The sequence below is a fragment of the Pieris brassicae genome, chromosome 6 (genome assembly GCF_905147105.1).
Source record: "Pieris brassicae chromosome 6, ilPieBrab1.1, whole genome shotgun sequence".
Lineage (NCBI taxonomy): Eukaryota > Metazoa > Arthropoda > Insecta > Lepidoptera > Pieridae > Pieris > Pieris brassicae.
Genome location: NC_059670.1, coordinates 12,634,754 through 13,211,469, shown reverse-complemented (window position 1 = coordinate 13,211,469; position 576,716 = coordinate 12,634,754). Strand labels below are relative to the sequence as shown.

The 576,716-nt window shown below is 33.9% G+C and overlaps 14 protein-coding genes and 2 long non-coding RNA genes across 32 annotated transcripts; 11 read left to right on the top strand and 5 right to left on the bottom strand.

The window, feature by feature from the left end:
- The first annotated feature begins 20,398 nt into the window (after window positions 1-20,398).
- LOC123710553 (Down syndrome cell adhesion molecule-like protein Dscam2) lies at window positions 20,399-120,141 on the top strand. The gene is made up of 38 exons (XM_045662523.1): window positions 20,399-20,485; window positions 42,463-42,515; window positions 48,806-48,845; window positions 51,071-51,090; window positions 60,818-60,863; window positions 64,590-64,618; window positions 67,436-67,466; window positions 76,682-76,731; window positions 88,948-89,045; window positions 89,410-89,501; window positions 89,877-90,028; window positions 90,338-90,428; window positions 90,759-91,125; window positions 91,705-91,840; window positions 99,716-99,835; window positions 100,452-100,628; window positions 101,295-101,439; window positions 102,228-102,376; window positions 102,886-103,057; window positions 103,777-103,913; window positions 104,318-104,467; window positions 105,541-105,631; window positions 105,957-106,039; window positions 107,027-107,161; window positions 108,529-108,681; window positions 109,693-109,819; window positions 110,951-111,117; window positions 111,484-111,663; window positions 112,055-112,255; window positions 112,643-112,843; window positions 113,819-113,979; window positions 115,057-115,234; window positions 115,435-115,552; window positions 116,403-116,581; window positions 117,518-117,628; window positions 118,292-118,369; window positions 118,619-118,720; window positions 118,964-120,141. Exons 1-37 carry the CDS (start codon window positions 20,481-20,483, stop codon window positions 118,645-118,647), a joined length of 4,452 nt encoding a protein of 1,483 aa, XP_045518479.1. The 5' UTR covers window positions 20,399-20,480; the 3' UTR covers window positions 118,648-118,720; window positions 118,964-120,141.
- On the bottom strand, window positions 80,223-81,009 carry LOC123710555. The gene is made up of 3 exons (XR_006753846.1): window positions 80,871-81,009; window positions 80,570-80,795; window positions 80,223-80,495 (listed from the first exon to the last, which is right to left on the bottom strand). It is a non-coding gene; the product is annotated as an uncharacterized LOC123710555 (long non-coding RNA).
- A 26,770-nt stretch (window positions 120,142-146,911) lies between the features above and the next one.
- Window positions 146,912-148,849, top strand: LOC123711188. Its single transcript, XR_006753911.1, has 3 exons — window positions 146,912-146,960; window positions 147,365-147,498; window positions 148,573-148,849. It is a non-coding gene; the product is annotated as an uncharacterized LOC123711188 (long non-coding RNA).
- Window positions 148,850-156,842: 7,993 nt separating this feature from the next.
- Window positions 156,843-250,120, top strand: LOC123711080 (Down syndrome cell adhesion molecule-like protein Dscam2). The gene is made up of 35 exons (XM_045663485.1): window positions 156,843-156,941; window positions 176,319-176,374; window positions 183,143-183,191; window positions 184,560-184,585; window positions 208,567-208,594; window positions 218,388-218,416; window positions 229,104-229,192; window positions 230,657-230,748; window positions 231,389-231,540; window positions 232,433-232,523; window positions 232,931-233,390; window positions 234,453-234,588; window positions 235,536-235,655; window positions 236,253-236,429; window positions 236,988-237,132; window positions 237,449-237,597; window positions 238,494-238,647; window positions 239,523-239,659; window positions 239,750-239,899; window positions 240,590-240,674; window positions 241,152-241,234; window positions 241,566-241,691; window positions 241,801-241,953; window positions 242,277-242,409; window positions 242,873-243,033; window positions 243,254-243,433; window positions 243,934-244,128; window positions 244,380-244,598; window positions 246,138-246,298; window positions 246,937-247,111; window positions 247,527-247,644; window positions 247,827-247,993; window positions 248,745-248,855; window positions 249,045-249,140; window positions 249,398-250,120. The coding sequence occupies exons 2-35, from the start codon at window positions 176,326-176,328 to the stop codon at window positions 249,424-249,426; spliced, it is 4,425 nt and encodes a 1,474-aa protein (XP_045519441.1). The 5' UTR covers window positions 156,843-156,941; window positions 176,319-176,325; the 3' UTR covers window positions 249,427-250,120.
- A 900-nt stretch (window positions 250,121-251,020) lies between these two features.
- On the bottom strand, window positions 251,021-392,538 carry LOC123710647 (protein MTSS 2). Of its 3 annotated transcripts, XM_045662679.1 has the most exons (25): window positions 392,041-392,538; window positions 327,516-327,577; window positions 326,051-326,124; window positions 280,305-280,389; window positions 279,155-279,368; window positions 277,950-278,066; window positions 276,554-276,661; window positions 276,193-276,331; window positions 275,310-275,401; window positions 274,882-274,971; window positions 273,898-273,988; window positions 273,316-273,408; window positions 272,194-272,297; window positions 271,279-271,384; window positions 270,865-270,962; window positions 262,727-262,841; window positions 261,848-262,033; window positions 260,825-260,934; window positions 259,518-259,608; window positions 258,644-258,931; window positions 257,044-257,166; window positions 255,587-255,676; window positions 254,659-254,769; window positions 254,080-254,204; window positions 251,021-253,761 (listed from the first exon to the last, which is right to left on the bottom strand). In XM_045662679.1, the coding sequence occupies exons 1-25, from the start codon at window positions 392,110-392,112 to the stop codon at window positions 253,654-253,656; spliced, it is 2,892 nt and encodes a 963-aa protein (XP_045518635.1). In that variant the 5' UTR covers window positions 392,113-392,538; the 3' UTR covers window positions 251,021-253,653. The 3 variants fall into 3 exon arrangements, with proteins under 3 accessions (XP_045518635.1, XP_045518637.1, XP_045518636.1); XM_045662681.1 differs by lacking the exon at window positions 261,848-262,033; XM_045662680.1 differs by lacking the exon at window positions 274,882-274,971.
- On the top strand, window positions 264,392-268,960 carry LOC123710652. Its single transcript, XM_045662688.1, has 5 exons — window positions 264,392-264,472; window positions 264,779-264,811; window positions 266,751-266,937; window positions 268,177-268,316; window positions 268,839-268,960. Exons 1-5 carry the CDS (start codon window positions 264,399-264,401, stop codon window positions 268,915-268,917), a joined length of 513 nt encoding a protein of 170 aa, XP_045518644.1. The 5' UTR covers window positions 264,392-264,398; the 3' UTR covers window positions 268,918-268,960.
- On the top strand, window positions 284,805-292,520 carry LOC123710651 (phenoloxidase-activating enzyme-like). Its single transcript, XM_045662687.1, has 6 exons — window positions 284,805-284,912; window positions 288,155-288,238; window positions 288,767-288,899; window positions 289,347-289,546; window positions 290,339-290,496; window positions 291,685-292,520. Exons 1-6 carry the CDS (start codon window positions 284,861-284,863, stop codon window positions 291,943-291,945), a joined length of 888 nt encoding a protein of 295 aa, XP_045518643.1. The 5' UTR covers window positions 284,805-284,860; the 3' UTR covers window positions 291,946-292,520.
- LOC123710648 (phenoloxidase-activating enzyme-like) lies at window positions 295,699-302,414 on the top strand. The gene is made up of 8 exons (XM_045662682.1): window positions 295,699-295,795; window positions 296,582-296,730; window positions 297,526-297,677; window positions 298,085-298,353; window positions 299,225-299,378; window positions 299,714-299,922; window positions 300,108-300,262; window positions 301,313-302,414. Exons 1-8 carry the CDS (start codon window positions 295,738-295,740, stop codon window positions 301,568-301,570), a joined length of 1,404 nt encoding a protein of 467 aa, XP_045518638.1. The 5' UTR covers window positions 295,699-295,737; the 3' UTR covers window positions 301,571-302,414.
- Window positions 305,597-319,053, top strand: LOC123710649 (phenoloxidase-activating enzyme-like). Of its 2 annotated transcripts, XM_045662684.1 has the most exons (9): window positions 305,597-305,712; window positions 310,083-310,163; window positions 311,846-312,003; window positions 313,802-313,959; window positions 314,189-314,346; window positions 315,573-315,741; window positions 317,323-317,528; window positions 318,034-318,188; window positions 318,549-319,053. In XM_045662684.1, exons 1-9 carry the CDS (start codon window positions 305,652-305,654, stop codon window positions 318,798-318,800), a joined length of 1,398 nt encoding a protein of 465 aa, XP_045518640.1. In that variant the 5' UTR covers window positions 305,597-305,651; the 3' UTR covers window positions 318,801-319,053. The 2 variants fall into 2 exon arrangements, with proteins under 2 accessions (XP_045518640.1, XP_045518641.1); XM_045662685.1 differs by lacking the exon at window positions 310,083-310,163.
- Window positions 321,374-325,832, top strand: LOC123710650 (phenoloxidase-activating enzyme-like). Its single transcript, XM_045662686.1, has 6 exons — window positions 321,374-321,446; window positions 322,461-322,621; window positions 323,895-324,192; window positions 324,312-324,456; window positions 324,772-324,968; window positions 325,084-325,832. Exons 1-6 carry the CDS (start codon window positions 321,395-321,397, stop codon window positions 325,488-325,490), a joined length of 1,260 nt encoding a protein of 419 aa, XP_045518642.1. The 5' UTR covers window positions 321,374-321,394; the 3' UTR covers window positions 325,491-325,832.
- Window positions 392,539-393,699: 1,161 nt separating the features above from the next.
- Window positions 393,700-410,869, top strand: LOC123711051 (structural maintenance of chromosomes protein 5). Its single transcript, XM_045663447.1, has 20 exons — window positions 393,700-393,896; window positions 393,967-394,108; window positions 394,503-394,691; window positions 394,842-395,062; window positions 395,565-395,811; window positions 396,299-396,506; window positions 397,069-397,216; window positions 398,218-398,365; window positions 399,754-399,956; window positions 400,624-400,787; window positions 401,115-401,244; window positions 401,625-401,760; window positions 402,493-402,699; window positions 403,067-403,150; window positions 403,351-403,572; window positions 404,043-404,152; window positions 405,281-405,398; window positions 406,677-406,834; window positions 408,581-408,698; window positions 409,138-410,869. The coding sequence occupies exons 1-20, from the start codon at window positions 393,823-393,825 to the stop codon at window positions 409,285-409,287; spliced, it is 3,177 nt and encodes a 1,058-aa protein (XP_045519403.1). The 5' UTR covers window positions 393,700-393,822; the 3' UTR covers window positions 409,288-410,869.
- Window positions 410,870-412,329: 1,460 nt separating this feature from the next.
- LOC123710842 (armadillo repeat-containing protein 6 homolog) lies at window positions 412,330-419,748 on the bottom strand. Its single transcript, XM_045663097.1, has 9 exons — window positions 419,475-419,748; window positions 419,055-419,195; window positions 418,544-418,740; window positions 417,769-417,925; window positions 416,569-416,704; window positions 416,117-416,282; window positions 413,856-413,949; window positions 412,994-413,143; window positions 412,330-412,719 (listed from the first exon to the last, which is right to left on the bottom strand). Exons 1-9 carry the CDS (start codon window positions 419,589-419,591, stop codon window positions 412,504-412,506), a joined length of 1,374 nt encoding a protein of 457 aa, XP_045519053.1. The 5' UTR covers window positions 419,592-419,748; the 3' UTR covers window positions 412,330-412,503.
- On the top strand, window positions 414,367-415,608 carry LOC123710843 (tektin-4-like). Its single transcript, XM_045663098.1, has one exon. It carries the CDS (start codon window positions 414,367-414,369, stop codon window positions 415,606-415,608), a length of 1,242 nt encoding a protein of 413 aa, XP_045519054.1.
- Window positions 419,749-420,044: 296 nt separating the features above from the next.
- Window positions 420,045-424,785, top strand: LOC123710844 (charged multivesicular body protein 4c). The gene is made up of 5 exons (XM_045663099.1): window positions 420,045-420,410; window positions 421,113-421,290; window positions 422,038-422,188; window positions 422,693-422,804; window positions 423,330-424,785. The coding sequence occupies exons 1-5, from the start codon at window positions 420,230-420,232 to the stop codon at window positions 423,371-423,373; spliced, it is 666 nt and encodes a 221-aa protein (XP_045519055.1). The 5' UTR covers window positions 420,045-420,229; the 3' UTR covers window positions 423,374-424,785.
- Window positions 424,786-428,718: 3,933 nt separating this feature from the next.
- Window positions 428,719-438,293, bottom strand: LOC123711350 (PRKCA-binding protein). 12 transcript variants are annotated; one of them, XM_045663890.1, is made up of 13 exons: window positions 437,518-437,675; window positions 437,211-437,267; window positions 437,041-437,097; window positions 436,917-436,973; window positions 436,364-436,444; window positions 435,102-435,213; window positions 434,475-434,603; window positions 433,022-433,254; window positions 432,090-432,264; window positions 430,535-430,728; window positions 429,747-429,899; window positions 429,361-429,463; window positions 428,719-429,095 (listed from the first exon to the last, which is right to left on the bottom strand). In XM_045663890.1, exons 1-13 carry the CDS (start codon window positions 437,562-437,564, stop codon window positions 428,769-428,771), a joined length of 1,725 nt encoding a protein of 574 aa, XP_045519846.1. In that variant the 5' UTR covers window positions 437,565-437,675; the 3' UTR covers window positions 428,719-428,768. The 12 variants fall into 12 exon arrangements, with proteins under 12 accessions (XP_045519846.1, XP_045519847.1, XP_045519850.1 ...); XM_045663891.1 differs by having other exon boundaries at window positions 433,022-433,251; XM_045663894.1 differs by lacking the exons at window positions 437,041-437,097; window positions 437,211-437,267 and adding an exon at window positions 437,330-437,456 and having other exon boundaries at window positions 437,602-437,682.
- Window positions 438,294-440,886: 2,593 nt separating this feature from the next.
- Window positions 440,887-541,741, bottom strand: LOC123711147. Of its 3 annotated transcripts, XM_045663574.1 has the most exons (7): window positions 541,628-541,741; window positions 522,157-522,182; window positions 496,552-496,583; window positions 483,748-483,773; window positions 464,254-464,292; window positions 449,227-451,098; window positions 440,887-442,018 (listed from the first exon to the last, which is right to left on the bottom strand). In XM_045663574.1, exon 6 carries the CDS (start codon window positions 451,083-451,085, stop codon window positions 449,235-449,237), a length of 1,851 nt encoding a protein of 616 aa, XP_045519530.1. In that variant the 5' UTR covers window positions 451,086-451,098; window positions 464,254-464,292; window positions 483,748-483,773; window positions 496,552-496,583; window positions 522,157-522,182; window positions 541,628-541,741; the 3' UTR covers window positions 440,887-442,018; window positions 449,227-449,234. The 3 variants fall into 3 exon arrangements, with proteins under 3 accessions (XP_045519530.1, XP_045519532.1, XP_045519531.1); XM_045663576.1 differs by lacking the exon at window positions 483,748-483,773 and having other exon boundaries at window positions 541,628-541,729; XM_045663575.1 differs by lacking the exon at window positions 496,552-496,583 and having other exon boundaries at window positions 541,628-541,729.
- Between the last annotated feature and the right edge of the window lie 34,975 nt (window positions 541,742-576,716).

Here is a 576,716-nt window from a genome sequence, read left to right as displayed (position 1 = left end):
TTAGATTTGCATAAACACAAGAATTACGTATTCGTCGTCGAAATTGGCCAGTCCGATGTCCTGACTTGACTTAGCTTAACGTTCTATAACCCCTAGATGGGGCAGAGGACATCCACAGTGAGTCTCCATCGCGTTCGGTCACAGGTTTGCCTGGGACAGCCACGCTTCCGGTTTCTTTGGGGGTTCTATTTCAGCGCGTGCTTGGAAATATGGTTGGGATCCCACGAGGTAGATGCTCAACAGAGTAAAGCAGCACTATAAACAAATCATCAGATAACTAAAAAGAGTCATTGCAGAAGAGTGGCATCGAATTCCTCAAAATGTTATAAAACATCGTAGAAAGCATGCCCAGCACGATTCAAGCTGTGGCATTTTGGCAACACACATACTTTTTATTAGGTATTGTAACGTTATTTAAATAAAGGAAGTAAAAAATCTTCTGTTTGGCCGTGTTAAAGAATTCATCTAAAATTTATAAAAAAAAATCTAAAATTCACTTAAATAAATTTACACGTTATAAGTATAAAAAATACGTCAGACAGTAATATTTAATTGCATCACGCCATGCGTTCCAATTTAGCATAAAAACATCTCTTTAATAAACAATTTGCAGAATACATACAATTTCAAAAGAAAATCAATCGTCGTAGAACTTTCAAACAATACAAATAATATTTCGTAGATTCACAACCTGTAATTCACATAGTAGGTCAATAGTTACTTATTCTCAAGCACTCAGGAGCCGAACAATTAGCAATGAGCCACAATCAGAATATATAATTGCAACGTCCTTCAAACGTCTCATCATGTATTCCCTTTACTCGTACATACCTTATAAATGACAAGTCTCTCTCTTTAATCGGCAGCTTATGTCTGGGCGTCGTGGTCAACAAGGAAGCATCTGGAGTGAACTATCTGTTTCGACCGGTTTCAGTCTAGCGCCTACTAAACCACATATCACACAGACCCAACTCGGTCCAACACAGTCACCACAATGCTCCACCGAATACTCAACCAAAATCACCCTGCGTTCTCTGAACATACTGTCCAAAGTCAAGATTCCACTCATTAATGGCATTTGCTCGGCTCCGAATAGTCGTAACAATATTTGTACTTTTATTCGTTTAGTAATGATTCTAAATTATGAAACAAGTAAATAATAACAAAACAAACCCAACCAAAATATATAATGATTCTTAAAAGAAATAGAGGGAACCTAAATTATGAACCAAAGCAGTAATAAAAATCAACGGTGAATTGACTCGATCAGAACATTTCCTGTTAATCTGAGTATTACCTAACATATATGTACGTATATAAACTCTATTGTAATATCCCTTGACAATTTATTCTATAAAATGTTTTTTCTGTCCACAACTGGTTCACAAGGTCTTACTATACCAATTATGTAATTCAAATACTAAATGTAGATGTAACGATTACATTGCCTAAGTTCTTAGTGATGTATGGAGATTTACAAATCCAAAGATAATGAGAACTGCGGATTGACGTCAAACGTAAACGCGATCGTGGTGAGAATAAATTAATATCCGTGAAAGCCTTTTGGCTCAGTTATATTGGATGCGGTATTTCGATCGTAAAAATAAATATTCGTGACTTTTAATTGAATATTAATATTTTTTTTATATATTGACAACTTATATTAGACAAAATGTAGAACGGAAAATCTGTTTTATTTTTCAAATACATAAATTAGTTTTGTTTCTATTTTAAGCAAAACGGAAGTTCTTAGACAATATCCGGTATACCGGAAGACCAGGCTTACTTGAGCGCTAACTTGATAATGAGCAATAATGTTTTTTAATACGTTTTAAACGATATTGTATAAAATTTTCCGAAGTCGTTTAGTAGTGTGCGGAAAATATGTCATTTTTATTTTATCTGAAATTTTTCAATTGACTTATTGTATATTTGATAGTTTGACACAATGGTCTCCGTAGAAGCAAACACCAATGATAGTCAAAAAAACGCATTGTAGTACATATGCTGTTTTTCTATTTACATTTAAACAAAACATGCCAAAGTTTCTTATTTATTAGTAGAGCTTTCCATCCAGTCGCTGTATTGATACAAATACCTACAGGCGGACATTGAAAATAAGCTCACATATACTAAATAAAATATATGATGAATTAAAAAACACATTTTGTTTTACATTATCTCCAGTTGTCTCTATTATGTGGTTCTTAGAAACATTAATATTTATAAAGGTCCAATATAAAAAATAATAAAATATTTATTTATGACAAATAGGTTGTGACAAAATTCATATATCGCTAGTCCCTACACTTTATGTGGATAACTAGATAACAATTAGTTACATGGTACATGTTTAAAATAGGTTTTTAACAAAGAGTAGTTTTATTGTTAAAACTATTCAAACATAAATCTTATAAGACGCATGTATTTGAGAGTGTAGCTAAGGGTTGTTATGGGCGTCTGTGTTAGTTTTTGGCATCTCAGAGTCATACCAAAATCCAATTAAGCTAGCGTAGTTTTTTGTGATTTGTGAGTTTTCTAATTGTCGATAGATTTACGAAAGTAGTATTACCTTATCCAAATGTAATAACTGTGTGTAATAATCAGGGCGGCTGTGACGATGTCTCATACATTATTCAAGTAATGAGCACACACAGATGTCATTCAACTCGAAACTCAGGAATCTGATCTATTATTCACTGATCCTACATTGACTCTTACAGCTTTAACTAAGAAAGGTCCTATTTATTGCTATATGCAAGTACTACACATTTGCGACTCGCGCTGACCACGATTGCGTTCGCGTTAATTTATTAATGAAATGAATCACGATAAATGCGATGCCGCGTAAGAATCTGGAATCGAATTTATTTATTCATCTAACTAAATATTTTAATGAAATATACATATATTTACATTTTTATAAGTAATAATAAAAATAATTAAAAATTAATAAAATGAAAATTATAACATATATAAAAAGTTTTGTCCTTGTGGCAGTGTACCTTTAAGACGCGAAAGAACGCGGAAAGCACAAGCTTTGGGGTCACCTGTACTTTTTACCAGGCGCTAACTTAAATCTTTAATTAGCGCCTGTACACTTGAAACCCACGGCCCAAGAGTCTCTACTCCCATGGGAACAAAATCTAATTTGGAGGATAGACTCTAATATTTGAGCAGTTTATTATTTTCGGCCTGGTCTGCGGCTGCCCCAGTTCGGGGTCTAATATCAAGAAATGTTAAATAGTTTATTTCTGATGTAATCGTAAGTGTTCAAGACAAGTTACTTGCTAGATCAAAATCACCTCATTGCGTTACGGTTCTACGCTATCGGTTTGAATGAAGGAAATGGGGACAGGGGCAGATATTAGTCTACGTATATTGTATGTGTTTATAGGCAAACATCAGTGTTCTGTGCGTGACACATTGATTCTTCCTCTCACCTTGACGATCATGTTTGATTGCACACATATAAAGAAAAAATGATTGATTGACGACACGAAGGTTGATTGTCGCATGTTTAAATGTACTAACACTGGTGTTGTTCTATATGTGGAGGTAGGAGAGTGAACCCTTCCTCAGACGGATCCTCAAATAGTCTAACTACTTGACTGACTCGAAGGCCGACGTCGATAAGCTGTATATATTCTTGACAGTTGGAAGTATCTTCTGACACCAATATCTAATCAAGTATTAGGTATGAACTATGTCTCAGAATAGTTGCTGTAACATCATGTGTTTTAAAATATAAATTCAACATTGGTCTGAAATTCTTCTTGGCTTTGACGTCTAAGAAATTATCGATTTTTATGCATTAATAATATGTATGATAAGCAATTTGTGTATGAAAATTATACATTATTCTTAAGCTACATAGTAAATATTAAAAGAGAACTTAAACAAACTTGAAAAGTAATAAAACATGTTGCGTTCTCGGTATTTTTTTAATATATAAGAAGTAAATCGAATTAAAAGTGAGTATCGATTGTTAAAATCTCATACCATTTGCAAATAAAAGATCTAAACATCTTCTAAAAGCACAGTTAAAAGTAATTAGGTCAAATGCCCTGGGTGTGATTAGTTCTAATGTGATTAAAGTACGTGACTCGTTCTTTATCTTTCGAACTCGAAAAGGAAGCTTTTATTTCAAGATTTTATAGCTTACGTTTATGAATGTTAATGTTTTACTGTCTTTGTTAGATTTTATGAAGAAAAAGAACTATGTATATTTATTTCTAGTTAATAATTTAAAGTAATTATATATAATATTAATATATTAATAATATTCTTTTATTATTTTATATTGGTGAAAATGTACAGTATTTACTACCTGATAGGTTATAAACAGTATTATTATTAGTGATTGGTATTCTTTATGACAAACACTTTCACCCATAAATCTTAATTCCGTATGGAATCTCTACCATGCTTATAAAATTTGCAAAGTAAGAAATGGTCCAATAAATACAGTCTCTGAAATGATAGCAGATACAACCTCACTAAGTTTAAAAACACAGTTTCTTTGTTTAAAACGGAATGGAATCAAATAAACTTTCAGAAGCGCTAAAAAAGCATTTCGATAAAAACTAACGTACTGAGGACAACGGACCCAGTTTTCATAAAACTTCTGCTCGCGTTTCCAATAAAATTAACATATCGCCTCCATATAACTTCTGTCAGCGATAGTTTAAAATCAAATGTTTATTTCAAACAGTTTTCATAGAATTTAGTTAAAATAAGATCAAGCTATCGCCTAATATGCTTAGGGGTAAAAATAATATCTATAGCGCTATCACCTGCAGCATGATCACACTCGTACTCACACCGTCACATCATCACACAGCAATACCGAATAAGGATTTACGTATTTAATACATTTTATTGTTTAACTTCTTTCGCAAATATTTGAATGTATTTATTGCATCTTTGGTTATATGTTTAGTGTTAGGTAACATTTCTTCAGTGCTCGTAAAGCGAATACCTCGAATTTAATCTTTAGTCCTGGGTATAAATGAATGTCGTAGGGCGCCAGGTCAGGATTGTATGGCAGATGACTCATTATCTCGATACCTGCCAAAGTCAAATATTCACCAGTCCATACGAATATAGAAGGTGTTTCTAAAGCTTCCTGACGCCTAAATGTTCGTGGAATATTTTTTGAACTTACTTCTGATAGTTCACTCTCTTATCTTTCTCTATCATGCGTCGCACAGCACTGATTTTATCTTCAGTAGTTGCTGTTAAAGGACGCGCGCGGATCATCATTGAGATTGCTACGTCCACGATTAAACTCGTTAAAACAATTGTAAATAGTGGCATTAGATGGGGCTTCATTAAGAAATGCTAATCGCAGCCTATTTATTTGTTGTTGACGAAGCCCACAACGACAGTCATAGTACATCATTGACCGAAAATTTTCTCGCGTTAGGTTCATTTTCAAGTGTAACAAGAGTTTTAGATTTTCACAAAAACAAAAAACAAATGAATGCAATATACTACATTAGGTTACCAAAGACTTCTAAAATTAAAATTTGAAAACGTTTTCATCAGCAATGTTTCTAACTGGCCCGTTCTAAACATTTTCAGTGTTACCCAAGTAATTAAATTATTTTATTGTATATAATTTCTGGTACCTGTAGGGATACGCAATACATAAATCATTTCTTTATTATAAGCTGATTCCTTGAAATTTTATTTCGTGGAATCAGCTTATAATTTCATTTGCGTTATGACGTCTTACCTCAGGAAAACCAGACACAAAACTGTCAAAGAGAATTGAGAGTGGAGGCTTAACGTTATGTCAGACTGCCGTACTTCAAATCCTATACATTATTGACATGATGGATGATTAACTTTCTTCCAGACTCTGAATCTATACACAAAGCTTACAATTCAACTTCATTATGTCTTAACAGCTCACTGAAATGTTATACTTTTTCTGTGATATTTATAACATCACTTGAGTGCAATGTTATGCTTTTTCTGTGATATTTATTACATCACTTGAGTGTCTAATATCTACTACCGATTCACATAACTATAGAAACGCTTTAATGCCAAAAACCTCTAAAGTAGTATTGCCTAAGACTTGTCTCTCACAAATAATAGTAATAAAAACTTCTCCATAAAAATCTTAAGGAGTCTTTGCCCAATATTACAACCTTTTGTAAATATTCTGTATCATTGTATCTTATTTTTCTCTATAATTATGTACTTTACGCTCGTAATTTATTTAACGAGTTCTAAAACAACGTGTATGCATAAAATTATACAAGAAAATATGACATCGCAAATTTTACACACATACAATGTTAAAACATAAACAAGCAAGCACAAAACAATAATAACTAAAACTAAATAGAAACTTAAACCTCATCAAAAGCACTATAAACAAAGCTACGGTAAGTAGGAAGATTGTTGTAAAATATATCAATATTTTCATTAATATTACGAGTAATGAAGTTGTAAGGGCGAGGTAGTTTATTCACTGGACCATTAAAAGTATAATGGTTCTTGTAGTTGTATTCATTAAAATAAGTACGAGTATATTCAGAATTATTGAATCGAATTCTAAATCATAGAACTTAAGAATAAAAAAATTGTAATCTTATTTAATATGTTAAGTTATAAATAAGTTTATGGTTATCGTATGAGTTGGAACACTAATACACAATCATTAATGCAGTGTATAGAGATGGAGTGTTTTGATTAATTCAATAAAAAATAACCATTTTCCAACATTAATAAATGCGTCTTTTTAAAAAATGTGCGCAGGTTAACCATTTATTTGTAACATAGCTATTTTAAAACTAAGATATCTTCCAAACCATTCATTGTCATAAAGCAATGTCATAGATGTAGAATAATTACAACCATAATGTGTAAAGATTGTATTTTTTTAATGAAACGAAGTAAAAATTACATTATAGTTTTGTCTTACTAACTTTATGCAATATGTATTTTTGCACTTCTTGCCTACCTTATCCAATTTAATACATTTTTTCTCACAGTGGTTGCCTGGATGAGATCGCTCGAAAGCGGTAAAGCCGCCAGTTGCCCTCCTTTTGATTTAATTATGTTCATTTTTTTATATTGTAGTGTAACGAAGTGTAAATAAATAAAATAATCAATTCCTTTTATTTAATTATGTTAAATTTTTGTATTTTAATGCACCTAAGATGTAATAAATAAATAAATCTTAATATTATTTAATAACAGAAATGTACTAAAGAAGTTTAAAATTTCCCTTCCATATAAACCAACTAAGCAATATAGCGCTTGAGTTAGACCGTATGCTAATGTGGTCTTTATATTCCTCACACGGCCTCAATATTTCACCGAGATCTGCTAACGTTCAGATAAAGCGATTATTATAGGAAGCCGGATTTATGTGGTCGGAATGCTTGAATGCGTGGAATATTAACTTCACCTGACTTTAAAAGAAATTATTTAGAATAGACTTATCTAAATATTTACAATTTTCTTCAGCTATATAGTAATAAAATCCCTACCTACCTACATAGTAGTAATAATTTTTAAAAAGAAAATTAAAACAAATTTAAAAAGTTTGGACCCTGTGGCAGTGTGCCTTTAACGCTTGCAGTTTTTTTTGTTCATGTATATGTAAAAATATTTCCTACGCCATTGTTTAATTGAAGTTCCACTTCGCCTCTGTGCCTTTGTGGTGAATATTGACGAATAAACAAAGGGTTGAGTTATGCGGCCAATTTAAAAAAACTGTCTTTTTTCTTGGTATTCGAATTTAAAACCGTATGATTTGAGAGAGTTCCTGTAGCTACTAGCCAACCCGCGGTTGGCGACCTTAAGGTTTATTAGGGTCATCTATAGCAATTCCCACAAAGTGTGCAAATAATCTACGTGTCTACTATAATAGTCCGTAGTAGTGCTACGCGATAGAACGCCAATAGAATAGTTGTTGGCAAGAGAACTGCATTCTCAATATTATCAATCTACGGAAATTCCACTATGCAGGTGCGAAAAAACGCTCGATCCTGGAATTTTTACATTACTAGTTAATACACGTGAAAGCCATCTCCATAGATTTCAAAACACCTGGATATCAGACAGATTGCGGCTCACACTTACAACGATCCCGGTTATTTCACGCTTCAATGCATTTCTCGTGTTAGCATTCCAAATGAAAATACACCTTATCCCTGTAAACTAAAGTCTATTTTAAACTGAACGTAGTAATTTGGTTTTTGTAATGAACAATTCGTATTGCGTTTCAATTGGACAAAAATGAACTCTAATGTACTGGGAATAAACCTTTTGGTATTGGTATAGTGAAAATTGTTTCTATCGTGGTACGTTTTCGCTTTTAGCTTCAAATTACAATGCTGTTTTGCCAATATCGCTTTTACTTCCATAGGAATAAGTGTTCTATGGTATGGTGATTGAAAACACATTTCTGATACGTTTTTGATAGCATATCTTTTATTTGCTTTTACCTTAAAGTACTTTGAAAATCATTAGAAGATTTTTTTACCATTGACAAGCATTTGTCTGGGACTTTATATAAAAGAGAAAGGAGAAGCTTTTTAAGCAAATTTAAAAAAACCAATAAAGCTTAACAATTTGACATGTAATTTTTTTCATTTTTGCCATCTCATAGGTAGTTCATTGATCCCTTTACTAAAAAAAGCAGTCGGACGGGAATCAATAAAATCTGTGAAGGCGATTTAGACTGCCCTGACTTTAATCAGAGTTAAATTTTTTCCCTTGCAAGAAGTTGTCCAAATTTCGAAAAAAATGGTAATCTGTTAGAGCAAGGTCCGGGGAGTATGGAGGATGTCTTAGACATTCCAATTGAAGCTCTTCTAATTTGGTAGCCGTCTGTTGTGCGATTGACCAGCCAAGGTTGTTTAGCCGCTAGCTTTTCCATCATGGTTTGCAATTGCTGACAATAGACATCAGCCGTAATAGTCTGGCCAGATTTGAGAAAACTGCAATGAACAATATCGGCACTAGTCCACCAAACGCTTGCAAGTAACTTTTTTGGGGTTATTTTCGCAGGAGGATTTGCCTGGCTGGCCAGGATCCAACCATTGCGCTGAGCGCTTCCGATTATCGTAAAGAATCCATTTTTCATCACAGGTAATAATTCGGTTTAAAATACCTTCATTATTGTGCCGGTTCAGTAATGTAACGCAGCAGTGGACGCGCGTTTGCCGGTTTGCTTCAGTCAATTCGTGAGGTACCCACCTTTCAAGCTTTTTAATCTTCCCAATTTGCTTCAAGTGAATTAAAACATTTTTATCATATATGGTTGCTAATCTAGTGATACAGGTTTTCATACTTTTTTAATATTTAATATTTTAAATATTTTTTCTTTTATATAATTAATTATTTAAAATTTATAGTTGCAATATGTGAGCACCATGTGTCTACATAATATACGTAATATAGTTATCTGCTGCATTGTTATTTGTAACACAATTCGCCATTTTTTTTTAGGACAGTAGTTTTTTTTCTTCTAGAGAGATGGTCTGCACATATAATTATCAGTTCAATATAGACAAAATATTGCAAAAACTATTTTTTATTTAATTATAATTCTAGATAGTTCCCCGACTATATAGTCGTCGGAGGTATTTAATAGCTTACGTATGGTATTGCTAACCCGGATGATTAAACACTACTATCTATTTCTATTAACATCTTGTTATATAACTTTTACAGCAAATCCCAGAAAGATGCCTCTTAACCTAATGTTGAACATTATTTCCCTTAAACTCGTCTCTGTTACCTCTATGCCCATAGCTTGTTCAGTGTTATACCTGTCGTATCCATACATTTGACAGTCGGTCAGAACATGTAACACCGTCTCTTAGCTGTATTGCTACAAGGACAGGCAGCATTTTGTCTAAACCTGTAAAGATACGACAAGATTCCACCGTGACTAGTCAACATGGGTAATCAATCCCCTTGGTTTTATTTGTTTAGTTATCGAAAAGGCCGAAATAAGATTTGGAAAGAATAACTTAGTTATTGCAACTGTTTAGCCATATTCGATATCTGTGATTCCATTTTTCTATCGTGTTTCCACATAGACAGTCCTTCAAATGCGATATGGGGAATCTATTGTACACGGGCGGCTCTTCTAGATGCGCAGCTTCCTTTACCAGTTGGTCTGCTCTTTCATTCCCCTCCACGCAAAAACTATTTTATAAGCATGTAGTTTCTTGCCCATTCTTCACCATATGACACTACCTTTTGGAAGGGGCAACCTTTTTTTTCATATTTCTATCTTGTAATTATGACTTTCAAAAGTTTTTTTTTATATTGAACAGGAGGCAAACAGGCAGGAGGCTCACTTGATGTTACGTGATACCGCCGCTCATGGATACTCTCAATGCCAGAGGGCTCGCGAGTGCGTTGCCGGCCTTTTAAGAATTGGTACGCTCTTTTCTTGAAGTGCCTTTTTAATAGGCTTATTGAAATAAATGATTTGACTTTTGACGCAAAAACTTTTTTTTTATCCTGGGATGTCAACACAGAGTACAAAATACTATCCGTATCACCTTAAGGCAGTTTTTGCCGCACACCACCACTATGTGGAACCTTTGTGGGAGCAGCTTTTCAGCTTAGGGTCCTTCAAGAAAAGAGCATACAAATTCATAAAGGCCGGCAACGCACTTGCGAGGCTTCTGGCAATGTAAGTGTCCATAGGTGGTATCACTTAACATCGTATAAGCCTCCCTGTTACATTAAAAACAATTATGTACCTTGCAATTTTCAATATTGACGTTTATGTCATAAATATGAATAAATGAATTTTGTTTTGATCATCATAATTATTTAAATCAAATATTGACATAAATACAAACAAATAGATTCCTTTTTGAAGCCTCTAAATTATACACACATGTTTACATACCTAGTCAATTTATGTATTTATGTTTCACTGATATTGCATAACAAATGCTTAACATCCTTTTTAAATAATTTTCCAAAGGAAAATCGTTTGTTGTATAACGTTCTATGATATCAAAGAGCTTCCTACTCGCTTTATGCATTCAGTCCGACCTAACATAAAATCCCGCCATTTGCTATGATATCCTTTTGATTTATCTGTGTGAGATCGATAGAAATCGAGAGAGATTTTGTCAAAGGCGAATCGTATTTCATAGTTTGATGAAGCTGAGCTTTTATTGTTAAATTTATAAAACTATATTTTTTTTAATTTATCATTTTCTCGCTGAAGGAAAACATTGTTAGGAAACCGGCTTGCCTTAGACGGAAAAAGTCTGATTGACTTATGATGAAATGATTATGACACAGAGATTTTAGAGCTTCAGATTTATTTATTTTATTGTTTATATTATTTATTTGGATAGGTTAATTCTGAAAATAAATATAAAAATAGATTATTATATATATATATATATATATATATATACCTTTGTTAGTAGCGGTTTGATTCCAGAAGTAACATTGTTATTTTTTTATTAACTTTGACCCCGTCGAGGTGATTTTCGATGAGATACATCCTTTCCAAGCTTAAAAAGATACGTAATAGTCCTATTTAGCACACAAAGAAATAAAACCTTTTTGTGATGGTGCTAATTAATGCATTTTACTTGTCTCTCTAAATCGCTATTTTGAAGGTGTTAAAAGAAACTTTTGTTTCTACGCTTATATTCACTTTCGTGCAGCTTGATAGTTAGAGGGCACTTTTAATCTTAGGAAATAGTTATTAACTTAGTTATATGAGAAATGAAAATCTATTACAAAATAAGGAAAGACTATTTTCTTATCTGGTATATTCAAAATACGGGCTTTTCCTTTTGACCAAATTTGTCGAATTGCCAATCTCCAATGCGTTACTGATCGGTTTGATTCTCTCACATACAGACACATAACGTCTCTATAAAGTGCATTTTCTATAAAGTGTACTATGGATAGTGTTCTGAAGAGGTGTTGGGGTTGTTCCCTCCTGCCTCGTTTCACGACCGTACGAAACATATTAAATCAAAATATCATCCGCATCACCTTGATGGCTGGAAGCCTTCCTCGGTCTATTTTACAAAAAAATCTTTTGTGAAACTGTGGAATCGACTCATGATATCTACTTCTTCCTGGAAGATAGGAACTCTATTTGTTGAAAAAGAGCATAATCTTTCCTCAAACGCACTCACTATTGTCCATCGGTTACGATGACTCTCCTTTTTGAGCGGCCCGTGGCGCCCTATCCTGTAAAAAAAATCTATTCTCTTGTAAGAACACCTGCCAGTGTATTTGCATAATTACAAAACACAATCCATGTAGCTGGCATAGCTCAAAATAATACGTTTTGGAACAGTGCCAAGCCAGATTGCGGTGAAATTACAAAAATGTATACTGAATATTGTATTTACGGCTTAGATTTTCAGCTTGGGTAGACTAAAGACTTTAGTGTATGTGAAAGTTGTTAATAAATAATATACGTGATAAATTAATTGACATTATTTATGATTAAATTATATTACAACAATTTTTCGCACGATTTGGCGTTATTAGCAAAACACTGACTCGTGTTATTTCGTATTGAATTGCATCGCAATCCGCATCCACTCAAGAGGGTACAGTACGTGAGAATGTTGCGAACGAAAAACAAAAAGTTGTGTTTGATTTTGATTGGACGCATCTCACGTGTCAGCAACTTAACGGAATGCTCAGTGGTTTTGATTTTTGTTTTACATTCCACTGTTTTTGTGCCTTGCCCTTACTTACTTCCTTACTTATCAAACGTAAGTCAGTCAGGTTTGGTGCAGAGCAGACACATTTTTGTGTTTGTTTCATTGTTTTTAAGTAGTCGACTAATCTGTAGCTAAAACTTAAAGCCTTATACATATTAAAATACTAGAAAAAGCATTGATACAATGAAATTTTTTATTTTTGAAAATAATTTAGGTTCATGACAAAATATTCGAATTTTAAATGTAATAAATATTAAACATCTGTCATAATAAAGATTTAATATGATATTTTTGTTTGTAGTAATAAATAAATATAATAAAACTGATTTCAGAAATCCCTGAGTATTTAGTTACCAAATATTACAAATTATTATCTGATCATGCAAAGCTGGAACAGGCCACTAGATTTTTAAATACAATTGTGGTTCGTATATCAACAGAACAGAAGAACGGATACACAGAGGAAATTAAAGCGGCAACAGCTGTCCGGACGTCCTATTGACATTTTTCATATTATTTAAAAATGTTTTATTTATGATATACGAGTACAATTTCTTCACTTAGAAAAATTAGATTTTTTAATTGATTGCATAATCAAGCACTGAAAATTAAAATATTTTTATATGGGATAGTCTATAGATATAGTCTATAAAAAAGGGCATGCTGCCTCGGTTTAGTTATGCCAAAAATTTATCTGGATTGGTATAGGAAACACACTTCTTGTATGATAATCACGCCATTATTTTGTTAATAAATCATTATTATTATTACCAAATTAATAAGGATTAAATAGCTACAACATGTTTTGATGATCAATATTATTTATTTCAAGTACAATAACAAAAGTCTTATGCGTAAGAAAGGTTTAAGAACTAGGGCAGAAACATAAGCGATCTTACTAAAGCGTTCTTTTGTTTTTCTTGGAAATTTTACTGGCATATTTCTTAGTAACCAATAATATTGCGGGTTGTATGGTGAAAATAATATCTTTTAAAGATTACATACATAAATTAATTAATTACTTTGTTTATTCGCAAAGTATGTGGTATATTTATATCGATTAATAATAAAAATCCGCAAACTTATGGTCTAGTTATGGTGGTGGTGAATACTCACACACGCTATAGAGGCACTATTGCCTTTAAAAATTTAGTCACCTTCCCCTATACAGCATTACACGGCAGTAATCTATAACTTCTAGATAGTCGATTAAATAGTTTTATAGCCATGGAATAAAAAAATTTGCATACATCGTGCTGGATCATGCAGGGACCCACAGTTGGATCCCTCGGTAAATAAAGGCAAGTTTCTGTGAATGTTTTGAACAATTTGGATGTTTGTTTACAGTCATAACTGCTTCAAGTATATATAAACTTGGTATTGTCGAAATACCGAGTTCGTAAGAAAATGTTGTGCAGCTTACACGAGGAACAACGCCCATAATAGGCCAATTACCTTTTTTCTGGGTAATATAAACTTTATTCGCCACCGAATTTCTAGAATGTTGTTTGTTTGTTTGTTGTAAGAATTCTGGTGTATTTATTTTGATAATATAAAACAGCAAGGATTCACTAAGCTTTATTTATTTATTATTTATGTATGCACACATAAGAAAACAAAGGAACGAAACAGGACATACAAATTACAACCAATATGTGGCCTCATGTAAATATTACATGAATTAGTACAAAGACCTTAAATTGCAAAAGGATTTTGTAATTACTTTGAAAAAATAACTGTTAAATTAACAAGAATAACAAACGAATACTATTCTCAATAAATTATCCAAAACAGCTTCGCTAATAAAAACAGGACAATTTTAGCGAATCTTTCAAACTGTCCAGTATACAGCGTGTCCCCAATTAGTGTCGGCTTAGTGTCAGTGTCGCAGCGTGTTGCTCGGTCACCGGGCATTTTAGTGCTGCACTGCACATTTCAAATATTGCTTCCATACGTTTTTAAAACACAGAGGCCTTATATATGGGTAGGTGAAATTGGGGTGACGTCGGGTAAAATATCGATGAAGACAACAATGGGATTTGGCTTTGCATGTCCTTTGCACCTAATATTTACTCGTAGTCGTACAATACTTTATTAATGTCTTGTGTATACATTTTTGAAGTGAAACTTCTTTATCGGCACTGGAAAAAAATTACCGTCACATTTTTCCGTTACGCTCCATATTTTTCATCTTCCTACCACGGCTGATTCGAAAAGATTCGAAGCCATTAATAACAAAAATATATAGTAACGATAACAATGATAGTAATCATTCTGTTACAATTAATGAAATCCTATAATAATCTTACTAGTAATAAGGTAAAATGAAATAATTTCATTATTTGTATTCATGTCTTTGATAGTAATAGCCTTTTGTTAAACTTTATCTAACTCAACTTAATTTAACCAATTTCTGAAAAGTTGCATACAGTAGTTCATTTTGTGAAAAATAAGGTCATAAAGAAGTATGACTTCTGACGTGTGTACACTAGTGCACGCGCACATTTTTTAATCTGGTTATGCAACTACGGATTTGAACCCGTAGTTGTACCTGCTTAAGGAGATATTATTGTGTTAAATAAATAAAATGAGAATAGGAGATGTTCCCAGATGAATTAGATTGTATAAAAGATCTCACCGTTCCAACGGCAGGAAGTGGATACAGATGAGCATAAAACAATACTCTATTGAGATTTTACTTCTTGTTACAGAACTGCATATAAATATTTAAATACAAATTTCTAGAAAAAAAAATATTGTTTTTTATTTGTAGTCGTTATTTATAAACATATTTTTCTACTTCTTTAATATGCTAGGCTCAGAACGCGTATCTATAACGCCCTTTCAAATTTATACAAAAACTGTATGTAGACAAAAAAAAAACCCTGAGTAACCGCGGTATCTTAATCTGGAGTTCTTTCTTAGTCTGGTTAACAACTTGCCGGAGGCCATGAGTTCTAGCAGACGCCTATTGTTTGCAGATGACCTGCACATGTTCAAAAAATTTAAAATGTCTGATGCGAGCATCTTCAGTGGGATATTTCAAAGCAGACCTTTGAATTTTGATTGGAGTATTTAAAATAAACTAAGTTAAATAAAATTGTAGCATTAGTTTTATTTAAGTGTTCCATCGTAAGGTTTACCCGATCTAACGTGCTTATAGTAGTCAATTACACAATCCGATTGGAATCAATCAAACGGGCGACGCATGTAAAAAGTCTCGCCGTTGTGTTTACTACAAACTTGATGTTTCGTGATAAGATTTGTCGAAAATCTTATGATAAACTTAGTTGTGTCGTGAGACAAACAAATGATTTGACGAATATCACTCCTGTGAGATTTCTATATGCAGCATAATTAAATTTAGTACAGGGAGATGTTGGAGCGGGTACAAAACAATTTTTTTAACCACATCTAGTTACAGTAACCTTCGATGCAGGCGCGTACGTACGTATGTGTACGACAGAAAGCGACATCATCCACCGTTACTTCCAGTGTCCACAGCTAGGACTAACCTCCTGATAAGGGCAAATAGGAATTACAAAGAATTACATACATTTACGGATTTTTTTATTATCCGTGGAGTGAGCTGACAAAACTTTTATTGTTTGTTAGTGCCCATAGTAGTAAGTTAATTCGTAGTACGTATGTACTAACTATTTTATTTCGCAAAGCGTCAAATCAACATTTCACACTTTGAATGGTGTTCATTAAACCGAAATCAGGTCAAAGTTTGCATAAACTTTCGATTCCGCCCTGTATTAGCATTTGAAACCAAGAGAAACTTTCAGTCTGTGGTCGCTTCAAAGGATCAACAACTTTTGATGATACTTATGTATTTGACGTTACGGTAAGAAAATAAGTAAATCCTATTTGACCATTTACACGTCTTTATATCAATTTATTATGCCTTGGATGGCCTTACTTATCTCCGTCTCTTACTTCAAGTAAACATGCTCGCGTCGATAAGCTATGGGTTTGGGCTATGCTCGGTGTTTTCTACGCGAACGAATTAGTAATGAAGAGATCCGTAGATAAACTTAAGTCACTGACAGCGTAAAGTGCGTATAAGCATAAATGGCATTAGACGGGGTACATTGCCCGAAGAATGTAACATGGCGTAAAATGGACTGGCCGAGGACCGGTTGGCAAAGTCTTGAACGGCCGAATAAGGTAGACAGACTTCTGGTAAGGCTCGAAGGAAGACGTAAGATAAAAAGCGGTTGTACTAGAAATTTAGGGGAAATGTCTATGTCCAGCAGTGGCCGTCAACAGGTCGCAAACGACAACGACGGTACGAATTTATTGGTTATGAAAAGTAATACTATCTCCGAAGTTTAGGGCATATATAGAAGGCTGCTTAGCTAGTTGTATTTTTAAATTATTCAAAAAATAAAGAAATATGAAGAAGAAATCTTTTAAAATGTTTTTAATACATTTTTACACCCAAATTGAATGTCAAGTATATTATGTAGTCAATAGATCCGTACAAATTTGGTTGATAAAATACAGTTTTTATCAGTTAACTTAAATTACTTAACAGCTAAAGACTAACCGTTTACTGTTGTTTTTTCTTCTTTAGATTGCACTGCGACAAAGTTACTTTTATGTATTGAAAACCATTTGAGAATTATCTGATTAATAATATTTGTTATAACAATTATCAAATTCAGTTTAAAAAAAGCAATAATTATTGTTCTGTAAAATTTATTAAGTGTCATTCAATGCATGTCTTGGCGTTGTTCCAAAGCACTTGTGGTACACTATCAAGAACAATGACTATTGCAAAGTATTTTTCAGATTGTTTCAGAATTGAAGAAAACGTAACTAGGTTCACATAAGAATATTTGAGTACAAAATTATACATATAAAGTAAAACTTTATTTGTACATTACACATGAGTGTATTACATTTTTAAACTATAGTCTTACGTCTTTGTCTGTCACATTGTGTTTACTCTGTGATAAGAAGTAGTGACGCAACCCAAATTCGTATTCGCTGAATAGTAACTGTTTGCGCTGAATCGGTGTCAATCAAAGAAGGATGACAATTGTCGATTTGACTTTGACACACGAACCGTATATGGTAGGTGGTGTCCCGGCGTAATGGTGCAAGGGAGTTAAATTTTAACCGCTGTCGCGTGCGCAGTAAATATATGCCGCATACCGTATAGCATTTAATTTTTTTGATTTATCATTGAAGGATCCAGTGTTTGGAGTGAGATACGCCACCGTTGATGGTAAGTGCTAGTTTTAGTCTTATCGATTATTGGATTCCTTTTTTTACTATACTGACACGCGACAGCCGAACCAGCGCATATTATTTCACCGAGGGAAGGGAGCATCCTCGATATAGCTTCCGGATACCCAGGCCCACTCAGTAACAAAATCAGACTACCTCATTAAATAATTAAGAGTGGTTCCTACCTACATATTTATTATATTAGTATAATTGGGACAGTACAAACATCAGAAACTGACAAAAAACCGTATTTTTCAATATGATGTTAAATCTAAATTACAAGCTGAATTATATAAATAAAGATGGATCAAGACTTTTTGGGTTGCAGACCCAATAATCATAAGAAAACCTCAGTAATACTAAAAAATATTACACTTCCAACTACGAATTTTAATTTTTACTAGTTAATTAAAAATACCTATTCGCGTAACACTGGATTAAGTATCCAATAGGCGCTTAACAACGCTTTTTACTAATTTATAATAGAGGTCGCAACAAAAAACGCAACTTAAGGTGAAAGTAACTGGACTTTAAGACGCACATTTCCATTAAACTTATATTGCCAGCACTTAATGTATTGCCGTATTCTAGAACGTTGATCAAATTGAAATGTATTTTCAAGAGCTATCGAACTAGTTTTTTTCTATATTAAGACAGGGCTCATGTCGATATTAAAAGTGGAGATACGAATCCTTTCTTTCTAATCCTAGAATTACTAGTAAGTAGTACTAAAAGTATTCTGTATGTAGCCTGTCTGCTAGTTTTAATGGTGAATATTCTTTCTCGCTCTTACACCTTGATTACTAACATTGATGAATATATTGATATATTTTACAATAATCTTCGTGCTTAGTCGTTCGTAATTTTGTGTATCATGCTCATAATGAGGTTTAGTTTTAGTTTTTTTTGTTTCCTTGTGTTTACTTTTTCCTTGTTAGAATTAAGTTCTGTGGCGGTTGTTTGTGGGATGTTCAAATGAATGAAACACTCGGTTTGAAGCTAGATTAACTCACTTTAATAAAAACAAGGGCTTATAACATAACATTACTTAGTGAGATTGCTGCACTAATAATAGCGGTAACTTATTTACTTACTTATTTATGGGTTTTTAAAATTACGTGACACGTCTGTTACATGTAAATAATATATAAGCGATGTCGATCGATTATACATCATCGGAATTATGTTACAATTTATGAGTGTATGGAATACTAAAAGATTTATTTTATAGATATATTTATATATTATTACTAGTAAAACTGAATTAGAATTTATTATCTTTAAGTGATGATTATTAACAATCGTCCAAATCACCGTAACTTTCTTAATCATGCTCTTAATGAGATTTAAGATTATAGTTTTAGTTATTGTTTTAAAATATATACGTATACAGTATGTATGTAATATTTGTGAAGTCATATTTTCTTGTATATTTTATGCATACAATATGTTTTAGGACTTATAAATAAATAAATTAGAGTATGTAACCTAGAGTCCAGATTTAGTGCTAAGTACATAAGGTACGTCATACTTCACACTAAATCTTGCTGAATGTGAGGAATTATTTCTATTTATAATCCAGATTCTTTTACGCTATGAAAAGATAGTGTTCCCTTAAAATAAAATCACCATTAAAAACACCACAGTACAAGCTATCCACTATCCAGGAATTGCTCCAAATAGCAACATTAGGGATGAGCATTTCCCGAATTTGGTATTCCTGATGGCTTTCCTTCCGCACACAAATTACTATGTCCACATGAGATTGCCCGAAACACATTGTGAAACCCCTATTTAATACAATTAAACTATTATAATTCGTATAGCTTTGGTTTAAGGTTGATTATTCAATGCCGAAATTGAATTCCATACTCAAATGAAAACGGTATGGTATATGTATGAATATGGTATGTTTAAAAATAGCGTACTGAGAAATCAATGGATTTTACGAAATTAAAAAAAATAAATAAATAAATTGAAATCCTAAAGTTTTATCTAGAATCTTCTCATAATTTGCAAATACAAAATTAAGTTTTTAAGAGTCGACAACGATGGCTGAGCCATTTTGAGCGCATGGGCCAAGACCGTAAAGGAGGCGTACCTGAGCAGGTCGGAGATCATTTCGTCAAGACACTGTTTGGTTCGCAGATCACGCGAAATGAGTAAGTTTTTAAGTATCGCCTTTGAGGTTGTCTAGCTAACGCGTACAGTTATTATCTCGGTTTTGTTGGTGTTCTGTTTTGTGTTAATAGAAATACTAAGAAAAATGCAACGATTAAAAAATGCGCAAAATACACACCCCGTTGAGATTTTATTCATACATATTATAGTAATCAAATGACAAAATGTTCAATAGTAGATACCTTATATTTTTCTACCATGCGTCAATGAATATGTTTGGAACGAGTGATATCTGGGGAAATTTGCTCAGTGTGATCCTGAACGCGATAGGTGGCGGTAGTGTTCGTGGCTGCTCCGAAACTTCCCGCGTGTGTTCGAAATTTCAACTTGTGGGACTGATATGTGACTCTTGGATTTATGAGGTTTGTTTTATTTAAAAAAAAGAATATATCGTATATTTTTTAGTATAAAGCTTTGATTCGATGGTTAACGTTAAATAAAAATGTTTTTTTAAATTAATGTGTTTCAAAAGAGAATGCTGAAATACAGTAATTATATGCTATAAAAGTAAGAAATAGTTTAATTTATTATTTATTTGTTTATAGTTTTACTTGCGTTTTGTCTATATATGTATACGAATATCAAATTATGTCAAATTTAATACGAAAATAGTTAACGACAAAAAAAACCTTTTCATATTGGATCTGTAGCGTCAATTGCGTTTTACACATTTTCTGACAGTATAACTCACTATTAATTAATTTATTACATTCATAATAATAAAAAAATGTGTGCGTGTACTAGTGTCCACACGTAAGAAATGAAACTTCTTTATGACTTTATTTTTCAAAAAATGATCTACTATATGCAAATTTACAGAATATGGTAAAATTTAATTACATTGAATAAAGTTTAATAAAGGGCTTTTATTATCATAGACATGAACACAAATAATACAATTATTTCATTTTACCTTATAACTACTAAGATTGTTATATATTTTTGTTATTAATGGCTTTGAATCTCTTCGAATCAACCGTAGTAGGGACAAGAAAAATATGGCTCGTAACCCAAAAATGTAAGCCCATAAAAATAATATTATATAGTGTTCGTATAAAAAACTTAGAACACAGCTTTTGTACACGTAAACTTGCTACAAAATCGTTTTGCTTGCTCCATTTCATGCTACGTGACTGCTACGCCATATCTTCACGATACCTATGCGCTAGCTACGTGGTGGATTTATATGTATAAATTAGACAATTTCTTGTTTATTTTTGTTTTGCTTAACTTTGAATTAAATTTCCTGGCGTTTGCCTACACATTATAGTTTTTACACCAGATCTATAATGTGTGTCAAAGATCGTATGTAAAATGTCTTTTTTTGTTATTTATGACGATATATGTATATAACAGAGTTCCCTTAGTAGCTTCAGCATGCGACTCACATTCCTGGGGTCGTTGGTTTGATACCTGGCTATGTACCAGACTGTCTGTATAGACCAGACCTAAAATGTTGTAACCCCACTGGATTATTATTTTTATTAATGTATCCTACCCTCATAGTATACAGATTTTTTGAAATATGTGTACGCGGTTTTGGCTTCGATCGAAGTTGTGCGTGTAGTTGTATGTTGGATTTGCTTAAAAAAGAGAATGTAATTTCATTTTGTGTATGTAGTCAATATATATATTACGTCAATGCAGAGCACTTTGTACAATAGTAAAACCGATTTTGAGATTTTTTTGTAATTGTTGATCATCTCAATAAACTGGTGAATAGTCCCTTAATAAATTTAACACACATACATCAATTAGATAATAATTATATGATAGAAGCAAGCAAAAAATACATAAAAGCAAGGAACAAAAAAGAGGCAAAACATTAATGTAGTGATGAATATTCTACACCTTAATTTTATATTTTTTCTACTTCTGGAAGTAGTACATATAATACTGCATCTAAGAAACAAAAATTCTGAATACATCAATAAATATATGCCATGCTTTTGTTTCTAAAAAACATTTCCCATATAGCAACAGTTTTTATTTTAAAAGTAAATTGTTGTTTTGAGTATTTTCCTTTACTCATTACTTATGTTTCCCGCCGTTAAAACTTCCCTAAACAAAGCCAAATAGCAATTTAATTTTATATATTTAGATAATAAATAGAACTAATATTTGTAAGCATTTCTAAGGAAATCGTAATTGTGTAAATATAATTATGGCAATACAAATATTTGGAAAATCATTGTTATATTAATATATGAATAATATCAAGACTAAGTTCATCGTATATGTAAATAGTTTTTCCCATAACTATAAATTAAATACTTTGAATTAAAATCTTAAATAAAGTTATGAATCTTCTATATAGGAAATAAAATGCGTGTTGACCAGAATTTTATACATAAACATTTCCTTTTAATATACAATTTTGCAATAATGTGTCAGCATTATCTCGCCTCAATACATTTTTGAAATTTAAATTTAAACTTACTTAAGTTTCTTAGATAAAATGATTTACTGATTATTTTTAAACCAAGCGACAAGAACAATATCAGGATAAAATCATTTTTCTCGCAAAATCAAACCATGAGGGTTTAAACTAATCAATAATTTTACGGTTTTGAATTTATAAAAATCATAATTGAATACGGCATTAATTAGTCAAGATAATGAAATAAATTCTAACCAAGCGTTAAAATAATTGCAGCACAACATTAAAATGTTCAAACATCACTTAATTATATCCGCTAGTAATGAGATCAACATTTGTAATTGGATTTCAGTAAATAACGCATCTCCAATTAGTTATTTTAGTGTTAATTTTTAAAATAGATTCAAATTTAAAAATACATTTACAATTTGTTCTGAATTTCATTTTTGTCTGGTTTAAGCACTTAGAACAACGGTATATACTACTTAATGTATTATGTTTAATGAAAACAATTTCCTGTATTTTAATAATTTCATCAGATGAATAGCGAAAATTGTCCGGTGAAATCCTTTTTATACTTTTTCTGAAATATTACGTTCTCATGAAATCATTTGTTTACTTTAATAATATTGGTATAACATTGGAAACGTATAATAATAAATAATAAGAAATATTACGCTAGACTGGGTTTCGAAAGTGATAAATACTTAGCCTGCCATAAATACTGTTGCAATTGAAAATTAACAACATATTACATTTGAATTTACCATTCGTACTGTTATACGACGTCCCGGATTTAGAGTTTTAAAAAAAAGGATTATCTTTACACATAGGATTTATTTAGAAATATAGATTTAGAAAGACAACTGCTCGGTTTGAATCGTAAAGTGGGACTAACTTTAGCTGAAAGATAATGCTCATGGCAGTTGAAATAGGAGAATGCCAGCTTGCTAAAATAGAAGTTGACATAGGGTGGTCTCTAAGGTTTTAAATATATAACAACCCCCTCGTTATGAGGAAACTTACGGTTTATTTGTAAGTTTCCTTAATATTTAACAAACTCGCAAGCGGGCTACTGAAGGATTACTCTGGTTTTCCAGATTATTATCTTGCTCAACCGGGATATTATTGGAAACTTGGAGTTTTCTCGAACATTTGCCTTTCTTATAAAAATATACAAAAACAAAACTAAAAACTAGGATTACAGAGAAAATACTTAAAATAGGAAAGCTAACATGATTATTAAAATTATTAGGATTCTTGATCTCATTTAGATCCTTCATTGACAAGTCTGAAATAGCTTTAATTGATTTTAAATTATCAAGGTTAATAATCTTGATTTTTGGAATAGAAAAGTTATTACTTAATTTGTTTACACTTTTACAACAATCATCGTCAATAATATCAAAATTCGAGGATACAGCGGGGACATATGTTTTAGGATACACTTTAGTCACCAACTTAAGGTTTTTATGAAAACCTACACAATCTATTGGTAAATTTAGTACACCTGTACCGGATATAACTAACTCAGATACATTTTGATTACATTCAATAGACAATTTAGTGGACTTTGATTGTACAAATATCCATTTGTTATTATTTAGCTTATGCCAAATATCTAAATCACCAAACATGACTTTAACAGGACAATTTTCTGGAAGGGTAGTTAAGGCTTTAGTAATTATTTCGATTTCACATGAAGGGTTATTAAGTACTGCGTAGACATCGGTTATTTCACAAAGGTAAGTATAGATAAGTATGCTTTTACAATCATTTAAATCTTTGAGATAGACATAAGATAGTTTATCTGTGCTTAAGGCTAAAAATTGTTCCGAAGGGAGGATCATAGCGAAAGAATTTAAATTACCCTCCGTATGTGGAATAGGCAATGGCACAGTTTTATAGATATTAAAATGTTCTAAGGTTACAAGTGGAATCTTTACAATAAACATTAATTTTTTTTTAAAATAGTAACAAGTTAAATCGGCTATATTAATTAGAATATGAATATTGCTTATTTCTATGTTTACAGGAAAGTCTTTATACTTAGGGAGTAACTTAAAATTATTTACAATATCATTGTACATTTGGTTTGGGGTTAGAACTGAAGGATGCAAGGTGTTACTTTTAATGAGTAAAATGGAATTAAGTAAGTCTTCCACCTTAAATGATAAAGTCAGTAAATTTGATTGCAAAATATTTAAAATGTTATAGAAATTATTCCTAAAATTAACCTCATTAAAAGCATTTGTTATATTGGATACCGTAGACGCTAATTCTTTGACGACACCATTCAATTTTGCTTGATTAAGGTTCATTTCATGTAAGGATTGATTTATATTGGTAATGGCAGATTGGGAAGCAATTACGGTTTTCTTCAATGTTCCTGAAATCTTTTTATCATTTTCATAAAGGGTTTTAATAGCGTCTTCATAGGTCTTCGCATCATCTTCGGTCAAGGTACCGAATATGTGTTTAAATACAGTGCCTATTCCGGAAAACCATGCGGATCTTTTCGAAACGTAATTATCGGATACTAGATGTGAAACGGCATTAAAGTCACGTTGGAGATCTTTAAGGATTGCTTCTAAAGGTTGCAATAAGTTATGACATTGCGAAACACCAATTAATTCGCTTCTCTGACAATAAGACTGAACGTTATTGAACACTTTATTTATGTCCATTATATGATTTTTTATGGGAATGATCTCTACGGGAATTACAATATGAAATTGGTCGTTTATTATCTTTAGTGTGCCAACAGGGTCGAAGAAGATCCCAGGACCTTTCACTATATTTTTGACATACTGATTTTCAGTTTCAGCTAGGGTGACATTGCAGAGAATTGCGATGACCCTGGAAAATATGTGAGCGTGTTATAATACTATAGAAAGGATTAAAATAATGTTACTTATAAAAAGTAAAATACAACAATAAAATTTTATAAAAACTTATCTTATAAAACTGGCATTTTAAATACCTATACAAAGTATATGTATATAATAAAAATAAAAACATTTATAAAATGAAATTTAAATTAGATCTCGTGAGCTGGTTTTACTTCATCGAAATGATGTTTAACATGACGTCGATTTATTAAAAGGTGTAAAGTATTATTATCGTAGACTTTAACGATTTTATAGGGACCTTTCCAAATTGGCGAAAGGGCCTTGCGCAGTCTGACGTGATTTTTTAAATAAACATAGTCACCTACATTATACTGTATAGACCGCGTATGTTTATCATAGTAGGTTTTTGATCTTTCTTTGGAAGTTTTGATATTTTCCAAAGCCTTTTCTCGAGAAATTTTTAATCGGTGATGGAGCATTTTAATATACTCTGGATATGTAACGTCAGGGCGTGATTCAAATATTGAGTCAGGGATATATGGCTTGTGGCCGAAAACAAGTTCGTATGGAGTGAATTTAGTCGTTGTGTGGACACTACTATTATAGGTTAACATGGCGGTATATACGAACTTATGCCAGTTTGTCTGATTTTCATTTACGTAAGATTTTAAATATTCCTTTAAAGTTGAATGGCTTCTTTCTAAAGCGCCTTGCGTTTGAGGGTGGTAAGGTGATGACCAAATTTGTTTAATCTTTAAAAATTCGCATGTGCGTTTAAATAATTCGGCAGTGAAATTAGTTCCTTGGTCTGTTAATATGGTTTTAGGGATACCAAATAGGGAAATAAAGTGAACTAAACCTTCGCAGGTTTCTTCTGCTGTAGCGTTTGATATTGGGTATGAAATGGAAAACTTGGTTAAATCATCCTGAAGAGTAAGTATGAATTTAAGTTTTTGAAATCCGCTTCAGGCAAAGGGCCAACTATGTCGAGACTAATTCTTTCAAATGGGCGTGTAGCGGTAGTCGTGATTTGCATGGGTGATTGGTTGATCTTCCTCAGTGCTTTGTTTGATTGACATAATTTACAGTTTTGTATATAATTTTCTATATCTGTACGCATATTCTTCCAGTAATATCGTTCTTTGATTCTATTATACATCCTATTTGAGCCCAGATGTCCAGCAATCGGGATATCATGGTTTTCTTTAAGGATTTTAGTGATCTCGGAAGGAACAGGATATAGGATGGTATTATGGTGTATATTTACTGTTATGTTAGTATTATTAAATAAGTACATAAGCATGCCATATATTTTAACAAAGGAATGTTGTTCGAAGAGACTTTTAAAGTCAGATATGGCTATTTCTCCAATGTTCGCGGAAAGCAAGATATCGTCTCGGGCTGTTTTGAGAGTTTTGAATATATCTGGATATGTACAGTCGTCGAAATAGTAGACTTTGGTAAATAAAAGATAGTATATCTTGTTTTTATTTTCGATTTTTTGAAACGAATGTAGTTCTCTTTCTGAATTTAGGATATTGGCAGAGTCGGGTAGTGTGGACAGAATGTCTTGGAGATATGGATTTGATTAATCGAAGTCGATTGATACTGGGATTAAGATGGCTTTAGAATTACTCTTAAGGAGACTTTCATTGTGTTCCTTTATATGAGTATTGAAGTTTTCATTTTTGTTTGAGAAAGTTTTCAGGAAGTCGTTGTAGGCAGTGTTAGAATTTGAAATGCCTTGAAGAGGTGAAAAGCGTGAAGGGTTTTGTGAAGGTGGGTTGGTCTCATTCTCAGGGCTAGTAGTAGGAATCAACATTTCATCGTTTTCTAAAAGATCGATATTGGGTAGGCTGTCACTATCAGCATTGGATGTCGAAGGGAGTTGGATACCTAGATCATCTATTGTAAGAGGACTAAAGGGAAGTGGATCATTATCACTTGAAGACGGTATTACTCGTTGAGAATCAGTCTGATCTTTGATAATTGGATTGACGGGAAATCGAGACAGAGCGTCGGCGTTACTATTGATTTTTCCCTTCTTATATTCAATGTTGTAGTCGAACTCTTCGAGTTTTAAACGCCACCTTACAAGCTTGGATCCAGGATCCTTACAATTAAATAACCATTTGAGTGGTTTATGGTCTGTGAAAATTGTAAATTTGTTACCATACAGGTATGGTCTAAAGGTTTTAGTTCCCCATATGATAGCCAAGCATTCCTTTTCGGTAACACTGTAGTTACTTTCGGCTTTAGATAGTGTTCTAGACGCAAAAGCGATGGGGCGGTCTTTTCCTATAGGCCCTTGTGACAAGATAGCGGAGATTGCATAGTTAGATGCGTCGCATGTGAGATTGAATGGTTGGTTAAAATCAGGGTAAGCAAGTATAGGTGCGGAGATCAAGCTATTTTTAAGAGTTTCAAAGGCTAACTGTTGTTCATGTTGCCACATGAACGGAACATCCTTCTTTAAGAGGTTTGTAAGGGGTTTAGCAATTTTAGACAGGTTAGGTATAAAACGACGATAGTAGGACACTAACCCCATGAAGGATTTAATGTCTTTAGGACATTTGGGTTGGGGAAAATCTTGGACTGCTCTGGTTTTTTCGGGATTCGGCTTGACACCTTCGTCAGTTATTATGTGACCGAGATAAGAAACTTCTTTGCGCAGAAATTCGCATTTATCTGGCTGAAGTTTGAGATTAAACTGTCGGAGTCTGTCAAAGACATTTGAGAGGTTTTTCATATGTTTTTGGAGATCAAATGAGTAGATTACGATATCATCTAAATAGACAAAGCATTGCAGCCCTTGCAGGCCTGATAGAGCGGAATTCATCAACCTCTGAAACGTGGAAGGGGCATTTTTGAGCCCAAACGGCATCCGCGCAAATTCGAAGTGTCCTTGTGGGATGGAAAAAGCAGTTTTGGGAGCGTCAGCTTCAGACATTTTAATTTGATGAAAGCCGGAAGCTAAGTCGAGTGTACTAAAATATTTACATTTACCCAATTGGTCTAAAATTTCTGAAATATTAGGAATAGGGTAAGAATCTCCAATAGTGATATCATTTAATCGGCGATAGTCGATAACAATGCGCCATTTACGCTGACCAGAAGCATCGAGCTTTTTTGGAACTATCCAGATCGGAGATGACCATGGAGAAGTTGACGGTTTGATAATTCCTTCATTAAGCATTTTATTAATCTGATTGTTTACCTCTTGTTTATGCACTTCAGGAAATCGATATGATTTTGTATTAATGGGTACAGAGGAAGAAGTTGGTATCTGGTGCTCGAGAGCATTAGTACAAGTCAGAGAATCTTCAGGGAGGTGGAATATATCCGAAAATTCAGCGCAAAGATTAAATAATGATTCTCGTTCTTCGTTATTAAGGTGAGTGACTCTTAAAAGGTCTAAGACCTGCTCAGTTCTGTTAACGGCATTGTTGGGGATTGTATGAGATATATTGAATATTTGGTGATTTTCTTTATTTTCCAAGGGCGTAAGTTTTAATTTTAAGTTTGAGTTTAACGTAATTGGAGATTCAGAGATATTTACAACAGAAATGTTTATTCTAGAATTAGGTTTCACCTTGACAATGCAGTTAGCAATTAGAATTGAGTCGACGGGATTTTGATCTACCATCAAGCCTTCACCTATTTCTGGATTAAGTACCGAGCATTCTATGATGGTTTCAGTTCGGGGAGCAATAGTATATATTGGTTCATTAAATTTTAAAACAAGTTCAACTTGACTAATCGTAAGCGATTCATTCTTAAAATCAATGTTTGAGTAGTTGTCTGATAGGAAATCGTTTCCAATTATACCATCGTAAGGAAAATTTATGTTATCAATAATGTGGAATCGATACTTCAGAGAGTTGAATTCGATAGGTATACGTCCAAATGACCTCATTGGTTTATCTGTAGTTCCAATTCCTGAAAATGTTATAGTGTGTTCGTCTATTTCAGGCATGTTTTGAATAGATGATTTCTTTATAAGGCTAATAGATGCACCACTATCAACAAGGAGCTTAAGTAGTTTGGTAGATACAGAGGTTTGAACTTCCACAAAGGGTAAGTATTTTTCGGATGGATTTGAAGTAACGTTATGTATTTTGTTATATATATTGTTTTTTATCTCAGGCGTGGTGTTTGGGGTATCGACCATGGATCTTGTAAGAGGAGATATGGCAGGCATATATTTTAGAGTGCCAGATACTATAGATGCATATGTCCTTTGTTGGGAATTTATTGCACCATTGTTAGAATTAGGGTTATGTGGTACAGAGGATTTTGAAATTGATTTATTAACGTTGCTACCACTATGAGTTTGACTACCCTGCTGTGTGACCTTGGATTTAGAAATAGGAGCATGGTCTTCGTTTTGGGGCTGGTTACCCTGCTGTGTGACCTTGGATTTAGAAATGAGAATATGGTCTTCGTTTTGGGGCTGGTTACCCTGCTGTGTGACCTTGGATTTAGAAATGAGAATATGGTCTTCGTTTTGGGGCTGGTTACCCTGCTGTGTGACCTTGGAATTGTAATAGGATATAGAATTTGCGGTGTCATTTGGATATAACAATAGAGGACGTTGAAATTTCGGACTCGGGAGACACCGTCGGGAGTCCTTTATTCGTTTAAAGGATTATCTGTCTCATCGACTCCATAATCTTCATAAGAAGCTATTGCATGAATCGGTTGGTTCCGATTTTGAAAGGAAGTAGTAGGGTTTGTGCGGTTGTAGCTTGAATTTTGATTGTTTCCAAATTTCCTATTATTGTATTCTCGTTTGCGACAACCTTCAATAGTATGACCTGGAGCTTTGCAATATCGGCACACTATAGGATTAGAGGGCCTAAACGCGGCAGATGTTGTATTATTATTAGTGCCATATTGTAAAGCTGATCTATTTGGTGGATATGATGAGTGAGATGGGCGAAATCGCGCCTGATTCTGAGTATTTGGAGTTTGGGCGTAATTAGTGTTTCGTCGTGTCAAAGCATTGATAATCTTTTCTTCCGAAGTAGCGAAATTAATGGCGTCGTTCAAAGATTCAGGGTCACGGCATCGAACTACAGTAGACAATCTTGGATTTAGGCCGACTACAAACGTGTGTAACGCTAAGTCTTTCATAGCTGCGACGCGGCCTGCCAGTTCGTCCTTTTTCTTAGTAGGGATAGTTATATTAATTTCGGATAATAATTTTGATAAGCAAGACTCTATTCGTAATGCAAACTGGTTGACCGTTTCGTTGCCTAATTGACGACATTCTTGTAAATCAGAAAGCAGCGCAGCATAGTGCTTTTTATCACCAAATTGAGATTTTAAGAACTCTTCAAGCTGGTGCCAATTCTCAAATTCTTTTACACAACAAGCCGTTTCTGCGCGTCCTTCTAATTGACTTACAATATATTTTAGTAAAATGTCCTGTTGGTTTTGAGTAGCAAGTTCTACCGCATTTCTACAATTATTTAAAAATGCACTTAATTTTTCGCGGTTACCATCGAATTTATTTATGAATTTAATTAGTATATTTAAATCAACGTCTGTGGCTGACCTATTCTTAGACTCGCGTACAATAACATCTTCCTTAGGCATTGTCACGTAGGATATGGCTTAGACAAAACAATACTGATAACGACGCGACGACGGCTAGCGTTACTGAGAACTGATTAGGCGATGCACTGATTTCTTATTGGTATTGTAACCAATTATGAGATTGTAATTTTATAAAACAACCTTTCTATTTTTAGCACTTTAAACTTCACTAATTGTTTTCACACAACACACTGAAATACGAATATATAGGATTTTTGAAGACTTACAGGGATGCTGCAGTTTTACTGATGAACATCTTTGATGTATAGGGCGGAGACGGCGGATGTTTCTTTGCAAAACAATTTCAGAATTCACAGCGAATAGGAAAATCTAGTTATTCACAGAAATATTCACTTTTGTAATCACTCGTTAGTCGCGACTGCCAAACTGAGGCGTACCGAGGATTTTTAAAAAATCCCTTGAGCTGCCACCAATGTTATACGACGTCCCGGATTTAGAGTTTTAAAAAAAAGGATTATCTTTACACATAGGATTTATTTAGAAATATAGATTTAGAAAGACAACTGCTCGGTTTGAATCGTAAAGTGGGACTAACTTTAGCTGAAAGATAATGCTCATGGCAGTTGAAATAGGAGAATGCCAGCTTGCTAAAATAGAAGTTGACATAGGGTGGTCTCTAAGGTTTTAAATATATAACAGTACGATTAGCAGTGAAAAATTTTCTCATGGAAAAAGTGCGTGCTTCTATTAATACCTGGCTTCAACGTTTACAGCCAGTTGAGCAATGGAGACCACTTCGAAAAAGGGTTTATATATTTATTTAATAAATTAATACACTGTAAAAGTAATAAATGTTATTTGCAATAGATTTTTTCTTACTTTGTTTCAGTATTTATGGCTAGCCTAGGTAATTGTTTATTTATTTACACAAAATAAAACAAAAATAAAAATAACAATGGCGTGTGCCTGACATACCCACACTCACCCTTCTTACACTCACTCACAAACGCGTACATACCCTCTCCCAATATCACACTCACATACACACACACTCAAATATACACCCAAACATACACCCATACAACTTTATTTCTACTAACTCCTAAATAGTTTACTGCTTTGTTTTGTTTTACTTTCCTTATTTAAAACGTTAAATTTGTTTGCCTACCTTTTGTATGTACTTTTTGTTACCACTCAATATGACTTTGCTGTGAATGAAACCCTGGTAATCCATATCACAGGTTCTTACCTAGTTTGGAAACCAGTCTCCCAATACCTTCTCAACTGTAATCTTATTTATTGTTGTAAATGTTATAAATGTTAATGCATAGTGTACGAGCGTAGTTAAGCGATCTCTTCCAGGCAATAAATTTGAAACAAATGAGCGAACAACAACTACAAATTGTACAAATCAACTTATATACGATGATTATATATAAATTAATGATTATCATAAAATAATTGTTTCTCTTGATAAGACAGTAATACGCAAATGTTGGTAAGTTAGTATTTTTTAGCCTTTTGAATCAAAGTATTAAGTACCTATCAGACACCTAATCAGGTAAATTCGTGTTGATTAATATATTAAGTTCAATTTTTAAGTACAGTACTCTGTATACTTACAGATTCTTTATAGGTCGACAACGCACTTCTGTATGATTATCCATACAACTTAACGCCTGTCGCGTTTTTTCTATAAAATACTAATTATTACTTATTGGTATTTGCATTTTTTTACTATCATATATTTTAGAACAATAGATTATTGGCACTGTAGTCAATTGTATTATATTTGATGGGATTAATAAATAAATGCAGACTCTGGTGATGCGTGTAATATAGAATTCAAATTAAAGCTATCCGATGCACAGAGTTGAACAAGGCCATTGTTTAGTGTTTTTAGAAAAAAAAATTGAATGGACTCCTTTCATTGAAATATTTTTGAATCGGTATCATTAAAAATATTTTAGTATTGTGAATTTGTTTGAATTACTTTCGTGTATTATTGATACTGCTGCATTAAAATATGTTACGTAAGTACTATGATCTATTTAGGCTTTATGCTGCTTATTTCAGTTCATAAACTTGGAAACTCAAAGTCATATCAAAATATTCATAAAATGATTAAAACGCGTATATTCCAACATATTATATCAATCAAATTTGAAGTAATTTGAAGTAAAACTTCTTTATCGGCGTTGGAAAAAAAAATACCGTCACATTTTTCGGTTACGTGCCATTTTTTTCTTGTCCCTACTATGCTTAATTCGAAGAGATTCCAAGCCATTATAACAAAAATATATAATAACGATCAAAATGATAGTAAAAACTATATTACCATTAATGAAATTCTGTAATAATCTAAGTAGTAATAAGGTAAAATTAAATATTTGTTTTATTTGTGTGTTCATGTCTATGATTATAAAAGTCTTTTGTTAAACTTTATCTAATTTAACTTTATTTAACCAATTTCTGTAGTTGCATATAGTAAATCATTTTTCGAAAAATAGGGTCATAAAGAAGTTTCACTTCTTACGTGTCTACTCCACTACACGCACACATTTTTTTAAATGTTTATTTATTTACACTTCGTTGCATTAAAAATACACAAATAATACAATACATAAAAAAATATTAGGGATGCAACGAGCGGCCTTATCACTAACAAGCGATCTCTTCCAGGAAACCCTAGTAAGAGAAAAACTAAAAAAAGAAAAATGATGAGTAAAGTTTAAGAAGTGCATAACCAAACGTTATAAAAAAAAGTTTCAGTAGTGGAAACATCGATTAACACAATTCTCAAGCAGATGTTTGTCTACCCAGCCTCCTTTTAAATTGTTTGTGTGTTGCAAAGATTATTAAGTCATTTGAAATGGTGTATATGCACTATTTGCATATAAATACAGCCCCTTCTTTAGCGTATGTAAAGTTATTTGGTTAGTTTTAAATAAAATTTCCTTCTCGGAAAACTATTGAAACTCGATATATTTTTTAATAAGATTTCGCGCTTTTAAAACTTTGTCAATGGAAAATTGAACAAAACTTTTGCTATAGTTACAGTTTATTACAAAAAGTTTATATCCATAAGAAGTGAAGATATTTTAAGCGAGTGTTATATAGTAGTATTATAAAATATATATTTGAAACGAGCATTTTTTTCCAATACGTTATTCTTGAACATAGGCAAATTGCAAAAAAATTAAAATTAAAAATCTAAGTTAAGGTCGGTGGCGGTTTTTGTATGGTTGTTCAAATATGTTAAATGAAACTCTTTAAAGGTGTCAACTGGGTTTAATCGTTTAAAATATGAGCTTATAACTAATACAAAATTACGGGTACGGCTTGATTATCTCTCCCTATGAAGAAACATAGCTTCGCTTTGCGTTTTCTATAAAGTGTGTGTGGTGAGTGTTCTGAAGAATTGTTTGGGTTGATCCCTCTTGCCTCGTTTCAACACTGTACGAGCCGTATGGAGTCAAAAGTTTATCAACATCACCTTGATGGCTGGAAGTCTTCCACGGTCCGTTTCACAAGGAATTTTCTTTTGCGAACTGTGGAATCGACTCCCGGTGGGGGTCTTCCCTGAGGGATACGACCAACTCTTCAAAATTCGAGTATGCGCTCTCAGAGGCCGGCAACGCACGCACTAAAAATGGATGTCTATGAGCTGCGCTGACTGCCCTTTTTAGGCTTCCCGCAAGCTCGTTTGGTCCCCTCTTATATAACAAAAAACTTTTTGAAGGTTTCTTATATCCAAGTGATACTTACGTTAGCTATAAAGAAAATAATTGTAGTCGACTTATTATTCATTATCGGAGATAACAATTTGTTTTCTTTATCTGAAGTAATATTATTTAAGTCCTAACTATTAAATTAAAAGTGAATTATTATTATTCACATAACTAGAAATAACTAGAATGCAATTTTGATCAGCGAGACACTGTCACAAATCCTCAAAACCGGTTGTAATGTTTATTAATTCACGGCAAGAGATGGCGTTATCTAAAATAAATTATATATTAATAGTGAATATAGTTTTTAACTAACTGATTTGTTAGTCTTTCACTTTTCTTGAAGGTTTCATCTTATGTCTTGCTTGGACTGGAACCTCTCGGAGACCGTGTTTTATTCATTAGTAACGACATTACTTAGATACATATCGTGTACAGTAATGGCCTAGTAGCTTTAGCGTGCAGCAAATCACGACTAGACAGTACTAGGAAAAGATCGTGACGTCACCGGTATGCCTTAGACCCAAAAATCGACACCGTGTGTCAGGCACAGAACGCTGGCCTATTGAGAAAAGAAATTATCACCAAAGATATACATAAATTATTTTGAATAATTCAATCAGATTTTTTTGAGTTCGTTTTTAATATTATTCAATTTTCATATTAAAATCGTATAAAAGTGACTGGACTTAAACCCTTATTAGAACACTTAAACGGTCGCAACTTTTCAAAGGCTGAAAAATATTATACAAACTTCTAAGTATTGAACTTTCGTCCCGGAACATTTGAAGCTTTTCGCAAACTTTGAAGTTTTTTATATTTTACGAGGAAAATAATTTTAAACTTATTTTATAATTGCTGTACGTTGTAAGAGCCAACTAGAAAATATTTTTATTTTTCCTTAAATTTTTTCTGCTTTATTTTTAAAATCATAAAGCTAAATTAATAGTTTAGTTTGCGTTTATTTATGAATATATAATTTTTATTTACAGACTTTTTCGCCACCTTCCAACGAATTATATTCGACGTACATAGTAAATTTTAATAATAATAATATTAATAGTTTGAGTAACGTTCCCAAAATTCTGATATCAGCGCTACATTTTGATAGAACAACATCGAAATTGCAAATAAAAACGTTGCGATCACTTTGATGGCTGAATACTGCGGACCGCTTCACAAGAAATTTGCAAACTGGCGATCAGTGGAATCAACTCCCAAGGGGGGGTCTGGTGAGATACGATCTCTAATTCTTTAAAAGTGCTCCTCCTCAAAGGCCGGCAATGCACACACTAAAATGGGTGTCCATGGGCTCTGGTAGAGCTGCAGGTTAGTAGGATTCTAAAACAGAAATGATCCGTATCGCAATGGCTAGTCGAAGTTACAGAGAACGGGCGCAGTTCCTAAGTTAAAATATTTTTTATGTAAATAAAAAAAAAATACACATCAGCTCCACATCATAATGCTGAGCCTGTTACAACCACAACATAAAATTACACACAAAACGTACCTTGTTCCTTAAATAAATGTTATTTTATTTTTCTTTCTTTTTTTCGTTATTATTATTATTATTTTGTATATCTCTCTCACTGTGTGTGTGTTTCATTCGTAATAAATGCTATGTTTATGTCTATAGAAAACAATTACAAACTATAGATTTTATATTAAACCTTTATCAGTCACTTTCACAGAACAGAATTGTCGCGTAATTTTCGTCTGAATATGAAATTTTCCCTCATATATAATTTCGAACTCTCTATACAAGCATATACATATATACTAAGTTTATACGATAACCTTGTTATTACTTCACTGTTAGGCAGATTATTATCCTCGTTATTTTTAATGCTAAACTTAACGTGTGGTAAAAATAGCGACAAATTTTGAAGCTTGAACGCCTAAACAGAGCTTCAAGCTCTGTTTAGGCGTTCAACAACAACAACCATTTCAAAGCACCAAAAAATGTTATTAGTATTATTTTAAAGAGAGGTTTGCAAATAAACATTATACCTACCTTAATGCTTTTAAGCCCTATTTGAAACCAACAACATCCTCTTATATTTACATAAAAGTCCGAACAAAATGTACAATATGCTGGATAAATCTAAAATAAACAAAAAAGACCTGTTGTTAAAAGTCCCAAACTTTACCACTGTGTGGAACTCTAATTAGCAAAGTTGGTACCACAGTACCGACTCAACACGTGTTCAACTTACTTTGTCCATGAGTACATTTTTTGTTGACCTTTTGGTATAGATCTATTGAAACTTTAAAAGGGGTCTTAGTCAACTGGTCAGCTAGCTAGTTAGCAGCTAGTTAGATTCGATTAGTTATAAATTATAACAGTTTCCGGATAGGAAATAAAAAATAAGTACGGATTATAAATTGTTTTCTTGTGTAATTTTATTTTGGAATGAAAGGCGTAAGTTTTCAATTCCATAAATTAGGGTTTTAGGAATCCATTGAAATGGGAAATCCATTTTTTTTGGGAAACGCCCTCAAATAAGATGTACCATAATTATGTTAATAGGAAAACAATTTATTTCATTAGTTATTAATTACTGTAAGTGGTGAAAATTAATAAAGAGCCATATGAAAAGGTTTAGTAGGATAGTCCCAAAACCCACCTGTCATAAAAACATTCCTCCTTTATTCATTTAAGATAATGCTAACATTTAGTTTTATTTTATTTATTATATAACTTTGGACTGATTATTTGATGTTCTATTGTGATTTGTTTATATTCATATGACTTAATCATTCATGTACTTGATGGTCATCTAAATTAATAATTTGTGAATTAAATTAAAAACGTATTCTAATAATATTTATAACTCGTAGTTCTACTTAAGCGGGTTCAATCAGTAGCCGTTGCCACCTCTTATACTTAAACAATTGCTTTGCGCAATAGTTGCGGTTATAAAGTCTAATAGATAATATTAACCTAAAAAATATATGATCCATTGTTAATGAATGAACTCTAAATATTTAATAGAAAAACATATAATAACAATGAATATCGCCATAATATCTATGTAATCTACTCGACATTATCATAAGACTGGCTTAAAGCGGGCTGAATTTAAGCAATTTAAATTAATTAAAAGTAAGCATTCGTTTGTCGTATATAATTTCGAAAAAGCTGCGAAAAATAAATATACTTTTTCAGTCGCCTACATTTTATATGGATGTATCGTCATCGTTAGTTCGGTCTAAAATTCGTCCTCAAAATTCAAACTTTGCTTTCAGTTGTGTCGAGCTGTACTAATTAATGAACTTTGTTACATCACTGGCCATGTAGTTTATATCTTTTTTGTCGATCACCTCAGCCTCTATGCAATAGCAAAACACAGTGTTATAGTTACAATATTCATAGTATTGTTAAAGAAAATGTGTGCGTGTACACACGTAGAAGTAACACTTCTTTATGACCTTATTTTTCGAAAAACGATCTACTATATGCAACTTTACGGAAATTGTTTAAATAAAGTTAAATTAGATAGAGTTTAACAAAAGATTTTTATTATCATACACATTAATACACATAATACAATTATTTAATTTGACCTTATTAATACTAAGATTATTACAGATATTCATTAATTGTAATAGAATTATTACTATCACTGTTATTGTTATTATATATTTTTGTTATTAACGGAATCGAACATATTCGAAATCGCGTAACCGAAAAATGTGACGGTAAAATTTTTTCAACGCCGATAAAGAAGTTTCACTTCAATTATTCCTCAGTTAATACGTCACTGGCATTAGAAAAAAAATGTGTAGTAATGTGTTATCGAATCGTAAATAACTAATTATAGTTATTACAGATATTATATTTGTGCTCAGTGGTTAAAACTGCATTCATTCGGTTATAGCATGATGTTCTGTAACTTTTCTCGGTAATAGACTTTAAATTTCTCGGTAAATGTAAATATTTTTTGATCTGTTAGACAAAGTGTTGCATACTTTTTTGTAGATATTTCTATAGGTTATCTTCTATAAAACTGTAGTACAGCACTTTGCTCTATTATCAATAGTTTTCGCAGCAATCGCGAATTAAGAATTTTTCTCTTAACATCTTGTAACTTCATACAGAACCGTAATTTTTAAAATTCAAGGATAACGTAGAATTTTAATGGTGTTAGTTTTTTTTGAAATCGGCCCTATTCAATGTGTAGTTTCGGAGCCTATTCCATGTAAACAAACAAACAATAAAATATTTCCTCTTTATAATATTAGTTTAGTTCCTTTGATGAGGGTATGATTGTGATGTAACAATAATATTACAAACAATAGATATCCTAAATTAGCCTATTAAATTTAATAGCTAACGCTAATTAATTAAACAAGGAATCCCTAACATATATCAAGAGGAAATGCTTTTATACAAATGACATGTGAAATGAGCGCGAATTTAACAGCATCTCATTTGCTCAACGGTTTTGGTATTTGAGGCAAATATTACATACATCTGGCAGAATTTATTAGTAATCTTAGCCCATGTATTTAAAGCAATACGGTCTTAGTAGGGCGGAATGTATTAGAATAGAAAATGAATCTTGTAACTGGCCAGTATTTTACACCTTTTTACAATAAAATAATAAAATGATTCTAAATTTAAATTTACAACATTATCTGCAAATCAGAAGCAGACGGGCAGGAGGCTCAGCTGATGTTAAGTGATACGACAGGCGATATGGCGACAGCCCATGGACACTCGCAATGCAAGCGCGTTGCCGGCCTTTTAAGAATTGGTGCGCTCTTTTTTTGAAGGACCCTAAGTTGAATTGGTTCGGATATACTTCAGTGATTGTTTGAAATAGCTGTAGTATTACCAAACGAATACGAGTTTACGACCTTTCGAGAAACGAGGGTAATCAAAAGGTCAACGCTCAATAATGCCTTCTAGTATAAACGTGAAAGCGGTGTAAGTTATAAGTTTTAAAATAATAATTCTGCATTACATAAAAGAAAAAAAACTACTTATAATAACTACTAAACTACTAATATAAAAATTTTATTCGTCCGAATCTGATTAAGTATAGTATTTAGCTTCGTCCCGAGTTCGATTTCTGGTAATACAATTATTATTTTGTATCAATAGTCACAGAAAGCTGATCATATATATGACTGAAAATTCTTATAAAACAGACAGAGTGTTTGTTGTTATATAGGTCTCGTGACTAAGCCAACGTTAATATTGTATTTAATTTAATATTATCAAAATATTAACTCAAGAAAGTATATGTTATACTAATCATCAGTAAAATAATAATAACCTTCGTAATTCAGGAATTAATTTTTAAGACCCAGACGTAAAAGAGCTGTAAAAATGAGGATTTCAAAAAGGACACGGCATCAAAGCAGTGATGTAAAGAGGGGCTTAGCGCTTAAGTACCACTCAATGTCTTATTTTTATGTTTGTTTACTTTACAGCTTAAGATCACTGTATTCAAGACCCTTTGAGGGATTAAAGATTAATTCGAGATGAATAGAATAGGAATAGATCCTCTAAAGGCTTTTTTATAGACTAATTTTACACGCTTTATTTTAATACTGAGTATTGCCCGCGCGAATTTGTTTGCATGTAAACCGAATACTTCTATAAATTCCTATAGCCGACTCCATAGACCACTAAAAAGTAATAATAATATTATTTATTATTCTTTTATTTAGATCAACTTACAACGTAAACAAAGATCATTATATCGAACTAGATATTAGAAGGTTGAAAAAAAAACTATTCTAATGTTTTGATTTTGCTTGACTTGTGCAGATCTGTTTGCCAGTCGGCAAAGGCCTCCTCCAACCTTTTCCATTCATATCTTTCTTGGGCCACTCTATTCCATATCCTGCAACTTGTCTGATATCGTCTTTTTTGTGGTCTACCTCTACTCCTTTAGCCTTCCCTAGGGTACAATCGTGTCACAACGTATTAATCAATATTTCTTTACAGTAATTTAATATGAATAAGTTTATATATGTCGGAGAATGAATATTTTAAAATTCCCGCCACTCTGAAGTTAGTCGTAGGATGCGGTCAACGTTGACAATTGACGATGCCTAGTCTGTGTGGTTATGTCGGACGACGGTAGTAACACCAATTTCGCAATTATTAATCGCGTTGAATCTGCGACATATATATTAAAGGTATAAACATGATAATAACCCTAACAGAACCAGTTTTCTGGTTGAATTGAAATTGAATTTAATGCACAGAATATCGGCGCTACGCTTCTGCCGCAACATACTAACATTTAGCCTTATTACTTACCAAACTTATTTTTCTTTTGTTATATTATTTCTTTGATGTTTTTGTAAGTAAATAAATATAGGGCTTAAAAGGGAAATGTTTTTCCATTTGGCTTTCTATATGGCTTAATTATACCAAACAACTTGTTAACAGTCTAACTACTAGATAGAGGACACCGTGAGTCATTTTTGCAAAAACCCTTCATCTTTTAGTCAATATCAACTCCGGGAACATAAATACAGATAATACAACTTTCTCTACAGCTGTGATACTTTTACAAATTCAACACTTTTGTGGTCAGTTACCGTGACCACGCACGCTGTAAAGCACGCGAAACGTCGGAAACAAAAGTTGAATAATAAAACTTCGTCGGCATGTTTCAGCGTTTATGATGTTATCGCAGTGATTATATTCTTCGAATGAAGTCGTAGCTACAAGTCTTATAAACTTATCTATCTTTACAAATGTTTCATAGAAAATATTTAAGGCTATACAAACATGTAGCTTTCACTGTAATTATAACAAAATATTTTTTTTATTAATGATAACAATAGGTTATTAATGCCAAAGTGAACAATACAATTTTTAAGTAAAATAAAGTAACCGCACTAGAAAATCTTTTTATATTTTTGCTTCTGCGTTTTGTGCTCTTTAAGAAACTTACATTGTTACATTAAAACATTTATTATTACAGTCACGGTCAGATTCTAATGAATGAAGTTAATTAATATTTACTGTTATTAATTTATATGATGTGTTAAAACCTAGTGGCGCTTTAACCTCCTAAATCCCAAGAGCTTTTGATATGATAGCCTTTGAAGTGAAACTTCTTTATCGGCGTTGTAAAAAAAATTACCGTCACATTTTTCAGTTACGCGTCACAGTTTCCCGTTACGCTATTTCATGTCCCTACCATGGTTGATTCGAAGCCATTATTAACAAAAATATGTAATAATGATAACAATGATAATAATAATTATTTTACAATTAATGAAATTTTGTAATAATCGTAGTAGCAATAGAGTAAAATTAAATCATTGTATTATTTGTATTCATGTCTATGATAATAAAACCCTTTTGTTAAACTTTATTTAACCAATTTCTGTAGAGTTATACTAGAACATTTTTCTTAAAAATAAGGTCATAAACAAGTTTCACTTCACTACAAAAATAATAACTCATATACAATTTTAAATTGCTATACACTATATTCACTGAGTCTGTGGTTATATTTGAACTTAAAATTCAATCACGGGAGCCACCTTTAAGCAGACACGGAAATTTTATAACTGCTTCTTTAGGAAAAACAGTACTCAGGGTACTTAGGTACCTATAAGTATATCGTGACAGATTTTGGATGTACTGACTAAAATCTAAAAATTGATTTTTAAAATTTAAAACACCATAACATGTAAATGAAATCTAAAGTTATTTTAATAGACAGAATAAGTTCTGTCGAACATTTTCAGATGTGCTTTGGTTTAAAAAAAACTTAAGTTATTTAAACACCAAAACTTGAATTTAGTATGTATTCACCCTTATCTCCTTGTTTCAGAAGTATGGCGGGTCGAGCACTCGTTTTATTGGCGATATCAATATTAAATACCGGTGAGTAAATAGCCTTCTTTTGCATATTCCATGAGCGCTCGCTTCTTTGAGATAAAAATGTTAAAACATTCAAAAAGTATGAAATTTTATTTCAGGTGAGAAATTTAGCCTTCAAAGCGTGAAAGCTGTTAGTGCTTAAGTGCTTGCGTTCGTGGAATGTTAGCAATTATTTATTTGATATGAATTTTTACGACATATCAACTGATTTTGTTTACGATTTCACAGTATACTGTTAAAGCTAAACAGTGGTACTTCAAACCTCTAATTTGACTGTATCGTTTTAGTGATTTTCACTTTCCGAAATTCAGTATTGAGAGGCGTACACTGAAGCTAGTTTGCCCTTACTGCATAATGTAAGCAATTTTAATGGATGCCAGAAGTTAAAAAAAATATCCATATAAACCTTGATACCTGGAGTATCGGGATCGATTCCTGGTAGCCCAGTTAAGAATGCAAATGTAATTTGTGTGTCGTATTGTGTGTGTATCGTATTTAAAAAGCTAGATTTGACTATGTTAAATTCAAAATAATCCTTGGGTAACAAGACTTCAATCTGGTTTCAATCCAAGCTTGTGTAGTGCGTGCCTTGTGACCAAGTGCAGAATCCTGCTGGAAAGTCCACGGTATATTAAACAAAAAGTATTGCCGAGAGGTTTGACAACATGATCCAAGACTGTATCTGAAACATTTTGGCTGAAGTTTTCACTTCATTTTCACAAAAATTTAGTTTTGTAACTCCGTAAGACACGCCCCACGAAACCATCACTGACGCAGGATGATGACCACGATGTAGCTTTCCGACCAGTTGACCAGCTTCTTTAGAATAGTGAGCGTACACTTTATCATTTTGCTTGTTGTAGTGTTCTGCAATCGAGATAAATTTTTCATCAGTAAAGAGTATATTTCTGTGCATTACCTGCGTATCACGACAGGTATTTTGATCGGGCATGTCCTGTATATTGACGATAAGCACGATGTTTTCTATCACCGTTCGTGCGAATGTTTTATGTGTGATAGACGGAAAGTACATTGGTACAGCCAGGGATGAAACCTACGACCTCAGGGATGAGAGTCGCACCTGAAGTCTAACAATGGACAATATATAAAGTTAGATCATGTTATTCGACGGTTCCATACAGCCATCATTAATGACGTCACTGCGAAGTTTTAATTAAGCCACCAAATTAATTTCGGATAAAGTCCGGACACCAATTTGGGTTTCACTGACATTTGAATTGTAGAAAACCAATATTTAAATGTGAGAAATTTAACGTGAAGTTTAAATTTTGCAAACTACCTGAAAAATGTATAAATCATATTGCTTTTTGTGGCTTAACTGACGGCAAGGGTTCAATTTCTTGGTTAAACAGTTAATATTGTCACGAAGACGGGTCGCCTGCAATTTTTCTAGATTTTTCCACTACTTAGAGAACTTTTCAGCAGAATGAAATATGATTTTTGACCGTTTCAGGAGAGGGAGAGTCAATCACATTTTAGAAAATTGTAATTTGCATAATGGTTCCCTAGTTTTCAGGAAGCTGACACATTTTTTCAGTCAGTTTCAGAACACGTCTAGTCGATTGCTGTAGTTTTCAGGAGACCCGTTTTCAGGCCTGGTTATATCCCTTTGATGAAGGAATATTCTAGACCGAATTTTCTAGGTGTGGGACAAAGATGAAAGTATACGCGAGAGAGAGGGAAGATCGGATCCTTCTCAAAGCTAGGCTGAGCCCTCTAGCAAGCCGTACGACAAGGACGGAGCAATGTGCGAAATAGACAAAGAGTACGGACGTTCTAGAATTGTGCAATCGCTACTTAGTAACAATCCCGCAAAATTATTCCGAGGGATATATAAGCGAGCCGAAAAGCGACCACTTTAGTTTAGTTTCGAATGCGATATCAAGAGATAAACACCGAAGCGATAAAGTCCAAATAAAGTGAAGTGATAAAGTACAGTGTGAAGTGTGCATAATTGAGTAATAGTGACCGTTTTTGAGTGTTATAAGTGCATTTCTGCGATTAATTTGTTCTCATAAATTCCTCATTGATTTATCAAGAAATAAAACCTTGAAGATATCTACGGCATTTTCTATCCGATCCCCTAGCTCGTGCCAATGTGTTTTAAGTTTGAAAATACGGCAGGCAATGTACTTTTAAAAATTGTCAATGGTCTGTCAACTCCATTTCCTATTGCTATGTTACGGGACTTCATACATATTTTTTGAACAGCTAACATAAATTGTATATTACAAAAAAAATATTCTAAACAATAGTCAAATATGAAATACATAATTATTATTGTTCGCGTATGTCGAACAAAATATTTATTTGTGCAGTACGTGGAATCGTACCTTAACATTTACAAAAAGGTTAAAAAATTAAGAAAGAAAAACAAAATTAAATACTTTTAACTAAGTAATACCTAGTACCTGAATGAAACAGGTGTTTTAGCTATAGATATTCCTAATACTCATTATAAGAATATTCTCTGATAGTTTAAACAAGGCAAGTCTTTATTAGTATGTCCGGGCTGCGCGATACAAAACCGAGTTTTTTTCATAGTTGGAGGTGAGGCACGTGAAACAAATAACAACGAAATTACTGTGCAAATATATTAATGTTAATACTTTCGATAATGAAATCATGAATGCTCAAAGCGTTACAGTGAAGTAAGCTTTATATTACTATCAATTGTAAAATATAAATTATAAATAAATATAAATAAATAACTATAATTTGAACTTAATTATTATATACCTAGCAGTTAGAAGAAAATATTTATATTCAGAGCAGTGTAAACTCTCCAAGCCAGTGGTGTTTTTGAAAGAAAAGCATATTAGTACCGGGGACTGAATATCGACCCCAGAAATGAGATACCCACGTACAGACCACTAGACCAGTACTGCTCTAACACTAATAGAAAAACATATTTACATAAGTTTATTGTTACCTTGTGTAATCCTAATAATAATGTATTAATCGCAAAGAAAATTGATTAAATATTGATTAAGTTTAAAAAAGTTATAAGATAAAATTAGCTATGAACTATATTCTTTTGGGATACAGATTATAATAATTTAAATACGGTAAAATTCATATGTATTTCAATTAATTAAATTCATCAAAAATCTACTTACTTCATTTTAAAGCACATTAAGAATGATATTTCTAAGATTTTTTTAAAAAGTGGAATTAAATTTATTTATAATATAATATCTAATAGAATATGGAACAGATAACCAAACATTATTTTGATTAGTAAAGCAGAACGAAGTATAAAAAACAAAAAAATAGAGGTGGACTCATTAAAATTTGTATAGCCCGATGCTTTTCCGAGTGTTGTATAACAAAGCTGAGTATTTTAAGCGTTTGTACAAAGATAATTATAAAATACAAGGCACAAATTATATTACAGCCTTTGTTTTTACAGACGAGGTTCATTTAGAGTGGAGATTACACAACGGAAAGTCAACTAAAATTCCTTTTTTGAATTTAAACTTTTTAGTGGTAAAATATCCATGTAACGTATACTTGCATTTCAAAGACAAACTTTCTTGGTAACGAACAGAATTGAAAACAAAGAAATTAAACATAATTTGTATCGTGTCGTACTTTATACAAACTTTCTATTAGCCTAACACTTTCCAGACCGCATCGTGTGACTGGGTCATTTTTGTATTTTTTGAGAAATAAAGACTTTAAATCAAAACTAAATATTCAATGTATACCTTGGCTGGCTTGGATGGCTAACAACGGCTGTCGATATTTATGTCTATGGCATGTCGATTCCCACATGTTTTTCCTTCATCATACGAGCGAAAGTAATAAACGCCCACAAAAAACCTTGTAAAGCAATTATTCGAACGCACGACCTCAGGGTAGATAGGCATAAACACGAGTCACTAGACCAACTCGTAATGATCCGTAAGAAAACTAAATTTCACTCGTGCTTGTTCCTAACGTATAATATTGTGATTCTAATAATATTGTCGAGAAAAATTGAATAAAAATTTGTTAATGCACAGTGGGTGGTTGAACACACAACCTATGAATTTAGAATAATGCTGAATTGGTCAGGAAATATAACCAAAGCTATCAACATTAATTGTATTTATTTTTAAAATTGCATAAGAATTTTCATTACAAATTGTTGAGTTTTAAGTGACATTGCTTTATCGAGAGATAAAATTCAATATGTCAAGCGAAATCCGGAATACTGTATTTTAAAAGGATTTTAAATGAAAAATGAGATGAGAAATTAACAAAAAACCCCGCACAGAGAGAATACCAGAGCAAAGAGATTGAAAAAATGCCTTTTTAGACATGAAAATTCGTGCCAATTTTATCGTCCATTAAATAAGGCCGAAAATTTTAAAATTCCGTTACGGTTCAGGTACATTTTTATGTCTGTTGAATTTAACGTGGTGTGCATTGGCTAATGTTTAAAATATAAAATTATTGGTCTTACACAGATATACACACCTAACCACACTAAGTTACTCTAATATTATTATGTATTTCACAATACATGACAATTCTTTTACTTTGTATTTCGAATTAAAATTTTAAGTAAGACATTGGCTACCTAAATATAATGAAAAATAACAACTCATAATATCACAAAAAAAGATTTACTTAAATTATGTTCATTAACTAATACTTAGGCTATTTTTAAGGCACTGAAGTATCTCAAAACCAATCAACCAACCAACTTAAATAAAAGTTTAAATTTCAACTGGACACTTGTCTAAACATAATTTGTTCTGAGATTCAATGTGCGTATTATTATGTGGGTAAATAGTCAAAGTATATAGGTAGTTGAAATATACATAACATTCATTGGAAATCTCTACTATTAAAATTTATTTAAAAATCAAGGTTCATTGATATATAGTGGCAGTATAAAATAAGATACCTATATACGTTTATGTAACGCTTTAGTCCATAAGAATGGTACTCTAATTATAAAGGTGAATTATACGAGATGGATGTGTTTACTTCATTCCCTACATATAACCTTAAATAGCAATCCTGCTAGCCCGAAAAGGAAGAAGATATTAAAAGTAAAAGGTTAATTTCGTACGCTCTATTCGTGAGTCAAATTGCTTCGGAAATACATAGGTGGGTATAATAATATCTGTTCCAATTGAACAAATAACAAAGTATTGTTATAATAAAATTTATGTATGTAGCGATGGCCTTTTGTTTTACATGATTATAAAACCTTTGTGGTTGACGTATTCAGTGAGTTAAATTCAAACCATTGTTAACAATATTTATAATACTGATTTAGTATTAAATCATCGGCCCTTTGTGTACGATTTTGTATATTTGGAAAAATTCTATTCCATATTTAAAAAATCGTATATCACCACTGTCAGATGCAGGTTTGAGCCGAAATATGGCCGGTGTAGAGGTTCATGCATTTTAATGAGACCATCTGCTATAGCTCAGCTTTTTCCTATTCCATTTTGATTTGGTATTTTTAAAAAGGTTTTAAAGTGTACGGTGAAATATTAAAGTATTTGTGATAACTAAAATAAAACGCATTGTAATCCTATGTAAAACTGGATGCATTAAATATATTTCAAATTTTAAACGCAAAAGTAAAATTAGTGGAAAAGAAAACCCAGTAGTCTTAGCATCAAATATTTTTTCGGAATCGAAGTCCATTAGTTTGGACCCGGGGTTCGAACCTCAACAGTGAAAGCCACTAGCACTACAAGGAATTTTAATTACATTTAATTACACAAAAAAATAGTTTATTTTGTCATATTATTATGGATGTATTAAATTTTTTTCTTACAACAGCAAAAATAATAGTCGCTTTAGAATAATCTCAAAAACAAAAATGGAACTGGGCGGGTCATATTACACGCATGGAGAAGGAAAGATGGACACCAAGGGTAACCTGGCAAGGACCAACAAATAAAAGATTAAGAGCTGGTGAAAACTGGATCACCAAAGCAAAACACATACAAATGTGGAGCAAATAGAGGAGGCCTTTACCGGTAGAAGGTTCCATAATGATTTATGATTTTGATTATTAAATTTTTTTATAATTTAAAATTTATGTACATTGAAATTATTAATTATGTTTGGAATTTAAATTTAAGCATTATTAATAGTAATATTTTAAATGTAATGTATGCACATATTACGTAATAATTATACATATGATATATTTGTTTAAAATATATTATTTACTATAGAAATAAAGATGCTATAATAATTATTATTTTTCTAAAGAAACACTATTATTTTATATTAATGAACTTTTTTATTTTCAGATGCACTAAGTACGGAGAAATTCTCAAGTGGACTCCATATGTAAGTTTTAAATAGATTTTTTAGAATTAAGTATTTGTTATTAATTTCTCTAATGTATGATTAAATTTCAATAATATACACAGATATTGTTATAAAGAACTTCCTTACTCAATTATTCTGTGAAGTATTATGTTAATGAAACATTATAAGTTAAAATCTATAACCAACATACGTGATAGACCGATTGAGACAGCTGTACAAAACTGAAAAAAACTGTTGCTAGAAAAGTATTATTTCTAGTCTACAGAGGTCTATAACCCTTAATAATAGTTTGAATTTTTTATCGTTTTAATGGTATAATGACGAACAATGGGTATGTGTGAAATGCTTTTCTTTCTGAATAGAGTTTTATAATTAAGAATGAAAGCATTTGTTAGCACATATGGATGGGTTTTCCTGTTTTATATCCTCATTTGAGGTTTTGTTTACCAGTTTTGAGAGATATTTCAACTGAATGAATATATTACATTCATAAATGCTATCCATACAATATTAAACGCTTTAAATTAAAGGGTTTTTAATCTTAGGAACTTTGTAAATAGAGAGCTTTTTAATTTAAGCTATTTAGTATTTTCTTCCCTGACCACGCCGAATAGGAAAGGCGCGGCCACATTTCTGTATCTGTTTTATTTTACTTAGGTGTAGGGCGCATCTGATATTAACAAAGATATACTTAATACATTGATTGACAAATATTGTTTTCTTGGAACCAGCTAGATGCCTTTACTGCAATAAAAGGAAACGGTTTTAGTGGATGATTTGACCCATATTTATAATATAACAATTATAGTCATTCTTGTGTTATTCATCTTAGCAAAGTATATTATTTAAAAACATAAATTTCTTACTTTAAGTTACTATAAAAAATATTTTCTCAATCACAAAAGCTAAGCTAAATACTTATGTATTTTTATTATTTGTCTTCATTATAACGATACGTTTCCCTTTGCTTAGTTCCTTATTTCTTATGTATTTCCTGTGCGTTTGTTGAAAAACCAGCTTGTATAATTTTAGATTCAAATATATGAACATATATTTAAACATATTGTATTGAGAAAATAATGCCTCAAATTGTTTGATGTGGAATCCTAGTAGGTCTGAAACCAACCTTTTTCAAAAATATGCTGGGAGTGAGAATGTTTAGAAACCATAGTGAGCTTTCTTTAATTGTTATTATTAATAAGAAAAAACACACATATTTCCTAACCTAGCACAATTAAATAAAACACTATGGCAAAGCCCTGTTTAACTTTATCGTAACTACCCAGGATATATAATACAAAGTTATTATACTAGCTGCCCTCGCGGACTTTGTTTCTCCTTAATGTAATTTTACTTAGCCTACCTCTTTAGTACATACTAACATGATACATTTTGCTATGCTACCCAAGGGACTGTTCGGTTTTCTGGAATGAAAACTTTTTAGGGTTTCTGTGAATTTTCTCTATAAAACCTCAGAGTTTAAGCCATAAGATTTTAACAGTAAAAAAAACAGTAAAAATAGTCTCAATATAAAATATAGAATTTTGGGGATGGACCCTAATATTTAGGGGGATGAAAAATAGATGTTGTCGGTTCCCAGACTTAACCAATATGCACACAAAATTTCACGAAAATCGGTCGAACCATTTCGGAGGAGCTTAATTACAAACTCCGTGACACTATAATTTTGTATATTAGATAACATCTCTCATCTCTAAAGAACTATCTCATTCTCCTGTCGTAGAATATTTGAAAAGATCGTTGCACAAATGTTAAAGGATATATTGTAGCCAAGCAATTCAGATGTTTTTCGATCATGTTTTTATTCGAGTATCCATGTCAAGCAATAAAAAGAGAATTTAAATAAATAAAGCCCCAATTTTCCTTTTATAGCTAGAAATTGCCAAATAAATATATACCGTTACAAATCATTCTTCATAAATATTTGAAGCGATTTACTTGAAGGAAAATATAATAAATCAGTAATAAAAGATATGAGTATATTAGGGGAACATAATGTTTAAGATTTCGTAGAAATCTAAAAATAAGTTTATTGGTTTTTTAAAAAGTTAAATTTTATTTATTTATTCAAGTTTACCACGTCATACATAATACTATATCTACGGTATATGTTACAAACTATTTTATCTAAAATGTGGCAATTGATGTTAGCATAAATGTTATAAGATAAAAAAGTACATTCAAGTATTCACACTAATTACAATATATTTTTATTGTTTCAGGTATCTATGTTGCTCGGAAGGTACGTCACATCATATTGTTTTTCAGAAATTGATTTACATAACTATATATTGATAACTATACTATATCTATTGATTATAATTTTTAAAATGAAGCTTGTGGTAAAGTTACTGCATTTTTTAAATATTAGCAAAATCTTTTCATAAATATTTAAACAAGTTATTTTTAAATACAACAGTGTTGAACTACTGCGCGTGCGAGCGTGTGACTCTAACTTTCTGTCTTGTGTGTTCAAATCATGACTGTTCAACAATGGACTTTTGTTACTATGTGCATCTATTACAATATTGAGACTGTAGCCCCTTATTTTATATTATTTTTATATACCGATCACACGTTAATAATTAAGAATGCACGGAATTATAAAGCATTCGGTTATTTATCAATTATATTTATTTATAGCATTACGCCTTTTTCTCAAAGCGGTGGCCATAGACAACGGATCTCCAGTTGCGGCCCTGACATACCTTTCTCGCTTAATCCACTTACATGACCATTTATGCTCATCGTTTATACTTTTATCTTGTTTTAAATAAAATTTAATGAACATAACATATTGTTTTAAATTAGATTTATCACTTAGTATATTTGATGCTCTCCAGGACTGCTCTCCTTAATAACAAAATTATTACTAACATTTAAAAACCCACATTACATACACTTACTTAAAATCTCAAAGAATATCTTGACAACCTGACCTATGCTGAGACAGGAAATATTCTTATTGTGCAAAAACAGTTTAAATATAAATAAGTGCTATGTAGAAATCATAAAAGTATATACAGTTTATATGTTAAAAGAAAAGACTGGCTGCCTACAACACAGGGAATCCTAGTGTGAGGGCCAGTGCACTTTACTTTACCTAAATATCCTGTTTATTGTGTATAATTTTCTTGGCGTCGGGACGTGACGACCCCATCGCCCACTGGTGAAATAACCTGTGACAGAGGTTATTTCACCAGCGCAATCAGTCAATCCCTTCCTAGTGGGAGTGCCATGCTGTTGCCTCCTGGCTTCAGCCAAACGGGCAGGCACGACCGGGGTAGTACCACTGTCTTTCAGAAAACCGGCGTAAAGTGATACAAAAGGTTCGCCTTCTTGTACTCGCGTTTCGTGCGGTGAGAAAGATTCCCGGAGCCCATCCCCCCCCCCTCTACAAGAAATATGAAGGTGCAGAAGAATCAGAATCTACCCCAGGGGGGTACCACACGCGCTTGCGGTGGAGAATCCCCCTCTGGGCGTCCACCACCGGGACACTCAGCACCCGGTGGTGGACGCACAGGCTGCCCTTCGTATTCTGGGGGGGCAATTCTGCGCTCTTTAAAAAAAAAAAATATCGGTCTCGGGGCAAACGGAGCAATCCAACAAAGGCACCCCCATCCACACTCACCGTGGATTTCACAAATATTAGGGGGCTCAACTCCAACATCCACGCTGTCCACTATCATTTAGAGACTGCGAAGCCGGCCTTGCTCTTTCTTACCGAGACTCAGATTTCCTCCCCGGCTGATACTTCTTACCTCTCCTACCCGGGGTACAAATTGGAACATTCATTTGTGCCGCGGGCTGGAGTTTGCGCGTACGTCAGAGAGGATATCTGTTCTCGTCGCCTCGGGACGCTTGAAGGAAGGGACCTATCTAACCTCTGGCTGCGCGTAGACTGCGATGACCATCCGCGATTCTACGCATGCCTGTATAGGTCCCATAGCGGAAATACCGAAACTGACCGACTCATTGAGCACATCCAAATGGCTACAGATTCCCTGCTCGAAAGGATTCCTACCGCTGAAATCGTGATACTTGGCGATTTTAACGCCCACCATGCCGATTGGCTCGGCTCTGAAACCACCGATCACGCGGGAAGATCCTTTCACGACTTTGCTTTAGCCTACGACTTGACGCAAATGGTCCCTGCGATTACGCGAATACCAGATGTGGATGGTCATAAACCTTCTTTGTTGGACCTTCTGCTGACTTCACATCCGGAGACCTACCAAGTCTCTGTTGACCCGCCATTGGGTTCATCAGATCATTGTGTGGTACGGAGCATTGTGCCGCTCACGCGCCCTTTACGGCCTAGCTTTGCGGGCTGTCACCGTGTGTGGCACTATAAGTCAGCAGATTGGGACGGGATGCGGTCTTTTTTTGCGTCCTACCCTTGGGGGCCCATTTGCTTTTCGTTGAGTACTCCGGATGCCGTCGCTGACTCTGTCGCTGATGTGGTCCTGCAGGGCATGGAACTTTTTATTCCATTCTCTGCGGTGCCGGTCGGTGGCAAGTCCCAGCCTTGGTTTAGGCGTTCGTGCAAAGAGACTTTGCGCCGTAAGCGTGAATGCTATAAAGCCTGGGCAGAAGCGGCGACATCCTGTGATGCGGCTATCGGCGAACGTAAAAAAGCATACAATTCAGCCTCTAGGTCCTTCAAACGGGAAATCGCTAAGGCAAAGTCAGAGCATATTGCCAGGTTTGGTGAGAAATTGGCCCACCTTCCTTCGGGAACTCGAGCCTTTTGGTCTCTTGCCAAAGCTGTCCAAGGGAATTTCTGTCAGCCCTCTATTCCACCACTGCATAGGGAGGATGACTCACTGGCCCATACTGCAAAAGAGAAGGCCGACCTTCTAGGCTGTCTCTTTGCGTCGAACTCAACTTTGGATGATCAGGGGAAGGAACCACCGACATTAATGCGGTGTGATACTACGATGCCTGAAGTTACATTCCGGCAACGTGCTATCCGTAATCATTTATTTTCCCTGGACATCCATAAGTCGAGCGGGCCTGATGGCATCCCCCCAATTGTGCTGCGTACTTGTGCTCCTGAGTTGGCTCCGGTCCTAACGCGCCTTTTCCGGTACCTGTACTCCCTCAACACTGTTCCGAAGTGCTGGAAGACAGCTTTGATACATCCGATCCCTAAAAAAGGCGATCGCTCTGATCCGTCCAACTATCGCCCAATCGCAATAACCTCCTTGTTCTCCAAAATAATGGAAACCATTATTAACGGCCAGCTCTTGAGGTATCTAGAGGGCAGCCAGCTGATTAGCGATTCTCAGTACGGCTTTCGTCGTGGTCGCTCAGCTGGTGACCTCCTTGTATACCTTACACATAGGTGGGCAGAGGCAATTGAGTCCAAGGGGGAGGCGCTGGCGGTAAGTTTGGACATAGCGAAAGCCTTCGATCGGGTGTGGCACAGAGCACTGCTCTCGAAGCTTCCAGCCTATGGGCTCCCCGAGAAATTATGCAACTGGATTTCCAGCTTTCTCGCTGATCGGAGCATTAAGGTCGTCATCGACGGAGCATGCTCCGACCTTAAACCCGTCAATGCTGGTGTCCCACAAGGCTGTGTCTTATCCCCGACCCTGTTTATTCTGCATATTAATGATATGTTGCAACTTAGCAACCTTCATTGCTATGCGGACGACAGCACTGGGGATACCTTTTACACGGGCCGGGCAGGTATTTCTCGGGCTGTTGTTGATGAGTGCCGGAACAAACTTGTGTCTGAAGTCGAAACTCTTTTACGTGGAGTCTCGGACTGGGGTAGACTAAATCTAGTCCAATTTAACCCCAAGAAGACACAAGTATGCGCGTTTTCCGCTAAAAAAACTCCCTTTGTCGCTACTCACCTCTTTGAAGGCACTCTCCTTAAAGCCTCAGCTAACATCGGAATATTGGGCGTTGACATATCGAATAACGTCCAGTTTCGCGGTCATTTGGAAGGGAAGGCTAAATTAGCCTCCAAAAAGCTTGGTGTGCTCAGCAAGGCGAGACGGTACTTCACTCCGGGCCACCACTTGCAACTCTATAAAGCGCAAATTCGGCCCCACATGGAATACTGTTCTCACCTCTGGGCGGGAGCTCCCCAGTACCAGCTCCTTCCACTTGACCGTATTCAACGAAGAGCGGTTCGAATCGTCGACGACCAATCACTTTCCGTGCGGCTTGATCCCTTGGCGTTGCGTAGAGATGTTGGGTCCCTCTGCATCTTCTACCGCATTTACCATGGGGAGTGTTCAGAAGAGTTGTTCGGTCTAATACCCGCAGCTGAGTTTCATTATCGGACGTCAAGGCAAAATACAAAATACCATCCGTATCACTTCGACGTCCGTCGTTCCACAACTGAGCGTTTTCTAAGGCAGTTTTTGCCGCGCACCACCACTATGTGGAACCAGCTGCCCACTGAAGTATTTCCGAACCAATTCGACTTAGGGTCCTTCAAGAAAAGAGCGTACCAATTCTTGAAAGGCCGGCAACGCACTTGCGAGCCTTCTGGCAATGTGAGTGTCCATGGGCGGCGGTATCGCTTCACATCAGGTGAGCCTCTTGCCCGTTTGCCTGCTATTACATAAAAAAAATAATAATAATAATAAAGTTTTTCTTTCTTTCTTTCAATATCAATTATGGAAATACCCCCTCCAGTGAGATTTGATGTGAGTACACAATTAAAATTGCAACGATTTACAATTAAATTTTCATACTCTTTAATATTCATCAAAGTCAAGCTAAAATTCCAAATTGAACGTTATTAAACGTGAGAAAAACGAAAAGAATTTTCATTAGTCATGTTGAATATTAAAAGGCAAATCTTTGGGATAACTTTGATTCCGTAAATTGAACGTTTCGTTCAGATAAAATTTTATGAAATTCTTTGAGACTGTTAGAGTGTGAATAAAACTTCAATATTGCGTTTTAGATGACTTATTAGACTGAATCTGGATTTTTGTAGCGTATGTTAATTTCGAATTTAAATTCGCAGTGACTGATTTGAATAAGAATATTCATATTATTATATTTTACTGTATATTTATATTATCATTGAACTTATAATCTAGCATGCTTTGAAACCATCTCTTTTGAATTTCTTCTACAATATGTACGGTCTATTATATTTACAAAACAAATTAAATATTTAATATCTACAATAAATAAAACATATTCCAAAGAAAAACCTAATGAGCTGGAATGAAACCTAATATTAACTAGGGCAGCAAATGCAAACACAAACTAATCAGTGCCTTAAAATCAAAACTATTGCGTATTCTAATTTCAAATTTCCAGATATTTGATTAGCTATCCCCAATTCACTGGCTAATCCTTGAAAACGATAAATTATGCCTACGCTGTGTCTGTTGGCTGCCAGATTGCGACCATAATCCCTTAGTATCTCTAATAGGTTGCTTTGCTTGTATTTTAATGATTACAAATATCTTTGGTAGCCAAGATGTTTGTATTTTAAGACGTCACCGAGCAAATTATGCCCATATTTCTAATCTTACGTTAGCAAAATCTTTTAATGCACGAATGATAAAATGTAAAAAAGTTCGTTCTTTTAAGATTTTACCTTTCATCTCTACTATCTAGGCACTTCCCGCTGTCTTTAAGCTTAGAACTTATAAATTAAACAGTTGTTAGGGTATATTGAATCCAAACAGAGAGGTTTGAAATGAAAACTTTAATAAAAACGTTTTATAAAAATATTTTCTCTACGATTGCAGTTGGAGAAAAATGCAAAAAACATCAATTCAACGTCAGTCGTTAGTTATTCCGTTGAAGTCAATTCAAATATAAATTAGATACAAAACAAAGAGTGTGGTACAAAAGATTTCTAAGATTTAACTTTAAGTTCCAATTTATCTGTACATTTCCTTAATGAAAACAATCTACAACTCCGTAAAGCAATCATTGGATCCTTATGATAACAGTAGCTTTAAAAAAATACTTCATTGCCCTGGTAGAGCCAAAAATATGACCATAATTGCCTTTAAGATTCGAGTTTGATGCGGTAAAGGTAGGTTATTGAAGGTAGGTTAGGCTCTCAGGTCCGTTGCTAGCCGAGATTGAGACCTTTAGCGATACGTAACTTTAAAGCAGAACCTTTTTTATAGAACAGGAGCTCACCTGAAGTTAAGTGATACCCATGGACTCTCACAAAGCCGGAGGGCTCGCGAGTGGGTGGGAGAACCCTATGTCCAATTGACCATAAATATATTTTACAATATGAAAAGTAACATGCAGTCCTTTTTATTTGAGGAATAAATTCAGAAACTATATTTTTTACATAATTATCTTTTGGGCAAAGTACTGAGGTGAATCTGGCGTGGTTCATATTTGCTAATTAGTCTTAGTAATATTTAAGTTTTATTTATTTATAAAAAATACATACATTATCCTTACAGTGCTAAGCCTATACGATAATGTCGAAAAAATAAAAGTATATCATATTAAATACATAATATCGCTATTGTAAACTCACTATAAGGATGTCGATAGTGTCAAAGACAGCATTCTGAGCAACAAACTGATTCTGGGCCTTGGTATCGCAAACAACATTGGCCGTCACACACATTATTTCGAGATAACCGAGTGGAGCATGAAGTACAGACTCGTGCGGTAACGCAGATTCGGCTCTGTACATCGAGAGCAAACAACGTATATGGCGAGAGAACGTTGAGGTATTTGCTACCGCGGCTAATAAATGGTCAACCCAATCAGATATTAGATAGCCTAACGCTAACCAACATAAACAGTAAATTAAAAAACTACTTTTATATGCAATTGTCACGCTCCTAAACAAGACTGCTATGGTTACATTAATACAAACCACAATGGTTTTGTAATGCAATATTGTGATTATATTATATTATTTTGTAAAATAAAGAAATTAAAAAAAATCCCGTACAAGGAAACCGAGTTCATGGATACTTGGGTTGTTCCTACCCCTCGCAAGTCTTTGACAATATAGTAAGCCATATATAGTCATATATATACCTACGCCGCGTAAGTAAATCCGACACGAAGAAGAAAAAATATTTTATTAATTTAGTTAATCGCTTCCTTTCGTCTCTTAAACCTACTAATACATAATTCACATTCCCGTTCTAATGTATTGGACTCGCTCGCTAAATATTTATGAAACACTCACAATCTTCTAATGATCCGTTTCAAAGTAATTGGGGATCAGACATACACTTGATTGGAGTAATTTGATTATCATACATCCAAAATAAAGATTTAATGTTAACGACATACGAATCGGATTTAAACACTTTTGGTATATTGCAAACAAACATTTTGAAGCTATCAATAAATAAATAAATGACCCAAGGTATACAAATATATTCAAAACTTTCTAGTGAATTTCAGACTCTGTACTTAGTGATTAATGTGGTAGACACATTTTTGAATCTACCGCAATGATTTTCAGTTGTGCCTCGGCCTCCTGTGTACAACTATTTTTACATAAAAGCAAAAAAGTGATATTGTTGAACTTAATAGGCATATATGTATACAGTAAACACATATGAGTTGTAAACTTTAAAGGGGTACAATTAAAATGAATCTATTTTAAATTTATAATTATTAATTTGGTAGGAATGCTCTTCTTAGATACTAATCAAATGCTTAGCGCTAAGATAATCCTAAAGTATGATAGGTTTAATATATATATATACATATATATGCGTCATCGTCATCTTATTTATTGGGAAGAATGCTTTCTGTGTCTGTCGCGTACGGGATTTTCTATAGAACAGAGAAATAGGCAGGAGGCTCACCAAATCCCAAGTGATACTGTGCATGTACACGCACACCAGAAGGCTCTACAATGCGTTGCCGGTCACTTAAGAATTGGTACGCTCTTTTCTTAAAGGACTCTACGACGTATTGGTTCTGAAATACTTCGAGGGCAGCTGGTTCCAGATAGAGTGGTACGCAATTAATAAAGAAACTACTACTAAGTATCACCCTATGTCCGTACTAATGATTGAGATAGGTGAATCTAAATTGTCTCTGTACAAGATACAATTTATCATTATGATCTAGCCTAACTTAAGACTAATAAATAATTTAAAACTAACGTAATTTACTAATAAGGATTTTTAATGTAAGAAAGTGTCCAATATCACGACTTACAGTCTCTATTAAAGGGAAGACACTCTGTTCTTGTTCACTTAACGTGCACTCACCTATATTCTCTAATTCGAATGGTTTTGTCCTTTTCAATCTTCTCACTAGGCCCGTCGTGAATTTAAATAGCCTCGTCATTCACGTGAGCTTTGTTCGTGAGCTCCAGCATTGTGTTGCGTCTTCTACAGTAAATAATTTTTAGACATAATAAAAATAACACTTTATGGAGAAAAATAATATATAATAAATGGATACAAATAGACGGGACGGTCTTACTATTAAAAGCTGTATCTTCCAGACAGCTCAAACATAAATAATACACATATACAATACAATATACATTTAAAATACAATACCGAACTTAAAACTACACTAAACTACTAAATATAAAATATTAACAATCCAGTTAACGATTCCTAAGGGTAACTGTTAAAACACACAGAAAAAAATCTAATCAAAGTAGAAACTTACGATTTTCGAGTTGACTACGGTTTTTGTCCTAAAAAATACATTATTTATTAAAATTCCTACAAAGCTATGTTAATAAAAGTAGCATTTTCCTGACAGCGGCTCAGCTAGATGTATGAAGTTAGTTCGAGATGTGACAGCCTTTGTGTACAAACACAATAATGCGACCCACGAATAATAGTTTCTAGTGAATAGCCCTTAAATATTTCTCTGTTTTGTTAAAGAAATCTTTTTCATATACGGAAAAGCATTGTATAAGTCTATACATTTGTGAAGTCATAGTTACTTACTCCCTCAATGATGAAAATTTCATTTCTGTGTTTCATCACAAGTACCCATCAGTCTTTCTTCAGCACAGCATAAACACAACGAAAGTGCAATTAGCGATTTAGTTTGTAATAAAGGGAAATTTGTTATTGCGAGTTAAGTTCCGTGGCAGTTGTTGGCGGGATGTTCTAATAAATGAAATGCTTTGTTTGAAGCTAGGTATCAAGTGATTTTAACAAAAAAAATGATATTTATGGGTTCTTAAAACTAAGTGACACATCTGTTACCAATAAATAATATAAGCGATGTCAACCTATTGTACATTATCGGAAATTTTTCTTGTGTGTATAAAAAAACGAAACATATATTACTAGCAAAACTGACGTTTTACAATTTATTGTCTTCAAGTACAAAATTATAATTAACATTTGTGGTTCTCATTATTATCTATTATATATGTTTCTTAATTTTGTTAGGTTATATAACTCGTTGATTATATTATTTTGATTGGCTTATTTTCGATATTTTTAATGAGTTAAATATGCAGAATGCGCAAGTTATACTGAACGGGCAAGTGGTGAGCTATTCCAGTGCAACATTTTCGTATTACCATAGAATTAGGAACTTTACTCATTGCTTAATGAATAAAACACAACGAAACAAGACGGTAAAACTGTCCCGTACCTCATTTGTAATGAGTGGGAATTAAATCTCAATACATTTCTAAAGACGGCATATAATATTAATTAAAACATATACTAAAATGTAACATCTTTTAAAACTCTTTTGCATAAATATTTCTTAACCATATCCTATCCTGCTCAATCGTGACTTGTAATTCTTGTATTTCACGGGTCCGGGACAATGGCTTTTTAGCTAATTTCATTAAATTTTTTTGTATTATTTTAGATAAATTTGGTGATTCTATATTTCTCAATCTTATATCTGGAAGATATCGCTTGTTAGCGATAAGGTCGCCCGTTGCTTCCCTTATGATTTATATGTGTTATGTTATTTGTTTTTCTATAAATTGAACTAAGTGTCAATAAATAAATATTAAGTAATCAAATATTTTGTTTATATCGTTACAGATACGCTGTCGGCATATAAAGATGACGACATCAAGCTTCAAAAAAGGTAAGTTAGATTGTATTAGAAGTGTATTTAATCAAATTGTAATATTTGTATTATATAATATGCAAATATTACAATTTGATATATTGTAATTGTCCATATATTTTTCATTTTTCACTCGTTCCTATGTCCCTAATATACTCAGGCTATCAATCGATATCATATGATATATCTACCTGATATAACAAATGGTAACGATGTTCAATGTAAAAAAAATAGGTATGGACATTAACATATTTTGACATGGCAGCGCTGCATAGGTAATCATACTATATACATAACAATACATTTCTGCGGATACCGTATCAAATCGTTTGACATAACAATCATCCTTTCGATCACACCAAAACTACATATCAGTTTTTTTAAGACGTTTAAATAGTGGCAAGAAAACGCATACAAAATCTATAATGAAGAACTACTTCTCTCAGCCACAAGTTTTCTAACACGTATACTATAACCTCTAAGTGTATCTTAGAGCAATATGGCTGAGTGCTCTTGCGGTTTATCGAGACATTGTGGCTTTGCGAACACATTTTTTAGAAAGCTTTTACCAAGATATCATTGAATTTGCACCTCGATATACTGTTACAAATGTGTGGAGTGTGAGCATTTATCGTATTGACGCTTTATAGAAGAAAAGAGAACAAATACTTTTGTATTAAGAATTACAATATGATAAGATATCAACTTGCCAGCGTTCAATAGTATCATCTCAAAGTTGAGAAGAAATGTTGACTTTCGTATAAAAACAAATTTTATAGATGCACTCTAAAGCTTAATCGGAAATGAGCAAGGCGCCTATCATGAGCAATTATTGCGAGCCTATTGACAACCTTCAACTGAGAGGCATCACTTATTCATACCATGACAAAGTTTATGTTCTCACGTGACTTTAGCGGTAATCGATTTCGTTATATGAAAATTCCTACCATAACCCTCAGCCAGTACAAAAATTTGACAGAATACGCGATTCTAAAAAAGTTATTTTTTTGTAACTTGTTTGTATATAAATGTCCAAATAATGGTTTAGAACATATAAAATTCAATATTTTAATTAAAACTTGTTCTTAAAGTTAAAATAATAACATGTATCTACTATGTCTAATATAGGAAACATTTATAATTTTTATATTTATTTTGGAGGAGTTAAAGATTAGAAAGTGTGATTATAAATAAATTATTAAAACATCGATGGAGATGAGAATCTAGATGGTAATTCCCTTCTACCGACTTCGAAGAAGAAGTAATTTGCTATAGATCAACGACTTTGATTTGTTCAATATTTCAGTGTACCTAAAAATAATTGCTCTTAACTAAGTATATATATTATTCAATTAATAAATTAGGCATTAGGCGTTTCAGCTTATAGGCGGTAATTGTACAACAAAATGCTTATTAACTTTAGGAACCTTAACTCATCCGTATCTCATCTCAATTGTTTTAAGAAAGCTCATGGTAGGCCCCCAGGTTATATTTTTGAGCGCGGGAGAAAAGAAGGACACTTGAAACAACAAAATGGACCTGGACCTGGATACTGGGAAATAAAATATGGCCAGATGATGGATTAGAACTATCGGGGGAGAACTGAATGAATGTTGCTCAAGACAAAATGAAATGGAAAAATATGGAGGACGCTTACCCTAAAATACATTTGTATTTACTAGAACACTAACAAAACCTTATGTTTAGAACTTACTGATATTAAGAAATCTAAACTAAACTATTATTGTATGGATTAATTAATAAAGCTTCAATAAAATCAACATTTAGTTCTCCTCAATTAATTTACGAGGTCATTGAATGAGGTCGAAAAAATTCTTCAACCCTTTTGTATCACTTTAGTAAACAATACACACTTAAAATGTTCAAATTATAATTACATACCAATCAAAGTTAGCACAAAAAAACTACAAAATTTAATTTTACACGCAACTTAAAAGTATTTTTGGGATGTTATTAAATCCTCAGTGGTCGAACCATATTAATTCAATCAAGCACAGAATATCAGACATAATACGTAGAAATAAAATAAAGATTATAAAAATTATAACTTATTTAATTTTGAAAAATTTGATTAAAAAACCTTTTATTTATATTTATGTTGTTAAATTGTCAGTGGTAGAACCATATTTATTCAATCAAGCACAGAATATCAGACATAATACGTAGAAATAAAATAAAGATTATAAAAAATTATAACTTATTTAATTTTGAAAAATTTAACTTTATTTATATTTTTAGACAGAGAAAAAATATATTTACTATATAGATATATCAGCTAGATTCTTTAGAGCGCATAAAGATGCAATGTTCTGAAGAACTCTTCGGAATAATGTCAAGACTGATAGCCCCCCATTTTCTATCTTGCCGTCTTTCACTTCACGGCTTTTTAAAATACTTCTTGCCGCGGCCAAATAAGTACTTTTAGTACTGCCATTCCAGATATTTCCGAACAGTTACGATTTCGGGGCTTTCAAGTGAACATTACTTTTATGGCTGACAACGAGCTTGCAAACCTGATGTCCATGGGTCGTAATCCCTCCTGCTTTTTTGACTTCTGTTCCATAAATATAAATGATAAGTTTATTCTAGATAATCTGTTTGATATGATAGTGTTTTATCTATTTAAGTATAAATAAAAAAATTATGCGCTTACTCAAACAATCCTAACTTTATTGATATAATAGAAGTAAAAAATCATCATACTTAACCCATTTAGAAATCTTTAAAATGACCCATTATTACTATTCAAGTTCCTTTCAACCTAATCTTATTAAGCCATTCAATAGTTAATGAAAAATGTATAGAAAATGTAATGAAAACACTCGTTTTGAAATGTTTCATTCATTTTCATAATGACATTCGTTGGAGGCTTTGAAATGGGCATTTGAGTCTCATCTTATTTCTTTTCATAGTGTTTTTGAAAAGAGTTTCCTTCATTTCGGCATATGCAAGGACCTCATTTCATTAATTATTCAGTTCATACATAGAGTTATATTTGTTTATGAAAACATTTCGCGTAAGTAGTTGTATGCTTCTAAATGAAAATTAAATTTGAATCTTGAAACCCGTTTTTGAACCGTGTTTTAATTTGAGTAAAGCTAATTCCATCAAATTCGATATAAATAAAAATACACAATTATAAATAAAGCTGATGAGAGAATGAATAAAAAAAAGTTGGCGTGTACTAGTGTACACACGTAAGAAGTGAAACTTCTGTATGACCTTATTTTTCGAAAAATGATCTATATGCAACTTTTCAGAAATTGGTTAAATTAAGTTGAGTATAAAAGTTTAACAAAAGGCTTTTATTATCATAGACATGAATACAAATAATACAATTATTTCATTTTATCTTATTACTTCTAAGATTATTACAGAATTTCATTAATTGTATTAAAATTATTACTATCATTGTTATCGTTATTATATATTTTTATTATTAATGGCTTTGAATCTCTTCGAATCAACCGTGGTAGGGACAAGAAAAAGATTTCGAAAAATGTGATGGTAATTTTTTTCCAACGCCGATAAAAAGTTTCACTTCAATGACTAAAATGCAACACGGTACGTAAACAGATTTATGACATGCAAAGAGGTTTGAGGATATTTATTTTTATACTATACACAGAACATTTGTCAAACAATTGAGGTGCAGATTACGCAAAATATTATAAAAATCACTATTGAATGTTTATAGTTACATTTGCCTAATTTTGTTTACAGGTCTGATGAATCATTCGCCTTTAAACGCGGTAAGTTATTTATACTTTCATCTTAATGGACAAACTACGTAAGATCAAGACTTAGTTCTGCGTAAATAAATGCACAGCTGTGATTTAAACGCATGACCTCAGGGTTGACAACCATACTCTTAAGCAACTGTACCAACTCTGCTCTTTTTTGATAAGTAATGGAGCTTTCGGTAACTTTTAATACAAATGTGCGCGTCGAAAGGACTTTTGAAAGTGATTGAGACTAAGTTCTCGGTGGCAACGATCGTTACTTTCAATCAGATTGAAAAGCTTTATACTTAAGTGTAGTTGTGAAATCTATTTAATGGTTAACTTTTATCTGGAAAGTTATAAACTGACCTAAAGTTAGGAACAATGACAACGGAATAATTATTAATTACAAAAATCTTGGTTAAACTAAAAAAGTGGCAGAAATATTATCTATAAGTGTTTTATATATTAGAATTTGGGGTCGCTAAAGTGCAATATATTTATGATATTATAGTGCGACAGTAATAATTTATATTATCATAAATATAGATTTAATTTATATTATATTCATATTCAGTTTCATGAAATGACAAGTAGCAAATAAGAATTATATTAGTTTCCATATCTGCCACGCCGCTTCTCTTTCCGCTCAGACTTTCGGGTTATTTTATCAAAAGATTTATAATTTAATTTAGAGTAGTAAATGTACGCATGATATTAATATCAAGAATGGAAAATGGCAACCTTGTCAAAGTAGATTCTTGTATGAGACAGCCTTACTTCAATATGTGGTCAAATCTCCCCCTGGAAGAAAAGTTATAAATCTAACGATATAATACATAATTTTGAAAATTAAAATAAATTAATCTCTCTATAACGCGATAGACCCGGATCGCGTTATAGGAGTATTCTCGTAACGCTGTTTTTTTAAAATGTAAAATTTAGGATCACTAATTTAACAAATTTAGTTAGTAGGTACGCAAACGTAATTTTGGGCTAGTTAAATCATTATAAAGTTCATACTACAAAAATATTACTTGCAAACTCTCCGCGTTACAGGGGGAAATAAATATGTGGGATTCAATTGTAATTTGTTGTTTAATTCATGTTTGTTAAAAGAAATTGAAAAACGGTCCCTAGAACACTTCGAGCCTTTATTTTTCGCTTCGACATAAATCACTAATGGCTAGCAATTCTGCAAATCAGCAATCCCTTTTTGTTTTTACGGAGAGCTGGCGATCTCTAATTGTATTGTTTCTCGCGATAAAATGTAATATTGAGTTACCAATTTAACGACTATTTTTTACATTGTATACGTATTTGTTGAAAAATATATAAATGTACTACTATTACTATTATATATTCTAACGGGTTTTTGTTATTTTAATAAATATAAAGTTAGAGCAGAATAAATAAGTTAAACAATAAAGCGTGATCTCAACTTTTAGTTTGTTCGTTCCTAGCCCGGTCTTACATAAATTTTTAGCACCGTAATGAACGTTTCACAATCAATTTTAAAACGACTATGTTGAGACGATGAGGTTCCGAACTCTGATCATATAAAACTCTAATAAAACAATAAAATAAATAGGTTCAATCTGAGGCTGAATCATGGACTAAAGATTGGTAGACATTTTGTGTATCGGGCTTAGTTTTATAAGTGTGGTCATTGCCTAAATCGTCAGAGTTGCGGCCGGAGTATAGCCAGACGTAGGAACTCTTTTCATCATTATAAGCACAGCATTTAATTATTTAGTATTTCTTTATTCTTTTGTTATACGTGAGTGGTTCATATCTAAACGATTAATTTTCCTGGTGCAGATTCCGATAATGTTTATCAAGCATTGGATAACTTTTTAAAGAAACTTATGTTCAAAGTACTATCACTAACAGTACGACAGTAGTCAAATTTATACATGTGTCTTTTTTAGGGCTAACGATATATTAATGTAATATGAGCAGCGCCATCTATGAGTCATCCTTCGAACTTTTCAGTCCACCGAATAAGTATATTCTCGGTTTAGATCAGGTTATCTACGCCAAGTGCTAAATTTATGTTGGCACCTGATAGGTGACCCCAGAGCTGGTGCTTTCCTCAACGAATAACCCAAAAAAGCGACTTCCACAGGGACTATATTTAAATTTGTTTTAATTGGATATTTATACTTATTATTACTATATACTATAAAGTGAAAAAAATATCCCCTATTGTTCAAAACATCACGTTGAAGATCATTGTTTAGCGTGATGTTACTAATTATTAATTGTCAATATATAATGTTATTAACCTTCTAAAGTTATATCAAGATACTACAGTAACTAAACTTATCTGATTATGTTCACCAAAAGCTTATCAAACTTGACGGAATGTAAAGTTTGGCAATGTTAAATTTATGATTACTTCCGACGGGATTCATAATTATAACCATAGTTTTGTAAATTATTGTTTAAGTATGATTAATATTATTTTTGTATTTTGTCATATACTATAAACCAACAATTTAGCTTAAAATTTTTACGAATAGTTTTATGAAATATGTCACTCAACTTTCAATTTTATCAGATAACAGCTTTTGTAATTAAAACTGTTTTCTCTCGCCATTTTGTGACACTGTCAATAGTTTCCCGCCTTTTTCACGCTAATGGAATCGCTTTTGCTATTTTTATAACGTGTTGGGAATAATTAATTAATTAAATTCGTTCTTCAAAAGGCTTTTTGACTTAACGTTTACGTTTTTACTATTTTACGGAATAATTAGAATTATTCTATCACAACGCAGCTTACATTGTTGCCTCACACTCTTTAATTATAAGAATATACATAAAATTATTATTTGTTTGTTTCAGAATTGACCGGCGAACATTCTATCACGCAAAGGTAATTCATTTGTTATTTGCTAGTACTTTATTCTAGTTGTAATTGAAATATATCCAATATTACAGAGTAGTATATATTACGAGTTAAAGTAGTTGTGGTGTACATATTAAGGAAAGCTTTCGCATCTTGATTTAGTTACTTTTTGGTACTTAACATGTGATAAAACATAAATTATCAATAATAGATTATACATACGATCTCATTTCTATACTTTATTATTAAAGTAAAGTATTAAATTCCAACATAGTTGGTGATATATGTAGATAAGTAAAATGCAAAACCTTGATAAGGTGTCGTAGGTTGTCTACGAATACGGCGTAACCCCGGCATTGTGTTCGTAGCGCCGTAGCACTTTACGTGATTGCTACTGTGACCTCAGATGATCTTACTTTTGAGATAAGCTACACATATAATGTATCTTGCTGATATATCTTAACATACAATACTATCCATGATTAATAGGTAAACAAGATATATCTTGTGTTAAAAACATGAGATTAAATGAAAAAAATACTGCAGCCAAAAATATTCAGTATAAAACATGAACTAAAGGTATATTTTTATATCGGTTTTACCCTTTTTTACCGTGAAATCATTCGGCATCTATGGTAACATGCATGTTCGTTATGCTGTTATAATAACGTTTTTGACCGCTAAAAACTTTGTTTTACAATTTGACTCCTATATAAATTATGGTTTCGTATCGTAACCAACTTATTTCCAATTAATTGACTGGGTACAACACACACACATAAAACTGTTCTACAATTTCTTTTATAATAATTTTTATTATCTGATATGTATTCAAGATAAACAAGACTATCATAAAATAAAATAGGAGTAAACTTAATCCAAATCCATGTAATATTTTCCCATTTTCTCGCCTTTATGATCGTACGTTATAGTTACTTTTATACTCACATTAAGTTCAGCCTAACTTGAGTTTACATTGTTTAACCGTTAAACTAGAACTATTTGATGTTATTTTATCTAAATATAATAGTTTGTTATATTTACTAGCTTTACAAAATGTAATATTTTTAATGCAAGAAATTCAAGTGAGATTTGAATAAAGTACATAGACAATAATGTAATTTTCTAATATATTAAAATGTTTGTCATAAAAGTATCATTTACCCTTCACTTTCATATTGTGAAGTATTTTTATCCAGAGAATAATTGATATTAAATAATAAAATTTATCTAGAGGTAAATTTTATTATTTAATATCACACACACACTAAACATGAACGAGTTTGTGACACACAATGTGGTAAGACCGGTTTAATCTGTAGCCTCAAAGAGGAGGTACCACTCACTTCAACTTTTCTTCTTAGAAATAGCGTAGGTACTGATTCAGAAAAGGCTGTCAATGCACTTGCGAGCCTTCTCGCAATGTGCCGTGAAACCTAAAATAAATTAAGCCGGCTACCTTGTGCTCTCTGTTTTAAAATTCTGATCCTGTGGAGATAATGATAATCACGATCAACGGTCCAAGGCTTTCCACGGAACTCTAAAATATATGACGTAATCTGTGTCCCAGTTCTATCATCGTTAGTGGAAACTGCATGCTTAATGAGATTTGTTACATATACATCTGGGTCGTATGATATGACAGTTTTAGACCAAGAACATTACGTGAAAAGTTTAATTTTTTTATGTATAACTTACTACTACTAAACTTAATAATCCACTTTTGTACGTGAATGCAATAAAGTAAATATTTCATTGAAATAATGGTGTTCACATTTTATTAATATTAGTTTAGTCAATTTTGAACATTTTGACTACGTATATAGCAATTAAAAGTCTTACAGTTCTTAGTTACATATATTGCAAAAAAAAGGTAAATAAAAAGGTTTGACGATTTGAGAATTGGCAGAAAATTTAAATTTAGAAGCACCTGTCGTTGCGTTTTTATTTTCGAAAAATAAATATAATTTTTATACTATTAGGTCCTTACATATGAAATTGGCGTATTTCGTACTGGCACGAAGCAATCACGATGTTCTCCTTTTTGGTAAGGAATTCCAAATTCAAATTTTTACAGCTATTTACCCATGTATTTGTGCTTCGATGACCGACATTCATTTGTTTTTTTCTGTTTGCGTCACTCATTTTACAAAATGGAAAACTTAAAGTATCGCATTATTTACGAGTACGAGTTCCGCCGTGGCACTAGTGCTGCGGAAATGACTCGAAGGGTGAATGATGTGTATGGCGGTCATGTTGCAAAAGAAAACACAGTTCGTTTTTGGTTCCAACGTTTTCGTTCTGGAAATTTCGACCTGCAGAACAAGCTCCGTGGACGGCCTGAGACCCAAGTTGATAATGAAGTATTGAAGGCTATTGTGGAAGCGGATCCATCGCAAACCACGTCCGAGTTAGCTGCAGACTGCGGTGTTAGTGATAAACTTTTTTAATTCACTTGTAGCAAATTGGGAAGATTAAAAAGCTTGAAAGGTGGGTACCTCACGAATTGACTGAAGCAAACCGGCAAACGCGCGTCGACTGCTGCGTTACATTACTGAACCGGCACAATAATGAAGGTATTTTAAAGCGAATCATTACCTGTGATGAAAAATGGATTCTTTACGATAATTGGAAGCGCTCCGCGCAATGGTTGGATCCTGGTCAGCCAGCCAAATCCTGCCCCAAGCGAAAATTAACCCCAAAAAAGTTACTTGTAAGCGTTTGGTGGACTAGTGCCGGTTTTATTCATTGCAGTTTTCTCAAATCTGGACAGACTATTACGGCTGATGTCTATTTTCAGCAATTGCAAACCATGATGGAAAAGCTAGCGGCTAAACAACCTAGGCTGGTCAATCGCTCCACGCCACTGCTACTTCACGACAACGCTGGACCACACACTGCACAATAGACGGCTACCAAATTAGAAGAGCTTCAATTGGAATGTCTAAGACATCCTCCGTACTCCCCGGACCTTGCTCCAACAGATTACCATTTTATTCGAAATCTGGACAGCTTCTTGCAAGGGAAAAAATTTAACTCTGATGCGGCAGTCCAAATCGCCTTCACAGATTTTATTGATTCCCGTCCGACTAGTTTTTTTAGTAAAGGGATCAATGAACTACCTATGAGATGGCAAAAGTGCATAGAAAACAATGGTTCATACTTTGATTAATTAAATATATTATATTTAAAAATATTCGACTTTTTGTTCCTCCCATACAAAACGCCAATTTCATATGTAAAGACCTAATGTTATATTAACTAATATCCATACCTTTATATAAGATACTTTAATTAATGTCTTACATTATAGATGCTAGCATTTTTGTTAGTTTTTCATAGATTTTAGCAATATCGACAATGAAACCCAACTAAAAGTCACCAGGTACTGATCTATGTACTATATAACAAAACATTTCAGACTAATTATTTTCATTATAAACTTTAATAATCAGTTGGTACTTACTGAAACTATTACCTTTGTATAGAGATAACACTTCAATCTGTAAGCAGTGATTAACAAACTTATTCCAATATAACTTTGCTGATGAACTTACGTCTGGCACGCCCTTATTATTTGCACTTAAGTGGAAACATACTCCTGTTTATTAATCGATATATTTGCTTAGAAATAGAAACTTGTTCATTTGTATTAGTAACACTTTGATACATTATTTAATAATATATTAATTTTAGTTGTTAAAAGTAAATGTATTAGTAGTTAAAAACAGATATACTTAAAAACTTGATAGGTTGGTTACAAAATTTAGCAAGAGTTTGTATATATAATTTTCATTTAAGGCTTACCCTTATAATCTCTTCAGTGTTTTGGATAAATACACAAATCGCCCTCATAAATGTTTCAAAGCAGCTTTAGTCTACTTCTTATGTGTCCAGACTGTGCTTAGTAAGTTCAACTCTTGTACAGCCTTTCTTTAAATGTGTTCTTGCTTGTACGGTGACGTAATACATCGTGCGGAAGTCGGCGTCAACCATAAAATCGAAATCGAAAAACTATCAATGGTATACTGATGGTACTGTAAAACATGTCTGTTCTCCGCCCATAACTAGCTTGAATGCGTATAGTTTACTTTTCAATTTCTTTAAACGTTTCTTCCTTTGATCAGCTATGTGTTCGTGTTTTGTTTTTACTACAATATAAGTGTGTAGTCCTATTTTGCCATGTATGTTGCTAATGTATGTCTGCATGTCTTATCTTTTTTAAAATGAACTAGCGGACCTGTCCTGTCTTAACTATGAAAATTGATTTCGAATTGGTAAAACTAACTAAAACAATATTTAATCAGAAACAAACTGTTTGAAACAAACAAACTATATGATATGCGACATTCTTTGTTCGATTTTCTGGCGCGTATATATTTAGTATTGTTGGAACACGGGTACAGGCGACATACATATATATATATAACTCGCCATGTGAAAAACATGCATTCTCAAGATTTATGCCATAAACAATTTTAAATGTATTTTATCAATATAATAACTCCGATCGAAGCATTTGTTTTAAAAGGTATTCATTTTTCACATTCTGTCAATGTCAATGTTATAACAAACGCCATAAGTTACATAAAAAACTTTGAATTGTAAAACCGCTATTCATTGAAAAAAAATTGCTATCGTAACAAAAGTCAGGATTACTTTATATGATGGTTAAGTATTCTTAAATTTTCTAATTTTCCGCGCAATTTGCTTATTTTTTTCTTTCATAAGAATATTTTTTTTCCTGACAATAAAAAACACAACAAAAAAGAATTAGCGAAATCGGTCAAGCGGTTCAAGCATGATGCCGTGGCCAAGGAAAATAAGGATTCATTCATATGGCATAATGTTTGTAGTTCCTTACAATACCTTATAATACATACCTAAAAAAAAAAAAACAAAGAATGTCTAGTTTTAAATATTCTAAACTATTCTCGAATATACTTAAAAACTCAACAAAATCGGTCCACCAATTTATAACATTAACACTTTGTCGGGTAAGATTCGTTCGTCTTCGTCGTGGCATTGTTAATGACAGTATTGACACAATAAGTTAATAGAGATTCGAAATAAATACATCAACGAACAAATTCAAAACATAGATAGCATTACGTTTAGCTGTCAGTTTTGCCTTTTGTTATACCACGTTTTATATCACGTCCCACGGAAACCGGGCAAAAAGTCTCGTTTAGTAGTTCTAAGTTACCTCCCCACCAATTTTCAGCCAAATCGGTTCACCCGATCTTGAGTTTTAAATAGTGTATCGTGTGTGTATATAGATTATTTAATATGTTTTTAGTAAAAAAATATGTTAAAATGTAAATAGAATTAGAAACTAAAAACTTAAACAAATTATCCGGATTCAAGTACATTTTTTATTTTTCATGTATCTTTTTTTCAGTGTAGTTTATTTTTAGTTCCTGTTTAGTTTTGTGTAAATAACTATATGTATTATGTATGCACTTCTTGCATACCTTATCTAATTTTTTTATCACAGTGGTTGCCTGGAAGAGATCACTCGAAATCTATAAAGATGCCAGTTCCTTTTCATTTACTTATGTTTAATTTTATATTGTATTGCAACGAAGTGTTAAATACATTAAGAAAATCTCGGCAAGGGATTGGTTCATCTATCCGTAAATTAAATCAGAATCACGAGGCTCAATGCATTTTTATTAACAATATCTATGTAACATTCAAATATTGTATAAATATATGACCTTAATATATATAAATATATGACATAAATGTAAAACACATTGGTCTAATAACTCCAAAAGCGTCGGTGTTACCAGAAAATGTGTTCGCATAAAATAAATGAAATACGATTTCTGAATAAATTCTAGAATGGATAGCAATATTTTAATGAAAATAAATCTAAATCACGGGTCACATGTAGCGACTCGTATCTGCTACAGTTTTCCGACCCAGCGAGCCGTTAGTGGGCTGACGTTGACAAGGTGACAATGCTACACTTATAACTGAGACATTCCCAAGATAAAATTAATAATTATTATTTTTACTTTAATCATTGTAAATCACTAGTTTTCCAAACGAGCGAATCCCTATAGGGCTAATTCTAAAGTAATGAATATTTTATCGTTTCTGTGACTATTACCTCTTATTATTTAAATATTACTATTAACTGAAAAAAATTAATCACTTAATTAATTTGATAATATTTTGTAGTTACTATGATTTAAGGTTACTGTGCGTTTTGTTATATTAATGTATGATAGCAGTATTATGTTATTTTTATCTTAGGGATTAATATTATATTAATTATCAATCAATACAATCAATTGTATTTATTTAAGATTATTAAACATGTGAAGATACCTTCTTATAAAAAATAGTTTTTTATTGCTTTTACTTAAGTACTTCAAATGAATTTACGCTGGCATTAAAAAAAATATATGTTCTTCAGATAAAACTGTATGATAAATGATATAAAATTTAGAGTTATTGTTCTGTATAGCTATTCAACGACAGGATTACTTTTCTTATAAGGATTCTTAGGGCTTATAATCATTATATATTTTTTCCTAATGTCCAAACTATCTATAAACTATCTATAAAATATATATTGTATGTTTAAAGTATAATTCACAATTTTCGATAATAATTTGTGGTGTGCTAAAATAAATAAATAAAAACAGTAGCTATAGTATAATTTGTATAAATGTAACGATGCAAAAAAAGTTTTAAAATATGTCAAACGAGATGGAGATGAGATTCGCTTTGAAAATAAATCTAAATTTCGGGTTCCAGTTTGTATCTGCTATAATTTTCCGGACCAGTGAGCTGTTAGGGAGCCGACACTGACACAGTTTCCATGTTGCGGTAATAATTAGGATTAATTTTGGAGTGGCCTAGTTCTTAATGTTACAAATTTTATTATAAAAATCTCTTATCTTGAACTACGAACTAAGATGATCTGATTAACAAACACAGTACTATAAAAGTATATTAAAATTACATGCTCGTCATATGTCAAGCATATTTCATGACTTATTGAGAGTGATGTGGAATGGGTCACACATGTGATATGTGGCTCTTGGTAAGTGTGGTTGCAAGATTCAGCTGGTAAATACTCTTGTTTTTAGAGAAAGCAACAGATTATCAGTTAAGACAGTTTCTGTTTCCCTCATACCATAAATTCTTGAACAAATGTACAACGGAGTACACGTAGCAGCCCGACGAACAAAGAAATGTCACTACTTACATTAATTGGTAATAATTGTAAGTAGACATTCCTTATAATACAAGTATACAATTATTATAATAAACGTAAACTTACAATACAGTATAAAATATGGCTCCCATTTCTATAAGCTTTATATACACCCTTGTGCCAGATTTCTCTCGTGGTAGAACATATTCTGAGAAAAAGTGTCGTTTTGCACATTTAAAATGTATATTTCATATATGACTCCTCTCATCTTCAGACGTACAATACAAAGAATCGTTTCTGGTTCTATTTTAAAGCGAACATATCGCTGTTATTTATGTACACGTATAACTTTTGAACGACTGCACCTAATTGGATCTTTTTATTGCTCGTTATTTAACCATTAAAATAATAAATTCGGTATTTAGTTAATTAATTCGTTTTTTGTTAATTATCAATTGTAGCGATATGAAAACTGAGTGACCGAATGTGAGAGATTTACAATAATTATATTCATGAAATTGTGGGTAGTCTTTGCTATAATAATGTATGCGCTACGACCGTGTCTTTAGTTTAAATATAAATCAATATATAATTCGAGGAGCAAAGTGTCGAATCAATAAGCATTGTACTGTTGGTGAAATTTTTTTCAAGATTTTGTTTGTTATAAATCTTTATTATAAACATCATAATTATACGAGTCAATAGGTATTTTTTAATACAATATTTTTCAGACGTCTTAGGAGTCTCTTGGCTTCTAACGTTGAGTTCACACCTGTTCGAAATACATAATTTTAATTTAATAATTTTTGATGAGGGTGATCCCAAATATTTTTCTCGGCCTATCGTCACATTTATTAGTTTAGTAATTGTTGAGATTTACTCGGGTTACGTTAGACACATTTTTATTTCGATATATACTTTTTGTTAATTATAATTGATAAAAGTTACGTCCACTATTTAGAATTTTATAGTGAGTGTTTAGTGCGGTTTTTACAACATCAGTCTAACCTCTCTTTGTTCCCAAACTAATAGAATTTCTCCAAATCCTTACGGCTGATAATATTGTATGCCTTTCTTCCTGGTAAGAAGATATTGTAACGAGGTATGTACTCAGGACTTTCTAGTATAAGATGTGTATCGACGGCCACCGAAACGTTCTTTGTGGTACATCACCATATAAAATGCTTTACATGAAATAAATGATTTTAAAGTAATGAGAATTATGAATTCTCATGACAATGCTATTTATATATATTATGCCTTCTTCCTAAAGCCGTAGGCATAGACCACACATCACTACGGTACCCGACAAAAAACAGTTTATACCGGGCACCGCCACTATGTAGAATCAGGTACCCACCTTCAAGAAAAGACCAGGCACCAATTCTTACAAGTCAGGCAAAGCTTGCGAGCCTTTTGATAATGATGCTATGGGCGGCGGTATCACTTAACATCTAGTTTCCTGCCCATTCCCCTGTTATATAAAAAAACCTTTGTCGCTTCAACCACTTCCATGACTCGTAGGTTATGGGAACTCTCTTTGAATATATATTTTTTATAGAGGTTTAGGTTTAATTTTTAACTAAATTTTGTCTCCGTCTATGCATAACCACGTTTAAGTAATACAATGTTAACTACATTCGAGATTAATAGAAGGTACAGACAACGTATCAGATCTTTATTTGAAATATATTATATATTGTATAAAATACGTTTACCTCTTCATATCTTCATCCAACGAAATAATTTAAAACAGAACCTGAAGTTTTTGAATTATTCATAATTCCCGGCTTCACGTACAGAGCCACGTGGCAAAGTCCGTTAAGTCAGAATTTGCATAATTCTACATCGTCTCAGTGGAATTTCAAATATTATAAAGTTCTGGTTTCGCGATGAATCGGCCACTTCTCGCATTCATTGTATAATCAAAAGTATCTTTAACTACCACAACGTCGTTATTGATATTGTATAATTGAGTATGCCGTTTTGTAATGAAAATCAAATTATTTGCTGGTAACATTTATTTAAATATTATGAAACAGAATAATAAAAAACATCTTTGTTACAGATTTACCGCTGATTCTGGTGAATATGAAAACGATTCGATGCATAATACTGGTAAGTTTCCTTATACTAATATAAGCATAGCGATTCCACAGCGCAGCCGGAGAACCTAGCTTCAAACACCAGCTGTACTAATATATCTTCCGTTGTTCCGCACAATGAACTTAAAGAACATACGTTACACACAGAAGAATGTTTTAACAAAATACGCAGTCTATATCTGTAACCTTACTGGCATTACAGGTATACCCAATTGGTTTGTGTGTGTATTATATAGTATAACTAGCTGACTCGGCAAACGTCGTTTTGCCACGTATATTTTTTCCAGTAAACATTTTTTGTTTAGGCATTATCCCATAAAAAAATAAACAGGCTTCAGATACTACTGCCTTTAATCGTAGGTAGGTAGGTAGGTAGGTGGACTCAATTTCCGCACTTAGACACGTAGTCGGTCCGTTGTGCGTAGAAGCCCTGGCTAATTAAGCCAGCCCAACTCCCTCCAGAAGCACAGAAGTCTCCCGGGCACTTCACAGGCTTCGCGGAGCGACCTCACTGTTCCGAGGATTTTTGTACGTTGATTAGCCACAGCCTCGCATTCCAGGACTACGTGGGTGACTGATTCCTCTGCGCTGAAACAGCCTCTACACAAGGGGCTGTCTGTTGCGCCTAGGACGAAAAGATGTTTGTTAAGGAGACAATGGCCCGTGATTGTCCCTATGATTGTTTTGAGATTGGTTCTGTTCAGGTTTAGAAGTCGCTTAGTAAGTTGCGGGTTCACAGCCGGCAGAGCCATTTTGGACTGTTTGCAATCTACACTTCGCGACCATCGTTGATTCTGGAGTACAGTGGATCTCTGGCGTATCCAGGTTCGAACCAGCGAGAAGGGCAAGGGGAGGAGCGGATGCGGGCCAGCAGGTATCATACCAGAGCCTCTTCTCGCAAGCTCGTCGGCTGCATCGTTGCCGAGAGAGCCACTGTGTCCCTTAATCCACTGTAAGGTAACTCTATTTGTTAGAGCTATTGCCTCCAGTGCTTCGTGACACTCCAGTATTAATTTGCTGTTTGTGTTTTCGTTACCGAGCGCCATCAGCACGGATGCACTGTCCGATATGAGCTTAATGTAAAAGTCGTTGACTCCCATCCGCTGTACGGCTCTGGCTGCTTCGGTTAGAGCGACACATTCACATTGGAAGATTGTGCTTTGTGTGCCCAGATGTAGGTGTATGTTGATGTTGAGATCAAAGGAGAAAATACCAGCGCCTGAGCCACACCCTGTTTTTGAACCATCAGTGTATATACGTAGCTCATTCAGGGGCGACTGATCTTGCTCCTCTTCTCTCAGATGTATAAGATATTTCTTGTTGAATATTAATTGATTAGTGATTCTGTCACATGGCGCAGCTATAAGAGGTTGGTACTCTATTGCCCTGTTGAGAATCACTGTGTGTGAACTGTAGTGGTTTTTGCCCCATAGGTCCAATACCATAAGCCTGATGGCCGCAAGTGCCGCCTCCTGCTGTATGTGTAGGTCTAGAGGTAAGATTTGCAGGGCTATCTCCATTGCTGCGGTCGGAGTTGTTCTCATACAACCGCTAGCAGCGGAGAAGGCAAGCCTTTGAAAGCGTCCCAGTTTCGTGATCGCCATTTGAAGTTCAGATCTTGGCCACCAAACCAGGGCTCCATAGGCCAGCATTGGCCTGATTATGGCAGTGTATAGCCATAATGTTATTTTAGGCGATAAGCCCCATTTCACGCCTAGCATCTTTTTGCATTGATAGAAGGCGATCGTTGCTTTGCTCAGTTTGTGTTCTAGGTGTTTGTTCCAGAGCAGTTTACTGTCCAGAATCACACCCAAGTACTTTATTTCATTTTTGAGTTTGAGTTGTGTGTTGAAGAGTTTTGGAAGCCTGTGTGGTCCCAGAACCCTCCGGTTTGTAAAGAGTATTAGCTCTGTTTTTGATGGGTTGACAGATAGCTCGTGCTTGTTGCACCATCTCTCAATTACTTTGAAAGCCCTTCCCATGAGATCGCATAGGGTACTTTCAAAGCTTCCCGATATCAAGATAGCTATGTCGTCCGCATAACCCACTGTGTAGAGGTTGCCAGCGTTGAGTTCTGTGATGAGCTCGTTAACTACGAGGTTTAGCGGTGATAAGACACCACCTTGCGGGCAGCCTCTGCTGACAATGCCCCGTGTCGTGGAATTAACAGTGAACTGTATAGCTCGTTGTTTTAGCATGTTGTTTATCCACCCTATCAGGGTTGATGATACTCCACATGTAACGAGTGCTCTGGTAATGCTCGTGAAGTTTGTTTTGTCAAAAGCGCCTTCGATGTCAATAAATGCACCAAGGGTTGACTGTTTTAACTTCAGGGAGTCGCCAATGCGAGACACAACGTTGTGGAGTGATGAATCCGTTGACTTGCCTGGGCTGTAGGCATGCTGATTTGGGTGCAGGAATTTGGATAGCGATACCTGGCTACGTATTTCCAGATCTCCAAGCCTCTCCATTGTTTTTAACAGGAAAGATGTGAGGCTTATGGGTCTGAAGGATTTCGCCTGGGTATAGTCCTCTCTGCCTGGTTTTGGGATGAATATTATTTTCACTTCCCTCCATTTCAAGGGTATGTAGCGGTGGGCTATACATGCTCGGAAGATTGAGACAAGATAGTCCACCAAAAGGTTTCCACTCCATCTTAGTAGGTCTGGGAAGATGCCATCCAGGCCAGCCGCTTTGAATGGTAGGAAGGAGTTGATTGCCCATGTTACTTTTTCATTTGTGATTATTTTGTGAGCTACATTCCAGTCTGAGTCGGTGGTGGCTCTTTCTGAGTAGGGTTGCCATGCTTGGTCGTTGGCAATTATGCAGCCTGGAAAGTGTGTTTCCATCAGTAGTTCATTTGTTTCTGCATCGGTTTTTGTAAATGATTTATCAGGTTTTTTAAGACAACCAATTGAGTGATAAGGCTCACTAGAGAGGCATGATTTCACTCTGGTTGCCTGGTTGTTGCTTTCAATGCTGGTGCAGAAGTGTCTCCAGCACTCTTGCTTCCTAGAACGTAAAAGTTTTTTGAATCGTCTTCTCGCGATTGTGTACTTGTCCCAGTCGGCAGGTAAACGGGTATTTCCTGCTCTATTGAACAGCTTCCTGACCTTCTTTCGGTGTCTCTCCAGTTCGGGGCACCACCAGTTATGTCTACTCCCCCACCTAGGCATGGTAAGGGGACACGAGCGTTCAAAGCTGGTCTGGAGTAGGGACGTTAGGTTATTTACATGTTTGTCTATGTCTTGTACATCAATGGTGGTTGGTATTGTTAGTTTGCTTACCTCTGAGCCGATTGTACTGTAAAATTTTACTGAATCAGTTCTCCGAGGTATGCGTCGTGGTTGTGGTTTAGGTAGCTCCCCTTTGATTGTAAAGCGGATCCACCTGTGATCTGAGCATGATAGCTCTCTGGAGACATGCCAATCCTGTATGTGATCTGACAGACCAGAGGTCACCATTGTTAGATCGATTATGGTTTGCGAGCGTGCATTGATAAAGGTTGGTTCAGAGCCGCTGTTTGCTAAGATAAGATTATTGCTAAGAATGAAGTTAAGCATATTCTCACCTCGAGCGTTGGTATTTGCATTACCCCATAGCGTGTGGTGCGCGTTGGAGTCTGCTGCGATTATAAGCTCCAGTTTCTCCCTCTCACAGTAGTCAGCCAGAAGGCCGAGTTCTGGAGTGGGCACGTCCTCGTCACCCGGTAGGTAGGCGGACGCCAGGACGATGTCTGGATGTGCGTCCCTAGGTAACCTAATGGTTGTAAGGTCCCTTGAACACAGTTCGTTAATTAGGTATGCTGGTACATGTTTAGGTATGATAATGCAGGTTCTTGGGTTACTTACTGAGGTATCCAGCAAAAGTTTACCACCGGTGTTACCCAGGCCGCATACCTTGCCATTCCTGATCCACGGCTCCTGGATCGCGGCAATGGTCTTCGGGTTGGTCTCCAGCAGTCTGCGTAGTGAAGCCGACGCTGTTTGGCTGTGCTGGAGGTTGGTCTGGATAAGGTCAGTCCGGTTAGGGGGAGGAGCGCAAACAGCTGTCGCTGAATTCACTCCCCCCTGTCTCCTGAAAGAACTCGTCATCCGAGATTAGTTGCACCGGTGAGGGTGGTTGTTGAATTGTCTCCATGGGGACGTTTACCTCGGCAACCGCGGCTATCTCCGTCGTTGACGAGGGCGGCTTTGGCCCCGAGGATCCCGTCCCCGATGTACTGGCAGTAGTTACTGTGGCGGCAGCTACCACTGAGGGTTCATCCTTTTCCAGAATTCGGATATAGATGTTCCCCACCAGATAGTAGATGCGGCGTTCGTGTGCCTTGATCTTTGAGATCTCATATTCCGGAACACGAAGGAACAAAGATACGCCTGTCGGGTCCTGTGTTCTACGTTCGTGAGTCAGGGTCCAAGATCTGATGTTTAGGTGGCGGTTTTGCCTGGTGATCAGTTTCCGTAAAGTTTCCGTGCTACCAGTGAACTCTGGAACATGCAGTAAGCACGGCACCTTCTTCGGAATGTCTGACTGAGGCCGTACCACCAGTTTGGTGTCCGGTATCGGATTGTTGATGACATCGCATGCTCCGGTAAGCCATCCCAGCGTGTAGGTATCCTCGCACCAAGTTTTGAGGACACCATCTGAGAAGTGGGCTCTTCCCCGGAATCTGATGTCGTTGGGTTCAGTTGCTAGGGTAGCTTCAAGATCCGCCATGAGCTCATCTTGGATTTTACCCTCGATTTGTAGGCGGATGTTATCTGCCTGTTCTTGTGTCATGTCTATAAAGGGCTCAGTCATCACGGCAACACAAAGCTCGTTGGCTTTGTAGGATGCTGCCGCTTCCGCGTAACTGGCCGAGGTCCCTGACTCCAGCCGGAGTTTGTTAGGTTTAACCCTTTTACTCTCCCCAGTCGTTGTCACGGTTTACTCTGGCCGATCGCGTTTCTGGCCCTTTGTTTGTTGTTTGGTTTGGTTTGGGTTTTTGGTTTGGTACCCCCCTCTAGGTTAATATAAGCTTGAGCGCGGCAGAGGACCTAGTCGGCTTCGGTGCCCTTTTCCCGCGTCCTGCAGTTGTGGCAACCGCGGGGGCAGTTCCAGGGTTCTCAGGTATCCTCTGAGAGCCGGCAATCAGCTGTTGCTGTTCCGTCGCTCTTTTGGCCTTCCTGAGCCGTCGCCTTTTTGAGGAGCTTAGGACCATCCTGGGAGTCGATTCCTGAATCGCTGATTTCAGGGCCGACATGTCCATGGTCGAGGTTTGTGCACTGGACGTGCTCACCGTCGCAGCCTCGGTCTTCCGCATCGATCTTGCTTCGGATGCCCCCCCTATGGACGCAGACATTGCTGTATCATCCTTCGGAGTTGCTATCTTCTGCTCGACCGACGCAGTCAGCCTGGCCGCAACAGTGGACGCATCCTTGTGTGGTGGTGTATGAGATACCATTGGAGTGGGCACGGTTAAGGGTGCATCCCGGTTTGGCGCTTCCTCAGCCGCTGCCCTCTCCTTTGGTGCCTCGGACGCTGCCCTATTGGGTGCATCCGTTTGCGAGATAGGGGCATCAGAGTATCGTGTCACTGGTGACTTGCACCTCAACACGTCCTGCGACGCAACCCTGTTTATGTTAGTTTTAGGCGCATCTGTGGATGCAGCCTTTTGTTGGTTTGTGTGTTTTGTCTCTTTATCCATGTGGTGGTATGAAATAGATTCACCGTCGGAGCTCTCCACCCGCCACGGAGCCCTCAAGTCGGGGACGTCCCTTGCTCAGCAAGCGACGTCAGAGCTACTCCTTCGGTATAGAGTCAGCGTGTAGAGGGGCAGGCGCGTCCGCACGCTGCAAGAGAGTACGGAGCTGTTCGCATCCCCAGACGATGACGCAAACTCACCCCGAGTCCCGTGCCACGCCGACGCCCCCCCCACCCACACCCCGACTCTCGCTTGGTAGCCCTCTTACGGGATACCACAGCCGGTTGACCGTGGTCAGCTAATCCACGGCCTCCCGTGTGAGGGGAAATCCAGACCAAAGAGGTGTGTTGTGTGCAGCGCACAACTGTACCGGCGCACTACTCCACTCAACCTCCAGGACTCCTTCATCCCCCCGTACGGGTCCCCGCGCACGGCACAAACACGCGGGAGGTCATTTACTGTCCACCGTCCTTTTATTTTGGATGATGAACTCGCAAGGACATGACCTCTACATCCCTGCAAAAGTTCGCTTGGTGGTTTTAGTTACGTCTAATACATAGGGTATTAGACCAAAAACAGGGTTGGCAACCTCGGGAAGGTTAGTCCACCAAACTTGCCTTGGGGATCACAGCGACCTGCGCTACCCCCAAGACCACGCCTCCCTACCCATCAGAAGGATGTGGTAGGGTGGGTTTGCACCTATGCTACCATGCTAATGCAAGCATGTCGTGCTGGAAACCGTAGAAGCATAGATCCAAACCCAACCCCAATCGCCTTTAATCGTAATCCCAGTAGGCAATTAGCAAATACTAATACGTCTATACACAGACAAATCATTATCGGTAACAATTGTGGAGAACCACAAAGAAATTGCTACGTTGATTGTTCGCTCCCTTCTTGGTGTATAATATGAGTTAATCACTATATGCCGCTTAGAAGGGGTAAGAATTTTTTTTATAATTATTAAATGATGTTTTGTCATCGTGTTTTCGCGTTATCTCGACTTCCGTCGTTCCACAACTGAGCGTTCTAGGCAGTATTTGCCGCACCACACGACTATCTGGAAGCAGCTAACGAATTAAGTGTTTTCGAACCAATTCAACTTAGGCTCCTTCAAGATAAAAGAGTACCGATTCTTAAGGCTGCCAACGCAGTGCGAGCCCTCTGGCATAGAGAGTCTCCGCAGTCCATGTCTGCGGTATCACATTAGGTGACCCTTCTGCCCGGCCTGTTTGCATTGTTCTATAATAAAAGTTCACGACCATAAACTTGTTTGTTGTTTTTGTTTGTTTTGTATATTTAACATGTTATAATATTACATTGGGTGGGTGAATATTATAGTAGTTTATAAAATCCCTTATTATAGATCACCACAATTATTAGGAGAATTCCTAGAGTTCACGACCGAGGGCTTACGAATGTCGAGGCTATCTTGTTTTAGTGACAAGGAAAAACACCTTTATTTAAAAATGTATATTGAAGTTAAAAAGATTATAAAATTGAAGACTATAAAAGCACTATTGTTTTATATTATTTATTTAATGTAAGATAAGTTAAGATTATTTTGATGTAAAATATTTTTTTTAAACGTAGTAAAAAAACTATTAACGGAGTCACTTTTGAATTTAATATTTTATTTTGTATAGCTGTATTTTAATATAATATTTTTATTTATGTAAAATGTATATTCGATAAAATAAGTGAAGCTATAAGTGACGATCAGATAAAACATAGAAGAACACCAATAACTGCTTTTTAATCGTCTTGACACCTATAATTTTAACAGTTCTCCAAAAAAACCCTTCGCAAATCTGCAAAGCCTTGTCTCGTAAGTTAGAGCATTTTTCACTTACGAACATTACACTTAAATAAGAATGTCCTTCCGATTATTCGTATACCTATATGGGTCAAAAACAAATCCAGTATGACAAAAATTTAAAAGTCGTTTTTTTCGTCGAAAAAAGAGGTGAAATAATCACGGCAAAAATAGTATCAGAGATAAAAGCCTCAATTTTTACTGATAACTAGATATTTTAATTATTAACTGTCCACAAAAAATACTACAAAATCCACAGAAAAGATAAAATGTGTATTTTGGCTAAATAGAATTGTTTAATTTTTAGTTTTGTTAAAAATTGATGTATTTATTGGAATCAAATAATCTGGTTATATTATACTACTTCACATTAAAAACGACATAAAAAATAAACCCTCTAGTTTAAAAAAAATATAATTTTATGTCCACAGAAGAGATTTCTTTTCGGTCGACTCGGTAGCTTCCTTACAAGTAAAATATTTGGTTCGATTCGATTCCAAGAAATTTGGTGAATCTTATAAGTATTCATTTTATTTTTGGCGAGCATTTCTTGAATATCTCGCACAGTTGGATCTTCTATTTGGTAAATCTCTTACCTTTTTAATTTTCTTTTAAACATGACATAAGAGAATCATAATCATGTACGTCTTTACCCATTGCGACCGAATTGTTACATAGCTATTTGATGCAACTACCTACTCCTTATATTTCAATTTAATCAAGTTTATATCTCAGGTTAATATAGTTTATATTTCCATTTAATAAAGTTTATATCACAATTTAATAAAGTTTATGTCACAATTTAATAAAATTTATATCTCAATTTAATAAAGTTTATATCTAAATTTAAAGCTGCATTTCTCAAATTAATAAAGTTTATATCTCAGGTTAATAAAGTATATATTTAAATATTATGTAACAGTGGAAAACAATATTTTAATTATATGAATGACAAATACAATAGGCGATGTTTTTCAAATTTTAAATTATTATCATTCAATTTTGTTCATGAAGTTCGAAACCTAGGCTGGAAACGGTCTGCGGAAAGTTACCAAAAGGATGTTTTTATTTTAATATTTTTATAAGTAATAATACGAATGTAAGTATTGCCATGCATGTCAGTCTATGGCTGGTTTTCATTGTTTTAGTTAATTTTGTGACAACGCACACATTATTTAATGTTCTGTTTATGACCCATTTGGAAATAAATATGTTGTATTTATAGAACGTGTTTTAATAATAGTTTACAATAACATCTAAAATTAGAAGTTAAATGATTCGTCTCGGATTCACTTGTATATAGATTTAAACTTATGGTTTTACAAAATATATTCTAATATATTTTCAGTCTTCCGTATTTTACTAACTTAGTTTAATGTTACTAGAGATATGTATAATTGAAATTGTAAATAAAATAAAAAATATGTTTATTGTGGAACATAACATACAAGTATCACTTATTCCACGTCATTAATTTTGAATAGGTAGACTACTCATCGGCAAAGAAGACAGAGGATGTAGGCCGAGAGAAAAATCCGGAGTAAAAAAACTCTTGGTTCTCTTCTAAATTAGCAAATCATCAAACAACACTTATTTAAAAAAAAATCGAAAATTAATTAGAAGTAGCGTGTCTAGCACTAGAGTCCCAGGCCCTTTTATCAACTAGATAATCGTTAACTTTGTAGTAAGCCTTTTTACATTTCTTGAATTTATTAAAAGGCAGAGATAAAAGAGCCTCTAGATTTTTATTAAAGGAGACTATGCCTTTTCTCAAAAGAGAATTACTAACTTTAGATAGTCTAGTACGAGAAAATTGCAGCCTGCGTTTGTTCCGAGTATTAAGTTTGTGCATATGTCTATGTTCTATTCTAGTAAACTTATCACTATTATTGTATACATACATAATATTTTCATAAATATATTGCGAGGGAAAGGTTAAATTATAGATTGCACGAATAACCCCTATTCTGCAGTATGAAAATAGTTTCAACATCAGCAGCAAGACCCCATGATAATAAGCCATAAGTCATTAAGCTGTGAAAGTAAGTAAAATAAACAAGTCTAGCTATATCGACATCAGTTAGTGAGCGAACTAAGTCTATTCGCCAATCCGTTAATATTACGGTACCACTGAAGTTTTGAATCCATGGCGATTCCAAGAAATACAGTTTTAAATCTATAATGAGAATTGCCATAATTACCTTCTGTAATAACTAATAGACATGTGTTCAGTTGCAACTGATTTACGCTCTGATTGCAATATGCTTCCTTAAATGATCCCCTGTAGTTTATGTTGACTAGGGTGACGATATTGTAGACATATAGGATTTATTTTACTTATGACGTAGTCAGTAACATTGTCTTGGACCCTTACCTACTCTCACGTACGGCTGCCAAACGGCTGACATACAATACATAATTAAAAAATAAACTATCAGACCAGAAAGCAATGGCAAGAAGCGTACTTTATTAATTTATTTTATTCATAATCTTAAATAGGAGAGAAGTAGTTGTGGTGGAACAACAAACTGGAAACAGTTTTTCTGTCCACCAGGACGTCGAACATATTTACTATAATAACATTGTAACCTTTAAAATTACTCGTAAAACGTCACAAACAAATCGAAAAATTGACGCTCATAGTTAGCTCATAGATATTAAGCATAGGAAGAATACAAAATATAAAAAGGGAAAAATTAAGACAACAACAAAAGTTAGAGACGTCTTACATTATGCCCTTAAAGAGAAGTGATGCTCAGGTAAAATATGGGACTTTAAAGACTAGGGGAAGGGAAGGGAGAAAAAATAAAAATACGCTCTAAAAAAGAATATTATTTATATATTTATTTCGGACTCCAACAACTAACATAATAATTATACTAAACCTAAATAAATATAGCCAATATGGAATACATAATATAAACAAATAGGTTCAAATATTACAGAAGGAAAGAAAGTATTCAAAAATAAAATTATTGAATACAATTAAACTAAGGAATACCTAATTTGGCTGTGTTGTGTGATGTACGTGAGAGTGTGTTTGTGGGGTGTGCACAAGATATGCTTTCTTGCTGAACACGACGCTCAGAGACGCCGATTAAAGAGAGAGAGAAAAAGTATATAAGCGTTAACAGCGAATGGAAAAAGAAAGCCATGGATAGAGAAATATAGAAAAAGCTGGAGAAGGCCTTTAGCTGCAAAGGGATTACGGTCAAAGGTACTGACGGAAGTTAGGATAACAAGTAACAAGAAAATGTTTATAACAAATTTTAACTTTCTAGTGTTAATATTTGTAAAGATTGGAAATAAACGGGCTTTATTATTTTTATGTAAGAGTTAATAGGCGGCTAAATAAGTGAACCTATCACTTACCAGCGATGCAAGTAGATTAATGAAAATTTCAATTTTCATAATCTTCAATAGGAATAATATGTAGCTTAACTCACTGAAGTTTAACTGCCCACAGTCAACTCTAATATTACTTTATCAATCAGAGCGAAAACAAAAAAAAATCCCATATTCTCTATGGGGTGCTATGTACTACGGTTAGTCAAACACAAACCGCTGAAGTACGTAATTGTCTTACTTAAATTTAATTCCCTGCTGGATATATTAAGTGTGCTCTATATAACATATATAATTAACAGAGCAGTGTTGGCCTTGTGGTGTCAGCCTGTGGCCATCGTCCCTGAGGTCGTAGGTTCCATCCCCGGCTTTGCACCAACAACTTTCTCTCTATGTGCGCATTTAACATTCGCTCGAATTCTGAAGGAAAATATCGTGAGGAAATCGGCTTGAGCCCCAAAATTTTGATGGCGTGTTTCAAGCACAGAAAGCTGATACTTATTAGATAATAAATGATCATGAAACAAATATTAAGGCCCCGACCTTAAAATATTGTAGTACCAATATTTATACAACATGTTAGGGCTGACAAGGGACTCATAAGGAAAATTGAATCGTTCTACAATGTTACCCATAATATTATTCGTAGTATCGCTAAGTAAATATTCACTATATATCATGGTTGCCCTATCGATTTAGATTAGTCGTCATAACGAGGCCGGTAATGAGAGCCAGTGGCTATTTCGTTACAGCTAACACCATTTCTCTCTAATCGCATTCGACCCTAATCCAATAATCTAGTAATTTCCGTGTTTATATTATCAGGGCTTACTTGGGCTTCTGAGAACCAGTACTATTTTTATTAAAGACACATAGATATGTAGCGCCACTGGATTTTCATCTCTTGATCATGATCTTTCCCGAAGTGTTGTTAGCAACGAATCTTACACTAGCTTTACCACCCAGAATGTGTGATGACAAACTACCGCTTCCTTCCTTGTACTACTGCTCACCAGTTGCTCGCTGCAACTGTAAGCAGCACGTCCTTTTTTTACTCTGTCGTTTCATAAATAAAGCACATTAAAATAACACGTTAAGATTAAAATAAACTACATACACACAACTTCTTAATTGCGTATTATTAAAATATTTTAATTGCTATTTGGTAAGACCATTGACATAAGACAGATCTATCAAACGTAACTATAACAGATCTCTTATGATTTACTGATGTTAAGTATACCTTCGGATTGGGTCGGAAATACTTCTATAGCTACCTTGTTAAACAAAGCGTTGGTGGAAGCAGGAAATGCATTAAAAAACGATAATTTGTAAAATAAAGTATATCGTAAAAAACTATAATACATCTTCCTTTGTACTCAAAGGTGCAATTAAAAGGATACGACGTAAGCGAGGCATTTCTGATGGTAGAGTGTTGATGACTCAGCACTTCACCGAAAGAACACTTACTCCAGGTGGTGATGTAAGTATATACACTTTGACAAGAAGACTTTGTCTTGATGTTTTATCTTAATTATTAAGGTAATGCACCCGTACTAGTGTAGATATATTTATTAAAATTATAAAAGTTTTTAAAACGTTTTCAAACGGGAATAACAATAATTTCTAGAATCAAACAAATATTAATCAAAACTTGCACATCCGATTAATGTAATTCTACGTACTTAATATTAGCAGCTGTCTATTATAAACACTGTGTACACAATAGGGGTACAGACCCTCGGTTACACCCATGTAAATGGATCAAAGATATGACTATTGATTACCTAATTATTATCAAGTATGAAATTAATATATTTCTCAATAATTACAATTATTTTTAACAGATCAGCATGCAATGTGCAGCTACAGCTGACAGGCCTCCTCAATTTACTTGGCAAAGGGATGGAGTTGGTATATCTAGCAACACTGACGCCAGGCTAGTACACAGCTAACTTTCATATACGTTATATTATAACTATAGTAATCAAAATACACATTACTTTCTTTAACGTATTTAAACGTTTTTTTGTGATCTGTAATCCTATATAAGTAATGAAAAGTCTATTTGGTTTCATCTTGTATCAAATCTCTAAAAGTGTTCAAGTGTGTGTGGTCAAAAAAGGTGGCGAAGAAAGTAACTTTTCATTTTTAAAACGAATCGTGCCCTTCGAAATTAATAAAATAAATTTGTTGAATAAAACATAAAAGTTTATAATGCGTTGTAAAAATGTTCAGTCAATGTCTCAGTTTTGAAATAATCAGACATAAAACTGAGCTTTTATTCCTATTAATTAATATTTATTCCATTTAGATATTCATTGGGTCAAATAATGCGATCTGATGGCACTGTGCTGGCTCAGCTCAATATATCGAGGATAAGAGTAGAAGATGGTGGATTATACTCTTGTTCAGCGAGAGAGGGTGATCATGAAGCTGTCCATGAGAATAGGCTGGATGTATATGGTAACTTACTTTTAAATGTAACTATGAAATTAAAAAATATGTTTTTAATTTGTTAGTCATAACTGTTCATTACAAGACTCTTTCATTATTGCCAAATTTAAAAAAAATATTCAATTAAAATTGTACTATATGGCGTAATTTAATCTCATACCTAATGTTTAAAGTATATAAATTACCTATAGAAAATGAATTAATTAAACTGTCTACTTATCTTAATATTATCCAAAACAATTACAAAAAAGGTGTCAAAATTTAACTGCCGTAGATAATAAACAAATATCTAATATAAGTATATAATTTTATTTTTAGGACCACCTTATATTAGAGCATTACCGCCACTAAAAGTCCAGAGCGGCGAAACGGTCAATCTCAGATGTCCATTTTATGGATATCCTATAAGGTAGCGTTCATAATATTTATACAATAACGAAAATTACTTTAAAATACATTCATGTTAAGTGCTGCAAAAAATCCACCACACGCTTGCTTTTGTACTTTTGTTAGATTCATACCATTAAAAACGATTTAAGATTTTGAAGTTACAAAAGCCTTTTGATTCGATTATATAGTACCAATAAAAATGATTCATTTAGACACATTTTACGAGTCTCCTCTTATCATTATGCTCTGTTAATATATCTAATAAGTAATCTGATATTTAGAAAATGATAATACTCTACTATAAGTATACATAATAAAAACAATTAAGTTAAATAATCATTTTATACAGCAAAATAGATTGGGAATTTAAAGGCAAAACCATCAGCTCGGACAACCTCTTCCAAAGATATAAACGTAGTCAACACAAGCGAAAATATCGTAGCGTGTCCAACATCCACGGAGTACTTAGTATCATAGAAATTAATAAGGACCACGAGGCACAATATACCTGTATCGTGACCAGTCCGTCGGGAGAAATGGCCAGACGGACATTCGAAATACAGGTTATTGAAGCGCCAGTCTTGGAAGATCTCTTATTTGGGAACAACCTCCAGGAAGGTCAAATAGTAAATATTTACTGTAACGTAAGGAGTGGCGATTTGCCAATACACTTTGAGTGGCTAAAGGATGGAAAGCGGATACCGAATGGCTTGAAGGTAAATTCTGGATCATATTTTATATATGACAGCTTTAAATTATCTTAAGAAACGTTTATACCTATATACCACTCGAGATACCTTCTAGATATTTCTCTCAGTGATAGTGATAGGAAATTCGATTCAGTAGACAACTATTGCTTTTATGAATTAAACATTCCAATTAAGTCGATTTATTTGATAAAAAACCTATGTGTGTACTTATGTGCACGCGTTAAAAGTTATACTTCTTTGGCGTAACAAGATAAAAATGTTTTTAAAATTATCTTTCGCCTTATTCTACGTTTGTGGAAAAAACTACACTAACAATAGAAAAAAGGTATTTAATACATTGAAAGTTTTATTATAATGCATTTTCTAGTTAATAATAATAAATAAAGTTAATATAAATATCACAAAAAGATATTTCCACATAATTAAAGTAATGGACTTTTTTTTAAAGTTGACTATGCTAACTTTCATTATTTTTTCCTAACACGCCAAAAGAAGTATAACTTATAAAATTTTATCCGTGGGTCAAAAATATTATTGCTAATAAGGATTACTGTGAATAGTAGGTAAAGGCGATTATTTTTTAAGGTCGTTGAGAGGAGTTCAGAGCTATTCAGCGCGTTGATAATAAAAAAAGTTTCCTTAGAACACTGTGGTACATATACCTGTGTCGCTACCAACCACGTCGCAACAGTTAATAAGACCACAGAGCTGTTTATAAAAGGTAAGATGTTAATAATTGTATCAAAAGTAGTAAAATGTTTACAGGCTTTAGATAATATTTGCATTTCATTCAAAAAGTACTGAAACGATACGTAAGTCTAGTAACATGAACAGGTATGGAAGAGCGTTAATTTCTTAATACCATAGACTGTGTTTATTCATCACCTTCGAAGAAACAAAGAATATTTTAAGGATATTTTGTGAAAGCATACACATACAATGTGGCACGAAACAATATAGTAGTAATCATTTGTTTAAGTAATAAACGAGCAGGAAGCTCACGTTACGTGTTACGTTACGTGATACCGCTCACATTGCCAGAAGGCTCGTAAATGCGTTGCCGGCCTTTAAAATCATGGAATGTTTCCTTATCATATAAAATTGTATTTTATATTTCGTCATAAGAAATTAATGAACAAATATGTCATAACTGAGACATGATGTAACTTTATATGCTTGGAAAATACGTCATATATTTTTGGATAATGAGGCAAAATATATATTTACGTCCTCGCTGAAAGCGGGTAACAATGTTGTATGAACACCGATCTGACGTGATTTAAAGAACTATATGAAAATTCATTGTCAATTTGATGGTTTATTTTCTTTTATTTTTCATGTTAATTACCATTTAATAAATAATAGAACAATGAAACTTATTTCGTTTTAAAAACCTTAAAATATATAATATAATAAATAAAATATATTATTAAGGAGTCTCTTTAGGCAAAGTGCCAAATATACTGGCAGCCTTCCCCCTTTAATAGCTAGACTAATTCTTTGTCCGAGGTAGCTGCCAGCTCTTCAGTTTCCTGTGATATCAAGTAGTCTTTTTCCTTTTTTTATTTTAGGGAGCATAATCTAGTCGAATTTGGCAATCAAGATTAATACAGATACAAAAGGAGCGCCTTTAAATAAAAAAGTAACGAAAATGATTACGTTCTTTTTTCAATTCATAAGTGTTTTTTAATCGAGATGTCGCTATTGGATAGCAAACGTGAAGAATAAAGGATCTTGATGCCGCTAGAGTTAATTATTTATTTACCGTATATATTCCAAACAATATTAATAGACTAAGTTACATACTACCTTAATATTCTAACAATTAATTCTACTTAAAAAATAAAAAATTGAACAGTGTTGAGGTCACGTGGTCGTAGGTTCGATTCCCGGCTGTGCACCAATGGACTTTCTTTCTATGTGCGCATTTAAGATTCCCTCGAACGTTAAAGGAAAACATAGTGAAGAAACCGGCTTGCCTCAGACCAAAAAGTCGACGGCGTGCGTCAGGCACAGGAGGCTGATCATCTACTTTGCCTATTATTTTAACAAATAGTCATGAAACAGATACAGAAATCTTAAACCCAGACCTTAAAATCTTACATTAATCTCCCAGTCTTCCCAAAACAGTAGTTCCCGAACAGTTATCTAAAATCTATACTCGAAAAATTCATCTAATACCTGAGAAACTAATCATACGAGATATTTTTCCTGATACCGCATGAAAAATCGAATTTATTTTCCTAAATAAGCCTTTTTGAACTTTACTACATGTTGTATCATCGCGTGGACGGTTTGCACTTGTGCTGTACTTTGTTTATTATAATAAAGACTCTAATCTTCAACAATTTAACTTTATAAAACTTGTAGTTTAAGTTATGATGGTAAAAGTGTGTTAGAGCTTCTAGTTTTCTGAATAAATATTTTCGTCTCGGTTCAATATATAAGGTAATAATATATGATTATTTCTACCAAGGTTTTCTGTATATATAAAATAATATTATTTTAGTGCAATATAATAACGTGATACGTAAGACACACAGAAACAAATATTATTTATTTATGATCATTATGTATTAATAAAAAAATCTAATATTATTATTATTCCACTCTTTTGCATCTGCGTAAAGTAACTGTTTCTGGCAGAATGGCCAGCACTGTGGAACACGTCTGCTCCACATCATAATGCTGAGCAAGGGCCAGTTACAAGCACAACACACACACATTACACACTTAAAATGTACCTTATATCCTTTTTGTTATTTTTCTTTTTTGATTATTATTATTATGTGTGTGTAAATGTTATGTCTATTTCTTAAATAAATTATTTTATTTAAATATTGCAATGTTACAATATCGTATTAATTGCCTATAACATCCGTTTTAAGCTACAGCGGTACCTCGACATACGTATTAATTCGTTCCCTAACCTTGCTCATTCTTCCGGATTCCGTTGCTAGTATCTCAAAGTTTTTTTTTAAGTATATTGACATTTAAGCCGCCTCAGCACCCAAAACTAATATCCAAATTAAAAACCCCAAGACAAACAATCCGCGAAAATAGAGGACACCGTGAGTCATTTCCGCAAAAACCCGTCATCTTTTAGTGGATACCAACTCTGGGGAAATAAATACAGATAACACAACTTTCTCTACAGCTGTGATACTTTTGACATTCAACACCTTTTGTCTTCAGTCACCGTAACCACGTACGGTGTAAATCACGCGGAACGTCGGAAAATTTAAATTTAAAATTATGTAAAATAATTATAAGTTTATAATAATACAAATAGCTTTATTCCGGTTAAAAAATTGTTTATCTTCAATGTGTAAAAGCTATGTTAACCAAAGACATTAATATACCACTCTATGTATATGCCGGTGATAATGTTATAAAGGAACAGGATATCACTTATTTTATAAGAATGGCAACACCAATATCATAGACGTGTTGTAAATTGTCAATGCCAATAATCTCTAATCAGCGCTTGCGCCGGCATAAACTTACTTTTTTTTAAATAAATCAACGCGTTTTTGAATCGTTGAAATGGTTTTTGTTTTTTAGGGTGTTTTTACTTTAGGTTGTTTGGTTTAGTTTGGTTAAAATAAAACTTCCTAATAATTCGTTGAGAAGAGGTGAAGATGGAATGTGGAATGTCTTTTATTTTTAAAAACTGTAGATTTATATACAAAAATTATCCTACCTGGCCACTAGTGGTAACATGTGGTACCAAGATGCGAAGGGTGCGTAGACAATAAAATCGAGGCGCGGCAAAAAGTTGTCCTTTTTGTTGCGCGCAACCGTCGAAGGGTACGAACGTGTTCTTCTCAGAACAGTTCGACATCGTGGTCTAACGGTAACGCAATTAACTGTTCTTTTCAGAACAAATTATTGTTTCATGACGACACGTACTAATCACCTACAGGATTCCCCCTCTAGCGAAGCGTACCGGCAGGCGTATAACGCGGCCTCGGCGAGTTGTTCTTGTAGGTATTGAGGTGTTCCCAGTGTCTTGTTGTTTCAGGTTGTTGTCATTTTGATGTTTCAGGCTATTTGATGGTTCATGTAGTTCGTTCGCACTTGATGTGATTTGCTTGTTGCAGGTACTCGTGGTTGTATCAGTAGGCACATCTTGCTCGGTGATAGTGTAGGCAGGTTTGAGTCTGTCGATAGAGATATTCATTTCACGGTTAGGTAACTGCAGCGTGAATATCTTGCTGTCTCGTTTCAGCACGCTATAGGGTCCGTCGTAAGGTGCTTGTAATGGCTTCTTTACGGCGTCTATGCGTACGAATACGTATTCACATGTTTGCAGGTCGCGGTGAACGAATATGGGTTTTGTGTTGCTGTGTGGTTGACTCGGCATTGGTTGTAGGTTACGTATTGCGTCGCGCAGCTGATCGATGTAGCCAGAGTCCATGATGACGTCATTGCAGGTCGTTGATAACAAATCACCGGGTAAGCGTATGTTGCAACCGTAGGTAAGCTGAGCGGCGCTTACGCCGGTGTCACTTCGCATAGCGGCGCGTAATCCGAGTAGGACGGTTGGGAGCTCGTTGATCCAGCTTCTTGCGGTCTGTAGTCTTGCTTTTAATGCGGCTTTAAGGACACGGTGCCATCGTTCGATGATACCGTTACACTGTGCGTGGTATGAAGTTGTACGCGTTTTTTCGATTCCTAGTAAGCGAGAAAGAGATGCAAATACTCTGCTTTCAAATTGGCGTCCTTGGTCCGTTGTTATTGTTACAGGACAACCGAAACGGGAAATCCAACCTTCGTATACCGCTTTGGCGACGTCTTCAGCTGATATTTCGCATAATGGGTATGCTTCGGGCCATCTTGTTGCTCTGTCGATCATTGTCACGAGGTATCGATGACCGCTGGCCGCGGTAGGTAGCGGACCAACGATATCGATGTGAACGTGTTCGAATCGTTCGGTTGGTGAAAAAATTGATAATTGACTTGATGTGTGGCGTTGTATTTTGGCGCGCTGACACTGTAGGCATACTTTTGCCCACTTGCCGACGTCTGCGTTCATTGAGGGCCAAAAGTAACGTTGCGTAATTAATTTTCTCGTAGTCTTGATTCCAGGGTGGCTAACGTTATGTACTGCGTTGAATGCGGTACGTCGATATTCTTCTGGTAGGTACGGACGTAACTGTGAGGTTGAAGTTTCGCAGTGTAATTTGATGTTTGAGACGGGCAGGTTGACTTTCTTGAAACATAAGTTGCTCTGTAGACTGAGTGCTTTAATGGTATCGCTATCGCGTTCTTGAGCTTCTGCAAGTAGATTGTAGTCGATCGGCGATGGACAGGTGATTGCTTCGACACGTGATAATGCATCTGCGGCTGCATTTTGAGATCCACTGACGTGTCGTATATCAGTGGTAAATTCGCTGATATAAAGTAGCTGTCGGGTGCGTCTCGGTGATTCGCTGTTTGTATTTGTTTTTGTGTAAGCGAAAGTTAGCGGCTTGTGGTCGGTAAATATAATTATTTCTCGTCCCTCGAACATTTTGCGGAAATGTTTGACAGCCATGTAGATGGCGAGTAGCTCTCGATCGTAGGTACTGTAGCGAGTCTGTGCGTCGGTGAATTTCTTCGAGAAATAGCCGAGTGGTTGCCATGAGTTGTTGATAAATTGGTTGAGTGCGGCACCAGCTGTTTTGTCGCTAGCGTCGCTGAATATAGCAAGTGTCGCCTGGTGAGACGGATGAGCAAGTAAAGCGGCGTTTTTTATGCTCTCTTTACATGCTTCATAAGCTTGCGTTGATTCAGTGGTCCAGTCGATCTTAGTTTTGTCACGCTTCTTGACGTTGTGCAGGTAGGTATTTAACGGCGCTTGTATGGTGGCGGCATCTTTGATATTTTCACGGTAAAAGTTTATCATACCGAGAAAACGTCGTAGTTCTTCTACGGTTTGTGGTTTTGGAAAATCTGTAATAGCTTGTACCTTCTCTTGGGGTGGCTGTATTCCTTCCGCTGTGACTTGGTGACCGAGGAATTTCACAGTTGGCTGGCCGAAAACACATTTTGATGGGTTGATGGTGATGCCGTATTCTTCTAGTCGCTGTAATACGATGCGTAGATGTTTTCGGTGCTCTTCCTCGTCGATTGATGCTATGAGTAGATCATCAACGAAAGGAAATACGAAGTCGAGTTCGCGCAGTACTTCATGAATAAAGCGTTGGAAAGTCTGTCCGGCGTTCTTTAGGCCAGGACACATGCGCGGAAACTCGAAAAGACCAAAAGGTGTGATGATGGCGGTTTTCTCCACATCTTGCTCGCTGACTGGCAGTTGTTGGTACGCGCGATTGAGGTGGAGAAAATTTTCTTCCCTGCGAGTTGGTATGTGAAGTCACGTATACGTGGTATGGGATACCGATTGGGCTTGGTTATGGCGTTGAGCCTTCGGTAATCGCCACACACGCGTAGGTCTCCATTCTTCTTTGGCACGACGTGAAGAGGTGATGCCCAAGGGCTTTTGCTTGGTCTGCATAACCCTTGATCGATCATGTTTTGGAATTCCTTCCTGACCATTTCGTAACGATGCGGTGCAATGGGGCGTGGCTTGCAGTGAAGGGGCGGTCCATTTGTTTCAATGAAGTGTTCAACGGAATGTTTGGGACTAAGCTTCATTGAAGTGATTCTGGTTGTGCCTGGGAAATCTGCTAGAATGCTGTGGTAATTTTGCTCAATGTCAATACTACGAACTGTAGGTATGTCTGCAGTACTGAGTTGAGCGTTTGTTACCAGCTTTGTTTTCCCGTCGATCAATCTTCGGTTTTTGACATCGACAATGAGGTGGTGGTGCTGCAAGAAATCTGCTCCCAGGATTGCCTTAGACACATCTGCTACGACGAATTTCCATGTGTATGGTCTTCGGAGGTTAAGATCGAGTTGGAGTGACTTCTCTCCGTATGTTGGAATGACCGTGTTGTTGGCGGCGTAGAGTTGAAACGGCAGTGGTTTTTCGCGTGAGCCCTTTGCCTTTGGTAGCACGGAGATATTGGCTCCTGTGTCGACCAAAAAGGTAAGTTTCGTTACCCTGTCGGTAACGAAAAGGCGGTGTGATGATTCGGTAACGCCGGTTCCCGCCGCGGCCAGCGTTACTTTTAGTTTTCCGACTGGTTTATGGGCTTGAAACATGGGCATGGTGGTGTGCATTTCTTCGCGTCCATACCGTAGCGATGATGGTAATAGCAGTACGGCATTGGAGATTTTTTCCGGCTTCGATCTTCCATCTGCGACTCTCGTCGGTTTTCGTTGCGCTTTGTTGATGCATTCCGCGAGCGTGATTGTGAATGGTAGCGAGAACGACTGTTGCGGTAGTTGTCGCGCGGTTGTACTCGTAGCTCGGCAACTTCCAAAGACAACCTTCTTATTTCACCGATGAGGGTGTCGATGGTTGGTTGTTCTAGAATTGGTGGCGATGCTACAGGTGTGAAAGGCGTTGCGACGGCAGCGATGTGTTGCGACGGCGTGTGGACTTCCATCATCTTGTCCGCGAGCAAGGTCAGGTCGTCAAGCGTCGTTTTGTTTTTAAACGCTTCGCTGACGGCTAGCACGGAACGAGTGTGTGGCGGCAGATGCTCGAGCCACATCATTTTGATGGTGCTCTCGGGAAATTTGTCCTTGTTAAGCTGCTTCATTTGCCTCATCAGCTGGCTGGGTTTCTGGTCTCCAAGCTCAACTTGCGACAATAGCTTCTTCGTTTGTGCGCTGTTAGATTCTTCGTATAGCGATATTAAACGGTATTTAATGGCGTTGTAGTAATCTGCTTCCGGCGGCGAGCAAATGAGATCAGCGGCGATGTTTTGGATATCTTGCTTTTCAAGCTGTGCGATGACCATCTGGGCGAGCTGGGCCTGGCTTCGTTTCAGATCGGCGGTTGCTGCTTCGAAACTGCAGAACCAGAGGAGCGGCTGGTCGCGCCAGAATGGTGGGATACGGAGCGACAGTGAGATACCGGAGACTTCTTGGCTCGACGGATGTGATGAAACTTGACGCTCTGCACCGGAATTTTCTGTGTTCGTCATCTTCAATTTTCTTGGTGTTCTTCTCGGGGTCACCACTTTAGGGTAGTTTTTACTTTAGGTTGTTTGGTTTAGTTTGGTTAAAATAAAACTTCCTAATAATTCGTTGAGAAGAGGTGAAGATGGAATGTGGAATGTCTTTTATTTTTAAAAACTGTAGATTTATATACAAAAATTATCCTACCTGGCCACTAGTGGTAACATGTGGTACCAAGATGCGAAGGGTGCGTAGACAATAAAATCGAGGCGCGGCAAAAAGTTGTCCTTTTTGTTGCGCGCAACCGTCGAAGGGTACGAACGTGTTCTTCTCAGAACAGTTCGACATCGTGGTCTAACGGTAACGCAATTAACTGTTCTTTTCAGAACAAATTATTGTTTCATGACGACACGTACTAATCACCTACAGTTTTTTTTATGAATCCGCGACATATATATTATTTATTTTTAAAAAATATGCATCATAAAATATACTAATAATTTTAAAGATAATTTACTGCCGAATTTTATTTTAACAAGTCAGTACGATTTTCATTCATTCTTATTGTAGTTGTTTTTTACAGTTGCACCAAAATGGGCAGAAGAGCCATCAAACTCTTCTCTTTTATTAGGCAGAAGAGGTGTTGTCTCGTGTAGCGCTAGTGGGTATCCAAAACCTCAAGTGCATTGGATGAAAAAAGACGGTAAGAATACTCCTATTAGTTCAAACATGCCTTTTAAGACGATATAACATAGCAATTTTTTTTATTGAAACAAAAAAATATTATGTAAGATATAGGTGACCCTGACATCAAGGTTTACAAAACAAAACACATGATAAAAAAGAAACAATTGACTGACAAAATAAAACCATGTCAATACCTCAACGTCGCTTAGCGTATATAAAATTTTGTATCATAAAATCGTTGTGTCGTAGATAAATAGTTACCACAGATATTAGATCCCTACCTGAGTCAGACTCATAGCTTGTAAAGAAAGTGGAATGGCTTGAGGTGGCTCAAGTCACATTCACAACATTGCTTGTTAACAACGGAGTTGAGATGTTAACAATCTTTTTATTTTAAATTTGTTGGCCTGAGACTTCGCTGAAATTTGGTTTTAAAACGCGACCTTGTATGACACATTTTATACAATTAAGTTTACAACGAACAAAAATAGACTGACTAATCAACACTAGTTATTTACCTCCATTTCCCATTACCTCTTTTCTTGACTTGATGTCAACCAAATATGCTAAATGTATTTAATTTATTAAAATTGAGACTGAATTACTTTTATTTATAGAATGTATAATTTTAGCTATTCTGGGTACCTGGCAACCCGTACTGGAACTTGCTGGAGGCGGCATTCTAAGTCTGACAAATGGGTCTTTGGTGATAGATGAGGTATCACTGGCAGACGAGGGACTGTATTCTTGCAACGTTGAAAATGGCGTCGGTACGCCACTCAGCAAGACTGTCTGGATTACTGTAAATAGTCGGTATTACGTCATTTTAATTTTGCAATCTAAGTTTCTTAGTTTAAAAAAATGTTTCTATATAAAAAAAATGCTGGACTTATCTGTATAGCGACATCTTCAATCCACTATAAACAGTAGTATAACTCATCAATTCAGTCATACTCTGAATTGCACTAACAAATTTATTCTGACGGCTAACGACATTTAGCTGCTCCTTTAGTTTAGCTTCTAGTTTAGTTCCTTCAGGCCAGTCGGTGGTTAGACTGGTCAAGTATTTCATTTTGGTTGGAAATACAGCAGCACTCTCCTACCTCCACAATCTTAAACTTTTATAATATATTATTTAATTAGGACACTTTTTAAACTTATAATTAATATCAACTTGATACATACATTTAAAAAAAATGTGTTTATTCATTATAAGTACATATGCATTACAATGTGTAAGATATGATAACGTTTCAATATATTTTAATAATGTGGTGATGTAGTGATATTGTAAGAATTGTAACTTCTATTCTACCTTTCCACACAAATTTTCACGTCATTATGTATGGCAGATTATGCAAACCACTGTAGCATTTTTGAATCATGTTCTAGCAAATAAATTATTATTATTAACTATGATAGCTTCAGCACTGGTCAAACAATACTCTTTTATGATTGAGTATATATATTTTTAGAACCAGTCCACTTCTCCACATCATCAGCTAATATTACATCACGACTGGGTCAATCGGTAGCTCTGGAGTGCCACGCTCTCGGAGACACACCTATTACTGTACAGTGGATGAGGCACGGACACGCCTTGGAACTGCACTCTCATAGGCAAGTAGTACAAAAGTGTTCCTCGGGCGTTTAAAAAGTTATTAAACTTCTTAAACACAATTTTCTTAACCTACATAGTAATAATAATAACTGATAAATATAACAAATTTGTAAAGTTGGTCTCTGTGGCAGTCTACCTTTAACTTTTCAACATTTCCTAGCTGTATAATAAATAATTCCTAATATCAAATGGATTCATATACAAGCTAAAAGTCATAATTACCATCTCTAGGACAGCTGTCGAAGCTATATAATGACAATTTTTTTTATAGATTGTGTCTATGGCCATGTTTCTGTCTCTCTCTTTAATCAGCAGCTCATATTTGAGCGTCGTGGTCAGCAACGAAGCATCTGGATTATCTGTTTCTGTCCGGCGCCTCTCTTATGACAGTGTACAGTTTTGTGGACGATGAGTCTTTCACTTGATCGGTCCATCTGGTTGGTGAACGGCCACGTGATCTTTTACCTTCTGTGTTACCAACCACGATCAGCTTGTCTAAGTTCTCATCGCCTCTGCGCATTGTATGGCCGAAATAAGATACGATTTGCTGTAGGCATATGGTAGACAGGCGATTGCGATGATTGATTGGCGATGCGGAGTTGGGTCAGGATCGATGTATTGGTACGCTTTGCTATCCACGGTATTCTGAGCATTCGCCGCCAGCACCACATCTCAAAGGCATCGATACTTTGCCTTTCCCGAGCCAAGATAGTCAACGTTTCTACTCCATACAGAAAGATAGGTTAACACTATAAAAATGAACGTAATATATTAACGTTCGTTTTAGATGGAAACTGTCAGAAATAAAAACGAACTCAGGGTTAAGAAGTACAATAAGTATACAGTATGCAGAAACAAATGATGCGGGATTGTACCAATGTCGAGCGAGCAATCCCTTTGGGAGCAGCATATACAATTTATATGTTACAATTCTGGGTGAGTTAATATAAGGAATTTTGTATGTAATATAACAGGAGGCAGAGTGCTCATCTGATACCGTTAATCCCACACGTTCCAATAGACTTGGGAGTACGTTGCCAGCCTATTAAAGTCCTTAATGCTTTAATTTCTGTTTATAAACAAACGTAATTGTTTTCGTGATATTTAGTTACAAATATTTTACTTATTAAATATTTTAAAATATATATGTATTACTTTTTACTGCATAAAAATAATTTTTTATCATTAAAAAAGCTTTATGTTATAGAAGAGGGCAACAAAATGCTGCCAGAATAAATGGCACTAACGTCACCCATGGGTGAAACTTTTAGACACGGCAACACTGGCACGACATATTTTAGTACATCATAAACACCGTTATTAAATGCTATTAAATGTTTTGTCTTTCGCTTTTGTAACTTCGTAATTAAACAAGACATCTCAATAATTATGAAACTAATTAAGGTTTTTAATGTTAAACATTTAAAGAAAAAAAATGTTTTCAGAACCACCCACACCACCTACTGAACTTCGTTTGGAGTCAGTACAGTCTCGGATAGTGGCCATATCATGGCGAACCAATGACCGTGTAAATGCCAAGCACTATACCGTGCAGTATGCGCCTGCGCACCTCAGTGATGTTCGTTGGGAACTAGCTAGTACATTTAATGTCACAAGGTAAGTTTAGACATCAATTATACTCAGAATTTGGTTGAAATTAAATGAATGAATGAAATTAATTTTTGTGTCGTAAATTTGTGTAAGTGTAGTGAGTAAGCTATGGACTAAATAAAAATAATAAATCGGTGGCACTACACCCTTTTTTAAGTCTGGGCCTCAGATTTATGTATGTGTTTCATGATCATTTGTTAATCTAATAGGCAAGTAGATGATGATTAGTTGAATTCCCACCTAGAATACTCCCAATACTCTCACCTCTGGGGGGGAGCTCCCCAGTACCAGCTCTTTGTTGAGCGGTTCGAATCGTCGATGACCAATCCCTTTCTGAGCGGCTAGATCCTTTGGCGTTGCGTAGAGATGTGGGATCACTCTGCATGTTCTACCGCATCTACAATGGAAAGTGTTTAGAGGTGTTATTCGGATTAATACCTACAGCTGAAATTCCACCCGTATCACCTCGACGTTCGTACTTCTACAATTGATCGTTTCTTAAGGCAGTTTTTGCCGCGCACCAACACTATATAGGAACCAGCTGCCCATAGAAGTATTTCCAAAACTTTTCGACTTAGGGTCCTTTAAAAAAAGAGCGTACCAATTCTTAAAACCCCGGCAACGCACTTGCGCGAGCCTTCTGGCAATGTGAGTGTCTATGGGCGGCGGTATCACTTTATTTGATTTATGTTAAACCCACGTTTAAAAGTCAATATTTCCTCTAGCAATAATGAAATACGTCAAATATTCGAGCTGCAAAATCTTCGTCCGGCGAACAGTTATGCAGTTAGAGTTGCAACTGTTAACCAGGTTGCTGTAAGCCGGTTCACTGAACCTCTCCACTTCACTACACAGGAGGAAGGTAAGTTAAAGTTTCTTTAATATAATGAAAAACTTTATTTCTAAAATTAAATTTAATATTAAAAGAACGTGATTTACAACATAAACTCAATATTAATAACTCCATTTAAAAGAAATCATCAATTTTAATAAATTATTTATTTTTATTAATGTACTTTATAAAGCCTTCCCCTTATTGATAAAACCTAAATCAGTGTATTTTCATATACTGTTTCATCTCCTATCAAATTGAGCTTACGCTTTGATAAAATGAGACAGATGTTGTTGTTTTTTCATTCTATTGATTCCAAATTTACAACAGTTTGTAATACCGATCATAATTGATACATAAATATAATACGTTTTTCATAGAGAACCCTTTTCTTATTTGGGCTAAAAGATGTTAAAATAATGACTATTGCGTAGCACCATCTTCTCCACCACTACAAGTACGTGTATCGCAAACAGAAGAGCCAGGCCAGCTAAGAGTGTGGTGGTCACCCCCAGACCCACTTTCACATAATGGCCACATCACAGGATTCCACATAAAGGCTGTGCCACAGAATGTTGGACCAAGTAAGATTGCATCACTTTTTTAATACGGTTAGGCAATTAAAAAATATATAGACGACCACCTTTCTGTAATGGCGGCATCCTCCAGCTCCTGCAACAAGCTGCAGAAGTGTAATTGACGAATACGTGGGTTAAATGAGTTGGCAATAGAAAGTTGTTACCTATTTGCCTGAACTTATTTTTCGAAAAATGATCTACTATCAATGTCATCGTTATTATATAATTTTGTTATTAACGGCTTCGAATCTCTTCGAATAAACCGTGGTAGGGACAAGGAACAACCGAAAAATGTGATGGTAATTTTTTTTACAACACCGATAAAGAAATTTCTCTTCAAAAATGTATAAATAGAAATTAAAACAAAGAAAAATTTGAAAAGTTTGGTCCTGTGTATCTGTAATGCTGGCATCATTTCCTCACTGTTTTGTAATACTTATTCGTTAAGCGAGGAAAGCACCAGCTCACAAGTTCTATCTACCGGGCACCAACTTAAATCTTTGCAAAGATATTTTTTTTAGTATCTTTTTAATTAGAATTAACAAAATAGTAGCAGCACAAAGAAGCTTTTATTCTACTGTCGTAAAAATAAGACCCCTCTAAAGTTGAGGAAACTTTTATCGCCATAAAAGTTATATAAATTTTACAACTTTGCCTTTTTCACTTATTTTCCTGTTTACGGTTTTTCCAATCGAGATGTTTTAGCGATATCACGTTTGTTTAAAGATTTTTCATATAACGCGATTACCTTAATGTTGTTATAAGAAAAATATCATTATCATTTACCATTGATACAGCGAATATTTGTTTTACTCAACAAGGAAGCTTACAACACATTCCTTCAAAGTTCTGATATGTCCTTCGCTAATGTCAACCTTTTGAAATAATAAGTCTCGGTGAGCCACATGGCCGTTAGCCTCCTATTACAAAAAATACCGCAACTGGATACGATTTTTAATGCTCAAGGACATTTACAAGTCAACAACTTCAATGAAAAAAAAACTTGATTAAATATAATAAAAAGGATGTATAGTTAAAAAAAAGAATGCTCTTGATTGTTATTTGAATTTTTATTTTAGTTTCAGAAGAAACAAACACGAGAATGTTAAAAGTGCCACACCAGTCTGGAAAGCAAGAGACAATGCTAAGTGACCTTTTGAAAAATACAAGGTACGTGTGCTTTAACAATCTAAACTCAGAAGTGAAGTTCCTTCTTAGTGTGAACTCAGAGATGTTTCTTTTCATTATCACTCTCCCTTAGAAAATAACAGACAAGACATTCCTTAAATAAGGGTTATATAATAAGGAACTATTTTTATACATAGTTTATTCTGTGCCTATAGGCTAAGTTCTTTCTTTTAGCTATAAGCCGATATGGAAGTGTAAAACAATATTAATTACATAATTTAGCCGAGATGCTGAAAAGCTAAATAATTGTTGCGTAGTCAAAGCTTGTTTTTATAAAATAGATTTTTAAATTCGCTTGTTGTTTTAGATATGCTGTAACAATATCAGCATTTAATAGTGCTGGTTCGGGTCCATTTTCCTCGCCAGTTTTTCAGGAGACTCGGGAAGGAGGTAAAAATTGTGACCAATTACTAAAGTATTTTTAATTTTATGAAATTTACGACAATATTTTATATAAATTAGAGATTGTCTTCGAATTATCGTTAAAAAAATATTAATATTACAAATACAAAAGTTTATTGTCTCATCTATACACATAAAAGAAAGTCGTGTTAGATACCGTTTTGGCTGAAAATTGGTGGCCAGATAACTTAGGACCAGGAGACGCACAGAGATTACTTTTCTCTCGTTTGCGTTGGACGTGACTTAAAACGTGGTATAACAAAACGCAACTGACACGGGGTAACAACAGCTAAACGTATGGTTATCTATGTTTAAGTATGATTGAAAATTTGACAATTAAAAGTTTTGATTTGTCGTCTTGATCGCAGCATTGTTATTATTAACGAGATGACAAGACGACGATCGAATCTTTCCCGACAAAGCCGTTATACAAAAAGGGGGTGGACCGATTTTGATTGTTGTAGTGGATACAAGAATAAATAAATCAATGGCGCCTACAACCTTTTTAGGTCTGGGCCTCAGATTTCTGTATCTGTTTCATGATAATTTGTAAATCGAATAGGCAAGTAGGTGATCAGCCGTGCGTGACACACGCCGTCAACTTTTTTGGGTCTAAGGCAAGCAGGTTTCCTTACGATGTTTTCCTTCATCGTTTGAGCTGATGTTAAATGCGCACAGAAAGAAAATCCATTGATGCACAGCCGAGGATCGAACCTACGACCGCAGAGATGAGAGTCGCACGCTGTAGCCACTAGTCCAACACTGCTCGTATTCGAGAATAGTTCAGATAATTATTTATGATTAGTTGTTTAATTATGGTTTATTGAAGCTTAAAATTTTGTATTAAACATGTAACGACCGTAACGACTATCGGATCCGCTAGTTGTCTATATTATAAACGAATTTTTTTTAAATGCCTTTAGAATTTATGTTTCTTTTTTAAATTTGATAAGTAAATTTAAACGTATGTGTTAGCTCCTGAAAACGCTCCATCTTCAGTTGAATGTACAGCCGTTTCCTCAACATCATTGCGAGTAGGTTGGCAACCCTTGATAGTACCAAGGCATGGAACTGAGATTTTGGGATATACTATTCTATATGCACCTGATGGTATGTATTTTTTTAATTTTTCTCCTTACCTCATCTTAGTAGTAAAATGTGTTTAAAAAAAGGTATTATTCCCAACACTAGACTTAATTGTGTCAACGGGAGCAAAGAACAAACGGTGTACAAAATCACTAGTTTTTAAGTGAGCGTTCTTAGTGCAATAATGGTATAACTACAACGATAACAAAGATATCTTCTTCAAATTTAGAATTGTTCATTATTACAATATTTTAGTATTGATTAATTATGAACAACTTTATTATTTTTCAAAATAGGTCTTTGTCTACTCCGATCGAAATAACAAAGAATATTATGGCAGATTCCGTGTCTGCCATAATAATGTTCGCTTCTACTCGGACCCCTATAATTTTTTATTCCTTAACTATTTTGATGATGAGATATTATTCATCATATATACCCAATTTCATCAAAACAACAAATATCTAAGTTTTATCTAACTATGACACCAACTACGAGGTTATTAATATTTTCCACCTCACCAAAGAAGATGTGCGGAAGTCTTTGAAGAGGCAGGAAGATTTTGTTTAAGCAATAATTTGAAATACTAAGTATTATTTGTTGTTTCAAATGTTAAATTTCAGTTTCCTTTAGTTTTTTTATAATATATTTTTGTCTATTAATGTACTTAATTATGTTTTCTGTTTCATATATATTGTTTATATATGTAATCTGTTTTGGCTTTTTGTATTGTCTAAGTGTTTTGTTTTATAATATGTAATAATGATTGGTATATTGGTATTGTAAGTATTATTATTGTAAAATGAATAAAGCAAGTAAATATTATATTCAAGGCCAGGCGCCCATGACGAAACGGTAGTGATATCTTTGTTTATAACAACTGTATAATATGTCCGTCTGTACTCAGTCATTAAAAAAAAAAGTGTAATTGTCTTTTTATACGTCGAAAAATTGGTGTAAAGAAGACATTATTTAAGAAAAAAAGCAATATGAATTATGCATACTTTTAAAATTTTGGAAACAATGCAGACGTATTTTTGTTCTTTGCTGCCGGCAATGATTATACAGGTAATTAAATTATTTGATTTATTATTAGGAAAATAAATTAATGTTTATAAGAAACAAATGGTATCAAATATGATAAGTCTAAGAGAGGCGAAATGGCGACGGTCCAAGAACAAGAACCGTAAAAGTAACTTAAGTTTACAGTTTCTCGGTCTTTCTCTTCGTCTCTTTTCTGAAGACTTTATGTCTAGAATAACATCTGCGGTCTCACATCTACTGCAGTACTTAAAACGATGTTGTCATACGGGAGCCTTAGTATTGACATCTTTCTTCTACCTTTTTTTAAAAATCATGTTTCTATGTAGGATTTCAATTGTTTTTTTCAGAGAGTGATTGGCAGAATCAAACATCAATTCATACGGAACAGTATTTGCAAAACTTACTAAAATATGCAAATTATACCATTAAAGTCGCTGGTTATTCCAGTTACGGGGTAGGACCGTTTTCTTACCCAATTGTCTGCACTACATTACAGGACGGTAATTAATACGAAATTATTATATTTAATATGCCAGATGTTAGGACCACCACTTGTAGCACTTAAAATACTAATAAATATATAAAAAAAAATATATTTTTTACAGAATCAGATCAAATAATTTGTCACTGGTCAACCTATAGCTGCTTGCTGGAAATGTCAAATTAGTGTCATGATTTTGATTCTCATTCGCCTTCAAATTTGCCGCAACGTGCCGCGCGGCTGCAGCGCTTCAGCAGACCTGCGGCCGCGCTACTTTGTAAATCTATGTAAAGAAACAACGCGCGGTTGCAGCGCTACACCCGCGCTGCTGGGCGCACGTATTTTTTTGTACAATAGACTTGTAACATGAACATGAAAGAAAATTAGGTTGAAGAATTTATCGATTAGGTTGAGAGTCGTCCAGCGATATGAGGTTCGAGGTGCGACAAGTACAGCAATAAAATTGAAAATAAAAAGGCATCGGAAGAAATAGGGAATCAATTTAATTGAAAATTTTACAAATAAAACTGCAAGTGAAAAAAATCAGTATATTTTTAACACAATTATTTTATATTTTTATTACTTGCCATGACAATTCTCCTTCTGTTTTAATAGTAACGCTAAGAACAGTGCATCTTCGTCAGAGTCCATCGTAAAAATGTGTACTACACTACGATTCTCAAACGTGCGACAGCAGTGCGACCACAGCGCGACAGCCGCGCTGCCACCGCGGCACGTTGCGTCAAAATTGAAGGCGCCCTCAATTTATTATTGACTTTTGTTACAAAACTATACTTTAATTTCATTTGTTTAATTCATTAATTTACAAAATACACAATCCTGTCCTAACATGTGAACATAATTCATAACCAATAATATATTTAACGCAAAAATCAAACATAAGAAATAATTAGGAAAGGCAAGCTTAGCATTAAAAAAAAACTCTCAACGGAAAAAAAGTCCGTGAACTTAATTCCGTTGACTACTGTAATGCAGCGATGAAATTTAATATATTATACATTGGTTATAGTTCCATCACCACCAGCAGATATAAAAGTTTTAGTGCTATCACCGACAACATTGCTCATCAGTTGGAAGCCACCAGACAGGCCGAATGGAGAAATTCTTTTCTATACAGTTTACATAAAGCCAGTGGGGTAAGCGTTATTTTTCTTATTTTTTTTATTGTATAGGGGCAAACGACCCTGCGGGATGGACTAAAAGCCTTTCTAGTGGCGTTGCGGCCTTATATACTCTTTCTTCAAACAATTGAAGGTCATTTCTCCGAGGAAAGACATCCCTCTGGGATGGCTCTCAGCTCGCTATTTTGCAAAAGAAAGTGTCTAGTAAAGCGGACCATGGTTTCGATATCAAAGTCGTATAATAAGTATAAGTCAGTGAATGTACGTAATCAACAAAGGCCGAGGTAATTTTTTTATTTGTATATTAATAAAAATAAGTAAAATCAGTCGAATTTAAAAATTATTGCCATAAATAATATATATATATATATGTATATATGTAATGTAGGTATTTTGGAAACCAAACAGCTTCTTAACTTGTCTACAGTACAAAATTAAAAACCAAACGAAAACTCGCTGTCCAGTTTCCGGAAGCGGCACCTGAGGTCACAAGCATGAGAAACGTGAATCCTGTCGTACAAATCTTCATAATTTTTTCTCAGGGTAGACGTGCGAAAGCAATACTACGCTGCCCTGGTCTTCGTTTCCTTTCTGGTAGGGCGACTGGATCATTGTCAGGCTGACGCTCCGCATTCTCTTTTTGAGTCATGACAGCCTGACAAAAAGCCTTGAAGGCATTCCAGAGACTGTCATAATCTTTGTAAACATTCTCTTCTCTACTGATATATATTTTTTTATTTTTTATTTATAAGGACCCCTACATGGTCACATCTCACTGACTGCGTGCCCGAGTAGCTAGGTAGCAGGGGAGTGTTGAAGTCTCCCCTTTCTTAAAAAGGGACATTAATAACTTAGAGGGTTGGCGTCTCACACCGGGCCCGGGCGACAACTACTCCAGAAATATTATTTATGGGCGAGTCGGAGCCCGCTGACCGGCGGCACCCGCATTACCTCTCGTGCTATTCATGTGACATTTTTGACAATCTTGCCGCAGATTTTTTCATGCTGCGATCTGTGCTTAAGCAACATGTCGGATAGCCCATCCCGGGTTACCCTCATGCCAGTCTGGAGCTCCAGATCGCACCTGGCCCATATATTTATACATATATAAGGTGTTTTTGCTTTTATTCAAATATTTTGTCATAGAAGTGCAGGCGATGCAGTTATAACACAGCGTATAGAATCTATTCGCCATACAGCAGAAGTGAAGGATTTGAGCACTGGCCGGACTTATGAAGCGTGGGTGTGTGCGTCTACGCATGTTGGTGAAGGCCGAGCAAGCAAGAGACTCACTCAAACACCAACGCATAGAGGTAGTATTATAAATTAATGTTTATAGGTGAGCCACCTGATGAAGTAATACCCATGGACACTCTCAATGCTAGGGGGTTGCGAAAGCGAAGAATTCTTCAGTGGGTAGCTGGTTCCACATAGTGGTCATGTACTGCAACATGTGCCGTAATTAACGCTCAGTTAGTTTTTGATGATTAATCAGTTAATTAAAAGCTTAACACCATGATACTACTTGCAATGTCCTACCGAAATAATACAACTTTCTAATAAGAGTTTATATACATGTAAGATATATATAATATTTTAAGTCAGTGGCCTAAGTAAACATTTAAAAATCTTCCTAAGTAATTAAATAAATCAAGTAAAGAAAATGATTTTATATACAGTCGTAGCTGGAGTTTCATCTTTAGGCGGTTCAATATCTGTGGGTGCGGGATCATCTCTACTTTTACGATGCGAGTGTGTCGGTGCTCCTGCAGCCCGTACGGTCTGGTACCATAACCACAACATCATCACCCACCATCCCCGCTTTACACGGAACCACGACGATACACTTCTGATTAACAGTAATTTAACATTATTACCATTTATATTTAGTATCTGTGACTGTCGAATATTTGATACCGGTCTTCAATCTGTTCGTGAGCTTTCAATTTGGCATTTGTATGTTTTAATGATTATGTAAAATAAATTCATGTGATTTTTAATGAAAGAAATGGACATATACTTTCTTTAGTTTAATTACAGCTAAAGTACTCTTTCGTCTCTTTCTGTCGAATTGTGTTTCCGCTGTGATAGAAAAGGCAGATGACTTGTTAAGTTAAAATAATGCAATTACAGTGATTTAATTTAAATAAAGACAGAAAGATGATAGAAATATTGAGGCTTAGTGGTCCCATCAAAACCAGTCATGGAATTTTGTTAAAAGTTTATATATAATTACAATATTTTTTTCAGATATTGACGAATCTCTAAGCGGTAATTATACGTGTCTAGCTAAGAATCTGTATGGTTCTGATTCAGTGAAGTATACAGTGATCGTCCAACCATTACCGGATTCGCCAATCCTTAGAGCAACGCCATATAAAGACTCACTTGTAGTTGAATGGGAACAGCCACATTATTCCATGCCGAATAAATCATCAGCGCAGAAAATAAGTACGTTTTTATGAATGAATGAAGCCTTTATTTCAAACAACGAAGCTATATTAATATTATAATTAATAGTGTTTGCTTGTCTTGCGTCATAGGCATCCTGCAAATATAATTTCACTATAGTCTGTCCTGAATGGTCCTTCTATATACGGGCCTGCTACTTTTAAAGTCTTCCCATCGGATCCCGTGTGTTAGAAAAGCGACAAGTTCAGTACATATAGCATTATTATGTGATCTGCCTTGCGTTCTTTTTGTTATTGTCGTTATCCTAAATATATGGTATCGAACGTTATTCTTTCTTTAACTACGATGTTATACCGTTACAATGAAAGTTAATTGTTAATTTTAACTACAAAATACATGTATGCTTCAAGTATATCTCTTTTTTAGCCTATAGCCTAACTTGGAAAGAAGCAAATGGACCCTGGCAAGAGGCTTGGTCAACAAATGAATTACCTAATATATCTAACGTCCAAAAACATACCTTAACTGGACTTAAGTGTGGAACAAAATATTCGTTAAGAATAACAGCGACGAACAGAGTTGGAACCTCACAACCTGCGTATCTTGATATCAGCACTTTGGGAACTGGTAAGTCCACCAAAAATATTTTGTTTAAATTTCATAACTTTTGTTCAATAGCTTATTAAAAATTGTTACTCTGAATTAACGTTTACTGCTTCTTCTCTTATTCTCAAATCCAGGGAACAGACGACTATAACTGGATAGAAACTCTTCGCCAATCTCTTTATTTGTCAACCATTTTGTTTACAAGGAGCTGCCATGCCTCATCCAAATTATATAGAGAATCAAACACATAGTCTACTATTTATGGATTTAGATGAATCGTTGTTAAAAATAAATTAATTGAAATTTTCACGTATCAACGTCAAAGATTTATTTTGCTGAAAAGCACTTTAAACGTCGTCTTTTACTTAAGAGATGCCCCAATACTTAACAGATAATTTAATAAAGCAGAGTTTATATTTATGTTAACCATCGCTGGTTTTTATATTTATCTATTCTTTAAATAAATATATCAAAAGCTGAACCAGGGGACTGAGAATGTAAAACTTTTCGTCTTTTGTTTTAAATTTTCACTCTCAATGTCAATACGGTATATACGTGATACAAACATTGTATCAAGTCGCGTATCATCTCGCATTTAACTATATACAGTTAGATAATTACAATAGAATAGATCTCGTTTCGTCTTTTGTTTTAAACTTTCACTTTCAAAGACACTGAAAATTAGCGGTAGCAAACCTGATTTGCCTGCAACCAGCTCACCCCTACAATATTGGCATTAAGTTTATTTTTATCTTTGATTTATTCATTTTAAAGTTAATAGGGTTGAAGAGGACTTTATTTTTTGAAAATGCGCTTGTTAAGGCTAAGGCTGGTTTTCTATTACACTCATAATCTGGATGATCTGGTGAGGGTGAAGGGAATGCGTTGGAGGCAAAGCGCCGGGAACCGTAAATTTAGGGGCCTTTGTCCAGCAGTAGAAGTCAACAGTTTGAACCGAACAAAACCCGGAGCTTAAATTCTTCTTGTTATATTTAGTTCCAATTCCACCAACATCAAACGAATGGTTATGGAGCAACAGTTCTCACATGTACATCCAATTGGCTGGCTGGGAAGGTGGTGGTTGCGATATGAGAGCTTGGGATGTGGAGTTTCGCCCCCTGGGATCAAGAATCTGGACCAGAGCCAGGAATACGTTGGTTAGAATATCTAATATTAGTATTTCATGAATTGTCAGATATACCTATATATTATGTATATCAAATTGACTTTTTACGCGGTCATACTAATGAAGTTATACTACAATAAAATTTCATTATTATTAATATCAATTATGTATTTAAATTGCTTGAGGACAGTTTCATCATTTCTATTAGAGAATAATATTTCATTAAAATATTTATATAGTTTTTTTAAGTGAAACTTCTTTAGGCGCATGAGGATAAATTATTTACGGATGAAACGCAATATAATATTAGAATAGAAGAAAAGGGAGAGATCGATTGTGACAGAGTGAGAATAGCGAGCGTAGTATAAAGCAAATAGCCAAAGAGCGAGAGTAGAACGACAATAGATTTCTACAACATATTTCGATAATCTAGAAACACGAAATTATTACTTATCATGATGCTTTAGTCATAACAACACCAATAGAAATCGCGCGAATAATGTAGATATCGAAGTAATAAATTTAAAAAAAAATATTTTTTATTAATTTCCGACACTTTTAATATTTTAATGATAATTAAATTCATTAAATTCCTAATATTTCTTCATTTTTCGCTCCCTCTAAGTCTTAGAAATCTAAAGTTTTAGATTTGTATAAATATGAACAAGACTTAAAAATTAGTTTGTCAAAGAAGTTTCACTTCTGACATGTGTACTATGTACGCACGTATTTTTTAAATTTATTGTTGTTTGATGTATATGAGCTAAAGGTACAGAAAATACCATAATTTAAATTCGTAATAAACTAAATAGGTACCAAGCACTACAACTAATACGAAAAAACAAAACAAACAACTACAAACAGAGAGAAAAAAAATATACCTTAAAACGTATTACTCTTTTAAACATGTATATAACATTGTTTTACACATATACACGTCAGTAATATTCGAAATAGTAATTACTAAATAAGTATTATAAAAATTAAGATAGCAATAAACCTTAAAACTTACAGTAGTGAGAACTTAACGATATGTTTATATTAACTAGAGAAGCCTTTAAATAAAATGGTTGAGTATTTAATTTTAAAATTACCAAAACTATTTTAGACATATGCGGACACAAGTTGGAGTCTACCCCTGTACCAAGCAGCGAACTATCGTTCAAGTTCGTTCGCTATAGCGGATCTGTCTCCCGGAACGTGGTACCAGGTCCGGATTACTGCCACAAATGAGGCTGGGAGTATTAGTAGCATTTACAATTTTGCTACAAAAAATTTGGATGGTAGTAAGTATTTCCTCATTATAAGAGTAGCTTAACAGTATATATTATATAACAGGGATATGCTTGCAAATAATTCATTACGAACGAGTTACGTTAGTATGAATTTTATGGAAGTTACCATTGTAACGTTTCTTTTCTTAAATTTATTTTAATATCGGCATTTTGTTTCCATTAAGAGAATGAATTTAATCTAATTTTTTTAGGTGATGTGGGTCCACCGTCAGAAATATTTGATCTAAATATGCTTGTAATCGTATCTAGCTCAATTCTTCTTCTCGTCTGCCTCATCTGTTGTGCTTATATTTTATTAAGAAGACAGAGGTAATATATTTTATTAATTTCGTAGATTTTACAAGTAGACTTTTCGCATTCAATTTCCTGGTACAATACACTGCTGCAGAGGTTTCTGAAATTTTCTTTTCTTCTGGATTAAACCGAGTAGGCTATTAATGCCTTTGGAAATTAGTATTTCAAATTGGAGTATAGCTTTAATATTAACATTATATGATAGCGGCAATTGATTAATAAATTATTTGTTTAAATGTAAATAATCAAGGTCTAGAAAGAAAATGAGTTTCGAACAATCTTGTTTATTAATTGATTAATTCAAATTTAAGTACAAAAGTTTGTGAAAAACTAATTATGAACTCTCAATGTAGTCTCAAGAGACTCAAAAACCGTGGCCCACTTAAACTTTCCGAGTTTAATAAGAGAGTCTTACTATTACAATAAACTTTCCAATTTCCCCAACTAGGATTTTGTTGAATAATATTTAAGAAGTTTAAACAGGGTATAAAAACCGAACCAAGATCAAAATTCTACGAATTTCTCGTTAAAAAAACAAGAGAGAATTAGCCCCACCTTATGCAACTAGGTTGAAGAATAAAAAACGGAGACATTTCTGCTGGTGTTAGTTTCAATTGCTATCTGTTTCTTTTTCCATTACTGACAAGTGCATGACACATGCCGTCTACAAGACTCACGCAGTTCATTCTATTCTATTGCTAGTGTACGCAATATTTTCTTCACTGCGGGAGCAACTTTTCACACGAACATACCTATTGGTCGCAATTTTTTTACTCGCGTCTAACCACTAAACTATACCAGTTAGCAACATTATTAAGGCTCCAATTTGATTTAAATGAGTTTATTGAGATACATATTTTTTTAGAACTGGCAACTTTACACAATACAGAGATTCTCTAACAACAGATAATAAATCCGAGAACGGTAATCTCACAACAAATCCGTCGCACAATAACCTTACGAGCGTTGTGAAAGAAAATGTAATAAATGCACAAAATAGAATTTATAGCACACCAATACCAGTGAGGAATAATAGTAAACACGGTAAGTTTTAAAAATCTTTCGTATTAATAAGTAATCTGGACAATCAAGTTGATTACATATAACTATGTATATTTTCACTTTATTTATAAATACAAACATTATCCTTACAGACTTTGCCAATACTTTAATGTAGACAAAAATAAATAAAATATAACAAATTATAAAATATTAAATATAATATACACAATATCGCTACTCTGCCATATAAAAATGTCGATAGTGTCGGAGACAGTATTCAATAGGCGCAACGTCTTCGATAAAGGGAATCTGTGCAATACACTGATAATGAGTATTACGCAATTATCTTTTACTAAAAGTTATTTCATTTATCGATTTTCTCAATATTCGGTTCAACATTTTTTTTTCCAATCTCATTTTAAAGAAGTCCTTGTGTCATCTTATTATTCCCTGATGTGCCTTTAAAAAAATAGCAGCAATTGGCGTATTTGAAACTAAAAAATGGAAGTACAAATATCGCGTTCGCTTTTATATAGTAATATACAAAAATATACAGTATTATGCCAAAATAAAATTCAAAATCATTTAGGTAACACAATCTACACTTATGATCATCAGTAAAGAAAATCATATTGAATGCTTCTAATTTTAAATAAACTCTCCGCCACTCTTTATAATTGCCAAGTTTTTTGTTTTGAGAAGAAGATAGCAGATAGAAGATAGAAGCTGCAACCATTACACCATGTTTATATAACTCTTATGTAATTGATAATAAAAATATTCGTATACAAAGTTTTGCCTATATCAGCAATAGGAATGGTGAAATAGGAGCACTAGTAGAAAACTACCACTTATGAATATTATTTATAACGTTATACTTTAGTTAACCAGCTATTTTAGCCCTATAACTTAAACTTACTTGAAATACAGTTTAAGGCGATTTACAGTTTTAGAAGTAATGTTGTAATATATCTACAGAGCTTTATGAAATAAGTCCGTACGCACAATTTGCGGTTGGCTTCAGAACGTTTGGGCACGTTGACAACCAGGATCCTCCTTTGGGTCATAAACACAAATATTGTGATACAGGTATGGTTTAACGATTCCTAGATTAATTTATAAAACCAATTGCACTGTAACCTCTCGGTTTTGGTTTACATTTTTATCTGGGGATTGTTTTTGTTTAATAGACTGGTAAGTGATCAGCCGTCTGTGTTTTCATTGTACATTTAGAAATAAATTTCCATACTGTCGCATCTCAAACGAGTTTGGAAGCATATAACAACTAATGCATAAACGCTAAGAAAGCTTCAAACAACTAAATGAAAATGAAACTTATTGAACGCAAATATTTTCTCTGTTAAAGCAATTTTTGAAAGCATTGGAAACATTATAAAATAAATAAATAAATCAGTGGCGCTACAACCTTTTTAGATCTGGGTCTCAGATTTCTGTATTTGTTTCATGATCATTTGGTAATCTAAGCAAGTAGGTGATCGGTGTCCTGTGCCTGACGCACGCCGTCGACTTTTAGGTCTAAGCAAGCCAGGATGTTTTCCTTCAGCGTTCGCGCAAATCTTAAATACGCTAAAATAAATCAATTGGTGCACAGCTGGGGCTAGAACTTACGACCACAGGGATGAGAGTCGTACACTGAAGCCTAACACTGCTCATATTATAACATCAAATAAAAAATATGTATATATATTCACGATAATTGATGCAAAATTATCAGTAATTTGTAATTTTTAGAAACAAGTTTCCAAATGTGTTCTGAATGTGAAGATAGTGACACAATATCAAAATATAGCGGAAGTAAATGCTCACGTGGTAAGTTCATTGTAAATTGTTTAAAACAACAAAAACACTACATGAATTACAATCTAGCCCATACAGTAATGATGGCAAATTTTCTACAGCACAAGTGAATAGCCTACACTAAGGTAACGCTCATTAACTGTCTTAGTGTTCTATAATGTTTTATTCTCACACAGTAAATTATACTAAGAATAAAAGTGATACGTATGCCTGGCCAAAAAGTAAACAGTTCTTCGTAAGTATAAAAAATATTTTCCTTAGAAACCTGTAGAACCCCGCATCACAGGTAGCTACGCGAAAAAATGCTGCTTAAAATGAAAGGCGAGAAGAATTAAGGACCATCGGGTAAAACGGAAAATTGAGGTACAGTTTATTTTAATTTAATGTGACATCCCTTACTTTCACGTTCTATTAAACATTAATAAAATTATCTGAATCGCTCTATTAAGACGTACTAGAGTCCCTAATTCCATAATAGCCGACAAAGCACTGCGAGCTCTCTGGCAGTATGATTGTCTGTGGCCGGCAACATTTAACAAGCAGATGAGCCTGCACGTTTGTATAAAAAAAATCTATATCTACATTAATATGAATATTTTATTTAAGGTAAATCCAAATGAAGCTAATGAAATATCACTGCAAAAATTATGGTTGTGTTACAATATTTATATGTTAATAGTTAAACTCAAGGTCTCAATATAAAATAAGGTTGTATAGGACTTTACATTACCCCTTACTTATAAGCATTCCATCTGTTATATAAAATACTTTTTCACTGTATGCAAATAGGGATCACATTCCAGTAGAGCGTTTCTTTCAATTACGTATTGGACACGTAGCAAGAGCTTGGCTTTTGTTTTAAGATTTACGTTGGACCACAGCTTCGGGAATAGGACTTTCCCGAATGTATATTAAATTCATTCATTTCTATAATTTATGACTTAAAATAAATTAGAAATATCTTTTTTAAATACGCACCATAAAGATTCAAATCGAAGCCAGGAAACGCCGTTATAAGTAAGGGGTCAACTTTTTTATTTTAATGTGCTATCAGTGTTAGTTAAATACATTTTACTCATACGTTAATTGTTACTAGTTTAACTATCTTCACTTGAATATGACAAATTAATTAACGTGAAATTTGAGTGTGTCAAGTGTTAACTTAGGTTAACGTTTCGAATAATAATTGACGCAAACATTTTTAAACGTTAGTTAGTAAACTCGTAATTATAGAATTTTTTGTCAAGCTTATTTGGCTGACCTGAGGCCAAAAAATTAAATAGTTTACGAATTTAATATTTCAAATTTGGAACTTATTGTATAAAGTAGTTGAAAATAGTTGAATGTTTTTAAACTCTATGCCAAATTAATGTTAGATAAAGTTTCTATTACTATGTATAAATAGATAATAGTTTTACTACAGTTTCTGAAAATCGGTTTAATAATAATTTGGTTTAAGTCTGGAAGTCCAATATTAAGGCGAACCGTTTCATTCTCTACTTTTCCTTACTAACGTTTCACGCAATATAAATAACCAAAAAATAACCATACATAGACATTATAATTATTACTAACGAAATACATAAAGAATAATAATAAAAATTACAAAAATATGGAAATTAAAAAACAATAAGGTACACTGTAAGAGTGTAATGTGTGTGTGTTGTGGTTGTAACTGGCCTTGGCTCAGTATTATGATATGGAGCAGACGTGCTTACAACGCTGGTCATTTTGCCAGTGACCACAACAGTAACAGACGCAAATAAAACAAAAAGGATGTAATAATAATAATAGTAGAAAAAATAATAACGCTTAAATGTTTAACATATAAGCCTATTTCTTTTTATGTTTAAATGTAGCTTTATTATAATGTTATACACGTTTTCAGAAATTGATGTACAGTTTTCAATGTAATGAATTCTATTTTACAAAAGACTGATGTATTATATTGTAATTAGTTATGATAGAATTAATAAAATTAATAAATGAATGTTGGTTTTATTTTTCTATTCCCCTTTACTTACATATAGTGACAATACTATTGAAAGTATAAGTAAGTATATGCGGAAGAGACATTTATAACTAATTTCATATCTCGGAAATCAAACCCAACTCCTCCACAAATACCATATCAAATTAAAATAGCCGAAAAAAAGTGTTGTTATTATATTTACAAGCTGTTTTTGCTTTGCACTGTGGATGTAGATACAGCCTTAACTCACGCTTGGTTAACACACTTTTACATCGCATTTCTATTATAATTCTTATAAGCTTGTGATATAACATCAGTTGCTTTAGTTTATATATTTACTTTTGACTGTGCGGAGCGGAGATGAAATAACTCTGACTACTGACTAACTGTACCTACCAGAGATGGCACTTCTTACTCCAATATTAAGTAATTATCGTTCTCCGTAGTGCTCTATACTTAGTGTAAAATCCTCGAGTTGCAGTTAAATACCAACAAAAACATTTATCAACTATCAAACAACCCTCAAAGTTCGAAACAATCGTGAGTTCGTTAAACAAACAAATAATTAATCTGTGGAGAAGTTTAATTGTTTCGAGTTCCGGGATTCCGTAGTTGTTACTTACGTGATTAGGATTGATGTTACTGACTTTACACTGTAATGTTTGAGTTATTTACACTTGCTTTTCGTGGAACACAATGTTGCTTTGTATATATGTATCGTTACTAGATATTTATAAATATAATTAATATTTATAATAGTTTTAGTGAACGACTTAGATAAAATATTTCACAGTTTACTAGGCGGCAAATAATTTATTATAATGTAAATTTAGAATAATATACGCTTCTAATGCGACGTCAGTACAATAATGTACTCTCACTAACATAATATTTAGGACGAATTTGTAACTAAGACAATAATCACATAGATATAAAGGGCTCTTAATCTAAAGCGTAAATGTTGAACGTCGGGATCTCGTGGTAAAAAAACTCAAAACTAAATATGGGGTCCAAATCTTTAGTGGGAGTTAGAATATACCGATACCAATAAGGAAAAGCAACCATGAAAGATACTTGAATATTCTTACTGTCTTGGGACTGGCGTATATAGAAAAAAATGTGAGTCTAGTTAAGCATAGAGCATGCGTTCGAAGCGGAGGTCGTATAGTATGGAAAAGCATCGTGAATAAATGTTACAGACCTGTAGGTTGACATGGCAGGTTTTTACCTAATTAGACGAGTGGGTCGTCTAATATGATAAAACAGATGCAACGATGATGTACCATGCAACACAAGGGGTGGTATGGAATTGTAGTTTAAAGTCACTTCACAAACATTACAGATGTTGTAAATAACGTCAATAAACAATCTGTATATGATAGGGGTTGTGTGGAGGACCTTCACAATTTATGGCTGTTTTATGTCAAAGACAGCTTCGAGCGTCTAAATAAATAGTTTTCCTGACGTCTGTATGTATCCGTTGATGTATGCTTATTCTGTACCCACGTATATCAACTTGGATATTCTAATAAAATTATAGTACTGTTTTAAATTATAATACTTATCACAATTATTTATTAATGAATTAATTGAGATATATTTCAGGGCTGTAGCTATTGGATATATATAATGATAGAATAATATTTATTTAAAATGATAATAAGCCACAATAATAAAAATACTGCTGCCCACGAACATAGGCTTCAACATCACGTGAATGTCGAGGCTATTCATATTCATGACACCACGGGCCTAGTGAGAGGACTGAAAAAGAAAAAACCATTTGAACTAGTAAATTAGTGATAGTGTACGTTAGTATTCAGAGGTTAACAGTGAGTGAATAAATAGAACTCAAGAACAGTGTTATTGGACACTTTCTTATGTTATATCCTTATTATTAATGACTCAATTTGTATGAACCCAATTCAGTCAATCAGTCAAGGGAAACTTCGTCCCTTCTTCGATAAAAAAATCCAATCACTATGTTAAATTTCATAGAAGATGCAGAGGCCAACTAATCTAGGCTGACACGATATATACTATAAATAAATTAAGTGGAAGCCATTGCAGGAGCAATATAGAAGTTAGGTACTTATTAACAACATATAACTTTAATCAGAAAAGTTATATTGGATTGCGAAGTTCGTAAATTAGCTTTAAGATAAGGTCGTATTGACAAGTAAAACTTTGTTGTCTTTTTCTTATACATAATTAACTGTATGTAATTAACATTTCATATAACGCTGTATATTTTAATGGTTAAACAAAATTGGTTTTCCGGAAAATTCTATTATATTCGCTATTATACGGGCTATTCATTTATATATTTAATTCTGTCCAGGCTAAATGATCGCCTAAAACAATAAAAGATTCACTTCATGAATTAAAAAGTTCTAGTTTCTAGTTTTACGATTAAAACGATTAAAAGGTTATTGAATTACATGACATAATTTCCCACCCTCAGATGGGGCAGAGGGCGTCCACAGTGAGTCTCCGTCGCGTTCGGTCATGAGCCTCGTATTTCACCTCCCTCCAAGTCTTACTCTCTTTGCATCTGCAACTGTACGATGCGAGGTTTGTCTGGGATCTTGTATGGCTTATCCATTTCCATTTGCGTCGCTTTATCTTCTCGGGCCACTAGTTGACGAAAACTTGGAGTCGGTGCGAGATGTCTTTGGTGACCTTCCATGTTTCATTCCCATAGAGCAGCACAGACTTAACGTTGGATCCGAATACTGTTCTACTTAATTACTTACAATCTACTGAATCTCTTATGACTTTAAAGCTTTAAGCTGTTAAAGTCATACTAATATTATAAAAATTAAAGATATATAATTTGTAATGAATAATCTCAAATCTCTCCTGAGTAACATACGCAATATCTTTAGTTATACTTCTAAACTAATATTATAAACAGGAATCATTTGTGTTTTTGAATGTATGTTTGGAATGTTTTTACACAAAAACTACTGGAAAGCCGCACAGCAGGCAGAAAATAATAAACGTCACAAATATAAGAGTATTTCCTCCAATTTCGATTTTGTTCCCTTTGGAGTAGAGACTCTTGGGCACACAGACACACTGACGCTTAAAACTATTGATGATAGAACAAAAAATGTTGTACAAAAAATATTTTACCCATGGGCAATTGTACGTTGGCCTATCCCAAGTCGGAACTCCAAAACACGAAATTATTTTGCTGCCACATAACAATATGTATGTCAAATTTTGTGTTAAGGAAAGTTCTATATAGTCATATTATTATTATTTATATTTTTTCTTCGGATTTCATTTTATTTAATTTTAGTTATAGTTGCTTGTTATTTCGAGTTTTTTTTTTTGTTAATTAATTTTGCACTTCTTGTACTTAACCCTCTGTAGGTGTTTCTTTTTCATTCTCCCATTTTTATGTTATGGTTGGTTTGCCTGGAAGAAATCGCTTATTAGCGATAAGGCCGCCTGTTGCCTAATAACTTATGTAACCTACTTAAGTTTTGTTTTTTGTTTGTATAATAATGTATATTATAACAAAGTATAAATAAATAAATAAATTATATAAACAAGCTAAAAATTCCTGGACTGATATAAATAATTATTTCATTATCTACTCGAAATCAAGAATTTTTGAATATCTGTAGAGAATTCCTAAATTTACTAATATAATAGAATTCCATATCAAAAAGATTATAATAGGACAATTCTTCCTAAATAATATTTTTCACGCTCAATGCTCTCATCCCGTCCTAACGAATTTTTCCAGTGAACGCGTTTGACACGATGTCGCTGTCGTGACACACTTGTTTTATTTTCGTATCATTAGATTACAAGTCCGTACGATAAATTTATTTAGCATTAGAAAAGCGATGTATAAAACTTGATGTCATTTTATTTATTTGTCTTAAGCTTTGACTTTTGAAACAATCATTGTTAGGTAGAAGGCACATTTTTTGTCACCTTAGATAATCGACTAATAGATAATTGATATAATATTATAAAATTGATTGAATCGCAGCATACTAAAAGAAAAGAATATTATAAAAATTGAATTTCCTTTTTTTTAAGTGAAACTTCTTGAGGCGCTTGAGGGTAAATCATTTACAGATAAAACGTAATAATAATAATATTAGCGTCACGAACATCTGGGTTGGGTGAGAAAGGGCGAAAATAGCATGTTAATAGCTGAGGAGCGAGAGTAGGGAGCAAGCAAGTAAGAAAGATCGAGAGAAAGAGTAAGGGAGATCGAGAAAAAAATACGCTATTGGTTAATATGAGAACTCTAGATTGCAATTCTGTCGCATAACGTTTTGTGCATTTAACGCAGATTTTTTTTTAATTTTATCATCTATGCAGTGTGTAAACAGTGTGAATATATATGTATATATAGATACATGGAGTGATTATACACTGGTACATGATCATCTATTACTTTTATCGGCTTTTACCTTAGTAATAAATAATTTACAAAGAAGCTTCACTTCTGACATGTATACTTTGTACGCACGCACTTTATTGTTATACTGTATTCCTACATCGACACCACAGGAATCGACCAATACATTAAGATATAAATATGTATATGGGGACGCGAGTCTTTTCTTTTGACGGTCTCAAGACAGGGTACTGACGGTACCCTACTCTGTACTAGTTTTATTCAACATTTCAAATAATATATGTATATTATTAAAAACGATGGGGATCTTACGATCACAACGTGGCGCTGATTCGTAGATTGTGCATTCCGGATTTGGTCAGCCCAACACATTAAAGGACTATCTACCATTATTTTTTAAGACGTCATCACTTCTACTGAATAACGTGTTAATCTCACGCTCTATTGAGTACGACAAACCTTAAAAACCATCTTTGTGCGGTATAGTTTTTAAAATTTTATTTTTAATGTAAAAAGATTTAATAAGTACTGAAGTTTTCATTATTATTAATTAATATTAATACGTAATGGTGCAGCTTACGTTTGATAATTCATTTTCATTACTTAATTTCACAAATAAACACAACATAAAAAGAAAATTGTATTGTTTGTCCTGATCCACTTATCCATTCAATAGATCTCAGAAGCATGTATATGAATTGTATAGAATATAGAGATTCCTAAACAATCACACATCAATTGGCTTAATGAGTATTATTAAACGGACGTCAATGAAACAAAAATGTTAGGCTTTACCTATTTTATTTTTTTACACTTGTTGTTGCTACCTGGACCTCGCTTCCATTTTGCCATTCGCAATAGGCTCTAATGTTCTCCATTCATCACAATAAATGCTTCAAGAACACTTACCGACATGAATTTTTCACATCTCACTTTGAAAACACCTGCCGAGTAGAGTGGAAAACTTGGAAACTACCATAAAAGTTCGAGCTCCATTTAAAATATATATTAATATTGTTTTATTTCTATTTTTATATTACATAAATTCATCCTTTGTAAAAAAAATATTATTACTGTTGTTTCTTTACTTTAGCGAATTAATTTCACACGAACTTAAACAGTTAATATTTTAAAATTGGCAGAGCATCTAAAATAAATCTGTAGCTCTACAGTCTTTTTGGGTCTCGGCCTAAGATTTATGTTTATATTTCATGATTATTTGTCAAAATAAAATAAAATTAGCCTCTTGTGCCTAAGGCACTATTTGGGTTTAAGGCAAGCCTTTTTCATCACGATGTCTTAGTTGTAACGAACGTTAAGTGCGCACATAAAAATAAAGTATGTTGGTGTACCGGATCCTACGACCTCAAGGATGAGAGTCACTCGCTGAAGCCACTAGCCACCATTTTTATTTTATATCCCGATAATTCGATAACATGATAAACACAAGTAACCTACCTAATATATCCTACTTTCTTTATTTTCTTATTTTAAACATTTTGATCGGAATTCTTGGTTTGATATATCGTGAATAATTAGGAACAGAAAATGGAACAAGAAAGCACTGAACTGGTACCGAAGGTACGACATACGAAAAAAAAGAATTTAAAAGGTGAATAGACCACATTTAGGAAACAGCAGGTACATGGCAGAGAGTGGTACAGTGCAGACAGTAATAACGAAATGAAATGAAAAATGTTGTGTTAAATTATACAATTATGGAAATAAAAAACTATTACTATTATTAATAATTAAGAGATGTGTTTGTTAGTTTTTTTCTCATTACGGTAACTGTGGCTATATATTTTATATAATATAAAAAATAGACTGTGCAAAAAGAGAAAGTCCGTCGTGGCTGTTAAACTGATAAAATATTTTTTAAAGTAATTTCATTTATTTATTTTTTCATATATCATATATCTATAATAATAATAATTTATTGCAAGAATATGATACAAAAATGTGTAAGGTACAAGAATAGTAAGTTCGCATATACTGCTACACACAATGGCGCGCAAATTTGTCTTTAAAGGAGTTTATTTCATTTTACATTATTAGTGATAGGAATGGGTCAATTCTAATATTATTTGTATCGTACATATAATATCATACGTTATCCAATTTATATCAACTACAGTGTCTCACGCAAATAATCATTTATTGAATAATATTTTTTTTCCAAAAGTAATACACCAAGTCGATTTTAAAAGACTGTAGTCGGAAGATCTTTTAATTCTTTTGGTAAATTATTGTAAACCTTAATTGCCATACAAAAGGTGTTTTTCCTAAACAGGTCCAGATTGATTTTTCGATTTAAAACAATTTATTTTTCTGTGCACGAATAAGGACATTTCTAAAATATAAATACAGGGAAGAGATAAAGTTTTAAGCTTCTTAAATAAAGGTACGCAACTATCAAGACAGTTTGGTCCACAAATTGCTCTAATATTACTTTTGAGCCTTAAATACCCTATTTACTTCGACTGAATTTCCCCAAACTATAATCTACTTAATTATTATTAAACTATAATGACGCCAAATTGTTGACAACATTACAAAATAATAATAATAAAATAAAAACTGCTGCGACCTTAAATCCTCAGTGGTCCAAAAATATGTGTTAGACTAACAAGTCTGAAGAGAAAAACAAAAGAAGAAATGTGTTTGCTCCAAGCCCGAGGATTCATAGATACATATAAATTGCTGTTGTATATAGGAAATCATAGGATCTACGCCACTCAGTTGTGGAATAGGCTGCTAGACTCCATACGATTGGCATCCCTAACATGTTTTAAAACTCTTCTACATAAACATTTCAGACATTTGTAACTCTTGTATTTCTTATTATTTTATTTTTTCATCGCAATTCAATCCGTAAGGTTAGTTAGTGAGTAGTTTTTGCCCTTACTAGGATTGTTAGCGATAAGGCCGCCTGTTTCATCTCTTATAATTTGCATATATTATGTTAACTGTAACGAAGTGTAAATAAATAGGAATAGATTGACGGTTACAATTAAAATATAAAAAAAAACCAAAAAGAATTGGTTGCAAAGTCTGTGTGCCTAGTCCCTTCAGTGTGCGATTGTTATCCATGAGATTCAAACCCCGGCTTTGCACTAATGTACTTTCGTTTTATGTACGTATTTAACACTCGCTCGTACGTTGAAGGAAACCATCGTGAGGAAGCCAGCATAGTTTAAACCCGGCACAGAAGGCTGTTCACATCCTTGCCTATTATAAAAAAACAAATGACGAAACAAGCCTAATCTATAACAATATCTATAACTCCCCATAATAACATAGCCAGCGCATAATTTTCAGGCCAAATCAAGTGGCCCCAATATGTCAGAAACAAATCTAGTAAGCCATGCTATTCTGTGACGTCACAGTGCGAATTGGGTCACATCGTATGAGACACTGGAGTGGCTGTTAAACTCCATTTAGTGGAGACACTAGTCTACGAGTAATTTGTTACTAAAATCAAAACAAAAGCGAATGTATCCCATTTTTTTGAAAACTATATTATAATCCATTTAAGTCTTGACCTTAGATTTGTGTTTCTGTTACGTGTACATTTGTTATTTTTTTCTAATAGGCAAGTAGGTGATCTGCCGTCTCTGTCTTATTTTATAAACATTGAAAGATGTTAAATATATAGACATGGTTAAAATATTGTTACGTTATTGGATTACTTAATTTGTTATTGTAATTATTTTTTTTAATAAAACTATGTATATATTTAACTGGTTTAAATTAATATAGTAAATAACTAACTTTAAAATATAATAACTAAAATATATTATTAAAAGGAGTCCCTTTAGGCAAGGTTCCTAAGATACTGCAGCATTCCCCCTTTGAAGATAAGATTCCGTTCAAGGAGATGTCATGTGGAACATGGTGTAATGGTTAAAAACTTATCGATGAGTGAAATGATGAAAGAGTGGCGTAGAGATTTCCAGTTCTTCTTTTCCGTTCTACGCCCTTGATTTGAGAACTGGCAGTAAATGTAAAAGTCATAAGTGTACATTGTTACCTAAATTAATTGGAATTTCAATTGTAGAAAACAAAAAATATTAATAGTGCATAGAACTAAAACTTTACTTTACCTAAAATAGTACATACAACGAGAAATTTCTACATAATAAAAGAAATAGGCATATTTTATTTTAAAATGTTGACTATGCTAACTTTAGGGTGTCGGTTTTTTGTGACGGAGTGCGAAAAATGTACTCTCATCCTCAAAAAATGTTTTGTTTCTTAAATGCTTTCCACAGTAAATACGTAAATTCATTTAAAATACAAAATCTTTTAAACGACTTAAATCCAGATATTTACAATTAGACAATTTTTCTCCTAATCGAACAATAATCCTAATCAATATTTTAGGAATTGATTTATTGTTCAAGACTATAAAATCTGATGAACTGGAACAAACAGGATGAGGCCGCCCTTGGAGGGTCTAATTAATGTCAGAGTGCTCGCAAGTGCGTTGCCAGGCTTTTAAGAATTGGAAAGGTCTTTTCTTGAAGAACCCAAAGTCGAATCGGTTCGGGAATAATTCAATGGGTAGCTGGTTCCACATAATAGAGTTGTGGGAAAAAAATTAAGTCAAAAGTTAAAATAATTAATTTATATAGGTAACACAATGAACACTTATTATTTGTTCAGATGGATTAATCCATCATTATGTAGTATAAAGTTACATACTAGTGTTAGTATATTATTGTTAAAAATAATATGTGGAACCGAATTTGCGCTGTATAGAGTTGCAAGCGATGGCCCGGAGGGATTTGGCTGCCTTTCAAACAGCTAAGACATATAATTTGACCTCTCAATCAAATAATTGGTATTTATGAATTTATATTCGCAGATGCTGTTTTATGCTGCAATATTGCGGGCTACTCGATTATGAAAAAGTTGGATGGATCTGGTGATTGCTGCGCCTTCTTAAGTTTTCATATCATTTCCACACTTGTATATCCTTTCTATAGCATACTTTAGTAAGTGTCTGATTGACCTCAGTTTTGACATGTGTGATGTTTGAGAACAAAATTAAAAGAAACACACTAGAGAAAAACGTCAATGAACTTCCCTATATTCTAACTACGTTACATAATGCATATCCACTATTAGGCTATCAGTTAAAGAGGTCCTTGGAGATCAAACAAAGGGTCTCAATTGAGTCCACGAGTAAAAACAGTCCATGTTTACTAAGCCCTTCCGAGTTAACGAGACTAGAGCACTAGCGGACAGTTAAATTGTAACAATTGAATAATTTATAGCTTAGCATATAAATATCGGTTGTGAATGTAATAATGTTGTTTATTAATCATAACATTCAAATAAACTTTAATTAAACATTAAAACAAATTTAAAGGGTTTCGTCGGTGTGGCAGTTGCACCTTTAAAGCTGATTTTCCTTACGATACTTATTCGTTAAGCGAGGAAAGCACCAGCTGTATTTTATTGATTCCTGATTGTATTGTTCTTTATAAACTGTCATTAGTCTTTATGACCTATTTCAGGACAAATGAGGAGTTTAAGTTTATTTCGTTTAATTGTTTGTTTGACTTTTATCATCGGTTAGTGTACGCTAACTCGTTGGATTGTACTCACGTCAAGTGACAATTTGCAAAAGATAAAGGATTGTCGGAGATAATAGAGGCTTTTAATATTAAAAGGACCTAAAACTTTTATTAATATGTAAAAACAGAATTTGACAAAAATGAACGATTTAGATGTTTTTTTATATCTTTAACCTACTTTAAAGTAGCCAAAAGAGGGGGTGAAAACTCAGTTATTATGGTTATCAAGAGTTACATAACGATAACAAAAGTCTTTACTTCCAAAACATGATTAGGAATATTAAAGTTTGATTCAAAAAATTACTTTCAACAGTAGGTAAAATACTATGTAACATTTAGGAACTATTTGCATTTGTCAGGTTTTGGTTTGTCCACCGTTGGACGTACCGGTTCCACTCGTCATGGGTCACTTCACCCCGGCGTCGGCGGGGATGTCGTCCACAGGAGAGTTACATAATTATGTTTAATATATGAACCCAAACTTGGGTGTTCACAACAAAGTTTCAGCTAAAGATTCGACCAACGCAAAAACCTATGAAAAGAAGTTTACTAAATATACGGAATAATATAAAAAAGATACGAAAAGTCAAAAGTGACTTAAATAAGACAATAAACAAAAAGAAACCGATGCTTTAAAACTAAAATGGCAATGGGCTGGTGAAGTCACACGTTACCTAGATAACAGAATGGAAGAGACCATGCTGGAAAAGATTAGATTAATTCTTGTTTATATTGATTGCTATCTGGTAAGTTAATCAATTTCTATGCATGCTATATATAATTTTGAAATTAATTAAAAACAAAAGCAAACTTGACAATTTAATACAGAGAGTAAACATTGAGCAATGTCGAATAGAAATACATGTTGAATCCATCAGATGTCTATTCAATGGTCCGATTGAAATCTTTTATAACAAATTGCAAATCCTTACAAAGGACTACTACAAACATATCTTTTCAATTTATAATACGAGGTATTTGAATTTTTAGTTTGACAGATATCCGACCAAGTGACAATAGGTAAAGATTGTGCCTTGTGTCTAATTGTTTTCTTCATTCCTCCGTTAATTTTTTTGTTTAACAAACAGTATTACGCGACGTGTAACACGCCTGGGTTCATGTGTGTGAGTGCTTACGGTTTAAGCACAAGGGTAAAAGTTATGGCAAGTTCTCTTGAGTATGGCAAGAGATACCTAGTGGTGTATAAAGAATGGTTGCGGTAAGGACAGAAAATGTAAACAGAGTCAAAGACTAAATTACTTAATTTAGTACCGGTATTTTGAGAAGTGTTAAAAAAAATCAATAGCCCGACAAGTAGATGATCAGCCTTTTTCTGCCAGATTTTTTCGGTCTAAGGCAAGCCGGTTTCCTGACGGTGTTTCCCTTCACCGTTCGAGCTAATGTTAAATGCGCACATAGAAAGAAAATCCATTGGTGCACAGCCGGGGATCGAACCTATGACCTCAGGGATGAGAGTCGCACGCTGAAGCCACTAGGCCAACACTGCTCACTTGTGAAGTGTTAAGGGCATTATATATTAATATAAACTAAATAAACATTGTCAAAATTGTTGTTAGTGTTCTAAACGTTGTTTGTTTATTATTAGCATACCTAACTACCTGTAATTACGTCTTACTAATGAGATTCAAAACCCAATCAAGGATATATAGCACCTATCGCTATGTACTTAAACAGAACTGATCTTAATCTTATAAATGAGAATTCGTCTATGTATATTTAAAGTATATGAAGTGTTTACTTAGCGGTGGCTTGTTCAAATCCCTATGTATATATTGAGGTATGTATACACAAAACCCTTAGAAAAATGTACAATAAACAAATGCATTCTGACGACATGATTAATATAGGATTATATTGCCACTGTTTTATTATACAAATTTAATATAATTAAAGTCGTCCTTAAGAGCAAAGAATGTATGGTGAGATATTTGCAGACATGGCCTGGAATAGAAGGCAGAAGTTTGGGTAAAATGGAATCATTTAAAAGAATCCCACTTCACATGGGCGACTCTGGAGATTTGTTTTTTAGCTAAGGTAACGATTTTAACCTTAGTTAAAATACAAATCTAAACACGTAATTGGCCTAATGCGTAAGAAATTTTTTTATAAGATTATATTGTTCATTAAGGGGACATGGGTACCAAATTGTTTAAGTTGGTTATGGAGTACATACATATCACGTCATCATTTAAATAATTTTTATTTCTACGTTTCGTAAATATTTGAACCTTTTTATGTATATTATGAATTCCACTTTTGGTTATAGTCATAGTGTAATTGTTTTTTGGTATGCATAAGTTAAACTGTAGGAGTACGAAATAATAAAAAAATGCGCTTTAACCCAGTATGGATGTCGAAAATTGGTGTTTGGGTCAAATAAATTTACTTTTAAATACGGTATCATCTGAGGTTTACTTTGAGGTAAACAGTGTTATAAAACATATAATTAGGATAACAATATAGTAAATTGTATCAAAATTTTACAAAACGGACTTGTAGGTTCACAAACGGGATCCTTTGATCGTAATTATTTCAGGATTTCGTAATATCCTACAAAAAATTATAATGAAGTTTTTTAGACTCGAAATACGTAGCTTTGTCGAAAGCTCTTGTGGAGTCACCAGCCTGTGAGGTTTAACGATGTTGTCATTTCATATTTTTGTGACAGCTTTTATGATAAAAATCGCTTCCACTTTTTGAAATGTTTTCATTGACATTAAAACTGTACGAGTTCCCGTATCAGCCAAGCCGTTTTGTAAGAGTTTAGTTACAAACACTGTGATGCGTGAGTTGTAGATGTAATATCTATATTAGTACAATCTGTGGATCCACTGAACCAATTTTGAAAATACTTTTGCCAATAGTAAGTCACTGCAATATCTATAGCGATAGGTAGTATCTTTATTGCCACGAAAAATCTTAATCTTAATTTCAATGAAAATTTAAGATTTTACCTACTGTTTTCTTTACTATAAAGACATAGGACAGAACAACGTTTATGGACTCAGTTAGTACCACATTTGTAGTGTGCCATGTAAGACTATCTATATCAATTAATTAGGGATGTGGTTTGATTAAAATTCAATACATTGGAATATCGCTTTGTGTTTTGCGATCAATTCGGTTGCCTGTTTGCATTACTATCTTGTTTGTACTATCCAGTCCAGTTGAATGATAGCTGAATGATTTGGTTTATATAACTGTGTAAAAAGGTCCATTACTGTAGCTAGGAGCCAGATGTTGTTCCAGGAAACAATCAGTCTGTAAAAAAGTCGAATATCATTTATTCATATAGTATCACAATTATGAACGTCAAAAAAGCAATATACATTGACAACAACACAAATGCTTTTAATTTAAAATATGTTTTGATATATGTATGTTAAATGAGTCACTTTGTCTGAAACCTGACTTTAATCGTTCAAAATATGAGCTTATGTATATATATACTAACATAAAATTAGGGGTAAAACTAACTTGACTTATCTAAGGGTTCATAAATCTAAGCAACACTTCAATATAAGTGTTTTTGGAAGTTATCGGAAACGAGAATGTTAAATTACAGTATATAATTGGGAAATTGACTAAAAGACTAATTTTGGCGTCAAGTGTCCGATAATTGCTTACATTTAACGCTTCATAAAATTACCTAATATATATATATGAAACATAACTGACGTTAAGTTACATTACTCAGGTAATAATTTAATTTTGTTTGGTAATAAGAATACGATGAAACTGCGGTAAGTAATGAGAACATATCTCTCGCCAACTTCGGTCCATACAAGTATTAAACCAATATGTTTATGTTTACTAGTATTATAGATTATTATATTACTAACATTTTCTATTACTAAAAATTTATAAACAGAAAATTTCAATTAATTTAAAAAGTTTTGTCCCTGTGGCAATGTACCTTTAATACTGTCATTTCCTCACTGTATTGCGTTACTTACTTTCATAATACACTATATGTATAATAAAATACAGACAAAATATGTTAGTAACACTTCACATTTATATGTCATAGTTTTCCTAACTGAATTTTCCAGTAAAGCAGGCTTTGTAAACACACCACAGCACGATCTTATCTGGCCCATTCAAGCGTTGTATTTCCATGAAAACCAAATGGAAATACATTCGAGTGTTATCTCATGAAAATGGACAGATTTTCAGACTGTAAAATTCGGAATTAATCGCTAATAAACTTTTAAATCTGACACGGGTAAAGAAAAAAATTACAATAATATAGGTAAAGTTTCGCTATATCACAGGACATATTAACTGTATACACCCCGTGGCAGTGCAACACATCTGGTACAGTCTGGTAATATAATTTTATTTATTTTTCACGGAAAGCGTCGTAGAGGACTACCACATCAGATATGCAGAGACATATTCACAAAGTTGTTGGGAAATTTGCGGCGGCGCGTCGCAATGAAAGCGAATGGAGAAGAATGGCCTTTGCAACTTGGCAGCGGATGAGGAGGTGGTGCTAGATATAATATGATTAGAATAAGACATAATATTGTAAATACATACTTTTTTAAAGATGCGGAAATTGTGCCCGCAAGGTATCAAATCCTATGATGCGACCGGACGGATGAAAGAAAATAAGGTGGCGTGTTTCTAGAGGCCACGCGTGAACTGCGGTTGCGACGTGTGAAAGAACCGAACGATATCAACGTTGATCAATGTTCGTTTAAATTAGTTTGCGCGACAGTTCACTTAAATGATAAATGTTTATTCTTATGTATACGTGTGATACAGAATATATGTTATTTGTTCAATCTATGCCTGGACTGGACTTTCCAGATTGCTGGAAAATCACAAGAGTAATTCCTATACCCAAAACCGAAAAGACTCTGTGGAAGCATATAGACCGGTGGCTATATTATCGATTTCCCCTAAAGTATTCGAAGTAGCTCTGCACTAAAGTATTTTAAAACAACTAGAACCATACTTGTGCAGCAGTGGATGGCAACAAGTTGAAATTATATACTTTCATTCTAAATAATTATTGTATCTGTTCAGCAGTGTACCACTTTTATTATATATTTTCTAATTTTCATTTATCAAAATTTATTAATGTGCGGTTCGTAAATTATAAGATCGAGTTTATTCTATAATCGATGGTTATTGAATATGGTGTGTTATACCATTAGAGACGATCGAAGATAAACGTGCTATGACCTAATACATGTACAAAATGACAGGACTGATAAGATAAGCTTATTTTGATTAAAGCTTTGGGTAACTTTTGCGAATCGTTCTTTAAAGTTTCTTTGTATTTAAAACCTGGTAAGTTACACGTGCACTACTTTTTTTCTAATTTAAGTAATTATTATTTAACAAATATAAACACGATGATATAACTCAACGTTTCAAGCTCTTTGCAACTATGAATATCTAATAAATTATAAATAAGTAGTATATATGAAATTCTATTTAATGAAGTTTCTTCGCCTCTCAGTTCGATTGAAGTGACGTTAGTTTTTTACGAGATCGAATTGTATTTGTATAAAATGCGAGAACTTAAATGGTTCTTGGCGTTAGATTGCGTGTTTTCGTTTGATAATCACTTTTTGTTTTTAGGTAATAGGAGGCAAACGGACTAGAGGCTCACCTGAAGTTAAGTGATACCGCCGCCCGTGGACACTCACATTGCCAGAAGTCCATTAGCGGCCTTTTAAGAACTCTTTTTTCTTGAACTTAGGGTAAGTTTGGCAATATTTCATTGGGTAGCCTCATAGTGGTGGTGCGCGGCAAAAACTGCCTTAAGAACCGCTCAGTTGTGGAACCACGGACGTCGAGGTAATACGAATGGTATTTCGTATTGTAGCTTGATGTGTGATGATGAAGCTTATCTGCAGGTATTAATTTGTCCAAAAAACTCCTCTGAACACTCTCCATGGTAAATGCGCAATCTCTACGCAACGAAAGTGACTGGTCGGTGACGACCATCGCTCTTCGTTGAATACGGTCAAGTGGAAGGAGCTGGTACTGAGCTCCCGCCCACGGGTGAGAACAATACTCCATGTGGGGATGAATTTGAGCTTTATACAGTTGCAAGCGGTGGCCCGGAGTGAAGTACCTTGCTGAGCACACCAAGCTTCTTAGAGGCTAATTTTGCCTTTTACTTTTATGGACGAGGTGGGTTCGAGTATTGGGACAGCACATACATGTTTCGTTTAAAGTGTTACTACTTACACTTCAAATTCAACTTTCTCATTTTGGGTGTAAAAGTAATTTTTCAAAGTTACATTTTTTTAAATAAAATCTGGATCAGCGCAGTGAGTAAACCAGCAAGTTTGACGTGCGATATTGATGAGTCGACAATTAATCTTGCTCAACTGTCCGCAACCAACACATTTCAACCAAAATGTTATGTGTTATTTTGAATATTTTTACAGTTCTTGTTAACTTAAAGCATAAACTCAACCATATCTTGTCATTATGGTGCAATAGAACTTATTATATTGGAATTAAATATTGGAATAAATGTTAACAACATTAATAAAACCAAAATTAAAGTTTAGTCCCTGTGGCCTTGTACCTTTAACTCTGGCAGCATTTCCTCGCTGTATAGCGATACTTATTCGTTGAGCGAGGAAAGCAGCAGCTCTTATGTATGTTAAATGGACCAAACTTTTTAAATTTGTTTTAATTTTTATTATTCCTATATAGGTTAAGAAAATTTTAAATACTCTCACTGTGTATTTGTTTGTTATGTTTAGTTATATGAATATAATATAATCTTATTGAATAAATATTTAGAACCATCGTTTCTCAATATACTAAAAGATACCCAATATCTATAGTAATATTATAAAGAAATAGGATTTGTGTGTTTATGGCGAATAAAATAATAATAGAAAGTTACATTACACCTGAGCAAACACTACCATAAGAACAACAACTACAACAATAACAACAAAACAACAGCTTATATCCAAAATACTTAAGATTAATATTAATTGTAAAACTAGTAATTCTTTATATTATTCGTGTAAAATATGAGTTTCAGTAAATATATAAAAGGTTGAAATGACGTAACTTATTCAATGCTTTGTGCATTGTTCATGTCACAGTAATTAAATTTTATTTGAATTCTCATTACACAGTCTCAAAGTTAATTATATTTATTTTATTTCCAAGTTGGAATTATAATTATTACACACACATTATTTTTATAACAGTCAATTATAAATATATATTATTATGGTCCCTTAAAAACCCACATTACTTGACATTTGAAAGCTTTTTCATGACAGAGCTGTAGTGATCGCTGTTGTAGATGTTAGGTATTAGAAGATGCAGACGTAATGCGCTTCACGATGTGTCACCATCGTTGCCTATTAGAGGTCATCCTGCTGCTCTCATTCAGTGAGGGCTGGGAGTGAGGGAGTGACTAGATCTGGTCAGTCCAACGCGTAGTTGACCTTCCGCGCGGTCGAGTGCCTTCCACCTTCCTCTGGATGGACAAGGCGGTCTATGGACTGAACACCATGTCGAGATGCGTGTCAATAAAACATATAAGGATGCGAGATTGTACTGTTGAAAACAGACGCTGCTTAATACCGAGTTCTTGAAGTATATTTCTACGAAACTCGGTCCACGAAACCCCAAGCATACTCCTCCAGCACCACATTTCCAGTGCGTTTATTTTCTGCTTTTCCACATCTCACAAGGTCCACGTTTTAGCCGCGTACAGATTCGATTTCTATCAATAAGTAAATACCTTGTCAAGAGCACTCGAATTAATAGACTGTCGAGTCGATTACGATTTCCAGAGCAAATCCGATCGAGATGTTTGCGCATTGAAGTGCTCATCTCGTGCTGAGCAAACACTATTAAAATTATGCTTGGGTGTCATTTATACAGGGTTATTACAATTTATTGTATTCACGTCCAACTCCATCTCGGTGACGGCTTATCTATATCGCAACTTAACATGATCGACCGGCGGCGCTCTCGCGATCCCTCTGGCGTTAGGTGTTCATGAGTGGGCGGTATCACTGAACATCAGATGAGCTGCGCATTTACCCCTAGTTCTATAAAAAACATGTATGTGTACTTATGTATACGCGTTAGAAGTTATACCTCTAACGCGTAACAAGCAAGAATCTTTTAAAAAACAATTATCTTTCGACTTATTCTACGTTTGTAGACGATAGGTAGATAGATAAAACGACACAAATAATAAGAAATGTGTGCGTGTACTAGTGTACGTGTGTAAGAAGTGAAACTTCTATATGACCGTATTTTTCGAAAAATGGTCTACTATATGTAACTTTACAGAAATCGTTTAAATAAAGTTAAATAAAAGGCTTTTATTATCATAGACATGAACACAAATAATACAATTATTTCATTTTACCTTATTACTACTAAGATTATTAGACTTACATTAATTGTAATAAAATTATTACTATCATTGTTATCGTTATTATATATTTTTGTTATTAATGGCTTTGAATCTCTTCGAATCAACCGTGGTGGCGATAAGAAAAGGATGTTGCGTAATGGGAAAATGTGACGCGTAACGGAATCATGTGACGCTTAACCGAGAAATGTACGGTTCATTTTTTTACAACGCCGATAAAGATGTTTCACTCCAAAAAGGTATTTAGTTATTTTAATTTTACAACAAAACTGATATGTATACTATAGCTAACTTCAGGGTGTCGGTTTTTTGTGACGGTGGGCGCATCGTAAAAATTTACTCCCATCATTTTTCCCTTACGTGCCAAAAGAACTATAACTTCATAAAATGGAGTAACTATGCAAGATTATATGAATGTGAATACAACTGTTTTTTTTTTGGTTAGTTATTTCCGAACCAATTCGATTAGAATTTGGGTCCTTCAAGAAATGATCGTGCCAATTCATAAAATTCCGGCAACGAACTTGCGAGTCTGGTAATGTGAGTGTCAATGGGGGACGGTATCACTTAACATCAGATGAGGTTCCTGTCCTATTACGACTGGTTTATAATAAGTAGAACATAATTACAAGTTGGATCTTATAAGTGACATCAGCGGTTATATATCTTACTAGCAGATGCATATTTCAAAAATCTCCTAAGATTACCTGCTCACTAAACCTATCGTCTCTGAATACAGGAGCTAAAGCCAGCATTTTAGGAAAATAAAGGCCTTTAAAAATGGTAAAGCCGATTTTCTCCTGAAAGAAATAATCCCGTCTGTATCCCGTCGTTAATTAGCAGGATAACGGTCCAAACGGTGATCCGGATATCCGCCCTCGATTCAGATTAAACGCTGTAAAATCTACAATTCAAATGGAGTCCGTATTCCTGCAATTCAGCTCGCTAGTATTGGTTTTCGAAATCTGTTTAAATGATATTATAACTTCTTTAATAATAATAAAAGCCTTTTATTTCAGATACTATACGTTTAAGTAGTACTATCATCTCATTCATTCCTTGATGTGTTGTTAGTAATATTTCCCATTTATTACAAATACATACATATAAATATTTCCATGTCATTCGTTTTAGGTATCAGCATTGTGCATTTCTCTGTCGTGTACCACCTGTTGTTTTCTTAATATGGTCTATACACCTTTGAAATCATCTTCCTCTTTGCATTTATTTTATCTTGGGGACCAGTTAAATACTTCCTTGCTCCACTTTTATGTACCTATTGCCAACTGCCCATACCCACTTATATTTTTTTTTATTCTTCTTAATGATGTCTTCTTTATTCAATCTATTCTTCTCTTCCCTATACACACCTGTAGTTATGTATGCTGGGCTTTAGTGAGCGCCCAAGTTTGAGATCCATATACACAAATATCGAAAATCTTCCTTTTCATTCATAAGACTTAATATATAAACTAACTATTGGCTAAAACAAAGCCTTTGTTAGGGTTATTTGTTAGAAAATGAACCTTTTCACAGATAAATTTTGCCTCCGTCTTGAAATATGAATAAAAAATTTATAGATATCGCTCGTACTAGAGATAAAATCTTAACTTGTGAGAATGATGCATTTTATGCATCGCAATCCAGTATTTAAATGTAATAAGACTGATTGCTATGAACGGTTATCAACTAAGTTATACTATTATTTTAAAGCTATTACAAAATGTCCCGAGAACTAAAATGTCTCGATAACAACTCTTGTAGTAATGCTCAAAGGTGGGAATCGAATACAAACAGCAAATAACTTGGCGTCTTGGCAGTTCGGGTTTATCTAACCAAAGAAGCGTATTTTTTGGATGTAAATTACTTCCATATGTTGAAATGTTGAACTTAGCCCTTATTATTATTAAATTATGTATTAATAGTTTTTATTTTAGCTTATTATTATTTTTATATTGGCGTACTGCAATAGAGAAACGTATTTTAACTTTTAAATTAATCTTTAAATATAATAGAAGCAAAATGTGTAGCACTTAACTGTAAAACAATTAATTTTAATTTAAAATAATCATGCTTAATTTATATTACATATAACATAATACCTGTAGCTGGTTTAGCACCGGCAACTGGAATATCATTGATCCATCCACCCTTAAAGATTATAATTGCCAAAACGGGCTGCCCGTTTAGGTATTTTGAAGTGAAACTTCTTTATCGGCGTTAGAAAAACATTTACCGTCTCCTTTTTCGGTTACACGTCACATTTTTCGGTTACGCGCGACATTTTTCCGTTACGCCATCTTTTTCTTGTCCTTATTACGGTTGATTCGAATAGATTCAAAACCATTAATAACAAAAATATATATATACGATATGATAACAATGATAGTAATAATTCTATTATAGTTAATAAAAATCTGTAATAATCTTAGTAATAAGGTAAAATGAAATAATTGCATTATTTGTATTCATGTCTATGATACTAAAAGCCTTTTTGTTAAACTTGATGTGATTTAACTTTATTTAACCAATTTCTGTAAAGTTGGCATAAATGCAAATATACTTTTTATATTATAATGTTGCTTATTTAGTTCATAAAGCCATAAAGAAGTTTCACTCCAAGCACACATTATTTTCAATAAGCGATCGTATGAGCTCTAAAATCCTGGCAGAGTCTTCCGTCATTGAAGTGTCCGTAGGCAGCGGAATCACTTAATATCAGGTTGTCTCCTGCACGTTTGCCCTGTCTGATATAATTACCGAATTCGGAATTGATTCTTGTAAAAAACTATATTTCAACAAAATGTTTAAGCAATTTCTGCTCAATTTGCACTATATTTGGCGTACTTCCAAATGGCGTCGGTTTCAATTTATTTTGCTTGAATTTAAATTGTTTAACCACATCCATCACTGTTCTATATTGAAATTGTTATAATTAAAATTTCTAATTAAAATAAATAAACAGTGGCGCTACAACGTTTTTAGATCTGGTATCCCAGATCATGGTAATTTAATTTAACAGGCAACTATGTGATTAACCTCCTGATACACGCCGTTGACTTTTTTTTTGGTCTAAGGCAAGCTAGTTCTGGTTAAGCAGGTAAATTTTTTGCTTTGGTAGCATGCCTATTTTTCACGATTTTAGCCTCACCTTAATGATAGTTAGTTAGTTTTAGTCTACTAGACTCTGATATGTATCTTCTTCTTATATTTTGTATTGGTTAAATGCGCTAATATTACGAATTTTAGACGACAATTGATTCAATAATTCACAACCTCATACTTAATTGTCTTCATCAAATCATTTGTACGCGGCTTCGGCAATATAAGCAATTTGCGTGTAGTGGTGTGTATGATTTTTTTAAATGATAAGCTACCATGAAGAGTGTTACTTAATTTAATCCTCCGTTATAGTTATTAAATTAAAATATATTTCTAGGTTGTTCCTTCACAAATAGCTGAAATAATTTATATGCAAATAATCTGGCTTGGAATTCATCCAAAGATTATGTTCAGAATATTTCAGAAATCCGTGAAGTTATTCTTGGTAAGAACATGGAAATTTTATTATGGTTTTACTATAAGTCTCTGTTCACCGTGGACTTTGTATGTGGATATTAAAATTTTATTATGCAACATCCGCGTAAGCTGGAATCCTATCACATAGAACTTGATACGTCATGTTATTTATTTGACATTCAAGAAACAATAAGATATATTCATATTCAGAAAAATAAATCAGACACTTGTTTTTATTTAACTTCTGTTTTATCCCTGTGTCTGGGTAAATTAAATTTCAACATAGCGTAAGTTCTCTAGTTGAAATCGTACAATTAGGCTGACTCATTTTCTTTGAATCAGCGGGAGAACCTTTTCTTTAACCAGAAATCTTAAGGAGATTGTTTTTAGATAGGTTTTCGCAAAGCTTTTACGTCTGTACACTGTAGCCATTGATAATATGGTCGACCCAAGTTAGTCCAACTTACTTAGTTCAAGCTCACTTAGGCCTAAAGAGTTTTGGTGTATGTATGCTGTCGGTTAGCTAGTGGCCTGATATACTTTCGTATTACTTTTTTTATTATTTTGCGAGTAAATACCTATAGTATCCGTAACGTGGCTATTTAATGGTGATTTAAAAATAGAAGAATATTTGAAATCAAACCAGTAGTTTTTAAGTTGAGGGAACTACCCTGTGGCGTACAAAAACATAGCCGGTTATTTTCTATGGTAATACCTGGATGTTAATTCTAAGTAGTGAATAGTAATTTATATTATTTTCGTAACCCACTTCATTCTAATAGATGGAAAATCATTTCATGTTACCCGTCATAAAACCTACTTGGTATTCCACGCACAAGCTCCATATTTCACTCAACTCAGATAAACGATTGAATACAATTTATTTTTCTAAGAAATTTGGAGTATTGAGGAAAAAAGATTGGGTTCTAATTAGGGCTGAAATTTCTGAAGAATGTGGACGTGCCTAGACTAACGAAACTAAATATTTATCAATTATTTCCTAGTAGTTAGGTAGTAGCAAGATTGTTCCGTGATAACTTTGAATTCTCGTTGAATTATTAGTTAAATATTACAATGAAAAAAGACTTGTCTAAATTTTTTCTTTCGCTTGCTGTGTTTTTCTTTGTCTTGTCTTTGAAAACTGTTGAATCTTCCTACTGCACCTGCAACTAAAACATATTAAAAATAAATCGAAATACAAAGACTAAAATAAATAATACAATCTCTATTTGCTTGCATTTTATTTCATTAATAGCCGTATACCACAGATAACGCATCACACAGGTTCATCTCTGGTGAATAAATAATTTTAGTGACAGGCACAAACGACTGATCATCTACGGTACTTTAAACAAACACTAATATAGTAAAAAAACACATGAGATTAAATTAGTATCACAAAGCGATAAGTATACCAAAATAAGTTTTTACAAAAAGCGAAAACTACAATATGTGTAGTTTTCGCTACTCTACATTTTGTGTAGTAAAAAAATAAAAATTCCTTCTGAAAAACAAACTTTACAATGGCAAAGCTTTTTAAGCTCGATGTCAAAGGCTTTGAGCTCGGAAGCTTCGCATTAATAAATAATGCACTTACTGGAATCCAATACGGATTTTTTCTTTCGTTTTTTCTTGGATTCATTTCAAATTGTGTCATTCGATAAGATTTTGCGTGTCATTTACAACAAGTATTATCATGGTTGGGGCGGGATGTTGAGCCTTTTGCTGTGGTTGTAGCAGTATCACTTGTCAAAACGGGAACTTAGCCAGGCTACCAACGTGCTGAAGCGCGACCGCTGTTTCAAGAACAGACATTAATCAGAACCGAACCAAAGGGCACTGTGAGTCTGTGGACTCCTGGTACTTAGATGTTCTATAAAATTTAATACTACTAACGACATCTATATTTTTAACGAAAAACGCTGCGCTATATTAAAATTATATTAATTGCTAAGGTCCGTATTCTAGTTGTATTTTAAGCATCGACTCTAGATTAAATACTGTTGCCAAATCAGAACTCTGCCTAATGTCAAAATATAATTTTGGTTAAACCAGATCTATGGTCAAGAACAGATTTGATTGTCAATCCGATGATTCCCGTGAGTATGTTGCTCGAGAGGAAATCTTGTGTGTATATTGCTGTATTTCCAGTTGTTTTGTGGTTGCTGACGTTACGTTTAAGTTTCGACATCTTAGTTGATTTTTTTGGGCGTTTACGTTACGAATGTTCTAAAGCGAGACGGTTTATTACCATTGCGAGACCTATGAGCCTAAAGGCTTGTAAACAAGGTTCCAGATTATAACTGTAAAAACATTATGAACAAACTAATTGAATCATATTTGTATCCACAATCAGGTATTACCTGAGTGGCAAATACTTATATGCACTTGGTGTTAAACAGCCTCTTTTCAAGTAAGTATATTTTTACATTCAATCAATTTGAATAATCGGTGTTTGTAGAAATGTGAATATATAAAGAACTTATGCATATTATTCATTATTTATAAATAATCTCACATGTTTCCAGCATTGGGCAAAGAAAATTGAACCCTAAAGATACTTTCACATATAGAAGGGATCTTCGTAAACATTACGATCTTACAAGTATTGATTAAATTAAAAAAAAACTAGATTCTATAACACTCTTTTTTAATCACTTCCTACTTTGGAATATCAAATATATACTAATTTACTAAAGTACACAATAACTGTAAATTTTAACTTATTTGTATATTCTATATAAATAATAAAAAGCTTTCACTAATAATAAAAACAAAATAATAAACAATTCAAAACAAAGAATATTATATAAAATAAGTTCAAAAAACAAAAAAGGTAACCAATTTTTTATCAATATCTCTTCTATAAGAAATACGCATAAGTTTGTCTTTTAAATTTAAATATAACATATGTAATACACTATTTAATTAAAACAATAAAAATGTAATGTTGTTTAGGAACTCGGAATATAGTACAATTTAATGACAATAAATATTACAGATTAATATTACTGAGTGAGTGACTTCCATTTCATTTAACATAGTTAATTAGTAATAGTATTATGTTGAAGACGACTAGTTCAAACGCTTAAAATTTTATGAAAACGTAACGAATTTATTTATTTCTTTTGTATACATAAAATGTTTCCATATTATAAACATTAATTTAATTAATTATATATTTTATCTGTTTTATAAGACAACGTGAAATGAAGTCAATAGTTTATTGTCATGTATTAAAAATGCTAACTTGAAGCGCATATTAAAGCAAAATATTATTGAACAAAACTCACTTAAAATACATATTTCTGGAATAAGATAAGTACTTGCTTTTAAAACGCCATCTACTAGATTACGTACGTATTATAAAAAAACTAAATTAATGAAAACAGCAATGGTTCAACTCCTGGTATCTAGTTTCCATTTACCAACACTAGGTGTCTTACTTTCAAATAAATGTTGGCGCATGATTTCCGTTTAGTTGTGCGATCTTTATCTATTTGATAATGGGTCGAGTACATGCATATTTAATTTAGAAATACAATATATTTAAGTAAAATTAATCTATTAATAAAAAATACAAGTAATAAAAGGGATAGGTATCTTATTCTAATTTATGACGTTACAAAGCACATTTAGAATGCTTAACACCAGTTGTCAGCGAGAAAAATATGTTTTGTATTAACATTGTATATGATTTTAAATAATATTAAATATATGGTTAGCTAACACTTTGTATTTGCCAAAATTATTACATACATATAATTTTGTGTCCTTACGATACCTTTAGGTGGTCTGACTGACCCGAAGGCGCCAATGGCTAAGATCCAGCAATGTCTTAAGTCTTAGCGGTTTGAATAAGATTGTTAACGCGTCTGAGGATATGACGTCAACTCACTGATTATAGATATCGCTACAAACTGCATCCTAAGTAAAATAATATTTGCAATGGTCAGATCTGGTCTGTAGTGACTTTTGCAGTGAATTGAACTCGCAAACACCGTTTATATTTCCAATACAGTGGCGGTGGATTAGTCAGCAGATATAAGTTTAACTTATGTCGTAATTAAATAAATTGATAAATATATAAAATATTACTAAATTATCTCATATCTGATATCTCATTATAGTTGTAATTATAACCAAAAGATCTGATAATAATTAATAAATAATTCATGTACGTTGATGATGTAGAATCTTGCAAACTTGCACAGTTAAGTTGGTACTTTATATGCAAATTACGAGTACTTAATGCGAGCTTCGTCAACTTGTTTTGTGTTCACTTCACTCTAATAAATATACTATTACTAAATATAGAGGCTTTTAGTGAATTGAATTTTTTTATAGAACTCTCAATCCCAGAAGGCTCGCGAGTGCGTTGCGTTTAAAGAATTAGTATGCTCTCTTCATGAAAGACTCTAAGTTGAATTGGTTCGGAAATACTTCCTTAAAAAACAAAAACTGCCTTAATAACGCTGATTTGTGGAGCAACAGACGTCGAGTGTGAACTCTCTCCATAGTAAATGCCTTAAATATATTAAAACGACAACGCAGTCTCGATTAGGATAGGATTGTTGAACCTCTTCGTGTAAGCGTAGTTGCTGTTTATATTATTGTGTAATTTGATCGACAAAACAGCCTGTTACAATGTACCAAAACAGAAGTATATAAATATTTTCTAGTATAATCTCGTTGGTCATGTAAAAGTCAGTTTCCATTAAAATACATGGGTATGTATCATTTATTTAATATAAAACTTAATAGATAAAACAAAATCTTTCCTACACTGATTAGTGTTCGATGTAATGTTAAGAAAACAATTATTTCGCCGAAGAAACAGACAAGTGCCTTCATCCAGTAAAGCGATGTTTCATTGCATACTCCGTGTTGGAGGGCAGCTGGAACTACTTAGTTCTCGTCGTCCGTTCTACGCCATTGATTTGGAAAAGCAGTTTACTTTTACTGTTCTTTCTTTTTTTATACTTATGTACTGTTTCTCTAACGATGTGTCTAGAGTAATTGGTAGTGACGAAACAATAGCTGAGGATATCTTCCTGCCCGAGGGACAGCTAAATTCTTTTATTTGTAAGTATTATTCTGTTCCCGTGGATTAGGTGTTTTTTTTTGTTCGTAGGCACGATATGGTCGTATAGTTGGCATAATTATGCGTGTAAGATGAGAAAACGGGCGAGACAACGAAAGATTTCAAGGCAAAAGACGTGTATTGGAAGACGTCCACAGTGTTTAAAGATACGACGCAAAGTTATGGTAATTTGTGAATAAGATATTATAACTCACACATCAACATCTTTTGTCAAAAATAATGTAGTTAAAAATTATAATTTTATAGTATACAACATACATACACTCAAAACTGTTTACAACATCAATTAGAACAACATACCGGTTATATTAACTAAAATCAAAGGTCCCGGCTGAATTCTATTGTATTAGGTATTTAATAACAACGTCATGGGCTGTTACGACTATCGGTTTTTACGACCAAATATGAGTAGTCTCTTCGATGTCGTTATAACAGATTTTGACTGTATATATCATAAACATATTATAAACATAGTAGAAAGTAATATCGCACCCCGGTTTCTGAACGCTAGGATTTAACACTAACATTCATGTAACATTCATTCTAACTACACGGATGATCGCACGTAGTACATATGTTACGTATATACTAAAATCTTTTATTTATATGGATATTAATATATAAGTAAGGTTTGTTAAAATCAGTGTAATAGTTAAAACGCGAACAAAGACACTTTTCATTTGATTCTTTTAATATATGACTGTGTTTCGGTGGGTGTGGTTTCCATGGACACACACCACATTGACAGAAACTTCGCAAGTGCGTTGCCGGCTTAATAGCATTGGTACGGTCTTTTCTTAAAATTGTGAAAGTCAAATTAGTTCGGAAATACTTTAGTCAGGTTTCCCATAGTGCTAGTGAGCAGCAAAAACTGCAAAAATGAGTAATATTATGTTGAATAAATGTTCTACAATACTAATGAATTAAACTAAGGTAATGTTCATTAACAGTCTTAGTATTCCGTAATATTTTGACACTATGTTCATGTGTCCGAGATACCGCACTTGCACTAGGAAAATGAACCTAACGCGAGAAAATTTTCGGTCAATGATTTTCGATGTTTCTGTACGAAATTTACGAAACAATAATTTCTTAAAAGCTAAGTTAGATACCATAAACTATTTATTAATTTGCTGCTGAATTCCATTCTGATTTTCATTTGTTTTATGCAAATTAAATTGTAAAATTTCTGCTATAAATTTGTTGTAAAGCTTTCTTATACTTGAATCTACTTACAGCAATGTAGATGCGAAAATACCTGTGTGAAAGAGAGAAAAATTGAACCCGATACTGATATGACTAAGCGTGTTACATTCAACGATTTGCCACAGAAGTGTATCTGTCTAGACACAAATATCAATAGATCCGTACAGTGTCCGGAAGTATGTCTGACGATGTCGGATATGGCGGACACTTTTCATCCAGAAGGATTTTGTTGTGCGGTAAAGAATAAAAACGTTTGTCGATTCACTATTGATGCATACTTTTCTTAATTAAAATCGATTATTAAACTTCTTTATTTTTTAAAAACTCCCTCTCCTCTCCCACTCCCACTCCCACTCCCAAATAGATAATCAATGAATAACACAAACAAAAACAGATAATTACAAACAGTAGACAAACGGGCAGGAGGTTCACCTGATGTAAAATGATACCGCCCCCATAGACATTTACAATGGGCTCGCAAATGCGATGCCGTCCTTTTAGGAATTGGTTGCATCTAAAAGGACCCTAAGTATGAAATATTCCATGCTATTCTCTTGATTGTAGTATTGGACGCACCCACATACTACGGTGTTTTCTACGCCTACGCTTGCGTAATAGTAGTGCAAGAAGAAGTGATTCTTCATCGAAATACATCTTGTAAATGAACTTGCATCTTTGCGGTCGTGTTGCAGTCGTGTACGACTTCTCTGCAGCGGTCGATCTCGACTGCATCATGCGGTCCGTCTATGGACAGCGTAACGCGAATTGGTTCGGTAAGACATCGGTGAGCAGCACCACATAGTGGTGGGTGGCTAAAACTGCCGTTAAAAAACACTCACTTTACTTTTCCTGCTCTTTTGGAAGCTGAAGCGAGCTATACGTGTTAGTAAAAAGTATCAAAAATAAATACAAATATCTGACTTAATAAATTTTGCTACGAAAGCTTCGTAGAAAAAATAAAATCATATGATATAAAAATAATATGATTTTATTTCTAACATGCAATAATGAATTAGAATTATTTCAGGTTAAGTAATATGGAGACAGGTTAGGTATTGATAATTAAAAAGTGAATAATAACTAGGCCCAGAGTAATTCGCTTAAGAAGATAATTAATTTCAATTTTCTCGCCGACCACAAATTGGTTGAAATGTAATTAGACCATAAATTAACTTTTACGCCTCGGTCTCGAAGAAGAATTATAAAATTGAGTAATCAGCTTTTTTAGTTATCAGTTATTCTTTAGTTAGGTGATAATGGAAACTGCCGTTTAAGACTTAGACCTGAATATAATATGCAATGTTTAATTATATGAAAATCTTTAATAAGTTTTATATATTAATTTAATAAAATTTTCCTTAGAAATATATCTAAGGATCACGTACGGAAGGGCTAAAATTACACTTAATTAGAAGGCTAATGGTAGGGATGGTAATTACGGAAATGACGTCATTACCTTAAACTTCCGGGATATGTGTCCCTTGTATTTCCTGTCTCGTACCATTTATTATAATAAAAGTTTACATGTATTATCGCAATTCAATAGCTCTATTACAATATGTAGGATACGTCGTTGAAGAATTGTATTTGAACGCTTAAACAAGACAAGCGCTATAAGTTTTTATAGAAAGTCGTGAACATATAATACTTTATCAAACTAACTAAAATTCAATAAATAGCTACAAATATACTAACTTTGCTGTATCACAGCAGACTAAAAGCAGGCAACTAAAAATTAATAAGTAGTAAACTAAAATAAATTTAAAAAGTTTCTGCTTGTAGCAGTGTTGTATTTTCTTACTCTGTTGCGTTAATTGTTCGTTAAGCGAGGAAAACACCAGTTCTGGAGTCAACAGTATTATTTACCAGGTACCAACTTAAATCTGTCAGCTTCGGTACTTATCCGAGGAAGGTGAGACGGGGCTAATGTGTCCATACAAGTAGTATTCAATATCAAAGTACCACCCGTACCAACCTACACGGGATCGATGACATCCCATCCGGCCGCTTACCATCGTCCCTAGCGGCTCCAAATGGCTAGAATATTGACGGAAGCAAGAGAGCGGCGAATGATGCCTTTGAGCGCGCCGTCGCTAGAAAAACGACATATTATTTTGCAATGGAGGCCATGTTGCCTTACCATTAATTACTTTGGTTTTTAGTAATCCTAGAGACAATATAATATGATGTAGCACGAGTTAAAATCTTATCTTACACTGAGATGTCTCGTACCACTGTATCAAGATTGTTTTATTCTTACTTTAAATTCTAATCACGCATTTATTGCCAACTGGGGTCAAACTCTTACGATCTACAACAAATTTCGGCTCGTACATCCTCAGCCAAGATAATTTCAAATAAAAATACATTTATTCTTTTTGGTATCTACACTTATACACGTCAATATTTAAAAAAAGCATAGTTCCTATAATTTTCTTAGATTTGTTGTTTGTGTTTGTGTTGTGTTTGATTAGCTTTCATTACTCTCAATTTCTTCGTTGAAAAAAAACTTTGGTCCCCGGTCCGGAGGAAATCTTAAATTATTGAATACAGGGCGTGACACGTTAGAATAGTGTATATTCGGACTTAAATCGATCCTTGTTGTGGCTACACAAACATGCTCCAGTAATTGGGTGCCACATTTAGCATTCATTGGACGTCATGTTTGATTGACACACACTTGCTAATTAAGTACGTGACTAGTAATGAAATGCTAATTAATTTAACAATGTTTAGGTAAAGGATGGTCTATTTATTTACAAAGCAAACTTTATACTCAAAAATATATACCCTATCTATTCGTCATATTTAATTATAAGATTTACAGCTTAGAATATTAAGCTCCTTGAAGGTGCCCCTCGTATGTGCTTATATCTTTTTCGTACTTAAAAATATACAGACTATAGTGTAGCAAACAATAAATATTACAAATACTAAAAAAACGGCGTTCAAACTCGACTAATTCAGACTATGAATGAAACCTATCTACAGTAATCCCACCTTATTTTGGCCTATAACAAAATATAATATGTAATCTAATTTAGTTTTTACGAATAAGGAAGTGACTACATTTATCATATAGGCTTATCCATCAAGAATCCTTTTCAACGCCACACAGCAATTTTGCCGTTTATTATAACAACAAGTTTGTCACAGCATAACCGCAATGACCACGGTATCTATGAATTCCATCCAAAATTCAGCTAAAATACAATTTCAGTACAATAATTACTGATAGAGCGGAATGGCTATCGACGAACGCCACCGACTGTCTGATATTTTGGACGATATTGTAACGAACTATGCGTGTTTGGACGTTCTAGTACGCTGGCTATATAAAGGGTACGCGCATCTCCCAATAGTGAATCTAAGTCCTACTTTAATACTGAGTTTTAACCGGTTCGAAGTTGCGACATCAGCACTACTAATATAGTTCTACAAGAAGCGTTACCAATATGCTATTTTCAGTTACACATTATAGACAACGGCTTGTTTTAAATATAACTTTTTATTTAGTTGCAAGTTATGCATTTTCTTATTATGGTCAAAATACTTCTTTATTGTATCTGGCATGTGGAATGTGGAATGGAGGTGATCAGGCAGAAACTGTATCAAATAGCAAGTGAGTTTCAATCGTCCTTGGACCATACAAATAATATAAAACTTATTATTAAAAAAAACTCAGTCGCGCTGCAACCTTTTTAGCTCTCAGAATTCTAAGTCTGTTTTATGATCATGTGTAAATGTAATAGGCTATTGGGTCAGCCTGTGCCTGACACACACCGTCAACTTTTTGAGTCAAGCAAGCCGGTTACCTCACTGTTGTCCTTCACCGTTCAAGCATTTGTTAAATTCGAATGAACTCAGGGATGAAAGCACTGGTTACGAATAAAACTATACCGTATAAGTAACTTGAAAAATCAGTGAGAGACTTTTTCAATATATATGCTATGTCATATCTGTTTGCTAACTTATTTATGAACTAAGATTAAACTAACACAACATACTAATATTAAGCAATATAAACTTACCAATTTACTTTGGGTTAAAAAAAGCTTTAATAATTTATAATACTGATATTATTAATATATTTAACAATTTGTATGATATATTTTTCAGACTTATAATTTTGATACGCGTATACGCGTTCAAATGGAGCATAGGTTTCCAGCACGTTATCTGGGCTATTCAGTGAAGCGTTGAATTTCTAGAGCGAGCAGCCTGTATCTGCCCGATGAAACAAGACTGCAAATACAAATATATTTTTACGAAATTATTGATGTGTTGGAATAATTGTGCGATTTGGTAGATAATATTTCATTTGCATCAATATACGAGGCAGTCGTGAAAGCTCAAAATCTTTATAAGCGTCTTTCTTGTATTTACCGATATGTAATATCCATTCTGGTATGCTAAATGTTAATATTAAGTAATATTTGAATTACTCGTTTGTTTTGTATTATTGAGATACAAGCAAAAAGTTTACGGTTTAAGATATTTATTTCTCAGTAAGAACATTACAAAATTCACAGACTGAGAAAATATAATTGTATATTACAGTACTAGTCTAGCCTAGTTGCTTTAGCGTGCGACTCTCAACTCTGAGATCATAGGGTCAATCCCCGGCTGTGCACCAATAGACTTTTTTATGTGCGCATTTAACATTAGCTCGAACGGAATACATCGCGAGGAAATCGGCTTGTCTTAGACACAAAAAGTTTAGAGCGTGTGTCAGGAGGCACAGGAGGCTGATCACCGACTTGCCTATTAGATTGACAAATGACCAGATTCAGACAACAAATTTGAGGCCCAGACTTAAAAATACAGCCAATAATACAGCCTGTATTGCCACTGATTTATATTTATATGTTAAGTGCAACAACAGGCAAGAAACAGAAGACTTATTCGATAAGAAAACAGCAGCAGATAAATGAATACAAATAAACAACAAGAATGAATAATTTAACAAATAACACACAAATCTATAATTTATTGTCAGTCATAAAGCTCGACGCAGACAGGGTAAGATTAAATTAAATCACGTTCTGAAAAATCATTCAATCACTTCGTGCTATCTTTCAGCAGTGTAAACATACTATGCTCAATCCTATCATCATAAGTTTGAAGTTCAGAATAGCACGATTGCTCATGCTCATACATAAGCAAAAGTAAAAAAAATGCCATTTAAAAATACTTTAAAACTTAATTGAGAATTGCCCATCTACACGAGAATCTAGAACTACGAGTTAGTAATTCTGTGGCGCATCTGGCATCTATATGGATGCAAATTGCCCTTATGTGTCATTAGACATAGCATCTGCCTTAGTTTCTCCATTCCGTCGTTCTATCCGTACATATGGACATTACCATAAGCTATTTTACGAAACTTATTATAAAATATAATAGATATATAACATTTAATACATTATTTATATGATGTGATAGATGTCTATTCAAACTACTTAAATGATATTAAAACTCATTTAACCTCGCTGTGTGTACTGTTAATTGTTAGGTTTACAGATTATTTATTTATTTATAAATTCTAAAACAACGTGTATGCATAAAATTATACAAGAAAATATAATATTACAAATTTTACACACATACACATCAATTACATGCAAGCATACACATTTTTTTCTTTATCACACATGTGTCTTTACTAAGACATCATAGAACATTACAATCTAGCCTAACATAAGACTGTTGAATAACACTACTTACAGTTTTTTCACTCACTGTGTAGCACTTTATACTAACGTGCACTGTCACTAATTCATTAGTTCAAATGGTTTTGACCTTTCAAGTCTTCTTACTAGACCCGTGGTGTCAAGGTGTTGAATAGCCTAGACATTAACGTGATGGTGGAGCCTATGTTCCTGTGTTACAGCAGTCTTTTCTAATTATGTGGCAACGTCCTCTACATTTAGGTCCCGATGGAGGTCGTTATTGCGAATCTGGTACATTCTGGTACATGGAAGCAACCACAAAATTAAGAAAAAATATTTATGCATTTATTGGTATCTTTATATTTTATTTTGAGGTAAACATTTTCATGATATTTTTATGATTATAACTTGTACATTACTATTTTTTATATATAATGTATTTGTTATATATATGTCACGTTTACTTATAAATAAATAATAAAATATGGTACATGGAGCTAAGGGTCTGTTTGGCTGATTGTATTTTCAGGAAACCCCAGGATTACCTGTATATGTCAGGTCCTTTAAACACCAAGGTGGCTCCTGGTATGTAATAAAGAATGCCTTTTATATCGTTTAAATTATTCCGTTTGATAAAAGTTATTTATGCTAACAGAGTTACAACTATTTAAATACACTTGAGTCACAAGATTTTCTTATATAAAGTAAACAGCTCTTTGCTTTGTGAATTTTACAAAGTAATACATGTATTTAAAATGTAAACATCGCCAAGGCTTTTATCTGAATAAATTGAATTAAAATTTATTATATTTAAGCACTCCGTTTTAGTAATTCAGACTTTTCGTCTAAATACACGAAGTCTCGACAAAATATTAATTTATATTAAATATAATGACTTACTTAAAGTCCTATGCTTATGCCAACTTGGTCCCCCTCATAGGGCATCCAGCGTAGAAAATTCCAGTCCGATCGGTCCTGCGCAACTCTTTTAATTTCACTCCACGTTATTCCACCTTCCTTCGCCTCTTCTTCTCCTCTCTTCTTGCCAGATCTGTTTTGGGCAACCACGTTTGCTTTTGGCCTTAAGGATTCCAGGCAAGGGCTTGCTTGGCAATGTGACTTGGATCCCTCCAGAGCGCATGGGCCACCCAATTCCATCTTCGGTGTTTTTCACATCTCTCACCTAATTGATAAAAATTTAGATTCCATTAATAGTAATATTTAAATCACCTGATGTAATGCATATTGATTTTATACATTATAACACGACGTAAAAATAGTTTATTAACGGTTGTATGTACAAAAAACTAATAACTACCGCTTTTTAATAAGACTATGTACTTATAATGGCACTTTTAATGCCAAACAAAACTTTTTGCCAGCATTGTCGTGGGTACCTGTTAGAAGTAGCCAGTGTTAATATGTCTTACTTAGCGCGGTCACAGGGGCACTAAAGACATGTTGGTAATACATAAGCAAAATTGATTAAGTAGTATATAAACGATATACATTATCCGTAGAACCAACTTTCTATAAAAATGTCACAACTGAAATTCTTGAATATTTTTGAAAACTAACTTAATAGTTCTAATTAGTGATTGTTTGTTTCAATGTCACATTGTTTTTAACGTTGTAATGAAAAGAAATACTTTAATTAAAACGGTTCAATTAAACTGTTTTTTGTTAATTTTTAAGTTATAATAATAAGGGTAATACAGTTTAAACTCTTTAAAACGTCATTTGTTATAACGAAAAACTTTCTGTAACGTAAATGAGTAAAGTTGTTTTGGTTTAACACAAACCCCATTTATTAACTCACTCTTTATAACGCCACAGCCATTCTCTATTACGAACAAATATTTTCATATTTAGACATCAACAAGTCAAGATGGTCAGTAAAAGAAAAGCGTGATGTGTGAAAACGAAAACATGTGTTTGATACGTGCGATAGATAAAAGAGTTTTTTCCCTTCTATAAATTTTCAGTCCCTTGAAATTAAATATAAAGAGTTTACTGTATTATTATTAGTAGCACTACAACATTTTTAAGTCTGGGCCTCAGATTTCTGTATCTGTGTCATGATCATTTGTAAATCCAATAGGCAAGTAGGTGATCAGCCTTCTGTGCCTGACACACGCCGTCGACTTTTTGGGTCTAAGGTATGCCGGTTTACTCACGATGTTTTCCTTAGCCATTCGAGCGAATGTTAAATGTGCACATAGAAAGAAAATCCAGTGGTGCACAGCCGGGGAACCTACGACCCCAGGGTTGAGAGTCGCACGCTGAAGATACTTAATTATTATGTTTATTTTACTTCACATTTTTATCTACAGCTATTTTACAGCAATAAAGACTATTATTATTATTATTAATATAGAAATAGGTAATATGCTTGCATTTATTTAAAAATCCAATCGTCCACTAGGGTTAAAACAATCTGTCCTTCCTAATGATAGTTTCCACACACAAATTACTTGGTTCACAGGCGACCGCTACCAAAACAAATTGTGACAACTTTATTTTTCCACTTACAACGGATTTTGTACCTTACTGAGAACGCGTAAAGCTTATTTTCGAATGCAAGTTGTTTATGTAGCCTTAAGGCATATTGTTCAGAGTAGTTCAGTTCTAAATATCGCGCGGGTTGGTTGTGTTCACTGTTAACGCAATTCGAAGTTTACGCGCGTAAGTTGGTGTCATTTTTTCTAAGGATGTTTTATTCATAAAAGGTATGTAAAAATATTATAAGATTAAATCAAACATACCGTTCGACAATTGAGCCTTTTCCAAGGCAGTTCTTGCCGCGCACCACCACTATGTGGTACCAGCTGAAGTATTTCAGAACCAATTCGACTTAGGGTCCTACAAGAAAAGAGCGTGACAATTTTTAAAAGGCTAGCAACGCACTCGCGCCTTCTGGCATTGAGACTGTCCATGGGCGGTATCACTTAACAACCTGTTCTATAAAAAAAATACTTGTGCAACATACAATTCTTTAGATCTTTAACTTATATACTGTAACTTTATTTAGACTATAACTCAAAGTATTTATTACCACAATAAAATGTATAAAATTCTTAAACTAGTAATAACAATAAAAAATTGATACATAGAAAATTAAAACAAATTTAACAGACTATTGTTATATTTACTTATACATTAGTATATATATTTGGAATTCCTGAAAAAATACCTTTTTTTAAACATAAACTTGAAACCGAATAGTGAAATCTAGAAACCAGCAAATGGGGCATGGAGGATGTCTATTTAATTATCTATTTATGTGTGAGCAAATAAATAAACTGTTTGTTAACCGAAACTAATTTTTAACAACTGAACGAATAAAATAGTGAATGAAGTTGAAAGAGACATTTACCCTTAACAAAGGTTTTCTTTTTATTATAAAATATTTATGTATTTATTAACAGCATTAATTAAAAAGAACATAAAACTCAAATAAAATACAATTAAGTTATTTAAAAAAATTACAGTATACCTCCTGCTATCCTCTAATCTTTTCCAAGCATATTTTTAAATCACATTATATTACGCCCACACGCTTCACAAATAGGGGGCTCTCTGGTAAAGAGTTGAGAAACCCACTAAACAGCGAGTGTAATGTTAAGTGATACCGCCGCCCATGGACACTCAGTGCCAGAAGGCAAGTGCGTTGCCGGCCTTTTAAGAATTGGTACTCTATTTAAAAGAAATGTTTTGCCGGTAATAACTATAAACAAACTAATAAAAAAACTTTTAGCAAAAATTTCCTCTATTATACTTTAAATTAATAATTGTAATATATGAACTTCGAAACCTACAATTTACTATCAAATTTACAAACTTTAGTCGTTAGCAATGAAATATGAAATATTTCATGAAACTTCACGATTATGCATCAAGTTCTCGGAGTTGTTATAATTTTTTTTTAAACGATTTATTATAAGGTTGGTCATGACCTGCGCAGCCGATGTATCTTCGGTGCCCCGTCTGTTACCTACATCTGCTACCTCCGAGAAGAAGGCACTCACGTCCCCATATACATATTTATAATTGTAGCCTATGTATTGGTCGTGTCCTGTGGTCCAGTGATCGATGTAGAAATACTGCATCTCCAAGCATTTATTGGTTATGGTTGAGGTTGCGAGGCAGCCTGTTTTTGGAGAATAGTGTTCGTAGTACGGGTTTCCCATAATAATTTATCCGTTTTCATTTTGTTTTACTTGTGGTTGGAGAGACTGTCCTTCGATAGTAGATTAATTAGCAACTTCTAACTATCATTGAGTTTCGTAATAATTATGCAGGCTTTATAGACATATACCCTTTGTAATGTTTTCGGACGCAAACAACAATTAAAATGTATGTTATGTCATAAGTAGCCTGTCCCGGCTTCGCATGGATATATGTTTCGTAAATAATGTAGCACTAGTTAGCAAATAATTTAGCATTCCAACGGCGTGAGAATTTTTTAAATTGTTACAAACACAAATCTATGGTCGTACTCGTAGTAGAAGTATACGTATTACACGGTGCTTATGAAGGATTACCGGGCCGCAGAGGAACGTCTTGATTAAAGAATCTTCAGCAATGGTTTGGTCCTACCAACAAGTCATTGATCAGAAGCGCGGCATCAAAAATTAAAGTGGCCATGATGATCGCCAACCTTTGAAACGAGATGGCAGTATTAGAAAAATAACTTTCACATATTTTATACAAATATCATTGGGATTTATCCTTATCCTTTATCTTTACTAAATGCCATTTTTTAAAGACAATACAATAGTCATGTATTTATTGTATAAATATTGTAATGGTGTCATTTAACAGGAACAATAACGGTTTTTTGGAAAAGTTCAACAGTGTATATTATTTACCTAGGTACCTATATTATACATCTCCAGACAAGTATAGATACCCATAAATTTCTCTCTCTTAGATGGTATCTCATTTATGTCGTGGTCAGCAATGAAATACCTAGAGCGTACAATATGTTTCCACCAGTTTCTTTCCAACGCCTTTCTTATAGCAGTGTAAAGTTTTGGGGACCATGAATCTTTCAAGTGATTGGTCCATCTGGTTGGTGAACGGCCACGTGATCCTTTGCTTTCTCTGTTACTACGATCAGTTTCTCCGCTGTCTGCGCTGTCTTATGCTGTCAGCATATAGTACTTGTAGACAAGCGAGTACGTACGCCCCATATCATGAGGAGGATCGGGATACTGTATACTTAGCATTCGCCTCAAGCATCATCCATATCTCAAGAACAACTAAACCAATTTCAAGGAAATTAAATTTTTTCTCTTTCTTAAATAATGAGAATAAACCGCATTTAAATCTAGATTTTAAATAGAAGAAATTTCTTGACACACACACTTATAAAATTTAATACGTCATGTATACATACAGGTCAAACATTTTGAAGTCCGTTTCGAAGTAGGAAAGTAACAATATATTTTGATAACTACAAATATTCCATATATTTGTAGTTTTCAATGGGCGTATTAGATACTAAATGGAATATCGTACGAATTCTTTTCGTATTTCTGAAATGTATGAACATTCTTTGCGCTTACGTTAGTAGAAATACATGAATACTAAAATGTTGGACATTTACTATAAATACGTTTTATTAATCCAGTTGTGTTAGTGGAGTTGCGATACAACTTTATAATTTTTAGTATTCTCTATGTTGTTGTCGTTCAGTACTACGACTCTTTAGAGCGCTTCATTTAAGATATTAAGAGAATACCAAATCCGACATTCTATATAAAACTGATATGTTACATAGTGATTTTAATAAATACATCGAAAAAGCTGTCTTAGATCAGATTAAACTCACACCTTTCGGAACTTCGTAATTTTAGCAACGAGTCAATGATATTTCTTGAACAATATTATTAAAGATAAATTGAATTTTCCTCGACCACTTGAAAAATCAATGGAAAATGCGAAGAGACGTTGCTTTTCTTTTTTATTCAATTATCGTCAAGTACTGCAACTTGACACAAGTATGAATGAAATCTCATTACAAATATCCTGTTAGAATGTTTATAAAATGTAAGTCTTTTGCTGGCTATGTGACCCAGAATTAAAATCAAAATATAATTTATTCAAATGTATACTTTTGGATGTCAACAAAAATTCATCAAGTCATGCTTATCGGCGTTTAAGTATTTTTTTTTGCTTTGTATTTTGTTGTTGCTTCTTTAATTTTCTCCCTTGCCAGCTTGCTTATGTTCTAATAAAATTGATGTGTATGTGTGTAAAAAAAATTATGAAGTCATATTTTCTTGTATATTTTTATATACATATACGTTGTTTTAGAACTTATAAATAAATTTACTGTTAGTTCTGAAATCCAAGGCGCCGAACGGACGAGAAGAACTGGCAATAAACTCTGAGACACTCTTTTAAATCGCCAATGTGGGTTGGCTTTCGCAACGAAAAACATTACATTATATGCTACTGTCCTCTGCCACATCCCTCCGGCTTCTGGTGCTTTAATTTGCAGAAATTCCTCCTTCAGGTTGACCATCGAGCGGCACCTGTATAATGTAGGTTAGATGTTGTTTTAATTATTAACTAAAGATAAGTAAGTTTATTTAAGAAGACTTATTATTTTAATAATAGCAATTCAGCGGCGGTACTCTTTCTGTGTTGGCGTGTAGAGTATCCCTTTTTTATAAAGAAGATAAAAATGCACAAATGCAGGCTCGCGAGCGTATGCAGTCGCTGTCGCGGGGCCTGTGGGGATAGTTATCTCTTATCCTTCTGCTCATGTATCTCTAAACGAAGTAATTTCACGAGTTGAGGGTTGTAGTTGATTTCCTAAAGGGGTATATACTCTGTTGTCTGAAAGAAACCATCAGTGTACAGTTATTTTATGGACCACAACAGTATTAAGAATCAATCAAAATTTTCGTCAATGTTGTCAACTAGTGTACTCTAAACATCGCATGCAAATTGATTTATTCTATAAATATATAACTGAATCTCATGGCGCGTATACATTTGTGAACGGGATAAACTCAAAAAATATCCAATAAATTTTAGTATTGTTTTCACTAATAAAAAGAAACTAAAAAATTAGTGTAAGGTCATTATTAATTACAGTTTTATTTACAGAAATATTTCTAATAATAAAAATAACTCCTATAACAAATATGAAAAAACACTGGAATAATTAAATAACTTAACAGTCAAATAAGTTAGAACGTGTCAGTTAAATATTAATAAGTTCATATATAAAAATCATTGTCAACTCACTAATCAATGACCAAACAATACATACGGACAATGTTGCAAATCTAAAATAATGTCACCTAAGTTTAAATAAATGAACGTGTAAAAGGCTTTATTGCTATGGTAATCTAAAAGTGATGAAAGCCTCCCAATCATGAACGAATTTATTTGCGTACATATGTGTAGGACGACTTAATTAGCAGGATAACGGCATATGGCTCAACATCACCAGATTTAGATTAAAGGCCGAATTTACAATTCAAATTTGGTGTGAAATTCAAATTTAGCCTCACCATTTGTTCATCTCTCGATTAGTAGATGTAATAAGATTTTAAGAATATTATTTAGTTCTCTATTTATTAATTTAAACTATGTATTTATTATAATGACTTACCTAAAGTCCTGTCTCCCAAGTAGGGCAGATCCAGATCACAGAACATATCTTTGCAGTTCTAATATATGTTTTAACATAAATTATGTTCCATGAAACTTTTATCTATAAAATTATAATTCAATAATACAATAATAATTCCGCCACAGCCGAAGAGTAGACGGAAAATAATAAACGTCTTAAATATAAGAGTCTTTCCTCCGACTCTTGGGCCGTGAGGTTCAAGTGCACAGGTGCTAATTAAAGATTGAAGTTGGTAGATCGTAATGGTGACCCCCGAGCTGGTGCTTTCCACGCTCAATTAATAAATATAGCAATACATAAAGGAACACTACCACAAGTATTTCTAATTATTATTATTACTATGAGGTTAATATTATTGTAAATACTGTATATTGAGTGGAAATAAATATCTATAGAATGGTGAAATTATTTCTAAGTCAAAAATTTGGTTAAGAAACAAAAACGAATTTCTCGGTAACTATAAATTTGGCGATGTACCTCTCGATACCAGTATTAAAATAATACAAATCTCTCTCTGAAATTCAGAAACGTAATATCCTTGCAGTTGTGCCGAGTTTTTTTGTACAATTAGTATCACAAATTGTCGAGATTCGTGGTGGAATTTCAAATGAGCACGGGCGAGAATTCTCGACGTCTTGACGCTAGATTTATTTCGGTTTTTGCATTTTCGTTTGAATGCGAAATTGCTTGAATAATGTTGAGCTAGGATCACTTTAACTGATTCATAATGACTATAGGATCATTAGAGGTGTTTCTAGTATTAGATTGCATTTTTATAATAAAGTCTGCTCTTACAGGCTTATTGTTAGGTATTTGTAACATATTAATGTGGATAACATCTTTTGATCATCTGTGATCATTATCTAAACATTGATTTTTTTACGATATTCTTAACCTGAATAGTAATAATATTTATTAAATAGAATATTAAAACAAATTTAAAAAGTTTGGTCCTTGCGGCAGTGTACCAAATTAATATGAGGTAATTATTAACAAGGCTCCAGAAGATAAATCACTCTTAATATGGGTTAAATTGTATTCGTTTTTACAACAAACTCCAAAGCGAAACTAGAGAAATATCACTAAATAAATTCAAAGCCCTCTTTAAACGGAAATTAATCAATAAAGCTTTTTATATAAATATTATATTTAAATGATCCTAATCCTTGGATTCATTTCCTCTAGTTCAAACAAATTTTATGACTCAAAACTTAGCGATTAAAAAGAGTGGCGGAAAGTTTGGTGCCAGTTCTTCTTGCCCGGTCTGTACCCTTGACTTGCTAACTGTAGTAGTAATTGTAAATTTACAGTTAATGTAACTTCTTTTCTGACGTTCATAAGTGTACTTGTTTACCTATATTAATAAAGTTAGTTTGAGTTTGGGTTGTATACTACGTATACATCATCTTACATGACGGAAAAAAGAGTTACATTTATTTTAATTATTCATATTAAAGAGATGAAAAAATATATATAAAATACCTATAACATATACAAAGATTTCTCCTGATAGTCGAGTTTTAAATATCCAAGAATTGAGGTTAAATTTTTAACCTCGCTATGTCAGTTCCCTTTGATGTTTGAGTTTCAAACGGGTAACACAGCCTTTGTGTTAAATTTGCAAAAATGTTCATATACATTTATCTAATTTGAGGGATCTAAAAACAATTCATTTTTTTTTTCTATCAGTTATTCCAGATTTAGTTTTTGATTTCGCTTTTGATCCCTATTTGTCATATATATTTCAAAATAAGAAATATTTTAACAAATCCACTTTTGGAAAGATATTATATGACTCCAACAGAAGATTATTTAATGCACAAATTGAATAATTTCTCTTTTATATACACGTGATGAGGTGTTTAAATAGGCGGGTTTATTGCGCAAACATTTTTGGGTTGAAAACCAACAATTTCATTAATATTTTTCGTATTTATTTTCTTTTAATTTAATTTTACTTATAGTCTGTGAACATGAACGAAAATGTTCATTGATGTTTATGATTCATCTTATCGTTGAAAATTGTTAGCTTTCAGACTAGAATTAAGCTCTATCTATTTAAATCTCATCTTTGCGATTATATGACATAGCATATATCCTTCTCGTAATATTGAAGACCTTTCTGGGTTCAAAGGGTTGAGTATTAGGGAATGTTGGGATAAACTAGCCTCGCTTAATATAAAACGAATATTTTCTATGGAATGTTTTTCATAAGAATCCCAATGTGTTAAAGATTTTACATGAAGAAAACGAGTCGGAATATAGGATGTTTTATTTGAGATTTATTATAAAAAACATAATGCATTTTTAGTTCGGAGGTTCTTTCAATATTAGTTTGTCATTTGACGTACCTTTTATAGAAGCAATATAAGAATTAGCAAGCCAGAGTTGGCCTTCTGGCCTCAGTGTGCGACTATCATCCCTGTGGTCGTAGGTTCAATCCCCGGCTGTGCACCAATGGACTTTCCGTCTATGTACATTAACATTCGCTCGAACTTGGAGGATACCGGCTTGCCTTAAACCCATAAAGTCCTCGGCGTGTATTAGGCTCAGAAAGCTGATCACTTGCCCATTAGATTGATCATGAAACAAAAACAGAAATCGGAGGCCTAGACCTAAAAAAGGTTGTAGCGGTTGTTGGTTTTTTTAGTTTATGAATTATAATTAAATTAGAATATACAACTATTATAGATTTATATACATAAGAATTGATTTATATAAGAACATTTAAAAAAAATCCATATGGCGGAATACTCCTAATGCTCCGAAAGGCAGTAATTTCTTACGGTATTGCGACGCTTATACGCTGAGCAAAGACAGCACCCTTTCTGGGGTTGCTAGTAGTGTCCAGTCTAAACTAACTAAAACCAGTATAAACTAAAGTCTTTGAAATCATATACACCTACAATTGTGACATTTTGCATGGTATTTCGACATGGTTGATGGAACTTTTGTTTAGAAATACATAATTTTCACACATGAAAGACACACAATCCCTTCTCCGACTTATTAAGCGCACTTAGAGGTAATATTTTAACAGTATTACAGATATATGTCTGTGAATAGGAGTACAGGATTTCTTCTCATACAACGACAGAAAAATAATATTATATAGAATGTTATCAATTCTCTAATTATTGAGTCAGTTAAAACAAATATATTATCATAAAACTTAAGGTATAAAATGTAATTCCACTATCATGAAAAGTGTAAATAAAAAGCATACAATATTAAAAAAAATGTTTGATAGTTATTAATGGACAAGTAGGTGCCCCTGTGCCTGACACGCCGTCTAGGTTTTCCACGGCTTCCTCATGATTTTTTTCTTTATCGTTGAGGCTAATGTTAAATGTGCACATAGGAAGAAAGTCCAATGGTTCACAGCCGGCGATCAAACCTAAGGCCTCAGGGTTGAGAGCCGCTCGCTGAAGTTTTTAAACCAACAGTGCTCTGGGATTAATGCACGTATAGTTTATGACTACGTTTCCCGGATAAACAATAATTGATCCTGATTCGCACAATTGTAGTTTACTTGTCTGTAAACAAATTAAGCATGTATAAACATAACAGCCACATCCCATTCTTATTAATCGGCCTTTATATTTCCAAAAAATTCCTAAGTTTGTATAAGATGCCGGTTCTGTATTTTTTGACGGTACTCTTATAACGCATTTTCATATTGCCCTACTACGTACTGAAAGTCTTGAGAGGTGAAGTGTACTCCAAGAACTGGGGTTTTTGTACCTATGAGATACGGCGAATGCCTAGGTTATTTGCGATACCACGGGCAAGAACCAGTCTGTTTCACAGATCTACTACAGATCTACACAGACTACTGAATGCTGTCTCCGATACTATCAACATAATGTTCGCAGTGGGAATTCACAGTAACGACATTCTGTATATTATGTGTTTAATATTATATACTTTATTATATTCTATTTTATTTTTCTCGACATTATCTTATTGGCATAGACTGTGGGGATAATGTATGTATTACTGTATTAATTAAATAATTATTTCCCGATTACACTCCCTCGTATATCACGGGTATTCTCCCATATAAAGCAGGGATTTCACACGTGTTATTTTTGTAATGTGATATTTATAATGATGTACGCGATATTTCGTTCATAACATAGTTTTTCTTAATATTCTGTTTGAATATGCTTTATCGATGAAAGTTAAACGTGAATGATTTGTAATTAATGCATTATATGGGGTCACACAAGTGCGCTACGAAAGAATACTCCTACAACGCGGTAGATTGGTTTCGCGTTATAGGAGAGATTACTGTAATTATATAGCAGATCCCTATTTGACCACGCTGTGTGCATTCACTTCAAAGGACATGCATATATTATATTAGAAAATCGTGGTAATTAATTTCTATCCAAGCGACATACTCGAAGTAATAAGTGAAGTTGGACAGTATTCGGACTCGGTTTGTTTAACTGGAGTTTATTGGACCGCATGCCCCGACTATGTACTGGTTATACATTGTTTAACTATATTGGATTTTCATGTGAATTTCGAGTTGAAACTATCTTCTAGACTTAAATTATTAGAGTTGTTTGAAGTTCTTTAGTTACTCGAAGAAAGAATAATTAATCAAATTACGTAACTCGATGGATAATATAACAAGCAATTATGATTTGGTAAGAAATAAATGAATAAAATGCAAAAGAAGTCGCTCGCCCGAATCGAAACTGGACGCAAATAGCCAGGAAACACATCTAGTCCTAAGTAATACATACTCAGATAGGCTCGTGAGTGCATTGTCGGTCTTTTATTATTGAAAATACTTTGATGGTCAGCTCGTTCCACATGGTGGTGGATGTTTTTAGTACTTTGTCAAATAGTTGTTCTTCACAACCTATGATCCTTTACCATTACATCATAAAAGCAACGGCACATAGAGTTAACTGTAAACAAATAGTACAGACAGGATTAAAACACACTATCTCAGGTTCGCTGCTCAATTTAGAAATTAAAATAAATTTTAAAAGCATTTTATTCTAATCCTAACGCCGCGTCGCTTTTCAATTGCCTAACAGACATGAAATTTTTCACAAGAGGCACAATCTCAATAGCAGACGGACCAAAAAAATCCATACGAATATTAAAAACTTCACATCAAAAATGCGTATGGAACAAAACAATTTTTAATATACAATACACAAAGAGCGTTCCCGATTAATATCAGATATGTGAATTTTTTGTCCGGGATGGCGGGATGCGAACAGAAATTTAAGTTACAATCCTTTCATTCAATCTTCCTTATATAATAATATTTAAATTATTGTATATGGACTGCTTAAATATCATAATAGAATAGATTTGCAGGCAGAATAGTTATTACAATTTACATTGTAACAAAGAGAGATTTAATGCCTGATAAGTGAACAAGCCATGCATGATAACTAATATATTTTTTATATAAACTCTTCAGAAACCGTTGTCTTGAAAAACGATTCTGAGTACGCCTAACTTACGCGTCATGGTAAATATTTTATCAGTGTGCCGAGCGTTGGTAAAATAAGAACAAAATAATTTTTTTAATGTGACTAGCACTTAAAGGCAAACATGACATACACGTCATGATCATACAAATATTAAATAAAACAATTACTAATCAAAAACATTAAATTACAAAAAACTAAACAATAATCTATTTTTAAGTGTGACGGGAGCAACCATAGATAGATATCCAGATGTGATGTGTACACAACTATTTTAGATCTAGACAAGTACATATCTAAATTCTATAAAACTGATAGAAACGCGAAAATGTTAAATTATTTACCGATGTGATCGCGTTAATTGTAGACAATGTTGTCTTACATACTAAATCACATACATGTCGCAAATTCAGAATTGTAATTAAAATTATGCAACTCGGTTTGCTTAATACCACATCATACAAAAACATATTTTTTTATAGAGTAACTTACACCCTTACTCTCACTAATGCACTCGTGCGTATTACGCGGCGCGTAATGATTTTTGTTAATAAAACTTGGGACATGTAAACAATTTAAAAAATAATATAATTAACTTCGACTTTTATTATTATAACTTTTACACATTTAAAGAAAACACTTTTTTAACGGATTGAAGTCTACAGCGTGCGTGGTCACGGTGACGCTGTAAAGCACGCGAGACGTCGGAAAAATGTAAAATTATGTCAAATAATTATTAGTTATAAGCTTCAATCCGTTAAAAAAGTGTTTTCTTTAAATGTGTAAAAGTTATGTTAATGAAAGACAATACAAATAGAATTAACTTTTCAGTTCCTTATCGCAAAGCTTTTCAAAGGGAACACTGTACAACTTAAGAGGGTACACAATCATTTTAACTATGAAAATTACGGTGAAGTTAGGATTTACTTTTAAACACCGTCTAAATATTATACTAATCCATATAAGGTTGCTTTTTTCTATGAGGTCACTACTGAATACATTACTTCTAATTCTTCCCTATATTTACTTATTTAGGGCACAACAGTTTGACATCTACTAATCCGTTGATAACAAAGAAGAAATGTTTACATATCGAGGTGTCCAAACATGTTTCACGAAACGAAAAAGCCATGCACAATTCACAATAAAACTCGATAGATTATTATACGATATATGTGAAATAGTATATTTGGCAAAAAAAGATTTAGTTCACTCAAAATTTTAATAACTCTCAGTTCAATAACCCTTTTCAAATTCATATTCGCTCTGTAACATTGAATATATGAAGTAAACCTCTTCAATTTATTGTATAAAGGTAAACATTCTATGGCAGATATCCTTTTTATCATATTCGCCACTTTAAATGGGGAAAAATAAAGTAGTGCCGTATGCTTTGGTATTAGATTTCTGTATCGCTTTATCATTTTGTATTTAAGATAACATCTATCATTAACACACGTATTTTTACGCGTGTTAGTTTTTTTTTTTAAATCTAAGTGGCGTTTGTGTTTTGGATAAGCTAAACAATTATGTTACACATGTGATATAGATACAAGGATGTGGCTTTTTGATGCCTTCTTCGTTCCTTGTATCTTTGTAGCTGTCATCTGACAAAAGTTCTTAATTTAACAACTTCATTATTACAAGTTTTTGAATTGTTATAAATTATACACGGCAAGTGATGATATTAATTTAAGAAATGTTTGACGTGGATAATCCTGTAGTCTCAGTTCAAGCGTGTTGGTTTAATCATGATGTTCTGTATACCGTACACAACAAGGAGATAAAAAAAAACAAGTGGCCCAACAACCTCTTTGGGTCTGGGCCTCAGATTTCTGTTACGGTTTCACGATAATTTGTCAATCATTGAAAGTGATCAGTCCTGTGCCTGATACATGCCGCTGACTTTTTGGATGGCTTTAGCGTGCGACCCTCATCCCTAAGGTCGTAAGTTTGATCCCCAGCTGTGCACCAATGCACAATGGACTTTGAGGGCGCTTCAAACGGTGAAAAAAACATCGTGAGGAAACCAGCTTGCCTTAGGCTTAAAAAGTTGACGACGTGTGTCAGGCACAGGAGGCTGATCACCTACTTGTCTAAAACCTTGACAATTGGTTATGAAACAAAAATCTGAGGCCCATACCTAAAAAGGTTGTAGTGGTGTTTTTTTTTTAATATAATAAAAAATCTAGAATAAATTACCCCCTTTCGTCTATAAACAACCTTATCTTTATACACGTGTATATTTTGTTGTTATTTTAAGTGAACATAACGTAATCGTGTTTATTAAACTATTATTTATCTCAAAAGTAATTCACTCTGGCGAAACGAGAATACGATTAACATCGTTGTAAAGTTCTATTTTTGTTTTTCAATGTTCAGCGCTTAAGAAGCTTAATTTAAAGTTCTTAAGTATTCTCTTGATTTATGTCTTGCTTTAATAGTACGTCAACACGTAAGCGGGATTCTATCTTTGAAAGTACCCGTCAAAAGAGAACGTAATTTCTTTAGTTTTCATTAGTAACGACATTACTAAACACGCTTACGCGTTGATACAATAGTAGAAAATCCTTGGGTAATTATATTTGTATTTTTTTAAATACACCAAATCAACATCTCATGCTATTTTTAAGTATTTTCCTACAGCTAAACGTCACCTAAGAGGGGAAACGAAGAAAAGGCGAAAAATAGTATAAAGTGCATAGCAGACACTGCATTCTCGGTTCACTGCACAATTAATATTTCTGAGTAGTCGTGTGTCATTTGTTTAAAAGCATGCTCCGGGATATTATATTAAATATACTGGAATAAAATATGATACGATGTGTTATGAAATACTATATTCTAACTATTTTTATGACGTAAAATATTGCGGTATATATGTATAAAAAACTAGGAGTTACTTTTTTGTATACCGTAACAACTCCTACAACAGTTTTATAGTATAGACTGTTGTTTAGATTTCATTTGAACATTGACCAACTGCTGATACGGCTCACGTGTTTGTTCAAAATTTTGCCAGCTAAAACGCTATACATCAACAGCTCACAAAAACAATATGATACATGTGTGAATAGGTATAAATAGTATTTAAGATGCTATTTTTTTAACAATGAATCAAATTTGAATATTGCTATGTCTTATTCATTTCTCGCTTCCTCTCTATGTGACGGAGACTACTTTTTAACTCTCGTGGTGATCCTGCCCGATAGCTTTTAGATAATCCCACCACCTTTGACCCTACCCTTAGGGCTCTGTCTGTTACGTTAGGTCTCTTGATGCAGTCATCCCGTACTTATTTTCACTATTTATGTGTTAGGGTACGTCTGTAGGGATCCGTAGGGTTGATAGGTTCTTATATCTCACCGTCTCATATATTTAGTTATGCTTATACACACAGTACATATACTATACAGATACTCCTGACATTTAATACATATAAATTTTAACACACATTTCACAGTTCACTGGCTTGCAAACTGTACAACTGTATAGTCTGTATATTTTTCCTATCACCGATGGAGAGCTTGTGACAACTGGGCTTATCTGAGTTTAAAAAGGTTGTAAAATTGCTTTACACGTTATTACATAAGCTTGTTATTGATTTTGTTAATTCTTAAACAGAAGACAAGACAGAGCGTCCCTGTAATAAAAGTATTGTTAGACACTTTATTATATTAAATATATGGATAATTAGGTTAGACCTCAATTAATTATTAGTATCAGTAGAAACAATTACAAAACAAATATAAAAGTGTTGTTGATGTAAGACTAATAAAGTCTGACCAAATGAAATTCTATATAAAAATTGTATATTTATAAACGCCGCTTTATTTTTATTCATAAACACTTTGTTACAAGAGTGAAAAGGACAACTCAACCAGCCTTTTCAGGTTTATAAGTTTTGAATTACAAGACATTTTCGCCCGCGTTTATTCTAAACTGTACATCATAAATGCGTGTGTTTTCGATTGTTATATTTTTATTAATGGTATACATAATCAGAAAGAAATAAACAGTTTACATCAGTGTGCTAGAAACAAACTGGAAACAGTTTTTTTTGTCCACCAGGACGTCTAATAAGATCAATGACATACATAACACAACATTATAATTATATTGCTCGTAAAACGTCACAAACCCTATAGGTAGCCGATGCAAGAAACCTGTTCCTTGAGAATTCTGAGAAAAACGAGAATTCAAATACACGATGTCTGATTAATATAATTTATTGTTATGTATAATAATTTTTGATGATTTTTTCATTTAAAATGAATATTGTTCTTTGTTAAAATTACTACGAAATGTAAAAGTACTAAGTTTATTAAATTTGGAATAAGATAGTCTAATGTTCCTAATATATCCTAAGCCATAATAATCTAGTTCGTACAAGCTATCGTTGAGTGTGTACGGAGATCCGGTTAACACACAACGGACTCCAGGCTGTGTGTAAACATATTTTATTAATGCTTTCAATCATCACACATCAAACGAGGACAGTCAAATACTTATGACAATATGTTATAAAAAGGATATTCAGTATATACATGTGAAAATGACGTGAGAACTAAAGAAGATGCAGCGCTAACTTACTCACAATCGACTAGTATATCACAGAACTCCCAAGACTTTGTATCGACGTTGCATATTTATTATTATTTTTAATGGAACAGAGGGCAAACGGGCAGAAGGCTCATCTGATATTAAGTTATACCACCGGCGATGGACACTCAATGCCAGCTCGCGAGTGCGTCGCGGGCCTTATAACAACGTAACGTTATATAGCTTTTTTGGATAAATTGATCGATAATATAATTTTTAGATTAGAATCATTTCCAGTTTCCAGAGTTCCAACAACAAAAATTTGAGTTTGTCATAAACAGGGATAATATTACAAAATTTATAGGTATGTGGTTGAAAAAAGTTTTTATATCTTCAAGTTAATATCGGTCACATGAGGTAGGGTTATTGATGATATAGACAATTAATCTTGCTCAATCCTCGACATGGTTTCCCGTTACCTATTATTTTATCCCCGTTTTTATCCTTATAGATTTTCTAACATTACATGATATTACAAATGAAGAGTAATACTAAAAGTTAAACATATAAAAAAAATGTTATAGCATTAAATTTGCCAATTTTCTTAATGTTAATTTAGCATTATTGAAAAAATCATGATGGCCTTAGTAATGGCGTCGCCTAAAGATTACTTTAGTATACAAATAACGATATAGCTTAATTTTTTACGATAAAGTAAATGGCATTCACTTTCGAAACCAACGTGTTTATCTTGGTTCGATTACTGGGCACAAAATTAAAAATACCCGCCTAAAATTCAAAATCATTTATTCATATAGGTAACACAATATACATTTATCAACGTACAAAACGTATATATAACATGTTTCTGATTTTACATTTACTGAACGGAAGAAAAGAACTGGCAATAAACTCTCGGCGGAGACTCTTTTAATCGCCAAGTTTTTGTTTTTCTCAACGTTTGTAAGGAGCTGCAACCACCACCACACGACATCTTAAGTAATTAATAATAATAAAATAAATTGAAAACAAAGATTTGTCCTCTATCAGCATGGTGAAATAGGGCTGGAGGCATGGTGAACAACACGCAAATACGTAGGCGAAATAACTATACTATAACACTAACGCAAACACGAATTGAAGTACGACCAGTAACCAAAAGTAGCACCCGTTCACGAGTATGACGCATGGTCAGCCATCCGCCCCCTCGCCATATTTTAGGGAAAGCGACAACACGACGCATATAGCGAGTCTCAATAAAATTAAACAGCTACAACAACTCGTTCAACGTTATTAAGCTGTTATTTTTGTGGGGCAAACGAACAGGAGGCTCACCTGTTAAGCGGTACTCATCGACATTAACATTCCCAGAGGGGTCGCAAGGGTATTGACGGTCTTTAAAAAATTGATAAGCTCTTTTCTTAAAGGACCCTAACTCAAATTGCTTCAGAAATTTAAAGAGTTTCCAAGAATCTTAGATCATTATAATTAATATGTATAACGTTGGAAGTAAATACGGGTCATATTGCAAGTCTTTACTTATAAATATAAACTCTTTATTATGACCCACATATACTATGTTTTATTGAACGTCATAAAATGTCTCATATAAAATAACGCCTGACCCCGCTTTTACAACCAACACTGTGCTTGTTATGAATATTTTCTTTATTTTAATATTTCGCTAAGAAAAGCTCGTAAAAACACAACTTGTCTTTTCGGTTAAATGCAAAACATTTATTTATTATTTACTTTATTTAAAGAAATGGTACATATGTATGTATGTATGTATGTATGTGTGGACTCTGTTTCCGCACTTAGACGCTCAATAGGTCCATTGTGCGTAAAGTCCTGGCTAACTAAGCCAGCCTAACTCCTTCCAGAAGCACAGAAGTCTCCTGGGCACCTCGCAGGCTTCACGGAGCGACCTCACTGTTCCGAGGATTTCTACACGTTGCTTAGTCACAGCCTCGCATTCCAGGACTACGTGGGTGACTGATTCCTCTGCTCTGAAGCAGCCTCTGCACAGGGGGCTGTTAAGAATCGCTGTGTGTATGCTGTAGTGATTTTTGCCCCATAGATCTAGCACCTTCAGCCTGATGGCAGCCAGTGCCGCCTCCTGCTGTATGTGCAGGTCCAGACGCAAATCTTGTAGGGCTATCTCCAAATCTGCAGTAGGCGTTGTTTTCATGCAGCCGCTTGCAGCGGACAACGCAAGCCTTTGGAAGCGTCCAATTTGATTACTGCCGTTTGGAGCTCTGTTCTCGGCCACCAAACCAGGGCTCCGTAAGCTAGCATTGGCCTGATTACGGCAGTGTATAGCCATAAGGTAATCTTAGGCGATAGACCCCATTTCACGCCAAGCATCTTTTTGCATTGGTAAAGCGCAATCGTTGCCTTGCTTAGCTTGTATTCCAGGTGTTTATTCCAGAGCAGTTTACTGTCTAGAATCACACCTAAGTACTTCGTGTTTTCCTTTAGTTTTAATTCTGTGTCGAAGAGTTTTGGTAGTCTATGCGGTCCAAGGACTCTTCGGTTAGTAAAAAGGATCAGTTCTGTTTTTGATGGGTTGACAGATAGCTCATGTTGACTGCACCATCTCTCAATCAATCTAAAAGCCTTCCTCATGAGGTCACATAAGGTACTTTCAAAGTTCCCCGATACGAGGATTGCTATGTCATCCGCATACCCCACAGTGTAGAGATTGATAGCGTTGAGTTTTATGATGAGCTCATTTACCACTAGATTCCACAGGAGCGGCGAGAGGACACCACCCTGTGGGCAACCTGTACTGACAATACCGCGTGAGGTGGTATTCACGGTAAATTGTATAGCTCGCTGTCTTAGCATGTTGTTGATCCATTCTGTAAGGGTCGATGGTACTCCACATGTCTCGAGTGCTCTGGTAATGCTTGTGAAATTGGTTTTGTCAAAAGCGCCCTCAATGTCAATAAATGCGCCTAGGGTTGACTGCTTTAGTTTCAGGGAGTTGCCAATGCGAGATACAACGCTGTGTAGTGATGATTCAGTTGATTTGCCGGAACTGTAGGCATGTTGATTTGGATGAAGGAATTCTGATAAGGTTACCCGACTGCGTATCTCCAGGTCCCCCAACCTCTCCAGCGTTTTAAGAAGGAATGAGGTGAGACTAATGGGTCTGAAGGATTTTGCCCGGGTATAGTCGTCTCTTCCTGGTTTCGGGATAAATATTATTTTTACTTCCCTCTATTTCAGAGGTATATAGCGATGTGCTATGCAGGCTCGGAAGACTGAAACAAGATAGTCTACTATTAAGTTCCCACTCCATCTCAGTAGACCAGGGAAAATGCCGTCCAAGCTGGCCGCTTTAAATGGTAGGAACGAGTTGATTGCCCATGCTACCTTTTCATTCGTGATTATTCTGTCTGCTACTTGCCAGTCCGAGCTGACCGTGGCTCTTTCCGAGTAAGGTTGCCATGACTGCTCATTAGCAATTATACAGCCTGGAAAGTGGGTTGCCAGAAGTAGTTCACAAGTTTCTTCATCTGTTTTTGTAAATGTGTTGTCAGGTTTTTTAAGGGATCCGATCGAGTGGTTTGTCACTTTAGACAGACATGATTTCACTCTGTTAGCCTGGTTGTTATTTTCGATACTAGTGCAGAAGTGTCTCCAGCACTCCTGCTTCCTAATACGTAGTAGTTTTTTGAATCGCGAAATGGTACATAATACTATTTAGCAACTACTAATGATAGTTCCTACGGCAAAGTTGTCGGCTACATAGTTTATCCTCTATGTATTGCGCCAGACCTTAAACTTATATAAATCGACTTACTTTCTTTACATTTTCATTTTTAAAGCAGTACCCCCACTGTCTAAGTTATTTAATTCCAAAAATCTTCTAGTAATACAAAGTTTGCGTGAGTGCTCCGGATGTTGACTAAATACGAAAATGAGTTTCTTCGTAAGGTGACACATTATTGGAAACAAAAATTTGATAGCAAATTAATCATTAAAATTTGATTCAAACAAATCAACCTAATTGATTCAACCTAATCTCGAAATATTACGATAGTTCAATACGATATATCACGATAAGTCTTGTTCAAATTCAAAATAAAAATAAATCAATCAATCATTTGTTAATCTAATAGGCATGATCATTTGTTAATCTGATCAGGCTTCTGTGCTTAACAATTGATCATAAAACAGATACAGAAATCTGAGGCCCTAACCTAAAAAGGTTGTAGTGCCATTGATTTTTTTATTTTATTTAAATAGATTGTGGTTGCCAGAGATCGTCCTAGCCCTAGCCAAGTAGATTGCACCCTAGTATTATGTCCCAGGAAGCATTCTACTTCTAAAGAAAATAATGTATGTTTTTTTTAATTTCAAATTTTTCTTTTTCTTTTGAAAATTATGGAAAGTCATTATTACATTAAAAGGTGTAAATTCAATTTCTACTGTTACAGATTAACTATGGCGTGGAAAATTCTGTTCATCGCGTTTTTCTTCATACTGAGTGCAGGTTAGTATATGTATTTTTATTTAACCCTTAATAAGGCTTTCTTTCTACGTGTTCCATATAATAATGAGTTTGAAAATACAGAGTATTTTTTTAAACCAGTTTTATGATCATGCTGTCTTCTGACATAGGCCTCTCCTATTTTAGCTAATTCTAATGTATCCTCTATCATGCCTGCTTCATGTCCTCGTCTGTTCATCTGACCATCTCTTTACATTATATTAAAGTTAATATGTACTTTTACATATAGAATTATGTTAAGTGTAGATTAAGGTAGATTCTGCCTCATTATGTTAAACTTAGTTCTAAATACAACATTTAAATTCACAAACTCATAATAAAGAAAGGGACTCGTGACATCGCAGCCCTTTGTTCCTTTGTTTATTTCTACATGATTTTATGTGTGCGTAGCCTGCGTAGTATTTATTCGGTAGCGTGTGTGTGTATTTCAATTCTGAGTTAAGTCATTTGTTACACAAAGAAAATAATAGGAAATTGACCCAATAGGCCAACTAGGCATTATGTTCTAAGTCAACAGACTAAGTCATCTATACATTTTTGCCCTTGTATCTTACAACGCTCTATAGAAAAAGATAGCATTTCATATGCCGCGTGAAGTCATAAATATATTTAAGTATTGGTATGGAAATCAAATGAACAGCGTGAATTAGACAATACTACGTGAACTGAGACAGGAGGGGTTGTGTTCTCACTCCCTGTTCAATATGCACAGTAATAGGCGAGGAGCAGCAAAGCAGCATGGCCGTTCATGTATTTGTTTCAATAATATATATCTATATAAGCTACGCGGATAACACGAGCCTCGGTCTGGGAACTAAATGTGACTGAACAAGTGGTGTTAATTTACAATGGTACAAAAGTCATTGTATAGTCTTCCAGAGTGGTTCTAAGGGGTGACGAATGTGCCTTCGCTTTATCTCGATGGTATACTATTAGGGAGACATTTCTCGGACTCGGACATTTCGTTACGTCTACTCTAATGCGACATTGAGCGGGATTGCAGGGTGAAATCGTAGGGTAAAAATCACTCATTTGAGAGCATATTGTACATCATTTAATGCCTGTAGCCAGATTTTTGATGGGGTTTCCTCGCTATTGCAGTGCGTCTAGGTTATCTGGCTGTGCAGGAGTGGACTGCTTACGCATGTAAAGTAAGGCGTGAGGGAGAGCTCTAACATAATGCTGGCGGTAATATCGAGAAGGATTTATTGCCCTTACATGGGTCATTGCAATGAACTGATCATTTAATATAAGCTACGCTAACAATCTTATATAATATTTAGGACAAGGTTGTGACTAACACCATAATAACCATTTGGACTAATGATTGTCTGATTTAATTAATAAATTATTATAAATATATAAAGTTATAATGTCAAAGGATATTTCAATTATATAATAACGTTTTCGTATAAAATTTGTGAAATGCATTACGTCCCAGTACACCTTTAATCATGAAATTAATTTCACTTAGTCCATTTGGAAATTTATTGGGGTTCATTTTCAATTAAATTTTGCTCTATATTAGTGAATTGATTTTACGATTGTTAGCTGATTAAAATCCTACTAATTATATTAATAAACAAAGGTTATTAATAGTTTATTATAATAAGAATAAGATTAGAGGATAGCAGGAGGTTTATGCCAATTTTGTATATAGCTTAATTGTATTTTATTTTACTTTTATGTTATTTTTAGCTAGAATTTGGCCATTCATGGGCTCTAAATAAATAAATAATTGTATTAATTATTATGTAGCGTTGGTACTGAAGTTTAGTTAGTTATTAGGCTTGATTCTCTCTCTCTCTACGCAGATATATTACGTCTCTTTGCGTTGTCTATAAAGTGAACTACAGTTACTGTTTGGAAGAACTGTTTGGGTTGATCCCTTCCGCCTCGTTTCATCACCGTACGAGCCGTATCAATTCAAAATCTCATCAACATCACCTTTATGGATGAGAGTCTTCCACAGTCCGCTTCACAAGAAATTTTCTATTGCAAACTAGAAAACTGTGGAATCGACACCCGGTGCAGGTCTTTCCAGAGAGATACGACCTCCAACCATTCAAAGTAAGAGTGTACCCCTCTCTCAAAGGCCGGCAACGCACCCACTCAAAAATAGGTGTCTATGCGCTCCGATGACTGCATCCCATAGGCTAGTTTGCCTCCCTTAGTTACAAAAAAAGTTAAAGCGTGTTAAATTTCCAAAAAGTGGGTATAGAGCCGTCATATTATTATTTCAGTTTCATGTACCGACAAAAAACATATGTAATTTTAAATACTGTATCTGTGGCATGGATAACTGACGTAAAGTACTTGGATTCTTAGGTCCTTTTCAAACATTCCAAAACAGGAAAAATGTGTTTCCAATTTTAATTGGCCAATTGCCATGGTCATTGAAACTAGTATGAGAAGCTAGCTTAAAACTAGTTTTGCAATTTTTATAGCCTTTATTAGAAATTAAGAAATATAAATAATAACTTTATTTCAACGTGTTAAAGACTATTTTCGCTTTTTATTTGATGCATAAAAGATTCATTAGTACAACCTTTGTAGAACAACATTTGTTATTGTTTGTTATTCTTTGAGGATTCGTTTAAAATTGGTTTTTCTCTTTGGAGTCTTAGTTTGCTTCCCATGCTTTCTATATTTCTTTCTTAGTTTATCAGTTCTTATTATGAGTTTTTCTATTCTTTTGAAATATGTGTCAATACAGCACAACTTACTTCTCTTGGCCGGTAAGAGCGTTGCTGTCATGGATATTAGTATTGCCAGTAAATAAAAATTAACCATTATAAGGGAAATAGTTTGAGGTCATGAATTAATAATTTATTGAAATATTTTAATAAAACAATGTATACCAGTTTCTAGAAAATACACATGCCACAAACTTAGGAAGAACTGATACGGATTGTTACCTGTACAATTTATATAATATATTTCAGGATCAATCAGAACCGTTTGGTAATTGAAACTTTGCCATTGTAATTAATAATGCAGGAAAAAAATTAATACATTTTATTTGGATTTTCATAGGATATTGGTAGATAGTAAAATTATTTATTGTACGCACAAATAAGTTAAAATGGTGAGGGTTGTACCAATTTCAGCCGCAGGCCAAGTAAAATATGTGTGTGAGTTTTCCCAGATTCGATTCCATAACTACAAAAAATTATACTTATCCTATTATATACATTTACATAAAATGAATTTGCCTACGTTGAGTGAACAATTTGATTCTGTATTAAACTAAAATAAGTTTAATGCAATACTATAAATTAAGACATTATTGTAAGGAGTTGACGTGACTCTAGCACTGGTACTATTACCGGCTAACATTATTTTAGAACCATTTCAAATAAAAAATAAAAATAGCCTTTATTCGAATACTACACTGTAAAAAGTAAAGTCCATGTCATTCATGTTCTACACTTGTATTCGACCTGACCTGTGTGAAGGCCTCTTCCTCCATCGGAGGTTGAATACTAGTACTACTCCTTCCTCTATTCCTCGCGACAATTCTGTTATTCCATCTTCCTAAGTTTCTGGTGGGCATCCTCTCTTTCTTCTTTTCATTGGGCCACTCTAAGTAAGTCTTCTTGACCCAACTGCCATCACAAATGCGACCCATTTCCACTTTAACTCTATTCCACTTAAACTATAACGTCTTCAGAACAATTTATTAGGAGAATTTTTTCTCTATAGCATAGATATATAATTCAGCAATGGTCTGATTGAGCTAGAGAGGATCTTCAATCCTTTGTATTCACATAATCAATTATTTTATATATTTATTCTATTTATTCTGAAGTACCATCTTCCTTCGGTCTGCATCAGTAAAGCCGGATCTAATAACGAAGATAGCATATCTCAATAGACTCATATTCCCAAAGATATTGTATTAATTAATTTAATTATAAATGCCGTTACATCAAACGCAGAGTTTCGTGAAAGCTCCTTTGACAGTATATGAACGGAGCTGCCGTATCGATTGAAGGTAATTTGTTGATTACACTTCCATTATGTGGTACAGGGTGTTTAAATTGGAATTTGGTTATCTTATAATCAATATAGCTAACTTATAAATATATCTAAAACAATCCAACGTTTCTTAAAATATATGTAATTTGTTTATAAAAGCTTTCAATTGGAATAAATTTATCTTCAACACCGAATTTAAATTTTAATGTCTTTGACATTGGATATGTAAAATGAATTAGGCCACAACGTAAAAAAAATACTGAACCTACATTTATTTTCTTTTTTGGTCAATTCAGTAACATTATCTATCGAAACTACAAATGTCAACCTGACAATGAAGAAATTAAAAACTTTATCGTACTGAACGTATACTAATAAAGTTACCAAAATTTTAACCGATTAAAAAATATTTTTTTGATATGTATATCAATATTAATTTCAAAAAATCCTCTGAAACTATAGGGATTGTAGGTAACACGTTCAAAACTATAGACCCGTATTTAATAAAATTGTCGCCAGGTTGTTAATAATTAGTAAATGTTAGGAAATTGAATCTGTCATTAAAAGTTTCCAAGTTTCAAAACTGTGGCCGCTATTATTTCTTCTTCATATAAAGGACTTCAATTCAATAACCCTTAAACGGGAGACTAGTTTACTAGTTTTGTTCAAGACCAAGCAGAGCAAGACTAAGTCTCCAATGCTTAAAAATAAAAATCAATCACTAAAAAAAATATATAAGTAGAATCCAAATTATCCAAGAAACTACATCTGGAGAGGGTTTGCTCCCAATTGTTCTGATTAGTGTGCTTAAAAGCTCTGCAATTTGTCTCCCAAATGCAACTCGATACCCAGTTTATAACTCACTTGTAAAACTTCATTAGATCGAAGCCTTCTCGAAGAAGGATCTTTGGTTAAAACTTATTTTAAAGAACTTTTTTTCTATTTAGCTCCCACAAATTATACGCTTATACGAATAAGAAGTTATGAGTGTCCAACAAACAATATACTTGTTTATGTGCATGTTAATATAAATTAATTAATATAATCCGACACAAACACGACAAAATCGAGTCACAATATATTTATCCTAAAATCCTATCCAAATTAGTTTCAAGTTTAATATATATATATATATATATATATATATATATATATATATATATATATATATAGCTTAGATTTGTATATAATTAAAAATATTTCTTATATATACTTACCCTAATTAATATTTAGACACATCTAGTATGTTTGCACTTGGTCGCGTTATAAGTGTTACGATTCTGTTTGCGTATTTCGCCACCCTCACGTCCCTTTAATTTTTATCTAATAAATCTTCTGTTGCAATTTTTGTGTAATATATTTTATAAGCTAGGATAATATATTATTTACTATAATTTCTCATCTAAAGGAATGTTATAATGTTCTTAATGAAAAATAAGTATAATTAACTTATTAAAGCGAATCAATTATAAGCAATACCACAAACTTTGCACCACGTTTACCGAAGCATTAAATCTGCCTCAATATTCAAGGAATATTCAAGCATATTTCTCGTTAATCGAAAATAAATCCTTGTTATTGATACCCCGAGCCGAGCTGAAGCCCAAAGTATTAATATGATCTACAGATCCTGTATTAATAGATGTAATTTAATATATTATGTCTAAAGTCTTTGATGTTTCTGTAATATCGTCTTAAACAAAATGTTTGACGATATTTTTTATTAAATAAATAAAAAATAAACAAGTTTTTGTTATTAAAAATTATGTTGAGTAGTGTTTAGTTTTAATTAAAATCCAAATAACTACGCTTAGTAGTTATATGCGCAGTATACTGTTTGCGTCATCAAAAAGTTTTAAAAGGTGTAAAGGGCACAAAAGTTTTCTAATTTGTGCGGGAACTTTCATCGTTAGCTCGCGATCGTAATGAACACAGTATGAAACTTCATCTCTTCTCTATTAACCGACAATTTTTCTGCCTATTTTTTATTTTTGACACTAGTTTTTAATAAACTTACTGTTTGCTCTTTTGTTAAGTTGTAACTTCTATGGTTACGCTTTAGCATATATTTTAACCAAATTTATTCATACTTATTGAATTGTATTTTGTGTGTTTTAACAATATAATAACTCCATAAAATAAAAATAGCGTCCTCCACAAAGGAAATATCCCTTTAAATAAAATTCCATCCTATACTTATGTAAACCTGTACATATATTTTGAAATTTATTTATTTGTTTTAGTTTTAAGCAGTGTTAGTCTAGTGGCTTCATCGTACGAGTCTCGTGCTTGAGGTCGTAGGTTCGATCCCTGGCTGTGCACGAATTTAATATTCACTCGAACGGTGAAGTAAAACATCGTGAGGAAACCGGCTTGCCTTAGACTCTAAAAATTGGCAGTGTATGTCACAGTCACTCCTGTGAGGTTAATCACCTACTTGCTTATTAGATTGACCAATAATCATGAAACAGATATAAATCTGAGGCCCAGAAGGTTGTAATGCTACTGATGTTATTTTTTTGGTTTTATGGTTTTTTTATTATATTTTTTTAGCCATTCATGTCATAATAATAAAATATCTTATCTTTAGTAAGTTGCCATCTGGTAGACAGAAAGTGTGACCTCAGTGATTTTCATGACTTTTATTAGTATATTAAATAAAACAAATCTTCGTTTTAGAAAGGCATTGGATATAAAAATAGATAAAATCACAATGCATTTTCATTTACATACGGAATGAAATCTCTGACCTAATGTTATTTTTTTCAGACGCTCGCTACAATGAACGCGCGCTTGCAAATGGAATTGCGTTTCAAATGTAAGTCTGATTTTAGTTTAATCTAACATCCTTTTCTATGCATTCTATATTGAGTTTTTGTGTTATTTTCTTAATTGCTTTTAGTTTGTATCATTTGTAATATCGTAACCTAGTGCATCTTTTTATATACATAATTATCTTTTCTAAATAAATGTCGTGTGTCTAGAAGGTTATATGGTTATCGGATACGTCTCCAATTAAATATTTCAGTGTGTACTTTAACAAGATTTTTTAAATTACTGCATTTAATAAGAAGATATTCCGTCGTGAAGCAAATGCTACGGAGACACTTCTACGAATTCGTAGCACTCTGCTACGGCGTTATTCCAAGAATTCAAAGATTATGCAAATAAATTCCTCTTTTAAAGGTTGGAGAATGTAGTTTCCTTGTTTTAAAATAAACACATTTAAAAAAATTGCGTTTGCAATGGATCTAATTACAAATATCTGGCCTATTTATTAATGCAAAAAGATTTGTCAAGAAACCGTATAGCGTTTTTTTGAATCCATTTTGTTTTATTTATAATTTTAAAAGCTCCCGTTAAAAGTGTATGACTACCAACAAAAATAATAATTGTACTCTATGAGCATTTATATCCCAGGCAATCAAAATTATATTTTACTAATATTGTTCTAATCAACAGCTTAGTATTGATTAGCTAAATAACGTTGAGTACATTCATATATTATCACACACACAATATTATAATAAATTAACATAGACCAGGTAGTCCCAAGAAAAAAGGTTCTGCATTTATATTTTAATTTTCCAAGCGATGTTATATAATCCGATTCAACTATATTAAGAGTATTGATGTCGAAAGACTTAGAAAAGGAAATGGCGGAAAATCCTATTGGAAAACTTGAAAAACTTGTGCACATAAGCGGCTTTCGGTTTTGTCGAGATTTAGTTCACTAGTACATTGTATGGGGGGTTTCTTGTTATATGAAACATGTTATGCAAAGTAAAAATGCTTTTGAGTTTAAAAAGTAAATGTTTGGATTTGAAAGCATAGTTGTATTTACATATTTCAGTTGGGTGCTTTCAAAATTGGAGCAAAATATGTATAGACTGGAATCAATCCAGCTCTCCAAAATAGGTAAATCTGATTATTATTTTCAATATCACTTCAACCAAAAACGCGCGGTACGACACGACACATCTTTTCGTTTTGATAATCTCGAACCGAAGGCGCTATTTAGTATTTCCTTGCAGACGCTTTTTAGTCAAAGAATAAGATTTAGGATATTTTGAATACAGCCATTAATAATTAGGTGACTATAGTTAGATATTTAAAATCTTGATCTCATCAATTTGGAAACTGTACATAACATGAAACAATAAAAATAATGAATATTCTTTTTCAGGTCGGAATTCCAGTTTCAACACCGAGGTAAGTTTTGTGTCACTTTTAATATCTTTAAAAGTTTCGACACAGTTCTGAATATAGATATTCTTGATTCAAAAAGGCGTTTCACTGTTATTTTTTGAAGCTTACAGTGAAAGCGACAGTTTTGCAATCTTGAAATTGTAAAAGACAATGTTCTTGTATAATCACGATATTAAGGTTGGACTTGTGTATTCAAGTGAAGTTTTAGCTTTAGCTCAATACAATACATATATTTTTTACACGGTTTCCATCTCTTCAAAACGTGGGAATAATTGAATCTTTTTTAAATAGTACACAGTAATAACAAAGTATTCAGTAATAGAGTAACGTTCTTAGAACGACTCCAAATGACGACGCAATAATGTTTATAGATCTTCTGCTTTTTTGTACTAAGATTTTCTCAAACCGTTTTTAACACATATACACATTTTACCTAATAGCTCTGTTGAGTAGTAGCCTAGTAGTCTTTTTGTAAACCAGGTATGACGATATAGCCTAATTTCGTGCCTTCGTATTCAACATTTTTATTTATGCAGATAGCACTAAGCTGAAGAAAAACATTTTGAGAAAAATATTAAATCTTGCCAAATGCAGACTTATGTAAAATGCACAGTCATTAGGCATACTGAATTAGATACACAAACAAGTCAATTTGAAACCTGCAGCTGAGTTTCATGATCTGATGTCGAGACAGAATACGAAATTCCACCTGTATCACCTTGATATTGTTCCATTGTTCCACTAGCGGTGGAGTGTCCATGGGTGGCGGAATCGTTTACCGCATGTTCTATTAAAGAAAATTGTGCGTGTACTAGTGTACACACGTAAGACCTTATGACCTAATTTTTCAAAAAAATGATCAACTATATGCAACTTTACAGAAATTGGTTAAATATAATAAATTAGATAAAGTTTAACAAAAGTCTTTCATTATCATAGACATGAATACAAATAAAACAATTATTTCATTTTACCTTATTACTACTAACATTATTACAGAATTTCATTAATTGTAATAGACATATCATTATTATCGTTATTATATTTTTTTTATGGCTTCGAATTCGTTCGAATCAACCGTGGCAGGGACAAGAAAAATGTGACCGTAATTTTTTTTCCAACGCTGATAAAGAAGTTTCACTTGCAAAATATATTTATTCAATACACACTGCCACAGGGGCCAAACTTTTAACATTTATTATAAATACTTATAAAATGTTGTATTTAATTGAATTAGAAAACATTTTATAAACAATGAAATATCGACCACTTGCCCCACATGAAATATTATATTACAACTAAAGACATAGGCTATTATCGGCAGCAGGTCAGGCGAAATACAAACATACCATTGTATTTGAAAGACAAATTGATCTATGTAGCACACCCTGCATCTTTAAAATGCAGTCATGTTTAAGCTTAAACCAGCCATCAATTCTCTGGTTTACTTTAAATTAACGAAGAACTAAATCCGTATTTATCCAGCTTGAAACAGCTGCACCAATTAGTACTCCGGAGATTTGCGTTTTAGATTAAATTCAACTTTGTTTATATACTTAGTGTGTATATATACAAGTACTGAATTATTTTAAATGAATGTTGCGAAATAGACGGCTAACATATAAAATTGGTTAACTTATACTAAAAAATACTTCAAAAACAAAATAATTCAAAAAGAATTCGATTCGGTTTTTCAATTTCTTGAGAATCATTACAAGTTATAAAAAATTCATTAAACAATGACAATACTTTTAATTAAGTTAAACAATCGTGCTCACGTAGTTTACAAAATGGCTAACACTCATCAGAGCTGTTAAAAGTACTGGTGAAGTGTGTTTATTTGTGAAAAGCAGAAAATCTATAACATTTTTGTGTTACTCTATTACTAAATACATTGTAAATATATAAAAAAATATGCAAAGAAACTATGTAAAGGTCTATCTATAATACCACATCTTAATCAATACCATCCGTATCACCTCGACGTCCGTCGTTCCACAACTGAGCGTTTCTTATTGCAGTTTTGAACCACTATGTGGAACTAGCTACCCACTGAGGTATTTCCAAACCAATTAGACGTAGGGTCCCTCAAGAGAGCGTATCTATTCTTAAAGGCCGGCAACGCACTTGCGACTCTTCTGCCAATGTGAGTGTATCACTCGGTGGTATCAATTAAGATCAGATGCCTTAATATATATAAAAAACACACACACAAGCGGCTGTGCACATTTTATTACATAACCAGCAATTATTTTCTCATATAAAACAAGAATAAATACAGGAATACATTGCGCTAACATTAATATGCAGACCGTTATTCAAAATTGATTAGTTTGTTGTTCGGCTTATGTGGGGTTCGGCCGAATGCAAATGGATTCGGCTAATCTATGCAGCTGGTAGCATAGATAAAATATATTTTATAAAAATATATATTATATATATAAATATAGCTTATAAGCTATATTTATAATATAAATTATTTATTATTCTGAGATTAATTTTATGCTAGAACCAAACCAAAAATTATTTAGTACAAACAAAAATAATAATGCCTTGCCTAAGTTCTTTAACTAAATATTCAGTCCTTCACTTCCCGATTCATACTCTAATAGTCAGTAGGTCATGTCAGAGTTTCGTGGTCATCAATTCATTCATCCTCACTTATTACATGAGGATAAACCTACTGTTTTAAGGACGATGAGTCACTTGATCGGTCAATCTGGTTGGTGAACGGCCTCGTCAACTACTCATACACAAAAGTACAAATAATCTAAACTCCTGATATAAAAACCTAATAATTAGTTTAACAAAAATGCTCTTCATTTGTTTGATTTCATCATGTTTTTGATGTCTACTGGACAGAGAGTTACTTATTCAAATACAGTTAAATTAGACTGACTTAGTTTTTATTAAAAGGTAAATTGAAAGCCCAATCAATAGAAAAAGACTATGTGTGACGACTATAGTGGTTAAGGGTGACACGGTAACGTGGTATGATTGTGTAAGATGAATACCTCCTAACTGAAAACAGTTATTTCACATTTACCTGTAATACCAGGACTTATATAATAAGCGAATATTTAGCGTTAGTGAGTTGGCGAGGCAGAACAATAAATTTGGAGCTTACACAGTGTCTGTTCTCTGCCAGATTGCGACCGTAATCCTTCAGTATGTCTAATGGCTTACAGTATTTGTTGACTAACGATATTAGTCTGTGTATAAACTTAATTTACAATGTGTGATGCAGGGTAAAAATGTAGACAAAACAAATTCAAAAGAAAAATTGGGAAAATTCTCCTTCGCTAATAACAAATGTACACTCTAGCCTTTGAACTATTTTTTGTCTTCATTACGGTGTTGTCTTGCCTGTCTTGAAAAGCCTTAACCGATACGACGACTTGCTGCCTCCATCTGTCCTCCGCTTGTCTCAGGGCATTAGGGATGTTGAGACACATAATTGTCTTAATTTGGTCAGACCAACGGGTAGGCGATCAACCTCGACTTCTCCTACCACCAATCTTCCCTATTATTAAATTATTTACCTTATTTTAGAGACGTAGCCGAGTAGACTTAAATATCAACATGAAAATAGTTACTATATGTTTTAAGATTGATGTACTATTTCGCGTATGTACTATTTAAGCATTGTTGACCTAGTTAGTGGCTTCAGCGTGCGACTCTCATCCCTGAGGTCGTAGGTTCGATCCATAATTACCATTCACTTGAACGGTGAAGGAAAACATTGTGAGGAAACCTGCTTGCTTATGATCGAAAAATTCAACTTCGTGTGTCAGGCATAGGAGGCTGATAACCTACTTGCGTATTAGATTAAACAATGATCATGAAATACATCATGAGATACAGAAAAAGTTTGTAGCAGGCTTATTTTAAAATAACAGATATGCACACAATTAAGAAGTGCAGCGTCACGCCATGAAAGCGTGAATGAATATAACCGTGTTTTAATATAATAAACTAAAACCAATAAAACATCTAATTAATTCTGCCAGTTAACATTGTTGTTGATAATGTCCATGATTATGTTTGATAGCCAATACTGAAATGTTTATTCTATCACGTTTGGGGACTAAATAATTACTATTTAAGTAACATAGATCGTGTTTCGAATTACCTACTGCAGGGTACATAATGCCTGGAATTCCTCATTGGTTTTGAAACGTGCACAATTTGTTAAATTTGACGTAAAAATCAATAAAAGTATAAAACTATAATTAAAGATTAAAGTTATTTAAAGAAAAAATTATATTTAAAGGCATGAGTGAGGCAGACCAAAGTCTCACAAAAAACGTCGTGAACTGATGTAATAGGTTCATCTTATTGTACACGCGTTTCGTACGGTGAGTCTCAGATATCATTCCCGGCTGATACCTCCTACCTCTCCTATCCGGGGTACAAATTGGATCACTCCTTTGTGCCGTGGGTGGGAGTTGGCGTTTACGTCAGGGAGAATGTCTATTCTCGTTGCCTCGGGAGGCTTCCAGGAACGGACCTATCTAATCTCTGGCTGTGCGTAGACTGCGCACACCTCCAACTCCCGTGACCTGAGCTCTTACTCTGTAACTTCCAATAACTTTTTGCCACGTAATCCCAATTTTGCGACATCGGTACTATTGAGAGAACTACATAAAACTTTCATATAAAAACGTTCGATATCGCTGTCGCTTTTGGAAATCTCACAGAAAGTGTGCTAATCACTACGCCTGTTGTTTTATATATATTTTCTCCTGAAATAAAGAGATTTTCTTTGTATTAGTAATATATATAAAGTATTAAATACAATTCCAAATGTTAATCTTGCAATAATGGTTTTTTCTTCTCGAGACAAAGCACGTACCATCAGTATAAGTATAAGAATGGAACTTATAGTTGATAAATAAATTTAATATTTCTGTTATTACTTGTACTAAACCGTATACCAGTGCTTCAAGTTCAATGCTCCAGAGGCCTTGAACCTATTATAATATTTGTTTCGTTTTATATAATAATAAATATAGTATTGTCCTTTATAAACATAGCTTTTACACGTTTAAAGAAAACACTTTTTTACCGGATTGAAGCTATGTATTATTATCAAACACCTGGGATCCAATAATATCCAAAATAAACCCCAAGACAAACTTTCCGCGACAATAGAGGATACCGCGAGTCAATTTCAACTCCGGGGAAATAAATACAGATAATATAACTTTCTCTACAGCTGTGATACTTTTTGACAACACCTTTTGTCTTCAGTCACCGCGACCACGCACGCTGTTAAAATTATGTACAATAATTGTAAGTTTATAATAATACATAGCTTCAATCCGGTAAAAAGTGTTTTCTTTTAATAATAAATATTTACATTTTCAACCACTAAGCTACGAAGTATATGTACACTAGAAACGTGTAATGAAACCTAATAATAAATTCTAATTAAAACGTCTGGAGTGTTATTAAGTTTGATCCTCAATTACTCAACGAATCATTAGTAGATTGTGAGTGTTTCATAAATATTAAGCGAGTGAGTCTAATACATTAGAACGTAGGAGCCATACGTGAATTATGTAATAGGTGTCCAATTCATAAGCGTTGGGTATGTGTAGCGAAATTGACGTTTTACGGTCTTGTTGGGAGTGTTATGTTATATAACAATACAATAGTGTTGAATATGATTTATTTTAAAGTGATAATTAATGATATAGTATTACATTCAGTATAACGTTGTGTTTGTAAAAGTTAAACATGGCGATTAAAAAAAGTGGCAGAGAGTTTATCGCCAGTTCTTCGCTTCCGTTGATTTGAGAACTGGCAGTAGATGTAAAATTAGAAGCATTTCATATACATTTCTGTTTTTGACGTTCATAAGTATCCATTGTGTTACTTATATGAATACATGATTTTGTTATTTTATGTCTGTATCGGCTAAAGCCTTCATAGTCGACCCGTTATGAGGCACATACATAATTATGCTATGTCATAATTTTCTGTCTAAGAAATGCCAGTTTCCTCACGATATTGGCATAACGATACTGGCCAATTAATTTTCTTTAATGTGTACGAATGAAACTAGCTCGATCGATGAATCATTTAGATTAATGACTCTTAAAATGTCTAAAAAAAACGATCTTTGAATGAGGAGGAGAACTTTTCGTATTGTTGGAGTGTTTAGAAGGCTTTGATTATTAAATGACAGGAAACTCGGGTGTTCATTTTTTTACAAATTTACACTTTTATATACTAGTGTCTATTCTACAAGAAGTATACTATACATACTGTACTATGTATAGTATAGTTACTATACGTTGCAAAATGAATCAGTATAATACAGCGAAGTGTTAAATAGTTTTAAAAAATTATATTTAATAGACGCTGAACGTCACTAGGTCACTGGCCTCGAAAGTTAACAACAATGACAGTAACTATAAAAAAATATCTAAAAAAACTGTTGAAGTTTCATTTACGCCACACCTCAAAGTGGATTTCAGAATACATAGTTTGTTATGAATATGTTCTTTCTATTTTCTTGTATCCCTACATTACAAGTATTAGTTATTATACATTTAGCATCCTATTTCGCATTGTATACTGAAATAATTACCCTTAAACTTTTGTTTGTAGTTTTTAACTATAAAATTTTAAGAAATATATATTCTTATACTAGTTGAAAAACACCTGTACCTCGGGCACCAGTTTAGTACGTTTTTGCTAAACTTTTATATTCCTCTTACCATGTGTCCCGCCGCATTTATTCATTTATATTTAGATAAGATATTACCTTAGTTGTTTTTCTTAAAACTATATTCGTTATTTTTTCTATTATTTTCTTCAATATCATACATCGACACCTGTAGCTTTGTTTGCTACGCTGATGCTGATTGATGTCATAGGACAATTAGAAAATAAGGTTTTTAAGAAGTTTTAGACCACGCAATTTATTATTAAACTTGAAATCACGTAACGTGGACCGAGAAGATGAAAAATTAATCAACAAACTTCAAAGAAATATAAAACTTTTTGAAATCAATTTGTCGGAGGCGCGATATTTCCTATGGGAAATAAGACGAAATATTGTTTGGGAAATAGCTATTTTATGCATTACAAATCAAGAGCGACTTATTTTCATTTCAATATCAACAAAACTGTGCATTTGATATTTATTCCCTTAGCAGGAAAACTTTCGTTATTAATGTTTTATTTGAATAAAGCCTATTCTTGTCTTAATCCGCCAGTGTCGATTGCAAATGAGTCATTGGCGCTACAATATTTTTATTTCTAGGCCTCAGATTTCTGTATCTGTTTCAGGTTCATTTTTCAATCTAATAGTCACACAGGTGACCAGCCTTCTGTGCCAGTCACATGCTATGGGCTTTTTGTATATTAGGCGGCCTTTTAAGGATTCCTCACTACGTTTTCGTTCCCCATTCAAGCCAATGCTAAATGCGCACATAGAAAGAAAGTCAATTAGCGCACCTATAACATCAGGGGTGTGAGTCGCATGCTGAAGCCACAAAGCCAACACAATACTACTCTGTCGCTTTCAAATTACCAATGTTGTTAAGAAAATTAAAACATTATATCATTATTAATCATCGACCGTTTTTCATCTTTAAATCTTAATATATATAAATCTCCTGTCACGAGGTTTGTCCGCGATGGACTCCTAAACTACTTAACCGATGTTAAATTAAATTGGCACACCGTGAGCAGTCTGGTCCAACTTAAGAGATAGGATAGCTTAGATCTTTAATTATAGTCGCAATTTTATTTTATTGCAAATTATTTGTCTATAATTAATTGACAGTCACAATTATCTGTTAACTCCAAAAGATTCTAACAGATGGATTTTTGACTGGATTGAGTAAGTAATCAATAGATGGCACTGCTATGGTAAACCGACAAACGTGTCATATAAGCTACAATTCAGTATCATGATTACCACGTGTTATTGTGGCTAAAGTATGAATTAACACGTGAAACACAATTATTTCTACTTTTTTTAATTTTTGGTGTTATATAGCCAACCACGTGTTACTTAGACCGAAGTGTAAATCAAATCAAATCAAGTGTAAATCTTTCGTGTCGCAGTATTAAGGCTAACTAAAACCACATTAAGGAGAAACGAAGTTCGCGGGGGCAGCTAGTGTATATTGTATAAATCTTTACATGATTAAGATACATTAACTTTGAACAATGACTTTTGACATGCAGGCGATGATTACAGAAAAGTGGAACGTCAAGTTATGTAAATAACTATTTAAATTTGATTGCATATATACAAACTGCACGAGTATATAACCACTATACAATACAATCTGTGCAATTACTGCAATAAATTTTAGGATATCCTCTTGAACCAATTAATATGACACGAACCTGCGCTTAATTCATGATAAAGAGCTGCCTTCGGACTATTAGCCCAATGGAACGGATTATTCGATAAGTTTATCATATTGTGTATTAAGTAAACATAATATGGACGCAACTCATAGACACAATACGTCTTTATTGAAGTGAAACTTCTTGAGAATCGTTGTGATTTCAAACCGGATGCAACGGTAAAAACGATAGTAAAAAGAGACGGATACATAAATTCATAAGTTTTATCGTGGGAGAAAATGAGATAGGAAGCATTATACGGTGTATAAACTTTAAATGAGTGTATTTGATCATTTTCTGAATTAAAAAAAAAACATAAATTAGTGAGTTAAGTAAGTAGTTCAATTATAAAATTAGATGAAATTTATCAATTATATTTACAAATCATTAATTATAGAAACTTTTTGAAGTGCAAACTTCTTACTACACTTAATTAAAAGTTTACTTAACTTAATGTTTATAGACTGTATAATGCTCCATATCTTATTTTCTCCAACGTTAAATCTTATAAATTTATTTGTCTGACTCTTTTTATTGTCGCTTTTTCATTTCATCGAATTTAAAATATAAATTAAAATTGAACAGTAAGATATATTTTTTTTAATTAAAAGTTTTATCCTACTTTTAGACATTGAAAAAAGTCCAATTTACATATTATGAATAATAAAAACTTTGTTTTTGAAGGTTTCACTTCTAACACGTGTGAATTGCACACATGTTTTTCTTATAATAGTAGTAATGACAAGGAAGCTCCAGAGAGAGACGGCAGTAAGAGCCTACGATTAGTTGAATATTGTCAAAATGTAGATTATACGGGTTATCGCTATACAAGCCGCGACAGGCCAAAATAAGAATCTGAGTAAATAGGACTGACCTGCCATTCATGCTTGACTGCAAACAAGCCTGATAATTATGCTAATACTTGTCAACACAATACTGTAGTTTTGTATGATATTCAGCAAACAAGCCTGCGTTGCCGTTACGACATCAGATAGTCTATCAATAATGTATTGCAACTTACCAATATTCATTGCTATGCGCACGAAAGCACTACGGCTATTATATACACTGTGGAGGCATTTCTCTTACAGCTGTCGATCTGTTACGTGGAGGACTGATGTGTGGAGTCTCGGACTGGGGTTGACTTAATCTAGTTCAATTTCACTCTAAGACACAAGGTTTCCGCTAAAAAAAATACCTTTTGTCCCTAAGGATTAGTTTCGAATACGTCTTAAAATACCTTGGAATACTGGATGTTGTCATATTAAATAACGTTCAGTTTCGCGGTAATTTGGAAGGGAAGGCCTCTAAGAATCTTGGTGTGCTCGGTACGAGGCGTGACAATACTTCACTTCAGGCCACCGCTTGCGCTATGAAGCGCAAATTCGACGAACTGTCCTCACCTCTATGCGGAACTCCCGAGTACCAGTTTCTTTCCGATTATCCAATTTTTAACTTTGTGGGTCTCCCTGAATTTTATATAAAAAATGCCCTGTTATGTAAAAAAACAGAGAAGTAAGCCCTTTTTTAAGTTTGGAGGTCGAGGTGATATGCTTCACTCCACTGGAAGTCAATTGATGTTAGTCTTAGCCAACATAATAATTAAAACTAACTAACTAAAATTTTCTAAGTATAATTTTTTAATTATTAATATTATCAAGTTAATATGATTTTTTCCTCGTACTAGATGGAGCTCAATATTTTTGAATCACTTATACACTTTATTGTTTACTTTAATATATTTATTTAATAACGATAGGCTGTATTTGTTAGGCATATTTGCCCTTGGCGTTGAGGAAATCCCAATCGAATATGTTTGTTTATCGATTTTATTATACGCTTCGACCCGATTCAAATGAACAAAGTTTTGATCAAATATTATCTTACTGGGTTATTCTAAGTGATGCGAGTTATATATTTATGTTAATAATAAATTAAATACGCAATATACAACATGGCTGCTACAATAGGTTTTCGTCGTCGTCAATCGTCATCCAAAATCTGCCCACACGTAGCCCGGTAATTTATCTTATGATAAATAAAAACATTCCATAGGCGTTACAACCTTGACCACAGATTGCAACAGTTGCCCCAAACGTTTTTTTTTAACTGAGTAGAACGGTGTTCTATGGCTGACACATTCTATCAATGTAGCTTGCCTTCTCCGTGAGGTTAAGTGATAATTACATACATAGAAAGAGAAATTGTTACACAGCCCTGATTCTAACATGACCTTAGGCTTGAAAGTCATACACTACGCTTGTTTAATTATTAAACATAATTTAACATGGAGTAATACTACGATATATAGTAAAACAGTATTATCTTATTTAAAATTCAAAGGACAGAGACTTTCGAAAAGGACATAAACAAGAAACTTGGTACAACTTAATTCTTATAACAATTGTATTTTTTAACTCACTATTAATTTTTACCCGTTAAACAAACAAAAGTTCCTTCACTCGATCAATTATTTTAGTTTAATACTTGTAGCGCCATCTATGTGTTAGCCTACGAACTTTTCTGCCAAACTATACTGATAACTTATCTTTTAAATGTTATATAAAGTAATTTATGCTAAATTCCGTATTTTATGCAATAGGGCATATTTCACAGTTTAAAGGAGTCTCTCTACGAATCTAACTTAGGAATTTTCAGTTTTACGCTACTATAATATAAATCTATTTACCTTAAGCTAAATTCCTATAAATGTTAACTCACCAAATGAAATTGAAATAAAATATACAAATCTCCAATGCTTTGGAAACCTTACAAATCTTTATCTCTATGTAATTTTTTACCGTCACTTTTGGATTCATATAATTCACATTAGCTTAGATAGCCCATGGAAAAAGGAAATGTACATTTTAATATCCTCTCAAAAATGTTAATTAACTCTGAACGTATAATGAAAAATCCTTTCGCATTTTCCATATAGAACATGGAAAAAATTTCCCTTTGAAAATTTTCCTGGGTTTTCAAAACTTATAATGGACACATAAGTTGCATGTTGGTTCATTATGACATTCATATAAATAGGTTTTTATTGCTCTTTGTGCGTTTTCATGTGGAGGCTTTGAATTTAAATAGTCCTTTTTGTGTACCTTGATTTTAAATTTATTGTTTATATTATATAAATATATTATACAAAAAAAATAGAAAACTTGAATGGAACTGGACTGGACATATAATGAGGACGTAATAGAGTGGTACCCGATGAACGGCAAAAGAAAACGATGTCAAATTAAAAGGTGGTAGGAGGATCTACCAAAATAAAGGAGAAGGAGGCCTATGTCGACAGACAACCTGACCAAAGTGGTTCATAATAAATTTATTATTTTGCACGTAGCATTAGATTTAAGAATACAACTTAGATTTAAGAATAAAAGGCTTAGGTTTCCATACCCTGAGGTAGTGCGTTCAAAGCTCGGCTGTACACCAATGAATATTTTTCTATACACAGAACAGTCCCAGAACTGGTTGATTACCTACGTTTAAAATTAAAATACTGAGGCCAAGACCATGTGACCATAAGAGTTCTAGCGCCACTAGTTTATCACCTAACCCTTTTTGGCTTTTACTTTCATCATCAACACATTTATTTATATTCTTACTACCTAATAGGTTATTAATAAGTGAGTTTCATAATCGGACGTCTAGACAGAATGCGAAATTCTACCCGTATCGCCTCGACGTTCGTCGTTCCACAACTAAGCGATGTTTTACACCACTATGTAGCTACCCACTGAAGTATTTCCGAATAAATTAGGGTCCTTCCAGAAAGCATACATAAGAAAACGCTGGCAACTAGCGAGCCCACTGGCATTGAGAATGTAACACTTGACATCATGTGCACCTCCTGACCGTTTGCCTTCCGGTACAAATATTATCACATCTGTACATATCTCTGCTGCAGCATGGCTGTGACTTTTAATGTACACAAATACATTTTTTAAATTAAATCTTATTCATACATTCCCAATCCCTATATACATCATATATGTAATGGATATAATTAGCAAAATCCTTAGAATTATTATTAACTAATGTAAGTTTGAGCATTAAAGTTTAGTAATTAGGAGTCACCGACAGCGCTCCAACTTTGATAAGCCAGGGAACTTTGTGTAAGTTGCTGGAGCACGGGGAGTGAGCGTGAACAATCCTCAATATGGTGCCGATTTTTAACATAAGTCAAAACACTGATTTTATCAATGCAAATTAAGTGGTTTATTTTATTTACAAAAGCTTGCCAACGCTCGACATTGGTACATTTAAAAAAATAAGCATGAATGTGGCAATCATAACAAGATGGAAAAGAATAAAAAAATATTAGATATATAATACAATTAAACAATATTTACAATTTTATCAACCTATAAAGTAATAATTAAAATGCTTAAAAAGAAAATAAAAAAAATTCAAAAGTTTGGTCCCTGTATACCTTTCTATGGTGTCATGGTTGCAGCTCCGTACAGACGTTGTGTAAAACAAAAACTTGACGATTAAAAAAAGTAGCGGAGAGTTGACTACCAGTTCTTCTCTTCTATTCTACGCCCTTGAGTTGAGAACTGACAGTAAATGTAAAATTAGAACCATTTAATGTATATTTCTTTTTATTTACGTTCATAAGTGTACATTGTGTTACCTATATGAATAAATGATTTTTGACTTTGTCTTAAACGCTGGCAGCATTTCCTCGCTACTTATTCGTTGAAAATATATTCATAGATTACAAAAAAAAACAAAAGGAAAATGGATTTCAAAAGTAGCAACTATGAGTATAGTAGGTCTATTCTCATATATGATTAATCTGGATATCGGTGGCTTTTGGCCCAAACACATTCTTCTGAATCGTATTTTCAACAAGTCATTTTTATAATGTTATATTTTATTTTATAATAAAATCAATATGGTTAATTACTCTGCGTAACCAATTACCAATTATTAGCGTCATAAATTGTTTAATTAATTAACTTCATGTGTAGCACTGAGTAAATAAGGTAATTAAAAAGCTTTTAAGCTTGTCATCAAGCTATAAGCACAGCACGTACTCTACAGCTATACCATACTAAGCCGTTGAATTTACAGTTTATACTCATTACTGAAGCCGAGCTAAATTCGAAATGGGATTTGTCCTCGTATACACATTATTCATATATAAATGACTACTTAAATAGCTCTCAACAGATAAAAAAGGTAACTATTCAAACGTTTGTTTTGTTTTTTATATGTTTATGATTTAAGGGCAAATACTTTTTAATACCGAAAAAATTATTGAATCGTCGGAAATCGATTCGAGAATTTTTAATAATTTAATATTGTTTTTAGAGAGCCATGTTTTCTTATTCGTGTTAGTGTTAGTTTGTAAACAACAGTATATATACTATAAACTTAACAAATATTATTTATATCACACAGTACTAAAATATAATGTGATTTTCTAATAACCTATATCTAATATATAATATCATTAAAACAAAAGAAAATAATTAATTAAAACAAAAAATTGTAAAGGGACAGAGGCCCTCGAGAGGGAGGTTAATAATATGCATATAAGTAAGTGTAGTTTCAGTGTGGCTACCGCAGATTTCTATACATATGTGTTTAATGTTTATATTTCCTAATAGGCAAGTAGGTGACCAGCCTTCTGTACTTAACACACGCTGTGGACTTCTTGGCTCTAAAACCGTTTTCTTCATGATGTTTTAGTTCAGCGTACGAGTGAGTCTTATATACATATAAGCAGAAAGTCCATTGATGAACAACCGGATTCAAACCCATGTTAAGCTTACATTGCTCTTGCACTGTCGTGTATTCTGTTGCATAATATTAATCTTTTATATAATTTAATGGTTGACTCTGAGTACGACATCTGAAAAATAAAGGCCATTCTTAACATTATCCGACACCGCTTTCAATACAATTTTTTTAAAAGTAACTGCAGGCATTTTTACATTTTGACCCCGTGATTAGAACCAGAACATTTTACGGCCTGCAGTCAAAGAGGCAACCCATTGAGGTAGGGAAAAAACTACTAGTAACCACACCTTCAGAGATCGCGATATTGATCTCTAATGTATCGTCAAGTTTCATCACGATCACAGAATAAACACCGCTTGAAATATTGTTTTTTTTTCGTTTTTATTGTAATTTCACCGCAATTTGCACGGAGAGCTGGCGGTCTGCCAAATGGCATTGGTTTTAAAATTTAACATCACACGTCGCATATTGATGATTCATTTTTTAAGCGGCTTCAAAAATGTACACTCGACTCGTGTGTGTATGAAACTTTGCCTCAGTTGCACTAGAACAAATTGATTTGTATATTTCATTATTCGTAACGCCAAAGAACCAGACGGAAAACAAACATTAAACAACGACTGACAAACCATATATCTAAACTGTGCAATACAACAAGAAATATAGCAATATGTCGACAGTTTACTTATTAATCACTAGGCCAGTCATCTTTTTAACATCCGGTGCATGATATGCACTATTAACACTTATAAAACGTCTCAGATACGAGATGGATTTATATATATATACACTAACGTATATATATTAAATGAGCAGTGTTGGCATAGCGGCTTCAGCGTCCGACTCATACTCATGGGGTCATAGGTTTGATCTCTGGCTGTGTACTAATGGATTTTCTGTCTATGTGCGCATTTAACACTCGCACGTACGGTGAAGGAAAACATCGTGAGAAAACCGGCATGCCTCAGAACTACAAAGTCGACGTTTTGTATAAAGCACAGGAAGCTGGATATTTGGAACGAATGATCACCGATACAGTAATCTGAGGCCTACTAAGATTGTAGAGCCACTTGTCATATACATATAGAAGTTAAGATCTTTTATCCACGCATTTATGGTACCTACCCAGTACAGCATTAAAATCCCAGCCTCGTTATTGTAAGGGCTACGCAAATAGGTTTTTCTCTTAGATCCCTTTGTTTGATCCCTAGGGAACTCCTTAATGATTACACACGCTGTTTGTGCTGTTATAAGCACTTATTTGAATTAACTGTGTACGAAAAGTATTATGACTAATACACTATTGTGTTAGTAATTAAAAATAATTTCCAAATAATATAATGCATTCGAAATTTAAATTCAAATTTGTTTAGAAGTAAATGAAAATTACTTGTCCCCAGCTAATCCGTAACTTATTTGGTAATAAATAATTATATACGTGTATTTTACGAATGGTAGAATGTGTGAAATTTGTGTGTGTTTTAATGTGATTTTTTTGTATTATAACAGCAATTAAATGAACTTCTGTGTTAGGCAAGTTTAATAGGCATTGGTATAATTTTTTTTGTCTTTATTTATCACCAACAAAAAACTATTTGTTAAGTTCCAGCAGCCTCTCAGAAAGTGTTACACATGTAAATCCAATTAATAACGGAGATTTGACGTTTGGTTTGAAAGCCGCATGCTTGATACACACTAGGATAACATAATATTCGTTTTCGTTTCGTTTCTAGAATTAGTTTCGGTGGCGGTTGTTATATGAATAAGTTCAAATAAAACACTTTGTTTGAACCTGAGTAAAACTGGCTTTAATTGTTTAAAAAATGAGCTTATAACTAAGATAACATTAGGGGTTAACAAAAAACCAACTTGACTTATTGAAGAGTTCGAAAATCTAAGAGACACCTATGTTATAGGACATTATCGGAAACGAGAATGTTAAATTACAATGTATGAGTGTGGTAAATACTAAAGGGCTCATTTTGGCTTTAAGTGGGCGATGATTGCTTATATTTCTATACGCTTCTAAATAAGTAGACTAGACTAGACTAATACAGGTATATATGTGTATGTATATAACTTAACTAATGTAAGGTTACACAAAAGAACCTAATCCTTGGGATTGATTTGCTTCAGTTCAAACAATTTGTATGACTCTAAAATTAAAAAGAGTGGCGGAAACTTTCTTGCCAGTTCTTCTTGTCCGCTCTACGCTCTTGACTTGCGAATGTCAATTTAGAATTAATTAAACTTCTTTTCTGAATTGTATTATATGTAAATAGGAATATTCTTTAGGCGTCCATGTTGGAGCCTGAAGACCCTGGAGGGACATCCCTCCAGGTGTCTCATGTAGTCACAATCGATGCATCGGGAATGGAAACGGAAGGTTCAATTTTAGATACGGACTGTTCGGATAGCACGAAATCGATTAAAAGAAAAAGAATTTCAGGTAGAAACCAAAAGAAGAGAAGGAATCATAGACCTACGAGTCCGTCAGAATCCCAACTTTCCCCGAATAATTTAAAGGATAATATTATTTCTAAAGTGCTTGATGATAAAATCAATGTAATACACCATAATGAGGCTGCTCAATCTGCTTCAAGTAACCCTCGCGCTGCTAGGTCGCTTTACCAGGCGTCAGACCCTGCGCCTGATGTTGTCCATATTCAAAAAATATTACAACCAAATCAAACTGGGTCTATTCACCCAGTACAATTTGGATTTTTCCTGAAAAAAAGTTCTATAAAAAGCATAGTAGAGGGAAGCATCAAAAAAATTGGAAGGAACATGTTGTCTTTGCAATTTCATTCATTTCAGGATGCTAACACATTTTTAAATCACAAATCTCTAGAAATTAATAAATATAAAGCATTTATTCCGGCCTTCACTATCACTCGCATGGGAATAGTGAGAGGTGTTCCATGTGACTGGGACGTGAAAGACATTATAGAAAATATTGAGCTTCCGCAGAACTGTGAAAGTATTTTGAAAGTTCGGAGACTAAACAGAAAGGTATATGAAGGCGAGACGCCCAAGTTCATTCCAACTGAGACCGTAGTTTTAACCTTTGATGGAAAGGTGTTACCTCCCAGGGGCTTTATATGTTTCAACTCCCTATCTGTAGATCTTTATATTTACCCCACACTGCAATGCTTTAATTGCTGCCGTTTTGGTCACACAAAAATGCAATGCAGAGGCACTCCAAGGTGTTACAAATGTGCTAACAACCACTCAAGTATAAGCTGTAAGACCGAAAGAGATGATGCTGTGTGTATCTTATGTTCTGGTTCTCATTTTGCAACAGACAAAAAGTGCCCAGAGTACGCTAGACAAAAAGCTATCAAAGAAACAATGGCTAGAAACTCTATATCTTATTCAGAAGCCAGTAAAGTACATCCACCAGTTTCGAAATCCTATGCAGACGTTGTTGCTTCTGCTTCATCGGCCCCTTCTGGTCCGACTACTCCTTATTCCAGTCCCTATAATTTAACAAGCCCTTCTAAAAGCCCCACACAGTCATTTAGGAAAACAGTATACATGAAACCCAAAGCTCGTCCCAGAAATATTAGTAAGGGATACGATCAAAAAGCACATGCAGAGCTTATTGAACATTATAGCAACATTCCTTCCTTTTCTACAGGTTGTCGCAAAAATTATAATGATTTGTCAGAAATCATAACAAAGGATCTCATAATTTCTATAATTCAATACCTTTCACAATCTGACATAATTAAAATACCGTCCAACGATGCCACTTCTTCAAAAAGTTGTTTAACTCATGGACAGACAGGACCATCCACGAAACCAGTCTCTTGTGATTCAATGGAACTGCCGGAGTATTAATAGTAAAAAAAGTGACCTAATTTTTTTATTGAATAATTACAAACCATTTGCTGTGTCTCTTCAAGAGACTTGGTTTCGTCCTGGATTCAATTTTAGAATCCCAGCATATATCTGTCTTAGAGAAGACAGAACAGATGGGTATGGTGGAGTTGCACTAATTCTTAAGGGAAGTGTGCCCTTTGTCCACATAGGCATGGGGCCTAATCACAGTGATAAATTTTCCATTATTGCTGCTAGTGTAAATAATATTTGTATTGTAAATATGTATATACCACACCCTTCCACTGAAGTCTTTGACGACATTTGTAGCATTCTATCTTCCCTCCCGCGCCCTATTTTGGTCATGGGAGATTTCAATGCACAACATTCTATGTGGGGAAGTTCTAAGTCTGATCATTATGGGGCTAGAATCTTAGACATCTTAGATGATAATAATTTATGCCTTCTAAACTCTGGTTGTCCTACTAGAAGGACAAAGCCCCATGAGGGTATCAGTGCACCAGACTTTACCCTGTGTAGTCCTTCCCTTGCTCCTATATTAAACTGGTGGCCTCTATCGTCTTCATATGGAAGCGATCACTTTCCGCTAATTGTATCATTTCCACAAAAAATTGGCGAAAAGACGTCAAAGGCTCCTCCCCGGCTAAAATATAGACTTAAGGATGCCAACTGGTCATTATTTAGAGATAAAGTTCAACAAAATTTATCAACAATACCTCCAGTAAATGACAGCAATAATCATCTTTGTGCTGAAGCTTTTACACGGGCACTACTACAGGCTGCTGAGGAAGTTTTTCCAATTAAAAATAATAGTGGCAATGGGCATATTCCATCACCTCTTTGGTGGGACAGCGAGTGCTCTGCTGCTATAGCTGAGATAAAGATGGCCGAAAAACATTACAGAGAAAATTCTACAACACAACATTTTAATATTCTTTGTAATCTTATAACTAAAACACGTAAATTATTAAAACAAAAACGATTCAATGGGTGGAAATCTTTTTGTGCTTCAATTTCACCAGACATTTCTTCATCTGAAGTTTGGCAAAATATTCGTAGATTCAGATCTGCTTTTAAACCTCAAAGGTCTCGCTTTATGGATGGCAATACAGTTGATTTGTTTCTTGACAAATTAGCTCCACCATATGTCCCATCTATAGAAAATATTTCTTCTGACTCACAGCCTTCTCTCTTCTCTTAGCATGATAGTAGCGATTCATTCATTTCGTTTAGCCTTTCAGAACTCAAAGGGGTTCTTTCAAAACTTAGGGACTCAGCCCCAGGTTGTGATGGAATTCCATATTCTTTTCTACAAAACCTGAATGACACATGCCTTTCTTATTTTCTCAGTTTAATTAATTATATCTTAACATCAGGTAATATTCCTTCATCATGGAAAATCCATGAAGTTATCCCTATACATAAGCCTAACAAACCGATTAATGATCCAACATCATACAGACCAATTGCATTAGCTTCAGTTATTTCCAAAATTTCTGAACATTTAGTTAAAAATAGATTAGAATGGTTTATTGAGAGTAAAGGCTTACTATCTCAAAACCTGTTTGGATTTAGGAAAGGCAGATGTACGATGGATAGTATCAGTATTTTTATGACAGACTTAAGATTGGCATTTTCATGTAATAAGTCTGTGTTAGCAGCATTCTTAGATGTGTCTGCAGCCTATGATAATGTTAACCTTTCAATTCTGAAACAAAAAATGATTAATTTAGAAATCCCTCAAATTTTTATAAGCTTCACTATAAATCTTCTCTCTGGTAGAATGCTTAAAGTAATATCAGAAGACTCCTACCAATCCCGTATTGCCTGGAAAGGTTTACCACAGGGCTCAGTTTTAAGTCCCTTACTTTACAATATATATTCTCATGATGTGGAAGCCTCCCTTAAGGGTAAAGTTAACTCACTCCAATATGCAGATGATTTACTCCTATATATCTCAGGTGATTCTGTTGACAAAATGTCTGATACTATGACATATTCCCTTAAGTTGCTAAAAGTCTGGCTTGACAATAATTCTATAAGTCTTTCGGTTCCTAAAAGTGTTATGGTCTTATTTTCACGTATGAGACTTCCTCCATCAGTGTCTGTATTTTATAATAACATTAGAGTTCCCGTTAAAAGTGAAGCAACATTCCTAGGGGTAATTTTAGACTCAAGACTTACAGGAAACCCTCATTGCAACTATATAAGTGCCAAATGTGAGAAGATTCTAAATATACTGCGTTTCCTCTCTGGAGTTTGGTGGGGAGCCCACCCTTTCTCTTTAAAGCTTTTATATAATGCCCTAATTAGAAGTATTTTAGACTATGGAACATTTATACTTGAACCCTGTAATGCAGTAGCTCTCTATAAGTTAAACATTATCCAGTCTAAAGCTCTGAGAATAATTGCTGGGGCTATGCGTTCGAGCCCTATTAACGCTTTGCAGGTCGAATGCTCTGAAGCCCTTCTGCACCTCAGACGACAATTTCTTTCTGACAGGTTCCTGTTTAGAGCATTCCAAGTCTATAATCATCCTCTTTACTCTAAGTTATGGTATCTGTTGGATTGTATGGATTATCCGTACTGGGCTCATAAATCGCCGCCATGTCTTATTGTTAGTCTCCAAAAATATTTAGCTCTTCAAGCTCCAACACATAGATCACAATTCCTTCCTATATTTTGTGTTAACTATGATGCCTTAACATTAAATCCTTCTATTTTGCTTGATTTTGGTATATGTAAACAAGACCCTTCTGCCAATGCCAAATTTATAGATATTATTAACAGTAACAGCCGATGGAAACATTGCCATTTAATTTTTAGTGATTCTTCCAAACCCGGACCCGAGGAGTGTGTGGGAGTTGGAGTTTTCCATCAACAGTTTGGCATTGTACAGAAAATAAAATTGCCTCCAGAGACTTCAGTATTTACTGGAGAATGTTTTGGTCTGCTGAAGTCTCTGGAGTATATTTTAATCATGAAGTTAAAAAACTCATTAATTTTAACTGACGCTAAAAGTGCCCTCCAAGCCTTGGAAAGATTTCCTTTTAACAGTAACCGAAATAATCATCCAGTCATTATTGCATGTCGTGATTTATTGTATCGATGTTGCATCAAGATTTCCTTTTAACAGTTTCTTTTGCTTGGATTCCGGGGCACTCAGGTATTTTTGGCAATACCAAGGCCTTGCCAAGGCTGCGGTCAATGACGGAGATCTGGTTCCGTACAAAAACTTTTCTTGTGATTTGGCTCTCCTACCTAAATCTCAGTTACTGAATTCTTGGACAAACATTTGGCGTTCTTCAAGTCAGACTAAAGGTCGATATTACAGCACGATTCAGGTCGATATACCTCCTAAACCGTGGTTTTCAACTCTGACGCTTGGTAAAGCTATCGGCATGCATTCCCTTGCATTTGGCAAGGCTTAAACTTTTACCTAACGATATATGTCACTGTGGCAATGACGTTGGGGATTTTAATCATATATTCTTTGCCTGTCCTCAACATGACCGTTCCGCTTTTATTTCCTCGCTTTTGTCCATTAAAATTCCTTTTCCTACTTCAATCTCTATCCTTCTATCTAATATAAATATTGATGTATATAGAATTTTAGCCAGTTTCATTTTTCATAACAATATAAAATTATAATCATTTATGTACTTATTATATACCTAATTTATCTGATCCTTTTCAAAATTCCGATCCAATTTCCAAACCAATAAAATAAATCTAATAACACACTTCCTAACTTTTTTGCATGGCTGACGCACAAACCGTGCAGGCCAAGAAAGGGAAAAAAAATTGTTTTACCGTTTTACCGATCAGCGAAACGAAACCATATTTTCAGGATTCACTAGAATAATGGCAACATATCTATAAAAACATGGGGAAAAGACTTTAATGCAAGGCCTTTATAAGTGCCCTTCTTTAAAGCAACTCGTACTAAGACAGATAATCTTTTAATTTTTTATAAATAAATGTTTACAAATTCCTATTACAAAAAAAAAACTGTCAGTATAACGCGATCGTCAGTATTCATTGTCACTCCCTGTTATTATTTATGTATAGTAACTATGAATGTCTTTTACCATAACCAGTTATTTCTAACAATCCAGTGAAACAAAAAAGAATAAAATTATTCAAACAATCATTGTTGAATAATAAAATTTATCAATTGACCTAATAAATTAATTGTGATTCTATCACCGATATTTTACGACCATATTTTGTATTGCAACGCAATTCATGAAGCCGTGAGATTATGTTTTTAGATTTTATAATTTTTTGTTTATTATTTTAGATTAAGGTTCCTTTTTTAGATTTGTACCCTTACTAGGGTTGTCTGAAAACGATCGCTAGCGATTAGGCCGTTTCATCCCTTATAATTTTATGTATTTTTTCTGCTTTTGTTTAAATGTAATGAAATGTAAATAAATAAAATATAATATTTAAAGGTGGCCAAAATCTTTCATTGAAGCCTCTCACATTTGTTTATGACGTTATTATTGTAATGAGAAATAGAAACTGTGGTTTGGTAAAGGACTCGAGTGGTTCCTGGGCTAATAGGTAAATGGGTATGAATTAAAATATTTTATTATTAATTTGACATATTTGGTTGTTATTTATAAAACTTATTGTTGTTGATAAAAAATACGATTTACTGAAATTCACACATACAACTCTCGATAAACGAACAAGTGTAATTAAAATTTGTTTCTCGCGCCATTTTGAACCGTCGATATTGTCCGTAACAAAATTAATATTCCGAACCGAGTTTTAAATTGATTTTTAAATGAGATTTGAACTTTAACGTTTTTATAAAAGCTTTAAACACAAAAATGAGGAAAGCGTTTCTCTGAGATTAGAAAGTTAACTCAAATTTTATTTTTAAATAATTTAATTATTAATTGTAGTTGTAGTTGTTTTATAATAAGTTGTTATAATTAATCTGATTAAATTAATTTATTTAAAAACTATTCATAATTCATATCAACTACTACTACTGTACTCACCTGTCAGTGTTCATTATGATGCATTTTCGTCATAAAGTGAAGAAAGAGTTCTTTAGTTAAAACGATTCTTATAGATTGAGTTAATCACCAGCAAAACTTAATACTTTCCAGTAAATAAATACATGAAGTTATTGTACTCCACCTACCATACAACAATACACATGAAACAATAATAGTAAACCTATACAAAAAACACGGAAATGCTGCCAGCGTAAACAGCGTTTACAGTGACACAGGAACCAAACTATTTAAATTTGTTTAATTTTTTTATTTATCAATTTCGTGTTATTATTACAGTAAAGTTTAATAATATTGTTAATACTGTATATTTGAGTGTTGGAAATATATATTTAAATCATTTTACAAGAAAAACAAATTAGAAACAACCAAAAATTACGCAACTGTGAGCAAATGTTATGACTTTTTATCAGCATGTTTTGTTAAGTTAGTAATTTGATTTAAATATTTCTTATAATACTTATTTAGTTTTATAATTTTTTTAAAGGTGTGGGGCAGATACATTTTTTCGCCTAACTTTCTTTGTGGATCATAACAAATTTTTGTCAATTTCTTTAAATGCTAGTATTGAGTGATGCTCGTTGCGTGTTGTTCCCACGAGAATGTAAGTACGTTTCACCATGCTTACTGCTGATAGAGGACAAATCTTTGTCGTTTTTTTTATTATTAATTAGATAAACATATCATGTAGAACATGATGTAATGTTTGCAGCTCCTAACAAACATTTCGTAAACCAAAAAACTTGGCGATTAAAAATAGTGCCAGAGAGTTAATTTTAATTTAATAATTCTTCTCGTCCGTTTTACGCCCTTGATTTGAGAACTTGAGTAAATGTAAAATTGGGAGCATTTAATATGTATTTCTTTTTACGTTCATAAGTGTACATTGTGTAACCTAAATGATTTTGTGATTGACGGCTAGATGTTTTATACGTGTAAAACAAAATATAATAATTATTTTATTTGTTTCAGGTGACACAGAACCTCTATCAATATCAAGGTAAGTAGGTTACATAAGTTATTAGGCAACAGGAGGCCTTATCGCTAACAAGCGATTTCTCCCAGGCAACCCTAATATGGGAGAATAAAAAAAACACCTACAGAGGGTAAAGTACAAGAAATGCATAATTAAATAACAAAACACACTCACAGTGGTTGCCCGGAAGAGATCGATCGAAAGCGATAAGGCCAATTCATTTTTATTTACATTGTAATGTAACGAAGTGTTAATAAATAAATAAATAAAACTCAACTAAAACTAAAATTAAATTTAAAAAAAATAATATGTATAAACAGACATAAAGTAAGTATAAACAGACAGACGTAAAAGCTCTGCCAAAGGTTTATTGACTCACAATTAATATATATATATATATATTATATAATATATAGTAATATAGTAGCTAATTACGAGGCGAGGCAGAAGAAAAATGAGCAAAAAGAAGATTCTTAAATAAATTTAGAGACCGAGCTCGTCTGATATCAATATCATTTGAGTTGGAACAGTAAAAATATATGTAATGTGGCTATTTTTCCGTTCAGTAGTTTTTTTTTAATTTATTAGTTGCAGATAATCATCGTATAGATTGAATGTTGGGGAAAAGCAAAAGTTTTTTTGCGGCGTCAACGCGTATATAATACGTTTATTTTGAGCAAGTGTCAGGTCAGTGCTCGTAGCTCAGCTTCAGCTTTCCGGTCCAGTGATCTGCGATCTGACACGCACAAGGAAACTTACTGCGCTGTTAAATATTATATTGAAAATATAGTTATAGTTTTATATATAAAGTAACACAGACAGAAAAATAAACTGTTTGTTTTGGTTTCTTTACAGTATAAGAATTTATGAAAACGGTACCGGCGTCGATCAAAAATCAACGTATTCTTCAGAATTATACAAATCCTTTAAATTTTAAATGTAATTACAGCGCGAATATAATCTATACTTTTAGGCGACAACCACTTAGTCTGGCCATAAATACTGTTACAATTAAAAATAAACAAAATATTACATTTGAATTTGGAATCTGTCATTTTTATATGATAGTTCATTGAATTTTCTCATTTAAGCGCCAATACGTTGTACAATTGCGATATTAAAATGGAGTGGGGTGATAAAGAGAATCGAATCGCTGTGATTTCATTACACAAAGTAGGTATCGAGCAAAATACGTTTTTTAAAAATCTCAATACACTTGGTATTTGTAAAATATTTGTGTACCGGGCTATTAATAGGTATAACGAGACTTTCTCGAAGAAATTCTGTCCGAAAGCAAAAAAAAATATCTGGGGAGATGAAGTTAGCACCTAGAACCATGTTGCGTATATTAAAAGATGACTTAGGACTATAAAAGACGTACTGGTCATTTCTTAACTGATAAATAAAAAATAATAGGGTGGTAAAACCGAAACAAGTACTGAAGCGGTACGCAAAGGGAGGTCACAGTAAAAAATAATTTACGGATGAGGATTTTTGTACAATTAAGCAATATTTGAACAAACAAAATAACCGTATTTATGCTCAAAGCTCTAAGAAAGCTTCCAAATTAGTTGACAGAGTGCAACGTGGGCACTAACCGTCTTCAGTGGTGGTTTACTTATGTGAAAAAGGTATCAAAACATCGGCAGAAGTATATCAAGATACTATTCTTGAGAAGGTAGTGAAGGCCCTTAACAACACCATGTTAAGAATAACCAAGAATGGTCCTTCCAGCAAGAATCATAAAGCTCGGTCTACGCAGTCTTGGTTGGAAACGAACGATTCGGACTTCATCAAAGCTGAAGGCTGGCCGTCGTCTAGTCCCGATCTTAATCCACTGGATTATGATTTATGGTCGCTTTCAGAGAGTACGAATTGCTCTAAACGCCATGAAAATTTGGAAATCCTATCCATACGATGGTCAGTAAAGATTTTTTCCATGGAAAGTGTGCGTGCTTCTATTGATAACTGGTCTCAACGTACAGACTGTATTGCAGCCAATGAAGACCAATTCGAATAAGCATTTTATATTTGAAATTGTTTTTTATTTATGTATGAAACTAACACACTATAAAAGTAATAAACATTATTTGCAATAGAAAAAAAACTTTTTTTTCTTTGTTCCAGTATTTATGACGAGACTATGTATATGTTTATGTATCGAGTATAATTGATCGCATTCCATAAAAGTAATCGGTATCACAATCGCATGTCCTTTAAAACACGTTTAAAAAATGTTTTCCAATAAGCTTTTAAGTAGCTTTAAAACAATGTCAATCAAAAATTAGATCCCTCATTCCCATCAATTTATTACCACCGAGAGTTCAAGATAAATTGGATGTAACGCCCTTTGGGAAATCACTGTCCGTATCGCACTCGCCCCTTGCGGCTAATTAGTACAAATTGCTAATTAATATATCATTATTATGACAATCTTCCCTTGGCCTATTTAACCCATTTAACTTAAAATTCCCCTGATTAATTAAAGAAACAAAAATAAAATGGGTGATAACACTGAGGCAAATTAGTTTGGTTTAATGGTTTTGTTTCTAATGAAAATACATGAGAAAACTTTTAATGTATACTTATGTTCAATCTTATAAATAATTACTGACACCTACTCTAAAAAACAATATACTACAATTACCTTACCTCGAGCACGTTCCACAAAGTTATAAAATCTGTCTGCAAAAATCGGTGTATTCAAATTTCGAACAAATAACACTTGTCTGCTAAGAAAAAAATAAATATCTCTGTTCTAGTATAATTGTCTGCTTTCTGTAATTGCTATGTGGGTAGTTTGAAATTAACCTGCAATCCTACCCTCGCTTTCTTACGATACTATGTTAAGGCATTGAGCGCACTAGTTGCCGCACAGCATCTTAGTCAACGTTAGACATTCTTCAGATAATTTGTCCCACGCTCTCACAAAGTTTTGTTAATTTAATGCCGTCAATGTTTATTTTACCTTTAACTTTATTTTGTTCGTTTAAGCAAGGTCCCAGTAATAAACGTGTTTCTCATTATATGTATATGTCACAGATTCAAAGGGTTAGTTCACTATCGTAATCCGACATATAGACTTTGACACTGACAATTTGCAACCTGTAAACTTTGCGTGGTGGTTTTCTAATAAAGCAAGTGACATCGTGTTCTTTTAACACATAGTATCTGACATATATTTAATGTTAGAAACTAAGGTTAATATTTAATAAACCTTTCAATGTATTTTGTAATAATTAGTTAATTTTATAAAGAGTTAATTTTTTGTCTCGAAAAGAAAATAAGTAATTGCGTTCTTTGAAAAATATAAATAGATTTAACCCAAACACAGCGGAAGGCCGCAAACAGATAAAGGCTTTTATCTCACAGACCCTTTCAGAAGTTTTTCATCATGAGTAAAACTGAGATGAATCAAATTGTTTTGTTAGGGAAAATGTCTTGATAACAAACTAGCGTTTAATACGTTACACAAAGAGAATAAAAAGATCAGTATAAGAGAGTGGCTAAGCTAAACTGTATATTTTACCCGTATTTTCGCCCACTCAAACCGTTAATGACCTTCAGAGGTCACCTTTTTACCTAACTGAAATTTCTAAAGCGTTTTTGCTCCATAACGGTGGAATTTCACTGTACTCGTATTGTGCGGTAATATACCTGACCAATCAGTAAGTAATAAATTATAAATATGATTATTCGGTTCCGACTGAAAATCGAACCCCATGCGTGGCTTTACAAAACTAAAGATGAAAGACTCAGAATGAATTTCCTTTACTTGCCTTTAATTAATGATATGTAATAAAATAGATATCAGCCCCAAGCCCTGGATATTTTGGGCAAAGACAAAAGTAATAATAATAAAGCCACTTTAATTCCATACTGTTAAAGAATTATATATATGTACGGTTCCTGGGTTAACGGGATGCTTCAAATAATAGAGATTTATTGATTTACTCTATATTTACCACTCGCGTGCTACAATAGAATATAAGTGAAATAATGACGTGCTAATTGCTATATACCGAATGAATACAATTTAACAGTCAAAGAGAGTGCCTGCGTCGGGCTATACTCTCGGGACGTAACTCCGACGATTTGGGAAATCGTCACGCTTATAAGTGATCGATATGTACCATGGCACGTACAAACATAGGAATTTGTCAAGCTTGTAAATGAGCAAGAATGTACGAACCTTAGCACGTACATAGGGATCATCACGCTTATAAACTAAGAAAGCCTGAGTGAGCAAAATGTACCGCCTTGGCTCGTACATACTCCCCCAGGCAAAAAGTGCAAGATGAATATGTAGTGCTTTACAAGATGAATCCATTATATGCTTAACTTAAGGAAATGTTTAAGTCTCTAAAGTTATGTTAACACTTCTTATACTATTCCACGGCACTATCACTAACACTAAGAAATATCGGAGTCCGGTCCCGGGTGGGTCTCCCTGACGCCACTGCGAAACCGGCTGCTGCTTCAGCTGATGCTACACCTACTGCTCCATGACGTCTCTTGATCTTTATATGATCGTAATGTCCTATCCACTACCTGTCTTGAGCACATTCTGAGCACTATCATGAGCATAAAAAGTAAAATACTGTTTTGTTGAATGAAACCATGACCTAGGTTAAATATGATTGTTACAAAATGCAACCGTACCTCGGTAATTTGATATCTACATAATATTATTCATTGTATTTGACGTCTTTCACAGTAGGTCAATCCACTAGCTAACATATGATATTTTGCTGGACTGACATTCCATGTATTGTTTATGATATTATATTATTCATCCTTTTTCACGTTATAAAATTAAATATGAATAGTTATATCTGTAATAATAACTTTCACTCAATATTGAATGTAAAGTTTCGATGATGTATGTTATACATAAATGGAACTGTATTTATTTATGCTTAAAGGAATTTTAAGTATAATTTTATAGATGGTGCTTTTCTTTCTTTTCCTTTGGTTACTCATATTGGTCTCATATGATTGCATTACTGAATAAGTTTGCTGTATGTTACTTTTATGAAATCCTGAATCGGTGAACCTGCGATAGTGCGGAGCGATAACGCTTCGCAATCTTCCCCTTTTACGAAAGATATCACTCTTTCTGACCATTCTTTTTGACCTTCCTGTAAATTCCTTTCTATTTTTAACTCCTTTTTTACTTCGAACCTTCTGCTTTTTCACGAATGCTTGTTGCTTAATATATTTCTTGCCTTTATTGATAGGCAAAACATTTAATATGTGTACCACCTTTTTTGATCCATGCGAACGTTTCCTATTACTGTTTCTAGTTATGATTCTATTGTTTCTTACAACCTTTTCGGACCCTTGTGTTAAGTTGCATTGCAAATACGGCCCCGTAGGCACTTTAATCGGTGCTTCCAACAAAGGCTTAGAGAATACTAAGCTGCGATTTAGGTTTTTATTATTCTTAGAAGACATGGACGAAGACAAGTTTTGATTATCTTCTGTTTCTTGCTTGACTTGTGAGCATTTCATTCTCTTGATACCCACATTAACGCGATGTGATTTATCTTCTCCGCTTACTTTACAATCAAGTTGCGTTTGCTGCTTGCGGGTTGCCATGTCGGCTTGCTAATAGATTCAATCGATAATTTACTATCAATGTTCTTTTTAGTACTCACATTGGGGTTATTATTATGAACTGAACAACTGGACATTGTAACTTGACCTGTATTATGTTGTAGGGTCCCTTCTACCCTTACTGTGCTTATCCATAGGTAATTTACTACCAGTTTTCTCCTTAGTAGAGAGTAGCGTAATTTGATCCGTACTTTTGTGAAAGGTCTCTCCTACCCCGGAATCATTTCCGCTTCAGCTTCATAGCTGTGATGTTCTATGCTGTCTGAAGATAACGATTGTACTACGCTCTTTACTAATTTGGATAATTCTCCTCCTTGACCAATATCTGCACGTAAACTGTGCGTGTCACCATTTCATGCTATTTCTTCCACCCTTGCCGAAGACGAAGAATTTTTCTTTTCCATTTTATATTGAAATGATTGCTCTTCTTGCGTAGTAGAATATGTTAAATTTGAATTAAATAGTGCATCGTGCAGGATCGTGTTATGTTTTTGGGAACAAATCATGCATCTTTTATGCGAGAAGCAAACTTCCACTTCATGCTTAAGTAAACAATTTGTGCAAAGCTGCAATCTTAAAATTGTATCAACCCTGTCATTAAAATCTTTTGCTAAAAATGATTGACAATTAAACAGGCCATGGTTAGATAAGTTGCATAATTGAAAATATTGTATTTTATTTACATTTCCTCGTTTATTGAAATGCGTCGACAGCGATTTTTTGATGATGCTACATTCTGATGAAGGTCGCTGTTGTTTTGCAATTAAATCTTGTCCGGTTTGATTATTAGCCGGCATTCCAAGGCATATATTGAATTTTTTGAATTATGTGAATCCCTACGTACCGGTGATTCCATATGAATTTCTAGAAAATTCTTCTGTAGGCTTTTAGAATGTAATTTGAGATTTATCTCTCTTCTATGGTGCCTATATATAGCTTCCTGTTCGTAATATTTATTCTGATACTCCGTGTTGGAGCCTCCAAGATCAGCATCTATTTCGTTTTAAAGATTATTCGTATCGGGTTTTAAAGATTAACCCCCATCGAATAAACTTTAATATTTCTAGGGCTTCTTCAAGATCATATTTATCCGATGACGAGTATCTATTAGATAGTTCTAACATACTATCAAAGGACCTAAATAAAGCTGCTTGTTTACGAAGCAACTCTTCGGTTCTTTTTGAATACCTGAAGGATTTCAGGCTGTCAGTGAAAGAAGCTTGGAATAAATTCTCGATTATGGTATATATTATTAACTAGTTTATATATAATATACTTAGTAAATTCTTAAATGAATGTTTTATAAAATATGTAGTAACAATGCGTTACCATACGCTTATGCTTGATAAAATGCTCAGAATAAATGAGATAATTCTCAGAATTATAGTGCTCAAAACAAATGGAAGGGACTTACTGCAATGGCTGCTTTCCTCTTCTTGTTATGTTGCGTGTAGATTAGTACCCGAAGTCTTCCGCCACACCGTGTTCCGGTTCCACACCGGATAGTTTATTATCTTTTAAAAGGACCTCCTAGACCCTTTGCTTGCTTCTCTGTAAATGCTTGTACCTCCTGGATACATTCTGTGCTTTAAACAATTGGAGAGGACTTACTGTACCGAGCGCTGTCGCTTGCCTCTCTATGTTGAAGATTGACGTCCGTCGCCTTGTTCTCGGTTGAAAGGACGCCGATATATTTTGACCCGTCTGGATTCTTGAAAAAGTTGGGAGAGGGCTTACTGCAGTTTACCTCTCTCCGTTGAAGATTCACGTCCGTCGCCTTGTTCTAGGTTGAAAGGACGCCGATATTTTTGGACTAGTCTGGATCCTTGAAAACGTTGCTCTCCTCTTTTCTATTGATGCGGATGATGGTATTTGATTTGCTTGATGACCCAACGAACCAGCAGTGGGATGTTTTTCCACGGCGCCGATCTTCAGGAAAACGGAGAAAAACGCGAACGCGATCAACTGAACGCGAAAGACCCGCTATTCCCGGATAGCTCGAAAGGACCAAAATGTACGATTCTGGATGGCTCGAAAGACCAAATGTACGATTCTGGACGGCTCGAAGGACCAAAATGTACGGTTCCTGGGTCAACGGGATGCTTCAAATAATAGAGATTTATTGATTTACTCTATATTTACCACTCGCGTGTTACAATAGAATATGAGCGAAATAATGACGTGCTAATTGCTATATACCGAATGAATACAATTTAACAGTCAAAGAGAGTGCCTACGTCTGGCTATGCTCTCGGGGTGTAACTCCCATAATTTAGTTCGCTATGAACGAATGTAGAAGAGAGTGCCTGCGTCGGGCTATACTCTCGGGACGTAACTCCGACGATTTGGGAAATCGTCACGCTTATAAGTGATCGATACATACATAGGAATTTGTCAAGCTTGTAAATGAGCAAGAATGTACGAACCTTGGCACGTATATAGGGATCATCACGCTTATAAACTAAAAAAGCCTGAGTGAGCAAAATGTATAGCCTTGGCTCGTAAATATCAAATAGGTGTTAGTTTTGTTGTTATATATTTATTCTACATCAGTTATTGTTTTTTTCCGTTTCTATGTGTTCTGCAGGCGGTCCATCCCTTTTGAATAAATGTCTCAGAAACCTTAAGAATCATCAGCTCATCGCTATTGTGGTCTTCTCACGTTTTCTGGAGCTCCCCTCTAGCGGATGACTCCGGCGCTGCAACTTTCATTACAACGTTGCAATGTTTGCTCGTATATTTAAAGAAGACTTAGGGTCTATGCACACATATAGGTTTCAAGTTAAAGGGTAAAGTTATTATGTATTAATGTGTAAAAGTATTTTAATAAAACTGTTTGAAAGGATTACTAAAAATATTTTAACTTAATCCAAAAAAGTACTTTGTTAGCCTTACATACTTTAACGTAAATAAAAACAAAATTCTATACAATTAGAAACATTAATTACAAATTTGATTATAAGGATAAATATTCAGAATCTCTTAAACATAATAAAAAGGAAATATTTCATAGAATTTTTCTTCAATTCCTAATTAACTTTCAAAGAGACGAACTTAAGCTAAATTAACACCATTTGAAATATAGCACTCACTCGAACAGCCCTTAACAGCTTGAACTCGTATATAATTAATATCCGAGTTTCCGACTTCTTATGTTAGAATTATGTAAATTTTGACTTTTCATCTTCATACCCCTTTTGTGGTGGAGGTGGGTTGGTAATTTAGCCCAACCCGGAATAAATGTGAGTTTGAAAGTTTTCTTACGTAATTATTTTCCATTTTTGTTTAATATGTGATGCCTACTACGTTGTTATTGGTTCTTATTAACGAGAGAAGGCTCCCCTGATGTTAGAGTCTAGAAAAGTGTGAAGAGTAACTAACCTACAAATGTCTGTGTACATAATTACGCAGCAGTCTAAAATAACGTAGACGCTACGTGAATTTGTAGCGTACTAAGGAAACTTGTGATTTAAACTCATTCTTAGACTACTCAAACTAGTTGTTGAATATATGTTGCCTCCCAGTGCTTAACGTGACACAATATAGCAGATGCATCTGTTATGTTCATAAAAACTGGAGCAAGTGTTGAATAATTCATAACATCGTGCCGGCACGAACCCAAGTTAAGCATTTGCATAATCCACTACACAACGCTACTGAATAAGCTTGAGTGGAGTACTACCTTTGATGATGCTACACATATGTATAGTTCAATACATGTCCAATAAAGATAGACAAGCAGTTTGACAAGTATTTGGTTCGACTCGTTTTACACGAGTGGGCAAAATTTCAGATTCTAAAAATATTTTGTTAGATATTGAAGGTTATCTGTTTTCTAACATATTAGTTAATCTGATTTAAAAAAATTATTTATTTTACTAGTTGAGCGGAAAGAAAAACGTTTCTTATTTCTTGCTTTATATAAGCCAAATTATGGTAAGATAACATAGAAACATGTGTTAGTATGAAAGTATTTGTTGCTCGTCGCTTAATCGGAGAGTGTCTAACCAAAAAACTTACTCATTCGTTTTAAGTAAGTCAATATCATTATTATGTTTGAATAGTTTAATATTTTTAGTTGTTTTAATTACTAATAATAACATAATTCAACTATTGTATCAGTCCCTTTTGTCTTGTCTGAATAAGTGATAGCTGAAGTATGTAAACCGGATGTTTAGTTGTATGGTTTCTGTTTCAGATTCTTGCAGTCCAGGCCTCTTATAAGAGGTAAGTAGCCCGTTGTTATTTAGAATATATTTTATCAAGGCTTTGATGCTGACACAGTATAATATAAATAAACAATTGTTTTAGTTACATAACCTAACTTAAACTTATACATCAGATGTTCGGATTTAGCGATCAGCGTGTCTTGTAAACACATAGGCCTCTTCCAGCTGCTTCCATTATTTTCTAATGTTAGCTCTTGTTGTCTAACTTGTGCCTACTATTCTCTTTATATCGTCTGCCCCTCTCGTGTTCTGTCTTAATTTTCTCCTTTTTCCATCTCGTGGTAAACATATAGTTAATCATTAATTTTTAGGCTAAAAGGAATACTGAATTATGTTAAGCCACCAGTACTAAATCCAATATTTCAGAGTTGGCCTAGTGGCTTCAGCATGCCACTCTGATTCCGCGCATTTAAAATTCGCTCGAACTTACTTTTCGGATCGTGAGCTTGCATTAGACCTATATGCCTACTAGATACACCATGACTCAAACAAAACATACAGATATCTGAAGCCCAGACCTAAAAAATGTTTTAGTGCTATTGATTTATTTATTTGTTAAATACAGTATTGATTTTTTGTAATGCGATTTATATAATTACGTCAAGTTCATTCAATTCAATTTTGTATCTTATTTTTTACACTTGCTTGATGAGTGCATTTTTTATCTAATGTTAAATACTAATTTTAGTTCATTTGTATTATTTTTGTGCAATTATAGGACTGAAGGGCACATATATAAATTATTTATCTAAACTTTCCGCTACGTGTCTGTTAAGTTTTTCCTATTTTTTTTTCTGTGTGACTAACTAAATGTAAACGTTTCTATAAGGTATCTACTCGTAATAGTAAATAGTCCTTAGCCTTAACTCTGTAGTTATAAGTGAATTTAAACAAAGTAAAAACTGTATCCCTATTACAGTAATAGAAACCCAAACATATATTGTATAATTTTATTTTTAAACGGATTGAAGCTATGTATTATTATTATTAACCTATAATTATTTACATAATTTCAAATGTATGTAAATAATTGCCCGAAGTAATAAATCCGTTTAAAAAGTGTTTACTTAGACTATTTACTATTTTTTTTTTGTGATTTGTTTAAGCTAAAAAAAGAGTGGCGGAGAGTTTATTGCCAGTTCTTCTCGTCTATTATACCGCATTGGTATGCGGTATATATCGGTACTATATAGCATTTACTTTTTTTTTGATTCATCATTGAAGGATCCAGTGTTTCGAGTGAGATACGCCAGCGTTGATGGTAAGTGCTAGTTTTAGTCTTATCGCTTATAGGATTCGAGCCGTATATGTATCATATCTCTTAGTTAGGCATATTTATTTTTCGTATGTTCTTTAACGTATTTTAGGTTCGTTAAGTTAAATTGCCGGTGGGTATTTTCTTATCTGTATGACGACAAATTTAATATAGATTTTTTAAAATATTATATGTATTTATAAATCAATTATCCGTATTTCGTATCCCGTATTTCGAATTTACGTATTTAATAATAGATTGTGCCTGATTTGGTGAGAATGATCATGCGTAATTAATATCTACCTACATCACTTTACTCTTTACTCTTACTTTAAATTGTTTCACAGTTAACTTTAGAAATATATCTGTTTATGCTTGAATTCAATCGTATTGTTGAGATTTCATTTTATTTTAATATTTTTATAAAGTTAATTTTGGAATAATTAATATAAATAAAGGATAAAAGAACAAGAACAAAGCCAGTGAATGTTCACCAAACGAGTTGGAACATGTTCCAAGTTCCATATTATTATTGCAAGCACGACAAAATTCGTATTTTTCTAAGATTCAATCATTATATGATTTGACGTTAAACCCTAATAGCAATGAAGACGAAAAAAAATTCCAAATCAAAACGTCTAATATTCAAGCACTTCGTACTGTATTTAATGATTTAGTATCTCAATTAAATATTGAGCAAATGAAGCATAATCCTCAATTTACTCCTTCTTTTCACACTTGGGAGTCCTTTCAGGACCTGTAAGCAACCATACAGGGTAACCTACAGGAAATTAAAAGTACTAAAGTTGAGGAGAAATTAGATCATCCATAGTTAAAATTGCCTCCAATTAAATTACCACAATTTAATGGCGACTCCAATAATTGGACTTCATTCTACGAAGTGCACTCCATTCCATTTAGTGCACAACAATAGGAAAATTTCAAATTCCAAAAAGGTCTTCTATTATTGTGGGCAACTAACAGGGAAGGCCCTTACTGTGATCGCCGGCATAAATCCAACGGGAAAAATTATGATTTAATTTATTCTACCATAATTGACAAATATCAAGACATACGGTCACTTGGCTTTTATTATTTGGATATTTATTTTTGGCACTTAAAAAATTAGACAACGAAACAATTATTTCATTTAGAACAGAAAAAATACCCTGTTATACGCAATTAATTATTTTTTTTAAGGTTTGGTACGAACAAATTCTACTATGATAAAACCGGCTAATTATAAAAAAGTATTCCAAAAGCGTAAAATCTTTTGTAACTTCTAATTCTGTTTAAACTAATTTAAAATGTCCTTTATGTTATAGTAAACTTCACGATCAGTTATACAGTTTTCCTGATTTTTTAAAATTAAATACAAAAGAACGATTCAATATCATTAAAAAACGGAATTATTTCGTAAAATGTTTAAGCGTAAAACATAAAACCACAAATTGTAATTCTGTTAAAAGTTGTAAATCGTGCAATTCCAATACGCACAATACATTGCTAGATTTTTCGTCAAATCCCAGTTTATTTGAAAAACAGGCGAAACCGTTCGAACCGTGAGTCATTGCTAGTCGATAGTACTTCGCGTATCGCATCTGGCTCCTTAGACGAACCAAATAACATTCACACGCCGATTTATCTATGTTTATTTCAGAATAAAGTGAATACTTTGATTTGGTGGTGTACTGACACGCGACAGCCGAATCAGCGCATATTATTTACCCAGGGCCACACAACATGAATACTATCAATAACAATATATCTATCTTTCAAACATTCGCAAGTGTCTGTCACATATATAAAAATGTATCCCTAAACGATGCTCTCCGAAATTCATTAAGCCTGTGTACAGAGTGTTTGCAAATTAACTATTCGCGTAAGTCATCTCCTGAGTTACGTGAGTTCATTAATCAGTTAAGTAACTTCTCAACTACAAACTAAATAAACAAGCTGATTGCTATTCGATCTGATTCCGGTAAAAGCTTCACTGGTGTAGCTAACAACCTTTTTTAATTACACATTAAAAAGTCCGTTTCCTAAACTAATATTGCAATATAAAGGCCAACTTGGTGACAATTGATTGCATAATATAGTTATAATAGTCTGATAGTAACAACAGTACAGTTATCTCTTTACATGGTTGAGCATGATATGCACTTCCAATTTAAGTTTGTTTTATTAATTGTTGAATAAAAGGAATTACGTACCAGATACGCAAATATATCAAATTCTAAATAAGTAGCTTTCAATTGTTGTATTGGTCAAATGTCAGGTGTCCGAATACATAAGTTGGTTATTATAGGCCGAATTTGAAAAGCTCTGCTGATTTTGAACCTTAAGAACAAGTTCTGTATTTAATAATTGAACATTATCTGTCACATTTACCAGCGTTAATAATAGTAATCATTCCCAGGCGGAGCCAAAAGTAGCAACTCTTTTGCAATCTAAAAATATAAATGTACCAAGTGAAGCTGGTGTAACCGAGCATACAGTCCTGCGCCTGATCTTATAATACTCCAATCTTGTCTCCAAACGGATAGAAATAAAATGGCCGATACTTTGAAACGACGGTAAAATTCTAACAGACCTATTTACATAAACTGTATTAGTATATTTGGTCTAGTTTAACGTATTTAAGTTGTCTTTCGTAGCCTTTGTTTAGCTAGCTGAAATGGGAAAATTAGAAAAGGACTGGTTTTCAGGCTCTAAACGTAAACGCGCTATGTGGTCGAGCGTTGCAGTTCTCTTTGCCAGGGCTAACCCGGTGCACTCACTTAATCTCGGGAAAACTATCCCTTAAAAACTAGCCCTTAAAAAGAGGTAACCCTATACGGTCAAGCCATACCGTGGGAAAAGTCCGTCAAATATCTAGGAGTCATGCTTGATAGCGGCATGTACTACCCATAGCCGACGATCGCAAGAAGGACTCTTTTGTCCTTTTTGGGCTCTTATTACCTCCTGAATAAAAGTAGTTAGATGTCCCTTAGACTCAAGGTGAAATTTCACTAGCCCTGTATCCGACCGTGCATGATGTACACTAGCGTATTGCCCCTTCCCACATCTAGCGGCCCATGCCGAAGTCAGAGGCTCGCAGGTGACGCCCTTGCCATAGTCGCGGGAAAACGCGACTTCCGGCCGAAATGTAGTCACCAAAGCTAAGTTGTACAGGTCCTTAAGGCCAAGAGAGAGAGATTTTCCATTAAAAAAATGGTCGCTTTCACTTTTTTGACATTCGCACCAGATATAGACATTATTTATAATCTTCAAAAAGTGTTTTTCTTAATGTGAAAAAGCTATTTTAACAAAAGACAATAAGACATTACGTAACATATAATTTAAAAAAATCTACATGAACATTTCACATGTACAAAGTCCGTTAATGTAGTTTGTTTGCAACACTTCTGTAGTACGTACGCACTACGTATAATTTCATGTAATCGTTTTTGTTATTTTTTAGTAATTTTATTTGATAATTGCTCGATAATATAGAATCGTAACATTTTTATTTCTCGTTTTTACACAAACGACAATGTAACAATGGGTTGTTCGTACAACCTATAAAATATATCAAGCCATAAAGTAAAAAAGGAAATGAAAAAATTACTTCCGAATTCATATCCCCTTTGATATGTAATTCCGAGAATTTATAACTATAATTGATCGTAAATCATCGGTAGGAATTCCAAAATTCTTTTCCAACACCCGCGAGCCCGTGGGAGCAACCAATTTGATTCGCAAATTGCAATCCGTCCCAGCCGTAATTATATTCCGATTTTCGTGGTTGAGTATTATAAACCTGTTTTCTAGGATAAAATGGGAAAATTAAATTTTTAATTATATTTTCTAGGGCGGTTAGGCAACGGATAAACTATATCGAGAATGGCAAAAAAAGTGTGTTAGTAATTACATGATCAAGCGTATCTCAACAGTACTTTACTATTAATATACTCTCTATTCCATACTGTTGGGACGAATATCTGACACAAAACATAGTCAAGGGGATGCGAGAAAGATATATAAAGAAAAGAGCTGTTGAGATACGCTTGACCTTCACAATTTCTCAAGCATTCAAAACAAGCATAATTTTCGGTCTAATTTGTTCAAGAGGTATAACACACATACACCACATAGAGCTATAAATAATTATACATATAATTTCTTTAAAGTAGGTGTTCCAAAACAACGAAAAAAATGGTTACCATGCTTTATCAGAATGTCCAATGTAACGAGGGTCGATAATGAGAGGATGGACATTTTAACTCTAACAGCGTACCTAAATCACGTTGCACCCTTGTACAGTTTGACAGATTCTATTTTTAAATTATTACACCTTTTGTTTTGACGGTACCTTCAGTTTTCCTTTAATAAAAATCGACATAAAATAGCAATATTGTTAAATTTAACTGAATAAAACACTCACTACTAAACTAAAACACACACCTTCCTAATCCTAGAACATGGTACCCCAGAAGTTTATGTACATCATAATACCCTGGAGTATGATTACCGACGAAACAACATATCAAATATAGAGTCCAGTGTTGCACCACACAGTGTTGCACACAGTACTGCACCACATTGCAGTGTTGGCCACACTGCACTGTGGTGATCGAATATTTCAATATCACTGATTGTCGAGGCCTGAAAAACTTTTTTTTTTTTTTATAAAATAGGGGGCAAACGGGCAGGAGGCTCACCTGATGTTAAGTGATACCGCCGCCCATGGACACTCTCAATGCCAGAGGGCTCGCGAGTGCGTTGCCGGCCTTTTAAGAATTTGTACGCTCTTTTCTTGAAGGACCCTAAGTCGAATTGGTTCGGAAATACTTCAGTGGGCAGCTGGTTCCACATAGCGGTGGTGCGCGGCAAAAATTGCCTTGAGAAACGCTCAATCGTGGAACGTCGGACGTCGAGGTGATACGGGTGGAATTTTGTATTTTGCCTCGACGTCCGATGCTGAAACTCAGCTGCAGGTATTAATCCGAACAACTCCTCTGAACACTCTCCATGGTAAATGCGGTAGAAGATGCAGAGTGACCCCACATCTCTACGCAACGCCAAAGGATCGAGCCGCTCGGAGAGGGATTGGTCATCGACGATTCGAACCGCTCTTCGTTGGATACGGTCAAGTGGAAGGAGCTGGTACTGGGGAGCCCCCGCCCAGAGGTGAGAACAGTATTCCATGTGGGGCCGTATTTGCGCTTTATAGAGTTGCAAGCGGTGGCCCGGAGTGAAGTACCGTCTCGCCTTGCTGAGCACACCAAGCTTTTTGGAGGCTAATTTAGCCTTTCCCTCCAAATGACCGCGAAACTGAACGTCGTTCGATATGTCAACGCCAAGTATTCCGATGCTGGCTGTGGCTTCAAGAAGAGTGTTTTCGAAAAGAGGAGTAGCGACAAAGGGTATTTTTTTCGCGGAAAACGCGCAAACTTGTGTCTTCTTGGGGTTAAATTGGACTAGGTTTAGTCTACCCCAGTCCGAGACTCCACGTAAAAGAGTTTCGACTTCAGACACAAGTTTGTTCCGGTACTCATCGACAACTGCCCGAGAAATACCTGCCCGGCCAGTGTAAAGAGTATCCCCAGTGCTGTCGTCCGCATAGCAATGAATGTTGCTAAGTTGCAACATGTCATTGATATGCAGAAGAAACAGGGTCGGGGACAGAACACAGCCTTGTGGGACCCCAGCATTCACGGGTTTAAGGTCGGAACATGCTCCGTCGACGACGACCTTGAGGCTCCGATCGGCTAGAAAGCTGGAGATCCAGTCGCATAATTTCTCAGGAAGCCCGTAGGCTGGTAGCTTCGAGAGCAGTGCTTTGTGCCACACCCGATCGAAGGCTTTCGCTATGTCCAAACTAACCGCTAGTGCCTCCCCCTTGGACTCAATTGCCTCTGCCCATCTATGAGTAAGGTATACTAGAAGGTCACCAGCTGAACGACCACGACGAAAGCCGTACTGATAATCGCTAATCAGCTGGTGGCCCTCTAGATAACTCAAGAGCTGGCCATTAATAATGGATTCCATTATTTTGGAGAACAAGGAGGTTATTGCGATTGGGCGATAGTTGGATGGATCAGTGCGATCGCCTTTTTTAGGGATCGGATGTATCGAAGCGGTCTTCCAGCACTTCGGGACAGTGCCGAGCGAGTACAGGTACCGGAAAAGGCGCGTCAGGACCGGAGCCAACTCAGGAGCACATGTACGCAGCACAATTGGAGGGATACCATCCGGCCCGCTCGACTTATGAATGTCCAAGGAAGATAGTGCTCTGCGAACAGCACGTTGCTGGAATGTGATTTCCGGCATTGAGTTATCACACCGCGAAATCGCCGGTGGTGATCTCCCCCGGTCATCCAAAGTCGAGTTGGACGGAAAGAGACAGCCCAAGAGGTCGGCCTTCTCCTTCGCAGTGTGGGCGAGCGAGTCATCCTCTCTGTGCAGCGGTGGTATCGATGGCTGACAAAAATTCCCTTGTACAGCTTTGGCGAGAGACCAGAAGGCTCGGGTCCCAGAAGAGAGTTGGGCCAATCTCTCGCCAAATCTGGCGATGTGCTCTGACTTTGCCTTAGCGATTTCCCGTTTGAAGGACCTGGAGGCTGAGTTATATGCTTTTTTATGTTCGCTGGTATTGGCATCACGAGATATCGCCGCCTCCGCCCATGCATTAAAGCATTCTCGCTTTCGACGCGATGCCGCCTTGCAAGAACGCTTAAACCAGGGCTGTGACCTGCCACCGATCGGCACCGCAGAGAATGGAATAAAAAGTTCCATGCCCTGCAGAACCACTTCGGCGACAGAGGCAGCGACGGAATCTGGAGCTTCCGACGAAAAGCACATAGGCCCCCAAGGGTAGGACGCAAAGAAAGACCGCATCCCATCCCAATCTGCTGACCGATAGTGCCAAATACGACGACAACCCGAAAAACGGGGCCGAGGAGGGCGCGTAGTAGGCACAGTACTCCGGACCACACAATGATCCGATGAACCCAATGGCGGGTCAACAGAGACTTGATAGGTCTCCGGATGTGAGGTCAGCAGAAGGTCCAACAAAGAGGGTTTATGACCATCCACATCTGGTATTCGCGTAATCGCAGGGACCATTTGTGACAGGTCGTAAGCTAAAGCAAAGTCGTGAAAGGATCTTCCCGCGTGATCGGTGGTTTCCGAACCGAGCCAATCGGCATGGTGAGCGTTAAAATCGCCAAGTATCACGATTTCAGCGGTAGGAACCCCTTCGAGCAGGGAATCTGTAGCCATTTGGATGTGCTCAATGAGTCGCTCAGTTTCGGTATTTCCGCTATGGGACCTATACAGGCATGCGTAGAATCGCGGATGGTCATCGCAGTCTACGCGCAGCCAGAGGCTAGATAGGTCCCTTCCTTCAAGCGACCCGAGGCGACGAGAACAGATATCCTCTCTGACGTACACGCAAACTCCCGCCCGCGGCACAAATGAATGTTCCAATTTGTACCCCGGGTAGGAGAGGTAGGAAGTATCAGCCGGGAAGGATATCTGAGTCTCAGTAAGGAAGAATAAGGCCGGCTTCGCAGTTTCGAGGTGAAAGTGAACCGCGTTAAGATTAGAGTTGAGCCCCCTAACATTGGTAAAGTCCACTGAGAGCGTGGAAGGGGATGCCTTCGGTAAATTCTTCCGTTTGCCCCGAGATCGAAACTTATAGTTTTTTGAGCAGTTTTGCCCACCCCAGAATACGAAGGGCAGCCTGTGCATCCACCACCGAATACTGATTGTTCCGATGATGGACGCTCAGAGGGGGATTCTCCACAGCGGAAACGTGTGGTACCCCCCTGGGGTAATCTCTGTTTAAACTGCATCTTCATATTCTGGGGGAGGGGGGAATTGATGGGCTCCGGGAGTCTCACTCACCGCACGAAACGCGAGTACAATAAGATGAACCTATTGCATCACTTCACGCCGGTTTTCTGTGAGACAGTGGTACTGCCCCGGTCGTGCCTGCCCGATTGGCTGAAGCCCGAAAGCAACAGCATGGCACTCCCACTAGGACAATTTTCGAATTAGTCGAATTAGAATCTAAACACGTTTAATTGAAACCCATAACTCCTCATTATCCGCGCTGTCGGGTAACGGGCAAATATCCAAGGTATTAGAAGATTGCAATCGATACTCAAACAAATTGGGTTTGGCTGTTTAGGAAATTTGAAACTATTTTTGGCGTAAACGATATATTAGAACATCGCTTTTAAGAATAACTCTGAGGGTAACTAGTCGTTGATTTCAACAAAAACTACGATTGATTAACTACCAATCGTAGTTTTTGTTACGCTGGTTTTGTATAAAATAAAAACATATTGAAATAAAAGGATAGAAGAAATAGAAGCGGTATCAGGAAGCGAATGGAGAAAGAAAGCCAAAGACAGAGATTGTTGGAAAAAGCTGTCTTTTACCCGTGAAGAGGTTCCGATGGTCGGTTCTGGAGGTAGCTAGGATATTAGATATGTAAGCAACAAGAAAAAACAATTTATATAACAAATCAAAGCGAATAATAGCTGTATAATTTACTATTATAATGATTGAAAATTAAACGGACTTTTATTATTATTATTAATAGTAACAGTGTTAGCCTAGTGTACGCGTGCGATCCTTAACTGCGAGGTCTTAGACTCTACTCGAGGAATAGGAATAGGCAATAGGAAATAGTGAATACAAATCAACTTATTTACTAAAACATTTAATTAACAATACTTCTTGTTTGTATTTATTGGTTGTGTATTCTCAAGAAAATTATATTAAAAGATAATTCGTATATTCTTAATATATACCAATGGCGCTACAACCTTTTAGATCTGGGCCTGGTTCTGATACAAACTTTCGACTTTTTGGAATGAAGGCAATCCGGCTTTCTTAAGATATTTTCCTTCACAGTTCAAGCGAGTGTTAAAATTATTCATATATTACACGGGCTATGATAAAAATAAATATAAAATCATAAATCGTACTATGAAAGTCTGTGCCAAAAATCAATGTTAATGTAACATCTATAATCGTTAACATCTTTCACCCCTCTGTATTCTGTTTTTTAATAAGATTTTTATTTTATATAACCAAGGACAAATGGGCAGTGGCGTACCTGATGTTAAGTGATCCGCGACCCATGGACACTCACCGTGCGCGGCCAAACGTGGTTTAAAAAAATTGAGTTGTGGAACGACGGACGTCGAGGTGATATGGTTGGAATTTCTCATTCTGCCTCGACGTTCGGTGATGAAACTAAATATTATGTAACATCACGAATGCATTTATAATCTGTAAGTCGTCTTTTGTTATTTTAAATCGGTTAATTTAGAAATCTGAATCACAGGATTGCAACAGCTGGTTTAAATAATTATTAATTGTTGTTTTATTAAATCCAAGATGGAAATGAAAGAATAAATCTAATTTTCAGATGCGGAGTCAAGACGGAGCAAGCGTTTCTCAGACAGAGTAATAATTAATCAACATTTTACTGAAAGAACACTTACGCCAGGTGGAGATGTGAGTAAATTAATTACGAGGTTCTATTTAACATATATACTATATAACATAACAATTTAGGATATAAATAGAATACATTATATATACAAAAAGGTTCAAAAATTTACGAAAGGAAACATTATTAAATACATTCAATGAAGTAATACCTAACTCGGTTGTGTTGTGTGTTGGTGTCAAAGACCATTTCTCTTTTCTATGTACGTGAGGGTGCGTATGTGAGGTGTGGTCATGATGCAGGTGATTCGCTATGGATATCCTTAAAACTGTATGAGCATAGCGATAGCTTAAACAAGTCAAGGCTTAAATAGCGGTCTTTGTATGTCCGGGCCGCGCGGTACAAAACTGAGTTTTTTGCATAGTTGGTATTGATGTGAGGAACGTGAAACAAAGCAAATTGCTTAAATATACATAGAAATGCCATGTGATATTTATAAAAGCAGTTGAAACTGTAACTGTACTATTTAAAAGTAACTTGGATTTGTTCGAATACCTCAAGAAGGGCTGGACAGATGTTCATGGTTTTAGTTTGTTCTCGTCTCGAATAGCAAAATAACTATATAAAATAAATTTCCTAGACAAAATATTGCGCTTTGTAATTGTCAAACGATACGATTAACTCTTCCCTCAAATTAAAGAACGTATTTAAATACAGGTTTCGAATCGGCAAGATATATCTATAATGAAAAAGGATTGACACATATATTGGTTGTATGCGTGCGTTGTGACGCCAATTTTTTTTTATTAATAGTATTGAACGGAATATTTATCTCCCATTCATTGTATTACTTTTATTAAATCATCAATTAGCTAGTTTGTAAAACGAGGTTTAGTGACGGTGGTACAAAGTTTGCCGGGTCAGCTGATCAGCAAAAATTATTTTAGACGATTACAATAGAGGATTAGAATACACAAATATATAGTTTTATTATTATGTATAACAATTATCTGTAAAATATATTACTATTACCTCAAAACAATTTTTTTGCTAAGTTTTGCTATATTGAAATCATTACATTGAAAGCTTTGCTGTTATTTCTGTAACGTTAATAACCTAAGTTTATGCAACTACAGTAGGAAACACCAGTTTATGTGATAAAATTATGTTATTTTTCCTAGCTAATAAAAATTTTAGTCCGATTTTAGAAGAATATTTTCTTTAATCTTAAAATTTTTCTTTAAGTCGTATGTTTGTAAAAAAGTTGTTTTTCTGAATAGTTAAGAACCAAGACTTCAGTAAGACTACAATTTTATTTTAACAGAGGTCAGACTTTGACACAAACCAAACTATAATTGCATAAAATTTTGCGTGTGGAAACTAAGATCCCTAAAAAGCTATTGTAGAGAGAATATAATATAAATATGAGACCAGTGAGGGACTGCCTCAACAAGTTGATAAGAGATGAATAAAAATATTAATTAATTAGGGTCATGTCCTCGTTTAGTCTAAAATGTAAACGCTTTCAGGTCAGCCTACAATGTGCTGCAATCGCAGATCGACCACCACAATTCAAGTGGCATCGCGATGGGATACCAGTATCTAGTAATACTGACTCCAGGTAATAAATAGTCATTTATACGATTTTTTTATTATGAATTTTTCCAATCTATTGTATTTGGAAAATATTTTTTTATATAATAGCAGTATTGGCCCAGTGGCTTCAGCGTGCGACTCTCATCCCTAAGGTAGTAGGTTCGATCCCCGGTTGTGCAATAGTTGACTTTCATTCTATGTGCGCGTTTAAAATTCGCTCGAACGGTAAAGGAAAACATCGTGAGGAAACCGAGACTTCTTAGACCCAAAAAGTCGACGGTGTGTGTCAGGCACAGGAAAACATAACCAATTTGCCCATTAGATTAAAAAATATAATGAAACGGATCCAGAAATCTGAGGCCCAGACCTAGAGAGTTTGTATAGCCACTGATTTATTTTATTTTATTTTTTTATAAAGATTTTTCTGTCCAGCGTCGGCATTAATTCCTGTATAATACTTAAAAACAAAAATATTTGAATAAATTAATTTATTAAATAACATAAAAGGGTAAAAATAGAAAATTGAAACAAGGCTCTATAATTGGAAGAATTGAATCGAATCATATTATAATTTATTAACAGCAAGCTAAGAAAACTTTTTTAAAGCTAAATCAAAATGTTGAATCAATAACCATTTTTTGTCATCATATTTAACACATTTCTAGATACGCATTTGGTCAAATCATGAGACCTGATGGTTCTGTGTTAGCTCAGTTGAATATAACCAGGCTCCGAGTTGAAGATGGTGGATTTTACTCCTGTACAGCCACTGAGGGAGACCAAGTGGCGACTCATGAGAGTAGACTTGACGTTTATGGTAAAGTATTATCATAATAATAATGCTAGGTGTTGGATAGTTCCAATTTAGTGGGAACTATTTTAGAAACCCCATTCTTCATGTTTTAATATATATTTTGGAAGCACTACACTATTAAACATTTATTACAATAATGTATATTTATATATCACTAGGTTTTTTCACTGTCCACGTTGAAGAAGAAAAGTACATTTTCATAACAGAAAACAATCATCTATATATATATAAATGAATCCCTATTTCGCTTGGTAAAGGCATCACGCGTGAACGGCTGGACCGCTGTCGCTAATTCTTTTTTTTGTGTTTGGTATTGCGCGGTAAATTAGAAAATTTAAGAATACACTGAAAAAAATGCTATTGTAACAAAATTACAATAGCATTTTTTTTTCAGTGCATAGCGCCTTTACAATTCAAACTTTTTTCATGAATATCGTTTAAAATAAATGCTTCGATTTGAGTCATTCTATTAATGAAATATTTACAGTCGCTAATTGTTTGTGGCATTAATCTTGAAAAACCATGTTTTTCACATGGCCAGTTATATGTCGCCTGTTCCCGTGTCGGAATACCAACAAAACTATTTACATACGCGCCAGAAATCTACAAAGTATGTTGTAAATATTATATGTTATATCATAAAGCATTTTTAATTAATTATACCAATTTGAAATCAATATTCATAGTTAAGACAGGACAACGTCTGTCGGGTCCGCTAGTTTTATATAAAATTTAAACAGGTATTCGCATATTAGAAACCAAATTTTTTCTTCAGATGTTACAGGTGTTGCCTGCCATTATTTACATATTCAAACTCCAACACTCAGCATTTCGGTCACAATGGCTACACCGCGATTGGAGTTAGTGATTTACAAAAGCCCCTTTTTATTTCCAGGTCCTCCATACATAAGAGCCTTACCCCCAATTAAGGTGCAAAGTGGGGAACCACTAAACCTACGTTGTCCATTCTATGGCTACCCAATTAGGTAATTATTAAATATACAATTTTAATAACTTTTATCACGGAGTATTGTTAAAATCAAACTGATTTTGCATCGTGTCCAATCTTGTCATCTCAAATAATATTTCTTTTATATTTTATTTCTTATTACTGCGATGACTGTCCATTTTGGGCATCCCGTTGGTCAAGTTATGAGACCTGACGGTTCTGTGTTGGCTCACTTGAATATAACCAGGCTTCGAGTAAAAGATGGTGGCGGGTTTCATCCCTATTTCATAAAATGTAACTAAAATCAGAAGGAAATATATAATTGTATAATTAGACAGAAATAAATTACTGGATCATTTTCTAAAACTATTTGATCATTAAACTTTTGAGTAACAGAGTAATGTTATATAACTTTCTATAAAAATTATAAATTATATTTTTCAGTAAAATTGACTGGGAATTCAAAGGTAAGATTATAACACCGAATAATCTGTTCCCAAGTCGTTATAAACGTAGCCAACGAAGAAAACTTAGAAGCACTTACAATACAAGTACTAACAATTTTAACACGAATAATCAAGAAGTCACCGAAGCCCATTATCTCCCTTTGAAGCGAAAACCGCGCAGTGCTGCTAACATACACGGAGTTCTAACTATTCCGGAAGTGGGCAAAGCTAACAATAACGCAAAATATACATGCACAGTGACCAGTCCGTCTGGAGAAATGGCTAGACGGGATTTTGATATTAAAGTCATAGAAGCACCAGTGTTGGATGACCTGTTACTAGGGAATAATTTGCAAGAAAGTCAGGTCGCGAATATTTATTGTAATGTACGAACGGGAGATTTGCCGATACATTTCGAATGGTTGAAGGACGGAAAACGGATTCCTAGTAATTTAAAGGTTGGTCATGTTATCTTTTTTAGTTATATTTATATATACAATAACGTAAATATTGAAAGAAAAGAATTTTTTAAACGGATTAAAGCTATTTGTATTATTATAAACTTATAATTATTTTACATAATTATAATTTTAAATTTTCCGACGTCACCGTGGCCACGCACGCTGTAAAGCACGCGAAAAAAATTAAACATTGTTTTCTTTCAATGTGTATAAGCTATGTTAACCAAAGACAATACTAATAATTTTATGGAAATTTAAAACAATTTTGTCCTTGTATTGCAATACTACGTTGAGCGAGGAAAGCACCAGCTCTGGGGTCACGGGTCAGCTATCTTCCAGGCGTCAACTTAAATCTTTAATAAGTGCCTGTATATATTATACTCATTTTAATCATTTCAATGTACATCCCTCTAGTTCCTAACCAAATATCATTCCCTGTTCTATCTTTACCGGAAATATGGTGTAAATTAAATGTCCATATAATTAATAAATTAATATAATTCAAAAAAGAATGTGAATTATACAATTATCGTAGGTCAAGTGACATGAGTAGACAGATTTGTATGAAGATTCTTCAAGCGCCTGATGGGGTGACGGCAATGTTCCCGCGATGGTGTTTTGGCGTAATATTTGCGCAGGCGTTAAGTCTGAACATTCCTTTTACCTTGGACTGGCTTGGACTTACCACACCTCTTACAAATGCTGTACTAAAAAGTCTTTTAAAATATTTATCTTAAAGAATCAGTGTCGACGACACTTGAGTGGTGGAGTGATGTTTGCAGGTCAATCTGGTGCTTTCTTCTCAATTCCTTTCCCGCCATTTATCTTCCTATCGGCGCATATAGTCCATTTTTCTGCAGATGTCCTTTCCCAAATTATACATTTATTGTTAATTTCAAGCCTGAAAAAATTGAAACAAAAACATATCTGTTTTAGTTGCTAAAACTATCTGTTTAATTTACCCTTTAATTATAACTTTTAACTATACAATCTCATGTGTAATTTTTTTCCTTAATAAAAAACCTGTTGATACAAATTTGATATAAATGTCCTCCACAGGTAGTAGAACGGAGTTCAGAACTGTTCAGCGCGTTGGTGATCAAAAGTGTTGCATTGGAGCACTGTGGTACCTACACCTGTGTAGCCACAAATCATGTCGCCACTGTCAATAAATCTACAGAACTTTATATTAAAGGTATTATAACTAACATTGGAGCCATACGAACGAACGAACCATACGACACGAATTTTTGTAAATATTTTACGGAAAGTAGATAATTTCAAAGAGCTACGATGATTATTTGCATAAGTTTAGGATATTTGGAAAGAACACATATTTTCAAGAATTTACTCCGCTACCCAGTCACTTGAGATACAGACGTGTATCTATCTATCTGTCTAGAGTAGCGTAACTCCGAAACATATGGCCCGATTTAATGCGGTTAACGTAATCCAGATTGTTCTTACATACAAATTATCGAGATCAGTTCATCCTTTTACTTTATTTTCAAATCTATTGATCTAAAATATGAAACAACTGTTTATATTTCTTATATAAATATCAAATTATATATTTTTTTGGGCCCATCCTATTTCTACTGGCTTAAAAATTTGGCGTAATTATATGTTGAAATAATCTATTATTTAATATGTATTAAAACGAAGTCGTCTCCGAGATTTGATTCGCAAGTGGCAACACTGTAAGGGAAATATATGTTTATTTAGGTCTTGGCAAATATTTATAGTTTTGTTTTTATATTCTTACAGTGCGGCTATTGTTTATTCTCGTCCGTTTATTTACTGGCTGTAAATGTGATGCGTAGATATGTGGGGTCAATCTGCATCTTCACCGGAACTTGTGCGGATCAATACCTTCAGCTGAGTTTCGGAATACTACGGAATTCCACCTGTAACTCCTTGACGTCCGCCGTTCCACAACAGCGTTTTTTAAGGCAATATTTGCCTTCTGAAGTATTTCCGAACCAATTCCACTTAGGGAAAAGAGGATACCATTTCCTAAAACCCTGACATTGAGTGTCCATGGGCAGTGGTGTCACTTAGCATTAGCACATAAAGTTTGGCACTTCTTTCGTTATGTATTTATAAATTATATTGGTATCGAATCATTTATACGTATTGCAGTCGCACCGAAGTGGTTGTTGGAACCCTCAAATTCATCAGTAGTTCTTGGGAAAAGAGGAATCGTATCATGCAGTGCTACCGGATACCCGATACCACAGGTACATTGGATGAAGAAGGATGGTAAGTATTTCTAATATAACAGTAAGTAGTACTTTTCTTAATGGGCTATAACCCCTAGATGGGGTAGGGGGTGTCCACTCTGAGGCTCCATTACATTCGGTCTTGAGCAAGTCCATCTGGCTCTCTTTGCTTCAACTGCAATTGTACGACACCAGGTTTGCTTAGTACGGCCACGCGGAAGCGTGAAAGGCATGGGGCCAATTATATATTGGAATCCCCTCGGAATGTGTGACCTATTAATTTTCACTTAAGTCACTTGATCTGCTGGCTAATCGGGGATTATAAAGAACTTCTCGAGCCAGTAGTTGCCCAGAATACGGCGAAGACAGCGGTTGACGGTCTTTAGTAACCTACCACGTTTCACACCCAAAGAGCAACACAGTATTGATGTTGGGTCTGAATGTTTTAACCTTGTTTCGACGTGTCAACATCGGCACCTGCCATACAGGCTGAAGTTGTGCGAAGGTTGCTCGGGAGACACCGTAAAACAGAGCTTAAAACTAATTTAATAAACTATGCCTTCCTGTTTTCACAAGACCAGAGATGTTACTTATTTTCTTTGCTTTGATACAAATCGCGTACTTCATCACATTTCAGCAATCCTGGGAACGTGGCAGCCAGTGCTGGAACTAGCTGGCGGCGGAATCTTGAGTCTGGCAAATGGTTCGCTGGTGATAGACGAGGTGTCGCTCACTGATGAGGGATTGTATTCCTGCAATGTTGAAAATGGAGTCGGCACGCCGCTCAGCAAAACAATTTGGATCACTGTTAATAGTTGGTAACACTGTATTTTATTACGTCCCAGCAAAGTTTCTGGTACTTTTCTAAGTTGCGAGATATATATGAAAATAGTGAATCCGTAAATGAATACTTTTATTTTCTCATACATCTACACCTTATTGTATTTAAAGTTATGTAAATATAAAAGCTTATTTTTATTTACACAAATATACAGTATTTACAATATTCTTAACCTACGTAATAATTATTAAAAAGTCATAAATAATAAATTAAAACAAATTCAAAAAGTTTGGTGCTTGTCCCCTTTAACTCTTTCTCGCTGCCTTGCGACACCTATTTATATAAATATATAAAAGCATTTAATCGTACCGTACAAAAGCGTACCTTACCTTAGGTATGTTATCTAGTTATGGTAACATAATAATCAGTTTTGGAGATCATACCCAAATGATTTTTTTAATCAGTCTTCGTAATCATCCCTTCTTAATTATATAGAAATACACATTGACTGCCATCTTATAAAATAATTATGCTTAGTGACAAGTGCAACAAGAACTAAACAGCATATAATGTTATATGTTTATTTTACAGAACCTGTGCATTTCGTAACATCGTCGCCAAACGTGACGTCACGTGCGGGCCTCCCGTTATCCTTGGAGTGCGTTGCTAGAGGCGATGAACCCATACAAATACAGTGGACCCAAAACGGAAATGTTATTAACTTTCGTAATCACAGGTAAATTACGAAAAATAATCTCCAACGCAATTGTATCATTAAAAAACTCTTTAGAAAATTAAACCAAACTGTCAGTTATCCAGTTATTATAAGTAATTTTCGTTCATGAAAGACCTTTTAATTTTAATGTTTAGAACTCTCGTAAACCAAAGACGTTAAACCGAGATAAAATGGGAAATGAAAATAAAAACTCATATAAAAGTCTGTATACATAATTAAAATATATTCTTTTATGTATTTTGTAATTTATGATCGAGAGAGGATGGTAATTAGGTAATCATATACTTAACTAAACTACGAAAACTATGAATTTCAGGTTAAAACTATCAGAAGTAAAGACGTCATCAGCGATTACCAGCTCAATCACCATCAATTTCGCTGAGACGAGGGATGCGGGCGTGTACCAATGTCGAGCCAGCAATCCTTATGGCGTAGCGAATTATAACTTATACATACATATATTGGGTAAGAAACTTACAAATATATCACCCCTGGGGGAAATAGATAAGAAAGTTTTGTAGGGCAGTCCTACCCTAGGCCTATCCCTGGGCTGATCACGAATACAAGATTGTTTCTTAACTCTTTCCATTCCTACTGAAACTTTATTGCACCGTGTTACAGTATATTTTAAAACATCATATTTATTAAGTCATACATAGTAGCAAATAATAATCTTAATATATATAAATCTCCTGTCACGATGTTTGTCCGCGATGGACTCCTAAACTACTTAACCGATTTTAAATTAAATTGGCACACCATGAGCAGTCTGGTCCAACTTAAGAGATAGGATAGCTTAGATCTTTAATTATAGTCGCAATTTTATTTTATTGCAAATTTATTATCTATAATGAATTATCTGTTACAATTATCTGTTAACTCCAAAAGATTCTAACAGATGTCGATACTTTTCGACTGGATTGAGTAAGTAATCAATAGATGGCGCTGCTATGGTAAACCGACAAACGTGTCATATAAGCTACAATTCAATATCATGATTACCACGTGTTATTGAGGCTAAAGTATAAATTAAATTTATTTTGTAGTAAATGAAATACCGTGAAATTCAATTATTTCTACTTTTTTAATTTTTAGTGTTAGCATAGCCAACCACGTTTTACTTAGACCGAAGTGTAAATCAAATTAAAATTATAGTGACGATAATACAGTGAAATTACTCTTTCGTGTCACAGTATTAAGGCTAACTAAAACCACATTAAGGAGAAACTAAGTTCGCGCGGGCAGCTAGTGTTATACTTTATTTCTCTGCGTTACGTTTAATCAAACACACAAATTGATTAATAATTGCACAATATTCAATTTGTGTGTTTAAATATCGCTATATCAATTATCCATTCCAGAACCCCCAACGCCTCCAACGGAACTGCGGGTGGAGTCGGTAAACTCGCGAACAGCGACGATTTCATGGCGAGGAAAGTCAGAATATTACACTCTGCAACATGCACCAGCTCATGTACCCAGATGGGATGCAGCTGACACCATCAATATTACCAGGTATTTGTATCGTTGTTTTTAAATAAAATAAATATAACGGAAGTTGTTTCTATTTATTTTAAATTAAACTATCAAGAAGACTATTCATTCATTTATTTCCTCTTTAGGTGCCACCTTATTACTCGGTTGGCTGTTTTTATTATTATGCCTTTACCCAGTAAAATATATTAACACTTATTTAAGTTACATAATACAACTTAATTCTAATACATAAATGAAACTTAATCGAATACATAATATGACGTTTTAGGTAATCAGCGTGTCCTGTGACACATAGCCTTTTCCAGCTGCTTCCATTATTTTCTGATATTAGCTCTTCTTGTCCAAGTTATGCCTCCGGTTGTTTGTTAACTAAATTGCCATGTATCTTGCGCTCGTCTAAACAGTTCCTCAACGGATGTCATGCCGGTCCACTCCAGTACGTTTCGCTACAACGACTTCTTCCTCCTACCATATTTTGCCTTGAATTTTGTCAATAATTTTGAGCTGCAACAAGTCATATCGATGATGACATCCGTCGTGATGGTGTCGGTTCATTGAAGTCTTTCATTCGCCACTCCTTAGATCCAGCTGATGCGAAGCATGTGTCAATTACACCACTTCACAAAAGCTTCGAGCAGCCTTATTGTGTCATTTTTAATAACATTGTCAGTTTATTTATTTTAAACAATTTCCATAAACTAGATCCAATGTATGCCAAAATTTTTGGAATGGACGTCAAATAATTTTTAATTAACGCCCAGAGTCTGGGCTATAAGAGTACCAGGATTTAAATTCTACAGTTTTATATGAACGAATCTTTATGTATTCACGAATTAGTAACCTTTTTAAGATTACAATACAATTTTTAAAAAACAGTAAATTTTCATTTTCAGCAAAGACGACATTCGTCAAGTATATAAACTCCAAAACCTACGTCCAGCAAGCTCTTATTCCGTGCGAGTAGCGACTGTTAACCAAGTAGCACTCAGCCATTTTACTGACCCAGTCCATTTTACCACGGAAGAAGAAGGTATTTCTTACCAGAATTTTATAATATTAAGCAAAGTCGCTTATATAATTCTATTTGAATGATGTTATAATGTAATCATTGATTGATTAGCTCCATCATCAGCACCGCAGCAGCTTCGCGTATCTCAAACTGACGAACCAGGCGAGCTTTACCTTAAATGGTCACAACCAGTCGTAAAGACACATAACGGGCTCATCACAGGCTATCATATCAAGGCTGTTCCACAAAATATTGGGGCAGGTAAGCATATCATGCTTATTTAGAGATGGTACAAATCGTGACTATCACGAGAGACTGACTATGGAAATTATATTCGTTTTTACAACGAACTCCCAAGCGAAATTAGAGAATTATTACTGAATAAATTAAAAATTCTCGTTAAACGTAAATTAAACAAAAACGCTTTTTATTAATTAGATTGATTCCTTGGGATTGATTTGCTACAGTTCAAACAATTTGTTTGACTCAAAACTTCGCGATTAAAGGAGATGGCAGTGAGTTTCCTGTCAGTTCTGGTAGTACGTGTCAATTAAGAATCAATTTAACCTTTGTTGACGATCATACGTAAACTTGGTTAGCTATTTGAATAAATTTATTTTGAGTTTGAGTTTATATTCAATGCTGAATTTACGGTAGGGCAACGGGAATCGACATAGAGAGAACCAGACCAGGGGGCCTTCAGACCTCTAATTCTAGCTCTGTCAATATTGCTATGTTTAATTATCGTTTACACATACTATTTAAATTAACTAGAGATCTGTACCCTTATAATTTTTCTATTATTAGCAAAGACAATTTATAAAATTTTCTTCCTAGGTTTGAATTAAGTTTAACATCATAGAGTATTAAGATTAGATCTTTGAGTTTTTCTTATATATACACTGTTTCTACGTCAGAAGAACAGAAAGTGACCGTACTAATTGATTTCAGATGAAGGAGAAACAAAGACGCTCAAAGTGTCTCATCAGGCGGGGAAACTGGAGACTACTGTCAGAGGGCTTCTGAAGAATACACGGTTAAAACTTTAACATACTAATATTTTTTAAGTTATTTGCTTAATTAACACTTGCTCCAATGATGAAAGCAAACAACGTGACTAAAACGCATTTTTTTTACGAAATGTGTCAGTCGCGGGAGGCTGAACGCCTACTTGCCTAATAGATGGACAAATAATAAAGAAGCAGATACAGGAATCTGAGGCCCAGATCTAAAAAGGATGTACCGCCACTAACTTTAAAAACTGAGAGATGCAAAAGTAAATGCAACCATTCATAAATTATATGTAGTATGCTATCATATAATTTATGAATGGTTGAACAACTAAAGAGCTTTTGTTGGATACAAGTAGAAATTAAGTCGATCGTTACCATTTGGGATTACTCACTCTATTTTGATTAACTAAACTATTTAATATGTAAATTAATATTAGTTAACTTAGCAGATACATTTATTATATGACCAATATTTATATAATATTATCTAAATATTTTAGGTATGCTGTATCTATAGCGGCTTCCAACAGCGCCGGCATAGGTCCCTATTCCACGCCAGTATTTCAGGAGACTAAAGCAGGAGGTAACTCTCCTTTCACATATAAAAATAAATATACAATACAATGGCGTCTTTATTTATATAATTCCTTGTAGTTTTTAATCTATATAGAAGATATTTTTGGACGTTAAATGTGTTAAAGGCACATTTACTCAGCAACTTAAAAACCAACTATCCAACCAACTCTTCAAACGAATGTTGCAATACGCACTGATAACAAAAATACTTCTTTTTTTAACCAGTACACATTAGTATTGCTATTTTATAAAGTGTTAGCAGTTAGGAATCAGTTGATTTGTTTTGTTATCGTTAATTTTGGTGTTAGTCTTAAAATAGTTCCTTTAAATATTTACAGCACCAGAGAATGCCCCGACATCAGTGGAATGTACCGCGGTCTCCCCTTCTTCAGTCAGAATAGGATGGCAACCACTGCTCAAAACACCTGAATTGCTGGGTTATACCATTTTATATGCTACTGAAGGTAATTCTCTCGTAATAGTCTCGAATAGCTTAATAGCTTGGACACTTTTAATATTTAAGAGGCTTCAATAAGCTTGGTAATGCTAAATAGTCATTCGCTCTCTTTTCAGAGAGCCACTGGCAAAACGCAACATCTCTTCACACAGAGATGTATCTACAAAATTTGATGAAGTACACGAACTACACAATTAAAGTCTCTGGCTTCTCCAGCTATGGTGTGGGGCCCTTCTCTTATCCAATAATATGTGCAACTTTAGAAGATGGTAAATATTCTTAAATTATAAATACAATCGTTGAAAACAACATGTGGGTTAGTGGGAATGGTGATCGTCTATTTGCGTATGTTTATGTACAAAATTAATAAATTATTACAGTTCTATGGGATATTAATTAGTATAGTTGTCACATTTTCATGTCCACACATACAAAAACAATAATTTATGATCTCGTTTTAAATGATTTTATGAAGTGATATTATCTAGATTTTATTATTACTTAACATAGCAAAGAATATCTTTTACAGTAATCAAAAATATATGAAACTTAAAGTCGTTAGAGAAAGATGTATTTCTTTTAATACTTGCAGTACCTGGTCCACCAGCAGATGTTAAAGCACTAGTGTTATCACCAACCTCACTTCTCGTTAGTTGGAAATCACCAGACCAACCTAATGGAGAAATACTATATTACACTGTGTATGCTAAACCTGTTGGACTAAGGTTGGTTTTTAAAGCTGTTAAAACAAATGAACAGTATTATTTTTTATGTTTTACAAAAAGTTCATGTCCACTCTAATAGAATTACTATTACCCTATTCAAGAAAAATACATCATTGCACAGCTTAAAATACTCATCTATCTCTTTTCATCACGGCGTTCACATTATTATACAGAAAGAGACGAAATAGTACTTTTGTTTTACAAATAGCTACTGATAATGTACTTGTACTTGTAACTAGTTAATTGTAGGAGACTATGTTTGCAAAGTTAACTAATATACACTTAATAAATCATTGAGGTTTTTTCCTAAAAAAATTGTTAACGAAATATTGCTAAATATTGCAAACGTGCTTCATCGTTTGCATACATTAAATGTAATGCCTATAGCCAAAAAGCCTAGCATACAAAAAATGTTTTTAAATAAGAAAACTCGTCATTATTTAAATGTGAATACAAATTTTAGTGGTGGAATGACATTTACTCAGCGAATTGAACCCAGTAAAACCACAGCGGAAGTGAAGGAGTTGAGTGTTTCCCGGACATATGAGGTTTGGGTATGTGCATCGACCCGGGTAGGGGAAGGAAGATCTAGTAAAAGGCTAAGCCAAACTCCTACACAGAGAGGTAACTTTATATGAATAAAATTTATTTTAATTATTTCAACATTCGAATGATATATTTCAACATTTGAAATTTAATTAAAATCGTGTTTTTTTTTATTAATACGCTTTTTATTTTCTTGTAATTAAAATACCTATTCTTAAGTTTTTAATATGATTTATTGATGTCAAACAAACGCAGTACTTGGCACTTTGACTGTTATTACAAGTATTGTTTTCTTTAGTGGTTGCCGGAGTATCTTCCCTAGGCGGATCAATATCTGTAGGAGCCGGTTCATCTCTGCTCCTTCGGTGTGAGTGTGTTGGTTCTCCTGCAGCTCGCACGGTGTGGTATCACAACCACAACATCATCACACACCACCCCCGCTTCACTCGGAATCATGACGACAGTCTACTTATTAATAGTGAGTAAAACATTCTTTATTAAAAAAAAAGTTAAAAGCTCAGGTGAGCTATTAGTGCTAACTACTAGTAATGCAGCTTTACGAAGTAGCAACTAGCAGTTATTGCCCCATTAGTTAAACTATGACTTGCCCGTCTGTACGAGCCAAGGCTAAACATTTTGCTCACTTTCTTAGTTTTATAAGCGTGACCATTACCGAAATCGGAGTTACGTCCCTAGAGGCACTCTCTTCAACATTTACACTACATGTATTCGTTTCATAGAAATAGGCATTTACTTATTTCGTATATTCTATTATTGTACACTAGTCGTTAAATCAGAGAAAAATAAGATCCTTTATTAAACCACTCCGATGATCCAGGAAACCTTACACCGTCAGCGGTGTAAGGTTTCCTATACCTATATCAGTATAGGTATACTTTTAAGGAAAAATCACAAAATGTGATAATTTTATCAATATATTTTTCAGATTATTCCTGTATCTTATATATTATCTTGCAGATATAGACCAATCGTTGGGCGGAAACTACACTTGCTTGGCGAAAAACCTTTACGGTTCTGATTCCGTGGAGTACACAGTAATTGTTTTACCCCTACCTGAACCACCAGTAATTCGGGCTACCCCATTTAAAGACAGCATATTGATTGAATGGGAACAGCCGACCTTAATAAATAGGACTTTGGGGCAAAAAATTTGTAAGTACATATTAATGTTTCCTATACTAACTGATTTGCTTTCCCTAATTTTAATTATCAGTTTGTATGTAGTTTTTACTTACACTTAGATTATTATATAAAATTAAGTATTCGTTTTCATTCATTATTAAACTATTTCACTAGTACAACTGTATATTATTGTATATATATAATATTATCACCAAAAACGTACCAAAAGATTATTTACTAATAATTGATAAATTTCTAATTATGAATGATCTTTTCAACAGCGTACAGTTTAACATGGAAAGAAGCAAACGGACCGTGGCAAGATTCCTGGTCGCCGGACGAATTGCCAGATCAACTAGACAAGTTGCCCTACAAATCCACACAAAAGTACCTTCTAACAGGCCTAAAATGCGGAACTAAGTACTCTATACGAATTACTGCCTCCTGCAAAGTAGGAACCTCACAACCAGCTTATATGGAAACAAGTACTTTGGGTGGAGGTAATTAAAACTTGGTTTACTGATAAGCTATTTTCTGAAATTGTACATGTTAAAAAAATTATATGTTCTCACAGTACAAAATACATCTATACAATCTCGCAATACAAAAAGTAATATCTATAGATACAGTGTACTCAACTGGAGTATTATTAATAATATTTGAGTGATAGTTAGAATGCATTGTTTAAAGCTACGTGGCGGATGAGCACGAAAGCTGATAATCCTGCTCCTTTTATGATATTAGGTCCTTACATATGAAATTGGCGTTTTGTATGGGAGGAACAAAAAGTCGAATATTTTTAAATATTTAATTAATCAAAGTATGAACCATTGTTTTCCATGCACTTTTGCCATCTCATAGGTAGTTCATTGATCCCTTTACTAAAAAACCAGTCAGATGGGAATCAATAAAATCTGTGAAGGCGATTTGGACTGCCCCATCAGAGTGAAATTTTTTCCCTTGCAAGAAGTTGTCCAAATTTCGAAAAAAATGGTAATCTGTTGGAGCAAGGTCCGGGGAGTACGGAGGATGTCTCGGACATTCCAATTGAAGCTCTTCTAATTTGGTAGCCGTCTGTTGTGCAGTGTGTGGTCTAGCGTTGTCGTGAAGTAGGAGTGGCGTGGAGCGATTGACCAGCCTAGGTTGTTTAGCCGCTAGCTTTTCCATCATGGTTTGCAATTGCTGACAATAGACATCAGCCGTAATAGTCTGGCCAGATTTGAGAAAACTGCAATGAACAATACGGGCACTAGTCCACCAAACGCTTACAAGTAACTTTTTTGGGGTTAATTTTCGCTTGGGGCAGGATTTGGCTGGCTGGCTGGCTGGGATCAACCATTGCGCTGAGCGCTTCCAATTTTCATCATAGGTAATGATTCGGTTTAAAATACCTTCATTATTGTGCCGGTTCAGTAATGTAACGCAGCAGTCAACGCGCGTTTGCCGGATCACTAACACCGCAGCCTGCAACTAACTCGGACGTGGTTTGCGATGGATCCGCTTCCATAATAGCCTTCAATACTTCATTATCAACTTTGGTCTCAGGCCGTCCACGGGGCTTGTTCTGCGGGTCGAAATTTCCAGAACGAAAACGTTGGAACCAAAAACGAACTGTGTTTTCTTTTGCGACATGACCGCCATAAACATCATTCACCCTTCGAGTTGTTTCCGCAGCACTAGTGCCCCGGCGGAAGTCGTACTCCTAAATAATGCGATACTTTAAGTTTTCCATGTTGTAAAATGAGTGACGCAAACAGAAAAAAACAGAAGAAAAATCTAAAAAATGACGGTCATCGAAGCACAAATACATAAAAAAATAGCTGTAGAAATTTGAATTTGGAATTCCTTACCAAAGAGGAGGACATCGTGATTAAAGTGGCCAGTACGAAATACGCCAATTTCATATGTAAGGACCTAATATTAGACAGTGGTGAAGTAGAAAGTGCACCTTCTAAATTTTTGCGTGCCTTAAATTGGTTGAACAATTTCAGTGTAAAGTTCAGGCGCTTAAGAAATAAACCCCATCTAAACATTTCCAGTTCCGATTCCACCATCATCAAACGAATGGTTATGGAGCAACAGTTCCCATATGTACATCCAATTGGCTGGCTGGGAAGGTGGTGGATGTGACATGAGAACGTGGGATGTGGAATATCGTCCGATGGGATCTCGGGTCTGGACTAAAGCTAAGAATACATTGGTATAATAATTTCTATGAAATAATATGCCAATAAAATACAGTTCATTGCTCGATCTGTTTAGAGATCAGTTGCATGAGTTGTAATATTATTTTACCGAAAAGCCCATTTATTAGATGACTAAACAAAGAACTTTTCTAAGAGCGTACAATGATTATTTTACATAACACAATTGCATCTCTCTTCAATTAGCAGCTCATGTCTGAGTGTCGTGGTCAGCAAGATGGTATCTGGAGCGAACTATCTGTTTCCACTGGTTCCCGTCCAGCGCCTTACAGACTTGACAGAGTACAGTTCTGCGGTTTTCAGTCTTTCACTTGATCGGTACATCTGGTTTCAAATTGCCTTTGCGCATTGTATGGCCGAAGTAAGATACAATTGGCTATCGGGATATGAGAGACAGGCAAGTCCGTATGCGGAGTTGGGTCAGAATCAATGTATTGGTGCGCTTTGCATTCCACGGTATTCACCACCAGCATTCGCCACCGGCATCACATCTCAAACGCCTCAATCCTGTGCCTTTCTCGAGCCGAGAAAGTCGAAGTTTCGACTCCATACAGGAAGATAGGGACTACTACTATTGCATCAAGCACAAATTAAATATTGGTTTAAGATACATTACTTTTTTTCCTATTCTCAGTCATATTCAGAAACAAGCTTGAATCTGCCCATGTACCAAGCGAGCTACCGATCGAGCTCATTTGCGATACCAGATCTATCTCCCGCTACGTGGTACCAGGTCCGCGTCACTGCCACTAATGAAGCTGGCAGTGTTACCAGTATTTATAATTTCGCTACAAAAAATATTGATGGAAGTAAGTGTTAATAAACACTATTAAGACTTATAAGCCTTAGCATTAATCTAAAAAAATTTAGGTCGCCAATTGTGGTATGTGCTAGTGAATAGAATTCTATGCCTTCCGAATCGAAACGATTATAATATCGCCAGAAATCGAACCCAGTACTTAAAACATATACGTATGATATATCAATTAACCTGCAACCGTGTTTAAAACTCCTATAATGTATAGACAGTAATAATAGTATTACTGAAATAAATTTCGCAAAATGTGTTGGCGATAGAATAAAAACCTACGAATATAGCAAATCAATATAGGTTAGTAGTTCTGAGATTAAAATTTGACTTTCTAAATTTGTCTGTCGGAAAAATACTGGTCACAAAATATAGTTTTGATTTTATTTTTAATATGCAAAAAATCTTTGTTTCAGCTGAAGTCGGCCCGCTATCTGATGTTTTTGATCTGAACATGTTGGTGATAATATTAAGTTCTATCTTACTTGTGGTCTGCCTAATTTGTTGCATCTACATACTGTTTATGAGGCAAAGGTAAGCTGGTCCAGCCATACCATATTAATTCCTTGAAGAAATAACAAGGAATCCCAGCGAAAACTAATTAAAAATCTAATTTTATTTAATAAATTTTATTCATGTAATGCATACTAATTTTTCTTAGTGACCAAAATTATTGTCAATTTGGAGTACCAAACATAAACTATTATATTTTTCAGAACCAACACTTTCATAGAATACAGAGACTCGATAACCATAGATAATAAATCTGAGAATGGCATAACGAACACGTCACATAGCAATTTAGCTGCAAAGGAGAATGCATTGAATGCGCAAAACAGGATATACAGCACGCCAATACCAGTTAGAAATAATAGCAAGCATGGCGAGTACCCTTTTTTAATGAAAATAAAACAATATTTATTTTAGTTAATGTGTGATTTAAATACAGCCAATTGAAAAATACTTGAGAGGCGCCAAGGGACACCCGGATGGAACGAAGTTCCTTTCGGTTAATTAGTGAAGGATTTGTAATAAAGTAATCGTCACGACACCACACTGTTCAATGCGAAATAGAAAGACGAAACAAAAATAATTGGCTTTCTATGACAGAAAGAGAATGACAGACAGGGAAACACGCGCACGCGGCACGTCTTACAACTATAGCAAAAGTGTCGTTACAACTTTTTTACTAATTTTTTCCGTATGGGCTATACTTCGTTCCAAAAGTTCTTGCAATCGTCGTATATTATATCTGTTCCTAATATCGACTTATAGAATCAGAACAATCTTCAGTTCGGTTTAAATTGAGTACCACCATATATTGGGTTGGATAATAATGAGCAACGTGTTAAGATCATTTTAGCGATAGGCCGACAACGTAATCAACATGAACTTAATATATCTACGAGTAATTAACAAAACTTATGTGTCATTATTTTTATTACTGACCTTTTCACTGTTTACATATACTTTAATTGCTTTGCTTTCCATTAGTTTTGTCTAATTGTGATGGCCTGGAAAAGATCGCTCAAAGGCGATAAGGGCGCCAGTTGCCCTTCTTTTTATTTATTTATGTCAATTGTATTATATTTAAGTATACTTGCAACTAAGTGTTAATAATTAAATATTTTTAGAATTATACGAGATAAGTCCGTACGCACAATTTGCGGTGGGATTTAGAACATTCGGTCATGTGGAAAATCAAGATATACCCAGCGCAAACAGGAAGCATAGATATGATTCGGGTAAAATTATTTTTATACGATAATAATTTGTTTCTTTATATACTATCAATCATCAAAATTGGTCTATACACAAATGAATTTCAAAAAAAAAATTATCACGCGCCGAATTATAAACTTTCTCCGAGTTTGTGTTCGCTATAAAGATAGCTGTTCTTTCAAATACAATAATCTTATTTTCTTTTTTTTCAGAGACAAGTTTCCAAATGTGTTCGGAGTCGGAAGATAGTGACACGATATCAAAAAACACTCTGAAAAGTATTCCAAGAAGTAAAATATGTTCAAAAGGTATAAAGTTAGCATATTCCGTCACACATAATGGCGTGCAAATTTGTCTTAAAAGGAATTTTAAGTAGAAGTTACATACATTATGAGTAATATCATTATAGTCAGTTATTGTATTATCACTAAATTATTAAAATATATTATTACATTATCAAATTAATATTAATTATAACATTATGCAAATAATCGTTTAAAGAATATTACATTATGTATTATTATTATTGCAGTAGGCGTATTTTTAAGTTAAATCTTTTTTTCAGATGTCTGTCGTACCCCACACTATAGATAGCCAGGAAATAGAAATCTAGATGAATAAATAAATGTGTAAACGTAATAATCCTTAAACTTTTTAAATTTTCGATGCAGTTTTTTCGGATTAATTTATTATAATATTTGGTACTTGCAGATTGACTACGATATGCAAAGTATTTAACACAATTCACGTGGAAACGGTATATTAGTTGTATTAGTGGTTAACATATACTATTTATTTAACGCGAATCCTCGAATTTATTATATTTATTTACTTAGCTCGCTTCGAGTCCTTAACAGTCGTGGATGACGAACTTTTTAAACTGAAGTTTTCTAAATAGTCGAAATGAAGTGTGATTTCAATTATAAAATTAAAAATTATTAACCATTTGTATTATGTATGATGGTGACATATAAGACACACCAGAGCTTACTAAATTTGGTTGAGACGAACAGTCGGACATTGTAAAGAGAACCAATTCCAATGGATCGAAGTCTGTTTCAGTGATACCTTTGAAGTTTGTTAGTATGTAATTAATATTAAATCCTATCTATATACCGTCTCTAGTTTTGCGTAAAATCCTCAGTCCGACTTCGATTCCCAGCAAAAAATATTACGATCCAGAATATTGGATTGGAGTCATTTCTGTATTCCTTCAAATGGTTGTTATATGATAGGCGTGATTTCAACTTTCTTAGGATATTTTAAAATCTCTCTAAGTTAATCATTGGAATATAAGACTGAACATTGTTTTTAATAAGTTTAATAAATTGTATTATTATTTTCAATAAAATATATTTGTTTGAATTTAGTTTTTTATTTAAAATCAACATTTCGATTTGTTGAGGATTTCCATCAAGATTAATTTCAGCAGCTTGCAATTCTTTCATCTTTTCATTTACAGTCAACCAGCTACCACTGGTTCTGTGACTAAATAATATTAAATTGTTCATATAAGACATGAAAATATCTATGAATAAACATATATAACCTATAAAATTAAAGTATTAAGCGCACGGTGTCATTGACCGAAATATCCCCGACCAAAGGACCTTTCCGCCTTATAATAGAACTTAACCAGTATCGCTACAACCTTTTTAGATCTGAGCCTCAGATTTTCGTACCTGTTGCATAATAATTTGTAATCTAATAGGCGAGCTGGCACACGCCATCGACTTTTTGGTTCTAAGGCAAGCCACACGATGTTTTCCTCACCGTCCGAGCGAATGTTAAATTCAAAATCATTTATTCATATAGATAACACAATGTTTACGTATGACCGTCAAAAAATAAATAAATATGAAATGCTTCTAATTTTACATTCACTGCCAGTTGTCAAATCAAGGGCGTAGAACGAAAAAGACCTGGCCATAAACTTTCCTCGATTCTTTTTAATTGCCAATGTGTGTGCATAAGCAAATAGTCTATTGAGAACGAACTCCAAAACAGTGTGGCACGCTGAAGCAACTACGTCAACACTGCTAAGTATAATAGATTTATTCAAGCAAAAACAAGAACTGTTACTTCAAATCAAAGAACTCGTGTGTTTGATAGGCCATTGATCGCGAATGTCACAAATGAACGCGGCTAAAACCGAAGTGTAATGGTAAGGATAATAAAATAAAAAACATTTAGGGACATTATTTATTTCAATCTGTCAGTTACATGCGCAATCAATCTAATCTAACCTGTCCTAAACCTACCAAAGCATTCACCGTAGATTTACAAAGATATGTTATAAATACACTTACACGGGTACATATAAACATGCGTTAGGCAACGACTTCACTTGGGGGCTCTAATTCTATAGAATATAAGTTAACTTAATCGTGATTCATACAAAATATTTAAACAGATTCAGAGACAAATTCAAATATTAATGCTTTCATCTGTCAGTATCGTTTGACAATTGAAAGTGTGGATTTGTTAGGATGATGTTCAAAGACAAGTATTGCAGAGCGATGAAAATGGGTTTAGGTGGTATCAAACCACTCTATATTATATCTGACAATATAACTGAGATACAATTTAAACAAAAGAAAGTTTGAATTAAAAAAATAATAATTAAGGCTTTGACTTGTCTCTGAGCCTTGTCTTAATAAAATATGATATAATGTATTTCGGCCGATCATCTAATGTTAAGTGATATAACACTGCCCGACACTCACATTGTCAGAAGACTCGCAAGGGCGTTGCCGGCCTTTAATTGGTACGAACTTTTCTTGTTAACCCTACAGCCGGTTCTACAAAGAAAGTAAGTATGACTCAAAACTTCAGAATTTCTGAGAACTATGAAAAGTAATTGAAGTTTCAAATATATATATGAACTTCAAAGCATGCCAGTTACTGCAATATGAGTTAAATTTTACCAAGTCTCCAATGAAGCCACAGCTGTAAAGGAACGTTGTCTATTACTAAACTATTCGCGTAAAAAAATAATAAATAAATTAGCGTTCTATAATTGTTTTATCTAATATTTATTTTTTAGTTAAATTGGAAATAAAGATCTTTGCTTAGGACACAACATCGATCGACTACCCTCTTATTCATAAAAAATAAATAGTATTGAACTAATTAAAATAATTTGTTTCATTCTATCCAATTGTGATTATACTGTGATGAAAAAACAATACATTCGTTATAGTAATTAAATTAGGTTTTTTTTTTATGAAAAAGAGGGTATATGGAAATTAATTGATAAGTCGTTTAAATCCATCAATTTGTATTGAGAATTCACATATATTAACAGAAGTAAATATTTGGGATAAACGTTTCGTACGGACACGATGTGTTCTAAATAAATTTGATATGAGCATTCTACATATAAAATTATTTTGACACAATTTGTATAATAATTGTACAATTTAGACGAAATTTAGTATCAATTCGAAATAACATCATACAAAGATTACAATAATGGACAGTTTTATTAGTCTAACGTTGAAATTCATGGCTATGCACGCCTGGTACATAATTCAAACCCATATCAAAAATCTGGTTTGACATGACTTAAGCCCGTACTCCAATTGGTCATATCCCAAGTCATTTTGAGTATTGTCAAATGTATGACAGCTCTTGAATCTTGAGTCTGGACGTTATACGGGCCTAAGATCAGATTTTAACGGGCAAATTTTATGGACAGTAGAAACTTTTTAGAAATTTGAAAATTTTTCAAAACACCGACAATATTTTTACAAAAGCTATACAATTGTTTTGATACCCGCATTCTTAGCACAAAAACGTATATCGTATAGTAAAAGTAATCGTAGTATTCGAATTTAGTGTTTAGTGAAATTTGTAATTTGAAATTAGAACACGTAAACGCAAGTATACACGTCAACACGCTTCCAGAGTTCGAACTGTTCGTGTGTATGTATGATTGAAATGAATGGAATGAACATCTATATCCAAAATACGAATAGTAATTGCGACGACTTTTAGGCTTTCTTTTCATGAAAAGACTACGAAACGTTAGTAAAATATTGAGACCTTTAGCAATCGGCAAAGCTATTTTTGTCTTAAGAATGCTGGTGTTAAAGCATGCGATAGTGTATGTTATATTAAAGGACGCTCTATAGATATGATATAGACACAGATATGTAAATAGACGTTTCAATATACAAGAATGTAAAAGTTATTAATACATATTGTCAACGTGAGATTGTTTGTGATTTTTTTCGTGTCATTCAAGTTTTAATAAATGTCAAACTTGAATTAATTATATTGTCAATCATTACTCGAGTACATTCAACATCGTATAAATTTGAATTCAATATTTCGTCATTAAATTTTAACCAATTAATAAATCATATACGAAATAATGGTTAAACTGTTATTTTCAGTTTACAAAGTTCAAAACACCAATTCCATTAACTTAGTTTAATTATATTAACATAATGCTATCTCCTTCTTTATTATTCAATTAGAAAGAGACAGCCGATCGTAATCACATTTAGACATAATAAATACAAGTTTGGCGTATGTGATACAATATACAATTAGCTCGCTCGAGGTGTTCGTAAAAATCGATCTGTCAAACCATTGACAGTTGACAGGTGTCAACTCTATGTTTCTGTTCGTCTTTGGATTCACTAAATCGATTATATTGTCTACTGAATTCCAGGAATAAATTACGAATTGTTACATCAACGCATCGTTTTTAAAGGTTGGATTGTTGAATTAAATTAAAAACTTTGTTCTACAAAATAAAAACTTTGCTTTGCTGAGAATAAAATCTGTAAATAGTGATGTGATATATCGATATTAACGTATCTTAGGCGCTGAGCGATCGTTGCAAAGTTTGTTCCTGCGTAGTGTTGCACCGCGCTTTATTTGCTCCATCAGTGACGTGTGACAGACGCGCGGGTCCGGCTGAAAACAAGTGAAATACTTATTCATCAGAACTGCGTATTTAAGGACTTTACCATCTATACAGGATTATTGTTAATTCGACGTATTCCTGTTAAGAGGCTATTTGCGATTATTTTAATATGCAAACGTTTTTAAGTTCATCAAAAATTTATAAAAAAAACAATATCAATGTAAATCTTAGTTTTCGTCTGATTTGTACAATCAATTAAGTTAAGTTGATTATAAATATAAAATCAATTACTATCATTAGTTTTTGAGATTTTGTCTAAATCACAGCTAGGAAGTAAAAAATTTAAAAAATTAGATTTGAAAGCATACCTGCGCGTGCGTGTTGATGAGATCCCTGACGGTGCTGGCTCTGGTTGTGGATAACTGGCGTCGTTGATTTTGTATCGTGGCTGACAACTTGTCTAGGAACGCCGGCTGTATCACTGCCGGGACCGCTTTAAAAAAGGTATTGTACAGTGGCTGACGATAAATATTTGAATAATATATGATTGTCAATCAAAAACTACAACAAGACATTTGTGATACAAACGAAAATTAAAATATATCTATTAAAAAAAATGGCGCTAAAACCTTTTTAGGTCTGGGCCTCAGATTTCTGCATCTATTTCATGATCATTTCATAATGGAATAGGCAAGTAGGTGATCAGCCTTCTGTGCCTGATGCACGCCGCCGACTTTTTGGGTCTAAGGCAAGCCGGTTTCCTCACGATGTTTTCCTCCATTCGAGCTAATGTTAAGTGCGCATATAGAAAGACAGTCCATTGGTGCACAGCCGGGGATCGAACCTACGACCCCAGGAATGAGAGTCGCACGCTGAAGCAACTAGGCCAACACTGCTCCTAATGTTTTCCATTGACTGAATTAATTATGTACCCTATTCAAACTTACCTTTTGGTTTATGTCCGTCCGCCTGTGTGATTGTGGAAATCGCCCTTCGTCCCGTTCGAGGGGACAGCTGCGGTCCCAGCTTGGCGCTTAGACTCGCGATTAAACCGCTTGCTATAAAATTAATTAATGTTGAACCACGAGTCATGTAACCTAACATTGGTTAGTTTATTATTTTAGTTAATTGTAATCAACAATTATCGCTCACTTGAAGCCAAAAGCCCTTTAGTTTTTCCCACACTCATAAATTGTATTTTAACATTCTCGTTTCCGATAATGTGAAATAGGTCGACTACCATAAGTGTCATTATTGCTTAGCTTTTGGGCTCATCCAAAACACAAACGCCACTTTGAATAAAAAGGAATGGTTGCCAAAAGTCGGTTAACGGACGATAGTTTAACGGCACAACGTCAAAACAAAACATTGATGAAATGATTGCTTAGTTTTATGAATAAAATTGATCCAATCGAGACTAAGAGATAGATATTTTATTGTACGCTTGCGCTGCCAATGAGCGTAACCGGACAATGAGTCATGCTTATTCGCGCATGCATTCATAAATTTACTAGACGTTGTCACGTCAAAAAGATAAGTGTATCGAAGGGTTCTTAAATCTAAATAACCCAAATAAGTCAAGTTAGTTTTTTGTTAGTCTAGCGTCGCCATCCCACTACCCCTAATTTTAAGTTAGTTATAAGTCCATGTTTGAAACGATTAAAGCCGTTGTTGTTGTTGTTGACGAGTTGACACCCAGCTTCAAACAAAGCGTTTTATTTGACATATATGTAAACATATATACAACAACGGCCACCGAACTTAACTCAAGTTAAATGTTATTACCATACAAGAAATGGTTACAAAACCGTACTAACAAAAGGCTATATTTTCTATATAATTGTTAACAAAATCTAAAGTTACGTAAGCACTTACTAGCGGCGTGTCTGTCTGCGCTGTGTGAGCGAGTAGAGCCGGGCTGCGCGTAAATACCGCCATAACGGGGTTCTTGCTTCAACTTGAAACCTGCAACAATTTCTGATTTCTGCAATTCAATCTTATATAATGAAATTTAGGAATAAATCTTGGGCATACCCACTTCAATGAAATGTATATAAGTATAACAAGAGACAATAGACATCTTTGGTTGATAAGTTGTTATCATACGAAATCACAACATACCTAACTTTTCGATATATATATCGAGTATTAGATTCTTATTTGTTTTTTTACGACTGAGTCGCAAACTAGCTGTTGTGGTCTCTGGCAGAATGACCAGCGCTGTGGAACAAATCTGCTCCTCAACACAATGCTGAGCCACAACCGCAGCACACACGCATTACACAATTAAACCTTTTTCTTTAAAAAAAATGTTATCTCTCTATTATTATTCTTTTTTAAATTATTTTTTTGATCATTGTTATTTTATGTTTCTGTTCGTGTGTGTTTTGTTAGTGATAAATGATATGTCTAAAAAAATTACACAAATATCAGAGAAAACGAATAAAAAGAAAAAATCTGCCAGCATCAAAGGTACACTGCCACAGGGACGAAACTTTTTAAATTTATTTTAGTTTTCTATTTCTCAATTGTTTATTATTATTATTATTACCATGTAGATTAAGAATTTTGTTACGAAGACGGATCGATTGGAATGTGTCTGGATTTTTCCACTACTTAGAGAACTTTTCAAGGGATAATTACATATAAAAAAATTGTAATTTGCATAATGTTACCCTAGTTTTCAGGAAGCTGTAGCATTTTTTCAGACAGTTTCAGAACATGTAGTCAAGTTGTGCAGTTTTCAGGAGTTTTCACGATTAGATATACTTAGATGAAGGAATATTCTAGACGGAATTTTCTAGGTGTGGGTCAAGGACGGCAGAAATGTATTTGTAATGTAAATGAAATTGTAGAATTGAGCAATCGCTACTCAGTAGCAATCCCGTCTAGTGAGTTCTCAAATATTCTTTAAGATTATTCCCAGGGATATATAAGCGGGCCGAAACACGACCAGTTAGTTTTTGTGTGTAATAAGTGCATTTTTGCGATTAATTTGTGTTCATAAATTGCTCATTGATTTATCAAAAAATAAACCCTTGAAGAAATCTACGACATTTTCTAGAGCGTAACGTAACAATATTGTAAATATTCAATATTTTTGTGTTGGAAATAAGTAAATATATTTATGCGAATATAAATATAATATGTGTTTATGCGAATCACTCGAGTGAGTAAACAATTTCCAAATAAATAAATATAAATGAAAGTCAAATGCATACCATATATACCAGCACCACCACAAACCAATTCGACTTAGTGTCCTTCAAGAAAACACTACAAATTCTTGAAAGGCCGGCAACACACTTGCGAGGTTTATCGATTTTATATACCTGTCTGACCATAATGAGAGTCGTTATGAACCCTGGGCCCAAAGCTGGTGAAGGAGTTCTCTCCGACGCTGGGCGTAGACGGAGTTGAGGCTTGAGATTCTTTGATTTCACCATACATATTGCCTGGAATATATACATTCAATTGTACTAGATCTACAATAGAAAGGGATGTACGCAGATTTTAAGAGACTTTTTGAAAAATTTGAGTTTCCGGGATATATCTATTTATTTCGTAATACCACAGCTAACAAAAATTAATTAAAAACAAACAACTGGACTAAAAATATAGCCAAAGATGGAATAAATAATATTTACATAAATGTTTAAACATTTAGAGAATGAAAAAAAAATCAATAAAGTTAACTAAGTAATACATAATTTGCCTGTGTTGTATAATGGTGTAAAAGTATGTACGTAAAGGTGCGTATGATGCGCTCATGATGCTTTGGTGCTTTTGCACTATGGGTTATGTTATTTATTTCGTAATACTACAGCTAACAATTTTTTTAATAAAATAACAATTAAACAAACAGTATACGCTAGTTAACGTACAGTATACGTAAATAAACGTACGAATATTCAAACGCTTAGCAATTTCAACTTAAACAGTGAAATCGGGGATTGGATATGGCTATTAATTATTACATTGTGAAACGTGTACTAATTTTATTGAATATGTAATAAAATAAGTATTGTAAATTTATTTTATTATTGCAAATTAAATTGTTTTAATAAAATTTGATTTTAATTATTTTTAAATTAAAATTGTAATTATTTCTATATTTTGCTACTTAGCACATGATTAACTGTGACTGGATCTTTTCAATGACAGTATAAATAAACAAGTATGTTTAATTAAATTTATTTATTTATTTGAAAAGGCACACTAACGAAAGCTCTCAAAATAATAGTACATAAACGTATTAATTTTTGTAGGAATTTTCGAAAATGCATTTCCTTTTCAAGCATAGACAATGTGTGGGTAATAGGTGTACTTGAATTCATGTATGCGGTGATGTTAATTATTTCGACTATGTATTTGCGAGAATGTAAGTGCGTGCTCCTATTTCACCATGCCTCCTGCTGATGTCATGTGGAACATGGTGTGATGGTTGCAGCTCTTTACAAACGTTGTGTAATACACAAAAAAACTTGGCGATTAGAAAGAGTGGCGGAGAGTTTATTGCCAGATTTGTCTTCCGTTCTACGCAGTTGACTTGAGAACTGGCAGTTAATGTAAAATTAGAAGCATTTCATTTTTTTTTGACGTTCATAAGTGTTACACAAAACATTACCTATATGAATAAATGATTTGTGACTTTGACTTTGTAAAAAAGTAAATAATTACTGTTAACGTAACGGTAATAACGTAACACGGAATAACGGCCCCTTTACAATTGTCACTATTGGTCACGGATGTACCTTTTATTTTATATTAACCCCTCCAGAAACGCGTCTCAAAAACTACTAAACCGATAAAAAAAAATCATCTCGAAATGTTAAGTTTCCAAAAAAACAAAATTTTGCACACATTATCAAATATCGACAATAACTGTACAGGTTAGAAGCCGATATAAAAAAAAATTAACTTAGAACTCACCCGTATGTCCATCTCTAAATAGGTCCGAATGCGAGCTGTTCAAGCTGTTCTTCCTGGCGTATACAGAATTCTCGAACTCCACAATTCTGTGCCCTGTCTGCCCGTAAATGGGGTTCAAATTCCCACTGAAATTGTTCTTCGCTTGATGGAACGTGCTCAATTGGTTATCGTAATTTTGATTTTGGACATTTTGATTAATTGTACGTCGTAAGAGGCCAGGTGAGGCCGGCATGTGTTTTAAGTCCGTCAACTGTTTCACCGTTTCTGCTACATTTATGCCTGCGTGTGCTGAAAAAAAATTATGACGAATTATTTCTGTCAAAGTCTAAAGTGTAACGGATATAATAATTTTGATTAATAAAATATGTTATTGGAATTTTTCTAGACTAATTAACGAATATTTTAACAAGAATTTTCATGGGATTTATAATTTTTTATGAGCAGTGTTGGCCTAGTGGCTTCAGCGTGCGACTCTCATCCCCGAACCTACAAGGTTCGATCCCCGGTTGTGCAGAAATGGACTTTCTTTCTATGTGCTCGAACGGTGAAGGAAAACATCGTGAGGAAACCGGCTTGCCTTGGACTCAAAAAGTCTACGGCGTGTGTCAGGCACAGAAGGCTGATCACCGACTTGCCTATTCAATTAACAAATGATCATGAAACAGATACAGAAATCTGAGGCCCGAACCTAAAAAGGATGTAGCGTCACATTTTTTTGTGTGTGTTTTTTTAAATATTTGAGTTTTATAACTTACAAACTAAAAATGTTTATTTGAAGCCTCATGACTTAATATTTTCTGATTCAATAATCATAACAAAAATATTGTATATAATGATAATAAACACCATACAAAGAATTAGACTAGAATATTACCAGCATTTGCGTCATGATCAGGCTGCAAGAGGAAAGCCGGAGGTGGAGGCAAGTTATCGGCGTCGTTAGAGTTCACTTGATTCTGAACGTTCTGTAAGTTAATGTTACCATGATTAATGAAAATAATATATAACTAGAACATCATTCATTCAAACGTTCAATGGCGGTTGTTGTAGATATATTCAGATATATGTTAAATGAAACGCTTTGCTTGAAGATGGGTGTCAACTGGCTTTGATTTTTTAAAACATGAGCTTATAACATAAAGTTAAGGGTAGTGGGGGGGGGGCTAACAAAACCTAACTAGACTTATCTAAGGCTTCACAAATCTAAATGACACGTATGTTATTGGATATTGTAAACAAATACTTCATTTATGGGCCTAAGTATACGCTGCTAAAACATGATTCCTAGTAAAATATCAGAACTTATTCAAAACATATTTGACATTAAAGAAACGTTAATGTGTAAAGGTAAAAAAAACTACATAGTTAATGACTAATTAGAAGACAAAAACACGATGCAATAGTTCTAGTTATATTATTATAATTTGTTTTGTTATCTTTGAAGTGAACTATGTGTGTAATAGTGGTAAATCACAGAAAATATTTTTTATTTTTCTTACTACAAGGCCTCTTGGTAGTTTCGCGAATTTAGTAAACGTTACGTTGCGTAAAATTTAAACTGAATAAACGTATTTTGAATTTTATTTTAATCATCGGAAAAGAGAACTCTCTTTACAACTTTTAGTGTATATAAGATAAACATGTAACTTAACCAATGTTAGGTTACATAATTCCACGGAAAATATGAAACTGGCCTCGAGCGAGATGTAGCGCAAATGTATGCCTAGATAGGAGTGCACTCCCACAATTTTTGTACTAAGGTCGATTTACGTACTCAAGTGGGTTCAAAAACCACTAACCTGACACATTTTCCTACAAGGGTTTCCTAACGTCCAAAATTATTGGAAAAACTACAGTGGAGGTTGTTTTATTATTTAACAGACCCAAGAAACCATTACAGTCCTTCTGACTCTGATATTTTGTTATTGTTTGAAAACTAATGTGATAAAGAAAACACTTTTTTCCGGATTGAAGCTTTGTATTATTAAAACGTACAATTATTTGACATAATTTTAAATTTCTCCCGACTTTTCGCGTGCTTTACAGCGTGCGTGGTCACGGTGACTGAAGATTTTTTATTTAGTATATTTCTGATGACATTGACAAGGACCCAAAAATTATCAAGACATTTTAGCTTATTTCAATTTTAAATTCAATAATATTTAAACAGAACCGACTTGCCTGAATGTAAGGTCTCTGAGGTCTTGAGATGGATGAAGATCTTCTGACAGGCGGTGGCGGTTTGCCCACGGAACTTGATGAGCCACGGCGGGACCAAACCGTTGGAGCCGCTGGAATTTATAATATCAATTATTTATAAAAGGCCAAACAGTTTGAAAAAGATAAATGATTTCAGTACGTTATAGTCCCACTGAGTCAGTATCATTCCTACTTAGTATTGTCTTTTATTAACATAACTTTTACACATCGAAAGAAAACATTTTTTAACCAGATTGATGCTATGTATTATTACGCTGTAAAGTACGCGAAACGTCGGGAGAAATTTAAAATTACGTAAAGTAATTATAAGTTAATAATATACAGCTTCAATCCGGTAAATAATGTTTTTTTTTAATCATTCCTACTTGTATTGTCATTTTCATAACATTTTTTTATGTGTTACTGTCGTGCTTAGAGTCGTTAATTATATCGACGGCAGCAAAGAACAAAAAGGCATAGTTTGCGAAAACCGTTTTTTTGCAGAATTTTTGTTTTATCTTGTGATATTTTTTTAAAATGTTGTTTTGTCTCCAATTTTCCAATATTAAAAGACAATAACCTTTAAAAGTACAAAATAACATTTACCGACGTCCTTGTGTGCGTCAGTTCCTTTCGTGATGGGCGCCCGACGTTAAGAATATAATATTTACTTGCTTTATTCCTTTTACAAGAAGAACGCTCACAAATTTTAAATTTATAATAATAAGCAAAAATGATAATAAAAGAAACAAATTATTGTTAAGTTTTTCCAGAAAACGAAAACAAAGTGATATTTTTTAAATTGAAGATCTCTTAACTTCAATAGAAACTTTTTCACTTCAGTTTATCAATTCGTTAACTAACTAATCCGGTTTGAATGAAGAAGCTTAATAACGATTTATAAAGCTACAACTGTCTACCTCAAATAAAAATATAGCTTTTTTATACACACGGTACCTTACCGTCACCAGGCTTCCTTCGTTCGTCCTTCTGGCGATAACTTACCATTCATAGAAACGGGTCGTCGCTTAGGCACGGCCGGCTTCTTCCCTATAGTCGCAAATGTAGGCGTTTCGGTTGCTTCATCCAAGGACCTGACCGCTTCTTCCAGACTTCCCAGCGATATCGAGAAGCTCTCTCGAGCGGCCGCGACGCTGTCGTCGCGTCGCAATGTCACTATCTCCGACGCAACTGATGCGCAAAATAATACGTGCAAAGCAAAATTAGCATGCTATGGAAGCCAGAATAGCCTTTTAATTTATCATATAAAATGCAGCAATAAAATTTTTTTGGGTGGAAATAGCAGACGTTATCAATATGATTCATCAGTGTTGGCTTATAGTTCCAGCGTGCAACTCTCTTGCCGATGACAGAAATTTGATCTCCTGCTCTGCACCAGTGCACTTTCTATCTATGTGTGCTTTAACATATGCTCAAACGGTAAAAAAAACGGCTTGTCTTGTGAGTCAGACATAGGAGGCTGACCACCTACTTCTCTGAGGAGGAATCTGAGGCCCAGACCTAACAAGGTTGTAGCGCCACTTTTTTTATAAATTGTAAACTTAGCTTGCTTGCTTTACCCAACCTTTTATTATAAGAATTACAAATATTGAGCGATAAAAATACGCCAATATCAATACAAGATTACAAATAGATTCTGATAATCAAAATGTACAGTCACGTTTTTAATGAAAATAAAGGTCAACGCGAGAAATACTCCATATTTTTTTTAAATTCAAGGCTATTCCGTCTCAAAATTGCTAACATAATGAAACACTCAAAATTAAAAAAATATAAATGAACACTCAAACATTTAAAACTAAAACTGGGTCAACTACTTGTAAGATTTAGCTTAAAACATCAGGCTTAAAGTTGAAGGTATACCATCAGGGTGTGATGGCTGGTGATGAGCATGATCTTCCGCCGCGAATGCACCTTGACTTCCGTACCCACTTGACGATTCCAGAGATGACTCACTGGCACTGGATTCCGAACAAACCTGGAATTACATTTACACAATTATATAAGCTATATGTTTGACGCGTCTGTACGCCGATTTACAAAACGGAATCGAACCATGGAACTATTATGCATTAACGAAACCACAAAGGCTTCGTAAATATCTTAATAGTTTATGATTCATAGTTAAACATTTGAAATTGAATGCTGAATAATTAATTAACCTCTTAACTCTCTCTAACATTAATTAACTGACAATTATTATTTACAATAATAATTAATAAGTGATATTTTGTGTGACCAGATGCAATTATTTTAAGGTGTCCTGTATACAATAATTGTTTAACATGTTTAGTATACATTCATTAATATCACGAACAATACTCCATTCTCCATTGGATAGTTTCGATGTTATACGACGAATAACTTATTTTGATACTTTGAAAGTTATGGAATATATTATCAGACGTAACTATTATATCTTACTTAAGATAAATCCAGTAATTCAAGCTAGGTTTTTTTTAATATTTTTATGTAACAGGGGCAAACGGACAGGAGGCTCGCTTGATGTTAAAAGATACCGCCGCCCATAGACTCTGACATTACCAGATGGCTCGCAAATGCGTCGCCGGACCCTAAGTCATATTACTTATTACTCAATCTCTCTCAACGCACGAAACGCGAGTGAAATAAGGCGAAATTATTGCATCAGTTCACGACGGTTTAGAGAGACAGTGGAACTGCCCCGCCTGCCCATTTGGCTGAAGCCAGAAGGCAACAGCATGGCACTCCCACCAGACGTTGTGGGAGTGCAATTTCAGTGGGCGATGTGGTCGTCACGTCTTGACGCCGGAAAAAATAAAACATTGGTAGTTAAAGAGAACCAGCACGCCTTGGACCCAAAAGTCAGAATCCGACACAAACTACACTAATCACCTTCTAACCTATAAGGACAATCCATTAGAAAGAAGCTATTTAACAAGATGCATAAAAATAATTTTCTTATCTATTTTTACATTATCACTTATCATTTTAAATTGGCTTATTCGTTCTGCCGTAAAACGCCATGCACTCTATGTACGCAATTGTATTTACATAACTCCTCATAAGGTGCTTAGTTTTATATTGCTTATTAGCTCCCAAGCCGATAAGTTATAAATAAAAATCCAATATATTATGTTTGAAACTTGTCTGTTAGTTGTTTAGTCAACGAGTAAGTATTCTCCTAAAACCATTTTTTTACACAAATCAAAAACTAGAAACACGAATTTAATAAAGTTATTTTCTTTAATTTTATAAACACACAATTGAAACAGGTAAGAAGGTAGGCAAAACTTATTATGGACTTGACATATCAATTTAGATTTCACACTACAGAAATATAACTTGATAAATCTCCGTGTTATATGGGTACTGGGATTACTGTATATGGGTTGTTTAAGAGATCGCTTATAAACGATAAGATTGCTAGACACTTAAATATATTACTAACTTTTATGTAAATAATTTTATTATATGCAAATAGCTACAAGTATCAAAATACAATAGTCAACTATATTCAATGCGTTGATATAACGCGATATATCGTAATCGAAGTATGGTCAGTAGTGGCTTGCACTGTGTACATTGCGAACGAATTATGACAGGATCGATTTTGGCTGTTTATCTTTTGTAAGTTTTGTTTACAATGTTATATTTTATTATTATTAGAAGTATAATATAGCCGAAAGTTTTCTAAAATTTAGATACATATAAGATTAAGTACTTTGTGAGTAACATTTTGAATTGTTATTTTAATAACATTATTAATTAATTTGTTTTTGTTCATTACCAATATTTCCAAGAACATATTTGTACCAAAATAGCATTAATTTCGTATGGTTGACTTTCTTCTACTGATTGTATAACAACATTAATCGTTCGTAGTAGTTCATGTTGTGAAAACCCTATTACGATAAGAAATTCGTTTCATTACAGATTAACTGCGAACATACTTCTGATAGCGGGATGGTGAGAAACTATGCATATGATTTAACATTGGCTATAACTTCTTGATCTGTTTCATTCATAATTTTAATATCTGCAAAACTAATTCACAAGTCAAACGGGAGTTCTGAGTTCAAAGCATTTAGTAGACGCAGCTGCATGACATTTTAATAGACTCAAAATATTAATATGTCAACTTAGTGTGGTCAAGGCATGAACTAGTAAAATTAGCACAGTTATTTTAATATAAAAACTAACGTTTTTATACATCCCTTTATAACAGGATATCATTACCACTATCAGCCCTCTCAGGGCTCTCCCATGATTCTAAATAAGTAAAGCTTAATAATGTCATATAATCGCGTTTATATCCAGTATCGCTAAATCATTTCCCTGCGCCAGAGATTAAAAACTTGAATAACAAATATTTTACGATCACATTTTAAACGTTTTACAAAATACACGTAGCTGTAGGTAATACTTTTCAAGAAAACATCTACCAATAAACAATAACTGTTAAGATAAAAAAAAACATCATTTTAGTCCCGACTTGTTGATGATTGTAGTATTGACATATATTGTATTTAACCTACATCTATTTCTACATTATTAACATAATTAATTATTACAACTAATCAACTTGTCTATCGATAAAGGCCTCCGCCCTGTTAACTTGTCGTAGCTTATGTCGTCCACCGCCTCACTTTTGCTTGTCTTTAAAATAAGATAGTCCCTATTCGCTTAGCTCCTTCTCTATCTTCCTTTAAATTTCTTCAGTACAAACATTACCTGTCCACATCGTATCCCTAACTTTTGTACTAACTACTAACTGACTGATCTTGAATTGTATTATCGTGATTCATGTGCACTTTTTACTTTTTGTTTTTCATGTATCTAGTGTAGTTATCCACCATATCGGTGTAGTTGATTTTTTGTTCCTGTTTAGTTTCTTCTTTATAACCATATGTAATATGTATTCTTGCACTTCTTGCCTACCTTATATAATTTAATACATTTTTTTTCTTTACTCACAGTGGTTGCCTGGAAACATCGCTCGAAAACGATAAGGCCGCCAGTTTCCCTACTTTTCATTTAATTGTGTTCAATTTTTATATTGTAATGTAACAAAGTATTAATAAATAAAAGATAGCTCAAAACACATACATGTCGCATATCCATATAATAATCCTCCTGTAAGATGGTAAATTTATTATGAAACCAATTCTGCACAGATATTATTTGGCATATTGGCTCCGCTACAACTATGGATAATATCGAATTATATATACTACGTCTTACTTCATTATGTACTTGGGTTATTTAATAGCATTCCTTTGTAGTCCCGAATTTTTTCATTAAATATTTTTTTGGAAACACGTCGATAGACTAATACTGATTTTGTAATTATAGTTTTATTTTATTAAGGCGAGGCTACTGTTAAAACTTATGTAAGACTTAAACGTGATTTTTTTACATTTTTTACATAGCGCGATGTTTCGTGAACTGAGCCTATATGCATCAATTGTGGTCAGCGAGTTTCTACTTGGTTTTTTTTACGATATGCCTGTATATAAAATTTGTCAATAAATTATTGTATTATTATGTTTTTTAGCTCTAGGCAGAAGATGAGCAGTTGTTTCAGAACTATAGAACATATTCGCTCATAGGGCTTATTGCAAATAGCCGCAGAAAAAAATATATTAGGTTGTTAGAATTGAAGAGATTTCAAATTGAACATTAATATTCAATCTAATGATTTATTATTTAAATTTGTAGAAGACATCACATGCCTTATCATAAATAAAACATACTTTCAAATGGGACTCCATGTGTCAGCATTAAAATCAGTCAGACATTTATTCGTCTACTAAATGTAGACTTGACTATACAGATGGCTCGAAGTATATACCCAAGCTGTCCCAGCGTCTATACTTTCAATATATTCTGTATGAAACTGTTACAGTCCTCACGAACCAGAAGATGCGAAGGCTGCATACAAATCTGGCGACATACTGGATCAAACTCCGCCTATCACCCTTAAGACCATCATTAAAAAGCTGAACGATAGTGGAGTGTTTGACGCAAATACTACACTCAACGTACGCGAGCGAAAGGAATTAAGTAAATTATTTGAGGCTGTTGAATTTATGGTGAGAAATTTGTAATGTAATCTATATATATATATATATATATATATATATAAATGAATCCCCATTTCCGTTGGTCACGGCATCACGCGTGAACTGCTGGATCTATTTCGCTAATTCTCTTTTTGTTGTATTAGTTATTGTCAGAAGTGTCTTATGAAAGAAAAAAATTGCGCGGAAAATTAGAAAACTTAACCGCCATATTAAGTAATCATGACTTTTGTTGCGATAGCATTTTTTATGTGCATAGCTCTCTTACAATTGAAACTTTTTACATGTAACCGTTATGGCGCTTGAGATAACATTGACAGAATTCGTGCTGCAAATAATCATTTAAAACAAATGCTTCGATCGGAGTTGTTATATTGTGTACAGTCGCTAATTGTTTGTGGCATTAATCTTGAAAATACATGTTTTGCACATGGCCTATGTCGCCTGTTCCGTGTCGGAATACCAACAAAACTATTTATATACGCGCCAGAAAAACAAACCCAGAATTTAGTATATCATAAAGGATTTTTAGTTAATTATACCAATTCGAAATCAATATTCATAGTTAAGACAAGACAACGTATGTCGGGTCCGCGAGCTCAGATATAAATTATTATATCCAATTATCTGTGCAATTTAATATATTACCTTATAGTATTGTCTATTGTTGACATAGCTGTTACACATTAAGAAAAACACTTTTTGAACGGATTCAAGCTATGTATTATTATTAAAAACTTATAATCTGCGTGGTCACGGTGACCACGCACGCTGAAAAGCACGCGGAATGTTAGAAAAATTTAAAATTTTGAATTATGTAAATAATTATAAGTTTTTAATAATAATACATAGCTTCAAGCCGTTCAAAAAGTGTTTTTTCTTAATATTACCCTATAGTAAGTTAACTGTATTTAATTAATTTAAAATCACACTTTATGATTTCAGACTAAATTACAAAAGTAAAACGGCCGTCCGATGGTGATATGCAATTTCTTTAAACATCTTTCTTTCTTTTTTTCTTTCGTTCTTTAAACATCTGAGCGTTTAAAGTTGAAAATCCATGAATTTGTGTAATTGTAATATAACTTCATATCAACCAGTTTCGATAGCAAATGATTTGAAATGCTGTCAAAGTGTATTATCATATTAATTTTGAACTCGGAGATAATAAAAACCTTTCCTGTAAATGGCGATATATCTACCATAATGTACAGAGGTTATACACACAGATAACCAATATTTATATTACAGGTATCATCAAGAAACCGCCAACCGTCGAGCGTACAAAACGTGTTTTCGTCATTACGGCTGGTGGAGCGCGTTGTCAAGAAACAATTGAAAGAAGGACAACTTTCGGAATCCCTTGCTTCCAAGTTCCATTGGGATAAAATGTAAGAAATTTAAGTAACAAAACTACAATTGAACAGACACTTTTGGAAAAATATTATAGCTTATTTTATATTAAAAAAACGAATTCCGATATGTTTGCATATTTCAACATTTCGCGGAGTCCAAAGACTTCATACAATGAGAATTTTTTGCATTATTTGCAACGAAAAAAAAAACCTAATTAAAAAATGTATTACATTACAATGACTTACACTGAGGAACACAGGTTACAATTCAAAATATTAATATGCCCAGCCGTGAGTGGAAGGGACAAACAACAGTGTATAGAAGAAATAAATTATAAAAAAAAACTCTATTTTCCTTAGAGGATTCCAATTCTTGCTTCAAAATTGAAAATAGTTTGATCAATAAGCGGAAGTTTTTTCAACGTATATAAAATTAATAATATAAAGTTTTGTAATACAGGAAAGATGAGTAGGCATGCCTGGCCGAATAGGTGAGATATCACTATTAAGATTCCTTTGAATTTGGTGTTTTTTTTAAATTACATTTTCTCTTTACAGCTCCACGCGGCCCATTCGTGAAAAACCCATGTACCACATCGACAAAACTACTAACATGAGAGTGTTTGACATTAATTAATTTATCTTTATTGTAAGTTAATAAAGTCTAAGTTTTTAATCTATGGTATTGTTTTATTTGATTAAGTTATTAATATTGTCTTTTATTAACATAACTTTTACACATTTAAAGAAAACACTTTTTTCGGCTTGAAGCTATGTATTATTATAATTATTTAACAAAATTTTAATTTTTCCGACGTTTGTCACCATGACCACGCACGCTGTACAGCACGCGAAACGTGGGATTTTATTTAATTATGTATAATTATTATAAGTTTATACATAGCTTAAATCCGTTAGAGCAGTGTTGGCCTAGTGGCTTCAGCGTGCGACTCTCATCCCTGAGGTCGTAGGTTCAATCCCCGGCTGTGCACCAATGGATTTTCTTTCTATGTGCGCATTTAACATTAGCTCGAACGGTGAAGGAAAACATCGTGATGGCTTGCCTTAGACCCAAAAGGTCGACGGCGTGTGTCAGGTACAGAAGGCTGATCACCTACTTGCCTATTTAATTCACAAACGATCATGAAACAAATACAGACATCTGAGGCCCAGCTCTAAAAGGTTGTAGCGCCATTGATTATTGTTATTATTATTAATAAATCCGGTAAAAAGGCGTTTTTTTTTAAATAAGTAATTAATTACAATAATGCCGTGGTGCTACCGGTGGAAAATAACCTTAGATTTCTGCATATATTTTCTTGATTTTTTCCTCAGAAGGCCTAGCACGAATTGCTGTATCAGTGTCTCGGGGTGGACTGCGGTACGCAATGGAGAGCTAGAGCGCTGAGGCGCGCCGGCCCGTAATAACAATTAGTTATGTAAAATATTAAATTAATGTAATTTTATCATTTTTTTTTTCTGAGGTGGATTTCAAAGTCATGTTCTATATACATTTTCGTCATAAAATCAATTCAAAGTGTCAAACATTGGCTATGTTTGGATTTCTTTTCCATCGAGCGAAGTTATTTAAATCGTGTGTCGATCTTTCAAAGTGGATACATAAACTCCTCAACTCTACCACATATTTTTCCATTCGCAATACTTCAAGAAATGATGACAAAAAATGGAAAGAAACAATGTGCTGTTTTGGAGTTTGGCGACCGGATAGGCCCTTAAAGAGCAATGATGCGATTGAATTGGTTTTCTGTACGAATAAATTATATTTATGTACAAAGAAATCCAAAGTAGAATAAAACCTCGCCCTTAAGGTAGAGAAAAGCTTGCTTAACGATTAAGTTAACATTGTTTACTTATTTATATATTTACAGAATTAAATACAGGCAATCATAATTTCCAAAATTCAATATAATATACAAAAAATCCCAAAATGCTTGCAGATACAGTTTGGATATGATAAACATGCATGATAAATTGTGTGCGTGTACTTGTGTACACACGTAAGTGAAACTTCTTTATGACCTTTTTTTCCGAAAAATGATCTACTATATGCAACTGTACAGAAATTGGTTAAATAAATTTAAATTAGATAGTTTAACAAAAGGCTTTTATTATCATAGACATGAATACAAATAATACAATAATTTCATTTTACCTTATTACTACTAAGATTATTACAGAATTTCATTAATTGTAATTATTACTATTATTGTTATCGTTATTATATATATTTTTGATATTAAGGGCTTCGAATCTATTCTAATGAACCATGAATGGGACAAGAAAAAGATGGCACGTAACGGGAAAATGTGACGCGTAACCAAAAAAATGTGACGGTAATTTTTTCCAACGCCGATAAAGACGTTTCACTTCAAAAAATTAACAATACTGTTTGCGTTATTTTAGAGGAAAATCATTCGAATGATATCGATATATCTATTTACATTCACTTGACTTGGTTGACATAGAGATAGTATAAATTGCTTTACGAAAACTCCATACTTAGTGTATCGTCTCGTGGTGTATCAGGCAAATGTCTATATACAACAAAATTTGTGCAAAATACCTTTTCTTGTTGAGGAAATTCTGTGTTGTGTTGTTGCGCCCGCGACGCCGCCATTGTTGCCAGTTCTGACATATTCACGTATAGTGCTTGCGGCATTTCTGAAAATAATCAATAATTTAATTAACCTAGTCTAATATTTAAACATCTTAAAACAATATAGGTCCTTAGAATTTTGTATAGACCAAGAACCTGTATAGAAAAAATAATAAAAAAGTTTTTAATGTCTGTCAACACCGGTTATTTGAATTTAAAAAACAGGATAGCTGCAAACCTAGGTCCCCCCTGCTCGTTTTCCCAATGTTCTATAAAAAAAACGAACGCCAAAGACTTGTCATACGCCAGCCGGTTTCTTCAATATATAAATTGCTTACATTAAAATGGCTATACTTTAGCAGAATTTAAATGGGAAAGTACCTTTAGTAAGATGTGGAGGCAAGGAAGACGGCTTCGGCTTCATTTCGCTATGAAGCATACAGTTGGACTTGCTCGGTACTATCGGTCTCTCCAATGACGAACATCTCTGAAAATCATATGTTTAAGTTCTCCAGTTAATATCTATCGAGAATACACAATATATATCACAAATTTGACACACATACATTATATTAGAACATAAGAAAGCTAGGTCAGGAAAAAATAAACAAAAAATAATTGAACAATGACTACAATGAATACAAAGTTATCTTTGTTATCGTCAGGAAAAGCTTCTTACGAAAGAAATAATAAAGAAAATTCCGGGAAAATTAAATAATTCTTTTGTTACGATAGCAATTTTTTTTTCAGTGCATAGTGCCATATGATGTAAGAAAAATAAATATCATTAAAAACAAATGCTTCGATCGAAGTATTGATATTGATAAAATACATATAAAATATTTACAGTCGCTAATTGTTTGTGGCATTAATCTTGAAAATCCATGTTTTTAACATGGCCAGTTATAGGTCGGAATACCAACAAAACTATTTATATACGCGCCAGAAAAACAAACAAAGAATGTTGTATATCATAAAGGATTTTTAGTTAATTATACCAATTCGAAAACAATATTCATAGTTAAGACAGGACACCGACTGTTGGGTCCGCTAGTACACAATATAAAATATAATGTGTAATATTAATTGTATAGTGTTATTAGAGTATATTGTTACTAAACCTTATAAATAAATAATACATTTTAGGGACTATTAAGTAAAAATTTAAAATTAATTAATCGATGAAGAAAGATCTTAAGAAGGCTTAAGAAATTTATTGTTTTCTTTCAATTCAAAATTGCAAATACTTTGAACCGTTCTATTAAAAAATAATAGAAGTGGTATAAGAAGTCTTACAGTGGGCAAAGGCGGTCTTGCATAAATGGGCGTGTCCCTCGGCGTGTCCGTTGGCGTGAACGTGTGTACGCTTAAGGCCGGACGTCCGTGAATGCGCTCCGAGCCTGGAATAATTCAATTAAATACTTAAAACGTATATAAAGGCAAGGACCTAAAATCGAATTATTTAATTATTAAACCTCAACTAGCTATTTAAGTTTTTTTTTTTAATATTGTGATAACAAATGTAACAAATCAAAAAGATCACTGGAGCCCACGAACAAGGGCTCCACCACCACATTAATGTCAAAGTGAAGAGTCGGGAGATATTGGGAAATTTAAATTTATAAAAAAAATCCATTCGAATTAGTGTCAGTGAACGTTAGTCTTAAGTGCTAAACAGTGGTAAGTGGAAAAAAAAGTACACAAGAGCAGAGTGTGTTCCCTTTAATAGAGACTGTAAGTAGTGTTATTAGACACTTTCTTATGTTTAAAATACTTTTTTCAGTAAAATAGTTTAGTTTTTAGTCTTAAATTAGGCTTATGTAAAATTACCTCTTTGTGCAGAAACAATACTTTATAAAGAATACTTTCGTCTCTCAGAGTGTGTTCCCTTTAATAGAGACTGTAAGTAGTGTTATTAGACACTTTCTTATGTTTAAAATACTTTTTTCAGTAAAATAGTTTAGTTTTTAGTCTTAAATTAGGCTTATGTAAAATTACCTCTTTGTGCAGAAACAATACTTTATAAAGAATACTTTCGTCTCTCAGAGTGTGTTCCCTTTAATAGAGACTGTAAGTAGTGTTATTAGACACTTTCTTATGTTTAAAATACTTTTTTCAGTAAAATAGTTTAGTTTTTAGTCTTAAATTAGGCTTATGTAAAATTACCTCTTTGTGCAGAAACAATACTTTATAAAGAATACTTTCGTCTCACTTTAAAAAAAAATTACAAATCAAAATTTAACTAATTAAGATATATAGTACGTATAATAAGATTAACAAAATTACACTTGCGTTAAATTGACGCATTAAAAAAATTACAAATGTATTTGGATTCTATTTACAAAGAAACCCGAGAAGTGAATAAAGTTCATATCGTTCCTTATCCTAAAAAATGTCAGGACGTATTAAAAAAAATACCAGCTGATATGGTATGAGGTCTTCCACCCATTATAGCTGAAGCAGCTCGTTCGAACTGCGCTGTATCTTTCAGGTCTGGCCAGGTCGCTGATGCTGCAATATATAGACCAGGCATGAAAATGTTGCAAAACTATATGTGAATCCTCGCACGCATAGGCCAATCGAGAGGAAGAGAGATAGATTCGGCGCAAGCATACAATGAGCGTAACGGGATAATGAGCATAAAGGGACAATGAGCGTAACGGGACAATGAGTCATGCTTTTTCGTGCATGCTGCCGGCATTCTTTTATTTAATAGACGTTGTCACGTCTTAATGTGAAAACAGCGACCGTCTCTTTAATAAGGTGAAGACATTTTTAATTTTCTATAGAGCAGGGGCAAACAGGCTCATCTGATGCTAAGTGATACCACCGCCCATAGACACTTTCAATGTCAGAGGGGTGGCGAGGGCGTTGTTGGCCTTTTAAAATTATTATTTTTATAAAATCGGGGCCCAAGGTCATTATAATGTAATAATCCAAATAATTAATAATTTATTTCTATTTATATTTGTAACTTGGTGTACAACTCTTATCACTCACCAGCATTCATAATATCGTGTCCGTCGTCGGTCTGATCGTCACTAGTTTTTGTTGTTAGGCATTCGCTGTTCACACTTTGGTTGTCAGAACCCTGAAATTAAATAAAACATATAATTACTATACACTAGCCTATTTGCACTATTTTAACTGTATTCATCTCATTTCAACAGAGCATAAACACAACTAGACCGAGACAAAAGACTACTTGTTAAGAGTGCAAATATAGTTTTTGTTATTCACTTGAACTGTTATACGCTCAATTGACACCTTCAGACATTTTAACAGTTAGTAAGCACAATGTTAATAAATAATAATAATAATAATAAATGAAAATATTGTTTTTGCTTTCTGTAGATTGTAATTTAAAAAGTGTTAAACATTAAAATGTCGCTGGCCGGGCCCATGAAGAGAGATTATTACAGAATGGGAACCACGGGATGGAAAAACGAAAAGAGGAAGAAAGAGTAGGAGTTGGGCATACAATATAAAGAGAAAAGGAGGCACAACTAAAACATGAAGCTAAGCTGGAGGCCTATGTGTCACAGGACACGCTGATCGCGGGCACATGTGACGTATTCAATTAAGTTAGATTAGGTTAGGTTTATTTATATTATACTACCCAGTATAATATAAAGTCAGTAATAATAAATAAGTAATAAAGGGCTTATTAATAATAATGAAAAAATATAAAACAATATTATCATTTTGCTTTTTAACGTAGCTTTATACAACACGGGCAGTATTTAAAATATATATATCTATAAACAATATATATTTCAGGTTTCAAATTTGACAATTGATATGCGCTCAAAAATTATATAAGCAAGTTAAGAAATTCCTGTTAATATCCGTTAAAGCTATTTTATTTAAAGACATACTCTGGCGTAATTTAAAGACAAACAATGTTGTTAGTGAATTCCATTTAGTGAGAAAACCCCGTAATGTTAGTTCCAAGTTAATAAAGGCAATAATCAATAGAATTACATTATCAACGTAAAGCGAAGGTCGCTGCAGTGCGTCTTGTGATCGGAAACCGGAATCCGAGCTGCACACGCTCGCCATCCGGAATGGGGACTAAATCAAAAATTATACCGCAAATGAAGACGCTTAAAAAATACACGCGTTTCCATTTAGTTTTTTTTTAATAAGTACCTCTACGACTTAAAAAAACATCATCAACATGCAAACTTATTATAGGACCCTATAGTTTTAGGGGTGATCAGGCGGATTCGTGATCGAGAAGATAAAGAGGAGAAGAGAATAGACACTCCCCCTAGTCTCCTCTTTCCTAAAACTTATTAACTGATTTAACGATAATACAATATATTAATTTATACGAAAAATAATAGGAAATAAATTTACGTATTTGGAGTAAAAAGTGTTACGTCCATATAAAAAGTATAAATTTTTACCTGTGTAATACCATTCTGAGAGTCGTCAGGTGGGGCTGGAGTGGTATCACCTGATGATGTATTGGACACGGGCGTCGAGCAGCTTTGCGAATCTGGAATTGATCACGGATTTTTATATAGTTATACAATTTTATAAGTCGCGGTAGAACTGTCACCTACAGTTGAGGTGTTTGAAAAATCTTTTTTCATTATAAATACTGTTGTAGAGAGTGACACACATTAGAAGATTATAATAAATAATATCAAAGTATTGCTATAAAGTTATTATTATTATTATTTTTAATATTATGGCAATAGTTTTGACTTTATGAGGTTATTATTCCAAAATAATTACGTGGAAAAATAGATTGTTATTTAGGTAAGTATTTTTAGCTTCGTTTATTTTGTTTTTCAGTGTCGTGTGTGCTTTCTTTTTTTAACATTGCATTAACAAATTTTTAAATCTATTTGTACTCTTTCTCCTGAATGAAGGATCCTCGATCAGATCGGTTTGGCTGACGCAAGAGCACGATTCGGGGTGTGGCTTCATTTGAATATTACGTAGCAAAAGATTTGACGTATCGTGCCAATTCTTACAAAAAAATTGTGTTACATTAAATACATATATTTCTTTTAGTTTGTTAACTATCAGTCATGTGTCAAAACTGACGTTTTATTTAATCGTTATATTGAGAGTTTATACGTCTGTGGTAAAAGTCACGAGTTTTGACTTGTCACTAGAGTGTTCACAAGAAGCATTTTTGTTACAATACTTTTTTACAAGATCTTCATTGGGTATTATTTTTATTGTTTTGAAGGCCTTTCTTAATAACAAACACTATGGGTTATTCTTAAATAATTTCAGAACCAGTGGAATTTTAATATAATCTAAAAAAATCCTCACCGCGTCGTTCGGAGTGGGAAACGCTAAGCGAGCAGATGGATGTCAACGACGACTTGCGACTGCCCACTCTTGAGACAACGGGCGATGGGCAGTTGCTACTGCCCCACCCACTTGAGCAGCACTTAACGTCGCAAATCACCTGAAATGTTTTTGTTTCATTAAAATCTAGACTAGAATGAGTTTGAACCATTATCAATAATTTTTTCTATTAAATATAGACCCGGCAAACTTTGTTTGACCATATAAAGACTATTACAGTACCAGTATTGGTATTAAAAATGGGGGTTGACAGGGAGAAAATCAAGGGTTCAAAATGAAAAAAATCGGTCAAGGCGATCAAAGTATAACAGTCTGTATTAACCTGTAAACTGGCAGGTGGTAAACTTCTGGGCTCCGTTGTGTGTCGCGCCAACTGCTCTGTTCCTTCTTGTAAATGACCAACTTCCGCTAGCATTGCCACTTCACTCTCCTGAAAGATTTTTAACAGTTACATTATTATTACATATTACGAGTAGATATTAAAATTAAATTTCTGATTCTTCCCCTATGTAACCTAGCAAAGTATCGTCTCGAACAAATTTTTACAAAATATTTGGTGTGTTATGATTTTTTTAATCTGTTTGCGGTTTGACCCCAGCATGATCCAAGTGCTTGCTCCTATTTCGCCATATCATGAAATAATATAGCTGGATTCTTGCCAGTACTTCTCGTGCTTTCTAAACTCTTCGTATTAAGTCGTACTTCGAATTAACTCCTAGTAGTACATGTAAATTTAGAGTAATTTCATGATATATATTTTATAATTTAAAAATACATACATCTTATAATATAAAAATGAATCGCAAAATGTGTTGGTAAGCGCATAACTCTACAACGCCTGGAACAATTGTACCAATTCTTTTTTTAAATGTTCGTTGAAGTCTAAGGATGGTTTTTACGGCGAGAAAAATTCGAATAATTTCTGGGAAAACCCTAAAACAGCCCTTTTCTTTTTCCCATACAAACGTTTTGTAAATAAAATGTAGAGTCAATTTGAACTTTATTGCTATTCAATAAAGTTCATATTAAGTAACAAGCACTCATTGTTGTCTGAGCAATGTTGCGTTCCGAAACACAACAAGTGATAATATCGCGAACCCGACCAAATTGAATAGTCAAAAAATGTGAGAGCTATAGATCATTAGTACTGATTTTTAATTTGGCTGGCTTCGCGATATTATTTCTTTTATTTTAGTTTCGGCATGCGACATAAAATGCATATGTTTTCACGTCATTACATCTGTCAAACAAATCGCGTTAAAAAAAGGATTCATTTTTTAAATTATTAATTTAATATACCTATCTAAACAAAATTATTTGAATACATATTAATAGGAAAATATATCAATGAGGCACACAATTTTTAAATATTTGTCACTTTTAGGTTACAACTATCCTTTTAGATTATTTTCCAATCAGATTTGAACCCTAAGTTCGCCTCTTAGTTTGAAGCCCTCTAGCAGACATCCCAGCCGGGGTTTTTTAGTGGGTCACAGAAAAGTGGCCAAAGTTCGAGCGAAGATACTTTGGTGACCCGAGCTGAACCTGACACATCTGCCTATCATCAGGGTGATGGTTCATGACATGAGAATATTTGGCGCCGACTATAAAATTGGTATGAACAAAAAACTGCCACATTTCAAATCTTTTTGACAGAACGAAGTCTGTGGGGTCCACTAGTTAATAAATACATTTTAATTTTTAATATAGACACGCACCACTACAGGGTTGAGTAACGACACGAAGTGACAGAAGCGGCTCCTCTCTTCTATAAACGCTGCTTTGACAGCTTTCTCTTCCATCTCCTCCAGCTGCTCTTGCCGTTCTTGGATATCCTGAAACATATTAAAATCATTGTAAGCATATTATTGGCGGCCACATTCCAGAGTTTGTCATTTATTTAATCCCAATTATCTAGATAGGATCCTAATTCTCAATAGGAATCAGCAGTGCTTCAGAGTGCAACATTCTTCTGTACACCAATGGACTATGTACTCATTTAGCACTCGTCCGTAGGATGATAGAAAACATCGCGAGGAAATCGGCATGCTTTAAACCTTATAAGTCAACAGTGTGGCACAGTAGGCTGATCACCTACTTGCGTATTTAAAAAAAAAACAAATGTTCACGGAACAGATACATAAAACTGAGACCTAAAGGTTAGTATTTCTCGTTGGAATATATTTGTGAATCATTCAAAGCACACTTACTCCAGCTTACACACAATACATATATATATATATATTTGTCTAAACATTACGCCTAACTTAAGACTAATAAGTAATTTAAAACTAACCTTATTTACTGAGAAAAGAAGGAAGAAAGCAAGCATAAGAAAGTGTCCAATGGATTACTATTACCATGAATCAAGTTAATTATCAACCGTATATAGCGTCTGATTTACTATATATACGATATACTATATATGATATCCTGAGTTTCGGTGGTGTTCATTCAAATAAAATCAAAATTACTCCGTTTAACTAAACTCGCAAGAACATTTTTGGAAAATGGCGCCAACGGTAAAACAATATGAGCAGAGATTTTTTTCGTTTTCTTCACCCATTAGGCAAAAGGAACTGTGTCCATACAGCCAAGTCTTCAGTCAAATTTTTTTATTGATAAGAAATAAAATTAAACCTAACCTAACTTATTGAATCAAATCATTAATTCTAAAATTGAAACAAATTAGTAATTCAACAAATCGGGGTTGGTTTTTTTCTTTTTAATAGACACTATTTTGTAAAGAATAAGCTCTAATAGGCCACATCCCGAACGCTATACGTCCCTGCAATACGCCACTTTTTGAGAAATTGTATTAAACAATTATTTTAAGTCGTAATCTGTATATAATTTCTAACTAAACATTTTCGCAATATGTTTCTAACCTAACCCTACCAACCGAATCACGGAAATAACTAACCTGCATAGACACGTCATTTCTTCTTTTCATATCAGGCGTTGCACGTCTCGCCTTCCTTGTCTGTCTCTGCGCTTCGTGCATCCTCCGTCTCAATTCCGCACGTGCCCGCTTACATTCGCGGGCGTGTTCGCGTCCCAACGCGCCCGTGTTGCAGCCACGACGCCATTCGTCGGCGCGCTCAGATAGTGGTGTGATTAGGCGTTCCATTAATGTACTGAAATATAAACAGTTTATATATAGATTCAAGTTAATTTACAAAGATACATGATTGAAGAATCCTCCAGTAAAAATTTAAAGTGCCTAGGGGCGGATCTACATAAGGCCTTTTCGGGCTCCAGCCCAGGGACCCATGGATACAAAAGGCACCTAGTCCTCACTGAAAACAATGGTGGGTAATTCCCTGCCGCGCATGTGCGTTTAATACGGGGGACTTCCCCGTAATAGACAAGAGCCCTACAAATTCACGATCCGCCCATGAAAGTGCCAATAAAAATTGTTATTTATTATTTACTAGCCTACAGAATTAAATCAGTGTTATTATAATGGCTGTGACATGTTGACGCAAGATTGAACTGATTTGTTTAATTACAATTTTCTAGCTCTTACTATTTATTTGGACACAAAGAATAATGAATTAACTAATAATTATAAGCACTAACATATATTAGAACTTTTGTCAGTTAACTCAACGGACAACAAAAAAGGTCCATTAACCTACGTATTTTCTGACTAATGTTAATAATATAATCTCTTCTTCTTCCCTCAAAACACGTGCGAGCAATCCCAATTTGTAAACAAATTAACGAATTTGTTAGAAAGTCCCTATGCAGTCTAGTTTGTTGCGGGCTAGCATAATAAAGCGACACAAGAACGTACACAACTGCGCAGTTTTTGATAATTTTAGCAATTTAAAAAGTACTTTATAACTCAATCGATGTTGTTATTGAGAGTGGGTGTAATACTAAATAGAGTGTATCATTGTATGGAAGACGCTTTAGGAGGTTCAGTGTTAATTCGAGGGACATTACATGGAGTTTACATTGTAATTTATTCGTTATTTTCAAAAACTTTGTTTCAAGTGACCAATCCAGTATAGCTTTTCCCAAACCCTCCGTTATCAATTGAAGAATAGACAAGCCAAGTCAAATACCTTATAAAAGTTTTCATCCTTGTCTCTATAGCGCGATGCCTGAGACAGACTCTTGTAAGCGCCGTCCCAATTTCTTTTGTAGCCCCTGGAAAAAGTAAAACACTTTATTAAAGATAGAAAGAGCAAATTAATATTCACCTAATAAATGTAATTAATTGTGTAAATTCCTATAACCTCTCATTGCATAAAATAGCATAATTCTTGAGAATTTATGTTCATCCGAGTACATAGTTACCCATGTAAATAAATAAATTTTGATTTTATTTTATTTTTACTCAAATATTTGATAATAGTGCAACAACCTTTATCTTTTGTATCAGAGGCACACACGACAAATATATAACGCACATAATATGAAAAAACAAACAAATATGAATGAAAAGTCAAAAAGTGTCCAGTTCATGTTTCCACCACCCTTTTGTGAACTTCTGTTTTCGAATTATGTATACAATAAATTAAAGAAAATCTACACCTAGTTGTCACCAAGAAAAATCCAAGTTCTAGTCAAAACACTTTTACTATGTAATATTTTGTCTTGTACGTTGGGCGAGTAATTTAAAAATTATTTTCCAAATTGATTAATAATTGTCTACTTAAACTGCGTCTTTAATTAATTCCGAAAAGACATAGACATGTATATTCAATCGTTACTTCATATAATAATTACCTACATATCTCATTTAAATAAATATATGCATCGTTCTTGAAATATACTGAATGATAATAAACCCGTACTTAAAACTCGATTAGATGATACACGTCAAAACATTCAAAGTCGTCGATAAACATAGCAACGTCAGACGCATTTTCCGTATTCATAACAATATAAACTCTAATACATAAGCTATAAAGGCGATTTAAAAAATTCAAATGCAAACTGTTTTATTTTTGTTAGATTTATGTGAATGGATTACACAGAGCACGTTGTATATTAAATGTCACTCGATGTAGATTATCCAAAAATAATAAGATGTTATGCGCGTTTAAGGTCACACTTAGGTATGTTATATATACTGTATTATTATTATATTTTATGTTTGAAGTTGTATACTTATTCTTAAACATATTATTGAATAAGATAATATTATATGGTCGTCAAATATTTACAAAGGTAACATCAACCCGATCGACAACAATATTATTTCCAATTTTTTTTCTCGATCTACTCCCCTGCCGTGTTTCCAGTGCATTTTTTCAATTTCGAAAATTTCTACTAAGAAAATACATAAATCATACTAATTCGTGTTAGGCATTTGTTTTTTAAAATATTTAATTTTCAAACAGAAAAAAGGTCTGATATATAAATTTCGTCGCAATATTTATGGTACGCCATATTAAGCAGTATTATAATAATCATTACCCACCTAAAGTATTTCAAACATATATATTTAGTTGCACACAAGGATTGCATTGTTAATAATTTGTTATAAAAAGATTTAGGTTTTGTTTAGGATTTGTGTTTTATAAATTTTGTATTAATAAATTGCCTATTATATATAATGTACAATTTAATAATATAATATAGAAATAAAATAAATAAATACATTATTTACTAACTACAATGTTATACCAGCACCAAGTAAAAAAAATGCACTAGAATCGGCGCTCGCACGTTTGACGAGCCTTTTAAACCAATCCAGTTTGTTTTTTCTATCGAATTCTATGATATGATATAAAACAAAAACTATGGTAAACAACGCGCAGTATTTTTTAGAGATTAAAAAGGTCAGATTCGTAAATATGCTTTTTCTTTTTATCACAAATATAATACGGCGTCATCGCTTGTTTTGGCCAAAGGCCGTTGACTCACACACAGGTGTTCTTTCAATTGGATAAATAACAAAAAACATTTGGGGACCATACCTAAAAAGCCTCCCATGAACATTGTACTGAGGGCAAACTGTATCGCCGCCCATGGACACTAACAATGCCAGAGGTCTCGAGAGTGCATTGCGGGCCTTCTAAGAATTGGAACTCTTTCTTCTTTGAAGGAACCTATGTCGAATTTTGTTTTAGTTTGGTTACCTCAGTGGGAAGTTGGTTCCATATACTAGTGGTTCGCTGCACAAACTGCCTTTAAAAACGCTCAGTTGTTGTAGTAGATAATGAGAGGAGGGCTTGACTCTTTCTAAATACGTAATTTCACCTCTTTCACCTTGGCGTCTAGCGTTCCATGACACAGCTCTTTTCAAGTCAATTCTGCACTCCACTACTTTATAGAACCAGGTTTTTCAGACCTGCTACGAGTTTCTTAAAGGCAATGCACGTTCCCAGCACCTGCAACATCGGGATGTTGCAGGTGCTGGGCAGCGGTAAGCACTTAATAGATTTAAATAAGGTTAAACTAATTCAGGTATTTATAAACCGACATTTTATCTCAATTAAAAGATTGGCTCGAAAATGTCACTGCGAGTCTAAGGATAATAATTATATTTAGATTGATAATTATATTTAGAGACATAAACACGATTTTTTAAAGATAAGTGCTTGCCATATTTATTTTAATTTGATTAGATTTTTTTACAAAATTACTAACGTAATGCTCAGCATGGAACCTTCGCAACGGTTTATCTATGTACACCGTAGCAATTGTATAATTCTATATTGTAATTTTATTTTCCTTAACGTAGTTACGCGTGTCCTTCTTCTTAATAGTAGCGTTGAAAAGATCCCTTAATCACAGTCAAACCCTACCCCTAATCATTAACATTACCTAATTTTATATTTCAACAAACGTGCATACATGAAATAAAAGTAGAAGCATAAAGCAACGGTATCAGCTGTAATAACTAAGTGGATTCTCATCGTATCGACAAAGTGCTGACTGTAGCAATACAGCTTAAGAGACGGTATGACATGTCCCTGACTGTCCGGTGTATGGCTACGACAGGTAAGACACTTAACATATTATGAAGGAAGTAACGGAACAGTATCGAACAAGAACCAAAGAGATCTTTCTAAAAACGTTGTAAAAATATATTTTATTAATAAAGCTTGCCAACGCTCGGCACACTGATTGATAAAAGAACCAAAAAATACAATTTTTAATTTGACATATGAAGAGAAAATACAAATATTAAACAAGACAATTAAAATTATCAGAACGCTCAATCTGGACAACGGCGAGCTTTGTCCAAAACCAGAACGCCAATAAAACACAAGTTATAAATATATATACATGGTACAACAAAAAGATATAGTTATATATAGTTGTTAATTAATTATAAGGCAATAAATTATCAAGAATTATCTATTTATTACGGATAACGTTTCAGTTGCGACTTAATTGCCTCCAGCCTGTCTGGGCTGATCTCATTCGTTATAAAAACAGTTTGTAACAACACCTGCGAAAACCATTTAAGGCTGTGAATACATGAATTAAATTTTTAAATTAAGGATCCTTTCTGATGCATACGTTTTGTTTTTTAACTAAATTAGATTTAGAACTGGAACTTTTTAATAAGATGTGATTAAAAGCTCTACACAATTATTATAGCTCTAAAAATTAATCCAATATAGAAATTTTCAATTTACATTATTTCCATGGTCGTTTAATAATAAAAGCCTTAAGATGAATCAATTAACATTTTATATACTAGCAACAGGTCTATGACTAATAATAAAAAAAATTGTATTAAAATACTTGTTTAAAAATCAAAGCCAGCTTTCAAATTATTTATGTATTTTAATGAATTCATTATATTTCATTCTCAATTATTCACAACTAAATAGCTCAAAATAATTATATTATTATATAGAGTACAATAGAATTATTTTTTCTAATATTAGAAGTATCTAGAGATTTTTAATTTTCAATAATATATCTCAAGTCACTTCTTAAACAAATAAAATATTATATCAAGAGAATAAATGTAAAAAAGAAGCACAAAACATCGCCCATAAATTTATTATTTCCATTTCATTAATGTCTACACCATTGAGCTGTCACTAACGTGATACCGTTAAAGTAATAATGCTAAATTAAAATTGAACTTATTTTAACTGAATTAAAAAACCCAAAGGTATACTTTTTATGCATATTCCGTAAGTCTGAGAATCAGCTACTATCTATCCTTCAATCCCCTAAGTGATAAGGGGTGTCCACCCCAAAAAAAATATTTTTTTTATGATATAGCATGCAAACATACATACAACCCTTAATTGTCACTCCTCTGATGAAATCCTATTTTTATTACAGCAGAAATGTTATTTTTATTGAACTAAACAATGTTTCTATGTTAACATATGAACTAAATAATATACATGGCAAAACGACGTTTGCCGGGTCACACTATAATATAAATAGTTGTATTAGAACATAAATTAATTGATTTGTCGCTTGAAACAAAGTGAAAACTTAGAGCGGATGTCCACCAATTAAATAGAATATTATCAAAAAATGAATTAAAACAAATATATTTGTGGTGCAAATTAATTAATAGTATTAATATGTACAAAATCTCGTCTGAGATGACGACCATGATATAAATATTCACATAACCATGCAATCTCAGTCCGATAGAAACTTTTGCGTTAATTAGACGTCTTTTACAATAATGAATTTATTATTATCTGTGTTCGTCGTTTGCTTTATAACTGTGTTTGGGGGTAAGCATTTTTTGATAATTCCATCAACAAATTTTAAATCGGCGATTGTATTTAAAACAAATGTCATTGTTGCATTTATACAATTCAATCTTCTATTTATAATTTAATAATCCTTCAGCAGCATAAATTATACATAACAAAACAATTATACTAAAGATATACCCAAATATGGAAAATAAAAAAGGGTCAAACATTTACGAATGGAACTAAGTAATACGTCAATCGGCTGTGTTGTGTGATGGCGTGAAAGTAAGGATATGTACGTGAAGGTGTGTTATGTGGGGTGTTCTCATTGTGTAGGTTACTAAGCGCCTATAAGCCAGCTTTATGTATTATTTACATTACATTTAAAATTAGAAGGACTTATTTATACTGATGACAAACTAACCAAAGTGTCATTTGAAGTATGTAAAAAAATATGAATTTCTTATCTAACTTCTGAATGAAATTGTGTCCCAATAATTAGATAAGCCGATGAATCCCTTTAGGACTAAAGTAGCTTAACCCAAATTAATAATGTCTTATATAAATATTGACCTACATTGCCTTTGAAAAAGTGATTTACATAATGCTCAATTGACATTTTAGTTTTTTTTTTCAAAATGTCAACATTATAATATTTATTGGTTTGTTATCAATACATAATAATATAATTTATTCCATCGTCATAATAAAATATTACTTTACGAGATGTTGTTTAGGAAATCGGCGGAGACCAACCATGAATAGTACTTACAAACAGTGTAGACAACGTTTTCTTTCACTAAACAGTAATTTAAATCAGTGTAAACTCTATCTAACGACACTGAAGGGACTGTACATTTTATGGCGTTATAGAAAGTTGTCGTTAAATGGAGACATATTAATCGTATAGATAATCCATTTCTCCTACTTATGAGTCAAAGTCACCAACAGTCTACATCTGCAAGCAGTCTCAATTTGTACACAAAAGAACGAATTTCTTAGAAAGAACGTACACAGTTCGTACGTTTTTATTAATTTTTCAACTTAAAAGTACTTTATTACTCAAAGTATCATTGTATGGAAGACAATCTAAATCAACCGAAGCTAATTGATTTTGACGCTTTAGGGACTTCGTCGTTAAATCGAGGGACGTTACATAGAGTTACACTATGTACACATTAAAAATTTCTTAAACGATTCTGGTAGTTTTTTATTTTGCGCAACCATATTACTCATTAAAACTTCAGATTCTGCTTGAATTACGCAATAATAATCATTTGTAATTAAAACATAATTGAAGAAGCGCCTTTTCGTAAATTGAATATTTATATATATATATATGATAGAAAACAAGTATACAAGGCAACCGTAGGTGAAATCATTGTTAGGTAGGCCTTGTCGTATATGCCTGGACCAAATCCAGGAGGTAATAGAGAGGGGACAAAGTGAATGGAAACCCATTTACGAACAAGTACGGTGAATGTAAAAGTGGAGAGGATTTATTTTAGGAGCGTAGCAAGTGGAGATATTGGCTTACACCTTCGGGAAAAGGGCGTGATAATATAAATAAATAGTATACGTTCATATAATACATAAAGACGATATCATATGCATGTGAGCACCATGTATCTACATAATAATTTAGTTATCTGCTGCATTGTTTTTTGTAACACCATTTGCCTATTTTATTTTAGTATAGTAATTAATTTACGACGTACATGGACTTTAGATGTAATTATGAAATGAACACAAAATATTTTAAAAATTGTTTTAAAAGTATGGAGTTTCTTGCCCATTCTTCTCCATATGAAACTACCATTTTAGTTAATTTATTACGTACATGGACTTCAGATGTAATTATGAAATGTATACAAAATATTGTAAAAACTGTTTTAAAAGTATGGAGTTTCTTGCCCATTCTTCTCCATATGAAACTACCTTTTTAGTTAATTTATTACGTACATGGACTTCAGATGTAATTATGAAATGTATACAAAATATTGTAAAAACTGTTTTAAAAGTATGGAGTTTCTTGCCCATTCTTCTCCATATGAAACTACCTTTTTAGTTAATTTACTACGTACATGGACTTCAAATATAATTATGAAATGTATACAAAATATTGTAAAAACTATTTTAAAAGTATGGAGTTTCTTGCCCATTCTTCTCTATATTAAACTACCTTTTGATAGGGGCAACTAGAGTCAAAAGTGGCTTTTTACTATTGAAATAAATTATTTGACCTTTCTATATGAGATTATCTATATGAGGCCTCTTAATAAACGTACATTATTATATCGCCTCTAACCTGTTACATTACTTAACGGTCAATTTATTGCCATAGAACGACAATTTTCCAAACGAGTTTTATCTAATATTACCCGTGTGTCATCTACAAAGCTATCAAATACATATCGAATATTAATTAGTATGTTAATTCGCGTTTTATGCATTTTAGTTCCGTTTGTGTTACTTGCATTTAATGTCGGAAACATGTTTACTTGTTTACGAGAGACACATTACTCTTCAATACAATGCTATCAAGAAATACAAACAAAACCTTATTTTCAGAAATTTCGGATTTTTCATAAAATTATTGTTCCAAATACGGTCAAGAAATATTGATACAGTATTCAATAAAGAAGAGAATTTATTTGATTACATTTAATAACTCATATTGTGTTTTTATTCATATAAACATTGACATAAACTGTTCTCTGAGTGAAAAAAACAGTCCTCTGGGTGGCAAAACAGTCCTCTGCCGCATTTTTTTTTTTTACAAAATTGCCTATAATTCGAAAAAGAAGGGAAAATTACAATGGTTTCTTGTTTATATATATTTATATTATAACTATCTATCGATTTAACATATTATATTTTTAATTTTCTAGAAAAATAGTGTTGGGACAACTGTCAAAGTTTCCATTTAGTAGAGAGAGGCCCCAATTATATGTTGTAGACATAAATGTTGAATGTTCATGAAACAGTGAATAGGCGATCGCTCTTACAACTAATTAACTCAAACACAAAATAACTTTATTAACATAGGTAAACAAGTACACATATGAACGTCAACAGAAAATATGTTTAAATTATTCTAAATTTACGTTTACTAGCAGTCAAGGGCGTAGAGCGGGCCAGAAGAACTGGCACCACTCCTTTTAATCGCCAAGTTTTGAAGCATTTAAATGAACTGAAAAAAATGAATCCCAAGAATTTATCATTTAAGTAATCGTCAAATTTTTAAGTAAGTAATAAAGGTATCATTATCGTTTCAGAACAATGTCGACCATCCGTGAACTTGCCAGACCCAAAACTCGGATGTTGTGGTGTTCATCTCGCTGCATCACACACTCGCGATAGTAAGCCTTTTTATAAACTCAATTATATATAAGCTGGTTCTGTGTTGGGAGTATATCTATGCTTATTTATTACTTAAAATTATATATAAATTTATTACGTTTGCGACACACAGTCTTAAAAGGACACAAAATGTTTATTATATAAAAGGGACTATTAAATTTTTTGTTAGTCTATTCATATATACAAGGAACCTGAGACCAATTAGTGTGCATAGGAGAGAGGCAACCAGGAAGAGATCGCTCGAAAGCGATGGAGGCCGCTGCCCGACTTCTCATGTATTTATATCAATTGTCTTATGTTTCTGCAACGAAGTTTTAATAAATAAAATAAATAATAAAATTATTGTTGGTTGGTTGGTGTTTCCAACAATTCGAGTGTATCAGTACATACATATTATGTATGTATTAAAGCGATACATACATGTTATGTATGGACATGTACCAAGATTATGGTAAATGTGTGAACAAAGATGATCCTGATTTACTTGTTATAAATTTTTAAGTTTCTCAAAGCAAATATATTTTCAGTGGGTGATACAGCCTTAAACCAATACCCATGGCTGGCGCTTATTGAAGATCCCAACGGTAGAATAACTTGCACGGGAGCTTTGATCAGCTCCAGATATGTACTGACCGCTGCGCAATGCGGTTTTAGAGAACCGTAAGTATATCAAAATACATTTTACATTAATTAAAAAAAGTCTTTGATAATTTCCAGTAACATTTAAGAGTACTCCCAACTGAGTACAGCCTTCATTACTCGATATCTTCTTACCCGTTAGGTCGAGCAGACTAGTCACAAATTTTTTTTTAATCTCAATAGACTAACTATTTTAAAAGCAAATTCATTAAAATCATAAAATATATAAATGCTGTTGTAAGGGTCGCAAATTGCTCACTTAAACAAACATATAATCCTGATTTGTATATGTTTAAAATTAAAATGACAATAATCCAGTAATTCAACCCAATTCTTCTAATATTATGCGATAATACCACCTAGAGTTTTTTCAATATTCTTTGTGGTTAAAACTTTATTGGAATAGGAAGAAATAATTATCTCAATAAAAACGAAATTAAACTCTTGAAATAAATGAAAATGTTCCAGAAAGAGCATAAGGTTTGGGGAGTACAACAAAACCAACTCCGAACTGGACTGTCTCATGGTTAACGGAGCCATGAAGTGTGCGGACAGAGTCCTGACTGTCCCGATAGAATACATGAAGGCCCACCCCGAGTTCTCGACGCAAAACCCGAGACTAAACGACTTGGCACTTATTAAACTGAAGACATCAGTTCCTTACACTGGTAATAAACTTAATTACATAAATTTCTGTGGTTTTAACATTAAGTAAAATTATTAATATTTCCAGGGCTTTTTAGTATCTCGCTAAAAGCTCGATTTAGGTTAGAGCCTGATGGAGGCCCATAAAGTCATCGCAGCCCATGGACACCCTATTTTAGTGGGTGTGTTGCCGACCTTCGAGGGAGAAGTATACTCTAACTTTAAACAGATGGAGGTCGTATCTCTTAAGGAAGACCCCCAACAGGAATTGTTGCCACAGTTTTTCGCAAGAAAGTGCCTTGTGATGTTGATGAAATTTTGCATTGATACGGCTCGTATAGTATTGGAACAACTAAGAGAAATCAACTCAAACCATTCTTCAGAACACTCACATTAGAACACTTTGTAGAAAAAGCAAACACACCCAATGTCTTTGCGTAGAAAGAGATAATCAAGCCGATCTGATATAAACTCGACGAAATCATTCACCAGAGATTGCTTCTAGAGCCTCTATTCTACGACGTATGTGCAACGACAAAGATTATAAATAACTAGCGGACGCGATAGAAGTTATCTAACATGATATTTCAAGCGATTAGGATATTAAAGAAAGTATGAAAGTACTGACTGCAGCGCCATCTGCCAGGATGATTTGTGAATCTAAACCATCCAGGGCGCCACCCAAACGCATAAGAAAATTAATTTAAATCGGTCCAGCCGTTTAAGAGGATTTCAATGACAGTTACAGTAGAATTATATATGTAAACATAAACCATATAGATAATGAATTTAACATAAACTTATATACGTTTCAGAATACATAAGGCCTATATGCCTCCCAAGCTCCGACATCAACACATCTCCACCAAAAGGCCTGCCCTTCATAGTTGCAGGTTGGGGTAGCAAGCCTTCAAGTCTTCAGGAAGATGATGTAGTCAAACATTTCGTTGAAGTTCCTTACAAATCCTTAGAGGTCAGTATATTACTACTTCATCATCTACAAAACTGAACTGAACAAAGTTTATTTTCATACGCTGATCTTGCCCACTCATCACGCATAACCTGCCCCAATTCATCATCGCGTTTATTTTCAATTGTTGTTAATGGTACTTGTATGCTCCTTAGCGCATGTACCGAAGAATGCTGTAATAACGTTTTGATCGAATTAAGATGACTTGTAACACAGAACAGTTGAACTACCAATGTGTATGTATGTAGCAGTATTGGTTGTGGATAATACATTTTGATTATGTGGGCCTGGGTATGCGGCAGCTGTATCCTGGAATACCCTTCCCTCGCTATAATATGCGCTGGTTCGGCTGCCGCGTGTCAGTATAGTAACAAAGAGAACCCTTACATCGATTAGACTAGGACTAGCACTTATCAACGGTAGTGTGTCCTGGAGCCGTAATTATTTTAACCAGAAAATAAGGTTAAATGGGAGTGAAAACGCGATTGCGGTCAAAAATCCAAATTATGCAAATTTGCTTGCGCTATTACGACGGAACACCTACCATACTGTTCGTGTGTTAAAGTCAAAGTCAACAATTGTCATCCTTCTGACTGACACCGATTTGGCGCAGACGCAAGTACTAAGAAGAAATAATTTCAATGATGAATTATCTATTTGACAGTGTGAAAGAGTTAAATAGTAGCTTGTAGATAATTATTAACTTATAACGACCAATAGGGGCCAAGCCAATTTGATGGTTAAGCTATTTGAAAATTTATTAAATTTATTTAGAATTAGAATTTAAGTTTTTCATTATATGTTTACTTACTGTGACAATTTTCTTGTAGTTTCTTTAATTTAATTTTTTTTAAATTAATATTATGTATGTTCAATAGGGCATAAGAGTTTTTAGGAAAGTGAAGACTCAATGGCACAAAAAATCTAGATTAGATGTCCATGTGTGCGACTTCTACGATAGAGAGTCCCCTTTGGGAGTTTGGTGATATTGCGACCTACTCGATTGTGAGGAAGTTGCACTGACCTACAGCGACCTTGGCGCTGCGCCTTCTTAAGTTGTCATTAGGAAGGCGCTAATCATCATTTTCACACGTGTATATCTTTTCTACATGCTTACATAAGTATTTAATTGTCCTAATTTTAACATAGGTGATGTTTGAGACTAAAAACAAACTGATTTTTTTTTTACAGCAATGCAAAGCCGCCTACGAGAAATACCATCCAGGTCACTTCACCATCACAAACTACCAGATCTGCGCTGGCGGTGAAAAGGACAGAGACTCGTGCAGAGGAGACGGTGGTGGTCCTCTCATGTATGAACAAAATGGGCGTCACACAGCCGTCGGCGTTGTCAGCTTTGGGCCGAAACAGTGTGGTACCAATGGAATCCCTAGTGTTTACACGAATGTCTTCAAGTATATGCCCTGGATACGAAGCGTGGTGAGGGCTTAGAACCAACGTCCTAGAAAATCATAATACACATATATATTTCTCGTATTTGAGTCGTTTTAGCAAATTTTTGTACCTAAAAATCTTGTCATTTTTTTGTGAATATTCGGTAGGTCTGAAAATAGTATTTATACTCCTAATTTATTTTTCGGTATTATTATTTGCAATGCACGTCAAAATTTTCACCCTTCCACCTCCACCTAACCCAGCAGGACAACGTTTGCAAACTCAACTAGTTTTTGTATAGCAAAAGTCTGGCAATTTGGAACTAACGAAAGACACTATTTCAATTGTATTTAGATAATTTTCAAGTGTGTGTGAATATATAATAAATGCTTAGTATGCGTATAGTGTAATGTCCGCTACATTATTATATGTAACAATTTATAAACATGACATAGTCATACTATTATTATAATATAATAATTCGAGGAAATATGAATAAAAAATGGGAAATAGCAATAAGCATTTGTTATACTCGTAAAAGACTAGATAATAGTCCATTAATATCTAGGTGTAATAATTTAATGAATAACTGTTAATAGGGTAATTATTTAGTATTAAATAGTTTGAAAATATTGAGTCGTTTCATTGTTAAGGGACTTCTGATGTAACTTTTTCTAGAATCTTTTTTTAGTGAAGTTTGAATATAACGTTGATCTTTCGATTTTACAACTGAAACGAGCGCAGGCATACAGCATTGCTAGCCTCATATACAGATATTATACAAGGCGTCCGAAAGTTGTGGGCCATGAAGGGAAAGTACCTTGATAAGGTATTTTACTGAAAGAAGGCTTTATGTTATTTTTAACAGTTAGTAATTCTGCATTCAAAGACTTTCTAAAATTTACCTGCCTCGTCTGGGATTCGAACCGACTTAAATGTAAAAAAAACCCTTACTTTTATGACATATATCTTTCGCGTATCCCGGAATAAGTGATGGGGCACCGGCAGGCAGAGAACTCATTAAAATATTGGAAAGATATATATATATATATTATTTAGGTGACGGGATAATGTATATTGTTACCTTGAATTACTTACTTATGAGTCATCTTAATTGATAATAATTACAATCAGGATTTTTTTACATGAGTCACAAGACGATGTCACGACATAAATTGATGCTGGAAAACCCAAACTGTATTCAGTTCATATGTTCTGGGGGCGTAATTATAATAACAATATTTAGTAATAATTGGATTAAATGGTATTTCAATATAATTTTTTAGATGGGTACAATAATTGTGTACCCATCTGTAGTTAGGGGATTAACGGGTAGGAGGCTGTCATTAGGTGATACAGCCCCATACCTCATACCCATGGTCACTCTTAATTCCAAAGCTTGCGAGTGCGTACCGGCATTTTAAGAATTGGTACGCTCTTTTCTTGACCCTAATTCGTATGTAACTTTTTTTATCTCAGCCGGAGAACTTAACTAACATGATCGCCAGTTACCTCCTTGAGATACGCAAGCATGTTCTTATAATTGAAACTTTTAAAAATAAATTATGTTAAATTTAAAAACAAAAAAGTTTTCCAGTAAAAGATTTAATATAGATATAATATATGCTATTAAATTTTCCTAGTCCAATTTAGTTTATTTGAGAATGAAACATTTAGTCCTAAGAACCCAATTCGTGAACACTATGTCAGCGTTCAGTTTCCTATCCAAATGATTTTACCAAGAAAATTAACGTTTCTAACAACCATTCAAACAAAAACACCTAACTACCTGCTAGGTAATATCCCGACACGTGACTAATAAAACTCATAATAACTTAATTCATATAGTAACCATGTACGCTTATCAACGTTAATGGAAAAATGTAAAATTGATTCGAAATTTACCTGTTTTGAGTCATTCAAATTGTTTGAACTGGAAATTCATTCCTCTTTGTAATTACAAAACTTTTTATAACATCATTAGAGGATATAGAGAATGTGCAGAAAACAGAACGTAGAACGAGATATTATATCTATACATATTATAGAACAAATTCGTATCAGTTACACTATTTAGAATGGCATAGACATACAAAACGCAACTGACAGCTAAACGTAATGTTATCTATGGTTAAGTATGATCAAAAACTAGACAATTAGATGTTATTAAGGTGATCGGTTGATGTGTTTATTTCGAGTTTCTTTAAGCTTGGCTGATTTTGATTAGTGTGGATTCGAGAAAAGTGTAGATTATTTATAAATTTAAAGTTTGAAATTTTGTATTTAATATGTGTGTACAGGACAACGTCTGTCTGGTCCACTAGTATATATCTATATTATATAGTCGTATATTTATTCGACATCCTGGTGGATTAGTTGGTTCTCACCGCAATATTATAGGTTTTTAATGGTTATGTACACTAAAACAAATAAATAAGTGCTACAAGTTTTTAGATCTGGATCAAATTTCTGTATCTGTTTCATGATCATTGGTTAATCTAATAGGCAAATAGGTGAACAGCCTTCTGTACCTGACACACGCCGTCGACTTTTTGAGTCTATGGCGTTTTTACTGGTATAAGTTAGCGGCATAGACACAGCCAGCATGAGCGCCGACGGTCACCAGAGATATTTAAAATGTTAGCGGCATATTGGCGGCATGGTTCTTTGGTATTTGTATTAAAAATGAAGTACGCAGCCCCTTAACCACGTAAAGGTGATTAGGTTCTCGACACACTTTCCGGAGTGCAGAATATAGAGGCGAGAATGTCCAAGACCTTAAAACAGCTTCAGAATCAACAAAGGAATCGTCTCAGCAGCAGAACCCACTTTCCGAAACAGTTAATTGTGAAAGTATGTTCTCAGTACGAACCAGATTTGTGAACCGTGAAAATATATGACTTGAAACGATTAATAAAATACAAATAATTATCATCAATCCCAGGTCAAACACATGAAAACATTTTATTTTGTTACTGGCCCTGCCCTTAATTTCTAATTATTAAGTCATTTAACACACAAATATGATATGCATTTTGCATTATTATAAATTAAGTAGTTACATAGACGATTTGACGTATATTGACGTTAACACAGAGATATACAGTATCAAAAGGAATGCGCGGAACAGGATAAAGTCGTGAACTCCTGCGCATCTCCTCAAATAGCCCAAGAGACGATAACATTTATATCACATAAATATTAAGTTAGAAATAATTGTCTGCCTCGACATGCGATGATGAAACTCTGCTGCAGGCATAAATACACTCTGAACACTCCATGGTAAATGCGGTAAAACATGCAGAGTGACCCCACATCACTACACAACGGCAAGGGATCAAGGGGCTCGGAAAGCGATTGGTCGTCGACGATTCGAACTGCGCTTTATTGAATGCGGTCCTCCTTCAACTTGGAAGGAGCTGGTACTGGCTCTGTTTTCCTGAAGCTGAAGCTCTCCGCCCAGAGCCAGAAAAATCGCTGATTTTAAGCCTTGGAAATGAATATGGGACGACAATTTTAATGGCTTGTAAGATGTTCGTGTTCATAGAAACAGGCAGTTGTGGCCTGATTTTCATTTTCTACTATGTACGAAACTAATTTCTTCATTAAAAAGGACAGTTTTTTTTTGCTCTAGCAGCATGTATCAATAAACATCAAGTGAGCCTGTTCCCCTATTCTATATAAAAAATGAAGCAAAATACACGACTTGTTTACAGATGCAGTAAGCGTCGAGACACAAGCCCGCTGGCCTCATAACCGACAGAAATCGACGGCTCTTAAACTAAAAGCCACACATCCTTGAATACTAACTACAATGTTTAGTGGCTTTCAAACGAGCGTGTAGCAAACATGTATAAGTTGCTGTGTATATTATTGTTTTTACTACACGTGAACGGGCAGGAGTATGGTGAGTGATTTTTGTTTATTGGTTTGATATTATGCACATACATACTAATAATAAAACTCGTGAATGCTAGTATTGTCTTTTGTTAACATAGCTTTTACACATTGAAAGAAAAAGCCCTTATAATTATAATTCACATAATTTTAATTTTTTTTTCCGACGTTTCGTGTGCTTTACAGCGTGTGTGATCACGGTGACCACGCAATTAACTACGTACTTAAAAAACGTTAAATTTAAAATTATGTAAAGAATTATAAGTTTATAATAATACAAATAGCTTTTAATCCGGTTAAAAAAGTGTTTTCTCGTGAATACTGTTCGAATTAAAACGTTATTTTTGGTCCATTCAAGGACTATAACACGCTAATGAATCCTAAAAACCTCATCATAAATCATAAAACTGAATTAATAAAGAAATGGCTAACATAAATAGTTCAATGAAATGAAAAAAAATTGAAAAATTTCGTTACAAGAAAAGCTCGATACAAAACTGTCAAATTATACTTTCACATTTATACATTATTATAAACTCTGCTGTCTGCTTAACTTTCCATTTATGATGTTTAAATTTTGTATTTGACATATACAACTATAAAAATACTTGTATATGAGGAAATACGCACGCAAGTTACGGACGTTCTGTTTAATCAGAAACACACCACGTGTATAACAAAAATCTATATTTAATCCCATTAATTGTTTAACTTACATAGATTGGCGGGAACGGGTTCAGTCCCAGCTTAGCCTACGGTTAAATTCTACCAATATTGAATATTTTTTTCCCTACAGATGCTGACTGTGTCACGCCAACAGGACTAGCAAGTCACTGCATCTCTATCCATGACTGCGGGAAATTGAAGCCACTCATACGACAGCCTCCTGCACAACGGGAGACTCTCAAATCCTGGCACTGTGGTTATGATGGTGACATACCTAGAGTAAGCTATATTGGCCATTTACATGTAGATTATGTTTATTTTTATCTAGCGTATCACCTCAACGTCTATCGTTGAGCGTTATTAAGGCAGTTTTTACCAAGCACCACTACTATGTGAAACTAAGGGTCCGTCAAGAAAAGAGCGTATCAATTCTTAAAAGGCCGGGAACGCACTTGCGTACAGGTTAGACATCCACGTGAGCCTGATGAAATCGGCACGTCTTAGACGAAAAAAAATTATGACGTTTCATTCGTACCACTCGTAGAAGTGAAAACCCAATATAATTTAGATACCCGACTCAAGATTATTTAGATACTGGAATATTAATACATGAACAAGTTCGATATTCGCTACACAAGGAAAACTTTTTCGACTCTGCCCTGAGAAGCAGTGAAGAACATTCGTCGCACACAATGCGATAAGCATGTATATGGAGAACAGTATACTCCCACATCTCAAAAGTAACACCCTCCTTCGTCAACCTCGGATGAAAAAAGGTCCTATCATATGGGTACTTTGCTCCAAATTAAAGATAGAAGTTATATGAAATGTTTTTTGTGTCCCTTTATTGTAATCTTTTCGTTTCGTTTTGAACTGTTTGTAGTCTTTAAATCCTTAGTGTGTAAGGAATTTAAAGACATTTTTAATATGTTGTAAACCAGACAGTCTTTACACCCTTTAGCGATTTTTTGGTGTTTTTGTACTCTTAATTTATAAATATATAAGCAAAAACAAATAGCGCCTGTCGACGCACAAGCATTGTAGTGACTCCAGTGAATTGTTATTATTAACCAGGTATGCTGTCCCCCCACAACGCCAAAGACCCGATGCTATACAGTCATGGGTAAGACGGGTATATGCGTCAGCACTCATGCCTGTCCTAGCATTGCGTTACTTCTGAAGCCACCCGTCAGTAGTGCAAATCTGGAGTATGTTATGCGGTCGAAGTAAGTTTATCTTTAAAATTACAATTATCAAAATAAAATAAATCATTGGCGCTACAACCTTTTCGTTCTACAACCTACGTCTTGGCCTCAGATTCCTGTTTTACGATCATTTGTCTATCTAATAGGCATGTAGGTATCCTCCTGTGTCTGTCACACGTCATCGACTTTTTGGATCAAAGGCAAGGCGGTATCCTCACGATGTTTTCCTTCACCGATTGAGCGAAAATGCACACATAGAGAGAAATTCTATTAGTGCAAAACCGAGGATCAAACATACTGGATGATCTTAGGGATGAGAATGACACGCTGAAGCCACTAGCGCACACTGCTCAACACTTTGACAATAATAATATTGACTATTTTCACTGTAATCACTTTACAAATTACCCATAAACATTTGTCTATAGATGTCGCGGTCCGGCGGAATTGAACGTATGTTGTGAAGAGCCGGTACGAAAGCCCACGCCTGAGCATATGAAAGCGAACATAACAGCAGATGACAGGATTAATATTATCACTTCGAATCCTATTGAGAAAGTCACAGCTAACCCTGTATCATCGAACAATCTGCCCAACACGAATTCCATAGATATACCAAACTGCGACACGGTAGACATTCCTAACCCAGATAGTGGTTGCTGTGGAATCGACAGTACTGGAGGAAACAGAATTATCGGTAAATATAATATTCATATTGGACATATAAAATATCTTCTTCCACCAGCGAGATGTGATCCAAATTTATACTGTACTCGCCTTAAGCTTTAAAAAACAATGAAATGTACAAAATAAACAAAGCTGTTAATGACTACAATTAAAGAACCACAACCAGCTATTAGACTTCTTTTAAATAATAGTAATAATAAAAGCCCGTTTAATTTCCAATCATTACAAAAGAAGAATATACAAGCTTACATTTGCAATATAGATTTTTCTATTGTTTTCCTAATATATTCGCTTCCTTCAGTTGATCAGAACCCCTTCACGGATAAAGCCCTCCTCCAGGTGTTTCCAAATATCTATCTTTCTTCCACGTCTTTCGGCTTTCACGAGGAAGAAATTCCACCAATCAAATTGGCGTTGCGTAGAGATGTGGGGTCTCTCTGCATCTTCCACAGGATTTACCATGGAAAGTGTTCAGAGGAGTTGTTCGACCTAATACCTGCAGCTGAGTTTCATTATCGGACGTCAAGGCAAAATACAGAAATACCATCCGTATCACCTCGACGTCCGTCATTCCACAACTGAGCGTTTTCTTAAGCAATTTTTGCCGCAAACCACCGCTATGTAGAGCCAGCTGCCCACTGAAGTATTTCCGAACCAATTCAACTTAGGGTCCTTCAAGAAAAGAGCGTACCAATTCTTAAAAGGCCGGCAACGCACTTGCGAGCCTTCTGTCAATGTGAGTGTCCATGGGCGGCGGTATCGCTTAACATCAGGTGAGCCTCTTGCCCGTTTGCCTCCTATTACATAAGAAAACTACTATACTAATTAGATGGTATTCGCAGTACATATAGAAATGGTATAATGTTAATAATAAATTTAAGGAGGAAACGCTACTGCAATAGATCAATATCCGTGGTTAGCTCTCCTAGAATACTCCAACACACGTTGGATATGCGGTGGAACACTTATTAGCAGACGTTGGGTCCTAACTGCTGCGCACTGTCTCGTCACGCACGAAATGAAGAGCAGAAACGCGTAAGTAATCAGCACTATGTGATCACAAATTGGCTAATTCATAGAAATGTTAGATAGACACCATTTTTTAATGCAGACAAGTAATTATAATGCTTATGTAATAAATGCAGCAAATAAGGCAGAATTTTGACCTTGCTCTTACTGACGGACAATAACAATAATTATTGTCTGGGACAAGTAACATTAGCAACACAGCTCTTGTATACGTCAAACAACAGAGTTAGACAGAATGCAGAATCTTCATTAAATGATTTTCAGGAAACTGTAACCACGATAGTTCGAGGTCGAAAAACAACTTTATCATTTCCTGGTCGTAATTTGCTTTGTGGTTTCAGACAAAGTGTCCGCCTTGGGGACTATAACATAACGAATCCTGGCATCGACTGTGTTGAAGTCGAGGGTGGTGGTACTGATTGTATTGCTGAGCCACTATCAATTACCATCAATGAAACGATAATTCATCCAGAATATAGGGCTCCAAAAACATTTGTTGAACCAAACGACATTGCATTAATCCGCCTCCAGGAGTTGGCTCCTTATTCAGGTGAGAATTATCATGTTTTGTACACTTTAGTTGGTTAGTTGGCTTGGTTTTCGGCTTCATTACCTACACTAGTTTGCTGTGAGACTGAGACAAGACTATTTCAATCTCTTAGCGGGGATTTCCCCTGACAGCAAGCGTATCACCAATGCTGATTATGCAAAACTTTAATCATCTTACCATTGCAGACTTCATTAGACCGATTTGTCTCCCGCTCTCCGACGTGCTCCAATCACCACCAGCGAATATGAAACTGTTCGTGGCAGGATGGGGAGCCATGAGTGAAACGAGATCATCAAGTGACGTTAAATTACACGTGGACTTGCCGTTAGTTGATCAACAGGTTCGTTTATTGCAATAGTGAAGTAGAATACACGAAGTGCTTGTACTAGGTAGGTTTTTACGAATGATTGACGCATTGATAAAATCATAAATAAATCAGTGGCGCTAACCTTTTTATGTCTGGGACTCAGATTTCTGTATATTTCATGATCATTTGTCAATCTAATAGTAAAGTAGGTGAGCAGCCTCCTGTGCCTGACACACGCCGTCGACTTTTTGGATCTAAGGCAAGCCGGTTTCCTCGCGAACTGGGCACATAGAAAGAAAGTCAATTGGTGCACATCCGGGCATCGAACCTACGATCTCAAGGATGAGAGTCGCACGATGAAGCCACCAGTGACTAGGGCAATACTGTTTTTGACAGTCATACCAACTATCAAGTACCTTTCAAAAACATTCACGTTTCCTTGGCATTTAAATAGGATTTCCCGTACGGGAGTCCACGCGGAATTCTGCATGATGTAAGGGTCATGACCGGAAATGCAGAACTGGTTTCATAACATTATAAATTACACGCAAATTGCTCGAGGACTTGTAGCAGTTTCTTTATGTTCATGAACAGGTCCACTAATCACCGCACGAGATATTAAATTGACGGAATAATTTTCAATTATTCTAATGAATTGAGCTGGTTGCCTATAGGCGGCTGGCATTAAAAATAAATTTGACTATGTCAGGTTTCTTAATCATCCATCGATCGGGGAAGCCTTTATCAATAATAAGATATGAAAATAACAAATATACAATAAATTCCATCACAAACAAGCATGTGCTGACATATTGACTAAGACTAAAGACACAATAGCACGTCAAGTTTCTATTAAGCTAATATATTTACACTAACAATTGACCTTCATCAAGATCAATCGTATATACACATTAATATATGTATGTATTTTAGCGCTAACTATATTTCTAATTATTTGATAACTATATCATTATTTATACAATCTTTTACACTAATACATAAACACACTAAATATACGAAATCAAAAAATGAGTCCACAAAGCACATAAATAAAACAAAATTCTAAATTCATATTTTTTACAGAGCTGCCAAAAACTATATTCCCTGAAGGGAAAGCCAATAATATGGGATAAGCAGATCTGCGCAGGCGGCGAGGATAACAAAGATTCCTGTAGGGGCGACTCGGGTGGTCCTCTCATGTACGCGGAAGAAGAAAAGGCATCTCAGATTACCGGTATCACGAGCTTCGGCGTAAAGCAGTGCGGTTTTAAGGGAAGACCCAGTATTTATACTAAGGTCATTTCGTATGTAGATTGGATTAGAAGTGTGGCTACGCCGTGATTGTATTAGTCAAACAAACCTAGTGGACTTTGAATTGTTTATAATAGACATAGAAGAATTAAATTTTAGTTAATATCCCAACGGGTTGATAGGTTGTACTGATTTTTTAAAATTCGTATATAAAAGTTGTAAATTTGAAACATACTTGTCATTAGTGAGAATTGTGTGTTGTGATTTATGTTACGAGTGAAGAATTAATTGCTTGTATTAAATAAGATAAATGATGACTATAGCCGACGAAGAACGCAAGATGCAATCGCAAAGTAATAATGAAAAAATAATTCTAATAGCTAACACAAGTAGATCTCTGTAGGCAAAATCTCTATATCACTAACAGTTTAAAAAATTCACGGAGTACCAGAGGACTTTAGTCTCGTGACTCATGATCATTTATTATTAGATAAACTTTCATTAGGGGTCATATTTGAATATTGTACATATTAATTTTAATCTACTGACTTTACCATACATTGCTCATTTTTGTCATTACTGTTATCTGAACAAATCGTTGAAACTAATAATTTTATTATGTGTAATTACATTTACCTGACACGTTTAGGGAGCGTTCAAGTATTACGTAACAAATTATACTAAAACGTTTTACTATTGGATACAGAAACGTTACGGCGCGTTTCATGGCGGGGAGGGGGGGGGGGGGGGCAAGAATCTTCAAAAATTGCGTGACGTTATACTCGAACAAAGGTAAAGAATGACATAAATCAGAGATGAAATTATAAAATAAAGGTTTTATATTACAATAAAGTAGAAAAAAATAAGTTTATAATTAGGTAAACGTGTTTCGTACTTACTATTTAAAAATGTATACCCAATTGCAATTAATATTTAATTTTGTATCATTGCATTTATCTTAAGAAGAAGAAATATTTTTATTAGGTTAAAACAATTTTTGTAAGAAATAAATATTTTATTATTATTATCTAGAAAATACCTATACATTATTTAAACCATGACATTGCGATTTTAATTATAGAAGCTACGGCTTATTACATTGAATACTGATTAAACCACACGTCAAGTTACGGTTAGCAAAAATATGTATTTTTTATTTAAACTTCATTCAATTAGTTACAAATCAATCACCTTCAAAAACCTGTACGTCGCGTCACTTCAAACAACATAAAGACAAAAAACATTCTTATGATTTTGGCTACGGCATCATTTATTTACAAAAAAAAAACGCAACAAGGACTAATGTTTTTTTTTATTACCACCAGATTATGTACGGATTAAGCATTCTGATAAACGAGCTAGGTCTGGATATCTATAGCTGCTCCCCTCGCATTTTAAAATCAATTTTCTTTTAATAATTTAGGTTGTGTTTCTTTATTCTTTATGCCAATAGCTGGGGAGCCCAAGAGGGGATTTCGGGAATTACTCCAGCGTGGCAGATTAATATACAAATACCTTGTACCCGGTTAAGTATCTCTACCAAATATGAGCTCACATATATGGCCGCCCGTCAAGGATAATGGATTAGATTAGTAAAAAAAAGTTAATGATGAGACGTTCTCGAGCGCATCGGATTAAGGTAGGCTAAGTTAGTTACATGCTAAGAAGTGTAAATTTCACTAAAATGACAATTTACAAGTGACGTAAAGAAAGGGGAGGACTGCAAAGTTGTAAATAAAACGTCATCTTGACATTCTCGAGCGTGACAGTTTTTTTTTATTTTGACGGAAATAATTCAAGTATGACGAAAAATGTATAACCTGATGACTTCCACAAGTCGAAGTAAAAAATCGTCACTAAAGTTTAATACGTGCAACTGCGTAATGCCCATATTCCTCTCTCACTTGTTCTCTATCTAATCTAACTCGTCTAGTTACAGTGCTAGTTTGTGTTCCCATGACATTATCACACAGCTCGTTCTTGGTATGATACTGTTACAACGTCCGTCTTAATAATAATAAATAATAATAAGCCATATTTTGTTATTTAAATACAAGTTATGTGAATTAAAGCTTAGAAACTACTTGGCAAAAACAATAAAATTTCGAGTAGAAACATTACAAAAATGTATAAATATGTATCAAACCATTTCCTCCTTTAATTGATAAGGATTAGTTGTTTAACATCTCAACAGGACAAGCTGCTCGTCCAGAAATTACAGACTGTTTGCTCAAGACAGTGTCCAGAGGAACATTCCTGCGAGATCAATTCATAATGGAATGCAATTTAAATGTAGACAGGTTTCATCAACCCTCAAAAACATAAATTTAAAGGAAGGAAGGATTGTCAAGTTTTTGATCGAACATTGGGCTGATCATGAGATGGCAAAAGGTAGTAAGGTAATTTACATAATTCATGATATGTGTTATGAATATTATGTAACTGATATTTAAGTAACACGCATCATTAATTATAAGTTATCGTGGCCTGATCATGAAGCGGATACAAAGATAGCATTTCTTGCTTGTACACAAAATAATGATCCTGTTATTACTATCAGAACTTCTGATACTGATATAGTGGTCATCATGTTAGCGAATATAGAACACCTGCAAGCAACAGTAGAAGTCCGGATGGATCTTGGAGTTAGCAATGCACGCTGATACATCAACGTAACCGCTCTCTACAAAAAATTATGCCTAAAAATTTCTAAGGTGCTTCCAGCTCTGGACGCGTTCACTGTTTGAGATTTCAATCCGGCATTGCACCGACCAACCGGAAAAGGAAAACCCTTGCAATTCCTAATGAGTTTAATTTTTTTCCAAAAGCATTTCTGGATTTGGGATCAATGGAGAATAATGTGCAGGATTCTTTTAACATCATACAGTCTTTTACTTGCCACTTGTATGGGTTGAAAAAGTTAAATATCAATCAAATCAGGAGTGCCATCTTCAATAAGACCTACAAGGTAAGAGACAAATCACAACCCTTTTCCTTGAATATCCGGAATTTAGATGCGTGCGACTTACCACTCTGTCAATCGGAGTTACTCCAGCAAGTGTAGCTTATACAGTAAAGCCCATAATGCAAAAAATACTAATCTTCTACCAACGAACTATAGATGGAAAATTGTCGACGGAAAGTTCTAAATGGTCTGGTTTTCGGGTGATTTGCCGAAAGATTATGAAGATGTAGCCATAATATCAGGTATATTCTCGAGGATACTCCAGAATCAGGTATATCATTTCTCCTCGAACATATTTTTTTTATTTGCATGTTATTTCTAGAGCGTATCAATCAATTAAGTTCAATGAATTTCAAAAAAAAAATATTTTTTTAATTGTCAGATAAGGTGAATCCCTCACATCAATCACATTATAAGATAGTACATCTAGGAGATAAAGATAAACCATATATATATTAATTTGACGCGCTTGAGTATGTCAAAATGGCGTTCTTTGTACATTCTAACAACGACCACGAGGTTGCGTCACATCCAAATCGTCAGATTTTTAGAGAGCTTTTTTTAGGTTCACTTAACGCCCCCCTAAAAAATCTGACGACGAGCTGCATAATTTTATTTTTGCATTTTCAACCCTTACGTACACCACGCAAACAATCAGATTAACATACGTACATTATTAAAAATACGTAGGACATGGATGCTATCAATATCTGACGCGCTCGAGTATGTCCATGGCACACATTATTTTACATTTTTGAAAGTCTATAGCCGTTGACCGATGAAAAGGAATACATTATATAAGATTTTTTCTTATAATTATCTAAGCTTCGCAACCCAATAGCTCTCTATGACGCTCGAGTCATAATGCTCGAGTCGATGCTAAATGGTGATTCCATTTAGCATCGTGGGCACTGCAATAAGTGCTTGTCAAATTAAACAATACATCAGTGTGTCGAGCGTTGGCAGGCTTTTGTAAATAAATATAGCGACATATGCTGCGAGCATCGTGTGCAAATACAGGTCCCTGTCATAGGGAATCATTTAGATATAAAACCTTACACAAGACCATCCCAGTATAAGCTTGTGCAGGTGTTATTTCTAGAAATCTGCTTAATACTATAAACATCAAGCAATTGCCAGTGGACAGTAGCCAGTGGCAGTAGCAATCGAACGCCTCGCCACGACGGGCGTGCGTTCGCGCATAACATGACGACTCTACACATAGTCTCCGCGTTAGTTGCAACCTATATGTGCTTCGTTCAAGGGCGTGAGTTTCAAATCCTGTTATAATCGGATGTATTTATTAAGGAAAATGTGTTTAATTATATTGCGTGGCATTTATCTTGTTCATCGCGCCAAATTTGTGGGTGTGTAATCTGTGTTGGCTCCGATAACTTCGGCCATAGTCCTAAAAAAAGGTTATGTTTATGACCCAGTGATACGAGTTCTACGTTGTAATAATAATTAATTTGGTAATTTTTTATGTATTTATATATTTGATGTGTTGGCTGTATATAAGTAAACAAACAGTTTAAATTAAATAAATCACAAGTCCATAACTTTAGATCAACTTATTATTAACTGACATAATTCTAGAATAATAAACTTAGAAACTTAGTATACCACCACAACACATCACTATTTTTTTTTAATTTATTACAAATAAAGAACTCAAAAATATAAAAAAAACAGATTCTACTACACCCTTCAACACATGCTTTATTCTTTAAAGTATTACTAACAGAATTCTTACAAACTATAAATATGTCATCTCAAAAGCGAGAGATATAAATGATAAGGTATTGCAACATTTTGGAAAAGATAGTTCTACTGGGATAAATTTCAGGGGAAAATTTATTAGTTACGCTAGGATGGTTCTACGAATATGGCAAAATTTTTAATAGGAAAACGCGATTACAACATAAGTGTAGTGCAGATAAAAAAATAATCACTATCACGAAGACACTCTAGTAGGATTAAATATCAAATTAAATGAAATCTAATATACTTGTTCAACATGAGTTCCTATTTTAAATAACCTCGGCACTGACTTTATAACAAAACTTTCGCCTATTTTTTAGACATTGAATGTTATGATGATATATTATAACCTAGAGATTTTCTCAGTAAATATAATTTTTAAATGCTAAAATAAGTTTTTATTTGTTGGACTTTGTAGATATTGATGTCCGTTATAAAACTGCAGTTCATAAGTTCATAGTTCTGCTCTATTGTCAATAGTTTGAGCAGCGTACGCGATTTAGGAATTTATATTAGTCTTTTTCACACCACTATTGTAATATTCATCAAGGATAACGAAGGGTTCTAATAGTGAAAGAATTGTTCAAACCCAGTAGTTTCAAATAAATATTTCCTCTTCATAATCTAATATTTAAAATTCTTGTGTCATGATGTTCGTTCTCATACCTCTGAAACGGCACGACCGATTCTTATGAAATTTTATAGATATTCAGTAAGTCTGAGAATCGTCTACTATCTTTTCAAACCACTAACCGATAAGGGTTGCCACAAACAACTTACAAAAATACATACAACCCCCGAACAGTCTCAAGGGTAGCATAGCAAAATGTTCCATGTTGTTATGTACTAAAAGGTAGACTAACTAAAATCTCAGTAAGAAGAAACGAAGTTCCCTGGGACTGTTAGTTTTAATAGATAAAACGATAGTGGTAACCAGATTAGTTCATTTGTATATAAATCAATCTGAGTAGTATATGAAATAGCTTTAAGTTAATACGTATGAAAGTGAATACATAACTGTTTGCTTAATAGAACATCGACTCTTAACGGTATCTTATCAGTAAACAAGGTATTTTGTTCGATCCATCCTTAAATAGGATAAAGTCAGAAAACACACAAGTAACGCTGAGTCAACTGAGTGCTAAAAAATAAATAAATATACTAAAAAAATAAACCTAGCAATGTGAATTTACTCCTGTAGAAATTTTACTGTTACCTATGAATAAAATAATAAATTACATTAATATTTAAATAATGTTTGTATTCACTGAACTTGAGCCATAGTCGGCGTATCAGGACAGAGAAATAGTCAAAGGGCACATTTCACCTCTATCATAATGTACTCTCATTTATATGTTTTTATTATTTATTTACAACCCATTTATGGCCAAATTTCAACTAATAATATTATAATAATTGTATAAGTTATTTTTAAAATTAATAATTCCTAAGTTCATTTCAATTAAAGTAAACCTATAAATGGAGTGATGTCAATCTTAATTTTATATTTAGTTATCAAATACTTCTTATAAGACAATTTATCGCCCAGATGACTTTTATTGCCATTGTGCAACTGTCCGTCAAAGCTCAACAAATAAGTTTTAAAATTAATTAGCTCAAAACCATCTTGCTAAGACCTCTTTAGTATCGTATTACTTAATTGTTTACACTTAAACTGATACTTATATTGGACGTCAAACATCTGTTAAATACATAATTTTTAACAATTAAAATCTTGTATTGTAAAAACATTTGTTCATATAACAAGCAGGAAGGGAGATGCAAGGAACGTCTTTATCGTTCTGTGTAACATAATTGTTACGCATAAAACAAACGCCATAATTAAAAAATATTATACTTATTTTCAAAGACTAAAATGGTCACACTTTATTACACTAATTAAATCTATTGGCACGATAAGTATTTGTGTGGGAATGCAACGTGACTAAATTGGCTGCAATACTGCGAAATCTTTAATTTGTTTGTCTGTAACTTTATAACAGTCTTATTAATGATGATGATGATGATGCAATAGATATTTGGTCATAATGGTTAACAAAAAAAACTATGATTCATTGAAACATATTATGATTTTTTTATTGGTTAGCTTTCTTACAATAAACTCAAATAGTCAATTATAATGCTAAATTTTATACAAAAACCAACGGCGCTACGACTCTTAGCTCTAAAAAATAAAATAAAATATGTTTATTATGGAATATAAGATACTGGTATCACTTATTCCACGTCATTAAATTTGTATCGCAGACATCACTACTCATCGGCAAAGAGACAGAGGGTGAAGGCCGAGAGAAAAAGCCGGCATAAAAACTCTCGGTACTCTTTTAATATATAGAAGAAACCAGGAGGGAGATACGTAATAAATAAAGAGCAGACTTTTTATTTGTATTAAATTACAAAACTTAACGGAAACCTCACAGCCAGTTTCCGCAACCAGCCATCGTTTTACTCAACCATATTTGAAGAAAATAAACGACCAGTCACTAGGCCTAGGTGATCACTTTAAATAGGCAAGTAGGTGATTAGCCTCCTGACAGTTTTTGGGTCTTAGGCATGCGTCACGATGTTTTCATACAACGTACGAGAAAGTGCTAAATGCAAGAAAAGTTTCTTCGTACACAGCCGGGAGTTGAATCTCGGAGACGATATCATATTATTTGTATTATAAAATGATTTAATTTTGTAAAAAAATCAAATAACACCCAACAACCTTCGATTAGATCCAAAAACATCTGTTCACTTTGCCTAAAAGAGATCTTCATAAATTAGTTTAAGTTTAAGGTCATCTTGAACCCATCATGTTTCCAACAAAAAACAACGCATTATAATTATATACCTCGCCCCTCTTTTATTTAAATGCCGAGGCCTGAAACACTACTAAACTGAACGTTAATCAATTACGAATCATTTGACATCATTCAGATCGGTCCATCGACGGAGAGTCTATACTTGAAGATACACGAAAACGTCGAGATGACAACCTCCACCTTTGGGTATTTCGAAATCGATTTAAAATTGTCAGAAATACAATTAAACAAAGTCAAGGGCTGAACTTAACTTCAAACCTGGGTTGAAGTTAATACAATTGACAATGTGATTCAATTATACATGAAACGTATTACAAAACCAGTTATACATCAAATTACAACAAATTGTCCAAGTTTTTATACGATTCTCCCACGGTTTTACAATAGACTTAACCTTACACTTGAACTGGGTTTTATCACTTGCTCAGTTGGTACTATTAATGTAGATAGCGTTAATGGGTTTATTAATTAAATAAAAAGTGATTAACAATAAACCTAATTTAAATCTAGTTACATATTTTTAATTGTTGTTTGAGGTAAATGTCTCATTTATCGTAACAACTCATTTAATAATTACTATATATACTATAGATGTGAGTATTGATTTAGATGATATATGTCTTTTAGTTATATAGCCTAAATATAACAGATTCATTAATATATTTTAAAAAATATTTAACTCTGAGCAATACCTAAACATATACAACACATTTGATGAAAAAACACGTTGTGTTTATAATAATCTAGATCAAAACATCTGGGGTAGCCCCAAGAATATACCAGAACAATCCATCGAATAAAGACAATTCGGAAATCATTTGAGACCAGAATTCAACCTCATATAGTATTTGATAAAAATAACGACGGACACGTAATATTTCATATTGGACTTACAGTCCACCAACTAAAATCTAGAGAATATACTGTGAGTATCTTGATGGACATAAAGTAAATATGCTAGTTCTGATAATTAGCTTCATTAGGCTAGAGTGAACCAAAAGAAACATTAGTTAATTATCCAAGAAATAATAAATTGCATTGACCACAGCCTGCAATCATCAACAATGGAAAACGCTGGTCAAGAAATACATGGTGATAAAGTTAAGACAAGACAGCTTGACGTTAAAAGGTAACAAAAATTCAGATACAAAATCACAATAGGGTTGAGGATACACATGGGTATATGCATGCGAGGGTATAGCAATTGAGAAAAATGAAACTTTAAAGCTAATCGGTTAAGGTCACATACCTTAAGTTTTCAGTTTAGTTGAAATCAAAAGATTATATATATATATATATATATATATATATATATGCCTATGAAAAGCACTACTGCAGATATTGTTCAGCACAAATTTGTACATGCACGCTGTACATTAAAGGTTATTTGAGGCACAGCAATTAAAATCCGCAAGCACTTATCTGAGCGATATCTGAGATATGAAGATGCCCTCCATTAAAGTGTCAACAAACTCAGCAATAACAGTGGAGTAGGTACTAGGCTCAACACTTATTTGCGATTAACTAATAATGGTAGACATCATACACACCAAAAACTGTTCCTAGATTCTTCGCTATGGCCATAAACAGAAGAGAGTCGAAAAGTCCTCCCCGTCTTGGCCGTGCCTGTCCCACGACAAACACGAGTAGAACCCGATGGAGCAGGCTTGTGTCCGATGGTGGGCAAATTATTCCATTGTATTTTACCTACTGTCAGAAGTTATATTGTTTTAGGATCCATATAAATGATGTTTCTATGTTTATAATTAAGTTTTGGAGCTTCTAAGAGCTGTTTGCACGATTGCACATATACTATGCTTCTGCAGTTCCATGTATCTTTCCTATGCTTTCAAAAAATTTGTTTGATTGCAAAGTTGGCCAGAGCAACAAAACCATAAGTAATAAGTATGAAGTTACTTCAGTTAATTTAAATCTTCATGTAATCAAACGTATCTAGAAGACAACAATTTGTAAAATATCTACTTTTAAAATATTGACAAAATATAATTCTAAACGTGTACATCCATTAAAAACAATTAAATTTATTCACATAAACATTTTTGTATCTAATCTGTGCCTTATAAGGAAAATGAAATGAAATATTTATGCAATTTAAATAAATTGCATCAAATAATTCCAACTGATCCATTATTATAATTAACTGTATTTAGACACACACATTGTTGTTGAATATCTTTTTAAAGAAAGATAAAATAAGGTACTAATCTGTGCTATAACTTTTATTTTTAAATATGTTCTGTGGATTTTTATAACTTAAAATTCTTTTTAAATCAATATTGAACAATTTAAGGATATTTACCTGTACTTATAACATCCTTTACGTATAAAGTATTTAAATAATTGATGTCCTTATAATAAAAAAAATATCAACTATACATTGCATACAATGTATAGTTGGTATGATTTTTGTTTTTTGTATGCAATTCACACTTGGTAGAAGTGAAACCTTCAAAAATTTTGGTATCAAGGCAATGAGACGCAGGTAATTTGAATTTTTTAGTTTGAAATCAATTATTAATATTGATAAAACCTAAAGTATGTAATTAAAGTTTAAAGCTATTTGACGCTTCCTATCTCATTTTGTCCCAGGTTAAATCCTTTGATTGTATGTGTCTGTCTCTTTTTAATGTCGCTTTCGTTTCGTCAACTTTCAAATCACAACGATGCTAACGAATTTTTCACTTCGCTATTTGCAGCTCGTCTGCATTCATACAAAGATAACTTGAAATGATCTTTGTATGAATGTATTTCATAACAAAAATATAGTTTTTAAATACCTTTATATTTCAGAATCACCATGTACGACACCAAATGGTGTCACCGGCCAGTGCATAAATATAAACGAATGCAAAGATCTGTTGGCAATCCTCGACAACCCCCAACGTACAAAAGAAGAAATTGAACTCTTGAGGCGATCTCACTGCGGATTTGCAGATAAGGTGCCCATGGTAAGTTCAGATTGTAAACGTACCTTGTACAACAAAAGACGATGCGTTTGGTAAAGGAGAAAAAGACTGATCGATATGTCTATGTTTTGCACTAGAAATGATGTTGACTAATAGGGCTTCAGCGTGCGACTCTCATCCCTAAGTCGTAGGTTCAATCCCCGACAGTACACCAATGGACTTTCCTTCTATATGCCCATTTAACATTCCCTTGAACGGTCAACAAAAACATCGTGAGGAAACCAGCTTGCCTTAGACAAAAACAGTCTACGCCATGTGACAGACACAGGTGACCATTACCAACTTGCTTATTAGAATAACAAGTGATCATGAAACATATACAGAAATCTGAGACCCCGAATCCCAGGCCTAAAAGGTGGTAACGCCACTAATTTATTTTTTAATAACAATAAAGCTTCCGTTTAATTCTTTATTCGTTCTCCGTTATCGTTTTTTCTAAATTATTTCAGACGGTTAACGTTAGATGTTTAACGATTACAAAGACTTTAAAATAACGCTTAAATCCACGAACACATAGAAATGAAAACTATAAACGACACACTCAATTATCTCAATACAAGATAAATAAACAGGCTTCTAGATAATAAAGATGTAATGAGACTTAAAAGAAAACAAATTGTAACCCTGGACTAGTGGCCGAATCTGGCATGATGTTCACTCGAACATTAGCGACACAGTATAATTCATAAAGATAACACATACGATTATGACTAAGTGAAGTCGATTGCTGATAAATAATGGAGGAAAAAAAATCTTACAATGAATTCGTTGGTGAATCCTTTGAGTGTTACGCGTCGAGGATTTATTCTGTCGGTACGCTACAATATGTAAAGTTATATTCATAAAAATCAGTGTAATTGTACTATCTTAACAAAGCTATTCTTTTCTCTCTTTATGTCAAATTGTGTTAATATTGTGATATTAAAAGACAGATGAGCACTTTAGTTAAAACTGTACAATTACTTGTTACTATGTTAATAATTATAACATAAAATAATTGAAATTCCAGTGATTTTCTAAAAAAAAGTAAGTAATTATTCTCTATATCTATTAATAGTGATTATGGTATTTATTTAACAAGATCCGGCACTACAATTGATGGAGTTTTTACTCGGTTACTAAATTTTATGGAATGTAAACAATATATTGCATATTTCAGTTACCAAAAGCCATTAATAACAAACAATTATAGTAATAATTATATTATAATTAATTTATAGTATAGTAGTAATAAGGTAAAATGAAATAATTGTATTATTTGTATTCAAAAGTATTGTATAACAAAGGCCTTTTGTAAAACTTTATCTTATTTAACTTTATTTAACCAATTTCTGTAAAGTTGCATATAGTAGATCATCGGAAAATAAGGTTATAAAAGTTTTAATCCTTATATGTGTACACTAGTACACGCACACATGTTTTTTTATACTGTCCAGTAACCATTTGGTTTTTTTTAATATTGATAATAACGTCAAACCGCCAGACTCGTCTATTTTTATATAAGTCTGATGTCCAATACGGTTTTCCCTTCTTTTTGAATTGAATAAAACAATAATTTATAAGAACCAAAGATCGTCGAACATCTCGACTGCGAATGTCGAGCACTGTGCTCGCAACGAGCATGTTACGCCGAAATTATCAGATTTACATTAAATAACAACTCCTAACAAACGAGTTACATTATATCATTTCGTTCATTCATTATCGAATTCATATCGAATAGTTGCCATGCTATAACAATTGTACAACTACAAAATTGATAATTATTTAATCTTTGCAGGTTTGTTGCCCCCAAATTGCACCGCCGTTGGACCGACGTTGTTTCACCTACGAGGGCAAAGAGGGAACATGTCTTGGATTGTACTCCTGTCCATCAATAATGGGTCTTCTAAACCCTCCAGTGTCTAAGGACAATTTAAGTTACGTACAAGTATCGAGGTAAGGCACTGGCAAATATTTATTCTGATTTGGCATTTGCTACCTTTTTATTTTAGTCACAACGACGAAACTCTTCCCAAAATAGATTCGATATATGAATATATAATATATTTCAAGTAATATTGTGACCTTTAACCTTTACTGGGCTACTCCAATGCATATAGGTTTCAAGGTCGTGTGAATTTCTCTAATTATACATTAGAAACATATATGGTGATAAATTTTGCAGATGCGAGAGCCCAGACCGGTACAGCGTGTGCTGTGGTCCCGATGGAGCAGTGCCGCCAGCGCCTGGCAAAGAAGCCATATGCACCCTCACTGCTGCACCACCTGACCCTCGAACCGAATGCTGTGGACTGGATAGCGGAGGAGGGAATAGGATATTTGGTATGACACGATTAAAATTTTATACTAAACAAAATTGTCATAAATTTACTTTGACACTCAGAAATCTAACCAAGTGAAGAGCATAAATTCACATACTAAATATATATAAGCAGTACAACTCTAATTATTTATTAAAGTGCACTTCTATATCTATGTATTTGTTCCAAGCTATCTTTTCTAAAATACATGACAATTATTGTAACATAAATGTTACAAAAATTAAAACATAATAATAATATGACACTCGGAAGAAAACACTTTTTTACCGGATTGAAGCTATGTATACAAAAATAAACTTATAATTATTGTACATAAATTTATTTTTTTCCGACAATATCAACTCCGGGGAAATAAATACAGATAACAAAACTTTCTCTACAGCTGTGATAATTTTTGACATTCAACACATTTTGTCTTCAGTCACCATGACCACGCACGCTGTAAAGCACGCGAAACGTCGGAAAATTTTAAAATTATGTAAAATAATTATAAGTTTATAATAATTTACTTATATATATCATAGCTTCAATCCGGAAAAAAAATATTTTCTTTCAATGTGTAAACGCTATGTTAAGACAATACAATATGACACTTTCAATTTTATTTTTAGATTTTAACGATAAGAAAAAATTTACAAGTCAGATACGCACTTAACCCTGTTTTTTTTTAAATTGATCAGTCCACTACCGATTAAATCAAGCTCTGGACAAGTAGTGTTTATTCTGTAACATTCGCGAAGAATTCGAATGAGAGATGCTTGAAGTCCTCACTTAGTTATTGCAGACGGAATTTGAAAAATTCTGATGTTTTAGAACCTTGGCAGTGAATAAAAGTTAGTCATAGAGGCGTGATAAATTTATGTTGTTCCTTATGTCGAACGCTTGCAGTTTATTTGTTCTACGCTCCAAGTGGGTAGTTTAGAGGAATTATATTATCAAGTATCTAGCATCCAGTAGAGAATTCCAAATTGAACTTTCATTTTGCGCACTTTTAAGGAAAACTCAATATGAATACCGTTTCTTAACTATCGCAAAATGCACCAGGGAGAACCCGAGATTACATTATCAGTCTGATTCCAATGTTGGCTAAACATCTGACGTAATCAATTTAAACATAATGAACGATTTGTCGTATAATATAATTGATAGCACTTATATATTAATTTTTTTATCTTCTTTCAAGAGATATAAAATCTGTTTGAATCAAATTATGTTCCCCATGCCCAGGTGGAAACGTAACAGCCATCGACCAGTACCCATGGTTGACGCTCATCGAGTACAGAGGTGTCCGAGACGATAGGATTAAACTGCTTTGTGGTGGGGCCCTCATTAGCGGCCAGTATGTACTGACCGCAGCACACTGCGTTGTTGGACCAGTATTAAATAGTGGCACGCCGTAAGTTCGAAATTAATATTGTAGACCTTGTATTTAAGTGATACCGCCGCCAATGTCCACTCTCAATGCCAAAGGGCTTGCGAGTGCGTTACCGGTCTTTAAAACACGATTATCATAACTAAAATAGCGAATTTAACACTGGAGATAAGGGAAACATTTGTATCGTAATTTCAAAATAATTACAGTGTAAAAGAACGAATTTCTGAGAAAGTCGGTATGCATGATGCCGTCAGTCGAGTTTATTGCGGGCTAGGACTTAGCAACTTAAAAAGTACTTTATTATTCAATTGTTATCGTTATTGAGAGTGGATGTTAATGCTATTTAGAGTGTATGGAAGACAGGCTACACAAACCAAATCAATTGGATTCGACGATTTAGGGAGTACGTCGTTAAATCGAGGGCAGTAACATGACGTTTACACTGTATTTATTAATATCTGTTGTGGAGCGACTCCAGTGATTCAAGCATTTACTTATTTAGAAAAGCAGGAAAACACAAATATGTTCAAAAATATTCCGATTTTTAAAGGTAATTTTTAAATGCACATGTTCAAAGAGTAATTAATAAATCAGTAAAAAAGCGTGACCCATTTTGTTATGCTACGGTACATTAAATGTTTATCGTAAATTAGACGTTTATTAATGTTAACTGTATGTACGTAAGTAAGTAAGTATGTGCTATACTGTATGTACGGCTCCTGGGTCATCAGGTTGCTTCAAATAATATTATTGTATTTTCCCTACAAAACAAATATTATGTATTCCATCTTTCACTATATTTTTAGTGTAATTGTTTGTTATTATATCACTAAAATCATACACATCACTAGCGTAATACTCGTCGAGCGTTTTTACTTATCTTGACAAAGCCGCGTACAAATTATTTTAAAAAGTCTATTAAGTATAAGGTTGTGCAATTATTTAATCAATTAATAATAATAATAATCAATGGCGCTACAACCTTTTTAATTCTGCGCCTCAGATTTCTGTATCTGTTTCATGATCGTTTGTGACTTGAATAGGCAAGTAGGTGATCAGCCTTCTGTGCCTGACACACACCGTCGACTTTTTGGGCCTAAGGCAAGCCGGTTTCCTCACGATGTTTTCCTTCACCGTTCAAGCTAATGTTAAATCCGCACATGGTAAGAAAATCAATTGGTGCACAGCCGAGGATCGAACCTACGACCTCAGGGATGAGAGTCGCACACTGAAGCCACTAGGCCAACACTGCTCTAATTAGTCAATCAATTACCGGCTAAAATTAGTAACATTAGCGCATTTAACCAATTTAAAAGGGAATTTAAGATACATATCAGCTCATGCCTAGAAGGCTAAAATTAAGACGGCTGTCAGGTGGCGTCGTGTATCTCGTGCGTATATACATATTAAGTTTCTCATGTTATTTACATAAAAAGGTAATTTTTTGTAATGAGAAATAAAGTTCTTTAGCCGTAAGATTACGGAATAAATAAATGTATTTATTCGCTCTTTACACTTGTAACTGTTGTAGACACCAAATAAAGGATGAAAAATTATACCAAATCGGTATATCAAACACATATATCCTTTATAATATTTCAGAGTAAACGTCCGTTTGGGTGAATACGACGTGCGCTTCAGTGGTAGTGACTGCGTGCAAGTCGAGGGCGGAGGTACCGATTGTACGGACCCTGTGGTCACCATACCTATTGAGAGGACGATACCCCATAAGGATTACAACCCTTCCGCTAAACTTAGGAGGAACGACATCGCATTGTTACGATTGGCACAAATGGCACCTTACACTGGTAAAGTATATTTAGTTGCAATTACACGCATAATGTTTACTTACAGGACCCATGTTTGCAATTGATGAACTACTTTGGAACAAATAAATTTTGTTGCTGGACTCTTTCTTGCACACAATACGTACGGAAGAAAAGATTCACACTGTATACAGAATAATTTCTAAATACAGTGAACCCTTATAACACGGTACTCTTATAACGATCTTTCATATTACGCGATTTCAGTTCCTCGTACAACACAGATTATATGTATGTACTGTGACATTTATAATGATTTGTAATCATGAATCATTTATACATAACGCGTCATATGGGGTCGTACAAGCGCGTTATACGAGAATACTCCTACAACGCCTTTTAGTATTAATTTTATGGATGTTTTTTATTTATATTTTAAGAATGAGGGGGGGGGGTTTCTCTTAACCCATAAACTTTACTTTTGTCTAAGCCATTTTGCGTAACAATGGAGCACATGTCACTTCCTTACAAATTCTTTTTTTGACAGATTTCATCAGACCCATATGCCTTCCTACCATGGACATAACGCTCGATACCATGACCAATATAAGACTGGAGGTAGCAGGCTGGGGAGCTATAAGTGACACAGAGAGCTTCAGCAATCTTAAGTTACATGTAGACCTGCCGTTAGCTACCAAACAAGTAAGATATACTACATATAACTTAACACAGATGAGCAAATTCCTGGTGACATTTCTTATTATTTTATGTAGACCATACAAGAATGTTAGGTTAAGGGTCTGGTGCGAGAACGTCTGGTCGTGAGAGAGTGTCTTGAAGTTACGAATGTGTAATTTTCAGAGGCAACATTTAAAAAATTGTGTAGAAAATATAGTCACTAATAAATCTGAAATGGTTTTTACAGTTGGCAAATATAGAGTATTGTATTGTTTCATACATATCAATGTTATACTAAGGCAGTGAATTCGACGAATAAATATTAGAAAAATCTTCAAGTAACTACTATCACCAATAAGTAAAAATTAACATATCAAATTACAGCAATGCGAGCCGTATTACGCCCAAAGGCAGGTGCCACTGTGGGATGGTCAAATTTGCGCTGGCGGCGAAAAGGGCAAGGATTCCTGCAAGGGTGACTCCGGGGGACCACTTATGAACGAGAACGGGAAGCTTTGGGAGGTGGTGGGAGTGGTGAGCTTCGGACCAACACCTTGTGGAATGGAAAACATACCTGGAGTGTATACGAAGGTTTACGATTACCTTCCGTGGATACGCACCCAGATAAAACCTTAATTTAATAACGAGTATAGTGAATTTAAAAGGTGTAAATGAGTAAAGCAACACTACGAAAATCGAATAGTAACAATAAATAATGAAAAAACCAGCGTTCCATGAGGTAATTTGGACTAAAGGGACAATTATACGATTATAAGATGTGTTCAAGCTATTAATAATAATGAATAACTTTTAAACGATTAAACGTCTAAAAACTAAAATCAATTGATAAGAAAAACACTTTTTGAACGGATTAAAGCTATGTATTATTATTAAAACTTATAGTTATTTACATAATTCTAAATTTCAATATTTTCCGACGTTTCGCGTACTTTTCAGCGTGCGTGGTCACGGTCATCGTGACCACGTACGTAATAATAATACATAGCTTTAATCCGTTCAAAAGGTGTTTTTCTTAATGTGTAAAAGCTATTTTAACAAAAGACAATACTATCTATTGATAAGTAACAGGAGAATATAAATCTCATTATTTACCTTTATTATTAACTACGGACATTTATAGGATGTACATTTTGTCATCAGGAATATTACAGGTGTCCTTTGTCACTGAATTGAACAGAGAGACGAATTAGTACTTAAGTTGCATGTGCAACGGGAGCATATGTATTGAAAGATATTAGGATTTTTTAGTAAACTTAAACATATGTACGATGTACAAAAATTACAACTGATGATAGCAAATGTTCAGTGGACACTGTTGTGGTCTCTGGCAGAATGACTAACACTGTGGAGCAGACGTGACATAATGCTGAGCCAGGGCCAATTACAACCACAACACACACACTTAAAATTTACCTTATTATTTTTGATTATTATGATTTTGTGTGTTTCTGTTTCGTTAGTAATAAAAGTTATGCTATGCTATGCTGCTATATTGTTATAGTGAAAGTTGACATATATTAAATGTAATACTCTAAAGTTCATTACAAATTATATAAATATTAAAGTTTTCTACAGTAATCAAAAAAGTAGGTACTTGATGTACTTACTCTGCTTACTTAGAAACTTCGAGTAGACCGATCCCCTTAATGAGTTTTTGTTCCTCAATATCCCAAGGTTACCTTATCAGGGCTACGGCCATTGAGAGAATTAAATCACACTAGCATAATAAACTTCGGGATTGATATCACTATAGAATATTGAAAGGCTCTACTGGGTTTCAATAAACCTTAATTATTTTTTAAGTGTGTTTTTGTATGAACGTATTGTTTTTAGAAAAAAACTTTGTATTTATTCTATATTTGTATGTGTAGGTGTAGTTAATAAAAAATATATATTTAATTAATTTGTTGTTTTGTTGTGTACGGAAAACTCATTGGTAACTTATAGAAAAAAAATAGTTAAATTATGTTAAATTGCGCGTGAACAGACGGGAATCGAACCTACGAACTCAGGGATGAGAATCGCATGCTGAAGCCAGTTTCCAACATAGCTCTTCTCTCTCGTCTATGGTTACTTATGTTAGAAGATTTGAACATTGATGGCAGTGATTTATCATTCCATTCCTTCCATACAAACCAACTTGTATATAGAAGTAACCAGAACATCTAACTCACGCGATAGAAAACCTCAACCTCGGAAGTAGACAGACAAAAGTCAAACACAATACAAAAAAAAATATTCGTCTATCATTCTTAATAACCACATAAAGCAGGGCAAAACAGTTACTGATTTACAAGATCGAACCCAAAATCTGGCCTAAGTTTAGTACTTATATTCATGCAATGCAATGACTAGCTTAAAGTTGGTGGGAAAGATGCTGAAGATTGAGAGAGATGGAGCCAGTTTTAGGAGGCTACTCTAAGAAATACGGTATGCGGACAAAGCTATGCTGTTATCGTGTCCTGGAGTTTTAGTGGGTATACACAGAAAATCCCACATAATTCTTCACCACAATGTAGTCGTGCCGCTGAGGGGTATACGTAACTCACCTAAAATATCAATGTAAGAGGTCCTTGAAAAAAAATATATTTGTATATAAAAGGGTCATTGTAAAAAGGGATAAATGTTACAAGGAATAAATGATAGTTTACTATATATAGGCTTAATTAATTCAGAACTTTTGCAAGCGATGCGCAAACGTCGTTAGGTCTTTGGCTAACAGTATAATAGAATCATTCCTAAAGAGTTAACGGTATTTCATAAAGATTTTCCAATCTATCAAAGAGATCGAAACAAAAGCTATTATATTATATATAAGCTAAAAACTATACATGTTTAAATTCTGAAGTATTCCCGAACCAATTTGACTTAGGAGCCCTTAACAAAAGAGCGTACTAATTCTTAAAAGGCCGTCATCGCACTCGCCAGCTCTCTGGCATTGAAAGTCTCCATGGTCAATCACTTAACATCAGGTGAGCCTCGGTTGCCCACTGTTCTATAAAAAAATCATAGCTTCCGATTTTAAATTGGAAATAATGATTTCATCTGCGCACATCAACCTAACCAAACAAATTACCAAAACACTGTCACAATCAATTCATTTTTGTACATCTGTATTCGCTTATAAAAAATAAATATTTCCTTGTATTATAAAAACATACCACAGCGAAAACCAGTCCCAGTCAACTACTGTACGTTGCCCCTGCGTCATGTGTAAATTACGAATACTGTTGATCTGCTATTCAATCGTGTTCGCTACTGGTGAGTTTATTAATTTAATACGTTATTCATATATGAATGCCATTATATAATTATGCAGACTTCATTAATAATAATTGTATAAGTAACAGGTTAGCTCCAAGATTTCTTACAAAAATATCTCGGCCTCACATCAAACATATCATTCACAAATTTATCGTGACCAAACCAAACATTGCCCAGTTTATATATTTGTTTAATACATTGTTATATTTTATTTATATTAAATTCAAATATTGCATATACAATATTTTATTATTAAATCAAATTAATAGGAATGACTCACTCAATTGTTTTCACGCTAAACATAAAAAATATATATTTTTTAAATATTGCACTGACAGTGTGCTTAAAGAAAATACGCATACGAGACCTAACGTTCACACGTATTAACAATGAAATTCATTTAAAAAATCCATTGCTTTATCAATGAATCCATACAACAACTTGAACTTTTTTGTGTAAGTATAAGTTCAATATTAAGGTTAGTTTTGTAAATGTTCTAGTATTTGTATTTGTATGGCCACTTTTAGGGTAAAAGTCTCGTCCATATGTTTCCATTTCTCTTTGTGTTGAGCAACATTCATCCAGTTTTTCCCCTCTCGTTCTATTTCGTCAACTGTTCATCTTTTCTTATCTCTTGTCCTATACATCTTTTTCCAGTAGATCCAGTACATTTTGTTTCAAGAGACCATCTTTTATCCCGCGCTCTATCAATATGACCCACCCATTTCCATTTAAGCCTTAGAGCGTGTAACCAAAACTTACAGATGCACTTGGCATCTGTAAGTTTTGTTTTGTTACGAATAACAAAATTTTAAATATTGCATCTCAACTTTAAGATGCTTCTTTGCGAAATCCTTTGTTGTGTAAGAAAATCGTTCCAAGAATATAAAGACATACGATTTTTGTGATTTACCACGCTCACTTCACTTAGACCTTTCCAATATATCATAACAATTATAAAATAGACAACTGACGTCTTTAAATGAATCCAACGAATTTTTTTTACTGTAGCAAAACTGTGCAAGGTCCCAAACGGGGGTGCAGGCGAATGCAAGGCGATATCAAAATGTCCAGTTCTGAACGATCTGGAAAACAAACCGTGCAAGAGCGAAGCGGAGGAACTATTCTTGCAACAGACCTTGTGCGGGAATTCATTTTCTTATATTATTAAGGTAATATTTAGGAAATTAATCTATAAAAATAAAAATGTATCGCAAAATACGTTGCTAAGCACAAATCTCCAAGACGTCTGACAAGTCAAATCATTTATTCCAATTTGACCACCTAAAATTGCACTTTTGAACGTTAAATAAAACAAAGATGATTCTAGTTGCCCCTTCCGAAAGGTTCGTGTGAAGAACAATGGGCAAGAAACTCCACTCTTACTCTTTTAAAATAGCTTTAACAATATTTTGTATTCATTAGTTAAATAATTATATCTCTAGACAATGTATTTTAGTATAGTAGTTTTGTTCTAGGAGAACAAAACTACTATACTAAAATAGGGACAAAGTATTTTTAGTACACACGTTCGTCTCATATTTACATATATTGAAACCGTTGAATATTATACATTAAAGATTAATAATAAAATAACAAAAATATGTAAAATTAGATTAGCAACCATTTGGATTTTATCAAGGCAGTATGATTGTCCTATGGAGCGGGATCCGCATGTTTCCAAGCAAAAAATTATCAAAAATATTATAGAATATCAATCTGTCCATATGGTGGTATGTATACGTAGATACTAAAAAGTCAAAATCATATATAATGAAGTTCGCGGAAGCAGCAAGTATAATATAAAAACAAACGATAGAGTAACGCATCTGGTTAAACAGCTGCGAGTCAGTTTTATCGTATGCAAGGCTAGACAGAAGACTAATCTGGATTTTTTCCCACGGAAATTATTTAATATAAATATGAATATTACTGAAACGTTAAGTTAAGTTAAACTAATTGCAGTTTAGTATAACATTTATAAGTTTTCAATGTAGAACAATTTTATTAACACATAATACGTGATCCAGTCCATTTAAATTATTGTGTTGAGCACAGAATCGCAATTTCATTCATCCAACCAGAATTAATTTGTTCAATTATAATTGTAAGCTGAATTATCACTGACATATTTTAATGAATGTATCCAACGCGTCATATAGCGAACGTATAATTTACGCACACGAATTAGACTTTGTTTCCTTCCTCAAATCCTTAAAGTTGAGGAAAACATACTGATGAAGTTATTTTACACAGTTCTTATTCATATCCCATTTTTTATAATACAAGTAATTCTTTAATCATACCAGGAACATTAAAATAAAAGTGAATCAAGCAAAGATTTAGATGTTTATAAGCGATTAATGTAACAACCGTTAGTAAAGACAATTTTAAGGATGTAGAAATTCAAATTCTTTACATTAAACTTTTAAACGTAAAATTCAGGTGTGCTGTCCAATCGATACAACGTCGTTCCGGATCAAGCCGGTTGTATATACAGTAACAAAGGAAACTACACCAAAAACAGAACCAAAACCAGAACCGAAACCAGAACTAAAACCAGAACCAAAACCAGAACCGAAACCAGAACTGAAACCACTTGTACTTTCTAGACCAGAGACGAATCCAACTGTCGGTATCGATGATAAGATAAACAACAATGATAAAACAATCATGGAGAATATTTCCGTAGATCCAGATGGCACTTGCGGAATTGACTCTACTAGCGGCAATAAAATTTTTGGTAAGCATTTTGTAGAAAGCCTACACACGAAAATGTTTATTTCAGTGCTATCCATTTAATTCCCATAAATGAAATTCCAAAAATTAATCAATTCTACTAAACGAATTCTACTGTTTCAGGAGGTGAAGCGACTAACATTGATCAGTATCCCTGGTTAGCTTTACTACAATACGCGAGAGAATTCCTTCTCTGCAGCGGCAGTTTAATTTCTCCAAAGTTAATTTTGACGGCTGCACATTGCATCAGCGGGTCAAATAGAGCTCCGTAAGTTTCCAATATAAGTACCATTATAATCGGAGCATCTTGTGTAGTGTGTGTATCACTTGATCAGATATCGTAAAATAGGAAAATTAAAACAAAATTGCATAAAAGTTATTTCATCAACTTTCGTATGGAGACAATGTCAAAATTAGAGATTAAGCATATTGAACTGCTAAACATAAATTCACAACCTTTATCTTAATTGACAAACTGGAAGAAAAGATAAAATAGGATAAACTAGAAATTATTGGAAGAAATAGGCGCCAAGACAGTGATGATCATAACCTAACTAAATTATGTAATATTTTGCAATTTCAGGCTTTTCGCCCGTCTAGCAGAATACAACATAACCTCATACCCAACAGACACCGTAGAAACTGATGGTGGTGGTTTTGACTCTTCAACTGTTGTTATCATTCCAGTTGAAAATACACTCGCGCATCCAGACCACAATCGTAGCAAAAGGCTGCATGACATAGGTTTTGTTAAGCTCCAGAGGGCCGCCGTTTTGTCAGGTTCGTTTTCCCTCTTATTTTTAACATGTACATTTATACATATATAGCTTAAGAGCTAGTAAGCTAGAGAGGGCAAACTATATAAACACGTAATTGAAGTCTTCCTTTTTTCCAGATTTTATAAAAATTATCTGTCTACCCACAGTGGACCTTTTCCCACAGTTTAATAAAAAGACAAATTTTACTGTGGCTGGATGGGGATTGGACGAGTCTGGAGAATCTAGTGACGTTAAGAAACATGTGATGCTTCCGTTTGTCAAAGACGACTACTGCAAGGAACGTTATTCGGACCTACCACTTTTAAATGTTATATGTGCGGGAGGTGAAGCTGGCAAGGACACTTGTAATGGCGACTCGGGTGGTCCGCTGATGTACGAAGTTAGTCCGTCATTTGTTATCATTGGTGTACTGAGTTTCGGTTACCGTGAATGTGGAATTGCTGGTTGGCCTAGTGTTTACACTAATGTCTTTCAATATATAAAGTGGATTAGGGATGTTACTGAGGGTAGGATTAAAATCTAATATTTTATTGGATAATATAATTTTGAGTTTAAAGTGTATGGTTAAGGTTGCTCCACTATTAACTTTTATATCAAAAACTTTTTAACGTTAATATTGCACAGTTAGAAGGTTACCATAAGTCTGAATAAATATTTTTTTTAATTAAAACGATTTTGTAGAAAATATTTATAATCCTAACTTTAAGATACCTGAACACACAGATTAATTAATTTGACATAATAAATTAATTTCCAACGCTTTCACTTAAGCGTCAAAATTTATAAATCTTTGAATCAATACTCACGAGAACGAATCTCAATTAGTATTAAGCTGTTATGTAAATTTTACACATAAAATGTGGTGTTCCCGAAAACAATTTTTCATTTCTTTCAATATATTTATTCGTACCTTCCACCTACTTTTACTAAAGTACATACAGGACTCTTAAAATGCCAGCGACATACTCCCGAGCCCTCTGGCATTGAGAGTGTCCACGGACGGCTGTATCACTTTACATGAGATGAGCCCGTTTATTAAAAAGCGTTTACCCCCTGTTCTATAAAAAAGCATAAATGACTCACCTCTAGCGTTTGTGGCTGCATCAGCAATTTTCTGGAATGCATCAAGGAACGCAGCAACTGCTACTAGGGCTGACCTGGAAAAGATTTACAATCGAATTTAATCAACGCTTTTCTTAAGGTTAAGTTTAGGTTACAGGTGAGAACGTGCACTCCTACTCCTTCGTTATTCATTTTAGCTTAAGACATTAGAAAATTAAACCCGAAACATGATGAAGAAACATAATTGCCAGAGCGAATGTGACTAAAAGTACGGTAATACCTCCTATAGCGCGAAGATGTTCCGAGTTATAGGAAACGCGTTGTAGGAGTATTCTCGCATAACGCGCTTGTATGTCCCCAAAACCGGTTATGTACAAATAATTTATCTCGCTATAAAGGATTTAAATGCAAAATTAAGAAAAATACTAGGTTGTGAACGAAATATATCCATACATATCATGTTAAATGTTACAGTACAGAAATATAAACGTTTGCAATCCCCGCGTAATATGGATTAAAAGCCGTGTTATGCTGAAATCACGCAACATGAAAATGCGTGATAAGAATACCGTGTTATAAGTGGGTTTACAGTACTTAAAAGGATAACACCTGTTTTAAGACCTGTATTTTGGTATTTAGCCCAACATTTCACTCCGTAAAATAATAAAAAAATTCTATATAAGAAATATTGTAAAAAAACATTTTCAATAAAATTGCGCCTGGTCGTTTTGTGAGCAAAGTCTCGTTCATACAAATTATATAATTTCATCAGGCGATATACTATATCGTGTAAGCAAATACGATAGGCATATTAATATGTGTAAATATACAGAGCCTCTAGAGAATCATCCACACAGTGGTTTTTTATGTAATATGAGGCAAACGGACAGGCGGCACACCTGACGTTAAGGTATGCCGCCACCCATGGACACTTACAAGAGGTGAATTGGCTTGGTTCGGAAATACTTCAGAGGGCAGCTGGCTAACGACGGACGTCGACGTGATACGATATGATAATTTATTATTACTTTAGATTGTGATGTCTTTAACGTATAAATAGTCCGCCTTAGTTCGCTAGAGAAGTGTTGGTCTCAGCGTGCTACTTCCATCCATGAGATCATAGGTTCGAACTCCGGCTGCCCGTGAACCAAAGGACTTTCTGTCTATATGGGCATTTAACACTGGCTCCTGACACATCGATTCGAATGAGGCATGCCGGTTTTTACACAAGTTTTTCTTAGCCGTACGAGCGAGTGACAGATGGGAACATAGAAAGTCCATTGGTGAAAAGACGGGGTCCATCCTACGACCGTAGGAATACGAGTTGCACGCTGAAAAACTCCCTGCTGTGTTTTAAAACTATGTTAATACAAACTACTATAAAAATAACACCAGACGGTGTTATACTTTTCGTCTTATATTTTATTAAACAACTGTAAATGTTGTAGAACAACTCCTAAATTAAATAAATACAAATAACACTTACTTCAATGCCGAATGTAATTTCGTAGCTTTCGATATAAATTCCTCCCACATAGGTGCGCTGTTCTGTAAAAGAGAAAAATAACATTACGAACTGTAGATTTATCCCAGCGATTGAGCGTTCTAACACGAGCTCTGCGCTAAATTTAATCAAGTAATACATCGTAAACCCCTTTTTAAGTTATACTTCTTTTAACACGTTAGGGAAAATGATGAGATTAAATTTCTAACATTTTAGATATTTCTATTGTTAGGGTCGTTTTTTTCTAATTATCGCCTTATATTGTAACCCAAAAATAATATATATAGGTAAACCTTAGTATTTGAGACCGCTTGTTCCCGATAAGTCAGTCCTAATTGATATTATATGTACTTTTAACGAAACGAAGTGTTAATAACAGACATAAAAAATCAATGCAGCCTGTGACCATAGATTACTGTGTACGCCACATATACAATGAAAATCTATTTTTTAACTCCAATACACTATAAAACGGTACAATGTAAATAACAGACGGACGGCGTCAATTTGTCTACGCATCCGACACGACCACTGCGGAAGCGGGGCCATTTGTACACAACAATAACACCGAAAATGTCGAGGAATGTGATATACTGAAACATTGCCTTAACAGTTCTCCTTAATAGAAGTTCATGTATGAAAAAGTTTGTTAGTTTAGTTATTGAAACACGTTTTTAAGAAAGTACTGCAGTTGACGGGGGGGAGAAAGCGGCACGGCTGTACCATCCTATAACTTCGTTGTGGATCAAATTCGAAGCCTGAATTCTGGTCAGTTTAGTTGCCAAGCAGCCTTTGTATAGACACGGTATATTTCAAATTTCATTCAATGTAATCCAGCAGTTTAATTACTAGTCAAAGTGCCTTAATTTGTCACTCACTGACTGACCAATCATCAAAACCCTTTAAGGCCGATTCACATATATCAATGAAGCAACAGTTCCGACATAGTACCAGCACAGCGCGAAATATTCGTTATTGTGCCGATACTGTGTCGGAAGCCACAGCTTCACTGATATATGTGAATCGGCCTTTAAGGCACTTCTAGAAGACATAGAAAGCTTAGTATTGTCTTTGGTTAACATAGCTTTTACACATTGAAAGAAAACAATTTTTAGCCGGATTAAAGCTATTTGTATAATAAAAAGTTATAATTATTTTACATAATTTTAAATTAGACATAAAAGCTTCAAATTTATTAAACAATTCGTGTTTAATGTATAAATGAAGCAGTCATGTCATTTTGATATGTTCACTATAAGATGTCGTTAGGTTAGATAATTACGTAATAACTTAAGGCAGAAGGTCCGTTAAATAGGGACTGAATAAATAAATTAGGTATTACATGGTAATAGGTAGGTACAGGTATACATCTCATAAATTATTACGGTAGAAAAACTGCGTTGTGAGATTGGTTCGTTTTACAAGTTAAGACTTCCAAAATACAAAATTCACGATCTATATTATTACTATTATGTGTATAAAAACTAGCAACATAATAAGCTGATACGCGCGTATTTGGGTATTTGGAGAAGCTATCCAACCTTTTTTTAAAAGAAGTCGAAGAGGGTGAACTAATTACACTTCCCGGAAGCCTAAAACAGTTTAGTTAAATTTTATTAAATAAATATTAGACAACGATTGTAAATAAATATATTACCGATGCAGCTAGGCCGAATTTCGCGACGCGTAGCCCGCCATTCGCGAACTAGTGAAATTAATGAGATGTATCTTGTTTTTATTTCAGATAAAAAAGAATAAAGTCCCTGGACACTATGGAGTTATTAATTTAAAAAAATGTGTATATGAGTCGATTCAGTCTTGAACAGTTTCTAACATATAGATTTACTTTAGACAAAATATAAAACATATATTAAAAGGTCCCGTTATACGACCTGTACTGTTCTAATGTATGAGAATAACTACTGACCTCTAGTATTGTAGAACAGTGGCAATTAGGTGATTACGCAGAAAAGTTTTATTGCTGTTGTAAGTGAATGTGAATTAGTTGAATTTAAAAATCAGGTACCTTTTAAGCACATGACAAAAAATGCATTTATTAAAACAAGTATTTTTTATTTAATTTGAGGAGATTAAAAAACAAATTGTTATTTTCAAAGTATTGAAAACGTCAAATTTAAAGCATCTCTAGTCAAGATGGCGACACCAGTCCCTGTGACTATCCTGTCAAGTTTTTGACGTGTTAATCATTCTTAAATTAAACAAATACACAGATAAAAAACTTCATTAAAATTCAATAGTATCAGGATAATACATGCGAATGCCACGTGACACTGAACGAAGCAGCAGCAGACGTGTAATTTTTTATAAGTTATTTCACTCCATAATACCTTATAGTTAATTTTTTAAACAGATTGCATCACGAATCATCAGGTTTCCAAAAAATATTTTAGTTTTTATTCCAGTTAATTTAGTCTTTCCTAGTCAGATATGCTTACGGTACATTGTTAAGACTTCGTGTAAAATGTCAAATTCAATGACATTATTATTAAATTAATCTGTTTTAAAATTTAATTTCTGTATGACAGCTGTTCAATAACGTATTATAATGACAATTGACATACTAGTTTGACCGCTCATTAGCTTATTAGCCGCTTTTATGATTAAATTGAAACAAAATAGGACAAATACAAGCGTGATCATTAGCCCTCTTAAACCATAACGGTCGTTATAGTAACAAGGTAGTTTGGTGACCGTCAGAAAACGCCTGCCGTTTCCCTAACACCGCCGTTCGGTTCATTAACCTGTAGTTTTTACAACCTACGGATACGATATTCAGTGCATAGACCGCCTTGTCGTCCAGAGGAAGGTGAGAGTCACTGGACCGCGCGGCAGGTCACCTACGCGTTGGACTGACCGGATCAAGTCTGCCGTAGGAGGTTCACTCAATGAGTGTAGCAGGATGACCTCTAATAGGCAACGATGGCGAAACATCGTGAAGCGCATCACATCTGCCCCTTTTAATACTAGTACATAGCGATCACGAACGCTCTGTCAAGAGTGTACCGGATAAGAAGACGGATACGATATACGTGGTTGGATTGTTTGGACAAGAATATTGACTTGATTTCAGTCAAAGCAGGCTGATCTTATCTATAAAAAAATAATTAAAAAGAAAACAATATTAGGCTAATAAATCCCTGGATTATTATTAGGTACAATTAATATTATAGTAACAACAGTTCAATAAAAATTCTGCTGCTGCTCTAGAAAGCGAGAGTGACCCCAGAGCCTCTAACGCGGTTGTTGTTTCAGTGGGTCTTGCTCATCCAGCCGAGATTCTGGTGTAGGTCAAGTCTCACCACCCCTACTACTTTCGTGAGAATACGCAAATGCATTTCCACCTTACATATCGATCAGAATACATCGAGTTAAAATTGCGATGAAATTGAAAATAATGAACTTCTCATTAGCATTATGTAAATAAAATATTTTCAATTTAATTACTATTTACTTTCCCCTTTGGCCTTTTTTCGCTTAAGACTTACTGTAAAAAAAATGATTAAATATTATAGGCAAATAGTGAATTTTGTACTGAAATTAATTGGTTTCTATTATGGTTCTTAAGTTGTTCATGGTAAATTGATTGTTAAACAGTTTGGCAACCTTGAATCTTGCTAGCGAGAACTATAATAACGATGAAAAATTTAAAAAAAACACTTCCTAGGTGTGAAAATAACTCGACACGTTAATTAGTACTAAATAAATTCACTAAAATTCACTTCACCCATTAAAAAAAACAGAATTATTGATTCAGTAGAGCTATTTCAGCACGTTTTAATCCATTACCTTTTCTGCTGATGTTCATAAGTGTACTTGGTTACTATATGAATAAAGTGTTTTTGAGTTTGTGTTTGAACTGATAAGATGTATATGCTTTTGCTACGTCATTCGTAAGAATCTATCTTTGGCCATGTTTCTAGATATTAAATAGACCAAATAAATGTAGGATCTTCGTAGCCATATATTAGTCGTGTCGTACATCGTTAAGTGTAAATTGTGTACGCAGATATGACGCTCGAACGAGCTGACAGCTTGCCCAAGTCAGGACACGAGTGCACGACCCTTTATAAGGCTTCAATGGTGAATGAAGTATTTGGTCTGTTGAAGACATTGTAGCATATACTCTATATATAGAGCATATAAGCGGGCTTCCATAGGTTTGATTCCTGACTAAACAACTTTCATATCGATAGACTCCAATTGGAGAGTTATATAGTTTCAACCATTTTCTATATTTACATATTTCGTCCTGTTTGATCCGATTTACTTTATTGCTAATCCAAATTAATTTTATTACAACAGCTCTTTTATCGTACAAAATACTATCCGTATCACCTCGACGTTCCACCCCTGAGCGTTTCTTAAGGCAGTTTTGTCGTGCACCACCACTACGTGGAACCAACTGCCTACTGATGTATTTTCAAACCGCTTCGACTAAGGGACCTCCAAGAAAATCGCATACCAATTCAATGGCACCGCATTTGCCTTGCGGCAATCCGAGTGTCCATGGGCGGCGGTATAACTGAACATCAGGTGAGCCTTCAGCCCGTTTACCTCTAGTTACATAAAATAAACATAATATGTATATGTGTAACAAAAATTAAATAAAAATGTATTGATGATTGATGCAACTTCTCAGTTCCACAGAATAAATCTTATTTACGTTCTTTGATAAACAAACTTTGATGTATTTTATAGTACGCAATATCAGGAACTGAATCTTCGTAGTATCAATCATTACTTAACCTATTTTAGAGATTGTTTGATAATTTCAGACCAGTTTTGGCGTAGCGGCTTGAGCATTCCTCACAACCACGAGAATCGAATTCGCATCACGGCTGTGCAATGGTTGTTGTAAGTGCTTAAGACACTTACGGTGAAGAAAAACAACGTGAGGAAACCAGCCTTAGACCCAAAGTCGACGGCGTGTGTCAGGTACTGAAGGCTGCTCACCTACTTGCCTATTAGAAATCATCACGGAACAGTTAAATAAATTTAAACCCTAGACCTAAAAGATTGTAGCGCCACTGTTTTTTGATATAGCAGTTTAACACAGAATTCAAAAGTTAAAATTAGTAATTAAATTAATTAAAAATCATCTAGTGGGGCTACAACCTTTTTCGCTTTGGGCCTCCGATTTCAGCCTTCTGTGCCTGACGCACGCCGTCGGCTTTGGGTCTAAGGTAAGCCGCTTTCCTCACGATGTTTTCCTTCACCGTTTGAGCAAATGTTAAATGCGCACATAGAAAGAAGAAATACTGAAGCCAATAATGTTTAAATTAGGAGTCGTTTCTATCGAACTAAAGTTAAGTAACTTAACGAAACCAAATATTTTTAATTTCATTGGCTCTTTCGTTTACGACACGTCGAGTTAATAATGTAATGAAATATAGCTGAAGGTGGTACGTAGGGTTCGATGTAATCTTGTATTTTTTCTGCGGGTATTTGCAAATAGCCATAAGGCTACGAGCGAATCTGTGCTGTGGTGCTGACATGTGGAGCGGCTTCCCATTGGAAGCATCTACTTATCTGGTGCCTAGAGCTACTGATGGTCTTCTAGCTCTCGATTATGGTAACGTTTTAGTCATCTCACATACAGTTCTATGGTGAGTTGTGTTTCAGTAAAAACTCATGTAATTACTACAATTCTACAATCAGAAACTCTTATATTTGAACCGCATTTATCACAAAAGTCATAACCCATTTGATAGCCCATCTAAAAACTTCAGAAACCGGCAACATCACTCCACACCTCAACCGTAATACAAAAACAAAACAGGGACAATCTAAAATAGATCGGAAGGACTCCACTATTGAGACATCACGTTCGTTGAGCGGATATTATCTTTGAATTATATTAACGATATGAATTCATAATCATTCAGGGAGCAGTACGTTCCTTTCGGAAACCAAGAATCATTTTGAGTCTCAGAGCCAGCGATGTATTAGATCAATCAAATAAAAAACATTTTAACGGATTCGAGATGAAACAAACCCAAATATAAAAAGAATTAAAATGAGATTAAAGATTGTCGTTGCTTAATTAAATCCAACTAGCGGATTTTAAGTTGGCGTTTCGAGTACTTAAAAGAAATCACAGTTAGTGAGAGACATGGTCGCACAAAAATAGGCAAAGAACATTTATAATCAATACAAACAAATTATTTACGTGATTGACTTCAGAACAGTTTCACATGACCGTAGAAACACAAACACGGTAAATCAATTTTACATTGCCGGGCAAACCTATGATATTAGACTATCTAAACTTAGTAATTCTTATTTGGGAAAAGGGATACTCTTCTTTAATAAAATTCCAGAGGCTCTTTTATCTCTGCCTTTTAATAAATTTAGGAAATGTATTAAAGAAAAGCTGTGTAAAAGGCTTACTACAAAGCTAAACAATTATCTAGTTGATAAAAGGGCCTGGGACTAGTGCTGGACAGGCTACTCCTAATTAATTTGCGATATTTGTTTTAAAATAAGTGTTTTTTGATGATTTGATTAAAAGCGTAATATTTAAAGGAGTACCGAGATTTTTTTACGCTGGCTTTTTCTCTCGGCCTACACCTCTGTATTCTTTGCCGATGAGTAGGGATGTCTACCTATTCAAATTTAATGACGTGGAATAAGTGATACTTGTATCTTATGTTCCATAATAAACATATATTATTATTATTTTACGATCATAAACAGTTTTATTTTTCACACACAAAAAACCAATCATTACCGAAATATAACCGTTTAACTCAGCACTACCAAGATATTAAAATCAATTGCCCGAACAGGTCAAATTGATTCCCAGTATCAATATCAAGTAATTATGTGTACGCAATATATTTTGACTCCGATTCATGTCTCGTTTATTGACATACAAATTGCTGTCAAGGGCAAATCCTTGAGGGTCGGGTCCTAATAATGGCGGAAGCGAATTGATATTATATGATATAACAAATAAGTAATACATTAAAATGTAAGCTCTTGTACCTACATCTGTGTCTGTCGATGACAATAACCCGAAAGGCAGTGTTGGCTTAGTGGCCTCAGCGTGCGACCCTTATCCCTGAGTTTGTAGATTCGATCCCCGGCTGTGCACTAATGGACTTTATTTCTATGTGTGATTTAACATTTGCTCAAACAGTGAAGAAACTGGCTTGCCTTAGAACCAAAAAGTCACCGGCGTGTGTCAGGCACAGGAGTCTGATATACTTGTCTATTAGATTGACAAACGATCATGAAACAGATAAAGAAATCTGAGGCTCCTAAAAGGTTGTAGTGTCACTATTTTTTTTACTTTAATCCTAAAACGCGCTAGCAAGTACAGTAGTTACATACAGCTTCTGTTAGCCACCAGGGCCTATTATTATATCAATTTAATATTAGTAAACAAATTTAATAACACTGAATACATTAATGTCTACAGTACAAAAGACTGATAAAAACCCCGCTATCGCTGTCATCAAAGTCGTACCCTTCGGGCTTTTACCGAATAATGTGCTTTATGCCAACAACAGAGAGTATCTTTTCGTTCACAACGAAATTACTAAGCCCCTAGCAACAGTACCTCTTATATTGCTTACTTTCAGAGAAAAGCCCTTCAAAAGATTCGAGGAATTATTGTTACGAAATATAATTTATTTCTGTTTATTTAAGTCTCACTGAAATATAAAAGCTTTTAGCATATCCAATCTTCTAGAAGTCTATCCTGATGTTAAGCGATACCTCCACACAATTCCAGAGGGCTCGCAAGTGCGTTGCTGGCCTATTAATAATTGCTGGCCTCTTTTCTTCATGGACCCCTAAGTCTAATTGGTAGACTACCAATAATTTATTGTATTTTACAATACCACTGCGGGTGAAATGTAAACATTCCCCTGGGAAACTAGCGATAATGCTCCGTGAAGAATCGTCCAGAGACATGTGTCAGCGATGGCCGTGACAGATTATGATTTCCTCCAGATTGCCCTATCTTGAGATTACCATGTTTGTATAAAGGATTGGAATGTTTAAGTAGAAACAGAGTTGGTCAATGGAGAAGGTAACAACTGATAAGAGTTGAGGTTACCTCAAATGTCAAAATAATAATATTAAATTAATATAGAGATTACTCTTACGAACTTGGGAACTAAAACATTGGAGTATACCCAGGAACTATATAACGGTGCTCTTGTTCCCTGAGACAATTTGTTAGATCTTTCTAGACGTATATATTTTTTATTGAATTCTGAACAAATTAGAATGTATGTTATTTAGTATATTAAGCTATTACAACTGTTAGTAATCTTAATAAAAGATTTCGTTTCACAACTGAGCGTTAGAGCTACCTACTTAAGGATTTTTGAACCAATTCACTTAGGGTCCATCAAAAAAAGAGCGTAACAAATTTCAAAAGACCTGCAACGCAATCACGAGCGCTCTGACATTGAGTGTCCACGGTGTCATTTGATATCAGATGAACATCCCATTCGAATGCATCCTGTTCAATAAAAAAAAAAAAAAATTATTATTAGGCTGTGATTCGCGTTGATATGCGTTACAGAAGTTATATTTAAACTAGCTGACTCGACAGACATTGTCCTGTATTAACTATGAATATTGATTTCGAATTGGTATAATTAACTAAAAATGCTTTATGATATACAACATTCTTTGTTTGTTTTTCTGGCGCGTATATAAATAGTTTTGTTAGTATTCCGACACGGAACAGGCGACATATAACTGGCCATGTGCAAAACATGTATTTTCAAGATGAATGCCACAAACAATTAGCGACTGAAATTATTTTATATGTATTTTATCAATATAATAACTCCGATCGAAGCATATGTTTTTAACGGTATTCAGTTGTCTTACATCCTCTTTGACGATATTTGCAGCACGCATTCTGTCAATGATATGTCAAACGCCATAAGGTTATATTTTTTTAATTTTCATATTGTTTTCATAAGACCCTTCTCCTGACAATAACAAACACAACAAAACAAGAATTAGCGAAATCGGTCCAGGCATTCACGCGTGATGCCGTGATAATTTATTTATACAAATAAATAAATAAATAATAAAATAATAATAATATAAAGTGTAAATAATATAAATATATATATGTATATATATATATATATATATATATATATATATATTTGTAGTTTAAATAACAACAAAGAGTGGCGCTACAGCTTTCAGGTCTGTGCCTCAGATTTCGGTATCTCTTTCGTGATCATGGCGCTGGACAGTGCGAGTCGAATACACATCTAAGTGGTTGTTTCGAGCAGCGGTGATAATTGTCCGGCACGTACTGTCTCATAATCTCCAGCAAGTATGCACTTTCCGTTTCGTAATTCATGCTTCAACAAAAATTATATTTGAAAACTATACTATGTTAATACTACCCACATACACAACAACACCCATAGCCTTCGTCATTACGCCTGCGTCACACCTACCCACGGAATCTCATTTGCGTCCGATCCTATTTGCCCATACCCAATGCATCCAGGTCAATGATTTATAAATTGAATTTTTGAAGCACCCTCAATATGGTGTCTATTTTGGTCGCCCCTTGACTTTGATTGCGTTGTGATTGGCTCTTGTCTTCATTAGTTTTTTGAAGGGACATTTTTAATTACCAAGACGTTTGGGAACTCGAAATTTCGGTTTACAATATTTACAATGATAGATGTAAATTTTTTTTTATTTATATCAGACAATTTGATAACATAAATTAAGGAGGAAATGCCTTATCGCTAAGAAGACCAGACAACCATAGTAAGGAATAATAAAAAGTAAATACTATGGATAAAGTGCAGAGCAGTGTTGGCCTAGTGGATGGATTTTCTTTCTATGTGCGCATTTAACATTAGCTCGAAAGAAAACATCGTGAGGAAACCGGCTTGCCTTAGACCCAAAAAGAAGACAGTGTGTGTCAGGCACAGACGGCTGATCACCTAGTTGCCTATTCAATTCACAAACGATCATGAAACAGATACAGAAATATGAAGCCCAGACCTAAAAAGGTTGTAGCGCCATTGATTTATTATTTTATTTATTTATGAATAAAGTGCATTACTACAATTACAAAACCAAAAAAAAATCATCATGTCCATTTTCGTCCCGGTAAACACGTACCTAATAAACCTGTTACAACTTTATTTATATTTTAATAAAACATCTCTGCACAAGTACATCATTTAACATAACGTCTAGCCTAACTTATGACTTATAAGTAATTTAAAACTATCGTAATTGAACAAATAAAGATTTTTAACATAAAAAAAGTGTCTAACAGTCTCTATTGATGTACTATTTTTCCACTGACCACTGTATATAATACAGAATAAGAACAACTATATATAATACAGTATAACATGTATATAACGTAATAAAAGAATTTTATTTATCATATAAAAAAAACATATGTTTCTTACCTTAACTATGAACATACAGTGCGTATATTAAATGTCCATACGCCAAATAAAGTTGATTATTAAAAGCCTTTGTTAGTTAATTAAAGATTCAAGCATCTCCTAATATAACCAAAACAATTCTATATCATCCAAGACATCCAAGTCAATAACTGATGCCCAAGCAATTCGGATCACATACCGTCATCCCACTTGACACGGCATAAATAACCGAATTGATTCAATGATGTGCCAAATAATCATCGCCTATAATATAGAAACCATTAATCATTGTTGATAGAAACTAGTTTACGACTTCGCAACAAACTGTAAAAGTCAGACGTGAAAAGGGTAAACAATGAAACCCCTCAACGATGACATTTTAAAAATATAATGTAATAATATTTTATAAAAGTAGGATTCGTATTGGTAATATAAATACCATGGAGAGTTCAGAAGAGAAGTTCGGATCGTCGCAGCTGAGTTTCATCATCGGACGTCGAGGCAGAATACGGCTTCCGTCGTTCTACAACTAAGAGCTTCTTAAGGCAGTTTCGCCGCGCAGCTGGAACCAGCTGCCCACTGAAGTCGGATATCGGAACCAATAAACTCCGGCATTGAGTGGGTAGCCGGACCCGTTGTTGTTGGCTAAAGCTTCTTGAGCGTATGGGTCACCTAAGCTGGCCGGCCTGAGTCGGAGCTGAAAGCCAGCAACTGGCAGGTTGGCGGAAGGTGTCACAAGACATAGAACGCTGGAAGATTCTTATTGTGGACGGCAACACACTTTTTGGGTCGCGGAGACAGCGGAGTGAGTGAGTGAATAGAACTGACTTGTTTACACATAACGGTTTCAATGAATTCAATTTATTTAGGCCTTCCAATTATCCCATCTACATACTATCAAACTGCGATGTGACTTTAAAACCAAGCACCAAAATTTAAAGCAGTTTTCATAATTAGACGGAGAGATGTAAGAGATTAGATTAACTCATAATAGAAGAAAACAAAGAAAGAAAACTAGTTTCTCAAATTACCACGCGAATTAACCCACCCAAACATTTTTTTATAGAATAATACGCCCAAACAGCGCAGTCATAGTAGGCCGGAGCTCCCTCTCTCTTTGAGTATACTCTCACTTGAATCGAGTCTTATCTATCACTTCCAACGATCAAGATGATCATGATGAAATTTTGAATTGATACGGCTCGTAAGGTTAAAACGAGGCACATTAACCCAAGCAACTCTTCAGATCTACAATATTCTTTCGCATTGATGCAGCATCGTCACAGCCTCATCAAATTAACCACAGGGTTAGAATTAACGGTATTTATAGCTACGTAATTGCATTTAATCATAACCTAACTGTACACATTGATTGGCTGATCTAAGCGTCATAACAGTACATCACTTAGCGGAAGGTAGAATATATAATGCCTATTGAATGAATATTTTAATGCCATATGTTTGGTATACCTCAACATTATTGATTGCTGTACGGTACTATATTTAAGGAAATTGCACATTCGTTTTAACGTTCAAGTATTACGTCACGCAATTTTTGGAGATTCTTGACCCCCCCCCCCCCATGCAACACGCCGTAACATTTCTGTTTCCAATAGTAAAACATTTCGAGACCAACTCCAGCGACTCTTTAAATCTAAAACTTACCATTATGTGGTGTAAAGTACTGGAAAGTAAAAAATAATATTAACAATAACGCGTAATTCAATCCCCGTCCGGCATCGTAACATTTTACAAACGACGTATTACGGTGGTATGGCCATTTCACTTAAGCATTACTTCATAATAATAACACTTTATTAAATTTTATTAATTATTTTTTGTATTATTTTAAATTAAGGTTGGTGATTCTATAGAATGTAACAAATTATAATATGTTTATAAGATTTGGTTATCGTTTTTTTCCTTACTAAGATTGCCTGGAGATCGCTTGTTAGCGATAAGGCCACCCGTTGCATTCCTTTTAACTATTAAGAATCATATTATTTATTTTTCTATAACGAAGTATAATCAAATAAATAAACACTGAATCTACATCACAAGAAAACAGACATAAAAGACGTCTTAGGCCGTAAATTTCTTCCCTAAAAGCAGTTTCTTTAGACAACCCAGACGCAAATACAATACAGAAATTAAACTAAAACAATTAACTTATGAATATAAAATTGTGGAAAGGTATATCAAAAGGTAAACTTATCAATAGTATATTTTTAATTGTTACGTTAACGTCCTACTAATTATTATACCTATATAATTAATAACAGCACGGCAGCAGTTCAGAAAATTCCACACGACGGGGGAATAAATATGATCTATGCAAAAATAACAGAAGTGTGATATTATATACTAAACTACCGTATATGACCTTCTCACTTCTTGTTTAAGAATCGACTTAAATTAATTCATTTCCCGTACAAACAAATATTTGTCTAACAAATCCGTTATGCAATCAAATAATACCCTAATTTATTACCGCTACCAAGCAACGCACGCCCGCACCGACAAAACTTTCTTGAGCAATTACTATAATTGACGCCCATCAGAAAACAGAACTACGTAATACATTTATTCACAAAACAAACTATTAATTGAATCAATATATCCAAATATATAACTCTTAAGTCGTTTATATAGACCGCAAATTCGGATATACATTTACATTTCTTTAAGACAGGACAAACGAGGCCAACGGACAGATATAAATGGCAGATAACGCTGCCCATGACCACCGTCAAAATCCGATAAAGGTAAAAAACCGCCTTCATCGGGGAGGGCGTGGACGTTTACTTCGCATTTCGTTCACTCGGGTGAGCTTCCGTCATTCCCTTCAATGGGTGAACACCCCGCAACGGCCAAGCCGCGGTCCGAGTCTCGGAAGCCCTTGCGCTAGTTGCGGGAAATTCAAAATAGCGCGAGCTAATCTGGAAAGGCCTTTCAAAATCAAAGTGGAAGTCAAACTAACTTTATTAATATAGGTAAACAAGTACACTTATGAACGTCAGAAGAGAAGTTAAATTAATTGTAAATTTACATTTACTACCAGTTCGCAAGTCAAGGGCGTAGAGCGGGCAAGAAGAACTGGCAAGAAACTTTCCGCCACTCTTTAATCGCTAAGTTTTGAGTCATACAAATTGTTTGAACTGGAGCAAATCAATCCCAAGGATTAAGATCATTTAAGTATTCGTTAAAATTATATAAAAAATATTTATTAATTAACGTTTAACGATAGCTTTGAATTTATTTAATGATATTTCTTTAGTAGTAGGGAGTTTGGTGTAAAAACGAATACAATTTCCATTAAGAAAAACAGCAAGATGCCATTTAAAAAACCCAAGAGCACCAATGTCAATGTGTTGCGTGGAATGAGTACGCTCCTTTTTAAAATACTTGGAAGTTCGTAACCTTAGGAAGGCCTCCACTGCTATGGTATCCCATACATAGGTATATCCATAGAATATTTATTATTGTTAAACGTCATGTATTACAGAAATTATTCTAAGGTTTCTAGCATATATTACATTTCTATTTATATACCTTGATCAATATAAAAGCAAAATACGTCTCAATTATGGTGCATATAAACAAATATATATATTAATCAAATCACAAAACATCACAAAACAATTACGGCAATTGAAATCATTAAAGAATATAAAATTGTTTTAGCTTAGAAAGTACATTTACACTAAACATTTTACTCGCCCTGTTTCTAGTTATAGATACTCCATTAACATGAATTTCGTGTGCGGAATCGAAATTGCATCAAATCCGACACAATGACCTTAGAAAGTGTTGTAGATACCAGGATGTTTTATTCGAATTGGAAGCGCATGTCGGAATTACTGAATTTCGATGAATAAGCGTAAACTTGCGTAAATCTAATATGTTGTAGTTTTATCATATATTAGAATACTTTCAGATGAATATTTTTACCTTAGCAGTTTAAAACTTTGAGAGAACTTTAATAAGACTAACATTCATAAAACAAGTCAGTCTATTCACATCGTCAACAGTGTATCTCTTTTCAGCGTAAACTCAATATGACGGAAAGTAACAAAAGTTTTTTTTATTAATAAAGAGAAATAAACACTCAAAAGGCTAGTTACAAATACATATTGTGTGTATCGCGATATAAAAGTGATCTTTAATTTTTTTTTAAATTTGCTGTGTTATGAATAAATTATTTACTTATAGTAACGAGCAATTTCCTCATCACAAATTTCCGACAATATTCATTGGTCAGCGTAAAAAGTGCGTAACTCTACCGAAATGGGAGTTATCTCGCGGACAAGCGCAAGGACCTCTCCTAAGAGACTCAGACCTCGCCTTGGGTCATCACGGGGTGAAGTACGACCATCTAGAGTCAGGATACACAGACTCATATTCACAATAAAATATTGTAAACGCGCGTTTGACTTAACGGGCTCATAACACAGTCGCCACCTAGTGTCGTAAGTTAAAGACTAATTATTTAATGTCAATGTACTTATTTTTCAACAATTAAAACCGCATTTATTTGCATATTACATTTTATTTTTTCGCGAAACCTTCAATATAAAATCCTGCATATAGTAGGAGTACATCGTGTACCTATTAATATTTCCATCAAAATTTACCTAGGCGTGGGTTGGTCTATTGTAATATTCTGCCCTGTGTGTAACTAGTAACAAACCTTTCTCTAAAACTATTGAAGTAAAATTGTTTTACAACCAATTTTGTTTCCTGTTAGTTATAAAACGGTGAAATATTTGACTTATTTATTGAAAAATGTTTTACTTTAATTTTTATTGTATAGAGACAACTGGCCACAACCCCACCTGATCTTAAGTGAAATGTGGCTTATTAAAGTAGTGTAATATGGAGAATAAAAGTCGGTCCAGCATATGCCCATTTAACGGTCGCTTAACTGAACCCATATCTTAAATGTTCTTTGCCATTTTTTATGATGATTTGCTACTTTAAATGAGTGTGGAGATTGTTTATGACGGCTTTTTCTCTCGGCCTACACCCTCTGTCTTCTTTGTCGATGTCCGCGATACAAAGTGTATCTTATATTCCATAATAAACATATATTTTTTTACTACGCAAAGACGGTAGAGGGCAAGGAGTTACACTTCATTTCTGTTTTTTATAAGGAACGATGAACCAAATCGTGCCGTATGGCTCCTGGGGATGACGACAAAGAGGGCCAGCATGCTTCATGCTCCATGGTCTATGGTCGGCGTTATCACTAAAAATCAGAAGGTCCTTCAGTTTGTCTGTTATATAAAATATTAAAAATGTGTGCGTGTACTAGTGTACACACGTAAGAAGTGAAACTTCTTTATGACCTTATTTTTAGAAAAATGATCTACTATGGAACTTTACAGGAAGTTTTTAAATAAATTTAAATAAGTTAAAGTTAATCAAAAGGCTTTTATTATCATAGACATGAACACAAATAATACAATTATTTCATTTAACCTTATTACTACTTAGATAATTACAGAATTTCATTAATTGTAATAGAATTATTACTATCATTATTATATATTTTTGTTATTAATGACTTCGAATCAACCGTGGTAGGGACAAGAAAAAGATGGCGCGTCACCGAAAAATGTGACGGTAATTTTTTTCCAACGCCGATAAACAAGTTTCACTTCAAAAACTACTTAATTTTAATAACCAATTAAAGCTACTTTATCAGCTGGTAACATAAACTGACATAACCATCGGCAGGAGCAGGGCATCAATATAAAAATATGCAAAAAGGATTTTATACAGTTCCGAAAGATAGCCTCAATCGAAGGACCAACGCCGATAAAGAAGTTTCATTTCAAAAATACTAGAATTTACTAAGACACTTAAAGTAAAAACAAAAGACCTTAGAATAGAATCTCCACTACCTTCAACAAGCGAACCTCGATAATATTCCGATATCAATAATCTCATTCGTCAGCAGATCGTGCCCCAATAATACCTCAGATGTCAGGCAAAGGTCGGTCATTTATCGGAAATCGTTACAATACCCATCAAAGTTCTGAAAGTGATTACTTTCTCTTTCTATATTATACTTATTATATTGAATAGAATGTAATTCGTTTGCGTTAAATCGATATCAGACAAAGAAGGATGTAAATTGTGGATTTTTACTTTAACAAACGAATCGGAAATGGTAGTCGCTATTCCGGCGTAATGACAGAAGGATAACTGGTTGGATTTGCACACACAAATACACATATTTAACGGGACGTATTTACTCATTACAATAATTAAGAAACCAGGACACACCACCGTTGTTGGTATGTGCTTGTTACTATCGATTTTTGGATTCCTTACTTTACTATACGGACACGCGAAAGCCGAACCAGTGCATATTATTCTAACGAAGGAAGAGAGAAACCTGGGTACAGCTTCCGGACAGGCCCACAGATTATAATTTTTTATATTTCTTTAGTGGTAACATTTTCCATACATGCATGTCATTAGTTATATTATTTTTATATAAAATAATCTAATCCTTTAAGGTTCTGTGAAGCCATGGAATTCACTTCCTGAATATGCTTGGCTCCTTGTCTATCTCTCTTTAAATCTCTACAGTACAAGCATCACTTGTGTGCAAATCGTATCCCTAACATAATTTAGAAATTACGTCATTAATGTGTCTTTTGTTTTGTTTCATTATATATATTATGTTACTCCTTGCACTCGCTATATTTTTTTCATTATACTGTATTTATTGCAACCAAGTAAATACTTTTAAATCATGATTGCTTTAACAGTTATTTCAATTAAATTATTTAAAAAATGCTTAATATGATTGTCGGGTATGAGCTCCTATGATTTACAACGAAAAAAGTCTGCGTCAGCATAAAGGTAGCCTTGGCTGGTGCATGTGGACTTTGCCCTCGACACTTTGTTCCGTTTGCAATAAATCAAAAAAGTCTACATATATCGTGAACTTAGTATACTTATATAAACGATTAAATTCATAACCAAAAGGGTCTATATAATTTTTCTTAAATAGGCGTCATCGTGAATATTGATAAAGATAATTTCCCTTTACCGAAAATGAATAAATTAAAGCTATAATTAGGTACCTATACGTGGAGGCGTTAAGAAGGCGTAAAGTTACAAATAAAGTTAAGTAGGCCTTTCGTTGCACGTGGGTTCAATATACAAATAGAAAAGTATCATTTTTCATTAATCATATTTTTATATAATTTGGCAAATATTTTGTTGTCTTGATTAAGTTTAAGATTTCCTTGATTTTTAAATAATAAGATAAACGAGTTATGTTACTATATATTAAGTATAGCTAATAATTAGAAGCGCATACCAAATGTTAGCAATCATCTCCCACTTGAAGCCAAAATGAGCCCTTTAGTTTTTACCACACTCATAAATTGTAATATAACATTCTCGTTTCAAATAATATTCAAAAGGTTGACAACACATATATTCTTTATATGTGACATAAGTGTCGCTATGGTATAAGTTAGTGTTTTGTTAGTCTAGCGACGCAACGCGTAATTTTGTGTTTGTTATATAAGCTCATATCTTAAACGATAAAAGCCAGTTGACACAAAGTGTTTCTATTAACATATACTTCAACATATCTATCTATCTTGTGCAAAAAGTGTAAATAAATAATAGATCATAAGTGATAGAAATATAAGTTTAGATTCATATATATTGGCAATGATTTGCACTTGCTCATACAGAGGTAACCATACCCAGGGAACTCAGGAGGCACAGAGCCTCTTCAGGTTCTCAACAACGTCTAGAACCGCGGTGAAATACTAGAAGTACTACCACCGCGGCAGTTTTAAGACCCTTTCCACAACTTGCCTGGAGTACGTCCAATGTTATCTCACGTACCATTTTCGGCAAAAAGAATATTGCCAATTATTCATTACAACACGTATTGGCCACTGACACACTTTCGTTCATGACCTTGTCAAAACTCGATATCGATATCACACACTGGGCTTTAAAATTTTAAATAAATTTATATTTAGCGATTATTAAGAATTGTCTTTACATAATTGATATTAAAGAATACCTTAATTTAGATGTGTAAAAGCGGTTTCCAATGTAACAGACACAATTATTATTCAACATTAATCCCAATAATATTTATATAATAAAGTATTTACAATATTCTAAATAGATAAATTTAAAAAGTTTGGTCCCTGTGGTAGTGTTCCTATATGCGCTACATATTCGTTGAGCAAGAAAAGTATCACCCAAAGTCACCCGTACTATCTACCAAACTCAAACCAAAATCTTTAATTAGCGCTATGCGCTTGAAACACTGGGGCAAAGTGTATATGTCACCGGAATATAATATAACAAAATATGCAAATATTATAAATTTTGCTAGGATATTTATAAACTTTGCGAAAGCGAAAGCGTTTCGTTTAGAATTCTGTTGATTTTCTTATATTCCGGCGACATATATATACTCCAAAGGGAACAAACTCAAAATTGCAAGAAAGACTTTAACTTTGCTGTTTATTATTTTCCATTTATATTGAACCATCTGTGCTTTCAGTACAGAAAAAAACACCACTATCACAATACAAAACAGTAAGATGACATCATACGCTGAATCTTGCAAACCAAGTGTATATATAAACAACTAATTGACCTCAGCCACTAGAAGATTCAAACCAATTAGACTAGTCGAGGATTAGGTCGGAGAAAGAGCACAACATCCTGCCTCAATATTTTTTTGTAGGACAGGGCGAAAACGAGCCATGGGCATCCCATAAAGAACGCAAAGAGAACGCTGGGAAGACCAACGCCGGGAGTCGATTCCACAGTTTCCTAATTCGCTAAAGAAAATGTAAAATCTCCATTGAAATCCCTTTAAACCTATTTCATAATTTTAGTTTATAAACAAGTCTCAAGAATAAACATTGAATGAGACTAGTCCACTTGGCAATAAGCCAGTACTACGAGGACAAGTTTAAATTTACTCCAGTTACTACAAGACCACACATTGGCAATACTCAATTTGTATAGCAAATTTGTATTTGAGATGAGTGTACAGAACAGCGTCTGTCGAGTCCGCTAGTTTATCATAAAAAAATGCTTAGAATTCAATTGAATAAATATTCAAAGCTACCACTATTTTATTCATACTGCAAATGTTTCTTAACACATCAAGCTTAAACATATCGTTTCATTTTCATTTTTTGTTTGAATTATTCTATGAAGACTATTACATACTATTAATAATAAATTACAAAAGACGTACCGGCCTTTCGCGTTTCATATGGTTATATACTTTACAGCTGGTTAGCTGTAAAGTCAAGGTGTTCATTAGGCCGATGTAAGTATGGTCCTTGACGTACCAAGGTCCTATTATCAATTGCGGTAGAGGCCCGTGCTGGTCACCTAATCGTGTGGCGGTGCAAAGCAACGCTATAAGTGACCTGGGATTGGTAGTGCCGTGGGTCAGTCGCAAGTTCCACATACCACTATTAATTGTTAAAAGCCCGGCAACGCACTCGCGATCTCTTTGGCACTGAGTGTCCCATTTTCCCCCGGTTCTATATTAAATAAAAACATAAGCGTCCACCACAATCCAATCGCGCTGGGTATTTTTTTTAATGGTATAACGACCACATGATAGAAACAGAGTTAGTGACACTTTGAATAAGGGACTTGTTTTCCTTTATTTTAAATGCATTAAATTGCTTTGTTAACCTAGTGGCTTAAGCGTGCAACTCTTAGGAGGACAACAGGAGGCTGATTACTTATGAAATTGATCATGATACAGACACAGAAATATGAGGCCCAGACCTAAAAAGGTTGTAGCACCACTAATTTAAATTGCGGCCTACTAGGCTATGAAACGGTAAGACTGAAATTAACGGCGAGAAATTATTACAATACATTAATTTGTTCTCATAGGTCAAGTTCCATTGAACAGTAACTTTGTAAACCGCGTCGAAACCGAGACGAATATGAACATTCAGGGACACGTGATTTAAGCTATACGACACAAGTCGTATCGTATATTATGGTATATCCTCGACTATTTACGACTAAAGTATTTTTTTGTAACAAGAGACAAACGGAGGCTCAACTCATGTCAAGTGATACTATGGACATTGGAATTGGAATGCAGTTTTCTTGAAGGACCATAAGTCGAATTGGTTCGGAAATACTTCAGTGGGAGCTGGTTTCAAATAGTGGTGGTGCGCGGCAAAAACTGCCTAAGGAAACTTTCAGTTGTGGTACGTCGAGACAGATGGTATTTTATATGAAACTCAGCTGCAGGTATTAGTACGAACAACTCCTCTAAACAGTCTCCATTGTTAATTCGGTAGAATATGCAAAGAGAAGATGAGAGTGCAGTACGAGAGTTGTCCATTGATAAACACAATTCTAAATAATGAAATGTCAGTTTACTTCTGGTCTACAACTAGGTACGTAGGCTTCTCCTTCCTCGCCACCATTTCATAACAGGATACGAATGGGCATTTTATTTGTAACTATAATTATACTAAATTAGTGTTTAGAGGAAGTTTTAAAAGCAAATACATACCTATTTTTAGACTATAAAACATTAAATTTTTAACCTGTAAAATGTATAAGAATTATAATATAATTTTGACATGTCAAAATTATATTATAATTCTTACGGTATTCTATGTTTCAAATTATCGGAGTCGTAGTTTATAAATACTGAACCAAAAATACAGCGCACGCGCATTCTGTAAAACAATACAATTGTTAAAACAAGTGTTGCGTAACGATTGAGTATTGAGACAGGTGTTCAATTTTAAAATATTCAAAAATGCCTCAATGCACTAATGCCTGACAATGGGTGGTATTTATAAGCAAAGATTTATTCTTCTTCATGATTAAACCATTTCCATTTGTGTGTGTTCCGCCATTATTTCGCGTTACTTGCTCTTACTGCAAATAGTACAACGCTATTCCAACATCAGTTACTATTGAGGCAACTTCTCCCAAAGTGAAAAGTTGCGATCAGTATTACTATTGGAAATTGGAATACCAGCGTTGTCCAAGAAAGCTCCAGATCACGAAAATATCACATTTTTCAATACTACGGGAGTATACTTTTGTTATACTTCTACTTATACGACATGACATAAAAGCAAGTCGAGCATGACGCATGCTATAACGCAGGTTCGGCTCTATACTTCAAGAGTTCAAACAACGTCTATGCCGAGAGAGCGTCGAGCTATTTGCTACCGTGGCTCATAAGTGGAGTACCAAAATTAAGACCTACTAGATTAACGATAAGCAACATAAAAAGCAAGTTAAAGAAATATTTTCATATGCATTTGTCGCGCTCCTAATAAGACAGCTATTGTTACGTTAATGTAAGCCACTGTGGTTTTCAAATGTAGGTAATATAACACAATTAAAATTATCTGTATTTTATATTATAATAAATCTGTAAAAGTATTTAAAATATGGCACTCGCAGACTGCAGGAATGCGTGATAAATTTCAAATTCAGAAAAAAAACTTTTTTTTTTTATAACATACAATTGAATTAGACTATATTCATCCTTTCATAACATCAATTCCTTTAAAAAGATTTCATAATATCCCGACGTATGCAATGGAATGGAACATCTTTCGACACAACCCGGTGTCCATGCATCCTGCTTATGAAGGATTGGTCATAAATAATTAAAATAATTGTATCAGGTACAAGGTTAATAGAGAGTATAATGACGTAGGTCCCGCTTTTAGAATGCCCACTTAAAGTGTTGTACCCACGGAAACTTGGTTATCTTATTAGTTATTTTTTATTTAAATACAATAGGTGCCTTTCAGTCTCACAGTTGCCAATCATGGATATATTATAATTCAAACAAAAAAAAAATAACAACTTCTCAACGAGAAATGTACTACATTTACAACTAAAGTACACGATTTGAATTAAAACAAAAGTTATCGATGCAAAAAACAGTGCAAAAAACTTCCTCTTAAAGGTGGGCGCGCCACACCGCTCGAATATACAATTGCACATGGACATATACCTGGTCGTCCAACCAGAGTAACGAGGTAGAATGGTCCACCAGAGAAAAGGAAGAGGCCGCCTTCTTGCACGGTAGCCCAAGCTTAAAGAAGTATGTTGGGAAGATTAGGAGAAAAATGCTCAATATAGAGAGAGATGAAGCTACTTGGAGGCCTATACTCTATATAAAGTCCTTGAAAATATTTCTGTGTATAAAATTTTAAGGGTGTGTATCTTTTGTAAACATGGATGAATGTTTAAAATGTGATAAGGTGATAATCATGATGTGATGGTTGCGTGTTATTTTAAGTAATTTTTTTTATCGGCGTTGGAAAAAATTTACCGTTAAATTTTTCTGGTCCTTAATACGGTCGATTCGAAGAGTTTCGAAGCAACCAAAAACAAAAATATATAATAAAGATAACCATGATATTAATAATTCTATTACAATTAATGATATTCTGTAATAATCTTAGTAGTAATAAGGTAAAATGAAATTATTGTGTTATTTGTATTCATGTCTATGATAATAAAAGCCTTTTGCTAAACTTTATCTAACACAACTTTATTCAACCAATTTCTGTAAAGTTGCATATAGTAGATCAATTTTCGAAAAATAAGGTCATAAAGAAGTTTCACTTCTTTCGTGTGTACACTGTACACACACACATTAAATATAACGCAGGCAAACGGGCAAGAGGCGTATACACTCCGTGCTGGGCTCGCAAGTGAATTCCCGTCCTTTTAAGAATTGGGACGCTCTTGATTCCCTTAGTCAAATTGATTAAAACGCTAGCATAAAACTTAATGAAAATCACTTCCCAGGAGAGGTATTTTGTTACATTCTGTGGTTTGTTCCAAGGATTTGCTTGGATGTGGTTGTTTTGACGTATAAAAGGTGAACGACTATTTATTATGGTTATTATTACATTTAATACCGACCGATAACTGCACTTAGCAGTAACGCCGCATGCATAATGCATTTCTTCAAGTAAAAAATGCAGATACCAATTAAATGTTTTTTAATCTGCTTTAATTGGAATTATAATTTAGAGCCGATAATCTCATTACTTCAACATTTACAGTTTGTAAAATCTGTGTTTACATTATGCATATCCAGTTTTATCCGTATAGTATGTATCAGTATCCAGTTTAATCCCAGAATTGAAACCTAAATAGTAAATAATAAACGGTCACATTACTTCTTGCAGCTTTCAGCTGCAGCAGGTCCGCCACTCGGTCGATCCAGCGGTAACTACGCTGGTCTCTGACACACTAAGCTGGATCTTAGCCTATGCTCAAGGTAACCAGGCGACGCAGTATATGGGACTGTCAGTACTGTTCCCTATATCTTAAATACCAGTCGTAATTGACACGAGTCGTAGATGTTGATGTTACTAAAACAAATAGTACTTATAAAGCTCGAATTAAACGTAAGATTTAGTAGTCTTTAGCTTAATCGGTTTAAGTCATAGAAGCCTTTTTAAAGTATCAGACAGGTATTCGCTTACTCATGTATATGAACTTACAGATACATCACAATACATACGTCAAACATTTACCCCAAATGTTTTTATAAATTTATTAGCTTTGTAGGCATGTATTGTTTACGATAAGGCCACTCGTGTGATCCACTGAAAGCATTGTTACATTTATTCATATGAGTTTTAGTTCTGTTAGTATAAGGTCTAACAAGTAAGGTTAGTTTTGTGAATGTTTCAGTATTTGAATGGACCTTTTTTTCTCTGATTTTTCTCAATGCATTGTTTAGATCCAATTGACTTGTTTTGGGTGATAGGGATCTCACATTAAAAGTTCATAATTTAAATTGGTGTGACGTGGAGCGCCATTTTTTTTTGTACTGTTTATCGTTTTTTTCATATATAATAAAGGTCAAATAGTATGAATGCTTTTATAAAAAGAAACAGATATCTATTTTACGGTGCAATCTTTAGTGAACTTACCAAAGTTTTACTTACTTCTAATAAGTTTTAAACGCTATACAGCGGTAAGTGTAAAGTACACAAGAACAGAATGACTTCGCCTTAATAGAGACTATAAGCAGTATTTTTGGACACTTTCATATGTCAAATATCGGCAAATATCGTTTTGCCATGTATATTATTTATAGGAAACATTTTTTTAGTTCAATAAAAATAACTATCTACTATTTAAAAAATAGGGGTTGATCGTAGAGCGGTGACAATAAAGGGTTGTATGTATTTTGTATGGTCATAAAAAATAAAAACAAAAAAATTATCTAAAAAATAAAAATTTGGGGACACCCCTTATCACTTAGGGGTTAGAAATATAGATAGTAGCCGATTCGCAGGCTTAATGAATATGCATACAAGATGTCATAAGAATAAGTCGAGCCGTTTCGGAGGAGTATGGGAACGAACATGGTGACACGAGAATTTTATATATATAGAGATATACTTTTATTTTATTAATCATAAGTTAGATCGTAATGTTCCATCATGTATTAAAACATTGGATTTTAATTGATAACTGGAAACAAATGCCGAATATTTCAGAACTTAGCATTCGAGTTCAAGTATACTTATGTTCGCTAATGTTTATAGAACATTCCAAAGGTCTTAAAGTGGCATTGAACGGGTTTATTGAGGGTTTGAAAGGAAATTTAAAGGCCAGATGTGCAGGTTTCAATCAGCACTTAACACACGGAACTCAAATCAAACATCGCTTGTATTATGCTTTATAGTAGTCTACATGTATATATATATATTATGTACCAAAGCAGGCAGAATGCTAACCTGATGCTAAGTAATGCCGACAAAAAACACTGCAAGTCAGTGGGCAGCTGGTTATATTATAGAACGACGGACGTCTAGGTGGTACAGGTGGAATTCCATATTCTGCCTCTGAAACTCTAAGTATTAATCCAAACAACACCTCGTAGAAGATGCAGAGAGACCCCACATCTCTACGCAGCGCCAAGGGTTCAAGCCGCTCGAAGGAGATTGTAGAACTATTTTATAATGTTCTCCTTCCTTCAATGTACAAACATTAAAAAGGTCTTAGGACTTGAAGATTGTGTAAATAAAATTTTAAACTAAATAAATTGCAAATAGGAAAGTTAATATATTCCTACAAAATAGACCCGCATCAAACCGTTTGAATGCTTACGTAATCTACTTCGCTATAAAACTGCCGTATTTCAGTTCATTTTCAAAGCTTTATTGAGGGCTTTTCACTTCCAACGTTCCTTTATTAGTTCCGTATTGCGCCCGCAAAAATATAATCTTTCTGGTCGGCTTCAAAAAATAATACCGATTTCTATACATTTGCAATATTATGCGATGTTTCTGTTACCATGGTTTCGATGCTAATTTTTTTTAATTTAGTTTCGCATAGGCCTCAGTTACACACCCGCTCTTATGATTGTTAAGACTACACCTTCTAATTTTTTTAATTAAGTAGCATGGAAGGATTTTCTAAATGAATGTAAAAAGAATGGTTACTTTGTAACAAAACGGTCTTATCTAGGAGTCTAATTTTTATATTATCACGAAGAAATATTTTACATTTTGAGTCAAATCATAGTTTCATTCGTCGATTCAGCGTTATGTCATAACAATTTTAAAAATATTTCATTTTGAGCTGGCTTTAATTTATTATCAGCAATTACCCAAATTCTAAAAACCCAACAATCACTTCGAGAAGTTCGCCTCTCATCTTAACTAAATTTATAACTATGTTTCCATATCACACGCTCTAACTTTACCCAACTTAACACTTGCGTCTAAACGTGACATGCATTAATGACTATTCTAGACGTGGAACAAAGATTCTGAAGTTCAGACGTCAGGTCATCGACCCCGGAGGCAGCAACCAAAAGCCGAACAAAGCACACGGGAGTGTCCCATACTTTAAAGCAGAATTTAAGGGAGGCTGCAAGTGAGCATCAGATATGGTAATATAACGTCTCTCCGCCACGTTATATGTATCATGTTCCTCTGAACTTTTAGGTCGCAATGAGTCTTTTGAACGGATGCATTCGTCTGTTTTTTGTTTGTGGAAATGTTTTGTCTGTGCCTATGGACGATTGCCCCGATCAATGGACTACGAAACTTTTGTCAACAGCATTACCTTCTAATAAAGGACGATAAAGCACTGTTCATTGGCAACGACCATGACATTGAGCAGATGTTAACCATTTTACCTGATATAATAGTCTACAAACGAGTCATTTTTTTAACGCGAATTACCCGACTATATTGTCGCCAGATGTTTGGTAATGTGTATATATAGAGAGTAGTATTGGGCTAATGGCTCCCCTTCCCGACAAAAAAGGCTCGTAGGAGGCCCCGACACATACTAACGGATCCGGATGATCCAATTACCGTAACAAACGATAAATTAAAAGCCGCCCGCGCGGCCAAAAATAATAAAAATAGCCAATCACAGATTAGGGTAAAAAACCGCCTTCACCGGGGAAGGCGAGGACCTTTACTTCGCACTTCGCTCACTCCAGTGAGCTTCCGTCCTGCCCTTCAGGCGATTGACCGCCCCGCGACGGCCCAAGCCGAGGTTCGAGTCTCACAGGAGACGCCCTTGCGCTAGCCGCGGGATAAAACGCCATTCTGGCCGAGCTACGCTCGCCAAAACAGCCCGAGCTGAGCTGTAAAGGCCCTTAAGGCCAACAGCGAGATTCCTTCTTCAAAAAAAAAAAGCTAATGGCTCCAGCGTGCGACTCTCATCCCTCACATCGAAGGTTCGAGTCCCTGCTTTTCTGTCTATGTGCACTTTTAACATATGAAAGTGAAAGAAAACATCGTGAGGAAACCGGCTTGCCTCAGATCCAAAAAGTCGGGGGGCTGATTACCTACTTGCTTATAAGAATGACAAATGATCATGAAACAGAGAACGAATTCTGAGACCCAGACCTCAAACGGTTGTAGCGCCACTGATTTATTTTTTATGCTGTATGCAAATGTCATGTCACAATATTCACGATATCTCTTTTTTTTAAAAGATTTATCAAGTTGAATTTTATACAAAAAATATTGAGATTGATCCACCCACTTGCCTATTAGATTGACTGATCACGATACAGAAATATGAGCCCCAGACAAAAAGGTTGTAGAGCCACCGGCTTTTTTATATTATATGTGTATGTATGCATTTACAGCAAGTTGCAAGGTCTCTTAAACATTTGTTCATATTTTTTGTCACACTAGCGAGCTTAGGATATCATGCGAGACAGCTGAAATATACACACAAATTGCTATGTATCCATGTCCATTTTTTCACTAATCGCTAATATATTCAGTGATATAACTTTAAAATATTCTTTAAGATATAAAAAGGACATTCCATTCATGATTGATAGAAACAATAACACCATTTAATCTTAATATTCATATATTAATATGTCCTTAAACGTCCTATACCACAATGAGCGAATTTATCGAAGACAACGATAGCTCTTATTAATTATCTCTGAAGTTAAATGAACAAATTCACTGTAGTTGAAGGTCATTTACGGTTGATAGAGATTGTATTGTTTCTGGCACGCGTAAAATATTAATATTTAAATTTCTTAATCTATACTAATATTATAAAGAGGAAACATTTGTGATTTTGTACGTATGATGTTTTCACACAAAAAGTTTTGAATTTTTATTTTTAATAATTTATAATAATGAAGCTAAAAACTCCTGAACTGATTAAAAAAATTCAATACGTGACGAATTTCAAAATGTAATAGATATATACATATTTGTTGTAAAAAAAAATCTGTATATTGATTAGATTAAGTTATTAGATTATTGAATGTAAGCATATATCTAATGATCTGAAAGGAAGTAATTAAAAACTAAGAAAACTAAGTAAAATAACACTTTTATGATAACAAAAATCTATTTATATAATCCGACGTAGTAGACTTTCCACTACACGAGCGAAATCGAGGGACATTGCTAGTGATACTTATAACACCAATTCAAATTAAATATATTATTATATAACTGTTTAGTACATATTAGTCTGTTATATGTTATTAATTATAATCGTAATAATACCTTACCAAACAAGCTGTGAAATGTTTTCATTAAAACACATTCAACCTTGAATAATGTTTTGTGTTTTTGACTTCAATAATTATCACTCAATGTAGATAAACTACGGAAATGTTTAGAGCGAAGATCTGCAAATGTCGAGTGGCTATCTCGTCTGACCACATTTCTATTCGCTCATGAGAGCAAAAGTTTTCAAGTCTCTACAGTATATTTTCGTATCAGGACTATGCTGTCTACGACAAATTGAATATAGTATGGACCAGGCATTTTAATCGAATTATTACGATGGTTACATCTATATTTTTTAAAAAGAAATGAAGCAATCAAGTATTCAGTTAAAGTCCAGTGTCTACACGCGCATGGGCAACCAACACTAGGAGATTGCAAGTAAATTGCCAGCCATTAAGGTACGCTCCGCTCTTGAAGACGTTACGTTGTATGCAGTGTCTTAAAAAGCGCTCTGTCATGGAACGTCAGACGTCAAGCTGGAACGGGTGTACATTACCACACAAAGCAAGTGGCTATAGATCAATGATAGGCTTTATGATTAGGCCTGCATCGATGACGTCACATGACGTAACACAATGTTGGAACCGTGTCAAGTGGGGTGAACATTTCTTATTGGCAAAATTACGATTTACGGTTAATCTCTACGTGCTATAGTCGAGTGTCGTTGCTGAGGTCAGTCTCCATGACCCGAGCTATATTGAGAAATGTCACAGACTACTAAACACCAAATAGGTTCTACACAAATTAGTCATAAAAGGAATACATTGAAATACAATCTGTAAGAATATTATAAACTTAATAGTTTATTTTTTAGATAAAGACTCTTATGTCAGGTATTTATTTTTTTTACTTTCAGGCCGCATAGAAAGAAAGTCCATTGATGCACAGCCGGGGATCGAACGTACGACCTCAGGAATGAGTGGCCAACAATGCTCAAGTAAAAACTATGTATGTTATAAATATTTTCACATCTCATATTTCAGGACCCCATCTTTATTTTCTTAGAAGCAATAGCCTAGTGATTAAGCGAGCTTGCTGCAACGGTGAAGCTCAACATCGTGAGAAAAGCGGCATCTCTCATACCCAAAAATCTATTTGTGTACACTGACTGATCGCCTACCTAACCAACCATAATTAACGACCAATCTGCGGCCATGATCATACAAGGCTGTAGCGTCACTGAATAATATCATTATTTATTTATTTTAAAAAGGTACGAACGAAACACATACGGACACAAACATTACAATGATAAAAGAGAAAATAAATAATTACAATTATTTCTTCAATTCAAATTCAAAATATTAAATTATGTTACACAATGTACACTTATGAACGTCAATAAAGAAACACATATTAAATGCTTCTAATTATACATATACTGCCTCAAATCAATCGCCAATTTTTTTGTTTTACAAAATGTTCATAAGGAGCTGCAACCATTACACCATGTTTCACATGACTTCTTAAGTAATGAGGAGTTAATTAATTATAATAAAAAAAAACTAAGATTTGGGAGTACAAATCTGCGTAAATTCTTTGTGCCGATAGAGTTATCAGCAGTAGTCATGGTGAAATAGGATCACACTTTCATTCTCATGGTAACAACACGCAATTATATTACGTAGTCGAAATAACTAACATCCCGAGCCATTCTGGTTAAAACCTAGTGATTTACATCTTTTGTGTTAAAGTTCTCCTAACTAGCTTTGTAAGTCACAATTGAAAGGCCACGTTGTAAAGCTTTATCCAGCGGCGTTGCGCTTTGCAATCAAGTGTACTTCATTTGAGGACTCTCGAGATATAATCATGGTTTAAAAATGCCTCTTGTTTGCGCTATAGTTCGTGTTAAATTCGTGGATTTTCTGTACTTTTCAACTCCTAATAGCAATTCCCTTAATGAACTTTGTTTTTTTATAATTAATGTAATGTAACGTTGCTAATGCTAAGCATAGATGGATCAAGAGCTGTTGTTATATAGATACATATATTAATGTTACAACTAAAATATAGTTGTAACTGTTAAGATCGTATTAGTAGTAGTTAAGGTATAATATTTATGTGGGTAATACATAAATTTGAGTATTTATGTCATAAAATAACAGGCAACCTTTTTTGTCACCGTAATTAGGTACAAAATGTAAGTAATTGGAATGATAAGAATTTCTAAGCTAGGTAAAATTAATTGTTTCCTCATTGTAAATTGCCATCTAGGCTTATTTTTTATTATTATTGGAAAATCAATTTAAAGAGACAGCTGGTGAAATTTCTTAAACTGAGACGGGGAGTGTGGGCGTCGGTCCGTGAGTCGCAATGGACCCCTTCCCAACCCAACAGCCCCATCTGCTCGCTATGGACGCTATGGACATACGACCGAAGCGACTTCAATTCCGACAAAATCAATTTCATTATTTGGCCTTGAAGAGAAAGGTTTGCCTTTGTTGGGCTTGTAGCATATACATGAATATTACCGAAGAGTTTGGTTCACGTGAGAAACTACTGATTCAAATTGAAGAATTAGTGTTTGATACATTATATATATATATATATAGGCACCGCTAGCGAGCCGAAGAAACTGTCATACATGAATTTTAATTAAAATAGTGGGTTCTAGTACAAAATTGGACCAAAGTTCCCTGCAAACTTGTTTGTCTTCTGTGGTTCTGTGAATAACGTGTGAGGCTCTGTGTTTACTCAAACGTAATGTAGTCCAACGAACAATTTAACAAAAGCTTTTGACAGACATTACTAATTGCTTTACAATATTACGATTTACATTTATTCGTAAATTGTATATGGCATCAGGATAACGAATACAATCTGGGTTTATTGCAACTCTTCCAGCTATAAAGTTACAACGAAAGTTAACCAACTCTCGCGCAGCTGCGGTTTTGTGGTCTCTAGTTTATGATATTATTGATCGGAAATTATAAATAGCTTATTTAGTAGTGTTGGCCTAGAAGCTTCAGGGTGCGATTCTCATCTCTGAGGTCGTAGGTCTCTGACGATCCTCGGCTTTTGCACCAATGGAAAGGTGAAGGAAAGCATCGTGACGAAACCGGCTTGCCTTTTGCTTTAGACCCAAAACGTCAACGGCGTGCGTCAGGAGGCTGATTACCTACTTGCCTATTAGATTGACAATTGATCATAAAACAGATCCAGACATCTGCTTTTATTTATTTATGAAGAACAGTTGAAGATAAATAAAATAAAAATCCATAAAAACGCGTAAAAAATTCCTTAATATAATAAAAAAAATTCATTTGATACGAGTTGGACAACTTTATATGAACACAACATGTTATTTTCGTAAGACATGCCACAATTTTTTTTCAATATACAAATCACTTACAATAATATTTTTGTATTACTTACAGTAACAGTTTAGGAAAGTTTGACATTTAAAATAAACGATAACAAATAGAAAGTGAAGACAATCTCAATGGTATCAGGGGAAACGGAACTGTGTTTATTGCCCGTACTCCGCCATTATTTAAACCTAATAAAAGCGAATGGCATAGTATTACCTATATAACGGATTGAAGTTGTGTATTAAAAAGTTATACTTATTTTACATAATTAAAAAAAAAACAGTTGAAAAAGTGTTTTCTTCAAACGTGTAAAAGTTATTTTAATAAAAGACAAGACATCATCGTCTTCATCATGGTTATAAAAATAAATGTGATAATGTCCTAAAAGCAGTGAACACAAACCAAAGTTAGTGAGAATAATTTACGAAAGTCTAGTCTAAGGTTGGAGAAACTGTCAGTGTAGTGTGTTCGATTCCTGGTGTCTCAAATCTTATTTTAAATGAAAATATCGCTCGGCTGCTCGAATCTCAAAACACTTGTATAGCTACACGCCAGTATGTCGAGGTACCACTGTACGCTCCCCAAAGTAAAATTGCCAAGGCCTCACAGTGCCTAAAGAATACATTAGGAGACGACATCGACCGCGGCTACTGTTCGTACCATAAGCTAACTAACCTCTCAAGACGGGCACACATGACAGTGTATTGAAATTAACAAAATGCATAGATTTTCAAACTTTTTAATTGTCCGTTGAGTGAATCATTTTAATTCTAATCTTATTACTGTTTAATTCTGTGTTATTTTTTTATTACGTATTGTTTTGTATGTGATATAAATGTAAAAAGTTACCGCATTGGAGTGATCTGTAATGGTAGCTCATTTTGTTAAATCAATAACTAAAAGGTTCGTTCGTTCCTAGTAGTTCCAAACAGTGCCAGAATTCTATTCTCATTAGTTGTGAGGTGATTTGGGACATGTGTTCCTAATTTTAAAAAAAGTTTTTTTTTTTAATTTAAATCCTATAGAAAATGTTGAGTTTTTTTATATACATTTTCATTACAGTTCTTGTTTAATTTTAAGGTTTGCAAAAGAAGCGACCAATGGGCGGCATAAATCTTGCAAACCTGCTGTGGCTTACTTGGCCCATTCACTACGACTGCCACTATGCCTTCCTCAAAAATCAATCAAATCAAAATTTATTTTTAAATTTTGGAGCTATATTTAGAACTGGGAATCATATACATACTGCCAGAAAAACTATCTAAAGTCCTAAACGAGTGTAAGAATGATAAGCGTAAAAACATGTCAATCGTAAATATACAATTCGTACTGATAACCTCCTCCATCGGTTTTAAAGTCAGTTAAAAATAATGTGTTGATTATATTTGGTACATATACATTCCAGATAACATACGGGCTTATCGCTACCAAGTGATCTCTTCCCCTACCCTAGTAAAGAATAAATACTAACAGTAAAGTGAAAAAAGTGCAAAATTAAAAAAAATATATATAAAAATACACTACAGATAATGATAAAACGAAAATAAATTAAATACCCAAAATGTTAAGAGTACGCAAACACGTTACCAACCCACTTCACATTACTGTAGTTTTCCAAGGTCGAAATATGAATTTGATATCAAATAATACATACGAATTTTCCAATAACATATTTCATTCCAGCTCCAACATACCTGAAAGAAAAAAATTTTTAAGTAAAAATTTATACAAAGCATTATAATAAATCAATCACATTTTAAATGAGACAAAAGTAGTGCACAGTGTCAAGTATGAACGAGATAGAGATGGATGGCTAGTGCCCCATTAAGAAGTTATATGGCATTTAGTCAAAGTATCAAGTAACTTGTCGAAACTACATATAACAAGACAATCAAAAGTGTTTTAACAGTAACAATGTGTTGGATTGGTATGTCAGAAAGTGTTCAGCAAGTTAACTGACGAAGCAATCGTTCCATCTGTGTCCAGCTACGCTAACTCCTTTTTAGTATCTATGCCATTAAAAGTTCTCGCAAAATGTTTCCAAATCCAATACTTGATGAGTATTTCCCAAAACGATTTATTTTCGCCAAACATTTAACGAACAAATCTCGTATTGCACGTGAGTAATACAATGTTGCCAGACGCTATTACCTATAATTTAATACACGTGGTTGCGCGTATGTTGGGGATACATTAATATAAGTCTGTGGAGTATGTAAGGTGCTGCTTGTCCTTTGACCTAAACAGATTATGCTTGACCAGTCCACCTTCCACTGCGAGCGGAACAGACCCATTACGGACTCCGCTATACTCGTAACGATTACTTTCATACACATGTATGATGCTTCCACCAAAGCGGAGACGGCGGTGGAAGGCGGGCATAATAACTGATTGGCCGGAAAGCCGTAGTGGTTGACAAGTTTTATGTATATCCTTCGCGGTCGGAATAACATTTTAGCGCGAGTAACATAACCTAACATTAGTTAAGTTACATAAATACATATATTAGTTAATATTAAAAAGCGTAAACAAAATGCAATCAAAATCGAACACATAAAGCCAAAAGCCCTTTAGTTTTTACCACACTCATGCATTGTAATTTAACATTCTCGTTTCTGATAATGTCCAATAATATAGGTGTCACTTAAATTTACGAACTCTTTAATAAGTCAAGTTTTTTTCGTTAATCCAGCGCCGCAATCCCACTTACCCCTAATGTTATTATAGTTATAAACTGATGTTTTAAACTATTAAATCCAGTTTTAACCAGCTTCAAACAGTGTTTTATTTGAACATATTCATACAAAAACAGCCACCAAACTTAATTCGCATTTCAGGAAATGATGCCATAGCAGTGATTTGTAGATGTAGGTATAAGTATCACTTAACTAAGCTACAATGTATTTTATACGAGCGGGCGGCTCACCTGATGGTACGTACCACCACCACCCATGACTCTCAAGGCCAGGCGGCTCGCGAGTGCCGGCCTTTTACGAATTGGTATTTTCTTTTCTTGAAGGACCCTAAGTCGAATTGGTTCGAAAATACTTCAGTGGGCAACTGCTCACTACTATAGTGGTGCGCGGAAAAAAACTGCCTTAAAAAGCGTTAAAAGATTAACTCACAATAGCAACTTAATATTCAAGTTACAATATTGAAATTATATTACACTATGGAAAAAAAATTCTAGGCTGCAAAACAGTGTTCCAATCGCTTGATCAATTTGCGATAAATACGCCTACATTACCATAGCGAAATCGAAAGTCTCTCGCAATAACAATACATTTTATTTTCTTCTAATCTCAGTATGGAATTTAAACCTAATAAAGACACCTACATGCTGAATTTATGAGGTTTCTATACCAAATGCGTGGAAAACACGACATTTGACGTCACATGTATGACACCCACGCAGAGCGTCAGTAAATCGACTGAATGGTATCTGGTAGGTATATATATATTAGATTACAAAACAAATAAATAAAAGTAATTTAGTTAGCCAGAGCCTGGCAAGTGACGCCAAGCACACCAGACCTAAGTTTAAACGAATAAAATCCCTTTTTTAGGAACTATCCTGCTGCCTGGCTTCTCGGCCACAGATCTGCCTGATCGGCCCGAAGAGGGTCCATCAGCATGGACAGTATGTAGCCCGTAATAATAACGTTTTGACAGTCGAAAAGAAAAAGTAGATTCTAATTGTATTGTTTTTATATTGTATTATATAATTAAAAGCTTTAACAACAATTCATTTTTTCTATATTTCTGGCCTTCCTCTAGAATTTCTTAAACTTGGTGGTTATCTAAAAATAAGTAATTTAGCATACATTACATATGAAGTTAGTCAATGATGTTCGGACATTTTTTTATAAACCTCAAAGCAATATGTAATATTACATATTCTACAGAGACATTTACATAATATCCCTGAAGAATAACAAGGAAGTGAGATTATATAAAGAATTCACTTTTACCGTTTATTTTGAATCCGCTTTATAAACTCAAATTATCTTTAATGGTGACATATATATAGTATATCGATGTACTATGTATATGATATACAAATAAAGAGCCGTGTTGGCCTAGTGGCTTCAGAGAAAACATCGTTAGGAAACCGGCATGCCTTAAACCTCTTAGATACAGAAATCCAAGGCCAATCAATATTGATTTTCAATTGGTACAATTAACTAAAAACAAATTTCAGAAACAAAGACATCGTTTTTCAAGGCAGTTTTTGCCGTGCACCACCGCTGTTCGGAACCAGCTGCCCACTGAAGTATTTCCGAACCAATTCTTAAAAGGCCGGCAACGCACTCTCGAGCCCTCTGGCATTGAGAGTGTTCATGGGCGGCGGTATCACTTAACATCAGGTGAGCCTCCTGCCCGTTTGCCCCCAGTTTTATAAAAGAACAAAGATCATGATTACTTAATATGGTGGTGAATGGCAGAAAATTAGAATTTTCCGCGCTTTTTTCTTTCATAAGAACATACACAAGAATACAAAGAATTCTCCTGACAATAACAAACACAACAAAAAAAGAATAAGCGAAATCGGTCCAGCCATTCACGCGTGATGCCGTGACCAAGGGAAATAGGGATTCATTTTTATATATATATAAATAGATACAAGTCATACTTAGCGTTGTCCAAGTTCTTAATGAATCATTACGACACGTATAAATTCTAGTCAAAAGTATGAATTTCCATTTCACTAGATTTATTTAGCCATTATGCCTTCCATAATTGTTATCATAAATCATTTTATTACTGCGTGAATACCTCTGTTCCGTTATAGTAAATTAGTCGTCCTATCAAAGGAAGTGAATTGTATAAACACAGTAACACAAGCCAGCCCGGGCAGTTGCTGACAACGTGAGACTTCGCTATAAATCCATTTGCACTAAACTTACGCTTGTAGGGTCACCATAAAAATATCAAAACAAAAATACAAACAGAATTTATAAAGGTTTTACAGTCGAAATTATTTTTGTTTATGATTTGGCAAGAACATAGGATACGATTAATAATCCGATAATTAAGACAACGCAAAGTATGACTAGTATATGTGAAATACAATATGTACATATTACATATTACATGATTACATATTACATGAAATACACTTGTACACTAAAAAAGCCAATGGCGCTACAAAGCTTTATCAAAAATAGACTAGAACTATTCTTGATTACAGCCAGTAAAATTGGCCTTCGCTCATTAGCTGATTTGGCTTTGACATTTGATGATGTAATCTATTCTGCGGACCGACTACGACTGATAACGTGGCATAAATATGGTAAAAACTTAGTTAATGTCATCATGTTAACTGTGTTATTGCCGTAAAGACTACAACTTAACATGAGTCGATACCTCAATCATCACGATCGATAACAGAGAATATACTGTCAACTGTCATGTACAGCTAATCGTGTGGCAGGATGCGGACAAAGCTACGCTGTTACCGTATCCAGCCTCTGGCTATTGCTAGTGGCGCTGTGAGGTTTTAGTGGGTAGGCACTGTAGCGAGTCCCACAAAACCCTCCCTCACAAAGCAGTCGCGCCCCGGGAGAATATGCGTAACGCATTACACGCGAAAAAACTGTCAACTGTTAACTAGGTGTAATAGTAAGAGTTAAATTAATTAAAGTTCAAGAAACGTTATATATTATATATGACTACTACTACTAATTCAATGCTATAATTTCATTTACAAAACTTTCGTACAGAAAAAATTTAAAATAGTCTACAGGCAAATTTCCAGGACTTAATTTCATAGGCTTTAATACATAAGCTCTCGTAAGCTAGTTAAAATTGTTAATGTACGGTCATTTTACAAGTATAATTATGTTCCACATTTGTATAAAGTTGAAAGCCTGCGGCAAACAACTTAATTACACAAATTTTCGAGCTCTTGACTTTATTAAATTTCCGTTAATTAACCGAATGAGTTATTCATTTTAAGTTTAAGAATTTATTTATTCAAAGTTAGGTGAAAAGGATGTCATAATTATAGCTACGCAATGCCTTTATCGACTTTACGTTACCTTTATCAAAACCATGTAGTGTAAAAAAAGACGACGCGTTTGGATATAATTGACCAAACATCGCGTCGCATACCTGTGATTGGACCGTACCGTTTATTATACAATACTGCGGCCTTAATATGAAACTTCCAAAAGCGATACCGCACAATCGCAAAGCTGCGACATCAGCGCGACGGATATTACGAGAACTACATCGAGAAAACGTCAGGATCCGTATCGCATTTGGAACTTACGGGTGCTGTTGTTAAACTAAATACAATATCGTTTGGTTAATGTTAAACCTGAAATTAGAAACGCTATATCCACTATTCACGCAAAGCTCGGTCACCCGAGTCCCTAATGCAATAATAAAGCAATTTCATAGCGCACCTCAGCGTTCCCGCTTCGATTATTATATAAACTGTATACATTTGTCTAAAACTGACATGAATTGTGTAGAAGTATTTTAATATAAATATGATTCATACCTCAAAGATAGGATAAAACACCGCTGTTTATGGCTTTATCTATACTAATATTTTTAACGTAAGTCTGTATTTTATGAACATATAAACTAGGCGATCCAACGTCATTTGTCATATAAATTATCTCTAGACATAGACATAACATTTATTACGTACGTAATATAATAAATATAAAAAAGTGCGCGTGTACAAAGTACACATGTCAGAAGTGAAACTTCTTTGTAAATTAATTATTACTAAGGTAAAAGCCCCAATAGATGATCAAGTACCAGTATTTGATCACTCCATGTATTTGTATATCTATATTTACACACTGTATAGGTAATAATATATTTAAATAAAAGAGTGAGTTTTGAAACGGACTGCGGTAGACTACCAGCCATTAAGGTGATGTTGATGAAATTTTCAATCGATACAGCTCGTATGGCTATGAAACAAGGCAGGAGGGAACAACCCAAGCAATTCTTTAGAACTCTCAACATAATAAATTCAAAATTCTTTATTTGTTCAGATATATGTACAATAGAATTCAGATTGAGGCCTCCCTAGTAAGTCAGAGACCTGTGACAGGGAAGCTTCGCTCTTCTTTAAATTTACAAAGTTTCATCAACCAACACAATTGGTTTAAAAAAATAAAATAAAATGTCTTCTCGTAGAGAGAGAGAGAGAGTCAAGTCGATTAGTAATACGTTAGAAATTGACAATTCGACAAGCGCTTCGCTGAATTTGGTCAAAAGGAAGGAGCTGGTAGAAGCACAAGCCCAGAGATGTGAGCAGTATTCTACTACAGAGGTCATACTTCAAAGTCAAAAATCATTTATTCGTATAGGTAGCACAATGTACACTTATGAACGTCAATAAAAAATAAATATACATTAAATGCTTCTAATTTTACATTTACTGCCAGTTCTCAAATCAAGGGCGTAGAACGGAAGAGAAGAACTGGCAATAAACTCTCCGCCACTGTTATTAATCGCGTTAGCTAATAACTAACATCACCGCATACACGAATTCAAGTACGACCAGTCATCACTTGGTAAGACAAGAAAGAGAATTTTACACATAGATTTTCTAATTGTTGTACTGGTACCAAGAAGCTCACTCACACAACTGTTAAAATCTTTAAATAAATATCTGAAACACCATATTCACCAACTCAAAAAACAAATATCAACCAAGCCTTATAAGTAAAGAAAAATACTAAAAACGTCAGTTGAAGTTCCGAACTAGTAATACATATATGTTAAATGTACATGTATATATATATATGTGTGTGTTCGTGTGTGTGTTTTATAAGCAACTAAATTGTTACTCGGTTGTAATATATTTAAAAGATGGCCTCAGAAATGTGTTTCATAGCTGTAGTAAAGGGTCTGATGTCTGGTCTGTCTAAAATATTTACACATATATATATGTAGGTTATACGAAGTTCACCGGGCCATCAAGGAACATGATTCATAAAAAAACTAAGTTAAATTATAGCTTTTAATTGAAACCATCTCCCAGTTGTCACATCGTGCTTTGTGCGATCGCCATTGTCACGATCTAGGTTAAAAACACTTTTTAATTACAAAATCCACTTTATTTTGCATTTAATCACTCAAAGACACTTTAGAAGTTCCATTTACGGAGTTTTCTTATTAAATTTGCTTGAAAATTATGTTATCTTCGCGTGGAAATATTGAAAGTGGGTATTAGGGTAGGTGCTATGATCATCTTCAGATATATTTCCTCGCTTTACTGTTTCTTATAAAATTTACGGGATTCTGATTTTTTTATACATTTGAACCAGATGCGTGAAATGCTGGTATTTGGTATTTAACTAGAAATCATTGTCGCCAAAAGGCTGTTATAGGAATAGGACCTCGTTATAGGAAATCGCGTTGTAGGCGTATCCTCGTAAAACCGTTTCTTTTAACGATTAAAAAACTAGGAACAAGGATTTAATATAGTTATTTAGTTTTACAACAACACAATTGAAACGGGTGCAAAGGTACACAATACTAATTATGGACTTGAGAAATCATTATAAATTTCACACTACAGAAAATTAACTTAAAAAATCTCCGCGTTATAGAAGGGATTACTGTAGGTACATACAAAAAATTTAGTTAAATTATTAAAAGTTTATCTGTCCTTTTTTGTGGTGTTGACAATTATGTATTTTATTACTGATCACTTATTTTCTCTGTTCGTTTTCTTTTTATTACAAACTTGAATTATTCATAAAGGCAATAGTGAATATTGATATTGAATACTATCAATCCAGTAAAGAATTTAATGTTTCAAGAAAAACACACGCAAGGCTCAAGATGAGCCCCTAATTACGCAACGCTGACATCACAGTATCATCAGGTCAGTGACCCCGCACCCCCATCCACCCCCACGACCCATTTGCCGTTCAGCGACCTGCGTTCCGTCTCACGTCACTGAAGACACGTTTTTAATTTGAATTCACGTGTGTTTTAAAACACTCTACAAATAACATTTTTCAACATCATCTTTGTGCCTGCTTGTTTTATGGCTCACCCTCAAATATGCCTAAACTTAGGTTTAGGCAACCACTGTAAATTATCAAGGATTCCATCGTCACAACACAGCTCTCTTTGTGGAACCAACTCCCCACTATAGAACTTCCGAAACAATGCGAAGGACCTCATGAAAAGAGCGAGCGTACCAATTCTTATAAGCGAGACATCTGGCAATGTGAGTGCCTATACACGGTGGTATCACTTAACATGAGGTAAGCCTCCTTGCTTTCAAATAAAAACCCAATGCTGCTAATATTTTATATTTTTAATACGCTCACCGCGTGGCCTAATGAGCACGATCCCATTAAGACGAGTCTTGCCCGATATGGCACACATCTCCGCTACGTAGCGGTAATTAGTCACGCGCTACTGACCTCAGTTGTACCGAAATAAAAATATATGTATTTAAAACATCCATGGTATATAATATACACTGTAATCTCAGCATAGGTTACCATGGCTACATGTTAAGTGGTTTTCTTTTCATAAATATTATAATTGTAGACGCTACTAATGAGAATATTGTAAAGGACAAAACCATACGTCTGAAGTGCTTAACAGTAGTACGTGAATTTAAAAAAAAATTACACAATTGTCTTTTCCTTTATTGAGTCTGTAGAAGTGTGTTTGGACACTTTCTAATATAACATTTATTACTAACGAATACACACAGAAACACGTACACATAATAATCAAAAGCGAAAAATAACATTTTTTAAAGGAATGTGGCCCTGGCTTATTATGCTGACATGTTCCACAGCGCTCATTCTGCCAGAGACCACAACAGTTAGTTTGCGCCTCAGACGATAACAAAATAATAATAGTAGATAAAAAAATCGTATGTTAAATATACTTAATGGTAAATTTGGCCAGTTTTAAATTACTTATTAGTGCTAAGTTAGGCTAGATCATAATGTTAAACAATACGTACAAAATATTTAAATGTCAAGTCAGCATAGATTCAAGATCCTAGTTGTGTCATTGTCAAAAATATGGAGTCTCCTATTGTGTATGTGCTTACTGCAATGCGCCAACAGACTTACAGCAGGTTTTTATATAAAACGCCATTGTTAGTGATACCTTACCTTAAATACTATTCAAATACCAGGTAATTACTTGGAGATAACAAGTGTTAACACATTTTGTTCAAACTCTTTCTGTTATTTACGAATTTATACGATCCTGAAGTACTATAGTCGAGTCGGAGTAGGGATTTTAATATCTGGGACCCATACGTAGGGCAGTCTTGGTTTAACCTTGGAGTAATACACATTTATATAAAATGGTGTAAATGTAATATATTGATAGGTATTTTTATACAGATTATTATTCGTTTATCATCCCGTATATGCATGCTAGTAGCAGAAGTGCAGGCTAAGTGGCTTCAGCGTTTGACTCTCATCCCTGAGGTCGTAGGTTCGGTCACGACTAATGGACTTACTGTGTATGCATTTACCATTCGCTCAAACGGTGAAGGAAAAAATCGTGTTGGTTGCCTTAGACCCAAAAAGTCGACGGCGTATGTCAGGCACAGGAGGCTGATTACCTACTCGCCTATTTGATTGACAATTGATCATGAAACAGACATCTGAGACCCAGACCTAAAAAGGTTCTAGCGCCACTTATGTATTTTTATGCTACATGCAAATAGCAAAAGTCACAATAACGATATTTTTTTATGGAATTGAACTTGTTAAAAATGTTTAGAGCAAAAACCATGACACGACATTTGTGCCTCATTAACCTTAATATTCATCCCGTTACATTCGCCCGTGGGACCGAGAACACGAAAGACAATGACCAATTAAATTCACTTTTCTACGAAAACTAACCTAACTGTCAATACAAAAACGTACTATTGTAAGATTTTCTCGGAGTTTCCGTTTGTCTCGAATTACTGTTAACTATACGTCGTTACTATATATACGTCGTTCCACAACTGAGCGTTTTCTAAAACAGTTTTTGCCACGCACCACCACTATGTAGAACCAGCTGCCCACTCAATTATTTCCGAACCAATTCGACTTAGGGTCCTTCAAGAAAAGAGCGTACCAATTCTTAAAAGGCCGGCAACGCACTTGCGAGCCTTCTGTCAATGTGAGTGTCCATGGGCGGCGGTATCGCTTAACATCAGGTGAGCCTCTTGCCCGTTTGCCTCCTATTACATAAAAAAGTATACATATGATAGGAACAGTTAGACGCGTAAAAACAGGAACAATTTGTTAAAATTCTTTTTATTCAGATATATTATGGAAGACTTCTTTTCCTTTTCCTGTGCAAGATCCAGCAAATCTTCCACTCCCTTGAAGAAGGTCATGGCTAGCCTTCATGGCTAGCCGTCATGGCTTAGCACGTAGCCCAGGTACGCAACTTTCCGACGTTTGACTTAAGTTCTGCATAAGTTTTTGGACATTCCAACTCGATTAAGAACTTTCTTGTTAGTGACATGGATACAGCGTTTAACAGTGGTCAAACGGACAGGAGGCTCATCTGATGTTAAGTGATACCGCCGCCCACAGTCACATTTACAGAATGCTCGCAAGTGTGTTGCCGTCCTTCTAAAAACTGGTACTTTTAAGACGAGAAACGATTCAAATATTTAAGAAGCATAGTAGATAATATTAGAATAAAAAATACCTTTCCAATAATTTCTAGCGCTCTTACTTACAACTTGAACAGAAAAAAAACTACATCACATCAGCCTACTACATTACGTTAACTGACAGAGTTGCTAAGCAAAAAGTATTTATTGAATGAATGAAATGAAATAAAAAAAGCTTTAAAAACGTCAATTTAAGTGTTAAAGAAAATAGAGGTGGTTCAGTTCCGAAGGATATTTTCAAATATTTCTTCGATTAGTATAAAATAAATTATGTTTTCTGGAGGTTTCAATTACACAATCATTTCCATACTTGCCTACAAAAAGCCTTTAAAATTCACCCTAACTTCTATATGCCTTTCCCTCTGGATCATTAGGCACATCCATCAAGTGTCAAGTAAACAACCTAACCTTGAACTCGCGCCGTGCCCGGACTATTGAATAATTCATTTACAAAGCACAATAAACGCCGCCGTTCTTGGCTATGCAATTCTTATTGTTACGTTATGACTTATGATATGACTTATGATCTGTAGCTCATCGTTTTGGTCTGATAATTTAATTCCAATGCATTATAGTACATCTTTTATATATATACTAATCCATATAAAAATAGTATAGAAAGATAAAATTTATATCTTTTTTTTTATTATCTCTTCATTGAGACATCAATTAAAAATTACCTATATAATTATCTACAAGGCTAATAAGTAATTTCAGAACCTAATTCCAAACCTACTGTTCTCGTGCACAATTTTTTCACTTAACACTGTTTAGCACTTGCTTGAAAAAATACATTAATTCAGTTAACATACTATAACAACAATATGCCATAAATTTTACGTATTATACGATAAAGGTGATTTTAATGAACAGTTCTCGAGCTCCACTCAGACAAGAGGATACTTTAATGTCCCAGTCTGGAGAATACGGTCTGAGTAGTTGTGTAGAAGACAAAACTCTTAACATATTAAAGATTCCCGAAGTTCCAGTTACCGGTATCCTATTATAACCAGCAATAACTGGAATAGGTATCTAGTAGGCTAAGATAATTTAATTCTAGCATTTTTTTATCACGATTTATTTCCCTTCTAACTAGAAGAATGTAAAACAAAAGATGAAACTTTATTACACAAATTCTAAATTAATATTATTGGTAGTTTTCACAGATAAAAATGAGCCTGTTAATAACAATAAACCGCTGAATTATTTATAATTAATTTAGAAAACCTTACAGCTTACAAAACATAATACAAAAATCAAAACGTTAATTAAAATATTTACAGACTACACATTATTACAGAGTGAATGTGTGTGTATATAACTGAAGCGTGTGTTCAAATCGGCTCGATTCAGTTATGTTAAATGTCTGAAAGATATTTGTATATTTAATATCTTTTTCAAAGAGTTGAAATTGAATATGAATGAATGAATATTGATTTATTTTCATATTGAATTAATAATGAATGTTTAGTGTAGTTATGAAATGTAGGAAGTATCTCGTACAGGAACATAGTGTCCAAAAGTTAACGCTCTTCATCTAAAGATATTGAATAAGGTACACGATAGTCATCTCCCAGCTTGAATACTGTATGTATAAAATAGAACCTCGTAACAAGGTAAATGGGCAAGGTGGTCCGATACAATTCCACACAACGCATTCAGTACTGAAGCCGTACGAGGCGCGATAAAACTCATGACGCGAATGCCGTCGATGCATGCCATACCTACTTTGCACATGGCACTTTATATCATTAGTGTAGACTTGCTTGCTCTTTACCCGTCCTACAATAACAAATATGCCCCAATCTACCATCTTCCAAAACAAGCGTCATTATTTTTACTCATACAATCCAGGAAGAGTCCCCTTCCCGTCTTGATCTCGGAATTTTGTCGACCAGTCGCCGAAGAGTGCCCTATTTGTGAAGCGTGATTTAAATTCGTCCTTAAAATATATCAATATATAGCAATTGTTTTTATTGAGGTGAAACTTCTTTATCTGAGTTGGAAAAAAATTACCGTCACATTTTTGGGTTACGCGTCCGTTACGACCCATCTTTTTCAAGCCATTAATAATCAAAATAATAACTATAACAATGATAGTAATAATTCTATAACAATTAATGAAATTCTGTAATAATCTTAGTAGTAATAAGGTAAAATGTCTATGATAATAAAAGCCTTTTGTTAAACTTTATCTAACACAACTTTATTCAACCAATTTCTCTAAAGTTGCATATTTTTTCTTATCGTTATCAATTTTCGAAAAATAAGGTCATAAAGAAGATTCACTTCTTACATGTGAACACCAGTTAGTACACGCACAATTTTTTTTGTCTTTTTATAATATTTTGTTAATATTCGTATTATAAATGAATAAATTATTCTTCTTCTTATTGGTCTGTCTTTGATTTACGTATTTTTTTATTTACACACATGGACACATCAAGTACTTTAAAGACATTGTGATAAATTAGAAAATGCTGTATGACACTCGAAATATTGTGAATAACAGCGATTAGGAAAACTCTTTTTAAATGGATTGAAGCTATGTATTATTATTATAAACTTATAATTATTTACATAATTTTAAATTTTCCGACGTTTCGCGTACTTTACAGTGTGCGTGGTCACGGTGACCAGCGATTATCCGATCCGTTAATAAAGTTTTATTTTATTACAATTAAATGTAACTTTTGTCAGATTTTGTATAAAAGTAACATTAAAAACGCCGTCATTAACAATAATATTATCTTGATGAGAAAAATTTTCACTATAATTTATGCAAAAATTTATGAAACATTTTCCGGGGAATTTATTATTAAGGAAAATATATGAATACGCAAATAATGCAATGAATATCAAAATTACGGGAGAAAATACGTTCATTACATTACACAAAACAAAACACGGATCAAGAAATACATATATCTAAACATAGATATATTCTAACCACCAAAAATCACATTAAACTAAAATATATTCTATTAATACGAAAAAAATGAAAGTCGTTAACAATCTGTCACTGCGCTTACGCAAGGTTACACCGCTTCCATGCTTTCTGCACATGGCAATACCATGTGTTTGTAATTACGTACGTATTATTACTTTTAAAGAATTAAACATATATTTAACTGAGTGGATATATGTATTATCTGTTGTATTTCCATGTATATAGTTTTGTAAAAAAACATCCAACTATTTATACTTTATTTAAACGTGAAAGATAGTTTGTCCTTATATTAGAAATCTTTATCGTCATGTAACTACTGATCCATAACCTCCAATGGAATTCGATGCAAACCAATGCATGCTTGCTTCAGCAAATTCTTAATACTTGCGAACCTGTACCGTAATCATTGTTGACAATTCACTAATACCTTACAGAACCTTTAACCAACGTCCCACTACTATACTTAATATAATAATTCAGATTTAACGCTAGAAAAAATTACCTTGAAATTAACTTAATTTAAGTATTAATTATATATGAATGTTTAAAGTATTTGCTAAAAAAAATGGAGTTTAACAAAGTGATATATGGAAACATTTTTACGCAGCCAACCTTGAATATCATATCGTTCGACTTCATAAATTATTTATTATTAAACCTATAAGATTCGCGACAGAATCGAATCATTTATTGTTATAATGCAGCGTGTCAAATCAATAAAAACAATATGTTGCCCATACTGAGATAATGCTCGATGGACAGAAATTTTGCGCTGATGAATAGGAAACTGACTGACTGAGACTTAACAAAACTCGTGCTATAATAATGGTATCGAAAAATTGTATGACCACTACAATCGTTGTCGAAATAATAAAATCAAATTCTATAAAAAAACATATGTTCTCCATGATATCCTACGAACTTTTCAGTTCACCTAAACTAAACCTGATATATTTCAATAATGATTCGTTCGCACATATTTCGTTCATAACCGTTTTTCTTAATATTTTAAAGAAGAGAGATTTACGAGAGAAGTTAAACGCAAATCATTTGTACATAACGTGTTATATGGAGTCATACGGGGTCCTACAACGCATTTCCTATATCGCAGAATCAATATACCGAGTACAGATTACTGTACAGTTAAAAAGATAACTCTCTTGTTGCTGCCGCAACTCTATATCAGTTAGACTAGCATTCGTTGAGTAGATTCCTAAACGCAGTGACACAACTTATTAGCCGTTACATAACGCAATCGTTCGTTTGTAACCCTAACCGTGTAGAAAATCAATAAACACCCCTCATTATGCAAGCCGCACCCCAGCTCGGGAACAAGGGTGCAATTGCACTTGTTCATATCTTTAGTTTGGGCTACTTTGGGAGTTTTGAAGGGTTTGGCGTCCTCGATCCTGCGTATTTAAAACGACAGTGATAAGTCTACTACGAACAAAAATTAAGAAATGTGACATAGTTATCAATACGATGAACGTCATGGTTACAATACAAGGCGCTTTTCTGTTTAGAAATCACGCGTTGAAAGAAAAAGTAAGTACATGTGGTATCTTACCATGACCCCCCCCCTCGAACCTCACGTGATTCATGGAAATCCCCTAACTTAAGCGAAAACAAATACGTCTTAAATAGTCGATATCCATCTTCTAAGTTTCAAGTTTTAAACTTCTAGTAGCTTTTCTACTACTAACTGGTTAGAAACTCTCCACCACTCTTTTTAATAGCCAGGTTTTTTGTATATTACGTCATGCTTCAATTGATACATTGAAACAAAATGTCATAAAAATAAACTCACAGCATCAGCAGGCAAAATAGAAGCACATTATTATTTCAACTGGGAACTAAACACATATTTATCTCAACGTATTTAGAAAACTACTAAGCCCATGTATGCATATCAGAAAGATATCATCTCGACGATTAGCTTCCGATAAATTTGCAAAAAGAACATACAATTACAACCAACAGTTTCATCAAAATCGAGGTTCTGAGAAATGGGTATCCACTCATTTCTTAAAACAATAAACAAACAGACACATGACAGATTCCAACTACGTAAATTTAATATAAGTGTTGATTTCAATACGGAATACAGGGACAAAATACATGAGAATCAAAATCGAAACAAACAGATAAAATTGTTCTATTCGCACATAAGTAAAAGGTATTTGATTCAATGTCGATGATGTAATTTGTGATCTCATCAATGCACCTTATTACTATTTAAGTGTTATTTTACGTGTTGGGTATTTAAAGGAGTTCGAGCTTATTGTGCAATATATATATATATTTAAAAACGGTTTCATACACATAGCACATCTATAAAAAAAATTAAGTATGTTCATTTTGAAAAGCACAGAATGTAGAGGTCAAATACATAACTGTACCAAAACATATATACGAAAACAGCACTAGTAGAGTGTGAGCTTTCCAGTGCGTATAGGAGTCCGGCAAGGTGACCCACTCTCCCCAAAAAAAATTATTGCAGTATTAGCATTGATTATAAGTAACTGGAAAAGACAAGGCTTGTACATCCATGGCAAATATTTAAACCATCTAAGATTTTCAGACGACTTAGTATTGCTATCAGAAACAAGCAACCAACAAAATATGATAGAAACCTTATACAAGGCTAGCAACAGTAGGTTTGCAAATGAATATAACAAAAACAAAAACCATGACCAACTACATAAGATCTACTTTGAAAATTGGGAATGATGAGTTAGAATATGTTGCAAATTATATGTATTTGGGTAAACAAATTGGATTCGGCAGCGACAGAAATGATCAAGAAATAGAGAGAAGAGTTAGAAGTACGTGGAATAAATATTGGAGTTGTAAAGAAATATTTAAGAGTGATATGCCTATAATGCTTAAGAAGAGAGTTATGGACTCATGCCTTGTTCCATGTCTGACATATGCATGTCAACAGGGAAATTTACAAATAAAAAAATAATATAAATACATGTTAATGAAGCATGGAAAGGAGCATGCTACAGAAACATAAAAATGAGATCAGAGAACAAAGCAATTGATGCTCTAAACCACGCCAGAAGTGAAGTGAACTGAAGTGGAGGTTGGCGGGTCATGTAGAACGCCTTACAGATTACAGGTGGACGAAAGTAGTAACTACATGGAGATGCCCACCAGGCAAACGGTACAGAGGCAGACCTTACGCTTGATGCAAATAGCTCGAGATAGAGGAAGATGGCAAGCCTTGGAGGAGGCCTTTACCGGAAAGGGTGCCTCATACATACTAACTGTTACAAATATTTACTAACACATAGGATAATCAGATATTAGTGGATCGGGAAATAATTAAAGGCTTAAAATAAAATAAATGTTTGAGTTATACCTCCATCTTGTACATACAGGAAGAGTAGATGCACAAGCATTTGTAAAGCATTAACGGTATATATTTATATTAAATGGCTGTTTAAATTATGTAAAAGCATATAAAAGATCGGGTTTATAATAATTTGTTGCCTCAATATTTGTAATTATTGTAATAAAAGCGACGCTATTATCATAAATGTAAATTATAATCTTATCTTGTCATAAGCTTTCAAAATAAATGGTATTCTGTCGTATAGAAAATACAGTTATGAAATTTATACTACATTCAGGATAACGTCATTAAAGGAAGTTTTTTTAATAGTTATCTATACTACGTTCATAATACATAATCTTTAAATGATTAAATTTTACCTCGTTTTTAACTCCTGCTTAAAATACTTTCATAAAATTTTAGCAACACGTCTGTCATTCTGTTATCATTCTCGTCTAACGCGTATAATTAATTTTTAAATAATAAAATTATAAAACTCCAGGTATCTTGGTATAAAACTACAACGACCTAAACAGTTAACCAATAAATGTACCGTATACAATAATAACCCGTAAAATAAAATCAGTTACTCGTGTAGGAGGCACTAAACAGGTACTAAGATAATAACCGCATTTTAATATTTTATAACCGAACCAAATATTGTAAAATGGAAGATAAAATCAATGTATACTAATCTTAAATATTAAGTAAAATTGTTGGCGAATTCTTCTCGTCCGTCCTACACCTTCGAAATTTCAATTTTTCATCGACTAAAGTGTAGTAAAATAAATAGGCATTTCTCTACTAAATGGAAATCGCTAACCCAAGCTAAGTTAAATGTTAATATATTTCTTAGATTTTGTATAATTAATATTAATTACTAACATAGTATTATTCTTGACACGACAGATTGTTTAGCAATTTAATTATTTATTTGTTTACATGAACATCCCCCCTCCCCCATTCAAACCCCTTGAAATACATTGGTATGTCCCATTTGTTGATAACGGAATAAAAACATATTTGTATCCTTAAAATAAAATAAAAAGCATCTTTATAAATATATGCATTATAAAATATTATAAAAAGGTCTTTGTAAAATTTCTTGCCAATTCTTCTCGTCCGTCCTACGCCTTACAGAAATCAAAATTTTATGTTTTAATTGACATTCAAAACTGTAATAAAATAAATATTTATTAACTGTAAGAGGATTCCGCTGTTACCAGGTTGAGATTGCAATAATGTCAATGTGACAATATCAGCTAATTGTGTCAATAGACACATACAACATACATATTATACCATATGCCATGCCGTGACTAATTCATAACTTAATGTCCATACTTCTCTTCCCCTTCGTATCTTATCGAATTTTTAAGACTTCTAGTCTATCTTATAAATGGGTCAAAAGCATACAAAGTACTTGTTCAACACAGGTTCCCTCTATTTAGTACAGGTTAAGTGTTCTCATTATGATTCATAAGATTGGCCTACTTGATAAGACTTTCGATCTTCACATACAATTATCAAATCAATGTATACAAAATATTGTAAAAACAATTTTAAAAAAGTAAGTATGGAGTTTCTTCCCCTTCAATGGCACCTGGAAGCATGTTATCATTATATACTTTTAAGTTTTAAAAGTGCCTTTTTAATAATTAATTGAAATAAATGATTCGACTTTAACTTAACTAAATATAATGTAAAAACCGTTTTATTTTCCGTTGAGTGCACACACATATAGTAAAGTTTTATATATTTCACGGTAATTTATTCCTTGACAAAATAATTTAGTTTTTTTGTACATTGTGTGTATTATTTACAATAAAATACTTTTCGCTTTACGGCATTTCAGTCACCTACATAGACCTGGACCTGGACCACATAGACCTGGAAAGGACCGAACCTACCTCGGAGGTAGCTCTGTTAAACCTCCGAAGTGCCCAGGTAACTCCTGAGCTTCTGGTAGGAGCCAGCCGCTTAATTGGCCAGGACTTTACTGGGGCCTCCTGCAATTCCTCCGAGTATCTAAATAATCAAGTTTTTGAAGCAGACATTCCTTTACTGTAGAAACAAGTGACAATTGCGGACTCAAAATGAAAACTCCATCCGGTGTACAGCCGAGGTTAGCACTGTCAATGATTGAAAATCGCTCTTACCACACTAATGAACTGGCAAGTATAGAAATAATATATGTGAACACTTTATATTCAATTTTTCTCCCTTATATAAGGTCACTTTACAGTACACCGCTCCAGTTTACACCGCACAATGTAGGTTTTAGCGGCTGACCTAATACCTGGGTCACATGTCCGGGTCAATTGACCTCTTTACCTGAAGCTGCACTTCTCAATGAGGCTGTTTAAAATAGTAGCTTGAATAAAATCACCATTTAAAAGCTAAAGGCATACACAATAACCACTATATGGAACCAGCTAAGTATCTCCGAACCAATTCGACTTAGGGTCCTTCAAGAAAAGAGCACACCAATACTTAAAGAGCCGGTAACGCACCTTCGAGGCATCCTGCCCTCCTGTTTCTCCGTTTTATTAAAAACGTAAGGCTATTTGCTGCTAATGATATGGATATTTTTATTGTCACCGTAGTGATTTATGTTCGCCTTATGACTTAAAGGATCTCGCGTCTCTTGTTATGTGGCATACTAACTTTCTTCAATAAGTTAAAGCAAATAAGACTACAAAATAACCAGTAACCTGTATAATTAGTTTTTACAGTTATATGTATTATGTACGTAAATGTTTACATATATAAAATCATATTTGAAAGCACTATCACCCAGTCCACCATTTAATGTATATTTCTTTTTTATTGACGTTCATAAGAGTACATTGTTGAGTTACCTATATGAATAAATGATTTTTGTCTTTGACTTTGAGCGTCAACAAGGTCCCAGTCCCCCCGGCTTACTCTCGCCGCGGCTGTGTAATAGATTTCTCGACTCTTCGACGGAGAGCCTCGTTTTTGTGAGCGTATGAGGATAATATACTATGATCAAAAAATGTAATGTACAAAAAGATTAACCAAGAGGTTTTCTATTTATTTTATAATAACTTAATTGTATAATACTTTAAGTTAAAATTTGGCAAAGCTGTAAATAGGTAAATGAAGACATAAAAATTAACACTATTTAAAAGATTGTATATGTGGCAAGACAGTCAAAGAAATAGTTTCTGTCTACCAGACACGTTATCGTGCTTTGTATAACGTTCCTCACCTCAACACCAACTATGCAAAAAGCTTTTGTATCGCGCAACCCGGACATACAACGACCAATATTTAAGACTTGCCTTGTTTAAACTATCGCGGTGTAAGGTTAAAATTCGTTCATACCTTTACTTTACACCACCAAACAACGCAACCAAGTTAGGTACTACGTAGTTAAATGTCTTAAAGAATTTCTATTGCTTTTTCCCTTTTGTAAATGTTATAAAATGTATATGTAAATATATAAAACTTTTTGTAGATCTAATAAATTCCATATTTGGCTATATTTTTAGTGTAATTGTTTGTTTAATATATTTTATGTTAGCTGTAACGAAATAAATAAATAAAAATTTAGTGTGTACGAAATTTTTTCCTGAATCTCAAATATTGCGAAATTAAGACCAATAAGCCGTTATTAAAGAATGATTACGCAAATATTTAACAACATACCGTTGACGCAATAAACCTGCTGCTAATTAAATTAATTAATACTCCACTTCATTGATTTACTTTGTATGTACGGTTTATGTTCAATAAATATAAATTTTAACTTCCTTAAAAAAAAAATATCAGTGGCATTACAACATTAGGTCTAGGCCTTCGATTTCTGTATCTGTTTCATGATCATTTGTAAATCTAATAGGTAATAAGTCTCCTGTGCCTGACACACGCCGACTTTTTGGGTCTAAGGCTCGCCGGTTTCCTCATAATGATATGCTTCACCATTCGAGCGAATGTTCAACGACCTCAGGGCTGAGTGTCGCACCATGAAGCCACTAGGCCAAAACTGCGTTAACTAACAATTATTAATTTAAGCATTGCAAAAATTACGATTTAGATCACCTATATTTAACCATTACTGTTTGAACGTAAGCCATAGGAAACTGATTATAAAACAGTCTCAAAAATGGTTTTGTCCCATGCCCCATGGCTGGGTTACGGAAAGTCATACAATATATTTATAAAACCAAGTCTAAAATCGACAAAATGTCGGAATCTCGCTTAGAAAACAAATCATTCGACAGACTCAACAAATGAACTGCCCCATGCATGCATGCATGTTTTTTGTTAACATGGCTTTGACCACGTACGCGAAACGTCGGAAAATGTTAAATTTTAAATTATGTAAATAATTATAAGTTTATAATAATACATAGCTTTAATCCATTTAAAAAGTGTTTTCTTAATGCTCCATGCATTTTACAATACATAATTAGTGAAAACCATCTAACAACGGTAAAGTCCTATTTAGGTCACAGTTCAATAAATAACGAAAATGAACCACCCAAATCATTAAACAACTATGATTTACAAGCCATTCCTGTCGGGCGAGCATAAACTACGAATTACAGCTGTTTTCTCTATTTTTAAGTTGACACGTGCCAACGCCGGCGTTATGTAAATTAAGGTTGCCACCTACTCGTAAACTATTGGTAGTCAATGATCGTCTGTTCTCTTAATTTTTGATTTATTTGACAAACTAGGGTCGCGTTTGAGTAACTTTCTCACCCATACTTTTTTAATCGAAGATATCTTAGGCACTGTTGCTTATCTAATAGCTTACAGAAATATTAGTATACGAAATTAAAATCAATTATTATAACGCACATGCCTGCGCTAGAATAGAAATAAACTCCAATTAAAATAGGAAAGATTTACATTGGCTAATTTGCTTAAGTTGAGTAAGATATTTTTTTACACGGTCCATAAAAAAGGACTAAATAGTGGTCAGTTGTCCGAACCACAATCTCCGTTCCCTACCAATAACGTATTGAATCTAGGAGGGACAGAAATTTTGACTTTACACCAGAGTTTTACTAATATGTCTGTAACAAATAAAAAACAATTTACATACTATGTCAACCTTTGTCCTACTCTCCCTGTTATGACTGGCGCTTCGATACTGGCTTCTTTAAATTCACGTCACAACTGACAACCACTTGACAGTTCTAAATAGATATTTGACAGACGCGTTCTGCATTTAAATTAACGAAATATGGCAACCCTATCCAAATCACGGGTGTTTAACCTGTATTGTAAACTTTGCGTAAGGGTATGTGTATAAACATAATGAGCTTTGATAGTGTTGAAAGAAAAATCATGGTTCATGTCAAGAGATACCAAATTTGGCTGTTATAACAACGAATATTAATTATTACGTAATCAATTTTATTTATACACCTCATGAACTAGATACAAAAGACGTCATATAATGGTATCCCAGAGACGGAAGAAGAAAAAGAGGCCGTCAAATAAAGAGATGGGAAGACCTTCTGCCGGAAGGGTGGAAGGGTGTTTTGCGTGTTGTTCCCACGAGAATGTAAGTGCGTGCTCCTATTTCACGATGCCTCCTGATGATGATGCTGATGTCATGTGGAACATGGTGTGATGGTTGCAGCTCCTTACAAACGTTGTGTAATACAAAAACAAATCTTGGCGATTAAAAGAGTGGCGCAGAGTTCGTTGCCAGTTCTTCTCTTCGGTTCTACGCCTTTGATTTGAGAACTGGCAGTAAATGTAAAATTAGAAGAATTTATTAATGTATATTTCTTTTTAATTGACGTTCATAGTGTACATTGTGTCACCTATATGAATAAATGATTTTTGACTTGACTTGACTTGAGAAGAACAGCTCGTGAAACTGACGAGTGGAAACAATAACGAGAACTATGTCGGAAGACAACCTGCCCTGAACTGGCTGCTGATAACTAGTGTGATACAAAAAAAAGTTAAATCATCGTATCGTTTAGGTTTAAATTATGTTATTATGTATTTAGTGGCTTTTATTTTTAGTTGTTCTAAAACAATGTGTATGCATAAAATTATACAAAAAATATGACGTCAGAAATTTTACACACGCACACATAAATTATATTAGAACATAAGCAAGCTAGCGAGAATTTTTAACCAACAACCACAAAAAGTCACACGTAATTGTAGGCACAGCGATTTGCTACAAATGTGTGTCTTTACAAATTTTATATACGATGGATAGTTTAGAAGATATAGCCAAAAACGTGTTTCACCCCTTTTCCAACATGGCGGCCGGAGGACAAGGGCGCCAACCCCAGAAACTTGAGGTTAAGCTTGTTTTGCCCCCCCCCCTACATGTCCCATAAATAAAATTGCGTCTATCAAATGTTCAGAAAATGTAACATTTCAATGGAATGGAAAACACTAGAAATGAATTATTCCTTCGTTTTAATTTTATGATTTACTTATGTTATTCGAATATATTTTATTTCTAAGCTAAACATTTTCCATCGACGGCTCTCTTAATAAAAAAAAATCAATCATACAAAACATATAGCCAAAGAAAGAATACATAATATATACAAAAACGTTCAAACATTTACGAAAGTAAAAAAAAACATTAAAAGTAATTAAATACATTCAACTAATACCTAATTCGGCTGTGTGGTGTAAAAGTAAGTGTATGTGGGGTGTGCAGGTGTTGCAGACTATGAAGCGCTATGGATATTCTTAATAAGCATATTCCGCTATAGCTTAATTATTGGTCGTTGTATGTCCGGGCTGTGCGATACAAAAGCTTTTTGCATAGTTGATAGTGAGGAACGGTAGAACAAACCATGAGTCTGTTAGGATAACATGTTCCTGACAAGGTAGTGCTTTCAGTCTATCAGATCTTATTAAGTCATATGTGCTTAGTAAATAAATAAAATAACGTAGCTTTTCTATTCTTTTATTCTTTTGCAAAGCATCGCAATTCATGAATCCATGAGATTAGGTTTTTAGTTTATTTATATATTTTTTTATTATTTTAGATTAAAGTTCTTTCTTGCACTGTACGCACTATATTTGTTTTTTTAATCTTTCGTTACTAGGGTCGCATGCAAGAGATCGCTTGTTCGCGATAAGACTTCCCGTTGCATCCCTTATAATTTGTATGTATTATGTTATTTGATTTTATATATTAAAGGTTCTATTTGAACATTGACTATTTAGTGCCTGAGACTGTGAGGTGTTTCTTTATAAAATTACAAAATATGATTTCTTCGCATTTTATATAACGATCTTTAGGGCATTACCCCGACATTAGCCAAGAAATCACGGTCTGCCGCTCATGGGAACATTACCTACGTTGCGGCGGACATTCACCACATCTCAACATCATAAGCCTTAATTAGGCCTCATACATATAGTATATGTCATAAGTAATCTCTGAGATGACTGAACAAGTTCTTTCGCAGTGACATAACATTGAAAAAGATTTGAAATGAAACTAACATCTAAACTTACTATGTTTTTCCGTTGAATTTTATCCTGATCATAATTTTGCGTTCGAAGCCCAAGAGTCGTGTTGCCTTTGTGGCTTCAACGTGCGGCTCTCATACACGATGTCGTAGGTTCGAACGCCGGCCAACCCCCCCGAACTCTATTAGTTTCAGTCTGTGCGCAGATTTAACAACTGCTCGTGAAAACATCGTAATAATATCGTCATGCCTAAGACCCAAAACGTCAACGGCGCCGAGCACATTGACCTGACAGAATTTTTTTAAAGCGGGGCAAAATGGCACGCTCATCTAATATTAAGTGATACCGCCCATAAACACGCAAGTGCGTTGCTGGCCTATTTATTATTACGTTTTATTGAAGGTAGTTTTTTTTTCAAAACCTCGGAATTAAAACATTCCTTCATACTGCCATGTCTGATACTATCAAAATGACGTTATTCAATCCATCAACACCACTTCAAAGGAACCGCTCGACCTTTCTTTTATAACGATGACCTTTCCACACGAGGACATTTATAGTTACACAAACATGAATTTTAATTTTGCAGATTTTTTAAATCACAAACACCTATTCTACGACCGAAATAAAATACCTTAAGTCAAAAAGTTCCTATGTTTTTCCATCTTAAAAACCCTAAGAATCAGGAAAACTTGCTCGTGACAATTAAAATTCATACACTTATAAACCTCATTACATTGCCAAAACTTATACACATATTAACCGTTAAACGTGATGCTATCGAAAAAAACACTCACTCGGCGATAACAATAACAATTAATTTTACCACTTGCTATACAAATTAAGTGACGATAAGTTAATCTATTTGGGACGACGGAGCTAATTCCTACGTTTCTGAGTCAATATCGGGTATATTTATTGAGTTTAGTTAACGGTTTTCGTGTTTGCGATAAAAATTTAAATTAAAACAAAAAATATTCTTTATACGAATCTAGATTATATATTTTATATTAATTTTTCTCTTATTTTATTTAAGACGTTAGGTCACAATCCTACCTGATGTTAAGTGACATGTGGCCTATTGGAGGGCAAGCCTGTCCAAGAGATGCCTATTTAACTCGAGCTAAGATTAATCAGTTCCAGCTTGACTTTTATTTCAAAGGGGAAACAACATTAAAATATTTATTAGATCACAAAACACGTGATATTTTACGAGAAGCACAGTTGCCGTCTTTAATTGAATACAAATTTCAAATATAATAAAAATATTATGTTTAGTAAAATCTATATATGTTTTGAAGATATACTTCTTTTGCCGTGTTAGGGAAAAATGATGAGAGTAAACTTTTACGATCCGCTCGCACACCGTCACAAAAAAGCGACACCCTGAAGTTAACTATAGTGAACATTTTAGTTTTAAATTTATGCTTCTTTTGCCGCGTTAGGGAAAAATGATGAGAGTAAATTGTTACGATGCGCGCGCACACCGTCACAAGAAAAGCGACACCCTGAAGATAACTATAGTGAACAGTTTAGTTTTGATGTTATACGTCTTTTAGCGCAGTAGGGAAAAATGATGACAGTAAATTGTTAAGATACGCGCGCGCACCGTCCCAAAAACCTACACCCTGAAGTTAGCTATAGTCAACATTTTACTTTTTTTTTCAATTATTAGTGTAATTTTTTTCTAGAATAAAAATGTTGAAAAGATTTTGATCTTGTTACGCCAAAGAAGTATAATTTCTAACGCGTGTACAGAATTACACACACGTTATTTTAAACTTATTTATTTTACAGAATAATATACGTAATTCCTATCCAAATTCATATCAAAATATATCTTCAACATACTTTTTATGTTGCCGCGGTACCTCAAAGTACAAATACCTCAAAGTTCTCTCGCCATAGACGTTGCCCTCGATGTACTGAGGCCAGGCGTTACAGCTCGGGTCCGTACGTCACGCTCAACTCGTATTTTTATGTCATCTCGGAAAAATGTACCTGTATGTCTATTATATAAAACACTTTACATATAATTATCAGTTCAACAGTTCTTGTAATTATGATTAACATTGACGTAATAGTTATCGATGATATGCAAACAAATAGACCGTGAATATCGCATCAGAGGCGCATCCATTGGAAAAACTGAATAATTCTGTCAACAGTGGTGATTGTTGAAGATTGTCCCTGCCCACTGAAGTATTTCCGAACCAATTCAACTTAGGGTCCTTCAAGAAAAGAGCGTACCAATTCTTAAAAGGCCGGCAGCGCACTTGCTAGCCTTCTGGCAATGTGAGTTCCATGGGCGACGGTATCACTTAACAACAGGTGAGCCTCCTGCCCGTTTGCCTCCTATTACATTAAAAAAAAATCATAATGTACTCTTTGTCTCTTTGTTTGTAATTGTGTTCAAGCATTGATAAAAAGACAAACGTCAGAAAAATATTTATTTATTTATTAAAGTTAACCATTTATTTATAGAACAGGGTCAAACTGCAGGAGCCTCACCTGATTTTAAGTGATAACGCCGCCCATGGACACTCTTAATGCCAGAGGGCTCGCGAGTGCGTTGCGGGCCTTTACATATCATATATACTACTATATCTATGTATATGTTACAAACTAAATTTTCATACATGACAATTATGGCAAGCATAAATGTTTCAAGAAATGAAAATTTTCTCTATATTCACTTTTAATCTTAGATTTTAGAGTTATTTTTCATTAACAGTTCTCACGTAATCAGTTGGTCTATTATTTATTAATGAATTTGATATTTTTATCTGTTGTGCCATAAAATTTATTTCAACTTTATATAAAAAAAATAGATTAACACGTGCTTAGAAGACAGAGCGAATGACGAATGTTGAAGAAATTCGTGGTAGCACGTACTCGTAGGTACTCATTTCCCAATAACTAAGATCGGATATCGGACATCGCAGATATGACGCATTGTGTTAAGATGAAAAATGGAACGATACGAAACCTGGCCATCCTTTTTGTTATATGTATTTTAATAGACCGTGTACACTGTCAATACCAGAGGGCTAGAAGCCCTTTCAAGAACTGCAATTTTTTTCTTGTAGGACTATAAGACAGTCCCACATAGTAGTGTTGCGCGGCAAAAACTTCTGACATATTTCAATCGTAGCAAACATTCAAAGCAATTATTTGCACAAGTCAAACAGTCTAATTGTTGCCAACACGAAACACTTGACCGTTTAATTATAATTATTTTCGCCTATTCTTTCCTCTTAATAGAGCGTGAATCGTATATACTCGTATGGAATACATTGTTATAGTTTTAATTCACATGGCTTCATATAGAAGATTTCTTACCGTCAATACGAAATGCGCTTGAAATATAAAATTACCAATATACCAAAAATATAATTAGTAAAAGGATTTTACAGGCAAATAAAATGAATGCAAATGTAACAAAAATTTCATATTATATACAACCCAATAAAAATTATAACAATAACTTAACACGCATGATAACCAAGAAGCTCCAGCTTCGATTCAACTAACCTAAGAATTTCGCCTAACTGCCTTAACAACTCCTAATGAAATGTTATAAACTAAACTAGAACTTAATAATATTAAACTTAAATGCGTCAGAACTTAGCCGCTGCTGCGATTGAAAGTCATCAATTGGCGGTAAGTGGCACTTGACAGGAAACAGCTGGAAACAAAACATTACATTTTTGCTGCTAGTGCGCACCATACTTCGCGTATATAAATGTACTATTAAGATAAAAATTACCACTACCGAGAAAGCCATACAATACATACAGTAGGTGTATCTTTTAATGCTTTTCAAGCAATTAGTTGAGTAGCTAAGACCGTTTCGGTCACGCACGAAATCGAACTTCATAAATGGTTAATTTTGTAGGTTAACAAGGAAATGAGTTAATATATTTATCTTGTAATAGATTTAACTGTAGAAATATTAAACATAAGTATGTCGCTTACCACGATATCTGTAACTTATTGTACAAATACATCTAATGTACGTATTGGTGATTTTGATCCCCTCTATAACGCAAGACTTATCGTTTTCGTATAACGCATTTTCCGTCGGGGGACTGTAACCGCGGTATTTCCACCTATAACGCGGAGATTTCTCAACTTATATTGTGTGAAATTTATAATGATTTGTCAAGTCCATAGTGTCCATTAGTGTTGTGTAAATTTGCACCTGTTTCAATTATTTTGTTATAAAATTAAAGTAAAATTAACTTTTTTGAACTCGTGTTCCTAGTTTTTCTATAATGCGATCCTGGTCCACTGGAGTACTAGACTGGACTATAGCAAAGTCAATGTTAAAACTGTTGATGTGTTTTACTACTTCAAATATTGAAAGAAATCAAATTTACAGCGGTAAAGTACGCGAAATGTCGGAAAAATTTAAATTTAAAATTATGTAAATAATTATAAGTTTATAGTAATACAAATAGCTTTAATCCGATTAAAAAATTGTTTTCTTTCAATGTGTAAAAGCTATGTTAACCAAAAACAATACTATACTTCATACATGTTAGTTTCGCCTTCATTCAATAAATGAACCACGCATTCCAGCCCACTCTTGGCGAATCCACCTTTTTTCAGTTATAACCTTACATTTCTATACCTGATCGGTTGATAATTATTCCCTATAAATAACTTACAAATCAGCCTTCTGTGTTAAGACACTGAGATGCATAGATGCAGAATTCAGATTTTATAAATAAGTTCCTCACCTTCACACTGCGGGTAAGAATGAGTAACGCACATAGAAAGAAAAATCTTTTTATGGGGTTAGTTAGCATCACATGGAATGCCACCAAAACATTAGACCTAGGGAAGGCGGAGTCCAGGCGTCGGATGTATAGGAACCAGTCCTATAAGAAATTTAGGGGAGAGGCCTAAATTACTGGCACGAGCGAACATGGAATGTTACCAGCTAGACCAGCACTGCATCTTACATATTTCTTTCTTCTTCTCTACTTTTTACCACACACAACCACTATGTGGAGCAGTTTGCCACTGAAGTATTTCGGAACCAATTTGCCTTCAAAAAAAGAGCGTACCAGGTATTAAAAGGCCGGCATAGTGAGTATCCATCGGCGGCAGTATCACTTAACATCAGGTGAGCTTCCTGTTCGTTTGCCTCCTATTACATAAAATAAATCAGTGAAAACCTTATTGATTATGTATCAATTCGTATGCATATTGCATTCACAGGTAACAGTGTTGCTGTATTCAGCCAGCGATCATTAATTACTTATGCGTTCAAAACATTATGCTATGGAGAATAAATTAACAGTTAACATAAATGTAACGCTACAACGCCCAGACTTATGCCAACTTGGGGGATTTCCCTCTATACTTAGGAATCAAGATATCGAGGGATTTTTATGGGGTTACATTTATTTTTGGGGGGGACTTTATTCAAGAGTTTTTTTCGAACAATTGCACAATTTATATTAAGCGTCGAACCCAACCAACTAACTAAACCATACATACAAACCGAGTGTACAACAAAAACTAGAGGTTTTTCATTGATATTTAGGGTTATTTGAAGTTGGGCCGGCCTCCTGGGCCATTAATAGTAGCTAGAGCCCGAGCATGTAGGAGTTGGCATCACTGCCGGGAGTCTGTAACATCGAATATGAACAGCGATACCGACCTTGGCAGTATGCAATTCTGATGTCGTTTATATCGATAGTGATGGCATCGTTACAAAAACCCAATAAAGCCGGGGTCACAATCACTACTGGAAGTTACAAAGTACTGGCGCTGGTAAAACATTCGTTGTAGATTTGAGCGAGTACATAATATCGAAGTAAATGTGAGGCGATAACTGTTCATTCTACTTTTAACCTAAAAACTGTTACATATATAATCTAAAATACAATAGCACTCATAAAGGGCGAGTTGAAAATAGTTCTATATGTGCACGAAACAATTCAACAATATAATTTGAATATCTGGAATAATAATTAAAAAACAACGTTATTAATAATTTAAGAAATTCCGATTAAATTGTATACAAGATATTCATGTTAATAACGACTTCGCGTGATAACCCAATTATTTGTATTTACTAATGCTACTACGTGTTATTTCGACATGCGGGTGTCACATTTAACATTAAATTCTTAACCCTTAATAGGCAGACCGCCCATATTCGCGTACCGACGGCTGGCGAACGTCATATCATTTAACGATCGCTAATTAAAACAGTACCAGCTATTAATTTAGAATACACGATCGAAATCGTTTAGCAGAGACAGTTAATATGCTTCCTAGACTGAACCAGTATTACTACTCATTTTTAATTATAGATAAATTTATATGTAAAAAACATCCATCCATTACAGTGTAAAACAAATGGTTTTATACAAACCTAATGTATATCACTACAGTACATTACGACCACTCAGATAGGTGCAATATGTATTGATATTTTTATTACAGGTTGGTAGACAAAGAAGGCTATTCACATTCCCTAGAAAATGATTAACAAAACACCCGCAGTGTATCTGTTTCTAACAGGGTATTATCCTTATCCTATATGTATATATGATATTGTTATTAGGATGAAGCTCACCTTATGTTGTTACTTAATATTAAGCTATGTTCCTACTAAGCAGTAATACAATTGAAATATCTTAAATTTTCAAAAAGCTGATAATTTTTTTAAAGCTGAGAAGCAAGGTTACAATTGTATACAGAACAAAGATTTACATATGATGTAAAATAGAATAAAATTTTATTTATCTAATAAGTAACATATCAAAAAATCTTGAACTTAGGTCAGTTCATTCAGTGATAAATATTGTTAATTACTTTTATATTAGCTATATAAAGACTAACAGAGTCTACACTTAAGCCCATATTTCAAATAGCATACTAGAATATATTATAATAAGCTACATGGAGAGTACTAGCATAAAAATATATTTAAAAAAATGTAATCTATATCGTTACAAACTTCAATTTCACTTTAAACTACCATTAACTCAATTTAGTCTATAATTTCTTTAAGATCTACTTAAATGGTTTTAACTTTTAAATATATTGAAAAAGCAACATCGAAATCACATATATTATCGTTTATCACTCTATCTCATCATTGTTTCAGTGGAGATGAAAAACAAAAACTTCAATAATCTCTCTAAATCCATATATAAAACCCCAAGAGAATATTTCCGCTATTTTGATTTTACTAATTACGAACATTTCGTTCAATACGAACGATTTATCAGGACAAATTAGAAAATGTGGGCCGGCCGCGGCAACCACATCGAACGGTGAAACGTAAGATGCTGATTAAAATGAAATGACCTACCTTCATGTCTGCCACTATTTGCTGGTAAAGACTCCACAAGGGAGAACAGTCCTTCTCTGTAGTCCCCTCCATTGTCAAAATGCTTAAAATTTCACCATGAAATCACTGAAAACACGAAACACTAGACAAGCACATAACACTGAACATTAAAAATTGTCATCGCGAAAATCGAACAACTGTTGCATTTTCACAAAGGTAATTGTTATGTTTAACACTTCCTTCCCTTACCTACATCGCACTACACAATTCAGGACAAAAGAGAGGTAGGAAAAGAGATTTTCAACAAATCAATATTTATAAACAAGGATATTGTAAATGGAGTCGAACCGATGGTGGAATATGTTTACCCCGCTTTTCAGTGAGTAAACGAAATAACCAACGTCTAATTATTTATTTTCTTATTCGTTAGAAACAAATAAATTACAGTAAGATTTCAGATCTAGCTTTTCCATTCAGAAATATAATTAAGAGAATTAGAAGCGCATGAAATACGTTCACCTCCACCACAAACAACACAACTAACGAAAATTATACTATTGTCGAGCTTAACAGACAAGTACGAAGTTAGTAGCGAATGCTGACTGCTGGACACAGACTATACTTGACGGCTGGGAGAATTACAATGGATAGCACCAAAGTTGTCATTTCAATTAGAACTCACTTTCTCGTTTCTGCTTCTTTTAAGAAAATGGTTTAAGTTTATAATAAATCAGTCCTTCTAAGAAGTAATCTTTTTATTTTATGTGTCACTGTCATAGTAGTTATGCCAGCTTGAGGGTTTTCCCCTCAAATTTGACGAAGTCCTGGGGGATTTTTAGAAGCTAATTTTTTCGGGAGATTTCTAGGAGGTACTTTTTACCGGATTCTTTTTATGTTTTCTTAAAAACTTACGGTTCTATACAATCTATATTAAGCATAAACCCCAATCAATAAACTAAATCAAATATAAACTCCAGGCGTGGCAATAACTAAAATATCAAAAAGTTCGAAATGTTATAGTATTTGAATATACTTTTGATGCAAATGCAACCAAGTATAAAACCAAACCTTTAGGGGTGTAGGGGTATTCTAGGAGGAACCATTTGTAGGAGTTGGCATCACTATCACTTAGATATATTACTTATAGATATGATATCGTAGGCGTAGCGTTAATGAATTAGATACAATCTTGTTGTAGTAATAATTGTTCTATTCCTGTATAGGTAATAAATAATTGTGTGTTAGTCAGTGTGACGTCAGGTAGGAAATGATTTGAACATTAAAAATATTTATATAAAAAATTTAATTTTTAAAACATTAATAAAGTGAAAAATAAAACAATACTAACGGAAGTATTTCTAATTAAATAAATTATTTGAACTACTACTATCTCTAATATAGCAAAGTACACTTAATTATGTGTTGTAACACTTAGTTACTGTAGTCTAGTGCTGGTATTACTGGTCGAAACAAATAATTTAATTTGAACAGTAACAAAAGTATAAGAAATCACTATCTATATAATAATATTTATCGTTCTCAAAGTTATTTTAATATTATCAGTGTTATATTGTGCTAATGCGCTCTAATTCAAAAAAACCGTTTTTAATATCTTACTTCTCCAGGGTATGTCAAAATACAGCAATTGATGACATCTGTCAGATTGCGATTTAATTTTACACTGGATTTCTATATTCTAGTACATTAATTTATAAAATAATACCTTATTAACTTATTTATAGTTATTTTAATTCTCTAACTGAACTGTAATCTTCTGGGAAAACTAGTTTTTATTAAATTTATATGATGTCCAAAATAATCAACAGTAATGGAAATAAGGCGGGAAGTATTTACAGGATTGCTCTTGAAAACTTTGTGTACGTTTTTGGGATTATGATACACTGAATACGACTTTGAGTTGGTTTATTTATAAAAGCTTTATTTCAGGACATATAAACAAGTTGAATTATATCCTGGATCATCACTTAATGTTATAATCGGACCTAACGGAACAGGAAAGTCTACCTTTGTTTGTGCTATTATTTTGGGTTTGTGTGGAAAACCCAGTGTTATTGGTCGGGCGAAAAAGGTGAGTAGGTAAAACTTTTAAACTAACAAAGTTTAAAAGTTAAATAGCTAAGTCAATAGCTGTTTAATAATAATAGAGTAATTGTTTATATTATTTACAGTTTTACCTGCTTTAATGCACCAATCAATTTATCAACTTAGTATTTATAATTTTACATTTATTTTTCAAATATTATGTTACACCCTGAAATGAAGATGTTATTATTTTAAGTCTCATCCATTATAGTAAATTTATAAATGAAAATATCACAGGCTATTGTAAAAAGATACAACATTTTAATTAATGTCATAAAAAAATTAAAGTTATAGATTTCTACTACTAAGATTGCTTAGTTATATTTTTATTTACTTACAGCTTACAGCCATTACAAAAGCTTATTCATATCTCTTTTCAGTTATCTGAGTATGTTCGTGGAGGCTGTGAGGAGGCTACCATAGAAATTGAATTATACCAACAATCTGGAAAACAAAATGTTATTATTACTAGAAATTTCAAACTAAATGATACCTCTATGTGGTATATCAATCATAGAACTGCAAGAGAGAACCAAGTTCAAGACCTTATAACATCACTAAATATACAGGTAATTTTTGATGGTTTATTTAACTTGTACAGTTATTTAGATTAAGTGTGGTAGGACCAAATACAAGTTATCACTTATACTGAGTATTAAAATGAAATATTGCTTTTGTTTTAAACTAAATTTTTTTCTCAACTAATTGTCTATTTTCAGGTAGATAATTTATGTCAACTATTACCTCAAGACAGAGTCCAGGATTTTTCCAAAATGAACCCACAGCAACTACTTCGCAGCACATTATCGGCCGTTGGAGGGAATGAAAGTGTATACCAATTAGATGAACTAATAGAAACAAGAAATGAACAACGTAACCTTTCCACCACACAGGAGAATAATTCACAATTGTTACAGGAACAGATTCGATTGAATGAAAGGTGCCATTTTTTAATTATCTTTCAATGCAATAAATAACAATAAACTGTAAGTGTGTCAGTATGAACGGAATTTGCTCAAAAATATACTGTAGTATTACTAGCGTCATGGGGGTCATTAATAAATAACATGACTTGTTATGGTTTCATGTAAATTTACTAATATTATGATTGTTGTTGAAGACTTCTGAAACAGTTATGCCGAACTACATGAAATTCGCTTGAGCGGAAGCTAGTCAACATAGACATTTGGTTAATGATATCTATATTGTTTTATTTCATATAACAACTTTTGCAATTCGTCTGAAATATTCTTTATGAATGCTTACTTCAGATAGAAATTCCTGCAGAGACTGCTTTAATGCTGATAAGTTATCTGTAACTAACTAATTCTGCAGACCAAGAATTTTTGTATAAATTTTAAATTGATTTGATTTTTTAATTGTTTATAATACTCCTTTCGTGGTTAGTAATAAATTATTTAAGATAGCAAATATAATTACAGAATAAAAGTGATAATTGACACATTAAATCAAAGAAAGGATATAGAGAAACATATTGCATTATGCGATAAAAAGAAACTTTGGATTGAATATCATGAACTTAAAACGAAAGTAAATGAATACAGCCGAGATAAAAAGGAGGCAGTAAAATTGGTGGACACACATACAAAAAAAATGGCGCCATTGGAGAAAGTTTTAGGAAATGCAAAAAGCAAAATTAGTTCATTGGAACAGCAGAAACTTAGTGCGGTAAGCTTTCAAGGTGTTAATATAATCATTATAAAGACCCAACTTTAAAAGGTTATTACATAAGGTTGGATCATTGTTTAGTACAATGATCTATTACAAAACTAAGCAAGAGCTTAATTTCTTAATTGTATGGTCCGCAAATATTTTGAAACACTAAAATCACATCAAAATATTGTTTATCAGATATGTTGGCCTTGACCACCTTGGCCTGTTTGAAATAACTATATCCCATTAAGGTAAATAATGTTGATATATATTGTCTGTTTAATTTTTATAATTATTGATAATTCTAATCAAAGTTACAGAAAAACCAGATTTGCGTTACCTATAATTAATATAGTGGTCAGAAATGATATACATATTTTTTTAAATATATTAATTATACTTTTTTAATGCGCAAAATTGCCAATTCATGAGTTATAAATGTTCATGCAAAACTTAGCTTAATCAAAATAATTAAGCTAAAAAAAGTTGATATATTTTATAGGGTAGAGAAATCCATTCGTTAACAGACAAAGTGAAAGAGACATTAAGCAGTGTTGATTCGCTAGAATATGTCCTGAAAGAGATAGACTCGGTCTTCCAAGAGAAGTTGGAACGGCATCGAAATAGAAAGAGAGAGTTGGTCGCGTCTAAAGCTAAGTTGGAGAAACTTATTGATGATAAAAGACTCGCTGTTGAACATGTTGGGGATGGTAAGTACTCGTAACTATAATGAATAGAACCTTATCAATCTCGTTGGTGTTAATGACAACCTATATTTGCCTAATATTAACTTTATTGTTTTGTATCACATCACTTTGCAAGTGCAATTGCTAAAAGTTAATCATTTTTAGCAATTGTTTTTTTTTAATGATAGAAGGGAAAGGGGCAGAAAGCTCCTCTGATGTTAAGTGATCACGCCGCCCATGGACACTCACAGTGACAGAAGGCTAGCAAGCGTGTTGCGGGCCTTTTAAAAATTGGTACGGTCTTTTCTTGAAGGTCGCATTGGTCCTGAAATACTGTCTGTTTTTTTTTTAATCTTCATTTATAGTATCTCATATACATGTCTATACATATTATATATACATGACATACTATTATGTCATCGATAAATTATAATTAATTCAAACGTCACTAGGTTTTGAACCGTTACATACAGCTTACAATTCAACGGATTATCTATGGAAGTGAAACTGCCAAATTGTGAAATGACATTTGACGGAACACTTCGCGCTTATGGGTTGCCATAATTGTTTATTAATTCGTTTTTAGAAACAAGTATAAAAATGAAATTAGCTGAAATTCATAAATCTATAGCGACAGCGAATGCGACAATTGAGACTTTAAAGAAGAAGAAATTGGAAGTAGAGTTTGACTATGAAAATAATATTGTACCCCAAATGAGATTGTATCAGAACAGGTATTTCGTGTATTCATTATTATCATATATTTATGTATATAGTTATATAATGGCTGAATAAAAAGGATTATTTTACATAAATTCACATAGGCACGGTCAATAAATATTGCGATCCAATATCCGCGATACTATACCTGTCTTAATATAAATTGAATCTACTGGGCGTCCACTTTCAATAAATATTGTCTTCAATATCGTCAGTAGTTTCTCCCACGTTAAATCTTAAGAATTTATTTGTCTGTCTCTTTTTACTGTCGCTTTTTCATTTCAACTTTAAAATTGATATTAATCTTATAAATTAAAATATAACACTAAAATATATTCTTTTAAAGATAAGTTTTAAGAACTTTGTTTTTCAAGGTTTCACTACCGTGTGCGTGTCACGGTACCACGTCACACGTGACACGCACACGTCTTTTTTAATGTTTCTTACGTAGGATAATCGCCTGTGGGTTAGAGCAGTGTTGGCCTAGTGGCTTCAGCATACGACTCTCATCCCTGAGGTCGTAGGTTCGAACCCCGGCTGTGCACCAATATAGATTATATAGATATAGATTTTCTTTCTATGTGCGCATTTAACATTAGCTCGAACGGTGAAGGAAAACATCGTGAGGAAACCGGCTTGCCTTAGACCCAAAAAGTCGACTGGAAAGTGTGTCAGGCACGGAAGGCTGATCACCTACTTGCCTATTAGATTAACAAATAATCATGAAACAGATACAGAATCTGAGGCCCAGACCTAAAAAGGTTGTAGGTGCTACTTGTTTTTTTATTTTATTGTTTAATCACTGTGGGTATTATTGTGTAGTTCTATTGCATTAGTAATAACTGTTAAGATATAATAATGATGTTGAATAAATAAATTCTCAAATCCACGTGAACACAAATTCATCAAAATCGCTTCATCCGTTTCGAGCTTTACAAACACACGCACAGAAGATTAGTATAATATCTTTAGAACAAGTTATCCCCATTAACTAAATGATTTTTATTTTTTCTAGAATAAATAATTTACAAGACGTCAATAAGACACGCCTAGAGAGTCTAGGCGAAGGTGACCGAACCAAAGATGCGTACAAAGCAATTATGTGGCTCAGAGCGAACCGCCATCTATTCAAGCATGGAGTATATGAACCCATGATGCTGGAGGTATTTCTTCTTAATGTTCTCAATTGTTTAATCTTGATCCTGAACCTAAATTTTCCTCACGATTAGGTGATCTTACCTAAGTTTTAAGCAATACAGGGCTCCGAATATGATTTTGTCCCATTCGGTTCGAGATCCTCGGTCCCTGCCTAGCGCTGTAAGGTTTTTTAAGGAAATAGCTAAAAACTTCGTCTACATCACAGGAGATCGAAGAGCTTACAGATACCGCGGACAAATAATTAGTCTAGCTATTTATAGGGGGAACGCTGCCAGTATCTTCGGAACCTAAAATGACTCACTTTATGTTATTTTTCATTTTAAAGATTGAATAAAATTTGATAATTAAAAAAAAATCGATGGCGATAAACAAATTTAACGGATTTTTAAGGTGCTTAAAAAATATGTTAGTACATAATATTCTTCGTATATAGTGTAATCAGATTAAATTATAATTAAAAAAATTTTAATATAATCTTTAAAAAATATCTTTTTAATAAACTGTTAAATAAAGCAATATTTCACTATACCAGCAATATGCATCTTCTACCGAATTTCGCGTTTCTTAAGGCAGTTTTTGCCGCACACTACCAGTATGTGGAACCAGGTGCCCACTGCCCTGATTGCTGCACTGATTAATGCCACAAACAATTAGCGACTGTAAATATTTTATATGTATTTTATCAAAGATAAATTTCATAACTCCGATCGAAGCATTTGTCTTTAAACGATATTTATTTTTCTTACATCCTCTTTGACGATATTTGCTGCACGCAGTCTGTCAATGTTATGTCAAACGCCAAAAAGGTTACATCTAAAAAGTTTTTAATAGTAAAAGCGCTATGCACTTAAAAAATTGCTATCGTACCAAAAGTCAGGATTACTTAATATGGTGGATAAGTACTCTCCGCGCAATTTTCTTAATTGTTTCTTTCATAAGAACTTTCTCCTGACAATAACAAACACAACAAAAAATAAAAATTGGCGAAATTGGTCCAGCCGTGACCAAGGGAAATAGGGATTCATTTATCTATATATAGATTAACAGTCAAGAGACTAGGTAAGTAGTGAAACGTCATCGTTTCAAGTCATTTGCCTAGCTGTTTGATCAACTGGTTGACCATCTTTCAGGCCGCTAGTTAAAGGGCTAGGCTGCGACATATATACATCTATTTCTGTATTATGTAAATCTTCGGAATAAATAATAAATAATTGACTTATGTTTTCTATTTTCTATATTTTGTTTATGTAATCTCTTTTGGCTTTGTATATTGTCTAAGTCTAAGATTCCTTTATGATATGGAAGTGTAGCTATTAGATTACTTATAAATAAATAAATAAACCTGTATTACCAGCTACAACGGCTATCAATTTAATCTTAAAGGTTTTTTTAGATAAATTTCACAGATCCAAAGTTCGCACGTTACCTAGAAGCAACGGTTGATTCGCGCGACCTCATCGCATTTACGTTCGAATCCAGTCAAGAGATGAATTTGTTCATGAGAAACATGAGAGAGATGAATTTGAAGATGGTGAACGCGGTATGCAGCGAACCTGCTACCCTTAATTTGCAGAGGCAGGATATTTCGGAACTGAGGTAAGATTTTAGATAGAGGACACCATGAGTCATTTCTGCAAAAATCCGTTATCTTTTAGTCGATACCAACTCCGGGGAAATAAATACAGATAACACAACTTTCTCTACAGCTGTGATACTTTTGACATTCAACACCTTTTGTCTTAGGTCACCGTGACCACGCATGCTGTAAGCACGCGAAACGTCGGAAAAATATAAATTTAAAATTATGTAAATAATTAATAATACAAATAGCTTTAATCCGGTAAAAAAAAATGTTTTCTTTCAAGATTTTACTGTTTATTTGGTTCTATTAGTACTTTTCTACTTAATGAATAATTTTGTTCGATTTTTCATGTTTTTTGGTCGGTTTAGCACAAATTGTTTTATTTTTGGGTTGAAATCCTTAATAGTTTTTGCAAATATTCAACACGAAGCTCAAGTCACAATCTAGACGTGAGCGCTGTTAATAATAGTTTGACAGATCTATATACTTATTATGTATACGTTCTAAAATACGGGCTTCCTTCCGGGTCTAGGCTTCCAAAAACGTGTTTTGTAAGTATTATTCTCCACAAATTTCACGAAAACGTCACGTTAAAATCACTACGTTTCATATGGGAATCCATCAGAATCGGTTAGAGATATGGAAGTCTAGATTTTTTTAACAATTTTAATTTTTTTCCAGCTACCTCGGTTTCTACACTTACGTATTAGATACGATATCAGCTCCAGACGCGATTGTCCGTTATTTGTGTAGAAATTACTCGATTCACAAAATACCTATTGGGGACGAGCACACGTTTAATAATAGCGGGAAAGTACCCGCAAATATCACCTTTTATTTTACAGGTAGGATACTTTACTCCAGTCTATAAAACAACGTTCTTTAATTCATCGTAAAACATATAACAATTATTCAAAACATAACTTTACATTACATACTGATGTCATGTATTTCTGTATAACATCAGTCCCAAACAGTATTTCCTGAGGTTATTGCGTTAAAAATGTTGTTAGGTAAAATCACTTATGTAAAAAATATTTTGAAATTATCACCTACACTAACGTCACACTCGTATTGATCGCTGTCAAATTTTATTATTTGTTATTATTGTATGTATTGTGCTCTATGACTACTGAATCGAAGTACACAGACTAAATAACTTTATTTTTTAGAAAACCACAGATTCTCAGTACGCGTATCGGAATACAGTGGCGCAAAATCCAGTTCCATCACTGAAATAAACCCACCTCGTCTACTCGCCAAGACTGTGGACGTTGAACAGATTAATAAATTTAAGCATCAGTATGTAATATCTTATTTTGAAAGTATTTGTTTCTCGTAAATTTTACTAACATACGAAATTAATAACAATAGCTTTAAAGGTATTCTTAATAGTCAAGTGCGTGATCAGTCTTCTGTGATCTTCTAAAGCTTGCTGGTATTTGCACGATGTTTACCTGTACTGTACATATTATTAGCATATATCTTTGTTAAATTTAATTAAGGTATTTTAGTATTTTTAATGTTGTCTTCTTTCTTCTCTTAATGTTGCATGCATTAGAATCAAACAGTTTAGTAGTAGCATTTTAAGTTTAAATCATAAGGACAGAAACATGTGTTTGAGCGTTATTACGCGAGTAAAACAAACTATAAGGTATCGTTACAAGTATTATTTACAACAGGTTAGCAAGCTTCGAAAAAACAGCGACTTCACATAAAACTAAGTTGCAGGAGTTTAACAACCAACTTGCGCCGCTAGAGGTCACTTTGAACAATTATAATACCAACAGGAAGAAAATCAATGAGGGCATAGAAAAGGTATTTTCGCGATATATTAAATCTTCAGATGTTTCATATAGCAACCACTAAACATCCTGTGTATTTTTACTTTAATACACACAATTTTTGTGTTACATTAAGCTAGAATTGTTAAAAATAACTGGCTATCGATTCATTTATAACACAAATATAGAGTTTTTACAATATTCTTAACCTACATAGTAATAATAATTAAAAATGGACAAATAAAAAACTAAAACAACTTTAAAGAATTTGGTCCCTTTGTATATATTATAGCTCTGGGGTCACCGTAGTACTAGGCGTCAACTTAATTAGAGGTAATGCACTTGAACACTACGACCCAAGAGAGTACTCCAAAGGAAACAAAATCAAAGTTGGAGACAATACTCTTATGTTCATTAATTTAAATTAATTAGTTAATAAACAAGACGGGACTTACAGTTTGCCTACTTTCTACATAAAGTCTTGCGAGGGATGAAGAGCAACCCAAGAGTTCTTCAAGAACTCGGGTTCTTTGTACCTAGGGTATGTGTGAAGGCGAAGGTTGTTTGCGATACCAAGTCAGAACCAGGTCAGAACCAGTCTGGTCCAGACCGGCCGGCAGGCCGCGGCGGTTGCGCTTACTGAATGCAACTCGAAGACAACATTATTTTTACACTGCTTTTTTCGACATTATCGATTGGCTTACTACGGTAGTGTATTTTTGTAAATAAATATATAAATGTTTTATCCGTTTACTGCTTCGTCTAGATTCGAACACTAAGCGCACAAATACGTTTACAAACGAAGAAAATCGAGGACATACAAAACGAAGCTTCCCTCAACATAGAGTTGGAGAAAGAGAACTGTCAGAAGAGACAGAAGGAGAGTGTACTTAAGCAATGTCATCTTCATTCGCAATTGAAAGACCTTTTAAAGGCATTGCAGAATAAGATGCTAGAAAAGGAATTGGTTGGGGTAAGTTTTTCAAAACGGTTAATGTGTGCCTGCGTTTTTATGTTTAGGCAGATTTTTATGAAATTTGTGTATTTCTAATTGCATTGATTGAGTATTATATTATGATATATTCTAAACAAAACTAGGTTTAAGTCGATATAAGTACAACTGCACCTCGCTTATTTCTGCTTCAGCACAAATGTTTTCGTTTTCCACAGATTCTTCTAGAAGTCCCTCGAAACGATCATATATTTATTTTGCTATTCGTTGTTTATGTGTATTTTTACTGTTTCCTTTATATAAGAAGAATTCCCTGATTTAGACGTCTATCTCACCAATATAAAAATCATTTTGGTATGATTTAAATTTGAATAAAATATTTTTATAGGTACAACTGGATGTAAGCAGAAGTGCGATAATACAGCATGAATCGGAATTGAGAGAACTGAAGAGTGAACTACGGAATGTTCAAGTAAGTTACATTTTTTTTTTGAAAAAAATCGAAAATATATTTTTGGCTATCAATATTTTTAGATGAGATTCCCAGTCGAGACAGCGGTATAGAATGTCTTCCGATTTATTTACATTTTGACAGAAGTCACGGCTCGTACTAAGTCCGAACATATTCTGATTGAAAATAATGTATTTATTTAGAAATTTTAAATCTTTTAGGTAACTCTCGAAAACATACAAAACTGCTTAACCTGTGCCGTATCAAAAGCAAAAGAAAAACTGACGGAAGCAAAACGTTCCTGCAATAACAAACTACCCACAGACCCAGATTTTCCTTATAAAGACGATTTTGAGAGACTACCTTCTGATTTGACAGCTCTACAGGAACACTGCTTTGATTTGCAGACACGTATGGATTGTATGCATAGTAGTGATGAACAGGTAATTAATTCAGAAGAAATAAACGATATTTATAGTAGAATTTTTGAAAAAGTGAGTATAATTATTTTGACTTAAATATCCTAGTTATATTTACTTAATAAGTATGAAGACTAATTTCCTATATACCATTACACAGCTCCAGTCTTCCATTCAAGATGAGCCATCTAAATAAATAAATTCTAAAGGAAAAGGAGAATAATTCTTGAGACAGTACTTGTCTTTTTTTACTGTATTTTTTTAGAAACAATAAACACATTAATGGACACTTTGTGCTCCCTTGTGGAACACCTTTATGCCAATCCATGGCCATAGACATTTACCCTTTTTGATATGTTTAGCAGAGGAAGTTTTTTTAGCATAATATATTTTTTATCTTTATGTTATTAATTTTAGGTAGTTGAATAAAAGCCAACGTAAAGTTTCTTACTATGCTAAATTTCACGTTATTTCTACCAATTTTATTTATTCAGGTAATAAAAGAATACAAAACACGGGAAAGGACTATTGCAAAACTTCAGTCTGATATCACAAACTCATCAGATAAGAACAAACAGTTAGAAGACAAAATGAATGAACTCAAGTAAGTTCCAGTAAAGCCTTACCGGGGCGTTTATTTTTTGGTCCACCTTAATATGCATGGACATGAATACTGGTGCTCGAAAATACGTTACAGGCCTTTCATTCGGGCGTATTCCAAGCACAATATATCTTTTACTATTACGCCTTCTATACTACGTGAGATTAGATTTGTCTTTTGTCAAAATAGCTTTTACACATTAAGAAAACACTTTTTGAACGGATTGAAGCTATGTATTATGTACGTGAGATTAACTGTACAAATCGAGCTCGGATAAACTGACGTCTTAATCATAAATTATATTAAATAAAGATTAATGATTCATTTTTCTATAATTCTCATTGAAACCCACAAATCTAAAGATAAAAGAAAAATAAATTGTAGTGCATGACTTCACGTATTTTACGCTCACATTGGAGACTACACATAGGATCGTAATCCGATAGACCGGTATCACCTCAAAGTCGGTCGTTCCACAACTGAGCGTTTAAAGGCAGTTATTGTCGCGCACCGCCACTATGTGGAACCATCAGCCCTTTGAAGTATTATCATTTCGACTTAGGGTCCTTTAAGAAAAGAGCGTACCAATTCTTACAGCCGAGCCCTCTAGGATGGGTGCGTGTCACATCACTTAACATCGGGTGAGCCTTCTGTTTCCGTTTGCCCACTGTATATAAAAAAGATAATGTGTGTAAGTAAAATATTATATATATATTTAAAATTCTCGTGACACATGTTCGTTCCCATACTCCTCCGAAACGGCTCCACTGATGCTTATGATTTTTTATGCATATTCAGTAAGTCTGAGAATCGGCTACTATCTATCTAGTATTGTTTTTTGTTAACATAGCTTTACACATTAAGAAAACACTTTTTAAACGGATTGAAGCTATGTATTATTATTATAAACTTATTATTATTTTTATATTTTATGTTTTAAACTTATTATAAAAAATATTTACATAATTTTAAATTTTAATTTTTTTTCGACGTTTCGCGTGCTTTACAGCATGCGTGGTCACGGTGACACGGTGGTTTATAATAATAATACATACCTTTAATCCGTTTAAAAAGTCTTTTCTTACTATCTATCCTTCATGGATTATTTGCACCATTTTGTATGGATTCCAGATCGAAATGGCTGCCGTCGTTAGAAACGTTGCTGCGTAAGATAGACCGATCATTCGGGTCTATGTTCGCCAAAATGGGATGCGCCGGAGAAGTTAAATTGGACAAAACTGGGGCTGATGTGAGTATATATAAATCCCTTTTTATTCTAAACATTTTTTACAGCTGTTCTTCAGATATTATGTGTATTTAATATTGTATCTAAGTACCTTATAATACCGTGGTGGGTGCTGTTACGGTGTTCATCAGCAGTTGATTATAAGAATATTTTTATTAGATATTTATTTAACAGGCGGCAAACGGGCAGAATGCTCATCAGATGTTAAGTAATACACACTACCGCCCATGGGCAGTCTCAATGCTAGAGGGCGTGCGCGAATGAGTTGCCGGCATTTGAATAATATTATAGAGAATGTTTTTTCTACGTCAATTCACTGAAAATCGTCTGTCGTATATCCGAACAATTAAACATTTTACTTAAAACGTAATCAATAATGTTTATATTGATTTCACAATTTCGAAGCACAATATAAATTGGCTAATAAATATTATGGGCCAAAACTGTATAAAAATACTATTAGTATACAATTCCAACTCGTGATAAAAATTAAGCAAGTATAAATAAATATCTAAAAATTTAATGTTAATAAGAATGAAGGAAAGTTTTTTTTTCGGCAAAAGAAGCCGGCAACTCATATGCGAGTCTTCTGGTAGTGTGTGTAGCACTAAACATCAGTTTTTTTTTCATTATACCTCAGGATTCCATCAATAAATTTTATTTATTTGACCAAGTTGCCATTACAAGGCCCTATAAACACATACATATAGAAAATAAAAATGTGTGCGTGCACTAGTGTACACACGTACGAAGTGAAACTTCTTTATGACCTTATTTTTCGAAAATTGATCTACTATATGCAACTTTACAGAAATTGGTTAATTAAAGTTAAATTAGATAAAGTGAAACAAAAGGCTTTTATTATCATAGAAATGAATAAAAATATGTAATACAATTATTTCATTTTACCTTATTACTACTAAGATTATTACAGAATTGTATTAATTGTAATAAAATTATTACTATTATTCTTATGCTTATTATATTTTTTTTTGGCTCGTAACGGGAAAATGTGTAGCGTAAGCCAAAAATGTGACGGTAAACTTTTCCAACGCCAATAAAGAAGTTTCACTTTGTATTTAATTTTACTTGTACGTTGGCAAGCTTTTATAAATACATAAATGTATGTGTGTAGTTTGGCCTCAATTTCCGTTCATTTGGTGCGTCAACGGACAATCAGAAAAGTCGGTTAGGCTATATCATTTCAATGCGCGGCGGTCTTAGGCACTGGAGCACTGCCTGCTCTCCTTTCTGTTCTGTAAAAAACTGTCATTGTTACAGGAAGACTACGACAAATACGGTGTGGGTATATACATTCGATTCCGGGCAGATGAACAGTTGCAACAATTAACCAGACACACGCAAAGTGGTGGCGAAAGGGCCTTATGTACTGCCTTGTACCTTATGGCGCTGCAGGACTTATCGACCGTACCGTTTAGGTAGGTATTTATTAATAATTTTATACAGGTTCTATAAGCCGAAATCGGGTGATAAATTTGTGGTTAATTCCAGAAAATTTATAAATCTTGTATTGTCTTTTGTTAACATAGCTTTTACATATTAAGAAAACAGTTTTGAAACGGATTGAAGCTATGTATATTGCGCTGTAAATCACGCGAAACGTCGGAAAAAAGTTAATTTAAAATTATGTAAATAATTATAAGTTTATAATATTAATACATAGCTTCAATTCGTTTAAAAGGTGTTATCTTAATTCATAAATCTAGTCAAGTAACTTTATACTATTCACATATCCCAAGGTTCAATCAACATAATTTTCCAAATTCCGTCTAAAAACCAACATCGGAGTTTCGTTCTTCAGGGCTCCGCGAATACAACAGAATCAACCTTATCCAAAGCTTAATATATTCCATGGGCTGATTAATATTAAAAAAAGTTAAGTGCCTATCTGATTCCAAATCTGCATTAGGCGAATCAAAGTCTATATCAGAAATGTATTCTCTATTTTGGATGTATAGTATTTTTTGTATTGTTATGTATTTAAGAATCTATCTCGATTATAATATATACTGTGACAAATGTATTACACAGTTGTCCCAAAAAAGTGTCAAGCGGTGGTCCAGAGATAGAGCACCTTAGCACGCGAACCCGTTTTTATATAAAAAGCTTTTTTTATTTAAAGTTTGCCATAAACAGAAAAAAAAATGATAACTCCTAAACTACAAAAAATCGTAGAACATACTTGGGGGTTATTCGGGTTTCTCTAAGGGGTCTCTATCTCTGGACCGCCGCTTGACACACTTTATTGGCACACCTGTATCTGATGAGGCGTACTTGTTCTACTTGTGGTAAACCACCAAGGATTTCACTAGCTTTGTTTGAATTACTTTGATAAAAATATCAAAGAAAAAAAAAATGGTGGTTTAAGAATATTTTCAGTTATTTTTAGTTTTTATATTAAATACATAAAAGTCTATAATGATGGTTACATAAATTTTATGTACCATATATTTAATATTAGTCACGACCTCCTTCAATTTCTTCCATTTGTCTCTCGTTTTCGCTACTTTATTCCAATTATCCTATGTTATTTCATCTTCCCGGGTTTCTAGTGGGCTTTCTGCCAGTGTGCAGTGCATATATGAACGCTAAATATCTGAAGGTACGGCAGTGCCTGGCCAAGGCGAGGATCCTTTTCTCTAAACAGTCCAGGTCAATTTCGACCTCAACTTCGTTGTGGATAAATCTAGAAGCCACTTACAAGTTTAGTAATTCTTACTCAACACTCAAAATTTATTTGTGAGATACATCGTGCTTTTATGCGTCGTCAATATATTTATTAAAACATTTTTTTAATGGTATAAGTAAATATTTATATTATATACGATATTGTTAGGTTAGCTAATTACGTTATAACTTAAGACAGAAGATGTCTTAATAAATTAACTGACTTGGTATTACATGGATTCCACAACTTATTACGATAGAACTGAGTAGTGAAACTTGTATTTTTACAAGTTATGTTTGTTATGGCAACTCTACAAATAACTAAACTTAATAAAATTAAACTCAAAATAACGTTATGAAAATAAGTTAAATTAATTGTAATTTTATTTTCGCAAGTCAAGGGCATAGAGCGGGCAACAAGAACTGGCAAGAAACTTTTCGCCACTCTTTTTAATCGCTATATAAATCCAACATTATATATTTTTATTTATTAACAGATGTGTGGATGAAATAAATCAAGGAATGGACGCGATAAATGAGCGGAAAATTTTCCAATTACTTGTCAAAGTCACAACGGAGTGCGACAATGCACAGTATTTTCTTTTGACGCCTAAAGTAAGTATTTCTTTGCTTTTGATAAAAAAATATATATTTTCAGTTTATTTGAATTAAATTCGAATGATCTTAGATATCTCCATATATTAAAATGTATTTATCTACATTAGAAGAAGGATTATGCGATGCTTCAACTATTTACGTCTGGGCCTTTGTATCTGTTTAGTAATCATTTGCTAATAGGCATGTAAGTGATCAACCTCCTGCGCCTGACTTTTTGGGTCTCAGGATGTTTTCCTTCACCGTTCGAACAAATATTAAATGCGAAATAAAAAGAAAGTCCAAAGCACAGCCAGGATCCAACCTAGAACCTCAGAGATGTGAGACTCACGCTGAAGCCATTAGGTTAACACGGCTATGATCTTTATTAAGTAAATTATTTTATCTGAATTGTAATAAATTTTCAATTTAATGATATTATTCATGATTTTCTTTTCAGCTATTACCGCAACTGGAATATGGCGAAAAAATAATGGTTCACACAATTATGAATGGCAAAGAATTAATGAATTATAAAAAATGGAAGTACGATAAACATTTACAAAAGGCACGGTCGTATAGACTGTTGCAGGCCACTAGCAATATGTGAATTTAATATTTTAGATATGTACAACAATGTTTGTGTAAACAATTGTTTGTTTGGCTGTTTAGTTACAGTGAAAACTCTATATAACGACAGTGAAGGACTGCACTTTATGGCGTTATAGAGAGCTGTCGTTAAACGGAGAGAAGAAAAATGTCTGGATAATCAATGACTGCTACTTATTAGTCATGGTCAACGAAGGTCTATACGTGCAAGCGATCCCAATTTGTAAACAAAATAATTAATTTCTTAGAAATTTCGCTTGCATGATGCCGACAGTTGAGTTTATTGCGGGTTAGGACTTAAAAAGTACTTTTTTTACACAATTGTTGTCGTTATTGAGAATGGGTGTAATGCTTTGTAGTATATATCATTGTATGGCAGACAAGGTAGACCAACCAAAGAAAATTGATGTCGACGCTTTAGGGAGTTCGTCGTTAAATCGAGTTACATGGAGTTTAGACTGTATTTTAATGTGTTAAAAACACTTGAATAACTAGGCTTATTATAAAAACAGCGCTCCTAGGTGTGAATAGTATAACTATTTTAGCTAATTTTTTTAAAGTATGTTTTATTAAAATAAAAAAACAAATAACAAATTAGATATGCAACGAATCGCTAACAAGCGTTCTCTTCCAAGCAACCCTTTTAAATAAAATAAAATAACAAATACAAAGTGTAAAGTGCAAGTAATGCATAACCAAAATCAACAAAGACATCACACTCAAAAGTTTAATCTAAAAAAAAACATTTCAAAAGTTACGATTGAGCTGGACGTGGTGAAGATATGGAAATCTTTTAAGAGGTATATGGAATGCTCAATTTTACGAATTAAGTCAGAATCTTCGTTCGAGCAGTCATGTACCTAAAAACTAGGTGAGTCGGTTGAGTGACATCTAACGGGTCTTAAAAAGTATAAAAATAAATTTATTCATTATTTTTTTATTTATTGTATTATGGGTATTAATGGTCTTATATAACTCAGTGTTAAAAAGTGTTGTTTCTTCGTATTTGTACTGTTTAAATGTATTATATATATTTTTCTAATTATCCTAATATTATAACTTACTTCAATACCATTGATCGGATCGGCCTTCAATACAAAGGCCTCCTCCAGCTTTTTGCAAATACTATACTAGTGTATAACTTGCGAATTTATTTAATTTTACCATCGTAAATGACGTGCAACGAAACGTTATGTAGGCGTTCAAAAAGCAAGCATTTTGAAGGTTGTTTATACACACGCACAAGCATTTTATAATAAGAAAAATCAGCAGATTATTCATACGTAGTATAAATATTTCAATTGTCATAAATAAAGATTTTTTCTATACCAAGGATTTTCTTTTAATTTGCGATATAACGATTTTATAAGGTATAGCAATATTAATAAACAATTTATATTTCCTGAGTCAAACTGCGTAACTGCTTACGCTGCGATGTTTTATAACTTTGTTTATGAGGGTGAAATATATATTTTTATATAAATATAAAACTTTTGTTTCTATAGAAATAGCATTTTTATGTATTAATTCTGAAATCACAATTGTTAATAACATACTTTTGTACCTGGTATATTATTAAGTATTAAGTGCTTACGAAATTGTCGTGTTATTGTCTATTGTATAATAAATTGTTTAATTTTACTGGTTTTTTTTTTGGGTATTCCTCTAACTCCAGTGTACCGTATGTGTGTTGTGTGTCAAGTAATGGCTAGTTCAGCGAGTCTTCCTCTTACACCATCAAACAAACCAGTATGTATTATGAACGCGTTATATTTATAGAAACAACTGTAGCTTGAAGTTCAGCAATGGGACAGACATTCTCGCGTCTGATTTGAAAGCTAGCGATCTTTTTGTAGCTACCAATAACTGTTACATCGAAAACGAACCTAAGTCATTTCCATATGTTAACCACAATACAGATTACCGGTCCAGGACTACCGCGTTATAGTAAATTTTGTTGTAGGAGAAATCTTATAAAACCGTTCAAAAATTAGGAACACGTATATAATAAAGTTATTTAGTATTTACGTCTGTTAACATAGCTTTTACACATTAAGAAATTTTTCGTACCTTTCAATTGACATGTTATAAAATTGAACTAAATAACTTTAAGAAACCACTTTTTAAACGGATTGAAGCTATGTATTATTATTATAAACTTATAATTATTTACATAAATTTAAATTTTTACCGACGTTTCGCGTGTTATACAGCGTGCGTGGTCACGGTGACTATTAACTTATTGACAGTGAAATTTAATATTATGTAAATAATTATAAGTTTATAATAATAATACATAGCTTCAATCCGTTTAAAAAGTGGTTTCTTAAAGTTGTTTAGTTCAATTTTATAACATGTCAATTGAAAGGTACGAAAAATTATTTATGGACTTGACAATTATTACCGCTGCCGGAACCTTTGGAACGGTTGGACGGAGGAACCTTTTTGCTGTGCGTTTGGCTCGCACTGTTCAGCGACAACATGCTCCCATGTTGTCGCTGTCGTCCTCGGTTACTCTCGCTGCTTAATGGGTTTCTCCACTCTTCACCAGAGAGCGACCTATTTGTGAAGCACATGCGTGATTTTAAAATGTACTTGGAAAAGATTAAAGGATAGCAAGAGGTTTACTGCCAATTTTGTAAATAACGTATTTTATTTTTAGTTAGAATTTGGCCATGCATGGGCTGTAAATAAATAAAATCATTATACATTTTACATAACAGAAATATAACTTGAGATATATCTGCGTTACAGGTGAGTTTACTGTATATATATGAGCGGTTACAACGCGCAATTACCATAAAAGGTAGGCTTAAACATATAGTTTTTGTAATACTACACGTAAAACCATTCAGTCATTGCAATATATTCGTGGCAACTAAGAGTGGTTATATCTATTAGAGGTAGTGCGTGTGCGCAGCGACAAAAACTTTAATGTGACATACGATGACGACACGGAGACCTTTCTCTGCTCATCAGGTGTTCCCACGCAGCAAATTTCTTAAGGGCATCACTTTGGGCACCAAAAATGAAAATACATAAAAACTTTTGTTTAATTTAATAAAAATGTAATTAAAGCATACATATTATTGTGCAATACAAATAAATAAAGGTTTCAAAGCCATAAAGGCTCTTGCGTCATTGTTCACGTTAATGTTTTTTTTGTAATTAGCGGAATCGATTAATAAGTGATTCCACTGGATCCGCCCTCAAGACGCTAATCTTCCAAGTGAATTCCCTTCCCAGTCCACTGTTCGTCTAATTTAATATTGCACTCCAAATCTCGTAAAGCCGATTTGATATCAAAGCCAAAGTCTTTTTCGAATAGTTCATAGGAACGACTGAGTACAGATTCGATTCCCAGATCGTGAAACTTTGTGTTTAGATCTCGACAGCGAGCCACTATGTTGCGAATTGCCCAGCATCCGTTTTTCTAAAAAAAGAAAAAAATAATAACATCTCTTAATCTAATACAAATTGTTAAGAAGACGGGTTGACTGAAATGTTTCTCGACTTTTCCACAAGTTACGAGACGTTTTTACGACGTCTGACACGGGACTTTGGGCTTAAGGCAAGCCGGGTTCCTCACTTATCTTCCTTCACCGTTAAATGCGCACGTAGAAAGTCAAAAGCTGGGGTTCTAATCTAAGATTTCTGACATAAGGGTCGCATGTTGAAGTCAAACTATTAGCTATTTGACTAATTACCTGTACTTGCGGTTGCGTTTGATGGATCTTCAAACTCTCTGTGATGGCTTCCGCAGCTCCCGTTTCAATAAATTGTCTACTGTGTTCCGGTTCTCTTAAGGCCAGTGCCGCTATGCATTTTAATGTTAAAGCTGCTGATGTCGCGTTATTCTAAAAATCAAAACTTAAATAAAGACACAAATCTATATAACGGACACTGAAGGATTATAGAGAGTTGTCGTTATATGGAGAGAAGTAGAACGTAAAGATAATCCATGACTTCTACTTATTAGTGATGGTCAACAACAATCTACACGTGCAAGCAATCCACATTTGTAAACAAAATAACGAATTTCTTGCAAGAATATGGTACAATAGTAATTTCGCATATTTTGCCATACACAATGGCGCGCAAATTTGTCTTTAAAGGAGTTTTACATTTTACATTATTGCGGGCTAGAATAATAAAGCGACAAAATAGCACACACACAGCTGCAGAAGTTTTTACTAATTTTGTAGTTATGCAGGCTAACTTAATAATTTATTGAAATATCTTAAAGCAATGTATATTTATCATCTATAAAATACCGTTCTAGGCTTCAATTAATTTGACATAAAGTTAGGAACAACTGATATGTTAGGTTTTGTTACCTGTACTATTGTAATATTTTTTAAGATACCTAGCAATCAGAACCGTTAAATAATTGGAACTTTGCCATTGTAATTAATAATGCAAGGAATGAAAATAAATACATTTTAATTTGATATTTATTAGAAATTGTTAGATAGAAATCTTTTGACGTCAAAGTTATTTTAATTTACATAATCTATGTATCAATAATCTTATCGTAATATAATGAATGTAAAGGCCAGTAATACTTACGCAATGTCTAGCAAGAACTGACACAATAATAGGTATTATTCCACTTTTGACTAACTGCCTTTTCACATCGTCATTGCCGGCTAACGCTATTATGCTGAAACCAAAAGGTTAGCTCAGTATTGATTCATACTGACGAATGACGTATCATTTAATGTTCGGTTATATGTTAAATGAAACGCTTTGCTTGAAGCTGGACAACATAAAATTAGGGGTAAAACTAACTTGACGTATCTAAGGGTTCAGAAATCTGAATGACACTTATGTTATTGTACATTATCGGAAACGAGAACGTTAAATGTGAATTTATGATTATGGTAATGTTAAATTTATAGAAAATAATAATATGACATTCTATTGGTTTACTTATGTCTATTATACGAATAATAGTGGTTAGATTTTTCGACCGTCATCAAGTTACCATTGTTAAGTCAATAAGTTAAGTAACTAAGACAACATAGCTACAACAACCTTGTAACACGTCGTTCTTTTGTTTAGTAAAATAGTACACACAATGTCTGTGCCAACTAACGGAGGCCATTTCTCTTTCGGAGACAGAAATATCGGCTTAACCACAGTCGAGCACTGGCTTAAACACAACAACCATGTCTTAAAAGGTGATATTATTAGCGAAACGGATAAAAACACATCAATAACGAAAAATTGCATCGTAAAAGTCAATCAAACATCATGCAACGATTTCAGCGATAGCACTGACCAGTTAAAACTTCGTACAAGGCACATTCATTATTGGAAATCCGAATTAGAAAGAGCAATACGAGATATTGATGCAGAATTAAGTGTCATAGAAACTCAGAGACAACAACTGAAAAACGCGATGGACACATTAAAAATTCCAGAATACATAACAGAAGAATGTTTGAATTTAAGACGGAATAGAATGCAGTCGGATACGGTATACGATGAACCACAAGACGCGTTATTTAAGGAGTCTGTGTTAATACAAAACATTAAACAACTTCACCGAGACATGCTAAACGAGATCGAGAATCAAATCAAAATTAATGTAGCAGCGAAGAACTCTCTAGAACGTGACTGGAGCAATAAGTTTCTGGCATTCAAGTATGAAGCGCATAATTCCGATCTAGCAACAAAATCCGTTAATGTCAAAGACTCAGCTGGCGCAACGAGGCTATCAGATGGACAAACGGACGTACAGTTATGGGAACAATATACGATAAACGCATTAAATCAATTTAAAGTCGCTATCGACAAGTCTAAAGCGTTGCGGCAAAGAGTAGATGCGGTATTGATAAATTCAGCACGCGATCTACGTACACATGACATAGCGGTTAATAAAGCGTTGAGCGAGAGAATCGCTCGTACGGATCAAGTTAGGATTGAACTAGAAAATCAGTTGAAATTGACGTTACAGAAAATTGTTGAAACTGAAAATATTATGGAGACACTGCATGAGGAAATGTTGAAGGTAACACAGAGAATTCAAGTAGCCCAAACGCGGTTGAATGTGAAGAATTGCCGGCCGAACGTAGAGAATTGCCGCGAAGGTTCACTCATAGGATTAATCGATGAAGTGAGAGATTTGAACAACAGTATGAGTTTATTGCAAACACGGAGTTTGGAAACTGAGAAATTAAGAGCGAAGTTAATACACGAGAGATCTATGTTAGAAAATGAAATTATTGTAAAGAAGAAGACAGTCTACATTGACAATCAGCGCTGTCTGTTTTTAAGATCACATTTTCAATCAGCTGAAAAGCTTTGTGGATTTTAATTGTATCAAATATATTTCACATGATATCAGTACATTTGCACGGTTTACACACACAATATATGATAAATATAAAATTTTACAATATACTTTTCACTAATTAGAAGTATTTTTTATTACGTATTTATATTTATTTCCTGTTGTAATCTGTAGGGTTATATAATATAAATTATGTTCAACAAAAAATATATATATACGAAAGATATAGCCAAAGATGGAATACATAATAATATATAAAAAGGTTCATCACATTTACGAAAGAAAAAAATAATAATAAAATAACTAGCCGAATTAGATATAAGTAATACCTAATTCGGCTGTGTTATATGATGGTGATGGTGTGCAAGAGAGGGTACGACAGGGTGTGTGTGTGTGTGTGTGTGCTAATGGTGTAGGTGATTTATCACTTTGGATATTCCTAATACTCGTTTTAAGATTAGGCTAAAATAATAGTCATTTTCACACAGACTTTCCTTATGTGCCTACAAATTATTATAGAAATTATACTTACAGTTTATTAGCCTGTTGTATTACGGTAGCATTTTCATAATTATCCGCCAATACAGTAAATAAAACATTGTTGCCAGACTCTGCTACTTTGGCACAGAGCTCATTTCTAACTAGCAGTGTTGCCATTGTGAGCATTAATTCTGATACTAATGGTGGTTTTGTGTTATCTGTAAGACAACATTCCTTAGAAATAAAAATGATAAATATTATACAGGTTGTCCCAAAAAATCAGTGTCAAGCGGTGGTACAGAGATAGAGCACCGCGGGAAAACGGATTATTATTGTGAAGATATTGTGTTTCCACCGTAGTGCATATTTTATAAACTATGTATAATCTGTGCCCCACTAATGATAATTGTATCTGTACATTGTATTGTATCCAAAATTAATATTAATATGATATATTTTTTTGTGTTGATAGCTACAATTTATGTTAACTCTACTATTTCTCACCAGCAAGTAAGTTTGTAAGAGTTTCCAACAGGTATATGCCCATTTCCCTTGCGTGTTCGTGAGCTTTACCGAATTCCATTCGAATATCATCGTCCAAAGTTAAACGCCGGATAACTTGTAGTGTTTCACTTAGAAGCTGGAAAGAATATGAAATACATTTTTTACGGGGTATGAAATCTGTGGTCAAGTCCAAGTAATCAATTATATTATATAACTTATATTGTATAACTTGCATAAAAATTTATAAATTAAATACAGAAATGTATCATTTTTACTGTTAGATTTTTACTGTTAGACTTGTAGTCGTGGGCTAGTTACTAACAGAATTGTGCCATATCATATCAAGTATTCACCATATGAATGGTATATGTAGTATTCACCAGTGATATGAAAATCAACAGGCAGCGGACTCATTAAAAGATTGGCGATTTGCGTAAGACAAGAGGGATCACATTTTGAGCATTTATTTAATTATTTTTTTAAATTTACAAAAAAATACCCACTTAATTGACGGCCGTTTGTATGTTTTTAATTTGATTAAAATAATAAACTACACGCTGTTCCTTTCTTTTAAAATACTATGTTACTCAAGAAGAGTTATTAGTATTTTTACATTTAAGTCGGTTCGATTCCCAGACGAGACAAGTAATTTTAAGAAAGTCTTCTTTTAGTATCTTCTCTTCTTTAGTACCTTATCTATGATATTTAAGGTACTTTCCCTTCATGTCCCATAACTTTGGGACGCCCTGTATAGATTTAGATGATAAAAAGGTTTGAAATTACTGAGAATGAATTGAATCTCTGACCTGTCAAAAAATGATAGCTGTCAGAATTTCACGAAATTTAAAACCAGAATAAAGTACTATTAGATATGCCATATTTTTTGTGGAAAATTTTTCACCTGTACAAATATAATAGCAAAATTCCTTAAAATGTTAGTCCATGCATTTTGCTTAGTACTGAGAAGCTTTATAACCAAAGCCTCATTCATGACACAAAAACAAAATATCTGGACAAAAAATTAACCTATCTACGGAATGACACAGTTAAAACTGTTTTGTTATTAAATTTATCAAACACTTAACTTTTACACAATAACCTTCAATTTAAATATATCTCATATCATAATATATCGCGTCTATTGCTTTAAAAATAAATTAGGTTATGAAATTAGACAATATCAATTATTGTAATTCTTACCTTTGTATTCCCTTGTACTTTTAAAAGTGACTTTAACCTGTCTATTATGTTGAGTGCAAAAATTCTTTGCCTATTCATCTCATGTTTCAAGCAACAAACATTGATCCATTTCAGGTTTGCAAGTAAAATATAGTCATTCTTTGTATTATTCAATATCCTATAAAATAAAGTAATTTTCATGAATATTAGATCACATTTAAGATAGTCTGAAATACTAAGATAGACAGGAATTAAGGAAGATTGATCTGACATTCATTTGGCAGTAATCATCTTGATACTTAATGTCTATATAACAGCATATAATTTTTGTCAATAAATTAACTAATCCATAGGAAATAACAATAAAATTATTTCATATAAACACCATGCCAGCTTTCTTCCGGCATATTCCAATAGTTGTGAAATAATTTGATCTGTTATATTAATAAGTAATTTAATTTATCTCTAATACAGGAAAACGAAACAGATACATCAAAACAATAGTTATTTACTATAGCACAAAAATGATTTAACTGTAGAAATCTATGTATACCATTAATACTTTACTGCTTGCACTCTTTATAGAGTATATCAATATCATACATGGTTATGACAAACTAGTCATATTTAACTGTAAGTCTGGAGATAATAATATAATCATATTTATTTGCCTTTTAATATTGACTATGTAGACACAAAGTCTACAGCTAGATTGCAGTGTCAAAGAATCTGAAGGGACTAAACTGGATTGACCTAGTTTTTTTTTCATAAATAGATATTAGAGAGCAAATCTTACCTTTTCATTAAATCTGCTCCCTTAGAATCCAATAAATCTGGTTGTCCATCCATCAGTGCTATTAAACCATACAACACTTTAGTCATCAGTCTCTGATTATCTTGTGAGTAGGAGTCCTCAAGGATACTTAAAAGAATGTTATATGCTCCATCTTTTCCTGCTCTGACTCGGTGTGCTAAGTCTTTTTTGCATTCATTCTGAAAAAGAACTTATATGTTATATATCTCTCTCTCTATTATTTTAATGGAACAGTTAACATAATAGTATATAATATAATAATACATTTTTTTGTCTAAAAATCTTAACCGACAAAAGCCATCATATATAGTATTTGTTTTTATTTTATAGAACAAGGGGCAATTGAGATGGCTTATCTGATGTTAAGTAATACTAGCATCTATTGAGACTTACACTGCCAGAAGACATGCAAGGGCATTGCTGGCCTTTTTAGAATTCATACAATATTTCTTGAAAAATATCATAAAGTTAGCATACCTTATACTGTACTTACTGTCAAAACTTCTAGTTCTTTAAGTAATTCTTCTTCATTGCTAATAGAGATTTCCCTTAATTTTTCCACAGTTGTGCTTACCAAGTGGTTATCACCAGATCCCAAGGAAAGATCTTTTATTATGTTTGATAGATCAACACCCTAGAAAGAATATTTAACCTTTGAAATTGAAATTTAATAAATTATATATTCTAAAGTTTTTCTAACAAAAGCTATTAAAACAATAATGGTTTTTAAAATATATTAATTTCATTATAAAATTAATTCAGTGTTAGGTTTGACTGTTTGAATTAGATTTTATATGTTGCGCGTGAATCCTAGACTATTCAAGTGTAGGTAGTGATAACTTCATTAAATAATTGTTTTCTTTTATTTTATTCATTCATTTTGGGGCCGACTAAAACAGAATACACAACATACCTGTGCTTCAAACTGTGTAATAGCTTCTTTTATTGCTTCTTCAGGGCTCATATCAAATTCATCAATATTTTCACGAACTACTTCATCATATGTGTCCTGGCTTATTATACGCACCATTTTTGAAATTCTGTATTGTCTTTATCAAAATTAGAATTCTAATAAGTAATAGAAACGTGAAAATTTTCGAAAATAATATCAGCTGGAATGATTCAATACTAAGCGGAATTTAAATGTTAATTTTTTTTGATAAGTTACTGTCACAGACTATTATGACTAATATTTTACGGACTTAATAGATAGTTCATACTAAGGCCTATAGGAAAGCTTTACCTGTTACTAACAAGTGGATAGCGGATGGTGGAGCCGTGGTCCGAGAACTTTAATATAAGGCCTAATAAAATGGAAAGAAACGATTAATAAATTTTATCTCAGGGAAATTTATACTCAGTATACAGTATACTGTTGACAGTTTGGTCACTATCGTGACTCTAAGTTACTTCTAAGCTTAAACTTTTTAGGAAATCTTATTTTATTACATCCATAATATATGTATTTACTATTTATTTAGCGGGTAGTGGTTCTTATTTATTTCAGATAATTGATCATTCTTATTTCTTACTAATCTGTGGATATTCGATGACGCATTCATACACAAAAGTGGTTCCTTTACTTTTTTGCAATTTTTTCTTCTCTACGCAATAAATAATTGTTATTTTGTGATTAAAAACTAATTTCGATATCAAAAATTAAATATCATGAGTTTCTTGGGGAAACTCTTTGGAGGAAAGAAAGAGGAAAAAGGGCCAACGACACATGAAGCGATCCAAAAATTACGGGAAACAGAGGAGCTGCTGATTAAAAAGTCGGAATTTCTAGAAAAGAAAGTCGAAACTGAGATACAAGTCGCTAAGAAAAATGGGACCAAGAACAAAAGAGGTAAGTTTGGGATCTACTTTTTAACTTCTCTGAAGGATGAACTATTATATCTCTACTTATTCTCATTGCATATTTATTTTGTCTTAGAGATACACAATTTTTCATAAACTCATTATTTTGTACCTTTTTATGTACTAAGTTGATGGCTTGTTAATATAATAATTGAATAATGTTGGCAATAATTGCAATATTTTACTTTCATACCTATTACAATACTTAAAGAATGACTCATGCATAATACATATTATGAATTTATTACCTTTGTTTTGTAGTAATTGAGTACTATCAGTGGTTTTAGGTCTATTTGCATTCTTACCATCAAAATGTAAATAATTTAACTGCTGTCCTTCTGATCTTTACTGTCAACATCAGCTTGAGCATATTTTTGTACTTGGTTAATGGCTAGAACAAAGCATAGGATAGTAAAAATGTAATAATTTAATAATTAATTTTTTAATTAATTTGCTTGATACTTAAACTACTATGTGTCATAGTTCAGGTATCAACCAACCATTTGTGTTTTACTAAATGTAAAAGTTGTTATTATTTTAACAGTACTTTAAAGTATATCCTATTTTTAAATTAGCTCTCTCGCTAATTTAAAAACTATGTAAGCTAGAAAAAATTTCAAGTGATTAAAATGGTTTGCTGTTATGGATATAAGATAAACTCAGATAAATTTATGATGATCTCTTTTTCTAGCTGCAATTGCCGCTTTAAAACGTAAAAAGCGTTATGAAAAGCAACTTATTCAAATTGATGGAACACTCACACAAATTGAGGCTCAGAGGGAGGCCTTAGAAGGTGCTACAACTAATGCTCAAGTATTGAATACAATGAGAGATGCTGCTAATGCTATGAAGCTGGCTCACAAAGATATGTAAGTAATAAAGAAATTATATCAATGATTGAAATGATCTTCCTTCTTCATGAATGATTTAAATTACTTTTACATTAATGAGTTAATAGATGATAACTCCTAATAAATCTATATTATTACCTGCTTCTCACAAGACCTACAAATATAGGAGATTTGTAGATTCATATATACTATATACATAACTTACATCTACCTTAATATATATAAATTACATGCCACATTGTCTGTCTGCTATGGACTTCTACTTCTTAACCAATTTCAATCAAATATACACACCATGTGCAGTTTCATCTAACTTAAAAGGAAGGATAGTTTATATATATATATATATATAGGACTAGCTTACTATGTTATTTCCAAACCTGAAAAATCATATTTATGTTACTATAAACTTACTACTATTAATAAATAGAGAAGAATCCCGTGTGTCGCACTCTTGACCAAATATTTTGCGTTGCATCATATGTTTTATTGTTGTATAGTTACAGAAATAAAAGGCATTAATTACAACTTGTTGAATAATATAAATATTGTATTCAAATGTAGTGATTAGATCCAGTTTCAAGACTTATGAGGTAGTAATCATACTTGTATATCAATAACATATTGATTTAATTTATCCAGGAGTTGCAGGTCAATGTAATATGAAATCTAGTAGCATGGGCTATTTATTCTGCTCTGTGGAAGATATTTAACAATTATTATATTTAGAGAACATCTTACAAATGTATTTTAATTGTTTTCCAGTGATGTAGATAAGGTACATGATATAATGGATGATATTGCTGAGCAACACGACATATCACGTGAGATCACGGAAGCTATCAGTAGCAATGTGGCCTTCCCCAACGACATTGATGAGGACGAGTTGGAGAAGGAGTTAGAAGAGTTGGAACAGGTATAATTTGAAACTTTATATTAAGGTGCATTCAGGGTTTGAACCTTACTCCCTTGACTGATTGCTCTCCAAGATATATCAAATAGTCAACCATAATGCTGAAACTGTAGACTAAAGGCTTTAGAACTTATTGGTACATTTAACCCTGATTTTTTTTCTAATTTCTATTATATAGTATTAAGTTTAATACGAGATTTGCTTAAGGCCTTTCTGCTGTACCCAGATTAACTATATGATTGTATGTATGTATAAAAATGCTATATTATACATAATTTCTGTAATGTTTACCTAAAAATTATTATATTATGATTTCATTATCTTTTACTTCCTCATGTTGTACTTGATTAGTAGTCATTAACATTAAATGTCTTTTTAACTTTTAATTGCGCTTGTTTGCTTGGCGTTTTGGCACACAGACCTGTTTTCCATTATTATTATTTTTTTTTTTTTGCAAGAATTCATTTTAATTTTTTAAAATTCTTAACAAACCATTACATTTTACAGGAGGAGCTTGACAAGGAAATGATTGGTATTAGTGTCCCAGCTGACAATCTGCCTGAAGTGCCTGACAATGAGTTGGCTGATAAACCAAAACCTAGCAAATCCAGGGAAACTGGTAAGTCAAAAATAAATACACATTAATTTCAAACTGTGCTAGAATGAAAATATTTCTTGATTTCTTCTTGATGTAGGCTTAGACGTTAGATGTTATGAGACAATAACACTATAACTAAATTTTCTTTTCTGTCAATGTCAACATGTATACATAAATTATTTTTATTCAATGGTAATAATTGGGTAATCACAAGCCTTGTTTATTGTCTTTCATAAACAAAATTGTCAAAAATTTCCATTTTGTTTTATTAGTTCTATTTTATTAAATTATATGTTCATGTAAGAATTGGATAACATGTCATGATCTATTTAGGTTTCCAAGGATGTGAGCGGTATGTGTGTCCACAAAGTTCTCAAAAATTAAATATATCTTAATACATTTTGATCAGATAATTTCCAACTTCGAAAAACAGTCCACATTTGATTAAAATTTCTAGAGTATGAGATATGCCTAAGTTAAATTTTTTTTATTTTATCTTACTTTTTATAGTAAAGCAATGAAGTGTTCAATTAATTTATTTTTCAGAAGACGACAAAGAGTTTGCAATGTTGCAGTCCTGGGCTACATAGAACATTAATAACGCTTGTGATATATATATATGCATAGGATAATAGCTTCTACCAATTATGTCGTACAGACTAAATAAGTGTTCAATTTTATTGTAAATTTAGTTTTGTATTTCATAATTGCTTTATTCTCACTGTGTAAAGATTTTTCAATGATATACATAGATTATAGGTTTAGGTGTTTTAATAAAGCTAACACAGACTAATTAATAAGGTTATCTATGGATTTTGACAGTTCGAGATGTCAAATTCGCTGTATAATTTGACAGCCCAAGTTTTTTTTAATTGATATGTTATGAAATGAGCATGGCGCGGATGTATTCTGCATCTGTGTTATTATTTTTATGGCAACTTAGTGTGCGTATCGAATCGGAAATTGAACCTATATCCTGCTTATTATGTGACTTAAATACGCAAGAAGCGGCAGTTTGTAGTAAACAATTGTGATGATATTTTTTTAAATTTTGGAATTTATGATATTAAAAATTACACTTTTATTAGCCCTATGAAAAATTGCAATTGAAAATTTTCCATTGAAAGCTAGCATTTTCTATAAACAATTAGTGTTTTCAAAAAATCTTGGTTTCGTCTCAATTATGTATAGTCCGCTTGAAATGGCTTCCGGTTGCTAAGGCAACTAAAAATAAATATGAATACCTGTATTCTATGCATAATCTTGAGTAGGGTTTTTTGTACATTATTGTTTGTGGTTAAGCATTATTATTAATAAAATATTTTTTTTACTTTTGTTTTACTTTTATTTAAGATTTAACGAATTTGTGTATATTTCATCAAGTTTATTCATCAAACAATAAAAATAGTTAATATATTTGTTTGTGCGTATTATGGATTTACTAATGTAGTGAAATCTAACCTTAACTAACTCGGTATTAACACTATTTTAAATTAGTTTATCCGACGACACGAGATACTAAAATAATCTTTTAAAATCCATTACACAGATTAAAAATATAACAGATCTAAAGTGTCTAAATGACCTTGTTCAATAAAAATACCGTCGAATTACATGTTTTAAAAAATACTCTGGTTTCTCGATAGCAGTGTATTCACAGATTGACCGAAAGAGACAATAGAGTATGTTAAAGAGTGCATGTTTGAGTATTTATGAATAAGGGAGTAACAAGATTGTGCTAATATTTATGTTTTAGGTGAAATATTGATAGCGTTTTTATAATGTAAATTTAGTGTCGTGAATTGGACTGTAAAATTACTTTTAAAAATGGTATGTCAAAATAGGAAAGTTTTGAAAATGGAATTTGTAACAGTTGAAAGCGTAATAACGAATAGCAATTGGAACTCTGTATCAGCCTTATTTATGTATAAAAAAATTTGTCCTAATTATGTAATATTTTCTTAGGCTATAATTATGTTCAATATATTTTATTTAAATTAAATTTCGTTTTATTGAATCCAGTGCGTTATATCGGTAGATGGCGCTGTTACTGTATTTTTGCATAATATATTCTTATAACAAAGTGTCCTAAAGGAAGCGTTAAAATTGTTTGTAGGAATTATGTAATTAAGTTAAAAAAAATGGCCTTTCTTTGTGCCCAACTGCGACTCTCATTACTGAGGTTGTAGGTTCGAACCCCGGCTGTGCACCAATGGACTTTCTGTCTATGTGCGTATTCAATATTGCCTCGAATGGTGAAGGAAAACATCGTGAGGAAACCGGCTTGCCTTAGACCCAAAAAGTCGACGGCGTGCGTCAGGCACAGAAGGTTGATCACCTACTTGCCTATTCCATTAAGAAATGATCATGAAACAGGCGCAGAAATCTGAGACCCAGACCTAAAAAGGTTGTAGCGCCATTGATTTAGTTTATACATTAACACAAGATAAATTACCGAAGGCCTTATCGCTAACAAGCGATCTCTTCCAGGCAACCTAGTCTATTTTTCTTCGTAGTCTTCATTACTGGAGGTCGTGCCTGTCCTGAGAAGCCCTAAGTACATCGATTTGCTGCCTCCACACAACTCTTTCCTCAGCTCTCAGCGCATTAGGGATGTTGAGACTTAAAATTGTCTAAATTTGGTCAGACCATTTGGGTATACGACTTTTTTTAAATAACAGATAATGTAGATTGCAAAGACAGGTTCTAAAATTACAAAACCAAAAAGAACTAAAAGCTAAGCTAAAATACAACTACAACAAATATTTATTGAATTAATTACGGCTAATTTCCTTCCTGTTTGATTAAATCACGGTTTAATCACTGAGGATGTTTTATCCTATTATTATCGTCAGATGTAGGTCAGGATAACATTAATTACAGATCGGTAATGTCTTACACAATGAAATATTCAGATAGTAGTATACGCAAGTCTATTAATGTCGCATCTTCTTAAACTCCATTCTACGGTAAAGCCTTTCTTATTATTATGAATTTATTGAATCTAACGGAATGTAATGATAAAACAGTTATTATTATATAAATTATGAAAGAAGCGTCCAAACGGTGGTTCAATTACTTATCTGTATTTCGTAAGAGCCAGGTGTGATCTGGTGCTCGGAACTGGCTTGGATATTCTGGCATGGGCTAACCGACATGTTGCTTGAGCAGAGATCGCAGCGGGATAAATTGTTAAATAATTTACTAATATACAGCTATAATAGCACAAGATTTAACGCGAGTCCCGCCGGCCGGATCAAAAATATCATGAGGATATTTGCGGAGTAGTTGACGCCCGGGCCTGGAGGGAGACGCCAAGCTCTAGGGAAGGGGAGATTTGAGGTCTGCTTAATAGGCTTCTATTTATTATTCTTCTGACAACTCTGTCTAGACACGAGAAACTAAACCAGGATCAAAGCTATAATAAGGTTACATTACAATCAAAATTTTCAACCAATTGTTTTGTATCGATTATAAAACTGATTACTTCATAAGCATCCGTATACATCATTGTTATGCAATTATACAACGTCATTTGTAGACCGTATTACCATGTAATAAGAGTCATTCATCTTGTGGAAGTTTGAGTAAAATAATAAGTTAATGATTAGGATGCTAAAAACAACACTAGCCTTGCGAGTTGAATTTCGATCGAGACTTTCTCTTGGGGCCTTATTCTCGTGATACTTTGCTGTTGTAAAATGTTTTGTTTGTAAATCGTGGTTACAGTTTGAATTAATCAAAAATATTAATCAGTGGCGCTACAACTTTTTAAGTCTGGGCTAGATTTCTGTATCTGTTTCATGATCATTTGTCAATCTAATAGGCAAGTAGGTTGCGAGGTGATTAGCCTTCTGTTTCGGACACACGCCGTCGCAGAGTCTAAGGCATGCCGGTTTCCTCACGATGTTTTCCTTCAACGGTCCAGCGAATTTTAAATGCGCATGTTGAATGAAATTCCAGTAGCGCAGCTGGGAACTGAACCTACGATCTCAAGGATGAGAGTCGCACGCTGAAGCCACTAGCTCACTGCTGCTGTGAGTTAATATATTATTTAAAATTCATAGATCAGTTTTAGTAATACAATTTTCATGTTAGTTAGTTAGTTCTAATATGTATAACAATTAGTGTAAGATAAACATTTATAATTTATATTTCTTCTTCTTCTTCATTTACACTCTTCATTACTGAAGGTCCTGTAAGTGGCGCCACACAACTTCCTCCACTCCTTCGTCTTCGGCAAGCTTGTGACTAAGACCTGTAAGAGCCTTTACTTGATTGGTACAGCGAGTAGGCGATCATCCTCGAGGTCTGGTGCACTCCACTCTGCCAGTCACCAAAGTTTTTTTAAAACTACACATGTCCAAAAAAAACTCAGGATGCGTTGGTGTCTGTGTCCAAGTGTCTTTTACCTGTAACAGTCGTAGTGTGGACACGTTCGTTTCTTTGGCTGTCCAGGAAATCCCAAGCATCTGTCTCCACTCTATCACTTTAATTTATATCTTCTTTATAGTTTCGTAGTATTTGTGTGTTTCGAGTGTCAATGGACGGTGAGCCTCCTGTCCGTTAGCCCCCGTTGTATAAAAAAACATACTGTATCTCCGATTAACACTCACTACTATATACGATATTATTATATAGACGGGTAGTAGTATGATATCGTGTTATCAGAATAAGGCCGTATTATAATAATTTACACTAGATCCCTAGTTTATATGAAGGGTGAATGATTTAGCGCGAAGCAGTGTACTACGTACGATTGGATATCACGCATCATGAGGGCTTATATTTTTGTAAGTACATTCACAATATCGCCACCGTTTTAAAGTGAAAAGTATATGACATTTGTTTGGTTTTTTTTAAAATAGAATCTCGTTGTTGACCAGAAGGACCTTTATAGTTCAGCTTGGTCGATTTTGGCGAACTTTGCTCTGCCGGAATATCAATCTATACGTAGTTTAGTAGTAAATTATATTGAATAATTACAATTTTTAATTAAAGTAAATAACTTTATTATATTTAAATAAATGGATAACGTTCTTAAAAATTTGTAAAAGCAATGGTGGTGGTTTAGTAAATCTATTTCTATTGAAAAAAAATGCCTAAGAGATAATTTAAGCTGTTTACTAAGCGCGTGTGTTTAGATCTATCTTCTCTAATAAAGATTGCGTTTGAATGTAAATTAATTAATTAAATACATACCTCATGTAGTTAAATGTATGATTTTTTTTCTTACAGGTATCACTCATGATACTCCACGTAGCAACAGCTCATTTACACTTGGAAAAAGTTGCGGAAAAGGTACAATCAGGAATAAAGCACATCGCAGAAAAGGCTGTATCGAAGCTTCACAAATTAACAGCTGATTTCGACTTACACAAGCATGCGCATAAAGTACAACCATATGCTAAACATTATGTAAAAGAGCATTATACGAGAAAAACCCCGTTTGTTGTGGACCCGTATCAAATTGAACGATTGAAGCACTATTTTGAACCTCACAAGCCCATACCTTATCATATCCCTCATTACGGACCTTAGAACTTTTAATGTCAAAACTCTTTATATTCATTGTAATTTATAATCGTAAGAGGCGTTTTCAAATTAATTTTAAAATATACGAGAACTATAATTTATACTTATGTACAAACAATTGTTGTTAATATGCCCAAGTGATTATAATAATAAATTAATAAGACCGATTTTGTGTTTTTTCTCTGAATTTTTTGTGTTAAAACTTGTACCTAAAAGTAAGTGTAAGTATATATATATTCGTAAGTAGGTTTAACATCAAAATTATGACCAATATACAAATGCCTTTCAGGAAAAATGGCAAGGCAGGAACTTTTCAAGTCTACTTAAGCGTTGCGAAGACAGCTATTATTATTCAATTAATGACAAAGTAGGTAAGAAATAAAAAGCGATTATAGTTAAAATTACAATAACATAATAATTATGTTTAATATAATGACACAAATAGTAACATTAATCTATGTTCAAGTCACTCAATAATTTATCAAAAACGTCATCTGTACTTTTCGTAAAGTCCATTGACCCATTTTGAAATTCACCAAAGTCATCCTTTGTGTCAGCCAGGCCCAGTTCCGTCAACAGTGTCAAACTATCACTGTCAATTCTGTCATTATCAATTTTTGCCTCTGTCAAGTTAGGTATTAGCTGTTCCGACAAATCGGCGTCAGTGTCACTATTTTGGCGCCTATTTGATGCTTTTTTAATTTCTTCCTCGGACAAATCATGATACTCTTTTAATTCCCTTGCAAATTCGATTTCTTCGTCATCATCTTGGCTATCCTGCAAATAATAAATAATACATAATTTTAGGCCGGCAACGCATTCATGAGCCCTCCGGCATTGAGTGTCCATATCACTTAACATCAGATGAGCCTCCTCCCCGTTTTATAAAAAACAAACAATGTTGGGATAAATCCAACCAAATAAGTTTATGTTAAACATAATAAACGTTAATTATGGAATTAATCCAATAATTATTGCGGTTTATCTTAATTTTTGGAAACAATAATTGGTACAGCTGTCGAAAACTGGACATAGGCCTTACCTGAATAAATTGCGATGTAGATTTGTATTGGAATGCATTTTGCGATAAATCCACTTCTACTGGGAAGAGACTGGCGTTTTCTTTTAAATGTTCAACTGTTTCACTGAAAATAATGTGAATCTAATATTTTTTAAACACATGTTCTGACGTGACAATGTCTAATAAATCGATGAACGCCTATCACTAACGTAACTAACCCATCGTCCGTTAACGGCTTTATAGACAAATATTTTTGTACACAATTTTATTGCTTTGTAGTTGAATTATCTTGATGGCAAGATAAATAACTGGATGGACCTAAGTTCCTTCTTTTGGGTTTATTTGTTGCCTTTGAAAAATATTTGTGCTCCTGTATTTAACTTCTTATTACCAAGCATTTAACGTACTTGTGATAGATAGCCAATCCCTGGATGAACCGTTTGAGCTGATAGGCAACATCTTGTGTTTTCTTGTTTTCTAATAGTTCTAATTTGACGAGTACATCTGAACGGAGACGTGCAAAACGCGTTCTAGCATCTTGACGACAACGGAGTATTAATCTGAAAATGGTCAATCAGTAACATATCCATTAAATAAAGCAATCACTAAATATTACGAGAAATACGATTGTAATCAATAACCTGGAACCTGAATCATATTATATTATTATTTACGTATATGAAACATCTCTGATTTTCTAACATAAGCATTTAGAACAGCGCGATGTTGTGAATCTCGATAAACTAACCCTTTAGTGAGTTACGACAAAAACATTTTGGCGTCTGTTTTCACCATATTATATTTTAGTAAAACTTTGTTCATGACAGAAATAGGTAGTGCATGTTTCAAACAATTTAAAAAAGTAGTTTTAGTATTACATCTAATCAAACAAAAGCCGAACAAGATCGTCATATGCGTAAATGTATGATACGTGTGTGCATATAAAAATTGATGAATGAAATAAAAATTGGAGGCCAAGTTCTAATGTTAAACATAATTACATGGACTTAAAATAATCTAACGTAGTAATGGAATAAAGTATATTTTTATTTTATTTTATTTGTGAAAAATATGGCGCGGTACGTGCCTGGGACTATACCAACTAGCCTTTATAACAGCTATATATAACATCTATTAATACCCAATCAAGAACTCGTTTAAACTAAACAAGCATTTTAACTAAACAAACACAAACCTATACTCATAATTTCCAGTCTCAACTCTGTAAAGTGTTTCCTGTAAGGCATTATAGCCATATTCATCATCATCCATTTCTTTAACCTTCAAACAGTACGAGAGGTACTCGAATTTTGTGTCTGCGTACTTCCGAATTGTTAGTTTTGTGTCCGGTATCGCTTTGTGCAGATATGTTCCCATATCGGCTAATATCTAGAAATTAATGTAATTTTTTTATAAGAGAGTGTCCAATAACAAATAAAAATGCTTACAGTCTCTATTACGGGGAAGACACTCTGTTCTTGTGTACTATTTCAAATATGTATTAATATGGGACAGTAGAGATTGGGACTGCGAGTGTGAAAAAACCACTCTCGGCGTGGTAAGCGGTCGTAATTGCTTGCAATGCCGCGAGCGCGTACAAATTTTGTTTTTCTTGTTGCATTATTTATAAGTTGAGCAGTGTTGGCCTAGTGGCTTCAGCGGCGACTCTCATCCCTGAGGTCGTAGGTTCAAGCCCCGGCTGTGCACCAATGGACTTTCTTTCTATGTCTACATTTAACATTAGCTCGAACGGTGAAGGAAAACATCGTGAGGAAACCGGCTTGCCTTAGACCCAAGCACGCGTCAGGCACAAAAGGCTGATTACCTATTTGCCTAATATATTCACAAATGATCTTGAAACAGATACAGAAATCTGAGGCCCAGATCTAAAAAGGTTGTAGTGTCTTTGATTTATTTCCTTAATTTGTTATATAAAGGTTTACGTTTTGTGTTACATATAAACATTATTTTAGTTTAAGCTTTGTATTAATAAGTTTTCTGTTGTTTATTACGTTACTCTAAGAAAGAACAAAGTAGAAAATAAGGAAATTAAATGGTTAAAGCAATGATATAAGAGAGGAAAGATTGAGTCTGTTTGTAATTGATAATCTTAAAAATGTGTGTGTGGTACTACACACGTAAGAAGTGAAACTTCTTTATGACCTTATTTTTCGAAAAATTATCTACTATATGCAGCTTTACAGAAATTGGTTAAATAAAGTTAAATTAGATAAAGTTTAACAAAAGGCTTTTATTATCATAGACATGAATACAAATAATTCAATTATTTCATTTTACCTTATTACTACTAAGATTATTACAGAATTTCATTAATTGTAATAAAATTATTACTATCATTGTTATCGTTATTATATATTTTTGTTATTAATTGCTTCGAATATCTGCGAATCAACCGTAGTAGGGACGAGAAAAAGATTTTTTCCAACGCCGATACAAGTTTCACTTCAAAAACTACTTAATTTTAATAACCAATTAAAGCTTTATCAGCTCGTAACATAAACAGACATAATAGGAGCAGGGCATCAATAAAAAAAATGCAAAAAGGATTTTATACAGTTCCGGAAGATAGCCTCAATCGAAGGAACTAAGGGGAATTGAAAAATTCTTTTTGGGCTGTCCATTTGAGGAAGGTACGGACTTAGTAACATCAAGTTTAAATTAAATTAACGTGTTTTAAACCACCCAAATAGTAATTAATAGAACTACTTCTATAATTCAATGCTACCTACCGGTTTTAAAGTTTTCAACATTTTGATCCCATCTCGTTCCAATAATCTATGATATTGGCCAAACTTTGTAAAGGCTTCCGAGGCCCTCGCTTGTGGCTCTCTCACACCGATAGTAGCGAAAACATCACCAAGAGACTTAAATGTTTGAAGCAAGTCAAAATATGATTTTAACATTCTGAAATACACGAGTTAATCGTATTAAAGGAATAACGAGAAACGGGTCCAAAACGGACATTTCCGTAACGTGCTTCGTAGAATGGTTCAATGATAAATATTAACTGTAGCTGTAAATCCGGAAGCTTGCGGCGTCAGTCTAACCTAACCTAAGCTAACACTTTAATCGTGTCGCAGAGTTATGGTATATATTGCCATGGTTGAGGTGGAAGCTGTTTCAGCGTAGAGGTATCAGTCACCTACTAGTACCTAGTAGAGCTGGAATGCGTGGCTGTGGCTAACCAACGTACAGAAATCCTTGGAGCCGTGAGGTCACTCCGTGAAGGAGCTAGGCTGGCTTAGCCAGGACTCTGTGAGGATCTAGTGAGAGTCTAAGTACTGAGTCCACCAACCTTTATAATAATAATAAACATAATTTATTGCAAGAATATGGTACAAAAAGGTGGTACAATAGTAATTTCGCATATTCTGCCATACAATGGCGCGCAAATTTGTCTTTGAAGGAGTTTCACATTTTACATTATTAGTCATATTAAAATTGGTAAATTCTTATATTATTTGTATCGTACATACCATATCAAATGTTATTAAATGTATATAACTACAGTGTTTCACGCAAGTAATCATTTATTGAGTAATACATTTTTTTCCATAAGTAAAAGTCGATTTTTAAAGACTCTAGTGTTAAGTTTATCCTTAAGTGCCTTGCATATATAATTCTTAAATTATAATAAGCTAACTTTGAACAAATTTTATACCTTTTAGCCAATTCCACCAATTTCTTATACGTATTCTCTGTTTCTCTCATATCATTGAGCCTTGCAACTAACGTATCATTGCATAGAATAGCCCTCGATAGCCCTAAAGCATCTGCTGTACCAGATGACATGTTCTCCACTAAGCGATGTTTCATTTTCTTCATTATAATATCTAGGGTCTTGCCCTGTTTAGGATCCGCGTGTAGTTTGTTGTAATTTACCGTAACTGTCTCCTGAAAATGACAACTGTTTAACTTTGTCCTACAATAGAATTTGGAGGACTTTTTAAATGTCGCTAATATTAGATGAGTGACTTCCAATTATTATCGACTTATTTGTTGAAGTCTCGACATAATATAAAATGACTTTGCATTTGATTTTGAATAATTTTACTAAAATTTTAACATAGTTAGTATTTTGTAGTCATATAAATGCCATCAAAAACATAACTTGTAATAAAACCTAACGTAAAGAAACATGTGTGTGTACTTATGTACACGCGTTGGAAGTTATACTTCTTTGGCGTAAAAAGATAAAATGTTGACTATTGTAACTTCAGGGTGTCGGTTTTTTGTGCGCGCATCGTAAAAATTTACTCTCATCATTTTTCCCAAACGCGCCAAAAGAAGTATAACTTGAAAAGTTGTGAGAACCGTGTAATACTAACTCGGTCACTTTATTCAGTCCCTACTTAAGTTATTACGTTATTAGCTGACCTAACAACATCTCATACGTATATATCTTATCAGATATCTGGGTATCCCCAAAAAGGAAAATACGACCGTGCCGCTTTAGTGCTCGACTTGGCGTGCGCACTGCCGTGCCTCGACGTCAATGGATATGAACCCTACTGATCAATAGAAATATGAGCTGTTTTCAGAGCGCTTTCTTAAACAGTATGTAAATGGGTTCCAAAGTGAGACCATGTTCGGGTTGTCTCTCTCCCTAAAATAGCGAGGGAGTTGATGGCTGGCCATGCGTCATACTCTGGAACTGGTGCTACGTGTGGTGATTGGTCGGACTTGAATTCGTGTATACGGTGATGTTAGGTATTTCGAATATGTATTTGCGTGTTCTTCCCATGAGAATATAAGTGCGTGCTCCTTTTTTTTGTCTATATATATTTTGATTTATTATCATTCTTAACTATTTAAAGATGTAGTGTGGAACATAGTATAATGGTTGCAGCTCCTTACAAATATTTTGTAAATAAAAAAACTTGACGATTAAAAAGAATGGCGGAGAGTTTAATGCCAGTTCTTCCTGTCCGTTCATTTGAGAACTGGCAGTAAATATAAAGTAAGAAGCATTTAATATGTATTTTTTAATTAACTAACAAAAGTCTACATTGTTTTACATACATGAATAAATAATTTTGAATTTGAATTTAGTCTACGGAAAAGCGAAATCTTTGGGGATTTTTTATAAATGAAATTTTACTTTTAATACATACCTTAGCTGCTTGTATCATTTTAGCTACTTCAACTTTAGTTTTCCCCTTAACACTTTGACCATTAACACCAACAATTTCATCACCACTTTGCAAGGTTCCGTCTTTGGCTGTTGGTGTGTTATCAAATATCTGAAATTAATAGTTAGTTATTGAAGTTGGTCGGTGTAAATAGTTCCTGGAATTAAACAGGCAGAATTAGACTGGCTGCCCACGACACAGGGAATCCTAGTGTAGGTGATAGTGCAATTTCATTTTACCTAAATGTTTATTGAATAGAATTCTTATTCTTTCTATTTCATAGCCTACCATTGTATTGTTTTGTTTTTCACTTAACAAGACTACTAAATAGAACCTGATATTATATTCAAAAGTATCTAGTTTGGTCTTAGATTTCTGTTTCTTAATTATTATTTGCTAATAGCCATGTAGGAAGTCTGCTTTCTGTGCTTAACAAATGACGTCGACTCTTTTGATTTAAGGGATGCTGTTTTCTTGATCAGGTTGTCCTTCACCGTACGAGCTTAACAGAAAGTCCGTGATTCGTACGATCTCCGGGTTGAAAGTCAGAAATTCAAGCCAGCCCAACACTGCTCTAGATATTATACACCAATATGTTAATTTAATTACCTGTACGATATAAAGACATGGGCATAAAGGCGCTCCGCCACCTATACTGATACCAATAAGATTTTTCTCATCTTTTGTTAAAACAACGCTGCCCGATGTCACTGTCATACCCCTGAAATAACATATAATTATGAGTTTCAACGTTTAATAAGCCTTTATCGGACAGCTTGCTGTATAACGTATGTTTGGACTGATTTGAATCCCATTTTAGATCTTTATGATTTGATGAATCATCATAGAAAAATCATTTACGATATAATAATTGAATGGTACATAATTAACGAACCTCACTGTACAAAGTGGTATTACCATGGGCTGTTGTAGCATGGCATTACCAATAAACTATTTGGGCTAAATCCCATTAATAAAGTGATTACGTATTTGACTAATCATAAATATATAACCCTGATATATAACTCGTCTATATCTAAGTGGCGGTATGCAGGCCAAATAGCCTGCATGGACAACAGCTGATGCAGCCGCTGGCTCCTTGGATGGAAACCTCGGCAAAACAAGACTGTGTTGCCAACACCGACTAGTAGGACTTACGTCAGAGTCTAGGAGTTTGCCTCTCACTGGATGCAAAATGGGGCAGTGCAGGGCGTACTGAAGGAAAATGAAGAGGCTTACATTTAGAAATGGACCAAATGAAGTGGATGATGATGATACCTGTATCTTATATTCCATAATAAACATGTTTTATTTTATTATGTCTCTACGACCAAAGCCTGTAACATTCGATAGCTACCCCGTTCTAATTAATGCGTTTTTGGTCCGCGATCCCAAGGTTATCGAGCGATGCATTGAACTTACTAAAGCGTTAGAATCGGTATTATTACTACTGGAAGTTACAGAAGTACGATATTAGATTCTAAATAAAACACATTTTATTTAAATTTTTTATTATTTTAGCAATACAGGGAAAGCGGATACATTGATAATGTTTATTTATTTATTAAAGTTCACATCATCTACAATGCTATATCTACAGTTACAAGCTATATTTTCTAAAATATATTGTAGTACATATAAATATTAAATGATTAGATATCAGATAGAACAAAAAACTATCATATCGCAAAAAATGTAGACTATGTCTACAGACAGAGCATTGTCGAATGGCACATAGCTTTCAATACAAATATTTATATCTGTTAATGATTTTAGCTGTATATTAAATGATCCTTAAGTGTGATTAATAAGTGTTTAATCAATCGCTAAGTCCACACAGTGCAGGGAACACAGGGCTATCGACAACTCACATAAGATTTTGATGCTGTAGCAAATATCGGCTGCTTCTTAAATCGTTGTAAATACAATCAGCATTCTCTGTATCTTCTGTTCTGTAAATTATTGACATTAATATATTGACGCAGTATTGTATCAAAACATTTCAATCGATAAAGCAAAAAAAAAAAAAAATACTTCCGACATCAAAACGCACAAAATTAATTAAATATTGACTAGATTATTTATACACAAAGGCATGATCTTATAAGGTTTTATTGGATATTAAGCTTATTAATTTATTACATACTCGGTACTCTGGTACTTCCAATAGCGATTGCGATATCAAGTTCAATGTTGAACGAAACTATATACCAATATCACTACATCTTTATAGAGGAATCAGCGTCAATAAAAATGTCGGAATTGGTATTATTCCACCAGACCTTAGAAGCCACACAACGGCAGGAAAAGAGTGTGTGTGTTTATAAAAAAGCTTGCATGGTTAGGAGAGAGGCCTTCTCTTTGTTTGAAGTCGGTTAAATATTTTAATTAGCCATTACTTTAGAAAGTTTAGTAAATACTTACATTTCTAGACCGATCGAGATATCAGCCACGGGTATATTTTCAATCAACTCTGGGACACTAAATAAAACTTATGTTAGGAAATGAAGTCGCTTAAAGAAGGTTATAATAAAATAATTAATTATACCTTTCATCAACAGGTATTAATAAATTGGATGTGGTTGGTAATTCCGATTGTGGTTGGCTAAATTATTATAAATAAAATGCACGTTAGAATTGTGATAAAACAAATGAATTAAATCTAAATATATTCGATAAACGTGTTTATTTTAAGTAAAAAATAATTTAAAAAAATACCTTTCATTCACAGGGAGCAACAGATGGAAGTTATTTGGAATATCCAGTTTTGGTTTGCTAAATAATTTTACATACAAAAGAAATATACTTAAAATAGAAAATAAAAGAAAAAAAATTACATTTTATCCTCAAACAGTGTGTGCCCGATGGTCAACATGTTATAATTGGGGTCATAAAAAGGTAGAATTTGCACTCTTTGGGACATGTTCACAAAACAAACAGCAAACTCAAATACGAGATAATGTTCTGTAAGGGAAGTCAGCGATAAACAAAAAAGATAAAACATTTAAAATAGACTTTTACATACATTTTGTCCTCTTCGAAAAAGTAGTCATCGTCATATTCTTGCATCATTTTTAAACTTTATAATATTTATAAGGAAAATACAAACCAACGTTGTCAAGTTTATCGATTTTTCTTATTTACGTAGGAGGCGGGATGGTGTTTACGCATGCGCATTGTTAGACAGTCGCCCGCCAATTACAATACAGAAGAGTAGGAACGTTTTGAAATGTGTTGTTATGTCAGTTTGTTTATGGTTCATACTATACCATAGATTCTCCATATGTCATGTCATGTCATGTCAACCATGAAGTCAAGATTGAGGTAAAGAATTCATAATCAACCGATTGGTATCTTTAGATGGACTCTAGCAGCGATTTGCTTCGTATAGCAGCCCCCGAGGTAGTAAATTAATTGAGATGAAGTCGAAATTTCATATATTTTTTAATTATAACTGGAAAGTTAAAAGGGTCCTTGATAAGAACCTGTTATTGCACAACTCCATTAATGTTGCGTAGTGAAAATGCGTGATTTGAATTATAATACAATATAATTCAAATCACCTAATTGCAGACATACTAGTTTAATTTAAAAGAAATTACTAATGAAAGCGTTGCTGCTCCGTCTATAGGTGTTTGTTTTCTGCATACAAAAATTAAAAAATACATAAATTGCCACCGAAAATTTGCAAGATATTTAAAGCTCAAATGTATTTGAAATCATATTACCAAATGATCTCTAACCTCCAGCGCAAAGCATTGTTATTAACAAATTATAATTACCCCGAAGTTCAAATTATGTAATACACCAGTTCGTGGGGCCATAAGTTTTTTGGCGGTCGCTTGTTTCGCAAGTATAAAGTAATTCATACTAAATTATAGTCCGGTTAAGAAACTTGTGTTGCCTGTAAAAGTTGCAACAAATACGAGTTGGACTCGGTGTAGTATTGACATGGAAAAATGAGGGCTATTGTGAGTGATTTTTTTGTGTTTAGTGTCTGTGAAAACGGTTATGTATAAATATATAAACTAAATCTATATTAAAATATAAATCTTTCTAACAAAATGTGTTGATAAGTTATTTCTAAAAAAGTAATAGAGAAGATTTAATTTAAACCAATAATTTATTTAATTTCAATTATGTTCAACGCGTAGTTTGTGTCTGGCTGTCAGACGCCTAGTTAACATCTAATAAAATAACATTATATTGCCATTAAGTTGTAATTTAATGGTCTTTCAAAGTGTTAAATTAAATTGAGCGTTTACTATGCCGCTATGATTCAATATATCATTTGTGTGTTCATATAGTATTATTTTGCGGTTATTTAAATATATTTAGCAATATTACCAAATTTGTACCTATAATTGTCAACAAGTGTATTAAAGAAATAATACAATAGTTTTCTAATCATATATCTATAATTATAAAACTTTTGTTTTAAATAGTTACGTTACATAGGTATATATATTACAGCCGTGGCGTAGTTGCCAAAACGTTAAACCCGTGTCCCGCGTCCCGACTAGAGACCAAAGTGATTTAACTCGAAATTCATTTGTTTTCAGTTGTCAATCTGTCTTCTGCTCCTGTATTACCGACAAGTCCTTTCTGCTCCTGCCGGACCGATCGGTACATTCCTCCAAACGAACGCCATTGGTTTTCCCGTCATCCACGATGCTCAGACGTGGATATTTGATCCTGACGTTGCTAAACGAAGACAAAAACAATTTATTGAATTGAATGGGGATAAAGGCGAAAAGTTAATAGAGCGGTTTGGTCTGGGGATTGACGGCTATGAAGATGAGAGGTTGAGGCGACAAAGGATTCGTGATGAGGGCCATTTGGGGGGTTTGAACGCCTTGCAGCCCTAAATACCTAGATTAAGTGTTTTTGAGTAATGATTGAATATTAACGTATTTATATTTTTGAAAAGAATATTACTTATAGGCTTCGGTCTTTGTTTACGTACGGAACGACATAATTATTAGGAATGACTTTAATAGTTGTTTAAATATCCGTTCATAATATTATTTCTGTTGTTGGCACGTAAGTTGGTGCGCAGACGCCGTTTCGTAGTTCAAGTATATGAACCATAGTGTATTTTCCCCAATCATACCGAAATCTAGCAAGTAATATATAATTAAACGTGTTTTAGGTGTTAATTTTGTGTTTTATTTCAATCTGGTCTGGCCTGGAATGCTTCTTAGCACCTAGTTATTGCGACATTTAAAAATACTCAACTATCGCAATAATTTGTAGAAAAATGATGCGTGTTTTTCCCCGTACCTTGAACTCAAGGTTTTCATAATAATTAATGAATAGGATCTAAAATATTTAGGATTATTCGATTCTGCAATGCTTGTTGGTATGCAATAACGCTCCTATACCTACTATGAAACTTGAATATTAAAAGGCGGATTCAAGTTACTTAATTCACGTTTAGTGAATGTTTGAACACGCAATCTTAATACATTATACTACACTAGTTGGTACTTCGATTTCATTTCGAATTGGTGTGTGGCATGAACTAAATAATAATAATTATTGTCAATCACTGTACTTGACTGTGTCCAGTTTGTGTTTCCGCTACACTGTTGTAAACTTCTTTTTTATTGATTAAAACAGTTACATAAAAAAAAAAGAAACAAACTCACGGAACGATATTTCTTTTTATTTATCACAAAACTACAATCACAAATACTACATGTGTTAGAATTATTAAAGATGAGCAGATCTAATAATTACTTAACCTTGATTCGAAGAAATTCTGGCAAACCTAATTGCAAAATTATAAACCAAGCAGTTAGTTGGAATTTCGGATCAAAAAAATAATTATTCTGCATAAACTTTTTAAGAATATGTGGGCTATGCTATTGTTGTATCGTGAACATATGCTATTATTATTAACATATATAAGTGATATTGTAAAACAAAAGACGAGACGGTGGCAAATTTAGCTTTGAAAATTGGTGACACAATTTGTCTTTTCTACAATAACTCTATTCAATAGTGTTGGAGAACTCGAAAAACATAGGTAGTTTATTTGAGGGCCCCAACAAAGCCTTGAATCAATAATTAATTCCAGATATGTGGTTACCCACTTACTTAAACGGGTTCCAGGAAGGGATATAATTTATTTTAATGGAATAGTTAACGAACTTTGCTCCCAATTATATCGATAATGAATTAATCTCTTGCGAATGGCAGCTTTAGGAAGGACTCTGAAAGATCTCTCGACTATATCCTATGCAATGTTAAAAAATTAATCCCTCAAATCAAAAGTTTATTTGAGTAAAAGTAGTTTTACTTAAATGAATAGTTACTCACGAAAACCAAAGAGAATGTTATTACAATTAAAATAAAACAAGCCCAATTAAATTTATTTATTTATTTATTTAAGTATTACAATATCGAGACTACAATTTCAAAACTTAGTCTAATGACAGGTAATAATAAAAAGTAGGTAATTACTACCTATTCTGAGAATAGGAATTCTAGTCTTAGCTATCGCATATTTGGAGTAAAAAAATATTTTTTTTAATTTTAATTCATGCACCTGATAAACTTTGATTAGAGAGTAAATGTCGCAAAGAATATTTATATAAAAAGATAGTATTGATCACCACGACATCTATTTTATTTTAGCTATAAACTTGTAGTGTATGTGACGAAAAACAGATGGCGTTGTTAACACAAAAGGTAAAGTTATTTTTGACATTTTATTCTCTTATCTAAGTATCTGACCTATGCAAATGGCTTACAAATACGACACACAAATGTAACGATAACTTTGTTAAAGATTCAAAAAATAATATACAAAATTTGAACCTCCAAGAAAATTATCATTGCTTAAAGCTAAAGGAGTAGAACAATATTTAATTCGATATATATTATTTGATTAAATTTATACATCACTTGCCAATATAGTGTTCATATCACAAATTTAATCAAATAAATTACACAAATTTTAAGCTATATGTAAATAATGATAAATGCATAAAGAAGTATTGTTATCGATAAAATTGTGACTTTTAACTTAAGCTAAAGGACCAAAGAGGGAATTCAAATTTATTACATAGTAAGGCACCTCAAGTTTTTGGTTTTTACGAACGTTTAAGAAAAATACTCTAAATAGGACAAAAACTTACACTAAGAACACCGAAGCATTACCTTAATATGGCATTATTATAAATAATGATTATTAATAAGAGATCAAAATGTAACTAAGGCCATATAGCCATCACTGATAAATTGATAGAATAAGCATACATCTGTTAACCTAATGATAATATTCGAAATAATACTTGTTTAGGTTTGGTCACTTTGAATTTTTATTTGCTGGTTCTTAAAGTGTGCAAGAGACGTCGCTATTTTCAATTTAATGTTTTCAGTTAGTAATTATTTGTTGTAGCTTAAAATTTCTAACAATTTATTAGTTCGTAGGCTGTTTGTCATGTTTAGCCGTTTCGTTGATCCTCGGGCACTCGTTATGTTGGTCAAAACGCGTCTTCTTCAATGACTGCGGGGACCTGAAATATTTTAACAAATATATTAAGTTTTGATTTTATATATAAATGAAAGAATAGGAATTCTTTGATTTCAGTATAGTTTTGGGTAAATTTGTCTTTTCTTATGTCTTAGACAGCGTCTTTTGGAGATTAATGTATGCACGATGTTTTCCTTCGAGTACGAGCGTGTGTTAAATGTACGCATAGACAGAAAGTCCAACAATGCACGAGGTTCGAAAGTACAACCTCAGGGATGAGAGTCACACGTTTTAGGTATTTGACAAACACTGCTCTGAGAAATATAATCTGCTTTAAAATAAAATATACTAATTTTAACATCACATGAATAATATTGTTTTGCTTCTCAGTTAAACAGTAACTAACGCATACTGTTTAATAGTGCAGTACCAACACATACATTTATGTATCAATACCTATATTATATATATTCAACCAAGTATCATTTCTCTTTATATACTATGTAAGTATCGACCATACCTATTGTTGCTTAACAACGACGCTTATCATGTAAGTTGTACTTTATTTGTGTTAGAGCAATTTAAGGCACCTGCTACGCTTGAGGCGTTTTTATGAATAATTCATAAAGTCATAACAACGTACATAGAATAAATAAATAAATAGAATGTTAACATTAAAGTAGCGAGCAGTCTTGGCGTAGTGGCTTCAGCGTACGACTCTCATCCCTGAGGTCGTATGTACGATCCCCGGCTCCAATTGACTTTCTTCTATGTGCGCATTTAACATTGGCTCGAATGGTGTTGGAAAACATCGTGTGGAAACCGGCGTGCGTCAGGCACAGAAGGCTGATCACCTACTTGCCTATTAGATTAACAAATGATCATGAAACAGATACAGAAATCTGAGGCCTGAAAAGGTTGTAGCGCCATTGATTTTTTTTAACATTAAAGTATGGTTGTGTATTTAAGTCTACAAGAGTTAAATATATATGTGCAATCAAGTTCTGTAGTGAAATTCAGTTTAGTAAATTTAACTTTAAGAATACGTTGAGGTACACTGGCATATCTATGGTCAATCTCGATCATCTCCAGGCCTTGAGCTTTGAGCGAGTTTAGATACGGTAAATAAGTTTTATTTAACTAACATAAATAAAATAAAATATTATATTATACAAAAAGAAAGAATTGTTTATTAAAACCTAAACATAACGATCAAATATATAGCATTTACAACTTTATTAACCTATATAGTAATAATATAAAATAAAAATTAAAACAAATTGAAAAAGTTTCGTCCCTGTGGCAGTATACCTTTAACGCTGGCAGCATTTCCTCGTTGTATTGGTTGAGCGAGGAAAGCATCAGCTCTGGGGTCACTGTTACAATCTAGCAGGCGCTAACTTAAATCTTTAATTAGCACCTGTGCACTTGAACCCCACGGCCCAAGACTCTCTACTCCAAAGGAAACAATCGGTTGAAGGAAAGACTCTTATATTATAGTCGTTTATTATTTTCCACTGGCTCTGCGGCCACCCCAGGTCCGAGGGAGGTGAGATGGGTCGAACGTGTCCACCAAAGCCCGTCCCATCTTCCAAGGGATCAACGACATCTCTAATCTTCAAAATGGCTGGAAAATTGACGGGGGCAAGAGAGCGACATGGCGACAAACACGACCTGCACTCTTAACATTGGAGGCCATAGTGTCCAAGGCTACTTACTTCAAAGCCACAGGAATACTTATGGCCAGTACATAAGCGGCTGACGGCAATGCGAAGTGATTCAGAATCCAAAAGGGTGCTAGTGTTTGGTGAAGGAAAAGTAAAACATATTTCGTTGCTTCTGAAAAGCATCTTCATATAAAAAAGCACTCGTTCAGGCAGGACAACGCGTCTTTATTTCGTCAAGCGAAATGCTACACGTAGTATTAGTACCTACTGGTTCGCGTTTCTACATCGGAAAAAGATACTAAACATGAATTTTTATAGCTTTTTGTTGCCGTTTTTTTTCACATTTTATAAAAACTGACTTGAGATTTTATTATACGTATAGTTAGATATTAGCTATGGTTTTTTTCACTTTAAATTATTCTTAAAGATAAAGTGTTGATAATATGCAAAATGAAGTATTTTTTGTTTCGTTCCGTTATCTTTCTGTTAAGGAAAAAGATGGGATGTTTTTAATAGTCATGACGTAAAAACTTCACGAACAATGTACGGTACATTTGAGTAAAGGAGTGAAGGCTCTTTTAATATAGTTTTAGAACAATATTTCAGGTATATCACAGCTAAATACTACATTCTCTTGTGTTCTCGAGCATAATAATATTTTTGTATGCAACAACCATTGGTGAGTGAAGAAATATATAAGAAATATATTAAAATATAAAAGAAAATGGTAATTATTAATCACAACTATAGGACAAGATGTTATTATTATATTTATTATTCTATCAAAATGTTAGACCTCCTGTAATCCCAATATCCTGCAAGAAGTAGTTATATAGCAAGATTAACCCCCAAATTTCTACAAAATTTCACTACTAGTAATTTTTATTATTCGTGGTGGTATCTCATCCCTGAGGTTGAGCTTCGATCCCCGGCTGTGTATCAATGAATTTGCTTTCTATGTACGCATTTAACATTAGTTCGAACGATGAAGGAGAATATCGTAAGGAAACCAGCATGGCTTTGACCCAAATAATCGACATGTAAGACACAAGTGGCTTACAACTTGCCTATTAGGATAATCATGAAACGGATATAGAAATCAGAGGCCCAGATCAAAAAAGGTTGTAGCCACTGATTTCTTTTTTATTATCATTGGTTAATGTACATAATTTAAAACTCCACTAGCTTCCTTTACTCTATCAAATAGCTATCTTATTAATAGATCGCTACAGGATAGCCGAGACTTGATCCAAGCAAAAAATAAGACTTTTTGTTGCAGCTCGTAATAATGTTACGTAAATTATGATTTTATCTGAGGACGATAGCCTTAGGAGTATGGCATATTATTAGTAATGGACTCAGTACAATCATATTTCATTTCTTGACTTGAACGTGAACAATTGTTTGAAAGAATTTGATGATTATATTGGTTTACTGTACCTACGTATGAAAGATCAATTTCGTTTACGTGCATGTCTTCATACAAAAATCTTTTAAAGAATTTTCGAATTTTCGAAGAAGATCGAGTAATTATAAAAAATATACATGCATATGTCATATGTCATAAGAATAAGTTAAGTTATTTATAATTGATATATTATGGTCTAAATTCTCGCCGACGCTATAACTGCAACTGGCCTTTAAAAATTTAATCACTTTCTCCTTGAAAGCATTACACGGCAGTGATCTATCACTTCTAGGAAAGTGATTAGAGTTTGATAGCCTTGGCGTAACAAATTTTTTGAATACATCGTGGTGCAACATGCACCCACAGCCGTGTTGGATCCCTCGGTATAAGTTTCTCTAAATGATTTGAACAATTTTGCGTGCCTTTTTACAGCCATAAATGCTTCATGGATATATAAACTTCGTAGTGTCGAAAATAAAGAGTTGATAAAAAAAAACGGTCTGTAGCTTACAAGAGATCCAATACCATAATTGGCCTAATACATTTTTTCTGAGTAATAAAACTTTATTTGCATCTTCCGAATTTCCTTATGAAATGAATTAGTATAACTATTACATTTACACACATATATAGATAGATACACATTCTATCTATAATAATATATTCTTGAATATAATTGTTCTTTTTAAAGGTCAAGTACATAAATTTCAAATGTAAAGACGATCTGCCGAAAGTATTCGGAAGACCAACCCGTGAAAAAGAAGTGGAAACAATAATGGGACCTAACCAACTGGCTGGTGATAATTTGAGAGCTATAAAAAAATAGTTAAAACGTATGTTATCGCTTAGGTTAAAATTATGTAAATGTATTTATTTTGTTTTGTAGACTTTCATTATTATTATATAAATTTCGTATAAAAAAATATTTATATATTTTATCTATGTCATATGAATCATAATATCGTGTCGTTATCACCTTGAAATAAAGCAAAAAAGTAAATCTAGGGTGTGGTTGCCGCGTCCCAAAGGGAGTGGAGCCTCGCCCACGGTTCGTAATTAGTGCACTAATAACTGATGGTTTAAATTACGACGAAATACGCAGAAACGACATTTTTCGTGCAAATATTTTTGCCATCACAAGAATTTTTATAGCTAAAGATTTTTTTTTAAATTATGACGTTACAAATGACCTCAACAACTGATGGAAAGAGAATGATGCTTTAAACTTGCACCAGCAAGTTTACCGAACGTTCCACATAGTGGTGGTCCACTATGTGGAACCAGATGCCCACTGAAGTATTTGCGAACCAATTCGACTTGGGGTCCTTCTAGAAAAGAGCGTAATAATTTAAGGTCACCAACACGCGAGCCCTATAGCAATGTGACTGTCTATGTATCGCTTGACGTCAGATGTGCCTCCTGCCTGTTTCCCTACTGATATATAGAAACTAATAATCTGATTATGTATTTTATAAATCTATTAAATTAAGGGAACTATTTTTTTAGAACTGTAATGAATAAAAAATAATGGGTAGTTGTTTTTTAATGCTGGTTGCCGGTCGGTAAATCTGTGCGACATTAAAACATAGACAGTAATAAGAAATCAATTGGCCTGTTATTTCGTCTAACAAAATCAGCACTAAAAATATGTCCATTTATTTACAAGTCGAGCTGACTTGAAACTTGACTTGAGAAGGTAAAAATGATGGAATGGGCAGTTCGACAAATAGTTCAGCAGTTTTAGGTTAGGTTAGTTCTAGGATGGCCCACTCGTAATAACCCGTTTAGCTATTTGACTGCTCGATATTTATTATCATCATCATCAATGATTATAGCTGTATAATACATTTTTTCTGTGGGCCTTAGCTTCTTTAAATACACTTCGACATCGCAATCGGTCCAGTGCATCCCGCTTCCAATTGCGAACCCCTATTGTTTCAAGGTACTTGAGAACTTCATCCCACCAACGAGGCTCGGTCTACCGGGTAGTGAGTTCAGTAAGGACCTTGGGTTTCTGTCGTTCGCGATTCGGTGCAGTATTTATTATATGATACATTTTATAATTTTTTACGAGTAAGTAATTTTTGTTTACTTTACTGCAAGTTTTAACTGCCGATCTTGTAACTAAATATGCATTTTGTAATTTTCAGCTTTTGGTAAGTTTATTACTATTGCATACAATTACCGTGTTAAATCAATCCCTTAAATTCGTATTAAGGAGGTTGAGATCAAACGGAACTAGGAACTACTCTAGTGAATTATTTATTGCATTAATTTTAATAAAAAAGCTTTATTATTTTACTCATGTCATTAAGACAGCAAAATAAACCAACGTAATCGAATAATTTTGACGTTATGTGAACTGAAATACTGTTGTAGTTTTATACTAAAATATATTTAATTATTTACTTAAATATACAGGCTTAAGTAAGTACTTTCTGTTTCCTCAAGACGTTTATAGAACTCGTTTTCCAATAGATGAAGCAAATATCAAAGGTTTGTATCATCATTTTGCAATGATACTTCGTGATATGCCATGTGTTAAATGTTACTGATTGGGATGTGATATCCCGACAAGGTCATAAAGACTTAATTGCGCGCCAAATTACGGTCTTACAATTTTAACAATCAATTATACAATATAATCGGCATGTTTTTGTTAATTGAAAAATATATTCTTGTCTATATTTTTGTTAATATGACTTTTGTGACGCGGCCGAAGAGCAAGCGAAGAATAATAAACGACGTACATATAAAAGTAGTTTTTTAATTTACTGTTTTTGTTGGTTAGCGTTAGGCTATCTAATATCTGATTGGGTAGACCATTTATCAGCCGCGGTAGCAAATACCTCAAAGTTCTCTCGCCACATACGTTGTCTGCTCTCAATATATTCATATATTCTTGTCTATATTTTTGTTAATATGACTTTTGTGACGCGGCCGAAGAGCAAGCGAAGAATAATAAACGACGTACATATAAAAGTAGTTTTTTAATTTACTGTTTTTGTTGGTTAGCGTTAGGCTATCTAATATCTGATTGGGTAGACCATTTATCAGCCGCGGTAGCAAATACCTCAAAGTTCTCTCGCCATATACGTTGTCTGCTCTCGATGTACAGAGAATCGCGTTACCGCTCGAGTCTTTACATCATGCTCCACTCGTTTTTTTTCTGTCATCTCGGAAAAATATAGGAAAATATAAGAGTCTTTCTTCCAACATCGATTTTGTTCCCTTTGAAGTAGTCTATCTTGGGCCGTGCGGTTCAAGTGCTCATGCGCTAATTAAAGATGTAAATTGGCTCCTGGTAGATAGTACCCGTGACCTCGGAGCTGGTGCAATCCTCGCTCGACCAATAACTATCGCAATACAATGAGAAAATGCTACCAGTGTTAAAGGTTTACTGCTCTTTTCTATTTATTACAAATAATAATATTGATCTGAGTAATCAACATGTATGTTGGTGGTCTTATATTATTATATATATTTTACAAACTATTTTACTGATAGAAACCAATACAGTTAATAACATAGATATGATGACCATGATCAGTGTTCTATATAAACACTTATTATAGTGTATTAAGTATAATAATTATTAAACTTTTTCCTTTCTATTTTTAATGTATCATCTTTTTAGTTTAGTTTTTTTTTGTTCCTGTTTAGTTTTGTCTTAATAACTATGTATTTTTGCACTACTTGCCTATCTTATGTAATTTAATACATTATTTATTTTTTTCCTATACTCGCAGTGGTTGCCTGGAAGAGATCGCTCGAAAGCGATAAGGCCGCCAGTTGCCCTCCTTTTGATTTAATTATGTTCAATTTTTTATATTGTAGTGTAACGAAGTGTTAATAAATAAATAAATAAAAATTGATAAATAGAAACTTAAAACAAATTTTAATAGTTTGGACCCTGTGGCAGAATATCTTTAATGCTAGCAGCATTTCCTCACTGTATTGCGATACACCAGCTCTGGGGTAATCCGAAACCACTAAGCACTACCTACTAACCTACGTAAGCTTAAGAATATTGTAAATAATGTCATAATTAATGTCTCTGTGACTTCCTTTTGTCTAATTTCTGAAAATCAGTTTTAACATAACCTACATATGCCATTACTCCGGAAATTACGACAGCATGTTAAGCAAAGTTTAATAAATTTTGTAATAACTTACCGATATAACTAAAGATACAGCGTTGGAACTCTCTTCTGCGCTCCGAGGGAGAGTTTATTCCCGAGTTTCTTGTAATTGTCGCTTTTAACCCTACATTTTGGTTTCTCATTCGTTTCAACTGGGCATCCTTTTAGCTCCCACACTAAATTCGTCAAAGACTTCGGTCTACTCAATTTTCTTGATCTTTTTTCTGGTAATTTTGGGCCATTACCGGAATCGCCAGACGTCCGTCCACCGGAATGACTGGAGTCCAGTGTGCCATCCATTTCCATAGCCTGGTGTATGTTCGATAAGCTTTTATAACGTATATTGAAAATCGGTGAATCGCCTTTAGACAGTGGTCCTATCGGACTAGTAACAGGACTAGGGGCCTCCTTAGTAGGAGAGTAACTCTTTTGACTGAATATTCTGTTCTTGTTACTTACATTGTTCTTTATGTAAAGTTTAGGTAAATTCGGAGCTGGTGTCAACACTTTTTCCTTAACTGGAGGGTTAATGGCAGTTTTACGTGATCTCTTCTCGGCTTTTTGGTTTAATGGTTTCTTTGTTGGTATGGTTTCAATGGGAGGTGGTTCGGGCTTTATCTCTGTTATCAAGGGCATATGAATTGGTGTAGGGGCTGGAGATGATGGTGCAGATTCATGTCGAGATACTTCATTAGTGTAAGAAGCCTTTAGATTCTTCGGGAGAGGTGCAAAGCCTCGGACATAGTCATAAATTTGGTCTATTTCATCATATTCATCTGGGATGCTATTTTCGTCTCTATGACTGCTGTAGATATGATTATGTTTATTCATGTGCTTGTGGTGATTGGCTGAATCTGACGATGCACTTCGTCGTAAAAAGTAACCAGTTTTTATCAATGGTGGAGCATGAAGAGGTGCACTTAGGAGCCTCTTTGGATCCCCAAGCTTCCCATCTAATACATGAATCCTATCCACTACATCTACCAGTAATCTATTGCACTTTTCCACCAATCTAGAAAACTCCATAAAGTTTTTAATCTGATCTTCGTTTTTGCACCTGAGCATTTTTAGCGGCGCTGCTAGAGGTAAGGCAATAAGGGAATTTCCTTCTTTCTGTAAAGGTAAAGCAAAGACGTGATCTTCTTCGAAAATGGATAAGAGTCTAATCTCTGGTACAAAATGACTGGCACTTTTCAAGCCTCTAGGGGGAGTTCCATGTACTAATCTCACGGTTATTGGCAGTCGTTTAGTTAACAGAGTCTTTGCAGTATGCACACCACTGATGTTGTCTTCTTTAGCGATAGCAGAGAATTTTCCTCGCTGATCCAAACTTAACAATACTATATCGCCTTTCGTATCTGTGCACTTTAAATATTTATTCTTACCTAAAAACGTCTCACCTTTAGGCATTAAAACTTCACCGAAAGGTAGATTTCTTGCACCATCTGCGGTTATATTACCATCTAAATCTACTTTAGCACATATTACTCTTATCGCTTCTCTTACTAAGCACCCATCATCCAATTTACGTCTAGCTAGTTCCGCTACTGACTCTATACATCTCACAGCCCGGCCCTCTTCACTCAGCAGTTCAAAATAACCCTTGTAGGAATCTGGTATGGCGATTCTCGGTCCGACACTGACCATACGACGTCCATCCTTTAGTTTTATAGCTTGGGCGATTATTTTTCTTCTTTTTCCAGCTGATATGATAAGAGCTGTACTCTGTAATCCTGGACTAGGTAATGTAGGTACACCGAGGCCTCCATACTGTCCTTTGATAATCTTTGCGACGTTGGGGAGTCGATTTTTGACTGCAAACTCTCGGAGGTAATGGCCCTCATCAGACCAGCGCGAAGCTGCGACCACGACTTGCCCGTCAGTGGCTGCCATCGTTATGTCACATCTGAAATTGAGATAAAAACTTATTAATATATGTAACTAGCTGACGCGACAAACGTCGTTTTGCCATGTATATAATAGATAGCAAACATTTTTGTAGTTCAATAAAAATAACTATCTAAAAAATAGAAATAGGTAGTAGCTGATTCTTAGACCTATTGAATATGCATAAAAATTTTCATAAGAATCGGTCTAGCCGTTTCGGAGGAGGGAACGAACACGGTGACACGAGAATTTTATATATAGATTACAATAATTATAAAAAATCCTACACACGACGTGAAAACAAGTCGCTTCTAGTCCATATAAAGGTGTTTAAAAAAATATAGAAAGTTAATACATCATACAGTATAAAAGAGCACCTAACTATTCTAGGTCAACTTGACCAAAAAGGCTTAAGATCACTGATAGGCCACGCTCTTTTGTTGCTCTCAGTGACTTCTAAAGTGCACTAGACGATCTAAATAAAGTCATGGTCACTATAAATCCTTACATTGTACAGTAATCCCCCGGTGGCAATCGCGTTGTATGAATATTTTCGTAAATAATTTTTTTAACAATTCAAAAAGTAGGAATACGAGTTTCATAAAGTTATTTAGTTTTATAACAACACAATTGAAACGGGTGCAAAGGTACGCAATACTAATTATGGACCTGACAAATCATTATAAATTTCACATGACAAAAATCTCCGCGAGATTCAGAATCATAATCAGAGACGCGGGGGTAATAATTACCCTCCCCCCAGGAGGGTAATTACTGAACATAACTTGAGATTACTATATAAACCTCAGAGTTCAAGTCATAGTTTTTAATTCACGAATAAAATATAGGGGTTGATCGTAGAGGGTACACACACAATTTTAGGGGGATGAAAAATTCGCAGAATTAACCGATATACACACAAAATTTCACGATAATCGGTCAAACCATTTCAGGGAGTTTAATTACGAACACCGCGACACGAGAATTTTATATATTAGATAACCTAATTCATCTGTTAAAAAGCACAAACGAAATTGTATTCACGGGTCAGTACAAAGAATTGTGCCCCAATTGTCTGATTTTTCTGATATCACCTCAACCACAAGCACCGTTATCTTACGAAACAATTTCATAACAGTTAGTTCAGAATTACAGCACATAACTATTTCTCGACCGATAAAACCTATTTGGTGACCGCAAACGTTTTTATCACGGGATGGAAGTACTGTTAAATGATTCACTTCTTAAAACTATGGTTTGTGCACAGGTTTGGTAATAGGTGTGGGGTACAGTGGGAGAAACCGTACCTAGTGCCTGTCAGTAACATATTTGTCTCGTTTTAATGAACACGTTGGCGATATTTGTATTTTTACCAATGGCGCTAATACCTTTTAGGTCTGGCTTCAGATTTGTGTATCGATTCTAATAGATTTTGATAAAAAGTCCATTGATGCACAGCCGGGGATCTAACCTACGACCCCAGGTATAAGAGTCGCACGTTGACCACTAGGCCAACACTGCTCCTATATAGTTATATAGGCCACAGAATATATTGGTATAGTAACTAACTGTAAAATTGGTTTTTAGCTGACTTATACGACTTCCGATTACTGATATATTTCAAAGGCTGGCAACGCAATTTCGAGCCTTGTGGCAATGTGAGTGTCCACGGCGGTATCACTTTACACCAGATAAGCCTCCTGCCCGTTTGCCTTCTTACATAAAAAAAATAAAAAATTGTGCAAAACACAAAAATATTTTCATCGAAGAATAATCGCGAGGTTATTCTTTTGCGAAGCTGTTCCCCATCCGGTGAGGATGTCCCAGTCAGAGCGTTGCGCCGGGGCCATTCCATTCATAGGACTTTGGCAGGTCAGACATTTGTCACCTCCCAGCCGATTGACCGAAAAAAAGCCTAACCCTACACGGGGTTTCCCGCGCAAGTCGTGGGCCCTTGCCCCAGGCCGAGACTAGCGAAGCTAAGAAAAAAGACTCTGTATTGGTATTGTGAGTGCAGTGTTAGATTAGGCAAAGTGTATGTCATACTTGAGGTTCTGAGTACTCAGCATTAGAAACAATGCGGGGATTGGCTTCTCTTAAGCCCAAAAATTCAAGATGTATATCAGCAACAAAGCATCTCTTAAAATTACAAAACGGGATTTCATACAAAATAATTATCATCATATCTTTTTAAATTCAGTAAAATACAATTGTCTATTACCCAGTGTGCCACTTACCCAACGCTATAGCGCGTAACGTGGTGTTATTCGGCGTTATACAGCCATTGTTTCTGTACATTGACCTTCATAGTTATATAACAGTTTAATTATGTGCGTTACGGTTCATAACACTCAACTATGAACTTTGCAGTTACGATGTTACGTGAACGCGAATTTTTTCTTCTGTATTTATTAAGTAATCCCTCAGCTAACATAAATTACTTACAACAAAAAGCAATTATACTAAACATTTAGCCAAAGATGGTATACATAATATATACGATGAGGTTCAAATAGATACGAAAGGCATAAATCAATAAAAAATAATTAATACGTCTAATTCGGCTGTGTCATGTTTTTGTATTGCTACGTATTACTATTGTAATGTTATTTTGAGTGTGAAATGTTAAATATCCCGGCTTAAGACTAAAGCAGTATCCAGGAGAGGAATTATGTTAATACAGAATTTTACTTTCACAACAAAAAATAATTTTATACTTATGATAATAATTTTAGAATCATAATTCTCATAATTTATATTATTTCATACAGAACAGGGTAAATAGTGTAGGAGGCTAACCTGATGTTATTTGATAGCCCCATGAACACTGACACTGGCATAAGTGCGTTGCCTGTCTTTAACAAAATTATATTTTTTAATTGAAACAGAACGGAACGAATGAGTCTGGTTCACCTTATATTTAACATCGTAAGTGCGTTGCCGGCCTTTTTAAAAATTCGTACGCTTTTTGTAGCACCCTAAGTAGAATTTGTTCGGAATTTAATAATTATATATTATATTTATGCAATTTGATTCAATTCTTTATATGTGAAAATATTATAATATGAGAGCGAAAGCAGGCATATAAATTGTGGCATAAATATGTATTGATTATTTTTAATTCATACTCAAGATAAGCTGAACGAATGACCATTGCGTGGCGAAACTAAAGAAAACACGAAATCACTTAACACCGAGACATTGTCTATTAAAACTGCATCGAATGCAAGTCATCAATTTGTTCTAGTTTATCTCATCTGCCAATCCGACCGAGTGAGTTATCACAATGTAAGAATCGATAAAAAATATAAATTTCGACTCGATCACGACTCGATTGCACGATTATTTTTATTGTACCTCGGGGTATAATGTTGTGGATAACTGTACTAGATCTCTGCTAGACAAATAAGGCGCGTGGTGAGGGTCTTTAGATTGGCGGCATTATAGGCGGTGGCGATTTTAGAAATTTGTTTGGAACACATTCATAATACCACACACTTTGGGTTACACAAAAGGTTCAAAGACTTCGTTGACGAAGTATAGCGTCTAGCTAGCTAGCTAAGTCTGACTTCGCTACGCCAAAAATATATTAGACTTTTACATACCGGAGTCCATAGTTTGCGCTTCTGAATCTCACTCTCTCAATTAGGCTTTATATATATATTATATGTGATCAATATTTCTGGCTCCCTGTTTATACATACATGTAAAGTTATATTATTTTAGGTTGTTATCTATCTGTCATAAGTAAAAACTCACGTTTAATTTATTTGTAATATTGAGAGTTCGTTAGTCTGTGGAACACGTGAGTTGTGGCTTATCACTTGCATGTTTACTAGAAGTTTTTTGTTAGATTATTTTCGATGTTAATTAAAAATTAGATTAAGATTATTGGTATGAAATAATAAACTCATTACTTTACTTGTCTTCACTTTCTTATTCTGTTTAAAAACGAAGATTATAATAAATCTATAATTAATTTAGCAACACATTGGACGCTTATATTATCTATAGTACTATATTCTTAACAAATCTAATGCCTTTATTGTTCTATAAAATATATTGTTTATCAAGTCATAATTTTACATTAACATACAATCTAATGATGTCTAAATGTATGTATAAATCGCGATATCAAAAGCGAAATTTATGGCCCGAACCTAAACATCTGACGCTGCGCGGTTTCCCATGCTCTTGTTATTTGATAGCCGACGAGCCTTGTTAGGTACAGTACTGACGGATTCATAATTATAGAAAATGTTTTAAGCCATATATTAATACATTTTTTATTGTCGCAAATATATACAGAAATGTCTATGGTTAAACAAAACAGAATTAATGACCTCGAAGTTTGTATTATGATGAGGTTAATTCGATGAAACAATAAATTTTTTACACTGAAATCACAACAAAACAAAAGTGATAATTTAAAATTGTATAAAGCCCAGTTACTATATAAAACTAAATTTAACTATATTTATTTTTAAATAATTAAATTATTGGTCTCTATATTTTTCTATGCTGTTTTAAAGATAACAATAATGAAACTTGAAGCACGTAAAAAAGCAAATGATAACCTTATTTATTGTTTTGCTGAAAGAACTCAGCACGATATCGATGTCCAATTATCGCGAGCACAATTCTTTAATTGGATTTCTGCATGTTTTAGTATCTTTATAATTGAAGATTTTAGAGTGTATTTTTTTCGTATTCTTCAATTGTATTGAAAAATAATTCGTCGTCCGAGATGCAATTAAATGATACAGGCCTGTCATTAAATTTATTATTTTTGTTAATATTCATACCTCAGCGATGATACGCACGCTGAAGCCTGTAGGCGAACTGTAAATATTTATGGTATAAATGTTATAGTAAGTACCTTGTCATTCGTGACACAAAATACTGACCTAACCAACATCCGGTGAAAACACGAGTATTCAATATGTCAATTAAACTAGGTAATTAGTGAAAACCGTACCTAATTGACAATGGTTGTACTTTTTGGGTTACTTACCGGTAAGTGACAATACGTGCGAAAAACGGTGATTTTTCCAGTCACTAACAGTCACCATCGAATTTTCTATACTATATTATTCTATATCTACTAATACGCTGTTTTTGGTTTTTGAAGCCAACATGCATGGTTAGGGGCGATGCGAGCGACCAGATTTGATCCCTTGGAGGATGGTACCTTGGTATAGATGCCCTTGTGTGTGTATACGTTAGCCCCGTCTCACCTATCTTGCGCGGTCGCAGAGCACGCTGAATGTTCCATTTGGAGTCCTTTTTTTATAGAACAGAGGGCAAACCCATGGACACTCTCAATAATGTATGGCTCGCGAGTGCGTTGCCCGCTTTTTAAGAATTGGTAAGCTCTCTCTTAAGGATCGGAAATACTTCAGTGGGCAGCTGGTTCCAAATAGCGGTGGTGCGCGGCAAAAAAAAAAAACAAAATTTGCCTTCTTGGGCCGTGGGGTTCAAGTGCACAGGCGTAATTAAAGGTTTAAGATGGCGCCTGGTAGGTACCGGTAAACCCAGGGCTGGTGCTTTCCTCGCTCAACGAATAAGTATCGCAACACAGCGAGGAAATGCCAGCATTAAAGGTACACCTCCACACGGACGAAATTATTAAAAATTGTTTTAGATTTCTGTTTATTTGTTTTTAATTATTGAGAAAGTTAAGAATATGGTAAGCCCACTTGGGCCATCTTCTGCGAGTATTTGCAATCCGCCCTAAGGCTATGATGTGTTGTAGTGCTGCCATGTGGAGCGGCTTCACATTGGTAGTATCTACTCGTCTACTGCCTAGAGCTACATAATATGGTTGACTCACATAATATGGTTAGTTGTCGAGCAACTTGGTGACAGATTAACCGCTCTTTGTATTTAGCTGCCAGTCTCCGGATATTGGTGGCAAAAAGTAGCTAATAATTTCTCGAGGGCTTCATCATCTATGTCAAATTATAGCAAGAAGAAGCATGAAATTATTTTAAAACCTTTGCCGTTTTAAAAATTATTAACCATTATTCAAACAAATTTTTATATATCATTTATAAACTTAAATGCTGTTTTGATTGTGTCTATTACAGTGTACACTACTTGAGAGAAAGAGACGAAAGCATACTCTGATTGAAACATACTATAATTAAACTGATGTTAGGGATTACATTGGCTTATACATGGCGGTTGATAGTTGCCGATTAAAGATACAATAAAGTTCTTGGTATAAATCAATTGTAGCAACTTATTGTGTTCAACGGTTGACGATTTCAATGGTATCAGAGTTGTTTTACGCTTATTTCCATACAGGAAGGTATACCGTTGCGTCCGTTATAAACTTGTCACATTACTTAACATTCTATGCGCGTGCGCACCCGATGCGTAAGATTACAATCGGAAAACTAGATATGGTATGACCTGTATTTCGGTTTTTAACTTTTGATGATTGCAACCAAACCAGTTCTGTAGGAGGCGCATAAATTTCGTACATGTTAACTTAAATTCGACTGCGACTGGCTTCTATTGAGATTGGCTAGTGCGTAGTTTAACGCCCGACATCGGAGTAAAGCGAGTTTCTTTGTCAGTCAGTCAGCGTTAGTCTTTACTAAGAACGACGAACAGATCCACGTGTAGAATTTTCTAAGACCATTTCTAAGAACATTGGAATTTGGTTTGGGTACCTAAATAGCACTTTTCAATTTCCGACCCCAATTAATAAAGAAATAATATTTTAATTTAGTAAATTTATGAAGTAAGTTGCCTACACATTAAACCAATTTACAATAACCAAATACTCGTATATTCCGCGTTAAGGATTTTGCTGGGAATTTTATTAAAAAGATTTAACTATATACGTAATTTGTACTCGTGTCTTTCGTGCCGTTACAAGTTACGAACTTGACGTGTACGGGGTTGCCTTGTACACTACGAGCGCGGTGTTTTGGGACATTCTTCAAAGTATGATTACCTCAAAAATGTAAGACTTTGTTGATTGAATAACATATATATGTCTTCATTTTAGAAAATGTTATGATAAGTTTAAGCTTATTATTAAAAACTGAATTATACTCGGTAATATGTCCGCTAGCTAATGTTACGTATGACAAATTTATTCGAAATTACACTGATAATATTAAAGTCGTATTAAATAAGAAAATACTATTGAATCTACGTGACAGACATTTCTGTATTTTCTTAACCTTGCATGATAGTTTAAGAATCGAATCAAAGATTCTGGCAATGTGAGTGTCCATGGGCGGCGATATCACTTAACATAAGTGGAGCCTCAAGTCCGTATGCTTCCTTAAAAAAAAAGATTTTCACGGAATGAATCATGTGTATTTTTTTATAGAATAAACGGACTGGCTCACTTTTTAAGTGCCGCCCATAGACACTCTCAATGCCAGGGCTCACGAGTTGGTACGTTCTTTTCTGGAAGAAACTTAAATGTAATTGGTTCGGAAATATTTCAGTGGCCAACTGATTCCACATCCCACGCGGCAAAACCTGCTTTAAAAACGCTCAATTGTGGAACGATGGACTTCGAGGTGATACAGGTGGAGTTTCGTATAGCCTTGACGTCTGATGATCGAACACAAGCGCTAAATATATATTATAAATATCTCACGATACGGCGTCAATATGAATTATATATAAATACTCGGTAAACCTTTAAAACAAATTTAATCCGTCTCAAATATTACCAGCGAGTGTAAACCTTTTTTGCTCTAGGTGAACGTCCTGCAGGGACCCAATTCATTGATTGAGACGAAACTGCATGTTAATGATATACACCGTTATTTATTTATGGGCTTATTGACGAATGGCCATTAATGATCGTGAATATTAATTGGTGTCAAAATAACAGTCGTTTTGGGTTATTTATTATTTAGAAGTATTCTTTATGATAATCACGCCTTTTTCCCAAAGGGGAACGAGGACACCAGTTATGGTTATGGTTTAACTTGTCCCTTCTCAAGACCTCCGGGAAGGAAGTAGATAGAGGAATGTTTTTAATTATTTTAAACTATTAAAAATATGTTTTGTCGGCGACACTTAATGATATTGATCTTATAGATAATAAAGAATTTTGTTGGAAAATATTTTTTTATGTATAATCAAGAACGCAGCTGTACTTAGTGATTTTTTTAGCAAATAAACCGAATGGCCTGCTAAAGGAGCAGTTATCGCTGCCTATGGATGCCCATTCTAATATGTGCGTTGGCGGAATTTGGCTGATATATCTCTTCCAGGTTGCGACATAAAGACATCGAATATTCAGAGAACTTTATCGAAGGTACGTACAAAAACGTCGAACTAAGAAGCGATGCAAAAGATGAAAACTGGTTGAAACAACCTTTAAATTGAATGTTTTTTTTATAATTCAAACCACTACGTAAACAAAAACAACGAAAATAATATTTTATAAAAAGACAACACAGTAGGTAAAGAGAAAAGAACTTTAGTATTTTAGTACCAATATCAAATTCGATGGTTTTTATTTCTCTCACTATTAACATACACGATTTCAGTGTAAAATATGCTGTTTAGTTCCAGAATATATAATGCGAGCTCAGCTAAAACAGGCATGAAAAGAAATATACTTGTTCAAATTCTAAAAATTCTTCGCCAACCGTTATACGTAATTTAAATATCTCTAATCACTTAATTTAAATAAACTAGACATTAGTGTCTTGATGCAGCATCTGGATATACACGCAACAGGAATCACAACTTTGAACTCGAAGGACAGGAAATGGAGATAAATTTCTCCTCAACAAATTCGATTTTTTGTACTAATATATGAAGAAACTTATCATTAACGAAATATTTTAAGCATCATTCAAATTTCAATGTACACTTATGAACGTCAATAATGATACATATTAGATGCTTTTAAAGTTAGTTGTAAATCAAGGGCGTACTGGCAATAAACTCTCCGCCACTCTTTTGTCACACCTCATTATGGTCTAGGTTTGAATTTACAGTATATTTTATATACCCTATGACTCATTATATACATCTTATACGATATAATGCTATAAAAAATAAATAAATCAGAGGCGCTGCAACATTTTTAGGTCTGGGCCTCAGATTTTTGTATCTGTTTCATGATCATTTGTCAATCTTATAGTTTACGTGCTAAATAATAAAGTAAATGAGTATTATTGAAGTCCTTCAATTAAATAACGTACTAATGCCTAAAAGGCCGGCACCGCACTTACGAGCATTCTAGAAATTGAGTATCCATGGTATTACTTAATTTTAGGTGAGCCTCCTGAGAGATACGATCTCCAACTATTCAAAGTAAGAGTGTACTCAAAGGCCGGAAACGCACCCACTACAAATGGGTCGCCATGGGCTGAGATGGCGTCCCGTTAGCCCCCTTAACGTATGAGCTTGTAACAAATTTAGAATTACGGGTAGCGGGGCTGCGACGCTAACAAAAACTAATCTTATCTAAGGGTTTATTAACTTGGCTTATCTTAAGGTTCACAAATCTAAATGACACTTATGTTATTGGACATTATCGGAAACGAGAACGTTAAAATACAATTTACGAGTGTGGGAAAAACTAAAGAACTCATATTGGCTTTAACTAGGCAATGATTGCCGACATTTGGTTTACGCTTTTGATTATTAACAAAATATTTATATATAACCTAACTAAAGTTAGCTAACATAACTGCTGCCAAAAACTAAAATTATCGTATCAACGTAATTTTAGTGCTCTGGTCGAAACTGTTTATAAATACGGTTATAATTTCAGTATCTATAAGGAAATCTCATTCAGTAATATAAGAGATGATTGGAGCATCAAAGTAGAAGCTGTAATCGTATTAATTGAAGTGAGTTTAACGGGTCGTTATAAATGCGTAGCGGTAGCGTGTTAGTTTGTTACATTGCGGCCGTGAACTGAGCGGTACACTCATTAACCATATATCAATGGTCAAATATGTAAAAAAGGTAAATTGCACAAGTGGTAACACGGACAGCCAGTGGGCTCCATCTCGCCCATAATTATTACGAGGATATTTTCGGAATAATTATGGACGGGCCCAGCACCCCAAGCCTTTTAAGCAAATAAAGTAACTTTTTAGAAAAACGAAGATTAGACACACCTTCCTAGCTCTGTCCACAGATTTATCAGTTTGGGTGCATGTTAGGCTATGTACTCCTAAAATTAATTTAAAAAAATTAATAAGGTGTGGGAACAAATTTGTTTCCATTTTAAATATTTTGCTCGATTTTTACAAATTGTTAACTGATAAACAATACGCCGTCAATATTGTAAAATATTTAATTATAATATAAAACTGTTATTTGTCAACTTAATGTGACAATCAAACTCGAAAAGTAATAGTAATAGTCTCGTAAATACATGAAGTTTTATTTAAATATGAAAAGCAAAGACAAGCTAAAATAGGATTTGTACGCTTCCTGGGTGGTGCTTGAAATAATAGAGGAGAGAGGACAGTATTAGCGACATAATCAAATATTAATTGCGTAACGAATGAATGCAATGTAACAGTCGAAGAGAGTGCCTGCATCTGGCTATACTCTCGCGTTACTCCGAAGATTTAGGAAATCGCCACACTTATGAAACTAAGAAAGCCTGAATGAGCAAAATGTACAGCTTTAGCTCGTACAGGATAAATAAATTACATAGTCGGGGTTGGAGGAGACCTATGCCATTTCAAGGGTCTCGACCTCGAGTGGCCCAGAACCGCTTAAGCTCTCTATGTAGGATATAGGTCTTAAGCGTGTGAAGGCCTGAGGTGTTTTAGTGGGTGTGATCACGCTACCCATCTGAATAGCAGAGGGATTTGAGTGTAGACCCAGCCTAGATAGATACCCAGACAGATATGCAAAGCGCGGACCTGCTCAAGCGCATTTTCACCACATTTTAAAAAAAGGTCTATGCAATGGGGTCCTAAAAATTAGAGTTAAGAATTTTTACTATTATTATTTAATTATTATTATTATTATAAAACTAGCTAAGACCGATAATTTAACATACTTGAATTTAAAAAAAAACACCCATGAAACTCAGCTATTACGAATTAGTTAAAATTATTTAATAAACATGTAAAACGTGAGTATAAAAATTGAACATAGAAGAAAAATCTTCTACAAAGTTTTGACTGTGATTATCAATGGTTTAAAATTTATACCTTACCATTTGGCATTTAAGTTAACGGCAGCTGTCAGTTAAGTAATCGCTATTTTAATGGCCCTAAGTTCAATCATCATTACTCTCAAAGTACTGGATAAGTTGGACGTTTTAAAGTACCATCATTTATTAATAACCGTTGTGAATTTTATCATATGAATTACGCCTAAGCAGGAATGAAGATTTTACGCTTTAATCTGGAAAATTACTTTAATTTTTTAATTAAAAATTAAATGTAAAAAAATATAAATATTTCACTTCCAATTTTAGATTTTACTACTAATTTTTTGCCTAACAATAATCAAAGCAGCTGTGGATTGGATATCAGATAGGCACTTAACAATGTTTTATTTAAATTGATTTGCCCAACCGAATATGCCAAGCTCTGAATAAGTAGTGTTTAGTCTGTTATATTCGCGAATACATTGTTCACATTCATGTGAAAGCTTCAAATCGTAGAGTACTTTTATAAAAAGATCTTAATCTAAATAAGAATAACGAAGTATCGAAGCGCATATGAAAACATTCAAAGAATGTTTGAATATATTGCTCTAAATCAAATGTACCTATAGGACTTGTCTATGGTTTAGTTGACTGCCCTGACTTATTGTCGCTTTTACTTTTTCACACCCCTTCATCATACCAACCAAAACCCAACTATTCCAGATTCCTCGGTCTAATAAAAACTATTTACGTAACACAGCCATGTATCGTATACCTTCATATTATAAAACAAATTACCAGCAAATAAGTAGATATATTTAATGCGACTAAAGAATGCTTAAAAAACTCTGGTATCTTTTATTAATAATGGCTGTGTTATTCTTCCTTTATATTAAATATTTATTATAATGATCAATGAATCTTAGAATTTATAATCTAGAATTTAGTATGAATTTGTACATTGTTATGTTTTTTGTATAAATAGGTCAAACTGTACTTTATGTTTATGTTTGAATGTGTATTCCGTTTTTGGCTTTCGTGTATAATGTAATTGTTTGAATATTGTTTAATGAGTAGCTGTAGGAATACTTTTATAAAATAAAATAAATGGGTTAGATTTAGAAACGAGCTGAGCTTAACTTAGCGGTTAGCACTAAGTTTCGCTCCTGAATGTCAGAAATATAAATGGATTTTGACTATGAGTTGTTCGCATCAATGCTCGTTCTGAATTAACACACCACCTAAAATCTGGAGGATCCCGGGCCTGGCGGGAGACGCCAAGCCCACCAGACGTAGGTTCTCGCTCATTTAAAAAAAGCTGGAAGAATGTGCGTTGTCCTATACAATCGGCCTCACAATAGAATTTATTATTTCTAATCGCTTAAGATTTATATTATACGACGACTTATTTCATATATAAAATAAATAATTGAAAAACCAAAATGGAAATTCAAATTTTCTTTATACTCATTTCCCACGAACCGAGCTATCGGATGTCTTAATAATGTAATAAGGTAACGGTAAATATGTATTAATTAAATCAAGTAACGTTATGATCGATGCATCATTTCCGGTTTTCGTCTAACCAGTTAAGGCTTTCCTTTTAACCTTATTTTATAATACTATATAATTATAAAGCAGAATAACAGATAAAATATTGATTAATCGTTACTTTAAATTTTACTAGTATTGCTTAGTAAGCGTAATTTAAACAACCGATGTCACCTATATCAAAAACTACTAAAGCGAGTTTAAACATACAAGAATATATTAGATCGCCTAATTTTACACACATACACATCAATTACATTAGTACATAAAAATAACATACTAGCAAGGAAATATTAAAAAAGCAACCGTATAAGAAAAAAAAATAACTAAACTTTTAATGAACGTTAGTCTGTCAATTTATACCGTATTGAATTTACGCTAAGAATGTGGACACACTTACGAAATTAAGATACATATATTATTCCAACAAAAACACAAATACTTATCAAATTAAGCCAGTGCCAAAAATCTTTTAGTAAATAAAGAGACCACTGTAAAAACACTTACTTTACAAACAAGCAGAGTATTGGATTTCGAATTCTTGATCTGTAACAAACAAAATAAATATTTTAGTATATATAGTTGTTTTTTTGCGGAGTTATATCATATAGAGTTATATCTAAGGTATTCTTTAGAATCAAATGTCGAGACCAATTTCCTTTAAAACCTTAGCAAATAATACTTCTGTTATAAAGCCTATTCCACTCGATAATAATATGGTTTTTATTAGTGTGTTTTAAAATTTGAGCTCTGTAACAAACAGCAATACCGACAGTGATCCAGATTCCTAGATTGAGGTTATGTACCGCGGAATCCCAAGGAATCACGTTCAGAGGATAAAAAATTGTACACAACAACAGTGTCGGCTCAATAGAGTAGTGTTATTGAACACTTTCTTATGTTGAATATCCTTTTTAGTGAATTAGGTTAGTTATAAATTTATTATTAGTCTTAAGTTAGACTAGGTCTTAAATAGTGTCTTGTGCAGACATAATTTATAGAAAAAAAGGAAGTCATACAAATCATTCTCTTCTCTTTTCTTTTTTTCTCTTTCGTAATCATTTCTGTAGAGATTTGAGATGCGTTTCGGTCTGCGTAGTATGCGACATATATTGTTTGAGTTGTCTATTTGTTAAATAAGATTTGCTATAAATATAATCTGTCCGGCACACGCTTGGCCTAATTACGTTGCAGGTCAGAAGTCATCGTGGCTGGTCGACTTTCCATTCTGATTGTAGATAATTTAGTAATTTGCGAATTGATAACAATCCTATTTCTATACGGAAGAGAAACCTATATGTATAGCAAATTGATGAAATTTGCTATGTATGTATAGTGGTAGACTAGTACATCCCAATGTGGGGTCCATGCCCCACAGGGGGCTATTTGGATTTTTATTTTTTGGAATTTGAATTTCAGTTTATCATTATATGTTTAAAAAAATTAGTTACTGTGTTTCGTTAACAATTTCCTAGCGATGTCTTCCTATCAATTAAGTCTCTTAACTGAACAATTATTTTTTTTAATATTAAAAGTTATGTTTGTTACATAGGAGTCATAAGATTTTAGAATACATAGCTCCGGGAAGACCTGGTGCTTTCTTCTCTCAGCGTATACTCTTGCAATACAGCGTATTTTAAATCATAATTTTGTATACACAGATAACGCAATTTTTTTACTTGTCAAGAAAATAAGATCGTTGAAATATAATTTAATACCAAGAAGATTGGGTGAAAAATGCTCAAAATAGAGATTTTTCCGTAAAGATGGATCCAGTTGGAGGAATAATATAGGCTTCCTTCAACTGGATCTGTATGTAACCTCTTCCTCCATGAAAAAAAATATTATAATTACTTGTGTATAAAATGTAAGTGTGTGTAAAGATGTCTGAAAGTTTCGAGGCTAAAATAATGCTTAATTATTATAATTATATAAATTTAAATCATGTTTTGATTAGACACGCTATGTTGATGAAACATTATATGTGCCATTTAGCTTAACAAAGAAGTATTTATTTATTTATTTCACTTCGTTACCTTATATAAAAACAGTCTCACAGAACTTTTGTACTATTATTGATACTAAAATTTACACTTTATCCCATTTTAAGAGCCGTCGCATGAGAGCGAGCAAAGTATATTCAAAAACGCAATTACAAGCCTCTGTTTGTCCCGTTTATTTATCTGTAAAGTGAAATGAGAGCGACAAGGACAAACTATTCAATTGTGACTTAAAGTATGCTTATAAATAAAGGGATAATAGATACTTTCGTCTACTAAATTGTATAGTCTGTAATCATAACATCCGGAACACGTTTGGCCTAATTAGAGGCCAGAGGTCATTATACTGATCCAGTGCAGATAATTGACTAAATTATTTGCGGATTGATAACGCTCTAAGGAAATTGCGTTAGGTCACACACGGGATGTCTAGGTCAGAGAATACGCCCAGCCGTCTGTGTAGGGATAGCAAAAATGTAATTTTAAAAATATCAAATTATTAGTTTTTTATTGAATGTAGTTTCGTTATAGCAAAAAGAGATTTGAAATACGGAATTGCAAAGAAAAATATTCTTATAAATGTTAAATGTTTCAGTAATGAAGTACCGGAAAGTAATCAGTCCTCGCAATGGCCCCAGTAGCAGCAAATTCTCATAGCGTGATTTATATATACGACATCATCATTACACACATTGTTTTTTTTTTAAATAACATAGGGGGCAAACGGGCAGGAGGCTCACCTCACCATGTTAAGTGATACCGCCGCCCATGGACACTCTCAATGCCAGAGGGCTCGCGAGTGCGTTGCCGGCCTTTTAAGAATTTGTACGCTCTTTTCTTGAAGGACCCTAAGTCGAATTGGTTCGGAAATACTTCAGTGGGCAGCTGGTTCCACAAAGCGGTGGTGTGCGGCAAAAATTGCCTTGAAAAACGCTCAGTCGTGGAACGTCGGACGTCGAGGTGATACGGGTGGAATTTTGTATTTTGCCTCGACGTCCGATGTTGAAACTCAGCTGCAGGTATTAATCCGAACAACTCCTCTGAACACTCTCCATGGTAAATGCGGTAGAAGATGCAGAGTGACCCCACATCTCTACGCAACGCCAAAGGATCGAGCCGCTCGGAGAGGGATTGGTCATCGACGATTCGAACCGCTCTTCGTTGGATACGGTCAAGTGGAAGGAGCTGGTACTGGGGAGCCACCGCCCAGAGGTGAGAACAGTATTCCATGTGGGGCCGTATTTGCGCTTTATAGAGTTGCAAGCGGTGGCCCGGAGTGAAGTACCGTCTCGCCTTGCTGAGCACACCAAGCTTTTTGGAGGCTAATTTAGCCTTTCCCTCCAAATGACCGCGAAACTGAACGTCGTTCGATATGTCAACGCCAAGTATTCCGATGCTGGCTGTGGCTTCAAGAAGAGTGTTTTCGAAAAAAGGAGTAGCGACAAAGGGTATTTTTTTCGGAAAACGCGCAAACTTGTGTCTTCTTGGGGTTAAATTGGACTAGGTTTAGTCTACCCCAGTCCGAGACTCCACGTAGTAGAGTTTCGACTTCGAGACACAAGTTTGTTCCGGTACTCATCGACAACTGCCCGAGAAATACCTGTCCGGCCAGTGTAAAGAGTATCCCTAGTGCTGTCGTCCGCATAGCAATGAATGTTGCTAAGTTGCAACATGTCATTGATATGCAGAAGAAACAGGGTCGGGGACAGAACACAGCCTTGTGGGAGCATTCACGGGTTTAAGGTCGGAACATGCTCCGTCGACGACGACCTTGATGCTCCAATCGGCCAGAAAGCTGGAGATCCAGTCGCATAATTTCTCAGGAAGCCCGTAGGCTGGAAGCTTCGAGAGCAGTGCTTTGTGCCACACCCGATCGAAGGCTTTCGCTATGTCCAAACTAACCGCTAGGGGGAGGCCCTTGAACTCAATTGCCTCTGCCCATTTATGAGTAAGGTAAACTAGAAGGTCACCAGCCGAACGACCACGACGAAAGCCGTACTGATAATCGCTAATCAGCTGGTGGCCCTCTAGATACCTCAAGAGCTGGCCATTAATAATGGATTCCATTATTTTGGAGAACAAGGAGGTTATAGCTATTGGGCGATAGTTGGACGGATCAGAGCGATCGCCTTTTTTAGGGATCGGATGTATCGAAGCGGTCTTCCAGCACTTCGGGACAGTGCCGAGCGAGTACAGGTACCGGAAAAGGCGCGTCAGGACCGGAGCCAACTCAGGAGCACAAGTACGCAGCACAATTGGAGGGATACCATCCGGCCCGCTCGACTTATGAATGTCCAAGGAAGATAGTGCTCTGCGAACAGCACGTTGCCGGAATGTGATTTCCGGCATTGAGTTATCACACCGCGAAATCGCCGGTGGTGATCTCCCCCGGTCATCCTAAGTCGAGTTGGACGCGAAGAGACAGCCCAAGAGGTCGGCCTTCTCCTTCGCAGTGTGGGCGAGCGAGTCATCCTCTCTGTGCAGCGGTGGTATCGATGGCTGACGAAAATTCCCTTGTACAGCTTTGGCGAGAGACCAGAAGGCTCGGGTCCCCGAAGGGAGTTGGGCCAATCTCTCGCCAAATCTGGCGATATGCTCTGACTTTGCCTTAGCGATTTGTTTGAAGGACCTGGAGGCTTAGTTGTATGCTTTTTTATGTTCGCTGGTATTGGCATCACGAGATATCGCTGCGTCCGCCCATGCATTAAAGCATTCTCGCTTTCGACGCGATGCCGCCTTGCAAGAACGCTTAAACCAGGGCTGTGACTTGCCACCGATCGGCACCGCAGAGAATGGAATAAAAAGTTCCATGCCCTGCAGAACCACTTCGGCGACAGAGGCAGCGACGGAATCTGGAGCTTCCGACGAAAAGCACATAGGCCCCCAAGGGTAGGATGCAAAGAAAGACCGCATCCCATCCCAATCTGCTGACCGATAGTGCCAAATACGACGACAACCCGAAAAACGGGGCCGAGGAGGGCGCGTAGTAGGCACAGTACTCCGGACCACACAATGATCCGATGAACCCAATGGCGGGACAACAGAGACTTGATAGGTCTCCGGATGTGAGGTCAGCAGAAGGTCCAACAAAGAGGGTTTATGACCATCCACATCTGGTATTCGCGTAATCGCAGGGACCATTTGTGACAGGTCGTAAGCTAAAGCAAAGTCGTGAAAGGATCTTCCCGCGTGATCGGTGGTTTCCGAACCGAGCCAATCGGCATGGTGAGCGTTAAAATCGCCAAGTATCACGATTTCAGCGGTAGGAACCCCTTCGAGCAGGGAATCTGTAGCCATTTGGATGTGCTCAATGAGTCGCTCAGTTTCGGTATTTCCGCTATGGGACCTATACAGGCATGCGTAGAATCGCGGATGGTCATCGCAGTCTACGCGCAGCCAGAGGCTAGATAGGTCCCTTCCTTCAAGCGACCCGAGGCGACGAGAACAGATATCTGACGTACACGCAAACTCCCGCCCGCGGCACAAATGAATGTTCCAATTTGTACCCCGGGTAGGAGAGGTAGGAAGTATCAGCCGGGGAGGATATCTGAGTCTCAGTAAGGAAGAATAAGGCCGGCTTCGCAGTTTCGAGGTGAAAGTGAACCGCGTTAAGATTAGAGTTGAGCCCCCTAACATTGGTAAAGTCCACTGAGAGCGTGGAAGGGGATGACTTCGGTATATTCTTCCGTTTGCCCCGAGATCGAAACCTATAGTTTTTTGCGCAGCTTTTGCCCACGCCAGAATACGAAGGGCAGCCTGTGCATCCACCACCGAATACTGTTCCGATGATGGACGCTCAAAGGGGGATTCTCCACAGCGGAAACGTGTGGTACCCCCCTGGGGTAATCTCTGTTTAATCTGCATCTTCATATTCTGGGGGGGGGAATTGATGGGCTCCGGGAGTCTCACTCACCGCACGAAACGCGAGTACAATAAGATGAACCTATTGCATCACTTCACGCCGGTTTTCTGTGAGACAGTGGTACTGCCCCGGTCGTGCCTGCCCGATTGGCTGAAGCCCGAAAGCAACAGCATGGCACTCCCACTAGGGAACATTATATGTGTCGCTAAACCATTTACGTAATCAACACTCGCTTGTAGAGACAAAATAAACACAGAACACTGATTGTCATGTTTTGTTTATGAAGAAGCATTGAAACCGATGTAAGACAAAACCAATTTTCCATTATAACTAATAATTACGATGTTAATTAATTATTTTTTTAAATGAAATCAAACTTAATTTGTTAACCCTCCTATCCAATATCCGCAACAAGAACAAAATTACTAGTATTACAATCAGCCGGATAAAGCGCGGCCTTTCACCCGGTCAGTGTCATTAACGGTGTTACCCGCGGGATTTGATAGATTCCAGCGTTGGGTCAACTCGAGAATAAATGAGGTCGCATTCTCGACTTGACCTGGAGACTAATTTCTTTGTTAATAAATGCCAACAGGGTCAAATTTAACAAATGGCGCGATACTTATTACAAAGGGTTATAGGGTTTAATTAGAATTTGGTTCTTTGGTTTCTATTTTTCATTTTTAACTTTTCAACGCACTGATTAAAGATCACTTAACCTTTCCGTTTTACCTACTTTGTTTTGGTTACTTAAATGTTATCGATGTTTGTGGTAGACGGCTAAGGGTGCGTTCATGCATTACGTAACGAATTTGGGGGGAGGGGGTCCTATTGTACAACGTTACGATGCGGGGCGGGGATTGCATTACGCGTTATTGTTAATATTATTTTCCACTTTCCAGGACCTTACACCACATAATGGTAAGTTTTAGGTATAAAGAGTCACTGGGGATCAAGAATCTCCAAAAAATTGCGTGACGTGAATGCTCCCTAAGTTAAAATGGGATAAATTTTAAATTTTAGTATCTATCTGTAATATTACTTTGTTAACATCTAAATCAATTACACATATAATAGTAATAAAGATTTAATATTAATTAATATAGAGTTCTTATTCAAATGCCATTGCAGTTGGTATTGTATATTATAAGATATGAAGCCAAAATGAATGTGAGTCGGGAAGGAGTATTTTAAATTTTATTGAAGTTACTTTGATGATGTGTGATGATTTCACTTTTATATTAGGTTTTTTACATAATATTTTCTTTTTTTACAATTAATTTCTGTAACCAACTAGTAACTTAGACAAACGTATTTTATGGCGAGCGTTACGTGTATCGATATTGGATAACATACAAATGTTTTGTCTAGGTTTATTAAAGAAACAAAGTAAGTTAAAATAGACGAGGCTTTTGTTTGTTATTAAGCTCCGATGTTAAGATTGTCATTTGACCTTCTTGACCTCACATTCTCGTCGTGACCTTAGATCATTGACACACTTTCGGTATTATTTAACAGTTTAAACATAATTCCAGACTAATTGTAATTATATTTTAGTACGTGTCAAGGTAAATATTGATTTCTGGTTAATTATCATATCTTTAAAAATTTATGGTAGATTTTAAAATTCTTGTCAAATATTAAAAGTTTCTTGTGATATTTGTAAGTTATAACCATTTTCTTTGTTTTAATACAAAACAATAATGACCACTACAAACTTTTCAAACACAAAAGCTGGCGTGGCACAGAGCAGACGGAATATAATAAACGGAATATAAAAGTCTTTCCTCCAACTTTGGTTTTGTTCCCTTTGGAGTAGATTATTGTGCTTCAAGTGTATACGCGCTTATTAAAGATTGACGCCTAGTAGACGGGTGTCCCCAGAGCTGGTGATTTCCTCGCTCAATATATAAGTATCCCAATATACTGGCCAAAGGATCAAACATTTTAAAATTGCTTTAAATATGTATATTTTATTTAATTTTTAATCATTATATTTGTATGACGAATAAAACTGATATGTACATTATTAGTGTTCAGGTCCAATATTCGCTGTATAAAGACAAATTGTAAGTACAAGTGTGTTAATGAATAAAAATTGTTATGCACATAGACCGAATTAACAAACCTATTCCATTATTATTCAGCTCTCAGTCTACACGAAAATGATTTGGCATTTGACCCGGTGTCATCGCTGACGCAATCTCTAACAATGCGATAGAATTGCGCAAGTGACGATTGACAGTTTTGCAACTTCGCAAGATGCGTGATTGTGCCCTTCGTGTGCCACTCAATCATTTAATGAGATAGGTTAAGAGCTTATTTCTCTATATATTCATTATAGAGGAATCAATTGTGGTATTTCGTGCTATACAAAGTTGTTTACGACTTTTAAATGGTATTTCATTGCAAGATCTTCAAATATAACAAAATGAGAATGTTTCTATTTTAATAAGAAATTCGCTTCATTTTTTAAAATAATTAACCAATATTTCAATCAATTTCAATGTTTCGTAAGTTCAAAGCATGGCTGTGTGACCAACGTTTTTGTCATTAACATTTAGGCTCAAATCGACGACGCGTCTCTGTCACAAAAAGTCTTCAGACTAGTAAAGTAAGTAAAAAAAACAATTAAAACTACAATTATACATTTTTGAAATGAAATCATTTTTTTACACAGACTAATAATAACATATTTCCAAGCAGTAGCCAAGTAACTAAATCCTTATTTCTATGAACCACAGACAATGACAAACAAAGCATAGAGTCTATGAAACTCTATACGTATAGTCTAGGAGCCGGCGACGTTAACGACCGTGCCATAGACAACACTGACTTTATGACGTCGTAAAAACTCGCGTCGTAATGGGATGGGAGAGTACAGTCAAGGGATAATGTTAACATTTATTTCACACATATTTTAGTTTATGGTTTAGTGGGACTTTATTGAGATTAGAAAATGGGTACAAGACCTGTAACAATCCCTAACAGGTCTTTGAAATAATAACGTTAATAACGAATAAATACAATTTATTTAAAATGATAAATATAATGGCGTTTACTGTTGGTCAAACAAAAAAGCTGGTAACGCATGTGCGAGCCTCACAGGGTGAATGTCTGTCTATGGGCGGCAGTATCACTTCATATTAGGTGCCCTGCCCTGCTACATAAAAAAAAACATGTAACCATTAACTACTCCATAGAGGTTTTCCGCCGAGTCGTATTAGCAATCTTACTGTATTAATTGTTTGTTATAATTTTTTTTATTCCTCCATATTTATGTATTTACATTGTACATTTGCCGATGCTCGGGGGAATGTGAAGACAATGAATCCCCTCGAGAGTTGTTTGCTGCGATATTGCATTGAAATCGCATCGATCTGGTTAACGCTGCGCCTTCTTACGTTATCAAATAATTTTCACACGTGTATATCCTTTCTATAACATATTTTCATAAGTATCTGATTGTACAAACGAAAAGCCTTCAATATCTTTCATTGTACCAACAATGCTGTTGACTATCGCTTTCCATACTCATTCTTTAATAATATGTTCAGTCGGTAGCTCATGTCTATGCGTCGTGGTCAGCAAGGAAACTTCTGGAGCGGACAATCTGGTCTGTCCAACGTCTCTTGAGGACGATGAGTCTTTCACTAGATCGGTTGTTGACACGTGAGTGCCTTCTGTGTTACCAACCACAAGTAGTTTCTCCAACTTGTCATCGCCTCTGCGTATTGTATGCATATACGCATTATGTATTTAATAATATAATAAATTAAAATAATTCTGTAATTATATTTTAAACTTAAATGTACGGTGTAAATATGTATGGAAGGCTGTAGACTTTTGATCATAAATTATTGTATTGTTGTTGTATTGAAACTACAATTACTTGAAGCTGTCTATTGACTTAAGAGATTTATCCTCATTGCCACAAATAAATACACTACGACTTCAAAACTAACTTACGTATTATAGGAATGCATTTTGTAACCAAGAAAGTCGGAAATGTGATTACGGTGGATAATTGTGAATAATAAAGTTTTGCACGCGACTGTACTATGACGTAATGTACAACTCAAATGGCATCAATTTATGACGTCAGATACAGGAGCCGTATATCACTGATTTGTGTGGTTTGACTTTGCAGAACTATGAGTACAGAGGTGATAAAAAGTGCGTAGTAAATTATCAATTGACAGTATTAACGCCTAAAAGGTTGCGTTAGACTTTAAATATTTTTGTTTATAACTTCAGACACCATTTAACATTACGATCCAGCCTTACTTAAGTCTAATAAATTTAAAAAATAACCTAAATGACTAAAAATTATATTTAACATAAGAAAGTGTCCAATAACATCTCTATTGATAAATTAAGATAATCTGTTCTTGTGTCACTTTCAATATAAGGCGAGATTTTTGTTTACAAATTAGTAAAAGTAACTTTCGGGTTCTCTCTCGACTGAGTTGTATATTTATGAAGCAATGTAGGATTTTAATATTGTTAGTTTTATTATATTTTATAAAAATCCTTTAAATTCGAAACATGATAGGTAGGAAACCTTACCTGTGAGTTAATACAAAGTCAATTTAAATTGTTTCAACCAGCGTTTGTAAAAAGCCCTTAGGGTCTCTAGGAAGCCAAGTAAATAGCTGAGACGCAATTACCACTTCTGGTCTCAGATACTTCTTAGAATTTACTAGTTCGCTACATGTAATGTATCATACGATTGGGACTTCAATGAAATGAATATTGATTTCAACAATAATCACATCTTAAGTAAAAAAAAGTATACCAATGACGCTATTAGCTTTTTAGGTCTGTGCCTCAGGTTTCTGTATCTGTTTCATCATCATTTGTTAATCTAATAGGCAAGTAGGTGATCAGACTTCTGTGCCTGACGCACACCGTCGACTTTTGGAGTCTAAGGCAAGCCAGTTTCTCCACGATGTTTTCTTTCAATTTGTGTACGATAACATTAACTTATTTATTTCAGATTATATCCACATGTTATTAACGATTCGGTTTTAATTGCTTTGTTCAATGTTATAGAACAAATTTCTTCAAACAAAGTATTCAATACGTACAAACTATTCGCTTAACATTAACTAACATTAATGAAAAAAATTATATATTTTACAACAATATCTACTTACCGTAACTTCGTTTATCGCTCTTAATGAGGTTAAAGGTTCTATTTAGTTTTTTGTTTTTGCTGTTTGCTTTTGTTTCATTTTTTCTTTGCGAGTTTGAATGTTTTATAGTCCTGATATAATTGATGTGTATGCGTGTAAAATCTATGATGTAATTTTTTCATGTACTTATAGATAAATAAATAAACTCCTATAGCATGACCGCATACCAATGTTTTAATATATGCGTGTTCTTTGTGATCAACAAATTCAGGATACCATTGGTAATATGCCTATACATCAAGGATGCCACCCTGATGATCGTATTAAAACCGTCAGCTCGGCAAAGATCCTCGGTAGCCCCCATGCGGCCCATAGCTTGTACGAGTAAAATAACACATTAATAAAATAATTAAAATGTGTCCCGCAAATAATCATTAATAGAATAATAGATTTTAAAACAAATTTAAAACTGTAGTAAAAAGTCTGTATACATACAATAGGTGTTTTTCTAATTTTTTGCCAATTTCTCTCCATGTCTACTTCTACGGTGGTCCATTCAAGTTGACTTGAATATTAAATGTGAAGTATTTATGTTATTGTGAACGAATAAGAACATTTCTAAAATATACAGACAGGAATTTTGAGCATATTGCAACAAAGGTACGCAACTATCTATATTTATTAATATAATTTCTGGCATGTTTTTTTAGGACTTTGTTAAGTTGAGACAAATAAATACATTTTTAGTATTGACTGTTAACACCATCTTTGATATTTCCTTTCGCATCTATATCAATGGCGTAGTCAAGAGTGTACTTTTTATCCGTAGAATTCCGTAGTTTGTGTGTTCCGTGTCATCATTTTCTTATATTATTACAAATTAATTTTCAAATATTTTGGTCGTGTGGTTCAAACAGTGGTTGAACTTAAACAATTGAATGTTATCAAATAAATCATTTCCATATTTGTCGCGATCGTGACTCAACCGGGAATCGAAGCAGTTATCGTATAACAGTTCTGTCGTCGTAATTATGCATTTATCTCTAAAGATAAATAGTATTGGCAATATTTCATTGGTATATGTTTGATAGCGTTTATTATATGGCCATACATGTGGACTAACTTACTGTGGTTACATGTTTTCCATAATAAACATATTTTTATTTTTAAAGTAAATTGTTTTATTTAATAGGGGGCAAACGAGCCTATGGGACACCCAAAAAAGGCAGGCTTCGTAGTCCATGTACACTCATTTTTAGTGCGTGCGTGGCCGGCCTTTATAAAATTATCGAAATGAAATCAACAAAATTGTACATGTTTAAAATTTGTTGATACAGATATCTCAATAATTACTTAACCTATTTTGATGAAACTTAGACTGTTTTTAAGTTGAAACATTATAAATAAACTTACTTATTATATTATCCTCTGAACGTTTTTATTATATTAATCTAGATTTATTGTATTCTTTATGGATTTGGAATATGAGTTTTGCATTGCGCTATCAATGTATGAAAATGATTGTAATCATGATGATGTAGACATTTCTTAAGTAATGAGGCTGTGAGGATATTTTTTAAGAAGCGGAAAGACTGACTTTATTTAGCAGTAGTAACAATTTAGATTTTTCTTTAAATTATGAAGTTGTCGTTTGTTTTTAATGTTTAATTTTCTCTTTTTGATGTTATACTTCTTTAGGCGCGTTAGGGTAAACCGACAGATTTTTATTTAGTTACGCGTGTACTAAAACACACACGTTTTTTTATTTGTATCTATTAATGTACTGAATTGAGTTGTTTTCTGTTTCGTATATTTTGATTATATATTTTCTTTTATACCACGGAGCTGTACGATTATTTATAAATAAATACATAAATTACAGAGGGTAATTCGTTATTCGTGTAATTTAGTGAGCGTCATACAGTCCTAACGTCGATGATTTTATGTAACAGAAGATAAACGGGCGGAAGGCTCACCTGATGTTAAGTTATACCGCCACCTATTGACACTCACATTGCCAGAGGCCTTTTAAGAATTGGTAAGCTCTTTTCTTGAAGCACCTTAGGTCAAAAGAATTATAAAGAAGACTTTAAAATTACTTTTGCTATTATTGGATTTTGCACTGATGAACAATTGTAGTCTGTACTAACAGGTTCCGCTCCGGGCTGTCTCACAGAAAAACATAATATTAGTAATAATTATGTAAATGTGCGAATTATAAAATCGTTTTTTTTTAATTGGAAGATTATAGATGGGAAATTATAGCTTGAAGTAAGGCTCTATTTTTATCTTAATAGTAGCTTATTTGTCCTTTGCTATTAGTGGACGCACTTAAAAAAAAACAACAAACATACAAGCACAGACTAATAAAGCGATGGGCCGACGCGATCGAAAGGGTAGGAGGAAATTGGAGGCCGTCTCCCGGACCTGATGCGGCCTCTGCATCTTAGAGTAATAAAATTCTATGTAGTCTTGTATAATTTATGTCAATAAACTGTGGATGAAGGCTCATTATTATTATTTAACTACGTGGTAGTGTCCAAATAAATTTATTAAAAAATCCAATAAATATTACAATAGCTTAATTAATCTACCTGGAGATAATGTGATGTCATAATTCATTTATTTACGTATGAAGTGTTCTTATTAATTCCTTTAAATCCATTAAATATTATTCTTAATATATTTATTAGTCTTAAGTAATTAAATTAATCTTACGATGATTCATTTACGTGTGTAGATCTATTATGCGAGGTTTAGAGACATTTAAAGACTCTTGTTTGGGCCTTATTGGCTGCAGAGGTAAATCATTTGATATCATCAGGATCGGTCCACGTAAGTCTAGAAGATCACCAAAAATACACTTGAATATTTTGGGTCTAAGGGAAGCCGGTTTCCTCACGATGTTTTACTTCACCATTCGTGCGAATGTTAAATGCACACATAGAAAGAAAATCCATTGGTTCACAGCCGGGGATCGAACCTACGACATGAGGGATGAGAGTCGCATGCTGAAGACAATAGGTCAACACTGCTCTAGTTAATAATTACTCTTTTTAATAAAAGTATAGGTAAATTAATTGTTATATATTTGATTTGATATTCGTTGGTTCAATTGTTTTATGTATTATTGTTCATTCGCATTACCTCATGGTTTTATTACACTCTAGTGATGTGAACATAAAGTATCGTCATTTTACGGCATCTTTTATCGATTGTGATTTATACAATGGCTCGGTTTAGGAGAGCTTTCTATTGTATCATTAAATAATGTTTATTACAATCGTTTTACTTGCTTTAAATTCCGAGTTTCTCAGAACGTTAAACCCGTAAAATATTAATCATTTCAAATATAAAATAAGAATAATTTGTTTAGTTAAGTCCAGGAACACGCTCTGCTTGGAGGGTGAAGGCAGTCAGGTTTTATTTTTACCATTTGTAATACGAGAACTGGCTCAGTTCTAAGGTCTAATCATTCATCATTATGGTAATCCTTCTAAACTAAATAAATAAGTAGCGCTGCAACCCTTTTAGGTCTGGGCCTCAGATTTCTATATCTGTTTCATCATCATTTGTCAATCTAATATGCAAGTAGATGATCAGTCTCCTGTGCCTGACACATGGCTTTGATTTTTTGGGTCTAAGGCAAGCTGGTATCCTCACGATGATTTTGTTCACTGATCGAGCGAATCTTAAATTCGCACATAGAATTTTATATTTATTAGTATTTCATATGCAATCTCGCTGTTGGCCTTAAGGGCCTTTACAGCTCAGTTCGGGCTGGTTTGCCGAGCTTATGGGCATTTTCTCTAGTTTTGACTAGCGTACAAAGGTCTCTTGCGAGAGAGGCCTCGTCACGGGCTGTGAATGAAGTACAAAGTAAAGGACCACGCCTTCCCCGTTGGAGGCGGTTTTTTATCATTATCTGATTTAGACTTTTTATTGCCGCGCGAGCGGCTTTTAATTTGTCATTAGCTATCTTCATTACATCATCCGCATCCGTTAGGAAATGTCAGGGACTTTTTTGTCGGGAAAGATTAATAATGATTGTTTTTACAAATGGGCTGGGATGATGTTTAATCTCGACGTGGTGCGTATGGACGCCGCGCAAATAGAAAGGACGTGCGTTGGTGCGCAACCGGGGATCCACAGAGATGAGAGTGATGGTTTAATGGGTGTGTAGTCGGCGTTTGAGGGAGGAGTAACCCCTCTCTTCATACAATCGGTGTCTTGGTGTTGATAGAAACACAAAAACTTAAAAGAACCTTGCATTCTTGGCTTTAGCTTATTCAAAAATTCACGCCCACCGTACATTATCAACATTATTAAACAACAATCGCTGACATATCTCAGTCACAAGACCCAATGGTTGCGGGACATACATTTCGTTATCCCTAAAACGAAATTCGAAATCGGGATCCATATTCAGTTAATAATGATTCATTAGGCTGTAAATGCCGGAAATATAAATAAAACGATAATTCATGATTCACACTATTCCTGTTGCGCATAATGTAACATCACCTTAATAGGTTTTGAAAAGTCGTTAAAACTGAACCACAATAAAACATTGGAATTGTAGATTAAGAGCAAATACGTGTTACAGATTAAACTAACGACGCCTTTAGATAACAATTTTAACTTAATGAAATCTAAAACCTGACTTTTAATAGTGGTACTAACGCAAAACATCTTTTGTTATACCAGAATAGATACTCAGAAATGGATGTCGTAAATGCTTTTTCACTCAATATTATTTTTTCAAACCAATAGTGAGATATATTTAAGAGGAGCGTTAGCTTCGCAACAATAGATGGCGTTAATACGGCAATATTTATATTGTCTAATATCTGTCAAGTTGATGTGAAGCTGAAGCGGATGCTTAAAAAGAACTAGAAACAAAAATTTGCGTTTATTCTCGTTAAATTAGTTTTCAATCATTGTCATGTATCTGTTTTCTGTAGTAAAATGTGGTTTAAATATAATTTCACACATATTTACTTAACATAGCAAATTTGAGAGTTTTATACATAGAAATTATATACAACATTAATATAGACATATATGAATACATATATATATATATATATATTCCAAAGAACAATTGCTCTATAAGTTAGCATGTTTTTCAGAGAATCACTCACCCTGTTGTACTAAAGTGATACCGCCGCCCGTGGACGGCGCCAGACTGTTTGCGAGTGCGTTGCCGAAGAATTGGTACGCTCTTTTCTTGAAGGTTGTTCACGGGGCTTAATTATAGTAAATGCAATTGTGGGATTAATTTATTATCTTTTCTGTGGAAGTTCATAGGTGTACTTGGTAACTATATGAATAAGGTTATTTTGAGTTTGAGTTTATCGATATAGATCCACACATCACTAGCTATTAGGCGACATGTCTCAAACATAGCACCTACGCGGAATCCTGTCGTCACAGCCTAGATAACCTTGTGTCGTGACCTGAATATGCTAGACATTAGCGTGCTTGAAGACAACGTGTTTAATTTTATCTCTGACATAGAAAGTGTACCTACTGAGAAAACATTGAGATTGTGTTAGATTTTGCTAAGTTGAGAGGTTGTTTTTTGAATATACAGGCAAACTTGGATAAGTGAGAACTAGGTAAGCGAGAAAACTCTATGAAAAGTTTTTACCAGATCCCATCATTTAGCCTTCCTAAAACCTCTATGAGTGAGAAATATGAAACCTGTATAAGTGACACTCCTTTGTCACGAGTGAAACTCTTAAGAGAGATTGATACCTCCATATGACATATTCTTAAATTTCGAGGGAGGTTAATTCAAACCGTCTGTTATTGTTTTGTTATCTATAGTTCGAGGAACTCATTCTATTCAAACAGTCAAATGTTTCTACTGACTTGTTTGTCAAGCTTAATCTTAAGCTATAGTCAGTTCATAAACAGCAGTTGGTTAAAGGTATTGGAGACGCTTCACAAATGTTATAAATATGCGGCAGTTACAATTCATATTTTAAAGAATTTATGAACTTGAAAAACATACACAAATTTTTAAAACAGAATCGCATAAGAAATTAACAGATATTTTCAAGTAAATGTTGATATAATTTTAGAATAAACATTTATGTTCTGCTACTATTTCTATAAATATGTAGCTATACATAGATATACATGTATTTCGTCACATTTGCCGTATTTTATAGACCTCTATAAGTGAGACAGACCCCTTCTATAATTCTGAAAGGTAAAATTCGGGTTAGCGAGGAACTCCCTTATCCAGATTTGAGTGTTATTCACAGATCCATTCAGATCCAATCATCCACAAAATTCGTTATTAGTGAGAACAGAGAATTAGCACAGTACAACATGAAAAGCTGCTACATTTATACTACCTTAACTTTTATACCTTCTATTTTATTATCAGACACTTGTTTATATGATAATTAAAGAAGAGTTAGAAAAGAAGTTAAAAAATTAATCTTTAATCATACTCAAAATATTCATAATATCTATTATAACATAATAATAATCTTTTACATAAACATATCTTAACCATATCCTATCCGGCTCAATCGTGACTTGTAATTCTTATATTTCTTATTGTTTTGCATTGCATTTGCATCGCAATTCATGAATCCGTGAGATTAGCTTTTTAGTTTCAGGCTGTTTTATTAATATGTTTTTTTGTATTTTAAATTAAGGTTCTATAATACTTTTTTATAGGATTTGGTTATGCACTTCTTGTACTTTACCCATCTTTTTTCCCTTAAAATGGTTGCCTGGAAAATATCAGATTACAGGTACATTCAGATTGATAACCTCAAACAATCAGCCATATGTTGGCAAGCAAATGTCATTTAAAGAAAACACTTTTTTAACGGATTGAAGCTATGTATTATTATAAACTTATAATTATTTGACATAATTTAAAAAAAATCCGACGTTTCGCGTGCTTTAAAGCGTGCGTGCTTGATATCGACTTATGATATTATGTAAAATAATTCTAATTTTATCATTAGAGTTTATAATCCGTTAAAAAAAGTGTTTTCTTTAAATGTGTAATATGTACTAAGTAAATGTCACATTAACTATCATAATGGCATAATAATAAGTTAAGTTAATTATAATTGTTGTCAAAACTTATAGTGTAAATACTCAGTGTAATACTCTATAGAAGCACCTTGACTTTACGCTAATAAAACATCAACACATTCAAGCGATAGACAAATATTAAATTGCAGATGCAATAAGATTTTGCCAAGTATACAATGACATTCACTAACCGTAGTGACCTCTGTACCTAATGTACATTTGCATAAATATGCGTGAAGATGAATTTTGTGTTTAGGCAACGGTTTATTAAATTTAGCAGTGCCGTAGGTAGCCATACAATGAATTAAGGCTTTTATATTTATATCCGAGTTTATGTTCTGGAAAAAGTTTCGGTCCATAAAGGAAATCTTAAAAGGACAATTTTCCCTTTACCTCAAAAAAACAATGTCTTACCTACTTTCATAAACGTGGACTTACAACACGGAAATAAAAACCGAACTAATACCATGCCAGAAAGCAATGGAAATAAGAGTACTAAAAATACATAAAATTAAAAGCGAAAAAATAAAACGAAGAACAAAACTGATAGATGCCTTACGATATGCCCTAAAACAGAAGTGGCATTGGGCGGGGTATATAGCGACATACACAGATAAAAGGTGGACTTTAAAGACAACTGTATGGAAAGGACCACGGGGAAGAGTGAGAAAAGGGCGTCCCAACAAAAGGTTGTTAGACGAAATAGAAGCGGTAACATGAAATGGAGAAAGAACCATAGACACAGTCAGTTGGAAAATTTTAACAATTTCCTTCAGGAAGACTTCAAAAAAATGATATTTAGGGTTTCAATTAATGTAATGTAAATGTTTGTCCACAAATTTCTCAGAAAGTGAAAGCATCGAGATGATTTTGATTTAAACAAAAAACAATTGATAACAACAACCTTTTTTGCCAATTGAGGGAACAGTCGAAAATCAAAATCAGTTCTCAAGTTTTTATGATATCCACGCATTTTTGAAGGTCTTACTAAAGTTGTCTAACGTGGAGTTGAGTTGAGTTGATTGCAATTCTTTAATAAACAATTCTTTAATACATAGATAACTATAATGTTAGTTAACAGTATACAAGACGGTTGATCCTAGAACGAGTTAGTCAGGACAACGCGCCAATTTAGGAGATACGGTTGCTACATACGTATTAATGTTTTTATGTGACTTACTGCAGTTCACATTGATTAATAATTATACTTAGTTTGCGAGGAAATATGAATTAAATATATATTTAAGTGTTATTTTGCTGTTGATATTCCAGTTTATATTTGGTTTATGTTGTTCTAGGATCTAAGGTTAATATAAATTGTTTAGAAAACATACAATTTTCTCTGAATAAAGTGCCCCCTAATAACCTATGGGGCAGAAGATGATTACTCAAGATGACTTAGAAATTTCCAAACAAATTTAGTTTTCGACTTCCTACATACGCTACTGTAAGACATCTTAACTAAGCCCCCTGACCATCTTGATTCCCTCTACTTCTTGGGGGAAAACTCCCAAGTTGGCTGTACCAATCCTCTTGTATCCTAGGTCGAAGTAGTTCTTAAAATACCCGTAGCGCTGAAGTTGCAATAATGGGATTGCATAGAATATAAACCGAAGAATCATCGTACATTATCGCTATTGGAAGTTACAAAGTAAGGGCTCTGGTCAATAATTTATTCCTTGGATATTATGAGTATTAAATCTTTCAAGTAGATTTTGCAATATTCAGTATTTTAACTAACAAAATAGTCAGTATATCTATACATTAATATGCTACCAATATAAATTAATAAACTTTTTCTCGACGTTTTTCGTGCTTATGACAGTTCATGTGTTTTATAGAAATTTGATTACTATATACGTTCGTTTATATGCTTAGTTATTGTATACAAGTTTTGTAATATTCTTAAATATATAAATATCTTAATACATACCTTTACAATTGCTTCTACGGATATATCTGAAATCAAATATAATGTCATATTACTAAATTGATTGAAGTCGTTCTTAGTTACAACAGTATTATACATTTAATTATAACTTCATTATTGGCGAATTTGTTACATTATTGAGAGAATGCTCCCGACTTTTGAAGCTCCAGTTCTAAAGGGTTTTTATTTATTTTATAGACATCTTTATAATTAAATTCCCACAAAACTGTTATAGTCTACATCTACACACACACTTTTGATATACTATAAACCCGTGATTAATGGAAACAGGTATATTCTAATAAACTAGAAAGAAGACGAGGAAGAAGATATTTTATTATACATAATAAAATAAATAAATCAGTGGCCCTACAACCTTTTTAGGTCTGGGCCTCAGATTTCTGTATCAGTTTCATGATCATTTGTTAATCTAATAGGCAACCAGGTGATCAGCTTCTGTGCCTGACGCACGCCGTCGACTTTTTGAGACTAAGGCAACCCGGTTTACTCGCGATGTTCTCCTTCACCATTCGAGCGAATGTTAAATGCACACATAGAAAGAAACTACATTGGTGCACAGCCGGGGATGGAACGTACGACCTCAGGGATGAGAGTCACACGCTGAAGTCACTAGGCCAACACTGCTCTTTTAACGCTTTAAAAAAATATACATAATACAAAGGATGTTTATGTAAAAAGAAAGTGGGGGAGTATTGCACTTGCACACAAATGGATTCCTTGTACCGTGGCCAGCTAGTCTCTTTTATTAAACATGTTAACGGTACTTGACAATAATTTCTGCATATTACATTTTATGATTAAGTTACTCCCAAAAATAAAATAACGATTTTCCGGAAAAAAACAAAATGAGATTTTACGTATATATTTGATAATATCATAGTTTAATTAGCAAAATCTCTTGTCCTTATATTACATAACGTCCTAGATAGTCACTATGCATTTCTTATTATAATTTTGCAAAAAGCTTTCTATTTTCTGAACCATAAATTTGGGAAAACAGGCGTTACGCTTTGGTTATTTAAGTCGCAAAATGTAAGTTAGGCTAAAAGTATAATTCATAATAATTATTATAACAGTTTCTATTCGCGTTGAGATTTCTTTTAAATATCGTTACAAAATCTTGTCGAGGAAACTGATAACAAATATATATAATAATACATATTTTCCGAGTTGTTGCTGTTTAATAAAAAAAAATTGAAATGACTACATTTTTTTATTTAGATTGTTGAAAATCCGCTTAAGACTGTAGACCGTGCTTGTTAGTACAATAACAAGAATGGTAAACCAAACGAATCTTAAATTTATAACACACCACACATTTGCCATTATCGAGCTTGTTACTACAATTTACTTCCATATCTCGAAATACAACGCATTAAAATATATCTTATGCCTCTGTAATAAAGTTGAAATTATATTCGTCACATTTCGCATAGGGTGACAAGCGAAGCGCGACGTCATTTCATAAAGTCGTTCAAAATGATACATATTATGATAGGGGCAATGAACTATGAAGTAATTTCGCAAATTACATTGAGTTAACACACTAACTACTATAGAACGGTTATTATATGTTGGTTCTGTCATATAGCGTATTTCCTATACAAAATTAGTGTCGCTTATAAAATGCTAATGCCTTTTCAAAATACAGTATTAAAAAAAGGCAGGCGGCAGAAATGTAATCTTTCCTCCATCTTCGACGTAGTCCCTTTGAAGTATAGACTCTTGGGCCGTCGGTTCAAAAGCACAGGCGCTAATTAAAGATTTAAGTTGGCGCCTGGTGACCCCAGAACTGGTGTTTTCCTCGCTCAACGAATAAGTATCGCTATACAGCGAGGAAATGCTGCCAACCTTAAAGGTACACTGCCACAGGGACTAAACTTTTAAAGGTAGAGAGAGAAAAGCACCAGCTCTGGGGACACCGGTACTATCTTCTAGGCGCCAATCTTTGATAAGCGCGTATACACTTGAACCCCACGGCCTAAGAGTCTATACTCCAAAGGGAACAAAATCTATTTTGAAGGAAATACTCTAATATTTGAGCCGTTTATTATTTTTCGATAATAAAGTGAAATTTTAAAGAAAGGTGTAAACTGTTTGACGCTCACTTAACAACAACCCTCTGTAATTTATTTATTTATTTATAAGTAATCGTACAGCTCTATTGTATAAAATAAAAGATATAATCAAAATATACGAAGTACATTAATAGATAAGACTTAAAAAGAAACATTTGTGTGTACTTATGTACACGCGTTAGAAGTTATACTTCTTACTTAAGTTATACTTCTTTCGTAACAATATAATATTTGTATCTTTCGCCTTATTCTACGTTTGTTGAAAACACGACAATAAAAATAGTAAAAAGGAATTTAATACATTGAAAGTTTTACTATAACGCATTATCTAGTTAAATAAAGTTTATTTAGATATCACAACTAAATATTTCTTCATAATTAAAGAAAGTGATATTTTTTATTTTAAAAAGTTGACTTTGCTAACTGCATGGTTTTTTTTTGACGGTGTGCGCGCGCATTGTAAAAATTTACTCTCATCATTTTCCCCTAACGCGCCAAAAGAAGTATTACTTCAAAAGATACATCAAATATATCAGTATAGTAATTGTGTTTAATCGAATAAAATCTCAATAAAATAAATAGTTACATTAAAATAACTAATGAAGTCAATTCGCAAAAGTAAATGTTATTATTATTTAAAAAGAAACTCGAGCCGTCAAAGCCTTATGAGATGCACGCCGGACGTCCGGTTCACGGTGGCACATGTTAATCGGATGTCTGTCTGTATATTACGTCTGGTGATGTCAATGACACCGGGTTGTATTAAGGCTAATCTTAGTGTTGCGTGTTCTAGTAGGGAATTTCAACTAAATGATAGTATAATATAGGACAATTTAAAGACGGAACCAGCAGGGTTGAATGATATGGCAGTTCTTCCTTCCACGTGATTAATTTTATACTTTATTTCGTTTCATGTCGTGGGATTACACTACTTAGGTACTACATACATTGTTATATTTTGAAGTGAAACTTTATCGGGGTTAGAAAAAAAAATACTGTCTCATATTTCGGCTAAGCGCCATCTTTTTCTTGTCCCTACCACGGTTGATTCGAAGATATTCAAAGCCATTAATAACAAAAATATATAATAACGATAACAATGAAAGTAATAATTCTATTACAATTAATTAAATTATGTAATAATCTTAGTAGTAATAAGGTAAAATGAAATAATTGTATTATTTGTATTCATGTCTATGACAGTAAAAGCCTTTTGTTAAACTTTATCTTACTGAACTTTATTTAACCAATTTCTGTAAAGTTGCATATAGTAGATCATTTTTCGAAAAGTAAGGTCATAAAGAAGTTTCACTTTTTACGTGTGTACGCTATCACACGCACACATGTTTTTTAAAAATGAATTAGTGCATTTCGTGAAAGTATTTTAGATTCAAGGTCTAGTATCTAGTATTAATTATGACAGTGAACAAAAGATTTCATAAAAAGCCTCAGTTTTTAATGAGGTGTTTTAAATAGTATTTGAATTCAACACTTTGTAAGGGTCTACAAATATGTACAACTAAATTGTCCATACTTAAAGGTAAAAATAACTTGTGAAGTGTTAACTAGCAAACAGAGGTTTCTTTGTGGAGTGTGGGCAAGAATTTAACAGCTTTTATGAGCTTTTACCGCCTTCGTTTGCCAGCTCTTTCACTCTACTCGAGTATGTTTGGTGTGTTTTAAACACCAGTTAAAATTTTACCGATTTTTAAATTATTTAAAAATCTGATGAATCTGTATAGCAAGTTAGTTATGGTACTGCGTAAACATTTTTTGGAGAACGTGTGCAATCTGGCAGGAGGCCTATCTGATGTTGAGTGATGCCGCCATTCATGGACACTCACATTGCTAGATGGCTCGCAAGTGTGTTGCCAGCCTTTTAAGAATGGGTCTCTTCTGGAAGGACACTAAGTCGAAATTGGTTTAAGACTTTAAATTTTGACCGAACCTTAAATTCCGCGTGATTTTAACTACATTAACGCATCATAGTGGTTATGGCAAGCTAATTTTTAGTAAATTTGTATTAAAGGTATGAGTTTAACGACGCCAAGAATACCATTTATCCAGGGTTAATCTTAGAATATTAAAGTATTTATTCATAATTATAAATCATTGATTAACAAAACAATCAGCCATACATGGGCATGCAAATATCATATTAATTATCATGTTATAATATAAAAACATTTAAGTTATTAATAATAATTGTTGTCAAAAGTTGTGGTCAAATACTCTCGAGCGCTATAAAGACACCTTACCTTTATAAATTTAATCAACTTCCCTTGGAAAGCATTACACGGCAGTGATCTATAGTAGTTAAAAATTCACAAATGTTCAGTGTTTATTAAAATGTATTTATTTACAGAAATACATACATAATCCTTTCAGTACTAAGCCAATACGATAATGTCGAAAAAATAAATTTATTAAAGTACATAATATACACTATATCATTACTGTGAACATATAAATAAGTATGTCGATACTGTCGTAGACAACATTCAGTAAGCAACAGAGTTCTGGCCCGTGGTATCGCAAACAATATTGGTAACACATACCATAGGTACAAAGAAACCCGAGTTTTTGAAGAACTCATCATCAAGACTTTCTTTAGACTAAGGTGTGTTTATTTCGTTTCCACAGAAATTCTAATTTGCTAATACGAATAGTTATACGGTGAAGCTAGTCTTGTGTAAAATCGACTTAGATATCAATTAGAGCCTGACCGCATGATACGATTGTTTTTTGTTACGTGCGTGTAAACGATAATAATGGATTTTAATGTGTTTTGAATCGATTAAGAATTGAAATTATTCCAATTTTATGCGAGACTAAATGTAATAATATTGATAATTTAAAAAAAAACACTCATCATCATTTTTGAATCAGTTTAATGAGCATTTGTCATAGGCAAGTAGGTGATCAGCCTCCTGTGCGCACATCGAAAGAAAGTACAGTCGGGGCTCGAACATCAGGTATGATATCGCAGACTGCTCAATTTAGGTAATTATGTTGTCTGTTGTTTAAGAACAAATGTTTTCAATCCATAACAATCTCGAATGAGGACATTTTTTAAAATATTTGATTGCATCATAATGACTGTTTCGTTAAACAACTATAAGAAATTTATTAGAGTTGTTACATAATAAATACATTATACGCTTGAAGTATACCGTTTTAAATAACATCGTATAGTTATTTATTTCGTAATTCTACATCTAACATTAACAATTATACTAAAGATGGCATGTATAATATATATGTATAAACGCGCCGTTTAACTAGCAGCCTGAATGATACAGCCATTTGATCAAACTGCTAGGCAAATGACTTGGATCGATGACATTACTTGCCAAGCCTGTTAATTTCAATTTGGATACACTTTCTGCCACCAAACTGTCAATAAAACAAATTTGATGTTTTCCAAAGTTTTAGGAAAAATAGTATGAAAGAATGTAGTGACTAGTGACACTAATTGACAGAGATGTTTCATCTTTTTCATCTCTGTCACATGGTCATACTATCGAATGGGTGAGGCATTAGGCGCGGCTAGTTAAACAGCGCTGTTTAGTAAAGAGGCTAGGCTATTGATTGAACGGCTAACTAAGCTAGTCGGCTGCTACATAAACAAAAAGGTTAAAAAGGGAACAAAAAGAAAATAAATATTATTATATATAAATACATTTGATTGAGTAATACCTATTAAGAAAACACTTTTTAAACGGATTGAAGCTATGTATTATTATTATAAATTTATAATTATTTACATAATTTTACATTTAAATTTTTTTCCGACGTTTCGCGTGCTTTCCAGCGTGCGTGGTCACGGTGACTGAATACAAAAGGTGTTGAATGTCAAAAGTATTACAGCTGAAGAGAATTATTATAATATAAGCTGTATTTATTAAATACAAATAACACAACTTTCTCTACAAAATATAATTATACATAGCTTCAATCCGTTTAAAAAGTGTTTTATTAATGTGTAAAAGCTATGTTAACAAAAGACAATACTATGAGTAATACCTAATTAGGTTGAGTAATGGTATTTACGTATGTGTGTGTATGTGGGATATAGTCTTGGTGATTTCGCGCTATAGATTATCTTAATAACTCATAACATTCAATGTTCCTGCCAGATCTGTATGCTCGAACAGAACCTTTAACCTCCCGACTACCAACATTGGGTACCGCGAGCCTCTTCACAGGATCTGTTATACTTTGGATCCTGCTACTAATATAGGTCTTTTTTCGTACTCCTCTACTGCTTCATTTAACAAAATCTTAAAACAACTATTAAAGTCCTAAACCTTGTATCTTTCTTCTTTATTAGTATGTTCGTCGATTTCCTGATTTATATTTTTATTATTTTTATTCTGCTGTTATGTTTTGTATTGTTCTGCTTTGTATATTGTAGTAAAACTTTTTGTGAATATATTCAATGTGTTCATTTTATGTTTTATTTTTGTTTTACTTTTAGAGATGTATCCGTTTTGTTTCCTAAATGAATACTATTTTTAGATTCCGCGATAGCTTAAACACGTAAAGGCATAAATAGTAGTCTGATATATCTACAGCTCTATGATTTGAAATTCTAGATACATTTAAAAATATTTATTTTTCCATTGCAATTTGCATATTTTTTACCGTAATCCCAAGAGAGTACTCGAAGAATTCAGGTTTATTTTAATATTTCGAAGCATTTTATTATGCTTTAACTTTAATTAATTTGTTTTTCCAAAGAAATTATTAATTAAGTGTTGGTTAAAATACTAAATAGCTTACAGATGTTTTGCAAACTAATTTTATCTTCTCGACGTCTGTGGTTCTAGAACTGAGCGTTTGTTAAGGCAGTAGTGCTACGCAACACTAATATGTAGAACCAGCTGCCCAATGAAGTTTCAAGAAATGAGCGTATTCTTGAAAGGCCGGCAACGCATTAACGAGTCTTCTGTCAATGTTAGTGTCTATGGGCGGCGGTATCACATTAACATTAGGTGTCCGTTTTATTACATAAAAAAAACACGGGAGCCTTTTAAATTTTATTCTATTGAATTGTAATAATAAATGCGTTTTTTTAATAATTTTAAGTTCAATGTATGTGAATATTGTCATGACGACGGCAGTCATGCGCAGGAGTATTGTGCGAGGCACGACGCGTAGCATTTTAATGTGGAGATAGCATTTCTAGTTCCCATGATATAATAGGAAGTCTTTGTATGGTCTTCGAGCTTGTGTGAATATTGATTGACTTTAATTTGCTTCATCGAAAAAGCTGCCCAAAGATATAAAAAAAATATTAGTTTCTATTTAATATATATGTAGATTTATGTTTAAACAAAATTATTATTGAATTGAAAAAAAATATGTTGATTAGTTTAAGTTATCGCTTCTGTCGGGCTTCCCGATGATATTTTTTTCTTTTATAATCTTTCAATCAACTAAACTTGCTTGTAGTGGGAGACGAGACTTTTTTGTTGACCAATTCGAGATTTAGAAGATCAATTAGAGAGTAGGTACCAATTCTCAAAAGGCCAGCAACGCACTTCAGACCTGAGTCTGGAGTGCGTACTTTTTTTATGTAACATGACGTCAACGTGAAAAAAAATAACTAAATTACTGAGCTTAGTCATAAAGATTACAACAGTATTTTCAACAGTGTAGTAAATTTAAAAATCCAATTGAGATTACTTTTAAGCTCTTGCTAAGATAGATAGAAATTCTAAAGCCCGGAAAGACTGAAAGTTTGAACCATTTTTTTTAAATTGAGGTTGTCTTAGCCCAGGAAATGTAAATTTAAATACATACTTAATAAACAAAATGTTTGCCCGTAAATATATCCCAAAGTTAGTCAAGCAAAAACTATCCAAGTACTTGTGGACTAAAGTTAAAACAGCTTACATTGTAAGGACTTTTATCCCGCAAAACCTCAAAACGCATTAGTGTTAATCTAAAGAATCCCTAGTGATGTACGACTATCGTTTTCTATCGATAGTCCCGAGTGTCGATATTAATGTCTACGATAATTTGTGATAAGTTATTGAGATGTGTGTGACTTATAAAGTTTTATGCTAATATAAGAACGATTAATACTTTATGTATTGGTATACACACATCAGGTGATATTGCACTTATTCTAAATCTATAATACACTTGCGGAGTGCTCCTATAGATAGATAATAACATTATTTGCGTAGATTTAGCTGATGTTTTTTTAAAGCACTATCAATATCAACAAAATTTGCTCCCTCTGCATCAACTACCACATTTACCATGAGACGAGTTGTTCGGATTACTACCGGCAGCTGAGTTTCAGCATCAGACGTCAAGGCAGAATACGAATTACCACACCTATAACCTCGACGTTTCAGAACTTAGCATTTCTTCGACTTAGGGTCCTTCAAGAAAAGAGCGTACTGTTCATTTGCCCCCTGTTACATAAGCTGTAACATAAATAATAAATATACAGGGGATATATATAGCTACTACATGATAAGTAAAAAAAAACATTTTATTTTCAACACAAAACAAGGTATAATTTTAAATACTCTCTGGACATTGCTGTTATTAAGGAATCATGAATATTCTGACCTTTAAAAAATAATAAAAAGCTTACACTGTAACTTTCCTGTCTATTGAACTATGTCCAAGTGTATTAACATCAGTCTAAACGTTGTTAGTGATGCATGCAATTGTCGATAAAACTTTTTTTATAAGTTTAAACTTATTTACTTTTAAGAGTTCCTGTATTTATATATAGCAGAGTACTTAATTATTACACATAACAGTAGTGATAAGAACTATTTCAGTATATTGTATATTTTTGAAGAAGTATTATACCCGACAATATTATTAGTATTCGTTCTAATATAAGTATGCAATGGAAGCTATAAATGACTTACATTATGCCCTAAAACAGAAGTGGCAAGGCAAAGAAGGAGAAGTGGGCGCTCTAAAAAAAGGTCGATAGAAGATATAGTAGCAAGAAAGAAAGCCATAGATAGATATTTGGAAAAATTGGAGGAAGCTTTTACCCGTGAAGGACTTCCGATCTGATTTCGAATTTAGGGTATCGAGTAAAAATGTATAACAAATTTAAACTGTATATTCAACATTTGTAAATTATATCATATTCTACGGTCTATCGTCAGCATAATTTTTATTTAAAATTATATACTATACTCTATCTAGTCTTGAATGTTTAAAGGTAATAAATATAGTTTATGACAAATTGGATAAAATCTATAATTTATCGATGCAAAACATACAATAGCACATCACTATTTAACCCTTCTAGACCCGATACGGCCGTAACGACCCATATTAGTCAACTGTCGTTTTTATTTCAATTTCTTTAGCACAAACTTGATTTCTTGATGATGATTGAGTGGGTGTGTTGTGTTTAACTAAATGATTAAGTGTCTGGTTATTTATCGTAGGTGGAATGCACGATGCGGTTAAAAATAGATCTTTCATAATTATTTTTTGTGGTGACAGCTACAACTTTAGGCTGGCATTTTTGGTTGACGTCTTCTGGCTAACTGGCCACGTTCTTAGACAAACGGGTCTCTCAGCCCAGAACGGTGAGGTTAGGAAATGACTATTTATTACTTTTTAATATTGTGTGGTTTTATATAAAATAAAAACAGAGCAGGAGGCTTATCTGGTGTTAAGAGATACCGCCGCCCATGGACACTGTTAATGTCAGAGGGCTCGCGAATGCATTACCGTTTTTTTAATAGGTACACTCTATTATTGATATATGCTTATAAAGGACTCTAAGTCGAACCACTATTGGTGCTCCACGGCAAAAGCTGCCTCAAATATCCTTCTTTTTCTGTGCATTGTTTTGTGTGTGATATAAATGGTAATAGTTTCTGTATTGGTCTAATCTGTAATATTTCGTTAAAAATAAAACAACGTTTGAAAGTTTTATCTACTAGCTAATTTATATATTAGATGTTATTTAATATATCGAATTACATATGAAAGTTGCTAAAAACCGGTTTAAGTAATTCCATACATTAACGTAAACGTCGAAGACCTGTTTTTCTAATATAAAGTACTTTGAAGTTGGATAATAGGATTTCTTTAAAAATACTGTATAATGTGAGACGATATATATAGTGTAAGTTACGTTAGTGTAAAGTGCTAAACAGTGGTTAGTGAAAAAATTGTGTAAAAGAACTGAGTGACTTTTTAATAGACTGTAAGTAGTGTTGATGGACACACCAGGTGCCCACTGAAGTATTTCCGAACCAATTCGACTTAGGATCCTTCAAGAAAAGAACGAACCAATTCTTAAAAGGCCGGCAACGCACTTGCGAGCGCGTGAGCGAGAAAATTAATAGAAATAAATTAAACAACTTAACGATTATTCAATTCCATTTCTCCTAATAAATATTTTGAGAATTTTCATGTTAAATAAAAGTGATAAAAATATATATCATTTATAGTTTTGATACTATCTGTATAGGTTGGGATCGTGTGGCAAATAAATGTCATATAAAATCGATTCTAAGTATGAGGATTATTAAAATCATATGTATGACATTTATTCACTTTTCCTTTGAAAACTCTTAACAATGTACGCATTTTATGTCACCTCAACGTTGTCATTGTAAAATATACCTTCTCTCGCGGGTATAAAGCTTACAATTGTAATAAAATCATTAAGTTTATGATATGTTAGGCTTGACAGTGCGTGACCCCGATGTCTACCAACTAGTTTTGCTTCTGAATGTAACTATTCACAGGACTTTCAACTTTACATATTCCAGATAAAGTCTATATTGTTGTGTTAGATGTAAGCAAGTCTTTATGATAAATGTATTTTGTGTGTCTAGATACTTTTTTGACACGTCATAGGCGTTCACGCATCTCGGGAACCGTGGCTTGCATACCAATAAGAACTTATAAGTTATTTTAAATATTTACAAAGGATGTGCTTTAGATCAGTATTTCCCAACCTTTTTTGAAGTGAATCTTCTTTAGGCGCATGAGGGTAAATTGTTTACGGATGAAACGTCACGAAGATATACAGAGAGCGATTGACACCGATTGAAAGAGAGTGAGAAAAGAGAGGCAGCTCGAGAAAAAATACACGCTATTGCTTGATGTATTCGTTTAGCAGTTAAATATTAGTACTTTAGATGGCAATTCTGTCGCATAACGTTTCTTGTTTCTTGTGCAGTAAACACAGATTTTTTTATTAATTTATATTATCATTAGCACATATACAGTGTTAACAGTGTGAATATAGATATACAAATACATGGAGGGATCCTTTACTGGTACATGATCATCTATTGGGGCTTTTACATTAGTAATAATTAATTTACAAAGAAGTTTCACTTCAACATGTGTACTTTGCACGCATGCACTTTTTTATCCATACCCCACCTAGCCTTTCTAACATTCTTATTCCCAATGTGTAAATCTTTTTAATATTAAATATTTAATTCTTTGACTTAAATGATAGATTTTAGAAACTAGGAAATTGTTAAAGTTTAAAAATTGAAATTATAATCCCAAATAATTAAGCTCCCCTTAAAAATCAAAATGAAACGTAGCTACCGATACTTTTAAACTGAAACCCAAACTCAAAATCAAAATCTTATGAACGTCAGAAAAGAAGTTACATAAATTCTAAATTTACATTTGCGAGCAAGAACTGGCAAGAAACTCTCCGCCACTGTTTATATCGCTAAATATTGAGTCATACAAAACAATCCGAAGGATTAGGATAATTTAAATATTCGTCAAATTTAACAGACCGATCGATAAAAGAGAAGCTTTTCAATTCACGGTTATGTATGTTACCATATAAGCAATACACAATTCATAGTCGCTTACTTTTTAAAGAGACGATATTTCTAATTTATCGTATCGTTTTGTTAATCGGCTCTGGACTTAGAAACATACAAGTTGCTAAAGTGTATGGTAATGATATTGTTTATGTAAAATTGTTGACCAGCCTCGGAGGCAGTATTTATTTTACTAAATCAAATTGTCAACTGTTTTTTTATATTTGTTTACTTGATGTGGTGATATAATGTATTTTTAATCATTATTTTTTTATTTTAATATTAACTCCGTCTCACCTCCCTCGGACGAGCAATAACGCTGACCCCAGAGCTGGTGCTCTCCTAGCTCAACGAATAAGTATCGCAGTACAGCGAGGAAATGCTGCCAGCATTAAAGGTACACTGCCACAGGGACCAAACTATTAAAATTTTGTTTTAACTTTCTATTAATCCATTTTTAATTATTATTATTGTAGTTTTACACTGTAAATACTGCATTTGTGTGTTGAAAATCATTACCGATTATTGCGCACAGCTTATTCATATACAAAGCGTGGGCTTAAAAAGAAATTGATAAGCCTTGTTCTATTTAAAATTGAATGTAGGCGTTTTAAAAGAACATACAATAGCGCTTTTCTTTTGTTCCTTTTTTCTAAATAATTGAGTAATTTGTTGTATGTAATGGTAAATGAATTTTATATACATGAAACTTGTGGCAACCGATAAGATAAGCGTGTCAAGTGAACCTAGCTTTGATTCCGGGCGAAACATTGTCTAGAAGAGTGGAAGAACAAAGAGTACAATAGTAAAAGGAAGGAAAAAAATACAATTAACAACCCCATACAATAATATTCAATTAGTCAAATCACATTGTAAGTTCAGGAGTTAGCGCTATAACTTACCGCTTTCGAGTGCTTTTGGAAGGTTCCGTTACCTGCAAATAAAAAATAAGATTAAGTTATGATAATTTTTAAAGTGAAACTTCTTTAGGCGCATTAGTGTAAAGGTTTTACGGATGAAACGTCACGATGTGCAGCGTTTTTGACTAAGAAAAGGGAGTGAGCGATTGAGAGAGAGTCAGAAAGGGAGATCGAGAAAAAATACACGCTATTCTCTCGCTTAACGTCTTGTGCAGTAAACGCAGATTTTTTATTTATTTATTTTATCATTGGCACGTATACACTGTGTGAATATACGTCAGATATACAAATGGTCGAGGATTCCTACTACTACTAAAAAGGTAGGCTAAGTAAAAAACGTATTAAGGCGAAAGTTTGCGGGTGCAGGTGTGTCTAATAAATATGATGTTGATGACAAGGAATCAAACTTTAGACGTCGCTTCTATAAGTGGAACCAGCTGACGTATTTTCTAACCACTTAAAATTAAGGTCCTTCAAGAAAATTATATTTTTTTATGTACAGGCTCATCTAAAGTTAAGTGATACCGCCGCCCTTCGACACTCAAATCATTTTCCTACCTGTTTAAATGAAATCGATGACGTGTATCAGACAGATTCGACACAGAACAGTTCGGTGGCCGTCCATACACAATCTTATACTAGAATAATAAGTCCTGAGTACATACCTCGTTACAATATCTTCTTACCAGGAAGAAAGGCACACAAAATATTGTGATGCTGATAATAATCAGCCGTAAGGATTTGGAGAAATTCTATTAGTTTGGGAACAAAGAGAGGTTAGACTGATGCTAATACCTTGCCTCACGATAGTTCTCAAAAACTCCTAGTGGGAGTGCCATGCTGTTGCTTTCGGGCTTCAGCCAATCGGGCAGGCACAACCGGGGCAGTACCACTGTCTCACAGAAAACCGGCGTGAAGTGATGCAATAGGTTCATCTTATTGTACTCGCGTTTCGTGCGGTGAGTGAGACTCCCGGAGCCCATCAATTCCCCCCTCCCCCAGAATATGAAGATGCAGTTTAAACAGAGATTACCCCAGGGGGGTACCACACGTTTCCGCTGTGGAGAATCCCCCTCTGAGCGTCCATCATCGGAACAATCAGTATTCGGTGGTGGATGCACAGGCTGCCCTTCGTATTCTGGGGTGGGCAAAAACTGCTCAAAAAACTATAAGTTTCGATCTCGGGGCAAACGGAAGAATTTACCGAAGGCATCCCCTTCCACGCTCTCAGTGGACTTTACCAATGTTAGGGGGCTCAACTCTAATCTTAACGCGGTTCACTTTCACCTCGAAACTGCGAAGCCGGCCTTATTCTTCCTTACTGAGACTCAGATATCCTTCCCGGCTGATACTTCCTACCTCTCCTACCCGGGGTACAAATTGGAACATTCATTTGTGCCGCGGGCGGGAGTTTGCGTGTACGTCAGAGAGGATATCTGTTCTCGTCGCCTCGGGTCGCTTGAAGGAAGGGACCTATCTAGCCTCTGGCTGCGCGTAGACTGCGATGACCATCCGCGATTCTACGCATGCCTGTATAGGTCCCATAGCGGAAATACCGAAACTGAGCGACTCATTGAGCACATCCAAATGGCTACAGATTCCCTGCTCGAAGGGGTTCCTACCGCTGAAATCGTGATACTTGGCGATTTTAACGCTCACCATGCCGATTGGCTCGGTTCGGAAACCACCGATCACGCGGGAAGATCCTTTCACGACTTTGATTTAGCTTACGACCTGTCACAAATGGTCCCTGCGATTACGCGAATACCAGATGTGGATGGTCATAAACCCTCTTTGTTGGACCTTCTGCTGACCTCACATCCGGAGACCTATCAAGTCTCTGTTGACCCGCCATTGGGTTCATCGGATCATTGTGTGGTCCGGAGTACTGTGCCTACTACGCGCCCTCCTCGGCCCCGTTTTTCGGGTTGTCGTCGTATTTGGCACTATCGGTCAGCAGATTGGGATGGGATGCGGTCTTTCTTTGCGTCCTACCCTTGGGGGCCTATGTGCTTTTCGTCGGAAGCTCCAGATTCCGTCGCTGCCTCTGTCGCCGAAGTGGTTCTGCAGGGCATGGAACTTTTTATTCCATTCTCTGCGGTGCCGATCGGTGGCAGGTCACAGCCCTGGTTTAAGCGTTCTTGCAAGGCGGCATCGCGTCGAAAGCGAGAATGCTTTAATGCATGGGCAGAGGCGGCGATATCTCGTGATGCCAATACCAGCGAACATAAAAAAGCATATAACTCAGCCTCCAGGTCCTTCAAACGGGAAATCGCTAAGGCAAAGTCAGAGCACATCGCCAGATTTGGCGAGAGATTGGCCCAACTCCCTTCTGGGACCCGAGCCTTCTGGTCTCTCGCCAAAGCTGTACAAGGGAATTTTTGTCAGCCATCGATACCACCGCTGCACAGAGAGGATGACTCGCTCGCCCACACTGCGAAGGAGAAGGCCGACCTCTTGGGCTGTCTCTTTGCGTCCAACTCGACTTTGGATGACCGGGGGAGATCACCACCGGCGATTTCGCGGTGTGATAACTCAATGCCGGAAATCACATTCCAGCAACGTGCTGTTCGCAGAGCACTATCTTCCTTGGACATTCATAAGTCGAGCGGGCCGGATGGTATCCCTCCAATTGTGCTGCGTACATGTGCTCCTGAGTTGGCTCCGGTCCTGACGCGCCTTTTCCGGTACCTGTACTCGCTCGGCACTGTCCCGAAGTGCTGGAAGACCGCTTCGATACATCCGATCCCTAAAAAAGGCGATCGCACTGATCCATCCGACTATCGCCCAATCGCAATAACCTCCTTGTTCTCCAAAATAATGGAATCCATTATTAATGGCCAGCTCTTGAGTTATCTAGAGGGCCACCAGCTGATTAGCGATTATCAGTACGGCTTTCGTCGTGGTCGTTCAGCTGGTGACCTTCTAGTATACCTTACTCATAGATGGGCAGAGGCAATTGAGTCCAAGGGGGAGGCACTAGCGGTTAGTTTGGACATAGCGAAAGCCTTCGATCGGGTGTGGCACAAAGCACTGCTCTCGAAGCTACCAGCCTACGGGCTTCCTGAGAAATTATGCGACTGGATCTCCAGCTTTCTAGCCGATCGGAGCATCAAGGTCGTCGTCGACGGAGCATGTTCCGACCTTAAACCCGTGAATGCTGGGGTCCCACAAGGCTGTGTTCTGTCCCCGACCCTGTTTCTTCTGCATATCAATGACATGTTGCAACTTAGCAACATTCATTGCTATGCGGACGACAGCACTGGGGATACTCTTTACACTGGCCGGGCAGGTATTTCTCGGGCAGTTGTCGATGAGTACCGGAACAAACTTGTGTCTGAAGTCGAAACTCTTTTACGTGGAGTCTCGGACTGGGGTAGACTAAACCTAGTCCAATTTAACCCCAAGAAGACACAAGTTTGCGCGTTTTCCGCGAAAAAAATACCCTTTGTCGCTACTCCTCTTTTCGAAAACACTCTTCTTGAAGCCACAGCCAGCATCGGAATACTTGGCGTTGACTTATCGAACGACGTTCAGTTTCGCGGTCATTTGGAGGGAAAGGCTAAATTAGCCTCCAAAAAGCTTGGTGTGCTCAGCAAGGCGAGACGGTACTTCACTCCGGGCCACCGCTTGCAACTCTATAAATCGCAAATACGGCCCCACATGGAATACTGTTCTCACCTCTGGGCGGGGGCTCCCCAGTACCAGCTCCTTCCACTTGACCGTATCCAACGAAGAGCGGTTCGAATCGTCGATGACCAATCCCTCTCCGAGCGGCTCGATCCTTTGGCGTTGCGTAGAGATGTGGGGTCACTCTGCATCTTCTACCGCATTTACCATGGAGAATGTTCAGAGGAGTTGTTCGGATTAATACCTGCAGCTGAGTTTCAGCATCGGACGTCGAGGCAAAATACAAAATTCCACCCGTATCACCTCGACGTCCGACGTTCCACGACTGAGCGTTTCTCAAGGCAATTTTTGCCGCGCACCACCGCTATGTGGAACCAGCTGCCCACTGAAGTATTTCCGAACCAATTCGACTTAGGGTCCTTCAAGAAAAGAGCGTACAAATTCTTAAAAGGCCGGCAACGCACTCGCGAGCCCTCTGGCATTGAGAGTGTCCATGGGCGGCGGTATCACTTAACATCAGGTGAGCCTCCTGTCCGTTTGCCCCCTATTTTATAAAAAAAAAAAAAAAAAAAAAAACGCACTTAACACTCACTATAAAATTCTAAATAGTGGACGTAACTATTATCAATTATAATTTTAAAAAAAATGTGTCTAACGTAACCCGAGTAAATCTCAACAATAACTCAACTAATAAATGTGACGGTCGGCCGAGAAAAAATATTTTCGATCACAATCATCAAAAATTATTAAATTGAAATTATGTATTTCGAACTGATACAGATGCTGCTTAATTTATTAACACATCGTTGCATACAGAAATATAATACAGTTGAAATAATTAAATGAAAGGGGGGACAGCGGTCTTATCGCTTTCCATCCCTTCCAGGCAACCAAAGTGACAGTTCAATTACGCAAGGGCTTGCCTTGTTGAAAGTGCAAAAATACATAAGACATATAGTTAGTTAGACAAAACGGGACAATATTTAAAAAGACGTATTCAAGGAAAGGAGGTTTTATAAGGAACATAAATAATATAAATCATAATTTAAATCTATTAAAATAATAATTTACATCTATTAAAATGTCATATTAGTCAATGCATACGATTAAGTGAATTTAGATGAATAAATTGGTGCAGTGTCGCGTTGATTGATACCTAGGAAGAGCTAAAGTCAAGGTTAGGTCCATGTCAGGGTGAGCGGCTATAGAAAACGGATATCGGGAGTTTGGTGCCTGATGAAACCGAAAGCGATCCTTTCTATTTGTTTAGCTTTTGGTCTGTGGGTGCGTGATTATTGTTGTATTGTATCTTCTGATCAATCCCATTAAATAATTTATGCATTGAGGTCGCAAACTTATTTTTAAGACAAGAGCTGTGTGGGTTTTTCCAGGTTTACATTTACTTTTACGAATTGACTTCATTAGTTATTTTAATGGAACTATTTATTTTGTTGAGATTTCATTCGATTAAACTCAATTACAATGCTGATATTTTTGATTTATCTTTTGAAGTTATACTACTTTTGGTAAGTAAATTTATAAGATGAGCGCGCACACCGTCACAAAAAACCGACACCCTGAAGTTAGCATAGTCAAGATTTTGAAATAAGAAATGTCCATTTCTTTAATTATGTAGATTTTTTTGTGATATTTAATTAAACTTTATTTAACTAGATAATGCGTTATAATAAAACTTTTAATGTATTAAATACCTTTTTTCTATTGTTAGTGTCGTTTTTTTCTACAAACTTAGACGTAGATAAAAAAAAACTAAAAGATTTTTATCTTGTTACTGAAGTATAACTTCTAACGCGTGTACAAATACATACACACATATATTATGTTATTGTTTTTTTAACTGTAATGTAATTAATAGATAAGCGGAGGGTCGCTAAGTAAAGTCCCCATATATAAAGAATATTCATACATTATATATTTTAATGCACTATAGATACTACAGAAAAGGACAAAAAACCCAATTTAAATTGCTTTTCTTAACTTACTTACTTTCTTAATAAGTTACAGCTAAAAGCTGTAAAACAAATGGGATAACCATTGACCGAAACAGACTAACGAAGCGTTTAATAAAATTATTTATTTACATCACAATTTACGCTAAATTTAATAAAACACAAAACAAAATCTCGCTTAATGTATTAAAAATATAAAAATATTTGAAGGTATATTTCTTAGCAACATTTTAGAAAAAAATTATATAGCATTGTATAAAGGGTGTAAAAAAATAATGGTTTAATCTCCTACAACTTGAACCACAGAACTAATTTCGCAATATCTGACTAAGCCGAATTCTTGTCGCACAAGAGAAAACATTATTGTATACAGATAAAATCTATGGCATGTAGAGTATTAGGAACATGATTTAGTCACTACCTCCCAACGGGCAGCTTTAATAGCCCACGAATTACACAGAGCTTTTGATTATAAATATTTTTATAATTAATTTTTATTAATTAAATAACAATTATAATTACGCCGGGTTATAAAATTATGATTTTTCGCTTCGATTGGCTTCGTGTCACTTACATAATTAATTTATTATAGAATAGGGGGTCAAACAACCTTATAGGACGCCCAAAAAGGGCAGTCATCGCAGCCCATACATACCCATTTGTAGCGGATGCGTTGCCGGCCTTTGAGGGAGGTGTAGGACAAAAATAATTGTGACACAATTATGTCATAATTTAAAAAAAAGGCCACAGAGATCGAACGTCTTACTACAGCTATCAAACACAAATTTCTCAACGCTAATGAATATATGACGACCAAGTGATAATTTTTAATTTCTACAAAGACATCAAAAGACAGGATTTTTTATAGGAAAATTTAATAGTCGTATTTTTGTTTACTAATTTTGTATTTCCCGTTTAAAGCTTCCCTGAACGTCCACAAATATTTCAAGATCAAAATTAGCCAAATCGGTAAAGCCATTCTCGATCGAATTATAGGTCTCTTTACTGTTCAGATTTTTAAGGTCTAAATTTGACTACTTTTATTTATGTCTGGGATGACTAAGAGTAGTTTTTAACACTCATACAGTCCATTTACATCCAACGTTGTTGTATTTATTTTATACTCTTGTTTTGTGAGATATATATTTTATATGACAGAGCGTTATAACCTTTTAATTTTAAGGCACGCCAGTTTCCTCATGTTTTCCTTCCATTCCAAGTCAATTGATGCACAAGGATCGAACAGACGACCACGAGGATGAGAGTCGCACTCTGAATCCACTACGCCAACACTGCTGTATATGTTTACGATTATTAATTTATTTATAGAATATAATATTTAATTATTAACAGAATTTTAGCATTAAATGGCAATCAGAATAGTAATATTCTTAATTAAATTAAATTTATTCACAATATACAGACTATTTATTATTTTTATTTTGCAACTTATTGACTTCCGCTGAATCTCAGTTTAATACTTATACTTGCTAGTACTTTTAAACGTTGCAATATTTTTGGAATAGGATAATATTCGAATTACAACTATTAAGCACTTAGGGAAAAACTTTGATCAAATTCGATTTGGTACTGCTTGAGACATTTGTGGAGGTATCTATAACTTGAAATCAGTTTAATTTCTTTTTATTTTACCCTAAATGGGGTAATAAGTCTCTATATCAACAATAAATTAATAAAAAGTTAAGTCGCGTGCTAAGGTATTGATAAAACACGGGCAGGGTGCCAGCAAGTTGATTAACAAAAAGTTATGATTTGAATGAAAATTTGTTTAAAACGCGCGACTTCCTGGATAAAGGAAAATATAATTTAAAATATCTAAGCGTACGGGGTTTTTTATACAATGTACAGATTATTTCACATATAACCCTTTAAATCGTACTATCAACAGATACAACAACACTTCGTCCGTCGAAAGCCAGAAAAGTTCGGGGCGGCCGCGTGCTGTTAGAACTACAAAGGCTGTTAATACTGTTAAAGCCACGATTTGTCGAAACCCCATTAGAAATCAAAAAATCTTATCGCGAGAGATGAAGATTCCCGCCAGGACTCTGTCGCGTATTTCAAACAAGACCTGAAGCTCAGTGCTTATCGTCGATGTACAAGACATTCCCTAAATCCATTTTTACAATTAAAGACAGTGGATCTATCAAAACGCCTTCTATCACGATACGCAGGTGAAAATCACAGAAGTATCCTCTTTACCGATGAAAAAATTTCACGATTGAAGAGCACTACAATAAGCAAAATGATAAAGTGTATGTAAAGCCCACAGTTCTACAGAAGCTGCTCAAGTGGTCATCATTCGTGGTCAAACCGATCAAAGGCCTAAGGTGGCCATTTCGAATATTATTTTTTTTAATTTTTGCTGAGGCTTTAATAAATAGGTAGGTGTACATTTTATAATTATTACATTATTTCATTTAAAAAATGCATTTTCATTTGTAACGGAACTTATGTCCGGACTAGGTATATAATAATATATATAGATAGAAGCCTTCATTAAACTAAATACATAAATTTTGCATAACTTTATAACGAAAACATACATCTTAACTATATATATATATATATATATATATATATATATTTTAAAGCACACTAAATATCAGCAGCTATTGTTGATCAGGTTGGCTTCCTACATAACCCTCCCCTTGTAGTTTCTACTCGTCTCTTCCACGGATCTCCTCCATCCTTCCGGCAGATCGTCCCACCTTTTTATTTGATGGCCCTATTTCTTCCCCCTTCTCTGGGATACCATCATTTAACTACTACTATTTATAATTGAATAAGCTAAGTTTTTTTTCTTCTCTTTTTAATTTTTATAAATTATCTCCACCGTAATTATCATATATTTTAAAACCCACAATTGTTTCTTGAATATGAAATGTGAGGTAATGTACTTTGTAAATAATTCACTTTTATGAAAACCGGAATAAAAACTCTTGTGTAATTTAAAAGGCAAAAAAGACGTAGTTGTTTCAAGTTCAAAAAAAAACAATGGCCGCAAACATAAGTTATAATATACACGATTAAAACGCAGGAGATAAGGAAGGAAAAGGTAAAGAAAGAAGAGGTAACGAAGAGGTCAGTAAATCGTGAATGTACACAGACAAAGGTTTCTACGTCAGTCTTCTTACGAACTTGATTTATAGATTTTAATACCAAGGGATATGTGAGGCTAGAACAAGGGTCGCTTTTGTATTCAACATTTAAAATAGACGAAGCATTTATTAATTACACTATTTGTACCAACAGAAGAATAAAACAATTTTTTTAAATGAAATATGACTAAAGCATTCCAATATATTTGGTATTTAAAGCACTTTCATCATCGATATATGATAGAGTTGAGATGAAATCGGGTAGACAGGCGCAATTAGAGCGAAAATGTACAAGCGATATTCGACTTTATACTCGTGTAACAAAGGTTATTAATCTTAATTGCGAAAGTTTCACAAAACACAAGGAATTTTAGTTACTTAACAGTCAACGGGCTAGTATAAAAACTTTTAATAAGTAATTTGTGTATATATTTATATACCCTGTTGAAATTTCAAAAATCGTAATATTGAAAACTTTGACGTTAAATATATTATATTATAAACTAGTTTCTTATTTTTTCGTGAGGGAATGATTGCGATTGAAATGTTTCGTGTTATGACTGCCATGTGGTTTATGTTATGAGGGTTATGTGGTAGGGGCTAGGCGTTTACATGTCCAGGATGAAAAGAAGAAACCAGATATACCATATCTTTGTGACACTTTTCTGATTAAATAAGTAACCACTGATTATTGTTACCTTCCTTAAAAAAATATTCTGCATTCGTCTTATTATTTTACGTTATTAATAACTTTTTATCATCGTGCCTGAATATTATTTTCACCTTAACATTTAAAATTTATTTTATTTTGTAAAACTTCCGTGACATAAATACTTACATGTATTAAGTTACCCTTTACATTAAAATAGTATTTAAGCGTTTAAGACTTTATTAAAAAAAATCTATAATATTGGGTAAAGGTATAGAAAGACAAAAGACATTATAGAACATTACAGAACGGGACCACCAATTCTGCTTTTATATTTTTTTTTGGAACGGGGCAAACGACAGGAGGCTCGCCTAATGTTAAGTGATATACATAAGAAGTCTCACCGCCCATGGACACTTTCAATACCAGGCTCGCACAGAGGCCTGCTAGCTTTTTAAGAATTCTTACGTTTTTTTCTTCAAGGACCAAGTTATAATGGTAAAAACTGCGTTAAAAAAACGCTCAGTTGTGGAACGACGAACTTCGACATGATACGACTGGAATTTCGTATCCTGCCTCAACGTCCAAGCATGAAACTCAACTGCTGTAACAGAGATACGCGACGACAAATACGTGTATTGCATTTCAGTTTTCTTTTTTCGACAGCATAGTCTTCCTAACAGGTCTAGCCTGAACAGTAGCACAAAAGTTCTATCACACACAGAGAGAAGAATTTCACAATTCGAACGAGTACTTAAGGTAAGCGCGTGTTTAAAAACAAACACTTTATCTTTTATATATTACGATAGCATTAAGGCTGTAAAATTATATGTATCAGGAACAGGAATACTGCTAAAATCACTACATCTACATACATCTAATCAGTGTTTCTACATTACCAATCCGTAAACCATGGTTACGCAAAGTAACATTCCTGTTATCAGTTCTTATCATTAAGAATGTATAGAATCTAGAATTACAAGCTGGAGTTCAATCGTGATTCATGAAACGAGATTCCTCTGTTTCGAAATGGTTTAATCTGACGATACGCAACTTGAATTACATTCATCTATTTGACTGAAAGTTTAAGTTTACTTTTCTTTCTCAAAGACTTTATGGCTTGTTTGCGCTTATATCTTCGACTCCAAGCTTATCTCAGTTTTTAAAACCGTTTCTTGATGGTTTTGCTTTATAGACATGTGGGTGACAAACCTGTACGTGACACGCCTTTTAAATCTTTGGGCTAAGATAGTCCTGTTAACCAGAATACGAACAAATGTTACCTGTATCCTAAGTGTATGCTCCTACGAGTATTTCACAATAGAAGTTAAACGTTTGTAACTTGGAATAAATGTTACTACTAATCTTTTTTTACTGATTAATAACTGTACATTTTGCAACATGAACGATGCTGATTGTAAGAACATTGTTGCCTGGGGTTTTAAATGCCTAGCCTCAGAGTTAAAACCTACGTGACTATCAAATTTCTGTATCTGTTTCATGATCATTTGTCAATCTAATAGGCAAGTAGGTGATCAACCTCCTGTGCCCGTCGCCACGCCGTCGAATTTTTCGGCGTAAGACAAGGTTTTCTGACGAGTTCCCTTCACAGTTGCAGCGAATATTAAAATGCGTAAAAAGAAAGAAAGTCCATTGGTGCCAATACTGCACTAACACTCCATAGTTTGAAATTATATTGGGGCTTGGGGCAGATATTTGTTGATAATAAGCTTCGTAGTTAATTTTTCAGGCAAGTAGTTCGATCATTAACATTATATGTGCACATAAACTAATAGTGAATGATAGATTGATAGATTCACAGAAATCATTCGTTTACGTGTCAGAACAGACAGAAGGAGTAATGTTCGCTCAACGACGCAGGCGCAGATCATTATTTTCATAGACATGATAATCTTAACTCGGAACATATCGGGAAGTAACCGTATTCGATCGAAGGATTCTAGATTTAATGTAAAACAAGTTTTTGGATGCTGTCTAAAGATACAAGGATCAGTATTGATAAATAACGTTTTGTTAATTTTGTCATGGTTTGGCATGTCATTTTCAATGCTTTGTGTCAGCCTGTGATTTATGTATTTCCATTCACCAGTAAAAATCACTTAATCTAAGCGCAAAATATGATAACTGTCCGTTGTCTTATACAAATCATAATGACATTTCTAATATTAAGAATATAGCTTGAGTTAAAAACATTTAACAATTCTTCCGTGAAAACAACGTGTCGTAGCTATAACGATTCAAGAAACTCCAAGGAGAAAGAAGTCATCCGTATTTCGTTCCGTATCCGTAAAGACGTTGAAAATTGTTCTGCAATTGATTCGGGAATATTTCAGGTTCAAAGTCATCATTGAAATATACAATAGTATATATTATAATTTATTAACATTTAATATATACAAACTATTGTGACAAAATAAAAAAAGTTGTACATAAAGTTTCATTTGTTTCATCTTTAAAATGCCGAAATTAAAGGCCTATTTTTATTATTAATCTATATAGCAATATATTATGTAATGGCCGACACTGAATACGGTTGTGAGCTAAACAATTTCCTATATTGTTCTAAACATTAAATTCGCGGAAGTGAGGCTATAGATAAATCAGCTCCATTTGTCTGTCCGCGTGATATATTCACGTTACCATGGCAACGAATTGAGATCGCCATAAATCGTAGAATACCATAAAACACAGATCGTATATCATCTAAAATGTGTGGGTTAATTTTTGTTGCGGATCGGTAAAATGTCGCATATAATTAATAAATACTTTTGGTTTAGGAACTTTTGGAATTAGGTGATAACAAATTTTTAAGAAATAGTTTTAGTTTTTTTGCTGGTTGCTTGTGTATAATTTTTTCATTGCTATTTTTCAATGTTTATGTTCTAATATAGTTGATGTACATGTGTATAATTTATGAGTGTATGGGAGTACAAGCATACATGTTGTTTTATATAAATAACAAAATATGTAGATTTAAATTAATTGGGTAAGCAATGTCACGTAGTAATGTATTGTTAATTAGAAATAGGTATAGTTTTTTTGTTACATATTTTTTATCTACTTACTATTAAAACTACATAATACATTATGTCTAATTCTAAAATTGTAAGCTACTTAATGGCTATACAAATATACCTTACAGAACACAAAAGAGATACACAAAAAAAATGTTGGCAACACCAGAGATTTTAATTCACAAACTAATTCGGAATTCCAGCTCTTGAAAATTCTTGTGTCATAAAAGCAGTTATACAAATTTGACTTGTACCTTGGCTTGATCTATTCCAAACCTTGTTCTATTTGTTATATAAATTTGACGAATATTTAAATTGATCCTTAAGATTGATTTGCTCCAGTACAAACAATTTCTGTGACTCAAATCTTGGCGATGAAAAATAAATGGCGGAGATTCTCTTGCCAGTTCTTCTTGCCCGCTCTACGCCCTTGACTGGTTTATGGAATTTAACATCTTTTCTGTTAATGTTCATAAGTGTACTTGTTTACCTATGTGAATAACATTGTTTTGAGTTTGAGTATTGAGAGTAGCATGCACTGAACTCATGAACAAGGTCTGGAGAATTGGCTATACATACAGGACTAACTTTTGTTCATAAGAAGCAGCATTTTATCGCATACTTCTCGCGTGATCTTTCATAAATAATTGCCAAACATCCTTTAAGATCGATTCAAAATTATACCCAGATACAAAATGGCAAATAAGTTTTTGAATATAACATAGTTTACATATTAGGATCCTAATTAGAGCATCAATTAACGTCTGTTATATCTCCAAACTAGATTCTCCAGGTCCTGACGTTGAATTTGAGTTGTCTGAGTGAAATATAATATAGGTTTTGTTTTTATTTTCTTGGGAGCAATTATGTTATCCTTGTGTTGCTGTTAGACAAGGCGCTCCACGTCATAGAAATTATGCAGTTTCAACATAAGATCCCAATCATCCAAAACAAGACAATTCGACCAGAACAATGCACTGAGAAATGGAAGAATATGGAGGAGGGTTTTACCCTAAAAGAGGCCTTACAATACTGGATCACAAAAAAAGAAGAAAAAAAACAAAAGAAAACTTAATTTTAAACACAGCTAATACTCATATCAAGAAATGTATGTGTAATGTAACCAACTTTTGTATGGATCCATTAATAAAGCTCTAATAATAATAATATCTTCAAACACATTTGATATTATATACGTAAAAACCGTTTAGGACGACATCGTTTATAACATACCGGTTATATTGACTAAAATCAAAGATCCCGGCTTAATTCTCTTGTATTAGGTACCTAATAACAACGTCATCAGCTGTTACGACTATCGGTTTTTATGAGTAGTTCCTTGTGATGGCATTATAATAGATTGACTATACTTCTTAGTTGCTTTCCCTCCAAGACTTCCATTTAAACATTATAAATTTGCTTAAGAAAACTTAAGTTTCCCAATTTAATTTTCATACATAATAATGCATTCGCTATACAAATCGCTTTTGACTAAATAAAATATAAGAGTATGTGTATATTTAAGTAAGAAATTGAAATTGTAGAAAAATAATAATCTTAATTTGATTGTTTTTATTTTGTCTTATGTAGGGGAATCTAGTCTTAAAATCAGACCATTTCCATTAACTGCCATCTTTTTGTTATCCCTACCACGGTTGATTCGAAGAGATTCAAAACCATTAATAACAAAAATATATAATAACGATAACAATGAAAGTAATAATTCTATTATCATTAATGAAATTCTGTAATAATCTTAGAAGTTATAAGGTACAATAAAGTAATTGTCTTCATGTCTATGATAATAAAATCCTTTTGTTAAACATTATCTAATAAAATTATCTAATATAATTCTAATCTAAAATTAAGATGTTAAGTGATACCGCCGCCCATGGACACTCTCAATGCCAGAGGGCTAGTGCGTTGCCGGCCTTTTAAGAATTGGTTGAGGTTGGTTAGTTATTGAGTTGCATATAGTAGATAATTTTTAGAAAAATAAGGTCATAAAGAAGTTTCACTTCTTACGTGTGTACAAGTACACGCACACATTTTTATTTTTTTTCATAGCACAAAAATATAGAGTATATACAATATTGAGAATATCTACAAAGTAATTATAATTATATTAAAAATTAATAACAAACTAAAATAAATTTAAATGTTAGATCCCAGTGGCTTTCAAATAATTAACTAATAGTACACTACCTGTTAGTTAATTAACATGAAGGCATAATGATTTATAGTATGAAATCATTCATCACATATTTCATTATGAAATCGTTCAAGAAAAGATCGTACCAATCATACAAATAAAAAATCCGGCAACGCGCTTGCGGCCCTTCTGGCAATGGTTCATAGGCGGTATCACTTAACATCAGGGAGCCTCTTGGCCCACTGTTATATAAAAATTAACTACAGAAGAAAACTATCTCAATACATCCGTTCGGTAGTTTTTAGCGTTGATTCAGACAAATACGACAGACATTTCTTATAAATACAAATACATTATTTATTTATTATTTTATTTATTTTAAGCCTTAAATTATTTTCCGATCCACAAATATCTGGTTATCCTATCTGTTAGTAAATATTTGTGACAGTTAGTATGTATCAGGGTAATACCCTCTCCGGTAAAGACCTCCTCCAAAAGGCTTGCCATCTTCTCTATCTCGAGCTATTTGCATCCATTGCCATGAAAATACAAATACATATAAATACTCAAATGTATGTTAAATAAACAGAATCTCCAAAAGGACAATAAGTCAAACAAGTTTGTAATAACATTTAAAGGCCGTGAATCATTCACAGAAATACTTTTTCTCCACACCTAACTAGTTTTTAAACATACCGCGTGTAATAAATTTGTAGCCATTTTATTTCTTTAAAAAAACACAAATCTCTAACGATCTGAGAATACTAACTTCTGTTATGAAAATTGTCAAAATATAACATTAATTTCTGTTTAAGGCCGGCAACGCACTTGTGAGCCCTCTGGCAATGTGTATGGGCACTATCACTGAGTAACCTGCCTGTTTGCCCTGGGTTAAATAAAAAAAGAAGTCCCCGATTGCTTCTCCATTCAATTTATTTTTGATTAAGTACTTATAATAATAATTTCATTATTTCTCCCATATAACATAAGACAATATTGAAATTTAAAATAGAGAAATCACCGTTTAACCTGTAATTTCATTTGTCTGTAATCAATAGCTTGGAAACGAATAAATTAAAATGGCGCTTAAACACACAGCAGCGTAATGCAATTTTATGTTAATTTGCGTGAACGTTAAACTGATAATCTTAGCTTTGCTTAAAACTAGAGAATTTATTTCTTCTATAATCAAATCCTTCATCAAGATTGCTGTTTCTATATCCAACATACTATTTGCAACTATGTACAAAAATATTAACGAGTTTAAGACAAATGGTTACTTTCACCAGTATAATACTCGAAACAGAACTAATTTAAGCGTACGAACAACCAGGATCCAGAAGATAAACCACTCCTTATATGGAAAATGTTTTTATTTTTATAAATTTCGTTATTACAACAAACTACGAATAAATTCAAAGCTCTCGTTAGACTTAAATTAATCAATAACGCTTTTTTATAAATTTGACGATTATTTAAATGATTAATCCTTGGGATTGATTTGCTCCAGTTCAAACAATTTGTATGACACAAAACTGAGCGATTAAAAGGAGTGGCGGAGTTGCTTGCCAGTTCTTCTTGCACGCCCTTGACTTGGGAACTGGTAGTAAATGTAAATTTATAATCAATTTAATCTTTTCTGTTGACGTTCACAAGTGTACTTGTTTACCTGTATGAATAAAGTTATTTTGGGCTTGAGTTTGAACTACTGGTATCTGTTTTATAGTATAGGGGCCAAACGGGCCTACGCGACGCCCAAAAAGGGGTCATTCTTTAAACAAATGGATATCGTACCTCCCAGGGAAGCCACGGGAGTCGATTCCACAGTTCGCTAATTCGCAAAAGAAAGCGTCTTGTGAAGCGGACCGTGGAAGACTTCCAGCCATCAAGGTGATGCTGATTTGAACACGCTTTTGTCCGTATTTTATTATAATTTATGATAAGAAAGAAGATATTTGAATATGTAAAGAACATATTGATGATATGTTATTCTAGCAAGGTGATAGGAATATATAAATTGTTAAAGGTTTATAAACCTATAACAATGTACCTACAGATTATATGAACTTAAGGCAAAGCGGGCGGCAGCTGTTAGATATAAACCTTTTTTATCTTTGACAAACCTGACTTACAAGATCGAGTGACGTCACGTCCGCTTATCAGATGTTACGTAAAACCAGTTCAGATACGGTTTTATCAAGCAAACGGTATATTGACGACAAAGAGTTTTTGACATAAAGCAATTTTTTCCAGGATTATAAACCGATATTAGTAGTAACTCGATAAAAAGTTTAATATATATTAGTGGAATTCGCAATACAATACTATTAATAATAACCTTTTGTTGAAACCTTTAGTTTACCTATACGCAAGAAAAAAAGAGGCTTCTGGGATTAGCAAACAAACACGTGTGTGTAGTGTTAATAATGGAGGGTGCAAGCTATCTTTTGGCTTTAAGTATCCACAGAAGGCTGTTAACATGAGCTTCCTGCCCACCTATTCTATGTTTTAAAAATGATCATTGGTGTTTAAAGCTTCATTTCGTCCTCTGTATTGTAGTTAACATGAGATCATCCTCATAACAATTATAGTTTTTATGTTTAATTCGATCGTTCGACTGGCAATTAACATTTCACGGCCATTAGGAACTTCGGTTTTTGTACCGGACAGAATTTTTACATTCGTTCATTTCTAAGCTTATTATAATGATTCCGATTTCAATAATAATTTTTCGTTTACCTTTTGTTTAATATTTTCACCACGTCATACGCATAGTAACGTAGAACCTATCGTGGTCTTAGAATCGAAACACTTCTTTTGGTTATTCCAAAATTAATATGCATAATACTAATATAGTTCCATTATTTAAGGTTGGCCGTCAGACTCGTGAAGGGTGCCTGGTCCTGTGCCAGATGCAGCAGCTCTTTAGTAGTCGCAATACGCGTCCATTTTGCAGAGCCATGGGTTTTTTTCTCCTACCAAGACGCCGTGTACCCATTATAATTGATTGAATAAGGTGGTAGTAGTCATTACGCAACACGTACCTTACTGTCGTTTTTGGCATGAGTTTTTTTCGACATTCCCTGCAAATTCTTTTCTTATCTAAAGCCAATTCTACACGGCGACTGATATCACCAGGGCTTAATGGAAGGACGATCTACATCTTTTAAAAGAATATATATAAATGTTTGAAATCAGCACAAACTATGAAGCATAAGGGATTTCCAAATGAGGCATAGTCCTTTGACATAGGCTTCCTCTAAATTTTTCCAATTTTGGCGTTGTCTTGCGAATCGGGTTCACATTGGACTCGCTACCTTTTTAAATCCTCCTGCCATCTTCTTCTCTGCCTACCTCTCTTCCGTTTCCCACATCGTGAGACTTCGAATTACCAGACAATAAATAAGACAAATAAATGAGAGCCGAAAAGGATCCTTTGAAAATTGCTACCGTTTGTGTTATCTCTTTGTTAATTTACAGTAGCCATACATCTAAACCAAACACGATTCTTCTAAAGGTTATCTGAGATAACGGAGACGCGACCCAGCCGTTACATCGTGAGGTATACGTGCCAAATGTATGGAATTACTACGGGTTGGCCTATTCGCTTTTCCTTGAAGTAATCTATACTAATATTATAAAGTGGAAAGTTTTGTATTTTTGTTTTCACATTCAACATTAAAATGAGAAATTGGCTATACCTATTTACAATATATTTCGAAAGCAAACGTCCGTGTTCGACCCGTAAACAGAAGTTCTATAAAAATTGAGGTTTTGTGTGGTATGCAAAGAAGAAGAATTAAAAAAAAGTTACCGTTTCAAAAACCTGTTAACAGAAAAGGGAAAGAGGAATCTACCTGGTTTAAATCAAAAAGGTTTTAATTGGATTGATACGGACTCTAGTATTCAGAAATTTCCTGTGTGGTGATGGAAGTGAATGTAAAGAATACCTTGGACTGCGAAGCGCACCAATTCATGACCCAACTCCGCATATGGACTCGGCTTCCATCTTAGGCCGACAACGAATTATCTCATATATCGTCCACACCATGCGCAGAGACGATGAGAACTTGGAGGATCTGATCGTGGTTTTTAACACAGAAGGCAAAAGACCACGTTCACCAGCCAGATAGACCGATCTAGTAGACCTAGTAGACCCGAAGTGAAAGACTCATCGTCGTCAAACTTAACACTGTAATAAAAGTCGTGCTGGACAGGAGCCGGTGGACTATTACTTTGACTACGACGCCATGACATGAACTAAAGAGAGAGAGAAATCAAATATCATTGATTTTTTTAATATACATTGGAAATTTTGCGCACTTGCTTGAAAGTGTATTATCTAATTCCATAATGGCATGCAGGACAAACAAGTAGGCGGTTTGAAACTTATTGAATAGTTTAATGCTATAATCTCGATAAACGGCGTTAGACAACAGTTGTTACATAATACGCGGATAAATTTTTGGACAATAATGAATGTTACATAATGTTTAAAGTTCCCACGGTTATATCGATAAGTTATCTTGGAATTGCTTTACTTAGAAAGTTTGTATTTTCGCATATAAAAAATATGACAAAGTGAAAGTTTTTATTATTTTATAGAAACGGGGGGCAAACGGTTCGGAGGCTCATCTGATGATAAGTGATAGATATATTGCCAGAGGGCAGGCGAGTGAATTGACGGCCTTTCAACAGCTGACAGCTGGTTCCACACGGTGGTGGTGCGTAGCAAAAACTGCCTTAAATTACGCTCGGTTGTAGAACAGAAGTGTAAGAGTCGAGACACCTGCATCATGAGCACACGCCACATACACACCATCAGCAACACAGCCGAATTAGGTATTACTTAGTATTTAATAAAAAAAAAACCTTTCATAAATGTTTGAACCTATATATTATGTCTTTCATCATTGGCAATGTTTAGTATAATTGTTTTTACAGTCAAAACCGTTTACGACAACAACCTTTAGAACATATCGGTTATATTGACGGATATCAAAGGTCCCGGCCGAATTCTATGTATTAGGTACTTTATAACAACGTCATCGGCTGTTACGACCAAATATGAGTAGTCCCTCCGATGTCGCTATAACAGATTTTGACTACATATAATTGAAGTGAAACTTCTTTATCAGCATTGGAAAAAAAAATACCGTCACATTTTTCGGTTACGCGTCACATTTATCTTGCGCCATCGTTTTCTTGTCCCTACCATGGTTGATTCGAAGACATTAATAACAAAAATATATAATAACGATAACAATGATAGTAATAATTCCACTACAATTATTAAAATTCTGTAATAATCTTAGTAGAAATAAATAAGGATGTATGATTTGTATTCATATCTATAATTGTATTTTGTTAAACTTTATCTAATTGAACTTTATTTAACCAATTTCTATAAAGTTGCATATCTTAGATTATTTTTCGAAAAATAAGGTCATAAAGAAGTTTCACTTCTTACGTGTGTACGCTAGTACACGCACACATTTTTTATTTATGCTAGCTGTAGTATTACGAAATAAATAAAATAGTCTTATTATTCTATTTGTTTCTGGGACACATATCTGCGTATTTATTTGATAATTTTAAGGTGTGTTGCTCATACATAGTTAATACATTTCAAAAACCGTTCACCGTTCAAAGGAATTTCCTATAAAAAATCAATTAATTCCGACCACATTCGGTCAATGCCTTTACAATGGAGACATTAGTGAACCTGTCCACTGGTTGCCGTGACTATTTTAAAATGACCTGTTTATCATTTACGAATGATGAAGATTAATATTAGCTTAGTTCTTGAGTTTGCGTTTCTTTACTTCAAAGTTATGCGTTCGGTACACAGCCCTCATTGATAACAAATGAAGAAGCCAGACAGCAAATAATAACATTTTATTTTTTTATTCATAATTTAACGAGAAACAACCAGTGTAGCCAGAAATCGACTTCAATTTACGATTTTTAGCATTACCCATTAATCCGTGGGGTATATACTTCGATTGTCGTAAACACGTTAAACGAATATACATACAACTTAAAGTATATTTTGACAGGTCTAATAATATTTTGTCACCTTGACAGTAGGAGATTGTCGCTCATAGTGTTTTGTATACAATAAAAGTACGGTTTTAGTATGCAAAGCAATCAATACTACTGTTGATAAATTAATTGAAATCTGAATTGTAATGTTTAAAAAGATAATAGTCGCTAACACTACGAGATAGAGTGTTATACCCGAGAATAGTTCAGTGAAATTTCTAAAATGTATTGGATGCATATTTATTTTTATTTTTCATTTGGTAAGTTATGGGTTATTTTCATTTATTTATTTATTTAACAAAAGATGCTCCCATTAGAGATTACCCCAATGAGGTAACTGATAATTAGCTCAACTACAGAGCAATACAAAAAAATAAATAGAGTAAATAAAACAGAATTTGTGTCTTCACAAATCTTATTAAAAGCTCCCACAGCCATAAATCCAAGAAATATCTGTGGTAAGAATATATCTATTGTCTTTTGTTAACATAGCTTTTACACATTAAGAACACACTTTTTAAACGGATTGAGCTATGTATTATTTTGTAATTTAAAAATTAAATTATGTAAATAATTATAAGTATTAAGTGTTTTCTTAAGAATATACCTTATTAACCATAAATTAAGCATAAATAAATACAAGATGTATTCCACTGAAAGATTAACACAAATAACAGACTTTAAGCGTACTTTAAACAGTATGAGATTATATCTGAGTGCTCTTACTAAAATTGCATTGACAGTAATGTAACAATTATAAAATTCGACTTTCACCGTCGCCCTCAAGACAATGGTGTTACAGTCATTGTCATGCCGTCATAATGCTATGTTACGGTTATGTGAAATCAGACACTTTTCATTTTGTCTGGCGAAAGTGTTTTTTAATCATAGTCGTTCAGTGCGTAAGAGTTGTGACGAGATTGTCGGTTGAAAGTTACATTTATCTCTAGGAAAATGTTTATTTTATTAATAACGGTTATTAAATTGAATAACAAGCATAAATGAATAACTAAAAAATCCGATTGCGCGAAATAATAAACGGCTCAAATATAAGAGTCTTTCCTCTAATTTTGATTTTGCCTGGTGCAAATGCCCCAGAGCTGGTGCTTTCCTCGTTCAACAAATAAGTATCGCAATACAGCGAGCAAAAGCTGCTAGCGCTAAAGGTACACTGCCATAGGGACCAAGCTTTTCAATTTTTTATTATTATGTAGGTTAAGGATATTCTAAATACTCTATATTTATATGTTAGAAATATATTAAATAAATTAAAAAATAAGCAACTAAAAACTTAAAAAAATAAATAAACATCTCATTGAAATCATTATAACATTATCTGAAAGGTATATTTTAGGTAATAACAAAGTGTAAGCTTTGTTAACAATATATACAAAGATAGTTTTCCTGCATCAAAATCTTTTATCATGTCGTTGACTTTAATATTAGTATATTGCAAAATACGTATTCTTACCCTCTGACCGTACACAGTCGATAAAAGCGGTTAAAGGACTGGCACCTGAACACACCTTACGGAGAGTTGTAAATGCTCTTAAGACCTTAGATGTATGTACACATTACACTCATACAACGCTGAGTTACAACAGTTTAAGAAAATATTGTAACTGAAAAAAATAGAATTAATCAACCAATAAGTTTGTTATGGAAGAGCTGGGAACCCTGATACAGGTATTTATCACTTAAAAGTATTCCATAACCTTACATTGGGCATTGTTGTGAAGAATAAATTTTCTATGAATTAAATGCATGAGGGGAAGAACGAAGCGACTAGAAAGTCAACAAAATAACTCAATATTGAATACTTCAGTAACATGTTGATATAACGCTGTCGTAAGCTGTTTCAAATCTCTCGTTTCAAACGCCTACATACCTTTCGACATTGTCTTACATTGTTACTGATTTTTCTATGTAACTGGTGATGCACTACTAGCGCTGGTTAACCTCTGAGCATCGTCAGTTTTCATTTGATATTATTATATTTCTTTAAAGATTTCAATGTCTTTTTGGTATTACTTGATCTTCTTATATCCCCTGCACATATGTGGTCTCTTCAAGTCTTTAAGTAGACATATCATACTCTGAATTGCAATACAAATTTCTTATAAATAAATAATTCGCCTTTATCCCGAAGGGGTACCACGGATCTCCACTTGCTATGGTCCCGATATATCTCTCTTCTTATACTGTCATGACGTTCACCATGCATGCTTATGATTTTGACCTGTCCCTTCTTTAGTACCTTCTGGGTTTGGTCAAGCTATGTACATAAATACCAAGGTCTTACTAAAAATAGTCTAATATCGTATTTTTATTTATTAAACAGCTTAAACGTCAAATTTGAACACTATTGGCAAAAGACAAAATAATTTGTATGCCAGTACATAAATTTCTTCCTTTAAATATATTATGGATAATGCAAACAGCTTGATGATTATGCGAGAAACGTATTTCATACGAATAATTAGCCCAGTCGTGAGCGCTAGATGCCTGAAGATGAAACTTTTCCTTTATAGATATTTGATTAGGCTAGTAATAATAAATTATGGTAGATATGAAATCAAGATATTATTAATCTTAATTAAACGCAGTACGGTCACGGTTCTACGCTTACGACGAAATAATATCTCGCTATTTCGAGATTTTAAACGACTTGTTCGTTATATAGCAGGCCTGAGGTCGTAGGTTCGATCCCCGTCTGAGCAACAATGGACTTTCTTTCTATGTGCCCATTTAACATTAGCTCGAACGGTGAAGGTAAACATCGTAAGGAAACCGACTTGCCTTAGACCCAAATAGTCGACGGTTTGTGTCAGGTACAGGAAGCTGATCACTTACCTATTAGATTCGTAAATCATTCATCAGATTCAGAAATCTGAGGCCCATACCTAAAAAGGTTGCAGCACCGCTGATTTATGTTTTTTTTTGTTACATAAAATTATAATATTCTAATACAAACAAATATACTAATTACAAATTGAGGTTAAGTGCATTTGATCTTGATTTCTAATTTGTATTATTAATAAACGGTGTATCCCTTTTTGTCCCTATTAATATTAATAATTAATTAAATTTTCAGTATTCATCCATTTTTAATTGATATTAAAACTATATAGGTGTTTGAAACACATATTTTTTATTTCATGATGAAGGTGAAATATTTTATGTCGGCCGATCATCACTTTTGATTGACTTGCTTTATCGTTTCGTTTGCGTTATGCTGGACGCATTTTGAATTAGATTATATTATTGCCAATTATATTTATAAGTTACGCCCTGAATTGTATAATATTATAAGTAAGTTTGTGCGTATTTTGAACTTCAAGGCAAACGGGCGGAAGGCTTACCTGATGTTAAGTGATACCGCCACCCATGGACACTCCCATTGAAGCCTCGCAAGTGCGTTGCTGGCGTTTTAAGATTTGTTACTATATTATCAGTCTAACCTCTTATTGTTCCCATTTCCTCCTCATCCTACTGACAATTGTGTGCCTTTCTTCATGTTAATAATATATCGAGGCGAGGTATGTACTCGGGGCCACCAAAACGTTCTGGTACCATAGTTAAAGAATATTGTAAATACTATATATTTATAAATGTGTTCTCATACATTGCTATTAATCTTTATAATATATAAATATTGAATAACAAAATATAAATTATTCAAACGAATCGGTACATTTACGAAATAATTAAATATATGTTTTTTTTAACAACATACATTACCGGAGGATATATAGTTTAAATCAAACTAAGTTTTATTGCTAATTATAATCTTAATTTCATGCACTGAGTGATCTAATTTAGTTTTCAACTAACCCGTTTAATCGGTATGAAATCTAATTAATCAATATATTAACCGAATGATGTTGACTGGCTGGTAAAATGATTAGCAAATTAGATCTTTTATATCCTATCGTCTATATATTTGGAGATTTTTGTTTCTTTGAAAATATATTTTGATGGTAAGTGTTTTATACACTTACGAATGTAATAAGAATTGTGGGCATTGCCGTACACCAAGTATACCTCTATATGATAAGGACCAATCGACCCGGGTGTGCGTAAAACAAAAGACAAAACAACGACGCGTTTCGTTTGATTGGGATTGGTCAAAATTGGTCAAATCGTGTCGCGTGTCTGTGATTGGACTGTTGACGTTCGTTCTTTTCTTTTTCGCATTCCTGGAGTCGCGCTGTGCAGAACGGAAATTCTACCATCGCTTAATAACACTAAACGCGTGGCCCAACAATGACTGCCTTTGAGTGACATACGCCAACGGATATTTAACTGAATAAATTTCGTCACACAAGTCAATCAAACTCAGACGATTAGCTTACAATGGCTTTGAAAGCTGTTAATAGTGAATTATTCATCTTATACGATGTCTTCTTTAGAAAAAAAATATGACACGAAATTCGAAATTTAAACGATTTGGACCAAATGGACCGATCTTATTACAGTTTTGATCAATTGATATGTCATCAAAACTGTCATAAGAGAGGAGCTGGACAGAAACCGGTGGAAACCCATTGCCTGCTTCAGATGTTTCCTGGCTCAGACATGAGCTACCGACTGAAGAGAGAGATCTACCATAATAAATATAGTTACTCCGCTTAATTACCAGTAAAAAATATAAGGTTTATATGTGAAGAAGATTCAATGTGAACCATGCATAAGAATCTAGAATCTACAATTACAAAACATAAACAATTTAATACAAATTATTTTAATCGCACGTAATTTGCGTCATAACACGTATCTTGATGATTTGAGTTTAAATTGCAGAGCGGTGAAACTCTGCTATGATCTGTATCAATTTTAGAATTATTAATTTATTATGCATTTTACAATTATGTCATCGCTTAAGTTGGCTATGCGTTTAATTAGATTCACTGGGTATGCTTGCAGATATTTCCAAGTATAGGATGGGATTCTCTTGGATAATATTTGTGACGAGAAAACTTACCTTTTGTGTTGGTATCGGTTGGTAATCTGTAACAAAAAAAGATAAATTTTAATGTATTTTTTTTCCAACTTTTTTTGTTTCCTTTGGAGCAGATACTCTAGGTTAGTGGAGTTTAAGTGCACAGGCGCTAATTAATAAAAAAGAATCTCTATCCAATTTCTAGATCCAACCCAGAGCAGTGTTGGCTTAGTGGCTTAGCTAGCGACTGTCATCCCTTAGATGGTAGGTACGATCCCTGGCTCTGTACTAATGGACTTTCTTTCTATTCGCATTTAATTTTCGCTCGAACGGTGAAGGAAAACTATGTGAGGGAACCGGCTTGCCTTGGACCCACAAAATCGAGGGCGTGTATCAGGCTCAGGATTTTGATCTACTTGCATATTAGATTGACAAATGATCATGAAACCGATATAGAAATCTGACCACGCCCAAAAAGGTCGAAGCGACAGTGATTTTTATTACAAAATTAATTAATTTAAGGTCTTAATTGAACTTTTTAATGAGCAACAAGCTAATTAATTAAATTAAATTTCTTCATTGTCTTGGTTACAACTCTTTTATTAATATATTACAGTAATCAATATTTTACGTACAATATAAAAAGTTCACTGAAATCGAATTAAGTTTCTTAGCTGTGTAAAAAGGCTTACTATAAAGTTAAACGATTATCCAGTTGATAAAAGAGCCTGGGACTAGTGCTAGACAGGCTACTTCTAATAAATTTGCGATATTTGTTTTACAATAAGTGTTGTGCACCATTTTGTATGATGATTTGCTATTTTAAAAGAGTACCGAGATCTTTTTGCGGCTTTTTCTCTCGGCCTGCACCCTCTATATCCTTGCCGAGGAGTAGAGATGTCTGCGATACAAATTGAATGACGTGGAAAGAGTGATACCTGTATCTTATATTACACAATAGACAATTTTATTTATTTATTTCAATAATTTAAAATTATAAATAGCCTAAAATCAGTCAATAAATCAAAAAGTTTTCAGTAAATATTCATTTCTCTCTTCATCATAGCGCAAACACCATTAGACAGAAAGAGACGAAATGTACGCTACATTTATTAGATAATGATTAAGGTTTTATGAAGGGGTAGATTAACGACCCACGGTCAGCTTTAGCGGTAATTTTTCAAGGACACAGCAATACATCTAAGTAAGTGAAAGTAGTAAATTCTAGAACAATACCTAAGCGAAAGCTCCCGAGTAACGACGAGTAACGTAACTAGTTCGCGCCGAAAGTGAAGGTGCCCTACTTATTAACTGCCTTTAAGCTTATTTGAGCATACAAGTGTTTCGTAGTTGAAGTAATCTAAAGCTCTATATTGATAAGCTTTAAGTGATATACTAGTATTTAATTACGTAATCCAGCTATAGTAAATTATATACAACAAAAAAACAATTGTACTAAACATAGATCAGCAAAGTCTTTAACACCTGTATTCTACTCTGCATGCACAGGGACAGAGACACTAAGAAAATGAGCCAAGCAAAGAAACATATACATGGAAGCTAGAACAGATGTAACAGACATTCTCACCAAGACAGACCAATTGAAATGGAGATGGACGAGTCATATTATGCGACGGAGCCCCAAAGAAAAATGCAAAATATTCACCGAATGGTACTCTACAGCTTTGAATTTATACAGTGATAATTCTCTAACTACGCTTGAGTTAGAGTAAAGACGAACTCAATTTCCATAAAGGAGTGGTTTATCTTCTGGAGCCTGGTTAGTCGTACGCTTAGATTAGTTCTGTTTCGAGTATTATACTGGTGAAAGTCACCATTTGTTTTAAAATCCTTTATATTTTTTTGTACGTATAACAAGGCTTCAAGAATATATTGACCAACCTGGAACCATGGATGAACACTATTAAGACAATAAGACAGTATGTTTGACCATGGTCATATCAAGTATTAAAACTATAGTTTTTGCAACACAAGGCCCCAAACATCACGTTGTGTCAAATACCAGTTTAAACAATAATTGTATTGAGCAATACAGAAGCTAGATGGCCTATGCATAACCGCCTTCATATAGTAGACCAACAGGCCTGGGGCTTTGATTCGAAATACCATTAGAAAAGTTCCATACTTCTAATATTGATAAACATTGATTTACAACTAATATATATCATACATTTTTAAATTCATAACATCATTTACGTAGAATCTCCGACATTAGTAAATTTAATAACACTATAGGTATTTAATTCTTGATTTCAAGTAGGTTATATAAATAAAAACAAAAATTCAAAATGCAAAACTTTCTTCTATAAATACCCATGGGTAAAAAAATATTTTTGTATATATTGATACGTTTTATAATACTGTAGAACATTTTTATCAATCAATCATCAATAGCCTCCACAGGACAAGCGATTACAGATTTTTATGGATATTTTTTTCCACCTTGGGTTCTATTTTTGCATTTTCGTCATTTGACGAAAAATGCAATGAAAAATTTAAGTACATATAGCTTATGTCAGTGAAGATGCAGCTTTTCAATGGTGAAAGAATTTTTGAAATCGGTCCAGTAGTTTTGTGTGGAAACATTACAGACATACATGCAACAACAAATGTTATACGCTTGATAGCAAGTAAAAAGTATGTTAAAATCACAGTCTTGTACACAAAATAAAAATCCATAACTCACCCACTCCTTTGGGTTTATTTAAATCGGTTAAAATGCGTGGACTAGTTAGGGACGAGACTCATTGTCCCCAAAACTTTACATCGCAATAAAAGCGGTGCCGAACAGGAGCTGGTGATAGATCTTACTTTGTTGATCTCGCTCTGATATGAGAGAAGTTTTATTTCACGTATGTAACGATATGTTGGTTAAATTATCGTAAAGGCAGTGCTTTTATTCAAGTCCTTTTAGTCTCTTCTAGTCAATTAAAACTCCCAGGCTTTTGATTTAACTTCCAACATACAACACAATTATCGCTATAATTCTATCAATTTACATCTTCATTAGTCATGAATTATAGTAGTTTTTGAGTTTATTGAAATAAGCATGCTTGGTATGAATTATGAGTAGTTTTTTCTGAGATTTTAACTTGGTGCTAAACCAGTGCGTGATTATCGCGGCGGTCCATTAAGTCATAAGTACAAAAAATTAACTACTGATGATCAAATCATCCGTGCTTCAGATAACCTCAGGCTATGCATGACTAATGGTTTATTAGGAGGAAGTAATCAGCACTCTCACGGTTAGGAAGATCGTGTATGCGCAAATTTTGTCTGTACTCGTTGTGTTCGTCATGCCACACATGACGAACATTTTTATATACGGGATATAACAAGATTAATGCACTTAACTTAGCTCTCAAAAAGAAGTGTTGGCCTTCAGCGTGTGATACTCAACCCTGAGGTCGTAGGTTCGGTCCCCAGCTGTGCACTAATGGACTTTCTGTCTATTTGCGTATCTAACATTGCCCAAAAAGTCGACGGTGTGTGTCAGACACCGGAGGCTGATAACCTACTTGCCTATAGATTGATAAATGAGCATGAAACAGATACAGAAATCGGATGCCAATCTGGTGAATATATATCTGATGAACCAAATATATCAACCTCACATGCAATATAGTATTCCATATTTCAGTATTTGTACTGTATATTTATGTTGTACCAATATAAAAATATTATAAGTTGATAGTATACCGTACATACTCTTAAGCAATTACCAATAACCAGTCATCTTAGTCCGTATAATATACGTATACTGGTAACGAATCATTTTAAAACATTGAACAAAATCACGATTCTATTAATCATATATTTTTCTGCGTTTTTATGTACGCCTCATGCGTTTAAGTCATAGAAATAGTTACTAGTTATTTTTTTAGCTAAGCGAATGAGGTATTGAAAACATACAAAGGTCAATTATAACTGACAAATTCGGTAAATAAATTCTTCTCATCTGTGTTATGCCTTACTAAGAACTGGAAATAAATCGTTGATAATTGAAGATGTTTGATTGTTAATTCTATAATGGATCTAAACTAGTAAAAGTTTAGCGGAAACAAGAGAAAAGTTAAAAAATCAGCGGCGCTACAACGTTTTTAGGCCTCGGCATCAGATTTCTGTATATGTTTCATGCTCATTTGTCAATCTAAAGACAAGTAGGTGATCAGCCTTCTGTGCCTGACACACGCCGTTGACTTTTTCGGTCTAAGGCATGAATTTTCTCACGTCCACTTCACCGTTCGAGCGAATGTTAGATGCGCACATATATTGAAAGTCTATTGGATTTTCCGGGGATTGAAACTTCAAACCACAGGGATGAGAGTGAAGGACAGGGATGACTGAAGGCATTGCCAACACTGGAATTGTTTTTTTTGTGAAAAAGCTCAGTGAAAAATTCTAAGTACCAATCGTAAAAGCTAAGTTTGTCACTGCCAGAAAAACAAAGGGCACAAAACAACGGTGTCGCAATACTTTCTAACTACAAAACTGTTCATATCATTTAAGTCTTTATGCCTGTTGACTAAGACCGTAGTTAGCGTGAATATTTCTGAATGTATCTTTTGTTTACTGTACTTTCTCTACATGTATGGACGATGGATGATTCTTTTGACCTGTTTTTATGTTTTTGTTAATACATATAGTAATTGTTTACCTACAATTTCAAAAGTTATCGAGTCTCAATAATGTGTGTGCGAGCCGACTACTGTAAACTAAAAACAATTTCAGGTATAGTTTAAAAGTGACTGGCACTTCCTAAGAAAAAACCACAAGAACATTTTATGTTTAAAATACATAAGCATAACATTTTGCTTTCGACCGAACAAATATTGAGTTATACCAGTGCTATTTGAACGTGTATTTAACCTGTATATTAAAATAATTAGGTTTATGTTATGCAAAAGTTAAACGCTTATACGAATAATAATAATAGCCTTTTAAAAGAGATTTTTGTACATTTAAACACATTTATACTTCAATCTTCTTTAAGGTGTGTGATTTTTTTGGCAAATACCTCCAAATTTCACCATTCCTCTCTGCCGTGTACCACCAGTTGTAGTTGTCTCTCTTTTGTTTGTTGTACCTTGGGCATCAGTTTAGCTCTACTTTTCTGTTCTTGCTATGTGTGCCCCACCCATTTCCGCTTTTGTTTATTAATTTTTATCTCAACATCTGTTATCTATGTTGTTTTTCTTAAAGCTGTATTCTTTCCTATCACATAAATCGTTCAATCAATCTTTGGACATACCTGACTTCTTTAATATTTCTTTTATTTATTGTAATCAAGCGGCGACCTGGCAAAGAACCAGGCTAGAAAGAGCTGGAGGAACTTTATGAAGTGCCTAAGATATGTCCGTGTTACACCAGTTGTTAGGGGACAAAGCACCTTTCTTAAGTCCAGTCTGTAAGTCTCTAGTCAGTTTCATGCCAACATCATCCTAATTTTGTTAGATAAAATTATGTACATAGTATTGTCTTTTGTTAACACAGCTTTTACATATTGAAAGAAAATACTTTTTTACCGGATTGAAGCTATGTATTATTATAAACTTATAATGATTTTACATAATTTTAAATGATAAGTTTATAATAATTCATAGCTTCAATAAGGTAAAAAAGGGATTTCTTTCAAAAATTATGTACTTGTTTTTGACTAAGAATTTCATAAAAAAACAGATAATGTTCAAGTTATGTAAAATTACTACGTACCTCACTTTTTAGTTGGTTTAAAAAAGGATGTTATCAGTTTCACCTATATGTGATTTCGTTAATTATTATTATTACTTTGAAAATTCCTTTTCAAACAACAGGTACTTGAAGTCGGCTTATTTTTTATACATTAATGTTGAGGTCTTTTTTCCATACTCTTTTTGTAACATTTTTTATTTCAATTTCATTGCTCACTAGCATACTGCGATTATCCTTTGAGTCTAAATGATAAATGTAAATGCATAAAAAATTATCTTAAACGAATCTCGAGTCAGTAACGACGGCTCAAAACACCAAATTAATCAGCCAAGATCACATTTGAGATAAATACATCAATACGTAAATATCTGGTTACTGATCAGCAATATTTACATAAGAATTTAACCGACTGTAAAAATGAGATTTAATATAGTTTGTAAGACTTTTCTCTTAAAAATAAATAAATAAGAGAAATAGAAATGTCTGCCCTAGCATGAGGCGTTGAGAGGTTGTTTTTTAGTCGCATTACTGCAGGTGTTGGTGTTGCGCTCTTCTTGTTGATCTTCCTCCTTATATTCCGCAAGGCTATTGGGCAGTCAAGTGATAAGGGGATCAGTTTCGGGGTCCCGTGCCTGCCCCTTTATCGGCACCACAAGTTTCTCCAAGTCACAAGTCTTTTGTTATGGAACTATGGGTAAACGGGCAAGAGGCTCCTCTGATGTGATACACCCCCTCAGCCCATGCAAGACAGCTCGCGTATGCGTTCCCGGTCTTTTAAGAATGTTTACGCTGTTTTCTTATTAACTCTCGCCATTTACTTTGGCATGTTACATTTGAAGTGTCTATACATAGATAATAAATACAAATTACATTTAGGTACCAAAGATTAGTTAAAAATAGCGCGTTAAAAGTGTTCTTATTAATATAATTTAACAGTAACGGACTCGGCAAGACTCTTTTGCTAAACGTTTTGGCATTTTTCGCTGTAGTCGATGTCTAAGTTTATCTATACAGCAAATAACTAGCTGGTATATATATATAATTTTTCAGTACATGTTTTCGTAATTAAACTCGTAAACGACTGGACAGATTTTGTGTGTTCAAGTGGAGTCGAGAATGATTTACATTATTACATTTTATTATGTAAGACGTTTGTACAGGACAACGTCTGTCGGAACCGGTAGTTTATTATAATTATATAGTTGCAACACACAAATACTGTATTTGCAAAATAAGTTTTTGTAAACGACTTTAAAAACTAACTTGTACTGTAAATCAGAACCTTAGCAGTCAGTTAGATTTTTTATAGTAATATCATTCGCACTAAAACATTCCTTTATCCATTCCGGGATAATCAATTACCGCAGACACTTTAATTACTCTGTAATGAGTAACGGCCTCATTAGGTCCCTCAATTAGAAAATAATCCGTGGTTACGAATTCTTTACTTGGAATTCTGCAATTAAAAGCAAAATTGACAGGTGAAAAGGAATTACGCATGATTTTAAGTCTAAACACGTCGAAGGTTTTATGGCAGCTAAGTTTTTTCGCAGCTAACAGCAAACACTAAAATGATTTAATCAAAGAAAATTGTGTTAAAAATTAAATGTCAATATTTACATTAATTATTTATATATTAAGTATACGTTAGAATATAACTAATATATATGACAATTACGGTGAATATAAAATGTAAAAAAAATTATACATCCAATATAAACATAGGAAGGTTTATTTTAGTTTTTATTTAGTAAAAACCTTAGAATACTTATTCGCCCAATACGGATAAGATACCCGAAAGGTACTTAACAACGCTTTTTACTAATAACTATACTTGATTACTAACTGACTCGGCAAACATTGTCTTGCTATGTAAATAATAATTCTAGAGAATTTCTAGTGTATAAAAAAATAATTAGTGATAGAAGAGTGAAAATTTAGGGTTTTATGTATTTTAATTATAAAAATTCTCGAAAAAATAAAATCTTTTTTTTGGGTGGACCCCTTATTACTTAGGGGTTTTTTTTAAACTTGATTTTACTCCATTAATGTTTGTCCATGATTTAAATTTATAAAAGTAAATACTTGAAGTCCTGAGTTATATGCACCACCATTAACTAGGGCTGGTTTTAGCGCAATTTCGCATCTCACTTCATTTAGCGCAATTGTGTCGGCTTTGTCGACAGCGTAAAAATTATTATCAATTTCATTATACTGTATTCAAAAATATAATATAAATCTATGACGCTACAACCTTTTTAGGTCTGGGCCTCAGATTTATTGTATATGTTTCATTGTTAATCATTTGTCAATCTAATGGTCAAGTAGGTGATCAGACCTATGTGCCTGACGCAAGCCGTCGACTTCTTGGGTCTAAGGCAAGCCGGTTTCCTCCCGATGCTTTTCTTCACCGTTCGAGCGCATGTTAAATGCGCACATAGTAAGAAAGTCTATTGATGCACGGCTCGGGATCGAATCTACGACCTCAGGGATGAGAGTCGCATGCTGAAGCCACCAGGCCAACACTGCTCAACTGTATTTATCCGCGATTCGTATTAAAAAGTCTTCTTCTACATTATCAACAGTTTGATATATCATACATCTATATATAAAATATTCTATAGGGAGGGATATTTCCTATATACATATATAGCTTCAAGATCAATTATAAAAATCAATCATAATTTAAAAATATCAATGGAGCACAAATTCGTTTATTAATTTGATGATAAAAAAACTAGTGGGTGTGTGAGATTGATGTATCGAAACTTGATGGATGAGACGGTGTGATCTCATTCGGCCTTTGCTATTGTTTTTTACCTCTAGGGCTGGTCACGGACGTGCTTTATTCTTCCCAGGAAAACAATTATTTCTAAAGCAATTTATAATTATATTGCTGAAGAACAATATTGATTTGTTCGTTCCTAAGTAAGCAACACAACATGAAGAACTATCGGAAATAGCAACAAAACCTAAATAGTGAAATGGCTATTGCTATTGGATAATTAACAAAAGAGAGGACGCCCACCAGAAACATGGGCAATTGGTAGAAAAGGGATTGCGTGGTAATATCGAAATGGAAAGGAAAATGGTGACGAGTTAATACAAAAATTTGGAGAAGGACTTCACTCGTCGGAGGTATATAATGTAATCCTTAATTAAGTAGTACACGAATATAGGCTATTTTAATTTATTATTGAATTGGAGTTCTGTTTTTTTGTGTTGTGAATTCTATTTATCTACTACTAAAATAGTAGCAGTGAAATAACAGTTTGTATAAGGGATTAACACATAGAGACCTATCAATTAAAATCTCAGCTTTCCACTTAAAAACTAATAAAGCTAAGAATGTTGTATAAAAAGTAATTTCCTTTTTGCGAGGCGACGTCAGATGATAGATGTCGGGTTCAATACATCATACATTCTGGTTATTTATGTTCAGCCTAGCTGCAGAACAGGGACGGACTTGGAAATACTTGGAAGATAAACAGGGCTTGACATGGCGCGACGCATAGTGGTCTATTAGGTACCATTATTTTTAGTGTGTGCAAAATTACAGTGTTGTTACATTCACAATACTACATACACTATCCTTATGGTAATAAAATAATATAGAAATTAAATACACAATAAGATATATTATTAAATACATAGGATACACAATATCGCTACTGTATCCTCTGCGTTATAAATATAAAACACATATAATGATGTCAATGGCGCCGGAGCATTCTTGGTGTTATTGTTGTCTGGAAGAACGATAAGAATAATTTTATATTGGTCATATTAACATTATCTATGATCATTTAAACTGTGACAGCTTCTGTTCGTGGACATGTCTCCGTCTTCTTAATAAAGATGTTAGTTTAATAAACATAAAACTTATTGATTCAAAAAGTCTCGGTCATAGAATTATAAGCCTCAGAGTAATTGTGAAGCCGCCTCTGTGTACTAGACTTAGAAAGGACTACATTCTTCATGTCAACTCTATGAAAAATAAACTTGTTAGGTTGAATAAAGTGCATTTTCTCCGCGTCATAAAAGTATTGTGACTTTTTAAGGAAAGATATATTTAGATGATTTTAGTCTGTGCTTGACACTTGACAAATGAATGTGGAATCTGTGGTTTTGATTTTTTTAAATCATTTGTGCATTGAAGTGCAAATATGAATGTCGTTAATGTTATATGCCTTGATGACAAACATTGTGACAACAGAATTTTAATTGAATCTTTAAATAAATAAATTATTTATTGAACGACTTTATATTCTAGTACATACAATTCTCAACGTTGTCAAAATTTTGAAAATGCATCAAAAATACTTATTAGTTGGATTTAATTCTTCTATTGTCTTTTATTCGTAAAAGGTAGACGACTCACTTGCGAGCGTACCAGCAGTGTGAGGCAAGGAATTATATTGCCTTCCTTAACAATAGAAAAGTGCACCAATTTTTAAAAGGCCGACAATGTCTTCTTGTAGTGTGAGGTGCCGCCCTATTAAGAATTGGCTCCTGCTCTATAAAAATACACCGTAATAAGACAACCGTATCGACAATCGAGTGTCCAAATGATCGTGTCACTCATAAAAAAGCTATTTCTATAAAGCAAAATTCATACATTTTACGCAAACTTAAATACTTTGTCAAACTTGTCAAAGCTATAATGCAGTCAGTACTTTATCGTAATTAAGATACAGTAAAAACCTTTGTTCGAAATTTAAAATTATCTCCAAGTTTCAAAGAGCAGAAAGCAATTTAGTTCTTTTGTTTTAAATCGAGGTCACACGTCGATTATAACTGGTATAATAACGGGTTGACAAAATTAGTGCAACGGTCAGCGATTGGCCAAGGTTAGCGGACTTAGTGAAAGACTTTCGACTCGTGCGCAATACTTGTAACATTTTTTACATATCTGTTAAGAAATTGCCAGCAACGGACTCGCGAGCCTTCTGACATTGAGTGTCAATCGGCGGTATCATCTAACATCAGGTGAGTCTCCTGTTCTATAAAGAGAAGCAATGTTCTTGGCGTAATCTAATTTGATTATTAAAAGAGGATATGTAATGTGTCTGTCATTGTAACTTACGAAGGAATGATTTGCTTTTAACAAATGGAACTTTGCGGTAATTCATTACTTAATATATATAAGTTACTCGACTCCTAAACTATTTAACCAATTTGCACACAGTGTGCAGTTTGATCACACTTAAAAGATAGGATAGCTTCATATATAGCATTCTACTGTACGTGTATATGTTACTGAACTCCTCTTAAACGGCTAGACGGATTTGAATGTTTCCTTTTGTTTGGGTTTGGTTGGAGCCCAGGATGGTTTAGATTCACAAATAATATAATACTTTCATATTTTGTTTAATATCCTAATCGCTTGAAATATCATGCAGGACAACGTCTGTTAGGTCCGCTAGTTTAATAATAAAATCCTATAGTTTTGTCACACAGGAATTTTTGAAATAGAAACATTATATTGATAGTTTTTGTTATCAGTTAATATCTTAAATTATGTATTTATCATGACTATATAGTTCTAAGCGTCAAGACTATGTTACTCATAATATATAGAACGCAATTTTTGTTTATCTTATCGAATAACTAGAAATTGTGTCAATTGATAAGTGATAACCCAAAAATTAATCTCTTGTGAAAGTGTGTTCCACTTGACCGCCATTTTATTGCATAATGCAATCAAAAATATAACACAAGTTAAATTTGATTTGTTATCAAACTATGTTATTAACTTTGTTTTTGTTCCCTTTGAACTCCTGGTTCAAGTGCACAGGTGCACCTTAAAGATTTAAATTTAAAAGAGCACAGGTGTTTGCTCGCTCAACGAATAGGTATCGCAATACAGCGAGGAAATGCTGTCAGCCTTAAAGGTAACTACAACTAAGCCTACACTGCCTATGTATATTTATGATTTTTAATAAAAAATCGATATTCAATCTTGTGTTTTAATCAATCTTGTCAACTAATTAGAAAGAAATAGCAGTAATAATAACAAATATGTTAAAATAACTATTTACCTATGAATAAACGTAACAGCACATTAATTAAAAAATCTATTTTAATATAATAGACTGTTTCTTAGATTCAAGAAACCAATAATACACTTACGAAATATAGTTCAAGTGTCTGGAATAGATAGTGTATTCTCCAGATAAACCTTTTGTGAAGTCTGTTAATAAAATAATGTTTAAAACGCAATAGTTCTAATGAGCAGTGTTGGCCTAGTGGCTTCAACGTGCGACTCTCATTCTCAAGGTCGTAGATTCGATCCTCGGCTTTGTACCAATGTAATGGAATTGGAAGTGCGCATTTAACATTCGCACGAACGGTGAAGGAGGAAACCGGCTTTTCTTAAACCAAAAAGAAGTTGACGGCGTGTGTTAGGCACAGGAGACTGATCACATTTTTAGATTGACAATTAATTTTGAACAGATACAAAAATCTGAGGCCCAGACCTAAAATGGTTGTAGCACCACAAAAAACTTTTTTTTTGTTAATTTTCCATTATTTTGTCCACTGTTACATAAAAAAAGAAAAATTAACGCGCAGATTTGAATAGATCAAAGCGTGACGAAGCTACGCAGGCGGTGTTTCTTAATGCAAAAATTATCAATTAGGATATTGGAATCCATTAGCAAATCGTGACTAACTTCAGCTCATCTCCGTTACCTTAACGTGAATATACGCGTCATTGGTATTTTTTCCGTAATTGTTTAGATCATTATAATTTTAAGAGCTTCCTTATTATTAACCATTTAGGTTAGTAGGAAACAAACTCGGGAAAATGAAAAATAAAGTCAAAGCTACTACTAAACAGAATACAATATTTTTTAATCAAAACCCCAATTAATAGGTAACTAATCAACAATAATATTATAAAGAGAATGCGTGTGTGGGTGTGTATTTGTGTGTGAGTGTAACTGAAGAATTTGTTCAAATCGGCTCGATATACATAATGTAAATGTCTTTATATACTTTATTGTGTTCTAAAGATATATTTTTGTTGATTTCAAAATACATAATAATATTTAAATCGATTATACCGAGGTTTATTTTAGGCATATTATATTTTTTTACTTCATTTGTTAATTTATAAAGAAATCAAGAGTGTGTGTTCTTTTATATCGATATATTTCTTTATACAAATAAATAAAAAAATCCGTGGCGCTACAGCCTTTTTAGGTCTGGGCCTCAGATTTAAGTATCTGTTTCATGATCATTACTCATTCTAATAGACAAGGCGATCAGCCTCCTGTGCCTTACACATGCCGTCGACTTTTTGTCGTCCGTCATTATATCCACACATTGAAAGAAAGCCCATTGATGCACTGCCGGGGATCGAACCTACAATCTCAGCGATGAGAATCGCACGCTGAAGGCACAAGGCCAACATTAAACGTAGATGTAATGTTCATTTATAATATAAGCAAATAGCTGTATGTAAATCCCTCAAATTAATTTCAAACAAGTTCATTGTGCGCGATTATTTAAAGTGTACAATCTTTTCCAATTGAATTATTAAGATATTGATAAAAATATAATACTTACTTACTCATAGAATGATTTGAAAATCTAGATGACTAAATTAAACATTGGAACTTAAATAAATACCTAATTAAATATATCCTGGAAGTTATTTATTGTACGCGTTTCCCACAATTCTTCGAACACAGAATTAGTCACAATTATTGTAATATTTGCGTTTAGTTTACCACAGATTCACACGTCAGATTTCGAAAGAACCTTTCTGAGTAATTTTTATGTGATTGGTGAAGTCACAACTGACTGAGAGAACCTATCAGCTTAACTCCGTCTGTATCTTCTTTAAAATCTACTGTACAAGCCATACCCGTTCACATCGTATCCCTAACTTTCGCACTACTGAAATTATCATGATACATGTGTTTCATGTGGCCTTTTTCATTGTCTACATAGTATAATTTCTTTGTTTTATTTCATTCTTTGTCTTAGTATATCTTATATAATTTGGCGCTTTCTATTTTTTTCTCATTGCGCTGGTTGACTGGAAGGGATAGCTCGAAAGCGATAAGGCCGCCCGTTGATTTTATTATTTTAATTTTACTGTTATGCAAAATAGCTTAAATAAATATAGAGGTTAGGTGTATGTATGTTTCTGTTTTATTAAAAAAAACAACTTGATCCAAAGCCTAAACCGTTTCGCTGGAAACCGAACCTACTAGATATACGCCGTGAACAACAAGCCATGTTTTTTTACATATTCAATGATTTGATGTATGTTAAATTTTAAATATATTAAGCGGCCTGTATCAGGTATTATATACTGGGAAATAAATATATAATATGTTTAAAGAAAACACTTTTTAACGGATTGAAGCTATGTATTATTATAAACTTATAATCAAAATCAAAAGTTTTTATTTCAAATAGGCCTTTGCAGGCTCTTATGAAACGTCTAGCTGCACGGTTCCTAAAAGTGGGTCTCATGGAGAAGAACCGGCAAGAAACTCCATGGACACTCTTTAATAATTTTAACCATCACCATTTTAACATTTTTGTCACTGTGACCACGCACGCTGTAAAGCACTCGAAACGTCGGGAAATTACGTAAAATAGTCATGAGTTTATAATATTACATAGCTTTAATCCGTTAAAAAAGGGTTTTATTTAAATGTGTAAAAGTTATGTTAATAAAAGACAATACTATATAATGTGTTACTAGACAAGGCGATCAGCCTCCTGTGAAACATTTTAATTCTAAACTTTTCTAAAACAGTCCAAATGCCTTCCCAACAACATTGAGTCTTTTTATCGTAAGTATATTATAAAATAGTAATAATGTTTTTATCGCAAAATAACTACCAAGTCGATATCATCATTATTCTTCCAAAAAGTTTCAAACAACTGAACGAAAATTTCCACAATAAAAAGGAAAGCATAATCTAACCTTGATCTAATTGTTTGATTATAAATTGGGCACGCATAATCTTCTGATTAGCCGTTTTATTTCTATAGGTCAATGTTGTATTTGAAAGTATTAAGCATATTTTGCAATACTATTTTGGCTATTTATTAGTCCACTTACTATATATAGTACATATATATTCATACATGTGTTCACTTAGTATAGCAATCTCTTATGGAATGAAATGATCGCAATTAACAAATCCCCATGGAGGTTTCACGTTACCTTCTCAAGGAGTAAAAGTTTCTGATAAAATCGAAAATTCTGGAATTATTTTATTTTTTGTGTCATGTATGTTTACCATAATTGTCATATATTAATAAATAAAGTAGGCATGACATTCCGTCAAAAAGCTCAAGTTCTCTCAATGACTGGCAACGCATCAAACACTGTTCGCGATAAATCGGTGTCAGTCAAAAAGGATGACAATTGTCAATTTGACTTTGGCACACGAACCGGAGATGGTAGGCGGTGCCCCGGCATAATGGCGCAAGGGAGTTAAATTTTAACCGTTGTCGCAATATAATATTCAATATATGTTACTTGCCTTCTATGCCACGCTCTCCTGACCCTTTACTTTACTATATAAAAAAATACAATTTCCTTTCCGTCAAACTATTTGTTTCAGAAATTGCTATTGATTAATGAGAACGGTTAAGATAATAGGACTAATAAATTATGGTTGTATGCCAATTGATTTAAATTTCTAATCTAATTTTATTTATGGAATAATTGCTAAGCGCTGTATTAACTTAAATATTAAGTTAAGTTTATTTGAGTAAAAAGCGATAATATTTATTTTATTAAATTTAGATATACCAATAAATATACAGTACAAGTAATAGAATAACTAATAACGGTCGTTATAGAAGTGTGTGTTGAAGATTCTCTTAAACAAAAAAAATATTCACATCATTTATGACAACACGATATTCCACTTACTTTTTAGTTAAAAATAAACTGAATCGTCTGAAAAATCCATAAAGTTTACTATTAATTACCCAAGTACCGAGGTAATTAAGTGAGTTCTCGATTAAAAAAGTGAAACTTATTCGAGGGCATTAAGAAATTATTGCTCTATAAAGCAATTGCAGCTCTGCGTAGTAAAAAATAGTGAATTTATAGATATCGCAACACTGGCATCTTTCAAGAGGGCTCCTACCACAGTACATAGAAGGTAGCGTTTATAATAATTATAATAATAATTTTACAATTCGTTACTGGAAATAAGAAATATTGTAAATGTTTATTTATTTATTAACACTTCGTTACGTTACAATATAAAAATTGAACATAATTAAATGAAAAGGAGGGCAACTGGCGGCCTTATCGCTTTAGAGCGATCTCTTCCAGGCAACCACTGTACAAAAAGTACAAAAATACATATTACATATAGTTATAAAGAAGAAATTAAAACAGGAACAAATATAAATGTTATTATAAGATAGAGTATAAACATGTGATTAGACAGTTTTAGTTAGAAAAAAACAATTAACATTGTTAAGATGTCACTGGTACCAATCAAGATTCTGGCTACTGTAAGTATTGATTACCTATTTATCGTATAGTTTCCGGACAAATGAACCATACATATTGTTTTTAGTTTTTTCCGGTAAAAGTATGTACGCGAACTTTCATGACCTTTCCAGGTTGCCAACACATTCATGACCACCGTTTTTTTATAGAACAAGTAACCGGGCAGGAAGCTCACCTGATGTTAGTTTAATGACATTTTGCGTAATTTATGAATTATTCAAATATGTCCGACGTCCTGGTGGACAGTAAACTGTGTCCAGTTTGTGTTTCCACCTCATCAACTTCTTTACTATTAAGTATTGAAGAATATGTATACAATACATAAAAAAATAAAATAATGGCCGTCCACGGACACTTAATGTCAGAGGGCTCGCGAGTGTGTTTTTAGTATTTTAAGAATTGGTACGCTCCTTTCTTTAAGGAGTCCGTAGACTGTAGTCCAGGTATACAATGTTGCACAATTATTGCAATGGCATGCAACAATGAACCAGTTAATAGTCGTAATCCAAAATCGTCTTGATAACAAAAGTCGAAGAACACCTTATAAAAGAGCAATTTAAGGTTTAATTTGCCAAAAGGTTAAAAATATCCGATATATATTTTATTACATAGGCAAGTAGTGCAAAAATACATGTTAAACACAGTTATTAAGACAAAAACTAAACAGGAACAACAATAAAAAAAAACTAAACTAAAAAGATGATACATTAAAAACAGAAAGTAAAAAGTAATAAGATATATATAGTATATAGTATATGAACATGCACATACTATAAAGCATTTTAAAAGAAGAATAATAATATTAGTTCACGACAACCCTTGGTCTTAGCCTCAGACTTCTGTATCTTTATATATTTCAGCCTTTATTACCTGACGAACACCGTCAACTTTTGTTGTGGGTCAAAATATTTTTTATTGTTAGCGTAAATTATATGTTTCAGGAAGAAATCACTAGAAGATTAACTCATACATAGTAAGTACATTTTTAAGACATATAATAAAATTCGACCGAGTCGTGGGGATGCTCACGATGGTCAGAAAAACTGGTTTGAGGCATATCAGTTTCCTAACATTATTTTCCTTCACCAAGTGTTACTGCCCAACCGTGATTCCAATCTACGACCTTAGGTTTAAAGTAGCATGTTAAAGCCAACACTGCTCTAGGGAAGTATCTACATGGCAGTAAAATACTTGCTTCCAATTCTATGGTGATCTAATTAAAATCGATACTAAAAGCCGAATAACTCTGGGTACTAATTTTCTTAAAATTGTGTTCTCACGAATTAAAAGTAAGTAGAGAAACGGTCATAAGCCATTAATAACGATAAAAACCCAAATAAACAAGCAAACAAGTTTCTATAAAGAGCAAAAGCAAGTTACCATAAACGAATCGAAGTTAGCATACCCTTAATGATTCTGATGAATACTTAAAACATTCCACGTGGCTTAGTCAATAGAACTTTTAATATATATAATTAATAGACTTATTATCTCAAATCACAAAATAAATACATTTGATGGTGTTACTAGGTTGCGTTAAGAATTTCGTAAAATTGATGTTAGTGAAAGTGACAATTCGCACTTTTCTTTAAACATTCTAAGTTGCAATGTGTTTGATCAACGGGTGTATTATGTAGATTGTCTTAAAAAAATTTAGCATCACAAGTTTAAACGAAGACGCGATATTAAAAAACGCGACTCGTAGCAATTACGGATGGTATTTTAAAAATAGAAACCAAATTTTATTTAAGATATTGAGTTAATTAGCAATGATTATTTTCGGGTTTTCAATAAGAGAGATATTTTGCAATGAGAAAAGATACTAAAATGACACATTTTGGCCAGGCATTCATCAACAACATTTTGTATGTTTTTAAAAAAAGTTTGTATAAATAATATGCTGTCAAGTAATAACCTTAACAATTTGCTAGGTTTAGATTGTGTTTTATAATAAAAACTACGTATTATATAAATAACGGATCTGGATAACACAAGTTTCTTAAATTATAAACAAATACAAGAAGTGAGTTTAGTTTTTTTTTAAATATATAATTTTAACCACCTGCAATCAGCCTCTTGGCTTTTATTAGATTTTATGAAATGATAGAAATTAGGGAACGCGAATGCAATATTTTTTTGTGTTCCATGTATATAGTAATTAACATCGAAATTTCACCATAATTAAATTCGAAATAAATGATACATAGTTTTACGGTATCAAAATGTCCGATTTCCTTTAAAAATAGTGTGTGAAACTGATTCGCCCAAAACCAGAATTATAGGGGTCACGAGAACTGATACAAACTAACTAACAACTAACATTAATAAAACTAATGCAAAAGATGTGATTCACGCCAAATGGCGCACACTAGACGCAAATATGAGTTGAGATCGAGTTCCTCGAAATATCTGAACTGCTGAACCGATTTCGAAAGTAATTCTATGAGTGGAAAGGATGTCTGAGGAACTAATATATATTTCTAATACAGGCAAAATCGCGGCAATAGTTACCGCACAATATATATAAATAAAATATTATAAGTACTAAGAAGATAAACTAAAACGAAAAAAATCTAAAATCTACGAGGTAGGTATTAAGACCTAAGATCTAATACAGGCGAGGGTTCACAGTATAGATTTTCACTCGTTACTAAAGGTACAATTATAATAAAAACATGGACTTTTTTGTCAAGCCAAGGCGTGCCTTACCCAGACTGACTCTTCAAATCTCATCAAGAAGTGACAGAGATGCAGACAACGCCTAATTCACATCACAATAAACCATCATCATTCATCATTCATTTTTAGTTTTTACCACCGGTTCAGATACCCATATTTGTAACACGAGTTGTGCAGTCTATAAATTCTAGGCTTTAGACTTTATAGTCTGTAGAATGTCAACTGTCAGATGTGGCACAAAACAGACAAAACTAATAAGATATTTGAAGATAACTAGAATCAAAATTTAGATAAATTAGAGTGTCAATACAAAAATTCCCACACACTTTTAGTTTTTATGCGTTCAATATTTTTACGCTGCACTAAGTGCATTTGTTACCAGTCCTTAAGGCAAGTTGGTCAGACAGCAGATATTTTTCTAAAGCTCTGATCTTAATCATTTAATTTACCTTGTAATTAAAACCAACATGTAACTTGAAGCGAATTAATTCGACCGTTGAAAAATAAAACGTTAAATCTGAACCTTGTATGAGCGTCACTTGCATTAAGTTATAAAAGTAAAACAACTTTTAAGTTATACAGTAACCTGATATGAATAAAAACGTGTTTATAACTTACCGAATAAGATTAAAACACACACACACAACAAAAAACACAGTTAACTTGTTTGTAACACTAATACAGTTAGAAAGTTTTGGTGGACGGCACGTGCGTTCATTGCCAGCGTCGGTTTGCAACTGAAGTGTAGTCAGGGCAAGCTAGTTATCTGACCTTCGAGTAATAAAATGCTAGTTTGCAATACCGGTCCGCTTTGGGCAAAAGTGGTTCTACTTTTTCTTGGCGTTTTCAAACAATCGCAAATTCAAATTGCTATTAAATAACGATTTGGTTATGTAAAAATGTTATGACGGTCATGTAATGGTATTGTTGTGGTCTTACCTGAAACATTTTATGTCTCTAGTTGCGGCTTCACCATGAACAGGACAAAACAATCCAGAAGTTTGTTTTGTATTTCAGTTATTTTAAAGTTGTTTTAAATATTAGAGAATACAATTCGTAGACTTAGTCTGAGTAAGTACCGGGAAGTACGTATTTATATTTGTTAGTTATTTATGTCTTTTATTTACGCGGGCATATTTATATTAAAATAAGTTTACTTTTTCACTATATTAGAAATGTAAATTTGGAATTTCACTCAACGTTAAGCGTTCTTTAACCCCGGCTTTTAAGCTTCATGACGAAGAGTTGAGCCTCTGGACCAGGCTGACTGAACGAAAGACTTGAAAACAATTTTATATAGAGTCGTTACAAATCGAAAAACAAATTTGTTCTTTTAAATTCTAATATCTATACTTAATATTATGAAAAGGTAAGATTTCTATTATTGTACCTTGCGTAACAAAGGCTAAATTATTAATAATGCAAAGTTATTAAAAAAATTAAATGCAGTCTGCCAGACAGGATACTTAACAATGAATGTACCATAGATAATTATATTCTACATATACAATTGCACGACATTTTTGCTTCTCTGTCATAGCTATAACACCATACTTATTATAACAACGGAAAGGTTTGATGAAATATCGAAAACCGTTCGACGTACATAGTGGAAATTTGGATATATACCTACCTAGTTTGTCCGTTAAGAATTCTGCGACAGGTCCAAATTCTAGAAGTCAGAACTCTCGAAAGTCTAGAGTTCATCTGTTAAAAATATAACAAGAGTATTGTGACAGTACTGAACGGTCAAGCTACCGCTGAGTATGAGTCTCATGTGGATTTTGAACAGAAGCCATAATTTGCGACTAGTTACCTACTGAATTTAGCCCTAAAGCCAGTTTATAACATGAAGTAGGAGTTTGAAAGATACCCTTTAAATCTTAAAATTTGTCAGTTGAGTGTAGGTAATATGAGTTATGATACTGTATGATGGCATTTATCATCAAACTACTTTAACATCCTTAGTACACGGACGAAGGTTCGGGAAACAAGGATACTTTTACATGTTATAAAGGGTAATCATCCGTGTTTATAATAGGACGCTAAACAATATGCACCTTTTGTACGTATATCACCTAAATTCAACACCAATTACAGAGGGAACAGTTTATGATAAGGGTGGCGGGTACGTTTAACAATTTAACTGTTGATCTGTTCGCCTCAAGTATGGTGTCGGCAAGGAGAGCTCCGATATATCAGTTCTTCAATGGAATAAATAATGTTTAACTTTTTACAGTTACAACTACCCTGAGCGTTTCTCAACTAATTTTTAGTTAGTTTGCTTTCTTTGATAGATATAGATGGTTGGATTAAAATGATTATTGTTAAAAATCCAGTTAATTATAACTAAATTATATGTTAAGATTTGTTTAATGGCATAAAAAGAACTTTATATTTAGTAAGTTGGTTATACGTTGTAAATCATTTTCTATAAATAAAAAGAAAAAATAAAATTATATTAACTGTGGCCAACATATTTCTCGGTGTTTTCTCTATATGACTTCTAATAATCCGAGACCTTCAATGTATAATTATATTGTAGATTGTTATATAGTTGAAGATTATTTCCATATCAGAGTAGAATCTAGAACAATCCGCGTGTATGATGCAAGTAGGATGAGACGTGCATACATAATATTAAATTAAATTTGAATTCATTGCGGTCTTGTGTAGGCCCTACTTTCTAACAATAAATTTAAAACTTGTAAGTTACAGTTTAAACCACAGCTCTTTATAAGCATTTAGTGAAATAAAATGGCAAGAAAAGAGATATTTAAGAAAGACGAGTATCTTAACACTTCGTCCTTTCTGCGTTGATTGGAGAACTGTCAGTACCTAAACCTACCAGTTTCGTTGATAGCTCATTGACCAGCGTCGTTAGGAAGGCATTTGACACTGTCATGCGGAAATGTTTTTGGAGAACTTTACTGGACATTCTATGTTTGTAATTAAAAAATAATTCAAATAACACTAGTATTTATTGATGTCATTTCAGATACAAAAGCTATGTAAAATAATTACTCAAATTAAGTAAAATCATTGAAAAGTCAGAAAATCATTGCCAGAATTGTCTGTTAAAATTAAATGTAAACACTGTATAGTTGGAAAATTGAAACTGGCAAATATTTATATAAGTATAATAATAATCGTTTATTTGCCCAGATTGGTTAGATCGATCAATTACAAATATCCGCACAATCAGCCATATATACATAGGCATGCAAATGTCATATAATTTTTAAAAAGTCTTATTAAGAATATAAAATAATGTCAAAGTTAAATTATTTACAATCGGTGTCTATGGTCCAAATACTCTTTAGGCTAACAAGGCACTTTGCCTTTAAAAATTTAATCAAATAAAGAAGAATAATAAAATATCATTGATTTTAAAATTAACCAAAAACCAAGACACTTTCTTTCGCGAACTACGGAACTGTGGAACCTTCCCTGGAATCGACCTTCAATTATTTAAAGAAATAAGGTCCTCAAAGGTTGGTAAAATACCGACTAAAATGCGTTTCTCTTTCTTATTTTAATAAACAGTCCAGTTGGACATGAAGTATTCGTTTTTGATTTAAGAAATATAAATCCGTCAAGAGCGAAATCGAATCGAAAACCATAACAATTCGGAGTCACCCAAATAAGGCGAAAGCAACGTTCGTTAAATTTATTATTAAAATATAAAAATTCATTTAAGGATGATAATTAATCAAAACGTCTGCATAATATTCAGTCATTAGTTATCTAACTAATTAAGATTATATTTTGAGAATGTTTGATAAGATAACAGTGAAAAGTAATTATAATAAGTATTATTATTAAGAAATGTATTTTTATTATTACTGTAAATGAAATTTAAATAAATGCAAAGCACGAAAACAGTTTTAGAATATCACCTTTCAGCACAGCGTAAACACAATTTGACAGAATGTGACGAAAGAGTACTTCCTATTCAAAAGATTACCACTTATTTGGCTCAAACTCAAAATATCTTTATTCATACAGGTAAACAAGTACACTTATCAACGTTAAAAAGAAGTCATATTAATTGTAAATTTACATTTACTACCAGTTCGCAAGTCAAGGGCGTAGCAGGCAAGAAGAACTGGCAAGAAACTTTCCGTCACTCTTTTTAATCGCCAAGTAGTGGATCGTAAAAATTGTTTGAACTAGAGCAAATCAATCCCAAGGATTAGGATCAGGATCAGTTAAGTATTCGTCAAATTTATAAAAAGCATTATTGATTAATTTATGTTTAACGAGGGCTTTGAATTTATTTTGTGATAATTCTCTAATTTCGCTTAGGAGTTTGTTGTAAAAACATATACAATTACCATATAAGGAGTGGTTTATCATCTCTAGCCTGGTTGGTCGTACTGGCTTTTAAGAATTAGCATATTTTAATTCAATTTTATTATCAATTATCATATGATATAAATAATTACATTTAAATAGGACATTTAAACCAGTAAACATTAATAATATAAAAAACATACAAAACCTTTCTTGTTCAATAGACATACGGAAAAGATTTAGCGGCTTACCTGGTATTGAAATACACCGCTGCCCATATACTCTCACTGCCAGAACGAAGAAAAAATCGCGCATGCTCTGCCGGCCTTTTAAGAAAAGGTTTGCTTTGTTTGTTGTAGACAAGAACAGTTACACCATACATTAAATTACAATTATTATAGTATATAATTACATTTTTATCATGCAAAAAACTAGCAATTATTATGTACGATGCAAATAGTCAAAGTCAAAGTAAAAAATCATTTATTCATACAGGTAACACAATGTACACTTATGAACGTCAAAAAAAGAAATAATAATAATTTATTTCAAGTTTGTTTCACAGGAAAAAACTTATATCTACACTAGTTACATAAACAAAATTAGTCAGGTTTATCTGACGCTGAACTAGGTGTGAACCTGTATTTCAGCATACAGCGCCTAACCCCTTAAATATAACAGACAAAAAAATCTAGCATCAAGTAAAGCATCAAGCTCATCGTAAAAAAACTTATATCTTCTAATGTATATCTATAATCTATAATCTATTTAACAAGTTTTTATATTATGCTGTGGAAGTGTCAAAGTGAACATACTGTGAGTAAGGTGAGACCGTGCATGTGTGTGTGTGGGAGAGTTTGTTGAATAATACCTGATGTTAAGTGATACCGCCTCCCATGGACACTCTCAAAGCCTTACTTTCGTTTGAAAGCGTAAGTCAAATTGGTTCAGAAATACTTCACTGGGCAGCTGGTTCCACATAGTGGTGGTGCGCGGCAGAATATATCAGAATAAACTATAAAATTACAAGAAATCATTCGCTGTTGCACTTTAAAATTACTATAAATTTAAAATTCATCCCACGGGGAGTCGACATCCCGTTCGGAGGTGGTTATTAATATAATCATAACAGCAAAGCAAAAACGTATAAAACTCAAGCGGGGCAAAATAAAATAAAGGGTAATTATAAACCTGTATACAAATCTTAATCTTCCAAGAAATTAAAAAGGAATACGTTATACCGACAATAAATTCTTTTTGGAATTTCTTTGTTTAGAAAGCGGGTTTTTTACATACGGGGTTTTGACATTACAAATCGTATTTAGCTTGACTTCTGAGGGCAAACTTTTGCAGTGACCGGAATACTTTTAGTGTAAAAATTCTTAGCTTATCCATTTATCTTTAAGGCTTGTAATGATATCAATATATCATATTTGGCGGCCGCAGAGCAGGCGGAAAATAATAAACGGCTCAAATATAAGAAACTTTCCCCCAAATTTGATTTTGTTGCCATTGGAGTGGAGGCTCTTGGAACGGGTTCCAGTACACAGGTACTAATTAAAGATTTAAGTTGGCACCTGGTAGTACTGGTGAAACCAGAATTGGTGCTTTCCTCGCTTAACGAATAAGTATCGCAATACAGCGTGGAATGTCAACATTAAAGGTACACTACCACAGGGACCAAACTTTTTAAATTTTCTTTTATTTTCGTTTTAAAATATTAAAAAAAAATTATTATTATTACTTTATAGGGTAAGTATATTTGCACTACAAAATATGTTATGTAAATATTGTGCAGCAGCCAGAATAGCCGATAGCTACATTTTTCGATTGCAATACAAAAAGCTACTTACAGGTACCGGCAAACTTCTTGAGTGGGGGAAAGTTTGCGCATCGTACAAAGCGCGGGACACAAACGTTAACTGATTTACCAATCAAGCGATCGACACGTTACTCTCCAGCCGCCGCGCATCACCGCCTGGCCTCCCGAGTGATATCTAAAAATCGCTCTTACGCAGGCAAGGACATTTGTTCAAGATGTTTGCCGGTATCCATACTCCCTGGATGGCTGGACCCATTGACTTCACTAGACCCAATACAACATTCCTTTGCATAAAAAATAAAAACAAAAGATCTTATGTTTTCAACACTTATACACACCAATATTTAAATTATATTAAGCGTCTTACATTCACTCATTAATTAGATTTAAATGAAGTGTTTTATACAAGGCGGCTTTATAATTTAAAAAGCAAATTATAATATATTCGTGAATGCATATAATACCAGTGCATAATATGAGTCGGATGTATGACCGGACGCAAAACTGCGTCCGTGGGCACAGTGCACATGTTTTGCGTTTATAATTAATTGTATCCAATGCCTTTAAATTTTAACGGAGGCTGTTGACGGCGAATTGAAGTCTGCTAAAACTTCCGCCTACATTTGTGGTTTTATGTTAGTAACTTATAAACTTACTTTTTTATAGAACTTAACGGGCAGGAGGGTCACATGATGTCCACCATAAACATAACAAATCGCGCTTTCTTTAACGACCTAAGAAAAGTTTTGCTTTGTTTGGATACAAGGAGTTACACCATACATTAAATAAAAAAGATTAAGCACTTTAGTAAGCTATTATAATATACAGCCTGTAGCTAAATATAAAACTAGAAAATATTATGTACGCTGCAAATAGCGATTATAAAGCCGCCCATGGAGACTCTCAATGCCAAAGACTTGTGAGTGTTTAACCAGCCTTTTAAGATTTGCTCTTTTCTTAAATGTCCATAAGTCGAATTGGTTTGAAAACTCACTTCTGGACCGATTTTAAAAAGTCTTTCAGTTTAACTCAACATTATCCCTTAGTTACAGGCTTAGTTATTTACAATATATTAATAAAATATCCAGCAAGCTGAAGCTTGGAACTTCTAAGAAACGATTGCATTTTGAATCTAATTCGGGTTTGAAATAAAGAAAAATACTAGTTACAGTCGTGAACGTCCTAATTAAAAATTATGTAGATTCTGCCCCAGGGAAAACTGATTAATTATTGTAAATACATTACCTTCACTCTGGGCCATCGCTTGCAACTGTATAAAGCGCAAATTTAGCCCCACATGCAGTACTGTTCTCACCTCTGGGCGGCAACTGAGCTACCAAGCTGGTACTGGGGACCAGCTCCTTCCATTTGACTGTATTCAACAAAGAGCGGTTCGACTCGTCAACGACCAATACCGTGCTGAGCGGCTTGATGCATTGCCGTTGCGATGTGGGGTAACTCTGCATCTTCTACTGCATTTCAGTCACTCATTATCGATGGAGTGTTCAGAGGTGTTGTTCGGATTAATACCTGCATTTTCGTTCGTCGAGGCAGAATTCGAAATTCCACGAGTATCACCTCACCACTGCAGTAAGGCAGTTTATACCATGCACCGCCACTTTGTGAGTCAGCTGCCCATTAAAGTATTTCCGAACCAATTCAGCTGTCAGTCCTCCAAGAAAAGAGTCCTCCAAGAATGATATCCCTGGTATTCTGTTAGAGTGTCTCCTGTTCTATAAAAAGTAATAATAATAATAATGTGTGATGCGCAGATGTCTGTCTCATAAGGATATTACTGACGGTATTCAAGTAATTAACATAACACGCAAATATCTTCCATGTTTGATCAATGATGAATCCGAACACTTGCATTGTCAATACAGGTACTGATTTACAAGTTAATTACATTTTATGATTATAATTTACATGAAATGATTATAATTTAATAAGCACAACTGTGATAAGGTTTTTTATTATAAATAAAAACGAATCGCAAAATATGTTACTAAGCGTAAAACTCGAAGACGACTGGACCAATCCAGTATTTTTTGAAATATATAATCCTTGAACTGTGAGATGCTTTTTATGGAAAGAAACATTAACTTGATTTAGAAGGGGGTTATTCTGGAAAAGAAAACAGTCTCCTTGGGGTAGAATAGCATAATGTTACATATGTTGGCTGATGGTAAAAAGGTAGCCTACCTTAAAATCGTATTAAGGCAAAACGAAGTTCGCGGGGCTGCTAGCTTACAATAAGAATAACTTTTACTAAGAGCTTTTAAATGAATATAGTAGTAGTTTTGTAAATATTTCAATGACCGTACTAAAAGTACATGAAAGCTATAATTTGTTTCAAACTCCATTAAAACAGTAAAACCCTGATAAATTAAATATATTTTAATGAACAATCGTGTTCTTTCACATGGCGCCATTTCTCGTGAATAATCAACAATGCAAACAAATGATAAGGACGTTGATTTTATTTCCAACCCTTCATTTTAATTTTAAAGTTTACTTTGAATACATCCCTGGTACAGTATAGCCCGATATCTAGTAGATCTGGGAAATACCAAGGTTTATTTTTGCACTAAGTAGTGAAGCGTGCCTGCACTTAGAAAGTAAATGAAACCTAAATTGCATTTGCAAGCCCTTTTACACTATAAACACATAGTTTTTGTCCTAAGCTTGTGGTACAATAAGCGTATTTTACGTAATTTATTAACCAAATCGCGCGGTGGCTCTCTTGTTTTAGAAGCTAAGTCTAAATTTGACGGAGCTTACGCTGTTTTCACGACATAACATAGAATTAAGATATCACAAAGTTCATGGACATCATAAATCCGGACACATATAAAAACAGACATTTTATATTCGACGCCAAAACGAAGGAATGTGTTAAGGCCAACGCAAGGAAGCGAAGCATTTTAAGTTCACAATCTATGGTTTCTGAGATAGTCAAACTTTAAAAATACAAACTCACAAATCACATAAAAATTACACTGAATTGGATTTCGAATCTATAGAGGCCTTACTTCGTACCTTGGCATGACTCTGAGATGTCAAAAATTAACACAGAAACAGCGCACGCTTATAACAACTCTTAGCTACACTCTCGTGTGCACACACATCCATGCACACATAGTTAATGTCTTATAAGACTTGTGTTTGATTAGTTGTAACTAAATCTAATTATTCTCAAAAAACTATTTTCCATGTACCATGATTACTTGTTATCTAGTAACCCACAACACAGGGACTTCCTAGTGAGGGGACTAGCGATATATGAATTTTTGCCTCAACCTACTTATTACTTTATTATAAAAGAGATAGTGGGGAATAATTGAAAATGCCAGCTTTTTACGGTTCGTACTTCAGTGGGCAGCTGGTTCAACATAGTGGTGCACGGCAAATTCTGCATTAAAAACGCTCAGTTGTGGCACGACAGACATCGAGATTGTATTTAGTATCTCGACGTACTTCGTACTCGTATGAAGGCTATTTATTATTGTATTTATCCAAGTGTGTCACAACTTTATGCGGACAACTAAACGCGTTATGCTAACAAAGCTAACTAAAAATAAAGCCAAGGTGTTTAGACTTAGCTCTGAACATAGCGATTCTTGTATTCATTTTCCTATTAATAGAATCCTTTATAGTTTCCCATAGAACTCTTATATATACCCGTTTTAATCAGATAAATAGTATTGTCTATAGAAATAGATGCGAATGTATGCTGTCTCGTTAATGAATTTAATGGTTCATGGGACAGAAACATTTCTGTATCGAAATAAGTAATTTCGCTTGGAACTTAGAATTTAAAATCTAAAATCGCTGAGGACTATGCCAGTAAATGTTACGCTTAAACTTTCAATATATACCACCTATATGTCTAGAACAATGTCTATGGTTACCCGAGCCCATTATCTATGCACAGTAGCTGTGAACTACTAATTAGAAGTGTTTGCTTACATTGAGATATGGGAACCGAACGACACGCTAGTGGCCATATTGGAATTTATGCGCCTGCGCAAGAGGACGCGCTTTGCTATTTAAATGTTGACTTTCTCATTATTTTTAGGATCACACGCTCGCTGGCTTTGTAATGATACCTAGAAAACCTATTGCATATATTACAGCAATTTAATTTAAAATCGTAATTTTAGTAAATGATGGATAAAACAGTATTCTTATCCGGAGGTGGATATATTCGGTGGTGGGCTGATCGATTTTAAAGAAAGCATTGCTAAGTGTCTATTACATACTTAATCTGTTTTGGTAGTAATTTTTTATGCGTAGAATAAGTCTCTAGTATCTTTTTGCAACTGTTATTTTTACCTAAATTGCCATACGTTTTAGATAAAATAGGTTTTAACATGTACCGTAGATGCAGTATTATATATGATGTGGTAAACTTGAATAAATAAACAGGTAGTCATTTATATATCAAGAGAAGAGCAATTAAAAATATTCTAAATATCTAAAACGCTGTTCATCTTAAGACTATATGTATAAGAATGATTATTGTTGAAACAAATGTAGAAGTCCCTTTGATTGTCTCCAATGATATGTATTTTTTTTGAGTTTAGAATGGGGGGGGGGGCAAACGAGGCTAAGGGACGAGACAAACGGACTGTTTTCCCAGAAACTTTATTTCGAAGTTTCGGTTTTGGCCGCGCCTTCACCACTAAGTAACGGCACAATTTAGCACACGTACATAACGTGTAAACGTAAAAAAATACGGAGACAGGAGAAATATACTATAAAAAGTCAGAAAATTTTCAAAGTTATAACGATGTCAAAGTTATAAGCCTTGTTGGTAGTTGCATTAGAATTTTAGTATAACTACTAAAACTATATTTTCATTTCCTTTATATCATAATAATTTTTAGTGTAAGACCTTAAGTAAAACAAATGCGGAAAATATGCTAAAACATAGGGGCGGTGAGCAATGTCTTCACAATGTCACAATGTTATTACCGGTGCTATAATCTAATCAAGGACACAAATGTAATCAGTGTTAACGTAAATACAACTCCGAAATAAAATAATAAGCATTAATTTGATGATACGGGGTGTATCATCACTGTTCGCTTTTCCGAAATAAGAATATATATTTTTCTCCATAAGAATAAATAAAAAATTCTCGAATTTGTTCAGCCATCGTTGAGTTTTACGCTTATAATTTTTATTTATACGCTACAATCGAACTAAACTGAGTGGAAACGGTTGTATGGAAACCTCTCATTGTATTGTTTTTTGTTAACATAGCTTTTACACATTAAGAAAACACTTAAACACTAAAATTATGTTAATAATTATAAGTTTATAATAATAATACGGAGCTTCAATCCGTTTTAAAAGGGTTTTCTTAAACCTCTTATTCGCCACCAGCTTTTACCTATAGCATAAATAATGTTGTTTTGACTTATTATATAACTATATATGTATATGAAGTTTTCGTGTCATAATATTTGTAATATCAAAATCGTTCTGGAGACCACGAACATAGGCTCCATCGCGAGATTGTTGGAGCTATTCAACTTCTTGACAACACGGGCCAAGTGAGAAGACTGAAAAGGACAATTTGAACTAGTAAATTAGTGTTTTTTTATATTTTTTGATTTAATTATACTCTACTGGCATTATGTCCAGAGACATTTTCTATCCATCAAATTTACTAAAAATATACAATATATTAATTACAATAAAGTATTCACGAATGGTGTGTTACGCGTCTCGCGAGATACGCCCCAGCTAAATCGGTAATATTTTTTTGTTTACAATAATCATGGGTGAGCCGGGGAGCAATTCCTCACGAGACCCGCTCTTTCAGTTTTGTTAGTCAATTAGTGCTAATTGTCAGTGTATTAGTGCATGTTAGTCTTAAGTGCTAAACTGTGGAAAGTAAAGAAAAAATATCCAAGAACAGCGTGTCTTCCCCAGAAGAGAGACTGTAATTAGTGTTTTATATTAATTTATTATATCTTTTTATTATATAATCATTGCAAAATTTTTTTTTTTTTTATTCAATAAAAAGTTAAATATTTAACAGATATTGGAGCCCCTAAACTTAGTCTAGGGAGACCTGTACTCCCCGATATTCGACACTTTCTTATGTTAAATATCCTTATTAGTAAATTAGGTTAGGCTAAAATTACGTATTTGTCTTAAGTTAGGCAAGATCAGAAAATTGCGTGATGTCTTAGTAAATACACGTGTATTAAAAGTAATAATAATCGCAATCAAACTCCAAAACGGCTAGATTTTTATGAAATGTAAGCTATTTCGAGCCCAAAGTTATAACGGGTATTTTCTTATTTTTTTGTTATTTTTTACGTTTTGAATTTTCTAACATTCCCATTTTAATCCTGTTATAATCTTTATACAGCAAAACGTTGATAAGGGCAGCTACCATTTATATAATACAAACAATACTGTGTAAGATAGTAATAACATTGTCTTAATGCGTAGTTCAAATACCTATTTGTATATATTATATCATATATATGAGCTTCAATTGTATCCAATTTCAAAGCTAAATGATAATAATCGTTATCACAAATGGCCTCAACAGAAACATTAACTCCATTACAATGTTAAAAGCTACATTCAGACAACGGAAGTGGTTTAGGTATAGTTTACTCGAGCGATATTTTGTTCCTTTGGAATCGTAGACTTGATTTGAGCCAATTATGATCTCATATGTTAATAAACTCGAACATTAAATTAAAGCCTACAATTTTGAGTTACAGGGTTTTTTACTTATGGAGGATTTAGATTTAGGCGGTTTTAAATTGGACATGTCCTTAACAAGTTAGTAGTTAATATTTATTCCCACTAATTTTGAGTTAGAGTAGTAGAATACCTTTTTTGTCGAACTATAATCGTAATAAGATAAAAATTATCGAGTTGTTAAAGTTATAAAATAAAACATTGCTATGTCCAAATTATACACTCCAATTCATACTTGTCTAATTAATTTTTTCGATTTTTATAAGTTAATGATAATTAAACCCGTTCTTAACTAATATATAATCATATTGTTTAAAGCATAATTTTTCTTAGCTGAACTTTATCGCTGGCTAATTTGTATCTGGACGGACAAGACGTCTGTCGTTAATCTGCCTAATCTGTATCAAATGTCACAGGGTGAAACGCGCTTTAAATAAACGTACAAATCGCTAATCACGCCTCAGCACGATATTACCTAATTATCATTTCAGTATAAATTCTGAAACTTTTCACAATTATAGTGAACTTTGCGAACTATTCCGTTAGTTTTAAATAGATTTTAATTTGCTATCTATTTTTGAAATTGTTCTATCAACCGTTATACTAATAGGTTTTTTTGTACTTGTGTCTTTACTAAGACATCATGGAACATAATGATCTAACCTAATTTAAGAGTAATAAGTAATTTAAGTCTAACGTAATTTACTAAAAAGGATTTTTAACATAATGAAGTGTCCAATAACACTATTTACAGTCTCTATTAAAGGGAAGACAGTCTGTTCTTGTGTTCTATATTTTCACTCACTGTTTAGCACTTCATCACTAGTGATAGTGCACGTTGGGTCACTAGGCCCGTGGTGTCAAGGAGTTAAATAGTCTCGACATTCACGTGATGGTGGAGCCAATGTTCATGGGCTCCAGCAGTTTTTTGACGTGACAACGTCTTATAATTCGATGGAGTCGGTTGCACGCACGAAAAAACATGACGCATGCGTCGTTACCTCGCTCTGCGGCGTTACCTCACTCTGAAGTGTTCCATTTAAGGCTTGAAGTGCAAGCGAGAGCGCGGTACGAACGAAAAAGAGGCACAACCGGTCTCCGCGTTTCGCAGCGTTTGACATCTGTCTCTCTCCTACTTGAGTGAGCGATAAAATTTTTTTTACACAATTTATGCGTATGTAACTTGATCAATTCAATTGTGATATCCATTTACCTCCTTCTCTATATCCATACAAAATATCTATCAAACAAATAAAATTAAAATTTACTTTTGAAAAAGCATCAATCAGTATTTTCTTATGACGTTGTCACGTTTAACTATCATCAGTAAACCGACTTTACAGACAACCGATTTTTTTTATTATAGTGGCGATGTCTAAATTAAGATCGAAATGGAGGTCGTAATTGCGAATGTACTAGGAAGCATTGACTATTCCTCTGAGCACTTTGTTTTTGGAATCGTTGGATTACGTGGATGTGGCTATTACTGGTACAGCTGGCAACCATAATACAGGTGTCAGGACTTATTTGTAAATCAATAATTGGTTTGTACTGATAACGTGGAACGCTCTCCGAGTAACCATTTGGTGTAACGGACATGCAACTCGCGCTTCTTTTTAACATGGACCTTCCATCGGAGTTTGGTATCCAGCGTCATACCTAGATACTTAGCTCAATTTTGGGACGGCACTTAATGTTATCGATATATACGGCAGGTAATTTGATGTTTTGTTGGTAAAGTTTATGTGAACTCATTTAGACTGATTTGGTCTTATACGCCATTTTTTGGTCCACAGACCAACATTATTTAGTTTTTTGTAGTTATAACATTGCACCGTTTTTGACTTAAAAAAATTACAAACTTTACTTAACCAAGCTATTTCACGTGATCAGTTAATTATAAATTCTAAATGTGTTTTTTTATTAAATAAAATCGTAAACATAATATTAAAATTTTACTTGTAATATTTATAAAATCAGTAAACCCTTTTTAAATCTGGGCTTCAGATTTCTGTATCTATTTCATGTTCATTTGTCAATATAATGGGTAAGTAGGTGATTTGCCTCCTGACACATGCCTTCGACTTTTTGGGTCAAGACAAGCCGATTTCGATGTTTTCCTTCACCGTTCGAGTGGATGTTAAATGAAAGAGAAAGAAAGATGAAAAAAATCATGCCATTGACAAAGTCCTATTGAGGGTTGTAGCGCCATTCAATTGTTTGCATTACATTCTTTGGTACTGCTAAGTGTAACAAAAAAAAACACCTGGAAAGATACCTTTGTTTTAAGAATTTGATCTCACCTTGAGAATTCCCTGCTCAGTTTAAATATATGTTGCTATATTCTAGGAACGGCATTATATTTAAATTGTCTGCGAACAATGAGTGTTTCCAGGTTGATGGCTATTAATCTTTTTTTACAAAAATAAATGATTGGTTTCGAATAATTTTACGGTTCTTCAAAATTTAGGACAGACTCTGACAGATGTATGGAGGGATATTTATATGGCGCTGGCATAAAAGCCTTATACAATACATGGGAAAACATTTCTACCTCGGATTCTTTGATATTTTAATCCTGTATAGATAATATATTGTTTTGCCGGGAATCAACTTAAATCAATTTTAAAATCATTTATTAATTTAGGTAACACAATGTACACCTATGAACCTCAATATAGAAACACATTAAATTTTACGTTTAGTACCAGTTCTCAAATCAAAGACGTAGCTGCCCACTGAAGTATTTCCGAACCAATTCGACTTAGGGTCCTTCAAGAAAAGAGCGTAAGGCCGGCAACGCACTCGCGCTTTTTTTATGGAATCTCGCTGTTCTCCTTAAAGGCCTTTCAGCTCAGGTCGTTTTCTCGCGACTAGTGCGTCTCCTGAGAGATTCGGAGCTCGCCTTATGCCGTCACGGGGTGGTCAATCGTCTGAAGGACAGGACGGAGGCCGGAGAGAGCGAGGTACGAAGTAAAGGTACACGCCTTTCCCGGTGAGGTTTTTTACCTGTATAATATTATAGATATAATTATATTTATAATATTATATCTATAATATTATACCTAATCTGATTTTGACTATTATGTGCCGCGGCGGCTTTAATTTATCGTTTAAAACAAGGGGTTATAACATTAGTATTGGTGTTGTGACACTGGATTAACAAAATACTGTATCATTACTTATTTATGGGTTCACAAAACTAAATGACACATCTATTAACAAATAAAGAATATTAGTGTAGTCGACCTATTGTACATTATCGGAAATTAAAAATATGTTTATTATCGATCATAAGATACAAGTATCACTTATTCCACGTTAATAAATTTAAATAGGTAGACATCCCCACTCATCGGCAAAGAAGACAGAGGATGCAGGCCGAGAGAAAAAGCCGGCGTAAAAAACTCTTTTAAAATAGCAAAACATCATCACTTATTTTAAAACAAATATCGCAAATTAATTAGAAGCAGCCTGTCTAGCACTAGTCCCAGGCCCTTTAATCAACTAGATAATTGGTAACTTTGTAGTAAGCATTTCACACACACAGCATTTCTTTAATACATTTCTTAAATTTATTAAAAGGTAGGGATAAAAGAGCCTCTGGGATTTTATTAAAGAACAGTATCCCTTTTTTTAAAATGATAATGTCATATTACAATTTATGAGTGTATTAAAAACAACTACTTAAATTATTTTAAGCTGTTTAAAAACTAAATGTGAACTTTTCTATAAATACGAAAAATGTATGCTTATGCCGCTTCATGTAACCCCGCCTTAACGTGAAGGCTTAATTTAAGGAATCCTTCTTTAAGGTTGTTTTATTGCGTCTCAGCAGATGTGATTTTTTTTACTTAAATTCGCGCTAACTGTCCTTCAAAGTATATTTTTAATTTCAAATATACTGTAATACAATTTTATTTGAATAATACAAGTATACCTATATACATACTCAGTCAATTAGGTTGAAATCTGTTTTCTAGACCTCCTGGCGTCTTGAGACTGATTAACTTGTTCAGCAGAGTAATTTGATATTTAACCCTTTTATCGGTATATGATTTATCGATATATCTGTTACAAGTAGGGATGTATTAGATACCAATCCCGATATATTGGTATCGGCGATATTTTACTTGCCGATACAATACTCGCACTTAAAAAAAAGCAAGTAGTACGTTGCAAACGAGGCACGGACTGTCTATGCCCCTCTCACCCACTTTGACCTCGCATATTCTATTTCGCTAGACAATTTAGTTGGCTTTTATCTGCTATCGCGCGTAGTATTTTTTCGATACCAAATTAAATAAAATACAGAAATACAAAAATATTATCAATGTTAATTTTAATTATTAACACTTATTTATTTTATTTTAATTTAATTAAACCTCTTATTCATTTATTGTAATAAGTTAATTGAAAAAAAAAAATCTTTTTTACCGGATTAAAGCTATTTGTATTATTATAAACTTAAGTTTACTAAACCTTTAATCTTAATCAAAGGTTGTGACTATTTTTTTTATTAAGCTTTAACCAAACTTAATATTTTTACCTCAATTTAATTTTAATTCAATAAGCGTTTGTATCCGTATCGGCAATATTTCTATAAGAGTATCGGCAACGGTATCGTATCATAAGGCGTATCGACGCATCCCTAGTTACCCGAATCGGGGAACAACGATCCCATTTCGGCATTTATAATAATAACGATTAATCGTTTATTTTCAAAGAAATATTGTTTAACTATAAAAAACCACACAATCAGCAATATAGGCCTGCAAATGTCATTAGTTATCATAATGTCATAATAATCAGAACAGTTAAGTTCATTGTTGACAAAACTTGTGGTCTAAATAGGCCTATTAATGAAAATTATCAATGTCGCAGATTGTGTGTTTTATGCCTGACAGACTATACAAACTGTTTACGTAAATGATTTCTTTTACCGTGCGAGTTACTGTTAATTCCGAGTTAAAATTAATTATTGAAATTTAGACAATTTCATAGTGCGTTGCTAGAACTGGTATCATGGTATTACTCACTTAGGTTACTTTCAAAGTAGTATTGGCTAGTAGCTTCAGCGTGTGACTTTCAACCCTGAACTCATAGGTTCAAACCCCGGCTATGTTCCCATCTATGCACTGTCTATTTGCGCATTTAATATTCGCTCGTACGGTGAAAAAAAATATCTTGAAGAAACCGGCTTAGGACGGTTGAGTCAAGCACAGGAGGCTGATCACATACTTATCTATTACATTGACAAATAAAATATAACAGATACAGAAATCTGAGGGCCAGGCCTAAAAGATTGTAGCGCCACAGATTTATTTATTTGTGCAGAACCTTTCAGAAATTTACAAAGATTTATACAAATATTAAGATGACTGTTACAGATATTAGTAAAATAAAGGTAATTACCGGCCTTCCGCGTTAGAGATGTCTAGATTAGTCATAGAAGGAACCTAGACAGTTAAGGTTAAGTCCGATATCGGGGGTGAATGACCCCGCCCTCTGTCAAGTGGATAGATACATCTGTAGAGACTTTCCAAATGTAGTTTATTTCTGAAACCTGTCTTTGCAAAACAATATTTTGATTACAACTCTATAATGTGTTTTATAAGGTATTAAATGGCATGAAATGATAGGAGTATGTCTGGCATACTCGTCTCGGTATGTATTTGCAATTTACGTGATATCAAAATAAATAGCATTTAGTAAATAAAAAGAAAATTTAATCTCTAACTTACTGATTCGCTGGAAACAGTTCAGCCCCACATAGATTAGGTACTGTTTTCACTTCTGGGCAAGGGCTCCCGAGTAACATCTCCTTCGACTGAAACGTGTAGAAGAAAGAGCGATTCGAGTCGTAGACAGCAGTCACTTTCCCAGATGTGTGTACTCTGCATCTTATCATAGAGAGTATTCTGAGGATATGTTTGGATTAATACATGCAGCTGAATTTCATCATCGGCCATCTTGATAGAATATGAAATTTCACTTAAATCACCTCGACATCCGTCGTTCCTCAACTAAACCAGCTGGCCGTGCAGGTATTATCGAACCAATACGACTTAAGGTAAGTCAAGACATACGAAGTCGTAAATGAAGTGCAAGCACTTGCTAACCGTCGGGCAGTGTAAGTGTCCATAGGCAGCGGTATCACTTAACATCAGATGAGCATTTTGCCTGTTTGAAGTTTGGAAACCATTGTTTGCACCTGAAACATTAAATACAGTTTCAATGAATTACTTAACCAAATTTAAATTTGTTCGACGTTCTGGTGGACAGAAAAACTGTGTACAGTTTATATTTCAACCACACTATTTTAAACTCATATTTTCTTATTATGTATACAATAAATAAACAAAGACTTCATAAGGTTGCAGGTCCTTTACATTTTCTTGAAAAACCTAAAACTTGTCGATTAAAAACAATGGCGCAGAGTTTCTTGTGTGTTCTTTTTATGCCCTTGATTTGGAAACTGGCAGTAAATGTAAAATCCTTTTTCAATATAATATAATAATTATATTTAACTCTCTGAATTAATTAATATTGATTTAATTTAATACAAACGAAATCTATTCACAAATATATAAATAGTAACTGAATGTCTTGTTCTTTTGAGTTCCAATGGATGAAGTTGGCATTCACACGCCACTTCGACAAGGCTAAACACCATCCCAGCCCATTGGTGCGTAAAAGCATCAACTACTACCCCTTCCCGACAAAAAAGGTTCCTAGGAGGCCCCGACAAATACTAATGAATACGGATGATCCAATTACCGTAGCTAACAACCAATTAAAAACCGACCGAGCGGCGAAAAATAATTGTCCAAAATCAGCTTATGGTAAAAAACCGCCTTCACTGGGAAAGGCAAGGACCTTGACCACCCTGCGACGGCCTAAGCCGAGGTCCGAGTCTCATAGGAGACGCCCTTGTGCTAGCCGCGGGAAAAACGTAAATTCAGGCCGAGCTACGGTCACCAAAACAGCTCGAGCTGAGCTGTAAAGGCCCTTAAGGCCAACAGCGAGATTCTTTCGAGAACAGAGAGAAAAAATGTTCTTTTGAGTTTCGTGACAGTTGGAATATAATTGGGGCAGCCTAAAGCCTTTTAGGGCGAATAAAATTGGAACGCAGTTATAAAATAGGTCTGTCTCTTTTTATGATTAAAAAATAATTTGACAAAACGCAATAAACTAGATATAGAATAACTTCAAAGAAGTCTATACTCCTTTGTCTTAATAAGTAAGCCGTTAATGTAATGTGTTTGTGTGATAATAAAGTTTTTTTTAGTACCTTTAAAAAGTAGTAACAACGGCAGCTCCAATCATCCTTTGTCCTCACAATGTATTCCACACAAGGTCTACAAATGCTCATTACGGCGTCCATATTGGACCGCGTTATCTATTCTGCGCATACGCACGATTCCTTTACCTTTGCATTTCTGCTTATGCACCTAATTATCCTTTATTATGTAATCAATTGGAATTTTTCTGTAATTATTCAGATTAATTACAAATTGCGAACGATTTGCATAAAATTTTGCTTTGGTCTAGAAGATTTTCCTATACATTGACCGGCATGGAGACATTTACGCCTAACCTGTTGTTTTTCTAGAGCCTTACCGAATTTGGAAACAGGAACGAAGAAAAAAATCGTTTTTAAAGAGCACCGCTTGTTTGATTTCTTCAAAAATTCTATGTAGATATTAAATGAAAGATTATTGTACGTATAATAAATAGTTACGTTTGACTTATGATAATTTGGTGTTGTTCTGTGATAAGTTTGCTATTCAAATCACTTTGTAATTGTTTGTAATTTAGTGTTACGACATCTATTGTTGAATCCACGTACTAATGTAACTAGTAAAAAATTAAATAAACCTGTAGAATTATTTGTTGTCGTTTCACATTTCTTTACGAGATGGCGCTGTTTTAAACAGCAAAAAGTTTTAAGGAGCTTATCCAAACATATCCATGTTTGGAATTTAAATTAATACATTGCATAGATATTTGTTTAGAAATAAGATAAGCGTAGATATTTTATAACGTTTGTCATATTCAACAATGCAAACTAAACCTCTACAAATACAGAGTTTATTATGTATGGACGTAGTAATATCAGCACTTCCTAACTTTATCATAGATTTCCTTTCAATATTGTCCTTCACTATAGAAATAGATATAGACAAATCCATGGCGATCAGCCAGTAATCAAATACAGGACAGAGATGTGAGTTAAGCTTAAAACTAGGCCAACACTGCTATGAAGACCAGAGAGTAGATTTAATATTATAACGTTACAATTTACATCTGTTATATTGTAATTTTAAGGCTTTCAAGCCGATAATTCATTTACGTCTTACTTTGGATATAGGCTTTATAGCCAAATAAAGTTCGAACAATAACTTTAAGTAATGATTACCATTAACTAATCGATATTTTAACGAGAGGTGAATTTGTAGAAGGAAGATAATTATAATACTGATCCATTTACAGATGATAAAGTTATTAAAAAACAATAAAAAATATATTATTTATTTATCTATTCACACTTCGTTGCATCAAAATATACACAAATAACACAACACATACAAAATTATAAGGGATGCAACGGGCGGCCATGTCGCTAACAAGCGATCTTTTCCAGGCGACCCTAGTAAGAGAAAAACTAAAAAAAGAAAAATGATGAGTAAAATGCAAGAAGTGTTTTAAAATATTACGTAAAAAAATATAACCTTAATCTAAAGTGATACAAATTTTTTAGTATAAATCAGAACTAAAAAGCTCACGGATTCACGAATGGCGATGGAACACAAAAGAAAAGGGTAAACAAGAATTACACAGGTCATGATTGATCAAGTTATGATAAGGTTAAGAAATGTTTATGCAGAAGAGTTTTAAAAGATGATAGAGAGGTAGATGGTAGGTAGAGGTAGAGATATAGAGTCGGGCAGCTTATTCCACGAGTTAATTTAATTGCATATGAAGGATGAGCTGTGGGCTGGAATTTCTAATAAACGACTATTGGAAGAGCGTAACATATAGTTAGAAGATTATATATGAATATAATGATAATGATTTTATATGAATTATTTAACCACTTGTCCAATAGATTAACAGACGTTTCAATTGTCCGTTGAGTGAGGACAAAATGTCTGCTTTATTTCAGTAAGAAATAGTCTTTTTGTAAATTTTTTTGTTTAACTGTTTAATGTTGTGTTATTTTTTTCTATATGTGTACTTACTAAAAGATATACATTAAAAAAGTTTCCGCATTGGAGTAATCTGTTACATTATTATACTCCGAGTTATATTAAGATAATCATGGAAGCGGTAGGTACAGACAAATAACTGTGAATAAAAAAGTATTTTTAATACACTAACAAGTATAATATGTTGTTCATGAAATAGTATTATTATATATAGTAATAGTCAATGGTAATCAATCGGGACCTTTATGTTGAGGACGTCGCCACAGTAATGAAAACGATTGCTAGAGCCCAACAACAAAGGTTCCACTCTTACGTAAAGTGAACTGAGGAGGTTCAAATTCTTGTCACCACGGGCCTAGTGAGAAGATCGAAAAGGACAAAACCAGTCAAAATACTATCAGTGAAGATTTGTCTTACGTTCAAAACAGTGGTAAGAGAAAAAAAAGAATACAATGTTATTGGACACTTTTTTAACGATAAATATCCTTTTTAGTAATTTAAGTTAGTTCTAAATTACTTATTAGTCTTAAGTTATTCTAGATTGTAATGCTACAAGACTCAGTCACAGACAAAAAAACATTATTTTTTTAGTTGATCCATATATAAAACAAAATATGTTATGTTGAAAGCATTTATCGTGCGCCGTTATACAAACAAATCTTTAAACAACATAAACAAACAGCAAGTGTAAAAACAATATTGTCTTTATAGACACAATAAAATGTCCGTTCAAAACGATCGTTCATTTTATAGCTTTTAAACCTGCCTGCTCGGTTATTGAGATATAAAAAGTGTCAATAATGAAAATGAAGCAATGAAAACCGTTTAGGGCGGGCGTTTGGAAATTAACAGCAATTCACTGATGTTCAATTGTATTGGGCCATCAAACTGTGAACAATAAAGATACTGAAAACTCACTTGTAATAACAAGCTTTTTTAAAATTATTTTATGTAAAAGTAATGTGATTTTTAATTAAGAAGGCTTTTGCTCACTTTATTCGTCTTTGTATGCTTCAGAATTATGTATGTCAAGGCCTGATCGTAGAATTAAAAAAACTATTAAATACTTAAATGGAATAATATATATTTCATTAATTAAATTTTTATGGACCGGGGGCAAACGGGCAAGAGGCTCACCTGATGTTAACTGATACCGCCGCCCATGGGCCCTCTATTCCAGAGGGCTCGCCGGCCTTTAAAGAATTGGTATCTCTTAAATACAAGCCAGCCAAAAGTAAATGTCGATTTAAAGTTGAAAAAAAAAACAGGAGCAGTGTTGGCCTAGTGGCTTCAGCGTGCGACTCTCATCTCTGAGGTCGTAAGTTCGATCCCCGGCTGTGCACTAATGGATTCTCTTACTATGTGCGCAGTGCGCACGCACCGTTCGAGCTTTAACTTAGCTCGAACGGAAAACATCGTGAGGAAAAAGTCGACGGCGTGTGTCAGGCACAGAAGGCTGATCACCTACTTGCCTATTCGATTTACATCTGAGGCCCTGACCTAAAAAGGTTGTAGTGCCATTGATAACGTGATTTATTTTTTTTACAATTTGATTTGATTATTCAATATAGTTACCTTCGAGAGCGATACAACGATTATAGTAGCCATACACATTTTTCATACCATATTTATAATACGATTTAGTCACAAACAAGGCTTCATTTTCGGCGATTATCTTTTCATCAGCCCTAAATTTCTGTCCAAAGTCTGAAAACAAGAAAAGGTCGCTGGGGGCCAAATCTGGAGAATACTGTGGATGCGGAAGCATCTCCAAGCCAAAATTCCAATTCATTGAATTTTGGGATCGTTATTACTGATTTGTGCATTGCACACTTTCTTTTTCTTCAAATGAGGCTGCATTCCGCGATTTGCCGCTGGTGATGGTTTACTCCTTTTTAAGATAGTAGATCAATATTATATCATGCACGTTTTGGAGTACGTTCATCACGTACAGTCTATATGCTGTGAAATGATATAGTCATGTTTCATCCACGGTCTTTTCTTTTTTTGCGGTTATTCAAACTTATTTATATTTGAGGCGTGGGTTCTCATTTCGTTCCGAATAATGTTTATCAAACCGAGCGTTGGCTTCAATATTATTTTATTTTTCATCATATTCCATTATTAACAAACGAAATTCCTTTTTATCCAATTTTAAAACAAACAAAAATTCTTTCACTCCAAATACTATGTCTCATAAACTAATACGACATTTATAAAAAAATTGCACGTGTTTTTTTTAAGGTTAGGGCTAACTAAAACATACATTAATTTAAGACTAGTAGCGCCATTACTGTGTCAACCTACGAAATTTCAACTTAAAGTTTTGCTATTACATATTCTAAAAAAAAACACAATTTTATTGAAAGTTTTAATTTCAAAATTTCTTTATTCAATAACAAGTAACATTGTTTTAGCAGGTATTGCAGCCCCTGAACTAAATCTAGGGAGACCTATACATCAGGGTACTCCACTCTTTCAATGGTTTAATGATTTCATTAGTAAGTTAACAATAATTGAAACCAAAATACTATATTATAAAGAAAAACAAAAAGCTTAGACTTATTGCTAAACTATAGATAACGGTTTACATGGAATAGACATTTGTACACAAGAATTATAATCTTAGGGAAGGGATCATCAGATGGATGTGATGATTCATTGATTGATCGAATTTAACAAGCAGATTTCCGCGTCTGTTTTAATTATTATTTTTACAGTTTTTCATAATTGAACTGTTTAGTATTTTCCTACCCGAAGTGATTACTGGTTCACCGTGCATATAACAATAAAAAAACGAAAACCGTTTGATATTAATTTTCAAATTTCAGGCATGACATTGACTAAAGAGGAAAAATTTCCCCTTTCAAGTCCATGCTAAGGATTTTGAAGCTCCCAGTCGGCTTGTTTATCCGACAACATTAACACAATTGTAATTTTCGTTAGGTTCGGTGTTGTTTTGAAATTTCATTAACAGATGCCTTTATTATTTACAAAAAGTACCTTTTTAAATGTAAAATAAGTTAAAAAGGTATGAGTTTTTTTTAAGTGTATCAATTAATAAATCCTAGTCTACAATAGGCGTAGACTATGTCTTAACTTTATGACTGGATATTGTTGCAAAATTATTTGAATATGGATTTCTGAATTATTACCGGATAATTAAAAGTTTCTCTTATCTATTGTACTAATTCGACTACTCTATACTTCTCAAAATATTTCTTTAATAGCGTCTATATTTTGTTGTATAACATCTAAGTTCTCTTTCAAAACTTGTTTTGTTTTTTAAATTATACATTTGTGTTATCGTCATTCGTCGCTAATTTGGAGCTTAAAACCAGTTTTCATTGTAGTCAGAACCAATATAGTAATTCAACCAAAATTCGACACAGAATATTCCATAAGCCTGGTGTTTTACAGGTAACCATTAATTCTGTAAAACTTTTAAGTAGCGGTGATGAAAAAAGGATATCATGAATATAGCGATTTTAGAAGCATTGATTAACTTTTTGAAATAATAAATCAGCAGAATTTTCCAAATTCCGTCTGCTAAAACCAACATAGGAGTTCATGCACTGCTCATTCGAATTCATCGCGAATATAACAGAAAAAAACACCACATATCCAGAGCTTGACATATTCGGAAGTGGGCTGATCAATTTAAAAAAATAAGTTGTTTAGTGCCTATATGATTAGGCTAATCAGCTGTTTTTTTAGTACTTTTAATTGTATTTTTATTTTTTGTGTCATAAAACATATATTTTAGAAAAGATAGCTTGTAACGTATACTGTTGATTATAGAATTATGTGGTGTGGTGAACTTTAATAAATAAATACATACGTTATTTTATTTATTTTAAAGCTTGCAAACGAACGAACCTGAAGCTGAGTTTTATCATCGGACGTCGAGGCAGAATTCGAAATTCTACCCGTATCACCTCGCCGTCCGCCGTTCTACGACTGAGCGTTTTTCAAGGCAATTTTTGCCGCACACCACCGCTATGTGGAACCAGCTGCCCACTGAAGTATTTCCGAACCAATTTGACTTAGGGTCCTTTAAGAAAAGAGCGAACCAATTCTTAAAAGGCCGGCAACTCACTCAGGAGCCCTCTGACATTGACAGTATTCATGGGCGGTGGAATCACTTAACATCAGGTGAGCCTCCTGCCCGTTGGCCCCTGTTCTAAAAAAAAGAAATTAATCAAATTAGTTTAATCACGATTGGACTATACATCAACTAAAATCTAGATTATGGCCCATATTCCTTTCAGAATGCCGATAAGTTTACGTATCCTTAATTTTATTTTCCTGGAAGAGATACAAAAGAAATAAAATACATATAAATTGATGAGTGTTGCGAAGTTTGCGCGAATCTGCGTTTTACTGTTTCGATGTGGGTTGTGTTTTATGACAGTTTGTGTACTCCCACTTGCTAGCATTGGCTTGTGGTACAAACTATACGCGGCCTTATAATAATCTTAAAAAAAAACTCGTTTTTCTAACTATTCGCGAATCAGAGTTAGACAAAGTGCCTGTCCTTGTAGCAATACAGCTGAAGAGACGGTGTTACTTGTCCAGACATAGTTACGGCAATAGAAGTAACAGAGACGAACTTTAAAGAAATAATGTTCAACAATAGGTTAAGAGGCAACTTTCTGGAATTTGCTGTAAATGTAATACAAAAAGTTGTTAAAATAATGGTAGTGTTTAATCATCCGGGTTACTAATACCATTTACGTAAGTTACTAATTACCTCCGACGCCAAGATAGTCGGAGATTTGCTACAAAATATATTTAAAAAAATAAGATTTTTTAACTAATGTACGTTATATTTTTATGCTAAAACATTAGTACTTATGTGCTTATTCATTATTCAAATATAAGTCTTTCCTATAATAAAATAAGTATAGATAGAGATTTTTAAAGAACAGAGGAAGAATAGAAGATATATCATATGATGTTGAGTGATACCGCCCTCGGAGCCCACAATACTCGCTCGCGTTGCCATTCAAAATTAAATATCGTATACGATTAGTGATTATTCTATAAAGACAAAGAGAAGTAGACCGAGGGGCAAGTGGAATGCGGCGTAAAATATATAAATGTCTATCACCAATAGTCCTCTGTCTCTTACCTCTTTCCGTGAGAGAATCCACAAATAAAAGTGTATGCACATGAAGCACAAGAAGCGTCAACTCGCGTCGGCGGTTATGTCTACTCTGTAGCGCAGGAGCAAGTATGGTCTCCTTCTCCTATACTTGGGCATGAGATAGACCGGGTGTTTAGGGAATGGCTCTGGACATAAGATGAGAACAGAGAGGACTACCGCTACTTGGATTGGCGTCAAAGGTATGTTTGTGGTGTATATGCCGGAAAAATAATAGTAGTTATTTTTAGTAAATGACTACAAATGATTCACGTTGCTGTCTATCGTTCCTTCTTGAAACTTGGCTTGAACGGCTGCTTGATAACACAACAATGAGGGATTTTTGAGATGTGCTTCCAATTTCATTTAGCTTTTATCAAATTTTATAGGCGTTGTCTAGTTTCGGAAGCTAAGGTCGTTGTGTCAAAGAAATATTAAATCTGTATGTCGTATGCATTGGGCCAAAATCGTGCGACTGGCCTTCGGAAGGATCTGACCAATAAAAAGGGGTTTATGGGAAAAGTTCTCGAGTCTCATTGTCCACTTCGCCTGAGTGTCCAGATACATGTTTATTGAAAAAATATTATCGCCATAATACTATTATATTTCGTCTCCCGCATTTCTCTAGTGGTTAGCATATTTATCCGCTGATCTCGGCATTAAGGGTGGGAATTAGACTGTATTTCTAAGAATAAAAATTGCAATTGTTATTTATTTAATATGAAATTGTCACCGTAGAAGTCATATAGTTTTCAATGAAATAAGACGAAAATCCTTTTAAAAATTTGTATATATTTATTTGAATTTTAGAATTAGAAAACTTTGTAAAGAATGTTCAAGTGTTGTTTAATTAAAACACGCTCGTACAGTAAACGTTTAACGAAAACCGGCATGACTTAGACCGAAAACTTCAATAGCGTGTGTCAGGCATAAAAGGCCTATATTGTCTATAAATAATAATAATAGCCTTTATTTGCAAAACTTAATTATATTACGAGTCTCATTGATTTTAAGTTGAAAAAATTAACTTTTAACAATAGGTGAACCAAACTGTAACATTTAGAAATAATCATACGCCTGTCAGGTTTTGGTTTGTCCATCATTGGACATTGGACATCCTTCATCCGTTTCCACTCGTGTCTGTCGTGGGCTAGGCGCGGCCAGGTGACCCCGGTGTCTATTAAGAAAAATAAATGATTGCGATACAGATACAGGAGTTTAGGCCCACATCTTAAATATATCATATCAGATCTCATATATTTTATATTGGTGAAAACTGCATCGTATGTACAGCCAAACATATCGCATTCAAACGCGGTCTGGGGTCCTGTTTTTTATGTAAATAATTTCTTATTTTTTCTACTGAGACTGGGTTTGAAGAAGCTATTAAAGAATATCCCAGATGCCTTATAAATCCATTTTCCTACGACGTTATCACAATTTCCAAAAACAACTTAATACCCGCTGACATTTATAAATCTTTGCAATAAATTAAGCAGGAGCAATACAAAATGTGATTGATAAATGACCTTTCCTATTCCTTCATAAAGCATCTAAATTATATTTTTCTTTCGTAACTTTATTTTTCATGACCAAATTAGGCTTGGGGAGGTTTTAGGGATCATTGTTTCAATTCCAAAAACGCTTTAAAATATATATCTTTTAAATATATAATACCGACCATTGTCTTTGTATCCACGGGGAGCCGCCTATAAAGCCCTTAAGTAGATCTGCCCCTGCCAATTACAGAGGGAACAGCTTTATGGTTAAGCTGGCAGGTACGTTTAAGAATTTAACTGATGATATTGACCGGTACGCCTCGAGTGTGGTGGTGGCAATGAGAGCTCTGACAGCTAATTTATTTAGTGAATTAAATATTGTTATTGTCCTTGTTAGTTGCCAATTAGTTATTTTAATTAGGATTAAAATGACTTTATTTATACCAATATATCTAATTGTTAAGTATTTAATTATTAATTATATGTGAATTATTTTTGGCCTAAAAAGAAGTTTATATTTATTACATAGTTTAGTTATTAGCTGTAAAACTTTTTTAATAGATAAATTATGTCTAGAAATTTTTAATTAATTTGTGTATAGATAATAATAATCTGCCGGTCAGAAGCCATATGTAATCCAGACCCAAGTACCCATTTATTAAGGATATGTCTTCAGTAAGGATAACTCATCAGGTCTCTTTTGACACTATAAAAATATGATCAAATATGCAATCTACTTGTTTAATGCTATCACTATGCTATGGAGATATGCTATTTTAAACAAAACCAATCGTAACTGCTACCAGTCGAAAATTTATATTTTCTACTATATTTATATAATGTACCTATACTGAATTTCAAACTTTGTAAATTTTATATAAAACTCGAAAATAGAAAGTTCGTAATGATATTTCGTGTTTCTCGGAGTGTTTACTTGTTCAAAATAGCCCTCGAAATACAATTTAGGAACTCTCCACAGAAAATTCTTAAAATTGAATATGTACGTGCTCACCAAGTTGCGCTTCATTGCTAAAGGTCGCAGTGGTACTAAATTTCGTAATAATTAATATGTATTAACTAATTTATATGTAATAGGTAATTGGACATACGATATTGGACATATCGTATGTTTTATATTAATACTAGCAGCCCCCGCGAACTTCATTTCTCCTTAATGTGGTTTTAGCTTTAATACCGTGACACGAAAGAATAATTGTATCATCGTCACTATATTTTGAATTTGATTTACACTTCGGTCTAAGTAACACGTGGTTGGCTATGCTAACACCAAAAATTAAAAAAAGTATAAATAATTGAATTTCACGGTATTTCGTTTACTACAAAATAAATTTAATTTATACTTTAGCCTCAATAACACGTGGTAATCATGATATTGAGTTGTAGCTTATATGACACGTTTGTCGTTTTACCTTACTCAATCCAGTCGAAAAGTATCGACATCTGTTAAAATCTTTTGGAGTAAACAGATAATTGTGACTGTCAATTAATTATAGACAAATAATTTGCAATAAAATAAAATTGCGACTATAATTAATGATCTAAGCTATCCTATCTCTTAAGTTGGACCAGACTTCTCACGGTGTGCCAATTTAATTTAAAATCGGTTAAGTAGTTTAGGAGTCCATCGCGGACAAACATCGTGACAGGAGATTTATATAAATTATTAATATAATATATTAAATAAGACGATGGCAAGCGGCCGGACGGGATGTCTTTGATCGCTTGGATGGCTTTGGCAGGAAGAAAATAACAAACAGCTCCAATATACGGCTTTCGTCAAAGTTTGATTTTGTTCCCTTTGGAGTGCTTTTTGGCCGTGGGGTTCAAGCGCACAGACGCTAATTTAGGTGGCGTTTGGCCGTACCGTAGAGCTGGTGCTTATATAATAAGTACCACGATAAATGCTGTAAGCATTAAAGTTACGCTGCTGGAGGAACCATTTTTTTTATATTTGTTTTAATTTTCTATTACTCCATTTTCTTCAATTATTGTAATTAGATACTATGTACATAGATTAATATATTGTGTATATGTGTGTGTTGTTAACCTAAATATATTTAAAATGTTTAATAATATAAGTACTCAAAGCCATTCTTAGATATTCTATAATATCGTTACTACGCACATATACAATACTATATATTTATTTGTGGCGACCCGAGAGTAGTACTATTCTTATCATTAAACATAAATAAAAAATCTGGCGCCTTTTTAGGTCCGGACATTAGGTTTCTGTATCTGTTTTATGATCATTTGTTAATCTAATAGGCAAGTAGGTGATCAGTCTTCTGTGCCTGATGCACGCTTGGGTCTAAGATAAGCCGGGTTCCTGACAAAGTTTTCCTTCACCGTTCGAGAGAATATGAAATGCGCACTTAGAAAGTCTATTGGTGCACAGCCGGGGCTCGAAATTACGACCTCAGAGATAAGGGTAGCACGCTGAAGTCAAACTATTAGCTTTTTGACTTATTACCAGTACCTGTGGTTGCGTTTGATGGATCTTCAAACTCTCTGTGATGAATGCGCACATAGAAAGTCCATTGGTGTACAGCCGGCGATCGAACCTACGACCTCAGTCGCACGCTGAACCCTCTACGCCATCACTGCTCTGTGTATGTAAGTATGTATGGAAATCTTGTCTTTATGATTAAAAAACTACAGAACATTAGCAAAAGAATCCTTCAAAGGATGATTCGTTAAAATAAAAATATTCGTGGTTTTATATTTAGTAGGTAGCATTAAGATCCTATTTGTCTATAATTGGCATACCTGTGTCAGATCAGTCACATCGAGTGGTGAATGCTTACATGAGCCGGCCTAGTAATTGGAGACGAGTAAATCAGCCTAGGTTTCGATGGATAGAGTGGAACTGCTGCAGCTGAAAGTTTTGGTGGAACAGGCCAAGTAGCGCTAAAAAAATTCTAATTCAGCAGGCCAAGACATTTTGATCTGAATGATTAATCTTAACCTTAATCATCACCTCAAAAACACTATTGTAACATCGGTTTTAAGTGGGTTGGAAAGTCCATCATTAGCATAATCGAAGATAATTTCAACTGAGCAAGATTAACCTACTTACATCAAATAGTGAATAAATCTTCTTGATACACAGGAAAATAGAGCAATATACATGGTGTTCACGTTTATTACCTTTCCACGGCCCCATTAGCTAACAAAGTAAATGGGTATGGTCTAAGGCTTTTTACCACTGCCTAAGATTCAACCATCATATCAAAACTTCGATTAGAAAACTAAGCTGTAAAGCCCCTAAAGCATCTTCCGGTAAGATAATTAATTATCGAAAAATATATGTAATCTAAATTTGATATACATTCTTGGAAGTCATAATAGTGAAAAGGCCGTCTTTAGTGGGCTGGATCGAGTGGAATGAGTTCCTGCATTTAGGCTTAGAGCTTAAAACTTCGGCGTTTGAAACTAAAACCGATTCGGCTACGAGCTTTAGAATACAAAATACCATCCGTATCACCACGACATCCGTCAATCCACAACTGAGCGTTTCTTAAGGCAGTTTTTTAATGCACCAATATGTGGAACCAGCGGTCTACTGATATATTTCTGAACCATTTTCACTTAGGGTTCGTTCAATAAAAGAGCGTATCGATTCTTAAAAGTCTGACAACGCACTTGCGTTCTGGCAATGTGAATGTCCATGGGCGGCGGTGGTATCACTTAACACCAGATGAGCCCTGCCTGTTTGACCCTATTACATAATAAGCTCATTAGTCTAGTCATCATAGGAGGTATTTTACATGACAAATGTATTGTATACACGTGGAGTCACGTTTCACCCCATGGAACTTATTTCACGACATAGATTACAGTTTAGGTATTAATTAGAGCACCATGTATTTTAATAATAAAATAGTTATCTGCTGCATTGTTTTTTATAACACCATTCGCCTATTTTATATTAGTATAGTAGTTTTTTTTAAGTTATACTTCTTTTGGCGCGTTAGGGAAAAAGGATGACAGTAAATTTTTACTAAAAACCAACACCCTGAAGTTTGCTATAGTCAACATTATGTGATATTAACTATAGAAATACATAATACGTTATAATAAGACTTTCAATGTTTTAAATACCTTTATTCTATTGTTAGCGTCGTTTTTTCTACAAACGTAGAATAAGGCGAAAGATAAAAAAAATTAAAAAGATTTTTATCTTGTTCCGCCAAAGAAATACAACTCCTAACGCGTCTACATAAGTACGCACGTTTTTTTAGTTCTAGGTAAACATATTCACATATAATTATGAAATGTACATATACAACATATTGTTAAAACTATTTTAAAAGAGTATGTATGGACTTTCTCGCCCATTCTTCTCCGCATAAAACTACTTCCTTTTGGAAGGAGAATAACATGTCTTTGAGTTAGATAGCATTCTGTGGACTTATACCCTTAACCTGGTTTCCACGCCCGTAAACGTTTAGGCAGCTTGTTTGATTACGTAATAAAAGATAGTCGAGAAACATTAGCTTATTATTAATTTTGATAAAGATATTACTTTTACAGCGCCTTAAGGGAATTGATAAGGAAGAGGAAACTTTACACGTGGGACGCGGGCCTTGTGGCAGGTATATTTATCAGTTTTGGCGGATTATCTAATCTTTGATTCAAGTTTATACTGTAAGGCTGCTGGGGGAGGATTTGACTGATTAATATTCACTTATTTCTGACACAATACTAAATTCAAAATCATAATATATTAATATTTATTTATTAACTTTTCGTTGCATTACAATATAAAAATTAAACATAATTAAATTATAACGAGAGCAACTGGCGGCCTCGCTTTCGAGCGATCTCTTCCAGGCAACCACTGTGAGAAGAGAAACAAAATGTATTAAGGTAGACAAGAAGTGCAAAAATGTATATCACACATAGGTAGTTATTAAGACAAAACTAAACAGGAACAAAAAAAAACAAACTAAAAATTATGTAATACAAACTAATAAATTATATTTAATTTAATAAAATAGTGTAACACCAATTTTATGCTTTTCCTCATGCAAGCTTATACCTACTCCATCAACCTTGACAGTGGAACTTACAAAATTTAAAAAATCTTAGTTAATCTAATTTGTAGACAGAAATATATTATAAACTATTTAAGATAACCGTTTGGACAGTAATCAAATAAAATTTAAGTAAATAATACTTTTTTAGAAAAAGAAAAAATAAACTCTCCTTTTTATTTTAAGCAAAATCCTTAGTCAGTGACTAAGTATGGGACTCTCATGAAACGGTTACTAAGCAGCGTCTGAAACGAATCTGTTTCATTGAAACTATAAATTTTACTCAGAACTAAATAGACTACATTCTTTAACTTCGTATAAGGCAGGGTATTCATTTGTTTGTCTTGTTTTTAATTTAACTAGAGCTGTCATTTTAACTTACGTTCTACATCTACAATAAGTAATGAAAAAAAGCGAAAGAAATTGAGAATTAAAAAACTGCCTCCAGAGGCTACAACTTGTTCATTTCATCAGGGCTAGTGAGGAGTATAAAAAGGCCTGAGGTACCTTGCTGTTAAGTAATGATAAATAGACTTTAAAACTTGTTTATTGATGTTTACTGTTATATAACATAACATTTCTACCAATTCTTAAAAGGCTGGCAACGCACTTGCGAGCCGTTTGGCATTGACTGTCCATGGGTGGCGTTATCACTTAACTTCACGTGAGCTTCTTAAAGCGGACAGTTCTAAAAAAAACAGTGATTTTAAATAAAGCACTTTTATTTTGCGATTGGCACAGATGGAGACATATGGAAAGGGTTGGATATGGCCTTCGCCCACGATGACGGGACCTTATCCACAAGCGACAAATGTATTACTACTGACATTTAGCTATGAATACTAATAACATTTGAAATTGAACTTAACCATATAGACATAAAAAAGGCTTATTATTATCATTATTACACAATAGTACTCATTATATAAGATTGATATATATATATACAGGGCTGATCATTTCAAAAAAGCATTGTCAATCGTTTATCTGATACCGAATCCGCTATTTTTCCTTATTGCTAAGTATAAAATGACTAGTAAAATCTAAAAATGTAGGTGTTATGATTTTATTGTATCTTATATTTTTTTAACATTCGTGCTTATCATTATTGTCATGCATATATATAGCTTGTAACATACTTTAGATATAACATTATATTATGTGGTGAACTTTATTAAATAAAACATCACATGTCAAATATATATTAACATATTATTTGGATAGTCGACCCGTCGTTAATAATGTATCAACATAATACGGAAGTTGCTTCCTCTCCTCGTCTCGTCTCGTAGATTTCATGATAAGAATTTTGAAATAATAGTAATTATATTTTATTAAATTTACATAAATTCATTATATACATTCAAACCTTCCTCAGTAAAGACACCACCAATTGGGTAAAACCGTACATTCAAGGTTTTGTAAGATACATACAGCATGGGGGCTTCATGATGGAACGAGTTTTTATATAATTTTTTTCCAAATGTAAACGCGCCTTTATTCTTACGCATCGCCTCACTGCCTTTAGTAGGAATGGCATTTTATTGCGCTCTAAATTGGTATACAACACACAAATAAATAGTACAATTTATTTTTTATTTGTTGCTTGTAAAAATATTCTACGGATATGAGACTGTTATTGGGTAAATAGTTACAATTGCAACATTGTGGCTTAAATACAATGAATGACTACTTCTGACATCTATACCGACCTCTTAAATCCTGTTGTTCTTAGAAATTTCCATTTTTCCCTTTTTTGGGATTTCTTATAACCATGTGTTATTTTACAAAGTATTTAAAAAATTACGGATTATTTTCTTTAGACATTCTAGTTGATGAACGAAATGACAAGTATTTAGTCAATTTGTTTAAAAAGGGATTTAAAAAATGTTTGCGTCTTGGGACAGCTGACAGAAGTGATAACTCAAACTAATCTAAGT

Excerpts from the sequence above, each read along its gene's own strand:
- LOC123710647 (XM_045662679.1), bottom strand. The coding sequence starts at position 392,112 with ATGGAGGGGACTACAGAGAAGGACTGTTCTCCCTTGTGGAGTCTTTAC. Across the intron at positions 326,125-327,515 it reads AAATTACATTCGGCATTGAA|GTCAGCCCTAGTAGCAGTTG; the intron begins GTAAGTGTTATT and ends AATCTTTTCCAG. Across the intron at positions 255,677-257,043 it reads CTCTCATTATGGTCAGACAG|GTTTCAAGTTGAAGCAAGAA; the intron begins GTATATAAAATC and ends AAATTGTTGCAG.
- LOC123711051 (XM_045663447.1), top strand. The coding sequence starts at position 393,823 with ATGATGTCCAAAATAATCAACAGTAATGGAAATAAGGCGGGAAGTATT. Across the intron at positions 401,245-401,624 it reads ATTAATAAATTTAAGCATCA|GTTAGCAAGCTTCGAAAAAA; the intron begins GTATGTAATATC and ends TATTTACAACAG. Across the intron at positions 402,700-403,066 it reads TAGAAAAGGAATTGGTTGGG|GTACAACTGGATGTAAGCAG; the intron begins GTAAGTTTTTCA and ends ATATTTTTATAG.
- LOC123710651 (XM_045662687.1), top strand. The coding sequence starts at position 284,861 with ATGAATTTATTATTATCTGTGTTCGTCGTTTGCTTTATAACTGTGTTT. Across the intron at positions 284,913-288,154 it reads CTTTATAACTGTGTTTGGGG|AACAATGTCGACCATCCGTG; the intron begins GTAAGCATTTTT and ends TTATCGTTTCAG. Across the intron at positions 290,497-291,684 it reads TTCCTTACAAATCCTTAGAG|CAATGCAAAGCCGCCTACGA; the intron begins GTCAGTATATTA and ends TTTTTTTTACAG.
- LOC123710843 (XM_045663098.1), top strand. The coding sequence starts at position 414,367 with ATGTCTGTGCCAACTAACGGAGGCCATTTCTCTTTCGGAGACAGAAAT.
- LOC123711147 (XM_045663574.1), bottom strand. The coding sequence starts at position 451,085 with ATGGCAGCCACTGACGGGCAAGTCGTGGTCGCAGCTTCGCGCTGGTCT.
- LOC123710650 (XM_045662686.1), top strand. The coding sequence starts at position 321,395 with ATGTGTAAATTACGAATACTGTTGATCTGCTATTCAATCGTGTTCGCT. Across the intron at positions 322,622-323,894 it reads CATTTTCTTATATTATTAAG|GTGTGCTGTCCAATCGATAC; the intron begins GTAATATTTAGG and ends CGTAAAATTCAG. Across the intron at positions 324,193-324,311 it reads TAGCGGCAATAAAATTTTTG|GAGGTGAAGCGACTAACATT; the intron begins GTAAGCATTTTG and ends CTACTGTTTCAG.
- LOC123711080 (XM_045663485.1), top strand. The coding sequence starts at position 176,326 with ATGGCGTGGAAAATTCTGTTCATCGCGTTTTTCTTCATACTGAGTGCA. Across the intron at positions 236,430-236,987 it reads AATTTGGATCACTGTTAATA|AACCTGTGCATTTCGTAACA; the intron begins GTTGGTAACACT and ends TTTATTTTACAG. Across the intron at positions 237,133-237,448 it reads ATTAACTTTCGTAATCACAG|GTTAAAACTATCAGAAGTAA; the intron begins GTAAATTACGAA and ends TATGAATTTCAG.
- LOC123710842 (XM_045663097.1), bottom strand. The coding sequence starts at position 419,591 with ATGGTGCGTATAATAAGCCAGGACACATATGATGAAGTAGTTCGTGAA. Across the intron at positions 417,926-418,543 it reads GGAGCAGATTTAATGAAAAG|GATATTGAATAATACAAAGA; the intron begins GTAAGATTTGCT and ends TTTATTTTATAG. Across the intron at positions 416,705-417,768 it reads AAGTACAAGGGAATACAAAG|CTTCTAAGTGAAACACTACA; the intron begins GTAAGAATTACA and ends TATTCTTTCCAG.
- LOC123710648 (XM_045662682.1), top strand. The coding sequence starts at position 295,738 with ATGTATAAGTTGCTGTGTATATTATTGTTTTTACTACACGTGAACGGG. Across the intron at positions 295,796-296,581 it reads CGTGAACGGGCAGGAGTATG|ATGCTGACTGTGTCACGCCA; the intron begins GTGAGTGATTTT and ends TTTTCCCTACAG. Across the intron at positions 299,923-300,107 it reads GGAGTTGGCTCCTTATTCAG|ACTTCATTAGACCGATTTGT; the intron begins GTGAGAATTATC and ends TTACCATTGCAG.
- LOC123711350 (XM_045663890.1), bottom strand. The coding sequence starts at position 437,564 with ATGATGCAAGAATATGACGATGACTACTTTTTCGAAGAGGACAAAAT. Across the intron at positions 433,255-434,474 it reads AAATGATACAAGCAGCTAAG|GAGACAGTTACGGTAAATTA; the intron begins GTATGTATTAAA and ends TGTCATTTTCAG. Across the intron at positions 429,096-429,360 it reads CTACATCGCAATTTATTCAG|GATAGCCAAGATGATGACGA; the intron begins GTAAGGCCTATG and ends TATTATTTGCAG.
- LOC123710649 (XM_045662684.1), top strand. The coding sequence starts at position 305,652 with ATGACGACTCTACACATAGTCTCCGCGTTAGTTGCAACCTATATGTGC. Across the intron at positions 305,713-310,082 it reads TATGTGCTTCGTTCAAGGGC|CCTGCAATCATCAACAATGG; the intron begins GTGAGTTTCAAA and ends CATTGACCACAG. Across the intron at positions 318,189-318,548 it reads TGCCGTTAGCTACCAAACAA|CAATGCGAGCCGTATTACGC; the intron begins GTAAGATATACT and ends ATCAAATTACAG.
- LOC123710844 (XM_045663099.1), top strand. The coding sequence starts at position 420,230 with ATGAGTTTCTTGGGGAAACTCTTTGGAGGAAAGAAAGAGGAAAAAGGG. Across the intron at positions 421,291-422,037 it reads AAGCTGGCTCACAAAGATAT|TGATGTAGATAAGGTACATG; the intron begins GTAAGTAATAAA and ends ATTGTTTTCCAG. Across the intron at positions 422,805-423,329 it reads TAGCAAATCCAGGGAAACTG|AAGACGACAAAGAGTTTGCA; the intron begins GTAAGTCAAAAA and ends TTTATTTTTCAG.
- LOC123710652 (XM_045662688.1), top strand. The coding sequence starts at position 264,399 with ATGGTCAGTAGTGGCTTGCACTGTGTACATTGCGAACGAATTATGACA. Across the intron at positions 266,938-268,176 it reads TTGAGGCTGTTGAATTTATG|GTATCATCAAGAAACCGCCA; the intron begins GTGAGAAATTTG and ends TTTATATTACAG. Across the intron at positions 268,317-268,838 it reads AAGTTCCATTGGGATAAAAT|CTCCACGCGGCCCATTCGTG; the intron begins GTAAGAAATTTA and ends TTCTCTTTACAG.
- LOC123710553 (XM_045662523.1), top strand. Across the intron at positions 42,516-48,805 it reads GATATCAATATTAAATACCG|ATGCACTAAGTACGGAGAAA; the intron begins GTGAGTAAATAG and ends TTTTATTTTCAG. Across the intron at positions 118,370-118,618 it reads CGGAAGTAAATGCTCACGTG|AAACCTGTAGAACCCCGCAT; the intron begins GTAAGTTCATTG and ends TATTTTCCTTAG.